The sequence below is a fragment of the Hyaena hyaena genome, unplaced genomic scaffold (assembly GCF_003009895.1).
Source record: "Hyaena hyaena isolate Hyena2069 unplaced genomic scaffold, ASM300989v1 scaffold_115, whole genome shotgun sequence".
Classification (NCBI taxonomy): domain Eukaryota; kingdom Metazoa; phylum Chordata; class Mammalia; order Carnivora; family Hyaenidae; genus Hyaena; species Hyaena hyaena.
This window is the reverse complement of record NW_024080747.1, coordinates 1,471,860-1,993,601: the sequence shown is the minus strand read 5'-3', so window position 1 is coordinate 1,993,601 and position 521,742 is coordinate 1,471,860. Positions and strand designations below refer to the sequence as shown.

At 38.1% G+C, this 521,742-nt stretch overlaps 2 protein-coding genes, 1 long non-coding RNA gene and 1 other non-coding gene across 6 annotated transcripts; 2 read left to right on the top strand and 2 right to left on the bottom strand.

Annotated features, from left to right (window-relative positions):
• Nucleotides 1-57,261: 57,261 nt before the first annotated feature.
• Nucleotides 57,262-153,700, bottom strand: SLC12A2 (solute carrier family 12 member 2). Of its 2 annotated transcripts, XM_039236698.1 has the most exons (27): nt 152,972-153,700; nt 124,592-124,711; nt 123,183-123,258; nt 122,790-122,885; nt 110,255-110,394; nt 108,220-108,330; nt 105,831-105,939; nt 103,359-103,486; nt 103,177-103,261; nt 99,657-99,808; nt 94,513-94,620; nt 93,342-93,465; nt 92,109-92,210; nt 90,605-90,760; nt 88,982-89,081; nt 83,500-83,611; nt 81,340-81,480; nt 76,382-76,488; nt 72,458-72,537; nt 69,893-70,018; nt 67,037-67,084; nt 65,500-65,622; nt 63,999-64,110; nt 61,949-62,035; nt 59,914-60,049; nt 59,531-59,598; nt 57,262-57,661 (listed from the first exon to the last, which is right to left on the bottom strand). In XM_039236698.1, the coding sequence occupies exons 1-27, from the start codon at nt 153,698-153,700 to the stop codon at nt 57,526-57,528; spliced, it is 3,612 nt and encodes a 1,203-aa protein (XP_039092629.1). In that variant the 3' UTR covers nt 57,262-57,525. The 2 variants fall into 2 exon arrangements, with proteins under 2 accessions (XP_039092629.1, XP_039092630.1); XM_039236699.1 differs by lacking the exon at nt 67,037-67,084.
• An 830-nt stretch (nt 153,701-154,530) lies between these two features.
• Nucleotides 154,531-399,820, top strand: LOC120234748. 2 transcript variants are annotated; one of them, XR_005529187.1, is made up of 3 exons: nt 154,531-154,970; nt 177,152-177,240; nt 399,764-399,820. It is a non-coding gene; the product is annotated as an uncharacterized LOC120234748 (long non-coding RNA). The 2 variants fall into 2 exon arrangements; XR_005529188.1 differs by lacking the exons at nt 177,152-177,240; nt 399,764-399,820 and adding an exon at nt 167,340-167,563.
• CCDC192 (coiled-coil domain containing 192) lies at nt 295,964-499,173 on the bottom strand. Its single transcript, XM_039236709.1, is given in 8 exon segments — nt 295,964-296,285; nt 354,061-354,193; nt 434,643-434,699; nt 435,817-435,948; nt 463,098-463,205; nt 494,150-494,201; nt 499,068-499,132; nt 499,135-499,173. Coding segments are annotated over 8 exon segments (870 nt in total). The 3' UTR covers nt 295,964-296,001.
• On the top strand, nt 436,745-436,866 carry LOC120234750. The gene has a single exon (XR_005529189.1). It is a non-coding gene; the product is annotated as a U6atac minor spliceosomal RNA (small nuclear RNA).
• Nucleotides 499,174-521,742: the final 22,569 nt, after the last annotated feature.

The window sequence follows — 521,742 nt, the reverse complement described above, 5'->3', positions numbered from 1 at the left end:
TCCATCTTTCTAGACACCTGAGAGTCCATGTCATCCCCACATAGGCTCTGAGGGGCCACTGCATTCAAGCACCTGTGAGGAAGTGCAAACATTCTCTGAGTCTGACTTCTTTAAGGCTTTTCCTGAACTTCAGTTTTTAAGCACAAATACAGAGTGAGCATACCTAGGCCAAATAGCATCCTCATCCGAAAGAACCCAAAGCTTCCCATCTCTTACAGCGGCACAGACTTTGCTCAGTGGGTAAGTGGCTAGACACGAGAAGTTACTATCGAGCCACTATGTTTTGTGACACACTGCTGAAGTAAGCACAGAAAGGTCTTAGAAGTCCATTCACTGCAGAGTTGGAGAATTTGTACACCCAGATTTCTCGCCTCAGCATAGGAAAGCAAGGATATGTTATGACTGACCTTACTGCTGCTCTCTGCCAACCGGAAGTCAGCTGCGTGGAGTAAGCACAGGTATGCTGTTTCATCTGGCATTTGGTACTGGTACCGCCTAATGGGAAACGACCTGTAACCAAATTTGACTCTGAACCACCTGCAACGGCACTCTTAAGTTTTCCTTTAACCTGCTCCTGAAGGAGTTTGAAAATCCATACTATCAGGGGCTTGACACCAAAGGGATCAAAGACCATGCAGGGCTTTCCACAGAAGAATGTACTGGAAAGAAATGACTACCTCAAGATGCTCCTAGGAAGAACCTTCTCAGACACCTCTGGGTGCCTTATGACAATTCTCTTAGCTCTGAGCCCTGGCACAGGCATGATTAATTTGTGTCTCTAGTAACTAACTGCTAATGATACATTCTGTACCATTTTGTCATTCCCATTAACTGTCCCCTCAGAAAGTACTTGGCCTAAGGCACAGAAAAGTTTGTACAAGAGTAAGTAAGCCCAGATATATATATACAAATACACAGATATGTACAGTTATTAGTTATATAATAAGCAGTAATTTGATCTTAAGGTGAAAAGAATTCTCTTTGCATTAGCACTTCGACTTGGACTTTTTAAAAATTAAGTTCTTTTCAATTTTTGATTTTGCTGCTTACTTGTGGTAGATGCAAGTTGGTCACGTTTGCACAAGAACAATGAAAATAATTCAGGGAATTTAAATTGACACACCTACCATTTTTCACAATCTAGGAATGTCAAATAGGATCATTCGTTATGGTCTGTCCCTTCTAAATAACCAAGGTTTTATTCTGCAGTCGTTGCTTTCTTGGTTCACGAAACCAATGCTTGGGGTGGAGGGTGGAAAATACAACTAAAATGACAGAGCAACAAGCTATTTGAGTCCTACAAAGCTTTATGTTCCTATCACTGATGCCTCAAGGAAAATGGGTAATTCCTATGTTAAAATGAACCAGGAGGAATTGCTGACATTTTGCCACATATGACTTACAGAATGGCAATTTCATATGGTTCGATTAACAAAAATATTCATGCTCAAGAATGAATTGGCAATTTGAAAATTTTCCCTTCTCCCTGAAAGACCATTTATTCCATTCACTCCTTTCCATGCCTCTTGTGGCTCATTTGTACTCCTAATTTACAATAGTCCAGGAGAGATTATGCATAAGTTATTCAAACAGCCACTTTCTTTCATGCTCCAAAGACTTTGGACAGAGTCTAAATCACACATCCTTGGGACCTTAAGGGGATTACTGGAAGCTGTCTAAAGACAGTGACAAATCCACTGGGAAAGACTGAAACATGGCACCATGTTTAAGAAAAAAAATAATAATAAAGGAAAGCTTTATGTTTCTGGAGAGAAAGGGCAAAGACAGAGACTCATTAACACCCCACAGGAAGTGAGCGGGACAGCCCTGTTTGCAATCTCAGCCAGCGTGCCTTTGATATCTGGCTTCTGGTTATTCTTTTTTTTAAAACATGATTGCTCTCTCAAATAAATACAAAGCCACAGTTTTCTTGCTTAGTAAGAAGTACATGTTCAACCCAAATTCTCTTTGAAAATCACTTCAGCAATTCACAACAGTGGAGTCCTGGAATAACAATGTACAGCTCCCTAAATTCAGCATGTCAAGCACTGAGGCAGTATCCTCTTGCAAGTCAAAGAGAGAAACCTTCACATCAGGCCCACCTGAGTTTGGCACATGGGGGTGGGACAGGCTCCCTTTCTCTCTTGCGTCTGCAGCCCCCTCCAAGATCCTATCTACCCACTTTGGGATAAGTGGGCTGGTACAAATCCCCTGGGGTGTCCTGATGTCATGTGCAAGGCACTTTGATTTGGTTATGACTGTCCAGTTAGTTGTAAATAAAAGGGGCGAGAACATGATGCTGAGGTCACTTGGCACACCAGTGTGAATTCTCCTCCTCCTCCCTCCCTCCTCCGTCCTCTGTCTTCTGTCTTCCCTCCTCCCCACTACCTAACCTACCTGAGCCTTCACTTCTTTCCTAGGGTGATGTTTCCCTACTGGGTGGCTGAGAGGATTAAGTGAGACAGTGCAGGCTGTGTGGTCAGCATGAAGGGCCCAGCCCACTGCGCATACTTACTGTCAGCTGCTCTTCCTCCTCCTCCTGTTACCAAAACCACTAGCAGGAGAATGTGCCCGCATTGTCATGAAAAGCTCCTTCTTAAGCATGGCTGCGCAATTATGGCCTCCCCACTAGCTTGTAGGACCACATCCCAGATAAATAGCATCCCGACCGTGTCTCCTAAATGGTCTGCACCTCTAGGGAATCTTTAGAAGTCCTCATCTGGTCTTGAGCATCTACAATCTCTATCCCACTCTTTGCTTCCTGGAGGCATGGTTTAGGGCCCTGAAAGTTTGAGCTGCGAGCATAGCAGAGTCCCATCATCTCCAGAGCCAGAGGAAACCAGACATGAAAGAGAATAGACAGATGATAATCCCTTTTAGGATGATTTAGTGTCATGGAATGTCAGAGCTAGAAAGGCCCTTAGAAACCTACTCATATTACAAGTGAGGAAACTGAGGACCGGAGCCCTAACCCAGCTAATTGCATTGCTAGTTTCCATGGAGGTGAGACCAGGGCCCTGGCTGCCCGGTTGTAGTCTGGTGCTATTCATATTTCCACTACATGGTAAGCCTGTTTGGATCTCTTTTAAACCCTGAGGATATAGTCCAGTTCCCATGGTTTTGGCTCACGTTGAATCCACAAATGTTTCCAAGCACTATTCCAGCACCGCTTTTTGTTTTGTCTACCCCACCCTCTGTGTAACCGCTCCAACCTGCTGTAGACCAGAAATCTGTGTACACGCTAGAAAGCCAAGATACTGGCCACCGTGCAGCAGACCCCACCTAAACCATATACTATTTTAAAAGCACTCTATTGCCCAGCCTTTCAAAGGGTTAACCCATGTTAACCATGTTATTTAAACCAGACCTTCAAAACTTTAAAAACAAATAGACATTTGTTTTACTAAGTGCGCCTAAGGAAAGCACACTGGTTGCTTGTGTGACTTAATTGTCATCCCCCCCTCCTTTCCTGAGAGCCTAAAAAAGATATTACTAGATTAAGTTGGCTTACTTTTGAAATAGCCAAGAACCAACAGCTCCCATTAGTCACCCCCGTTAGGGCTGCAGATTAAATGTCAGGATGTAGTGTAGACATTTTCCAAAGGAAAACAGGAAAACGCTTTACATGATTTTGAGAGCAAGCCATAGGGAAAGTGAACATTAATAGCCTTCCCTAGACAACTACTGCTACATGTGTGAGTTCCATTAATGAAAGAGCAGTATATGCTGTGAATGGCCAATTCCCGAAAAAGTGTGAAAAAGGAACCCCTTGGCCTGCGTAAGCCTCCTTGGTTTCTCCTCCTGGGTTCGCTCCCTGCCTCCCACTCCACAGGACCTGGGCACCCCTGTACTGAGGAGACTTGGTCCTCAAAGTAAAGGCCCATGGCCACATACCAGCACCTGGGATTAGCCTATAACTTAATCATTCTGGTAAGTCACAAAGCCAAGGCCAGAAAATGTTCAATGAGTAAATGAAGGAAGGCAGAGGATTCTAAGACTCTCCACAGTCTACCACCTTGGGTAGTAGTGTCCCAGCATGGACTATGATGAACTGCCTTGGGGAGCTGGACCTTGTCCAAGGAGTAGGTGGCTTCACAGTAATGATTTTACTGGCAATCTGAACTGATTTCTGAGGATCATTCTGGAAGTATCCTTCCCATCTTTTTGGAGGAACTTCTTGATGTATGCTGCCTTTCTAGGAAGCCTCATGGAACCCATGAGGAGCGCCAAATGGAAGCCTCTCTGGGAAGGCTGACTCTGGATTTTTCCCATGAGGGGATCCTGATCCAAACGTGCACTGAAGCTGCCATTTCTGGAGCGTTAGGAGTCAGAAAAAAAAAAAAAAGCCCAATACCTTCTCTTCTCACAGAGAGCTTACAGTCCTTATTTTTAAAACAAATCAACTACGTGAATATTTGTTGGTTATCTATAACCTAGTCATAAAGGGATTTTGCCCTCAAAATTTAAGGTCAATTCAGAGAAACAAGAGAACCAACTAAGATTAAGGACCACGGTAAAAAGCTCATGGTAAAAAGCTCATGGTAAAAAGCTCAGGCAAATGGCCTACACTCTGACTTGGCAGTGGGAGTGGTCACTGAAATGTACAGTTACCAGAGACAGTCTCCTGGGGTTGGTAGGGACTGAGCTGGACCTTGGAAAATGAGGCAGATTTGGATACAAGGCAGAGAGTAGAAAGGATCACGTGGAAGAAAGAACAGCATGAACAAATGTTGAAAGTGATAAGGTTGATGGTATATTGGAACACAGGGAAAGATAGGCCAGTGGGCCTTGAATGATGGCACAACGAAGAACAGAAAGCAGATTACTGGGCACAGTGGGGCTCGGGTGTGAGGTACCCTAAGGTCATGCTGAGCGATTGAGCCCTTACCCTGTAGACAACTGCTAATGAGGGGCCATGTGGTGTATGGATGAGAGCTGATGAAGAAAAGAGGACCTAAGACCAACCCCTGGGAAACTGTAATATCCAGAAATAAAATCAGAGTTGGTGTCAGAGCATCTAAGGGAAAGACAAAGTGGGGAAGTGGTAGTCAAACCGGAAGAGAAGAGGGTCAAGGATGCTGAGATAGGAAGGTATTTGAGAAAAGTATCATGAGAATAATTTGCTAACAAAATCTAATTTGCTCATTTCCCACCTTTATCTACTCCCCACAGCCTCCAAGTTTTATCTCTTTCTTGACTTCAGTCCCTTCGTTGCCAACGGTGACAAAAGAAACCAAGTACATGATCCTTGTCCACAGGTAGATTTGAGAGGTGGCATGGCAGAATGGGGAAAGGGTAGCCTTTTGGGCTAAAAGAAGTGGGTCTGTATCCAGGCTGCCACTCATTCGCTGGGTGACATTAGTCAAGTTATGTTAATCTTTCTAAGTCTCCATTTGTGGCCCATCAGCATCATCTTTTCCCAGGTGTTTCTATGACAACATGCCAGTTTTGCTTTGGGTAACTACTTAGCCAGCATCACAGTCATCCTGAGACTTCAGGCATCTCCACCTGCCACCAATGTGGTCTCACTCCTTGGAATGTGACTCTGAGCAGAGTAATGCAAGAACAGCTAACAGTTCTCAGGTTCAACCTAACAGCACCCCAAGGAAACTATGCATCAACTCCTGCAATTGAAATCCCAGGAGCTGATCCATTCTGTCTTCTAAGCCTGGTTCTTCAGTGTTCCCCAAATTATCTGAGCCATCCTTATAGTCGGTTACTTTTCATGGTCACAATAGTTAATGCTTGCATCTTAAGATAAAACACTCAAACTCCTGGGGCGCCAGGGTGGCTCAGTCAGTTGAACATCCAACTTCAGCTCAGGTCATGATCTCATCGCTTGTGGGTTTGAGCCCCACACTGGGATCTGAGCTAACAACTTGGAGCCTGGAGCCTGCTTTAGATTCTGTATCTGTATCTGTATCTCTCTCTCTCTCTCCCTCTCTCCCTTTCCCAAAATGCCCCCCCAATAAATAAATAAATACACATTAAAAAAAAGAACTTGAACTCCTAGGATTGTTATGAGGATTACATGTATGGAAGTTTCAAAACACAGGACCTAGAATATAGAGCATAAGAGAAAACAACTTTAGTGATGTCAAGAAGGAAGCCTGATTTTTCCTCACTGCAATCTCCTGTACCCCCATCACCATGAATAACTAAACCAGGGTGGGGTCGCTGTTCACAAAAGCTTTGACCCTTCTTTACAGTATTTCCCATACCCCCCCCCCCACTCTAGTCAGGACAGGACAGAGGTGGGCAGGGCTGCGCTAGGGTCAGTCCTGGAGAGGTAAACTGTAGCCACAGCAGACCCCTTTGTTTCTGAAGCATGTGCTGGAGGAAAGTGTGGTCTCCTCTGGACAAGAGCTACTTTTCTGCAATTCACAAAGGGCCAAGGAAAACAGCAATAAGAGGGACCATTCATGATCCCCATGGACTAACCCCAACAGCCCCAAGAAGGGTGGAAATAGCCCGGCAAAGAAGAGAGATAAATCAAATGCTGTAGTTGCATGTCAGCCACTTGAATTACATTTCATTCCATGCTGTCATCCTTCGTTTTTCCAGCAATATTCTGTTCAACCCTGCCATGGTCTGACTAAGTGCACGTGTGTGAAGCTTTGAGTAGAATAAATAATTACACAAGACGTTTTTCAAAGAATAAATGCATGTGGCCTAACAAAGCCAATCCACATCTTTAAGAACCCACTTCTCCAAAGGCCAGTTAGGTCAGCTAACTATTTCTCCAGCAACCTGGCAGTTTAATTCTTCACCCTTGTCTCCTTGGCCCTGCTACAAACGAATGATTTTAAGAACGGGGGGGTGGGGGGGGGCGATATTCTCTGGTGTCTGTTTTAAATTTGTTTTTATCTGCTTTCTGTGTCTTACTTTGCCCCTGGATTTGTTTTACAGCAAAAAAACAAAACAGAGGAAAGATAACAATCATGTCCCCAAAAGTTTATGTAGCTGTAAGTTCACCCTTGCTCTTGATAATTAAAGCATTGGCTTTCACAGCATAGATTTTTTCCATAAACTGCACACATCCACTTCCTTCCCCTCCTTGAAGTTTCTTTCAAGGGCTGGTCAAGGGATAGATGGTGGCATGTGTGCATCCCTCTAGGTCCTCCTCAGAGACATCTCTACTGCAAGGAATCTAGCGGCCTGATCACTCTTCAAAACAGGACTGAAACCACAAAATCATTCTGGGATGAGAGAAAGCCAGCTGAGGCACTGTGAGTGTGGGGCCAAACTCAATCTATAAATTTTAGCAATTGTACAAAATAGTAATGTTTACTTTCTGTTTACTGATTTAATTACACACCCATTTAAAAACTGCATCCTATCTAAAATGGTATATTGATAAGGTGCACCTGAGTGGCTCAGCCGGTTAAGTGTCTGACTTCGGCTCAGGTCATGATCTCACAGTTTTTGAGTCTGTGTTGATTAGGCTCTGTGCTGACAGCTCAAACCTGGAACCTGCTTCAGACTCCTTTTCTCCCTCTCTTTCTTCCCCTCGCCTGCTCATGCTCCCTTGTGCGCGTGCGCTCTCTCTCTCTCTCTCAAATAAACATTAAAAAAATTTTAATGACTTATTGATCTAATATATTTTATTTCTCTTGACTCACGTTTTATAAACCAATTTTATTTAAATTCCTTGCATGCATCTTTGACTTGTGTGTGTTCTGCATTTTTTAAATCATTTAACACAGATTTCCAAGGCATGCTCTCTCCAGTGTCACCTTAACTATTTTGTGATACAGCACTTTACTGAAACTATACTTTTCTTTTTTTTACTCCAAGCTACAACTACTCATTTGCGTAGTATTAGTTGATTATTTTCATTCATCTTCAGAATGAAATTACCATATTGCTGTTTAAAATGATCATTAGAAAGTGTCTTTAGGGGCACCTGGGTGGTTCAGTCAATTAAGCTTCTGACTGTGGGTTTCAGCTTGCGTTATGGCCTCACAGTTTGTGGGTTCAAGCCCCTCATAGGGATTCTCTCTCCCTCTCTCTGATTACCCCCGCACTTCTCTCTCTCTCAAAATACATAAACTTTACCTTTAATTACTGTAATTTGGTTTACCTATTAATGCATATAAATGTTAGGTCTATGATAGGTATATATTTGGCCTACTATATATCACAGCATGTTCCTTAATGTGTTAATTGTATAAAATTTCCTTATTATATGGAATGTATACCCAATAATACAGATTACATAATTATTTCTGGAGTATGATATCATAATTACAAGATAATCTTTTAAAGACACTTTCCTTTTTTAAATTTAAAGTTCATATACATTAGTAAGTCAAGAAAGAAACAGTAATTTTGTCATTCGATCTTATGAATATTGTTGTATATTTCATGGGAAAAGGTTTTTTTGTCTTACATTTTAAATAAAGAATCTGACAATCATTTATTTTTTAAAATGACATTTGTCTTTAATCTCTGAACATAAAACAATTTTCAATTCACTACAGAATGAGAAAATTAAAGTTATGATAAACAAACTAATAGCACTCCCAAAATGTCTGCACCCAGAACTGTGAGTATGTTACCAACTTCTCTGACAGTGTGGAGCCTGCTTGGGATTCTCTCTCTCCCTCTCTCATTCTCAATCTCTCTCTCTCTCTCTCTGTCCCTCCCTACTTCTATTCTCTCTCTCAAAATAATAAATATAAATTTAAAAAATCAACAAATAAATCAATTATATCCTCAAAGACTCTATTTCCAAGTAGTACATTCCAAGTACATTCACAGGCACCAGAGGTCAGGACTTTGACTTATCTTTTTTGGGGGACACAATCCAACTCACAATAGGGCCATGAGTCAAGGAATATGAGTGGCCTCTGATATCTGGAAAAAGCAAAAAAACACATTCTCCCTAGAACCTCCGGAAAAGAGCACAGACCTGCCAACAGCTTAATTTAATCCAGGAATACTGTGTCAGTCCTCTGACCTACAGAACTATCAGATAGTAATAAATCTGTATTATTTAAGCACTAAGTCTGTAATCCTTTGTTACAACAGCAACAGAAAAGCAATATACCTAAGCCCTCAGAATTTTTATAATCTTTACAAGAAAAATAGAATACTTCTAGTAAAAAGTCCTGGAATAACTAGATAACCATTTTAAAAATATTAACTTTGCCCCTCACCTCACATCATACAAAAAAATTAACTCAAACTGGATCATATATCTAAACGCAAAAGCTATAAAAACAAAGCAAAACCATAAGAGAAAAAAAAATCAATAAATTAGACTTTGCCAAAATGTGTAACTTCAGCACATTAAAAGACACCACTAGGAAAATAATATGCACATATTCACAAAGCACATGTTGCACAGGGACTGATGCCTAAGATATATGAAAAAATGCTACAGCTTGGTAATAAAAAGATAACCCAGTATCTTTAAATGAACAAAATATTTGAAGAGATATTTTACAAATGAAAATATAGCAATAACCAGTAAGTACATGGAAAAGTTTTCAACATGATTAGTTATAGGTGAAATGAAAATTAAAATCATAATATAATACAATTATACACCTACCTGAATGGCTACAATTCAAAAAATACTGACAGTGCCAAATGTTCCCAAAGACAGAGGACAAGGAGACTTTTAGAAGTTGTGGGATGGAGGGGCACCTGGGTGGCTTATTTGGTTAAGCAGCCAACTTCAGTTTAGGTCATGATCTTGCAGTTCCTGAGTTTGAGCCCCATGTCTGGCTCTGTGCTGACAGCTCAGAGCCTGGAAGCTGCTTCAGATTCTGTGTCTTCTTCTCTCTCTGACCCTCCCTCGTTCATATTCTGTCTCTCTCTCTCTCTCTCTCTCTCAAAAATAAACATTAAAAAAAATTTTTTTAAGAGAAAGAAATTGTGGGATGGAATGTACCTGACAATATCTTATGAAACTAAACATACACCCACGCTATGACCCAGCATTTCACCTCCTCAGTACTTACCCAAGACAAATGAAAACATTTGTCGACGAAGAAATGTGTATAAGAATTCTGATTGAAACTTTATTCCTAACAGCTCAAATCTGAAAAAATCCAGAATGTTCATCAGTAAGAGAACAGATGAACTGTCATCTTCACAAACTGGAATATGATGCAGCAATAAAAATCAACAAGCTATGGATTAACACAGTGAGAAGGATGAATCTCAAAATATCATGGTAAGTGAAAGAGACTCACATAAAAGAGCACTCACAGAATGATTCCTTTTATAGAAAATCGACAATAAGCAACACTCATCTATAATGGGGAAAGAAATAAGAATGCTGTCATCTGGGATCCATTAATGAGTCACTTTGGCTACTGTGAGGTGAACAGACTGTAGGGGGACAAAGATCAAAGTAGGGAAGGCAGCTGGGAGCTTCCTGTAGTAATTCAAGTGAGACATGACAGAGGTTTTAGCCAAAGCACTGGCACTGGAAGGGGTATTCCGATAAAACCCTGACTTTTTTTTTTTTTTTTTTTAATAAGGCAGATTTTTTTTAAAAAATAAAATTACAATTTGGGGCACCTTGGGTGACTCAGTTGGTTAAGCATCCGACTTTTGGTTTCAGCTCATGTCATGATCTCCTGGTTCGCTGACAGCACAGAGCCTGCTTGTGATTCTCTCCCCCACCGTCTATCTGCCCCTTCCCCACTCACACACATGCTCTCTTGCAAAATAAATAAATAAGACTTTAAATATAAATAAATAAATACACACACATTTTCCAAAGAATAGAAACCAATGGCCAATAGACACGTGAAAAGATATTCGACATCACTAACCATCAGGGAAATGCAAGTCAACGCCATGATGAGACAGCCACATACCTATCAGAATAGCTAGCATCAAAAAGAAAAGAAAAAAGAAATGCTGGCAAGGATGTGGAGAAAAAGGAACCCTCATGCACTGTTGGTGAGAATGAAAAATGGTGCAACTACTATGGAAAGCAGTATGGAGGATCTTCAAAAAATTAGAAGTAAAAACACCACAGGATCCGGGAATTCCATCTGAAAAACATATGCATCCCTATGTTTTATTGTAGCATTATTTACTAGAGCCAACATATGGAAGCAACCAAAGTGTCCATGGAGAGACAAATGGATAAAGATGGAGTCTGTATATATGTGTGTGTGCGTGTGTATACACACATACACAACATAATACTACTGAGACACAAAAAAGAAGGAGATCAAAAAAATGAGATCTTGCCATTTGTGACAACAAGAATAGACCCTGAGGGTATTATGCTAAGTGAAATAATTCAGACTGAGAAAGATAAATACCGTATGATTTCACTTACATGTCGAATCTAAAAACCAACGAACTAACCGAACAAACAAGCAGAAACAAACCCATAAATACAGAGAACTGGTGGGTGCCAGAGGGGAGGGGGCAGGTGGGGAAAATGGGTGAAGGGGAGTAGGAGATACAGGCTGCCAGTTATGGAATGAGTATGTCATGGGGATGACGGGCACATCACAGGGAAGAGACTCAATGATACTGTAACAGCCTTGTGTGGTGACCAATGGTACCTACACTCATAGGGAGCAATGCATCATGTACAGAGTTGCGGAATCACTACATTGAACACTTGAAACTAATGTACCACTGTGTCAACTATACTTCGATTAAAAAGTAAAAAATAAATAAAAAATAAATAATTGAAAAATTAAAGATACATCTCTTATGCTTATTTAGGGAAAGACCTCTTTCCAGTGGCCCCTAACCCCAGAGAAGGTACCCGAGAAACCAGGCAGCTTGTCTTCAGAACCACAATAACTCTCCTGCAATCTGGGTTAGTAGTGAGACATCATGAGATAGAGCAAGAAACCCTCAAAGAAACTGGATCATGTCAGATCATCTTCCAGTTAGGAAGGATGTCAGTGTTCATTTTTACAGTCAGATCTGTTTCACTTTCCAGCTACTTGGGAGAAGAAGCAAGCCACAAAGATCGGTTTTCTTCCAAAATCCTCCAGCTCTGGGGTTTTCATTTCTTTCCTGTGCAAGGGTGTGAAAGTCCATCCATCAAGTCACAGAGATGAGACGAGAATAGAGTACTCCCCAGAGCGTCCATTGAGGCAGTTCCTGCTTGCCGCTCTGACCTGCTGGCATAGCCCCTTTTCATCACAGGAAGACAAACGAAGCCTTTGGAGAGACTGCTAACCAGACCCAGATGTGAACTCATTCAAATACCAACTTCGAGATAATACGAAGGTGTGAAGTACTACAGAAATTCCCATAAACCTATGGGCAAACTTCTTTGAAACAAAGCACCCCAAATACAGGGGAGTGGGGAAAGCCAATTGTAAATTATAGTAAGGTATGAGAAATAACAGTATTAAAGATAGTTTCATATGGTATATAAAACATGAAGAAGTAGAGTGGGGAAAAGTGAAATAAACTGCAAACAAGCACAGGACCTAGAACAGAGCCAGAAGTGAGGTTAATACAAAATGTGTATGATCAATTCCTGTATACTTTCTCCAAGCCACACATCTGGCATGTAGTATATGGCCACGCTCTGTGCTGACAGCACTGAACTGGCTTGGGATTCTCTCTCCCTCTCTCTCTGACCCTCCCCAGCTCACATGCTCTCTCTCTCTCCAAATAAACTTAAAAAAGAAAATGGCCACCAATTCTTTGAAGTTCCTCACATCAAGATAGACTTAATGGGCTGTTTTGTGACTTGCTCTGACCCAGGGAATTCAGTGCATGTCACAATGTCCAACTTGAGCGGCCAGCTCTCAAGACATCTTGTACCACTCAGCACCAGCCTCCCTGTGAGGAACCTCAGACTAGTCCGCGGGAGACACTTCACCCAACCAACAGCCAGGGTCAGCTCAGCCACCAGGTGACTGGAGCCACCGAAGGAAACCAGGCAAGAAAACCCACTCAGCTGAGCCCAGCACAAATTGCTGACACACTCAACCAGGAGTTACTAAAATGTTTGTTAAGACACTAACTTTTGGGAGGATTTGTTACGCAGCAGCAACAAAAAGGATAGCATTAAGCTTTTCAGTAGCCACCACAAAAAGGTCAATCTGGTCATTTACAGAACTCAGTGTTCATGTAATAAGGCAAAATTATCACTGGAGAGAACCCAATGGGATGCAATTTCCTGTGCTCCTCATGCTAAATCCAGCTGTCCGGATGAGTGAATCTGTTTATAAATTCTGGTGCTCATTCCATTTTCACAAAACTTTGCAGTATCTACCTCTCAAACGTGAAACAACCACCTGCTGTTTATTTCTACTGCATATCAGGTGGAAATGAAACCTTAGAGTGAGATAGGGCCTCTGAGATCATCCAGTCCCAAATTCAAGGAGCCATCCTGGGCACCTGGGTGACTCAGTCGGTTAAGCATCTGACTTTCACTCAGGTCATCATCTCACGGTTTGTGAGTTCGAGCCCCGCTTTGGGTCTATGCACAGCTCAGAAAGGATGCTGTGGATTCTGTGTCTCCCTCTCTTTCCTCCCTCCCTCTCTCTCTCTCTTTCTCTCTCTCTCTTTCTGTCTTTGTCCCCCCCCCCCCCCCGCCCGGCATATACCCTCTCTCTCAAAAAATAAATAAACATTAAAAAAAAAAAAAAAAAGAGTCTTTCTGACTCTTTTCTGCTTACACTCTATAGCACATCCTGTGGGCACCGACTTCATTATATGTGAGCATGTTCTGGACATGTGCTACCTGTGTCCCCAGTCTCAAATGTCATGACCATGATGGTATAGGCCTTGTCTGGTTTATGCTCTACTGACATGACCTAGAACAGTGTCTAGTACAGAGTAAGCAATAAAATAGTTCTTAAATAAATACATTAATGGAGAGTGAAGGGAAAAAATGCATCATGACTAGACACGAAGGCCTTTTCTCTCCAGTTTACTATCTTCCTTATATACCACTGGGTATGTACTCTTTCTTGATTTCTTCATTCACTCACTGTCCAAAGACTCTGCAGTGTGCAGACATTATTGAGGTTCTGCGCATCTAGAGACAAAAATATCCACATTTCCGATGTTGTGTACTATATATGCTAAAGGGGAGGCAGAAAACATGAAGAGTAAACAATAAAATGCCAGGCAGTGACAGGGATTACGAAGGCGTTACACTCAGTGAAGACTGTCAGGGAGAATAGCTGGGCAGAGCTAAGGATCTGAGAGCTGAGAGCTGAATGACAAAGAGTCAACCATGCAAAAATCTGGGGAAAGAGAGAGAAGATCAAGGGCAGATGATGCAAAGGAGGCTTGAACTTGGCAGGTGCTTGGGAACAAGAAGGGAAAATGCAGAGAAAAGAGAGGAAATCAGGGGTACTGGAGAGAGAGAAGAGATGAATCACCCTAAAGGCCTTCATAAAGAGACTGGATTTTATTAGAGTTAAATCTCATTTTGAGTGAAATGGGAAGCCACCGCTGGGCTCAAAGGGAGACATGAAATGATCTGATCTCCCCTGTAAGCTAGCTTCTCTGGAAACTGTCCCTGGAGAGGCCAAGGCAAAAGTTGAACTAAAGAGGAAGTCAATGTGGTAATCTAGGGGAGGGAGGTGGACTCGAGGGAGGTGGCAAAAAGGAGAAACATGGGTATACCTGAGGTGGAGGCCATAGCATTTGCTGATGAGAATGGTTTGTGGTAGTAAAGGAAAAATAAGGGAGTAAAATAAAGGAGGAAAAGGTGACACTGATAAGGATCTTCCCTGAATGGTGACTGAGCCTGCTGAAGGTTGTCACTGTTGTACTGTGCTGGGACCCTCCCCTCCAACCCCCTGTGGGGACAGCCTTCACTATCATTTAATCAGAAGCTCTGGGAAAACACCAGACAATTTCAGTGTGTCCCTTCTGCGGTACCCTGAAGGCAGCTCCACAAATGGTAAAGGACCTGTTGGAACGAGTTTCTTTAAACCACCATACATTGCTTCCAATCAGGAGACTTGTACTGCCACTTCCACCAGTTTGATTTGAGTCCGGTTAGAATAGGTCTTCTCACCAGGAAGTGATTCCCCAAAGAACATACGGACTTAGCACCAAAGTTATCTTATAAGTGGAGAGAAAAAGTATTTTCCTCTAACTGCCATCTCCAAGGAAGATTTATATTTATTTACTTTGAGTGTGTGTGTGTGTGTGTGTGTGTGTGTGTGTGTGTGAGAGAGAGAGAGAGAAAGAGAGAGAGAGAGAGCGCGCGCGCGCTGGGAAGGGGCAGAAAGAGAGGGAGAAAGAGAATCCCAAGTAGGCTCCACGCTGTCAGCATCGAGTTCAACACGGGGCTCAAACTCATAAACAGTGAGATCATGACCTGAGCCAAAATCAAGAATGAGATGTTTAACTGACTGAGGCACCCAGGCACCCCTCCAATGAAGAGTCTTAATATCCCTAAGACATGTAGACTTTATTAAGTAAAGATAATGAAATCCAAACACAAGATTCTCCCAAGGGCCACTGTGCTTTCAGTATCAGCCCCTGCACTACACATCCATTTTACATGCAGAACATGAACCAAGCTCTTGGAAACAAAGCACCACAACTCATTCAGTTCCACATACCCTCCCTGTGCAAGGAGGGGAGAAAAAAAAAAGACATTCAAGAAATCGGGATGAGTAAAACATCACTACCATGTGGTAATACATTCACAAAAGAAAAGGAAAAAGAAAAAGATCTGGCAATGTGCAAAATAAGACAAGTGATAGAAAATAGTACTGATGACTTCAAGAAGAAAGACAGGACATGCACTAGAAAGCCAATTAATAAGTAGTTAATTAGTAAATATCCTAAAAGCCTTCCATGTCTCTTCTCCAATGCTGGTGCTTAAATCAGCAGCAAAATGAACTCCTCTTCCAATCTGCTCCCAAATAAAGAAGCATTGCTTCCAAAAGAGGCAGTGCCAATTCACTCCAGTTGTGAAAGTCATGAATCAGATCTACCACAAGGCTGGTTCAAAAAACAAAGATATTCAAAAATGTTCCCCAGGGAAAATGCTGGTGGAGCAGCCATAACCCTAGAACTCCACATAAAAATGCAACATGATTCACAGCTGTGCTTGAAGCACAGACCCAGCACTACGTAAGCCAGCAGCACCTACATTTGAGCACCCAGGTTAATAATCCAAACAATCCCCCAATAAAAAACACATTGACAAAAACACAGGTAAAAATGTATGGAAAACCATCGCCAGAGCCTCAACTCAGAAAGACGAGGGTCTAAAATAACACTGTACCTACCCAAATGAAGGATGAGACACAGATAAGAAAATAACAAGAAACAGATGACAAAATTTTCCATTGTGGTGGTGGGGCTTTTGTTTGTGTTTTTTTTGTTTGTTTGTTTGTTTGTTTTAGTTTTGAGGTTTTTTTGTTCTGAAATATGTTTACAAGGGGGCTTGAAGAACTTTTCTACTTACTTGTGCATAAGAGTCTATGTAATCACTTGGCTTGTGTGTTGTCGAAGACTCAGCAATGTGACTACATTCCGAGCTCATAGATGAAGGGTTCACTCAGAGGCATGGGAAGGCACTTGGGGGATGGTCAAAGGAAGGGCCTTCTGCTAAAACTTCGTTAGAGATCTGCTTTGGAAATTATGGTCCCTAAATAAAGAAGTGAGTACCTGCTGCAGGATTCCTGAATGACTTATGGCTTTCTTCCCACCCCACCTCCACCACCCCCCCACCCCAGCCAAGAGCGAACCATTAAAAAATGATGCACAATGATATTAACTCCTTACCAGCTCCCAGGAGAAGTCGCCATAAAACTAAAGTAAAATACAGCTTCCCTTGGGCTCAGCACAAGATCTAAAAGAATGCTCTCTCCTGGTTGGCAGGGGAAGGCAAAATTTATTTTATGTGCCATCACATTGGGGTTAGGTTTCAACCTAGGAATTTTAGGCGGACACAAATAGCCAAGCTATCACATCTGGGGGAGGAGAAATATTTCAGCATTATGTCTAAGGATGAAATCTGCTTCTGAAATGGTTTATATACACAGGGCAGATGATGCGAATTTGTGGCTATCAAATGGGTCAAGTCCAGGCCTTATAGAAAATGAGTTCTAAATGGTCTTTATCACTGAGTAAAGAAGTTCTTATCGACTGAATATGAAGAGAAGCTTCTTGTTTCATTTCTGGGCTAACCCTAAGGGGTCCAGGAAAGCAAAGACAATGGACTTCAGAATTAGACAATAAAGGTTCAAGGTCATCTAGCTATGTAGGACATGTGCTATCGCCATGACCTTGGCAAATTATTTCAGGTAAGTGACATACTTACCTCTCCCAAACTGCCTCTGAGGTTAAATGAAATAAGGCATTTAGAACTCCTAGCCCAAAACCAGGCATAGGGGACAGGCTCAGCATACACCCGCCTCCACTCCCTTACTACTGGCTTTCCTGTGGTTAATACTTTACTATGTTTAGATCAAGAAACTCAGATGACTTACTGTCTCCCTTGCTTCTCTCCAAATGGTGAAAGGAGGTGGAACACATTCTTTCAGTGTGACCTCCAGCTATCTTTAGTGTTTTGTGTCAGAATTTAGTCAATGATTTGGCTGATTTTTTTTCTATACCTCAGTGATCAGATAGCTGCCAAACGGCACTTAATCTGCACCAACCCAGAAATGTCAGCTCCCTCTTCTAATCATGCCAACCTCTCCCTCCTGAAACTTTCTAGAACAAGTAAAGTACTTAGGGACACACCCAAATTGTACCTAGATCAAAGGAAATCCAGGTATGAGTCTTGGGAATCTGTGGTCTTTAATCAATGGGGGGGGGGGGGAACCTGCATTTTTTTCTTCAAGAGGTTGTTCTGAGTAACTTTTCAGAATCATGAATTATTTTTCTTGTCACTCTTGGTACAGCCAACAAACAAAACAAAACCAAACAGGCACATGCAATAAGAAGCCAAAGTACAATACCTGAACAGCCTAATTTCCCACATTTGCCTTGGAACGTGAGGTGTTATTGAATGAAGCCAGCAGGAAGGAAAGTCTTGGTATTTACTTATTAGCTGGAGTCAGAAAACACTATTAAAAAATAAAAGGGTAGGGGGATACTTTCCCTAAGTGAGATTAACTTAAAAGCACATTTTATAAAGACATTGGGCTAACTCATCACTATACATAATCACTAATGAGAAGCAAGAAGATGTTTTGTTTTATTCTCTTTCTTCTAGAAAGAGAGAGAGTGTGTGCACATATGAGCGGTAGAGGGCCAGAGAAAGAGGGAGAGAGAGAATCCCAAGCAGGCTCCGCTCTGTCAGTGCACAGCCCAATGCGGGGCTCAAACCCATGGCCAGGAGATCATGAACTGAGCAGAGATCAAGAGTTGAATGCTTAACACACTGACCCACGCAAGTGCCCCCTTTTTTTAAGGTGATGTGTTTTGAGGGCAGTAGATGAAGTATTCACTGTGGGCCTACTACCATAAACTATTGGACAATGTGAGGTTTGAAAAGTTAGCATTTCTGAGCATTTCTTACATTATCTAATATACCGGCAAGTTGGCTCTGCCTGTGAGGTGCGTTCATCCCCATCTGTGTGTCATATTCTCTGTGGCATGTGAGATGCTGCCCACAGGGCAAACCAGGGAGGCCACCATGTAAGATTCAAAACACCCATTTTTGGTAGCATTAGTCACCACTCAGCTTTTACCAGGCTGTGTTTGTAAGTGTGCCCAGAGGAAGCCAGGGCAGTTCAGGAAACTTTAGGGACTATGTTTCATTCGTGGGAAAGTTTAATTTGTTGATTAAGTGGGATTGAAACAATGCCACCTACAGCAGATGCTTTAGCAAAGAGGAAAAGGGAAACAAATGATTGCCTGAATGTGTAGTGTCTGTGGAGAATCTGGTTAAGAATTACTCGTGTTTAATGACCTAATCTCGGTAAGGTCAGCCAATAGCACAGTTTGGAAAGAATCAAATCTCAATTCCTTGGTGCAAATGAAGCGTAATTAAGATGCAGCATGGTGAGGTCCTGCACATGTTAATTATCCCTGGGTTGGCATTAATATCTCTAATAAATGTTCAAAGGAGAGTTTTAAAAATTGTTTTTAAACAGTATAGGTAATAGATGTTTAATAAGCTCATTTCACATTTTTATTTCATAGTATCTGTCTACGGAAAATCATAAGACCCTAAATATGATGCTAAATGAGGTCCGTTCTTATAAAACATTTGGTGGGGCCAGAGTGGCTCAGGTGGCCAAGAGTTTCAGAATGATACAACTTTATTCAGAACAGGAGTGTGTACTACTGCTCACTCTATCGACCATATATCGCATAGCCCCAGAGTGGGGACAAGTATGGGTCCCTCCTTTCAACAATCAAGGGGCCATGCAGTAAGAGTATGTATTAAGACTCAGCAGCTTCTTCCAGGGAAGCAAACTATTACCTAAGCTAGCCAGCAGCCTGTGAAGTCAATGAGTCAGCCTCATCACAGGAGCCAAAAGAGCAGGCAGGGCTGTATTTGTCCATCACCACATCCAGGCTGGGGGTCTGTGTGTATTATGAGAACAGAGAGCCCACCAATGGCCAAATGTGTCATTGCTAAGAATTAGTATAGATCAGCCTAAAAGTATGTGTGTGGGTATGCTGTGGGCCCATGGGTACCCAACTCCACCTGTCTCTAATAAACACACACACACACACACACACACACACAGAGCTTGGTATGGACCTAGTGGGGAAACAGCCCAGTTAAGAAGAGATTGTGTACACACACACACACACACACACACACACACAAACACACACACACACACAAACACACACACACACAGAGCTTGGTATGGACCTAGTGGGAAAACAGCCCAGTTAAGAAGAGATTGTACTGAACGAGCAATTGCTAAGCATGGATTCTTGCTCTGAGTCTCTATCACTTTGGCTGTGTGATCAGGCAAGCAAACTTTTGTTTTGTTTTCCTTGTCTCTAAAATAAAAGCACCGTATCACGATCATTCCTATGGTCCCTCCCAACTTAACCTAAGTTTATGAGTCTACTTCCCGTCCCGACTCACTTCTTAGCCTACACTCTGTAACTCAAAAGCTTGGAAGCTCCCGGAGCTTACTTCACCAGGATGGATGGATTTCATTCTACAACATTCAGAGTGAATACAGGAGAAAGAAATAGATACGGTGCTACAATTCTTCAAAGGGCTATAATTCTTTCTCAAGGAAACCTGTGGTTGAGGTAGAAATCACAGAGGGGGCACAAGCAAGATCCAGGCGAGGGTTTTCTATTCCTATCACAGCTGTCTAGAATAAACATTTCACACCCTTCTCTCCATGGCTATGGGCCACATCCCCCTAGGCCTCTGGGCATACAGTTATGACTGCCTGCCCTGTTAGCACAATTATCTCTCCCAGAAAAACAGTATTTTCTTTACTTCCACATGCCTGAGCCTTGAAAGACTAAGACAGCGATACCACCACCTACCACCAGAAACATGGCCCCATTCCCACCCACCTCCATTCTCCAGATCTACCTCCTTCTTTCCAGTTGCCACTACCACGAGGCCAAAGCAGGGCTCCAGAATGTCATTCTATTCCCTTAGCTTTCTTCTGAGGACATTTAATAATGGAGGGCTACACCATATCTAACTGGCCATAGGAGAGAGGAAGTAGTCTTTCCTCTCCTTATTGGTGAATATTCAGCTCTTTCTCTGTGACCCTACTACCTCCCCTGATTCTACCCATGTATATACAGCATTGCCTTCTTCCAGTTAAAAAGACAGCAATTTTCTGTTCTTGAATTTCCAGACTCAGTCCATTGACAGAATTTATACTCTTATGCACTGAGTGAGCCCTTAAAGCTGTTGAGAATTACAGTAATTTGGGAGATAACATTGAGGCTGTGTCATAGAGTCATTAATAGCACGTGACCAGAGGGTATGTTAGGCTGACAGTGGATGGTAACTCACACACAGACCTCTGGCTGCCTCTGCTAATGGCTTCCTTGACTCACCTTGCCAGGAAGCCCCAGGGCTTCTGAAAGGCATAAATAGTTCTATGACACATTATCTGGAGAGGCCATGGAGATTCTAAATTGAGTAAAGACCTATGGATTTCTACATCAACAACAAGTAAAACTGAAATATTGTAAGGATGTCAGTCAGCCTCTTGTGGGGGACACAGCTGAGAACCAAAGTGATTAGACCTTGATTCCATGGTGACAGGCAATGCCTGATACTGTCAGCTGACTCCATGACATGTCCCTACCTCTAAGATATATCTGGCCCCTTCTGCTGGTAAGAAATTGATTCAAAGACCAGAGTCAACACACAGGCTCCCCATTCAGGCTCAAACTTTTGTACGTATTGGCACATTTCATTCTGTTTCCTTCTGGGACAGAACGGGAAAAGTCCCTATCTCCTGCAACTCAGTATTTTTTTATGGAAGTACAATGAAAAGATGCATTCAGGGGAAACACAGTATTGGACCTTTATAACAGCAACATTCCTTTTGTTCCCCCCTTCCTAAGATGAGACTTCAAAGCCACATTATGTCATAGTGTGGATGAAAAGGGGCTGTGTTCAAACAGGGCATTTCATTATTAACATCACCATGGTTAACTGGAGTGCCAAGACTAACAAACCAGCCTAACCCTCTGGCAATTCATTGTCATTTAATATATACGTACAGCCCACCCTGCATGAAGAAATGAAGAGAACACACAGGTGGCCCCTTCCCAATCAGACTTTACAGCCAAAAAAGGCAAGGCCCACATCTGGTGTATACTTTTCATAAGAATATTAAAATGCTGCACAGGCAAGAACCAATCATTTCAGGGTCCTATAAACCTTCATGTTTGATAGGTATAAGCTCTGTCTCTTTCTATTCCACACTGAAACATTTTATGGTGATTTGGAAAGAAATCACAATATTCTTTCCCTTTCTCTGACATTTAATTTTCTGCTATTCCCCAGCAGCCTGTTACCTGACAGGAATACAGAGCTGAGAAATTTATGGAACATGCTCTGAAAACATTCAGACTGGAAGAGGAAATGGGGGAGAAGGGCAGAAGTGGGGGCAGGTAAGGATATAATGGAGGCAGATGGGACCCAGGTCATGAAGAGAGCCGCTCAGGAGTTTGGATACAGGTAGAATGTAGACATTGTAGACAGTGCGGTGAATGGAGGGTGAGAAAGCAAGGGGAAGATGTGAGCAACGAGTTCTGGGAGCCAAGTCAGAAATGGTCAAGCTTGTCACTGAAAGAGAAGTCTGATGGCTGGGTGCAGCATGGAGAAGGGAACCTGAGGATGAGAGCCCATGAAATGGCCAAGGTGGAGGTGGGGAGGGCTGGACCCTAAGGCGGGAGATAGCCAGGGCTTTCCAAGCGCTACTGGAGTAGACCTTCCACCTCGGTCATCTTCTCCTTCATCAAACTGGTCAGCCTGAGAAAATGCCTGCAGCAGCTGGACTGGAAGCCCTTCTCCTTTTCCCCACTTTCCTCCCTTCTTCTTCCTTGCATCCCACAATGAAAGACAGGCATGGGTCTCACCCCCTAGAATCTCACCATGGTGCAATGTCCCAGGGAGAGAGGAAACAACCCACAACATTAACAGCCATCTCATTAAGAAATACATTTCCAAAACATGTTTACTTTCTTTGTAAATGTGTTTTTATATAAACATGTTCATTAATTGTGAAAATTTATATTTCTGCTGCTGAGTCCATCCCGAACTAGTATTAGTGGCAGAAATAGCTCTAACAGACATTTTAAAAATGCATACAGACTTATGATCACATGAAAAAATTATGTTTTAATTTTCAATTTATGTGCATTTCCTAAGAGAAAAGTATAATGGGGTTACCAATAAAAGACTTTCAAGTATAAAAATACATTACTTAAGGATACTTATTGTATTTTAATTTCCATTTCTTTAATGACATTGAGCATCTTTTCATGTGCTTACATGCCATCTTTTTTTTGCTGAACGAATTAAATATTTTATAAAAATTTTACTGTTTGTTCATTATTGGGCTCTGACAGATAGTAGTCCTTTGCCAGATATATGATTTACAAATATTTTCTCCCATTTAGCAGCTTGTTTTTTCAACCTCCCAACAGTGTTTTTCAAAGAACAAAAAGTTTTAGTATTATAAGGTCTAATTTAACAGATTTTTTTCTTGTATGGACTACGCTTTTGATATCACATCTAAAAATCACTTTACCTAACCCAAGATTACAAACATCTTCTCCAAGAAGTTTATATTTTCAATTTTTAAATTTAGGTCTATGATAATTTTGAGTTAAATAAAATTAAGATAGAAAAGGAGTTTCTAATTCTTCACACTGACCTGCAGTAGCACCAACCCCATTTGTTGAATCACATTCTTTCTTTCTGTCTATTTTTGAGAGAGGGAGAGAGAGAGCGAGAGCACATGAGCATGTGCCAGGGAGGGGCAGGGGGGGAGGGAGGGAGGGAAGGTGAGGGAGAGGGAGAGAGAGGGAGAGAGAGAATCTTAAGCAGACTTTGCACTGGGGTGGAGATCTCAATCCCACAGCCATGAGATCATGATGTGAGCTGAAATCAAGAGTCAGATGCTTAACTGACTGAGCCACTCAGGCGCCCCTTATTGGATACATTTTAAAGAGTACTAATGAGTACTGAAATGCTTTTCTTTTCAAATGTCCGTGTTCATAACGCTGGAAGATCCTTCGCAAACATTTAAGAGGATCACAGAGCCTTTTAGAGGAAAGCTTGGTAATATGTAGGAGTTACACAGTTTTTCCAAATTATTTTAGGGGATATTTTAGCAATAATTAGCAAAGTAAGAGTGTGAAGACCACTCTTTAAGTGTTGGCAGAGGAACTAAACAAAATGGAAAGGATTTCCTAAAAAGTATTCCAAAGGCTTGAAAGTTGGGAACTAGGGGAAAGGAAGGTAAGAGAGAAGGAAGTGAAAACTGACAATATGGCTTCTAATTTGGGGGGACATTCATTTCGATGGTATTATCACCAACCAAGTTTAGAAACACAGGAGAAAGAGCAGACTGGGGTGGGCGAAAGGAAATGAGCTCAGGGCAGGACACGTATTTCAGGTGCCTGTGGATAAAGTGTAGGAAGAAGCGGTCATTATTTTATGGGGTTTGAATTTTTTTGTTTTGTTTGGAATTGGGTGGAGTTTCTTCTTTCTGTCTTGTCTTTGTGTATTTGTGCATACGCTTAAAAGTTACTCTATACTGGATTATTTATTTATGTACAACTTGATGTCTGCCTTAGGCTGGTAGGAGAGAAGTTTGTGTGGCGCGATGGAAAAGCAAAGACCTGAGAGACAGGCAGGTTTGGGGAGTGAAGTGTACCTGTGCTATCACTAGCTGTGTGGCCCGGAGCGAGGCGCTGCACTTCTCTGAACCTTACTATCTTCCTACCCAAAATGGAGAGAATATACCTACTTAGAACATTAAGTGAGACTATTCCTGTCTCATCGTTGCAACTGTGGACCAAGTGTGACAAGTACCCACACAAATTCTATTAGGAGGAAATAGAGAGATTAGTTTGTTTATGCCAGGTGTTATTAGGTCAGGGAGATGGACTAGAAGGATGGTAAAGTATATTTTTCAAAAATTTTAAGACAAATACAAGATTGCCCACAGAAACTCACTGCCAAAACCCTGGGACTATGAGAGAGAAGAGTTAGAAAATATACACCCCGAGCTGTGTGCTGCCTAGACAACAGTCCACCTATCGGTCTCGAACTGTTCTGCCTGATTCCCACTGATGACCACAGTCCTATCTTCGCTCTTGGCTGCCACAAGCCCTCCACATGGCCACATGGAGGTCTCCTGACACGTCCAGGGCCTCCTGGCCTTCCTATCCATGCAGGTCACCCTGTGCATGCCCTATCTGACAGCCATGGCACCCAAGGGTTTGTAGACTCTTTCTGCTATTTTCTTTCTTTCTTTTTTTCAATGTTTTATTTATTTCTGAGAGAGAGACAGAGCATGAGCAGGGTAGGGGCAGAGAGAGAGGGAGACACAGAATCCGAAGCAGGCTCCAGGCTCTGAGCTGTCAGCACAGAGCCCGATGTGGGGCTCAAACCCATGAACCGTGAATTCATAACGGTTCAGAATCATAACTGAGCTGAAGTCAGGCGCTTAACTGAGTCATCCAGGCACCCCTCTTTCTGCTATTTTCTATAGCAGAGGGTGACTGAAACTTTGGGCACCCTCTCACAAGACGTGGAGGGAGGAGGCTGGGCCTGCTGGAGGCTTCATGAACTTCCCCCAGGTCTCAGGGCCTCAACGACCACACCAAAGCCATGGAGTTGCTTCCCAAGGCAGAGCTCAGGTAATCAAGTCACAGGGTCGCTTTGCTCTGGGACCACAAGTATAATGGGGACATTACTATTTCCTCCCCCCAGGCCTGGCTCAGGAAACACACCAGTAGGCTCTGGTTCAGAGCCCCCCTCCCTTTCAATTACCCTATGCACAGTCCATTCAAACTCACACTTCCTTTCTCTCAACAACCCTTCCTCTAGCCAGGAGCACCCTTAGCTAGTGGAGTACGTGATGAGGTAGGTACGTACTGGCTGTGGGTTGCTGATCTCAAGTTCCTGAAATAACCTGAACTAAAGGTTTGGCAATTAAAGGCTCTGAATTTGCTGTCTCTGTTCTCCAGCTCCCTTCTGACAGTACTCCCTTGCTTCAGGGACAACACAGAGGTCTTTGCCCAAGTGGCAAGGACACAGTGGTAGAAAGAGGTGGGTAACCCTAGTTAATGCTTCACGTCCCTGGATACATTTGTGTAGATGACACACACTTTAGGTGTGACCTGCAGGAAGAGCTGACTGGCCCAGGGTCTGACTCCAGTTGGCAATGACATTGCAGCCCAGCCACAGATGTGTAGGCACGAGCTCATTTGGGCACATTACGGCCTGCTCAGGAGGCCAAGTGCTCAGGCCACAAACCTCTAGCATGAGGCAAGCTGCTTGGCTCCCAAGGGGGGTCTCAGACACCCAGGCCTTACTGCACAGTAGGGGACAGGAAGTGAAAGTCAGAGTTTGGGAGGCTGGTCTCAGTACCCTATCCACATGAGGGCAGAAACGCCTGCCAGGATCAACAGCGTGGGTTCTGGCAAAGCCTCTAGCAGGCTCCTTCAACATTGTGGTCACCACCAGCCTGTGTGCTTTCGCAGAGGTCATTGTGAACATAACCTCCTGAGGTCTGGCACACAACTGATTTCTTAGAGGAAAGAAGACAGGGAGGTGACGCATCTTTCCAAGGGGGCCGTGAAAGCCACCTATGCTGCCTGGGAACGTTGATCCAACAGCATCAGCCAACACTCAGGGGTCCCCTCCCCGGGACGATGCCAAAGCCCAGGACATGAAATCCCATCCCAGAAATGCCAGCCCCAGAGAGGCCTGGAGACTGCTGAACTCAAACCTGTCATTTCACAGGGCAGGAGCCAAAGCAGAACACTGGTAAACATTCAGCCACCAGGATGCCTCCCCTTCTGTTCAATCATTTCCTTTTTATGTTCTGCCTTTTGCGGAGTTTTAAAAGATACTATGGGCAAGATGTGCCTTCTTTCAGAAAATCAATACATCATTGACCTTCATAGCTTACGGGCTTCAGATCTGGACCCTGGACCGCCTAGGCTGTCTCCTGCTGCCAACCTTGCAAAGGGGTCATGTGTCAGTCTGACACTAACCTCAACCACCGGTCAAATGACAGGTCAGCCAGGCCAAGGTGGGTTTAAAGTGCTCAGCACCTCAGCTCTCTCTCCAACACACACACACACACACACACACACACACACACACACACACACACACTTGATCTTATTGTGGGTAGGATACAGGAGGTCTAAAAATTTAAACAAACATATTACCTCTAACCCCAGAGGCCATTTTACTCCCCATTCTTGAAATTCATATATCTACATTTTGAAGGTTCATTCTGAAAGCAGTAAACTTGCCTTTATCTTGACCAGCCTTTAAAAAGTCAAAGCAATTCCTTATAGTTCATGTAAGCCAGTAAAAAGTTAGGCAGGCTTAAAACTGAACGCTGGGCAATCCAGTGACTAATTGTAAAACCTCAGGAAAGATTCGTAAACTTTCTGAAAGTCAGTGACCTCATCTGTAAAATGGGAGTGATAATACCAATCTTATGGATTTTTCTAAAAATTACATAATGGCAGTTAAATATAATATTTGACACAGTGCCTGACTTATAACACTCAGTAAGTGGTGGATACATTGTAACAACATTACTGCTATTGCTTTTTTATTATTAGTTTCTGAAATTTGCTATTATGGAAGTATATCGACCCTGCCCTTCGTCTACTATTTCCTCCAAACAAATATCCCAAGCACCTTTTTCAAAACTGGCAATTGGGGATACCTGGGTGACTCAGGCAGATCTCACAGTTTGTGGGTTAGAGCCCCGTATCGGGCTCTGTGCAGACAGCTCAGAGCCTGGAGCCTGTTTCAGAGCTTTGTCTCCCTCTCTCTCTCTGTTCCTCCCCGACTTGTGCTCTGTCTCCGTCTCTCAAAAATAAACCAACATTTCAAAAAACCCTGGTAACTAGACAGATTTTTGTCAGCTGCTGACTGCCTCCTTCAATGGATATATTAGGAGGTCAGAGGGAATGGCCTGGTCTTAGCATAAATTCCTTCCCTACCCTCACTCCTGTGGTCATACCTTACAATATAAAACCACAACTGGAACACTGCAGAAAGGTATAAAAGGCCCACAAAAAGTTGAAGGAAACTCTTTAACTTCTGGTGGGATACAATAGGTATATTTCTAACACAGCTGAAACATTTTAACCTCAGGTTTTCAAGGGCTTGCCTCAGTTCACCAGCCTCTATGCCCCGCCCCTTCCAAAATAAGGGCAACATCGCCATCTACCGTTTCCATTTCACCATCAGCAAAGAGAAATTGCTCTTAACAAACCTGTGACAACTGTTACCTTCTCCTTTATAAGACTAGTAGCTTAGCTTCTATTTCAGCTTCCAGAATAAACTCTGTTTTCCACAGGTTCACTGTAGTACAATCTCTTGTTGGGGACTGAGGTGGCTCAAGATTGGAAAGGAGCCCTGGCTAAAATTAGTCAAATTTCTTCTCCTCCCACATTTTTACCATGTGTATCTGTCCTTAAGATTTCTTTCTCTAGTTGTACAGGATTCCCCTTTATCCCCAAAGGATATGCTTCAAGACCCCCAGGAGAAGCCTGAAACCACAGATAGTATTGAACCCTATGCATACTACCATATATATATATATATATATGCCTATGATAAAGTTTTATTTACAAATTAGGCACAGTAAGAGACTAACAACAATAAACAGCAATAAAACAGATCAACTACAATATACACAGATTATTTATATAATAATCTTTAACACAGATTTTTTTTATATATACATTCCTTACAAGACCGTAAAGGTATTATCTCCTCCTTATGACTTAACATTTTCCTTTCTCTAACTTTCTTTATTGGAAGTACACACAGTAGATGATACACATAACATGTCAGCATGTGCCACTTGACAGAGTTAGGAGTAACGCCATCAGTCAACAGTAAGTCATTAAGTTTGGGGAGACACAAAAATAACATAAGAATTTTTTCCCGCACTGGGGGCCCGCGCGCCTAATCCCCATGTTCTTCAAGGCTCCACTATCCTGTAATAAAAGTGACGTTAGTGCGGTCTCTCCCTCTGAAACTATCTTATTCACTGCACTCACCCTCTCCCGGGGCTGTGAGATGACACGTGTCCGTACGGTGAAAGGAGATGAGAGACGCAGGGATCGTGACGTAGTGTTTGGCTACTACTTATGACGTCATACATCATGCGGCTCATCTGCTTCCAGACGCGGTAATTAACACCACCGGAGGTGAAGCCGTTGATTAGGAAGGATCACTGTACTTAAAACTCACCTAATGAGGGGCAGTCTGTGTGGTTTGGTGTCTCTGCCTTGCACGTTGGACAGGCAGGGGCGCGGGGGGAGGGGGAAATGTTGAGAAGTCCATCTTTGTGTTCACTGCTCGAAAAAGCGGGTATAAGACCCTACACGAGTGCAGGGAACAGGCTCAGCACCAGCTGCTCGGCGGGGCCCCCAGCACCGGGTCCTCCTGAAGGTCATTTTTCCCTCGGCTTCTGCCACGATTTGTTGCTGCATACCAACGCATGAGTAACAGAGAGCTTTTCACTAACTGTAAAGTGGTTTTGGAAAGTCTGTATGAAAAGTGTTTTTGCAAAAGCAAGCCCTAAGTACCGCATCAAGTTGGAGAAGAGGTGCCCTTTCTACATTTGTGTACATACTTGTCTGACTTTTTCTTTTTCCATCACCTCACCCGGCACTGGGAAACATCTTTCATCTTGGAATGGCTCTCTTCCACACTTAAGAATGAGTGCAGTCTCTGGTGAACTGTTCTGGTCCCTGGCTGTGTTCCTCACATTCTAAGTAAGATCATAAGACTCCTGTGCCATAACTTGGGAGGTGACAGTTCATTTCGCACAGACAATAAAGTAGCATCAACTGCCTTTACCTCATACCAGGATACACCGCACGCCGCCTTGCAGGGAACCACTTTTTACGTGCTAGGCAGAAAGCAAAATGACTTACAACAAGTGAGATTTTTCACATCTTTGGAAGTGTGTTTGTTGCAGCTCCTTTTGGAATCAGAATCAAAGCGGACATAGCCCATGACTTACTCCCAGGGAAGTTCTCGAGAAAAGCAGGAAGGATCGTGTTTGGACAAAATGCTCACACCTGATCCACACGTTCTTCCCTCCCTGCTCTGCTGCTCGTAATCACTCATAGATACTGAGATGTTTCGCAGAAGAGAGAAAGCCTCAACTTCCATGGTCTCCTAAGACATGAAGGCATAGCAAGCTTCACCTCAGCTGCTCTGTTTCTTGTTAACTGTAATTGTAAATTTAAATTCCGGGAATGTTTTATACATATATTATATATATTATATATATATAATTTTAACCTTTTGATCCCTTTCACCTATTTCTCCCACCCTACCCCCACTCCCCTGCCTCTGGTAATCACCAGTCTCTTCTCTGCGTCTATGAGCTTGTGGTTTTGTTTTTGTCTTTAGATTCCACATGTAAGAGAGATCATACACTATCAACCCTTCTCTGTCTGACTTACTTCACTTAGCATAACACCCTCAGAGTCCATCCATGTTGTTGCAAATAGCAAGACTTTCTTCTTTTTTATGGATGAACAGTATTGCATCGTATTTATTTATACCACATCTTCTTTATCCATTCATCTGTCTATGGATACCTCCGTTGTTCCCACATCTTGGCTATTATAAATAAGAATGCATTGACCAAAGATTACATAGTATCGTTTCAATTTTGTGCTTTCATTTTATTCAGATAACTACCCAGAAGTGGCAGTGCTAGAGACTGTAGTATTTTCGTTTTTAATTTCTTGAAGAATCTCCATTGGGTTTTCCACAGTGGCTGTACCAGTGAACATTCCCACCAACAGTGCATGGGTGTTCCCCTTTCTCTGCAGCCTCACCAAAACTCATGGTTTCTTGTTTATTTGATAAACAACCATACTAACAGGTGTGAGGTGAAAGAAACTATGTAAAGAAAAAAAAAAAAAACAAGCATAATCCCATCAGTATTTTTTCCTTTGTATGTTTCCTTGCAGTTTTCCACTCTTTCTACCAATTACAGAGAGGTGTGTTAAAATCTGCTACTACTATGGATTTGCTTATGTCTCCTGGGAGGTTTGCCAATTTTACTTTATATATTATGAGAATATGTTATTAAATGCATGTAAACTTAAATTATTATATCTCCCTTGTAAGTTAAACATTTTTATCCTTCAAGAAGAACCTACTTTATTTTTAGTAATATTTTCTGCAACTTTTCTTTTGTCTGTTACCAGTGTAGCCACATTACTCTTTTCTTTAGACTTCACCTTGTTAAACAGCCATGGTTGAGTTCTTGTACAGTCAACAGGGATTGTTTTCCCACTCTTAACGGGGGGATGCAATTCATTTAGGGTTACTGTCATTCCATCTTTGGTTTTCTGGTTGTTCCTGCTATTCTACAAAGAGTTTCTTTACCTATTCTCGCCTTTCTGCAGATTGCTAGAGTACTTTTCACATTATTTTTTTCTCTTCGAATTTGGAAGCTATCCAAAATTTTTAAATTGTTTAAACTGTTTTTTTAAATATCCTATTTCTTTTTTTAATATTTATTAATTTTTGAGCGGGAGGGGCAGAGAGAAAGGGAGACAGAGAATCCCAAGGAGGCTCCACGCTGTCAGCGTAGAGCTTGAATTCATTAACCATGAGATCATGACAATAGCCGAAATCAAGAGTCATATGCTTAGCCGACTGAGCCAGCCAGGTGTCCCTGTCTTGCTTAAAACAAAACAAAACAAACAATATACAAACAAAAAAATCCCCATGCAAGATATTATTACCATGTATGGTCAGTGCTTACTAAGATTTACCCATATATTAACAGTTTTATTTTCTCTCCATTTATTCTCATACCTAAGTGTCCTTTCTGGATTCTTTTTGTTTTCACGACAAGTACATCCTTTGGAATTCTCTCTTAATGAAACTTACTGGTAAAGAGCTCACTTTTTGTGGTCTGCAAACATCTTTATTTCACCCCAATCCTTAAGATATATTTTATTGTGTGTAGAATTCTGGGTTAGCACTTTTTTTTTTTTCCTCAACAAATTAAATACATCATTCCGTTCTTTGCTGACTTTTATTGCTATGTTCAGAAGCTGGCTGTCAATGTATCGTTCCTTTAAAGATGATCAATTTTTTTTTACTGTTTTTTAAAAGTGTTTTAATTGTTTCCCACCTCTCTTGGGATAATGACATACCACTGTATGTGAGTTTAAGGTATACAATGCGATAACTTAATGCATGTATATATTGTGGTGAAATGATGGCCATGATAAAGTTGGATATCGTCTCACTGAATAATCACCATTTTGTGGTTATTGAGGTAAAAACATTTAAGATCTACTCTCTTAGCAACTTTCAAGTATATAATACAGTATTGTTAATTGTGCTGAGCCTGCTGTACAATAGATCTCCAAAACTTATTCCTTTTCCCTGCAGAAATTTTCTAGATCACCGTTTCTTTTATTCAATAAAGTAAGTAAAGTGTTTATATTTTGTCTCTGAAAATTCCAGTTTGAGGCTTGTAGGTCTGTTCTTTTGTTTTTCCAAGTTCTTGCTTACGTTGAGTGTTATTCGTCAGGGCTTTCCAGAGAAACAGATCAATAGGATATGAAGAGATTCATATTATATCAGAAACGATTTGGCACATGCCAATGACCACAAAGTGGCACTATCTACTGCGTGTAAGTTGAAGAACTAAGAAAGCCTGTTGTATAATTCAGTCCAAGTCCAAAGGCTGAGGACCAATAACTTTAATTTGTGAAGGTGGAGAAGATGGACCTCCCAGCTCAAGAGGAGGAAGGAAAAATTTGCCTTTCCTTTGCCTTTTTTGTGCTATTTGGGCCCTAGATGAACAAGGATGTTGTTTGCTCATATTGGTGAGGGAGATCTTGTTTCCTCAGTCTATTGATTCAAATGCTAATCTCTTCTAGAAACACCCTACTGATGAGGGAAGAAAGAGTTTAGAGTTTTCTCCCATATCTGGGCATCTGATAGTCCGGTCAAGTTGACATATGAAAATAACCATCCTGCTAAGTTATTATTGTTTTTTACTTTTCTTGGGAAAGTCAGTTATGAGAATTTAATAAAGCATATGATAAGGTACATACCTTCAAAAAAGGTCAGTATTGCCTCTTCCTCATACCTCAGGGCATTATTATTCTGGAATAATTATAAATTAAGCTCATAAACAGAGGTTTGGGGATCACATTGATAACGTATATTGCTGTTGTAAATCCTTGTAGAGATGAGCTCCTGGTTATAGGTTTGTTTTCCTTTGCCCAACCAATTGTAATGGTATTTCCCCAGAGTCAGGAGTTAGGGTGTGGAACTTCCAGATCGCCCTTACTTGAGAAACAGAACTCTTGGGTTCTCAGAGTTTCCTGAAAGGAGCTACTGCTTTGTCTGTTGTCGCATGTGCTTCCGAGGTCCTGAAAACTGATGCTCCCATTGGGCAGATATGGGCTCTTGGGGACTTGTGTCTTCAGCTTTTTCAGTCCCCACCTTCACTTAGATCATAGTCCAACAGGGGTTCCTGGATGACTCAGTTGGTTAAGCATCCAGCTCTTGATTTTGGCTCAGGTCATGATCTTGCGGTTTGTGAGTTTGAGCCCCATGTCTAGCTCTGTGCTGGCAGTGTGGAGCCTGCTTGGAATTCTCTCTCTCCCTCCTTCTCTCTGCCCCTCCTCTGCTTGCTCTCTCTTCCTCTCTCTCAAAATAAATCAACTTTGATAACTTAAAAAAAAGATATTAGTCAAATAGCCCCTTGCTATTTAGCATTTTGATGCTTTTTTTGTAAAAAGTATCTTTTTTGTATTTCACCTTCCATTTTTACTTTTTTCCCTCCATTGGGAAGGTAGATCTGAATATCAGGCCCATCTTAGTATTTGAAATAAGGACACATTTTAGGTTTTTAAGAAATTTTTTTTCATAATGTTTATTTACTTTAGAGAGAGAGAGAATGAGCAGGGGAGGGGCAGAGAGAGATGGGGACATAGAATCTGAAGCAGGCTCCAAGCTCTGAGCTATCAACACAATGCCCCATTGTGGGCCTCAAACTCGTGAACTGTGAGATCACGACCTGAGTTGGTCAGACACTCAACTGACTGAACCACCCAGGCACCCCACATTTCAGTTTGAATCTGTTGTTAAGTCATAGTACACATGAGTTTTGTAGTGGATCTTTCTTTGCCCAACAGTAGGTCCTAAACCCTTCACCTGTCTTTACTAGCATACTTTTACAGCATCATATACTGTGAACATAGTGTGTCATGGCCACTACCCTCCTTTTCCTTCCACTGGTCAATAATTCCTTCTTTGCCAATTCAGCTCCAGGGAGTTTAGCTTGCAGTACTGAGACAGTGGGTGAGAAGGAAGAATGGAAAACTTTGGAACATGCTTGAGTGGTTAATAGTGGAAAGAGCCCACAGTGACTGGCAACAGAAACAAACAAACAAAACAAAACAAAACAAAAACCCAAGCAAGAAACAAAAAAACAAACAGATAGGGGCACCTGGGTGGCTCATTCGGTTAAGCGTCCGACTTCAGCTCAGGTCATGATCTCACAGTTCGTGGGTTCGAGCCCTTCTTCGGGCTCTGTGCTGACAGCTAGCTCAGAGCCTGGAGCCTGCTTCTGATTCTGTGTCTTCCTCTCTCTCTGACCCTCCCCTGCTCATGCTGTCTCTATCTCTCTCTCAAAAATAAATAAAATAATTAAAAAAAAAAAACCAAACAGATAAATCCAGAATCTAAGAAAGAAGGAATGTAAAGATGATCTTACAGTTTGTGCTTAAGAATGGAGGAACTCATCAGGGCTCCTGGGGGTCTCAGTCATTTGAGCATCTGATTATTGATTTCAGCTCAGGTCATGATTCCAGGGTCATGGGATTGAGTCCTGTATTGGGCTCTGCCCTAAGTGTGCAGAGAGACTCACTCTCCCTCTCTCTCTCTCTTTATGTCCCCCTCCCTGGCTCACTCTCTCTTGCAAAAAAAAAAAAAAAAAAAAAATGGAGGAGGAGCTGTTTATAAAGGTTTGAGAGCTATTAGAAGAGATTGAGGTTGGTTTTCTAATAATTTGTTAGATTTCAGAGTGATATTTCTTTGAATGAGTCTCTCTATGCAGACTGTGTTTTAAAAAGCTGCCTTGCTTTATTTTGATTACACCATATGCCTCATATCCTCATTTTTAATCACTGAGTAATGCTGTATAAAATTTAAATGGCAGGATTTATTTAATCATTCCAAAATTTATTGAACAGCTAGGACATTTCTAATTGTTGTTAAGGCACCAGAGTGAAGATATTTTTTATTATAAAATATTTCTACCATATACATACTTCTGTCAAATCTTAACATGTTTTTGTCATATTGCTTCAGATCTTCTTTTAAATTTTTTTTAATGTTTTATTTATTTCTGAGAGAGAGAGAGACCGTGTAAGCAGGGGAGGATCAGAGAGGGAGATACAGAATCCGAAGCAGGCTCCAGGCTCTGAGCTAGCTGTTAGCACAGAGCCCAATGCAGGGCTTGAACCTGTGAACTGTGTTCATTATCTGAGCCGAAGTCGGATGCTTAACCAACCGAGCCACCCAGGTGCCCCCAGATCTTTTGTTTTTAAGACAATAAAATGAAAAGAAGAGAAAATTTAAAGATATGGTAGAATGCCCAATTTTGATAAAATACTCCTAGCCCCTTCGAAGAAGTAGCCAGTCAAGTGTTTGCACGCTTCCTGGGCTGACTTTATACTTTTTCTATAGATGTATGTATCAAAAAGCAGTATGTATTATTACATAGCATTTAAAACTTTTTGTAAGTGCCATCACGTCATGTGGACAACTTTTTTCTGTGCTTACATTACATTTTTTGTTTAAATCATATGTTTGAATGTAGTCATGTTGATACATGTAACTGTAATTCATTTATTTTTATTCATTTGTTTTATTATATTATGTGAGGGGGTGGAAAAAAATGCAAGCCGTGGGGAGGGGCAGAGGGGGAGGGAGAGAATCTTAAGCAGGATCCACCCTCAGCACTGAGCCCAATGTGGGTTCGATCCCACAGCCCTGGGATCATGACCTGAGCTGACATCAAGAGTTGGATGCTTAACTGACTAAGCCACCCAGGTCCCCCTCTAATTCATTTATTTTAACTATTTATTATATCTTACCTATCATTTCAAGATGTTTGTAGTTGGAAGGTTTTCAGGTAACCAAGTCAGTAATATTACTGTACCAAGAGTCCTCAACACCTTCACGTACAGTTTTTAACTTCTTTTGCATTATGTCCTTCAGGAAAAAAAAATTCCATAAGCAATATTATGAGATAAATACTTTCATGTGCTAGGTCATGATTAACATTGTAGAGCTGTGCTCACCTAGATCGTACTGGTAGATAATCACTAACATTGTCATATTGCTTCCCAAGACGGCTATAAAAATAAGATTCTCTACAAACACATTAGCATATTTGATTATCATGTGAAGATGTTTCCTAATTTAGTAGATATGAATGGCACTTAAAATATGCTTTAATTTATACTTTCTTGAGTTTGCACTGGAGAGAATTTCTTTCCTGAATATTCGCATTTGCTTTCTTATAAACTGGCATTTAAAAATTTTGTAGGGATCTTTATATTGGCTCAGTCTTTCTTGATCTCTCAAGGAAATAGCCACTCCAGTTTGGGCAGAATATTTCTGAATGCCAAATGCACTTTTTTTTTTTTTTTACAAATAGTAAAATGCCCTCCATGCCCATCTACTCCCTCCCCCCACACACACCCATGAGTCCTCAGTTTGTTCTCAGTATTCAAGAGTCAAACCATGAGAGACTCTTGAATGCCAAATGCACTTTTAATCTACACTCAGGGCCTCAGCTAGAGCAAGCAAGAAATAACTTCTGGATTTTAAAAAGGAAAAAAGAGAGGTGGATGCTTATGTGGAGAGGCACCATACCACCGCCCTGCATCGTCACTGTTGAGGTAAAGTCAACAAAGCACAAGTTCAGTAAGACTGACTGCAGATTTAATTCATTTTCACACAATCTATAGGGAATCAGTTTTGTGCAAGGAAGTGTCCCAAGGCAATGGGGAGATAAGGAGCTTATACTCTGGTATACAGCAGATGAAAAGGGAGGATCATAAAGTCAGAGGTTTCTCTCTTTCTGGTTCTTTTCCCAGACCCATAGGACAGAAAGAAGAGAGAAAAAGAAAGAGAGAAGGCCACCTATCTGCTCTTGGGAGGCTGGCTGCCTCCTTAACCCTGGTGGAAGAGGGGACTCCTCATCAGTAACTACAGTACAGATAACGGAAGGTAGGAAGGTAGCATGGAGAGTCCAAGGTTTTCCTGACCTTTGGACCCAGGCTCAGTAGTAGGGCTGTCCCCCATAGAACTTCAGTTTGGGGGCCTTCCTGGAAGCTTTTTGCCCTGTCAGTAGGGTGTCGCTGTGACCTGGACATAGTGATGGCAAGGTATAAGCACTATGTTTCCCAGCTTGTGGACTGAGCATGGATTATCTCATCTCCCTCCCGCTTCTGCCCTGAACTCTCGACTTCCGTGCTTAGTAGATGGTCCCTCTGAGTGCCAGCATGGCCTTCAACTTGGGTTTAATGTTTTTAACTATGTCTTCCTGGTCATCATCACAGATGGTTTACAGAGATGAATACATATGGATACTTATTTCTAAATAGTACAAAAAGCTTCCTTCTTTATAATCTTCGTGTGCAACAATGCGTAGTCATAAACAGGGTTTCTAGTTCAACAGACATAGAGTCATTAGAAAATGGTACTTGTACTAGGAAGTCACCCACGGGACACAGGAGTGCTGATGCACGTGTTCCCCAATGTTGACAGCAGCACTTTTTTTTTTTTTTTTTTACAAATAGTTTATTGTCAAATTGGTTTCCACATAACACCCAGTGCTCATTCCCACAAGTGCCCTCCTCCATGCCCATCTCCCCTCTCCCCCCCACATCCATCAGTCCTCAGTTTGTTCTCAGCATTCAAGAGTCTCTCATGGTTTGCCTCTCTCCCTCTCCCCCACCATTTCCCCCCTTCTTCTCCCCCATGGTCCTCAGTTAAGTTCCTCCTAATCCTCCTATATGTGCAAACATATGATATTTGTCCTCTGCCTGACTTATTTCTCTCAGCATAACACCCTCAAGGTCCATCCATGTTGCTACACATGGCCAGAATTCACTGTTTCTCATTGCCATATAGTATTCCATGGTATAGATAAACCACAACTTCTTGATCCATTCATCTGTTGATAGACACTTAGGCTCTTTCCATGTTTTAGCTATTGTTGAGAGTGCTGCTATGAACATTGGGGTACATGTGATAGCAGCACTTTCAACAGTAGCCAAACTATGGAAAGAGCCTCAATGTCCATCAACTGATGAATGTGTCAACAAGATGTGGTTTATATATACAATGGGATACTACTTGGCAATGAGAAAGAATGAAATCTGGCATTTGCAGCAATGTGGATGAAACTGGAAGGTATTATACTGAGTAAAATAAGTCAGTCAGAGAAAGACAGTTATCTTATGTTTTCACTCATATGTGGATCTTGAGAAATTTAACAGAAGACCATGAGGGAAGGGAAGGAGGAAAAAAAAAATAGTTACAAACAGAGAGGGAGGGAGGCAAACCACAAGAGACTCTTAAAAACAGAAAACTCACTGAGGGTGGTTGGGCCGGGGGGGGTGGGGGGGGGGGGGAGATGGAAAATGGGTGGTGGGCATGGAGGAAGGTATTGTTGGGATGAGCACTGGGTGTTGTATGGAAGCCAATTTGACAATAAATTATATTCATTAAAAAAAAAAAAGAAAATGGTAGTTGTAATAGGGGAGGACTCTAAGGAATGAGGAATCCCCTAACCCTCCCTACTACAAATTATTATAAAATAGCCTACAGCTATTTAGATAAGCCACAGGGGGACTTGTATGCCAGTTGTGAACCAAATAAGCCCTTAATAGGAGATCTGACAACCAAACCAGAAGTTCCATTAGCACTGCCTACTCGCTCTCCATCCCTCTCTGCCACGCATATATGAATAAGACTTAATATAAAATACACCTATTGTTTAAGTGGAACTCACTATTTGAATTTGACTCAAGAGTAAGATGGAGAATTTAGTTAACTATTCTTCCTTCTCACGTTAACAGACACTCTTAATGCATGCGGTTATATCTGTAATGGCCCTACGGAAATATGAAAACAGGGTTAAAACAGTTTTCAAATTAAAAAAAATTGATGACCTACAGCAGAGAGCAATTATAAAGAAATGATTCAACTTCCAAGCCAAGTAATGGACCTCCCTCACTGGCCTTAATTCCGATGTTTAGATAGATGCCAAGTACAGCACATACTCTACTGAATTTCCTTTACTTCAACTTTCATTATAATTATGTTTATTAAAAAAATACAGTGCCAAATTGGCCTCCATAGCTATTGGCCCTGCAACTACAAGAGTTCATATAGTTCCTAAGATAGTGTAAATTACCTACCACAAATATTCCAAACCATTGTGGGGTACACGGGTGAAGTTTCATTTTCCATACATTTTAGAATTAAGACTTTATTAAAAAAAAAAAAAAGCTCTGCAGGAATTTAATCTCTTGAGTTTCAACTCAGTCAGGACCCACTCTCTGAGGCCCTGTTTCTGTCATTATTTGGTGTAATGTTTCTGTGCATTGCACTTCCTTCCTGGTGGGCACATCAGGACAGTAACTGTGTCAGGTCCTGGTGGCCTAATAATGACCTGGTGTCATTATTAGGACAATGAAGGGCTTTGGATCCAGGGTCAGCAGACCAGGTTCTATTCCCAGATATACCACTTACTAAGCCGAGTCCTATGTGAGTCATTTAGTCTCTGTCGCCTCAGTTTCCTGCACCTTAAAATATAGATAAAAATACCCTTGTATGCTTCCCAAGATTAGGGATTAAGTAATATCATAGGAAAGCTCTCTGTAAACACAGTTAAATATAGTTTTACATTCCAAACTTCAGGGAAGGCAGTTACAGCATAGTGTAGAGAAAAAGACTGGTTAGCATTCTGTCAGTTCCAAGTACCAAAAACACAACTCCAGCTGGTTTAAGATTAACAAAAATATACTAGCTCAATACACAAAAATGAATTGTATTCGTATATATTTGCAATGAACTATCTAAAAATAAAATTAAGAAAATAATTCCAGGGGCACCTGGGTGGCTCAGTCGGTTAAGTTTCCGACTTTAGACTTCGGCTCAGGTCATGAGCTCATGGTATGTGGGACTGAGCCTTGTGTGGGGCTCCATGCTGTCAGCTTGAGATTCTCCCTCCCTCTCTCTCTGCTGCTCCCCCGCATACATGGATGCACATTCTCTCTCAAAATAAATAAACTATAAAAAAAGAAAAGAATTCCATTCACAATCACATCAATAAGAATAAAATACTTAGGAATTAATTTAACAAAAGAAGTGCAAAACGTCTATTATGGAGACTACAACATGTTCTTAAAATAAATTAAAGCTTTTCCAAATAAATGGAAAAACATCCTACGTCCATGGATTGGAAAACTTAACATTAGGAGGATAGAAATACTACCCAAATTGATCAACAGATCCAGTGCAATCTCTATTAGAATCCTAACTGATATCTTTATAGAAAACGATGACCTGATTCCAAAATTTACATGTAATTGCAAGTGACTCCAAAAAAACAAAGCAATCTTGAAAAAGAATTCCAAAGTAGAAGGATTCATTCATACTTCATAACTTCAAAAGTTACTACAAAGCAACAGTGATCCACACAGCATGATAACTGGACAAAGACACATAGATCAATGGAACAGAATTGAGAATTCACGTGTTTATGGTAAACTGATTTTCAACAAGGCTGTCAAGATCTTACAATGGGAAAAGGATCTTTCTTAACAAATGGTGCTGGTATAACTGGGATAACACGCAAAAGAATAAAATTGAACTCTTACAGTCAATAAGAAAAATTAACTCAAACCAGATCAAACACCCAATATCAAAGCTAAAACTATAAAACTATTAGAAAAAATCATAGTGGTAAATCTTCATGATCTCAGATTTGGCAACAAATTCTTAAATTTGACACCAAAAGCACACACAACAAAAGAAAAAAGAAGATAAATTGAGCTTCATTAAAATTAAAATCTTTTTGCAATGTGCCTGGCTGGTTCAATTAGTAGAGCATATGACTCTTCATCTTGGGATTGTGAGCTCGAGCCTCGCATGGGGTGCAGAGACTACTTAAAAATAAAATCTTAAAAAAAATTGGGGCGCCTGGGTGGCTTAGTCGGTTAAGCGACCGACTTTCGCTTAGGTCATGATCTCGCAGTTTGTGGGTTCGAGCCCCGCGTAGGGCTCTGTGCTGACTGCCAGCTCAGAGCCTGGAGCCTATTTCAGAGTCTGTATCTCCCTCTCTCTCTGACCCTCCCCTGCTCACGCTGTCTCTCTCTTTCTCTCTCCTAGAAATAAATAAAAATATTAAAAAAATTAAAAATGTTTTGCATCAAATGACACTACAAAGTAAGTAAAGAGAAAACTCACAGAGTGGGGGGGGAATGTTGTAAATCATATATCTGGTAAGGGACCTATAACTAGGATATATAAATAGTCTTACATCACAATAATAAAAAGGCAAATACCCCAATTAAGAAATGGGCAAAAGCTCTGAAGATATATTTCTCCAAGAAAAATGTAAAGTGGAAACTAAGCACAAGAAAAGATGCTTGACAGTATTATTCATCAGAGAAGGCAAAACAAAACCACATTGATTATTCATACTCACTAGGATGGCTGGAATAAAAAGTCAAACAATAACAAATGTTGGTGAAAAAATCAGAATCCTTATACCCTGCTGGTGGGAATGCAAACCAGTGGAGCCACTTTGGGAAATAGTCTGACAATTCTTCCAACAGTTAAATCTAGGTTAGCACATACCTCAGCAGTTCTACTCCTGGGTATATACTCAAGAAAAATGAAAACATATGTCCACACAAAAACTTGTACTTGAATGTGTACAGCAGCATTATTCATAACAGGCAAAATGTAGGAACAACACAGATCTCCCTCAATTGATAAGTGGGTTAACCAAATGCAGTACACGTGTACAGTTGAATATTATTTGGCCACAGAAAGAAATAAAACACTGATACATACTATGTGAATGAACCTTGAAAATATTATGCTAAGAAGTTGGACCCAAAATACCCTATATTAAATATTTCCACTCTTGGCAGAAGATATGAACAGACACTTCTCCAAAGAGGACATCCAGATGGCCACCAGACACAAGAAACGATGCTCAGCATCGCTCCTCATCAGGGAAATACAAATCAAAACCACACTGAGATACCACCTCACGCCAGTCAGAGTGGCTAAAATGAGCAAATCAGAGAACTCTAGATCAAATGGCGAGGATGTGGAGAAACGGGCACCCTCCTACACTGTTGGTGGGAATGTAAACTGGTACAGCCCCTCTGGAAAACAGTGTGGAGGTTCCTCAGGAAACTAACAATAGAACTCCCCTATGACCCAGCAATAGCACTGCTAGGAATTTACCCAAGGGATACAGAAATGCTGAGGCATAGGAGCACATGTACCCCAATGTTCATAGCAGCACTCTCCACAATAGCTAAAACATGGAAAGAGCCTAAGTGTCCATCAACAGATGAATGGATCAAGAAGATGTGGTTTATCTATACCATGGAATACTACATGGCAATGAGAAACAATGAAATCTGGCCATGTGTAGCAACATGGATGGACCTTGAGGGTGTTATGCTGAGCGAAATAAGTCAGGCAGAGAAGGACAAATATCATATGTGTGCACGTATAGGAGGACTAGGAGGAACTTAACAGAGGACCAACCGGGAGAAGAAGGGGGGAAATGGTGGGGGAAAGGGAGAGAGGCAAACCATGAGAGACTCTTGAATGCTGACAAAAACTGAGGACTGATGGATGTGGGGGGAGGGGGGATGGGCATGGAGGAGGGCACTTGTGGGGATGAGCACTGGGTGTTATGTGGAAACTAGTTTGACAATAAACTATTTGTAAAAAAAAAAAAAAATATTTCCACTCTTTAGAAATACCCAAAATAGGCAATTCTACAGAGACAGACAGACGATTCATGGTTGCTTCACAATCAGTACTGATATATAAGGTCCTCTCTAGTCCCCCAGTTCTACGAGTGTGAATTCCTAAGTGCTCTCATATCTGTATCTTCCCTGGTCTTCCCATGATCTGGCCTGTGATGCCAGGGGCACAGAGAGGTTTGATGACTTGTCCTTGGTCACACAGGAGACCTCCGCCCCACCCAAGCCTGGCATTCAGTTTGTCTTGTAGCCTTGCACTGTGAGCTATTTGCCATTTGGCTTCAACCTGCCCCTTTTCTTTGATGAGAGCTCATAATTTCCCTTTCTTCCCCTCTCATTTTAATGGGGCTGACCCATGCCTGGCTTTGGGTGGCTCACATGATTCCAGCCTGTCAAGTCAAAGTGGTTGATAGAAAAATAAGGTCATGGGGCACCTGGGTGGCTCAGCTCAGGTCATGATCTCAGTTCGTGAGTTCGAGCCCCACATCAGGCTTTGTGTTGACATAATAGCTCAGAGCCTGGAGCCTGCTTCAGATTCTGTGTCTCCTTCTCTAGCTATACTTCCCTGCGCATGCTCTGTCTCTGTCTCGAAAATAAATAAAACATTAAAAAAAAAAAAGAAAGTAAGTAAAATAAGGTCATGGTCCCAAATGGGCCATTGGCTGGCAGCCACAGGTTTTGCTGGACCTTTTGGGAGACAAGTGTTTTTTGCTTGAATTTGCTTAGGTTGTTGTTACAGAGTGAATGTCTGTACACCCTCCCGAATTCATATGTTAAAGCCCTAACTCCCAATATGACTTTAGATATCATTGACATCCTCATTTGAAAAATGTTTAAAAACTAGTCTATAAATTATAGGCAGATGCAAGGCCACTTGATTGGAGGATCAAAATGGATTTCACATTACTGGGGTGCTTGGCTGGCTTATTTGGTACAGCATGTGACTCTTGTTCTCGGGGTTGTGTGAGCCCCACGTTGGTTGTAAAGATCACTTAAAAATAAAATCTTTTTAAAAAATAGATTTCACATAACTAAATGGGGGGGCAGAATCCATTTGCTAGCTGTCATCATCTCCCTTGACCTCACTTTATTTTATGAATTATCAATAATAATGATGATGATGGTGATGATTATAAATGTATCAACTGTTTGAAAGAATCTCTTCACAATATAAAAGTGTATCAAATTATCACAATGTGTACTTTAAATATCTTTGCAATTTTAGTTGTCAATTATACATCAATACAGCTGAAATTAAAAAAAAATAATCTCATAGAACTGTTCTCAAGATTAAATACAAAAATACATCATACTTTACCAACTCAGGGAACAGGAGCAACACAGTCAAATAACTCAGATGGGTCATACAGCTGTGACATTGGTGTACTTGATACATGAATGCCATCCGGAATGTGACATCTCCAGGGAGAGGGAATTAAAGCAGCAAACTCTCCCCTTTGTCCGAGTTCTCAGTAGTGCAAACTTCTGGAGTCAGTCAGGTTACAGTCTGAACCCCAGATACATCATTTTTAGACCTTGTGCCTCTGAGAACCTCAGTTTCCTCTTCTGTAAAATGGGACAATTCCGACTAAAGCTGGGATATTCTAAGATTAAATAATATAAAATGCTTGGTACCCAGCGTGTTCAATTCCATAGGTTTTATCCCTCCCCTTTCCCTTATTTGCATGGCAAGAATAACCCTGAGGCTTCCTGCAATAATTCTACCCCGAATCACTTCCCCCGCTGTACTGTGGTTACTCCTACTTTGGACATCATTAAATTCCCCTGCCAGGGTCCAATCATGTCAGCCTGAATAAAGCTGGGAAATGTGCTAAATATAAAACAAGAGCATCTCCTCTGTCTGCTCAAAAGGTCAGGACCCAGGCCTGCCTTCCTTACTCAAAAGAGAGCTCAAGTAATTACTGTTCAAGTCACAGACGCTACTAGCGCCTGAGCCACACGGGGGAGCCCCTGTCGGGGTAAAAGCGGTTCTCGGGCCCGAGCATCCCAGGAGCACGCAGCCCGCGCGGCAGGGTCTCCAAGTGCGGCCCGGGACTTGCCCTGACCCTGGAGGCCCCCGTCCCCCGACCCTTCACCCCCTCCCCGCCACGTCAGTCTTCACTCCGCAGGTTGGCATTTAATAAAATTCGAGTCAGAATGAGGGCGGGGGGAGGGGGGAGTCTTTTTTAAAGTAGAATATATTTTCAAGCCACCTTCTTTTCTTCAAAACACTTACCCTCCAAAGAAGAAAGAAAAAGAAAGAAAGAAAGAAAGAAAGAAAGAAAGAAAGAAAGAAAGAAAGAAAGAAAGAAAGAAAGAAAGAAAGAAATGGTGAAACTTGAGAAATGTCAAACAGAAGACAGAAGGCAATGAATTAAATCGGGACTCCGCCAGTTTCAGTGGCTGGAAGAGAGGGCACAAGAAAGGTCGGGAGAGAGAGAGGAAGGAGGTTAGAAACAATCGCCAAGGCTCCTTCTGTTGGCCTGCTTAGGGTGACCCGGGGTGCGCAGGAATCCCCGCTCCGTGGACGACCCCGAGATTATGTCAACCCTCAGAGTCCCGTCTCCGAAAGGGACCTCTCAAAAGACTGGAGGTTTAACAATATACACAAGGATTTGTCTCCATTCGGACTTTCCGGAGCCAAGTTTTCTAAAAACAACGGACACCTGTGAGACCCAAATCTTCAATAATCCTCAAAGAACAAAAGCCACCGAGGAGCGTTTAAAGGGCATTTAAGATAACAGCGAGTCAGGGCCTGGATTTGGCCCAGCAGGTGACTAACTCCTTAAGTAAACACTTGGACACCTAGCTAAACACTGGCCCCCTTTCCTCCCGGACTTGGGCTTTGCACACCGCTCCCCACCCGCCTTCCTTGTCGCACCTGCTTCAGGGATCCTGTCGCCCAGCTCCCCAGCCCCAGGTCTTCTCCCCAGTTCTTCCCCTGGGCTGATCCCGCCCGCCCCCCACCAGCTGTCCTCCCCAATCGCCCTCCTCGGCTACCCTCTCCTGATCCCTTCCCCAGCTCCATCCACGTTTCCGGTTTGTCTCCTCACCCATCCTTCACCCCTCCACTGCTCTCTCCCCAGATCCTCTTCCCCTCCCCCACTTTCTGTCTGTTGCTTCCTTCTCTTCAGCTCCCTTGCGGGTTCTTCCCTTTTCTTCCCCATGCAGCTCACACACCTCATCTCTGCCAACTCTCTCCCCCAGGGCCGGCAGCAAGGGTCTCAATGTCATGCTCACCTCCCAAAGGCTCAGCCTGGGACAGAATTTGGCCTATCACATTTGGGCTTCCTTGTTGGGAAAGTGAAAGCCCCTCCTGCTTCTTCTCCGGCGTGGTCTTCTTCTCTAGGTGATGGCTTCCCAGTCTCAGGGCTTCCTGGTCTCTTGTCACCTGACAGTGTAGGGCACCTAATTTTTCTCTGAGGTCTAAATAGGGTCCTTGGCAAAGACGTCATTTAAGATCTGGAAGCCTCTTTCTCTAATGTAAAACGAGGATAATAATAGAAACTAGCTTATTGGAATTTGAGGATTAAATGAGATAACAAATGGAAATTTTGGGAGCTGTTACTGTGAATTCCCCCATGGGTAAGCGTTTCTTTGCATTCAGCTCATGGACCCTATTGATGGAAAAGGTATGGATGTGTAACTTTTAAGTCCCGTAAGAGCCAATAGTTCTGACCTTTTGCTCCAACAAGTGTTTTTCTAGAGCATTAAAAAAATCCACTTCGCTGTTCTTGGATTTTGGCATTGCTTTCCAATTACTCATTTACAACAGGCATCTGTGAATTGCTCAAGGACAGGGACATTGTCTTATTCCTTTTTATGTACCTGGCACCGTACTTGGGCTGGAGTAATTCTAGAGGTATTTGTAATATTAATTATTTGTCTTTATAGGTCACTAATTTTTTAAGTTTATTTTCTTTATTTTCAAAGAGAGAGAGAGAAAGAGTGAGCTCAAGCAGGGGAGGGGCAGAGAGAGGGAGAGGGACAATCTCAAGCAGGCTCCTTGCTGTCAGCACAGAGCCCATCATGGGACTTGATCTCAGGAACCATGAGATCATAACTGGAGCCAGAATCAACTGACTGGCCACTCAGGTGCCCTTTTATAGGTCACTTATAAATTTTTTTATTGTGTACTTATTTTTGAGGAGGGGTGGGGTGGAGCAGAGAGAGAGGGAGACAATGCAAAGCAGGCTCCAGGCTCTGAGCTGTCAGCACAGAGCCCAATGTGGGGCTAGAACCCACCAACTGTGAGATCATGACCTGAGCCCAAGTCGGATGCTCTACGTACTAAGCCACCCAGGCATTCCCTAGAGGCCACTTATAAATGGAAATGATCTAGTGTCATACAAGCAGAAAGAGGGGATGCCAATGGAGTAAGAAGCAGCAGCATCGTAGTGCCAGTGAGCAGGCCAGTGCTCCACCAGTCCATGCTTACTTTCTTAACTGGAACAAGTGAGGGGGTGATTCTTTGTTACCTTTTATACAAGTCATTGACATACATAGTGGAAAATCAGGCCCTATTTTTAAATCAGTTGATTCTACTCATTTACTCTCTGTATATTTACTGACCACTTACTACATGTCAGGCACTTACTAAGTATTAGGGATATAACAGTATGTATTTGCTGAATCAGTATTCACTTACTAAACGATCCTTTCTTCAAATAAGAATATCTTAATGATCTGCATGAAGGAAATAAAATAAATTAACAAATGGAAATAGTAATTGCATTGTAAGTTGGGCCTCAAGAACTCAAGCACACGTGGAACATCTTGCAGCAGGCAAATCCTGTTATTATATGCTGGTTAGGACTAGAGAGTCCTGATCCAAGTCACCCATTTCCAAAAGCTCCATGCCTATTAAGGCTGCATGCCTTCATTCCATTCATCCACTTCCCTGTCATGGGCAGCCTTCCCCTTTACTTTTTTAATTAAAAAGAATTGTTTAAATGTTTACTTATTTTTGAGAGAGAGAAAGAGAGCGTGAGAGCAGACATGAGTGCATGAACACAGGAGGGGCAGAGAGGGAGAGGGAGACACAGAATCTGAAGCGGCTTCAGGCTCCCAGCTGTCAGCACAGAGCCCGAAGCTGGGATCCGAACTTACAAACCATGAGATCATGACTTAAGCTGAAGTTGGCTGCTTAACCGACTAAGCCACCCAGGCGCCCCCTGCTGTGTCGATTTTAATAATCTTTCATTAAGTGCCATTTCTTTTAGCAATTAAAGAGAGCATGATTTTATAATTTCAAAATTTATATACCAAATATATTCTTCTCCTTTTTTACATTTTTTTCTCATTTCTTGATTGGATTTGTTTCTTTTTCCTAGAAGAGACACATTTTTTTAATGTATTTATCATTTCCATTAATGTTCTAAGGTGTCACGGCTGAAGATAAAAATGCAGAGAAGATTTATTCCTGGTATTTTATGTTTTTTTTGTGCAATTGTGAATGGGATCAGTTTCTTTCTCTTTCTGTTGCTTCATTGTTGGTGTATAAAAAATGCAACCGATTTCTGTACATTGATCTTGTACCCTGCAACTTTGCTGAATTCATGGATCAGTTCTAGTAGGCTTCTGGAGGAGTCTGTCAGGTTTTCTATGTAGAGTATCATGTCGTCTGTGAAAAATGAGAGCTTGACTTCTTCTTTGCCAATTCTGATGCCTTTGATTTCCTTTTGTTGTCTGATGGCTGATGCTAGGACTTCCAGCACTATGTTAAACAACAGTGGTGAGAGTGGACATCCCTGTCGTGTTCCTGATCTCAGGGGGAAAGCTCTCAGTTTTTCCCCATTGAGGATGATGTTAACTGAGGGTTTCTCATAGATGGCTTTTATGATGTTTAAGTAAGTTCCTTCTATTCCGACTTTCTTGAGGGTCTTTATTAAGAAGGGATGCTATATTTTGTCAAATGCTCTTTCTGCATCTATCGACAGGATCATATGGTTTTTATCTTTTCTTTTGTTGAATAAACCTAACCAAAGATATAAGAGATCTGTATGATGAAAACTATAGAAAACTTATGAAGGAAATTGGAGAGGACACAAAGAAAGGGAAAAACGTTCCATGCTCATGGATTGGAAGAATAAATATAGTTAAAATGTCATTACTATCCAAAGCAATCTATAACTTCAATGCAATCCCAATCAAAATTGCACCAGCATTCTTCTCAAAACTAGAACAAAATATCCTAAAATGTGTATGGAACCACAAAAGACCCCAAATAGTCAAAGTAATATTGAAGAAGAAAACCAGAACGGGAGGCATCACCATCCCAGACTTTAGCCTCTACTACAAAGCTGTCATCATCACGACAGTATGGTACTGGCACAAAAACAGACGCATAGGCCCTTGGAATAGAATAGAGAACTCAGATTTGGACCCAAAAGTGTACAGCCAACTAATCTTTGATAAAGCAGGAAAGAGTATCCAATGGAAAAAAGACAGCCTCTTTAACAGATGGTGCTGGGAGAACTGGACAGCAACATGCAGAAGAATGAAACTAGGTCATTTTCTCACACCATGCACAAAAGTAAACTCAAAATGGATAAAGGACCTGACCGTAAGACAGGAAACTATCAACACCCTAGAGGAGAAAGCAGGAAACAACCTCCTTGACATCCACCGCAGCAATTTCTTACTTGACACATGCCCAAAGGCAAGGGAATCAAGAGCAAAAACGAACTATTGGGATCTCATCAAGATTAAAAGCTTCTGCACGGCATAGGAAGCAATCCATAAAACTAATAGGCAACTGACAGAATGGGAAAAGATAGTTGCAAATGACATATCAGATAAAGGGCTAGTATCCAAAATCTATAAGGAACTCACCAAACTCCATACCCGAAAAACAATCAATCCAGTGAAGAAATGGGCAGAAGATTTGAACAGACACTTCTCCAAAGAGGTCATCCAGATGGCCAACAGACACGTGAAATGATGCTCAGCATTCCTCCTCATCAGAGAAATACACATCAAAACCACACTGAGATACCACCTCATGCCAGTCAGAGTGGCTAAAATGAGCAAATCAGAGAACTCTAGATGCTGGCGAGGATGTGGAGAAACGGGCACCCTCCCCAACTGTTGGTAGGAATGTAAACTGGTGCAGCCCCTCTGGAAAACAGTGTGGAGGCTCCTCAAAAAATTAACAATAGAACTCCCCTACGACCCAGCAATAGCACTGCTAGGAATTTACCCAAGGGATACAGGAATGCTGATGCATAGGGGTACATGTACCCCAATGTTCACAGCAGCACTCTCAACAATAGCCAAAACCTGGAAAGAGCCTAAGTGTCCATCAACAGATGAATGGATCAAGATGTGGCTTATCTATATACGATGGAATACTACATGGCAATGAGAAACAATGAAATCTGGCCATGTGTAGCAACATGGATGCACTTTGAGGGTGTTACGCTGAGTGAAATAAGTCAGGCAGAGAAGGACAACTACCATATGTTTGCACGTATAGGTGGATTAGGAGGAACTTAACGGAGGACCAAGGGGGAGAAGGGGGGAAACAGTGGGGGAGAGGGAGGGAGGCAAACCATGAGAGACTCTTGAATGCTGAGAACAAACTGAGGGCTGATGGGGGTTGGGAGGAGGGGAAGGGGGGTGATGGGCATGGAGGAGGGCACTTGTGGGGATGAGCACTGGGTGTTATATGGAAAGTAACTTGACAATAAACTATTTTGAAAAATGCAGAGAAGAAATGCTCTGGTTTAATTCTCCCCCTCATTAGAAATGACCTAAATCACATGGAATTCTTTTCTCCTAATCCTATAAAAGTACACTATAAGGACCAATCTATGGAGGTATTCATTAATTTCCAAAAGATACAGCTCTCTTGCAAACGACAGTCTGTATTTAAAGGAAAAGTCATGTCATATCTCTAACAGGCTTAAGTATTTCAAATGTCAAAGTAGCTCTTCTATTTGTAAAACTGTGGCACAAAATTAGCTCCTTGGCAGAAAGTTCCATGCTCAGTTTGCACGGAGAGCTCTGTTCTGCTGGATGAACTTGTACTAGAATAACTGATGAGAGCTATTTCTTGACCTTTGGAGCTTGAACTCGTGACCCCAAGATCAAGAGTTGTATGCTGTACTGACGGAGGCAGCCAGGTACCACATCTCTTGAATTTTTAAAAAATGACCTGGAAGAGTCAGGATAGTTCAGTGAAAGGAATAGGATTTTCTGCTTATGATGGGAGACCATGTCTTTTCAAAGAAGTTAAGGAGTAAAAAAGTACAAGACGGTCCCCCTGTGAAAGGAAACAGAAGTGTGCAAGAGACTTTCCAGAGGAGCTGACCCAGGTTTCTGTCCCAACACTGCTCCTCACTGTGATCGCAATCCCTCTAAACAGTGCTTCTCGACTTGACCATGAGGATACTATTCTCTACTTCAGAGGGGGGTGGTGAGAGTAAATAAGTTAAAATATATAAACAGGTACCATACGGGTAGTGTTCCGTTGATGTGGGTCCTCTTTTCTCCCCCATCTTGCCTGAATAAGGAGTAAGAAGACAATACTCAACCAGTCAAGACAATCGGAATAACTACTCCATCTTGTTGCTCAGCACATAGGACAACCTATCACCCAATCCTATTGATGCTTTTCTCCAAAAGATCTTAAATTTCTACCTCTCTCCCACTTTAGTCTGGGGACTCATGAGCATCTTCCCAAAGAGAGGTGAGTCCCCACACCATGCTTCTTGGATTTATTGATCTTGGTACTCAAGGGTAAGCAGGTGAGCTGCTCAGAATTTAATGCAACCTAAGAGGGAAAATTAAACAGATTGTTTTCATTGTTTCAGAAAAAGTATACTCTGCCTATTTTGGTGAGGGAAGACTCTGGTGTTACATTTCTAAATCGTTATTGCACTTCTAGATGTTGTAGGAAAAGCAGACATTTGTGTGATCTAGAGCCTACTTAGCTGAGCTTTCCTGCATTTTCCTGTGGGCCATGAAGATTCGCTGTCAAGGAAAGGGGAAGAGAAAGAAACGCTGGTTCTTGCTCCAGGGCCAGGGAGAGCCTGCCCCATTGTGGGTGGAAGTTGCAGAGAGACACTGGAAACAAGGAGAGAAAACAGGTGCCAGAAATGAAGTTGCCATAGCCATGGGGTCAGGAATGCTCTCCAAGTGCTCTCTGAACACATACTTTGAGTGGGGACAGCTGTGTGACTGCCAGCCTGGGGTGGAAAGTGAGGGGGAATAGATAGAAGGCAGTTGGCTGCAGAGCTCTGGGAACCTAACACAGGTGGTCGTAGCCTAGGCTTGGCCTGCAGGGCTGTCCACCTTTGAATCAACTGCTGGAGCCTGGTCAGCCCAGCACGTGGAGAAACCAGCCCTGGTGGAATGACCGTCCAAGGCCCTTTCCCTCATTTCCTGGTCCCGTAAGCCCTAGACTCTAAAGGCAAACCCAAGGGAGAGGGTATGGCCCCTGACACATATGAGGTTCTTCTTGCTGCTAACATACCCTCTTTCTACTTCAGTTGTTGACAAACTACATGGATTTTTTTTTTTTTTTTAATTCCAGAAGCCAGTGGGCCCCGTACATGGTGATCGTCTACCTGAAGACTCAACTCAAACCTAGAGAGGCAAACCAGAGACAAGAAAAGGTAGAGACAGAGCCCTAAGAACATTGTTCTGAGTCTCTGCTTACACGGAGTCCCTGAACTCAGTTGTCTTCCTTTTCCTGCTTGCCTTCTTTGGGTTTTATTCCTGCCACCGAGGAAGATCTAATTAATATTAAAGGAAAGAGGTGAGGAATTTGAAAGGGAAGTCATTATTTGAACTCACAGCTGAAATTAGGGGAGATGGAAATACGTGTGCCCTTTGGAAGAAATGCAATGGGCACGTGTAAAGGACAAAGCAATCTATAAAGGGAGGGTTATGCTGAGAAGCAGCAGATGTGAAGGGAGGAATTTCACTCAGAACAGAGATCTGGCAGCAGTAAAGGAGGTTTTGACGAACTCTGCAGCCGATTCTGAAGCACACCACTGTTCTAGTGTTTCAATACATAATACACCTGTGCTTCCTTACTATCAACTTTCTGAAAAAAGCCCACTTGTGAAATTTATGTCAATAATGCTGGACTCACAGGTGCAGAGATAGTAAACAAAGGATTATCCTTACTGGTGGGAAAGTCAGACAGGCTACCTGAAGGATGAAGGGTGTATCTCTGAGATTTGTACCATGTAGCTAATAGATGCTGATTATGATGAAAAGATTTTAAAATTCAGTGAAAACAATTAATTCCATCCTGCACAATCCACTGTTTCCCAAAAGGAAATAGGAGTAAGACTTTCGGCCATAAAGAGGTTTATCTTTCACAATACTAGAATCTTTCTTGGAGCTTAACTTTCCACCCTCTCCTACCCCCTTTCCCAAATTGTCTTCTAAAACTGTATGAAAATCAAAAACACTGCCTGCATAATTTTTAGACTTTTTTTGGTTTTCCTATTATTAGAGGTATGAGACATAAAACGACCCTCTCAAGTGCTTCCCTTCTTTAGACTGGACAAAATCTGCATGTTTCTCTCTCCTACCCACAAAGCTTCAACAGTTACCTAATCACATTCTGGCAAATATTGAGTCAGGGGCCTCTATGTTTGTGTTCAGTATCCATGGATGTCTGATCTTATTCTGTGGATCAAAAACGTACAATTTATTTTCCTTTGCAGCTGTGGTCAGAACATCTTGGTAATTTGCATCTGTATCCAAGGAGAGTGGTACAGAGGATATGTGTGGACAAGACACCACCGGTTTTGGGAAGGAGCTCCTCATCTGTGAGTACAGTGAACATTAAGGGCGCACAACAGGAGGTGACACTTCAGAGGCCTTCAAGTTTCCCCTAGAACAGCACTTTCTAACTCTAACACAAAATTCAATGGTAGATTCAAGAGGAAAAACTGGGCTCAAGTTCTTAATGCTATCATTTAGTAGCCTATCTGAAGAAGTCTCTGACCATGCCATCCAGATTGCATAAAGAGCAACAAGACTTACATCTTTAAGGTACTTTCGGAATCTACTAAGTATGTCAAGGTGGTTAACCCCCCAACACAATCTATGCATCTACTGTCTCAGCTACCTAAACCAAACAGTACTTCCTGATGAGGGTTTCCCAGGACTTGTGCCATCTCTCTTCCAACAGTTCTACATTAAACTACCACCTACTGGTTCTGTACCTACAATCATCCTATATTGGTCCGTAAAGACACAATTCTATCAGATGCATTTATCTTTTCTTGCTGGTGAATGAACAAAAAGTACCTGCTGGCCAAAGATAAATTGCATCCCTGCTTTGAAAACCTTTGGGTACTAACTTGGAAATGCCACATTCATAGTTGCCTCTGAATCCCCTTTTAACTCCCCAAAGAAATAAGTAGCCTGAATAGCAGATGACTGGACAGTAAGCACGAAGTAAAGATCACACAGTGGACACCTCTATTTGGTTCCAGATCTAGTAGCCAGCCTGTATTTCTAACTCTAATTGCATTACCTGAGCACACACTTGCTGGTAGATATGGAGGAGCAGTTTGGAAACAGCCAGTCTATCCCAGACCTCTTAGTTACGATCCGGCAGCAGTGAGTGCGTAATAGAGATACCCCAGGAGATGAAAGATCTGGGCTCCTGGCCAACATTCTTCACTTATTTACCACATGACCTCAGGAAACTCCCTACATTGAGCCAAGTTGCTTTCTCAAGAGTCAAACAGAGATAAATTAACTGCCCTGCATATAGAACACACTTACTATAATGTTCAAAAGAGAAAGTGAAAATGTTTTATAGAATTGTTAATCAGCTTAGCCAAAAGTCTTCCAAAGAGAAGACAGGGACTATGAATCAGGAGTCAAAGGCTTAGGGAGAGCAATCAGTTTCAAACAACTTTTCCAAGGCATGAATATCACGGTAAAAGCCACTAAAAAACTCTTGACATTGTGAAATAACAATCCTATAAGTGAGGGTACATCACCAAGTGGACAAAGATTTAAAAACAGATAAAAGAGAAGATTAGACGTTCAGTAGTTTTAATGAATCCACTTCCTTTATTGCAGTGACCTCTGTACAAGCAGCAACTGCAATTTTCCACGTTAAAACGTTAGAAAAGCATGTGTGTGACAGTTATAGTACAGTATTATCAAAATATTACATTTTCAAACTTAGTAGATCAACATCCACCAGAGCTCAAATCTTTAAATTATTTCCATAGTCTTTAAAAATATGTAACGTCAGAAAGCATATAAAAAGAATGTAAAAGGAAACCTAAAGTACAAATGAAATAATGTAACAAATAAATATTTGATTTAATTAACCGTTAATAATCAGCTTAACACCACCATTCTCTCTAAACCCAATGAGTATTTACCTATAGGAATAATGAACTGTCCAATGCCATTGCATATTTATTTCCAAGTGATCACCAATGATTAGAACTAAAAAAACAAAAATTTGGCATTAAAATAATCAAATTCAGCATAAATAAAACAGAGTAGAATAGCTTCAACACTAGCTAGCATCTCTAAGAATTGCTGAAATTTATTAGAGTACTACAACAACCTTGGAAATTTTGACCTGGTGTCTAGTGTTAAGTCAAAGTAATGCATTTTTTTCAAAGTGAAAAGCTTCTTACATTATTTCACAGACAATATTACCCTCCCCCCATTATGCATATTTAGATATATTTTATGTACTTTATACACATATGTATGATGCATGACATTTGGTTCCTGCAGTATAGATCACAATGATGATTTCCTGAATGGGAAAAATTCAAAAACAAACAAACAAAAAATAACAAGTGTACCTGTGCACATTTCAAGATAGCAGCACTCAATTCATGCCCTATTATCCATTTAAAAAGTTCAAACACGATATTGTTTACTGAATAATATGACATTTCTAATGTCATTCCTCCAAAACACTACACAACCTGCAATAAATGGAACAATGCTGTAAGTTATAATGTAGGGAAAAATAATTGGAAAAATAATTACTTCATTTTAACATTCTGAATTCAAAATTATCATTGGATCTCCACTTTTCTATTCACTTAGTTTATGCTCACGCAGCAAAAATACTGCACAATTGACAACAGTAGTAATTTTGGGGATTTCTATCAAGATTCATGAAAACCTGCATATATTCTTCACCACCGAGACTTATGCCAATGAACTCCATGAACAGTACTGTAGCAGACTTTTTCTCCATTTCCTAACTGAACGGTAACTGTGTCAAGTGTATTACATACTCTTCAAATGATCACCTTTGTTCTCCAGGAAACCTTTATCTTTCAATCTCATTTTGAGCTTATGTTTTCTCAAAAAAAAATTTTAACCTAATCAATCTTGGATCACTTTAAAATGCAAAAACACTAGCAACATAAATGTCATTATATATACACATATGCATCTGTGTATGCATATACATATACATACACACATACAGATATGTAGACATCTATCCCTTGAAATGTTTTTAGGAAATCCTTCCTTGAATAAAAATGAAAAACTTCACATTGATAATTGTATACAAAGCTTTTAGTAACAGTGCGTACGCACTGTCAAAATTGTACTAGTAGACTATGATGTCAAAACAGACATTCCAAAAGCACAAACTGGCAGTTTTTCTTAACACAAAAGTTTTAAAGTATTAAGAATGGATTAAATTTAAATGTTCAGAATAATCTGTTCAAACCTGAGTATATTAATTAAGACTAAGTGTACTTGACAACTGAATGAATTAAGCCTAAAAACATTTCACTAAGAAACCAGTGGTCCATTTAACCATTTGATGAAACATTAAATATTTTAATGATTTAGAAATGATGGTGTAGTGGAATTCCACGTCTTGTTTATTGAAATAGTCTATTTAATGACATTGCTTTATCTAATTTTCCTCGAGAAAAATCTTTTAGCATTTCTTAAAAGTCCCTCAAGATTTGAGGAAAACTATAACTTAGGACAGATCTCCCTTCTAATAGATATAAATGATTTTGAGGACTTTGGTCTAAAGAATGACAACAGGAGATTTTTCAGAATGGTATACAGAAGTACTGGATAAATCTTCAACCTTCCCTAAGATTTCAAGTAAAAATACATATAATACCCAATTCGAGATTTTAAAAAAAGAAAAAAAAAAAAAGAAAGGTTTATTGGGTCTTTTTCCCCTAGATCTACATTTTATATATACCTCATACAAACCTAACCTTGGGGTCACTTTTGGGTTATCATTTTTTTAAAATTTTTCATTAACTTGCCCTAATTCTCATCTTTAGTATCTAACAGATAAATTTACAAAAGTAATAGAAAACATACAGTACTCAACACTAACTGGTCAATGGAAGAAGAAAAGCAGTGTCCATTTCATTTTAAGGTGGAAGAGTCTAGAAATAAAAATAAGAGTTGACAGAAAAATTTGACATTCTATAAATTTATAAAAGAGGATATATGGATGAAATTTGGTTAATTTCAGAAGGCACCTCAAGGCTAAAGGCTTTTTTGTACTCCTTTCGTCAATCAAAAAATAACACACTTTTATTGCTATTCAAGTAGCAAAGGAAAACTTTACTCTCATGAGCTTCAGTCCAACAAGGAATCACCATCATTCATTCAGATTGAAATACAGATTTGACTAAAACTGAAGTCTCCACACACACATCAATGGAGCAACTTCCCTGTGTGCTTTCAAATTAATGAAATAGTGAAAGAAAAGTCACAGTTTGCCATTGGGATGTTAATGTGTCACTGAAGATTTCAGTTACTCCATTGGGCACTGAAGTACCATCTGGAGGGCTGTCCACTGTGTTGGAACACTTAAGAATAGAAGGTAAGGACACTCTGATGATTCCCACGGACTAGGAGAATTGGCGGTAGGTCCTTTGATAGAGCTTCTAACCAGGCCATATAGAGAGCACTTGACACAGCACCTTTCCTCGCAACTGGGAGACTCCTGGTATCAAAAAGAGAAAGGAAATTAGGCAATGCATTTAAGTTCAAAAAAGAAAATATAATACAAATTATATATGGAGTTCCTAATAATAGTAACTGAAAATTACTTTGGTTAGTTACACATGGTTTTTGAGCACGGGCAAATTCTGAACATAGTGTAGCAATGACTATATTCATGTATCACTACTCCCTTTTACATGTCTGAACAAAAGATTTTTAAAAATTTATCCATAAGAATTGAAATGAATATTTCTATAAACTATAGCACATTTTGTATCTAACGCTAAACCTCACATTATCCCTTCTTCAATAAGGATAGAATTCTTATAGGAGAAAGGGATGTTTCTATATGAATTTTGAAAGCAGAAACTACACATGGATAAACAAAATTCAAACGTAATTACTTCTATGTATTAATTTTCAACTTCTCTTATTTCTCTGGACTTTAATTTTTTAATGTCTATTTTTGAGAGAGAGATAAAGCACGAGTAGGGGAGGGGCAGTGAGAGGGGGGACAGAGGATCTGAAGCAGGATCCCTACTGACAGCAGTGAGCCCAATATGGGGCTCGAACCCACGAACCCTGAGATCATGACCTGAGCTGAAGTCAGACACTCAATGGTCTGAGCCACTCAACTGTCTGGGCTTTCATTTCTATTTGCAGATAGTGGTAGCAGTTACCAGTTGCCCTTTAGAGGGTTTCTTTCTAGACTTCTATATTCTAGCATATTCCATTACAATGTCTGATCATTAGCAGCAAAACGTGAAATTTTCTGGTGTATTGTTTTTTTGTTAATCAAAGTAACAATTCTTTAGTATTATTTTATTTCATCATTTGGAATGTTTTTGGAGGCCTGAGCTTTCTTTTTCCTTAAACCTATTGAAGAATCCTAGGCTCCATGAAAGAAAATTCTGGCTGAAATAGTATCTACTGAATCTGATTTAGTGGGGGGGGTGGGGTGGTGGGGGGGTGGGGGGGAGGGAGGGGAGCCAGAGAGCGTTAGCATCTATATTCAATGCAAGAAAAAAGTGTCTGTATGTAAAGTTTGTGTGTGGAAATTTGGGGGTGCAGATTCAGATAGGAACCACTTTTTACATTAAATCCCCAAAGTAACTATGGTATTATTTCTATGATGATGTTGCCTGGGGTCCAGATTTTTTTAAGATTTTTGAAAAATCTAAGGCAAGTTTAAAAATAAAAAATTGATTTGGAGGGGGCGCCTGGGTGGCTCAGTCATTAAACATCTGGCTCAGGTCCTGATCTCAAATTCATGAGTTCAAGTCCCGCATCAGATGAGCTTGAGCGCCGCTCAAGGTGAGCCAGGCTTCTCTCTCTGCCCCTCACTCACTTGTGCCTCTCTCTCTCTCTCTCTCTCTCTCTCTTTCTCAGAAAAAAATTACTTTAAGTACAATCTACCCCTCAATGTCAGACTCAGATTCACAACCCCAGGATCAAGAAAGGCATGCTCTACTGACTCAGCCAGCCGGGTGCCTCTCCACCATCCCGGGATCAAAGTTTAACTTGAGGCCCTCATACCCCAAATGCTTGATGGCTATGCTGGGATGTCCTCAAAGCCAAGGAAGTTTTAAAAGATGGGAAAAAGGATAACGAAAAATTCCAGAATAAATTATTATGGTAAACAATTACTTAGATTCATATAAGTTTTAGATTTTTGCTTTTCTTTCCTACCTTAAATGATTTTTTCATATGATTAAAGCAAAGTATATTGACAAAAATTTGTTTTTTCCTACTTATAACCACTATATCATTCCTGGGAGATATATCAGTATGTACTTGGTATGAAAATTAATCCTAACTGCATTATCATAAAATGAATACCCAAGAAATTCGTACTATAGACTTTACTTACATGACAATGATATTAGCTGTACTTGAATGTTCCTTTAATAATTCATTTAACCTGATCTGCCGATAAGTCTGAAAGGAAATAGGACAAAGTCATTCCTACACCATTTGAAAAATGGAATCTACTGTGGTTCACAGAACTATACAGAAGAAAACAGAAAGGAACCAAAATAACTTTGGTGTATTAAAAATATCTGTTCCCTAATTTAAAAAAAAGCTAATGATTTACACACATTCTTCACATTCAGATCCAACTTAAAGGAGACTGAATTTACAAAACTGGTACCTCCCATAACAAATTACAGTTCTTGATACTTAGATTTTATGTATCTTTTTAAAAAAAATCAATGGAAGATTAAAGAAAAGAAAGCAGAAGAGAAGGAATACCTTGGTCTTATAAAGTTCAAGCTCATTATCTGTTATTCGCCATGGTTCATCTTCTTTCATTTTGTCAGCAATATCTTGTTCTTTGTCATCTTCGTGAAGTCTATACGGCTCAATCATTTCATCAAATACTACAATACTTAAAAAAAAAAATACTGACCATCACAATCTGAATTACCTAACACTAAGATCATAAATGCTGAATTAGAAATTGAGAAGTCAGCATTTTCCATTTCTTGTGCTCACTTCCACACCCTAATTATAACCATCTCTTTGGCAACTTATTCAGAAAAGAGCCATCTCTAGTTTCTCAAACTGATGAGAAATTTAGAACCATATTCACAATAACAGAATTGTTATTTGAACTGCTAACAATGATCTCTCTATATCTACTCCCTGCTCCCATGCCTACCCCCCTCAACCTACATACATTTTCATCACAGTAGCTAAAATGATCCTTTTGAGCATTATGTCAAATTGTGTTGTTCCTTTACTCAAAATATTCAAAACCTTTTTTAGTTTAAGTACCACTGAATAAAAGGACTAGTAGGAGTAGAAAAGGTACTATAATATTCTGAAGGGAGGAACGCACAGATATTAAACATTTAAGAAGATGCAGAATTGGTATCTAGATGCAAAGATAATTTAATAGGATGAAACACAGTAAAAGAACACAAACAACATTTTAATCCTTTAGGAATGTGAAAAATATTTTTTGGTATAAAGTCTCATATAAAGTCCCTGGTATGTATCATTTTATAACAGGAAATAAATCCTTCCCTGATAACAAGCTTAGAAAGTCTAACTTATTATATTCTATTTATAAATTCCTTGCGCTGATGCACAGGGGCACACGTACCCCAATGTTCACAGCAGCACTCTCAACAATAGCCAAAACATGGAAAGAACCTAAGTGTCCATCAAGGACGAATGGATCAAGAAGATGTGGTTTATCTATACGATGGAATATTACATGGCAATGAGATAGAATGAAATCTGGCCATGTGTAGCAACATGGATGGACCTTGAGGGTGTTATGCTGAGCGAAATAAGTCAGGCAGAGAAGGACAGATACCATATGTTTGCACGTATAGGAGGATTAGGAGGAACTTAACGGAGGACCATGGGGGAGAAGAAGGGGAAAACTAGTTGGGGAGAGGGTGGGAGGCAAACCATGAGAGACTCTCGAATGCTGAGAACAAACTGAGGGCTGATGGGGGTTGGGAGGAGGGGAAGGGGGTGATGGGCATGGAGGAGGGCACTTGTGGGGATGAGCACTGGGTGTTATATATGAAAACCAACTTGACAATAAACTATTTAAGAAAAAATAATTTAGTAAGGGTACAAAATATGTGAACACATGATCAGTCAAACTGATCTTGGAGACACTTACAGAACTATACCTAAAAATAGCAGAATAAATTTTTTCAAGCATAAAAAAAAAATTCCTTAAACCAGCGTCATCATTTATTCAACAACTGCTTGAGAATAATTAAAATTATGACTGGTAACATTAATATACATATTATTTTAACCACCTCTAGGTACCATTTTCAGGTAGATTATTCCATGAGTGTACTTTTCTTTGACTCTTGAGAATTCTGAATGCAATTATTATAAGCTAATTCTTGATTCTCCTATTTTAGTTATAAAGCAAAATAGTGAAAAGTAATACATAATGTGGAGTAGAGGCTGAGTGAGTGGTGGTAGTGAATATGGGCATGAACAGTGGAAATTTAAAAAACCATGTGGAATTTCTGTGGTATTAGGATTTTCAGAAACTACTTGTAAAACTACTTGTAAAGCATTAATTGAATTCTCTGAAAACTGAAAGCCCTTTAGACTTACTTTGGTATCACCTATAGGCATTCCAACTCTCAGTACCAGACTGAAGAAAGTTGACTTCACATGTAACTAACAGCAGTTAAAACCCCCTGGGTAATTAGCTTAAGTTGAATGATCTGTTACTGGAATATCTGAGTAGGTCATCCATAAAAGGATCAGAAATCTATACAGAGTAATTTATCCAACAACTTACTTTTCTTTCTTTGGTTTAGTATTAATATCTCCTAAGACCATGATATCGGAGAAGTCTATCCGGAACTTACTAAGCAAAGTAGCCATCCTAAAACAAAAACAAAAAGCACTGAGATACATAAAAGCTGCATGTAAATATTTTTATTCTATTTCAGGCTGAATCACTCTATCTGAAAAACATCATTTACAGGAAAACTGTATCAGGTGCTGAACAAAGTCCATCTGTATTAGTTTACACTGTACATTGAACTAAATAGACCTCAAAATTCCCTGAGTAGAGACTGCTGTTATATTCTTTGTTTCTCTGAATCTCTCCTTAGTATCCCATCATTAATGGATAGTAATAATGAAATTTGAAAGGCAACTAGGTTTTAAATTTGATTTTTGTCACAAGGAGTGAGAGATAGAGGCTTTCAGTTACAGAATGAACAAGTCATAAGGATAAAAGGTACAGCCTGGGGAACACAGTCAATGGTGTTTTCACAGCGCTGTATGGGGACCGATGGTAGCAATCCTGTGGTGAGCACGACATCAAGAGATATGGGATCGCTATGCTGCATGCCTGAAACTAATGTAACACTGCATGGCACTATACATCAATGAAAACGTTTCTTCGGCAGATTATATTGGTAAGTATATGGATTTCAGCAAGAACTAGTCAACAGTTACAAGTTTAATTATTTTTCAATTCTTCTTCCATCCATGAAGAATGCCTATCTCAAAGCCCAAATAGGACATCTGGGGGCCATCGAAAGCTATAACTAATGGCAAATCAAGTTCACAGCATTTTTGAGGGGGAGGGGGACTGGGGCAGACATGAGAAAAGAGCTCCATCAAGCCTCTGACTTTTCAGTAAAGAAATACCTTCTTGGAGACACAGTTGGCAAGGAAACTTGGTGGCAACAATAGAAAAGTGGAAACACACACAAAATAAAAGCCATGAGTACAAAGGGATTCAATTTCTAAGAAAACGGAGTTTTCTACATTAAGACATTAGAAAACAGACATGTTACACGTTTAATCTTTAAATTACTTCCAGTATTTCTTGCATAATTCACTATGTGAGATGAATCAACAGCTAGCTGAATTCCAGTGTAGATCTATTAAGTGCCTGCTATGGGCCCACAAAACTCCTAAGAAAATAAATAAATCTAATAAAGGCCTGACAATACAGCGAGTGGTACCAAGTACACTGTTATTTAGGAAGGAAGGGTAACAACTAATGGGGAGGCAAGGGAACAAAAGAAACACATGAGGGCAGGTGTCATGAAGAAAGTGACAGCAATGCTGGACCTGAAAGGCTGAAGCATTTCAAGTGAGGAGCTGTTTAGGGCAGAGAGGGGTATAAGCCTGAGTTCGCGTGGGTAATGGGCAGGTGCACAAGTGAGTGCACACTGAGGTGAAGTGTAAGGCATTACTCAGTGTGGGCAACAGGAGGATGGATGGCTTATGGCTTTGTCATATTTTAGCACAGACTTTCTATGGAATGAACAGAGAGAAAATTACAAGTATTTGGGGCTGAGGCATCTTCTCATCAGAGCTCTACTTCCCAAATGTGAACTCGGGAGAAGAGTGTATAGTATGTGCTGAAAAGGTCAGAGACGAGACGTGGGATATTTGGCAAATCCACTCAAACCAGAAACAGAATGGGGATGGGGCAGTGGCAGTACAAGGGGTGACGGCAGCATCCTTCATTTCTGTTGTCTTCAAGTCTACAGAATGTGTCTCACATAGGAATATGTGACTATGAGGCACATCCTGATTTTTTTTAAAGTGCCTTAACATTTTAATGCTGCAAGTTTTTAATAAAGACTTTCTAAAATGTCAATATTTGAAAAAAATATTAGGTATCAGTAAAATGAACTATCTACAATTTAAACAGAAAGACTAAATTAGAATGAGGGTTTAGTTGTTTAACTAGATTTTCAGCTTCCGTGTACAACAGAGCAAGTTGATTCACATTTTCTCGACTGTACCTCTTTCACCCCATCAAATCTACTGTAATAATGAAGTATGGCTAGATTAATGCTCTTCTGTTGAAATAGACTTACGCTCTCCGGTCATGGTCTATTCGGTTTATTTTCCCACCAATGAATACTCTGATCTTACAGTCTTTCCACTTTTTCTTGGTAGTCAGAAGGTAAGGTATCAATAAGGTCAAGCCTAAAAGATAAAAATATAAAATATCATTCACTCCAGGCTAATTTCTCAATTAAGAACTTTTAATTCAATTTAATCTCTAAAAGCATGTCTGCCCCACAACTCCATTTTAAACAGTATTTTTCTTCTGTCCTTCCTGAGTAATTCAGTCAGAAAGCCATGAGGTAGGCCTGAACAAGGAGGGAAGCCCAATGGAGCCAGGAGATCAGTCACATCCAGGAGCACTGAAGAAATGAGAGTCTTCACCGAACCTAGTGGGAGCCAGGTTTCTCTCTCAAATGAGAACTACGAGAAGGAAGAAGCTGGACTGAACCCTGCAGTGTTTAAACTGGAATGGGTTTTCAATCTATGCTGAAGTCTACAAACATACTATGGTAAGTTTCTGAGACCCGTCCACTGAGAGGGCCTGGGAGCAGTGACACTGCAGTAGCAATGAGCATATCTTTGTTCCTAAATACCATTCTCCACTAAAGCAGTCACGATTCCTCAGGTAAAAGGAGACTCGACGGCTGGTATAGGCAAAGTACAAAAGTGAGCCTGGAACATCTTATGATTGGGAAATGACAAATGGACAAACAAGTCAGCCATCAGAGGATCTTGGTGGCCAAATGGGAATAATCTGAACATCAAAACAAATAATGTGAATGACAAATCATCTCAAAATGAATACAGCCTATGAGTTCACAAACATAGAATAAAGAGAAAGCTCTTCCTTATAATGAGATGCCAACTAATAAATGAAGAACAACTAACAGGATTCAAAAATCATCATTTGGCAGCCACAAACACACCATTTCGATGGTAACAGCAGGTGAAAGTATCAATGGATGCTAAAGATGGTGGTAAAAATTGTCCTAAGAATGGTATATTTACATAATCCAAAAGTAACTCCCCATCCACTAATATGTGTAATTAAAAAGGGGAGACTAACTTTTCATTCTAAAAATTTTGTGAAAACCACCCTCAATGGTCAAAGCTAACTTCACCAGTGATGAGGCAAACCAACATCATATCCCCCTTGATGAGATCAAGATAGCACAGTGTAACTTTTCTACCAAAAAGTTACATAACTTAAACTAATTCTGAAAAAAGATCAAATGGTACTTCAAATCTAGTGACATCCTAAAAATGGTCAGTTGGTTAAAAAAAAAAAAAAAAGAACAAAAAACGTTAAGGTCATGAGCTCAAGAAGTGGGCAACTTTCAAACTGAAGGACAATGAAGATGTAACAGTTAAGTGCAACACCTGATTCTGAAACTAATCCTGTTGCTTGTCGGCACAATTCGAAAGTGATCTAGGGATGAAGAGGGCATGTCATTTCTTAGTACTAGTCCCATATTCCCACAACTTCAGTAAATGTAAAACTGCTAAAATGCATCTTAATAACCTTACCTCCATCATCAAAAAGCCACCAGACATCAATAGTATTCTTTCCCTGTTTTTTCTTAAACTGTGTACTAGCTTCAAGAAGCTTCTGGTCAGCTATATTTAAGGGCACAGCAGGGCCTTTGGATTCTAAAGGATTAAGCAGAAAAATAACATGTAAGGGAGGTAAATATTCAAGTTCCTTTTGTTGAATTCCTATAATTTCCTAACTTTTGTATATTTAAATGTTTATAATGCAGACAGTTCTATCTGGCATCCATCATAAGCTTTCAGTGGTTTATAACTTAAATGTACTTTAAAATGATGTTCACAGATAAATACATCTTTACAACAGCTAAACTCATCCAAATTATCTTGCCTAATTTCTAATATTTTGAAGCAATCTGAATGAAAGAGAATTATGAATACCAATCAAGAATAGTAATAATGGACTGCTACATTTTAATTTTTGAGAAGTTGTTTTAGGCTTACTGGACAAATGAGGTTTGTAATCTTGTTCCTCAGTAATTTAAAGATCCAAAAATTATTTTACATAAAATGTCATCAGTAATATAAAAGACAGAGGGAAGTGGAAGACGAATGAATACAAGCTAACAATTATCACAGTGAAACCTCTGGGTCTAGCAAGAACACCCTCATCTTTACCTAACTTGTCCCCTCGGCCTGTGATGCAAAAAGCTAAAGCCATAGAACCACACATCTTTCTCTGAAGCACAGAAAGATGCGAGAACTCCTTGGCAGAATACCACCTGTTGCAAGTCTAAAGAGCACTATACCAAGGAAGTTCCCTTTCATAGTCCCAGGAATTAAAAACTTAAAACAAAAACAAAAAAAAATTCAGCACTGACTCTATGAGCAAGCAAATGACTCTTATGAGACTCCTACAGTAAATTTTTAAAAGCAGGAATCCACAGGAGGAAAATCTGATCACTTCTGCAGGATGTCTGTCATTCACTTCTCATGCTGCCATGATACACGCAAACATGACGAATGATTGTGCATGATGACATAATATGGCTGCCAAACCACACTGCTCCGTAACTCTCACCTCTATCTCCTTCTCATAAAAGTCATGCCTGGGGACATGACTGTGTATCTCCCAAACGCAGCAGGGCTGTGAGAAATAGTGTAATTTTTGAAATGAAAAATATATTAGTATCAAAATTAAGGGCTTGGCTGGGTATACCTGATGGTAAGAATGCAAGTGACACTGGCAAAGAGACCCATTTCAGTGTCTCTGCTTAGCATCTAAACCATGCAGTTTAAATTTAAAAACTGGTACTGACGTTCAGGGTTTCAGTATTTCAGAAATGCTATGATGATTTAAAATAATTTGTTTTTGATATACTCCCTTCCCTGGGATGGTTTAAATTTTTTAGTTGGACTAACGATAATTTTTCTAATCTCCATTCAATAAATAACTGCAGCAGCACCTCGCCATGGAAATAAAAACTAAAGTAAAAAAAAGAAAATAGCAAAGTTGGAATTAAAGAGTTAACAGTATGAAAAAGGGGATTAAAATAAAATGATGAAAAATGCCTGCCTTTTTTCAACAGTGGTTGAGTTGGAGTCTTGCCATCCTCTTCCTCATCTAGATTATGTTTAAAAAACACAAAATAAAAGTTAATTGCCTTTATATTAATAATGAAAATGTAAATAGAGCACATTTATAAACAGAGCATAGTATGAAGAGTCAGTCTGTGAAAAATAATCAAGACTGAAGACAGATATCGTCTACACTGAGTGTTGAGGATTTTTAAAAGCAAACCTATTTTAGGCCCCTCCAACAGGGCTGCTGATGAATGCTCGCCCCTAAATTGTATTCCTGTAAAAGTGACAAAAACTTGAACAGGACTTTTAAACTTATAAATGTTCATACTTGAAGTAAGTTGAAAAGAATCTAGACTACGGCTTACAGAATAGAAATAGGCCATTAAAAAGTGACATTTCAGATAACACATAAATTTTAAACACTGTCAATGCATCAAAATGTGCAAATGACTGAAAAGTAATTTTAGAAACATTTCATGGATATTTCGTCCTCGTAAAAACGAATCACCACTTGGTACAGGAAGGAATTTGATCAGAGACAGTCTTTTGGTTTATATAATATACTAGTTTATATATATATATATATATATATATATGAATTGATATATACAATGTAAGCATATTTTTGCTCATATATATATATATATTGCTCATATATATATATGTATGTACTGGTCCATCTATATTTAAATATATGTAAGTATTTTCTTGACGTTAACAGTTTTGCTAATCTCAAGTTCTTCAGATAAGCTTCTGTGAGGTGTCTGAGGCACGTCAAACTCCCGCCCTGGACAGGGAAGAGTATAGTGTGCTGGACTCAAGTGGCTTCCAGGACTCCAGTATTACCTCGAACTCTTTTTCTGGCTGCATGAGCTTGAACTGGTTAGTTAACTCTCACTTTCCTTGGTAGTAAAAAGGGTGAACAATACCTACCTCTTGGGATCATTATGCTGCAAGCATTCAAGCCCTTAGCTCAGTGCCTAGCACAAAGTAAGTATTCAAAGGGCACTCCTCCTGTCCCTTTGCATGCTGTGTGCCACACTAACCAAGACAGACATACCAAACACCTATGATTATACAGTAACTACATAAGAATGATTCTAATGTTGAATACCTTTAAATTATATAAACGTTTCTATAGTTCCTATGTTACTTTTGAAAATAGAAAATAAACACAAAATTAATGCTATTTTTGAATGCTAATTTCTTATGCCTCTTATGGATCAAGAAACATTTCAATGATTACATTTAATTTTATAGGATTAAGTATTATTGTCTTTATAAAGTAGATATTTGATAATATTTGATATTATCTGTCTTTGATGATAGTAAAAGTAACAATTATAGATATAAATGCGAACATTGTGTGTTCATTTCAGAGAGCTCGAAAAATCTCAAGGAAATCCTGACACTTAAAAACTGATTTACATTAAAGGCATTAAAGGTACCGACATTTTTATAATAAAAAGGTGAGTAGTAATGTACTCACTCAAGTTCCTATTGTGTAAAAATAATGACTTCACAAGATTGCGACACACAGTAATGAGCTAATGTATAGAAAACACCTACTACAATGTGGGAGGCACAGAGTAGATGCTTAACGACTATTACTTCTTCCCTTCTCATCATACTTTTACCTATCAATTACTAAGAGGTTCTGTAAAGGAAGGATTGGTTTCAGGAAAAAAAATGACAAGAAAATAAAAAGGAAATGAGAGCATGTATACCATAAAATAAAAATAAATGCAGGAATATTAAAAGCAGTTAAAGAATCTTCTATAGGGTTTTGAGATGAAATTAAAAAAAAATATAATCAAGCCAGCAAAGAACTTAAAGGGAAAATGGGTCTCAATTAAAGCCTCAACTACCTCTACTCTGAGCAGACAATGTAACTAAGGAGGAAAGAAATATTAAGTAACAGCAATGCTTCTACATAATCTGGGAAAGATCAGTTTCACAGAGATAGGATTTGTCCAAAGTGATCAATTTCAGAAAAAGACTTCTTTGATACCAATCAAAAAAGTATGATATGGTTTGATGATTTAGAGGGCAGATTTTTCTTGTTGGGTGCCAGCTGGGACCAGGACAGATGGAGATACTGACTGAACAGAGGTAGGAGAGTGAGGGCGGGAGAGTAAGATTTGGAAGTCATCCCTCTTTCCATCTTGTAAACATTGACACAGATTTATGGATGAAATTATCTCAAAGTCTCAGATTTGGAGACTTTTGTGTGGCCTGCGCCACATGGGCCACCAGGGGTAGTAGTCTGCAACTATGGCCTAACAGTTCAGTAACCAAATACCAATAGCTCATCTCTTCAGAGAGACTAAGTAAGGAATACAATTGCATTTGATTTTTTATTACATGGTTTTACCTCAACAACTCCAGGTGCAGTAGATGTAAAAAGTATTCTATGTATCTCAGCACAAAAAGAAAACCCCTGATATTTAAATATCTTGATTTATAAAAAAAATTATGTAGATTTTTGGTCAACTTTCCTTCCAGGGTTATCTTAAGCTCTATTGCATTAATCTAAAATTACCAAGTTACTTTCAAGTTCAGATTTAAATTAGGCATTAAATTGTTTCATTTAAAAGTATATATAAAAATATATTAAGCACATATTAGTAGTGTATAATTAATTGGCATGGCTTCTGTTCTATGATCCACTTCAATACTTTAAAAATAGCTAGTCATGTTGTAGCCATCTATTTTACCTCATCAACTAGAAATGAACAGTAAAATTTCAGAATGGGTTACTTAATAAGACATGTTATATAATAAAAACCATTTTCTCCCCAAATTAAACATCACCATTAATAACAATTTTTCTGTGAATAAAAATTACCTTTGTGTCTAACACTTTTCTCATCAGATGGCTTGGAAGTATCTAAATCCGATTTTTTACTGTACTCCATACTTAGTACCACATCCTTGACACCGGGAGATTTCTCTTGTGACGACAATAATTCTTCTATGGATGTGAAAGTAACTAAATTATTATCTCAATATTATTTTAACCATTAATGATAGCACCATGGTATATTAACTAAATAACAGTCCACAGCAAAGCTTATTAAGAAATAGTAAGTTTACAGTACATGATTTCTTAGGTAAACAAATGTAATCATCTGTTTTGAAAGGACTATTCACTCAAATATCTTGAGCCAGAGCTAAGCATCAGACATGTGAATCAGGTGCTGAGGAATTAGTAATGAGTGAGATTCGATGTGGCAGACAAAAGAATGATGTACAGAATGTGAGTAAATTCTACTCTCAAAGTCATTTAAACATGTAAAAAATGTAAAATGTGACAAATGTTCACATACATGTAAGATGACAGACAATGCTGAAAAATGATACCCATGACTAGTGACACAAAACCAGGAGATAAACTCACAGTACAAGTACCATTTTTTCATTTTTAAAGCACTTTGTCCATATTTTATCTTTTGGGAAGTAAACAGTTAACTTCCACCATGGAAACATGCATCACAAAGACAAACATCATTTGAAATTGATCGCTGACAGATAATCCTCATCACTGATTCATGTGTATGATGAGAAATAACAAGAGAAACAACTATGCTAAGTATTTCACAGCCATTTCTTTACAACAACGCTATGAAATAATCACTTTTTTTTTTTAAATTTTAAAGCTTTATTTAAGTAATCTCTACACCCAACGTGGGGCTAGAACTCATAACCCCAAGATCAAGAGTCGCAGGCTCTTTGGACTGAGCTGGCCCCAGCACTCCAATAATCATGTTTTTATAGATGAGGACTCTGAAGCTGGGAAGTGAGCAAATTTGCCCAGGCCACAGAGCTATGTACTCAGAGATAAAGCTGGGACGTTCAAAGGAGATCTGACTCCAAGCCCTGTGCTCTTGATCCAGTGCCGAACCAAATTCCTGGTCCAAATCCTGATGATGAATAACAAGACCTTCAAAACTATTTTCCTAACTGAAACACATGAAAATATTTATTTAAAGTTCTGGTCACATTCAAATCACAGTAAATTACAACTATATATGTAAAATTGTTAGTCAAACTGTGATACTTTTGAGAGTGACAGGGAACACAACTAATCGTGTAGTTAACAGGTACTCTAAACCTCAATCACTGGCAGCGCAGGAGAGAACTGAAACAGTATTTTGCAAGGCCTACTCCAGACTAAGAAAATGCATTTTCAGCAAGCCATACTTTTGTGTTCCATGGATAAAGACCTCAAAGCGTTCCTTTCAAAACTGCACAATACCCTTAAAATGGTGGGAGGAGGGGGAGGATTACGACTGTTTACATAAACAGGTGACAAAAGTTCATGACGTGCCTCTCAGCTATTTAGGCTTAGGTATTTTGATGATTTAGTTAATTAATTGATAAGGGTAAAATATTAGCTGTGCAATTTCTTAAGCTTACAATATTTGTTAAATTACCAGGAAATCATCAGACAGTATGGAATTTCCCACAGTTTTTATTAAGGTTGCAAAAGTAATCAGTATACCTTAATTAGGTTTAAAGCTTCATCTAAAAACATTTTTTAAAATGCTTTAAAAATTACATGTTTGGAGACAAGATTAGTGGGTATCAGGGGTTAATGATGGGGGAGAAATGAAGAGCATGGTAGGGGCATGAAGGGGTAGCAGGAGAGAGGTCTTTGTGGCAATGGAACAGCTTTTTATCTTGATTATGGTGCTGGTTGTATGAATCAACCACATGTGATACACTGAACAGAACTACACATGTTCATAAACATGAACACACGAACACACACACACACACACACGTTAAGTAAAAATGGTGAAATCTGAGTAAAGTGGGTAAACAGTCACAACATCAGTTTCCTGGTTATGACGTATAATGATAGATATCCAACATGTTACCACTGGGAGAAATGGATGAAGGATACACAAGACCTCTCTATTATTTGTTCTGTTACTTCTCATGAATTCATAATCATTTCAAAATGAAACAGTTAAAAAAATTACTTATAGCGTCTTTTCTGAAGACAGAGTAAATGGCATCACCAAGTTTTCATTATTAATATACCTCTGTGTAAAAATGCATGACTTTCATAAACATGAAAATGTCTGATGATTTAGCAGTCATTAATGTTTTTTCTTCTATAGTATTTATCATGTATTTTTATAAATTTGAGCAATCTAAAACCATAACTCATGCTTATTTCTCTTAAATTTATGATTTACAATGAATTTTATTCTCTCCAATAGTAATCATCAGCCAACATCCAGGTTGGAGCAGAAAAGATCTGATTTCCAAATGCCATAAGGTAAGTACACAACATAGAACAGTGAATGTTAAAGTTATTGAAGAACTTGTGAGAATGACACAGAACTTTCTAACAGAGTCGTTTATATTTTTAAAGTAAAAAATTTATTCAAGCAAGATTTACCTTGTCCTTGAAGATGAGATATATCCAGACCCTCTTTTAGGCGGATAACCACTACTCCATATTGTATGTCAAAGGCGTCGCTATAATGGGGGGTGGGGAGCGGGATCAAAATCACAAAAATTTTAGTGTCCTCCTCTATAAAATGAAAGCAGTAAGAGGTGATTTCTAAAATGCCTCCAGCTTTAAATGCATTTTTAAAATATGCTTTTGAAACTAACAGTGAGACCCATATAATGTCTGCTTCAAATCCTATACTGTTTCCTTTCCTTCCTTCTATAATAGTCTTAAAAACTGGTTAAGTGTAGATCTTTATAGTCTTGATACTCTATCTACACCAGCCATTTAAAGCAGTGCCTATACTATTATGCTATCTGAAACAAACTATAATTAAGGAAAAATAAAATTCAGTATTCCCAACATACTTAATTTAGGCTTATACCCTTAAAACCAAGAGAATAACATGAAGACAAAGAAAAGAGTCCACTGAGAAAGAGAACAGGTTGTAGAGTATAAAGGGATGACTTCTGAAAGGAGCCAGAGTAATTTTTTTTTTAATTTATTTTTGAGAGAGAGAGAGAGAGAGACAGACTATGAATAGGGGAGGGGCAGAGAGAGAGGAAGACATAGAATCCAAAGAAGGCTCCAGGCTCTGAGGTGTCAGCACAGAGCCCGATAGCAGGGTTCAAAATCGTGAACTGTGAGGTCATGACCTGAGCTGAAGTCAGATACTTAACCAGCTGAGCCACCCAGGTGTCCTGGAACTAGAGTATTTTTAAGTAATTCTTACAAAAATGGCTTAATAAGTAATCCAAAGATTGTATATGCATTTGTTGGCATGTATTCCTAGGTCCTTTCAAGATTTTTAAACACGAATGGGATCATCTTATAACATGCAAAATATATTAAGACAACTCTAAAACCAGACTTCAATTCTGGAAACTTTGTTGAGACCATGAATCATTTAGATTCAAATTCTTCTCAAATCTACTTAAAGAATTACAAATTCCTAAACTTTGGGTCATTCCCCAGAATGTAACAGGCTTGGTTTTACCTTTTATTATTATTTTTAATTATGATGAAACCAATATTCATTATGTTCAAAAAATTATATACAATCTATGGTTCTATATAACAAAAAGAAAAGGCTAAAAAGCAAAAAAAAAATCAAATTTTTGTTCCTACAGACACAAAGAAGAATACATCACTGTAAAAGATGGTTTATTGGCTTTTTGTTTTTTAATCATGAGGAGACAATTTTGGCCTCATTTCTATAATGCATTAGCTAAGGTCTAAAGAGATTCATTGGAAAAAGAAATTAATGGACATAGTAACCTTCCTCAGCTGTATCCTCAAAGACCTACCACTAGAGAAGAGTAACTACAAGCATTTTAAAAAAGTTAATAAATCACAAATGAATTAAAATCACTTTCCTTAAAGAAAAGCCAGTGTACATAGCTTCCTGAGTTTACCTTGGATTAAAGTGGCTGTTTTTGTTATAAACAAAGAAATTTCTGTAAGCTATATAATTTGCCTTTAGAGTTTCAGACTCTCCCTTCTGTTACGATGCATAGTAAATCAAGTAAACCTCAACTGCTCAAAGTATTTATAATCACAACCAAAACTTAAGTGTCAGAAGATAAAAGCATAAGCAATATCACTGCTTTGAATCTGCCATTGATTTCTAAGTCCTGGAAAGCAAAGAGCATCATTTTGTCTATCTTTAATTGCTGCGTGCTGTGTAACACTCAGAGCAATACTTGACTCTCAGAGCAACTATTCACTTCAGTTCCTACAGGGTCAGCGTCAGAAAGATTCCTTTCTTTCAGTGTTTCCATATGAGCAACTACAACTAATAGTCAAAGAATTATTTGTAAAAATGTCACTTTTTATACATTTTAAGATAATTATTCCATCTCACTGGTCTTGCATCTTGAGAAAGAAAAAGCCCAGTCCATGGTGGATGGCCCACATGATTTATCCTTTCACACTGTCCTTCCTTTCCTAATTCTCAATATGCAAAGTGCACAGGATATAATTAGAAATGTAGGATGAAATCATGCTTACAAAAAGGAACAACCCCAAATCTAAAGAGGATTCATAGTATGTCAAGAATCAGAAGAGATTTTACTAAAAGTATTTAGTAATTATTTGGGAAAACTTATTCATTCTATACTAACCAATATGAAGCAACTTTTTAAAAAAGTATTACGTCTGGTTACTCCCTCAAAGATATTTCAAGGTAGCTATGGAAACAAAACTATCATCTGTGATACAGGTAAGCAATTATGGTTCTAAAAGGAGTTCCAATAAGGGAAATAATTCTACTTAGTTAAAGGCAATCAGATCAAAACTCAAAGAAATAAGATTTCAATCAGGTCATAGAGCTACTTCACCAAACACATTTAAAAAAAAAAAAAAAGCACAATTGTTAGTATGTAAAGAAAAACTTCATATGAAGGAATGGACATTTCTATTTCATCAGCAGCTAGATTAAGAAAAAATTTATTCAACCAAGAATTGTGGTGTGGGGCACCTGGCTGCCTCAGTTGATAGAGCATGGGACTCTTGATCTTGAAGTTGTGAGTTTGAGCCTCATGTTGGGTGTAGAGATTATGTAAATCAAAAAAAAAAAGTGGTGGTGTGACAGACTCTTAAGTATGGAGAACAGAGGGAAGTCAGGAGGGGGATGGAAGAAATATGCGGAAGGGGGATTATACTTAGCATGATGAGCACTGAATATTGTAGAGAATTGCTGAATCAGTGTATTATACACCTGAAACTAACAGAACACTAAATGTTCTCATTGGAATTAAAATTAAAAACTTAAAAATTTAACAGTGTGAAAGGGAATCCTTATCCTCTAAAAAACAGTATAAATAGGGGCGCCTGGGTAGTTCAGTAGGTTAAGCGTCCGACTTCAGCTCAGGTTCATGGGTTCGAGCCCCACATCAGGCTCTGTGCTGATAGGCAGCTCAGAGCCTGGAGCCTGTTTCGGATTCTGTATCTCCCTCTCTCTCTGACCCTCCCCTGCTCACACTGTTTCTCTCTCTCTCAGAAATAAATAAAACATTAAAAAAAAAAAAAAACAGTATAAATGAGATAAAGGGACCTGTTAAGCAAACCCAGAATACTAGGAAAAGGAAGTATTTCAAAATAAATAAAACTTTTTATTTTTGCCAAATTTTCTTATTTTATTAAATAACTCACTTAGTTCCAAAAAGCATTTGTGGTGGATTAAACATATTGGTTTAATCTGAGGTGGCTCAGTCGGTTAAGTATCCAACTTTGGCTCAGGTCATGATCTCACTGTCCCTGATTTCGAGCCCCGTGTGGGACTCTGCTGACAGCTCAGAGCCTGGAGCCTGCTTCAGATCCTTTGTCTCCCTCTCTCTCTGCCACGCTCTGGCTCTGTCTCTCAAAAATAAATAAACATTAAAAAAAATTATAAAAAAATATAAATCACCTAATGTATAAATCAAGTAATTACATGTAAATTAATGTGATAGAATAAACCTAAACGTTTGAGGGGTGATATCAATGAAGAAATGCCCTCTCAGCACCAGATACTATAAAGACAGAACACCAGCTAATGGGGCTGACATTTGGGAAATCTGCTCAGCAATAGCTGTAAGGATAACCAGAAGCTTCCTAACTTGAATGGGAAGCCAGAGTATATATGTTGTGTGCTCATTTGTACACGAGTGTGAATGTTCGAATGTATGACAAGACCCAGAAAGATTAATCAAAAAATTTTGTCAAAAACTCAAGTGACAACCCAGATAACCACATGTGATTCTTTTCATTCTTAGGCTTCTACTATAAGAGAGTGTATCAGAAACAGGCTTCACAAACCAGTGCAGGCTTTGAAAACCAGTACAAGTTTCCATTTTCTGAATCAAGTTACTGAAGTAAAAGGATACTTACTGAAATATGTTTATGTACATATCCACATCTCTCATATCTGCTTGCAACCAATTTTTCTTAAATCCAAGGACAAGTGTGTTTGGTTTCATACGCCCAAGACCAGCAGCCTGAAACAAAGGAAAAATACAACTTTAAATATAATCTATTCAGCAAAATATTTTATCAAGGATCAAATCCTCCAAATAGAGAGGCTATATTTTTATTTTTTTTAATATTTGAGAGTGTGCATATGTGCTTTCTCTCTCAAAATAAATTTAAAGATTAATCTATTTAAAGATTAAGAATTAAATCCTCATTTCAAGATTAAATTAATCAAATATATATTAAGTGTTGATGATCATATGCCAGACACTATCCACACGATTTGGGATAATTAGAAATATCCTAACCACATAAAACTTAAATTTCTCAAAATATTCTCTCCATACACAAGTTTCTTTCAAAAATAAGATTCCCCCCCCATTCAATATTAAAAACAACTCTTTACCTTCACAGATAAAAAATAATCCTTATTGTTTTTTAAAACTATCAGGTATCAAGACAGCCACTAACCACACAACCTTTTTTTTTTTTTTTTGGTAAAAGAAAAGCAAGAAACATCTTTGAGTCTTAGAAGTTTCTAAATAACTAGGCCACAAGATAACCAATAACTTCTTGATGGTACAAAATAATGTCATTATTATTTTTATTCTCTTTCATCACAAACCATTGTCACGACATAATAATTAAAAGGTCTTATTTTTATAAAATTAACAATAACACCCTGCGACACTCTGTCCACTTGTTTCAACTTCATTATTTCAATAACTTTTCCCTGAATGACTGGGCAAAGAAATTTCAAATGTATCACTCATCCCTAAATGCTCTGAAATTATAATCAAAGTAGTTATTCAGTCAGAAGTAATGCTTTCAGTTTCCATAAAACGTGTTTTAAAGAACAATGCATTACTGAAAATACGTCTTTTCTGGAAAACAGGTTTCTTTAATGGCTCATAAAAAATCAGTTTTTCATGGAATTCCACAACTGAAACAGACTTGGCAAAATGCAATCCCCTGAAGCTTATTACAAGCGTCTTTAGTTTCAAACACTCCCACTGTGTTGTTTCTTCGGATCGTTAGCAATGTTTTTCTATGCGTCTTTCACCAGAATTTGCTGATAAGAAATGTGTTTTAGTTTGTTATTATATTTTCCTGTGCATCACCATAACCATTGTTTACTGTAGCAGAAAGAACTACTTCCACAATGGTACATGGCTTTTTATTTCTGTCTTTCACTATTAAGTAAAAATATTTCCACATATTATGGTTACCTATTGAAATGTAGTTAAATACGGCTGTGAGATTTGTATTATTTTAAAAACTACTAAAAACAATACTTGTAGAGTTTTGGCTCCAAGTCCTGGATGGTTAAAATGTTCACCCACTAGGGATAGGTTTATTATTTTTTTTTTTAATATTTATTTATTTTCTGAGAGACAGAGGGCGAGCGGGAGAGGGGCAGAAAAGAGCAGAAGACACAGATTCGGAAGCAGACTCCAGGTTCTGAGCTGTCAGCACAGAGCTCTACACAGGGCCTGAACTCCTGAACCTCAAGATCATGATGTGAGACAAAGTCGGACACTTAACCGACTGAGTCACCCAGGAAACCCAAATTAGTAATAGCTTTAAATTATTATTAGTTAATATCTTATGGCACAATATTTCTTTAGGATGTGGCTATAGGATTTGTACATAATTTGTATTTCTAATATTCTTATTGGTAATGTTAAATTATTTTGGTCTACTTATTTCAGAAGAATTTAAAAGAAATTACTGTTTACCTCAAAATGTGGCTGATGATGAGGAAAGGTATCAAAAACACTCAGAATATATTATGGAGTATGACACTGGGCTATTTTTATTTTTGTACAGGAAAAAAGGTAAAGTCATTTCTAGAGTGATACTTTGAATGAGATCCCCTTGATTTAAAGGGCCATCATAATGTAATCTGTAATCTGAATTTTCAGTAAAAACAATAAGCTTTTGCTCTTTGAAATGAAGATTTAAAAGTGACTGAGGGGCAGCTGCGTTGCTCAGTCGGTTAAGCGTCCGACTTCGACTCAGGTCATGATCTCGTGGTTCATGGGTTCGAGCCCTGCATCTGGTTCTGAGCTGATAGCTCAGAGCCTGGAGCCTGTTTCCGATTCTGTGTCTCCTTCTCTCTCTCTGCCCCTCCCCTACTCACGCTCTGTTTCTCTGTCTCAATAATAAATTAAAAAAAAACAAAACATAAAAGTGACTGACAATTAAGTGGCTCCTGCCATTAAAAAATTAAACAGAAAAATCCAAATGCACAAGAGGCTAGCAGCGCTAACCTGTCACTGTCAAAGGGGTTCTTAAGCAAACTACTAAGAAGAGTGCCTTTTTTAAAAATAGTGAATCTCGAGTTTTAGTTTGGAGAGTGGATACTTAAATGCTAATTTAATGATAAATGCTCATGATCAGTAACTAGATAAATGAGGGAGAGAGAAACGAGAAGTCAGAGCATAAGGTAGAGTAAAAATGTACAAAAATGATTTTTGACAAAGATTATAAACCTCTAATAAGACATACAGGCCTCTGCCACTCGACTGTAACAAGTTTCCAGAGGTACAAAAGAAAGAGAAATACTGTCAGTTACAGTTTATACTAAGAAGTCAGTGATTAATTCTGCAGTGGCAATTCTCCTATTTGTAAGTTTATTTTACACAGTTACTCACATAGCTCTGCCACTAGAATCAAGGCAACTTCTTGGGCATCTTAGCGAAATGCTTGTATCCACCAGTTTACAGGCCAGTCTCAAAATACTACCACATGCTATGCACCCCACCTTTGTCCCCATACTGCTGAAATGGTCTAGACTCACTGGGGTGAGCATGTAAGCTGGAGGAGAATGGGGAGGACAGTGGATCCTACCTCTCATCAACAGTGTCATTTTTACTACAGTAACCCTTAAGGGCAGAGGTTCTCAAACTGTAGTGCCCGCAACATACCAGGAGCAGTCACAGAAATGTAAACTCTCCTGGCTCACCCCAGACCAACTAAGTCATTCCAAAGGTGAGCCTGGCAGTCTGTTTTAACAAGTCCACTAAGTGACTCTGATGCATGATCAAGTTCAGGACCTGCTACTCTAAGGAAATATTTTCCTTCCTAACATTTCTTAAATACATAAAGTGGTTACAGAAATGTTCCTACAAATTACACAAAAGCAACTAATTTTAACCCACTAGAAACTACCTTATGACCAGAGACAGAATTTTACTTTAAATATTTAAATATTTTGCACAGAAAAATGCAATAAATATCCACGTACCCACCACCCAGCTTATGAAAAGAAACATGACAAGTACACTTCAAATACCCTATGTATCCTTGTCATACCTTCTTTGTATTTTCACCATGTAGTCCAACATACATATACATGTTTAATTTACGTATATTTAAATTTTTGTATCATCTACATATTGTTTCTATCTTTTTAGTTTGCTATTTTTCCTTACCACTTATGTGTTCAAAGTTTATTCCTACCGCTATGTATAATTAACTCCCTTTTATCACTATGTAGAATTCCACTGCAAGATTACACCACGATCTTTAAATCTGTGGCTGATGCCTGCTGAAGTTACTTCCATTTCTTTTTCACGAATACAAATAATGCTGCTATGCAATTTCATATAGTTTTCCCTACACACGTTTCTCTAAGGAACACATTTAAGAATGGAACATCTGAGGATACATACACTTTGAAATGTACAGGACACTGTCAGGTTGATTACCAAAGTGGCTGTGCCATCTATGTTACTACAGCAGTTCAAAGATTTCCAACTGTTCTTACTACTCCTAACATTTGGAACTGGCAGACTGAACTTCATAGTTCAACGTTTTTGTGTCTCACTGGAAGAAAAACCCTTCCCTAGCCCAAAGTCATCAAATTATTCTCATTTTCCTTCTAACAGTTTAAAATTTTGCCTTTCACATTTAAGTCCTTAATCCATCTAGAAATGGTTTTTGTGTTGTCTCTGTAAGTATCCGTTATATTATTTTTTTCACATGAATCATCAGTTGCCCCAGTTCATCTTTTAAAGGTTACTTCTGTATGTATTAAATTTTCTATATTAAGGGCTCTATTTCCCCTCTGTTTTATTCCAATAATCTTATTATCACTAATTCAGAACCACTATGTGTTAATTACTAGAGTTTATGATGAGACTTTATATCTGCCAAAGTGAGCCCGCTACTACCCCTTATTATTCCTGAGGATTGCCTAAGATACTCTTAATTCTGTACTTGTCAAGTTTTATAAGACATCAGAACAGAACGGGTGCAGGTGACACACGCTGAGCCTCCCATCTCTGCTTTAACACAGCAGCTCCGCAATCAACACAGTGCATGGGCTTCTGGTTAAGCTTTCATTTGAAGAAAGGGGTTCCTATATAAACAAGATAGCAAACTCTATCTCAACCCATGTATTTCTTCCCATGACCTTTAGGCTGAGTTTCAGAGAAGTTAAGGAACTTGCTGAGTAAAAATTCATAACAAGGAAGTGGCAGTGCTAACATGTAAATCTAGGACTGATTCCAAATCCTGACTACTGTGTCATACACAAAACTGAAAGTGAAGTCTAAGTTTAGTAAATAAACAGTGAGAAATACAGTGAGGACCCAGAATTTTTAAAGCATTAAGAAGTGCCATTAATTCACACTTACACGCTGTGCCCAGTGAGGTACAGCAGACAGGGAAGGGGAAAAGTCTTAGGGAAATAGGCTCTCCCCTGTCTTTCAGGAGCACATTAGCTCTATAGTTCCTTATGCTCTCCAATTATACAAATCTTAGTAATAACGATATTTGACTGATATGAAGAATGAAACCTAGAATGTGAAATGTTTTAAAAGTTTACACAGAATTTGAACTCTGATATTTGAAAGGCAGGACAAATGTACCTGCATCAAATACTGTGCACCTTCTCTCAAGTCATCTGCATGTACTGGAGCATAAAAAGCCTTCATTTTGTTTTTGATAAGCCACCGCTGATATTTGGCTTGATCAATGGACATCTCTTTCATGGCTTGTCTTCGAGGGCCCTTTTGGAAAAAAATATTAACAACAGCATTAACTGAAAGATCATCTATTCCACATTTATAAAAATCACCTGTTATTTCAGCTTGAACAAGTTCCCTCCACCTGGGAGATGGGGAGAAGAGGCGGACAACAACATTGTATTTTCCTGTCAGTGAATTCTTTCCAGTACTGAAGATAATGACCAGAGGGGGCTGCATTGCAACAGTGAAGGCATGGGGGGGTGCCACTAAATGGGAAAAGCCAAGAGGAAGAAATACACACTAAAAAATAAATAAGTAGTTTTCAATACTAAATAAATGAAAGAAATTAGCAATTACCAAAGATGGAGATTACATGGAGAAAAATAAGAGCCTTCTGTTTGTTTTTTTTAATGTTTTATTTTTTTTAATTTTTTTTTTTAATGTTTATTTCTGAGAGAGAGAGACAGCATGAGCAGGGGAGGGTCAGAGAGAGAGGGAGACACAGAATCTGAAGCAGGCTCCACGCTGTGAGCTAGCTGTCAACACAGAGCCCGATGCGGGGCTCGTACCCACGAACCGTGAGATCATGACCTGAGCCAAAGTCGGATACTTAACTGACTGAACCACCCAGGCGCCCCTATTTATTTTTATTTTTGAGAGAGAAAGCATGAGTGAGCAGGGGAGGGGCAGAGAGAGGGAGCGAGACAGAGAGGCCCAAGCAGGCTCTGATTGTCAGCACAGAGGATGATGTGGGACTCAAACTCACGAACCATGAGATCATGACCTGAGCTGAAATCAAGAGTCATATGCTTACTGAGCCACCCAGGCACCCTGAGCCTTTTGTTTTTCTACATAAAGTTTCTCAGCTTGTTTTTTCTTTATCCCCAATGTTTGAGTTATTAATTCTCAGTAACCTGAAAATAGAAGTTTGCTGTAAAATATAAATGCATTTTTTTCTTCATACTTCTGTTAAATGATGAAATAACGGAATTAAGGAAATGAGGTTTTTCAACTTGCAATTCTATTTTGATTCCCGCAAGCAACACATAAAATGTGTTATATGCAAATGTATAAAGCAAAAATCTAAAAGTAGGTTTAAGAGCACACCCTCATTGTACATGAGAAAGTATAGGAAAAATACAATTTGTTTTATAAAGGAAAAACGTTAAGAAATACTGCCCCATTTGTAATTTCCTGTGGTCAAACCCCAACTTGAACTCATCAACTTGGAGACAAACTGAAAAACTTCGTAGGTCCCAACTGGGGTCAGTGTCTCAATGTTCTCCTCCAGACATGGCTTTGACTTTGCTACCATATAAGCAGAAGAGCAACTATAGCACAGGCTGCGACATGGGGCGTTGAACCCAAATTTCTAACAAGATGAAGAAGACAGTTTGGGAGAAAAGCTACTCTGACAAATAGCCCAAATTTCTCACACAGAACAGGTGATCCATCTTCTAGCAATTCTTTTCAATAACCAAGATGACAAAAACATAAAATTACTTCTGGATGAAAAGTTTACCACTATTTTTAATAATGATATTACTCATGGTTACAACAAAAAAGAATGGGCAACTAAACTTAACACTGTTTGAATTTGGAAATTTAGCACTCTGCCCTTCTTATATGTTGTATACTAGATGTCTGTCTACCTCTTCCAACCTCTTTTTTTATTTTTCTGGTAGTAAATGCTCCCAGTGTTCTAGAACATTATGAGAAATGTCAGTAAGAGAACACACATACTGTATTTCATTTAGACTGCTTAGTGATCAAGGAGCTACTTTTCTTAGCCAAAACATTCCGTAACAGAAATATAGTTTGCTAAAATCTCATAACAAATAAGAAAAAAAGAATCAACACTCTAAAATCTGTTCTCAATAGAGGTTCTGAGACAGTTTGGAGGCAAAAATATTTTGAAGAAAGTAACTAACTTCAAAAATGCCCAAACAAACTAAACATACTTATCTTGTCAAATTACTTCACATCTAAAAAGTCCCATGAACTACAAATTATATACAGAGTAAAGAATGTTTTAATATAGAAAACAAAGTGAACACTTACCATATGTACATGACTACAGATCATCAACCCAACATTTTTTGTGAAATCATGAACAAGATGAAGTAAAGCTGGGCGCGAGTTTGGAGCACCTGTCATAACAAGACACTGTGGCCTAATTTAAGATTGAAAAATAAAACAAAATTAGAGATTAGATTTTTGATAACATGCACATATTTTACACCACTTCTCTAAGAATAGGTTATTACCCTAGAATCTCTCCTCTATGTAGTTGTTCTCAAGACACAGGCCACAGGAGTCTCAAGAGAAGATGACTTTTAACCAGGGTTTCTCGGTACATGAGATATGCACAAACAAAACTTCTTATAACAAATAATCATGCCAAATGATTACACATCACTTGGTAAGATTCCACATCAAGATTTGGTAGGTATTACAGGAAGAAATGACCATGCTAATTAAAATAAATGTAACCATTTTTTACTTGTAAAGGTTAATAAATATTCCAGTTCTTGAGAGTTCCAAAACTTCCTAAGAGCTTGACCTTCCCTTCATGTACAAAATAGGTTGCCTTCCTTCTTAGCTTGATCCTATCATAATGATTTCTACTTTCTAATATCAGCCCTGTCATCTAGCTTTAACAATGGCTATTGTATCAGTAAAATCATCAATGGTTGATTTGAAGGTTTCTATTTGAAGTAAAAGTTTTAATTCTAATTAATTATGGTAAAAATCAAAATTAAATTCAATTGCCTTTGTAAACACAATACAGTGGCATGACTTTCATAAATTCTTGACACTTGATTTTAACTGAAAAGAAATGGCAATCAGTGTTGTTTAATGAAAAAATATGCAAGTATGCAATTTATAAGCTGACACATTAACAAAGATTCTTTAAAACAAGAATTTATATAATTAAAACAGACTTTAACAAAAAGCATATAGACTAAAATTGACTTTACTACTAAATTGGTAGGGTAGTTCCTAACTTCATAAAGTAAGCATGAGAACTTGAATAAAGACTACAAAAACGAAATCAAACAAAAAAACTAACTTATTCAGAATTTTAGCAATTTATTGGTTTATTCTGAAAAACCAATTCTGTCTGGGAGAAGGGCTTTAGAGCAATCAACAAGAAATCAGCCTCAATGCCCCAGACCACTAATAGTGCAGTCTCTCTCTCTCTGAGCTTTAGCAGGTTAAAAAGCTCCACAGCTAGAAATTACACAATTTCTATCCTTCCTGGTAGCTTACCACTGACCCTGTGAATGGCTTACAGCCCATATAAGGAAGCTGGCTGCCCTCCATACTTTGTTTCCCTTTCCTGTAAGCTGATGACTCTGACCACATGGACAAAAACACCTCCTAGGAAACGGCAGGCTGACAAGATACAAGGAATGTGGGACCTGAATGACCAAGTGCAGTAAATCTGCCTGCCATGAACCAACCATTTGCCTCTGGGCTACCATGTAACACCAACGTTGGCTTTATATAACCACTCTATTTGTCAACTTTCCTTACGTGTAGTGTAACCTACACTCTAACATAATCTATTACTACAGTTAAAGAACTGGTAGCCCCTATCTTTACTACATGGTAAATATACCACAAAGGCGGACTTTGGTATAGTTGTATCACACCAAAAAACAAAAAACAAAAAAAACAGAGTACAAAATATATTAGGGATGCGAATGAGTAACAATGACGCCTTCCTCAAAACACTCTATCATATAAAGGGATTCTTAAGGAACAAAAATATGAACAGGAGAAAACACAGTAGTGTGGAAATACTGAAAGCTAGAAAGGAGATGGGAGAACAAAGGATAGGCCAAATCAGGAAGAAGCTAAATCCTAAAGCCGAAGAGAAAGCTGTGAACCTACCTGATTTTACACCTAAAAATCACCAAAATGCCTGTAAGTTAAAGGCAGTAGGTGCCAAGTAGCAGGAGCAACGTATTAAAGAAACCAAAGTGAGAAGCACTGGTTTCAACTCTGCATAAGGAAGAACTAGAAACAACCAAGTCACTTTCATCACCATCATGAATACCTCTCTCTGTCCTTCCCCAATACTGTCAGGCTAAGGCTTATTTGCTAAAAAGGGGCTCAAAACCACAATGAGATATCAACTCATAACACTTAGAATGGCTAATACCAAAAAGACAAGAAGTACTGGTGAGGATGTGGAGAAAAGGGAATGCTCAAGCACTGGCATTTCACAAGAGTCAAGACAGGGAAGCAACCCAAGTGTCCAGTGACAGATGAATGAATAGATACATGGTATGTACATACAACGGAACACTACTTGGCCATAAAAAATAATGAAATCTTGCCATTTGTGACAACATGAATGAACCTAGAGGGTATTATATTAAGGGAGACAAGCCGGACAGGGAAAGACAAATACCTTATGATTTCATTTACATGGGGAGTCTGAAAAACGAGACAAAACAAACAAGCAAGGGATAAAAAGACTCACAAATCAGTACAATAACAACAAAGAGAGAAAAAGATACATAAATATAAACAAACTGATGGCCACCAAAGTGGAGGGAATTGGGGGGGATGAACAATATGCGTGAAGGAGACTAAGAGGTATAAACTTGCAGTTAGAAGTCTTGGGGTGAAAAGTATAGCACTGGGAATAGTCATAAACACTGTAATATACTGTAAGTAAGCTCTATTCCCAACAGAGCACTCGCACTCATGAATGGCCATGAGACCAAGAGCTGCACACTCAGCTGCACAACTGAGCCAGCCAGGCATCCCTAAAACTAATTTATATGTCAACTATACTGTAATGAAAACATTTTTGGTCTGTGACACATTAGCAACAACTGAGGGCAGAAGCAGCTACTTTAATCATGGCAGGAATGGAGAAAACATTTACATACTGAATCCTGAGATCTCCAGACCTCCTTTGCCACTTGACTCTTAGAACTTGAGTAGCCAAGACTTTTATCAACAAGCAAAATATTCAAAGATTCTTTTCTGTGAAGTTTAATTGTATATTAAAAAAACCCTTCAAGATGACTTAAATTTCTCAAAGAACCAGCAAAGCCACATTCATCTCTCTTAAGGACTTCAATGACAAGCTCCAAGTACCAACACAGAGTTTCCCTGGCCAAGGACCATGGTTACTTCAGACAAGGCTAAATCTTGTCTGAAACAGTTCAAGTTCAAGAAACAGGAAACAGTGAGAAAGACATTTCAAAGAAACAAACTAAAAAGTGAAGAAAACAACATCTTTTGCTAAGTTTGGTGAAGGATGAGGTAGTGATATGTATAAAATTAAGTAAGCAAAGAAAGGGAAAAAAAATTTTGTTCCAGAGAAAACAAGAAAGCTGTAGAGGAAACAAAAAGGAATCATAATTATCACATGGCTCAGTTATGAATCATTTTAAAAGGTCACTGGGGTGCCTGGGTGGCTCAGTCAGTTAAGTGACTTCAGCTCAGGTCATGATCTCACACCTCGTGGGTTTGAACCCCGCATCGGGCTCTGTGCTGACAGCTCAGAGCTGGGAGCCTGCTTCAAGATTCTGTTTCTCCCTCTCTATCTGCCCCTCCCCTGCTCATGCTCTCTTTCTCTCTGAAATAAATAAACATTAAAAAAAATTTTTTTAGGGGCGCCTGGATGACTCAGTTGGTTAAGCGTCTGACTTTGGCTCAGGTCATGATCTCATGGTTCGTGGGTTCAAGTGCCATGTCGGGCTCTGTGCTGACAGCGAGCTCAGAACCTGGAGCCTGTTTCAGATTCTGGGTCTCCCTCTCTCTGACCCTCCACTGCTCACAATGTCTCTCTCTGTCTCTCAGAAATAAATAAAACTTTAAAAAAAATTAAAAAAAATTTTTTTAAAGTCATAAAAATATAAAAACCAAGTATGACCTAATCAAAATAATGATATAAAAATATACTCTGGGGTTGGGGTAAAGGGAAGAGTGCATGTGTTTAGTAGGCACATGTGGATGAAAGCTATCAATTAAATTAAATTTAAATTAAATTAAAAATCGAAAAGTACAGGAAGACAACCATAATGTTGGGGAATATCAAATAATTACTGAATCAATCAGCTAAGACTTGAAAGAGGTTGCCTGTGTGTGGCATGACACAAACAGGGACATGAGAAGTCGGGCAACTATGGATTTTCATGATTTTCTCTAGTCTCTCTCAACTATGTTCATGTGTAACTCTGATAAGGTTTAAAAAGCCATACTGGAATAAAGTACATCTTTTCAATGTTCCCATTACTATAACAAAGCAAAGCAAAAGGTATGCATTGATGGCAAATTAACTTCGAGTCTTGGTCATACACTCAGTTCTGGGATACAACTTTTTACCCAAAGGGATGAGTTCTATTTTCAGTCATACTTGGCATCAACGATTCAAAATGTGCTAAAATTAAAGTTTTCCACCCAGGGCTCTCATTCCTTTTTCTTTTCCCAATTTCACTCTACTCCAAAGTTGAACATCTGTGGTCTCTGGAAACTTTTCATTCTAGAAAAAAAGGGATGGGGGTGGGATCCAAAAAGTAACACAAGAATACATGAAGGCTTTTCTTACTGGGAGAAAAGTGGCAGAGCAATTCTTTTCTGTCACTCATTCACTCCTCAGGATTTCTTTAAATAGTATTTCCCCTTTTAGTTTATTGACAGACATGGAACATATTTCTTTATTATTTGGAAGCCAATGAGATGTGAGTACTCATGAGTACAGAAAGTCACCTGCTTACAGCCAGGCTTAACTGAACAGTATGAAAGAGACTATTTAGATGAAGTTTTTAAAAAATGATAAGCCTACTTTCTGCAAAATGCAAATAATAATCTATAATTACTAAGAATCAACATAGGGAAATAATGAGACTTCTTGATTTAGAGGGGTATGTATCAGTAGCACTTTAGTAACTGAATTTCATCAATTATTAGAAGCATGTTGAATTAAGCAACAGTTTTTATTTTTTAAGGAATAGTTTTTAAGTTGATGATTAACACACTACTATAAAATATAGCACTTATTGAGTAAAATAGTATAAATGCTCTTTAAGACATTGATACTTTATCACCAAAACTGGTTTCCAGTAAGTCAATGAGGAGAGGAAAAAAGCAACTAACATGAAAATATTTAGTGCCTTGGTAAAATTACAAAATAAAGTATGTCAAAAAAAAAACCCTTAAAAAGCTCATACTTTGTAATTATACAGTGCTTACTCAACTTTACTGGCCACAGGGGGAAGAAATTATTCATTTTATGATAGTTGAAACGCCACTTAAAAGCCTTCAAATGAGAGACTTCTCTTTTACAACTTTTTTGTAAATTAGATAATTTACCTCTTTGTCAATTTTTGATAACTAAGACATTTTACCCTTGTTTATGAATACACTGCCCATTCATATCCAGCCAAAACAAAAACCAATATTCTATGCTTTTAGGAAACTTCTCAGGTAATATCAGCAGACGAAAATATTACCCAATAGTTAAAGAAGTGATGGACACCTAAGACCGATATCTCTGTGTCACCTCGCCGCTCACCTGAAGTTTTTCACATGGTCTTCCACTCCTGAAAGACGAATTGAATGCTGCAGAGCATTTAGGTACGTCAAAGCTTGTGTAGAGGATCCCCAGTTCACGTCTGTGGGAAGACAGTGTCAGGCAGCAACACACCAGTATTAACCAATGATCAATTACCAGGTTGAAGCACAGAGAAGTAAACGATAGTCTCATATATAAAAAATCAATTGCTGACATAAAGCAATGCAGTGACAATGCTCAACAGTTCAAGTGCATGGCATGACACTATGATCATGCTACTCTGAACTAGAATTGCACTTTTTTAAATTTTTTGATGTTTTTTATTTATTTCTGATAGAGAGAGACAGACAGCATGAACAGGGGAGGGTCAGAGAGAGAGGGAGATGCAGAATCTGAAACAGGCTCCAGGCTCTGAGCTAGCCATTAGCACAGAGCCCGATGCAGGACTCGAACCCACAAACCTTGAGATCATAATCTGAGCCGAAGTCGGAAGCTTAACCGACTGAGCCACCCAGGTCCCCCGGAATTGCATTTAAAGAAAAAGTACAATTTAGGAAAGACCAAGGTGATAGGGCTACAGACATGCTGTGCATGCAACTCAAGAATGTTCCACAAATAATTTTAAAATTATTGTTTATGTAGCCAGAGGCCTAAAGAGAAAGAGGAGATCTCTGATATAAAGACTGAAAAACTCTGAAAGTACCATTCATAGTACTTAGCAGTTTAAGTTATTAGAAAAGGCAAATTGTACTGTGCACTGAATAAACAGCCTGGACATCAAATATGACCTTAGAAATTTGTTCTTTTAGAGAAATAATTGTTTGTAAGATGGCTAAAACATTACCTTCTTTGTCCATTTCATTTCTAAAGCCAGCACTCTAATCCAAAACCTCATTGCATCATATCTGGATTACAAAGTGCTTCCTCAGTTTCAGATGACGACACTGCAGCTACTCTTGTAATTTCTTCCTAACCGTGTCTACTGGGGCCAAAACTTGTCCAACCTTTCTCACTGGCTCTGCCCTCAGTTTTACAGTCCCCACAGTACACTGGACTGGTCTCAGTATATCTGAGGATCATCTTCTTATGTAGAGATACATCCAAGAGTTATCAACGCAACACGTTCTGGGAAATCTTTAACTATTTCCTAGTTAGAACACATTTGTCAAATGCTCCCTGCTATATGGTGAACTAGCAGGAAGATACTCTATCTTTCTAATACACCGTCCATTCCATGCAACTTACTATAGCAGGTGATAAGACTGGAGTACTAACATGTATGCTTACTGGGCTAACAGTTACCACAAGAGCTACTCTACAAAGTCTAATCCTTCCAAAGAAAATTTTTAAATACAGTGAGGGTCACCAAAATGTTAATAATACAAATGTCATTTTTCTATAAGTAGCATTAGTTAAATTTACAGGCAAGTATGAAATTACATAGAATAAAAGTCTTGTGGTAATTATTTCACTAAAATTACATATATTTGGAAATGAATTATTTTAGGTTTTACACAAAGCACCTTTCAAGTACACAGAAGACGAAGCTTAGATAGGAAAAATAACAAAGAACTTCTAGGTATCTTCTAGTTTGAAATAATAAATATAAAAAAAAGTACAGACCTGGTTTTTTGTAGGTCACATAAATATACAGCCCAAGGACTATGACGTATGTTAACAATGCAGCCCACCAGTTAATGACAAACATCACTATGCAGCAAAGAATTGCTCCAATCAGTGATATCCACATGTTGTAGTATTTGAAGGCAGGACGCCATCCTAAGAATCACAATAAAACAGATACATACAAGTCCGTGAAATACCTTATGTGTTTTAGACAATGGTACATATCTGTGCACAAAATAGCTTTCTTTGTGGCCGCTTTAAACATTCAGTAAAGGCTAATCTGTAAAAGTAAATTCATGGAGCATTATTGAGCACAATTTATTCTCAGAATTTCTGAAGGCCATGAAGAGTGCACATGTATTTAATTCTACTTAATTCTAGGGATCAAACCTATCTTAGTGAATGCTAAAAACTACAAAATATTGAAAGAAGGTTTCAAATTGAGTTTTTAACAGTGTGCCTGTATGTTCTGGATTTTAGCATGAAATTTATCCATATTCTAATGCATATACAAAAGAGTTTATACAAAATTTTCTGGAAAATTGTTAAAAAATTCTTCTAATTGCTAGAAAAATTAACAGTTGGGTATAGAAACTTCTCTTACCATATGATAAAGTATTTATGAATTGAGTTCACTCTAAAAAAATGCTCAAGAACATGTTTTTAAATTTTCATTCCACAGCCAAACTTATTTAGAAATCATTTCAATACATTTCATATTCTTTTTTTTAACTAAACTTTTAATTGTAAAATTACTGCAGAGTCCCACACAATTGTGAGAAAGAATCCAGAGAAATTCTGGGAACTTTTTACCTAAGTTTAACCTCAATGATAACATCTTGCAAAGTCATACAAGATCACAACTAAGATACTGATATTAATACAGTCAAGACAAAGAACTCCAATATAAGCATCTCTCATGTTATCCTTTTACAGTCTCATATACCCATCTCTAAAATGTGTGTGTCCCATGTTCTACATTTTATCTTCCCTGTTCTGAGGGCTTTTAGGTCCTTACAAGGAAAAGTGCTTTTGTTCCTTCAATTCCTCCCCTGATGTCCAACTGTTATGATTTGTAACAAAAAGCCCTCACTGAAAGCAAATGGGGCAGTTTTTCTGTTCCTAGAGACCCTTTACAACACAACTCCACAGAACTTACTGTGTTAAAAATCTTTTTCTGGACAGGTAGGCTGTTATCATAACCATGTTCTTAGAATAAACAATAAAACTGGGAGAAAATAATTCTTTCATAGTATTGGTCAGAATTTGAGATTAACACTATCTTAAATACTTCCAAGACAAGGAACAGTACACTACCAGTCAACTTCACGATAAAGAGACCTCTGAAGACTCCCTTAACTTGACTCTACTTTAAAGGTTGACTGGACATTAATGGGCTAATCACTCACAATACCATCTTTTAAAATGTGTTGAAGTTTTATTTTCTCTAAAATCAAAGACATTAACACATTTACAGAACTTTAAGAAAATGTAAAATCACCTGGAGACTTCGCAAGTGATGCATGGAACACTGAAAAATTGATCAAAGCATAGGATGCAAGGAAGAAGTTAGAGATAATCGGAGCAATAACATTCAGTTCAGCTGCAAAAGAAACATGAGGCATATTTATGGACATGTTATATACTTCATAAACATTATAAAAGTTACATGTTATGTAAGTTTTAAAAAAATGAAATTATTTTAAACCTTTAGATGATAGTGTAAGGAATACCCCTATACCCACACTTAAGATTTAATGAACACTTGCATTTTGCAATATATACTTTGTATACTTCACTTTTCAGAAATTGACCCCTGGGTCCGTAGTTGAACCCTTTATACCTCATTCTTCCAAAGTGGGTATACTTTTCCAGCGAAATTATATAGTTTTACTAAACACATATATAGCCCACAAGTTTTATGCAGTACTGTTTTGGGTATTTCCAAAGTGAGACAAATACTGTATTTATCATTTTGTAATTTGATTGGTTACATTTATTAATTTAAGATTCTGATACACGATACATTCTGTTATATTCTGATATACGAAGATAAAACTTATTCATTATATTTACTCCTCAATATTAGTCTGCAGTTTCATTCTTCTGTTAATAGGTGTTTAAGTTGCTTTCATTTTCTATTATAAAGAACGACACTAAAAATATCTTTGAATATGGTTCTGTGGGCTTATATGCAAGTTTCTTTAGGATATATACTACTAAAGACAACTACTGGACTGTAAGAAACTTTACTCAACATCACTGATTTATTCCCCAAAAATAGCCATACCAAATAGATACCAAGCAGCATTACATTAGAATTAGTTTCCATAATCAGTGGTCTAATTCAGACTTCTAATAGAAGTTCACTGTCATCTTTAGCAGTGGCAGACTCACTTACCTTACTTGTGATCAGAGGCAAAAGTGCCCAAAAGTAGCTCAGGGAAGCCTCTACCTTCAAGAAGAGCACTGAAATTCTTTTCTGTATGCTATCATTTTACTTGTTCTAGGGACAAGAACCTAGGAGTTCCCTCTGATGGTAGTAATTTTTCCAAGCATGTATTGAACACTATTATTTGCAGTATTTTCTATGTACATTTTCATTTCATAAAAAAAAAAAAAACAACTAACTTAGTTTACTAGGCAAAGTAAGGTTTTGTTTATAATTCAATGTTTAGAGCTCATACTATAAATGTTCCAAAATCTATATTAGCACATCATTTGTATGACTAACCAATTAAGATGAATCCAAGGGCAATTAAGAATGTTAAGATGTAGCCACGAAGAGGTTCATTATTTTTCCCATAACCTTTAGCAAACATCTGGAAAGCTGGGTAGATGTTGTCCTTACATAGAGCCTAGTGAAGAAAGGCAAATATGAGAAGAAATATAATGAAGTTAGACACACATATTTCCTTACAGTTATAATAAGTTACTCAGAATTAGAACACAAGTTTTCTACTTCTTGGTCCTCTTTCTTCCCACTGTGTCACACTGCTTTACCTACAAACTATAAAGTAGATCAAACATTTCAAGTATCAAAAGGTAGCTGGTAGAAAACAACACTCAAGTTTTTATCTACCTTATCCTACTGTCATGGTGAAATTCTTTTATGAAGAAATATGTCAGAGAAGTAGGCTTATAAATAAAAGAAATCTGAAAACTTGAGGAGTATGACATAGGTGTGACCTATATCAAGGGAAAAAAGTCTGAATCCTAGACTTAAAACAGATAAAAATCCTAATTATAAAAGTTAACCGCTTTTCCTAAAATTTTACTAAAAATCCTTTTAAGAAATATATTCTACATTGACTCTACTCACTGGCTACAACTATAATATCAAGAATAAGGCTGCAAAGTTAATATTTCATTGGTTGGATCAGTAATAAAAAGTATTTCCTATTTAGTGTTAGCTGTTTACCTAATGTTCATTGAAGGGATATAACATGTGCCTCATTCATCTTTATACCCTGAGTAGCTAACACAATGTGTGGCATATAGTAGGCATTCAAACGTTCATAAAACATACAGGCTGTCATCATGCTAAGGTGCACAAGGTCCTTTAATTCTTTTGATTTATTCTTGGACTGCATTCCTTACTCTTAGTAAGACACTATACAAATTTGTGCAATGAGAGTATATTGGAAAAACAAAAATCCATCACCATTTGCAGAAAGACAATTCAAGGACTATATCCTCACAGCAGGCAAATGCACTCATGTTTATATAAATAGAAATGTTCACAAAATTAAACATACCTATCTTGAGATGTGTGCATATATATATATATATATATATATCATACATATATAAAGGCAAACGAAAGATATACAAAGTTAATCCCAAAGTGAAATTTATTACTGTAACTTCCCTTTCAATAAAGCTTGTAATATGAAAATACCTACCTGAAATATTTTGGGAGCACTCACAAGGGATGCTAATGCAGAAGAAAGAGTGGCTGAAAAGATACCTGCAGAAATTAATGGTGCAAATCCTGACACCATGCTCATTACCTTTAAAAAGTAACAGAAAGGGAAAATTAAGTCTTAACTAACAATTCAAGAAAGAACAAAATACTATACATCTTTATTATGCTAATGAAGGAGACTAGCATCAGGGGAAATATGATAATAACAAACAGTAACGGTTATGTGCATTACAAATTCCTAAAACTGATTAACCAGTAGCCCTCACCTTGCATCTTTATATTTGGTAAAATTTCAGACACATGGCAGACAGAATAGCATATGAACCACCAAGTTCATATCACCTACTTTCAATAATGGTCAGCTTGGGACCAATCTCACATCATTGTGAATCAAACCCCAAACATCACTTAATAAATAAATGTGTCAGTATGTACCTCTAATCGGTACAAACTTTTAAAAACTGTAACTACAACGCCACTGGCACAGGTTAACAAGTATTTCCTTAACATCACCAAATAGCCTATCACCATTCATATTCCCCAAGTTGTCTATCTTTTCTTGCCTTTTTAAATAGTTTGTTTAAATGAGGATCCACAAAAAGACCACTCATTACATTTGGTTGAATATTTCTCTTAAGTCTTTTTCAATCTGCACGTTCACTGTTTTCCTTTACATTTTATTATTTTTAAGCCATTCTCTTGTAGAAGCCTCTGTGGATTTTGCCAACTGCACCTCCAACTTGTGTCATCTAACCCATTGCTCTCACCTCTGTATTTCTAGTGAACTGACAGATCTAGACAGTGCATCAGAATCAAGTACAAGTTTTCTGGCAAGATTATTTCAAGATGGTGCAATGCACTTCTATCAAGAAGGCTGTTTTTCTTTCTTCTTTCTTCCTTTCTTTCTCTCTTCTCTCTCTCAGGTTGTTTTTTTCTCTTTTCTTTCCCTCCCTCCCCCTTCCTTCCTTCCTTCTTTCCTTTCTTCCTTTCTATGAGATTGGCATTGTGGTTATGTTTTTTTCTTTTTAAAAAGAGACCTCAACATTTGGAGCCTAATGTGGAAATATTTCTCCTTGAAAGGATGTAAGTCAATGATGTCTTTAAATAATGTGGGAAGTAGGAAGTTATAAATAAAACAAAGTCAGCCAAACATGGGCGATTGATAAAAGCTGATAAAGTACATTACACTATTTTCTCTATCCTTGTATGTGTTGAAATATTTCCCTAATGAAGTTTTAAAAAAAATAGATTGATCATTTAGATCATGAGAAGACAACCAGATAAATCCAAACTGAGGGGCAAAACACAAAGGAATGAGCCTGTAGCCTTTAAAACAGCAACACCCTGAAAGATTAAAACAGGCATGCTGGAAACTCCTAGATTAAATGATTTTAAAACAACACGGTGACTAAATGCCATACGTAACATAGATTGGATCTTGGATCTAAGAAAAATAGCAGTCAGGGACATTACTGGATCAGGTGGGGAAAATGAAGATGGAATATATATTTAGGTAATTGTACCTCAACAACAATGACTTCCTGAAGTGGGAAAAGTATACTGTGCTCATATAGAGTATTTCAAACAGTTCAAACTGATGGGCATTTTATGATGTATATAATTTATTCTCATATCTTTGAGAACAAAAAGAATGTACATATATACAAAGGTAAAAGCATGGAGTAAAATATAAACATCTGGCAAATTTATGTGTAGAGGTAGGTATACAGGTATTCATTGCACTGTTCCTTCCACATCTTTGAAAACTGGGGAAAAAAACAAAACTGAGGAGGAAAAGTTGTCTGAAGGATTCAGGTACTGTTCACCTGACCCATCCATTAAAAATTCTATCAGGAGTGAATGACGATCATCACTTAGATTCATTTCTTCCTTAGTAGAGATTTACTTTTCACTTACATTGACCAAGACTATGCCAACTAAGAAGGAGACAAGGAAATACGGTTTTGAGGTGTTTGTGACTATTTTATCCCTGACTGTAATTTTATACTTTAAACCAGATGTAAAGTTAGCTACAGGCACAATCCCTGGCCTTAACGTATACATCTGGTTTCATGTGTTGATCGTTCCACCATGTTTCACCTAGTATCTTTCCCTTTCAAAAGACTTAGTATTAAAAATGAAGAATACATTCAAGTGGTTCAAAAAATATCAGCATTGACCTCTCTAAGCATTTCATGGAGGGGGAAAAAACTTGAAAAGATGATTTTCTATTCAGCCCAGTCACAATTTGGTAGTTAGATACATGCCGTATGTGTTTCACAATCACTGTGTTTCATGGTCATTAATACTAGATGGGCACTGCCACTTCTGCCTTTGGGGAAGGAGATTATAAAGGACAGATAAGATGGACCAAGGTAAAAATGAACAGACTTGATTTCTGCTATATACACTTTTCAAATCCAAAGTTGTGTGCCTGTCCATAATGATCTCAAAGATAAGTGCAAAGACAGGAGATAAAGGAAAAAGAAAAGCAAAGAACAGAGAATATGATACACTGCTGGATTAAGGCAAAACAGACACCACAAATATTACATATAACCATAACCTTTCATCTGTGCTGTTTTGAGGAAAAAAATCACTTTTTCTCTTCTTCCACCACATCTGAATTGAGGTAAATAATGTTCCATGCTTAGCATCTAGAAACACTATGCTTCTAGGATTTGCTAAGTTTCCTATTTTCTAGTCATATATTTACTCAACAACTTCTGCATTTACCATCATTTTAGGATACAATATGAATAGCAAGGATAATGATAATGAATGTACATAATGGTAATGTCAGTGTTGTCCATGATGGACACAAAGATGACAAAAATAAAGGTCTTCTCTCTAGTAAGAGAAAAAAAGACAAAAGTCTAGTAAAAGGTAGAAGAGTGGCAAGTAAAACAAATGATAAGATTTTAAATAGGGGAAATGTGTGTGTATGTGTTGATGATGTGAGGTTCAAGAAAATCTTGAACAGCAAAGAGGCTCACACTTTGTTTACTAAGCAATGGTGAGTCAGTGGTTTCAGAAGACATATAAAATGTAGAAATATATGTAAAATTAAAAATTAAGGACAAGTAAGGTGGCCCAAATCACTTTTCCTCCTGAAATATGAATAGTCAAAGACATGCACAATGACATTATCAAGTGTGGCTTTGGGTGGATTTCACGATCAGTCTCCAAATTACATGCTCCTTAGTTATGGTCTGTGGACCATTCTTCATTCTCCAAATAAAAATGAGTTTGTACTTTTACAGGATTTTATTTTTCGTTTTGTTTCACTCTGCAAAGCATTTAAAAAAATTTTAAAGATTTATTTAGTTATATTAGCAAAGCAGCTTTACATAAACCAAGCTGTTCTTTGCTTTACTGAGTCTATACTAGACTTGATAAAGACAACACACTTTTGTATTTTAAGGCCAACAACACAGAAATCTGATTGGCGTTTTCAGTCACTGGGCAGAGATCAACATTTGTGCCTTTCATACACAATATCAATGTCAGAATTGGCCTGGATCATTAGCTGGGTATGAATACTTTCTTTCATGCCTACGACTATGCCTAGTCTTGTGACTAGAAAAAAACAAACTTTTGTTATATAATTGGGTTCAATATTTATAACCACTGAAAATGCAGACAATTGCTGAAACTACAAAAAAATTTCTATTAAAACGTTACAAAATTTTACTCTAAAATTTCACTCTTCTACATGAAATTTATACTGTCCTAAAATATTAAATTATAAATCCTCAATTATTCTCTTTACTATAAGTACACTATACTATAAAAACACCAGGGAACAAAATTTTTACTTTTTCCTTTGATTTAGTATAATCTTCTGTTTGTAAATACTCACAAATTTTACAAAAATTTCATTTTCCTTTTAGAACCTTGTAGAGGTAATAGTAAAAGGAAGAAGCACTGATATCTTCCAAGTACTGGACAAGTAGTATTATCTTTTATACAGTTCATATGTTTTAAAAGGTCACAAACTTTCAAGCATCCATTAAGAACTTAATTCTGGGGGTGCCTGGGTGGCTCAGTCAGTTAAACATCTGACTCTTCATTTCGTCTCAGGTCACGATCTCACAGTTCATGAGTTCAAGGCCCATGTCAGGCTCTTTGCTGACAACGCGGAGCCTGCTTTGAATTCTCTCTACGCTCTTCCATGATCTCTCCCCCTCTCAAAAGTAAGTAAACAACAGTAACAACAATTTAATTCTGTTGTTCAATGGTAGTTTAGCACAGTATGACTATATGGGCCTTATCTAACTAAATAACACTATTGACCATCATCAGTGTTTTTTAAAAGGGAATTTATATATAAAGCAATTATGAAAACATCTCTAATTAGAAAACCAAATTCACTTCAAGTACGGATTTAAAAAACTCAAAATAAACATTAAATACTTGTGTAAATCTACAACACACATAGAAGATATGTATTCTGAAAACTACACAAAGCTGATGAGAGCAACCAAAGAAGACCTAAATAAATGGAGAAACATACTGTGTTTATGGATTCAAACACTCAATACAGTGAACATGTCATTGTCCCTAAATGGATAAACAAGTTTAAAACAGTTCCTATCAAAATCCTAGCAAGACTTTTTTTTCAGATAAACACAAAATTGTTCTAGAATTTTTATGGAAAAGCAAAAAGAACTAAAATAGCCGAAACAATTTTGAAAAAGGATAAAGTGGGAGAAATCAATCTACTTGATCATAAGACTTACGATGTAACTAATCAAGAATGTATGGTACTGGTGTATGGATAGAACACAATAGAGAATGTAGAAATAGACCCAGCAAATATGACCATGTGTAAGATGCATCCTTGTTTTCTGAAACTATACACTATATATACATACTATACATTATACTCTAATATGTGTTACCCTTGTGAGCCCTTTTGTTCTTAAAGAGTGTCAGATTTAACCCTTTAATAATTTTTCTATGTCTCCAGTTAGTTATCTATAGATTTTTCTAACAGCTATCCGGGTAGAAAATAACAAGAGCCTTCCCTTCTAAGTTAGTGCTGGACTTTGAATGTCCAAATATGATAGCAGTCCGACCTCTAGATAAATGTCTGAATAATATAAATATGATGCTCACCTGGAAATTGTTCATTAGGCCATAGGAACAAGGGCTAGTTTCACAGGATGAAAAGTCGAAGTTTAATTTACAGGCTGCAGAAGTACAGTTTGTTAGCTCTGTTATAATGGTGTCATTTACGTTCCCCGTGGCATCTCGAACAACACAAGAACCTGAAGTGCAAGGGACAATAAGAACAAGAAAGAGAGCTCAAATTTATATTCATTTCAAAATTACATATATCCATAAAGCAGTTATGGTACTGAATATACACTTCTTAACAGTACTGACATTTTCAGCATTCACATTTCAGCGTTTATAGTTTAGATAGATTTACCTGGCCCAGAATTTAAAAAGCATCATGATCTCCAATATTTTAGTGAAACAAAACCTTATTAAAAACTAATATTTCACGGGGCGCCTGGGTGGCTCAGTCAGTTGAGCGTCCAACTTCGGCTCAGGTGATGATCTCACGGTTCGTGGGTTCGAGCCCCGCATCGGGTTCTGTGCTGACAGCTAGCTCAGAGCCTGGAGCCTGTTTCAGATTCTGTGTCTCCCTCTCTCTCTGACCTTCCCCTGCTCATGCTGTCTCTATCTTTCTCTCAAAAATAAATAAAAATATTTAAAAAAAAAAAAAAAAACTAGTATTTCGCAAACACATGCTTAAAAACCCTGCACATATAGTTGTGGAAAATGGTAATGAGCAAAACTATCTCTACACCTATTTGGCTTAGGTGTCCTTAAGCAAATATAAACACATTGTGTTGAAAGAAATCCAAATGGCAGAAATGTTTTCTTGCTCCAACTATTTCATATGTGAAACATGCCAAAGATCACACCTCAGGTAATATCAATCTTCTGTGAAGGAAAGCAATTTGAATATCAGTGAATTATAATTCCATTTAAACTTCTGGCTCAAGTAAGTCTACCCCGATATTAAGAAAAGACACGATTACTGGAGATTTGATTAAATAACTCATGAGGCAGAATAAATGGGTATACGTGAAACAAGATTAATTGTACACTGTTAATTCTTGATAACTTCATTTAAACTTGGTGATCGTTCATTAGAAAAAGCTCTCTGCTTTTGTGCAAAATTGAAAACTTCTATTATGACATTTAAAATTTTATTGATAAAAAGCATTTAATTAATTAGAACATATGATGTGTAACTGTTGGTAATTACCATTCCTTTGACTTCATATATTTTTACTTTTGAAACACATTAAAACTCTTGTCACATCATATAGGAAGTAAAAACAATAAACACTGTAGCCCAAAGTAAAGAACAAACAGAAAATTAAGTTTGAAAAGGAGAACATATTAATGATTAGATAGCCAACATCAAGTCCCTTTTGTCCTCAATTTCTTCATCTAACTCTCAGAGCAGTGTTTGCAAGAACCATCTTTCCCTCAAGGTACTTGTGAAACTATTTGCGTGAGAGGAGAAGAGAGCCCTGTCTACCCGAAAGCAGCTATGCTTTTAAGTGTTTCGGTCTCATGTTCTACATGGAAGCAATAGGGTGAAAAAAGGTTGAACGAGTTACACCACCACTCATGTAGGCTGGTCTTGCTCCTGACTGTCAGGGAGAATGGACACTCCATGGGCTAATGTGGACAGAATGAAAGGAGTATGACGGTCAACAGCATTAGGGAGTCAGGTACCAACAGAAAACATGTCTGTGCTATAACTATTTTTCAACTTGAAACGTAATCAGTTATATCCTTCTTTAAATTAAAACTAAATTTTCTTGGGCCATAACTTTTAGGGGAACACAAACATTTTGCTAAGCTTATATATATAATTCTTTTTTCTAAATGAATTTTTAGAGATTTACATATATATAGACTTGAAAGAATATATGAAATCCAGCTCCTTTACTAAATGTGAATTTAGCCCACCATGATAATATTATTGTCATTTCCAATTCTTGTTTAATGATGTTTCAAAATTACATTTAGGCAAATTAGCAGGAGAGTTTGTAGAAAGAGTTCTGTCATTACTCCACAACAAATCACTGAGTATGTGACAAAAATACAATTTTCTTGGGGTGTGTGGGTGGCTCAGACAGTTGAGTGCCCAACTTCAGCTCATGTCATGATCTCACGGTCCATGGGAGCGAGCTCCACATCAGGTTTTGTGCTAACAGCACAGAGACGGCTTCAGATTCTCTGCCTCCCTCACTCTCTGCCCCTTCCCCACTCATGCTCTCTCAAAAATAAATGCACATTTAAGAAAATTTTCTTACTGCAATACTATGAAAACCTTTTATTCTGTGTTCTATGATTCTGGAGTTTGATTCTTTAGACTGGTATTAAACTAAGCTTTATTCTTGTAATATGCTTCGGACATCTAACTGGAAAACTTGAGTCTAGGCATTAAAACAATGCTTACAATTCAAGAATATATGTTTTCTGGGTAAAGAAAACTCACTTTTCACTTTTGTGAAAGTGTAATGAACTCAATTCAATTTATCTACATGTAAATTATAGGTAAATCGATACTTACTTTTTTTTCTGGATTAGGATGCTTTAGTTAATGAATCTACTTTACTAATATCCTTTAAAGAATTCATTATAAAACAAAACAAAATCTCTTTTTGCCGAGAAAAACATTCTTTAGGGGTGCCTGGGCGGCTCAGTCAGTTAAGCGTCCGACTTCGGCTCAGGTCAGATCTCACAGGTCGTGGGTTCGAGCCCCGCATCAGGCTCTGTGCTGACAGCTCAGAGCCTGGAGCCTGTTTCAGATTCTGTGTTTCCCTCTCTCTCTGCCCCTCCCCCACTCATGCTCTGTTTCTGTCTCAAAATAAATAAACTATAAAAAAAAATTTAAAAAAAAAGAAAAAAAAATTCTTTAAATCAAGTGTTAATTATCCTTGGTAGTGAGATCTCTAAGCTTTCATCCAGTTTTGTGCACAAGAGTGATTTAGAGACTGGCTGACCACTTAAGTCCTTACAAGTTCTAAAATGCCATGATTCCATGAATGTAATAAAAGGTTTAAAACCATTTTCATTCAATTTAATAAGAGTTTAGCAATGCTTTTCATTTGATCCAGTATATCCGGTTTACCAAAATTATTTTTTATGATAGAAAATGCCAAATGTTGTTTAAATGTCTTGAAACAGTCTTCATATGTAGTAATATTAACATGCAAATATAAAATAACCATAAACAAAATTTTTAAAAATTTTATAAAGACCACAAAGTTAAATGCATTTATTTCTACACTAATGAATTATATTTTCTATAAATTGTAGTTCAGTGAAATTTAAGAGTTTGCAAATAAGACTTTACATAATTTTCTAACTTACTTTAAAAAAATCTTAGAGAAAAAAGAGAGCATCTGTTGTTTAGCTAATGCCTATAAAATCATTACTACTTTACTTAAAATTCTTTCTGAATTAAAATATGTAACTCTAAATCTTTTTTAAAAATATTTCCAAATTTAAAAGTTAAAGATATAAATGTCATGGAAATAAATACTTCAAGTATGTACATGTTGAAATTTCTGAAACACATAAAAACTATATGGTTATTTACCTACAGATACTGCAATTCCTATGTAAACCACGGTAGTTATTAAAATGGCTAAGAGTGTTCCTTTGGGTATGGCTGACTGGGGATCCTAGAAGGCAAGAAAAAAATTTTAAGTCTACTTTAAAAAATAAATAAATAAATACACATATACTATTTTTTATATGAAGGTACTTTGTGATACTTACCGCAAGATCACCTGAGATATTTGCTCCAGCAAGAATCCCAGTTGCGGCAGGAAAAAAGATGGCAAATACAGAAAAGAAAGTCTCTTCCTCCCGAAAATCCGGTCCAAAGTTCTCATTAAATATTTCAGCTGTGGAGAACAAAATGTCTTTGGCAATTAATGGAGAGCAGATTGCACCATTATAATTTGGGTCAAGTGTGAGTGGTACGTAAACATGAGCCCTCATTCTTCTTCAGTTCAAGTCACTGGTAAATTCTTAAACACTTCCTAGTTGAAGTCTGGCATTCTTCTTTTCTAATATGAGGGAACATTTTATAATCAAAATGATGATTTGACCTGGCTTATGCCTACTATTCCGCATACCTTACTAAATATGTTTCAAGTACCTCTAACTTGATTATCATCACTAGTCCAAATGTAAATCAAAGCATGGATAAACTTCTCCATGTCTGGGGGGTCAAGGAAACAAGAAAGGAGGTAGAAAAACACCATCCTAATAGGGAACCATTTTTTTCTTACATTCAACCTACATACTACCTGTATACCTTTCTCTCTTTCCTAGTGCTGTCCTGTTTATTTTTTGATGCTCAACAACTCATCAGGCTTCCACAGAATTTTAGCTAAAACAAACTAAGTAAAGTCCCTTTCCATTCTAACAATAATCAAGGCTGTAACTATTCCTACTGTTTTCATCTATTATGATGGGCCCTGACACTGAAATAACCCATTAACTGTCATTTAAACTTCTGCCCATCCGTCTAGTATCTGAGTATCTGCCAAGCGCCAAGTTCAAAATTTGAGCCATCTGTTATCTCACTACCTTAGTAAAATGAGTGAGAGACCGCAAATCACCAAGAAAAAAAAGGGCACATTCTAAAATATATTTAGATTTATTTACTTCAGACTGAGACAGATCCAGAAATGCTACTTATACATTATTTATTATTACACTAGATAACTATGCAATACTTTTGTAAAGTTGCCAAGGATCTGAAAGATGAGGAAATGAAAAATGTGGCCTAACAGCTATTTGTAGCTATTCTGAAGTCAACCTAAGTCACAAAAAGAAAATATATAATTACTAGGAATATTTTTAGAAGTAATCATCCACTATAATTTTTAACCTCTCTTTTAGAAATAAAGTTGCAAAAAGAAATGTTCAAAAAATTTTTATATCCTAAAAACTTAAGTAAAAAAACACTTGTAATTAAAATAAATGTCACGATTTGTGAGAGCATAAAATACAGAAAAGGAACTACCTAAGTGATGCCACTAACCTTCACTTCTGGCATTCCTAGTAGTCACCTGTTCCCCCAATGTAGAAATATAGAACTTAAAGCCCAGTTTAGAAGTAGGCATGAAAACCAGTAATAAAAACAGGTATTACACTATCACCTAGGACCAAAAGGCACAAATAATGGATGGGTGTCACTGGCTCAGGTAAAATCCTTGGAATGATTCCTATCAGAAAACCACCCAGCCAACTAAGTCAGTGTCTGATAGAAGCCTAACCAGTGGTACTCACAAATGATCTAAGGTCTGTACGTGGTTATCAGTGAGCTTACACCAGACTGTAGACCAGCTAGGTGTCTAGTTTCCAGTTTGGGTTGGCTGATTTTTGTTCGCAGTAAGACTTTGTAAAGGAAGAAATGGAGTGATGTACATTCTGTATCTTTTCACAGATCTGTGGGAGCACCTCTGGGTTCTACAATTCTGGTGGATAAAAGCTAGGTCTCTTCTAGGGCTGTAAAACCAGGAGTTTCGGTCAACTGAAGACAAGTCTCTCTATTACTCTAAGTGGTAAGTCTCTCCTATGCTGATGCAACTACTGTTTCCTGCTCCATTTTACCCTGTGGAGAGGGGTTCGGTTGATCCAGTAGGTGGGGAGTGCAGGTGGAGGGGGCAATACAGAGACACTTTGGGAAATAACAAATGGCAAGTACATTTCACTAGCAGTGACAATCAGATGCAAAATGGAAAGGGTTATGGAGGCGAAAACCATCGAAAATTCTTACAAATTCTACTGCCTCACAATTCTACTGTCTACTGTAGAAAAACTTAAGTTGCAATTACACCAAGATATGAGGATTTCTTTCACAGGTTTAGGCACTTTGAGACTGTTGTGTTCAAACACAAACAGAAGAATGAAAAAGGCATGTGAAAACAAAAGTTACCATTACAGGTACAAAGTCCCCAAATTATAGAAAACAAAAGCATCTTTCCTCAGTAGCTCTGATTTTTCTACATTCTGTCATCTTTTGTTGCTACTAATGAAAAGCAAAAAGGTTAAATAATAGTGGTATTTTACTCTGTAACATATGTAAAGGAGACACTATTAAATTGGACTGTCAATTAGTGTAAGTGACTATACCAAAATCAATTCTATTGCAAAGAATCTAAAATATACTAATGTTACTTACTAACAGAATGTTGTAATAAGCACCTTTAAAAAAATTCTATCTTTTTTACTTACACTTATAACCAAAGAAACCTTTGGGCTTCTTGCTGTCCAACGGGATGAATGTTCCTATGACGAAATCAGCAATAGCAAGTAGTAGAATCACCAAAAGAACAATCTGAGCCTAGAAATTTTAAACATTAAAAATCAAAATCAACTCTCTCATGTCTATACACTGATTCAGTTTCACCACCATATAACTTCCATGAGGGAAAGGATTTTGGTCTTGTTTCCCCAGTGCCTCAAACAGTGCTTAGCACAAAGCAGGTGCTCAATAAACTTTTACTTTATAATTTAAAAAAAAAATCTTTTTTGAGAGAGAGATAAGGCAAGAGAGCGTGAGGGAGCAACAGAGAGCGCATAAGCAGGGGAGGGGCAGAGAGGAGGAGACACAGAATCCAAAGCATGCTCCAGGCTCCAAGCTGTCAGCACAGAGGTCACGGTGGGGCTTGAACTCATTAACTGCGAGATCATGACCTGAGATGAAGTCAGACACTTAACCAACTGGGCCACCCAGGCAACCCTCAATAAAGTTTTATTAAATGAACAGCCTTTGAAGAACTACTTGAAAATGTTCAATACGCTAGGAAGAAAATGGATAGCAAAAGTAGAAACAGCCCACAAATTTCCAAAATGAATTAAAGATGTGCATGGCCCCTGTAAACCAAAAAGCACTATAAATTCCACAATACTGCAGCCTTTTCATCCTTTGTGGTTATTTACCACCCCCTCCACCTTAAGTACAATATTGACATGGGGAACATATCTGCTACAAACACAAGTTTTACACCAAGTCCAAAGGCAATAGTGAATGTGTGACAGCTATAGGAAAAATATAAGGAAAAGTATGGAAAGAAGACAATATCCAGGAGGAGGATCTAAGTAGTAATGGATCTGGGGGAATAATCTATGAGAACTACCATCCTCCTTCTGCACTCTTTTTGTTTTGTTTTCGTGAGACATAATTGATGTGTAGCAATGTTTTAGTTTCTGGTGTACCATGTAATGATTCAGTATTTATACACATATAATTGTGAAATGATCATCACAATAAGTCTAGTTAATATTCATGACCATACATAGTTAAAAATTTGTGTTTTCTTGTGATGAGAACTTTTAAGATCTACTCTTTTAAAAAAGAAACTTTCAAATATGCAGTAGTGTTAACTATAGTCACCATGCAGGACATGATATCCCTGTAACATTTATTTAGAACTGGAATTTTATACATTTGACTCCCTTTACTATTTTGCCCCCTACCTCTCCTGCTCTACTCTTAACCTCCCAATAAAGTTGAGCAAATACTCCAGAAAACCTATGTCATCTGTGAGAAGAGAAACTGCTTAAATGAGAATGATGTTCCAGTTAGTATGAAATTCTATTATTTTCAGTAAAGTCAACTGGTTAAACATGTAAGTAAATGATTTAATTTCATACTAATGATTTTTTTTAAAATAACCCTTATTCTTTCCAACTTTCCTAATTTTTGATCTGGTAAACATTATCATTGCTCATATATAGCACAGATGTGTGATCTTACACAATTAATAAAAGGAAACATGAAGAAATCTAGAAAAGACTTGGAGATCCTCAACAGCATCTGTGTGGATGTGCATTACTCAGGAAAGGAGAGCTGTGTTGAAGAATGTCCTCTCAAAAATACAGAAATAATTCCAGGTGCCCTGCCTACACATTAAAATGTGACTTCACCAATTCTTCCCAGTAACAGTGGTTCTGGCTTAGGTAGCCGGGATTTCTGAGAGTTCAATAGCCAGGAGCCAAGATTAATTTCTCTGATCTCTTATGGCACTAACTTGAAGTTTACTGCCCGTGTTTATTTTCAAAATTGACCTTTTAAATAAATTACAAAGCCAAGAATTTAATATGGGCTCCCTAACATATTGACCTGAGTGATTCTAAAGGATATAAATTAAGATTAGGGGAAGGGGGATATCTGGGTGGCTCAGTCAGTTAAGCATCCAACGTCGGCTCAGGTCATGATCTCACAGTTTGTGGGTTTGAGCCCCATGTCAGTCTCTGTGCTGACAGCTAGCTCAGAGCCTGGAGCCTGCTTCAGATTCTGTGTCTCCCTCTCTCTCTGACCCTGTCCTGCTCATGCTATCTTTCTCTCTCACAGAAAAAAAAAAAAAAAAAAAAAAGAAGGGAGGGAAGATAGGAAGTCAAAAGTTAGAAAGTACTGTGTTTAAGTGGATGCTGGACTAATTGTTATCTCCAAACATTCCTTGTCAGACAGAAGATAACCTGACACATAAATTTCTCTGAAAATGGCCACTAAGGAATCTTCAAAATCTAAATGTATTACCACATTTTACAGTGGTCCCTAAACAAAAGTGAAAGTTCATTTATTAAATATGTACAGATATTCCAATGATGTCATACTTACTTTTGCTTCCCACTCCATTCCAGCTACCGAGATACCTAGAAGGATTACCACTGTAATGGCTCCAATAATTCGGATATCATTGATTTCATCTATCATAAGTATGGAATGTTCCTAGAAAAAAGAGAATTATAAATGTAATGAACCATATTAGCTACTCAGGTAAACTCTTTAATTCTTTTTAAAACATTTCAGAGACATGATACTGCCTTACATGAAGTTCAGTAAATGACTATGGAATGAATAGGGAGGCCTAAGGAATCAATAACTATGTACTACTGAGGTATCATTCAAGTATCTCAAGATATCAAATATGATCAAATTAATAATGCTGTATTTAATATAGGCTCAACAAGTCTAAAATGAAATTGCTAACAGCCAAATAATAATCATAGTATGTCAAAGCAGTTCCATCCAGATTTTTAAAAGAAATATATTTTGTATTTACTATTATTTGCAAACTCATGCTTTTGAAAACGATCTTTTATAACTGCCTAAGAGATGAATAAACTTTCAGGTAGTTGTCCAAAAATACACACACTCTTCCCACTCTTCAAGTAAAAATATTTGTGGTTTAATATCAGTGACATTAAAAACATGCTGGAGTGCCTGGATAGCTCAGGTGGTTAAGCATCCATCTGACTTTGGCTCAGGTCATGATCTCATGGTTTATGGGTTCCAGCCCTGCATCAGGCTCTGTGCTGATGCTTCGGATTCTGTGTCTCCTCTCTCTGCCCCTCCCTTGCTTGCACTTGGTCTCTGTCTTTCAAAAATGAATAAACCATTAAAAAAATTTTTTTTAAAACATGCTAACAAATTAGGTAACATAAAAAGAGGAATTCCTACTAGTTATATTGCCTGCCTTCTTACAGCCCTTACTTTCCTCCATCTCTTTGGCCTATACAGAGAAGGTCAATGCCAATTTAAGTTTCAGTCCTTCTCAGATTTTACACTTCCTAATGTCCTGGATACTACTGTAGAAGAAAGTTACAACCTAACCTAACATGAACAACTATAGGTATTTCTCAAGGTTCTTCTTATTTAAATATGCCAAAGCCTATTTCGCTTGTACTGTTTTAACAACACACATCCCAATGACTTTTTTCAATCATATGCTCTCCTAAACCCCAGAGCAGTATTATCAACTACTTCCTGACCAGCTCTACTGGGATATACCTCCAGGTCCTTAAATGAGACATCCCAAAGTAAATTGTCCTGTGTTGCTATTTCAAGTGAATGCCACTGAGAATTCTGTATATAAACCTGCAATCATCCTTTCTCTTTCTCTAATTTCCCATAATCCCAATAATCAAGTCCACTCATTCAACATTTAAAAAAAAATCTCTCTAGTTTACCACACCTCTCCAGGCCCACTGGTCACTGTCTGAATGTATGCCACCACCCCTTTCCCAGAATAGCTACAACCTTCTAAATGGTCTCCCTCTCTACCTGTGATCCCTCAGATCCATTCTCTACAATGTGGTTAGGTTATTTCTTTAGGCACCAATCTTATCATATTCTAGCGCCCAATTCTCATCTAGATTAAGATCACAATTTAACAGCAAACAATACCTTTCCTGATTTGACCCTTTTTTCTCTGTTTAATTTTAAATTTCTTGCTACTTTATGTTCCAGTCATATAGAAATATTTATAGGTGTCTTGTTTTTTTTGTTTTTTTTTTTTTTTAAACAAACCATACTCTTCCAGGCCTTTGTTTCCTGTTCTCTCCTACTCCCTTCATGTCACACCCCACCTCTCCTACTTGCCTGCTAACACCTAGACTCCCATCCTTGGAAAACTCTTCCTTATGCTACATTCCTGGACATAGGTTAAGTGATTACCCTTTGTGTTGCCAAGGAATCCTACAAGTACCTACTTTTGACATCGTATCATCATTTTCTTTGCCTAGCTTTCATACTAAACTTCTTGAAGGACAGGTTTTACGTCCATCACTGCTTTCCTAGCATCTAACATGGGGAGTGGCACACAAGCCCTCAATAAAGATCTGGGAAACCAATGTCTAAAAGGGGAAATTACCTTAAGAAGCTCCACCACAGTTTCTGCAAATCCAACCACGTACATAGCAACTGCAACAGCATTGGCAAAAGCGAAGATCAGGCCAATAGCACCACCAAATTCTGGCCCTAGACTTCTAGATATTAAATAATATGCTCCTCCTAAAGGAAAGGAAGAAAAAAAGTACTAAAGTTAGGATTTTAAATGTCAAACAATCCTTTTAATCACATAAGAATTCCAAAAGCACATGGATCCTGTAAGACAGTAGTTAAATTAATGAGCAAGTGGGTGAGTATATTTTCAGAAGAAACACCACAAAAGAATTCTTAACAACCCACTTCATTCATTAACAGTTCTCAACACCCAGAAAATTCTGCCTGTATCAAATATAAAATCATCCAGCTATTTAAATCCCTATCTTCTAAAGCTTAGACTAAAATGGGCAACAGCCTTCTGCTCAGATTCACAGATACTAAGATCATCTCCTGATGGTTTTCTAAGTAGTATTTTTAATATTAATGCAACTTTCAAAATCACAGTTGAGATTATTTCAGTTACTTAATCTGGGAATTTGTTGGTAATGTGAATTTAAAGCTAAAAAAATTTCACAAGAAAATGCAAAGAAACATAAGGTGGTCTCTCAAATAGTTTATATTTTAATAAATCTGCCTAAATGCAACAATCAACAAGGACGTGAAATGAACTATCATGAAGCAAGTATTTTTCTAACTTAAATATTAATCAGTATTATGATTTTGAGTCAATCTAATGCTCAGCTAAAGTCTCTAAGAATTCTTCTAAAATTCTAATTTATTTCTGGCCCCTAGGTCATTATCAAACTTAATTTTAATAATAGTGAAGTTACATGAAGTTATATAATTTTCTTTTAGATACTGATGAACGATTTAGTTCCTAAGACCAGATAATGAAATGCCTTTTAATAGTTGAATATGTCTCCTCTTCTCCTAGTATAATAAAGACAAATCCAACAACAAAAAAATCCTATAGTTTAATAAAGTACTAACTTTGTTTTGGACATACCTATAATAGGTTTGATAGTTAAGTCTATCAATTCCTTCAAAATATTCTACTTATTTTAACAATTTTAACAATTTTAACAATTAATAATTTCCACCACCTTGGAAATTCTGAAGAAAAAAAAAATCAACCTAATCTTATATATCTTATGTATTGATTAGTCTTATATGTTTTTTTTTAATCTCATGCTTTTTAAAATTTTTTAAATATTTATTTTTGAGAGACACAGAGAGCAAGCTGTGGAGGGGCAGAAAGAGAGGGAGACACAGAATCTGAAGTAGGCTCCAGGCTCTAGTTTTCATAAACTACAAGATTCAATACTGTTAACATAACCATTCTTCCCAGAAAGACTTTTCAAAAGGTTTATTTATTTATTTTGATAGAGAGAGTGGGAAAGAGAGGCAGACAGAGAGGGTCAGAAAGAGAATCCCAAACAGGCTCTGTGACGTCAGCACAGAGCCAGATGTGAGGTTGGAGGTAATGAACAATGAGGTCACAAACTATGAGATCATGACCTGAATCAAACCCAAGACTCTGACACCTAACCAACGGAGCCACTCAGGCACCCCCAAAAATATTTTTAAGACTGAAATCCCAAAGCCCACTAAGATTTTATATTTTTTTGTTATTTAGCAGGAATTGGGATACATAATTCAAAAATTTATGTAAAAATGCAAAGGACCTAAAAAGAGGCCAAAACAATCTTAAAAAAGAACAAATGTGGAAGACTCGGGAACTATAAAGCTAAGGAATCAATACTAACTTGCAGAATAGGAGAAACAAAACTTCTCAATGAAATAGCATACAGTCCAGATAAAACACACTGATTTTTCAACAATAGCACCAAAATTAATTCAAGAGAGAAAAGATAGTCGTTTTAACAAATGGTGCAGGAACAAGTGGATACCTACACAGCAGGGTAGCGAGAGGAGAAAACCCACAACATCTGTTGCACTAATATTCAAAAGTTCCTTTGAGGGACACCTGGGTGGCTCAGTCAGTTAAGTGTCCGACTTTGGCTCAGGTCATGATCTCACGGTTCGTGGGTCTGAGCCCCGTGTCGGGCTCTGTGCTGACAGCTCAGAGCCTGGAGCCTGTTTCAGATTCTGTGTCTCCCTCTCTCTCTGACCCTCCCCTACTCACGCTGTCTCTCTCTCTCTCTCTCTCAGAAATAAATAAAAAACTCTAAAAAAATTTTTTTTTAAATTCCTTTGATACTGATAGTCAAAAGCCTAAGCTACCATAAAGATTCTAGATAAAGCAAAGCAGAGTATCTTTATGACCTTGGGATAAGCGAAAGATTTCAGGCCAGTATAATAAAAACACTGGCTATACAAGAAAACACAAGAATCTGGTTTCATCAGAATAGTAAGCTTCTGCACTCTGAAACACAGGATTAAAAAAACTATAAAAATGCTGAGGCAAGTCAAAAACTGGGGGGAAAAAACCCATAATACAAATGGCTTGTATTTAGAATATATTTTAAAGACTCCTACAAATAACAAAAAAGATAACACAATTTTAAAAAAGCCAAAAGATATGAATACCTAACAAAAGACAATATACAAGTGGTCAGAAGCACATGAAAAGATGCTTACCATAATTAATTATCTATGAGAATAGCTATAATTAAAATACCTAACAAGCATTGGCAATAACATGGAAAACTATTACGTCTCATATAATGCTGATGGTAGTATAAAACGTAACAACCACTTTGGAAAGCCATTTAGCAATTTCTTATAAATGAGACATATAAGTATCCCACAAATCAACAAATCCACTCAGAGATAATCTCCCAACATGAGTAAAGACATAAACAACCACAAAGACCTGTCCAAGAATATTCCTGTCAGCTTATGATGAAAATACTTTATATTTTGACTGAGCTAGGTTTATATACTTATCAAAATTTACAGAACTGTAAACTTAAAATCTGTATCTCATTACATGTGAGATCATGACCTGAGCCAAACCAAGAGTCAGATGCTTAACCAACTGAGCCACCAGTCACCCATCTGTGAGGGGTTTTTTTTTAGAGGAGATTTACGTAAATTTAATTGGTGGAATGTGAGTAAAGCAGTTTGCCCTCCATAATGTGGGTGGGCCTCACTCAATCAGGTGAAGGCCTGAATGGAACAAAAACAAACCTCTCCCCAGCAAGAGGGAGTTCTACAGCAGACAGCCTTCAGACATCAACTGCAAACACCTTTTCTCTAAGTCTCCAGACTGCTGGTCTACCCTGCAGATTTTAGATTTCCCAGCATCCATTATCATATGAATCAAGTCCTTTAAGTAAATCTTTCTGCACATACACACACACAGGTACACCTTATGGACTCTGTTTCTCTGGACAACTAGTACAAAAATATTACAAGGTACATATACAGAAATCCATCATATTTCCATATACCAGCAAGAAAGACTAAGAAACTAAAATTTTAAAAAGTAACTTTACAATAGTACAAAAAGCAGTAAATAAAGTATAAGTCTAAAAAAATCTTCAAAATCTGTGTACTAACAACTTAAGAACTAGAGAGAGATGAAACAGATTTATGAAATGAAAGCCCTAACGGTTGTTAATTCTCCCCAAGCTTATCTCTTGAACGCAAGTTCAATCTAAATTCCAGCAAGACAGTTTACAGAAATTGACAAGTAATTCTAAAATATATATGGGGTGGCAAGACAGCTAGAATAACCAAGACAATTTTGAAAAAAAGCAAAGCTGAAGAAGCTATAATACCCAACTTCAAGAATTACTGTAAAAGAGGGGCGCCTGGGTGGCTTAGTCGGTTAAGCGTCCGACTTTCGCTTGGGTCATGATCTCGCGGTTCGTGGGTTCGAGCCCCGCGTTGGGCTCTGTGCTGACTGCCAGCTTGGAGCCTGGAGCCTGTTTCAGTCTGTGACTCCCTCTCTCTCTGACCCTCCCCTGCTCACGCTGTCTCTCTCTCTCTCCTAGAGATAAATAAAACATTAAAAAAAATTAAAAAAAAAAAAAAAAAGAATTACTGTAAAAGTACCAAGATGGTATGGTATTAGATTAAGGACAAACCTGCAAATAATGTACCAGCAAAGAGTCCAGAAACAGAGCTACTGTAGGGTCAATTAACTACTTTCCACCTTTACTGAGATGTAACAAACATATAACATTGTATAAGATACACAATGTGACCTTGGTGCCTGGGTGGCTAAGTCAATTAAGCACTGAAGTCTTGATTTCAGCTCAATTCATGATCTCATGGGTTGTAGGACTGAGCCCCAAGTCAGGCTCTGTGCTGACAGGGCAGAGGGTGCTTGGAATTCTCTCTCTCCCCTTCCCCACTCTTGTTTCTCTCAAAATAAATAAGCCATAAAAAGGATACACAATGTGATGTGCTGACACACATACATGTTGCAGAATGTTTACCAGAATAAGGCTAATATATATTCTTCGCCGCACAGAATTTCCATTTTTGTTGTTGTTTTGTGGTAAGTAACAACATTTAAGATCCACTCTCAGGAACTTTCAAGTATACAATACAAATTATTGTCTGCACATTGTACGTTAGATCCTCAGAACTTAATCTTCTTGTAACTTTAAGTCTGACCAAATTACTTACTGGGAGCGACTTGTCTGCCATCTGTTTCTTAGGAGTTTGGCTTTTTTAGATTCCCCATACAAGTGAGCTTATATAGTATTTGCCTTTTCTAACTTATTTCACTTGGCATAATGCCCTCAAGATTCATCTATGTTGTTGCAAATGGCAACATCTCCTTCTTATGGCTAGATAATATTCCACTGTGTGTGTGCATGTATATCTTTTTTTCATGCATCCATTCACTGATGAACACTTAAGTTTTTCCCAAGTGTTAGCTATTGTGAAGAATGCTGCAATGAACACAGGAGTACAAACATCTCTAACAAACAGTAATTTCACTTCCTCTGAATAAATACCAAGGAAGTGCAGTTGCTGGATGATATGGTAGGTCTACTTTTTTTTTAAGAACCTCCATCCTGCTTTCCACAGTGGCTATATCAATTTTCATTGCCAATAGTGCAAAGGGTTCCCTTTTCTCTACATTCTCAGCAGCATTTATTGTCTCTTGTCTTTTTGAGAGTAACCGTTCTAACAGGTGTGAGGTGATAACACATTGTGGTTTTGATTTGCATTTCCCTGATGATTAGTGATGTTGAGAACCTTTTCATGAACTTGTGCTCTTCTTTGGAGAAACATCTATTCAGGTCCTTTGCCCATTTTTATTATTTACTATTTTTTTAAGTTCATTAATTTTTGGGAGAGACAGAGACTGAGCAGGGGAGCAGCAGAGAGAGAAGAAGACACAGAATCCAAAGTAGGCTCCAGGTTCTGAGCTGTCAGCACAGAGCCCGACGTAGAGCTCGAACCACGAATTGCAAGATCATGACCGGAGCCAAAGTCAGACTCTTAACTGAATGAGCCACTGGGGGGGCTCCTGCCCATTTTAAAATCAGATTATTTCGTTTGTTGCTCAGGAACTACATAAGTTCTTTCCCTATTTTGGCTATTAACCCCTTATCAGATATAGGACTTGCAAATATTTTCTCCCATCCTGTTTTTTTTTGTTTTTGTTTTTTTTTTTTCATTTGGTTGATTGTTTCTTGTGCAGTGCAGAAGTTGTTGCTTCTTCTTTGATTTTTGCTTTTGGTGATTAGCTGATTTTTGCTTTTGTTCTTGTGGTTTTCATGTCATATCCAAAACATCACTAGCAAGACCAATGTTAACGGGCTTTTCCCCTATACTTTCTTCTAGAAATTTCATGGTTTTAGGTCTTAAATTTAAGTCCTAAATCCAATTGAGTTAATTTTGAGTTAAATGAGTGATTTAAGATACAGGTCCAATTTCTTTTGCATGTGAATATCCAGTTCTCATTTAAGAGCCTACAGTTTTGTTTTTTAATTTTTTTAATGTTTTATTTATTTCTGAGAAAGAGAGAGAGAGAGACAGCGTGAGCAGGGGAGGGTCAGAGAAAGAGGGAGACACAGAATCTGAAACAAGCTCCAGGCCCTGAGCTAGCTGTCAGCACAGAGCCTGATGTGGGGCTCGAACCCACGAACCATGAGATCATGACCTGAGCCAAAGTCATCTGCTCAACCGACTGAGCCACCCAGGCACCCCAAGAGCCTATTGTTTTTATACTGAGTATTCTCAGTTCCCTTGTCAAATATTACAAGACTCTATATGCTTAAGTTTATTTCTGGGCTCTCAATTCTATTCCACAGGTCTATGTATATTTTTATGTCACTACCATACCATTTTGATTACTAAAGCTTTGAAATAAAGTTTGAAATCAAGAAACGTGATGCCTCCAGCTTTTTTCTTTCTCAAGATTGTTTGACTCTTCAGGGTCTTCTATGATTCTATGACAATTTCTCCTATTGCTGTGAAAAATGCCATTGGAATTTTGACAGGTATTATATTTAATTGAAATATAAGGAAACTAACTTTCCATCAAGAGACAAATGGATAAGGAAAAAGCGCATATAGATAGATAGATAGATAGATAGATAGATATAGATACACACACACACACATATATATGTATATATATACACACACACAATGGAACATTACATAGCCATAAAAAAGAATGAGATTGTGTCATTTGAGACAACACAGATGGACCTTGGCAGTATTATGCTATGTGATCTAAGTCACACTGAGAAAAACAAAAACAAACAAACAAAAAAAACCATGATTACACTCGTAAGTGAAACCTAAAAAAAAAACCCCACCTAAACTCCAGATGAATACACAAACAAAAAGCAGAATTCAGACAACAAACTGATGGTTGCCAGAAGGAAGGCAGATGGGGAGTTGGGCAAATTGGGCAAAGAGAGGAAGATACAAGCTTCCAATTATGGAAAGAGTAAGTCAGAATAGGAATAAAAGGCACAGCACAATAGTCAATAATATCGTGTTAGTGATATAATGACACAGATGGTGGCTACAGCTGTGAAAATATCATAATGTATCAACTTGTCAAATCACTAAGTTGTATGTCTGAAACTATGGAACACTGTGGGTCAAGTACACTCAAAAAAGATTCAAAAATTTCTAACTAATAAATAGCTCCAAAAAGTTGTTACCCATGGAACGGAGAAAAATGACAAGTTTGTGACCAAACATCCTTTATTTCCCATGGATGAAATGATCAATATATATAATATGAATCATCTATGTATTCTACTGTATCTGTGGAAATTTCATAAAATAAAGGTTTTGTTGATGTACTGAGGAAGGATCAAATCAAAAGGTAAAAATAACAAAAACATAATAAACTGATGAATGAAAAAGTAAACTATTTAACAATTACTGTTCAAACTTCGTCTAGTATGATTAGAAAATACACCAGAATTCTTGCAGCAGTAAACTACCTACTTCTGTATACTGACCTATCACTTTATCCAAAGCAATCTTGTGTTAAAATTCCAAGGAACAATTTTGAGAATTCAATGGGGTAATAATGGACCCAAAAGGATCCAATATCCATTTTGGTTACTGTTCTAGGAAATACATTCTAATATCCTGTTATACCAACACACAATAGTCTGTGTTCCTGTTAACATTGGTCAAATTTGCTCTGTTCTGTTGCCACTCTTACGTCAAGTAGGAGAAAGATGTGTTAACCAACATGGAATCTTCTGACTAGGACTGGGTGTTATACTACCACTTGAGAGCCAAGACATACAGCCCCAATTCTGCAGTAGACAATTTTGGAACTAACTTCAAGTATTTTTAATCATTAAAGGCTGGCAAAATTGAAATGCCACTAAGTGAGTCAAAGAGAAGACCCAAAAGAAAAATTATTTACAACTACTTGCTGGATTCACATTTGAGCTACTTGTGGTTTGTAAGTAATGTTTTACTAAACTGAAAACACAATGTTATGTTTCAGTCTAATAAAAGCTCATAATACAACTGTTACAGAACTGCTTTTTAGAGCTTCTTCAAACATTTCACTCATCTGGAAAGCTGTAATTTGAAAAAAAATTAGCAATAAAAGGAAAGAACTATGGAGCTTACTTCTAACTTACAACTTGCTGCTTGGTGATGACAAGAATGAACAGCTATATATAATAGACAAAACAAAAAAAAAATCTGACAATCGATGATAATCTGATTTTACTAATACAGAAAGCACTTTCTGTCACTTAGAATCCATGTGAAAACTGTTAGGATTACTTTCAATATTTAGTTTTACTTATAAACAGAATGAGGAGGTCTTTAATTATTTCAGCAAAAAGAAAAAGACTGGAGTATATGAAGACAATTCCGACATTGCTGCAGACACTTAAAAAAGATAACATCAGTAAAACCTGCATAAAATTTGTCAGAAAAATGAATGTTACATTTTCGCTCTCTTTATCTATCCAAATTATACGTGTGACTATGATGCATTAAATCTGATAATGTATGTCAATACCATGTTATCATGCCTAGCAGTTATGTTTCAAAAAATAACTGCCCCTATTATCAGAACACAGCTCCAAGAAAATAGGATCTTGTCTGACTTTAATTGTTACAAACCCAGTGCCTGTCACAAAGAGCTCAACAATGATCTGTTGAGTGACTGAAATACAAGTAATATAAAATTTCATCTTAGTCATTTATGTTGATTTTACATTTTCAGAACTACCCCTCTGAATGTGATGTAACCTGGATTTTTATTTGAAAGTGTACTAACCTCTGCTTTCCACTTAATGCTCTGTTCATATAATACAATATGGTGAAAAACTATCTTATAAAAGGCTGCCTCTGCTTGTCCTCTATTTCATAAATGAGGCCATATTTACAGATTAATTATTTGTGGATGGAAGAACTCTGGCCTGTGAAATCGATAAAATGCAGATCTCAGTGAAAGAGCTCTGGGCTCCTGGCTGGCTACCACTCACTGTCTGTAGAAGGTACGTGCCTGGTGGACCAGGGACTATGCCAGAGATGAAGGTAAATGGGGGCTTGCCGAAATTACTCGGCACTGCTCATCTTATTCTGTGCAGGCAGAGAACTGAGGGGATGATTCTCTAACCTGCTAGTAGTTTTAACAATTACCCAAAAATCATTACTAAAATCTAATCAAGCCCCAAACTAAGCATCTTTCATTTTCTAAGTTTTGATTCTTTTTTTTAAAGAAACCCTGAATGTTGTTATATTTTTATCCTAAACTTCATAACTGGATATTATTATATTTGTTTATAAGTGAGCAGTTATTTCACATTTAAAAAACTACACTTTTCTACATTGGTATCTGTTTCATCTCTGAAATGTACTGTTAAAGCCAATGTTAAGGTTACTTGGTAAATTTAAATCTCTCCTATGGCAAAAAGCACATAGTGCTAGGAAAAGTGTATATTTCACATACTGCCACACAGCTAGAAACATACTCTAGAAACCAAGAATAAAATATTACCTCGAAATAGTTCTTTATATTAATAACATAACCAGGCAAATTCAAAAGGAGGCTCCCCAAATTAAAACCACTACACAGATCAACCACAACTTTTCAATAAAATACTTCCTTATTAATTCCCTTAATAATCAATCAGAGAAACGGAGATGGGTCTCCAGATATCACTATTCCCATGGTATCCTTCCATTTTCCCAGTAGATATCTAAGCCTTTGGCACCCTGACCCTGTGGATATTTCTAGCTCCATTCCTCTCTTCCCTATGTAGCCCTTTTAAGAGAGGAAATGAAAATCAAGTCCTCAGTGATGGGGCTACAGGAGATGCAAGCTGGACGTTTTTGGTCCTATCCCACTAAAAGACACATTAGTTTACAATTACAAATGACAAACAAACTCATATCCATACATGAGTCTTTTACAGTCTGTTTTAAACTCTAACTCTCTATTTTTCTCCTTGGAAAACTATGTCAAATAAGGATTCCTGGGGTGCCTGGTTGGCTCAGTTGGTAGAACCTTATGACTCTTGATCTCAAGGGTGGTGGGTTTGAGCCCCATGTTGGGTATACACATTACTTCATTAAAAAAAAAAAAAAAAAAAAAAAAGTGTTCCTTGTTCCAGAAACATTCCCGGTCTGGAATTTGCTGTAGTCATCCTATAGTGTCATTTAATAAGTTACTCTCTCCCCTGCATATTCTATGAAATGCTTCCTGGAGCTACAGGCATGATATAGTTCAGATTCAGTTTCTCAGGAAATAATACATCATAGATACTTTTTTCAAGTAAGGGGCTTACAAAGTTGGAATATTTTAATTTTCTTTCTTTCTTTGCTTATCAAGTTGAATAATTATCAGAGAACAAATCTCATCAATTTCTTGGTTACAATGAGATTAGGTAAGAAAACTTTTATTCAGGAAAGCTTGATTCAAGAGGAGATTCTTTATATTTATTTTTCAATTTTCCCAGTAAGTTAGTTTGTAGAATTCTTCAAAGGTAAAAAAATAAGATTTTTTTGTGGTGTCTGTGAACCTAAGGATTTTATCCTATATTATAATTTCATTCAAAACAGTTATTATTAGTAGTAGGACTGCTGTTCAAGTTATCTAACCTTAAGTCAGTATTAACTTCTTCACGTTGGCTCCTGGGTCCTTTTGACCTGAAACTAAGCAACCTTTGTTACCTCTCTACTTTCCAATGTGAAAAGATATCTAGCCTCTTGTAGTACATTTCCTGCCCAAATCTGGAAATTAATTACTTCTCCAAGGTCCTCTAGTTCCTCTACATGAAAATAAACAACATGGGCACTAGGGGTGCTCATTGCTACTGGGTGAGTCAATTGTTATAGGGAATTTTTATGCACAGACCTAAGTAACATGGACTTTTTTTAGAATAAAATGTTTGAGTCACAACAATATATTCAATTTGGAATCATGACTGTAGGGTGCAATATATTCTTGCCAGATTTACACTTGTATCTACTTTCTCACATGTGGAACATAAATAAATCCCATTAGGGCTGTCCAAGTCCATGAAGCAGATAAAGAGGTGACAGAAGGGGCTTAGAGTCATTGAAAAAAAAAAAAACTCTATGAAACTTTCACTTCAGATGATGAAACAACTTTTTTATATTCTATAAAGGATCAGCCAAATTTCCAGTCAACAACCAAGAAGTGAAAACTGAATGCCTTTTAGCAAAGTTTCAAAGTATGTGGTCAGTTTCTAAGGTACGTGTATTTATGGATATATATGAAAACTACTGGTAGTATTGAAAGATGAAATGGCTTCTCAGTCACAATGCAGAAGAATCTACGCTTCCCCTAAGTCTGTGTTCACACAGGGAATAAAAGCCTGTGGGGTTTGTGTTGCCAACAGCTTCATGTCCCACTGCCCCAGTGAGGCTTACAACCTAGACTGGAAAGCCTAAGGATAGGGACAAATTTTTTGATGACTTGCTGGTCCCCTCAAATACCTAATACTGCATCCATTTCTCCTTTCACTTCCATTCCCTAGAATGAAAGTAGCAGAAATAAATGAAGCATGGGGCACTCAGCACGAAAGAAGCCAAAAATAATCTCTCAGCGTTGCCTGATTAACGCTTTTAGACAAATCCATACCTTCCACCACAATATGGCTCAAAATGGACTCATGTACACATAAAACTTCAGTCAGCCTTAGCACGGTCATAATCATATTGCTACTAGCTTCCCCTGGGGGCACAGTGATTTGGATATTCTGGTAAGTGAGAAATATGAAGACAATGAGGAAAAATGAAAGGCTCAATGTAGTTCTCTAAATACTTCATGCAGATAAAACAGAAATTGTGTATACATAATGTCAAATACCGATCTGTAAAATAGGTGAGGTAGACGGTACAGGTCGATCCTCTTGTTAGGTGATCTGCTATGACAACTTTACAGAAGCTGCTAAAGTCCATTTTCTCCCCTTTCTCTAGGGATCACCTCACTCCAGCTAAATGATGAGTTTTGATTTGGAAAATGGAAATCTTCTTGTTCAAAAGAGTCCCATGGCCATTCCCTTGGTCTCCTGGGTGCTCTCCCTTGGTGGGGGTGGGGGACGGGGGGAGTAAAATCTCACAAGGGAGATCTTATGAACTGCAATGAAAGAGGCCTCAGGGCACCCAAAGAAGACAGCAAGAGTTGATAGTGTGGATTCAGAGTCCCGGGTGTAATACACCAGCTGTCAGGTCACGGGAAAAGAACTCTGCCAAAGTTTTCCTAAATGGGAGTAGTGAGGTTACACCTATACAACACTGACCAAATAAAGGAATGCATGCTACCCACCCAAGGGCTAAAATCTGGCAGGAGGCAACAAGGGGCAACCCAACTAAAAGAAACCAGTTAGAAGTTCCATTTTGCTACCAAATACATTAAGCATCCTAATTGAACACACACGTTTGTGTATGGACCGAAGTAAAATTTTATATTCATATATACTAGCTTGAAAGTGCTCAGTAGTATTTCTCACCTATACAGACCTATGTTGGTTTTTGAAAGGTAAAAAATAATTTAAAAATTTAAACTTCAGTTTATTAGTAACAGTAATCTCATAACAATGATGTGAGAAGACTGAATTTACCTCCTCGTACAAATCCATTAGTAGCTATTGCTGACGTTGACAATCCTGTGATAGTTGTCACAACAGTGGCCATTATAATTACAACAACCGACAGACCTTTGGGGGAAAAAAAGAGGCTCAGAATACTTATACTTATTTCAACTTGCTCTATCTGGAAAAGGTTAATAAACAGAATTTACATTACAGTTAACAATTCCCTTATTTTTACTCCATTTTAGAAAAGTGACATCAAAATTATGAAAACAATAACATTAAGATCTGATACAAAGGGGAAAAAAGGCGAAGTACAATTTCCAATTGTTTGAATTTGACGAGGTTCCCAGCCCAGATGAGCACACAGCTACTCTGCTTACTCATTGTCAAGTGAATCAAACAGTATGGACCTTTGCTTACCTATTCCAGCTTGACCCACAATCCACGACAATCTTATGAAGAGCATCACACCCCAAATATTTAACATACAACGTACCTAGGGAAGAAAAAAAGCCAAGTTACAGATGAAGCAAAGTGGCCAAATATAGTACATCAGTAAATGTTAAAAACTAGCCAAAAGTAGGACAACATACATTTAAAACTACAGAAAGTCACTTTAAATCTCTTATCCTTTTCTTTGTAGTATTTTTAAAAGAATTTAATGAGGGCTAAAATGTGAGCTAATTTAAGTATAACACATACACAGCAAAGGCAATTGAACAAGGTAAAAGGAGTATTTTAAGACTTCAACCCGAAGAAAGCAGTTCCTGTTCCCATTTATCAATGGAACTAAGTTTAATTTTTGCTTGTTCTTTATCAACATTCTTATTTCATAATTCTTTCAGAAGATTTAAGTTATTACAAAATATCTATCAACATAAAATGCCAATTGTTCACATATCACTTATTTTTTAAAGTGTATTTATTCATTTATTTTTAAGTCATCTCTATACCCAATGTGGGGCTTGAACTCACAACCCCAAGATGAAGAGCTGCACACTCCTTTGAGCCAGCCAGGTACTCCTCACATAGCTTTTAAAACGCTCACCTACTTGAAAAGAGTTTTCCCTATTTATTTTTACTTTTATTTATTTTGCTTGTACAAAGAACACAGTCTTCTAAAATAGGACCATCTAAGAATGGGCCAACAGCACTACCTGGAGCTTCACGTTCACTCTAGTCACTTAAAGCAATGCAATTAGTCTTAGAAGTGGGACTTTTCCTCGACTTCTCCCCTAAATGTCAACACAACTCTTAAGGGCTCCCAAAGTCCCAACAGGAGAGCCCTTTGGTCTACTGGTCTACTCCAGTCAGGTCCTTAGTGCCTATGCGAACACCGAAAAACAGAAGCAAGTCTGAAACTAAATCACTCAAACCTCTCTAGTGAAGTGACCTCAACACTTAAGAAAACAGTTTCTCCTTTATTTTGTTCCTTGTTAACTTTTATATATGTCTCTTAAAAAAATAATGGGGTAGCAGGAAAGGAAGTAGGAATCTATCAGCTCTACTGTCCGCTCAGCTTTCTTGATTCTGATGCTCCATCAATTTCAGTTTCGTACTTAATTTCTGACAAACATAAGATTTATAAGAGGTAATAAAATATAATCTAGAGGAAATAAAGTATAGTATGATTCCATTAATACATATACCCTGTTTCCTTTACTGAATTTAATACTCACAAGAAAAGGAGGTACGAGTTATTAAAATGGTCTTCCATAACGGTCATATAAAAAGAGAAACACAAGCTCTCTTAAGAAATGACAAGAACATTAGAAAGATTTTGTAATAAAGAGAAATGTTTTCCTGAAATTAAGTCTATAGGTACATACTAATACACCCTTGATCCAGCCAAACTTCACAACTCCTTTACTTTCTGCAGCATATGTGACCACAGCATCTCTGGTGGGAGTACTTTCTTCCCCGTTGGCAAAGCCATCCTCGAAAGGTTCCTGGTTATAAAAGAAAATGTGAATTATTAATTACTTAAAGTTTACAATCACTTGATCAAGACAAATATCACAAAATACATTTAATCATGTTTAAGAGGATACTGATTTCCAAGAATCAAGGGAGTCTGCATATCTTGCCTAAAAAAAAATTAGAGCAATAAAGTGGAGGAAAACCTTAGTTAATGGGTATTTAAAATTTTTTAATCTTATCATGACAGTAAACCCATTTTAATAATTTCAAATTTTAATTACACTTTGGTGGTATCTGGAGAATAAATACTATTTGCTAAGTATAGGCTTAGCTAAGTCAGTCCATTCAGACCTAGCCACTTTACAGTATGTGGTTGGCATCCTTCCTACAGATGAAATTTCAACATTAACAATTTAAAACTCCTCATCACCAATGAATTTTCCGTTTTTAGTCCTTTACAGCCAGATTCCCAAGATTCATTCTTAACTCCTGCCTTTACTCTTTATCTGCATTTACTTAGTGCTCTTCGTTCTTTCCTTTTCAATATTTTTCTCAGATTCAGACATGAATTAGTTTTTATGCTTCATGTCTGACTGTATGATTCTTAGATTTTGTTCTCTAACTTCCCTCTCTCTCTCTCCCTCTTCCTTTTGTTCTGTTCCTTCCCAATACATCCAAGATATATGACACATTTCCAAACCAGGAAACATGTATTAAGCATATCATGAAGGGTGAAGAAGGGTACTGGGGCAAGGAAAATGTTTGATGTCTAGAATCATGTCCCTGACACTACCCCTATAATTCTTCCCTTACCTGTATGTCAACAGCAGGGAACAAAATACAGCTGTGTTTCTAATACCATTCTTTAAATGGTGAAGAGTTAACTAAATTATCATTTAATTCTCAAAACTGTCATCCAGATTTCCTACCATACTTTTAAAAGCCATTTACAGTGGTTCATACTCTCTAGTGAATTCCCTATATATATATATATATATATATATATATTTCTTTTTGCAGAAATGAGCTACATCAAATTGTGTGTTATCAGAGAGAAAAATCTATGTCATAATCCAAACTTCCTTTGTTTCTGTGATCAGTATCTGTTAGGCAAGTAAACTCATTAAACTCCATTTAATGCTTAGTGCAATATGCATTTCCAAAGTGCTATCAAGCTGGATCAGCTCTTATGTTCCATATTTTGTTGAATGACTACTCATTCTTAGATTTTAAAGCCACAGAAGAAATGTAGGTTAGATGCAATCATTTTTGAAATAGATTTTTGAAAATTATTTTACCTAGGTTTTTAATGACAATAAAAAAATTAAATTTTCAACTAATCCTCACACGTCCATTTAAAGACAAGGCAAAAGGAAACAACCCAGAAAATTAATAGGCAACCAACGGAATGGGAAAAGATAGTTGCAAATGACATATCAGACAAAGGGTTAATATCCAGAATCTATAAGGAACTCACCAAACTACACGCCCGAAAAACAAACAACCCAGTGACGAAATGGGCAGAAGACATGAACAGACACTTCTCCAAAGATGACATCCAGATGGCCACCAGACACAAGAAACGATGCTCAGCATCGCTCCTCATCAGGGAAATACAAATCAAAACCACACTGAGATACCACCTCACGCCAGTCAGAGTGGCTAAAATGAGCAAATCAGAGAACTCTAGATGCTGGCGAGGATGTGGAGAAACGGGCACCCTCCTACACTCTTGGTGGGAATGTAAACTGGTACAGCCCCTCTGGAAAACAGTGTGGAGGTTCCTCAGGAAACTCACAATAGAACTCCCCTATGACCCAGCAATAGCACTGCTAGGAATTTACCCAAGGGATACAGAAATGCTGAGGCATAGGAGCACATGGACCCCAATGTTCATAGCAGCACTCTCCACAATAGCTAAAACCTGGAAAGAGCCTAAGTGTCCATCAACAGATGAATGGATCAAGAAGATGTGGTTTATCTATACCATGGAATACTACATGGCAATGAGAAACAATGAAATCTGGCCATGTGTAGCAACATGGATGGACCTGTAGGGTGTTATGCTGAGCGAAATAAGTCAGGCAGAGAAGGACAAATATCATATGTTTGCACGTATAGGAGGATTAGGAGGAACTTGACGGAGGAACAAGGGGGAGAAGAAGGGCGGAAATGGTGGGGGAAAGGGAGAGAGGCAAACCATGAGAGACTCTTGAATGCTGACAAAAACTGAGGCTGAGGGATGGGGGAGGGAGGGGGGATGGGCACGGAGGAGGACACTTGTGGGGATGAGCACTGAGTGTTATGTGGAAACTAATTTGACAATAAACTATTTGTAAAAAAAAAAAAAGAAAAGACAAGGCAATAACTTCACCTATGTGAAACATACAAAAACCAAGTCATCCTAGGAACTTAAAGATGAATGTTAGTATTAACCACACATCTCTGATAGATCAGAGTTTTAAAACTAGAGCCTATGGGACATAAGTTATAATAATTTCCCTTATAAATCACAGTTTCATAACTACTATCTACTGCATCAATGATTACTGTCCTATACTCTAAGAGGACTGACCAAGCCTATGGTATACCAAACTAATCACTCCATTAACAAAAATTAATTACCCTAATCTGTTATACTTTTTTCACAGATTTGTGGAAATATAATTCATACACCATACAACTCACCCAATTAGAGTATACATGTCAATGATTTTTAGTATACTCACCAAGCTTTACCATTATCATCACAATCAATTTTAGAAAATTTTCATCATCTCAAAAAGATATTCCAAGCCCGTCAGCTGTCATTCTCATTTCTTCTTTGCTCCAGCTCCTGGCAATCAATTCTCAACTTTCTGCCTGTTGGATTTGCTATTCTGACATTTCATATAAATGGAATGGAATCACGTAATATATGGCCTCTGTATGTGGCTTGTTTCAACTAGTACAATCAGTTTCAAGATTCATCCATATTATATTGGGTTTCAGTACTTTACTCCTTTTTATTGCCAAATAACATCCCATTGTATGGATATACCACATATGTCCATTCATTAGATGATGAATATTTGAGTCCATTTCACATTGTGGCTACTATGAAATATGCTCTTGTGAACATCTGTGACAAGTTTTTGTGTGGACATAGTTTATATCCCTCAGTGTGGAATTGCTGGGTTTCATTTCTGAAATGATGATTTCTGGTCATTTTTTCCCTTCTGTATCGGACTGCAGAGTGTCACTCCTCATTTCAGTCAATTTATCTGCCTATTACTATTCCCGTTCCTCACTTAGCATCTAGTATAAACAACGAAATAAGTAACCATAACTGTTGGAAATACGCATACGTAAGAGAAAAATGTGACCAGAGGCCTGTGTGGTTCAATCACAAGAGCAACTCACTTTGGCTTTACTTTCACTGTTGGAGGTGTTCTGGATGGTGGAGCATCAATGATGATCATCCCTCGCCTCCAAGAAAGACTCCTCAGAGGCACTGATGACTCAACAGTTCCATTATTCAAATAAAGCCAAAATAAAAACTTTTGCCTTTTAATTCAATCAACTTTAAAGTAAACAAAAACTCCTTGGTTTTCACTCTAGGGTATGTAGTGTTCTGCCCTTGATTTGTAAATAGAGACTTTAAAATATTATATAATCTTTAAGGTATTACAAAAAATATAGTGTTTATAATATCTAGAAAGACCACTTCCTTACGATTTTTATTAAAAAAATAAAGACTGATATATGTAATAGGCTAACTTTTCCAAGATTAAGTATTAATGTGGATGTCTTTTTCTGTTTCATGCTTATTTTGAGAGAGTGAGAGAGAGAGAGAGAGACAGAGAGACAGAGGGTGACTGCATGCACGACTGGAGGAGAGGCAGAGAGAGAGAAACACAGAATCCGAAGCAGACTACAGGCTCTGAGCAGTCAGCCCAGAGCCCCTTGCAGGGCTTCAAGTCACAAACCATTAGATCATGACCTGAGCTGAAGTCAGAAATTTAACTGACTGAGCCACCCAGGCACATCCAGTGTGGGTGTTTTTTTTTAACAATGTAAAAAGAATGAAGGCATCTTAAAATTTTTGCTGTGGGTGCTTATCAGAATTCCACCTCCAAGTTGAAGATCTAGTGATAATTATGCAAGTTTCCACTATACTATGAACAACTGTATTCAAAACATGAAGATTTTCCAGCGTGTATGAAAGTATTTTAGAATAAACATGAGTCTACGTAAAATGAAAGTTATCTTCCTTTCTACGTTCCAGTGCTCTATTTAAAAAAACTGTTACTAATCTCTAGCATACAATTTTAAAATTATAATCAAGTATTTATTACTTATAGTTCAATCAATATATTTAAATATAATTGGATTTACATTGTATTAATTTCCTGCAATAATAGTAAAATGAAGTAGAATACACATATTTTGTTCCTTTATATATATTAATTTCAGAAAAAGAATGAAAATATCAGTGTGGAATTCTGCATACAAAAAAATTGTTTACAAACCAGAAAACCACAAAATTTCACACTTACAATTAAGAACTAAATTATGCTGATAGGACGCCTAGGTGGCTCAGTTAGTTGAGTGTCCAACTTTCGCTCAGGTCGTGATCTCGCGGTCCGTGGGTTCGAGCTCTGCATTGGGCTCCGTGCTGACAGCTCAGAGCCTGGAGCCTGTTTCGGATTCTGTGTCTCCCTCTCTCTGTGCCCCTCCCCCGCTCATGCTCTGTCTCTGTCTCAAAAATAATAAAAACTATAAAAAATTAAAAAAATAAAATTATGCTGATACAAAGCTACATAAATAGTATCTTCAACCCACCTAACATATTTACTGTAATGATCAGTTTGTGTTTTTTACTCTTTTTCACATAATGGATAAAAGGTCAAAAATAAACAACATAATTTAATGGCTAATACCATATTAAATGAGGTAGACCAAATGAACTAAATTAATTTGGCCTTATCTGGGGAAAAATCTTTCAGAAAATAGCAATGTGATTCTGAGTCTACCAAACAGGGACTGCTGTTGGGGGTGAGAACAGAATGGGGAAGAGAGTAAGAGACCCAGGAAACAGTAAAAGACCCAGAGTTAGGTTCTCAGTAACTGGAAGGATTTTGAAATGAAAGAAATAGAGATACTAGTAAATTATGTTAGCCTGAAAAGGAGATGATTAATTCAGTTGGACATGCTGAATGTGAGGAGTCATGAGACAATTCAAGAGTTCTATCAGGCTGTTAAAAAATTCATGACTGGAACTTAGGAGAGGGGCCAGGGATAAAAAGCAAGTGGGTGAAGCTATGGAAACAGAATGAAAAGAGAAACTTACAGAGAGTTAAGAGTAACGAGTTGACCATTTTTCTGAGGACACAGAAAATACAAAAGTGAAAAGGAACTCTGGTCTCTGTGGCCATTATTTCTTTGCAGAACAGAGGAAATGATTTTGCAGTAGGGGTACTCTCTTCTCTCCCTTCTCAACTAGATCATTCTTTCTCCTTTAATCATGGTTAACTTTTTACCGCACAATGACCCCTCCCCACACCCAGCCATCAGCGTGCACCATTAACAAAGGCCCAGCCAAAGTTGCTGAATTATTATAGCACATTCCTCAATGACTGCCCACCTGGCGTCACCCCAACACAATAGTTTTAATACAGCCCAAGACTTCTCTGCTGCCACATCTAATGTACATCTTTCAGTCTCTGTCCCAATGGGACTTTTGAAATGGCAGGACATTGATGACTACTCCCTCTTAAAACATTTCTTGAAACGCCATGCTTTCTCAAAGCATCATCTACACAGCAATTAAATGGTAACACGTGGTCCTAAACTCATCTCCTCTTCTTATTCTGTATGTTCTTTCTATGGTCATTTCATCAAACCCATGGCTTTTAACACTATCTACGTGTGAAGTAGTAAGTGATGCCTCCTATTCATCTCCAGATCAGACCTACACTCTGTATTTCAGGCCTGAGTGTGAATAATGATGGTGCCACTTGGATTTTTTTTTTTCCTATTCTAATTTTTATGAAATGAGAAAAAAAAACTGTCAATGTGCTATGAACAGCAACTGTCTTCTGCATGAAAATAAGGAGACAGTTTCTCTTTTTTACATTAGTTTTAGTAAAACTTAACCATCCAAAAAAGTATTTGATGAGATAAACAGTAAGGTCTTAATAATTAAAACCCTTAATAGTGTAAATGTATGTTAGATTCTTCAAGAGACATCTAAAAAATTGTTAAAAAGCTTGTTCTGCTTCCATAACCAACAATTAAACTTGAATTCTTAATTCACCCATTTAAATTATCATTTATGTACCAAATGGCATATTTCAATTCTATCTGACCTAAGACACTACCAGTAATCCACTGAGTTTAATTATCATTTCTCAGTTAAAATAAAATCACTTATATATGAAGCTACTATTTCTTGCATAACAGAATAACTTTCTTCAGAATTTTAAAGAACACGATGAAACTAGATTTGTTCTCAAAACAATAGATAAAATCAAGCTTTAAAAAAATTACTTGACTAAGTTTTAAAAACATTACCACTGAAAACTTGAATATCTCTTTGGACTAGCTCTATGACCTAGAGTGCAAGGCTGTCGTCTATGTACATCCTTCTCAGGTCCCAAATGTGCACATCAATGAGCTTCTCACTGTTAAATGCTTTAGTTCACATTACATTAAGATGTCATTTATTTCTCTTTCTTTGGACACCCCAGTCACTAAACCCACAGAATTTTCATCTCCAGCATACAATGTAGCATAGATGGGTCTTTACAACTATATAGGAGAGAGATGTTAATACTCATGAAAGAGGACTGTGCAGTGATAAGAATGAGTTGATAAAGGTGTTTATCACTGTGCAAAGAAACATCAAGACTGTGTCAACACAGCAACTTCCGAATACAGTTAAAATAAGAATAAAGTTTATTTCTAGCAGTGTTTATTAGATTGGTAATAAATCTAATTCATTTTAATATAAATTAATTCTGCTTTTACAATTTAACTGGTAATGAGTTGGTAAAAGTGTCTGTGCTCAACAATTTCAGGTCACAACAGGCAAAAGACAATATTTGCGGTTTTAATTATACTTTAAAGAAATGAGCAAAGCTGTACCAAAGTGCCTATCTTTAGGCCTAAGGCTGCCATAATACTCTTTCCAGGTAGACCTAAGGATGCTCAAATATGGACACTCTTCGGGGCGCCTGGGTGGCTTGGTCGGTTAGGCGTCCGACTTTCGCTTGGGTCATGATCTCGCAGTTCGTGGGTTCGAGCCCCACGTCGGGCTCTGTGCTGACTGCCAGCTCAGAGCCTGGAGCCTGTTTCGGTCTCTCTCTGACCCTCCCCTGCTCAAGCTGTCTCTCTCTCTCCTAGAAATAAATTTAAAAAAAAAAAAAAATATATGGACACTCTTCAAAAAGAGAAATGTTCCAACCCCTTAACTGTACTTAATATATTAAAAAGCCCATAGTGGGGCACTGGGGTGGCTCAGTTGGCTAAGCATCCAACTTTGGCTTAAGTCATGATCTCACAGTCTGGGAGTTTAGGCTACATGTCGGGTTCTGTGATGACAGCTCAGAACCTGGAGCCTGCTCTGGATTCTATGTCTGCCTCTCTCTCTGCTCCTCTCCCAACTCAGGCTCTGTCTCTATCTCTCTCTCAAAAACAAATAAACATTAAAAAAAATTTTTTTTAAAGCCCAGAGTAACTTCTAATGTACTTCTGTTATTTGAAGAGTCTACATTTGCAGAAAGCCGTTTCTGAGCATAAAACATCATCACATCCTTCTACTCATTCATTAAACAAATATTCATTAATCAATTTATCAAGCACCATATTAGGTACTTTCCCGCCCTCCCAGACTTGTTATTTTTGCAGCAGAGGTTAGAGATGAAAGGGTAGGTCTTCTACCTTAAATGTGGGCTATTTTCCACTACACCAAAGCAGTTTCTATTAAATTAAATACTTAACCCAGTCAAAAAAGGTTGGGTGCCTATTCAATAGGCACCCTATTTCAAGTCACAGCCTCTCTGCCACAGTAAATTTCTTCATCTGTCAAGTGGAGATGGTAATCCCTGCTGACCAGTACCATCTCCCTGGATTCCTGAGGCTCTCTAAATAAAGATCAATTTGTAACAACACAGCCACATAAAGCAGCTAAAGTTTCCAGCTCCTGACTAAAAAGCCAGCTGATACAACTTGCTTATAATACAGCAATTTAAATTTAAATGCCAGTGTCATGTTAGAAATGTGAGATTATGACTCATTTATAGTTATAGGTTTCCAAAGAACTCATGGAAAACTTATTCTTAGGTGCCCTGGCTTTTCAATGCCTGACCGCTTTTCAACAAGAACAAGATTACGCCCTGTGTGAGGAAGGGCAGCGGTTTCCCCAGAATTCCACATGCTCTAGGTGCCCAGTAAAGGATGTTCCTGTGGCACCTGCTGAGAAGCTCGACCTGTCACAGTACAGGAAGACCAAAGTCCGTGCCAGTGAGCATCACTTAACTGCTCCTGCAACTAGAATTCCTCTTCCTTTTGTCTGCCTACTGCCTCCCTGAAATACATACTATGTGAAGTCGGCATTACATCCCATGGACCCACTGTTAGTCTATGTTTATGTGTAAAGGTCCATTTATTTACAGGAACAAAATCTGCTTCCAGCATCACCTTGGCAACTAGAAAGTGGTTCTTAAACGAATACGCTAATTTACACAGCTAATGTGAGGATCGCATAAAAAAAGGTATTCTTGGGGCGCCTGGGTGGCTTAGTCGGTTAAGCGTCCGACTTTCTCTTGGGTCATGATCTCACGGTTCGTGGGTTCGAGCCCCGCGTCGGGCTCTGTGCTGACTGCCAGCTCAGAGCCTGGAGCCTGTTTCAGTCTGTGACTCCCTCTCTCTCTGACCCTCCCCTGCTCACGCTGTCTCTCTCTCTCTCTCTCCTAGAAATAAATAAAAAACATTAAAAAAAAAGGTATTCTTTTACCAAAAAATGAAACAAAAACAAAAACACAAGGCTGATTATTTCATCGAAGATAAAGAAAGCGGCAAAGAAACAAAGAGAATACATTATGACAGAACTAGTTTTCAAGAAGACAAAGTTATATGTACTAATCATTCTTTTGCTGCCACAAAATAGGAGTCAAAAATTCACTGACCCCGCCAAATGTAAACTAGGGAACTATAACTATATACTGCTTTCTAGCATTTTGACCTATGAAATAAAATTTGGATCTCAAGAAGAAGTGATGTACCTTTTGACACAGTAAATTAACCTTACAAAATAAAGTTATAGAAACGGAAACAACATGAACGGGAGAAGAATGTGGGGGCAGAGGGGTACTGATACACAGCTATTAAGTTTTAATGCATTTAACAACTGCTTATTCTGAAGAAGGTGTTAGGTACAGTAATAGTAGCTATTTAAAGAATGCATAAATTTAACAATATACAAAAAATGTTTAACTTTATTTAAGTTGTCCAATTTCAAATTATTCTGGAAGACCACATCATCGAAATGTCATAGGTCCAACATTAAGGGAGATCTCAGATAAGACTCCAACAATAATTCCTTTCAAAGCTTGTTTTAAATTCTACCCCAAATTAATGCACACACTAAATGAAAAACAAGATGGAAAAGCTTACTTAGCAGGGTTACAAGCTGCCTTAGTGCACTTAGTACACTTTATTTCCATGTGTTTCTGAGCTATCCCCTTACTATTTCCTGTAAGTACATGAACATTTGGAAAATAAAATAGGGAAGAATTATTTCTTCCACACTACTTTCCAAGAAAGAGTTCAATTCTGGATGACAACTGGTTTGTGGGTTTAAAAATAATTTAATTTTCTCTATTTGGGGATGAGGTGACCCTGACACTGAATGTAACCCAATCGATTCCAGTCTACTATAATACACACCCGAATTTTGCTACTAGTATTGCCAGATACAACGAAATATAATTCCTCCTGCTTTCAATAAACAGAAGTTTCTATAAAATATAGCTGTACATAGTCTCATTACTCATTACCTTAGGGTAAACTAAGAATTCTTAGTATATGAGACCTTCATAATCTGTCTGGTTTACCTTATTAACAGTAACCATCTACTGAAAACTACTGTACTAGACATTTCCCTAAATGTTCACATGTTCTCCTTCCCTAAATTGGCACATCTTTGAAAGGTAGGTATTATCTTCACTTAAAAATGAGGAAACAGCAGAGCAGAGAATCTTCTAAATGGTACAAGTTCGCATATGGCAGTGAGTCAATTAAAATATTCTGGGCAAGGGGACAAAAGACAGACAAATCACCCAACTCAGGAAAATGTCCTGCTCAAACTTCGCAATTCCTCAGCTGTTTTCACTCTTCAACTTTGTTTCATCTTTCCCTCCTTCCTCTGCTTCCACATCTAAAGAAACTAAAAGCTTCTGACATTGTCCTCCTAACAAAGACACAAGTTCTACACGGGATGGCACCACAAGAGATTATTTTTAAATCTGTTTGTGCTTTGTAGAAACTCCCCCAGGGTCTACAATGTCTACACAACTCTTTGCCCTACGGGATTCTTAAAGACAGCTACATCAGACCACCTATAGAGGAGAAAGAATAGCTAGTGTCCAGACATTATCTGGGAAGACATGTCAAATGTTAAAATATGAAATTGTCTGCCAGATAGAGTTGTGTGTATTATTTAACTTTGGAAGTGTTTTTGGAGGCTATTGTGGTATGGAAGGTAGGTTTAAAAAAAAAAAAAGGCCTATCATTCAGTACACATCCATGCCTTTCCAGGAAGGCTTGAAAAATAACATTATCTACCCAGAAGTTTTGAGACTTATCACCAATGTTTTGTTATCACAAACAGTAAAATTAAAGAAAAGGTAAACATTTCCAATTACAGACCACTTCCCTATTTCTGTGAATTTCCTTTTAAGTTTTTATACATACTTTATACACCCTTAAACTCCCATCCTTTAAGTTAGAAAATTATTGAAAGCATTCTAACTCAAATATTTAATTTGATATAATATTGCTTTATTGCTGAAATACTGGTTTTAAAGTACTTTCTCATGGGGACATTTTGCTTGGTGCTTGCTCTGCCTGTAACATACTCTGAAGATGACTGGCTCCTTTATATCTTTTAGGTCGCAGATTAGGTGTAGCCTGCTCCTTCCCAGGCTGCCCAACAGAGTTTCTTCTCATCGGTGCCCATTTTATTGTCTTCATAGCACACATCACACTCTGTGATTATCTTTTTATTCACTCAGTTTTTGTGATCTATGCATCCACTTCTACTCCTTCACTATGTACTAAAATGGAGTATCCACAAAGGCACAGACCTTTCCTGTGATTTTTATCAAAGACATAGTGAATGAATATTGAGCCTTTACGGGTCATCTCTGTTTTCCAAACAATGTCATGAAATGGTAGATGTGAAATTTGAAGTGTCTATTCCTGAGTCGGATCTAGGTTCAAATTCTGGCTCTGCTACTCAGTAGCTGGGTTAACTCCAGCAAGCTATTTAACTCCTCTGGCCCTTACAGCCCCATCAGTAAAGAGGAGGTATTATTACCTACTCCATACTGTTTGGGAACAGCAAACATCAGTGACAAAATCTGATGACTGATAGAACACAAAAACTCTCATACATTTCTGGTGGCAAAATAACTTGATAGATAGCTTTGGAAAATAAATTTGGGCATTGTTTTCTCAAACTGAAAACATGCATACCGTTCAACCCAGCAATTCTACTTTAAGGTATAGTCCTACAGATATAAAATATAATATGAAGCAGGACATCTAGGTAAAAATGTTCCTATCAACACTGTTCATAACTGCCCGAAACAAGTAACAATCCAAACATGCAGAACTGCAGAATTAACTGTAGCATTTTATACAGTGGAAGATAAATAGAAATAAAACTGAATTATAAATACAATATACAATTATAAATATAAATTATGTGCATTTATAACCAGATGTTAAACAAACACATGAAAGTAAATACTACAAAACAGCATTAATCTAGATTCTACCATACAGCTTCTTATAAACTGTTGTAGGTAGGAATTATATTACCTCTGGAAAGGTAAAATTAAAAACAAAGACCTTTACATATAAATAGGATCACCATTCTGGTAAGAGTTATCGCCTACACTACTAGCAACCTAGGAGAATACAGTGCAAATAACATGGCTTTGATCATTAAGAATCACACTGTTAGAAATGTTTTTTTGTGAATCACCTGGCACTAAAAATGTGCTTAGTAAATTAGATAGCTTCTTCTCTTCACTATTTCCTTAGTGGGAAAGGATAAGCACTTTATATTAGTTAGGGTTAATATCAAATAGCATGGGCTGAAAAGAGAAGCAAACATCTGGGCCCAGTTTTATTTAAGCAAATTAAATCACTGCTAATGACAGGCAGAGGAGTATCTTTTTCACGACTATTAATAAATAAGAATTATTCTTCATTAACAGGCATCTTATTATGGATTTAAATAAACCCCATGTTACTTGTAAAGAAATGTTAAAGCTCACCAAAAATGCAATTTAAATCCTTAAATTTCTGAACTAATAAGGTATTACTAAAGATACTTTAAAGATAAATATTTCTCAAATAATTTAATATCATCTGTTTACTACTAAGGTAAACTAAAGTAGTAAATCCTGAAACATAGTAAAATTAGTAACTAAAAATGGATGCATACATAATGCACATTTAGATGCCAAACTAGCTGGGTTTATTCTAACAATTTTTTCATCAAGTACTAGCCAATTATATCATCCCAAAGCTACCAACATTTCCTATCCGTGCTGTCGGTGATTGGTGTATTCAGTGTAATGCTCCCCATACAGACTACTCTCTCAAAACAAAGTATTGTTTTATAGGAATCCAATCTGCTCTGGTTAACAATGGTCTATTAATATCCAGCGGCATTAATGCAAAGCTCAAAACTCAAGTGCCACAGATAAAAGTGGATGGTGTGACCATGTGACTTTACAATGAACCAAGTCAGAACTGCTGATCACAGTCAAAGAATTCAGTCCTCTACCTAGCCCATCATGTTCTTTACTAGCCATTCAAGAATGAGTTACACATTGCATTAAAAATAGCATAGTGTATACATCATTTCAAATCCAACATAACTTGCTAACTCCAACAATATGAACATAACTCAAATTACCAGAAAACTTGTACTGGCCAGTATCAATTAATAACTGTGTGATCTATATTTAAAGTTGTTTTTTTTTAATGTTTATTCTGAGAAAGAGGGAGCATGAATGCATGGGGGGGGAGGGGCAAAGGGAGTGGGGGAGAGAGAATCCCAAACAGGCTCCATGATGTCAGTGTAGAACCCAATGTGGGGCTCGATCTCATAAACCGTGAGATCATGACCTGAGTGAGGAAATCAAGACTTGGACACTTAATGGACTAAGTTACCCAACCCCCCCAAACTGTTTTATTTTTAAAATAAGAAGAATTAAAAGTTATTAAGGACAGAAATACATGACCAATGGCATCCTAAGTGGGTAAAATATTATAAAAGCAATATACATAGAAAACCACATGATAGCAAAAACTACAATAGGAGCATGGCATGCATGCACTTGTTATTTCATGTATCTTTCACAAGCATATGTGGTATTTCTCACTATGAATTATCATCTTTCCCATCTTCTATCAAAGGAAACCAGGGATCAAAGGTGGCAAGTCCTTTTCTCAAGGTCATGCAAATATTAAGTGGAAAGGCCAAGATTTAAATCCCTGACAGCTCAACTACACACACGGTAAAGAACCTATGGCAGATGGGAAAAAAAGCAAAGACCAAAAAGGAAACATTCTTTATAGATACCGAGGGACTGGGTAAGATCTCTAAGTGTGATGTCTTTTTTAATGGAGAGCATTCCCCAACTGCATATAACATGAATGGATAGAAGCCCTAGTAGCTAGAAATAGGAAAAATGACAGTCCAAAGCCAAGAGAGGAATTGGAAATTAAGTGGCAATCTCCAGAAAAGAAAAAATGAATGATATCCAGGGTAAGCCCCAAATCTTGGCTAAACACTAAATTGCAAAGGGAGACCCTCCCACCCCAAGGAAGCAGTCTAAAAAAGTAGCAGCTGAAAACCTACTGCATAGTCCAGAGACAGAGACCAGTTTGCAGTCTGAACCCAGGCACGTTAAATACTTCTTAGAACAAAAAACACTAATCCTTAAGAGAAAATTAAACAACCATCAGCACCCAAAGGTGCTATAATGTATTCTCTGCATGTCCAGTTTTCACCTCCAAATTAATAAAAAGGAACTGTAACTCATATATACGGGAAAAAAAAAATCACTAGAAATTAACTCTAAGCAGGTCCAGAAGTTGCATTTAGTTGATAAAGACTTCAAAACAGCTATAATAAATATGTCAAAACTAAAGGTGAATTTGATATCAGTGATTAACAGAAAGGGAATTTCAACAGAGAAACAGAAGCTGTATTTTCAGAATAAGAAATTCTAGACCTAATATGTTTGCACGTATAGGAGGATTAGGAGGAACTTGACGGAGGAACAAGGGGGAGAAGAAGGGCGGAAATGGTGGGGGAAAGGGAGAGAGGCAAACCATGAGAGACTCTTGAATGCTGACAAAAACTGAGGACTGATGGATGTGGGGGGGAGGGGGGGTGGGCATGGAGGAGGGCACTTTGGGGATGAGCACTGAGTGTTATGTGGAAACTAATTTGACAATAAACTATTTGTAAAAAAAAAAAAAAAAAAAAAAGAAATTCTAGACCTAAAAATCACACACACACAAAAAAAAAGAAATGAAAAATTCACTAAATGGACTCAAAAGCAGAATGCAAATGGAGGCCAGAAGCAGTGAAAAGCATTAACTTACAAAGAGAAGAAACTAACAAAACCAAAAAGGATAGGCACACAAAGAAAACAGCCCTACACACAAATGCTGAAAGCCAAAAGTAAAGAGAAAATAAATGGTCAATGGCCTTATCAGAAATAATGGTGGCCACAAAACACTGGAAGTACATACTCAAAGAGCTGAAGGAGAAAACCCTGCCAACCAAGAAGTGTACATCCAGCAAAACAATTTTTCAAAAGTGAGGTGAAATAAAAACACTTTCACATTAAACAAACAACCAAAAAAAATTGTTACCAGGTGGCCTCCTTTACAAGAAGTACTTAAGGGAGGAAAACAGTATCACATAGCAATAGAAATCTACAAGAAGAAATAAAAATGAATGGGAATACAAGAGCCTAAAACAGCATACGTCCAACTTTCTTTTCTTCTCTCTTTTTTAAATGTTTCTGTTTTTGAGAGACAGAGAGCATGAGTAAGGAAGGAGCAGAGAGAGAGGGAAAGAGAGAATCCCAAGCAGGCTCCCGGCTCAGCTCAGAGCCTGACACAGAGCTCGGTCTCAGGACCTGACCCGTTATCAAGGGTCAGCCACTTAACAGAATGAACCACTCAGGTGCCCTTCTTTTCTTTCCTTTCTTTCTTTTTTTTTTTTTTTTTTAAAAACCATATGGTTGTTGAAAGTAAAAATTAAAATGCCGTACTAGGGTTTCTAATTTATGACAACCAGAGCACTAAGGAAAGGCTCTGGTTAAGGTTCCTAGATTTTACCTAAAGTAATTCAATATTCTCTCTAAATAGAGCAACAACTAAAATAATAAGGCAAAGAAATATATCACTGGAAAGTCAAAAGAAGAATTAAAATGGAATACCAAAAGATACCTGATTAGCACAAAAGACAACAGGAAAAGAGAATTAGGAGAATAAGAAAACAGAAAACAAGTATCAAAAATACGAAGCCAATAACAACAAATTATGGTAGATGTAAATGGAGTAAGTCTGCGAGGAAAAAATGCAATTTAGGGTATATTTATCACAGGGCATATGTTTGAGAGCATTACCCAAACACACACTTAAACAGAAGATTACTGTGGATAAGAGAAAACTTCTATTACTTACTTACTAATGATTATTTAATGCTACGTGGGAAAAGTCAACTATAAAATTGTAGTTTTTATTTTTATTTTATTTAAAAAATTTTTTTCTAATGTTTACTTTGAGAGAGAGAGAGAGAGAAACAGAGCATGAACATGGGAGGGGCAGAGAGAAAGGGAGACACAGAATCCAAAGCAGGCTCCAGGCTTTGAGCTGTCAGCACAGAGCCTGACACGGGGCTCGAACTCACAGACTGCAAGATCATGACCTGAGCAAAGTCGGTCACATAACCCCCTGAGCCACCCAGGTGCCCCTACAATTGTAGTTTTTAAAATGCACATAAAAACACAAGAACATTGTTAAGCTTATTTTCCAAATCTTCTATTTTTTCTTCCCATAATGAAATAATAACATTTTAAATAAAGTACAAAAGGAAACCCTGGAATAAATTTTTACATTGTTAGTTTTTTTAAAAAAAGGATTAATCCTGAGCTTCTTAAAATTTGATACTCTGGGATGGCTTGAAACTGAAATTTCCCAAAAAAATGTGCAGTTACTGGACTCTCTTTTAAGATTTAAAATACTGTTGTAAAAATAAACAAAATTAAGTAAAATAAAACAAAATAAAATAAAACGAAATAAAAATAATTTGTGCCAGCACTGTGGTAGATGGAGATGCTACAATAACCAAAACTCAAGCGCAGTTCGTTGCACCTATTTCAAAGGGCTATTCTAGACTGTTATTTACTGAAAACCTTGTTTTTGCTTTTTATGATTTACTTATCTTCTGTCTCTATGACATGCTGCCTATCTCTAGATCCACCTCTGCCAGTATTCATCTTCCCTTCCAACTTACTTTGGTTCTGGAAACCAGGGCGCCATATCTGCGATCACAGTGAATAAAGTATAACAATATACAGTCTCCAGGTGTAGGTATAGTGAATTGAATCCCTTTTATGTGAAAACCTTTACTTTATTGTTGTTGCTTTGTTTAGAGATCAGCTTTTTTTTTTTTTTTTTTTGGTCAGCAAATGTTCCAAATAATTGGGATTAACTTACAGTTAAGTAATTTTTCCAAGCCTACAAATTTACAGATTTGCATATTATTTCTAGAAATTTACAGATAAGCCAGTGCTGGAGGTAATTTATTATAAAACTTAATTTCTAGAATAGAAAGACTGAGTGTTTATGTCTGAAACCGTTAGATTCTATAAAAGTAGTATGTAGGTGCAACTACTCGACATGAACTCTTCAGGATTCTGACCTATCACTTGGTACTTATAGTACCTCTGATTTCCCTACAGGATTTTATTTTATTTAAAAAAAATTTTTAATGTTTATTTACTTTTGGGGGTGGGGAGGAGATCAGTGGAGGAGGGGCAGAGGTAGGGAGGCACAGTCTCCAAAGCAGGCTCTAGGCTCTGAGCTCTTAGCAGAGCCCAAAGCTGGGCTTGAACCAATGAACTGTGAGATCATGACTGAGGAAGTCAGAACTTTACTGACTGAGTCAACCAGGTGCATCTCCCTACAGGATTTTAACAGGCCACTTAAAGAGCAAAATATATGCCTGTCCTAACACCTCACATGTAAAGTTTCATTAATGTGTCCAGGTATATAAATAGCCATCTATCACTTACTGGCTAAGAGACTTGGGCAAGTTGCTATTAGCCTCTGAGTCTGTCTATCGATAAACTACCCGGTTTGGAAGTTACTTGTGCTCAGACTACAGAAAGCTCCTGAAACATGACAGATATCCAATAACTGGTAACTTAATGGAATTCAGTGTATGTTATTGAAGGGTTAAAGCCAGATCTTGATAGCAGTAAGGGTATTTCAAAGTTGAGTATCAGCACACCAAAAAAATAACAATGTCACAGGCATAACCAAAGCCTAAGACTCTCAACATGCTCTAGGACACGGGTTCTCAAACATGGCTCTCCGGGAAACACTAGGAAAGCTTTTTAAAAACTTTGGAAGAGAAGTGTCTGTCAGTTTCTCCAGATGTTTCTTATTTGGAAATCACTGGTCCAGAAGAAAAGAACAGGGAGGCAAAGACCCAGCAGGATTCAGCCTCACCAAGTATCACTTGTGTTGACTTTAGACAAACCAGAACCTTGCAAAAGAAGACTGCTACTCCAAGATCTCGTTAAAACTTACCTCCTCCAAAGACAGGTTTGAAGACCAAACACAGATATGTAAGTTAAGAGTGCTTTGGAAACTTTTAACTTTATACAATATTAAGGAATTATTTATAGCCTTTTTAATTAAAGATCCAGATTTCCAGTCTCAGATGGAAATGGGTAGTTTACACTGATTCGACAAACATTTCATGGCGGGCCTAAAATGTGTATAAACAACTTTCTATGAGGAAGGATCCCATGCAAAATTACAAGAAATTTGACATTAATAATTTTAAACTAGGCTATTTAATGTGGAAGAAAGGAAAGAAGAAAGGAGAAATGAGGGAAGGAAAAAAGTCCCTTTAAATATCACTTCCCTTGACAGCACAACCTAATCAATCTCTCTCTAATGATGGAAATGTTCCAGCTCTCCAGCTGCCCACTTTGGTAGCCATTAGCCACATGTGGGTATTTGAGCACTTAAAATGTGGCTCTAGTAACTGAAAAACTGAATTTTAAACTTAAATTTAGACTTAGTTTCACAGTCACACAGGACTACTGGTTACAGGAGCAGAAAGCACAGCCCTACAACATTTAAAAATGTAGGTCTTTGGGAGATATGTACAGAGAGGAAAAGGCAGAGGAAACGAAAACTTAGTAAGATTCCATTTATAACAAACTATCTTAGAAGCGACTGGCTGACTCAGTCATTAGAGCATAGGACTCTTGATCTCAGGGGTATAAGTTTGAGCTCCATTGGGGTATATAGGTTACTTAAAAATAAAATATTAAAAAAAAGGAAACTTCCTATATTTAATTTTTAAAAATTCTGTTTTTTTAATGTTTATTTTTGAGAGAGACAGAGTGTGAGCAGGGGAGGGGCAGACAGAGAGGGAGACGTAGAATCCAAAGCAGGCTCCAGGCTCCCAGCTGTCTGCACAAAGCCCAGAGGGGATGCTACAGTCAAACCTACATACAAGATACTAGAGACATATAATGACAAGTAGAGATACATAATGATAAGTAGTCACAGACCATGGAGCTTAAAGTCAACTCAGGCCAATTCAAATAACCACATTAATAAATATACTATTATTAAGTGAAATAAAGGCTTTCAAGGAAAAAGTAGTTTGTCCCAGCTAGAGGATAAAAGCTTCCTCTCTGAGGGTACAGGGTTGAAGTGAAACCTTAAAACTGAAAAGTTAATAATGTGTGTATGGGGGAAAAGGGAGGCAGAGATCATAGACAGTATTATGTACAAAGGCCCTATGGCCAAAGGAAGTACTGTGCCACTGAGTACCTGAAACACCGAGGAACAGGTTAAGTCAGACCTGGACAACATGGGGCTAGTTTTAGGCCAAGGGTTAACATTTCACTTTCGTTTTAAAAATATTCTACGTACGACAGTGATGGGTGTGCACAGTGTATACGGGGAAGCCAGGTAGAAGGCTGCAGAGTGACATGCAACAGTTTGGTTTAGGATGGGAGCAGTGAAGATGAAAAGAGTATTTAGGAAATAAAGGTGACAGAAAGCACCTGGTGACAAACCGGATGAGGGAGGAGGAGACAAAGTATCAAGGATGACTCACTCATACACTTCTTAACCTGTGTAACACAATCAATAGCTGTACCATCCATGGAGACATGGGGCATACTGGAAGAGGCCTGGGCTGTTTTGCTTTCGGAATGGGAGGTAGAAAATGCTAAACGTGTGAGTTAAACTTTGAGATAAGAAGCAAAACTATCCCATAGTCACTGGATGTCCTGAATTCAGTAAAGTGATGTGGGTGGGACACAAAATTTTGAGATTCATTAGCCTACAGATGATAGAGCATAGTGGCATAAAAAGGAAGACAGACGAAGAAAATAAGGCAGAAACAAGCCTTGAGGAAGGCCAATTTGGAGATGAAAGAGACTGCATAAGACCTTGAGCTGAAAGAGCCAGAAAGGGAGAAAAGTTAAAAAGCAAACTAGTGCTACAGAGGCCAAAGAAGTACAAAGACGACCTCAAGAGAAAATCAAATTCTGCTGGGCAGTTGAATGCTGATGGGGTAGAGGTGAGGCTAGGATGTTTTCTGGACCTGGTAATAGAACAGAGGTCACAGGTAACTTTAACAAGAACTATTTAAGTAAAATGATAACATAGAGGCCATAGCACAGCAGGTGGTCGGGGTCCTCATAGGTCCTTTAAGTCTCCACTGGAAAAATCAAGCCTACCCTAAAAAGTCACTTACCCTCCAAAAAGCTCCAAAATGACTTACATAGTTAACTTTGTTAGAAGCCACCCTGTAACTCTGCTGGAACCCACACTGTTGAAGGAACTAATTGACACCAAAGCAAAGAACCATCTCAGATGTTTCTATGATTCTCAACCTAGATGAATATCTAATTAGTGAGTGTTCAGAAACAGCACAGTGAAAATTTCAGAGCCCAAGGGCACTACAAATCACCCGTCATAATTAGCTTCTGTAGAGAGACAACATTCCACTAAGCTGTTTTTGCTTTTCAGATTTTCCCATCTTCTAATTAGAAATCCCTAAGTTCTCTATCGGTACCCAGTTTTTCCAAACAGCTTTTAAAAAACACCGATACAGATTCTAGTAAAAAATCAAAGAATAATCAGTGGCAGATGACAGCTTTCATATTTTAAATAAGAAAACACTTATATGTTTTTAATTTCAATATTTTAGGTTGTTTTCTGTGTTGTTCATCCCTCACTCTTTCACCTTTTGTTAATCAGCTTAACGATAACCCACAACCCTTGGACCAACTACTCTTTCTTTCACCTTTTGGAATCAACTCACCAGTTGCCCACTCCTTTGTATTCTGCTGTACTCTTTCTGAACAACTACTGATTTTCATGGCTTAACCTAAAATTTGAAGTATAAAGCACATTTTTAAGTTACAAATTAAAACTCATTTTTTAGAGAACTATTATTTCACAAAGTAGTGGCTACCATTTTATTAGTGGCCCTCCCACTGCAGAACTAATTTGCAGGATGAAACCAACTCTTAAATCAACCTCCCAAACCTGCTCTTTCCATTGTCTTCCCCATCTTCTTAAGTAACAACTCCATTCTAAAGAGGGAAGAAACCCGAGCATTAATCTTTCCATACATCCATCATCCAAACCATCAGCAAATCCCAGCAATTCTTTTACACATACCCAAAAGCTTAACACCTACCTCTCATCACATCAAACACTATTACTTTCGGTTTGCTCCTCACAACTGCTCTGACCTCCTCTCCTGTCTCTTCCTCTTTTTCCTCCAGTATTGCTGGCCTCCTTGTTTCTCAGTTATGCCCACCACACTTCCATCTCAGGTTAATGGTGTTGGTCATTCATCTGCCTAGAATGCTCTTCTCCCCCAAGCATCTGCAAGGGGTGATCCCTCATCTAGTGTCTATTCATGCCTCAGAAAAGCCTTCTCTGATCATCCTATTACAGCATCACCCCAGCCATCACTGTCTAGCCATCTTTAATTTTGTTCACAGTAATTACATTTGACCCATTTGCATACTGTCTCCTAACACTAGAATGAAAGCTCCATGACTTGTCTGTGTTCATGGCTGCATCTCCAACATTTAAAACACTGGTGTTGCTGCTGGTGCTGCTGGTGCTCAGTAAGAATTTGGTGAATAACTAATTCCATATTCATTTCACTTCAGCATGGAACTAAGAGGATTAGTACTGTAGACTTTCCAAACGCATACATGAAACATGGAATTAAAAATTATTTAAAGGGCACCTGGGTAGCTCAGTTGGGTAAGTGTCCAATTCTTGATTTTGGCTCTGGTTACAATCTCACAGTTCATGAATTCAAGCCCTGCACTGGGGTCTGCCCTGACAGATTCTTAGGATTCTCATGTTTGGGATTCTCCCTCTCCCTTTCTTTCTCTCTGTCCCTCCCCAACTTGTGCTCACTCTCTCTCAAATTAAATAAACTTTAAAAAATTATTTAAAACAAACACATGCAACACAAAAGAACCAAGAGGGGTGCTTGGGTAGCTCAGTCAGTTAAGTGTCTCACTTCGGCTCAGGTCATGATCTCATGTTTGTGGGTTCAAGCCCTGCATTGGGGGCCTGTGCTGACAGCTCAGAGCCTGGAGCCTGCTTCAGATTCTTCCTTCTACCCCTCCTGTTTGTGCTCTCTCTCTCTCTCTCTCTCAAAAATTAAAATAAACTTTAAAGCAAACAAACAAAAAATATTCATGATACACTAGTCCATTCTAATGGGACTGGGAAGACCTCAATTATGATAGCAATGTACAGTTCTGCCACACTTTAAATCCCAAAGTTTATCTTCCCTTCTACCCAGGCAGTCAGATGGTATATACCTGGGGACTGTGTACAGTATTATGGATAAACCAGATTTCAGTTCAGGTGGCTTGGGTTCAAGCAGGGCAAAAGTATAAAATCTTTCAAGTTTGACTTTGCCATGTGCAAATATTTCTTATCAGGGTCCCACCTTTATTCAGTACTGAAACTCCCCTACCTCCCCCTTCCCAGGATGTGACCCATTCTTATTCCCTCAGGAACCTTCAAGGACGCAAGCTAGGCACTGAAGTAATTAGCAGCACGTGAAATTTCTCGTCCAAGAATCAATGAAACCCACTCAGAGAAGCAGCTATCCAAGTTCATGGAGATAACATACTGTATAATGTTTTATGGAAAGTTTTTGTGAAGAAGGAAGACCTACCTACCCTGATCAATGAACAAATGTTTATTAAGTACCTATTCTCTGAATGGAGATAAATGAGACACAGGCTCAGATTCTATGAAAACGACAATCATATACATCTATAATTACATTTTCATAAGCATTCCCCCTCATCTCTCTCAGTTATATAATCATTCCACTTTAAGGAAGTCAGGGCAGAGGGATGATGTTTGTAATCTCCAGCATATCCCCCTCAACATCCCTGCTATCTCATGGCAGGTCTGGGGAATACGGAGGAAGAAGAAGAGATAATAAGAGAGAGGAGCTACTTATTATTTCCCTGCATTAGAGTGAGAAAACCCTGGGAGTGATTTCCAGTTGTATCACTTTCTATGAGTAGCAGCAAGTAATTTCTTCAGCTTCTGTGAACCCATTTCATCATGAGTAACGTACGTATAAGAACGGTTTCTGAGGCAATCTATGAAAAATGAATAAGCTCAGGGAGACATAAAAAACACTAAATGTAGTTCCTCCTCTTCTTATTAGGGAAAAAGGCTGTAACAGAGAGGCCCAATGCAAAGACTTGACATACCACCCCCAAAAGGCTCTCAAACTCTGACTAAAGACTACTGTGCAAAGGTAATTCTACCTTTAAAACTGTTTTAATGATGCTTTAAATCCAGTAGAAGCTATTATGGATTGTCCATCACTCAACTTTTCTACATTTGATGATCATGCTTTCCATTTATATGTGCCGTTGCCCATCAAATGCTTCTTTGTTTGCCCTTCACTTTTAAATTTCTTCTTATAGGGGCAAGAATCGCTACTTTGGATTCATTTTTTGAAAAACATTTTAAAAAATCCATTCCTGCCATCAGCCCTGAAGAGTTTCTGGCGTCTTTAAAACTCCTCTCCGCTTCCCTGACGCTGCTATCCTCGCTATTTCTCACCAGCCTAGCAGCTCCTCTCACTTCGCTTTGCTCTTGTCTCCTCAACCTCTAAGAGACTTTTACACGTTCTCCATGCCCAACCCCAGACCCTTCTTCTTTCTGCTTATGTTTATTTTTGAGAGAGAGATTGCGTGCATGCGCCGGCACAGGAGAAGGGCAGAAGAGGGAGACAGAGGATCCCAAGCAGGCTCCATGCAGACAGCAGAGAGCCAGATGTGGGGCTCAAATCCACAAATCATGAAATCACGAATGGAGCCAAAGTTAGACTCTTAATGGACAGAGCCACCCAGGTGCCCCTCCCAGACTCGATTTCCTTCTGTTATCCTCCTACTCTACTGAAGTCATTTCAAGTCCATGACTTTAGGACACACATGCGCCCTCTTTCACTCTATACGTATGTCGACACATATATGTATTTTTATTAGACATACACACGTATATACATATACGTACATATATATTACACACAATTTTATGCACATAGAACACATATTCTGCCCCTCTCCCTCAAAATGACTCATGGACTAATTATCTTACCAGCTACTACTCAAACACAATTCCTTCTTTCCCCTCTCACGTCTAGTCCTTCCCCTGAGTTGACCATCTCAGGCAACAATAGCACCATCTACTCAGTTGGTCAAGTCCAAAACGTGGGAATCCGTTTCTCTTTCACTCCCATATCCAATCCACCCGCATGCAACTCATTCTGCCACTAACTCTTATTATCTGTAACTCAATAATAGCTTGGGTCTCCCTGCTTCCACCGTTGGCCCTGCCAATCCATTCTTTACCAAGCAGCCAGAGATATTCATGGGGCTACCTCAAGAAAAATCCTTCAAGAACTTGCCACTATATCCTTAATAAAACCTTCTACTGGCCTCTTGATAGTTCTTGGTTTTTTTTAATTTTTTAAAATGTTTTATTTATTTTTTTTTATTTTTAAAAAAAAATTTTTTTTTTTAATGTTTTTTATTTATTTCTAGGAGAGAGAGAGAGAGAGACAGCGTGAGCAGGGGAGGGTCAGAGAGAGAGGGAGTCACAGACTGAAACAGGCTCCAGGCTCTGAGCTGGCAGTCAGCACAGAGCCCGACGCGGGGCTCGAACCCACGAACCGCGAGATCATGACCTAAGCGAAAGTCGGACGCTTAACCGACTAAGCCACCCAGGCGCCCCTAAAATGTTTTATTTATTTCTGAGAAAGAGAGACAGTGTGAGCAGGGGAGGGTCAGAGAGAGAGGGAGATACAGAATCCCAAACAGGCTCCAGGCTCTGAGCTAGCTGTCAGCACAGAGCCCGACGCGGGGCTCGAACCCACGAACCGTGAGATCATGACCTGAGCCGAAGTCTGACGCTTAACCAACTGAGCCTCTTAATAGTTCTTTCGACACACCACTCTCTCCTCTCACTATATTCACATGTATACTGTTCCCCAGGCCTGGAATGCTCTTTTGCCCTATCATTATCTTACCCTCTAGGTCTTAGCTTCAATGTCACTTTTCTTGAAAAGACCCTTCCCAACTCCAATAAAATTAGGTCCCATTATATCCTTACTAGAACCCTACATTTTTCTCACATAGCACTGAAAATAAAGTCTGTAGAAGATTGTTATTTGTGGAACTATTTGGTTAAGGTATATCTAGGCACACACAGTATTTGTTTTGCTAACCGATGTATCATCCCACAGTACCAACACCCATGTGGCCAATACCTAACAAACTCCTGTCTCCAATAAATATTTCATAAATGGTAAAACTCATGGGTCCTGGCTCTACAATGGATGCAAAACACAGCAAGATGCCAGCATGAGTATTTATTCTACTTCATTTGCATTTTTAGGGAAAAATGTTACAGTGGTGGACAAAGAAAGGAATTAAAGTAGAAGAACAGACAATACAGTTCTTTCTCGTAGTAAGGTTCTAGAGTGCTTGTCTTTTACTTCTTTTGTTCTTCTAGAGAACACAGCACAGAGTTAGATCCAGTTAAGGTAGGTACTTAAGCACTTACTGACCAAAGCAGACTATAAGACACTGATCAAGTGCTAGAATTAAATGTTACAGAATTCTAAACATTATGATTCACTGAGGGCTAGAAGCCTTAGAAGAGATTTTATGGAGGTAAAAGTAAATCTAGACTGGGTGATGAACAACTGTTTGGTATCTAGTCTAACTGTGCTATAACCCCTTTCCTGTCCTCCTTCAAGAGTGATATCTCTCTCTATCCAGATATGTACTCCTTAACATGACATGTTTCTTCGGCCAATTTGCTAAATACTAAACAAAAGTATCTTCCGTATAAGGTTCTATGCTTAGTTAACCTAATATATCTTTTTTGCTGACCATAAAGGACCCAAGGGGCATAAGGTAAAAACAAAACAAACAAAAACTATAAAGAAATGATTATACTACCTGTTGCACAAATGAACTATAAGCATAACATCTTATATACTACACTCATCTAATAAAGTAGAAATTAAAAGAATCCTAGAGTGTTATGTACTTTCTCAAGGGCCAACATACATCAAAATAATAACTATCCTAGCCATTATTTTCCAGGCACTGAACATGGGTCTTGATGTCCATTTCTTTCTAATCTTCAAAACAACCCTGAAAGCAGAAGAGGAGGCTGAAAGGGTTGAGGGGTTTCTTCAACTACACTGCTACCAATACAGGTGTTCTTTTTAAGACACTGTAAACTGATCAAAAGCGCCCAAACACAAACCCTCAAGTTTTGGAGAATTCGAAGTGCTTTGCTATTAAGGGAATTTAAAATAAAAACTTCCGTAGGATGCTTACAAGTCCAAGGTCTATAGCATCCTTCAATTTAAAAACCCTTTTTAAAACTTATGGGTAAATATAGACAGCTTTACTAATAAACTACTCAGCTTTGGTGGTATCTGAAATACAGCTTTATGATTTTTTAAATAATAAAAACACTGTAATAAAAGGGAAATTACCAGCTACACATCTACTTTACAAAGACGTTTAGTTTGGAAAGGATAAAAATAATAAACTTGAAAGAAAGTACAGGAGTATAAATAAGTGTTTTAAAAATCGTTTTTCGGGGCGCCTGGGTGGCTTAGTCGGTTAAGCGTCCGACTTTCACTTAGGTCATGATCTCGCGGTTCGTGGGTTCGAGCCCCGCGTGGGGCTCTGTGCTGACTGCCAGCTCAGAGCCTGGAGCCTGCTTCAGATTCTGTGTCTCCCTCTCTCTCTGACCCTCCCCTGCTCACGCTGTCTCTCTCTCTCTCTCCTAGAAATAAATAAAACATTAAAAAATTTTTCAAAAATAAAAAAAATAAAAAATAAAATAAAAATCGTTTTTTTCTGATATGACAAAATACCGTAATGGAGTAACAGGAGCAGTATTATCCAAACCTAAATGATTTCAGGTTTTTAAAGAATCAGTAAGCTGTAAGGATTGGGACCTCTGTAATTATTTCAAACTGTATGAATGTTACATTATCAAACACTAGGACAAGTACAGTCTAGTATGAAATGAGTGTATGAGATCAAATTATCACATCCAAAAGAAATTACATACTTTCTGTATTTAAACTTTTCCACATTTGCATTCACAATATCTCATCAATGTAATTAATCATTGTACACTTGTTAAAGTGGAAATCAAGTAATCTCAACTCATAAAAGTTAAATATTAGTAAAATCTCAAAGTGTGGACGTTATCTCAAAATAATAAGAAGAGATAAAAATCATATGTGGTCATAAAAAACATAATTGCGGACAGACATCAATAGACTTCATAGGGATGGTTTACTGTTCACTCAGTATAACTAGTTACGCAAGACCCCAAAAGGTTTTTCTGGACTCCTCCATAGAAAAAAAACAATTCTCTTATTTTTCTTTCTAATTTTTTTTCTCTCCCATCCCCCCATTTTGGACTTTGCGTTCCCTTACCCCCCCCCCGCAAGTCTTTTTATGTAGTCCTCTCCAAAACTTTACATAACAAAAAACAGATTTATGCCATTATCAGGAACAACATATCTCAAGATTTGTATAATCCTTTGCATAGTCAAGATAGCAGGTTTGAGCTTTAATAATTCATGGACTATCAACACACCCGGTTAAGACTTTCCCTTCAAACACAAGCGTTCCCACTCTCCAGACCCCTAGTGGGTGTACATAAGCCGCACAATACAACCTTTAGAAAGGGCGCAGATGGTAGGTGCTCTCCACTCTCTCCCCAGAGACATCCTCACCTAAACCTCCCCTCACATTCCCCTTTAGGAGCCCACTGGCCCAAGTGTCATGCAGAAGGATAGTGACTGGTAAAGCGTGGGAGAGAAAAAGCACACACGAGACACACAAGTGGAACAGTGCAAGTTGTTATATGCAGCCTCTCTTCCATTACCTAACTAGCTTAACCCGCTGCAAACTTTTATGAGATTAAGTTACATTCCTCTGCAATTCCACCCTTGACAGCTGACTGCAGAGATGCCAACGAGTCGTGCACGTCCATTCCCGCCACCTCACCCGTGGCCAGCCGGCGGCCACATCCCGCGGTCTGGGAGGACCAGTGGTTGGGAAAGAGGGAGGGCTGGTGAGAGGGCTGCAGGGAGAGGCGCCTGGAGAGCTCACCTTTTCAAGCTCATCATGGAGCTCAGCCAAGCTGGGCCGGAGTAGCTTCTCGCCCAGCTGCGCTGCGGTGTGCCGGTAGTGATCGATCCTGGGCACGGCGTCCATGGTGTTGTGGCCGAAGGTGCGCAGGTAGTAAGTGTTGGTGTGGGTGTCATAGTAGTAATGCTGGTGGTGTCCACTGCCGCCGCCGCCCGAGTGCAAGCTGCTGCCCTCGCTCAGCACCGTGTCCCCGCCGTTCTGGAAGCTCACGTTGGGCCCGTCGCTTCCGACCCCCGCCGCATCCGACAGGCTCTCGTCGGCCGATGAGGAGGCAGCCGGGTCCACGAAGTTTACGCGGAAGCGGCCCTTGGCTTCCTCGCTGCCTTTGCCTGGCCCGCTTTCGCCGCTAGCTTTCCCGTCCGCTGGGATCTCCTTGCCCCCAGCCCCGGCACCAGCTGCCGCGGCCGCCGCAGCCCGCCCGGCGTTCTCTGAAACCGGGTCCACCTGGAAGCGGCTCTGACTCGGGGTGGGCCCCAGGGGTCTGCCCAGTCCATCCCCGGCCGCCGCGGCGCCCTCCCCGCGGACCCCGCCGCCGCCCCGGCTCGCGGCCGCAGCATCCTCAGACGCTGAGGGCACGGCCGTGCCGGGCAGGTCCACCCCGGAGGCGGCCAGCGCGGCAGCTGGCGGCGTCTCCCCGACCCCGGGAAGCCTCGGCGCGCCGGAGGAGGGCGCCGTGGGCCCCGGTTCCATCGCCGCCCGACCCCCAGCGGACTCGGAGAGCCTGGCGGACTTCGCGGGCTGCACGCCCTCCGCGCCCCCCGCCGGCGGTGCCCGCGGCCGCAACGCCAGGTGACGGAATGGCTCGCCCCTCCACCCGCCCGCCGCCGCTAGCCGGGACCGGCACAAACGCCGCCGGCAGCCGAGTCGGCGCGCGAGTGCAGTGGGCGCGGGGCGGGCCCCGCTGTTTAAAGCCTCGGCGGGGCCGCAGCGGTGGCGGCTTCGGCGGCAGCACGCGGGAGGCGGGGTCGGCTGCTCCTCCGCCCCTCAGCCCGCCCACCCGCGGTCCCGCAGTGTCGCGCGGCAGACGCTCTCTCGGCGTCCCGGCCCTCCCGGGCTTCGGCGAGACCCCACGCGAGAGCTGCCTGAGCGAGGATCGCGTCCGTCCAGTCCGCACCGGGCTCCGGGCCGCGCGGGCAACACCAGCGGCGCGCCCAGGGAGCAGGCGCGGCGGCGCGCCTCCTCACCGCCGTCACCGGGATCTCCGCGCCGCTACCTCCTCTTCCGTCGCCCTCCTCCCACCCCTCCACCTCCTTCCCCCGCCCCCTCTGCGGCGATGTGGAGAGGGCCCCCGGCCGCCTCCCTCTCTCCCCGCCCCTGGGGCTGCACGTCAATGGGCCGGCAGCCCAGGCCTCGGCGGAACAGTCTGCGGAAGGCGCCCGGGCCCGCGGGCGAAGCGGAGGCCGAGTCTTGCTTCGGCGCACGCGGATTGCTGATGCTCCCGCGGCAGTTGCCACTACAGCGGCGGCTCCAGGATCTCTCTCTCCGATTTCTTTCTCTCTATGTCTCTCTCTCTCTCTCTCTTTTTTTTAATTTTTTTTTTTTTTTAATTCTGAGCTCGCAGTACTTGGGCTGAGCCGGTGAGATCTCGCGAGATGCTGCAGGGCCGCTTCACCTCAGGCGTGTGGTACCCGAGGCGGTGCTAGAGCTGCCGGCCGCCCCTCGCTCCGGTGGGTGATGCCGGGGGCTTTCCCGTCAGGCCCGCAGGTGCTTCCGGAGCGGCGGGCGAGGGGCGCCCCCAGGCGAGGTCCGCCCGCTGCTCCCGCGCGCCGCGACTGCCGGCCCTCACCCCAGGCCTGAGCCTTAGGGGGAGGCAGGATTTCCTCTGTGCTGCCTTTGAGGCGGTCGACTCCCCGCCCGGCCGCGTTAGATTTGCATAACCAGAAACTCTTTCCTGTGGAGATGCAGTGGGTGTGTCCACACTTCGATGACACCTTTATTTTAAAAGCTGTGATGTTTGAAGGTGAGAAGGGAGCTTAGTTGTGATACCTTATCGTTTCCAGATGGTTCTTAACTTGAGGCATTTCCAAAGAGAAAAGGAAGCTCGGCTCGGAAGCGAATACACCGCGGTAACTAATGGTAGAGCGGTGACTAACCGTGGAGCGCTAACCGGGAACTTTCGGCTTGGTTTAGGTTGTGAGGAATTCCTGTTTCCCTCCTCTACTCTGCAAGCCTGGTCTCTCTTCTGTGAAATGTAGAGGAATATCGTGATTTTGCAGCTTTCTTGGCGGCAGAGTCTATTTATAACCAAAATTCTGACCACAGCCCTCCCGTAAAAGCAGTTAACAACGAATGCTTTCTTCGCTCACTTGTCTTTTATTTATTTATGTTTATGCACTTTAAAATTTTATTTCTGGGGAATACCACCATACTTTGCTGCGCCCTGAAAATATGACCAAAGAGCCCTGCAGTTCGCAGGATTCTTTGGAAATGCTGTGAAGAAAGTTGCAACCAGGCAGTTTTCAAGAAATTGGGATACCTATGCTCTTACCTGACCTTTGCAACTTTTCTTCTAAATTTATTATTTCTATTCTGAAAATGGAGAGAGGAAGGAACCACTTTTGAATCATGTCCCCATGGTTTTTAAGTTCCTTCTTGAGCTGTAGTAATAGTAGGAGAAAACCAGAAGAGGCCAGAAAAATCAAGCAGTCCTTTAATCGTTACAGTTGCTACAAGGGCATTGCCTTAGTAGCTGATCTGTGTGGTAAGGATGCTAATTTGGTAGCTCTTGGGATTCATTTTTCATTGAGCTGAACAAATAGTACCTACTATGAGGTGCTCTGTATTTCGGGGGTATGACAGTGAGCAAAGCAGACAGTCACTTCTCTCATGGAAATCATAAGTCTCTTGGAAAAGAGACAGAGGCAAAGGTAAATAGATAAAATATATAGTATGCTAGTTAGTAGTGAGTGCAAAGGAAGGAGAATGGGATATGTGTGTGAGACAGGTGGCAAATTTTGTCATGGAAGGCCCCCACTGAGAAGGTGACATTTGAATGAGGGAGTGCTATGTATATTTGAGAAAATGCTGTTCCAAGGAGAAGAAGAGCAAAGACTGAAAGGTGAGAATATTCTTGACATGTTCATGGAATTAGGTACAGGCCAGTGTGACAAAAGCTGTTTTAACGGATGGGGACAATCAAAGGCAAATATGTCAGAGAGTTTAGGGGTTGGAGGCATGATAGACCAGAATGGACCCCTTTGGTTCTTGAAAGGACTTTAGCTTTTAATTTGAGTGAGATGGTATATTTGGTTTGGACTGACATGACACAATACCTTAGACTGGGTGGCTTAAATAACAGAAATTTATTTCCTTACAATTTTGAAAGGTGGAAAGTCTAAGATTAGGGTGCCGCTTGGCTAGCTTCTAGTAAGGGCTTTCTTCCTGGCTTGCAGTCTTTTCACTGTGCCCTCATTTGGTGGATAGGGAATGCTGGTGTCTCTTCTCATAAGGGGACCATTTTCATCTAATCAGTGCTCCACCTTTATGACCTCATTTAATCTTAATCATTTCCAAAAGGCACTATCTCTAATGCACTCAGTTGAATTAGGGCTTCCACATATGGATTTGGGTGGGAAGGTCACTTTAGTCCCTAGCAGATGGCAAGTTATTAGAGTGTCTGAGTTGAGGAATGACATGATTTGACATATATTTAAGACGTCAACATCACTGCCTTGTAAATATACAGACAGGTAAGCGGTGGGGCCAAAGAAAGAAACAAGGAAACTTGAGGCAACTCAGCAATCCAGGAGGTGATGTTATGGCATTGACCATAATGGGTAGCAGTGAAAATGGGAGTGGGAGGGAAGTGGTCGAATTCCGGAAGCAATAGAATTTTTTGATGGATGTGGAGGATGAAAGGGAATCCAAAGGTTTTGGTCTGAGCAACTGAAAGAAAATAGTGTTACTATTTTCTGAGACGGAGGAGATGGTGCATGGAGCAGGCTTGGATAGGAGGCATCTGAAGAGCTCGATCTGAGATGTCTGTTGGAGTAAACAACATGTATAGTAATAAATAGTAGTCACTTGTAGAAACGTGTAATAGCAAGCCGAGAAGTTCTAGGATAGAGAAGAACATGGTACAGTGAGAATGCAAAATAGAGGGACCGCGCTTAGGAAGGGAGGAAGTGACTTTTCAGCTGAGGTCTAAAGGATGATAAGTTGCAGGAGTGGGGAGAGGGTTTCAAAAAGGAGAAATATTTTGGACAGAAGCCCTCATGGACTGAACATGGCCTGACTAAGGAACTTGAGGCCAGTTTGGTTAAACCATGGAGATTAAGGGATAAAAGTGGTAAGAGATGAGTCTATCTATGCTAAAGGCCCTATATAACCATTAAGAGGTTTCCAGGGAGGGCAAGGGGGACATGACCAGAGTTAAATTAATTAGAAGTCTCTCTAGTTATATTGTGGCAGAAGATTGTAGAGAGGGGAAAGAATAAGAAAGGATACAACTTCAGTAATCTAGGCATAAAATGATAGCAGTACCTCTAGCTAACATTTATATGGAACCTATGTCCTAGATTCTGTGCTAGACTCTGCATTCATAATCTTATTTAATTCTTACAACAATACTATGAAGAGAATCCTAGCATTACTCCCATTTTACAGATGAAAAAGTTGGTCAAGAGAAAAATGGTTAAGTAATTTGTCCGAGGTCACACAGCCAAAATCTAGATTTGAATTCAGGGAGGTTTCTCCACTGATCGAGCTATGCTCATGTGGATTGTGGAGGATGCACGGGAGATGACAAAGGAGAAAAGTTTGAGAGATACTTCAGAGGGAACTCAATGGACTTGGAAATGGATCAAAGGAGAATAAAGTATGAATTTTCTAACTTTGTTTACCTGGGGTTAGATGATGGTGACATTAGTGAGGAAGAGAACATTCTAAAACTAGGTTTGGAGATGACTATGAGAAATTTGGTCTAGGGCATATTGGGGTGGAGGTACTTTTGAAACATAGAGGGGCGCCTGGGTTGGCTTAGTCGGTTAAGCGTCCGACTTTCGCTTAGGTCATGATCTCGCGATTCGTGGGTTCGAGCCCCGCGTCGGGCTCTGTGCTGACTGCCAGCTCAGAGCCTGGAGCCTGTTTCAGTCTGTGACTCCCTCTCTCTCTGACCCTCCCCTGCTCACGCTGTCTCTCTCTCTCCTAGAAATAAATAAAAATATTTAAAAAAAAAAAAAAAAAGAAACATGCACATAGAAAAATATTTGGCTACATGGGTCTTGGGCTCAAAGAAAAAGTTTATATGACAGAGTACAGATGTGGGGATCTTCTGCAAGTAGATGATAACTGACACCATGGACACAAGATCACTTAGGGAGATGGTATAGGGCAGCAGTGTACAACAGAACTTTTCTGCAGATAGAAATATTCTATATCACTGCCGCCCAGCATAGTAACCATGAGCTGCATGTGACAGTGAGCACTTGAAATGCCTAGCAACTATTTAATTTTACTTTATTGAGTTTCTTAAGTAGCCCCCTGAGCTAGTAGCTACCATATTGAACAGCATAGGTATAGAGTTCAAAAGCAGGCCTAGAGAGTCCAGCCTTGTGTAATTCCAACATGTAAAGACTAGATACAAGGAGGAGTGGCCTGAAAGTTGAAAAGAAAACCAAATAAGTCACTCTTGAAGTGAGATTAGCTGCATTAAACTGGGCCAAGAGATGGAGAATGATGAAAAGTGATAATGTATTGAATTTAGTAACATGTATTAGCTAGCCAACACATTGGGAGGGGCATGGTGGGGAGCAAGGGTTCCAGGAGATATAATCAGACTGTGCATGTGAAACTTGTAGAAACAGTGTCCGAAGACAACATTTGTTTATTAGATTTGCTGTGTGTCAATTTAGAGACTAACCGTGAGGAGAACAGACTACTTGTCAAGTGCCATGATGGAGTACTCCTATCATTTTGCTCGTTTTCCCCTTTTGCCAAAAAGTTAGCCTGTGGCATTTTATGTGTCAATATATTTACTAGTATGTATTGAATGTCCTTAGAATTTTAGGACTAGAAGAGACTTAGGTTGTTATTCTAAGGCTCTCTGTTAACAAATGCTAAAAGTCATAAAAGGAGACATAGATTATGTTAGACCTATAACTCTTCATAGCTATAGCTGTAGCTATTAGAACATGTGAGATACAAAACTGAGCCTTTGAAATCAGCTTTTTTTTTTTTTTAACTGTTAGTTTTACTTGGATGTACTGTATGTGTTCACATTCTACCTGGTTATTGGTTTTCCTTTTTTTACTGGCTGTCATTCTGCATACAGATTAGGGCAGTAGTATTTCTCTTGACAAATAAAGTGATTATCCTATTATGGAAAAAAAAAAGGTACCCTAGAGAAGCCTGTTTCTGCTGTAAATGTCGTAATTTTGTTTTCTGACTCAAGTCCCAATCACTCTTATTTAAAAATTTATATTTGTAAGTTATATTTTTCTAAAAAGCTCAGGGTTTTATTGAGTTTAAATCTTATCCCAGCAGTAAGCCCATAACACATTTAAAATAAACCTGATCTCAATCTTTTTTCATTCCCCAATCTATGAATGCATGTGTTTGTCATAAAGCTAATCAAGGAAATCCCTTTCACTCAAATTTTGTATTGGAAAAGTAATTTTCTGTCTGTACTGATTGACCTTTAATCCTTATAACTCTGCAGGTGGTGAATATTTGCAAACGTTGAAGTACAAAATTGTTATCAAATACTAATATATGAAGCAAATACTTTTACAAAATAGTTTAGTGGTTATAGTCATGCTCTTAGCCAGACTGAATTTGAATCTTAGCTTCGCAGGCACCTACTTAGGCTAGTGTGACCTCTGTGCCTCAGTTTTCTCCTGTGTAAATAGGGATAATAATGGTAGCTACCTTGTAGACTTAGGAAATTACATTAATTACTACCTGTATGATGCTTAGAATGCTGCCAGACCATGGTAAGCCCTACTATATACAAACATTAAATATTTTATTAAAAAAAAAAAAGAAACCGTAGTAAGTCGAAACTTTTCAATGTATTTTTTTTTTTTTTTTTTTTTGGTGGATGTGTCCTGTTTATTTTTAAAATTTTGTTTTTGGGAGACATTTAAGTGATTTTTTAATATTTTTTAACATTTATTTATTTTTGAAGGAGAGAGCATGAGTGGGGCAGGGGCAGAGAGACAGGGAGACACAGAATCTGAAGCAGGCTCCAGGCTCTGAGCTGTCAGCACAGAGCCTGACTTGGTGCTCGAACTCTCGAACTGTGAGATCGTGACTTGAGCCGAAGTCAGCACTTAACTGGCTGAGCCACCCAGGGGCCCCCAGAGTTTGTAATTTTAAAGCAGTTGTTAGTATCATTTTGCTGCCACTTATTTGGAAGATGAAATAACACCCTAGACTGAGGATTTATTCTCTATTCACGTTAAATCCATTTTTTCCTCCTACTGAGACCTTTTAAAACTAAGGATTTGTTACTAAAACCATTGTAATACTAAATATATTACTAGAGTATGCTATAGTAATGTTTTGTCTGCATTCACTGTATTTACTATACTTCCAAAAAAATAGAGTTTAATAGCTTAACACACCAACACTTAAAGAATACATACCTGGTAAGGGGGAGCTGCCTGGGTGGCTCAGTCAGTTGAGCATCCAACTTTGGCTCAGGTCATGGTCTCACGATTTGTGAGTTCGAGCTCTGTGTTGGGGTTAATTCGCAGAGCCTGGTTTAGATCCTCTGCTCCCCTCCCTCCGCTTATGCGTGTGTGTGCACGCTTTCGTTCTCTCTCTCTCTCTCTCAAAAATAAATAAACATTTTTTAAAACTACACATCTAGGGGTGCCTGGGTGGCTCAGTTGTTGAATGTCTGACTCTTGATTTTGGCTCAGGTCATGATCTGATGGTCATGGGATCAAGCCCCATGTTGGGCTCCATGCTTAGCACAGAACCTGCTTTAGATTCTTTTCCTCCCTCTACCTCTCCTTCCCCCTCTCTTCCCATCTATCTCTCAAAAAAAAAAAAAAACCAAAAAACCTTGTTATTTAGTTTAATTGCCTCCTCCCCTCTATGGAGTCAAATATTGTAATGTATCCCATAACTAAATTCCCTATCTATATTCCCTTCACTTTTAATGAAAAACATCTAATTTTCTATACTCTATTGTACTCATTAATGATTAATCCATTTCATTTTCAAAAAACTGTAAGTATAGTTGAGATATGTTTTTATAACTGTTTAGGATGCCTCAAATCCAAGGAGACAGTAAACATGGAAAGGATCTCAGGGCACTTGGGTGGCTCAGTCAGGTTAGTGTCGGATTCTTGACTTCAGCTCAGGTCATGATCTCACAATGATGAGACTGAGCCCCAGATCAGCTTCTGAGCTGGGTGTGGAGCCTGACTAAAATTCTCTCTCTCTCCTGCCCTCCCCACTACCCCTCGCCCCACTCAAAATAAATGAATGATAAAAAATCTTTTTAAAAAATCATGGAAGGGATCTTAAGGATTATATAGCAAGCCACTACTTTGAAAAGTAAAATAATTATTCTACCATTCATGCACACACACGCAAAAACACCTTTTTAAAAAAAATTTTAAGGAATCTACAACCCAACATGGGGCTTGAACTGACAACCTTGCAATCAAGGTCACATGCTCCACTGACTGAACCAGCCAGACGCGCCCCCAAAAATGTATTTTTCCTTAGTAACATATTATAATGATTGTAAGTTCTTACAGCCATAGTATTAGACATATAATACTCAAATATTTAAGAATAGGACATTCTTCCTAATGACTAAACTAAATTATTTTTCTAATAAATAAGACTCTTTGCCTCTTGTCCTATTCTTCACAGCTTATGGTAACCCATGAAATGTAAGATTACTTTCTGTTTTATTTTCTAAATGATTTCCTCTTATATGTCATTATAGAGCCCAATAACTGAGTACATAATTAATTTCATTACTTTTCTCTGGGCCCTTTCCAAGTAATTTAATCTTCCTTTAAATGTGTGTCAAAACTATTAGGTTCAATATTCCAATTTAAAAAACAACAACAACTGACGATTGTAAACGTAAAGACAGATTATTACAGTTGAAGTAATTGTTTTTACTTGAAACTAGGCTTTCACATCAGACTTTAGATCTGGCCCCAAATGTCAGCTCTTTTGATTGGTCAGAAACTATTTTTAGTTTTTTAAGAAATTTTAACTAAAAGTATACTTCTATTCCCACCAGTTTCCAAAGACATGAAATTCTGGAACATAAATTAAAAATTTCATATATATGAGGTACATTAATTAGATATTTTTCTAATTATAAAAGTAATATATGTTTAATATAGAAGTCATCGAAAATATAAAAGAGAAATATACTTGTAATGTATCACCCTAATATAACATTTACCTTTTGGTTTTAAACAATTTTTATGTCTGTTGTAATTTTTAAAACATACCAATGATATGAACATCTTTCTGTGTGTATAAATATCTTGCAACTGTATTATTCCTAATGGCTTCATAATATTGCTTCATTTGGATTTATCATAATTTACTGAATCTATACTATTTTTGAATGTTTACTTCCTCTATAAATATAACAATGCTGAGTTGCTTTGTGCACATGTCTTTCTTCATAATTTATTATTATTTCTTAGGATAAATTCCTAGAAGTGAAATTGCAAGCTGTGTGTATTTTTTAAACTTTTGGCATACGTTGCAAAATTGATTTTCCGAAGCTCTTATCAATGCATTTTTCTATCAGCATTGTACTTGAGTGCCTGTCTCTCATCTACCTTTACAAATTCTGAGAAGGATCTTCTTATCTTTGTCAATCTGATTAGCAAAATTTTCAGATCATTGATTGCTGGTGAGGGTGAAGTTTTTAAAGTTTATAAATATGTATATCTGAAGTGCCTGTTGATATCTCTGGTAGACTGTTGATGTATCCTGGAAGTCTGGCTTCCATTCTGCATTTCTGTGGTAACAGCATACAGATATTTTTGGTGGGGTATGGGAATGACTGCTCGGTGCAGTTTTGAAGGATATAATATTCAACGACCATGCCTACCCCAGCCAAATTGTGAGCACATTAACAAATGTACCATCTGGCTCTCCCAAGAGTTTTGACTTTTGAATGATGCAAAGTCAGAAAATAAGTCCAGTTGCTAGGACTATTACCTACTCATACCTCAGTGCCTCCCTCAGGAGAGAACTACCTTGCCTGGGAACAGTCCAAAGTTCAAGGCAGGACTAGCTAAAGGGACAGTTTTAAGGCCACTGCTTCTATTTGGGACCCGAATGAGCAGCCTGTAGGATAATCTGACGCTTCAGCTGCATCCTCACTGTGGGTCTGCTTCTCCCTCTGCCCAGTCCTGTGTTACCCATTTCATTAAGGGAGTATTTCCTGAGAGCACTTCCCAGCCAACCTTCTCTATGCCATCTTCCACTTCTGCCTGCTTCCAGAGACCTGCCCATTCAATCCAGTGGCGACATTCAGCGAAAACTGCATAGTAGTTCATGCTGCCAAAACCCTCTGAAACTACTTCTGTTGTTCTTTCTGAATCTGGTCCTTCCTTATAGACTTACCATATTTCCTAGTAATTGACTCTAAGTTAACCATAGTTGATTCCAGTGATTTGCAACCAAGAATCGGTGTTTATACAACGTTCTTTGCCGTTTTACTGATGTCTTTTACTGATTGATTTTAAGAGCTTTTTATGTATCACATGCATAAACCTTACACTAAATTGGTTCTCTTTCATTTGTCAGTTGCATTATAGTTTTGTTCATATAGTGTTGACACCTAATTATTTAAAAAATGTATTGCCGTCAAGTATCTCAACTGTTTTCTTTGTGCTTTTTGCCTTTTATGTAATGTTTACACAGGTGTTTGCCATCATGTACATAAAATTAATACATATATGTGTTTCAATTTATGGTTTTATTTTTAATCCCCTAACTCTTAAACATTTATTTGTGCTTTAGTATGAAGCAATGATTTAACAATTTTCTACAAATAATTTAACTTAAATACTTAGTCTCTTATGTTAGAATCAACTTTAATAGTATCCTCAAATTTCAGTGTTTAAATAAGATGGATATATATCTTTTACTCAGCAATCCAGAAATGATATGTCTCAAGCTTGCCAGACAGCTCTGCCATTCTTACCCGGAAGGAGGCTCTCACCTCTGGGTCAGAGTCATTTGCTTCACTTGTTGCTACTTTCCAGTCAGTGGAAGCTAGAGAGTGGATAACAGGCAACTTCTTAGCATCACACAGGCATAGGCGCGCGCGCGCGCACACACACACACACACACACACACACACACACACACACACACGCTTGCATTCTATTGACCAAGATCTAGGCACTTCACTATGCAGGTTGGGAAATATCTTTTACTCAGCATTTGTGTGACCAGCCAAAACCCGTGGTGTTCTGGTGTTTTCTATGATGAGTCCTGCCAGTGGGGAGAAACATGCATTTTAAAGGGTTATAAAACATCTTAAAACTAGTATTAAAATGGTAGTTATATTGAACATGGAACTAGAAATGTACCTAGAAACATCGTCAAAATTAACACAGAGCTAACATTTTGAAGCGGTTTTCTCCTTATGAAATGGTATGTGTGTGCACACATGCGCATGCCATAGCATTTCAAATCTTTTTTTCCTCCTCTTCCACCATTTCTACCACCACGTACTTGAATGTGATGTGAGTTGAAAAGATAAGTGTTTTTTAACCAGATGAGTTTCATAAGTCTCTAGACATACTTCATGTAGTTCTGTTCAGCTCTCAGATTCTTTCTATGGAGTTTAGCTGAATATGAGCAATAGTGAAAGGAAGGATATATTATTATATATTTTTATAAAGTTTATTTATTTATTTGGAGAGAGCAGAGGAGAGGCGGAGAGAACGGTGAGAGAGAGAATCCCAAGCAGGCTCCACACTGAGCATGGAGCCAGACTCAAACCCATGAATTGTGAGATCATGACCTGAGCAGAAATCCAAAGTCAGACACACTCAGCTGACTGAGCCACCCAGATACCCCGGAAAGACACATTATTATGATTGTTTAAGTGGATTTGCAATTTATGAAGTAAATTCATCAGGAAATACAGTATCTTGAAAAGGAATGACCTATATCTGATTTAGAAATGAATATTAAAGATCTAGTAATGAAGAAGGAATCAAATTCTATCTTCTCATCTAAATATGGAGTCTATTCTTAGTATTGGTACTGATTTTTATTGTGATGGTTTGAACACCGTTTTATATTCAGTCTCTCTGTACTTTGTTTTAGGGTTATAAATGCCTGAACCTTAGATTCATTCTACAAGCATTTGACTCCTTGGCACCTAGCATAAAATATCCTTTGGAATCATTATTGGTCTGTGTGAACCATGGTTTTGATACAGAATGGTTTTGAATGCTTTATTTTTGCAGTTTTTATTATGAAATATAACACATATATGGGGAAGTGTTTAAGACTTATATATATATATATATATATTGATAAAAATTACAAAGCAAATATCTGTGTAAGTCACCATCTAAGTCATGAAACTTAACATTGCCCATTTTTTAGAAGTCCCCAAGTATGCCCATTCCAGCTCACAAGCCTTTTGTCCTACTCCCAGATAGTCTGGGAGTCATTTCTTCGTTTTTGTTTTTGTTTTTTTTATATACATATACAGCTCTAAATAGAATATAAATGGCTTCATACTGCAGGGGGGTTTTTGTGTCTTGCTTCATTTCAGCATATGTTTGTGCAGGTGATTCATGTATGTGTTGTAGTGCATTTATTTTCACAGCATTATAGTATTACTTGGATGGATATACCACAATTGATAGAGCCATTCTCCTGTTAATGATTGTTTTGGTGGTTTCCAGGTTAGTTTTTGTTTTTGCTGTTGTGAACTTTGCTGCTGTGAACATTTTACTATACAGGTCATGGTAAATAATTGTCTTAGTTTTTGTAGGGTCTGTATTTAGGAGGATATTGCTGGTTCACAGGATATGTTCTCTACCTTTGATTGCTCACCATGGATGACAAACTGTTGTCAAGTGAAGTGGTTGTACCAAGAGTGGTATTATTTTTAAGGTTTTTATTCTCTCTTCAGATATTTGCTGAAAGTTTTTTGAGTGAGGAAAAAAACTTTACGGTATTGTATTTTATTATAAAAGTTAAAATACCATCTAGAAAAGATGGAAGCCTGTTTTTTCCCCAATTATTTGTTTAAAAAGGTACCTCATTGTGAATGATACTTATTAATATATAATTAAAAATATATGTCATATATAGTATTTTATATTAATATATTATTAATAATGTAATGATACTGCATTGATTGGGTATATGATAATTTATTTAACCAGGCAGACTAATTGATGGATATTTAGGGCATGTCCAAGTTTTTATTATTACCAGTGATGGATCTGTAAATTCATTGAAATATATACTTCATAATATTTCAGAGTTTATTCATTGAATACATTTCTAATTGTAGAATTGTGGTTCAGAGTATATAAGCATTTTAAGTTTTGCTAGATACTGCAAAATTGCCCTCCAAAAAGCTGTATCAATTTACTTTTTAATCAATGATTATTGTCAGCATTGTATATTATTAGAATATTGAGAGAGCAAAATAGGGCAAGTTGGGGAGGGACAGAGAGAGATGGATACACAGAATCTGAAGTGGGCTCCAGGCTCTGAACTGTCAGCACAGAGCACATTGCGGGGTTTGATTCCACAAATTGTGGGATTATGACCTGAGCCGAAGTCATATGCTTAACTGACTCAGCCACCCAGGCGCCCCAGGATACTTTATGTTTGCTGTTCAGATAGTTGAAAATATAATTTGTTTTGGTTTGCAATTATTTAATTATGAGTGAAGTTGAATATGATTCCGTTTGTCTTTCTGTCAACTGCATGTTAATATCCTTTGCCTATTTTTCTTTTGGGTAGTTGCATATTTTCCCTTAGTGATTTGTGAAACTTTTTACCAATTAAAGATATTAACATTTTTGTCTATTATGTGTTGCAAATACTTTTACTATTTTTGTGATTAATTTTTACACTGTTTCTAATTTTTTGTACATAAGTTTTAATCTTCTTTATATTTTCAGGTTGTACATAACTTGCAAATTGCCTACAAGCCTATTTCATATGTTGTCATTTGCTTGTGAATATATATAAAAATAACTCACCCTTTTTTCTTTTTTTTTTTCAAAGACATGTATATGTGAACTTCTAATTAGGAACTACCATTGATCATGAATATGATGAATCTAATTTAAGCAAAAATCTGTTTAACATTTAAATGACTACTATTTCCTTCTTCCTTCAGTGGTCCTAAAAGTCGATGGATAAGAAAGTGCAATTAATAAAAGACAGCATATTACCAGACACGAAGTATGTACCCTAAGAAGTTAGAAAATACCTTCTCTCCAACCTTCCTTCAATTTACATGTCCTCACTTCATCTGAAACACTGTATCAAATGCTGTCAGGAATTTAAGCATCTCTAATAACAATTTATTCATGATTAAACTTCGGCTTATAAAAAATGAAATTGACTTACATTGAGTTTATGTTTGCCTTAGAAAACCTATAATAGATATTTTAATAGAATATTTGAAAGATACTAGATAAAGACTCTCATTACACTTAAGGACATCCAAATGAGTTATTTGCCCATATGGAAATTATCCTGTGAACCTAGCTCAGACTTAGTTCCAAGCTAAAATGACTTGTAGTTCAATCCAAATTAAAGTAAGAGACTGAGGCCCCTCGGTGACTCAGTCGGTTAAGCATCCGACTTTGGCTCAGGTCATCTCACGGTTTTTGAGTTCAAGCCCCACATTGGGCTCTCTGCTGATACCTCGGAGCCTGGAGCCTACTTTAGATTCTGTGTATCCCTCTCCCCTGCTCTCTCTCTCTGTCTCATAAATAAGCAGTAAAAAAATTTTTAAATAAGAGACTGAACAAGTCTAAATAGGAACACTTATAAGTAGTGAGTAGCAACACATTGTGCAAAACTTTTTTAGTTTACATTCTTGTTTCATATATATTTTTAAGCTTCCTATAAATTACTGTGTAAAATAAGCTAATATAACATCAAATCTTACCTTTGGTTTTTGTTTAGTAGGCTGGGAACTTAAAGCCACTAGATAGTTCCTTCTAGTTGGAAACACAAGAATCTATGTTGTCTCAAACTAATCTTGCTTTCTCCACAGTTCTTAAGCCCAGGCCTATATAATAGAAACATCAGGCTAGTTTAGATTACACCTCATACTTTGAGTTTTGGGGGTTAAAAAAATTTCACATTGGACTCAGGGAATTGTAACTATCCCGGATACGACATTATAGATGACTCAGATTTTCTAAAAGCTTACTAGTTTCACAAAGCTTGTTGTTTTCAATAAAAACAGCATGTTAAATATTTAACTGAATGTTATTTGGTTTATAGCCTCGTAAAACTTTATCTTACTATTTTTTTAACTGCATCTTAATTTTTACTTAACTATGTGAGAATTTTTTTTATTTGGCTCCACTTAAAGAAGTTAAATAAAACTATAATACAGGTTAGATCATACATTAAAAATGTCCCTAACATGTTTACATTTCTTGTCTAAAATGTTTATTTCTTGGGGCACCTGGATAGCTCAGTCAGTTAAGCCTCCAACTTTGGCTCAGCTCATGATCTCTCGGTTTGTGACTTTGTGCCCTGCATCAGGCTCTGTGCTGACAGCCTGGAGACTGGAGCCTGCTTCGGATTCTGTGTCTGCCTCTCTCTCTGCCCCTCCCCTGCTCATATTCTCTCTCTCCCGGTCTCTCAAAAATGAATAAACATTTAAAAAAATTTAATGTATATTTCTCATTAAATTTTCAGATAACTTAAAAAAAACATTTTGGACTGTAGTACTAAAAGCTGAACACTAAATTGTGCCTCCACTAAAGAAAATATAGGAGTCAATTAAGAAATTAGTTAAAGGGAAAATATAGAGTAATTTATCAGTGTCCTGGACCCTATCAGAAATAAACCTTTTTGACTCTCTGAAATTTCAAGGTAGCTAAAAATAGGGTTTTGTTTTTTTAATGTTAGGGTTTTCAACTGCTTTTAGAAATCTCTACGTAGATTATTTCCTCTGGTTTTTAAGAGAATACTGAAAATACTTTAACACTTTTTTGATTAAGGTCAATTTTTGGAATGATAAAGGTATCATAACATGCTGAAGGTGGTAGCTATAGATAACAAGTTTAGATTTATTGGAAGACCATTCTCCATAGATCTCTTGTGTTTCTAGATATCTTGCAAGCAGAGACATTAACTGCCTTTGTTCCAGACTCTTTTTTTCTTGAACGCTTGTATAGCAACCAGCCTTTGAAGATTCAGATAATGTCTCCTTGGGAGTAAAGAGCAAGCATGCTCAACCTCCCATTATAGAAGGTTCAGGTTCCTTAAGCTCAAGTTCCCTGAATTCCTCTCTTGTAACATAGCCACTGTGTGTGCAGGTTTTACCTGGCTCTCTTCATGTTGCCCTGTGGGAATTGAGGCTTAGGGAACTGATGCAAATGCTGATTATCTCGTGACTGCTATTACTGTGAAAAATAAAGTCTTTTGTTTCTGACCCTAGAGTCTCATGTCCTCTGCCACCATCCATGAAACTATACCAGGCTAAATTGTTAGCTTGCAAATAGTATTCTCAGAACCTTCACTGTTTTTGACAAGATGATATAAAAGAGGGATCAGCAAACTTTTTGTGTAAAGAGTTAGATAATGTATGATATGTTACCTGTGCTTCTTTGATTTTGTGTGTGTGTGTGCGCATGGCCCTTTACAAATACAAAAACCATTCATAGCTTGCAGGCCATACCAAAACACTCTTTGGACTTGATCTCACCAACGGTCCATATGCTGCTGATGTAGAGCCCTGATAGGCCTCTGGTATAGAACACAGGATTAAATCGCTCTTCTGCTTTCCTACCAAATCCCCCAGAAACTTTCTCAAAATGATTACGGGTTGCTCTTCACACGCTTTTTTAATAGTTGATAATAAAATGAAGCTTGTGCTGCTGCATATCTGCTGGGAAATAAAATATGCAAAATTAATTAGGTAGTAAAAAGAAAAAGTATTTTCCTAAGTGGTTTTTCGGGAACATTTTCATCTTCAGTCTCACTCTTGGAAATCAGTAAGAAATCTTGGTTTGTAAGCCAAACAGCTTTGATTTATTTGATTCTGACAGTAGGTGACCAGCAACTTGTCCTGCTCACAGTAAAAATTTACATTGAATTTTTGGGAGGGCTTACTCTAAAAATCGGTAATTTATTCATCTAAATGCAGTCATACTTTTACTCACAAGGTTCTTTGTAAGTTTTATGTGAACAGAATTTCTCAAAGAATATGAAACATTGCATCTAAATTGATCATTTAGTATTGATATGTTGGACAGTTTTAATCAACTTTCCTTCTAGAATAACTTAAAAAGTTATTGAAGGAAAAAAAAGGCACGTGGACATCTCAAAGTTAACAAAATAATAATGAATTATCAAGCAAGGATCTCAGGGAGGGATGAGACTAGGGAAATGGTCAGTCAATGGGGTTGCTTTTCTGCTAGGGATGGAAATGAAGTGGCTGGCCCATGGTTTTACAGCCTAGAGGAAGCACTTAAAGGCATAGAGATTGGAATCTAAGGCCCCCATCAAACAGAGATGGTGGTAAACTACTTGTTAATTATCAAGTTGATAACCAAGAATTATAGTTTTAAAGAAAAGGAGAACCAGAAAGGAGACCAGCATTTTCAGGGACTACCACCAGCTTGAAATCCTCTGTCTGTGATTGGAGGCGATCCTGGATTGCCAGTATTCCCAGGAACTTGGAGTAACTCACTGTAAATGTCTTGAGGAAGATAACAGCATCCTAGGCCTCAATTGTTTCTACAGACAATTTTGTATGATGAAGCAAGACAACAGAGATAAAAAAATAAATGTATTATAAAAAAGCAGTAAAAATAGAAGTTACACAGGGACTTTTACATATTGATGTTACCAGACACATGCTCTTATTTATCCAATTATGCTTACTACTTTTCATGAGGGTAAAAGATTAAATATTTTTTTTAAATATTTTTATTTATTTTTAGGGGGGAGAGAGAGCGTGAGCAGGGGAGGGTCAGAGAGAGAGGGAGTCACAGACTGAAATAGGCTCCAGGCTCTGAGCTTGCAGTCAGCACAGGGCCCGAACCCACGAACCGTGAGATCATGACCTAAGTGAGTCGGACGCTTAACTGACTAAGCCACCCAGGCGCCCCGCATTTTAACTGTTTTTAAGTCTGCAATGCAGTAGTGTTAATGACATTCAGAATGGGGTGCAACCATTACTACTTTCCATTTGCAGATCTTTTCATCATCTCAAACTAAAGCTATGTACCGATTAAAAAAGTAATTCTTTTCTTCTCCCTGCAACCCTCGTAATGTCTGTTGTACTTTCTGTCTTTATAAATTTGCCCATTACAGATATTCCATATAAATGGAATTGTACCATATTTGTCCTTCTCTGACTGGCTTATTTTTACTTAGCACATTTTCAGGGTCTGTCAGGCTGTAGCCTATATTAGAACATCATTAATTTTCATGAGTGTATAATATCTCATTGTATGTATATATCACATTTGGTGTTATGAATGATTCTACTCGAAACAGTGACGTGCAAGTATCTGTTTGAGTACCTGCTTTCAGTTCTCTTGGGTGTATACCTAGGAGTGTAATTGCTGGGTCAAATGTAATTCTATGTTTATTTTTTGGAACAAGCGTTCATCTGGTTTCCAAGAGCTGACATCTTAATAATAAGCCAGAAAACAATGGAATACCATTTTCAAAGTGTTGATAGAAGATTACTACCAAATTAGAGTTATATATCCAATGAAAACATCCTTTCAAAATGACATTTTCATACAAACAATTCATTATCAGACTTGAATTAAAGGAAATACTAAAAAGAGTTCCTTAGATATATGTAAAACAATTTCAGAAGGTTGAAGATGCAGGAAGGAAAGAAAGACAAAGTGGCAAATACGGGGGAAAGGAATATAAAAGAATACTGACAGTATAAAGCAATAATAATAATGTCTTGGGTGAAACATAGAGACAATTAAAATACCTGCAAGAATGGCATATAAGTCAGGTGTTAAGTGAGTTTTCTAAAACTTTGCCTTGTCTGTGAAGAGGGTGAATCCCTTAAATAACAGTAGATTTTGATAAGTCAATTATACGAGTTTGAATCATTAGGAAAGTTGTTTAAAAAATAGTAAAAGTATATAACCTTCAGGATAATATAGAGGGCAAAATGAAATAAAAAACCCAAATGACGACTGAAAGGAGATACAAGATAAATAGAAAGCACTACATAAGGTGGTTTTAAATAAAAAATATATCATTAACTGCATTAAATGTAAAAGAGCTAAGTACTTCATTAAAAGATAAACTAAATGTTGTACTGTTTACAAGCATGATATTTAAAAATGTGAGGATGCAAAAAAACTAAAACAATATATGCAAACACTGACCAAAAGGATGCTAAGGTAGTGATATAAATACCAGAGAAGGAACACTTCAAGGTAAAAGGCATTATTAGAAATAACATGTATGCTTCCTAATAATAAATATTTTAATCCATCATGAAGATATAAAAATATTTATGTATAAATGTATAGCATCAAAATATATAAAGCATAAATTTATGTTAACTAAAGAACTAAAATTCAAAATAATAGATTTTTACACACCTCTCTCAGTAACAGAACAAACAAATTTAAAAAGTGTGTATATGTGTGCTCAGCTGGAATGTAGAAGATTTGAACAAGATTAGCCAATTTCACACTAGATCACCACATTGACAGGAAAATTCTAGGGCTAGGCTTCTACCAAAGTAGAATATGCCAATGTAATATGCCAATATTACACAAGATCATTCAGAGAAGACAAAAAGAGTAAACATCCACTTGTTTTCTGAGGCCAGACTAATCTTGATACTCATACCTTACTAGCAGATAATAAGAAAGGAAATTAAAAAGCCCACCTCACACATAGATAATATACAATATTAATGCAAAACTTTATGCATGATGACCAAATTGGGTCTATTTCATGAATTAAACCTTGAATTAATATTAGAAATGCAATATTAATAACCAGATTAACAGAATAAAGGAGAATAGTTAATTGTATCATAATTCGATAGGTGCAGAAAAGTTCAACATCTATTTGTGAATAAAACATTTTGTAAACTAGAAGTAGAAGGAAGTTTTTTTCATGACAAAATATTTGTAAAAAACCTTCATTAAGCAGTGTATTTATATTTGTACCTAAAATATGGAATGCTTCCCTTCTCAGATAAGAAACAAGAATATCACATACTTTTATTATATTAAATTGAATGTTATTATGTTGAACACTTTTATTCAACATTGTATAGGGATTCTAGCCAGTAAAACAGTAAATAAAATGAATGAATAAAATAATACCTGAAAGGAAGAACTAAAACTGTCATTGTTCATAGTCAGAATGCATGTGATTATAGAAAATCCAAGAGGATCTACAGTTATAGTATTAGAAATAAAAAGGTGAGCTTGGCAAGTTTGTTAGATATACACTCAATATGCAAAAATCAACTACATTTCTATATACTGGTAAAAAATCAGAAAAAAATATTACTATTTAAAACAGCATTAAAAAGAACCATGGATTAGATCTAACTAAAGACATGCAAGCCTACCATGCGAGAAGCTATCAGGCTTTATTAGAGACCTCAAAGAAGTCCTAAAGAAACAGAAGGCTATATTTTGCCCATAGATTGAAAGACTACAATATTATGAAGAAGATAATTCTTCCTTAATTGGTCTCTTGATTCAGTATAATTCCAATAAGAATCCTAACCAGCTTTGTTATATGGGATACTTAAGTGGGGATCAGCCAGCACAAGTGACAAGGTGATTCTAAAATAACATGGAAATGCAAATGTTTAAGAATGGCCAAAATACACATAAAGAACAAGGTGGAAAAACTTATCTGAATAGATATTTTGACTTATTAGAATGTTATTGTAATTAAGCCTATGATGTATTAGCACAAAATAGACTTATAAAATAGAAATCCCAAACACACACACACACACACATACACATGATTTACAAAAAAAAAAAAAAAAAAATGCCGCTGTGCTAGAGTGGAGGAAGTATCTTCTCATTGTATGGTTCTTCACAAATGAATTTCCACATGGAAAAGATAAATGATCCTTTTCAAACATTTTACACAAAAATCAACTTAGTTGGATATTAGAGCCATAACAATTCTTCCAGAAGATAACAAAGGAGAATATTTTTCTAAACTTGTGATAGGGAATGACATTTTAAACATGACACAAAAAACATTAATTGTAAAGTCAAAGTTTGGTAAGACTACATCAAAATTGAGAGCTTCTGCTCATCGAAATATACCATTAAGAAAGTGTAAAGCCAAGACAAATTGAGAGAACATATTTGCAATGCTTTTATTCAGGCACATAGAGGATCTCCCTTCAAATCACTATGAAAATGCCAAAACAACACAATAGAAGAGTGGACAAAAGACTTGAAAAAAGAGGTATCCAAATAGCCAGTAAACTACCGAGAAATCTTGGTCATCATGTTAATGTTGATTAAAATCAAAATGAAATTCCTATACACCTATCTAGATAGACACACTTAAGAAGGCAGCTAACATTGGCACCAGGTTGGCTCAGTCACTTAAGTGTCTGACTTCGACTTGGGTCATGATCTCACAGTTGGTGAGTTCAAGCCCCATGTCAGGCTCTGTACTGATAGCTTGGAGCATGAACCTGCCTCGGATTCTGTGTCTTCCTCTCTCTATGCCCCTCCTCTGCTCATGCTTTCTCTCTCTCTCTCTCTCTCTCTCTCTCTCAAATAAACATTAAGAAGACAGCTATCAAGTCTTAATGAGGATATAGAGCAAAAGGAATTCCTTTCCATTGCTGGAAGGAATATAGATTGTTATACCCACTTTGGAAACCAGGTTGACAGTATTTTTCCAAGTTGACCATAATTATATTCGATAATCTGTGATACTCCTGCTAAGTATGTACCCCACAGAAATGCTTGCTGAAGTGTATGAAGAGATATGTAGACGCATGTCCACAGCAGCACTATTCAGAGTAGCCAAAAACTAGAAACAATTCACATATTTATCAATAGACTAAATAAATAACTTGTCACAGAGTCATATAATAGGATACAGCAATGAAAATGAATTAGCTACGGCTATATGCAGGAACATTGATAGGTTTCACCAATGTAATATTGAGAGAAGCCAAACATGAACACTGTGTAGTTCCCATCATATAAAATTCAAAAACAGGCAAAATTTTGTATTTTAGACATCTACACTGAAGTGGTAAGCCTATAAGGAAATGTAAGGAAAAGTCAGAGAACAATGGTTCAATGGGTACACAGGAATTGATGATGAGAAGATAGTACAAAAGAGCATCTGGGTTGCTAATTAAATTCTATTTCTTGACTTGGGAGGTGGTTACACACAGTATTTTGTATACTTTTCTGCATATGTTATATTTCACACACACACACACACACACACACACACACACACACACACACAAGATTTTAAAGCCACAGAAGAACAGGAGTTGGGAAGGAGTAAGCTATTCTATGACTTCAAAAATTGGTTCTGATATTATAAATATGTTAAATGATTTTTATATTTTTCAGGATGCTTTTGGTTACAAGCAATAGAAACCCAACTCAAAATGGAATTAAATAGCTTAAGCCAGTACTATAGAACTTCTAATAGACACTCTAGTGATAGATCCAGGAGCTCAATATCAGTCATCTGTCACCAGCCAACACATATCATAGATATTTATTGAATGGAAATCTGAACTGATTCTCAATCTCTAGATTCTCTTTGTATGTTAGGTTAGCATCATTTCTCTCTGACTGGTGAAAAATTCCTCCATGTAGTAGTAAAGATACCATAAGCCATTCCTTACATTGTCGCTATAGCTTGTGTCAGAAAAGAGGACTTCCTTCTGATCCTTCTGAAAGGATTCAAAGTATGCCACCCTAAAATATGCCAATCTGGCATATGGATTATTTTGAGCTAAAGGCAATTGAGAAAAATCAGATACAGAAAAACTCTCTGGGTTCCCCCTCTCTACCTGGAAGGGCAGAACAATTCTTAATCATTGGAGACAATTCTAGACTGTTACCTGCCCAGAGATGGCACCTGAAGAATCTATATAACAAACCTTATTAACTAGCCTTTATTTTCTTAGTGTTCCCGGTGTGTTTACCTTCCCACAGTTTGCTGCTCTTGCAAGCCTAAAACTCTTTTCCTTTGTCTTGTCACTTCTCTACAAATTTATTTTTCTTTTGTTAAGATGAAGTATAAGCCCAGTTTCTACCTTGTTTGAGTTATTCATCACTGAGTTGTGTGCAATGCATACATTAATGAACTTCTGAATTTTTTTTCTTGTTAATTTGCCTCTTGTCAGTTTGATTTGTAAGACCCCAGTTATTGAACCTACAACCAGTACCAGAAAAATATTTTTTTAATCCATTCCCATTGATTGGCAGACGCTTCTCAGAGAGGGCTCCGCTATGCTCTGGATTACTCTAAACTAGGTCATGTGCCTACCACTAGGTCTGGCTCTGGGTGGGTAGGGGTAGATTGGCCTTCGAGGACCCTAAGAGATGGCTGAACAACTGCATCATGAAATCTTTTTCATTTTGACCATCTTAGTCTATAGCAGTGCTTTTCAACTCAGGCTGCTGGCTAGAATCACCTGGTAAGCGTTTTCAAAATACTGACATAGAGATTCTACTTGAGACAAATTAAATCAGAATTTTTTTTGGATGTGTGTGCAGTAGGGACGTGGGGTGAGGGAAGGCATTTATATAATTTTCGAAGCTCTCCAGATGATTTTAATGTGATATTTCATGTTGTGAACCAGGGCATTATTGTGTAAGTCCAATTGAGGTAATATTCAAGGCAGAAAAACAGCAAAAGTATTTATAGATAATAATCTGTTGTCTCAGGTGAGTGCTATAGTTAACTGATATAAAAATTACTTTTACTTCTAATTTATAGGTCCTCCTAGCCTGTGATTCCAATGAAAGATTTTAAAAAAGAGAAGAGTTCAGCCCTTCAAATATTGGTTTGCACTCCGTAAACCAGAGGTAAATGTAACGCCTTTATAAGCTCTTGGTCAACAAGATGATCACAGTTAGGTTAGCTATATTAGCACAATAAAAAGTCAAGTGGTTCACAACCTGCTTTAAATCTACAGGAAATGAATTCATGAGCATCTCCTAGAAGAGAAATTGGTACACACCATTTCATCAGCAATATAGGTGAAAGATTGTTCCCTGAAAGGAATTATTTGAAAAATACATGGTTTCCATACTATCCTGTTTTCTCATTGGTTATAAAACAGCGTTTTAAATGGTATCTCTTTTTCAAAAGCCAAAGCTACTCTTCTGGAAATACAAAGGACTAGACTGTGATAATTCATCTAAGACTATTCTATGATAATTTTATAAACCTAATTTGAAAAAGAACAGCAACTATTTCTGAGTTCTAATATAATATTGATAGAGAGATTCTAATATTGTACTAACAGATGCTAATATTGTGCTAATCCAACATGTCTATGCCTACCTTTTGTGAGTGGTAATGACTCTCTGTTATTACCTGTTCTCTCTTTTAATGTTAAAATAATTATACTTTTGTAAGCACCAGCATGGCACAGTGAATAGTAACTTTTAGTATCAGATGTTGCTGGAATTAAATTCTGTCTGCTTTAAGCCAAATATGCTTTCCCAACCAATCACATAGGACACTTCTAGTTAGCCCATCTTTAGCTTCTCATGCCAACGATTTCCAATGACAGCATACCTGAAGCTTTCCTTCTTTTTTTTCCCCCCTATAACAATCTTTTCCACCACTTTTCACCACTGCCTCCCTTTGAGTCTCTGCCAGACATCAGTGATGGTGGCTGACTCCCTTACTCCAGCAAACCCTCACTAATGAGCCTCCGATTTTTCTTCCTTAGTGGTCTTTGTTTACTTCCAAAGAATCCTCCTAGCCCTTTTACTATGAATTTACAGATGGACATTTCTGTGTACACTTAGGAAATACATATCACTTTGAGGATTTTGAAAAACAAAAATAATGTCATTTGGTTCCATAACTTGACTTAAAAAAAAAAAATGTCCTGGAAATCTATCCCTATTAGTTAATCCTAATTGTTTTCAATGAAGGAAGGTAGTAATATTTATCTGCCTTCTTGTAACACAGCTCTCTGGTGCCAACTACTCTAGTGTTCTGCAGGTGGTTTGCTTTCCTATGCCCATCGCAAGGGACCTTGCTTCCATCTTCGCACCCCCATCCTACCTCCCTTCCCCCTCCCTAGGCAACTCCCCCTTTAACCCGGGAGCTGCAGTTGATTCTCCATGACCCTGGCTGGCTGCTTTCCCTCATAGCTGCTAGTTAAAGCTGTTCTAGGGTGTTTCTTCAGCATTGCAAGGTTGGGCATACCTAAGGGTTAAGAGACATTGGTCTCTGGCTGGTGTTGGTCCTGTGTATTGTCTGTTCAACTTCCTCATTGTCGCCATGTGACAAATGCATGTCTTAGTCATGCTGGATTCTTTCACCTTGAGTCAGTTTTCCAATTGTATGTAAGGAATTTCTTCCAGTGATTAAACATAAGCAACCTTAGAAACCAGTTTGTGAAGGAAGTAAAATTAAATGCTTCTTTTATCTTTGCTTTTATCAAATAATTTGGGTAAACTTTGCAGTCACCCAAATAACATCCCTCCAGGTGAATACCAAAGAATTCAGAATTAAGACAGTAATGGTGGGATCTTGGAAGAATTGTTTTAAAGATATGACAGTTCACATGGGCTGGGAGGGCCTTTAGGTCCATTATAAACAACTTAATGACTTTTACTTGTATAAAATTAATAGCCTTGTATATGAATCTTGACTATTCAGGTTCAGTGACCTTGGGCAACTTTCCTATTTTCTCTGTTTTCTCATGTCTACAATGAAGATGAGATTTACTTGCATCTTTTGGTTCATCAGAGGAAAAACTTTTCTTCTACCTACCCTCTTGTGTTCATTAACCCGGGACATGTGAATTTAACTGAAAAAATACAGATTAGCAAGAGAAAACTCAGCTCTTATTCACCTTTGTAGTAGAAACAAAGAGAAAAATGTTACTCTCATAACAGCTAAAGACAGGTTTATATACCTAACTTAAGAAGGGGACAGGAGGAGGGAGAAAAGGCTTCTATGGAAAGAACAGATGGGTTTCTAGAGGAACAAAGGGGAGATAAGAAAGTCTATGCTAATGTTTGTTTATGCAGGTGCATGTGCTCTTCTCTGTCCTTTTTCTAGTCAGTAAAATTCCCCTGAGAAGGGATTTATGGCAGCCTTGCTCCCAGAATTTTCTGCCTTTAGTTAGATAAGAGACGCTCCAAAAAACCTTCTTCCTGTATCTGTTAAATCTCAAATGTCTTTGGTTTAAAATCTTCATACCAGCTCTGTGGGTCTGAGGGGATCCCCACAGCTTGCTGTGAGAATAATGAAGGTAAATTTGGTGAAGCACAACATTCCAAAAACAATTTTGCGGTTATTGATATTTGAATATTAGTCATTTTGCTTTGCCACCAGTAGCACATGGGAAATTATGGTGACTTTTAGTACAAACGTTAACCCTTTTCATAGATCTCAGCACATTTGCTTAATTCCCGGATCTGCATTTCTTGTATTCAGTTGTTGATTCGTCATTCTTTGCTCATATTCAACCTAACTTTTCCAGATCAGTTTCTTACTGAGCATTAAACTTGCCTTAGAATTCATTGCAATTGTTCTAAATAATTTGGATGGCTCAACTTATTTTCTAGTTTTCCTAACTTCTTCCTGGCTTCTCATGGATATTCTGTGATGTCACTCAAGGTGGTTTTGTTTGGGTTTGGTTTCTTTTGTCTGTGTTTTTATTGTTGTTGTTGATGATGCTGTTTTTTATTTATACCCTCTTCATCTCATTTGGCTTCTTGCTCCTCAGAAGAGAAACACTAAAGTGATACCTTTGTCTTTGTAATCCTCTCATGTCATCAGTTGTTTATAAATGCCAAGCACTGGGGCGCCTGGGTGGCTTAGTCGGTTAAGCGTCCAACTTTCGCTTAGATCATGATCTCGCGGTTCGTGGATTCGGGCCCCGCGTTGGGCTCTGTGCTGACTGCCAGCTCAGAGCCTGGAGCCTGTTTCAGAGTCTGTGACTCCCTCTCTCTCTGACCCTCCCCTGCTCACGCTGTCTCTCTCTCTCTCCTAGAAATAAATAAAAAATATTAAAAAAAAATAATAAATGCCAAGCATTTATAGGGCCACTGTGGGTTACTGGGAAAAATGCATTTACCAATAGATATCATCTTTTTGCCATTTGATAATATCATGGACTTTTACACAAGTTCTCTGAAGCTGGAGTGAACAAAATCCTAATGCATTTAAGATAGGTCAGAAGATTTGCATATGAGGTTATATCACTTGCAGGAGATAAATATCTTCTCTTCAAATTTGCTTAAAACATATAATTTGCCAAACTTATCTTCTGCTGCCTAAAATCCCCAGATAAATATTTGGTTTACTTTGCTTGGGAAAACATTACTCATAATAAAATTATGTTAGTTGCTCTGTATACAAATGCAGTGGAGTATAAACATGCATATTAATTCACTACTTTCAATTGGCAATTGCTATTTTATTGGTCAATAAATGTTTTATTTATTATGATATTAAATTGCTATAAATATATTAATAGAATTATTTACTACTTTCTAAAAATATATCCTGGATCTTGCTTATGAAAATGCATTTATAGAACCATTGAGTTGGCCATTTGATATGGAACATTATTCCTTTTGTGTTCAGCATTGCCAAGAGAAAACTAGTGCCGTCTCTGAAAGGTAGTAAGTTTACATTTGTTGGACACCAGGGGAAGTGAATTCTAGAACTAAGAATGCCTACTTGATTCTACAGGTGACCTGAGTAAAATAAGGTCAGTATCCATCCATTTCATTGAGAAAATAGCCTGGCAAAATGCGTGAGAAAGAACTACTTTGGCAGCCTTGGAAAATATGATTATTAACAAATAATTTCAATACATTCAGTTAAACAAACCACTTAGTCATTTTAAAATCAGTTATAAGGGCACCTGAGTGATCAGGTCATGATCTCACAGCTGTGACTTGGAGCTACCTATCAGGCTCCATGCTGAGTGAGGAGCCTGCTTGGGATTCTCTCTCTCTTTTTCTGTCTTTCCCTCTGCTCCTCTCCCCAACCAGCTCTCCCTCTATCTAAAATACAATACAATACAATAGTAAATAAAAACAGTTTTATTTTCATTTGACTAAATGGTTTCATACTCGAGAATCACAATGCTGAGCATGAAATGTCAGAATGGACATTATTAGCTTTTGCCTTGGGCTTTGTGGATGTGGAATGTGTGTCTGGCATCTGTTATAATACATGGGATTCTAGAAGACCTCTTCCTTGGATTTTCTCTATCCTCCAGGAAAGAAGCTGAACCCTAAAATGTCACTTAAGATACTACCAACTCAAATCAGAACATCATTTACAATAAAAAGACAATAGCTCAGGTCTACAACCATAATTACATGGGTAATTCAGGATAGGAACCACTAATTTTTCTAAATTGCCAAGATAATGGAGGGGTTTTGGAGTCAATTAGTTTGAATTATTCCAGTGGTTAACTGTGCAATTCAAATAACTTGATAATTCTAACTCTATCCTTCATCATTTTGAGGCTTACTTTAAAAAGTGGCATTTGTTCAGTTTTCAGATACATTATTTTAAAACAGAGGTGCCTCTTATTCAAAACTGCCACTAATTAGTGATTGAGGTAAAACAACATGTTTTTTTCTGCCTGATGGGATCTTAAAGATCCTGATGATTATTTTGAATTATACTACTATCTTTGTATCCCATAGCATCTTATTTTCTTCAGCTAACAGATGAATAGTCTGAAAACTAGTCCTTTTACCTGAACAATTGGCCTTCTCGGGACTCGCTGGGACAAAGCTGAATGTTTACAAGACAGACAAGTCAGGAAGGAGCATGACTTCTAAAAGACTGATGACCCATCATTTTAATATAGAGGGTTCTGTATAAAAGCTGCTCAACATGGGTTCTACAAAAAGCAGTGACCGGGCTTTGGAAGACAGAACAGAAGTCACATCTGGATGGGCTGTCTCTATATGATGGTCCTCCCTCCCTACTGACCTGCCATTTTAGGGGAGAGGTGATGGCAAACCCCAGTAAGGGAACTGGGCACTGCTAAGTGGGAGTTTTTACTTCTTATGGTATACTGGAGCAGAATAAGAAGGAGAACTAAGGCAGAAGTTCAGGGACAAATTAGTGCCAGGAACAAAAGACCAAGGTTGAATTCTGTCATCAGAGACATCAAATAAGAACACAGAATTCCTGATTCTCCAGCTCCCCCAAACCTGTGTTTCTACACACACACCCATTTCAATAACTGGTACCACTATCCGTTGCCCCCTAGGCCTCCCATGTCAGACCTACTACTTCTTTGTTTCTCATCTCAAAAGTTCTCCTTACTACTTTCATAATAAAACTTGATTACATATTAAAACTGTAGCCGAAATCAACACAAAAACTAGTTTCATTTCTTTAAGGGGAAAAGGAACTTCATTATACATATGTGGGACCCATTTCCACACTTTTCAAGATATTAGAAATATCTGCTTTATATCCTGAAGGTGCAAAGATGGGGAGGTGGAAAGGTATTCTTCTCCATGAATTGATTAGCATGTCCTTAAAAAAAATTATTTTTAAGTAATCTCTACACCCAATATGGGGCTCAACTTACAACCTTGAGATCAAGAGTTGCATATTCTATTGAGTGAGCTAGCCAGGTACCCCTACTATGTCCCTTTTAATATTAAGTTTAAAAGGAAAATATTCTGTATTAAAACAGTCTACTTGTTCAGATCCAGCATACAACAAATAACTGCTAGAAAACATATTTTTCTGAAGGAAAGCTCCATGTAATTCTCAAACAAAGGAAAAATAATGGAGTTTGTTCTCACTCTTTTTTTTTTTTTTTTTTTTGTCTCCTGATTTGTTTTTCCAATTACTTGAACTTTCTGGTAGAAATAGTAGAATGATAATTTTACAGTTTAGTCACTTTTTTATCATGTGTGAAAAATGAGTCAATGATATGATGAATCAATCTTTACCTTACTCTGGTTGAGTTGAGATAAAAGAATGTTAAGAATTTGACACCATCACCATATGTGCCCCAAATGATATCACATTCCTGATTTTCAACAACCACATCAGTATAGATTCCATTACCTGTACCACCAAATTCCATTCCTAAATAAACACCAAAGCTTATCATCTTATAGTGAACAACTCTATTCAAGGTTGGTGAACATCCTTTACTACTGGAAAGAGTTAATGTGACTGAACACTCTCAATATCTTTATAACAGCAGACACTGTGAGGAATAGAGCTTATTAATATATTTTGTTTTGGTCTGGATTTTAATGAGACTCAGTAACTGCTACTGTGGACATTTTTTTTAGCATATAATATGTGTCAGTTCTTGGGTAGATACCATGAAGAGTAAGACATAATCCTAGTACCTGGAAAACAGAATCTACTTGAACAGAGATGTTTTTTAAATTTTTCTAACCTCCTATTTGTTCCCATGAAAGTGTTTTTGAGTGGATTCCACCAAAGAAGCAATAGAGACATTCATCAAAGGTTAACAGTATCTTTGAGTGATTGAGTGTAACAGGTACTTTTATATTTCTGAGATTTTGTTTATTTGTTTTGCAAGAGTATAGCTGGTATTTTATAAGCAGAAAAATAGACACTAGTTTTTAAAGCAATGAATGATCTTATAGTGCTTTTTCACAATAGCATGCTCAAGGAATATTTGTTAAGTAAATGAGTACATTTTTCAAATTCTCAAACTTTCCTCTTTTAAAAACATTAAGGCCATTTATTTCAGGTCAAAGAAACTCCCCAAATTTCTGCTAGAGGAGATATTCTACTAATTTATCTTCAACTTTTGAAAACCACTGACCAGTAAATAAAGAGCGTGATAAATTTTGTAGATGTTATATTGTATCCAAATGATAAAGAAGGTGAGTTTGTTTTATCTCTGCTTTATTTTGAAAACATTCTATAAACAAACACCATTGTTGTGTAGGACATAGGTATAGTTTGAGTGTCATCACCACTTGAACTGAATACCCAACTGCCAACTTCTTCCAGCCCATCTTGATAGAATAGATTCAAGAGTATGTTAAAAATGCCTTCCTAGGTTGTATGACTTAACGATAAGAAAATGTAATGTAAACCAACCTTAAGTTACTTGAACAATTTGACCTTGATCCATAGGTGAAAGATTTCAAAACATACTCTGGAAATTTAGGTTAGTTGGCTGCACTGTGAGGGGTAATGACTCCAGTGTTCCAACTTTAGACAGTCTACTCATTTTCTTTATTTCTGTAGCAAGGGACTATGTAGCAAACTGGTCAGACTTCCTCCATAGATGTGCCATTGTCTTAAGGAGACCAGATAATAGGAACACAGCAGCATCACGAGAAAATAATTCAAAATACAAGCTTTAAAATTAGTTAGTGGGGAGTGTTTTCACATCACTGGGGATAGAGCCAGAGGAGTAATTGTAGTTGTGGGTCAAACTCTTTACGGAATTGATTTATGCCATTAAGACATTTAGAATCGCATTAAAGAGATAAGGGACATACATAGCAAATCAAGTAAGTTTTATAAGGTGCCCAGTACTCTTTGCCCCATGTCTTACAACTAGACAAAACTCACCTAAGCTCAAAATAGTTACATACCACTTCTGGCCCAGAGTTTCTCTAATGTCATGGTGAAGGTCAAGAGAACTGCATACACTTATGCATGTGTAGTCAGAAAGTGCAGGCTAGTCATTGCTGGTAGAGCCATTTTTTAATCAAAGAGAAACAGGAGCTTATAAGTAAATATTTCCTCCTTTCTTCTCCCACATGGATTTTCAAAGATGCATTTCATAAGGTCATTAGAACATCCTGGTGAAAACTGATATCAGTTACCCAAAGTGGTGGCCAATTCCATAAATTACCTTTCAACTGATTCTCCTTCCTTCTGTGTCCCACTCCCCCAGACTCTCAATCATGCTTCATGTGATCACTGCCCTCCCATATGCAAGGCTATGTCTAGATCTTCTTTTGAGACACCCAATGTCAGACATGGGGCAGGGAGAAACCAATATCATAATAAGACCATAACCTCAGAAAGGTAATTGCAAACAGAAATCAAGAGATGGATTTCAGAAACTCTATGAAAGATTTGACAGAACTTAGTAATAAAGCAATAAAGAATGAGAACTATCAGCTTGGTGGACAAGATGGTGGGTTCTATTCTAGATAAGGCCATAACTTAATGGTATTGACCAGCAGACAACAGGAACTAAGCTTTCAGAAGTTAGTTCCTGAAACTAACTTCAGAATCAAGTGAGAGTTGAAATCTTGCGAGTGAATGAGTTTTCTAAGAGAAGACTTTTATGAAGAGGTGACCAATGGGTGATAGACTAAATTTCAGGTAATTTTAAGATTTCAGGGGTAAACAAGAAAAAGAACTGACAGACATTGGGCACTCAGGAAATAGAAGAGTTTAGTGTTATGTGTGCTCGTGGGTGAGCAGAGAGAGCATGCAGTTCAATTCGATCATCAAGTCAGCGACCAAACTGAAGAAGCTTAAGATAGAAATAGCTGATATACAGTAATATGCAGTAAAAAGCTGGAGACAGTCATGTCAGTGGCTTACTATACAGGTAATGTAGGTGGAGATAGTTTACTCTGACATGCTTGCGATGCATGAACCAGAGGAGAGAAGTTAGAAGTTTGTAGATCCAAACAAAGTAATTTTTTCTAGGATTTAAAAGATGGAAAAAAAGGTAGTGGAGCTAACTTTCACATGAAAATATCCTGAGCTTATTTTATTTTTAAATAAACTTTATTGAAATCAGTTATTAATTACATAGAAATTCTGACATTTATCTTACTATCAGGCTTTTATGCACTTGAGAATAATCATTAAAAAAAAAGATGAATACACATAAGCACTTTCTCTAAGATGTTGGTCTACAGAATGGCATTATTGAAAAGTACTTCTCTTCCAGAAAACATTGGAAGAATTCCACTTGAATAAATATGACATAACTTAGTGCTTACTTTTGCATACCCATATTTGTGTTAAGCTAATCCTAGTTTCCAAAAAAAGGTTTTTGTGCTGTTGAAAAGCATTTCTGAAATAGTGCCAACCCCATCTTGTGATTGAAGTTCTTTGGTATAACACAGGTTAGCAGGGGTAAGATGCCAAACAAGTATTTAGAGAAAGTTTGATTTTAATGCTTTATATTTGAAGGAGTCATGGTTTAGATCATCTGTTTCTGCAAATCATGGTTTCAATATGCAGTCTGATCATTTTCTACTTTTCAGTTGAATATTTTCTTTTTTATACTTCCTAACGATCTGCTTTAAACATAAATAACAGTTAATCACAGTGTGCTTAGTTTAGCATACATCATCCTTCCAGAATATGTTTGCTATCTGTTGAACTTACGGTTTGGCTCAAACATTTACTGAATGAGTGAGATTTCAGACAGTGGCTAATTGCCCACAGAGAATAAGTGAGCCATACAAACCACATATTGTTTATCCAATTAATTGTTATAAGGCTGTTGTTTATCTATACAATATAACTGAGATAAACTATAATTCATTTGCAGGAGTGTTTTTTGTTTCATATTTTCATGATTATTATATTATCTTTTAACTGATATTAAGCTACTGCTGGATTCTCTCTTTTATAACTTTTACAGCTTTTGGTTTTACTTACTCAACTTGTAAACTAACAAACGTTCTACATATCATTTTTGTAGACAATTTTTTTAATATTTATTTATTTTTGAGAGAGGGGGGCAGAGAGGGGCAGAGAGAGAGACAGTGAGACACAGAATCCAATGATTCTGAAAAATTAAAAACAATATGTGAGTGGCGCCTGGGTAACTCAGTCAGTTAAATGTCATCTCTTGGTTTGTGAGTTTGATTCCTGCATCAGGCTCTGTGCTGATGGCTCAGAACCTGGAACCTGCTTCGGATTCTGTGACTCCCTCTCTCTCTGCCCCTCCCCTGTTCTCCCTGTGTGTCTCTCTCTCAAAAATAAACATTAACAAATTTAAGAATATGTGATCATATAAAACATAACCTTCCCAAACTTGCTTTTTTCATTAACATGTATCATAAACAGGTAATCCTACTCTAATATTGCCAACCTGATTCATATTGGGTACATTATAGTTGTACTAATCCCTTTCTATTAAATGTTTAGTATTTTCAATGGTGTGGTCAATAGCTGTTTAGTTAAATCTTTCTTGACTTCCTTAATTAATCCATAGAACATATCACTAAATTATTTCTGTGTTAGAACTCTCATTTTCAAGAAATGCGTTTAACCAAAAAAAAAAAAAAAAAAAGGAGGGATATATAAGTACATAGGAGTATCCTGAGGACCTTAAGGACAGGAAAGTTGCTGGAAACATTCTTTGGACTCTTATGTATACTGATCTCTAAATTTGTGATTCATTACCTCCTTCTCACCCAAAAGTCTCCCTCTGCTTCATATCACATGTATAAAAACAGAGCCACCCACAGCAACCAAGATTGTATGGCAGAGGCCCAGCCATCCTGAGAAAGACGAAGTCATTCCCAATCCTTTCACATGGCCCCACCATTCTCCACTTCAGATTTCCAGGATTAACAGATGTTCACGTTGGCCTGTCAGCTGAGGCCAGGGGATGGTGCTTGATGAGCACGGCTGTCCAGAGTCACGCTATAGCCATCTAAATGATGGGGTGGTGGTCTATGAATACCATCATACTCTTACCACTCTTCACACACATTTTTATTTAGCGATATTTATTGCAACAAATTGGCACATTTAAACCAGTGAAAGAAAGGGAATTCTTTTTTTTCTTTCTTTAAGAAGAATAGCGTTTTCTTTTCTTTTTTTTTTTTTTTTTTAATGTTTTACTTATTTCTGAGAGAGAGAGAGAGACAGCATGAGCAGGGGAAGGTCAGAGAGAGAGGGAGATACAGAATCCGAAACAGGCTCCAGGCTCTGAGCTAGCTTTCAGCACAGAGCCTGACGTGGTGCTCGAACCCACGAACCGTGAGATCATGACCTGAGCTGAAGTTGTACGCTTAACCGACTGAGCCACCCAGGTGTCCCAAGAACAGTGTTTTCTAAGACTGTGTTCATTTCCTGTGACCATGGGCAACACCCCCCTCCCATGTTTGTGAGGTAGGCGTCTACAAAGGAGCTACTCTCCTCTATGAGCATTCCCACTGGATTCAACTGGAATGTTACCTATTGTCAATTCCTAAAAAGAATAAGAAAGTTCTATAATGGAAAAAGGTTTTAAAATTTGTTAGCTGTTCTCTTTTAGAATTAACATATGTAAAATCACATTTCTCACATAATGCACTTTATGGTTATTATAAGAAAAGTACATGTAGTACTTAAGAATAGAACATTAATATTTATAGAGAAAAATCATGACCAACGTAAAGTAATCTAAAATTTTCTCTGGACCTTCATTATGCAACTAGAAATATATTTCCACAAGAAAGTAAAATTTCCCAGTCAAAGGTGTTGAAAACGTTTGGAGAAGAAGGAATTAATAGGATGAAAGGCCTAAAGCAAACTAGGTGTTATAGAATTGCATCAGTTCCATGTTTTCTAGAAAAGCCTATAATGTTACATAAGTCTGGGATCTCTACATTTTCTTCAGTTGTTTTATTGTCTTGTACTAGTTTTCTATTGCTGCATATCAAATCACCCCAAATTTAGTAGTTTAAAACAACAAACATTTACTATTGCACCCAGTTTCTGAGAGTCAGGAACCCAGGAGGAGATTTGCTGGCTGGTTCTGGCTCAGGGTCTCATCGAATTGTATTTAAGCTGTCAGCTGGGGCTGCAGTCCTCCGAAGGCTTGACCTAATTGAGGGATCTGCTTCTAAGCTCATTTGTGTGGCTATTAGCAGGAGGCATCACTACATGGGTGTCTCTGCAGGGCCGCTCATGACCTGGCAGCTCATTCACCCTGAGAGATAAAGAGTTGGTGGGCCGGGGGGCATGGAAGCAACATTGTCTTGTATGACAGCCTCAGAACTGACAATCCAGGTATGCATGGACGGTTCAGTCAGTAGAGCATGCAATTCTTGATCTCAGAGTTGAGTTTGAGCCCCACTTTAGGGGCAGAGATAACTTAAAAATAAAATCTTTGAAAAACAAAACAAACAAAACCAAAATGGCAATCCATCACTTCTGCCATGTGCTGTGGCACCCAGAACCTTCTACCATGAGGGCACAGTGGGGTGTGGCGTGGGGTATGTAGGGATATCAGAAGGTAGGGATCCTTGGGCCTCATCTTGGACGTTGGCCACCTCACATACCATTCTCTGGTCATAAAACTCCCTTTCTAATTTGATTCATATTTACATTTCTAGAACTTTGATTCCCTTCTATATTTTTTCTGTGTACTCAAAATGTTACAAATTTTACAAATCAATTATAATTTTATAGTTTACATGTAAACTTTCTTGAAATGTTTGTAACCTGGGGCACCTGGGTGGTTCAGTTGGTTGAGCCTCCGACTTCCACTCAGTTCATGATCTCATGGTTTGCGGGTTTGAGCCTGGCATCGGGCTCTGGGCTGACAGCTCAGAGCCTGGAGCCTGCTTCAGATTCTGTGTCTCCCTCTCCCTCTGCCTCACCCCCACTCACACTCTGTCTCTCTCCCTCTCAAAAATATATAAACATTAAAAAAATGTTTTTAGGGGCGCCTGAGTGGCTTAGTCGGTTAAGCGTCCGACTTTCGCTTAGGTCATGATCTCGCGGTTCGTGGGTTCGGGCCCCGCTTCGGGCTCTGTGCTGACTGCCAGCTCAGAGCCTGGAGCCTGTTTCAGTCTGTGACTCCCTCTCTCTCTGACCCTCCCCTGCTCATGCTGTCTCTCTCTCTCTTAGAAATAAAAAAAAAAAAAAAAAAAGAATTAAAAAAAAATGTTTTTAATGTTTAGGGCATGGGGTTTAGCAGTTTCTTACATTTTTACCAATGCTCCATATCCTAAATTATACATATTATGCTTATTTAAAAAAAAACCAAAATGATTAAATGGATCTATTTGAACTATCTTCATTCATTAATTTATTTAACAAATCATTACTGAGTTCAGGGAAATGTGTTTTCTTTATTGTTCCAGTATGTCACTCTGTGTTCCAGCCTCCTCTTTTTAAAAACAGCTTTATTGGAGTGCCTAGGTGGCTCAGTCAGTTATGCATCCGACTTTAGCTCATGTCACGACCTCAGAATTTGTGGATTTGAGCCCCACATTGGGCTGTGTGCTGACAGCTCAGAGTCCGGAGCCTGCTTCAAATTCTGTCTCCTCTCTCTGCCCCTCCCCTGCTCACACTCAGTCTGTATGTCTTTCTCAAAAATAAATAAACATTAAAAAATTTTAAAAACAGCTTTATTGAGATATAGTTCACAAAACATACAATTCACTCATTTCACTCATGTAAAGTGTAAAGTTTCCTATTTTTAAGCTATAGGTTTGGAGGGAAAAAGCCTGCCAATATCTAGAATTGGTCAAAAATATTTGATCACCCTATATGTATTTAAATAAAAGGGTCTATCTTTCAGATTTCATGGATGCATGTTTTTCTGCCACAGCAAACAGGTAGAACAGATATCTTGTTTATCCTTTATGGAAGTGTTCGGCAGACTTGAAGGTGTGTTAGCTGTGTAGCAAACAGGACCAAACAAGTACTGTCAGTGGCCTGAAGACCTATTTGCTGGATAAGTTCTCCCATCAGAGTCTATCATTTTCCCCTAGGAATAGATAAACAGACCAAACCCCAAGTGACTATTATAAAGGACTATGTTTACCAAATTATCAGTACACACCTAAATAATGTTGCTCCAGATAATCTAGTCGTTAATGAATGGAAATTATATTTTATTAAATGATATTCCAGAAAGTAAAAAAATGTGTGTTTTCACATGCTTTTCAAAAACTATGACATAAGCCTAAAACAGAGCAGGTGTTCATCTTAACTGACATGTAGCATACATCTTTTTTTTTGGTTTACTCCTTTGGTATAATTTGTAGCCATCAGAAAATTATACAACTAGTACACATATATTGCTGAAAAAATAGAAAATATACAGAAAGAATTTGTAAGCATTTTAATCCTGTTGTCCAGAGATAACCCGTGTTAAGTTTTGGTGTATATCCTTTCAAAAAACAAAACTTTGGAAGATATATATTCATATAAATTATAATTGGCATATTGCAAGCTTTAATCATCTGTGATTAAAAACTGGGCTTGATTATTTCTTATTGTTGTGTGTTTGGCTTGCCTTGGTCTCTCGGAGGCTGTGTCCACCAGTTCTTTTCTCCGTGGGTCCATGTTCACTGACATAATGGCCCCTAAAAGGAACCTTACTGTGGCCACTGTTATTGGTACCACTCACCTCTGCAAAGGGAGCTTCCAGCTGAGAGTGGTTAGGAACATGCCAACCATCTTGCGGGGGGCCTGCATGCAGCACTGCCATGTGCCATGACTCTAAAGAAAATTCCTTCTTCAACTTCTCAGAGCTCAGCTCCCAATTTCCTGTCAGCAAGCCTGCAAACAAATGTATACACTGACATATAAGAACAATTGGTATTTTTAAGACAGTTAGCTCTCAAGTAAATGTATACAACAAATCATTTCTCTGAAACAGAATAATACTCTGGCACATTAAGCACTGTATAGGCCACCTTGCGTGTGAATCTTTTTGTACTAAAACATTCAAGTTTGGGGGGCTCAACGTCTCAAACACCTTTTATTCAGATGAGGGATCAGCTTAATTCTCACTTAATTAAATGGCCTATTCAGAATTTTCAGATCAAAGAAAGAATCTGCCCTACAAGTTGATTCAATACGGCAAAACAAACAATAAAAACCAGTTCATTCCTTTGACAGTTTTGTAAGTTTATATCTTTTCCATCCAGGTTTCAGTTGGCCTACTTTCAATAAAGGTACAAATTCTAGGTTCTTGTTCCTTGATTCTCAGCTCCTGCCCTCATTCTCTGAGGGGGGTCTTAAACGTGGAGGGAGAGGGCAAAGGGAGACTCTGTTTTCATGTGTGAGGCTTATGTATAACTTTTGAGTTGTTTTAATGAGAAAATATTCATACCCTGGTGACATAATTAAAAAAAAAAAAAAAAAAACACCTGCTAACATCACCTCCAATGAAACAAAAGTAGAAATCTGGCCACAGACACATTGAAGCTTTGAGAGTGGAGCTCATGGTATGTCTATTTCTGATGAACCCTTAGATAGCTTGGTGGTGGCTGCATGGTCCAGGAGGAAGTTCAGAAGTCAGTGCGCCTGGCTCTGTAAGAAACGTATAGTTCTCGGGCACCTGGGTGGCTCAGTCTGTTAGGTGTCCAGTTCTTGATTTTTGCTCAGGTCGTGCTCTTGCAGTAGTGGAACTGAGTCCCACATGGGCTCTGCGCTGAGCGTGGAGCCTGCATGAGATTCTAGCTCTCATTTTACCCTTCCCCCACTTTCACACATGTGCACATGCCCAAATATTCTGTCTCTCTCTAAAGAAAAAAGCAAAGAGTAAAAGAAATGTGTAGTCCTTGGGCATGTCATTACAGCCCCCATTTCCTTATCCATCCCATGCTATATTGAATGCTGGGGTCTCCTGGAACCCTACCACTCTATAGTTCATATGACCTTCACTTGAATCCTCTCATTGTAAGAAATGTCACTTTCTTTTATTTCTCCAAGTAAAATTTATCTTCTTGATTTCTTTTTTACTGGATGGAGGAAAATTCAATGTCAATCTTTTTTCAGATTTCCCTTCCCCTGCTATAGAGTTCTGTCAGAAACAGACATTGGGTAGTGCACGTGAAGGGGTAGACCCACTGGTCTTCAACACTGGTGACCTCCTCTTTGTCCATTTCTGTAAGTTCTTGAATGGAGGTAGCTCAGCTTCTTTTTACCTTATTTTGACCACGAGGATTCTTTAACAACTGTCCAAGATACTTCTCCCCTTTTGGATATCTCCCCTTTGCCACATGTTAGCTGTGTAATGTTGGGAAAATTCTTGATCTTCTTGTGGCCCAATTACTTTAAGAGTAAAATGGAAACAAAATGATTCCTATCCTATAGATTGTTATAAGAGCTTAATTAGAGCATGCATACTGCCCATACAGTAGTGTCTATACATAGTAAATGTTCCATAAATGTTAGCTATTGATATTGTTACTATAACTAACAAAAAGCACTGAGCACTGGATATACAAATTCAGCAGGACAGAACTTGTGATTTCTATTAATCTTCACTTTCCAAATTATCTGCAAGAGATCCCTAGTTTGAAATCAGATTAAGGTCATCCCAGGCTACCCTCACTGGAAATCCCAGCTCTGTGTTTACCATTCTATTAGTCATCTTTTCAAGGCGTTCCTTCGGGTTTTTGTGTATGCTTACCAAAGACACAGAGTTAAATCAAAAGTATACAAAGGCCAGGAAAGCCACGATGTCATTGATGAAGCTGTGAGCCCATTGGGTGATGGGGATCAAAGAATGACTCTCTGCTTGAGGCTACAGTAGGTCAGAAAAACATAATTTTGAAGAGAAAATTTATCTGTATCTCACTGTCCCCCAACTCTTCCACACAGTGCAGAGACCTAGAAGTGTTAGTAATTGTGTACCTAGTAGTCTTGGGCAAAAAGGAAAAGAAAAACTTATTTTAAATATTGAAAGTTTCAATATGGATCATTTAAATCATAATCTGTAGAATGCAAGTATGTAGGAATTTGTAACACACCAAATCAGGAATTTATTTTAACAAAAAGAGGAAGAACTGTCTTTTTTTTCCTTTTGATTTTTATGTAGTTTAACTTTTTGTTGATCAGATTGTGTCCAATTAACTCATTTTAAAAGTATGTGCAAGATGTTATGAAAATGTATTAAAATAGCTTCTTCTGTTTTATTTACCACACCTACATTCTTCGTGCATATTCACATAGGAAGCAGCTAAGATTGAAGGCAGACAATTCCTTTATAATCTTATCCAAAATAGAAGCCAATAGTTGTAATGACTCATTTGTTTCCTTCTACTTTCAATCCTTATCTTGGGACCACAGATTGCATTACAATTGCTAAGTAATTGTACATCTTTTGTGAAACACCTTGAAATGTTCTGGCATGGTAATAAATTGGCCACGTTTTAGAATTCCCAAACAAAGCTGTTTTTTAACTGAGTCCTGTCCCTTTAATGTAACATGTCATATTATTTTGAGAACCTGCAGCGAGTCATTAGAAAAAAAGATGAGGGACAAGTACTAAATATATAAATAAGTTACTTTAAATAAGAGATTTCCCTGTGGTGAAATATATTTATGTAATAATTTTCTTGACTTCTAACATATACCATGAGCATTTCTTATTAAAAACTCTAAGTAACATGATGCTTAGAGATACTATATTTTTCCTCTGTACCATCCAATTGATTTTTTTTCTCCACATGAACTAAAGAAATACTTAAATCGAATAGTTTGAAAACTATGAATGATATTAGTCTGGGTGAGCGTCCAACGAGGGTTAAAGAAATTCCTATGACAGATCCTAAGCACAGCAGATTTGATGATGAATTCAATATTAAAATACATAGTGTGGGGCATGAAAGAGATGGCTAGTTGTTCCCCCAAGTCCACTTGTCAGTTATTCTCGATTAATAAAGCCTTTGTTGGGGTGCCTGGGTGACTCAGTCGCTTAAGGGTCGACTTCAGCTCAGGTCATGATATCAGAGTTCGTGAGTTTGACCCCCACATTAGGTTCACTGCTGCTGTCAGCCTGTCAGCGCAGAGCTTGCTTGGATCCTCTGTCCCCCTCTCTCTACCCCTCCCCCTCTTGTGCTCTCTCATAAGTAAATAAATATTAGAAATTGTTTCTAAACGTACTTCCTTAAAAAACAAAACAAAACAAAAAAGCCTCAGTGTTCTTCTGGGCATATGGCTGCCGGGAATCAAGGCTGCATCTCCTTTCCTTTCTCCCAGCTGGGAATAGCCAAATCATTCAGTTCTGGACAATGGGATGTAAGTGACAGTTATGTATGACCATCTCAGGACTTTGATGTGAAAGAGAAATAAACCACAACTACACCTCACCTCACCACTCACCTGCATCTCTTTAGGTAAAGAGATCTTGGGAAGTGACCCTAACGTGAGTTCTTGGTCATTGGGTCTAATTGTAATAAAGGACCCTGAGAGGGAACTCTACCTCAGTTTGAGTGACAAGTGCTGAGCCTTCACCAGGAAACCCAATTTCAATAGAAACCATGTATTTATAAGCCATCCTTAACAGTACAAAACTTTTTTTTTTTTTTTTTTTTTTTTTTTTTTTTTTTTTTTTTTTTTTTTTTTTTTTTTTTTTTTTTTTTCAGGTCCCACCTGGTGACTTTATCACTGTTGAAGGTGGAAAATAGGAATTGAATTTGAATCTTTGGTGGAGAAAATTGTGCTATAAGGAAAAATTNGGGAACTCTACCTCAGTTTGAGTGACAAGTGCTGAGCCTTCACCAGGAAACCCAATTTCAATAGAAACCATGTATTTATAAGCCATCCTTAACAGTTTTTTTTTTTTTTTTTTTTTTTTTTTTTTTTTGTGAACTAGTGTAAACGTTTCTATTGGAAGTTACTACATATTACAGGTCCCACCTGGTGACTTTATCACTGTTGAAGGTGGAAAATAGGAATTGAATTTGAATCTTTGGTGGAGAAAATTGTGCTATAAGGAAAAATTTAAAGAAGAATTGAAAGATAGTAAAGATAAAGAGTGAATAAATGTAAGTAAAAGGTTTTAATTAGACTTGTATTTGGAATAGGATAAACAGTTCCATTTTGTAGTGTGGCTTATCCAAATGTCTTTCTTTTCTTTTCTTTTTTAGTTTATTTATTTATTTTTGAGAGAGAAAGACGAGAGCAAGTGAGCAGGGGAGGAGCAGAGAGAGAGGGAGAGAGAGTGCCAAGCAAGATCCTCACTGTCAGTGAGGAGCCCATTACATGGCTCAAACTCATGAACCTTGAGATCATGACCTGAGCAGAGATCAAGAGTTGGACACTTAACCAACAGAGCCACCCAGGATCCACTCTCCAAGTGTCTTTCTGGTGTAGACTTCTCCAAGTCCCATAAATGTTGCATCTATAGAAGCCCTTTGCTGAGAGAATAAAGTATAGTATTTTTTATTCTTGTTCTCTCTAACAGGCATTACTTGAAAAATAATTGCATTTGACTTCAGACATAAGTAATTCTTAAGGAAAATAAAACAAACAAACAAAAAGCCCAAACCCACTGGCTTGTATTTTTATTTTTGTCGTGCAGACCTTAGGTAGTCAGCTAAATATATATTTAATTATATCAAAGCATCCAGTTAAGCTATAATTTCTAAGCCATGTTACAGGTCATAAATAGGACAAAGATGCTTTCATTGCATAGTGTAAATATTTGTTCAGAGCATCACATAAAATTGGCTGTAATTACAGTGTTTTCCATTAAATTTAGAAGGGTATCAACCACAACACACATTTATTCCACCAGTCACTTTAATCAAGTCTGAAAACCATAGGGCAAGCATTACTGCATTTAGTTGTCATCTGTGCCCTTGGGACAAGCGTATCTAAGCAATTCGTAATTCTCTTGGATATGAGAAAAGAAACAAATGTAAGAAAATCTATACTTCCTTATTATGGACTATGCAAATTCTTGAATGTTGGTCATCTTTCACTTAAAAAAAATGACATTAATTGATGGATTTCTGCTACTCGTACAATAGCAGCAAAATTTATCTTAATTCATGTTGTTTGAAAAAGTCTCCCACAATATCCATATTCCTTTAAATGTAGTTCCTATCTGAGCAGCTGATTCTCAGAGTTTTTTCTCCTAAGTTTTATAAGGACTTTATCAAGATATGGTGACTGTACTAGCAAATGTCTCCTCTTTTCTATCTTCTCTCTAATTTTGATTGTATTTTACTTATATCAGACATTTACCAGGATAAAACTTAAGGTTATCAATGGGGAATTTCTCCCAATATTTTACCGTTGTGCTATGAAAAGAATTAGATTAAAAGATCTAAATTACAGTGTGCTAGCTTCCATTTATAGAATGAATGAATCACGAGGATGAAAGGTACAGCTTAGGGAGGATAGTGAATGACATTGGAATATCATTGCATGCCTACAGATGGCAGTTACATTTGTGGGGAGCATAGCATAACATACAGAAAAGTTGAATCACTGGGGTGTGCACTTAAAACCCATGTAACATTGCATGTCAACTATACGTCAATTAAAAAATAAATTACAACCAGGGAGCCTGGGTGGGTCGGTCAGTTAAACATCCAACTTCAGCTCAGGTCATGATCTCTCAATTTGTGAGTTCGAGCCCTGCATCGGGCTCTGTGCTGATAGCTCAGAGCCTGGAGCCCGCTTTGGATTCTGTGTCTCCTTCTCTCTCTAGCCCGCCCCTACTCGGACTTTGTCTCTCTCTCAAACATTAAACAATTTTTAAATAAATTTAAAAAATAAATTACAATTGCTGAATTTATATTTTATAATATTTTTAAGTTATTTATTTATTTTTGAGAGAGAGAGAGGGAGAGAGAGAATCCCAGGCAGGTTCTGTGCCATCAGCGCAGAGCCCAACATGGGGCTCGAACCGACAAACTGTAAAATCATGACCTGAACTGAAATCTAGAGTCAGACACTTAACTTACTGAGCTATCCAGGTGAGATGCTGTATTTATATTTTATACAAACATCTAAAAATTTCTATTTACTTGATATACACAACTTGTGTAAATTTCCTGGATTTTGCTTTAAAACACTATAAAACTTAGAAATAGTAGCAGTTGTTAGACACTATCACAGGGAAAATGAAGTAAATCTTTATCAATATTTAAAGAAATGCTAACTATCCATTTTATCCCTCTGAAATGAGTGGATTTATGTGATTATTTTATACTTGAGAATTTAAATATAGAACCACCAACTACAGTCCAAAGTTATCCTTGGAGTAAATTGAATAATGGTCAAATCTATGAATTCATTACTAAAAGAATATACATATACGTGTGTATCTATATATGTACATACAGATATAGATATATTTGCAAACTCCACTAGTATATCCTCTGAACTTACTGATACTTTAAACTTTTGGGGCAGAAATTATGCCCCAAAATTGGAATTAGGGAGGTCTTTAATTTATTCAGATTATCAGAAATTATATAAATAAAACCATTCCAAGTGTGAGCTAGATTCCATGAGAACTCAAAGTTTAGACATTAGCCATTTCCATAGTCCCTAGTGTTATTTTTCCTGTTTGGAACCCATTAATTTATTTTCTCGGGATCCACTCCTCTTCATTTTCCCAGTTTTTTAAGTCTCTCCTCCTCCCTGGCCCCCAGATGCCCAGCCTGCCTTTATACTACTGATTAATGGTGCAGCTCACTCTGACCTCTCCTCCACCAGCTGCCCACCAGCCCCCGAGATATCTCAAGGAATGCACCATCCTGGGGGACAATGGAATCAGTGCAGTCTATCTATGCGCCACAAAATTGCTCTCTCGGCTAGTCTTGGGTGCACATCCTTTGTCTGTGGAAGGTGTTGATGTTTATGTTGTACAAAAAATGTAGTTCATATCTGCAATTTCATATCACACAGCTTTCACCCAAGTGAAAGTGTCTAGTTCCCATGGATGCTTCTTTGACCTTCGAATAAGAGAAATTACCTAAAAAGCTGAATTAAACCAGAATCATGCATCAGAAGCCTTTTAATTCATTGAATTTGCCTCAAGACTTTTATTGTCACTTTTAAAAAATCTCGGCTGATTTATATTAACATTACAATTCTGCAGACAAAATAAAATGCCAAATAATTCGGAAGATATAGTACAGTTCCATCAGCTGCTGGATGAATACAGATAAGGAATGAAAGAACTGAAATTTAAGAAGCACTTCATTTATATTCAAAAGGCGGTGATTCGCAGGCCGACTACCCAACAGCTGTCTTCACTTTTCTGAGGCAAATCATAAGAATGAAAGATCATAGTTTCCTAACTTTAGTTGACTGGTATGGATATCAGAGATAGGTAACCTTTAGGTAAGCAAAGACTGCAGGGCAAAAAAAAAAAAAAAAAAATCGAGGGCATTCTGAGTCATTCTTAGCTGGAAATTATAAGTTCAGCAATGATGAATACCCTGGATTAAACTAAACATCTTTGTAATGTTCAGAAATGAAGACAAGAAAGGAAAGTTAGGTAGACGGAAAACCCAAAAGTGTAGACAAAACATTGTTCAAAAGGATGCCTTTCTGAACTGACGCTGTCTAGTGTTGTTTGTGTATATAATTCTCAGATGCCCTTGAAAATTATATGCTTTCAATTGATAAATATCACATTTTGTGTGACATCCATTCATAGTTAGAAACATTATCATGATTCAATCACCTATTCTTGCAGAAGAGGCTGTAGAGAAGTTAAATTTGGGGGTCTTTTCTTAAAACCTGTGCTGTGTCCATCCATAAAGAAGAGAATCCATATAATCTGTAAAGAAGAGAATTCAAAATGTTGAAAAAGTAACAGTGTTAACCTGGTAATTTCTAGACTTGTTCCTATCTATCTATCTATCTATCTATCTATCTATCTATCTATCTATCTATAAAGCGAGAGTAGAGTAGGAACAGAGAGAGACAGAAAGAGAGACAGAGAGAGAATCCCAAGCTGGCTCTATGTTGTCTGCATAGAGTCTGATGAGGGCTCAATCTAACAAACCAAAAGATCATGACCTGAGCTGAAATCAAGAATTTGACACTTAACTGACTGAGCCACCCAGGCACCCCTAGACTCACTTTTAAATTGTATGGTCCCTGTTTGTTAGCAAATGCATTACATTTAATTTTAAGTCAGATAGATTTTTGCCACATTACTGCTGTATTCTGCTAGTGAATGCAAATTATTTAATAATCTGCCACCAAATTCTTTAACCAATTCATTATCACAGATTAAAGTGCTAAATGTTCATTCTATTGTGAAGTGAGTTTTCTCCAGTTTAACTTGAGAAATTTTACAGGCAACAGACAAGGTTTTTGCTTGCTTTATAAATGCGTCAATGCATTGGTACTAAAATTCCTCGCCTCTATTGAATTATTCATACTGCTGTCATTCAATTAAGAATTCTGTCTTCATTCTGTTAGAGCAATTCATTTTTATGTCACATGAAGAATGAGTAAAAAGGTATTTATGTATTGAATGAATGATGTTGGCTTATTTTATCTTTAAGTTCCTTTATAACACAGGAGTTCTACAATTAATATTTTCTAAAAATTCAGCAAGTAAGACTTTTGCTTGATTACTCACATATTAAATGATAGTAGCCATTCACACCCACACCCAAATGTTTTCTTTAAAATGCTCTTTAAAACTGTGAGCTCCTAGTATATGCTTAATGGAGTACAAGGCCTCCTACGGAATAACAGAATTTTAAACTATTATCTGCTTTAGAGCTTAAATATTTGTTGAAATCTGCCTCTTTTTTTTTTTCATTTTATTTTGTGCTTAAAAATCGTGTCTGTGTCACTATACCCGCATGAGTAGATTCTAATGCAAAATGGTGGGGTAGTCAGTGTTTTGACAATCCCTAGGAACTCCTTCTAAATTGGGTGAGGAGATGTGGCCATTAGTGGGAGAGAGCATGCAAATTCACATCCAGATATCAAGAGAAAAATTCTTTTATTTTCTTATGAACATCCCTGTACTGAGACCTTCCCTGTGAGACTGCAACTCTCAAATTCTTTAAGTGTTTTAATCGGAAATAGTCAAGACTTGTGTATTAGTTTTTTATTGCTGCTGTAAATTACCACACAAACAGACATTGAGATCCACACAAATTATATAATCTTACAGTCCTGCAGGTCAGAAGCCAGACACAGGCCTATGTGAATTAAAATAAAGGTGTTGGCCTTCTCTCTAGAAGCTGGAAGGGAGAAGCCATTTCCTTGTTTTTTCTACCTTCTAAAGACTGTCTGCATTCTTTGGCTCATGTTCCCGCCACTGTCTTCAAAGGCAGCAGTGGTGGGCCATGTCCTTCTTGTGCTGCCATCTATCTAGTTCTCTGCAGCAAGGGAAGAGCCTCTACTTTTAAAGGCTTAGGTGGTTAATTTGGGCCTAATCACCACGTAGATAATACAGAATATTCTCCCCATTTCAGGATCCTTAAATTTAATCACATCTGCAATGTCCTTTTTGCCATGTAAGGTAACATATGCATAGACCTTAGGGATTAGGGGCATGAACATCTTTGGGGGAAGGGGTATTACTCTGCCCATCATCCCTTTATCAAGGGATTTATTTGCTAATGCTTTTTTTCTTCTCTCTGCACTGATATCATGGACATTCTGTCTTCTCTTCACTCCTTCCTCCAGGAATTTCATTTACTCTCATGCATTTGACACTCATTCAATGGGGATGACTTTTTATTACTGACACACAATGGATTGAGCATTTGGGGGCTTTAATTAATTAATTAATTAATTTTTGAGATAGAGTTCACACTCAGGCAAACAAGGAAAGGGGAGAGAGTGACAGAGAGTGAGCATCTCAAGCAGGCTTCATGCTCAACACAGTGCCCAATGCAGGGCTTGATCTTCCAATCATAAGATCACAACCTGAGCCAAAACCAAGAGTCAGATGCTAAACTGACTGAGCCACCCAGGTGCCTAATTAATTAATTAATTAATTTTTGAGAGATTTATTTATTTATCATTTATTTCTTTAAGAGAGAGTGGGTTTTAATTTTAATTAAAAATGTAAAGTCAATAATCTGCTGATGCTTCTTTCCATTTATATGATGTGTCAATCAGTTATTAAACAGGCAAAGTTTTAGCTAATTTAAATTGTATGCAGTTGGTTATATCAGTTGCATACAAACTATGTTTACTTTCTTTTTAGCTTACCTGCTCTAAAGTGACTGTATTTTCAGTTCTTGTAAATAGTTGGGATTTTTGATGTTTCTGGTGTTGCTTGAAATGAAGGGGCAGCTGGCTTGTTGCTTAGACATCTTTGGATTGTTCAGAATGTTGTTGAATGGGGACATTTTTGCCGTGGGATCCTCTCTGGTAGCTGGCTTGAGCTCTGAGATAAAATTTCTTTCCTTACATTACCTTTGCCATTGATCCTAATGTTTTTGCCATTAGTTCTCTTGGCTGTATAAGAATATGTACTAAAATTTAAAATATATTACAGGGATAGAAAAGAGTAAAGGATAGGAGGTGGAAGGACTTTGGTGGCTTAGATTAGGTTATTACCTATGTTAATGTATTTATCAATTTCTCCTCTTCTACCCCCCTTTGTTTTCAAGTCACTAAACTACTCACTTTAGAACCAGTGCTACCAGGGAAAATTCAATATACCCATTTAAATTTGCATTTCCAATAAATAATAAATTTTAAAAGATTTTAAATGTTTTATTTATTTCAGAGAGAGAGAGACAGCATGAGCAGGGGAGGGTCAGAGAGAGAGGGACACAGAATCTGAAGTAGGCTCAGGCTCTGAGCTGTCAGCACAGAGCCCAATGCGGGGCTCGAACCCACAAACACACAATGGATTGAGATCATGACCCGAGCCGAAATCAGACGCTTAACCGACTGAGCCACTCAGGTACCCCAATAATGAATTTTTTTAAGTATAAGTATGCTCCATGCAATATTTGTGACATACTTATAAAAAAAAAAAAAATCTCCCAGTTGTTTATCTGTAATTCAAATATAACTGAGTGTTCTGTAGTTTTATTTGGTGATTCTGGCAACTCTATTTGGAACTAAAGTTTTCACCAAAAATGTAGTTGATATCTCTGAGGAATAGGTTAAATTTGCTTTCTTTTGTTTCCACTAAATTTCTAGCAAGATTGCTTGAATTAGGGATGCGATGATAAAGCCCCACAACGTTTAGGAAAACAAGTTGAACCTCAGTAGTTTTTTTTCTTCTTTCCTCCTAGGAATCCTATAGGCAATGATAAGTTTCCTAGCCTCTTGGGATTCAATTTTTTGTTTGAAACACAGGCCACCTAATTCAGAGACATTTGCAAGTATATTATAGAAGATCCAATGAAGACCAATATTGAAATATAATTTCAAATATGGATGATATTTGCTGATTTGGTAAAAGAACATGGATGCCATTTTTATCATCTTTCTACAACTTTATTTTCAATAAAACTATTTTTAAAGTTGCCACAGATAAAATTCCGTTATTATTACCAGCTCTAAAGTGACTGTATTTTTTTCAGTTTTTGTTATCACTTGGAATTTTTGATGTTTTACAGTTTGCTTGAAATGACAGGGTAGCTGGCTCATTGCTTAGACATCCTTGGATTGTCCAGAATGTTAGTTAAATATGTTAGTTTTGTTTTGTTTTGTTTTGTTTTGTTTTGTTTTGTTTTGTTTTGTTTTGCCATGGGTCCTATTTAGTTGATGGCTAGAGCTCTGGGATCAGATTTCTTTCTTTACTTATGCCATGAACCCCCCTGCTTTTTACATCTTCATTAGTAAAATTTAGTCTCCTTCTAAATCCTTCCATCTCTATAATGTTATATATCTTTACCTTCACTGTATCATTTGCACGAGGTAAAATCTTGGATTTTACCATCACAAATTTTCCAGAGACTTTGAATAGAGCCATTTCTCCTTTAGGACCACATTCTCATAGCTGCTATCTTTTCAATTTCTCCACCATCAGGCAACTATTATCACTTCACCCAGTGCAGCTTTCCTTGACTCCTTTGAACTCATATTCTGCCCGACTTCCATTTGGGCCATTCCAACATTTTCTGTTACCTTCCATCTTGAACTTTCCGTGATCAGAGTCAGTTTCATGACCTTATAGGCCTTCTTCTTTGGCACTTGTTCCTTGGCAAGGAATCTCTGTTAAAGGACATAGAACACTGTGGGCCAGATCTTCTGCAAAGCCAATGTGTCGTTAAAAAGATTACAGGTTGTGTCTAGAGCTAGACTAAAGTATGAGGAGCATGCAAGACCCAATCAGGCCAAAAAAAAAAAAAAAAAAGTTTGCAGGATTCCAGCAGGCGGTAAATATATTAATAGAATCAAATCAAAGAATGAAGAAAGTTAATTGCAACTGGGGTGATGGTGCAGAATTCTAGCTACCCCAATTAAGTGATTAAAATTGATTTGATGAATGACATGGGTTTGTTTGCACCGTTTACACAAAAAAGCTACAGTCCAGGGGTCCCTGGGTAGCTCAGTCAGTTAAGTGCCTGATTTCAGTTTAGGTCATGATTTTGTGGTTTGTGGGTTTGAGCCCCACATCAGGACCTATGCTGACAGCTCAGAGCCTGGAGCCTGCTTTGGATTCTGTGTCTCCATCTCTCTCTGCCCTTCCCCCACTTGTGCTGTCACTCTCCCTCTCTCTCTCTCTCTCAAAAACAAATAAACATTAAAAAAAAAAAAAGGGTCCATTTGTGACTCCAGCAAAATCATGGAGATGTAGAACTCAAGTCCTACTTCCTGGTCTTAAATTTCTGAACACTAAGTAACTGTATCATAGTCCTAAATTTTGATTTAATAACTTCCTTCCACCTGAGATGATAAATCTCCAGTAACGAAGCTTTCATATACAGGCAGATTTATAATTAAATATGAATACAATGAAGTATACCAAGCCCAAGGTACTTATGCTTTTATATAAGAACATTTTACACAATCATCAGGAAAATATACATATTTGTTAATCTGAGAGATTTTTCACTGTGACTTCCATTTGAAATATGTATTTGGTTTAGACATATGACAAGTGGAAAAGTACAATGGAATTTGAATATTTTTAAACATCAGTTTTGGAAATAAAAGGCATCAGAATTGGCAAAGAAGAAGTCAAACTCTCACTTTTCGCAGATGACATGATACTCTCATAGAAAACCCAATAGACTCCACCAGAAGCCTACTAGAACTGATCCATGAATTCAGCAAAATTGCAGGGCACAAAATGAATGTACAGAAATCAGTTGCATTTTTATACACCAATAATAAAGAAACAGAAAGAGAAATCAAGAAACTGATCCCATTCACGATTGTACAAAAGACCAAAAATACCTAGGAATAAACCTAACCAAGGATATAAGAGATCTGTATGATGAAAACTATAGAAAACTTATGAAGGAAATTGAATAAGACACAAAGAAATGTAAAAACATTCCATGCTCATGGATCGGAAGAATAAATATTGTTAAAATGTCATTACTACCCAAAGCAATCTACACATTCAATGCAATCCCAATCAAAATTTCACCAGCATTCTTCACAAAGCTAGAACAAACTATCCTAAAATTTGTATGGAACCACAAAAGACCCCGAATAGCCAAAGTAATATTCAAGAAGAAAACCAAAATGGGAGGCATCACCATCCCAGACTTTAGCCTCTACTACAAAGCTGCCATCTTCACGACAGTATGGTTTGGCAGAAAACAGACACGTAGACCAATGGAATAGAATAGAGAACTCAGAATTGGACCCACAAATGTATGGCCAACTAATCTTTGATAAAGCGGGAAAGAGTATCCAATGGAAAAAAGACAGTCTCTTTAACAGATGGTGCTGGGAGAACTGGACAGCAACATGCAGAAGAATGAAATTAGATCATTTTCTCACACCATACACAAAAATAAACTCAGAATGGGTAAAGGACCTGAATGTGAGACAGGAAACCATCAAAACCCTGGAAAAGAAAGCAGGAAACAACCTCCTTGACCTCAACTGCAGCACTTTCTTACTGGACACATTGCCAAAGGCAAGGGAATCAAGAGCAAAAACGAACTATTGGGACCTCAACAAGATGAAAAGCTTCTGCACAGCAAAGGAAATAATCAACAAAACTAATAGGCACCCGACGGACTGGGAAAAGATAGTTGCAAATGACATATCAGATAAAGGGCGAGTATCCAAAAATATAAGGAACTCACCAAACTCCACACCCAAAAAACAAATAATCTAGTGAAGAAATGGGCAGAATCATGAACAGACACTTCTCCAAAGAGGACATCCAGATGGTCAACAGACACATGAAACGATGCTCAGTGTCTCTTATCATCAGAAAAATACAAATCAAAACCTCACTGAGATACCACCTCACGCCGGTCAGAACATCTAAAATGAACACATCAGGAGACTATAGATGCTGGTGAGGATGTGGAGAAACGGACACCCTCCTACACGGCTCATGGGAATGTAAACTGGTGCTGCCCCTATGGAAAACAGTGTGGAGGTTCCTCAAAAAATTCACAGTAGAACTCCCCTACAACCCAGCAATAGCACTGCTAGGAATTTACCCAAGGGATACAGGAGTGCTGATGCATAGGGCCATGTGTACCCCAATGTTCATAGCAGCACTCTCAACAATAGCCAAAATATGGAAAGTGCCTAAGTGTCCATCAACGGACGAATGGATCAAGAAGATGTGGTTCATCTATACAATGGAATACTACATGGCAATGAGAAACAATGAAATCTGGCCATGTATAGCAACATGGATGGACCTTGAGGGTGTTATACTGAGCGAAATAAGTCAGACAGAGGACAGATACCACATGTTTGCACATATAGGTGGATTAGGAGGAACTTAACAGAGGACCATGGGGGAGGAGATGGGGAAAAATAGTTGGGGAGAGGGAGGGAGGCAAACCATGAGAGACTCTTGAATGCTGAGAACAATCTGAGGGCTGAAGGGGGTGGGGGAGAGGGGAAGGAGGGTGATGGGCATAGAGGAGGGCACTTGTTGGGATGAGCACTAGGTGTTATTTGGAAACCAACTTGACAATAAACTATTTAAGAATAAATAAATATTTAAAAATTTTTAAAAATCCATTTTGTACTAATTAAGAACAATTGTGATTCACATTCATTTAATTTATTTGATCTGTAAGGGTTATGTAGAAGGTAAGGAAGTTCTTCCTTGTGAGGGTTTAAGTATGCCAGCTCAAACATTTGGAAAGCTTACCAAAAAGAAATCTATTAAATGTGGAACCTAAAATGTGGGATAAAATGTTATCGAGGATTTAAAGAGAACTACATAAGTGATTTTAGTCTGTTCAACCTGAGTTCATTGAACATGAATAAAAATACATAAGAGTGATTTATCTTGTTTTATATAACAAGTATTAGATTTGTAAGTGGAGTATGTGGCTGTTGATCTTAAAGGCTTAAGGAAGCATTAAATCCAAAAGTTTTTGATTATTAATTTAAAATCTAAATAACCCTAAATTGCCTTTGCTGAACACAAACTGAACAGCCAACATAACACTTATTTTGTTTATTTTCTCGCCCCTAATTTGTTACTCCATAGCCAGAATACACCAAACAGTTTTCTGTTCTGCCCCAAATACTCCTTTTTCTTCCAAGTGCAGATGAGGTTCTGCCTCTTCAGAGAATCTTCCTTTGAATCCTGTTTTCAATGATTGCTTCTTGCTTTGAGCATTCAGTACTCTTTTATCTGCTTCATTCACTTTGGACTGAACTGTTAGAATTTTTCAGCCAAAATAATGTCTCTTAACCAACTGGAAAGCAACATCTTTGCATCTTTATTCCCCTAGTACAGCATAAGATAGACAGTCTCCTGCATCACTGATGTAGTCTTCCTCACTGTTTCTCTTATTCAGGATCAACATCTCTTCCAGAAATCATCTCCACAGAACACGTCCACTATATCTGTTTGACTGATACTGAGTTACATAACTCATAACCAAGTCTCTCCCCAGTGAGGATGGGTTACCGTGCTCACTTAGAGCAGTTATGCTTTATACCCTGAGGCTGGGTGAGAAATATAGGTCATTTTATGTCGAATTCCACTATCACCATGATTCATTTGACAATCTTGGAATCCATGTTGGGACTTTCGCTTTAACTCTTTGAGTCTCAGTTTCCTGCTGAGTAAAAAAAAAGGGTATTTATGTTAGATGGGCTCAGGGAAATCTCTGACGATTCCTTTCAGCTCATAAGACCCCTTGTCATATTAGAGATGTTCAAAATTTCCCTCCATTTATGGGGATTTTGTGGGACCCATGTCCATTCGTATTTGATTCCAGCAACTGCAGTCAAGGTTTAGAAATGGAGAAGTGGGGAAGACATTTTTTTTCTTTTGTCTGCAGGTAATTTCCCTTTTGTTTTACTTTTTTAAAAGGATTTTACTTTTAAGTAATCTCCATACACAGTGGGGCTTGAACTCATAACCCCAAGGTTAAGAGTTGCATGCTCCACTGAATGAGCCAGCCAGGCATCCCAATCCACTTTTTCTTCATCTAACTTTGGTGTCACAGCCTGATATTATTTTGGATCTTAACAAGCTTCTATTGTGATAGCATTGAAAGAATTCAAATCATGATCTTCAATACTAAAGCCCCTTTGTTTAAAATATGTCTTTGTGGCTGGCTTGTCTGCTATTTTTAAAGCACTATAGTGCTTAAATATTCCAGCTGCTAAATAGGACAGGTGTCTGATGATCCTTAGAGCAGTTATCTAAAAATAGAACTTGAAGCTGGAATACATTCTCTGGCATTAGCCATAGGCAATCACCACTGTAATTAATGTAAATGAATACCAGATAGCTTTTTGTGAATTTTAATGTAGCATTAGATTTTCATTGTTTACAAAAAAAAATGAGTTAAATCTTACAGATTAGAACCTAGAGTTTTATGATTTAGGGGAAATGTTTTTGCTTATTGCAAAAAGGGTAAGGCAAAAAATATTGCATCCCAGAAGATGTCCATTTGCTATTCTTCCTATGAGTTTATAGTTCATCATATAAGTGACATGATGAGATTGCTTTTCTTGTTGTCCCTGAAGATGATGGGAATTAAGGCTAAAAGCTGGGTGGAATGGGGGTCGGGGAAGAGAAGGATATATTTTGCAAGGTTATGGAGAGCTGATGGAGATGTGAGGACAGAAGGATGGGCATTTATTTGGCATTTACATTGAACCCACTAAGATCTCAAGCACTTTACTGGTATTATCTCACATAATCACCACAGAAAACTTATAAAGAAAGTACTGTTGTCCTCATTTTACAAAAGGGGAAATTGATATGATTAAGAAAATTTCCCAAGCTCATCCAGTTATCAACTGACAAAAGTACAATTCAAACCCAAGATTTAACTAATTTCAAAGCCATGCTTCTAACCACTGGGCTATACTGTCAACCATGGGGTTATAGTTGTATTTTTTAAAAAGTATTTTTAATGCATGTTATCTTGCATTCTAATGACAGAGAGGTGTCATTTAGCTTCTATTAAGGAGTGTGGTAATATCATAAAATAATGTACAAAAACATCCAAATTTGTGGATTGGAATAAAAGTCATCAACAGAGCCAAGCTCAGTGGAGGATAAGGAACTCTTACCAGAGACAGATTCTTTTGGGGATTTGGGGTTTGAGAGTGGAAAGTAGTGTAGAATAACGAGGCGATAATGTAGTACTTAGGGGGAAAAAAGGATGGAAATCAGTAGCAGGTAGAGTTCAGTGAAGAAAGAGAGAATGAAACATATTGGAGAAGAGTGATGTGTGTAACATGGGAGGACCAAGATGGCAGATCAGGCGTTCAGGAGTTGTGATAGCTGGGCAAACAGAAGTAACAGTTGGTGCAAAGATACAATCCCCCATCATTAAATCCAGAGATAAGGGCCAGGTAAATGAAGAACTTGGGCCCCCTAGGAAAGAATTGTAAGGGCTATACGGTGGAAGTTTATGGAAAATATTATATAGTCTTTTAAAGCTTGACCGATCATCTGTAGCAAAAGCAACAAGTTTGAGCACATAATTAAACTGACTGAACAACGTTAAGAAGTACTATGGTTTTATAGTCATACATACTTGGTTTGGAGGAGCTGTGAAAAAGCATCAGTGGGTGTGGAGCCCAAGGATTCGGGTGTCAAATGTTTACTGTCAAGTTGTGTGACATAGTGCAAGTCACTTATGGTCTCTGAGCCTCAGTTTCTTCATCTGTAGGACATGTTGTTGATTACATTAAATACAATAAGGTCTGTGAAAGAATTGAATACTTGGTGATACTGAATTGTTTTCTGTGATACTATTTTTAAGAGATTTTACATGAAAATATTGAGACTACAAATTCCAAGATTCCCAAAGGATAAAAAGATATACAGTGAAGAACAATTCTCTATCCACCTATAATACTCAGTCCTACTCCCTAGAGGCATTTACTGTACATAGAGTATTGTATTCTATCAAATATATTCTACTATATATAACATATCCCTATTTATTTTTTACCTTAGTGGGGATATTCTATACATTGCTTTTTTCACTTAAGAGTAAATTCTGGAGAACATTTTATAATAGCACATGGAATCATACTTTATTATTATAGTGGTTTGCAAGTATCGATTTATTTAACAAGTTCTCTCTTGAGAGACAATATAGGTTATATACATCCTTTGTCTATTATCAACCATTGTTCAATGGAAAGTCACACTGCAATATAACAGACATTAAATACTTACTGTATTTAAGCCCTATGTTTAGTGATCTTAAACTAGACATGTTTCTTGTCATCAAGCAACTCTTAACCTAGTATATGTAGCTGGCTGACAGACAGTGCATGGCCTGTGCAGAATACAACTCTTAATGTAATCAATGTCACCAGTATCCAGAAATACTTTCCCTGTCTCCATATTGCCACTTTATTTAGAAAAATTCCAATCTGTCTTTCTCTGGATATAAAGAATCCACCGCCACACACACACACACACACACACACACACACACAAATCTTCTTTGGTCCCTTTATATTTCTTAACTCTCTTTATCTCTTATCTTTGATAGGAGAGGCAAAATTTACCTTTACCCATTTCAGGTTTTCGGCTGGGACTTTTTAAACAAACAAAAAACAGATTAACAAGAGAAAAACAAATCATTAAAGTGTGCAATACACATCAGAGGAAAGAAATGGAAAACATAACTAACTCAAAATGGCAGCTTAGAATTCAAGGTAATAGTTTAAACAGTTCTTCAACAAAGAACAAGAAATTTGTAGAGTAATGACAGGACAAAGGAAACTAGTTTTAGTCTTCCAAGGGTGACAAACCATGGGAAGATAAATATGTGGTGGGGAGGAGACAAATGGAGTCAGTTTTGTTCATGGTTTCCTCTGCTGCCATCTCTGGCCTGATCAGAATGTCATCTTTACTCCCCATACAAGGAAGGGGCTTTCATGTTCTGCTTCCAGGAAGAAAAAGGAGGATCCAAATGTTTTTCTTGCACCTGCTATTTCTTAAGCATCTTTAATTCAAAATAATCAATATGCAAAAGTAGGTCACATAGTCTGGTTGTCTTTAGTACCAAAAACACCAGTGAAGGGGTTTGTAGAGGATCAATGAACTCGATCACCCTTGGAACTATGGATCACCAGTATAAGAAAAACAATGGAGATACAAATATCATTGCAATCTGCAATTGGCATATAGATTACAGATGCAGCTATGATTGAGAACCCTGTGGATATAGCTGTAGCAGTTAAGAACTTGGACTTTGTTTTTGGACAGAACTTTCTATAATGCACTCAGGGTCCTACTGTGTCTCACCTTGCCTATTTCTAACAATAGGTAAAAATGTATATTTCACAGGTCTGTGGTGAGGAAGAAATGGGATAGTAAATGGAAAGAATTACCTAAACTCTAGCAATCACTTAATCAACTGAGCTATTACTAAATTTTAGATAGGAATAAAAACTAAATATAAGTTAGTGAGAAAAGAGAAAGTACAGGTCTAGTCAACTTCATCAGGTAAGCATGATCATAAATATGCCGTTTTCCATGGGTCTGAGGAATAAATCTCTCCAAAATTTATTGCACAGATCAGGAAGAATGAAAACACACACAACCCTGGGTATATAAACCAAATGCAGATAAATATAATAAAAGATATAAAACATAATCAAATAATGATAACACTATTGATAATATCTAAAATCCTCACAATATTTTTTAAGAAGTATTTTAAAGCATATGACCCAATCCACCAGGTTAATGGATAAATACATGGTCTCTTGCAAATGCTTGGGAGGCAAAACTTTATCATTGTAATTTTGAGGAAATAAAGTTAAAATAAGCTTCAAGGTTTTAGAATCATAGAATTTTAATGCTAGACAGAAATTGACACTGTGATCGACTGGTTCTAAAAGTTCTATGAATATTGGATTCCTCTGAGAATAGGATAAAAGCCATATTTCCTCTCCTAAGAAAAATAAAACTTATGATATAATTTTGGAGGGTCCACAGATGTCTTGAATCAAATCCATGGCCTTCTAGAGCAGTGTTTTATTTTTAAATGACTTTATTGAGATGTAATTTAAATGCCATAAAATTCACCCATTTTCAATGTACAATTTAATGAACTTTAGTATGTGTGCAGAGTTATACAACCACCAATACAATCTAATTTTCCATCACACAGAAATCTTAAGTCCATTTAGAGTCACTCCCCATTTCTACTTCAGTCCCAGGCAACCACTAATGTACTTTCTTTCTGTCACTTATATATTCTTAGGCTATAATTAAATTTTTTTAACTACCCATTTTTTTTTACTTCTACCCATAGTAAGGAATACATTTAACATATAACTCATAAATGCATATAAAGACACAACAAGATTCATGTAACAATGCATTCCTTCTGTGCAGTGTACTCTGATATACTCCATATATTCCATTACAAAAATTGATTTTATAATCCACTGTGTTACAACTTCCAGCTTGAAAAACTATGTCCTAGAGGGTCTACCTGAGGTAAAAATAAAACCAAATGAAATCCTGAAGCAGATGGCATCCTTATTTAATAGCCAAAGAAACAAGTCCAGAAATGGGACTTGCCCAAGGCAAAGTCAGAATTAGAATTCACTTCACTTTAATCTTTCTTTACTTGTTCTACTTCTGATTTCCATGAGTTAAAAGGGGGTTGTAAAAAGTCATTAAAAATTGCTAAGTGGTCAGAAGAAAGAAAAAAGTGTTTGATGTGTTATAGTTTGGGGCAGGAGAAAAGAAACTTGGCTCTTCCTTGGCTCTTCCTGATGGACTTGAGGAGAAAATAAACTTGGCTCTGGATGGCAGAGCAGTGAGCGGTTGCTGCAGACCATGCAAGGAAGGCATACCTGTTGCAAGGTGACCAAGCATACCCTGGAGGCCAATTGCCTAATTGCCCAGCGTAGTGTTCAGGTAATTAGATGTGAAGCCAAGCGGCCTTTTCCACTGAGATGTCTCCTGTGGCTCTGTTGCCCAGGAGGCTGTGGCAGGAGTAAGGATGTTTATAATCTTCACTGACTGCAGCCCGCCTTCTGCAGTGCGTGTGGACTGACACCCCATTTACAGTTAGGGCACATGAGTATAAGTGCATCGTGATTCTTGTTTTCTTTTGCTGAAAGTTGAAATGTTAGCTCTCCCTCAACTGCTGAATATTCAGAGTGATGATTATGACACCTATTGCCTGTGATCCAAATTTTGGGTAACAAGTAGCAAACTGGCAGGTGGTTCCAATATTAAGGTAGGTTCCCACATTAAGAATTCAGAAGCCGAGCACTCTAATAATTGATAATAACTGTGAAGAGGGCTATGTAAGAAAGGCACAGAGCCTCTAAGATCACATAACAGGGGCTACCTGGCTAGGCCTAATGGATGATGAAATCCAAGCTTCTAATCATGATGAGAGAAGGGAAGGTTTTACATTCTTAAAGGCACCCTAATACACCCACTCCTGAGCTTTGAATGTGACTGAGTAGATGAACAAAATACAATGGGTAATATCCAGAATAGGTATCCACTTCTTTGACAGAGAAATGTATGATTAAGCACTTTGTCTACCAAAGCAATAATGGACAGGAGTCACAAAGAATGAGGATTCCATTTCAGGTTTAAATCCTAGGACCTCTTTGAACTCCTGGCCCCTAGGAATGGAGGAGAGGGAAAAGGAAAAGAATATAAACCAAAAAATGGAATTCTGTCCTGAGAAGAATCATGATTCACCAAGGAGGGCCTTAAGTACTGGGTGACATTAACTTTTTGAGTGAAAAATGGAAGTTATGATTCACTCTGTATGGCCATATGCAGAGTTGATGTGGCCCATTGTTTGCCTTTTCCCAGGGCAACCACTGGGGCAGAAAGTCTAAAAAGAATTGTTGAGCCCAATTTTGGAAAAGAAATCGGTTTGGAAGTATATTTGGGCAATAAGTTTGTAGAGAAAAAAATTGATGGACTTAGTTAGGCATAGGAAAATTGTCATTCACTTTTTCCAGTTAGGTTCTGGGACTTTACATGAATGATGAGGATTTAAAAGATACGAATTGGCACTTTACCAAGATGGGATCTGAGAATAGGGATTTGGGTCTTAAAATCATGGTTGTTGGTAATAGGAAGATAGATGTTCAGCTGGGGGCAGGCATGTCTTACTAGAATGGAGAAGAATGTATTTGCCTGGTATAAAGTTTTTAGAATTGAATATGGAGGAGATGAAGAGAAGATGAAGAGAAACACCCAGCCCTCTGGGGAAGTGCTGGTTGACATGGAAAGAAGATTGTGGGAGCCTGTCAGCTTTTGACAGTTGGCAGGGGCCCCGAAATAACACTTGAAACCTTAGACATCCATCCCTCGTGTAATATTAGTACAGACTGCAAGCAAGGTGAACAAAATGAGCCTCAGATTATAATCAGCAGGTGTGAATTCAGATGCATCACTCAGTCTGCCATGTCAAAGCCCCCAAGTGGAAAAGTGCCATTGGCAGGCCAGGGAGAGAGGAGAGGTAATGTGTGTCAAGAAGGTACTTACCTGGGAGAAAATCTTTGTACCTGCTGGTGCAAGCAGCCCAGAGAACAGGAGACAGGATGAGGCAAAATGAAAAGTGCTTCATTGTTCTACAAGGGGAGTCAAGGCCATCTGGTGAGATAGATAAAATGAATAATGCATTCCTGATCCCGATCCTAAAATAATCACAGAGGAATATATGGTAGTGACAGAGGATTTCAGATAGCTAGTCATCTGCCTGGGTGTCTCACTTGGTGAAAGTTAACCAAGTTCTGGTCTGTCAATAAGGATAAGCACATTCATCAGAAAAGACATTTCTGTAAGTTAGTGGTACCATCTCTCATTGTAATTTGGCTATTTTGTTGGCTTCGACCTGTATGAACACTATTCTCTACCTGGAGAACCACAAGACTAAAGCCAGGTTGCTCTCACAGAATCTAAATTAAACTCAGTTTCAATAGGCAGTTGACTAAAAAAATCAAAATAGTCTAAATTTTTATCTTCCCAATTTAGTAATTCTCTTCTATTTGTCACCCAGTTTGGAGTCTGCTCCTTTCCTTTTTCCTTCTAATGGAAGAGGGATTATGATTTTCCATTGAACATTACCTGAAATGCAGTGAAGAGACTGAAGGCACTGCGAGGAGGGAAAATGGTGTACAGGACACTGCTCTTCAAAATAGTGTGTTAATTAGATGAAGTGAATAGTCCATATTGCTGTAGTTGGCTGTAGCTTTGGTTCAAGGAGGGAAGTGGCAGGAAATAATCTGGGAGAGATAGTTGGCAGTCAGTGTGTGGAAGTCTTAAGGGCCAAACTAAGTTGTTTGAATTTTGTATTCAAAGTATTGGAAGTCTGGAAATGTTTAAGTGGAAAGTATCAAGAGAATGATCTTTAGGAATATTAATTGGGTTGCCATCGCTAGGGTAAATTTGAGGGCTGAGGGGTTTAGAAAGATACTGAAAACAGGAAAACCAAATAGGAAAACAGTATCACAGAGCTAGCATGAGCTAGAAAAGGCCAGAACTAGACCCATGATAGTGACAATGAAAAAGGGGTGGAAGAAAGATTATGCTAAAGAAGAATTATCAGGGTTTAGTAAGTGAGAAAGAAGGAAGCCAGATTATGCTGAAATGCTGACCAGGGTAATGAAAGAAAAAAAAATGAAGAATGAAATTATTGATATATGACTTACTGGTGATGAGGAAATCCAAGTGTAAGTGTCTAGGAAACAGAGACAAGAGAAGGCAGAAAGGGTCGGAAAGTTGGAGGCAGAAATACAGATTTTGAATTCATTTTCACAGAGTTAGCAGCTGAAGCTACAAGAATGTAAGCTTTAACTAACATTCCTACTGTTTGAACTATTTTTGCCAAATACTTTTCCTCCAGCAAATATGGTCTAAGATAGGCTTTCATGTCTTTATCAGTCCAGGTTCAGTTGTAGACAACAGAGTGTAAGTGTAAAGGTCATTGGCTGTTAAGAGGTTTGGGAAATCATTGTGGAAAAGGGAGCTGAAGAAATGGATTGTACCTTGAACTTCTAGGAATGACTCTCCAAACCCCATCCATGTAAGCTGCTGCAGCCTCCCTCCACTGCAGCCAGGAAGGCCCGGGATCAGGAGGCCCCTGTCACTGCTGCTGACTAGAGGACAATTTGTGTCTGCCACAGACCTTACCTTTCCATGTGAGGAAAATTTACATGGAACCCTGTCTCTCTCTCTCTCTCTCTCTCTCTCTCTCTCTGATGATCTTTCTGAATCATCATCCAAAACGAGAAATTTAAAGGGACCAGGGGATTTTGTTTCTCAACTCGCCAGCTTCTACATTCTGGAAGGGAGTTGTCATAAATGTTGAGTAATGCAGTCCACAAAATTCAATTTAATGTCTCAGACTCATTTTGTAGTGAATACCTATTGTCAAGTTGTACCTTGGGTTTGTCCGACTCTCTTAATCAAACCAATGAGAGTTCAGCTCTGATCCTTCTGTAGGCACATCGTGTATCTTTGTTATTAGCATATTCTCCACGGAGCTACTAGTTCAGTCATGACATTAAGGGCCAAAATTCTGAGGTTGTATCCAGGACCAGTGGAAAAGCATGTGAAGATTGATTAATAATGTCTGCCCAGGGATGGGAGGGGCCAAGGCCATCTCCATACTAGATCATTGCTTCATTAGTCACTGCTTTGTGACTAGACATGACTATTCTTACTTCTTAGAAGAAATAGCCACTCCAACATTTTGGTGGCAGAAAATGTTTTCTACTAGTAGGATGCATACTAAGTCCTAAGTACCCTGAGTGTATTATGTTATTTTAACTACCTTTTTTCAAAAGTTTAGGTTTATCCAGTACTACTCACCCTGCTGCCTCTACAACTCATCTGCTGAGTTTACTCTATTTTTTTCTCCAACTGATGCCTTAGAAGGGCCAGGCCTCTCACCCTGTGCTTGCAGGAGGGGGAAGAAATGGCATCAAGTGGTGTGGGTAATGCTAGGAATGGCCTCCAATGAGCAACTTCCAGTTCCCAAGAATAGAAGCATTGCCAGTCTGAGGGGATGAACTTTGCTCTGCTGGGAGGGGGTTTACTCACTTCCCAGGGACCTGGTACAGTCAATCTTAGCTCTTCTGAAAGTCTCTTTCTGCCCCTTGGTACTCAAACTTGAAGGTCACCAACTCTCTGATGATTCATTGATGAGCTCTCCCAAACCCCACTCCAGGCAGAATTAGCCATGGCCTTCTCTGTCTTCTCATGTTACTTGGTGTACACACCCTCTGTTGTAGCAAATATCAGATTACAGTTTAATTGTTTATATATATGTCATATTTTCAAGTTGAGCTACTCAAAGGTGGAGGCTACTTTTGTAAAATGACTATGGAATGAGCATTTTACATATGTTATCTTATTTGGTTCTTATAATAAACCTAAGAGGAAGCAGGCTCACAGGAGTTAAATATCATGCTTCATTGTAAGGTAAATGCTTGGCAGAAACAGGACTGAAACTAGGTCATGTTTTATGTGTCTGCCTAGCACAGTGCATGGCATCAGGCATGTGAGGGGGGAAGTCAATAATTGTTCATCAAATAAGTGAATAACAGTATGGTACAAACTACAATGATGCCTTTTGGCTTCTAGTCATAAACACTTTCTTTCAATTACTCTCATAGCTCTGAGTGTGCTGCAGACTTTCATTCAAAGCAGACCTTAATACCTAGGAAGAGAAGGATAATCATCACAAAAGAAGATTATGGGAAACCATGCAGTGAACACCCTGACTTAAGGTCATCTACCAAGCGTGGCCTTCCCAATGATGTGTCTCTCATCATAATGATTGATTAAAGATTCAATTTAAAGTGTTAATATGGCAGTGTCAGAAACATACAGACATGAATAGAGGGTGGAATAAAAGAAGGCTTCATTTCATTGTATGAATTAAGCTTTGTCATGCATCGTGTTCAGAGGAGAGGTTTACTTTTGCTAAATAAGACCTACTTAAGGAGCTTTGATAGAACAACTTACTTCCCTATGTTTGTACAGTCTTCCTTGATGAGTAGTTTTTGGTACCATTATCTTCCAGCACCCCAAACAAGTTCCTTGCTCTGCCTCTGATTTTAAGGAATAAAGATATTTTACAATTAGGTTGATTTTAAATCTAATGATCTATTGTCTGCCAGAGTAATTAATAAATGGCAATCAGGTGTCTGAGTTAGTTTTTGGCTTTTCTTTTCTGCTGTGACGTGGGTTTTTCCATCACTAGGTCTTCTTTCACAATTACCTTCCATGGGGGGGCGGGGGGATGGGGAGTGGCCGTGTGCTTCTGGGTGCTGCACCAGGAATGCTGGACTCTTTTCCCCTGAGTTTATGAGCTCACCCTGTTTCCATGTGTCACCACACATGTGTTGGATCCTGGTGGAAAAATAGTTGGGTTTGAGTGGAAATAGCAGGGAGTGGGACAGCTGCATTTCAAAGCTTTTCATTTCCTTTTCCTCTGTGTCCAGAATACAGCTCATATAGGGTTGCTGCGTATGTAGTTTCGTGTACTTTACCCCTTCATGTAGTTTTCTCTTTCACACCTGTGCTAACACCATCCCTAATCTTAAAAGCCAAATCATGTTCCCATCGTCTGTCTCTTGGTAAGATGAATTTTATTTTGATTAAAAACAATTTAAAAAATTCAGGCTCTTAGGAATTCTGATATAACCTAGGTGTATTTTTCAAGTGAAAATTTTTTATCTTTTTGGTGGGGACTGGGTAGAGGTTTGGGAAAAGGCAGTTTGATATGTGATAGTCCTGTGCCAATAGAAATGGAGATTTATTTTCAGGTCCTAACTGCCTCTAACAAAATGACTATATCTGGCAAGTCATTTAAACTTTTGGGTCTGTAAAACAAGAAAGTTGAAGGCTAACTGGATGACCATTAAAATCCTTTACAGATAAAAAAAAAAAAAAAAAAAAGAAAGAAAAGAGCCTGGGATCTTATTTATTTAGTTTTAATTTTTTTAAATATTTATTTACTTATGAAAGAAACAGAGAGAGAGAGAGAGAGAGAGAGAGACAAAGGCATGAGTGGGTGAGGGGCAAAGAGAGCAAGAGACACAGAATCTGAAGCAGGCTCCAATCTGAGCTGTCAGCACAGAGCCTCATGCAGGCCGAACTCAAGGACCATGAGATCCATGACCTGAGCTGAAGTCGGACACTTCATCAAAGCACCCCTGTTTAGTTTTAGATTTTTGTATTTTTCCTAGAATTTGAGTAACATAGAATTTGGAGGAGATAGAGTGTGAATAGGACTGTTTTTATACAATATGGATTTTCTACTGTAAACATTCTCTATTAATTTGTTATTCTGTACATTTTTTGTGAATCAAATTCTTTACAATTATCTGTAGTTCACAATATGTTAAGAACCACAGGAATATAATTAGTTCCACTTGAATGACATTTAGATGGACCATTTTTAAATAGTTTCTGGAACTATATTTGTTATTGAAAACAGGGCCTTAGTGTCTTAGGAAGAAACAGAATCATTTATCTTAGGAAGAAACTTACTGGAATGGATTAGTTCAGGAATTTGTGTTCAGGATTTTAGCCTCTATTCCCCTCTTCTCTTCCTTAATTTTGTACTTGATTTCTTACTTCAGCCTTTGCCAATCACTTCATCTCTCTAAGCAACAGATTGCCCAATTAATAAATAGTGGCCTTAATTCAGAATTATGTAGAACTTAAGGTTACCAAATAAATTTCTATAACATATTTTGAAATATTCTGATTAAAAGTGATAAGGATAATGTCTTATTTTAGTTTCATTTTCCTCTTCATGCTTTTAAAAACATTCAACATGAGAAATGTCATTTCTGCTTTCCAAATGGGACTTTTGAAAATGTTGATGGTAATAGCAACGCTTTTTTAAAAGAATTGATTTTTTTTTTGAGAGAGAAAGAGAGAGCATGCATGAAAGTGAGAGAGAGAGAAAGAGAGAGAGAGAGAGAGAGAGAGAGAATCCCAAGCAGGCTCCATATTGCCGATGCAGAGCCCAGTGCAGAATTCAAACCCACAATGACCTTAACCGAAACCAAGAGTTGCACGCCTAACCAACTGAGCCACCCAGGCACCTAAGCAACACTTCTTAAAAGAAAAATCCATTAGATATTTGTTAAGTATAATCATCCACGTTATTTATTAAGCTTCATATCATTAGTATTAAATTCCCTCCTTCTTTTGCTGGGAACTATCCAATTACTTTGCATATCTTGAAAATTAAAGGTATTTTACATCCACTAACAAGAGGGTGACTTCACTTTTGCCCTATAGAAACTATAATTCTGCCTACAAGGTTTAAATTATTTTATTTTGTGTAGAATTGATCAGAAGGATATCTTCCTTAGTTCTTTGAAGGCCACTTTGACCCAAGGACCTTTATTCCCTGGCCTAATTTTGCCATAAGTGTTCTTTAAAAAAGAATAATACTAAGTATTAATAAATAAAATCTGCATGGAAAATATAGCTAGTAATAATCTAAACACTCTGTTCTTTATCTTTGGCAGAGGATTTTCAAATCCTCATGTCTCTGCAGATTAAATACTTATCTTCTGGGATAAATAATTTAAAAGATCAAAAACTTATTTTGCTTTGAAGTGGCTGGCATGTGAACTACATTACTGTCATTCAGATCCTTTATTATTTTATTTTTTCTTGGCTTTAAATGTTACAACAATTGAAGTTCTGCTGGGCCAGTAAGATGGGCATTTTATCTACTGATGTGTATCCAGGTTTGGGAAATGACTGTCTTTTCATTTCCCAAAATGAAAGTCAGTGGACTGACTGGTCCACTGAGGCTGCTAAAACAGAATACCATAGACTGAGGGGCTTATAAATAATAAACACTTATTTCACAGTTCTGGAGACTGGGAGGTTCAAGATGGAGGCACCTACAGAGGGTCCACTTCTGGTGAATGGATGGCTGTGTTGTCACTGTGTCCTCATATGATGGAAAGGACAAGCGAGCTCTCTGGGAGTCTCTTTTATGTATTTTTTTTAATGTTTATTTATTTATTTTGAAAGGGGGAGGGCCAGAGAGAGACAGAGAGAATCCCAAGAAGGCTCTGTTAGCACAGAGCCTGACGTGGGGCTCGATCTCACAAACCGTGAGATCTTGACCTGAGCCGAAATCACAGGTCAGTGGCATAACCAACTGAGCTACGCAGGTGCCTCATAGGGGCCTTTTTTATAAGGGTACGAATCCCATTCATGAGGGCTTCACCCTAAGACTTAATCCCCTCCCAAAGGCCCTATCTCCTAATGAGAAAAAGGATTTCAACATATGAATTTAGTGAGAGACTCAAACATTCAGTCTATAGCAGAGCCTAGAGTCTGCATAATTGGAGGACTCTTTAAGAAAAAGAAGTATGTATAAAGGTGCATATATACTTAGAAAAAGAAATCATATACACATGAAATTTAAAAGAACTGACAAATGCCACAAATTAAATTAAGTACCTGAAATTAAACCACCCTTTCCCCAATATTTTTGGGTGTATGCTGTTTGATTACCTCTTCATCTATCAATGGTTTAAAATTTTTATATAATTTTCTGTAGAGAAAATAAAATAGAATAATCTTCACCAGAATGGTTGATTATAATTTGTTTTTTATTATTCGCAGTTTACAAAAGTTTCTTTATTTCCACAACCAATTTTAATCAAGAAAATTGTAGATTGTTATTAAGTTTGGGAAACCACTAAAAGTTTTATTCACAATGTGTACTCTTTTGCATTCCTCCAAACACAGAAATTTTAATAAACTTCCTTTCATGCAATTGCCATCCAAAGGAAAAAAATGATATGGTGTCCTTATAATTATATTTGCTGCATTATGGAGTATATCTCTGACAGAAATAAAATTACTGTGGTCATTTATGAGAACTGCAGTCTCCACTCAAAATTTTACAAGTCTGATGCCTGCGAGAGTTTTCCAAAGATTAGCTCTGACTCCCTATGTTTTCTTCTTCATCTATATACTTCCATTGCCAGCTATCATAGGACACCTTATGTCACAGTACAAGCCCTGACTCTGCATGTTTGTGTTCTGAGGCCAGTGAGTCAGCACAGTAAGCACTAGAAATATTCCTGAAAGCCATTTCTTACAGGAGGATGACTTACAATATTTATACATGGAAGTGATTGTGAATCCATGAATATATTTCACTGAAGCCAGAGTAAACATATTTATACTCTATTCAATTTCTCCTTAAAGAGGATGTTAAATATGCCTCCCGGCAAGTTACCAATATGAAAAGTGACAGGACATAGGAGTGGAAAGAGGCAAAATGGCCCTAACTAATTTCTGTTAGAAGATCTAACATTTTTATATTTTATAGAAATAAAAATCCCCTGAACACAGTGCTAGGGTCCCTTCCAGAGGCTTGGAAGGTACCTATAAAAGTGAAGATTATGAACCTTATGTGCTGTTGACTTCATAGAAAACCTCATTCAGGCCAAATGCCTGGGATTTTGCTTTTGGAAATACTGTTCCTTACATCTCTGGTCCAGGTGTAAATACCCCTGGAGACACCAGAGCACAGTGTGGATGTCTGTTGTACTACCTGCTGTCATGGGAATAGTAGTGGACCTCTCTCTTTCTCTTCCTCCTCTGTATTTACTTTTGTTTCTGGTATTCCCAGAGCCTAGCATTATACATCATATATATCATGTGCAGAAGCAAGGAGGTGGGCCCATGTTCAGCGTTCAAGTCCACTTTCACCATTTGGTTTTTGGAGAACTTTTATTTATGCGTCTCCATTATAAGTTAGAGTTAATAATCCATAGCTTTAGAGGTTTCTGTGAGAATGTGACATAATATAAATAGTTTTTGTGAACCTTAGTGTATTCATTTATAAAATGAATTTAATAACACATATCTTGAAAGGTTGTTTTGAGGATCTGACATAATACCTATAACTTAACTTGTATAGTGCTTGGAAGATAGATAGTTTGGTCAATAAATCATCACTACTTGTGGGAAAGCCTCATCAAATATTCTTAGGCTCTTCTGTGCTTCCCAGCCTACTTTGCCGGAGGGTTGGAGTCATGTGACAGTCTGACCAATGAAATGTGAGGAGAGTGGCATTTATGGGCCAAAACAGTTAAAAGCCAGTATATTTTCTGCGTCTCCTTCTACCTCCATAGGAGCAACCTCAGTTATGATGTAGTAATAATATGCAAGCAACCTGCATCCCTGAGTCACTATCAAAGGGGAACTTCACAGAGCCTCTGGACCATAATGGACTTTGCATGAACATGAAATAAAAGTTAATTACATAACACAAATTGATTTGGGGTTTTTTATTACTGTAGCTTAGACTAGCATTGTATGTCATTATTATTGTTGTGCTTGTATTTATTATTATTACTTTTGAATTGAATAGAACTACTCAAAAACCTTGGTGCTTTTAGTGGTTGATGGAGCCAGAGTATGACTCGGTACTGGGGACATAAAAATGTTGTTGTTGCACATAAAACACCTGGCTCTCCCACAAACATAGATTCCAAGGAGGTCAAACTAAAATCAAATAGGAGGAGAAAAAAGTGCATTGAATTTTCTATTTGGCTCACCAGCTAATCCTCTTTATTCAGGCTACCTTATTTCCTTGAATCCCTGACTCCACGAGTCAATGCATATTTTCATGACTTATTAAAAAATGATGTCCTTTTCTACCAGAGTCTTAAAAATTATGTTTGCCCCCTTCTAAATTTCATTGGTTCAGCAATGCTCCACGCCTTAATAAAAGGTCTAATTTGAGTGTTGTGCACTAGCTTTGCCATTGATGATAAATTCCATAATCAAAATGGGCAGCTGGGCTTTCAGAGTTTAGCCAGCAGCAGGCACTAGCATAGAGTGAATATCTGTTTTTACTTTGGGAGGAACAATCACTTAAACTACATTGAAAACCTCCATTTAACCACTTTTTTTTAATGGTGTGATTCTAAAAATGATTCCAGATGCCCAGCTCTCCTTGGGAAGACTGGTAGAAATGCTAGCTCGATGGGGTGTTTCTTAGGATCCTTTGCAGTTGTTCCAAGAGTTTCCAGAAGTAGATACAATGCAAGGGGCCAGTACAAGTTATGGGAAGTGGCTAGTACCTGAAGGAGTTCAGGATGTGCTATCCCCAAATATGGTGTTTTGCAATCTTGATTATTTTGAGCTGAGGGGACTTGGAAACAGCAGATGTGGGAAGAACTCTCTGACTTAGCCTTTTCTACCTAAAAACAGGCCATAAAATTTCTCATGAAAAAGATGTCCCCCCCACCCTGTACCAGGAAGAAAATAACGTCTTATGGCCAGAGACTGGGAAGTGATGCTGAAATGGAGCTGTACAAATAAACCTACTCAAATAACCTAATCTTCCATTTATATACGGTCTTTGTTCCACATATTACATGAGACCCAAAAGAGCAAAGACACAAAAACAAAACAAAAAAATTCCCACACATCCAATGAGACTCCTTAAATCTCCAAATGAGGCATTGTGTTGTAGAAATTCTTGGAGAGTCATAACAGGTGGGCCTAAGCCTTCTGGACAATGATCTATGAATATATATTCAGAAAGATTTGAAGAGATCTACATAACAAATTGCAGATGTATTTCCAACATGGAGAAATGCAGAGGAAAAGGAGAAGGAGCAGGCATTTTGAAATTAGGAAGAGTCTTGGTGGTGTCTCATTAGCAGATTCTCTATCCAGAACCCTTACACCTTTGCTTTACTACCAGTAGCAACAGACATGTAGTTCCTCTGAGCCAAATAAGAACACCTCCTGGGAAAAAAGAAGAAAATACCTCCTTGCTTCAGGCTGCAGTGATTTTCCTCCTTTCCAGAGTGGCTGCCTCCTCACAAGAGGTCTGCCTGGGCTCCTAGCTCAGTCTGGTTAACCACTCACAGGCTGTGCTAACGGCCTCTGCTCCAATTCTTTGCTGAAGCTGTGGTTCGCTAAATGTAGCATTGGAATCACCTGTACTGTTTGTTAAAGCACAGATCACAGCCCCACTCCCATAATTCCTGATTTAGTAAGTTTGGGGTGGAACTTCGGAATTGTCCCCTCCAACATGTCCCCTATAGATGCCTTTGCTGCCAGTCTGGTGATCACCCTTAGAGAAATGCGGCTTTCATATATACAGGTATTTTTATAGCAAATTACTTATTAACAAAGTGAATTGTTTTCTGTGATTCTGGGGATGTTCACCATTCATTTTTTACTGCTTGATGTTGAGTGTTTAAAAATGTCTCTAAAGATGTCTGAATTATCAAATGACTGAATGTCAAGTGTTAGACAAACTTTACAAGGCTAGATTAGATCATTTCATCCTCCATTTCCTTTTATTATTGGGTTTAAAATACCATTTCACCATTTGTGCTTTAACTCAGTATCCCTGGACTCTGTGGTAAAGACTGTCTTCCTCTCCCACTAGCTGTTCAGCAGTGATAGGCTCTTTTTTCCTTGTTTTTCCTCTTCACACATAAGGATGATAGTCTAAGGAATACATTACGTTTAAGAAAATCATTGTAAATATACAAGATATTCTTATAATCTGTTGTACTCACATCCTCTCCATCTCAAAGGGAGCATGCTTCTCAGCCCTAGGTGATTTTCTGTTCTCTTATTTGATCATTTATTCTTTTTTCATCTATGGGAAATGTGATATAATTCTTGCAGATGAGAATCTGGTTTAATTCCTCTTGTTCTGAACATTCTTTTTTCTCTTCTCCAGGTTCCTGACACATGAGCATCAGTCCCTAGCTTGCTTTTTGGATTTGCTTGTTTGCTTTAAGTATATATATATATATAATCAGCACACAAACTTTATCCACCTGCTAGTAAAAGCCGAACAAAATTCATGATTCCAGAATCCTTACCTTCAGTATAGAAAGACTCAATTTTCTCAAAAAAAAAAAAAAATATATATATATATTTCTGTGGTAAAATGTACACAACAAAGTTTACCCTAGTAACCGACTTTAAGTGGTGTTAAGTATATATACAATGTTGTGCTACCATCACCAATATCGATTTCCTGAACTTCTTCATCATTCCAAACAAATTCTATGCCCCTTAAGTGCTAACTTCCCATTCTCCTCTCCCACCAGTCACTGGTAAACTCTTTTCTACTTTCTGTCTCTATGAATTTGCAAAGTCTGGGTACCTCTAGATATTCACAGGAATCCTACACTATTTCCCTTTTTGTGTCTGGCTCATTTCACTTACCATAACGTTTTCAAGGTTCATCTCTGCTTGCTTTTATAAACTGTATTTGTTTTTAGATCTCTCCAATAGAGTTTGTGTCTTCTGTAGTGTTTTTTCTCAAAAGAAAGCTCTTGTTATTTCATGACCTCCTCCCCTCCCTTTTTTTTTTTGAGAAAATTGAGTCTTTCTATACTGAAGGTAAGGATTCTGGAATCATGAATTTTGTTCGGCTTTTACTAGCAGGTGGATAAAGTTTGTGTGCTGATTACTTGTTCTGAGACTCAGGAGCAAGGCATCACTGAAATCTCCACTCTCGTCTTGTTGCATAACCCAGCACAGCAAGTAGAGTCGTGGGACATTTTAGATGTCTCCGAGAATTTTTTTCAAGAACACTCCATCTAGACCCATTTAGAATAATTTCTAAAGCTCAAGTCCTTGTCTCCCGCTTTGTGAGTTCCAGCCCTCTGTTGGGCTTTTGCCGACATATCAGAGCCTGGAGCCTACTCCAGATTCTGTCTGTGTCTCCCTCTGTCTCTGTCCCTCACTTGCTCACAATCTGATACTTACAGTTAGAAGTGGATGATACCAATGCTTTTGATTACATATGAGTTCAGGCTGTGTATCAATTTGTTAAACTTGTGAAGAGAGTAAGAAGGAAAGTAACTTGTACAGCTAAAAATACTAGATCAAAGGAAATTGTTTTCACTGATAGAAATGGATTCCTTTTATTTCTTTGAAAGTCACACTAACTTATAAATTGCTTGAAAATTATGATTGTGCTCAATGACAGCCCCACTATCATTTAGATGTTATCTAGTATCCAATCTAAAAGTGTTTTTGTTCATAATAATCTTATTAATATATATACAGTTATGCATACATAATTTGAAAAACTAGCTTCTTTCTTCCTTTAAAAAAATTACTTATTGGTACTAATTAGTGAATAATGTTTTGAGGAACTGTATTTTTTGTTTCCTTTTGTATAAGATAAACTCCATGCATTCAGAGATAATAGAGACTAAGTGTTGTCTCTGACTATTCAGAGATAATAGAGACTATGTGTTTTTTTAACTGGATTTGTAATTCAATTTGTCTTGACTTCATTCCTAAATTCAAAGTTACTTAAGCAAAATGGGAAACAAAATATTACCTATACCTTTTGCAGACAGATAAAATAGAGAACACTTATATAGAAACATGAGCCTTGAACATTCATTTTGCCTCAACTCTTAATATTACATTTGCCCACCCATCACTACACATATAGAAAATTATGCTTAAAAAATGGCTTATAGGGGCACCTGGGAGACTCAGTCGGTTGAGTGTCTGACTCTTGATCATGATCCCAGTGTTGTGGGATTGAGCCCTATGTTGGTCTCTGTGCTGAGCATGGAGCCTGCATAGGATTCTCTATTTCTCTCCTTCTGTCCCTCTCACATGCTCATGCTCTCCTTCTCTGTGTAAAAACAAAACAAAACACTCAGTACAGAATCAAGGAATGAGGAGGTGATGGCAAGGTTAAAAGTTTTACTCCTCTGCCTATCTTGAAATGCTGGTTCCAGTAAGAACTTGAGTCATTTAATCCATGTTACTGCTGTATTTTCCACAGGGAACTTCTTCATAGATAGGAAAAAAGGAAGTTTTCCTTCTATTCAGTTCTTCATTCAGTCTCTAATACCTTTGAGCACTAGGACATTGTGATTCAATTCAGCCAAACAAATATTTGAAAAAACCTCTGTTAAGCCCTGCTTCCTAGTTGAAGATTAGTGAGCAAAATTCCTCCATGTAAAAAGTTCACAACTTGGCAAGGGTAAGAAGGCAAATAAGGGGAACATACACATATGGTTAATATAGAGTAGAGGGTAAATGCTAAGGGAGAGTACAAAGTGTTCTGAGGGTTTGGATGGCAGAAGAGGTTGGCTCCCTAAGAGGGATAAGGAAAAACTTGGGTGGTAGCATTTGAGATCGATCTGGGTTCTCAAAGTTTACTATGCATCAGGATTATCGGGAGGATGTGTTAATAGAGAGTGGTAGGCACCACACTCAACATTTAAAAAAAAAACAATAAATATTTATTTTTGAGAGAGACAGAGAGAGACAGAGTGAGAATGGGAATGGTCAGAGAGAGAGGAAACACAGAATCTGAAGCAGACTCCACGTTCCAAGCTGTCAGCACAGAGCCTGACTTGCAGCCAGAACTCATGAACTATGAGAACATGACCTGAGCCACAGTCAGATGCTTAACAGACTGAGCCATCCAGGTACCTCCCACACTCAACAGTTTTGATTCAGTAGGTCTGAGGTGAAGCCTGAAAACCTGTGTTTCTAACAAGTTCCCCAGTGATTCTCCTACTGCTTTTTCAGTAACAGTGCTTGAATAATCATTGCTCTACAAAGTCTGAAAAAATAATGATTTTTTTTCTCTTTTATTTTCTTTCATAGTTTATTGTTAAGTTGGATTCCATATAACACCTAGTGCTCATCCCAACAAGCGCTCCCCTCCATGCCCATCACCCCCTTTCCCCTCCCCCACCCCCATCAGCCCTCAGTTTGTTCTCAGCATTCAAGAGTCTCTCATGGTTTGCCTCCCTCCCTCTCCCCAACTATTTTTCCCCTTCTTCTCCCCCATGGTCCTCTGTTAAGTTCCTCCTAATCCACCTATACGTGCAAACATATGGTATCTGTCCTTCTCTGCCTGACTTATTTCGCTAAGCATAACACCCTCAAGGTCCATCCATGTTGCTACACATGGCCAGATTTCATTGTTTCTCATTGCCATGTAGTATTCCATTGTATAGATGAACCACATCTTCTTGATCCTTTCATCCATTGATGGACACTTAGGCACTTTCCATATTTTGGCTATTGTTGAGAGTGTTGCTATGAACGTTGGGGTACACATGGCCCTATGCATCAGCACTCCTGTATTCTTTGGGTAAATTCCTAGCAGTGCTATTGCTGGGTCATAGGGGAGTTCTACTGTTAATTTTTTGAGGAACCTCCACACTGTTTTCCAGAGGGGCTGCACCAGTTTACATTCCCACGAGCCGTGGAGGGTGTCCATTTCTCCACATCCTCGCCAACAGCTATAGTCTCCTGATGTGTTCATTTTAGCTATTCTGACTGGCATGAGGTGGTACCTCAGTGTGGTTTTGATTTGTATTTCCCTGATGAGGAGGGATGCTGAGCATCGTTTCATGTGTCTGTTGGCCATCTGGGTGTCCTATTTGGAGAAGTATCTGTTCATGTCTTCTTCCCATTTCTTCACTGGATTATTTTTTGGGTGTGGAGCTTGGTAAGTTCCTTATAGATTTTGGATACTAGCCCTTTATCTGCTACGTCATTTTCATGGTATGCATGCATGGTGTGCATGGTATGATCTCAATTCTTTTATATTTATTGAGGGCTGCTGTATGACCCAGTATGTGATCTCTCTTGGAGAATGTGCCATGCACACTTGAGAAGAATGTGAATTCCATAGCCTCAGGATATAGAGTTCTAAATATATCTGTCAAACCCATCTGGTCCAATGTGTCATTCAGGTCCATTGTGTCTTTAGTGATTAGTGATTTTCTGTCTAGTTGATCTATCCATTGCTGTAACTGGAGTATTGAAGTCCTCTGCTATTAGCACATTCTTATCCATGACATTGTTTTTGTTTGTGATTGTTTTATGTATTTGTGTGCTCCTGTATTCAGTGCATAGACACTTAGAATTGTTAGCTCTTCCTAATGGATAGACCCTGTAATTATTATATAATGCCCTTCTTCATCTCTTGTTACTGCCTTTACTTTAAAGTCCAGTTTGTCTGATATAAGTATGGCTACTCAAGCTTTCTTTTGACTTCCAGTAGCATGATAGACGTTTCTCCATCCCCTTACTTTCAATCTGAAGGTGTCCTCAGGCCTAAAATGAGTCTCTTGTAGACAGTAAATAGATGGGTTTTGTTTTTTTATCCATTCTGCTACCCTATGTTGTTTAATTGGAGCTTTTAGTCCATTTACTTACAGTGTTATTGTTGAAAAATATGGGTTTAGAGTCACTGTGTTTTTTGTAGGATTCATACTTGTGGTGGTGTCTCTGATATGTTGCATTCCCTACAACATTTCCCTTATAGAGTCCCCCTTAGGATTTCTTGTAAGGTTGTTTAGTGGTGATGAATTCTTTCAATTTGTGTTTATTTGGGAAGACTTTTATCTCTCCTTCTATTCTGAATGACAAGCTTACTGGATAGAGGATTCTTGGTTACATATTTTTTCTGTTCATCACATTGAAGATTTCCTGTCATTCCTTTCTGGCCTGCCAAGTTTCAGTAGATAGGTCTGTAACTACCCTGATAGGTCTTCCTGTGTATGTTAGGGCCCTTTTATCCCTAGCTGCTTTCAGAATTCTCTCTTTGTCCTTATATTTTGCCAGTTTCACCATGATATGTCCTGCAGAAGATCGGTTCAAGTTACATCTGAGTGGAGTTCTCTGTGCCTCTTGGATTTCAATTGGGTAAGTTCTCAGCTATAATTTGTTCAAGTACTCTTCCGGTACCTTTGCCTCTCTCTTCCTCTTCCAGATTCCTATGATACAGATATTGTTCCATTTGATTGTATCACTCAGCTCTTGAACTTTCCTTTCATACTCCTGGATCAGTTTATCTCTCTTCTTCTTGGCTGCCTCTTTTTCTATAATTGTGTCTTCTAATTCACCTATTTTCCTCTCTGCCTCTTCAATCTGTGCATTGGATGCCTCCATTTTATTATGCACCTCATTTATAGCATTTTTAATTCATCACAACTATTTTTAAGCTCCATAGTCTTTGTAGCAATAGCTTCTCTGATGTCTTCCATGCCTTTTTCAAGCCCAGCAATTAATTTTATGACGATTGTTCTAAATTTTTGTTCAGTTAGGTTGTTTACATCTGTTTTAGCAGTTCTTTAGCTGTTATTTCTTCCTGGAATTTCTTTAGGGGAGAGTTTTTCCGTTTCATCATTTTGGCTAGCTTTCTGTCTCTTGTTAGTTTTAAAAGCTTGTTATGTGCTCTGCACCTGTGAGTACTGCTATATTAAAGAAGGCTCATTGACTGTCCAGGGTCTGTCCATTCAGGAAGTGTTCTTTTAATGTTGTCTCTTGGTCTCTCATGTTTGGTTATCTTATTTCCCTACTCGTGGTGGTATTTGGGACTCTACCCCATGTGTACTTTGGCTTGTTTCTTGAGGTAGCCGCGCCTATGAGGTTGTTTTCTCAGCAGATTCTGTCTCTTTTCCTCCCAAACTCCTGTGGTTCAGTGTCCTATGGCTTTAGGCCTTCTCTATTTGAGAGATGGGGGCGAGCAAAATGCACAGAGCTCCCTACTTCTCTTCCATCTTTCCTTCCAACCTTAAGGGAGAATTTTTAATGCAGAGAAAGAAATGAGCAAATTGGAGAAGCAAGAACCGAAGGGCACTTTAAACAATAATAAAGATAGCTAACTTTTTGAGTGTTCTTATTATGCTGCCTAGGAGATAAGATTCAGAGGTATTTAAAAACTTCTTTAATGTCATAGATAATAAACAGCACAGTCAGGATTCAAACCCATGAACTCAACAAGCCAGAGGTTGATGCCAACTGCTAAGATTAATAGTAGGAAGCAGCACATCTTCACTAACAAAGGCATTTTATTAGGCAGTGATGGGAGTTAAAGCTTAGCATGTAGGTAGCAATTACATTTCAGAGGGCTTAAATGCCAGGGTAAGGAATTTTATACTTAATGTTTAATAGATATGTATTGAAAATATTTGATCAAGATTCAGTAGAAGTGTATTTGACCAAGAGAGGCAAAAGGGTAGTGGCCTAATTAGAAGTCTTTGATATCAGCCAAGCCAAAGGAGAAGAAATAAACCAGTTGGACTTGGGTTAAGGAGATGAACACAAGAGCTATTTGGTAGGTTGGCAGCACTGGTGATTCTCAATCTTTCTGCCAGCTATGATTCCATAGTTCCAAAGATTTTATTAATGAAGCAAACTGGATTTAACTAAACAAACAAAAATGTTCCATCTGAGTTTATTATTTTTCCCATTATAACATATCCAGATTATAACAGACAGTTGATAATCATCAAGGGCTCAGAGTCACATTATTGTCCTGGCTATGATAAGAAGCACCAAAGTTGAGCAAATGAGCAGACCTATAAAATTTTACTGCTTTCAGTTGCCGGTCTTTGTTACTGTGCCTATATTCAAGGTCAATCCCGTGATGAACATTTTAATTTGAAGTCTGATCTACAACTCATGTTTCAGGAATTCTTCTGATGCCACCAAAAGCCAGTGGAATGTTGTAATAATTCTGAGATACTTACTTTGCTGATGTAAAATAATTCTAGCCAAAACAAAGAAATCTCTGTGGGTTTACAAGTAAATATGTAATTTACACTAGGTCTTTAAAAAAGACCTACTGATAATGTGTGTGGGGGCTGCAAGTACAAGTCCAGGAAGACTCTCTAGGCTCAGGTTAGGTGAATATTGAAATAAGACAGGAAGTTGGGAGAAGGTCCCCATTGGGAACAATTTGATGCTGAGAGAGAGGTGGATTAGGTCTTGTTTGTTGGGGGTGTCTCTTTAACTCAGGACTCCAAAGCAGGATATTATTAGCTTTTGGCCCTTATAAAAACAAGAAATATTGAGACTTTTTAGAGTTAAGAAAATCACATTTTATTTCTCTGTAGTTTTTAGATAAAATAAAACTTTCCTAATGTTGATCAAAAACTTTGCACTGAATACTCTCTGTCATTGCCCCTATATACCTCTAAGCCCTGTGGAAAGAAAAAAAAAAGATGGAGGTTTCTTCAACACATAACAGTGCTAGCCCACATGTATGTGGTCATGAAATAGTTAAGCAACAGGCCTCTGGTAGCTGTAGCTAGAGAAAGCCCTCAATGAGGCGATCCATTTCTGCACAATAGGATCTATTTTCTCCCCCATAGTAGAGTTGAACCCCAAAGTCAGTCATCCTCACACTATCAAAAGCTAGGGTGCCTGAGGGCAGTCATTCACAGAAGCAGATATTTTACAGAGGGCCCAAGAGAGTATCTAAGTTTCAGTATGTGCTCCCTAGCAAATTGGGAAGAGCGATAGCAAAAGCTATAAATACAATTCACTATGTCTATTGAAAATTGCATTTTGATCAGTTACCACCAAAGATATGCAGTACAAAGTAGCACGTCATCCTAATGAAAGGAAACGGTGCCAACACATCCTAAGGTAGGAATTGGAACAGGACAAAACTAAAGGACTGTCAACAGATGACATGTAACCAAGATGATGAAAAAAAAAGAGGACACCAGTAAGACCGTAACAGGTACATGATTCTTAGCCACACACAGCTAAATGAATCACTGTTCTCTAATGAGGAAAAATCAGCAGGAAGGCTAGAAGGGAGTAACTCCAAACTCTAAATTAACTACCATGAATATATGTACGTGTGCATGTATTTGCTTAAGTTAGCTGTTACGGAAGCTCTAATTTATTTCTCATTGGTTCATTTATCAGCAATAACATTTTTGCTTTCTTCATAGAGTCCCTGAGTAGCAGAATTTTCAAGTGTTGATAACTAGGACCGGGTGGTTCCAAGCAGCCTTTGCAGCCAAGGCTTTGGTACCCAGTGTCCCCATGTGCCTTAAGCTCCAGGAGCCTGCCACCAGTCATTGATTGCAGCCCTGGAAGCTCTGTAGAGAACAAATGGGGACAAAGGAAAACTTTAAGAATGAACCTTGAGTTCAAGGTTAACTGGAGAGACCTAAGCTGGGTAATGAAAGCTGTTACATCTTGTAATTAAAAGGGTTTGGTGTGTGGTTACCTGACATAGTTACTCAATGGCTTGCATGAAATAACATGCAGCCTTCTGCAGTCACTGTGCAATTACCTTATATCATCACCATGCAGGCAAAAGACAAAGAAAATGCAAGAAGAAGCTTTTAACAGCAATTTGTAGCAAAGATGTTTGGAATAAGAACACGTTGCTTGTTACTACTAGCTCTTATGTTAATCCCCTAATTGCAAATTGGCTTTCATTAATGTCTGGATACTACTGAAATAATCTTTTACCCTCTCTAGACTGATATTTTGCTATTGATATTTATAGAGAATATGCCTGTACATACAGATTTTTTTTCTTTGCATAGGCATTTAATGGGTCCATTTCTTTTTCTCCTTTCTATGGGAAGACAGAAAAATAAGACTAGTGACCCTGGGACGGTGTTCTGAACCCCATAGTTGACAAAAAAGCCTACCACAAAGTCCTAGATTCTGGAGAAGGTATTTCCTGCCTTTGAATATTGCTCTCCTATTATTATGGTCCATCTTGGCATTGTGACCTTCTCTCCTTAAAGATAGTCAGGCTTAAAGCTTGGCACTTTGACTTGCTGTATTTTCAAGGTGACTGTCATCTCCTCTTAATTAAAAAGGATGCTAAATCATCCATTGCTGTGGTACTCGTTAGTATACAAAAACAAGAGAACAGTCTGTTAGCCTGGTTCCTAGGTGAATACCATACCATATCCTCCCATAGGGCCTGCAGCACAGACACCTGGTTAAGGAGAGCTCCGGTGAACCAGTCTCTGGTTAACTAGTCATTGCAGTGTTGTACCAAAGGAAATCTACAAATATGCAAATAGGGAGGGGCCTGTGTTTCCCGCCTCCTTTTACTTCTCCTCCTCCTTATAAAACTCTGCTCTCATGTAAAATCATAGAATGACAAAATATAAAGAAGAAAACAATTATCTTTCCCGTACCCTGAAATAATTGACATGAATGTGGTACAATTTTTAACCCACTTTTCCCCAAGATTTATTATTTCTCCTTTCTCATACTTCCAGATATGCTTTTTAATTCATTATCTAAAATGAAGGTATATGTTCATCAGTCAGGAAATGTTCTAAGCCTGTAAGGACTAATTTAAAAAACCCAACTTTTAGGTCATTAGAGCATGCAAATGACAAATGGTCCTTTTGTGAACTCCTGGAAAAGAAAATGTAAAATTGTCCTTCTATTTTTCCATTTGTTGCTTTAACACATGCCAATATATATCTCTGGTTTTATGTGTTTTAGTTACTGTGTTTTTTGGCTAGTTGAAATTGCATGCTCACTTTGATTTTTTAATCTACCTACTCCCCTGATTTTCTTTTTCATAGCTTTAGGTTGTAAACTTTCCCTATCTTAATTTATCTTATCTGGAAGTATATTTAATTCAACATGTATCTTTTATGAAAAACAAATTTGTTTTATAAAATGTAACAATGGAATAAATAGAACACACACAAGTAATGAAGAAGCAGGGTAAAAGAAAAAGATGTGAATATAACTGGAGTTCCCAGTCTTTTTCTTGGGAGATCTTCCCAGATCCCAATCTCCAGTAATATAAAGTTAATTTTATGGTGCTTTTCTAGATGACTCTGTAGTTTGTTTCCTAAACTGGGACATTTTTTGAAAGGGTACTATTAATAATTATATCAAGGCTTCAGCTGTAGTAAAGGCAAACTAGGATGTTTGGTCACTATCAACTTCTTTGAATAGAGAGGAAAAGGGAAAAAATTAATCTGTGGTGAGCATTCTACTACAATGGACAAAAGTGTGCTAACTTTTTTTACTTGAGTTCCCACTCTTAACTGCTTACTTAAAACCTTCTTTAATTGCTGAACCATGGACAAGAAACTATATTTTGTTGTTTTAAAATGACAGCTAAACAGAACACCAATTTAACAGTTTCTTAAAAAATCAACTAAAAGATCCAGTTTCCTCTAAAACAAAGGTTTTCCTCTTCTTAATGGGCTGAAGTTATCATCATGTATTTCAAAGGCTTTCTGAAAATTAGTCTACTGAGTAAGGTGGTAAAAACCCTTTAGCTCTGCTTCAAAACTTAAGGACAAAAATGAAAATGTTGAAGGCAGAAAATAGGTTTTTGTCAATAAATTGAAGCAGGGTTAGTGAATGAATTCAGTTTTTGGCCTCTATACATTTGCCAGTTTAGGTTTTCTGGGCTTTCTGGTGACTTTTACAAGTAACTATTATTCTGGAAGCACACAGTTTAATCCGGCCCCCAAATTAGTTTTCCTAAAATAACCTTTAATCAGGGGGTCTTAGTTTAAGCCTAAACGAACCTCACCCAGCATTCAGGCCCATGTAAACAAGTCTGAAAAATTTGCTGAAAGGAGGTGGGGAATATGCTGTTTATGAGTGTCCTGGGCAAAATTTCATTCACAGATAGAAAAAGTAACCAATACTAGAGAAAAAGGGCAACAAATTGGCTACCCCCTCAAGAAATCCCTAAAACCGGGGCTAATCCCCACTTCCTAGTTTCAGCAGCTCTGCCAGAAAGGGGCCCAGCAGCTTATGGAGGTAATAGCCTTGGCTCAGGGCTCTGCGGTCTCATTACGGGGCCTTGTGCCTTACATGGCATCAGTTGCGACTGCTGATTTTTATGGCCCCCATGGGTGTGAATCTAGTTAGGAGAAGAGTACCAGCCAGGGTCCACCAGAAAGACTGGTTTATGGAACACAGAGAAAGTTTTTGAGAATTTTCATACTTCTTGGGAGGAACTGAGGCTGATTGGGGCAGAGTCAGGAAGTGCTGTCTTATGGTCATTGTTTTCATAACATATAGATTTTTCTGGCCACAGTGACCTAGGAAACATGAGATTTCATCTAACTTAAGAGTTTGTGCTAGAATAAAGATGAGCCAAGGAGAGTGGAAAAATCACCTCCGGTATGTAAATATAACTAGATATGCATTTGAGAACCCGCTGTCCAGTTTTTATGAGAGTGAATTTGTTTTATCTAACTGATCTGTATGGTCCGAGTCCAGTTGTATATTAGGCAGGAAATGTCACATCATAATGTCCATCAGCTAATAAAAGATGATTTATTAAAACTTTGGGTGTGAGGAACACTTTTAAATGTCAGGGAACACATACATTAGCAGGATGAAAGCAAGGTATATGTGTCAAATGCCTACCTCCAATGAATGTGCCCATAACTGTGTAAGGCAGTTGTCTTGATTATGGACTAAATGGCTAGCAGTAATTGTTAAAAGTTGTTATCGATGCAGAAGATAGGTGTGTTTCAGTCTCCCATTGAAGAGGCTGTGTACTCTTGGGCCCCCATAAGCAAGAGCTTAGATGGAGATTCTGAGCCCAGGGAGCTGGTAGAAAAGGTCAGAAGGACAGCTCTGTAGTCAAGGAGGTAAAGCTCACCAGGAGAGTATGCTACATATAAACTCCTGAGGCTACAAGCCTTAGTAGTTTTGTTTACTGTTATCATTCCAGCATCTAGAGTAGAAGCACTCATTAAATGTTAATGAAAAGATGGACATGGAATCGGATCATCTCAGACAGCAGAGGGACTAGCTTAAAGCAAACTGGATGATCACGGCTCAGTTTCTACTGAAATTAGAAGTGATGGAACAAATAAGGACCTTGTAGTCTTCCCTAAGAGGCAAGGAAGATGTTTTTGGCCCCGGTCTACTTTAGCTAGACCGAAGTATTCAGATCAAGGGCCACTGAAAAAAAAATGTTGTAATCCACTTGGACTTTGCATTAGCTATTTCTATCCCCAGTTGCCTCCCTCATGCGGAGTCAGGATGAGTATAGTAGAATATCTACTATGAGAAGGCATTCAGGCTCTGAAATGTAGCAACCTAGTTTGGAATCCAAGTGCAGCTTATTTGGGTGGTTTTGGCTCCCAGTCTTTGCTGATAATTCTGCCAACTAGTTGGCTGGGGCTGCATTCATGTCAAGGCTCGACTGGGGTTAGTGAGTGTGCTTCCAAGTTCATTCACAAGATAGTTGGCTGATCTCCGTTCCTCTCTGGAGAGTGGTACTCCAGTAAGTTCTGGTCATGGCAATCTCTTTTTAAGGCTGCTTAGACATGGCACAGTGCTTTCCCTGAGTGAGTGATAAAGCAGGGGCTGATAGGTGGGGAATTCCCCAAAGGAAGCCACAGTCTATTATAACCTAATCTCACAAGTGACATCCTATTACTTGTACTGTATTCGATTGTTCCCACTTTGGAGCACAGTGTTAGAGAATGACACTAAAGAGTGAACACCAGAAGGCAGGGATCCTCAGGGGCATCTTAGAGCCTGGCTATAGTATTAGCTATGGAGACTGTTCCAAGAATGTGTGTGGCCTCACAGGACAAAGAGTGGCCTAATCTCTCCCCTCAAGGAGTTGACAATTGATGCTAGGCTACAGAAATAGTTACATATGATTTTATCAAGTAAAGTAAGCTATCTATAAAATCAAAATGAAATCCAAAGAGCCCTCCCACAGGTTTCTGCTACAGTATTCGAAATGGAATTCTCAAACCATCTAATTTTTGGCCCAAGGTCAGAAATTTATTTTCAGTCTAGCATCTCTGCATTACTCTTATCTGCTCAAACAGTCAGAAAGGGCAGAAAGCAGTCACCTTTCCAATTCCATTTTTATTAGTTAATTTTCTGGGCAGGCCAGGTAAATAATTTTGATCATGCCAAACCCTCATTTTCTAGCTTGCATGACCTGTTGTTGACATGGGGATTGTCTTCCCTGTAGCGGTTCCCTCACACCTCTAGTATAGTCTCGAAGAAAAGCTGGATCTCCATCTAGAGAGCGTTACAGTCACGACAGTATCTCACTTTGTCTGCAAATAATTCAGAAGGCATCTGACAGGTTGACTTGCACCTGTATCCTGGTGCAGCTCGAGAGACTTCTGAGGTCAAATATGCAGGGCTCTTCCATGGGTTGAACTCAGGGGGCTCTCTCCTGTTGGGAGTGTTATGTCGTTTCCCGGTTTTGTGAGGTGCTGTTCCTTCGCCTGCATTTCCACAGGTGGGAAAGTTCTGCAGAATAAATCTTGGCATCTCCTCTTTAAGATTCAAGTTTGAGCACACACACAGACTCAGTTCCAGATTCGGCTTGCTTAGTGTTTCCTCCCTCCCACAGCCACCCCATCCCTGCTGTCAGGACGGACAGCACCCCATCTCTCCCCACAGCAAACCCGGCTACACTACAAGGAGTTAAAGCTGTCCCTCTGCACGTAGGGAAGGCACACTGGAGCAAGGGAGGCTCTAATTGCCTTCTCTAGAACCGACAGGGGGATCAGTATGGAGTGATCTAATAGTTTTTTTCCACAGCTATTGTTCTGATCACATGAGTGCTATTGGTTGTCCTTATAATCCAAATTTTCCAAACCCTGGTAATTGTCATGGTTTGAGTTTGAATCAACCTTTAAGCCAGTTTGTTCCTTAGATCCTTAAAGCTGTTATACAATAAAAGTACAAATTGCTAAACTTTAGCTGTTCTGTAAAACTACAAAGTAGATAATAATTATAATGGTCTTTTCCATTTGCTTAGATAAGCTTTACTTGTATGGACTAATAAACTTTATCTCCGCATTCTAATGAGGAAGTGGTTAGTTTGACTCTAGCAATATAATTCTTTACAGTAAAGTTAATGTAGGAAAATCTGATTCTTGTTTAAAGGGATAGTGAGGTCACTCATCAAAGTTTACTCTGACCTAAATTCCAATTTACTTAATTCTTATTCTTCAGTAATTCTTAATATAAGGACATTGCTCAAGTTGTAGAGTGGTTATAGAAGCCCTTTCTGCCCACTGGGAGCAGAGAAAGTCTTAATTTAAAGGACTTTTTATGTAGGTCTCTGATGAGAGAAAATAATGTCTTCATTTAACAAATGGGAAAATAAGCAAATGAATGTTTTTGGTGACCATATTCTTTTTTCTCTGTTCTTCTTTGCCTTTAAGAGTTTATTTCCTGATTTTACTCCTTGGCATGAGGTGACCCTACCTTTAACAAAAATTAAATAGTCTTTACACATAATGCTCTAAGAACTCTAGTGGGGATGTGACAAGAAGGAGGGCTCATTTGGGACTATGGCTGCAAAATATCCCTAACAAAGGATTTCTTGTCCTACAACAGGTCGCTTCACTTCAGTCACTTTGAAAAAATGACCTTTACAAAGGTTACTTTATTCATCTGCTAACATTGAATGAGCGCTTAGTGAATTTTATTTTGTGCCAGGCAGAGAAGTAGGCACAGTTAACGAAAGGTGTATAGCACAGTGATTAAGAGCTCAGATTGTGGACACTAATTACATGAGTTAGGTTTTTATTTCTGATATGTTAATTTGGTAGCCTTGGGCAAGTTTCTCAACTTCTTTGTGCTTTGGTTTCTTTAGCTATACATTGGGGATAATAATACTATCTATTTCATAGAGTTGATGTGAAGGTTCAATGAGTCAACATTTAAGTTTTTTTTTTTTTTTTTAATGTTTATTTATTTTTGAGACCGAGAGAGACAGAGCTTGATCCGGGGAGGGGCAGAGAGAGAGAGAGAGGGAGACACAGAATCTGAAGTAGGCTTTGAGCTGTCAGCACAGAGCCTGACATGGGGCTCAAACCGATGAACAGTGAGATCATGACCTGAGCCAAAGTTGGATGATCAACTGATTGTGCCACCCAGGCACCCTTCAGTGAGTCAAGATTTAGAATAATGCCTGTCATCTCCAAATTCTGTATGTTTTAGTTATTATTGCTATTAGAAATACTATTAAAAAGAAACATAATCGAATGTTTTCATCTAAATCTGTCCCCAGCTGGGGCACATAGATGGCTCAGTTGGTTAAGCGACTGCCTTTTGGTTTCAGCTCAGGTCATCATTTCATGGAGCCTGTTTAGGATTCTCTTTCTCTCTCTGCCCTTTGCTGCTCACACTCTCTCTCAAAATAAATAAACAAAAGTTAAAAAAGAATAAATCTCTTCCCAACCATGGTTCTCATAGCATTTCTTTTTTTCAAAATAAATTTTTAATATTTTTATTTGTTTTTGAGAGAGAGAGAGAGCATGAGCAGGGAAGGGGCAGAGAGAGAGAGAGAGAGAGAGAAGAGAGAAAAAAGAGAGAGAAGAGAGAAGAGACACAGAATCTGAAGCAGACTCCAGGCTCTACAAACCAGCCCTGGAGAGGCTATATGAATGGCTCAAAGTAAAAAACTTACTTGGTTGCACTGCCAGGATTAATATCCTGTTTATACTTCTAATAACTTAATTGTGGCTTAAAGGTCAGAACGGCATAGCTTTGGGGACCTCAGCTCAGCCCTAGGCCAGAGAACTTCAGGCTCACTGGCCTGTCTACAAATCAGCATCCATCCCTTTTCTACTGTGTCTTTGAATGTCCCTTAGAAAAGAGTTGTGGCCACTTTTCCCAGCCCCAAGTGTTCAGATAGCTAGCATTTAATCCAAGCACAAAGATAATGTGAGTTTCCCAGCCTTTCTTTCTGGGACAGCCATTGCTCTGGTGACAGGAACCAATCCAAATTAGTTTACAGAAAAAAAGATGTATTAGAAGTGAAAGAGGTGCCTTGAGAGTTCTCCAAAAGACTAGAAGCAATTCACATTCCATCAGAATTCTCTGTCTCTAATCTCTTAGAGAGAAGAGAGATTGAGAAGCAGAGTATTGACTTCACTCTCTAAACCATTCTCTACATGTTATGGGCATGGTTACCATAGCTCCAGACTAAGGATCTTACAGCTTTCTGATTATGTGACACAATAAGTCTGGCTTTTACTGGGCCCCCATCTCTGTCAAGGCGAGTGGGGAGGTATTACCAGAGCCCATTGTGGGGTAGTAGAGCAAAAGGGAGGATGGAATAACCAGCCATCCCTTTCTGTAACAAAACTTTCTCTGACATGAAAAAGCTCAACCAACACCCTCTTCTGGATGAAAAACATAGTAATCTGCCTAGTGTTTATCATCACTTAAAATTTTATAAGAGCTTACATTTGGCAGTACATGAGCAGTTGTTTACAAGCCATTTTACAAATGAGAACAGCAAAGATCTAGCTTGCCGAAGGTTACACATTTAACAACTAATCAAACATAAACTAGTAGTGGGTCATTTTGTCTCATCAAAGATTATTTCTGCATATTTTACTGAATCAAGGCAAGCAAGGGTACTTACTTTTCTTGAGTTTATAGGGGAAAAAGGCATTAAATACAGTGTGCTAGGAACCTGGTTCCTTATACGAACCAATACATATTTGTTGAATGAAGGAATGCCTTGCCCATGTCAGAGAGTAAAACCTTTACAAGGTGACAAATAGAAATGAAGGTCCATGCAACAAAGAAGCTCCACTCTCTTCTTGACATGCGTCCACCAGCGCTGGCACACTTGTTGAGTGAATGCTGGCTGAGAGAAGTTTTTCCTTGTTTTCTTTCCTGATTCAGACGGACAGATCCTTGTGTTTGACTTTAAATTAATTATGACAGCATGTCTTGTTTACTTGGATTAGTTCACAATTATTCTTTTTGTCTTCTGTTCTGTAACACAAGGGTTACTTTTTCGTACCTGCCAGATGCTTAACATGTCCTTTATGTGTTTGACTTTGTATAGTTCTCACAAATAGGTTTCGTAACCCTGTTTAATAACTGAATCAGTTCATAGGATTGGGGGGTGGGGGTAAGGATACTGAATTTCTACAAGCTATTTTGCTTGCCTATTCATGAAATGATTCATTTCATATAAAATGTTACTCAAAACAATTCTTACAGAGATCCAATTTACTAATTAGATCAATCATGATGTCCTCACTGATAGTTTTGATTTCCAAAATGTGAACTTGATGCAGTGAATAGGGACTGGAGAATATAGTTTTGCAAAGAACCTACTTCTGTTTCAAACCTGGGAAACTGCTGACCAAGTCACAGAGCAGTTAGAACATAAACCCTATGCCATAATTATCAGTGAAACCAGTTTTTTTTTAAATGACACCTCACCACCAAATAGCCAACAATGGAAGGATTTCATAACTGGCAGCAACTGACCCTTTTTGACTTTCATTGAGATGAAAGCTTAGATCCAATCTGTAGTTTTCCTTTTGAAGCTCCACATTCTTTGTAAAGAAATGAATTTACCTTTCATGGAAATGAGGACCTGGCCCGACTATACGCTGTGGAAAATTTCCATGTGCCATCTTGTGGAGCTGTTAAATTAGTGCTGAGAGAATTCAGTATATATTCTGACCAGATCTATGACTGCTTATATGAGTGACTCACTGTACCACATTCCATTTTACCTAATTATGAATGCAAACAGTGGGCTGTATAAATACTGGCCTTGTACCTAAATGGAAAACAATTAGCTCTACATTCAGAATCTCATTTCTAGATTCTCATTCATTATTTTTTTTACCAGACTAAATATATTCACATCTCTTGTGTTGAGCAGTTTCCCTCTAAAATAGTATAATATCAGTAGTTTGCTTAAGGCACATGCCATGTATGGGCTACCTTTGTAGGTTCTTTCTATCTTCCTTGTTCTCCTATATAATATTACCTTGCATTCCTTTCCTTGTTCTTGTCAGTTGTTTTTATGTCTCTCCTTTTTTTTTTATTTTTTAAGATTTTATTTTTAAGCAATCTCTGCCACCAGCATAGGGCTTGAACTCACAGCCCTGAGATCAAGAGTTGTAGTATCTACCAACTGAGTTAGCCAGGCACTCCACATATATCTTTGGTATAAATTTCCTAGTGCTCTTGGTTTCTATCCATTCTTTATACCCTTCTTCACTGAGTCTCCTGGTGTTTTTATTTTATTTATTTTCATTCAGAGATTTTTCTTTTTCTTCTTAATTTTTAATGTTTATTTGTTTTTGAGAGGGAACAAAATAGAGTATGAGCAGGAGAGGGACAGAGAGAGAGGGAGACATAGAATCTGAAACAGGCTCTAGGCTCTGAGCTGTCAGCAGAGTACCACATGGGGCTCAAACTCATGAACCATGAGATCATGACCTGAACCACAGTCAGATACTTAACTAACTGAGCCACCCAGGCGCCCCTCTCCTGGTGTTTTAAAAGAGATTCCTTGGAATGACAAGTGGTGAAAAAGAGAGACACTTATTCCCGGTGGCACTGTGAGGTTTTCTCCTTTCATCCTCAAAGTCTTAATTTTTCTAGTAGACATTCTGATAATACCTCTGAGTGTAGAGAAAACTTCTCTCTTTCAGATGGTTCCTACAAACAATTCTAAGTCTTGTAAATCATGCCAGTGTCCTGGAACTTTAATGAATTAATATTTTCCTACCATCCTAGATTTCGTTCTGGATGAAAAAAGACTGCCCTCTGGTCCTTGTTATCAAGCCTAAAGCTAACTTAGAGTGAATTGTTCAGAAGTGGAAGATCCTAGTTATTGCCTGACTTTGGGACCCAAATAGATCATGTGTGTATTTGAATGCAAGCCAGTAGGGGTCTTGAACAACTCTAGGTAGGAATACTCTGTAATGAAGGCATCTTCTCAGAATGCTACTTAAAATGGCTTATTATCATCTAGGTTCTATTGTTTTTTTAATCCATCTTGGGTGAATTATTTTGCATACTGGGTATTAAATTAAAGCCACCTTTCTTTTATTCTGTACAAATAATCTTTTGAACCCTTTCTGCTTTGTTTGCCTCTGTCGTGTCTCCAAAAACACTGGGGAGCAACTGGGGAGAATATACTTGTGCTGAGTGTAGACGACTGTATTTTTTGAAGATGGCTATAGTAGCATCTCCCATCCCATGTGCTCTTGTGAATATGACCTGACCACTCCACCAAGAGTCCCATTCAATTGAATCTGGGCTTAACGACTCAGTTGGAACTAACAAAAAACCATATAGTGTCTGAAGCATTCAGCTTCAGCCTAAGTCTCTTGACACACTCTTCCTTTGGATATTCCCTGTTGGGATGCTCCTCAATATACAGATGCTTTGCTGCGAAGAAGCCAAACCGCATGGAGAGGCCATGGTGACTGTTGTAGTTATGCTTCTAGAGTAAAGAAGCTTCTAGAGAATTGCAGCCCCATCGATGAAGACTGCTCCCAGGAGAGATGGTATTTGTTGTACCTGTGATGGCTCTGTGATTCTATTCTGATCTAGACGTTGCCTAGGACTCTGAATCCTTAGAGGGAGTCCACGTCTTTGAGTACTACGTTTGGCTCCCACACAGGTACCCCTCAGGGTTTTAGTAGGCGTCAGGTGTGCTGGGTTGGTCTAGTCTGATATCTTGCCACTTACAGACCCACAACTACATCTCCCCACTTTCCTTTGGATTAATTGAAAGAGTTTGGTTTCCTCATGCTAACAACAATTGCTCAACCTCTCTTTTGAGGATACCTTAGTAATTCTAAGGTGTTTTATCCTCAGAAGTTTTTAGAGTGATTCCAAGATATGCACAGCTCAGGGAGGATCATTGTCCCCAGGCTCCAAACTCCAGTGATGTAAAGTTAATTTTATGGCACTTTTCTAGATGACTATAGTTTGTTTAATTTGTTTCCTAAACTGGGACATTTCTGAAAGGGAAATATTAATAATTATATCAAGGATTCAGCCATAGTAAAGGCAAACTAGGATGTTTGGTCACTATAAACTTTGAATAAAAGAGGAAAAGGGAAAAAAATTTATCTGTGGTGGGCATTCTACTACAATGGACAAGAGTGTACTAACTTTTAAAACTCTACAGAAAAATGAAAGTTTGTCTCCAAACAGGAGTGGATATTATACTACGGAAACAAAGTCCCACAACTAAGTCTTGTTTATTTACGTAATCAACATTTATTGAACAACAACTACTCCTAGGTTGTTCTAGCCACAGCGGGGGGAGGGGTGATATTTATATGAATAGATACAGTTCCGGTCTGCTTTTCTGGATAAAAAATCATGTCAGCTTCCATATCTGCTGTTTGTCCTTTGAAATTGCTGGTTTTCCTTCAATTATACTAAAATTATGTTTGATGCCTTAGGGAATTTTCTTTTTCTTATTATTTTAAATTTCCTTTCATATAGACAGCAGTTGAAGGAAAGGTTTGCACTGGCATATGCCAATAGTTGATTTGCCTTCAAAGGGAAGAATGTGAGGACTCAGAAAAATGTGCCTCCTAGCTAGCATAACCCTCAGTCATTGATTTCTGTGGCTGCATCAGTGAAAATCTTGCCTTAAACTTCCATCTTAAAAGGCAAAGTGCTCCTAGTTATATGTGACAGGACCTGCAGACTTAAGTTGTACCTCAGGCTGCTTCTGAGTAACTTGTGAATAGAAAACCTTGTTCACATTGCATAATGAGATTCACCTGAGTATAAAAATGTCTTTCTTTCTTTCTTTCTCTCTTTCTTCCTCTGTTTCTCTCTTTGTTTTCTTTCTTTTCTTTCTTTCTCGAGCAAGCACCACTGAGGGAGATCCAGAGGGAGAGAGAGAATCCCAGATAGGCTCCATTCCCAGTGTGGAGCCTGAGGCAGGGCTGATCTCAAGATCATGGTCTCAGGACCTGAGCTGAAATGAAGATAAGGACATGTAATTGACTGAGCCACCCAGACACCCCCAAAATGTTTGGATTTATTATAACTCTTTAGAAGATTGATCAGCAGTGGAGGCCATTTTGTTTGCATTGCACAAAAGATTATTTTTTGTAAAGTTTGCTCTGCAGCAGAGATTTGAGGCTGCCTTTGGAGATGACTCAGCTCTGTGAATCAGTTACCTGGAAAATAATGTAAATTACTTGTATAATGGTAAGGTGCAAGTAGGGACAACTAGCAAACAGTCATTAGCATGCAGAAAAAGCCCTACCAGTTAAAGTAGACATTTAGGTCAATTGGTCATGCTATGGAGGCAGATTTATGGGATTATACTAGTGTGCATGTGTGTGAGCGTGTCATGGGGATACTCTTCCTGATACTTTGACCATAGGCACTAACCACAACCTTAGCTCTGCTAGCTCTAGACAGGGTGGAACAAGAGTAGTATAAATTTATTATCAATCCTAAAAATTAACTCCCAACTCTCCAAATTCTAGAATATACCATGTAGCTAAACAGCTAAATTACATGCTGCATCATGTTTTCCTTAACCTGTTTGACATATGACAATATTTGGTTTCCAAATAGATAGTTAGAAGGCATCATTGCAGGCAAAACTTGGAAGAGTGGGGAGCTTGTGTTGCAGGCTTCCCTCCTCTTTCCCGGCATCCTCCACTATGCCCTGAGTCTCCCAACCTTCATATCATTAGTTGTGATACTCTAGTAGGACACCAAGCTCCAGCTTAACCAGTATGACCTTTACAGTTAGGCAAATCTGGTTAGAGTTTTACCTCGGTACATACCGCATGACCTGTGGCAAGTTCGATATCTCCTGTGTTTCCTCATCTGTATGAAGCTAAAATTACAGAGTGGTTGTGAGGATTAACTCAAGTAAGGTATTGTAGTGTCTTTTGTGCTCCTTAGCACAAGCTAATAGCAAAACAAATGTTACTCTCTTGTACTTCTCCCTCCTCATGTCTTACGCTACCAGTCATATTCTACCAACACAACACACTATATTCACTGGGGCTTTCATTTGACCAGCTCTCCTAAATTACGTCTAGTAAATGAAAATGATGTCCTCCTGGATATGAAAAGTCTTTAGACTACAGGTTTTTCAGGAGTATTCCACAGGGCCTCAGGTGCCCCGGGGAGAAGCCTGCTGCAATGCCGAAGAAGTAGTGGTGATGGGGCTCTCGTCTTTGATGTCCTTTGATGAGAGGAATCCTGTTTTCATCAGTTTTAAATAGTGAACTTTTCCTAATATTTCATTTTGAAATATATGGCTGCTTTGGCCAGTAACTTCATTTTACAGGTAAGGAAAAGGGGACCCAGTCTGGTCATGCCACTTGACCAGACTCTATGTTGAACTATATTCATATGATCCTTATTCAGCCAAGATGTATTAAATTTAAATTGCCTTGAAAGTTTCACAACTGTCTAGCATTAAAGCCCCTCCTATGATTGTTGACATAGTTCTTTGTAACGCATTGATGATTACACCAAGACTCTCAGTGTCATTGCCTAAGTGTTTTGAAGTTTCAAAAAGTAAACGAATCCTGGGTCACATGGGTGGCTCAGTCAGTTAAGCATACGACTTCGGCTCAGGTCATGATCTCACAGTTCGTGGGTTCGAGCCCCGCATCGGGCTGTATGCTGACAGCCAGCTCACAGCCTGGAGGCTGCTTTGGATTCTGTATCTCCCTCTCTGTCTGACCCTACCCTGCTCACACTGTCTCTCTCTCTCTCTCTCTCTCAGAAATAAATAAAAAAAAACATTTTAAAAAAAAGCAAATGAATCTTTAAAAATATTTTAAGAGAATTACTTAAGTAATACATAAGTATATGCTATGAAACAGTCATGCAGTATAGAAACCTATAGAGTTAAAAAAGAAAAGTGTGTCTTTCCCACCTACTAAGTCCCTACCTCACTGTTGAACCATTATTAAACATTTTACATATAGCTTACCAGATAGTATTCTCTGTATCTACATATGTTCACATATAGTTTTAGTCTACTCCATTTTAAAAAAAAATCCCAGACTCCTCATATTATTTTATGACTTGATTTTCCCCCTCCTAACAGTGTCATAAGGATATGTTCAAGTAGGTTCATATATATCAATGTCACTATGTGCTCCTCATATTTGCATTATATTTTATTATGTGTCACTGAAAAAAGGCAAATAGATGGTTTCCTTTCTTCCCCCATTACAAATAGTCTTGAAATGCAGGTCATGATCTCACGATTCATGGATTCGAGCCCCACGACAGGCTCTGTGCCTGGAGCCTGTGTCAGATTCTGTGTCTCCCTCTCTCTTTCTGTTCCTCCCCTGCTCACACTCTGTGTCTCTCTCCCAAAAATAAAATAAAAATAAAAACAAAACAAAACAAATAGTCTTGAAATGAATCTTATTTTTAAATTTTTAAAAGTTTTTATTTACTTTCAGAGAGACAGCGTGATTGGGGAGGGTCAGAAAGAGGGAGAGTGAGAGACAGAATCCTAAGTAAGGTCTGCACTGCCAGGACAGAGCCAGATGTGGGGCTTGAACCCATGAGACCAGGAGATCGTGACCTTAGCATAAACCAAGAGTAGGACACTTAACTGACTAAACCACACAAGGTACCCCGAAATAAATCTTCTTTACTTCCATGTGCACATTTGAAAGGATATATCTAGGAATTTTCCGGATAATTATTTAGTTTAGTAAATTTAAAAAACTAATGCATGTGGATATGTTGCCCTCAAAATTTGCCTATTTCTTTATACTCCCACTATGAGAGTATGTATTTTCTCATAATCTCAACTATTACAGAATATTTTTGCATATTTTATTACCCTTTCTAATTTTTGTGTAAATTGTTTATAATGTAGGACATTTTCCTATTGAGTAGTTGATCTTTTCTTGTTGATTTATAGGTTCTTTATTTTGGATATTAATCTTTTTGATACACACCAAATATGTTTTATCTTAATCCTTTGTTATATACATTACACATATTTTCTCTTAACCTTAAGCTTTTGATTTTGTTGATGGCCCCTTTGATAAACAAGACTGACATTCTCATACAGCCACATCCATTGATCTTCTTCCTGTTGACTCTTCCTCCCGAATCCAAACACTTCTCTTCATCTTTCTTTTTCCTATTCCTGCCCAAGACACTATCTCCTCTTTCTATAACCAGTGAAGTAGTCCTGAGCAGCCAGCTTTCACTCTTGCTTTTCCGCAGCTCAGTCTCCACACCTGTTCCATTTAAAAATGTGTGTCAGGTATTATTCCTCTTTTTAAAATTCTTTAATTGCTTCACATTACATTTAGAATGAAACCGTTGCTTCTTATTTTTGCTTGCAAAGCCCTAAGTGGTCAGGCCTACCTCTCAGACTTCATTTTCTGTGGATACTATGCTTCAGCTACATAGGCATTAAGTTACTCAAGCAAACTAGGTTCAGCTTTAGCTTAGGGTCTTTGCACTAATTGTCCCTGAACAGAAAGCATCCCTTTCAGCTCTTTGAATGACTTGTTTGTTCCCATTCAAATAACAACTTAAATTTAATCTTTTCTGAAGCGCTATTCTTCTCCAGATAGCCAAGGGAACTTTTGCTTATCACATCCAGCTTGAATTCTCACCACAACATACACATTACTGTTTGATCTCTTTTTATTGGTTGGTTGTGGGTTTAATTATCAACTTAGTTATTACCTATATGTCCTTTCAACTACCTGTCTACCCATACATTTACCTATCTGTTCACCTCTCTGTGTTACTTATCTACTCATCCATTGCTCCATCTGTCCACCTATCCCTTGTTTCCTCCATCCCTCCATCCAACCATCCATTCATTTATTCATCCATCTCTTCTCTTGGACCATGTGACTAATATTTAAAAAATGTATTTACTGCAATTGAAGTGGGGTTTGGGGAAGGAGTAAAGTATATATGACTCATTGTAGGATGTACATATTTCATCATTCAAACCAGGACACTTTAAGAGTAAAAGAAATTATAATTACACTGGTACAAGAGATGTAACCTGTAACTGTCTTGAGCATATGTTTAATTAACTACGAGAAGTTATTTTGTTTAAATTATTGAAACTTCATAACATTTTTAAAATACTTGATATGCTTTTAATTCCTTTAGTCTTCATTTAATAAGGCTGTGGTCTATTCCAACACTTTCATTCTTTGTCATGAACTTTACATTACTATATTGAATTCATGTAACTTTCTATGTTGAGCCTTACTTTTGGAATTAAGTTACATTTTTGGCAGAAAACAAAAAGGATCATGATGTATTGAATTTGGTCAGAAATGACACTATGAAGAACCGTAATAAAGCTCCCTTTTATTTTAGTTTTTAACTATATTTCAGAATATTTAACATTCTCTTCATATGAATACCATATAATTTTTAACTTTTCTCTAAATTCTTTTATATTTTGTTACAAATCTGATATAAAGTTGCAATGTTTTTTTCACTTAATTTTTTTGACCTTTTATAGTTGATATGTAGGAAAATTCTTAATATTTGCTTCTTTATTTCATAATTATTTAGAGCCCTACTTCAGATACATTTCTCTTTCATCTCATGTTATTTGTGTAGAAAATATATTTGTGTTGACTGTGGAAGACTGTATTTTTCAAAGATGGGTATAATATCATCTCTCATCCCATGTGCTCTTGTGAATATGACCTTACCACTCCACCAAGAGTCCCATTCGATTGAATTTGGGCTTAACGACTCAGTTGGAACTAACAAAAAACCATATCGTCTGAACCATTCAGCTTCAGCCTAAGTCTCTTGACGCACTCTTTCTCTGGATATTCCCTGTTGAGATGCTCCTCGATATACAGATGCTATGCAGTGAGGAAGCCAAACCACATGGAGAGGCCATGGTGACTGTTGTAGTTATGCTTCTAGAGTAAAGAAGCTTCTAGAGAATTCCAACCCCAGTGATTTTAGTCCCCCCAGCCATTCTTTCCAGTTGGGGCCCGAGACTTTGAGAAACAGAGACAAGTCATTCCCCACCCCCCCAACCCCCACCCCCATGCCCTGTCCATATCCCTGATGCTCTGAGTCTGTAAGAACTCAGTTTGGGGTTGTTTGTTACACAGCAATAGGCAAACAAAACACTTGTGAATCAGTGACTAGAATAAGAAGTGCTAATACCTTTATCACTTACTAGCCTTAAAACCTTCATCATATCAATTAAGCTTTCTTGGACTCATGCATTCTTATGTGTAAACTAGGGACAGTGTTATCTGCCTTTCCAAAACCATAGAGTTTTGGTGAAAATCAAGGGAGAAAATGATGTAAAAGCACTCTGTAGAAATGGATGTGACAGTATAAAGTGCTCTCCATAAACATAAAGAAATGCATAAACACAAAGACTAACTTTGAATCAATTACATATATAATTTGTCTAAGCTCAAACAGACTTACTGATTTCTCTGGGCAGAGCTGGCGTAACAATATGGGACAGGAGAACTTGGCCCCATGCAACTGTATGCTCTATCTCCAAAATGTGACAAGAGCTCTTCAGAGTATCAGTAAATGACAGAAATTTCTTCTAAGAAAGTCAAGATTGGGGTGCCTGGGTGGCTTAGTTGGTTAAGCATCTGACTTCGGCTCAGGTCATGATCTTGCAGTTCGTGTGTCTGAGCTGTCAGCACAGAACCTGGAGCCTGTTTCGGATTCTGTGTGTCTCTCTCTTTCTGTCCCTCCCCTGCTTCTGCTCTGTCCCTCTCTGTCTCAAAAATAAATAAAAAAATAAATATTAAACAAACAAACAAAAAATCAAGATTTATTTGGGCCCATTCAGGATTGAAGAAACCCAGACATCGTAGATATAACCTGAGCTAAAACCAAAACTGCTAAAGACACCCAGACCTGTGATAAAGTTTTCTTTACAAACTAAGGTCACCATGTTAAAAAACAGTCAAAACCATTTGTCTGGTGAGCTGCTTACTGTTGTTCCTCCATGGCCAATCGAGGCCAGCCAGAATGGCTTGAATGTCCGACAGGAAGTGCCAGCGCCAGAGTGACTAAGGCATGCTCTCAAGGCAACCAGAGTTCAATAAAGAAAGCCTTTGACTTTTAGAAAAGTGGTAAGGGAGGATCTCCATCTTGGTTTGACTCTGCTTGCGAATCTAAGAACTGAGTGTTTACAAAAAGTACAAAGACTTGAACTTCCTGATTTTAATGCCTAGGTTGTTTTGGGGCCCTAAGGCTACTAACTCTTTTTGATGCTCTTAACTGTGCTATATCTAAAACAAATGGAGTAGGGCTCCTGGATGGCTCAGTCATTTATGTGTCTGAATCTTGATTTTTGCCTCGGGTCCTGATCTCACACTTCCTGAAATTGAGCCCCACATCCAGCTCCACAATGATGGCACAGAGCCTGCTTGGGATTCTCTTTCTCCTTCTCTCTCTGTCCTTCCCCTGTTCAAGTTCCTCACCCTCCCCTCTCCCTGGCTCTCTCTTTCATAAATAAACAAACAAATACTTAAGAAATTAAAAATGAAAATGAATGGAGCATCCTTGCTAGTTGCTGGTTCATTTTAGGAATTTTCCAGCTGTGAATAGGCAAATGAAAAGGATTTAAGACTTAAAGGTGGTATGATAAACTGGAAAAGACATTGCTTTTTAGCAAGACCTTGGTTCAAATCTTATTATACACATAATAGCGTTAACTTCAGCTATCTATCTAAACTCTTTCAAGCTCAGAAATGGGGTAAACAGGAATAATGTTTCCCTCTTTGTCCTACTGTGAGGATTAAATGGTCTCTTATGTTTGGAGGAGCCAAATCATGTTAACATTTTTACTCCAACTTGCCTGGATCAGATCCTCTGCAAACACTAGTGTTAGGTATTCCAATTGTCTCCTTCCTCTTTCTCATTTGACACTGTGTATATCTTGAATTTCCTGGGTGTTTTCACACATGCTCATGCATGGATGTCAGGCCTCATAAATTTGAGAATAAAACAGTCCTCAGCTTCAGCCCCTCAGCCCGTAGGCTTAAGGCTGAAGATTAGACATAATTTCCTGTCCATGATCCTATTTTCCTTTTCCTTCCTCATTTACCTACATGTTCATGTTCATAACTCCCTCTTACTTGTATGCAAATCAATTCGTGATACAGACTTGGAAATCACCAGACTTGCCAGTTCCCAAGCACAACCAGACCCTGAATCCCAACCTGGGCTTACTGGGACACCTACACATGACTCTGCCACAAACACTGTCTCTTTTCACCCAAAGAAAGACTAAGTGACCTATCTCCGATCACAGTAAGAACTCAAACTCTGGTCTTGCAATAACCTCAGAGCCTCATTGATTCACAGGGTTGGAGTTAGGCTCTGGAGCTAGATTGCCTGGCATCAAAGCTGGCATCAGCCCTTCTGTCATCAGTGACTTTGGAAGAGTTTACTCTGGGACAGTAGACTCTAAGTCTATTTTGAGGCTTAGCCTGGCCAGTGCCCTCCATGATATTGACATCTAAAGATCACCCTGAAAAACTTGTGACGCCTTCTTACTCAGTAGGAAAAAAAAAATCACATCTTTATTTTTCATTCTCGGCAAATGTTTGAGTGTACTTTTCCTGAGTAAATAATCGTTCTTTGTGTTTAATTTCTATTGTGTATTCACAGTTTCCGTTTATGGGCAGAGTCATGGCTTAAATTAAGCCGACCTCCTAGGATTTCATGTTCACTACTTTCCCTTTCCTCTTACACATGTTGTTAAAGTGCTGGGATGTTTTTGGGGAACACTGGCAAAGAAACTAGGTAGTGCTGTCACACACATCCCTACAAAACAGTCTGGTGATTTTTTTTTTGATCCTCCTCACCAGCAAAGGACCAGACCAGCTGGCTTCCAGCTTAAGGTGCAAATGACATGTAGTTTGTGTTCCTAGGAGTTAGCTAAGAAGCCACCTGACTGACTTCCATGAACACTGCCCTCTAACTTGGAAAACTGATAGGTCAAAAATCAATAGAACATTACTTTCTAGTTAAGAAACTAATAACTGTCAAATGAGATGCAGACTCCGTTAAAATAATCCTTCCCAGCCCCTCTTGTGAGGGAGGTCTGCAGGCCACCCCAAGTCTCAGGCAGATACTTTCTACCTCCAGATACTTTCTACCTCTGGAGGGTGTGGACCACAGACATCAGAAAACAACATGAAGCTGTTGGCTCTGTCCTGGGGACTCCTGAGAACTTAGGAAAATCTCACTTACATTACTACGTGTAAGAAGAAAGAATAATGGAAATACCATATAACTATTAAGTTATAACCAGGATGTTTATTATTAGGAATATTTGGTAGAAAATGTCTTCTGAAGAATTTATTTATGTCCTTTCTCTTTGTTTGTATTCAGATTTCACTTAATTTCTGAATCTTTTTAGAGCTTTTGGACAGGAATTTAAGCCAAACTGAAACTTGTATCAAGCACACTAACTTATGAGGTGCCTGGCTGGCTTACTCGGCTGAATGTCCAATTTTGGCTCAGGTCACAATCTCAGGATTTGTGTGTTCAAGCCCCACATCGGGCTTTCTACTGATCCACAAAGCCTGCTTCACATCTTCTGCACCCCCCCACCCCGCCTTCCCCTGCTCATGCTTGTTCTCTCTCTCTCAAAAATAAATAAATAACTACCAACAAACTTGCTAACGCTAAACCAAAGATAGATCAGTCAATCAATCAATCAATCAATCAGTCAAACCATAGATAGATACAGGTTAAATGAAAGGGTTTGTTTTAATTTTTTCTTTTGATCAAGAACATCAAAATATTCACGGAAATAAACTGAACAAAACATACGGATTTTTAATTCCAAGGTCTGTAATCAAAGGAAAAGATTGGGATCGTTCCTTAGGCTGTCAGAAAGATCTATACTATTACTGGAGATGGGGAAGATTAATAAGTTTTTTGTTGCAATGGCTCATGTTTTGCTAGTGCCCCAACTTCAAGAAGTTGCTTATCTGAAATGTGGATTGACTTCTATGACTTTCCTTGGGCTGTCTTGACTAGAAAGTCCTTAGAATGGCTAGGAAAGTGTTAACCAATGAAATCATTATTCTAAGCATTCCTTTTAGCTCCTGAAGCTTATAAGGAAGATTAGGTACAGCTCCAGCTTTCTGAAATAAAACAAAAAAAAGTCTCATTTCAAAAGGTATTAGAGAAAAGCTCTCCCTCTTACGCTTGCATTATTCAAAATAATTACTGTAACACCTGCACTTTGCTTTCTCTAAGGAGACTTCATTTTTTTGTACTAGGTAAAAATAAACCCCAGGCCCACTTTGTATGCTGAAATTTGCACGGAAACTAGACTCTCATTTCAGTCTGACATTTCCATTAGTGTTCAAATGAGTGATAGTCAAGCACCTCACATTAGAGCCCTCCAGCCTCAACTAAATGTGACAGGAAATTACCCCTGATACTTAAGGGGACAATTGTTCTTTACCCCCTACCCCATTTCTATATACTGGAAGCCCCACTGTTATCAGTATTGATTTTGGTTGAAGTTATGCCAGCAGTAAGAATTTCCATTTAAAAAATTTTTTTTAATTTTTTTTTAAATGCTTTTATTTATTTCTAGGAGAGAGAGAGAGAGACAGCATGAGCAGGGGAGGGTCAGAAAGAGAGGGAGTCACAGACTGAAACAGGCCCCAGGCTCTGAGCTGGCAGTCAGCACAGAGCCCGACCCGGGCCCGAACCCACGAACCGCGAGATCATGACCTAAGCGAAAGTCGGACGCCTAACCGACTAAGCCACCCAGGCGCCCCAAGAATTTCCATTTTAAAATAACAAGAATGACTGATATCAATTGAGTGCTTACTGTGTGCCTGTTACTATGGCAAATACAGTATACATATTAACTTACTTAATCTTTCACAGAACCTCATGAGGGAGGAGACATTACTCCCATTTCACACAAGTAGAAAATAGAGGTGTGTTTTAAATTCTTTGAGTATGCTAACCTCTGTGAGAGCCTGACTTGTTTTGGTTCCCTGCTGTATCCCTTCAACATCTAGAAGAATGCCTGGCTCATAGTAGATGTTCAATAAATGTGTTGCAGAACACATAGATGAACAAATGAATGCATAAACAACCCCAAGGTTACATAGCTCACTAGGAGCTGGATGCACCTGTCTGATACAACACCTGTGTCCTTTGCAGCCTCAGCCCATGGTTTCAGGTGGTGTGGCTGTCATGTGGCCTTATTCAGTTCAGAAGAAGAAACTGTGGCTACTTCTTACTGACATCGGCTTTTTGAAGTCACCAGCCAAAGCAGGAAGATTTAGGTCCTTAGGGCTGTCATTGCTACTTGTTTGGGCTTAATATAGTCAGGTGACCTAAAGAGATAACACCACACAGTGTGGTAGAATGAGATAGAACTCAGCATCTCAATGTTCCTGTTCCATCATCTGTAAAACAGAAATAACTATATTTACTTCATATAGGTATTGTGAGGATTAAAGGGAAAAAATGTAGACAAAGTATCTAGCACCAATGTCCTGCACATAGCAGCCAGTCAGTAACAGTTGACTTCTGCCTGCTATGCAGTGTGAGACTGTGTCACCCAGTTTTGTGAGCAGGCAAGAACATTCTCTGCTCTCTTCTTTTCAAGGAAAATGTGGAGGAGAAAACCTGAACAAGGACAAGGGCCTTAGGGTATAGAGGAGCAAATGTACTCAATTTGTACTGACTGTTCTCCTGCAGGTATGAATGTTCCTTTGCAGATATTTCAGCACGTGTGTAAAATACTCTGAGATAATGCTGGCATTCGTGTAGATGGAAAAAAGGCCAAGCTGACTGAGGGGTTGTGGATGCTGGATTAGAGCCTAATTAAACAGGTTATGAAACTCTGTAGGTGATGTTCGAAGGCCCTCACTGTTGTGAGGTTAAGGAAGTCAGCCTTTTCAGCATTTTTATTAAGAGAAGGAGGGATTATCATTAAATATTACAAAGGATTTCAATTTTAAGGACCTGGCTTTTAAAAAACGTGTTTATGAGCTAAAAATACTTACCTGAAAATGTAAATGTAAGTACTTTACCAAAAAAGAAAAAGGAAGGGCTTCCACAATTTAATGGAAATGTCTTTGAACCCTTTCCTTGGATACAACATGTGATCCTGTATGGGACTGAAGAGGAGAGGAGAGGATTGTGGGGAGTTCTCTGAGGAGTGGGGTCACCTGTGTTACCTAGCCCTGGGTCTGTCTCCTGACCTGAGCTCTGTGGCGGGCACTGATTTTGGAAATTATTTTGAAGACCTTAGTTTGGAAGAAGGAAAGGAGAAGGATGCATGTGGAAGCATGCGTGGCAGAGGCCTCCTGTATACAGGGGCCGTGAAAGACCTACTCACCAGCTACTGCTTCAGCTCACAAGTGTGTTGCCTTGAGCTTGCTGCGTGTTGCAATCTAAATCCAGAAGAGACCGTTACATCCCAAAGAGGACACTCAGCCAGAACTGAAGCAAAGTTTCCCAGACTGGGATGCAAGCTCTCCCCTCTTTTCCTATTACCTGCACTGTGGTCACCCAAAGACTTAGCACCATAGCTGGATTTTGGTAAAATGGCTTGGTGATCACAACAGCTGAAAGAAGGCCTGTAGTGGAATGTTTTCCCCTGGACATGACGAGTAATAAAGCCAGAATTAGGAATGGGATTTAGGAATGGGAAAAAGAAAGTAAACACAAAGTCCCATTTGTCTTCTGTCTCCTGCAGGGTTATATCACATAGCAGTGTGAGGAGGGATGTCTGCTGTGTTTGTGTCTCATTTCCATGGCTACTTCACGTGTCTTCCTTTTGGCTGCCATCTTCTTTTTCTCTTGTTTTTACTTATCTCTGTTCCCCTTTCCAGCTGTTTAAATTTCCATTCTTCTCTTTTTTCCTAATACATTCCTGCAAACTTTCCAAGGGGGTTTCAGTGATACCCCCTTTTCACCTCTCCCAAAGGGTTATGTGCAAGAGATTTTTAGAGCTAATTTAAAAGAATATTTCTCTGAAAACTTTTTTTTATTAATTGGAAACCCTTTAGGGATAATTTAATATGGATTGGGGTATAGCAAAAGGAGGGCCTGTGCATCCTAACAGTGGAAATCTTGGTAGATCCCAAGCAAGGCAAAATAAGTTTGTTGTCAGTTATTACCCTGATAGCCCTCCAGAAGACAGAAATATAATTTAGATGTGGCTGAACATGTTTTCTGTGAGGATGGCAGTTGAGTAAATTATCACCTCCATACCTTCATAATATAATTATCACATTTAATAAGAATTTGAAAGATCTTCTTATTCATGTTTCACTCCCAAGTGAACTTTAAATTATTCATGCACAGTTAAACCAAAGCATTTGGCATTCTCCTTTCATTCTCTAGCCCTCTTCTCCTTCTATAACATATTTAGGCAAAATCCTAAATATATTTTTTTAATTTTTTAAAATGTTTTATTTATTTCTGAGAGAGAGAGACAGAGACAGCGTGAGCAGGGGAGGGTCAGAGAGAGAGGGAGCTACAGAATCTGAAGCAGGCCGCAGGCTCTGAGCTGGCTATCAGCACAGAGCCTGACGCAGGGCTTGAACCCACGAACCGTGAGATCAAACCCACCAACTGTGAGATCGTGACCTGAGCCAAAGTCGTACACTCAACCAAGTGAGCCACCCAGTCACCCCTTTGTTTTAGTTATTTTTTAAATGTTTTATTTATTTCTGAGAGAGAGGGAAAAATCCTAAATATATTGCAAAATCCATAATATAGTCTACATAATACAACCACGTGTCTGTTCATTATTTTATTGGTTGAGTAACTGTCTTTGGGGATTATACCTTTTTCTCTTTCCCAGTAACCTTGTTCCCTTCTTTTCTCTACCCAGCTTGGCTTGTTCATCTATTTCACAGATGCTGAAGGCCTGTTAGCACACGGTGCTCTGAGCTAGGCATTAGTAATAGAGTGGTGAGCAGGCAGACAGGGCTAACACTGATGTGTTGCCTCCAGTGCATTGTTTCTTAAAGCAATTGTCTCAAATTAAAAAAAGCTCATTCCTTGACTTGAATATCAAGACTTTCAAACAAAGCAATGCCAGTCTGCCAAATTCAATGAATATTACTTGGAGGATGAAAAAGTTTGGCTTATCATAATATACCTTGAAATCAATAAGTTATCAAGCTTTGTAACATATCTACAAAAAGGGTGTGTATGACTGATTATGATAAGATATACTACAAGTAAAATCCAGATGTAATTTTAGGGGAATGTATGGTATATACATGTATGTATTTTTACTATTTTTCTACTTTTGAGTTAGTTTCATTTTTAAAGTTTTTTTTTTAACTAGGGATATAATTTACATATGATAAAATGGATAGATTTTAAGTTGTCAGTTTGAATTTTGTTAAATGCATATGGTTATGAAATGCCTACTTCTGTTAAGATAGAAAACATTTCCATCATCCCAGAAAGTTTATTTCCTCAATCTAGTCAACCCTCTACCTTTCCCCAGTCCCAGAAACTAACTATGTTCCAAATTCTCTCACCACAGATTAGATTTGTCTGTCCTTCAACTTGATATAAATAAAATCAAGATAGTATGTATTTTTTGGTTTTTGATTTTTTCCTTTACATATTTTTTTTTAAAAATTTTTAATGTTTTATTTCTGAGAGAGAGAGAGAGAGAGAGACAGCATGAGCAGAGAAGGGTCAGAGAGAGAGGGAGATACAGAATCTGAAGCAGGCTCCAGGCTCTGAGCTGTCAGCACAGAGCCCAACGCGGGGCTCGAACCTACAAACCGTGAGATCATGATCTGAGCCAAAGTCAGAAACTTAATCAACTGAGCCACCCAGGCACCCCAGATTTTTTCCTTTACATATTAAGTTTTTGAGGTTCATCCATACTATTCATTATATCAATATTCCTTTCTTAAGTTTCCATTATTTGGATATACCACAGTTTGTTTATCCATTCAGTTGTTGATGGACTTTGGTGTTGTCTTTAGTTATTACAGTAATGCTTCCCATCACCTAAGTCTATTTGTGGACTTTCTTTCTTTCTTCCCTATTTTAACTTCTCTTGGGTAAAGATGTAGAATAGGACTCTTGGGTTATAGAATAGGTTTGTATTTAGCTTTATAAGAACCTGCCAAACAGTTTTTCAAAATAGTTATTTCACATTACTATCAACACTGTATGAAAATTACAGTTGCTCCATATCTTCATCAATAATATATATGTTGATCTTTCTATGGTTCTTTTTATGAACACTTACATATTATGATGTAAGCCCTAAGTTAGAAATACTTATGTGAATATTTTTTCCCAGTCTGTGGCTTTTTCTCATTGGTGTTCTCTCAAATCTGTTGCTATGTTCTATTTATTTCTATGTTTCATCCTCAATTAATTTAGGCTTTTGAAGTAGAAAAGCTAAGAATTCAATTTTTCTTTTTTAAGATCGTTGTAGCATCTCTCCTCTGAAGAAAATAAACATAAGATGCCTTTGTCAATTAAATGGAGAAAAGGCTAGGGAGTATAGAGCAATTAGGAGTTAAAATTTTAATTCTTATCACATAGGGCTAGAAGATATTTTTTTAAAAAGAAAATGGAAAGACCTCTACACAGTTGTAGGCAGAGAACAAAAAGAGAGTGATGGGAAAGACTCTTGAGAGAGAGATTCTTGAGAGGGGAATGACTGATGGAGCCATGTGGATGAAGAAGTGGGAAGAGATAATCTAGGAGGCAGAGACGGGGTTCATTTAGGAAAGATACCTGGCACCTTTCCAGAGAAAGAGGTAGGGAAGGGAAAGTTGAAAATACAGAAATAGGTCAAGAGAGAAAAGGGAATTTGTTGGATGTCCTTTCAAATGGCTCTGAACTAAGTTAAGTACCGAATAAGTCTTTCTAGAGACTGAAAAAAGCAAAGTTGGACTAGGAGTTTAAAGACGAGGTATCACAATTGTAAGTCTGAAACAGATGAAGGAAAAGGGGGTTAGTGCAGATGTGAGCATTTAAAAAGGTAGACAAAGTAGTGTAGGACAAGATGGTGAGGAATATCAACTGTTGAAAAAAAAATCACTAAATGGCAGACAAAACGTCTACTTCTATCCTGAGGAAGGAGAAGTTCAAGATCAGAGGAAGAATACAAAGTTCTTGAGAGAAAATGTGTTAAATGATGTTAGAGTTAGTTTGATTATAGGCAACAATATGTCTTGAAGCCCCATATCTCTTTTTATGGGAATTTTTATGTACGTCTGGCTGATTCAGCCTTTATTATGACATTGTTGATTTCTCTTTTTCTTGAAAGGAATTAAAAATACAGTTTTGGAAATATAATAGAGAAAATTTGCTGCAGTTCTATGAACTCCAAGTTTCTTTATCCTCTTTTATAGGTAGGTCTAATGATTATATAAAAATTCAGTCAAGTGAATCCAGAAAGGGACAAAAATAGTTTTACACCATGACCCAGGAGTACTTATCTCAGGTATGCAAGGCTGGTTAAACATTCAAAAATCAATTAATGTAATCCATCCCTTTAACAAACTAAAAAACAAAACAAAACAAAAAAGAAACCCTCACTTAATTATATGAATACATGCAGAAAACAAATTAGACAAACCCAACACCAATCATGATAGAAAGCTCTTAGTAAACTAGAAATAGAGGTCTCTCAATCAAATAAAAACTATCTACAAAAAAATGTTGATCACACTTAATGGTGAGAAATGCAAAGCTTTGCCACTAAGATCAGGTACAAGGCAAGTATACCTCCTTTTACCATTCCTTTTCTATCTGTGCTGGAAGTTACAGCTAATGCAATAAGACAAGAAAAATGGAGATTGGGAAAAATGATATAAAATTGTCTTTGTAGATGACATGACGGTCTATGTAGGAAATCCAAAATAACTGACCAAAAAGAAAGAAGGAAACAAAACAAAAACCTAGAGCTAATAAGTGATTTTGAAAAGATTGCAGGATATAAGGTTAATACACAAAAGTCAATTGCCAATCCTGTATACCAGCAACAAAAAAATGGAATTTGAAATTAAAAATACAGTACCATTTATTTTAGCAACCCAAAATATGAAATACTTGGGTATAAATCTAACAAAATATGTACAAGATCTAATGGATGAAATCAAAGAAAAACTAAATGCATAGAGAGACATTCCATGTTTATGGATAGAAAGATTTAATATTGTCTAAATGTCAGTTCTTTTCAACTTGATCTATAGATTCAAAGCAATCTTAAAAATATGGCAAGTTATTTTATAGGTATTGGTAAACTGAGTCCAAAGTTTATGTGCAGAGGCAAAAGACCCAGAACAACCAACACAGTTTTGAAGCTGGAGGACTGATAGATACTCCATGACTTTAAGATTTAGTATAAAGCTACAGTAATAAAGCCAGTGTAGTATTGATGAAAGAATAGACAAATAGGTCAGTGGAATAGAATGGAGGGTCATAACTAGACCCTTATAAATATAATCAGCTGATCTTTGAGAAAGAAGTAAAGATAATATAATGTAGCAAAGATAGTGTCTTCAAGTGATGCTGGAACAATAGGATATCCATATGCAAAGAAATGAACTTAAATAAAGACATTACACATTTCAAAAAAATTAACTCAAAATGGATCCCAGGCCTGAATGTAAGACATAAAATTGTAAAACTCTTGGAAGATAATATAGGATAAAACCTAGATGATCTTGGGTATGATAATGTCTTTTTAGATGCAATACCAAAGAAACTTTCCATGAAAGAAATACTTTATAAGCTGGACTTCATTAAAATTAAAGACTTTTGCTCTGCAAAAGACAATAGCAAGAGAACCAGAAGATAAGCCATACTCTGGGAGTTCGGGGAAATGTGTTTTCTTATTGTTCCAGTATGTCACCCCTGTGTTCTAGCCTTTTCTTTTTAGAAGCAGCTTTATTGTAGTGCCTGAGTGGCTCAGCCAGTCAAGTGTCTGAGTTTGGTTCAGGTCATGATCTCGTGGTTTGTGAGTTCCAGGCCTGCATTGGGTTCTGTGCTGATAGCTTAGAGACCGGAGCTTGCTTTGGTTTCTGAATAAATATTATATATAATATTTTATATTTATATTTATATCTATATTTATATTTATATTTATGGCACTCTTAAAACTCAATAAGAAAATAAGTAACCTGATTAAAAAATGGGTTGAAGACCTCAATAGACATCACTGAGGAAGGAAAACAGGTTGCAAATAAACGTGGAAAGATGCTCAATGTTTCATTAAGGAAATACAAATCAAAATAACAATAAGATACAACTACATACCTACTAAAATAGCCAAAATCCAGAATACTGACATCACCAAATGCTGATGAGAGTATGGGAAACAGGAGCTCTCACACCTTGCTGGTGGGAATGCAAATTGGTACAACCACTGTGAAAGACAGTTTGACAGTTTATTACAAAACTAACACTCTTACCGTACAATCCAAGAATCACGGTCTTTGGAATTTTTCCCAAAGAAGTTGAAAACATATGTTCACATATAACCTACACATGGCTGTTTATAGTAACTTTATTTATTATTGCCAAAACTTGGAAGCAACCAAGATGTCATTCAGTAGGCAAAGGTATAAATAAACTGTGGTATATCCAGAGAATGGAATCCTTTTTGGCATTAAAAGGAGATGATCTATCAAGCCATAAAAAGACATGGAGGAAAGTTAAATGCATATTACTAAATGAAAGAAGCAAATCTGAGGAGGCTACATATTGTATGATACCTACTATATGATAGGCTGGTACAGAGAAAACTATGGAGACAAATATCAGAGTCTGCTGGTGTGGGAGGAGGGGCAGGGAGAGATGACTAGTTGGAACACAGAGGATTTTTAGGGCAGCAAAAATACTCTGTATGATAATATAATGGTGGATGCTTGTTATTATACATATGTCCAAACCCATAGAATGTACAACACCAAGAGTGGGCCTTGAAGTAAACTATGGACTTGGGTGATTATGATGTGTCAGTGTAGGTTCATCCTTGGTTAAAAAATAAGTACCATTCTGGTGAATGACAATGTTGATAATGGTTGATAATGGGAGAGGCTATTCACGTGTGGGGGCAGGCAGTGTATAGGAAATCTCTGTACCCCCTTAGGAATTTCATTGTAAATCTATAAATAACTGCTCTAGAAAAATCAAGTCTTTTAAAAAACCAAGCGTGCCTTCTTGAAAGGGATTCTCGCTGGTCATTTAGTTCCTTTCCTTTTGGACAATCCTTTCTCACTGGTAATTCTGATTTACATGTGGTGCTACTGAGCCTGCATATTAAATTTACTTTTGCTTAGCAGCACAGCTCCGTATGTCTTGTCAAACATGAGATGCTAAAAATAGAGGGAGAAGAAGAGGGAAAGCAAGATGTGTGGGATCTTTATGGAGCTCTGGGTGAAACAACTTTCTTCATAATGAGGCCCTCCTGGGAAGGTTGAGAAGGTTCCTTTAAAAACTTCTTATCTCTTTAACATTCTTCATATCTTTGTCTTAAGTACAGGTTTCTAACATTCATTGAACAGATTTCATCATCTGCTTGCAGCTTTTAATTTTCTCTCAATCTCACAGTAAGCACACTCAATTACTCTGCCAAAACATAGTCCCTTGTGAAGATAAGCTTACAAATAAAAGTGAAGGCAGGAAATTGAACTTTAGCTCTGGCTTGGTTTGCAGGAGAGCTTCAATCTGATTTTCCTCTAATACTAATTGACTATACTTATTCATTACAAAAAATATTAATAATACCTCTGAATCAGTGTTTGACATAGTAACAACCCATAGGACTCCTTGACTAAATATTTCCATTCCTTAGTCAATGGTTATTGTCATATGAATCCAGATTTCCCATCCAATTTATGTTTGGCCTAGAAGTGGCTTGTCAGTTGTATCTAACTTGAGAATTTTAGAATCTTTCTGGAGTCTAGTATTATTATCTATCTGTTATCTATTATGACCCTTCTGGAGCCAACTTTTATCCCTCCTGCTTTAATTATTCTTTTTTTAAATTGTTTCAGATCAGTGGACAAGTCTCCTCATCTAAGGAAAGGACTTGGTCTTGTGACTTAATCACTAAATTGCACTGTTTCAATTTAATAGTAGTGACGGGACATGCAAGGTATAAAAACCCCAGTGCTCAAAGATGCAAGCATCTAGGGGCGCCTGGGTGGCTTAGTCGGTTAAGCGTCCGACTTTCACTTAGGTCATGATCTCACGGTTCGTGGGTTCGAGCCCCGCGTCGGGCTCTGTGCTGACTGCCAGCTCAGAGCCTGGAGCCTGTTTCAGAGTCTGTGACTCCCTCTCTCTCTGACCCTCCCCTGCTCATGCTGTCTCTCTCTCTCTCTCTCTCCTAGAAATAAATAAAACATTAAAAAAAAAATTAAAAAAAAAAAAGATGCAAGCATCTAGTTGGAGAGGCAAAACACATGTGTGTGAAAGAACAGCTAACCCATTAGGTTGTTAAGCACCCAATACTGGCTTTTATATATGTGCTGTAGAAGTTTAGATGCAAGAGAACTCAGTGACAGTTGGAGAACTTAAGAAAGATTTTGTGAAGAGACGGAGACTGGAGGACTGAAATCCAGGTGGAAGGAATTCTACAAGTGCAGCACAGAGAGGGAAAGGCATATAAGGACTTGGGAAATGATGATTGGAACAGAAAAGCTACAGAGGGGCAGTTGGGTGGCTCCGCTGGTGGGGTATCCAACTCTTGCTTTCAGCTCAGGTCGTGATCTCAGGTTCGTGATTTTGAGCCCTGCGTCAGGCTCTGTGCTGACAGCATGGAATCTGCTTGGGATTCTCGCTGCTTGCCTCTCTCTTTGCCCTTCCTTTGCTCATACTCTCATTCTCTCTCTCAAAATAAATAGACAAACTTAAAAAAAAAAAAAGAACAGAAAGTCTAGAGAGCAAGATAAGAAATTGGGAGATGAGATTGGAAATCTGAAGTGAAATAAAGTGGTGGATCTTGAATAATACTAGTCCAGGGAATTTGTAGTTTGTTGTGTGGGATGTAGAAGGGTATTTTTAAGCAGGAGAGAAAACGATAAACTTAAACCCACTTTCTATAGCATTCTCAGAGAACAAAGAATTTCTCTTTTGTCTTCTGTGTACTAAAATTTTCATTTCCTGCAACCTATTATTAAATTTTATCTCTTCCTAGAATTAGATGCATCTCTGAATCCATCTCCTATTATTTTAAGGGTACGTTCACCACAATTGAGAGCCTTGAGAAGGCATTATATTTATTGTTGTGGAGCTGGAGGTGTTTACCTAAGAACATCTGACTCAGGCGGTGCTTGTGTGGCTCAATTGGTTAAGCATACAACTTCTGCTCAGGCCATGATCTCATGGTTCATGAGTTTGTGGGTCGGGCTCTGTGCTAACAGCTCAGAGCCCAGAGCCTGCTTTGAATTCCATGTCTCCCTTTCACTGTGCCTCTCTTTAATGACAGAAAATGCACACTCACTCTCTTTTTCTCTCAAAAATAAATAAATATTTAAAAAAAATTTTTAAGTAAAGGAACATTTGAGTCGACTGTCAGTTATTAAGCTGATTCAATAAGTCAATGGCTATGAGGCATGAACCATAGGATCCTAACACCTGGTATTTAGTTTTATTATTGTTTTATTGTATAGAGAACTTTTTAAAGGGGCGTCTGGGTGGCTCAGTCGATAAGTGTTCTACTTTGGCTCAGGTCATGATCTCGCAATTTGTGAATTCGAGTCCCACATCAGGGTTTGTGCTGATAGCTCAAAGCCTGGAGACTGCTTTAGAATCTGTGTCTCCCTCTCTCTGCCCCTCCCCCACTTACACTCTTTCTCTTAAGAAATAAATAGACATTGGGGCTCCTAGGTGGCTCACTTGGTTAAGTGCCTGACTTGGGCTCAGGTCATGATCTCCCTGTTGGTGGGTTCAGGCCTCTTGTCGGGCTCTTTGCTGACAGCTCAGAGCTGGGAGCCTGCTTCGGATTGTGTGTCTCCCTCTCTCTGCCCCTCCCCTACTCATGCTCTGTCTCTCTGTGTTTCAAAAATGAATAAACGTTAAAAAAAAAATAGGCGTTTAAAATTTTTTTAAAAAAGAAAGCTTTTTAAAGATTTGGTGAACTCTTTATTGGAAAGGACCAATTCCCTTTTCTTTGGGTGCTGTAAAATCCTCACAGATCAACAATACTAGTGAAACTCAGATGACCTAACTTCTTGTGTCTCAGAAGAACAGAATTGTCTGAAAGTGATTGTTCATGGGAAGGGGGGCAGGGAAACAAGGGCATACACTACTTTGGACCTGCTATTTTTCCCAGTGACTCAATACTGGCAGTTGCAGAGATAAGCCACCTCTTGGTCTTAGCTAGAGAAAACTTCCTTTTTATTTGACCAGCCCTGTGCTAACCAGGTCACTGCATCCTGTATTCATGGCTTCACAAAGCCCTGCTTTCATTCTTACTGGAGGCTGATCTCTATTCAGGACCTTTGTTGATGATGACCACAGAATAAAAGAAAAGAAACCTGATGTTGACTGGGCCAGTACTGTCAAATGGAAGCTACTTGGTCTCAAAATGTGCAGTCTCTCGGCCCAAGCCTTGCCTCTTGCTTCTACATCCATTTTCTCCTAAGCTTCAGGTTCTAGAAAAACTCTAATCCTGCTCTGTTTGAGAGTGAAGTTGTAACCCATCTGTGTAATTTTGTTGAATTGACAGTCAATGATTTAAACTATGTTATATATTGGGGTTGCCTAGGTTGCTCATTCTGTTGAGGGTCTGAATTCGGCTCAGCTCATGATCTCATGGTTCATGAGTTTGAGACCCACATTGGGCTTGCTGCTGTCAGTGCAGAACCTTTCTTGGATCCTCTGTCCTGCTCCCTCCAACCACCCCTCCCCTACTCACACTCTATCTCAAAAATAAAACATTAAAATTTTAAAAAGTGTTACATGGCAGAGGCAGTATGTTTGAATAGGTTGCTCTTTTGCTGCAGAGAAGAGTATCATGCAAGCAGCCACCAATTTTTTTTTTTTTTGGTACATATAATTTACCTTTTAACATTTTAGACCTGACAGACTTTATAGGTTATTCATTCTAGTCATCGCATTTTATGTGAAAAAATTAAAGTTCAGAGATAGCAACTACTATGGTGACCAACCGACCATTATGATTTGCCCTCAGCTGCAATGCTTTCAAGTGCTGAAACGAGGAAAGTCTGAGATGAATGGGGATAAGTCTCAGAGCAGTTGTTGATACACTATACAATAAAATCCATGATCTCTGTCTTCTGGTATAGGGTCTTTCCCCTGACAGCATAATGCAATAAAAATATTTCATCATTCGTGAGAAACCTATTAAGATTCTAGAATACTGTAATGATCAGTTTGATTTTATGTTCTGGGGTATTTAGGAAAGTTTTCTCTCACTTCTGATTTGGGCCATCTCATCCCTAAGAACTCAGCATTGGCACACAAATTTTTAACCTAATTTAAATTTAATAAGGATAGTAGGCTATTTCTGTCTTTAATGGATGGAAGGAGAAAAAAACCAATGAAGCATACTGAGGATAGCCAAAGAAAGCATTTGTTGTGGAAATTCATTTAGGGCTATAGTTACGGGATGTAAAATATGCAAAGCCTGGATAAAAGGCATAAGACCATGGATAGGAGTTCTTTATTAATAAAAATGAAGACAATTAACCCCAGTGCTGTTAATAACAACTCTTACAGCTCAGATTCTTGGGCCTGTAGGTATATTATGTAGTGAAGGCAGTTGATGATACATGTAGCTTTCAGATCACCTCCTGCAACTCTTGTGGCTCCCGTGATAAGGAAGAGTAAAATGCTTAAAAACCCATTGATAAAATGGTTGTTAAAACTTGCTAACCTATGTGAACGGCTTCTTTCATTGCTCCTTAACTACTCTTGATCCATTGGAGTCCTCTTAACCACCATTTTCTTTTCGTGTTCCATGCTGTCTGGGGCCCAATTCATCTTCACCATGACTTCAACTATTATGTATAACAGGGTGAGTGAGTATACTGCCTGTTTGCCACCACACCTTTCTCCTATGACACCCATGGTCGATTTCTCCTCATACTCATTCCTGCTCAATCTTGACTTGGCCTCATAGTCCTTTCAAGCATCTGCCTTCCATCTGAAGCACTATAGACTTCTCAGAATCAGTATCAAATTTAATCTTGTACCAACAATTCATTAATCTTAGACCCAGACTGAACCAAACTCATGTATCTGAGACCTCCTCCATGCTGTGTATCTAAATGTTTGACAGCCCATCTCTGCCTGGATGACTTAAGAGTACCTCAATTTCAACATGCCCAGACCTGAAATCCTCATTTTTATAAGCAAACCTGCTTCTCCTCTGTCTCCCTTACACTTAGCATCCAGTTAGTCATCAAAGCCTATAATTTATTCATTCTTGAATCTTTTATGATTCCTTCTGCTACTTTCTACCCTTACTGTCACTGCTTTAGTCAGGTTCCTGCAAAACTTGTTTTGCTATCTCTGACTTCATTTTCATTTTCCTGTCTTCTTTCCACATTGCTGTAAGAGGGATTTCTTCCAAACTGCAAATCTGACCAAGTCATCCCTCTCCCCACAAATCCCTATAGTGACTCTTCCATTGCCTTCAAAATACATGTCAGCATATAAGATCCTTGTCATTCATCTGTGCCTATCTTTCCAGAGGTGTTGACATCTTACTCATTTTCATAGTGCTGGAGTTTTCACTAATGTGCCTTTCCAAAAGGCAACATTGTTTTTTGTTTTTGTTTTTGTTTTTGTTTTTTAACGTTTTTTTATTTATCTCTAGGAGAGAGAGAGAGAGACAGCATGAGCAGGGGAGGGTCAGAGAGAGAGGGAGTCACAGACTGAAACAGGCTCCAGGCTCTGAGCTGGCAGTCAGCACAGAGCCCTATGTTGGGCTTGAACCTATGAACCGCGAGATCATGACCTAAGCGAAAGTCGGACGCTTAACCGACTAAGCCACCCAGGCGCCCCAACATTGTTTTTTGTTTTTGTTTTTGTTTTGTTTTTGTATTTTTTACAAATCAAGTCTTTATTTACTAATTTTTGGTTTTGTGTTTTGTAACTATCTTCTTATATTCCTAATTTATTTGTATTTTTTCTCAAATGACTTTCTAAATGTGATACTTAGCTAATTTGTTTTTAGGTTTCATGTTGTCATAAATGTTGTCAAGGCTCTGGATTTTCTTGTGCACATTGCTTTGGTTACATCCTACAGGTCATTGGCGTTCAGCTCTGACTTGTTTATATACTTTTGATTTACTCAGGATCTATTATAGAAAAATACTTTTTTTTTTTCTCTTTTGCTCTTCTTTTGTTTTTCATTTGCTATGCATTGGGGTTAAAAAATGCACCTGAAATTCCCCATTTTGAAATGTATTGAATGTGTATATGTGTGTATGTCAACTTAATACATGACCAATTTTTGAAAATATTCCATGAATATTAAAAAGAATATATTTTCTTACTGTTAAGGATACTGTTCTCTCCACATGTACTAAATGAAACCTATTCATTGTAATATTCAGATATTGTTTTAGAGTTTATTCAATGGTACCTTTTCTGAGTATGGGTACAAGTGCATGCTTCCCAAATAGTTACCTTGTTCTTATCTTTCTGTGAGAGCTGGGTTAAGTATGGGCTTCTAGGTTCACCTGGCTTTCAGAATTATGATGAAACTCTTCCTTTGTTTTCCAGCAACCTATTTTCAGATAAGTTCAGTATTAATCCAATTCTTTTTCCGTATTGTTACACTTTATGTCTCTCTGAAGTGTTTTCAGACAATCCCTTTATTTTGGGGTTCTGAAATTTGACCAGGCTGAGCCTAAAGTTTTCCTGTTGTTTTAATTTGGGGCTTTTCATCTAAAGATTTGATATGTATATTTTAACTCTTGCTATTTTTATTGTTTCTTCCAATCCATTCTCACTCTTCTGAGTTGGTTTGAAATTTTAAAATTCGCACTAAATGGATGATTCTTCTTCCAGATCTTTTCTTCTTCATGTTCCTTAGGTTTCTCCCCATATTATCCACCTCTCTATTTTTTCCACACTACATGGGTGGTGAATTACTTGTCTCTCCCACCGATTTTTGACTTTTGAGCTATGTACATTTTGCTATTCGGGTCATCCTATTTTGGTCCTCTTTTCAGAGATTTCCTTCGTTGCTTTTTCAATTCAGTTTATTCTTTCCTTTTGAACTTAATATCCCTTGCAAACAACTTAAGGAAATTATGTTTATTTTACAGTTTAATTTCCTGTATGTATATAATTTTATAGTTTAATTTGCTTTGATTCCACCATTTCCCCAGGGGTTCATTCTCCTACTTGCTGAGTTTAGATCTTTGTGATTATTATTATTTTTAAAAATTATATATTTGATGTCTTTTCTGTTGGTCTTCCTAAAATATGTAGGCATTCATGTTTTCTGTTCCTAGCTATAAAAGGGAGTCCCAGCTACAAAAGGGAGTCCCAGCTAGAATGAATATCACTACTCATGTTCCACTGAAGCAGGTCCTGATTACAGGAGCCTAGCTCCAGCAGTGTATGTCAGGAGGCAGGGAAGCATGTGCGCGATCACAGTGCCAGGACTCCCTGTCCCTCCAGTAACCACAGGCTGACTGTACCATTGCTCTTCTCCAGCCTCTGCTACTCTGGAATTTCCTCTGCCTCAACTTGAATCTGCAAACCAATCAAGAGTCTGTAGCTCTAAGAAGTAACCACTCCCTTTATGACAAGAGGGACGTGGGTGGTTATTGATGTAAATGTTTTGTCATTCTTAATTAGTCACCTCACCAACTGCCTTCTCCTGCTCTTTCCCCTAGTTCCCACTGTTGCTGCTCTTTGGATTATTTGGGGGCACAGTTGGGAAAAACACACTCTGTTTGACTTCTTGCTTCCATATGAGACTATGACTTCCTTAGTTCTCAGGTTTTACTTTCAACCTGGTCTGAATTGCTGGGTGGAAAATCTTCCAGAAATAGAATTGATGGTATCTCTTTCAAATCTGTTGATCTAAGAGTTATTCTTTTTTTATATGTATATATGTTTTTCTGTCATTTTAATGAGATTTTTTTAAATGAAAGTAAATCTAGTATTTAGTTAGCCATCTTGAACCTGAAAGCCAACTCTATTTAAGCCTTCAGTATGTAACCAGGATTTTCCATTTTATTGTCCCCTCTCTTGAAGACTTTAGAATTACTGTCTCAAGGTCAAGTCAGAATTATTTTGGGCTTGCCCCTGAGGCTCTTCCCTGGTCTTGATCACTTAGAGTCCCTTCTGAGGTACATCTTAGATGTCTTCTTCTTCAGGGTGGGAATTTAGAGACTGACGTATTTCACCATTTTACATAGAATAAAATTACAATGGTTCAAATTCAGAAAATGTCTTTGAAGATCTACTCCACATTTATCTTAGGAAGTTTCAAGACCTTTATACAGCAATGACTACTGGTTGGTTATCTTTTCATCCCAGAGTTTCCTAGTAGGCTATACAGATCATATCCCCTTCAATTCACTTCTGATTGTGGAACATTTTTCACTTTGTCTAGACTTCCACAATGATATGTCACTCAAGCATTTTGACACATTTTCTCCGTAGATACGGAATATTATCATTTAGCATATAAGGAAATTGATTCAGACAAGTTATTTACTAAATTAGACAAACAAAAAATGGGAATTCTGTCTTCAAACACTGAAGTTCTCTTTATTAAAATTTTTAAAAATGTTTACTTATTTTTTAAAGACAGAGAAAGTGGGGGAGGGGCAGAGAGAGGGGGAAACAAAGAATTTGAAGCAGTCTCCAGTCTGAACTGTCAGCACAGTTCAGACATGGGGCTAGAACTTGTGAACTGTGAGATGATGACCTGAGGCAAAATCAGACGCTTAACTAACTGAGCCACCCAGGTGCCTCAAACACTGAAATTCTTTGCTTGAGTCCCTTTCATGTCCATTTCTTTAATGACCAAGATGAGACCAGTGCCCTTAGATAAAAAACTGATTCCTAGTCTAGATAAATATCCTTTAGGCTAGACGAGAATTAAACTAGACTGTAGGGGAGGGGTTGAATTCAATGTTTGTTGAGAGGAATGTGCCTGAGTATGACAGATTAGGTTTTATTTTATTCTAAAGAATCATAGAACCAATTACTCCTTAAAAAGTTTCCCTGAAAAAAACAATTTCAAACATGATTATAGTAATTATTATTTTAAGATGTTTAATTAGGTCCATATTTCTGTTCAGTTTCCTCCTATTGAGTGTATCAGTTATTTATTGCTGTTTTTAAATGACTTCTTAAAGTTTGTTTATTTATTTGGAGAGAGAGAGAGAGAGAGAGAGAGCACGATCAGGGGAGGGGCAGAGAGAGAGGCAAACAGAGAAGCCCAAGCAGGCTCCATGCAGGGCTCAGTATCACAAACTGTGAGATCATGGCCTGAGCCAAAATCAAGAGTCAGATGCTTAACAGACTGAGCCACGCAGGTGGCCCTATTGTTTTTAAAGCCTTTAAGGTTTTTAAACCCCTCAACATTAGTGGCTTAAAACAACCCCATTTACTCTTGTTCCAGAGCCTAATCTTTTCAGCGGGCACCTCTGCTGATCTATCCAAGCTCAATGATCTTAGCTGGGCTCCCTGATGTGTCTTTTTTCAGCTTCACTGTTGATCATGAGCTGGCTGCTTCCCTCACGTCTGGCGATTGGCTGGCAGGCTACTGGCTGGAACAGCATCTTGTAGTCTTAAGGCTGTCACAGGTGGTATCAGGATTCCCAGAGAGCTTGTGGAAGCTCACCAGCCTTCCTCAGCCTTAGGATTTAGAACTAGTGCAGTGTCACTTTCACTATATTTGTTGATCAAAATAAGTCATAAAGCCAGTCCAGATAGAGAGGGTAGAGAGCTATAAAGTCATATTGAGAGTAGCATGGACACAGAGAGGAAAGTAACTTTTTACAAGCAAAAAACAATAATGCTTGCCAACAACCTACTATCCCTGGCCGTTGTACCCATGCCTCAGCTGCTGAGGGCCTGCAGATGCTTACCTTTTCTGGAGAATTGCTGTAAGCGGAGGGAGGCTGCCTCATTCTACAGATGATACCCCATTTTTCATTTGAGAGGAAGGAGATATGGTCCTCAGCAAATGATTGATGGACATTGGAACTCAAAAAGCCAACCCCTTCGCCTCAAGCAGCAAATATTCTGTAGTGTGATTTAAGCTTCAAAGCCTGCCTATAGAGGCAAAACTAGACTTGATCTGAGACTGTATTTTTGATCTGCTTTTACCCTTTCCCTATCTTACTTTCCTCATCCCTTGACATATTTTTCCTGAAGAGTACACCCTTGATTTGTCACAGTCTCCCAATTCCCTGACTCGGGCCCTGCATCTAGGGGTCCCTCCCAGGATGAATGTTTTGTGATGATCTGATAATGAAAGACAGCAGACCCTCACCCTCAATACATATTTCTAGGCAAAGCTGCATATTTTTAGTTAAGTGACACTCTCTGGGAGAGATCAAAAAGCCCTTTTACACTTTGGTGAAATAATAGCCACTAATGTTTGCAAAATGCTTGCCCCGTACTAAGCTTTGTGTTAGGTATGTAATACATATGATGTCATTAAACCTTTACCATAACCACGAGAGAGCTGCTGTTACCATTTCTTATACTTGTAGTGTTTTTGAAATCGTTTCATGTCTGGGATTGTGTTGTACTATTCTCTAGAAACAAAAGACTTCTGAGTCTGCGTAAAAATAGCCTTGGACACATGACATAAGGAAACACCTGATAAGTGTCACAAACCAGAAAGACAACTTGACTTTCCCTCACCTGGGAGTATCAGGCTTCTCTGGGTTCATCGTTGAACGGTATTGATAGGAAAACCTGATGGACAAGGGAACATCCCTGTTCAAAATACTAATCATTTCGTTGAAGTTGTTTGGTCATTTTGGTGTGCAATACTGATATTGCAGAGTATTTTGCTAAATCATGCATTTGTGGATCCAGCCATGTTCGTCTTAGTTTTAAAAAACTTACATGCTGTCAGGTTCCCATTAAGTAAGTTGCATTTGCTAAGAACAAGCATTTACTAAGTTTTCACCACATGTTAAGTATTTTCTCTCTATTTATATTTGTCTATAGGTATCTATATAGATAAGTATATATAAAGATATACATACATGTGTACATATAAATATATAACATAAGTAAAAATATTAAAAGTATATAAAATAAACATTGTGGACGTCACAGGAAGATGAGAAATGAGTCAATAGTAACTATTCATGTCAGTGGACCACTCATTTCAGCAGCTGCAGCAGGAAATAGGAAATCTTATAAAGGGAGGGTCAAGGAACAGGCATTAATTCTTTGCTAGTTGCGTGGCAATGCTTTGTCTTTCTCAGTTTAGGTGGAAATGGCCTCTGACTCCAAGGGAAAACCCAGAGAGGAAGACCAGATAAGACTGTTTGCCATGGTACTATGCCAGAAACCAAGAGGCTTGGAGGGGTAAAAAGAACCATCCCCCTAGTCACACAGGTAGCAAGTGGTGCTACTGAGATTTGAACCTGGGTGCTCCATTGCCTGCTGAAATAGCAGGAAATGAAAGAGTTGGGCAAGGTGCTGACATGTGAGGGGCACCTTCTGGAGAGCGACTCATGCAGTGCAGTTTCTTCTGTAGTGACAGCGAGGAAGACAGCAACAGGTGCTGTCCCACGTAGCTCTTGTATCTCCAGCGGCCTGAGCCACGCCCCTGCGAGTTTCATTTTTGGGAGATTTCATCTGCATTTAAATTAACTATATTAGTTACTCAGAAACAGAACAGACGTTCCAAGATAAAGAGAGCGTGAGAGACAGAACTGTGTTTCTGAGTCCAGCTCATGTGAAACCTCTGTTAAAACTGACAAGAAGTTGCCAAGAAGCTTAAATTTTGGAACTTTGGTAAAGAAAGTTTCTCTGGAAAGTGCTGTGAGGACATAACTCTTTCAGTGAAAACAGCAGGATCTTGGTTGCCTTGTTCTGTACAGATCCAGAGCATAGAAGCTGCCTCTGGGGGCTCCCTCGTGTTGGGCCCATGAGTGACCCACTGGATTGCACACCATGCAGGGAGGATCCACAGGAAGAACTCAAGTTTCCAAAGACCTGTTGTTTCATCTAAGAAAAACACAATCAGACCGGAGCTCTGTGAATGCCCAGTCTACTCTCACCTTCACAGTCAGTAGATTTTTATGTGTCCTTCTAGGATGACAACAAAGCCAACACTTAGTTTCACATCTGCCCAAGGGAACTCTTTCCTTTGTCTGAGCAGGCAGCCAGGGAATGCAGGTCACTTCTCTTACCTAATATGCAGGAGGAACCTTAAAGAGACAAATGAGGAAAGACTCGAGTGCATAAGGCAAAAGGACTGGAAAAGATCAAAAAAGAACAATAGAGGCCTGGTGAGCAATCCCTGGCGGAATGCCCAGAGCAGCTTCAGGAGTGGGACGGAGCTCAGAAAGAGCATTTCCTGCTCTGGGTTAACAAAACAAATGCAACCTTCCTCTAAGAGGTGGTCTGTTCATCCTGGGTAACATTGGGTCATGAATTTTAAAACTGCAGGTAGTAATAAAAACAGCAGTCAGTTTAACACTGCATGAATGGGTCTCTCCCTGCATCACCCTCTGCACACCTGGGTTATATTAATATTCTCTTGTGTGTGAGCAGTTTCCCAGAAAGTTTCAGTCTTAGTGACAGCCTGAACAGCCTCTTGCTTTCTCTGAAACCTCTCCTACATTTCCGATCTTCTATTTTTCTCATCCTACACTTTGATAGAAAAGAAAGGGTAATCACTAGAAAGGCTAGTGAGCAGCAGTTGTTTGTGACCATAATTATTGTTGGAATTATCAAAATCATAAGTCTGCTTTTGTCATAGAATCCAAAATGACTTCATGCTTTCCCTACTCTAAAGTTCATCAGCCCCTCTCTTCAGCAGTACTTTGGAAGTTTCCAGAAACATTTCACCCTCTCAGTCTTCATGGCTTTCCTTCAGAAAGCTGGTAAGACTAGATTTCTCTTTTGAGTTTGCTGGACCAAGAGAACTTGGACTTGGGGAGGGGGTAGGATTTGCCTTCGACCTCCAGGTTTGTTATCGTGAACCACTTTGCACGTAAAATTTTCCTGATGCTTATACAAACCTGTAATAAGACCACAGTCCTTTGAACTCTGAGCAGGTGTATGGTTTTACAGCACAGTATTTTAAGATAGAATTTGTTTTAATCTTCCAGTTAAGCCTCTTTATACAAACAGAGCTGCCAAGAGAACAAATACAATTCACTTACAAGTTGTTTGTCTAGTTAACAGTAAGTACGCAAATCAGTTTCCTGTTCACACAAAGGATTTTCTTGTGTTTGAAATCTTTGACCAAGGGGACATTGGCTTGGATTTTTACAGGGAATTCGCAACGTTAATGATCTATAGTGCTCTGTGCACCAGGATGTGAGGTGACTTAGCAAGCAGCCGGTTAGCACCAAACAAGTATGTTGCTGGAGCTTCTGAAAAGGACCTTTGTGTGTGTAGTGCAAACCATCACAAAGGGTCCACATGGAAATAGAAGTTCAATGTGCAGTGAAAGATATCAGGAAGTTGGAGGACAGCACAGAGGAAAGGAAAAAGGAAAGACTTATTGTCAAGATAAAACTAAGACATGGGCTTGCAAATGGTCCATTTCCCTCAGGTTTTGTGTTCAAGATTTTCATCTCCTTTTTTTTTCCCCACATGTATTTCTTCCTTTCTCTTTAAGAAGCATGAAAACATTCACATTCATATGTATTTCCAAAGAGTCTCTTCTGTCTTGAGTTTCCTGGCAGGGTTAGGTTATTCTTGAAAGACAAGTCGTATGCAGCATTCATAGCTGAAGGTCTGCATGCTTTCAAAGGGCTGGTATCTTGGGAGCATTGCTGATTTGTACCCTTGGAACAGTACAGTGCTACTTTATTAGTGTAATCCCCACCCACCAATGAATTAATTGATGTACTTTGTCCTTTTTGCTAGGTTCTTTGAATCTCTTCATGTGTAGACTGAAACGTATTCCCCTTCAGCTTAGATAAGTTAGAAAGAAGTTGCCTATTGCCTCGGGGAAAGGAAGATATTATAGAACCTGAATGACAAAGGTAACATATTCTTATTTCTTATATTCAAAGCTGCTGGTTTTGATGGAAAATGGAAAAATGCATAAGCATCCATGTAGAACCAGTTTCTCTTGAGACCAAGTCTGGGTGGATGCAGGTGTGAAGGAACCACTTATAAGTGTGCAGGTTGGAAAATAGAGACTTTACAACCAGGTTCGGACCAGGAAACAGCAATCCTCAGGGCAACAACATTTTCCCCTAACCATGCCATTTTGATGTGAGAGCTGGCAGGTATCTGTGAAAACTGGAAGCACAGTGCATCTAGGCAGGAGGGGGCAAGGTGAGGACAGTTTCTTCAGTTCTAGGTGCACTAGAAGTTGAGCACCTAGAAGGTAACAGCTTGCAAAGCCAGTATAATGTCACAACCAGGATATTGACATTGATACACTTAAGTTACAGAACATTTCCATCATCATACAATCTTCATGTTGCCCTTTTGTAACTATCTCTACTTTGCTTTTCCATCCTTAACATCTGGCAACCACTAATCTGTTCATTTCTATGATTTTGCTATTTTGAGGAAGCATGTGTTTCTCTGTCACCTTCTGGAGAATAATGTTGCTGATATAAAATGCTAGGTTGGAAACTTGTTTCTTTCAACAATTTAAACATTTCACTCCACTTTCTTCTTTCTTGCATGGTTTCTTATGAAGAGCCCAGTGTAATTCTTATCCTTGTTTCTCTGTGGGTAGGTGCTTTTGTTTGTTTTGGTTTTGGTCTTGGTTTTTTGTTTTACTCTGGCTTCACTCAAGATTTTCTTGGTCTTCTTTTGCAGTTTGAGATATATATATATATGTGTGTGTGTGTATGTATGCACAGGCATGCACATGTGTATGTTTTATATTTATCTTGCTTGGCATACTCTGACTTTACTACACTTGTGATACAGTGTCTCTCATTAATTTTGGAAAGTTCTTGGCCATTGTTACTTAAAGCATTTTCAAATGATTCCAGTTCATTTGAAACTGGAATTTGATTCCAGTATGGACCCCAACCTGGGGCTCTGTCTAACAAAATGCAGGATCATGACCTGAATCAAAATCAAGAGCTGGACGCTTAACTGACTGAGATACCCAAATGCCCCTAAAACAATCTTTTCTATATATCCAGAAAATCTTGCTGAGACTTGATCAAAATTGCATTAAACTTGTATATCATTTTTGGGAGAGTTGAGGTCTTTACCATGTTCAGTCTTCCAATCCATAAACACAGTGTATCTCTCCATTTATTGAGATCTTCATTGATTGGTTTTATTAGCATTTTAGTTTTCAGTATATAAGTCTTATACATGTTTTGTTAGACTTATATGTAAAAATTTTTTTAAAACTTCAGTGATTTTTTTTTTTTTCTATTTTTATCTTGTATCCTGAAACCTTGCTGGACTCACATATTAGTCCTGGGACTTCTGTAACTGTCTCTTAGTGTAGACTAAGGACAGTTTCATTTCTTTCTTTCCAGTCTATATGTCTTATATTTCCTTTCCTTGCCTTATTGCACTGACTATAACTTCCAGCACTCTGTTGAGTAATAGTGGCGAGAATGGACATCCTTGCCATGTTCCCAATCTTAGCGGGGGAATGTCCAGTCTCTCATCACTAAGTATAATGTTATCTATAAGTTATTTTTTTGTAGATGCTGGTAATCAAGAGAATAAATTCTTCATAAGAGAACAAGTTGAAAATTACCTTCTATCACTATATCTCTGAGAGTTTTTAATCATGAATGGGTATTACGTTTTAACACATGTTTTTTCTACAATGGCTGATAAGATTGCGTAGTTTTTCTTCTTTAGCTTACTAATGTGCTGGATTACACTGATTCAGTTTTGAATAGTGTATCTATCTTGAATCCTTGGAATAAATCTCACTAAGCGTAATTATTCTTCATTATTGCCAAGTACTATATTGCTACTATTTTGTTAAGAGTTTTTGAGTCATTATTTACAAAGGGTATCGGTCATAGTTTTTTTGTCTGGTTTTGAAATTGGGGTAATACAAACTTTATACAATGAATTGGAAAGTGTTCCTCCTTGTGATTGTTAATTTCCTGTGTCAACGTGGCTAGTCCACAGCACTCTGATATTTCATCGAATATTATCTGAGCAGTTTCAGTGGAAGTTTTTTAAAAATGAGATTAACATTGGAATCTACAGACTTTGAGAAAGCAGATTACCCTCCAAAATATGGGTGGTGTGCCTCATTCAAGAAGTTAAAGGCCTTTATGGAAGAATATTGACAATCTGTAAAGGATGGAGAATTTTGCTAGTAGACTGCCTTTGAATTTTAACTGCAACATTAACTCTTCCTGGGTCTCCCGATTGCCAGCATATTCTGCAGATTTTGGACTTGCTGTCCTCTTCAATCTTATGATCTAGTTCCTTTAAATAAATCTCTCCCCATCTACACACACATACACACACACACACACACACACACACACACACACATACACCTCTGAGTTGTCTCTGGAGAACTCCTATGCACTCCTATATTCTGGAAGAGATTGCATACAATTGGTGTTGATATTTCTTTAAATATTTGATAGAATTTGCTGGTGAACCCTTTGGGCCTGAAGATTTCTTGTTTCAAAATTATTAATGCAGTTTCCTTACTATTTATATAGCTATTCATATTACCTATTTCAAACTGACCGAGTTGTTGTGGTTTGTGTTTTTCTAGAAATTGGTCCATTTCATCTACATGGTCAAATTTAGGTGTGCAGAGTTGTCAACAATAATTCTTAAATTATCCTTTGATGTCCCTATGAATTTCCCTCTCGGTTTTGTTCCTGATATGACATGCTGTGTCTTCTTTATTTTTTGTCTCTCTTGTAGAGGTTATCAGTTATATTGCTTTATTAAAAAAAAAAAAAATCAGCCCAGCTTCTTGTTTCCTTGATCTTCTACACTGTTTTACTGTTTTTAAATTCATTGATTTTTGTCCTCCCTGTATGATTTTATTCCTTCCATTTGCTTTGACTTATTTTGCTCCTGTTTTCAGTGTTCTTCACATGGGAACTTAATTTTTGATTTGGGACTTTTCCCTTTTTATAATAGAAGTTCTTGCTCAGCAATGCTTTAGCAATGTCCCACAAATTTTGATATATTGCATTTTGATTTTCATTCAGTTCAGTGTATTTTTAAATTTCTTCTAGGACTTCTTTATCTCATGGATTGTGTCAAAGCATATTATCTAGTTTTCAAGTTGAAGATTTTCCTATTATAATTTTGTTACTCATTTTTAGTTTGATCCCACTCTTTATGGGATTTCATATCTCTTAAATTTGACAAGATTTGTTTTAACATCCAGGATATGACCGTTCTTGGCATATGTTCCACTGGCACTTGAGAATAATTCTTATTCTCCTCTTGTTTGATGGAGTGTTCTGTAGGTGTTGATTAGATCTGATGGTGTTGTTGAGTTCTTCTATATCTTTGCTGATTTTCTGCCTGGCTGCTTTACAAGTTGTTGAACGAGGGGTATTAAAATCTTCAAATAAAATCATTAATTTACTTTTCCTTTTAGTTCTATCTGGTTTTGTTTCTCATATATTTCAGCTGTTTTGTGTGGCATATATACATTTTGCATTGCTCTATTTTATTGGTGGATTGACTCTTTAATTACAATATAATGCCCCTCTCCACCTCTGGTAATTTTCTTTGCTCTCAAGTGTACTTTATCTGATATTAATACAGAAACTATTGCTTTCATTTGATCAGTGTTTATATATCTTTTTGTACTTTTAATTTCAATTTGTGTCTATAGTTACATTTGAAATGAGTTTCTTAGAAGCAACATATAGTTTAGACATTGCCATTCTTTGTGTTTTAATTGGTATAATTAGACAATTTATATGTAACTGTTTCCTTGTTAGGTTTCATCCTGCTTTTTTGTGTTTTAATTTCCTATTTTTTCTCTCTGGCTTTTGTTTATTTCTTTGCCTGTTTTTCTCTTTTGGGTTTTTTTTTTTTTATTGTTGTTTATTTATTTAAGTAATCTCTGCACTGAATGTGGGACTCAAATACACTACTCTGGGATGAATAGTAGCTTACCCTTTGAAATGAGTCAGCTACACATCCCTCTGTTTTCTTTCTCTTGCTTTCCTTTAGATTATTTGAACATTTTTTTAGAATTCCATTTTGATTCATTTGTACCAATTTTGAGTATACCTCTTTGCATAGCTTTTTTAGTGGTTCCTCTAGATATTACATTATATATACAACTTACCAAATTCTTTTGTTGAAGATGGTAAAGTACTGCAAATTATTAAATGTGTTTATATGACAGTTCTCTTCGTCATGTGCAGATTATTTTCAAAGTGAGAAGTATGATGGTGCTATTTCGTTATCCAACCCGTTGTGATTATTTAAAATTCTTATAAAGAAGGACACCTAAGTGGTTCAGTCGGTTGGTTAAGTATCCAACTTCGGCTCAGGTCATGATCTCACAGTTTGTGAATTTAAGCCCCTTTTCAGGCTCTGTTCTGAGAGCTCAGAACATGGAGCTTGTTTTGGATTCTGTGTCTCTCTCTCTACCCTTCCCACACTCATTCCTTGTCTCTCTCAAAAATAAATAAACATTAAAAAAATTCTTATAAAGAAATTTATCCACTGTGATTCTCTAAAATTCATTCAAAGAAATGCAACAGAATGAAGACTGTCATACTCCAACTGAAAGAAAAATTGTTTATTTTATAGAGCTTCCATAAAACTTTCTTTACTTCAATACACGTGAGGTCACCAGGAAGAGTGAAAAAGCATCTGTGATGATCTAAGATATGTAAGACATGTGCTTTCTCAAGTTGTCTCACTTTATGGCAAATTCTAATTAACTTTACTCTGGGGAAAATTCCACCGAAATGACCTTACAGTAAACCTCATTATTACTAGTGCTGGCTGGGAGTGATAAAAAAAACATTAAGTTCTCTCTTTCTCTATACCTGGGTAAGTGCTAAGAGGTTTGGATTGGCAGTTCCCTGTCTAGTCTTTAGCTATCATAGTTAATTATGTCTATTCAAGACACATCTGAAAGAACCATAACTTAATCAAACATATAGATGGTTAACTATGGTAGTGCTATTGGCCCAGGGTAGGGGGAGAGGGGGAGAGTACTTCTTTCTCTATTTGCCCTTTAGTAACCTAGAATTTCTCATTTCATCTAAGGACTTATTACTCCTACAGAACGTTCATTAAAGCAACAGAAAGTTTGTTTGTGGGGACTTAAAACTCTTAGAGATTTGCCCCACATTTTCCTGGCAGAAAATATCACAAATACCCCAAAGTGTTAAAGGTTAACACTAGTACTGGAGAGCAGAGATGCTTGGGGGGGGGGGGGGGTGCGGAAATTCATCCTCCAAAAGGGTTTTCCATCCTTGGTTTGTAATTCAAGTTGTTGTTGTTTTTTTTAATTTAATTGCTAAAGAAAACAAATTTCAGCATAGACACAGGCTCACTTTTTAAATCTAATTGTCTTTTCTTAGTGTGTGTTGAGTTCTCCAGTTCTTACTGAAAAAGTAACAGATGGGAATTTGTTCCCTGAAGTTATGCATTACCCTGTTCAGTCTCAGTATTTGATTAGGTGTCAGGGATCTATCAGTATGCTCTGACGCTTGAAACTGCTTCCACCATTACAGATGTAAGGACACAAGTCTAAACCAAACTGACTCCATGACAGGCTTTAAGTTTCTTCTCTAAACTAGAAGGCCTAAGTTTCAGCTTCTCCGAACCTGTCAGGCAGTTACACATTGCCCGAGGCAGGAGAAACCACCCTTGCAATACCCAATCAGGAAAGGCCAGCGACCACCCTCCACATTACTAAGGGAGAGGCCTGGAGATAGAAACTATAGATAGGATACTGTTACCCAATGTCAAAGTTAACCCTTTAGTCTCCGAACAAGACCCTAGGCTCGCTCTGTGATTGGTTGAATTTAAAGGTACTCTAAATGTTGTAATTGGATCCCGCCAAAAGTAACGAATACTCTAGACAATGTGTATGGTTAAACCCGCTGTCAATAATGTTGAATAATTATGATTGGATCACTGTTCCCCTGCTATAACTTCTGTAACTCCCCCGTCACAAACCCCATAAAAACCCTACTCTGCCTTTGCTCGGGGCTCTCAGCACGGATCCACTGCGTTGGTGAGGTCTGGGAGCCCGAGCTCGAGCCAGTAATAAAGCCCTTTGCCTTTGCATGCGTAACTCGGTCTCCCCGGTGGTCTCTGGTCGTTGAGGATACTGCGATCTGGGTATAACACAGATACCCCCTTCCATAGCCTGAGCTCCTGAGTATGACATTTTAGGAGATAACTGCTGTGTTTCAAAATTGTAAAGTGAATAACAAGATGGGGAAAAAAATTTTTTTCTGTCTTAGGATATCCCTTTGTTAAAGTTCTTAGCAAAAAGCAATCTAGAAAAACAACTGCATGGAATGGGTCTAAGTTTCTATGGTAAAAGAGTAAGATTGATTATCCTCCCAGAGGATAATCAGATTAATTTAAATTCTTGGCATCTTTGTGAGGCTGGAGGTAAAGTGAACAAAGGGAACCACATCCCTTCTCCATCCGGATTGCCCATGGCCTGCCTCTCTGAAGGTCGTTTACCCCTGCAAAGGAGCATTCATCCATTCAAAAAAATCCCAGGAGGGTTAAAAAAAAATCCCTCTAACCAATTTCAAATGTATTTAGAAAAGGAACTGTGGCATAGGAAACCTGCCCCTCTCCTGATTTCTTTTTACCAGCCATTTCTTGAACTTATTATTTAACAAGCTTAACAGGTAGAGTAAACAACTCTGAGGTAGTAATAAAGTCTCTATTATTGTATATATAAATTTGGGCTAAACCTACACATCTGACATGATTGATAGAGGATACAAAAGTACAAGCTCATAATAAGTATGCAGTAAATATTTGTTGAGTGAAGGAAAATATACTTTGGATATTAATCTATTAAAAAATGGGAGGAGCGGCTGGGTGGCTTGGTAGGTTAAGTGTCCAACTTTGGCTCAGGTCATGATCTCACAGCTCGTGAGTTTGAGCCCCACATCAGGCTCTTTGTTGACAGCTTAGAGCCTGGAGCCTGCTTCAGATTCTGTGTCTCCCTCTCTCTCTGCCCCTCCCCACTCACACTCTGTCTCTCTCTGTCTCTCAAAAATAAATAAACATTTTAAAAAGGGGGGGATTTTACCAAAAATGACAGTGTGGTGAGAAGATTCTGAGTTCAATGTATAGAGATACTGTTCTGTATAGTCTTCAAAATAGGAGAAGATGGTACGGCAGAGAAAAAGACTTTGTTTCACTCTAAAACCCCCCTTCTAAGTTAGCAGTTGCATTTTAGTGTCATAAATTTAGTTCGTCTTCGGAGAAGCCTTCCTGTATATTAGAAAAATGACAAAAAGGCCACTTAATTACAGGAATGTAAAGCAAATACCCACTATTCATTTTTGAGGATCAAGTTACTGTATCTATAGATGTGCAGGCTAAGATACTTAGCATTCTGTGGAGTAGTGTGTATATTTATTTTTTAAATTTTTTAAGGTTTATTTCTTTCTAAGAGAGAGAGACAGAGTGTGAGCAGGCAAGAGGCAGAGAGATAAGGGGACAGAGAATCCAAAGCAGGCTCCAGGCTGTGAGCTGTCTGCACAGAGCCTGACACGGCTCTTGAACCCATGAACTGAGAGATCATGACCTGAACTGAAGTTGGAGGCTTAAATGACTGAGCCGCCCAGGTGCCCCTGTAAACTAGTATATGCTGAGACATTTCCTCCTCAGGTATTCAAGCTTAAACAACACTCTCTGTGGGATACTGATAGTCTTATAGTCTGTACCTGGGGAGGTATAGTTAGTTATAAGACTATGAGAATCCCACAGAGAGTGTTGTTTAAGCTTGAATAACTCAGGCTCTAGGACATATGGTTGGAGTCTGTGAAGTCAGGCCACACCTTGTGGGTGGATGGAGTTATGTTGAGAAAAAGAATATTGTCATCACTAATCATCTTGGGATTCAAAATGAACAGCTTTGGGTTGAGTGAACTGGTGACCTGCTCCTCTCTCTGAGAAAGGAAGAGAGCGTCTATAGTGAAATGCCAACAGTGGCAGCAAAGCTGATGACCACCACTTGGAAAGAGCATAGCAAGAACTTGAACTAACTGTGTGGTATTTTGCACCATGTTTCGGTTACTCCCAAGCATTTGATAAGGTTTTGTTAAATATGACAGCCTAATATGTTTGTCTGTGTTTTGGAGACGTGAGGGAGGTGTTTCTGTTTGCGGCCTGCCCATCCAGGTACCAGAGTGGAGGATGGGGGGCAGAAGGTAGGCAGTCATAACGTGGCAGGGGGTGACTGCTATTCTCTGAAGTAGCAGAGGTTCAGGGCGTGGATAGCAGGCTGAGGTGTTGAGAACAGTGAGATCTTCACAAATTGTTAGGGGAACAGAATTCAGTGGAATGTTAGATCCAGCAGTAATTTCTCGATAGACACATGGAGGCTTTGTGATTTGAATTTTTTTTTTTTTTTTTACAAATAGTTTATTGACATGTGATTTGAATTTTTTAATGGCTTATGTGAATCTCAGTCTGCAAACTCATGTCCGGACTAGTTCCTTTTCTTTATTTTCTATAAATTGTCAGAATGTTGACCCTAAGCCCTTATCCCACTAGGGAATCAGGAAGTTTAACTTCAGTCATTTTGCTATTCTTTGTTTTTTTTAATGTTTATTTTTGGGAAAGAGAGAGAGCAGAGGAAGAGCAGAGAGAGAGGGAGGGAGATACAGAATCTAAAGCAGGCTCCAGGCTTGAAGCTGTCAGCACAGAAGTCAATGCGGGGCATGAACTCACGAACCACGAGATCATGACCTGAGCCAAAGTCAGATGCTTAACCAACTGAGCCACCCAGGTGGCCCCCAACCTCAGTCATTTTGAATTTTCCATTTCCCTGGCCCTATGCCAGGATTCTCGGTTCCGAGATCATTCTGTCACCTGATGATGGTGAGTTCCCTGTCTTAGTGGTCAGTTTGGTCTCCTCAGGTCTGCTGCTTGGTCATATTCCAGGCACACATGAGTATGGGGCTCTTAGCGGGGCCTAACATCCTGGCCTTCAGAACCCAACCTCCCTGGTGCTTCTGAGATTCTGCTACATCCCTCGAGGAATGTCCCAGAGCAGGGATAGACTCCTACTTCTGTTGAGACATACATGCCTCTCTTGTTCTCCTTTCAGCAGTGACAGGAATCCTTTCCTGTCTCTCTCATCTTCCTGTCACTGGCTTTGGAAAGAAAAGTCTGGAAAAAAGTATCTCATGGTCAGCTTCTCCTTATACTCTGCTCCTTTCACACAGAGCTTCTGGGTCCTAGGCAAGATCACACAGAGCAAGCTACCTTTCTAATGTGGGAATAAAATAGATGCATATATGGAGAAAAATGTATTAATAATCTGAAGACTTTCTGCTACAGGATGATGAAAGAATTATGAGGGGCGCCTGGGTGGCTCAGTCGGTTAAGCATCCAACTTTGGTTCAGATCATGATCTCACAGTTCGTGGGTTTGAGCCCCACGTCGGGCTCTGTGCTGACAGCTAGCTAAGAGCCTGGAGCCTGCTCTGGATTCTGTGTCTCCCTCTCTCTCTGACCCTCCCCTGCTCATGCTGTCTCTCTTTCTCTCTCAGAAATAAATAAAACATTTTTAAAAAATACATATGAGCCTATATTTTTAGTCATAGTCTAGTGAGATTTGAGAATTCCTGAATAATACATGTATATGCATATGTATATATACATATATACACATATATATACACATATACATACATATATTTTTATGATGCCATGTTAAGAATGAATCTGTGTAAAAGTGTTAGTACCCTGATCACAAGGAATACTCCAACTGCAGTGAGAACATCAGACTCAAGCTTAGTTCTGAAACTTAACTACCTATATGACTTTGAGTATTTATTTAAATTTACCTCACTTTTATTATGAAGTCTCAGATACTTAGCCTCTCTATCACAACTACTCAACTCTGCCACTATAGCAAGAAAAGAGCCCAGACAATACCTAAATGAATGACCATGACTATTTTCCAATAAAAATTTATGAACTACACAATTTGAATACCATATAATTTTTGTTCCACAAATGTTATTCTTTGATTTGTTATTGTTGTTGTTCAGTGATTGAAAAATTCAAAAGCCATTCTGAGCTCACTGGCCCTGCTAACACAGGTGGGAAACTGGATTTGGCAGGCTCTAAGATTGCAGCTCTAAAGTCTAGAGCTTAGTTTTCCCACTTGTAAGTGAGAAATCCATATCTCACAGGGTTGTCAGGATAAACAGAGGCAGAATTTTTTACTTTGCTTTATAAATTTAAGGCATAATTGCCAAATATGCTAAATGTGCTGAGGTGACCTAACACCTACATTTTTGTCTAAGTAGGAGACAAAAGCAGGTAGAGCTACAACCAATAATCTTTGCAGACGTCACTAAACTGATTTTCTTTCTCTATGTAACATAGAATCCATGCCACTGACATGAAGGGAGAATTTTGTAGTTTTAAAAAGTAGACTGTCTAGGGGCACCTGGGTGGCTCAGTTGGTTACGTGTCTGACTCTTGATTTTGGCTCAGGTTATGATCTCACAATTAGTGAGTTAGAGCCCCGCATTGGGCTCTGCACTGATAGCCCTGAACCTGCTTGGGATTCTCTCTCTCTTCCTCTCTCTGTGTCCCTCCTTTGCATGCTCGCTCTATCTCTCTCTCTCTCTCTCAAAATTAAATAAATAAATTTGAAAAGAAAAAAAAGTAGACTGTCTGTGTGTGGGACTCCTTCCTTTAGAAAATGCCAGTTCTGATAGTTACCATTTACCTACTTACTTGTGTTGGTGGTATGGACAAGATGACTTTTTACCATCAGAATTTCCTCTTTCTACACAGCACACACATCAAAACAGAAAGATTCAGAAACTGTCTCGACCTCATGAGGAAGATGCCATGGACTCTGGGTGAATTACTTTCTTTAGGTTTTTGTTGTCTTACCTATGTCATGCATAGGAGAATAAGCCTTAACATTGAATGTAGGATGTAATATACTTTGAATGTATATATTAGATTATAAATCAAAAGATCAAGATGCTGGAATTTTTGGTGATAACCACAAGACACCAAATTCACCTAGTGTACACACTGAGTATTTTGGATAGGAATTCTAAACCCACTTACTTACAGGCCAGGCAGGTAAGATAAATGTCTTAAGCAGCCTTAAGCTATAAGCTTTCTTATGACAATTGGAAATGGTGAGGCCTAGTGGGAACTGTAGAATGCAACCTCACCCTCTTAAAAGCATTTACTTTAAAAGAAAGAAAGTGGGGCACTTGGATGGCTCAGTCCGTTAATCATCTGACTCCTAATCTCAGCTCAGGTCTTTATGTCAGACCCTGCATTGGGCTTCATGTTGAGTGTGAAGCCTAAATTAAAAAAAAAAAAAAGAAAAAGAAAAGAAAAGAAAAGAAAAGAAAAGAAAAAGAAGGAAAGAAGGAAGTGAGAGAGAAAGAGAAAGGAAAGAAAGAAAGAAGAGAAAGAAAAAAGAAGGAAAGAAGGAAAGAAAGGAAAGTGAAATAAGGAACAGAAAGGAAAAGAAAGGAAGGAAGATAATAAGTAAACAAAATGTAATGAGCAAACAAAACTCAAAACACTATTCTGGCTAAATCCAATAAATGGGTCTATTGAATATAGACAACTTTTTGTCTCTTGGTGTCAAATGAACTTGAGAAGGAAATTACCTATGAAAAATTATGTTTCCTATAAATGGAAATGGAGGCTGACCTGAGAAAGAGCTATAGTTGGTGAGTGCCTTTATTTCTGTAACTACACAGAGATGGTGAGTGTTACGAAAATTACAAAGTGCTGGGGGCCATAGGCCTTTGTTCTGATATTAACTAGTTGTAAATTTGAGATTATATAGCTAAAACCTACCTCATGAAGATTAAATAAAATCATCCTTATGAAAATATTTTGATTATAAATTTAAATATAAATGTTAGGTATATTCCTATATACATAACTGATGGCTAGTAAATGCAGGTCCCTAACAAGACAGTAGGGCTTCCACTGTTTGTGGTTTCTTTCATACCAATTTGATTTAAATAGCAGCTAGGTGTTAAGACACACCTTGTTATTACAAAATCACCAATTTTGTTAACATCTTTTTCTCTTTTTAAGTTTATTTTAAGAGAGAGAACATGCACACATTTACACTCATGGGTGAGTGAGAAGGGAGGTGGAGAGAGAGAGAGAGAGAGAGAGAAGGAGAGGGAGAGAGAATCCCAAACAGGCTCCAGGCTGTCAGCACAGAGCCCCACCAGGGCGGATCCCATGAGATCAAGAGTCTGAAGCTCAACTAACTGAGCCACCCAGGTACCCCAGCTTTTTTTCTTTTAACAAGAACTCACTGTTATCATTGTTTGGACACCATGTGACAAAGAGTTAGTGCTGGGATAGATCTTTCTCTCCCATTCTCCTATCATCCTTTGCTTATGCTATCATCATTTTGTGGAAAAGGTGATATCAGATAATAAACCCTTGGCAAGACTTATTTGTGGCATTTAGGAAAAGGGACTTCAGAAGTTATTAGATAATATGTCATGTGATTTTCCCATCCATCCAGGAATAAAGAATTGGACATTTTGGGATTTGAGTACTAAGGATCTTCTTTGTTAAACAAAAAGCAAATGAATATAAACCTTATAGATAAAAATATCAGACATTTTAATGTCATCTTGCTGCAGGTTCATGTTATTGGGTATGTATTGAGAATCTGATTCCAGATGTTCAATTTCTTCAGGAAGCTGAGAATAAGAACTGTTTTTGATTTTGTTGTGTTTTACCATAAAAGTTCTCATTTTGTGAGGTAAGGAAAATGTCATGGCCAGCCCTATCTTTGGCTGTGAACTTTGTCCCAGTGTACTAGTACTTTTATTTTAAAAAGGTTATTTCCTACTTGAACTTGATTCTCCTCTGTTAAGCAAAAAGGTCTCTTGTGTCTGGGAAATCTTAATAAAAGATGTTGTTGTTTTAGCAGGGGAAATTTTTCATAATGATTTATTCTTTACAATTTCCTTTTTCCTTCCACAAACTTCTTGAATCTCAGGCGTTTGATTCACCAAGTCCTTTAAAAATATTTTTCTTACGTCTTTTAGGATAGTTTTGTCTGTAGTAACTATACTTGAAAACTGCCCAAATAAATATTATTTTCACTTAAGCCTGCAACAGTCATCACCACTTCTCTATTTGTTGCATTACACCAACAATTTTTTGCTTCAGTGTAAGTAAAAGAAAATGATTGGATTTGGGGATAAGCAGGGAGGAGTGTAGGAGATAATTAAAAAACTTGATTTAATTCATTCTTTCCCGGAAATGCATTTAGGCAGAAAGCATCATGATTTCTTTGCTTTTGCTGAACTTCATTGAATCCTAGGGTACCCACTTCACATTTCTGGACTGGTTTCTCCAATGACTAGCTTTTTTGATAGTCCTTAGCAAGTCCTTTGCTATAACTGCAGCTGGCCATGAAAGTATTTGGAAGCACAGCCACATAATAATGAAACTAAATTATTAAATCCAACATGTATTTATATTAGTTAAACATACCACACATTCAGTTGAACTTCTGAGAAAAGTTAATGACTGGTGAAAAAAAAAAAAGAGTTAAAACTATGCATGCAGTTCCGTGAATGTTTTTAGAATGTTAGAGAAGGGCTTGAGTTACTTGTTTAATGTGTTAATAATCTGGATTTCCGGAAATCCAGAAAATTATTTTTTCAACCAGCTTTGTTACCTGATGATTTCCATTAAGAAGTAAGGTCCTCAGCATGCTACTTGTCTCATAATATGTACACCAGATATTTTAAAGATTTTAGGCTATTTCAGCAGCCTAACTTGCTTGTAAGCAAATAGACATTGCTCCAGTGTAGGGGTGCAATCTGATATTAGTTCATCTGAACCAGGTGTTGGGCACAATTTAAGGCTTAACTATTCATTTATTCAGAGGAATGGCAGAAAATGGAAATGAACTCTGAGGACATACAGTGGTGTAAATATCCGGCTAGGAACATGAATTTTCCACTTAGGAATGCCTCAGAGCCCAGCAATACCTCTTTTGACTACACCCCTCCCCCAGTCACCCCCACGCCACGCTGTAAAATCTGGATATTTAAAGAATTCTTATTATTAAGACGCCACTAGTAGAGATCAGTCTTTTTCACCTTCGGGCAGAGTCTTTTCCCCACTTCTCATTTGGAGATCAGATGAGACCTCTGGACCTCATTTGGACCAGAGTTGAGATAACCCAGATCGGTTTTGTGGGGGAATAGGAGCCTTGATGCTTTCTTCTTCATTGGCTTGTCTTGAATATTTAGAGGGAAAGGGCTCAATTAATTATTAACAGCAGTTCCAGCTCCACCTGTTACTTTATCTCCACTATCAATCTGCTTTCATACTGAGGGCTAGCCAGGGCTTTAGCCAGGGGAAATTGACCTAGAAGTTAACATCCGCCTATGTGGGATGTTGATGGGATTTTCTTTTCTCTCCTTCAGTATTTTCCATCGATCTCACACCCCCCCTATCCCCCATATCCCTTGGGATTAAGACAATCTCTGGTAAAATAAAGAGATGGAAACTTGATTATCATAACAGATCAAAATTGTAGAGATAATGATTTATCTTGGAGACAGTCCACTCTTTAGAAACTAAAAGGTTTAAAGTTTTCTCATAGAAATACTCAGTGAGGACATGCCAACCATCGACCATGTTGTAAAAAACAATAGGCAAAACCTCAATTTTGGAACAGAGAGACCTAGTCAGGGCCAGACAAATAGATCAAAGAGATTCTGGGGTTGGAAGAGCTAAGGAGAAGGGAGCAGAGAAAAGGGATTTCTGACGTGGATTCTGTAGAGGCTGAAACACACTCCCTGGAAAAGGTTCTTTAGGAACCATGGAAAAGTACCTGGATTCACTTTCTGGGGTAGGTGTGTATTCACAATCAGGGAGTTGTAAATTGGTTTCATTTCTGATCATTGACTGTAAATGTTCATACTTACTGACCTTGCATTTGAAATAATGAGATTATGTGCAAATAAAGGAAGATTCTAGCTTTGTATGAAACAGAACCTACTGGTAGAATCTATGAGTTTTTTTTGCAGTGAACATCTAGAGTCAATATCGTAAAGCTATTATGAGCCCAAAACTCATTGCTTCCTTTTTTTTTTTTTTTTTTTCCTTAAGTCAGGTTTGGAATCTTTGTTTCATACATAGTCAGGATCCATAATCAGATTATGTGCTGGTTGCATTTGATCGAAGATTGCTCCCACTGGTTTGCAAGGAACAATTCTCCTTCTGGGATTACCAGAAGGGGATTACCAAAGACTCAGGATATGAATTCTTAGTGATTACTCATGTTCAGTAAATTTAAGAACCTTTATTAAAGCAGTGCTAATCAGGTTTACTCTGTGTTCACCCACATTCCCTCTTCCATTTCATAGCTCCCTTATATTTAAGAATACTCTTGTGTGTCTGTGAACTCTTGAATGATAAAGGTGGTGATTATCATATTTGATGTGACATTTCTAACATCTTCTGTCATATCTTGTAGATAGAAGAGTTTCAGGGAGTATTTATTGAACTGGTTGAATTAAATCAAGAAGTAGTAATGCAGTTATTTTCATGGGACAGCTAGAGCTATTTGTCTGACTCATACAGTACCAGAACAGTAAGAATTAAGTACCAAAGTCTCCCCCAAAGTTAGTGCTGAACTGCTCCCTTTGGGTGGGAAAGTTTATTTGAGGGGGATGTGTGAAAGAGGAATATGATATGATTTCTTGTAACTCATTAATTATAGGGTAGCTTTCCTTTGCCCATCCTCTGTTTTTTCTGACATGATTTTGTGCTGTCCACACCTCCTTGATACAATAATAACAGAAGAGTATATTTTGCTTTCGTCTCAGTTTTGATCCAACGGGAAAAATCACTGTTGTCTGTTTTCCTAAGGAGATGTTGTCCCAGGGCACTTTTCCCAAAGGGCCACAGTACTGATTCATCCATTCTTTATTTATTTTTATTGCTTTGATTTTATGTCATTTCAACCCTTGCTAAATGTTAATGAAGCACATGCCATAAAGAAATACATTCTAGAGGACATGAAAAAACAGACCTCATGCCAATGATTCCAGTCTTCAGAACCTTAACATTCCCCAGTTTCCCAGTTGGAAGCTTGCCTTCCATGGCAGTTTTCTGTTCACAGATGTGCCGCTCACAGATAACAGGATTGGTGGCACCTTGCAGTGTGACAAACCTCTAGTAAGAAAATGACACTATGTTTTTTGACCATCTGTCTAGTTGTGTGTTTTTCTCTCTCTCCTACAGTTATCTGGGATGTCTAAAAACGTAGTATCACACAATTGTGTGGGTTACCTGACTGCTGATGTCTGAAGGGGAAACATGCCAGCATTGGTTGTGAAGACTCCCCTTTGTTTTCCAACAGGCACATTATAGGATACATTCAAACCCATCGTGTTGAAATTGAGTTTGCCAGTGTTGAGACTAGCTGGGTTTTGGACTTCACAATGGTGACACTAAATAAACATTTATTTTCATATTGGGGATCCTTACATATCCTCATCAGAGACCACAGGGTTGATACTATTATTAAGGCAAGTTGGGGCTTCTTGTAAACATTCAGGAGAGTCCTCAACTTCTTGGAAAGGATGGGATCCCTGCTCAGCTTCCAGCTGCTGAATCTTTCTTTCCTTTTCCTCTAAAACTTCTTCCAGCTGGGTGATCTTTTCATTCTGAAGGGACACCTGCGTCGACAACTCCATAATCAGGTTAATTTTTCGATCACCTTCTTCCACAGGCGGGAGACCTCCACAGGGCTCCTCCTGAGGGTTGTCTTGTAAAGCAAACAAGAAAAAGAAAATCTGAGCAGTTTTAATTGGATTTCCCAGAACTCAAAGAGAGGGAAGATGGAAAAGCTTTATTTCTCACGTTCTTAAAAGGGAACACAGATGTTGCGTCATCTGGTCAGATATACCAAGAATGGAATCTGGATCCGGTGAGGGAAAAAGATTCTGGGTGCTCATGAAAAAAGAACTTGTAAGCCTCTAGAGAGGGAGGAGAATCAGTCTTTGCCAACTGTTTTTTTGTACACATTTAACTTTTAATTAACCATGGGAATGAACCGTCCTTGAAAATTGAATCTATAAACAACAGCTATCCCAAGTTTCATGGTATCCTTTTGCCTAAGAATCTTTAACAAGAGTGACAATCAAGTAGAAATATACTTTAAATTTAATCTTAACTCAAATAGAAAGAAAAGTTGTTATTGCCCCTTCTGTGGGAAGTGATGAGAAAAGGCTATTTACTTGACCCAAGTCAGCTTTAGAGTTGGTAGAGGTATAATTTGAGGTGATCTAGGAAAACTTACAGCATAGTATCTTCCATGGAGATTCTCTCTCTCTCTCTCTCTCTCTCTCTCTCCCCCCCCTCCCCCTCTCCCTCTCTCTCTTTAGGTCTGAAGGCTTATAGCATTTCTTTCATAAAATCACAAATAACCCATAAAACTTATGCTTTAAAATTTCTCACCCTTCAGATAAGGATCAAAGCCTTAATAAGTTGAGAGAAGCTTCAACAAAGAGATAAACTGTTAGTGACTGATAGCAGGGAATCCTTTAAAAAAAAATCCTGTACCATCACAAAACCATCACAAAAGTTACCTGCTGAAAGAAAACCTTATCCTATTAAACTGTAGCAAGACTCCCCTCCTTACTACTCTCATCCTGAAATTTCCACCATTAAAATCATTTCCCTGAGTTAAATGGAGGGAAGACATTAGCTATAAAAAGGGATGTCAATGACTTGGATATCACTGTAGGAATACTCAAACTAATAGTGTATAAATTCATGGTATTAACAGTTAATCATTAGAATTAAAGGTCCAGCATTTACTCAGTCCTTACTGAGCATTTACTCAGTGGTGTAAACCAACCACATAGTACCTGTACACCTGCTAAAGACAGGGCAGCTTTGCTGTGATATTCCATGCAGGAGGGGAATATCATCTTCTCAGCAAATACAATTTTTTTTTGCATTTTTTTTCTAATTTTCCCAAGCAATCATGAGATGAAAGCTTGAGCACTGAATTATACAGTGGGAAGGATGCTTCTGACCTTATAAAAGTGATGAGGAAAAGATCAAGCTGTTCTCTGCTCTTAGAAATTCTTATTAGCAATATACAATATTTTAAGAACCTATGGAGATGTTTCTGTTCTGAATCTTTGAAATTTTAACATAATATTTATGGAGATGGTAGTTGATGTACCTTTCTTTAAAAGCAATGGAAAACATCTCCACATCTCAAAGGAGCATTTAGTTTGTTGTCTCTGCGATAGGCTGTGCTTTCAGGCCCAGGAGAGTCAGTCCATTTGGCAGGAGGCCTTCATTATCTGCTGGTACACCAGGGTCACACCTTTCCTTTAATCTGACCAGAGCTATGCTGTCTAATATGGTAGTCACTAGCCACATGGGGCATTAAACAATAAAATGTGGCTATATGAAATGATATGTACTGGAAGTGTAAAATACACATTTGAGGGGCACCTGGGTGGTTCATTCTGTTAAACATCTGACTTTGGCTCAGGTCATGAGCTCACTACACCTCAGTCAAGCCCTGTGTCTGGCTCTGTGCTGACAGCCTGGATCCTGCTTCAGATTCTGTGTCTCCCTCTCCTTCTGCCCCTCCCCATCTCATGTTCTGTCTCTCTCTCTCAAAAATAAACATTAAAAAGAAATAAAATACACTTTTGATTTTGAAGACTTAGTTTAAAAGAAATGTGAAATATGCCATTCTATTGTAAAAATTGGTTCCATATTTTAGGTATATGTTGTGCTAAATAAATTTTATTATTTTTCAGAAAGAGAGAGAGCGCACGCACAAGCAGGGGAGAGGGGCAGACAGAGAGAGAGAGAATCTTAAGCACGTGGAGCTTGATGTGGGGGTCAATCCCATGACCTTGGGATCATGACCCCCTCTGAAATCAAGAGTCGGATGCTTAACTGAGCTACGCAGGTGCCCTAATAAAATATATTTTTAAAAATTATTCACTTATTTTTACCTTTTCAAAAATGTGACTACTAGAAATTTAAAATATCACCTGTGGCATGCATTTGTGGCTCTCAGATTTCTATTCATGAGTGTTGGGCCAGAGTTTCCTTTTGGATGAGCACTTTCTGAAACCCAGGTGCAGATGGGTCCCTCGTAGATGGTCCTATTTAACCTGAACAGTTGTTAATTGGGAGTGAGGATTGTTGGCCCTCGACCAGTAGTGCACAGCTCATTTCTCTGTTACCCCTGAAGGTGGATGCGTAAAATCCTGGGCTGGGAGAAAGGGTTCTTAGGGGCTGAAGTGAGTTCCTACAGAAGAGGAAAGACAGGAAGTGGCAGCAAGAGGCAGTAAAAAGACAAGAAGGAAAGGAACGGTGAGCAGTATAGGGAAGGCTGGGCATCGGTAAGGCTCAGGGATGGAGAAGGCCCTCTGGAGCCTCCCTCCCTGTTGTATGTGCCTGTCCTCTTTCTCTTTGACCCCTTCTTCAATCATTTCTTGCTCTAGTTTTTCCTCTCTTTGCAGGAGTAGTTTTCTACCAATTTGCACAATAAAAGAGTTTAGTGCCATTACGGAAGGCAAACTGGTCAAAAGTGCTTGTTTTGTTTTGTTTTTAATAATGCAGTAGATGTGGAATAATGTGTTCATCTGATTCCAGTGGTAAAGGGGTAAAGACACAGCAGGACTGATTACACAGGCAGTCACTGTTAGTAGGTCTGCATCCTCTGTCTCTGCCCTCCCAGGAGAGAATTGTGTAAACAGAGGTAGAAAGAGAATGAGGGAAAGAAAAGCTGGGTGTCTTGGCCAGCCTAGGCTACCATAACACAATACCATACCATTGATGTGGTGGCTTAAATTACAGAAATTTATTTTCTCACAGTCCTGGAGGCTGATGCTTTGAGATCAGGGTGCCAGCATAGTTGGATTCTGGTGAGGACTCTGCCTGCTCTACAGACAGCTACCTTCCCACTGTGTTCTCACGTGGTTCTGAGAGAGACCACAAGCGCCCTGATGTTTTCTTTTAAAGGCACTAACCTCATGACCCCACCCTTGTGACCTCATTGAAACCTCTTTACTCCCAAAGGCACCGTCTCCAAATGCTCTTGCATTGAGGTTTGGGTTTCAGATTTTGTTGGGGATACAATTCATATGATAGCACAGGAAAAAGACAACTGAAAAAGGAGAGCCAAAGGGCTTTGATTCCTACTGTATTGTTTTCATGCATTAAATGAAAATGCTGATAAGGAGATAAGCTAAAGTACATATATATACCACATCTTTTGATTCCACATACAAGTGATATCATGCAGTATTTGTCTTTCTCTATCTGACATATTTTACCAAGGATAATATACATAAAAGCTGAACTCACAGGAAAAGAGTTGAGTGGGGGTTACTATCAGGGTGAGGGGTGGGGAATGGAGGAAATAGAGAAGTGTTGGTTAAAGTGCACAAATTTCTAGTTATAAACTTCTAAGTATCTAATGTGTCATGTAATGGTTATAATTAATAATACTGTATGGCATACTTGAAAGTTGCTGGGAGAAAAGATCTCAAATATTCACTCCACAAAATGGAAATGATAATTATGTGATGGGTTGGTCTCCTTAGCTAACACTATGGTGGCAGTCATTTTGCAAAGTACACATGTATCCAATGAACACATGGTACATTTAAGCCTACACAATGTTCTATGTCAATTATATCTTAATAAAACTGGGGCAAGAGATAAGTATATATGCTAAGAAGGAAATTTTTCATACAGCTGTATTTTACCATTTAGTATTCCACCATTTAATGACCTCTTCACACATGTAATAAAAAAATATTTTTAAACACATTACATTTCTTAACACATTACAAATCACAAAAGTGTTTTAAATCTCTTCAGTAAAGTGGGGCCCTCCAGAAGTCCCGCATCCTATTTGTAGTGGAAGTAGCCCAAGGCCACCCCAGTGATTTGTCCAGAGTCTACCACTAACCTTTGCATGATTTGGCCTGCACTATTCTCCGTGAGTCCAGGCTCCCTTATCTGGAAGCTCCTGGCATCTCTACACATCCCCACATCTCAAACACTGGTGGTCTTTCCTAGATTTTCACTAGCAGATGAGATAGTCTTGCCAAGGTTGGGTCTACCTGAAGCATGGAGGATCCTGTCATCTGACCACATAATCACAGGTTTAGCCCTATACCCAGGGGCTCCATGAGACACAGAGAAAAGGGAAATTCTTCTGCCAAAGGGAGAGAGCAAGACTAATTACCCTCAGCCAGAGTATGAAATCACAATTTCTATGGTTGCAGAGGTTTTTATTAAGCGCATGCCATTTTTCATGACTGCCCCTTTTTCCGCTTCAACTTAAAATAGGTGTGAATGAGGATGATGGCTTAGGATCATGGCGAAGAGGAGGCCAGAGAAGAGGTGGTGACAATTGTGCGTGCTTAAAAAAGTTTAGGAAAAAGACAGACAACAGGAGCATTCTTCTGCCCAGAGCTGGGGCAGACTATGCTCACTTTTCTTTTCTTTTCTTTTCTTTTCTTTTCTTTTCTTTTCTTTTCTTTTCTTTTTCTCTTTAAGTTTTATTTAAATCCAAGCTAATTGATAGAGTATAATAATGGTTTCAGGAGTAGGATTTACTGATTTATCACTTATGTATAACACCCATTGCTCATCTCAACAAGTGCCCTCTTTAATGCCCATCACCCATTTAGCTCAACCCCACCCACCTCCCCTCTAGCAACTCTGTTTGTTTTCTGTACTTAAGAGTCTGTAATGGTTTGCCTCCCTCTGTTTTTATCTTACTTTTCCATTCCTTCCCATATGCTGATCTGTTTTGTTTTTTAAACTCCACATATATATGTTCACTTTTCTATGTAGCCTTGAAAAGACAAAAGGCAGAGAAGAAAAGGTGGCATGTGCATTTGGCCATTTCCAACTTCTCATTATTAATACCTTTAAAATTTTAATGCTCTTAGTAAAGTGCCACTTGACAAGTTATGTCAAAAATACTATAACTAAGAGTGCCTGGGTGGCTCAATCACTTTAGCATCTGACTTTGGCTCTGGTCATGACCTCACCATTTGTGGGTTCAAGGCTCACTATGGGCTCTGTGCTGACAGCTCAGAGCCTGGAGCGTGCTTGGGATTCTGTGTCTCCCTCTCTCTCTGCCCCTCCCCAACTCGTGCTCTGTGTCTCTCTCCCTCTCAAAAATAAACAAACATTAAATTTTTTAAAATACTAATAACTAAATAGATAACAGTAGAGGCAGTTATAGTTGGAGCAGCTTAGATACTTAAGACTTTGCTTAGAATGTGTATTTTGGGTCCATCTGATCTCACCTGTATAGGGATTATACCTGCAGTATCTCAGCTGATGCTTTTGTAAGTGAGTGGCTCTCAGACATTGTGTTCCCTCAAGCTCTCTGTAGGTCAGCTGCCATTTGTAATCAATGAGTAACTTTGCATTTTACCTTCAGTGCAGCTACATGTTGTTAGAGAAGTAACTGGTGGGTAGAAAGCTGTGATGGACAGACTGGAGGAGAGCAGGACACAGCCCGTTGCTAATTAGAGAAAGGACATGGGGTGTGATGCTAGGTTGAAAGACCTACATCACATGAAAGCCTTGCTTCGTGCATCTGGGAAGTTAATAATTTCATGTCGACAGTGATATATTGCTGAAGGGTGACCTAGTAAATGTCTGGGAGGCTGTTTTTGGATTTTTAAATACTTGTGTCCAAAAAAGGGATGTTCACCTTTCGATCCCTTCACGAATGCCACCACCCAAAAGCATTCAGTGAACAGAGAAATGCTAAGAACCACTGATCTAGTTTCTTTTTTCTTTTACTTTTATTTATTTATTTTGAGAGAGAGAGAGAGAGAGAGTGAGAATCCTAAGCAGGCTCAGTGCTGTTAGCACAGAGTCTGATGTAGGGCTTGATCTCACAAACCGTGAGATCATGATCTAAGCCCAAATCAAGAGTTGGATACTCAACTGACAAAACCACCCAGGTGCCCCTGACCTGGGTTCTGATTCACATGCCGAGAACAGTGGGAAGCACACTTTTCCCTGGCCAGGTACCCACAGTCATTTTAAACATTAATTCACCTGCAATTAGTCACTGGGACCCTGCACATCATGAATGAGTCAGACGTGTTCTTGGCTTGGCTCCTGTAATCACAGTTCCGCCATTGGGGAGGGGAGAGGCAGCTCAGAGTTAGGCCCAAAGGACATTCAGGATTCAGCCTAAACAAACATCTCCGCTGAGTACTACCTCGTGAACGTTTACTTTTCTCTCTGCTTTTCAAGCTAATGACCAAGGCTGCCAAGTATTTACTCAATAAGAAAGACTCTTCCTGGTGAGGTGATTATATACCTTATTTCATCAGAGCCACCCAGGATTACTGTTTGGCCTAAAAGACTATGTCAGCTTCCTCCTCTGTACAGATGCCCATCACTCTGACTCACCTTCGTGTGGTTTTGGAAGCTGTGTATATTTCTCAGTAACCACACAGGAGTCCAGTTTCATCTATTGCCATACTTGGACTTGAAAATTGGCTCATCCTAGTAAATATATCTGTGTCATTACTTGAATAGTAAACAAAACTTCAACAACAACCTTCATACTTTTCTGTCCTTCTATAGATGTTCACTGTTACCATCTGAGAATGGTAAATCTCTGAAATAAATGATTCCCTTATATTTTTTTTTTTTGCATTTTTATAGCACAAGTTTTTACATCTTAAAAATTAGATTAGCCTTGGGGTGTCTGGGTGACTCAGTTGGTTAAGCATCCAACTCTTGATTTCAGGTCATGATCTCAGGGTCCTAGGATTGATCCCCGTATCCCATATTAGTGTGTAGTCTGCTTGGGGTTCTACCTCTGAACCTCGGCCCTCCTCCCCTGCTTGCGCACTTTGTGTCTCTCTCTAAAATAAATAAAAAATAAATCAGGTTAGTCTTACTACTTGAAGTTTTCTCTCTTCAGTGTTTTTTATTCACATGAGAGATCATGACCTGAGCTGAAAGCAAAGTCAGACGTTTAACCAACTGAGCCACCCAGGCGCCCCTGCACATCTTGTTTATTGAAAGGGTTAATTCTCTCTTGCCCAGCACATGTACTACAGTTTAAGTATTCCAATAACTTTATGTCTGGTCAGACTGCTTCTGCTACTTTCACTTTCAATTTGGTTTCCTCTCTTCTCATAGAGGTCTCATTGAAATACAAGTTGCATCTTAATAGTCTTTTTTCCAAAAGCCTCCAATGATTTTTCATCTCATGTAAACTAAAAACCCATCTGCTTATACACTATATGATCTGGTCCTCTTTTGCCTCACTGACACATCTACTCTTCCTTTCATTGTTCCTAATAGACCAGGCATGTTTCTACCCCAGGGCCTTTACATTTGCTATTTCCTCTGCTATAATTGTACCTTTGATGCATACATGGCTAGCTTCCTCAGTTTCTTCAGGTCTCTCCTCTCCAAAGTCACCTTCACCCAGTAAGACCTAATTTCAACCCAGCCCCCACTGCTGGACAAGTTAAATCGCTGTTGCCTGATTTTTTTTTTTTTTTCTGACATGCTATATCTGAATGTTTTATTTTTATCTTCTTGGTAGTGTCTCCCTACCTCACTAGAACAAGAGCTGAATGAGGGCAGAACTCTTTGCTTTGTTTACTACTGTAATTTCTGTACCTAAAGCAGTGCCTGGCACATGTGTTAGGTCATTTGTTAAGTGAATAAATGAATGAAAGTTAAGTATACATGTGATACAAAACCATTGTAGCAACGGCCAGTCCAAAGGTTTCCACTGTTGCATTATTAGGATGGTTCCTAGACTTCCTCCCCAGGTACATATTTTCTTCACACAAAGCTTTTCCTAATGCATTTCCCCCAGATAATAAACTTTTGTGAATAGACAATATTGCACTTAACATCTATGAACTGAAGTTTTTGTCAAACAGAAAAATGGAAACGTTAGACTGGATCTCTTCCACATCTGTGATTTAGATTCTGTGAGCTACAAAAATGGTTCTCCATGCTGGCACCTGGGGAGTTGCATCAATAAAGAGAATCCAAGGATTCACTGCTGAAATTCTGCATGAGCAAATCTAGTAGGGTGTCTGGGAATCTGTAGCTTTACAGAGTGCCCTAGGTGATTTTGATGATCAGCCAGGTTTTGGCATTTCAATTTCTGCTGACCTGTAATAGGCATGGCAAACTAAATTTTTGGCTAAATCCTAAAAGGTAAGTCAGAAATCTCCCAGGCATGCCTCTTCTTGACAAAGCTGCAGTACACACAGCAGAAGAGAAATGACATCTGTTACACTCTCAGTGCCTCTCCCTTGTTACCTGACATAGCTCTGCCTGTGAATGTGACCAGCTGACTGACTGTATCCATGGTCCTCCCCTCCCCCTCCCCACAATTAGCTTAAATCTTAGCAACATCTTGCCAGTTCTCACTTGACTGAATCATCTCCAGAATCCAGAGAAAATGATGAGTGTTGGGAGATTTGTTTGTTTTTGCTTTTGTTTCTCTCAGTGGACAGATGGATCTATTTCCTCACAAATTGGTTGGGAAAGGAAAAGAGTCTCTCTTAAGAGATCTCTTTGCTTGAGAGATCATGCCTTAGAGGCAAGTAAAGTGACTCACCAGCTTCCATAAGAGTTTAACATTTGCCGCCACCCAAAGAGGGCAAACAAAATCACCTTCTGTAGATCTGAATCCAGTATTTTCTTTCTGGAACCTGTTGGCATCAACTGATGATGCCCAAGAAGACTTACAGAAGGATATATGAAGGTACTAGCTTGGGAGGTGAGAGAAATTTGTTTGTGTGGAAAAACATGTGAGGACATCTCAAAGATGGTGCCACAAAATGAACATATACTGGTACATGATGGGAGGTGGGGGAAACACTCATTGGCCAGATACTGTGTGGTGGGCATAGTGCAGCTCTGTGTCCCCCTTCTGTCTACACCAGTAGGGTAAATTGTTTCATCTGGTGAAGGTAAAACAATGTAGGACAACTTACTCCATTGCTGCCTTTCAGGGCAGGGTGCCTTCCCACCCTCTTCAGGGTCTCAGATCATACCAGATTGTTCTACAAAAAGGAGTTCTTCAACAAGATTGTGAAACAACACAAACACTGTGAGCATCACAATGCACATGAGTTATGCCAAGAGGTAGTCAATCTAAGCAGAAGAAAAGTTTTTTTGGAACCTCTTTTACTTTTTCCTATGAGCAGGACCTGAAGTTCCCTCCTGTAAATCTGCCTCCTTTGAAGAGGATAGTGGTTTAAGCACAATGACTGACAGCCTGGCCAGAGGCCCAAAAGTGAAAATGGACCCTGGTAGAAGAAAAGGAAATTTACAGGAGGGAGATATGTAGGAGATGATGAGGAAAGAAGAAAAAGAAGAGATAATAGATGAAAGAGTGTTTTGATGCTTATTTGCAGTGGAATCAGTATGGACTAAAAGTCAATGGGAGGAATAAGAGTAAAGATGATTATCACTTGGACTGCATTGTTGCCCTAGAGTGTTATAGTGAGACTCTTCGCTGATTTTCTTCTTGATGCGCAGAGGTTATATGAGGCTAATTCTATGGAATGAAGAAGGCCAACTTAGTTGTTTGCATTGATATTCAAACAGTTTTTTGTTACAGCTTCTGGTGTTGCATGGCTTTGAGAAGCTATATGATGCTATAGTAAGAATATTATTGGCAGTGTTATTCTTTGAAAATGACAATAAATGTTTGTGAGTTTTTTATGAAGAAAAATAGGATAAAGATTTCTTCATTTTTGTGAACAGGGGGTGCAAGTCATTTTGATTTGGTTGTCTTGACAGTGCCATTAAATGTGCTCATAAGAGGACACTTGGATGCAGTCATTTTTGTGTAAAATTTTGAGCGACGTGACAACTATACCTCATAACACATGGCTTCTTTTCTTCCTTAAGTTTTATTGTGTCCCTCATTTTCTTCCTTTTTATTAGCTCTGGGATGATAATGACAGCAGCACTGATTTTTACCAGCCTCTTAGATTCAGTGCTAGGACTAGACTCAGCACTTTCTGGATAAAGATAAGAAATCTATGCTTAAGAGGTAATAAGTAACAAAAAATACTATAGTGACAATGACTCTTTTTTTGACCAAACTTTATTTAGGTTCCCTCTGAACCCTTTTACCTGCTATTCCTCATCCTTAAACCTTGTCTTCAAGAGCCCAGTTGCAGAAAGAATTCTGCTAACCCACTTTGTGGAGAATCCCCACCCTTGGCATCTGGTCATCCTCCATATCTGATCAAATTTCTCATCCTCCACCACAAACTAGGTGACATCTGGTCACCTTGGCCTGCCTTCCCTTAAACTCATTTCCTATCAACACCCTGCTACCCCTCTGCTATAAATCCGAACTTGCACTTGTCATCTTCAGTATCCTCTCCTCTTATTGTGTTAGTCTCAACACTGATTTCAGTAGTCCTCAGTAAAGTCTTTCTTACTGTTTTAACAAGTGTCAGAATAGTTTGCATCCTTAAAGATACCATTTGAAGGATCACAAAGGATTGATTTGTTGATTTATTTTACCCTGGAATACTGAAAATGATACAATCAACTGTTGCTGGTACTGGCCAGGTTGAATTTTTACATTATGCAGAATAATTCTCTAAGTGGTGAACGCTCCTTCATTAGAGAATGACATTGCTGAGATTAATTACTGAGATTTTTAATTATGTAAAGCATCAAGCAGAGGAAGCTTTTAGGGCTCCATCCTTAATTCTCAATAAGCTTGTCAGAGTACTTTAGAAATAGGGAGGTATGGTAATCAGAACAATGCCCTTCCCGCCACAAAGATGTCCACAAAGTTGTATAGAATAATGGACCCCCAAAACTGTCCCCAAAACTGTGAGTATACTATCTTATATGACAAAAGGGACTTTACATATGTTTAGAAGTCAAGGATTTTGAGATCGGGACATTATTCTAGATTATCTGGGAAGATCTTATATAATCACAAGGTTTCTTAGAGGAAGAAGGTGAAAAGTCAGAGACAAAGAAAAATTCCTGAAGATGTTACACTGCTGTTTTGAAGACAGAGAAAGGAACCACAAGCTAAGAAATGCAAGTGGCCTTTAGAATCTGGAAAAGGCAAAGAAACAGATTCTACCTTAGAGCTGCTATAAGGAACACAGTCTGTTGATGCCTTGATTTTAACCTAGTGACATCTGTTTTGGATTTCTGGTCTCCAGAATTACAAAATAATAAACGTATGCTGTTTTAAGTCACTAAACTTGTGGTAATTTCTTACAGCAGTAATAGGAAGCAAATATAGATGGGAAAACTAACAAGTATCTAAGTAATGAGAAGAATCTATCCATTATAGGATTCCCAGAAAGCCCATTTAGGTGCACAGTCATCAAAGACTTGGATTTCAACAAAGGGCAACTGAAGGTTTTCAAACATCCAGAGATGTCTGGATTCCAGGCCTTCTTGCATCTTCTGGAATCTTAGGCCATTGTTATTTTCTCTTCCTTCTAAATGTTAACCTTGCTACTGGCTCCAAGTCATTAGCATTTAAATGTACTCATTAGGTACCGTCTTAAAAGGAAATAAAACCCTTTCAGTGCTTAATGACCTTTCAGCTATTGCTCTATCACTATTCGCCTCTTTACTGTCAGATCTCTTGGAAGTGTCTGTACTCTGACTCCCTTTCCTCATACCTTTCTCTTTGTTAACCCAGTGCACTCTAGCTTTTGTTTTCCATTATATTATTCAGCTTGGCCTTGCTGAACATACTGATGTCACACAATCCATTGGACTTGATTTAATGTTCATCTTGAATGGCCTCTGAACATTGGCAGTTGTTGACATCTTCCCATAACACTCTTCCCTTGATTTCTGTAATAGAACACTCTGCTTTCCTCCAAACTTTCTGACTACTCCTTCGGTTTCATTTGGTGAGTTCCCCTTCAGAGTAATTACTGCACGGAGATCCTTAAACTCCTAGTCTTAAGCTTTCTTCTTTCTCTCTATAGATGTTCTCTGTGGCCTTGGTTGCAATCTATTTGGGTGAATTCTGTCCCAGTTTACAACTAGATATGAGACCTGTGCTCTGAACTTGGGGCTCCCTCCATTGAACTCATTATGTAACTTCCAAAATTGATTTCCTTTCAGTATTCCCTAGCTGAGTAAAATGGCAGCATCACACATCATCTCATTAAAATCAGAAATCTGAGCGTTATTTTGGATTTCTCCTTTCCTCTCATCCTCTTCCATCTCTCTTGGCACTAAGTCCTATTGATTCGTATGTCTAAATAGCTAACTTTGCTTAATTGTCTCCATACCCATTAGATCAGGCAATATGCTCCTGTAACGTCCTTCCACTTGTACTTGTCATTCAAAAGCTGTGTTCTTAATCTCCATGGGGTACTATTTTATGAAGAACTTTCCCAGACTCCATTATTTCTTGGTGTTAGTCACTTTTATGGAAATATAATAGATGGCTATAAGGAACTAATTGTTAGTGGTACCCACTTTTTGGATAATACAAATGGGCTTTACAGTGACACACCTGAGCATTTGGACCTTTTTGTTGGAATCTCCAAGGTTTAGCTCAGAAGAGACCAAGAGAAATGAAGTTAGTTTAAGTGCATGAGAGACAATAGCAGAGTTGAAGTAGGTAGGAAAATAGGAAAGTGCACCCTTGAGAGGAATAGTTCACAGAAACAGGTACTGCTTATCAGTCTCACCTCCTGTACAAGTCTAACTTCTTTTTTTTATTAACGTTCTTGTACTTCTATGCAACTTTCTGTTGGTTCACATTTCACAGTAACAAGACAGCAGTAAGAAATGGACTCAGGGAAGGGTGAATGCCTAGGGGATGTCTTCACTAAGGTAAATTGGCAGCATAAAAATGCTCTGTTTTGACAACAGCGTATGGAGCATATGGTTTCTTTCAATTCCTCCTCCTGATGGAATGCCATTCCAATTTTACCAGCTTGATTTTATTTTTTTGAAATGTCAAGATGTAATTTCATCTTCAAATTACAAAACATGATTCAAACGTGATGGAGAAATTCCCCATGAGGGAATTCAAACAAGCTTTTCTTTATTTAGGAAGCCTTCTGATATTTGGTACAAATGTTAATCTTCATAGATGTTTTCCCCATTAGTTACCTCTTTCATCATGTAATTTATATGCCTTCCAAACATTATCAAAGCTAATGGCAGAGGAGTTATTTTCAGGGTGGGCTTAAATTGAAGGCACTATAGGGAAGCAGAAAAAAATGTCTAAGTGACTATTGAAATTCTTAGTAAGATGTTTCTATTCTGATAGTGGGAAGTTTTGTGATATATTTTAGATGTATATTAGTATTTGAAAAATAATATGTATAATTTTTAGAGGTGTCAAAGAACTTACATAGCTATGATTTCACTTTTTCTCGTTTTTCTTTGTCACTCCCCTTCATACTTGTAAGAAATGAGGGAAAGAGAGAAAAGGGAAGTGATAAAAGAAATAAACATTTATGGAGTACATGGCACCTACTGTGTTATTTTACTAAGAACTTGCTCAGCAAATCACATAAAGCAGAGTAAATGTTTATGTCTTGTTTTCACTATTATGGCCGCTACTACCACAATTCTTGAGTAGGCACAGATGTGAAATATGTTGGCCACTTTTTGTCCTTATCAACCCACCCACCCCCTACCATCAGGTCCCCATGCAAGCCCAGTGTCAGCCTTGTCCCCTTGGCGTCTCCTCCTGGTCTGAAGTCACAACTTATCCATTGGGGGTTATATTCTGAGCATTTCTCAGTTGTTTCTGGAATATTCCTGGCTTTAAAGCAACAAAACAAAAGGCTGAGTGTCTCATTCTTTCTGTTTCCATCTATTATTAATTTCTGATTTAAAAACATGCTAAGATAATAGGAATCCTAGGAACTGGAGGCAGGATTACCATTAAGACTTGTGGGCATTTACTCTGGCTACTTTCCAAGATGGCCCTCCCAGTGTCTTCTGGTTCTAACCACCTGGATAAACAAAAGCTTAGGGGCACATTAATTTTCAGCAGGGTAAGTTCTCATTTTGTCTCTAGCTTAAGATATATAAGATAAATAATTTAATTATTATTTAAATTATTTAATGTGAATTTATTGGTCACCTCTTTTCTTCAAACCACTTAAAGTGAACCATCAAATGGCAAAGTATACCTAAAATTGTGAAAGTATCTGTTACTTTTTTCTAAGTAGAAAAAAAATTAACATTTATTTATTTTTGAGAAACAGAGAGAGACAGATAATGAGTGGGGGAGGGGCAGAGAGAGCGGGTGACACAGAATCAGAAGCAGGCTCCAGGCTCTGAGCTGTCAGCACAGAGCCTGACATGGGGCTTGAACTCAGGAACTGTGAGATGAGATCATGACCTGAGCCAAAGTTGGTCGCTCAACCGACTAAGCCACCCAGGTGCCCCAAGTATCTTGCTTTTTAAGACCCATTTTGGGTTTAATCAATTAAGATTACTTTTACTAGAAATTAGTCTCAAGGAATTAATATTATATTATGAATACAGACAGTACTCAAGTTATAATGTCTCAGCTTAACAGTTTTTTGACTTTATGATGGTGTGAAAGGATATACATTCTGTAGAAACCATACTTCAGATTCTGAATTTTGATCTTTTCTGGGGCTAGTGATATGGAGTATGATACTCTCTCATGGTGTTGGGCAAGGAGCTATGAGTCACAGCTCCCTATCAGCCACATAATCATGAGGGTAAATAACTGATAGAGTTATAACCACTCTTTACCAATGTAGGCATTCTGTTGTTAACTTTCAGTACAGTATTCAATATATTACATGAGATACACCAAAATTGTTCACAAAGTAGTCCTTGTGTTAAATGATGTTTCCCAGTTGTAGGCTAGTGCAAGTGTTCTGAACACATTTAATGTTGACTAGGCTAAACTACAATGAATGTTGCATAGGTAAGTTATATTAAATGCATTTTTGAGTAACAATGTTTTTAACTTACAATGGGTTTATCAGAACATAATTTATTATCAGCCAAGGAAGATCTATACATTAATCAGGGTGATTTCAACTCCAGATAACAGAACAGGTGACTATCACCAACTTAGACAATGGGGCCTTTATTAATTATTGCATGTAAGGTGAAATCTGGGGAATTCCAGGGTTAGCTCACTTTGTGGCTCAGGAAAGCCAGGTTGGCTTCTCTTGTTTCTCCCTCCTGTTTGCAAGATGGCTGTATTCTTCACAGGATGTTGTCTAAAAGTTGGAAGAGAAAGGAAAGTCTTGTCTGCCCTTTTTAAGTGTTAAGCCTTCCATGATGCTCTCAGCAGAATGTACCTTATATACTTTTGTCCATGTTAAAACATATTCCTAAAGAATCCTGTGACAAGGAAATGGAATCACTTTGATTGGTTAAAACTAATAAACATAGATATTCTGGGGTGGGTGGGTGGATGAGGTTACCTGAAGCACATTATGTGCCTAAATGATGAATAATGTTGGAGTTGTATTAAGAAGGATGAAGAATAGTGTCTTTTATGTAGCTGACGAATAGCATCTGCCACAGTGAACAAAATTGTTAAAAATGCCAAAAGGGGCCCCTGGCAGGCTCAGTCAGTAAAGCGAGTGAAGTGACTCTTGATCTCAGGGTTCATGAGTTTAAGCCCCACAATGTGCGTAGAACTTACTTTTTAAAAAAGTCAGTAATAGTGTATTATTCAATAATATTTATGTCTCAAAAAATTATGTCTCAAAAAAGCTAACTCTAACTGGCTTAAGTAATAAAGTAAATGGATTAACTCCAGAGATGGGGTTAATACAGACAAGAATTGAACTGGTAGTCCCAGTGATATAACTGAAGATCACTTGGTCTTTCTGCTCTTTCTTTACAATGTCTGCTTCTTCCTAAGCCTAGTAGGACTCTGGACTCTGGTAGCCAGATGATTGCCACTGTCTTCCTGGGATGACTCTCCTTCTTTCCGCTAAGGGTCTCTATCCTATTTACTAAAGAAAAACAGGAGGCTTCTCCTTTTCCCCCCACCCCCCGCCCCCGGCCCCGGTTAATCTTAAACAAATATTCCTCACATTCCATTGACTTTTATTAGATTACTAGCTCATCTCTCAACCAGTGGATGGGCTAAGCAATTGATGTTTAAGCTTATATACATTTAAAGCAATGCTATTTATAACAGTAATTTTCCTTCTTTCTTTTTTTAAAATATTAATTTTTGAGAGAGACAGAGACAGAGACAGAGAGAGACAGAGCACAAGTAGAGGAGGGACAGAGAGAGAGATACAAAATCTGAAGCAAGCTGTACGCTCCGAGCTGTCTGCACAGAGTTCCACACAGGGCCCAAACTCAAAAACCACAGAATCATGACCTGAGCCAAAGCTTAACTAACTGAGCAACCCAGGTGCCCCATATAATAGTAATTTTCCGATAGAAGTGAAAAACAGTCAGGAAAACACAATGAATGAATGAATAAATGAATGATGAATAAAGACCTCTCTCAATTTTTATGAGTTTGATATTGTAGCCATTTCCCTAATAAGAGTTTCAATCAAGTGAATAATTGTCGAGAAGATAGCTTAAAATCAAGCACATCATAAAAATCAAATGGATAGGAAATATCTAGTAAAAGCCACATCAGCATCAAAATTCTAGCAGAATAAGAAGCCGGTTGTTTTGGATGCAATTTGTTGGTTTTGAGAAAGATGAAGTTATTCATTGTGACATTTTGATATTGAGGAAATTGAATTAATTATTTCTTGGCTAAAGAACACACACAGAATTCAGTTAGCTTAGGTTTGAATTTGCCTTTGATATTTGTCTATCATGTGAAGAGACTTTTTAAATAATAAGAGATATTTTAATAGCATGTACTTTCTAGTGTATAAAGATGTTTAGTGCCCAGAATGTCAACATTACTAAAATGACAGCTAAACATGCCATAAAGTAAAAAAAAAATTGACATATATTTATTTGTACATTTTAAAACATACCCTTGGACAAATTAATAGTGTCTAAGAGCCAGCAAGAGAATTACATAAGTCAAGATGGGAAGAGAGAGTAGTTCCCAAAAGATGCAAGGGGAGGGCTTGGGGCCTACACCTACACAGATTGCTACTGTAATAAGTACTTACACTTGTGGACAAATCAGCCCCTCTGTGTATCAGCCTCATCATTTATAAAACAAAAATGTTTATATAATCAATGAATGATTTTTTTATTCTAGAGTCCTCTGATTGTATTAGGGACTTTGAACTTCTGGCATACATTCTACACTATTTTGCATTGTTTACATACTGTTGGTTTACATGCTGCCATTTAAGCTCCTTATCCTGGGTTTAACAGCCCATGCTACATCTGTATTGCCCAGTAGCGGGTACGTGATAAGTCCCAGATTCTTGCTGAATTAAACTGGAAGCAATGATGGTGACTCTGACCCTGTCTTCTTTAATAGATAGATGGGTAGGAGTGAAGAGCTTATTTAGTATTCATCTAATATCACTATGACCTCAAAACAATTTTCAGTCTTTTCTTACAGAAAAACAGCCCAAAGTGCCAAAGTTGAGCAGAAACTATGCATCTTAAGGTTTTAAGCTTCCTGGAAATGATGAGTCCTATGCATGATAAACCACAAAGTTAGATATTTGCTTGAGCATGAGTCTCTCAAAGGTGGAAAATAAGAATGCTGCCAAGTAAGAATTTCAATTAAAATTGTAAAAAAGAATTTAAATTGGTTCTATATTAATAACTGCTATCATAAATGTCATTATAACTTAAAACCTCAGATTATCATCTATCTGCAAGGATGACTTAGGGGTGCAGATGTCTGTATCTGTGCATGTGTAAACAAATTTCTGTATAATCCAAAAATATCCAGAGAGAAAGTAGATAATGTGACATGGGAAGTAATGGGAGTAAGTGACTACTATCCAATGGGGAATCCTTCATCTGGACTTAGCCCACCTGAAAGTTGCACCCTCTATCATAATAGCCCATCCTGCCTCTGCAGTCAGGACAGATAGAAGTACAGAGAGACAGAGAAAGAGACAAAAAGAAAGAAAGAGAGAAGGAAAATGAGACCTAGTGAGGAAGTATAGTAAAGGAAAAAACTACAGGTCTGAGCAGTCACTGGGCAAATTGTGCAGAGGATACTTTGCAAACTAAAGTCCCAGCACGATCTTGTGCAGTAAACAAAGTAGAATCTGCTCAAAAACTTCAGTGACAAAAAGACTCTCTGCCTTGAGGGAGAACTTCTTCAACTGCAGATAGAGTGAGAATTCTCTGCTTTGTGCACAGTAGCTCTGATATGAGAGAGTGACTCTACCATATACAGGCTGAAACTGGGACAGTGCAAGGGGTAGGAAAGAGCAGGGAATCTTGCAGATCAATGGTAATGATGCAGAATATGGGCAGGAACAGGAAGAGTTGTTTTCTTATCCATAAATTCCTTAAACTGGGCTAGGAAGTAATAAAAAGAACTACATGGTTTGGGGGGCACCTGGTTGGCTGATGAGTAGAGCATGTGACTCTTGATCTTGGGGTTGTAAGTTTCAGTCTCACATTGGATGTAGAGATTACTTAAAAAAATTTTTTTAATGTTTTATTTATTTCTGAGAGAGAGAGAAAAAAAAAGAGAGAGAGAGACAGCATGAGCAGGGGATGGTCAGAGAGAGAGGGAGACAAAGAATCTGAAGCAGGCTCCAGTCTCTGAGCTGGCTGTCAGCACAGAGCCCAGTGCAGAGCTGGAACCCACGAACTGCGAGATTATGACCTGAGCCAAAGTCGGACACTTAACCTACTGAGCCACCCAGGTGCCCCTAGAAATTACTTAAAAATAAAATCTGAAAACAAAACAAAACAAAAAAAAGAACTACGTGGTTTGCTCAAGGTAACTAGAAAACTGTATATAGTGTGTCCCATAGTATGGCTTTAGGCTTTCCCAATCTTTCATCTTGACAATGTTCTGAGTCAAAGAACCTTTTAGATGTTGTTAAAGATAGGCATGGGAACCGGGTGGAAGCATCTGACTCTAGCAATCAAGTAACTGGAGAGGTAAAACTGGATAAGCAGCATCATTTTCCAAGTGCTGGTGGAACCGGTCATGATCCTATCTGGATGTGTCACACATTCCGTGTGCATACACACATTCTATCTACACATACAGATAAGTGTGGCCAGGAGCTGGAGAGACCAGTAAAATAGTACATTCCACCAAATGCAAGGTTGTTAACTACCTTTCCATCAATGCTATACTTCTATATAAAAACAAATTAACATAAAAGTTTGATTTCTAAAACATCCTAATGGATTAACATCAATGAGAACAGTGTAAACAAATGGAATAATATAAATTAGCATTTCTGAGTGGGGCTTATTTATTTTGGAGATTGGGACTCATTCATTCATCCCAAAAAGTGCCTCTTAGTTAGGTCTTAGGGATAAAACAGTGACTAGAAACCAGTCTACATTCAAAGGGAAAATATAAATGCTCAGTTCTTCTATTATTCATAAGAAGTTTGTGTCAACAGTCTTTTAATTGTCTCAATTGCAAGACAAAGAATTGCAAATATTCTCTAACACCAGATATACTCCATGATGAAATCAAGCATCTTGAGAAGTATTAAGTAATTTTACATGTAATATATCCACCTTAGTTTCCTATAGAGTTAACAGGAATGTGAGTAGAATGATGTATAAGAATTGTGTTCCCTTTTTGGAACATAACCTAATGGTCAAAGTATTTACAGAAAGGAGCAATCTGTCTTCAAACTAGGGCCCTTCCAATGAATTTGCTGTGTAAGCTTGTCAAAATAACTCTCATCTGTAAATAGGATTATTGGTACATCAATATAGTACCTCATAAAACTGTAAGAGAATTACGTGGGTTAATTAATGCTAAGCTGTTAGGATAGTGCCTGGCACATAATAGTTGCTAAAGAAATGTTAACTGTACTATTAGTATTGTGTACCTACAGTTTCAAAGCACATTCCCTGAATCAAAGTATCTTTGATTATTATTATCTTCCTATAAATTAGCTGATGTTTCCCTTTACTAGAACAGTCCGATAGAAGTTTCCATTTGTAAATGTTCACAGTTCCATAGCTCTATTTCCAAAATACTAAAAACTCTGGAAAAAGAAAGTTTTTCATAGCTCATCTGGTAGCAGAATCTGACCTGACCTGATCTGAATTCATGTGGCAGCAAAATCTGATCTGAGCTGATGGAAGGCTATTTATAGTATTTAGATAACCCATTCAGTGTAAATATTGTATGAATATATTTGATGATGGAATATTGTCCCTATTGGGATTACCTTTCAAATTTGAAAAATTCTGCCTTCTTAAACATATTTGGTCTCCCAAGTTCAGATAAGAGATTGTAGACCTATACTAGTCAGGATAGATGGTACAGAAGAAATTGTCATCTGTGGCTCTGCAAGGCAAGATTTATTAAGCAAGGTTGGGAATGTCTCCAATTATAAACATCCTAAACCAATCAGCATTCCACATCCAAAAAAATGTGAAACTTATTTCCTCCATGACATTCATTATCACTAGATCAGTCTTCTCCTTGTCCTTTCTGCTATAATGTCCAAAGGGCAGTTATTTTGGTTTTGGAACATTTATTATAATAATTCTACCCCCTCCAATTGTTTAATTCTCTTCCCTATGTTCTCTAACCTCTGTCCATACTCATACAAACACACCAAAAAGTACAAGTCAAAACAAATGCAAATGTTGTCCAGTCACTATGTTGTATACCTGAAACTAATACAACATTTTATGTCAACTATACTTCATTAAAGAAAAAAAACCCTCAAGTTGTTGGTGGTAGGTATATATTCCCTCAACCCTATTTTTGATTGCCTTTTCCACCTTCCTCAGTCTGGGATAAATGAAAGGTTTGAGAAGGATGGGTCTTGCTAAGCACATAAACTCCCATTTTGCCCTCCTGCAAATGTCCTATTAGTGTGAGCCATTGGTTGGAAGAGTTGTCTAGTCTTCAGGCAATTCATTTGGTTTTATCTCAGGAAGTTGACTGGAGATTTCAATCTAACAGGCCTATTCTTGTTAATGACTCCTAAAATCTTCAGAGATGTGTAGGAGAAAATTCTTCTGCATCTCCTTCCTCTGTGTCTCCCGGGGATCTGAAGTCATGTGATTTACAAGTCTCCAAAATTGACCATCTCCACGTCAGATTTAAGTACAGTAACTACAGCTGGGCTTCAAAATCTTATCTCACAGTACTTATAGAAAGCAGCAGTCTAGGTGGAACTGAACCTGAAAATCTTTTTTTCCAGGGTGCTCAGGATGTGTTCTTTTACTTTTGTGGTCAGGGAGACCTCAAGATGTAGAACTACTTAGTTGCAAACAATGAAGAGGTAAATGTAGGCTTATAACATATATGAATTCAAACGAGTGAAGCCTTCAAGCCCCAGTGAGGTGAAGACCCAATCTGGAAGGAAGTATGGTAAAGTGTTATCTGCATTTGAATCCACCCCAGGGCATTTACTCATTATGCACCCTGGAGGAACTGACTTCTTTGGGCTTCATTTTCTTGGTCTGTATAATAGGCATCATAATACTACATTTACAGAATTCCCCTCTATCACAGCAGAAAATTACTCAGCTGGAATTCAAATTTAGGTCTATTTGACTCCAAAGCCACTGATCACATTCCTGCATCATGCTGTCTCTGGAAAGTTCACACATGAAGCAGAACATTTCTTCTGCTGCTGAGCACCATAGCTAGGTATTAATAGAGCATGAGAGAGCTTTTGGACAGTGTAACTTTTGCTGATAGGACAAAGAGTTTGATCAAGCCTACACCCAGAACATGACTTTAGTAAAATTCAATTTACTTTTAAATTTCAAAAACTACCTCGTCCTAAGTAACAAGGTGACAGGAGAGGCCATCTGGAGCTGGCTGTGGTTCTTTCATGGTTAGGTATAAACCAGGTTATGTGGTACCACAGAGCAAGCCTTAAGACAGTCTTCTTGGAAGCACTGTAGAACTCACTGACAACCGAACAGGAGAGAAGAAACTGGAGCAGAAATTTCAGTTGCTTATAAAAATCTAATCAGAGAGTGAAAAACCCTTTTCCTGAACAGTCCTGGGTGTACTGGATATGACAGCTCCATTGATCACCTTATTTATTACCCAAAGGGATCTGATCAAGATAAGAGGCTGCAGCCATTATCAAGGAGACAGTTTTGTCCTGTGTATTCTGTAAATGCCCAAGCCCTTGATTTCCTGGAATACTTCAAGTTCCACAGTCTTTTTGTATAAACTTTAAATATCACACTTAAAAGAAAAAAAAAGTATGGAGTACAACATTTTTTTTCCTCTCCCCGGGAACTTGTTTTCATTGGTCATAATATGAAAACAGCTATACAACCTGTTGTTAGACTTTTGCAATGAAAATACACAACTTCGACTTTACAAGGAACCTACTAGAAGGGCAGCCTGAAGACACCACCTTATGTTAGTAGCATTTCCTTGCTTGATGTTTCCTACAGAAACTATTTTTTTGGTAGGATGGAGTGAGGAATGGGAGATAAGTACATATAGGGCTTAAAATAACTGGGTAAAGTGCTTAAAATGAGGCAAAAATAGGGAATTATGGTATCAATACTCCCTCGTTTTCACTTTTACCTTATGTGGTCATCCTTTCTGTGGGCCTGGAAGACAAAATTCTTTCTCTATATGAATATCTATCCATCAATAAATGTAAATCATGGAGCTTTCTAATTTGTGCTGAGAGGAATACCATATACGTATGCATTTTTAGCTTCCCATGATCAGTGTATGGGAGAAGGTGTAGGAAACGTCCATTTTGATTACAAGTAAGTGGCAGTACCTCTGGAATCATGAGGACTTTAAATAAGCAAGCTGTATAAATAAGCAGCAGGCTTATTGTCCAGTTTTTCTTCAGCCATCAGAACACAGTTGAGGATCTTTAGTATTTGAGTATCTGTATCCATGTCCCCTCCTGTGGCACGTAAGCTCCTTGGGGATAGAGCGTCACCTGGCTTCCAGTCTCCAGGGGTCACGCATTTACATGGCCATACTGGTGTGTCACAAATGTTTGTTGATGTCTTCACAGTATTGTAGAGCTCAACGTATGCCTTGTGAAATTTAAGAAAGCGATCTCTATTCTAGGATTTGATGATGGGACTAGTAGTAAAGGGGCATTGTTCTGAGCTATTTTGTGTCCTTGATGGATGAAGGGCTATATTATAGTTTGAAGGTCACATTTTGCAAAGAAGTAAATATCTCGGCTGACTCCTATAAGTCATTCAGAGCAAGTTTGTTTACGTCCAATAAAATTACACAATGCATGAAGCTACAGGAAACTCATATTCTGTCTTCATTTTCCAGCTAAATTAGGATCTTGGAAAGGAAATAGGCTTCTCTCTCACAGCCTACCACTTTTAAACAACCTCAAAGGCTTATTCCCCATGGGTTATACTTTGGCAGAACACTGCTGTTAGCCTGTATATGGGGTCATGTGAAATACTGTGATCTGGTCCACTGTTTACTACTGGATACTACCTTTCTTATGGCTCCTTCATGGGAAAAAAAAAAAAACCCATGTTCACTGCAATGGGGAAACAATGGGAATGGTAGGGGGAATGGTGCTACATACAACTATTTAAACTCCTGTGTATTTATTCAGTTCTGAACGATTACTAGTTCAATGCTGGGAGTTTACTGTTGTCTAGATTTCCCTATTATACATCTAATCATTTCAAAGCACAAATGGAAGTTTCCTTTTATATTGCATCATTCTATCCCACTCACTGGCAATACAGATGGATATACTAACCAGCAAATCTGAGAAAGGTACAGCATTGCTTCATTTGAACATGGCTTCTTTGTAATTACTTGGGAAGCCAGTATCACATGCTGGTAACCCACTCCTATCTTCTGAGCTTTTGAATTTTCTATTACGTGAGGATACCGAAGGCTTCTAGGGACCCAGTACATAAGTATCATAAGTTTAAAGAGAAATAGAGAATTTTACGGTATATCACCTTGAGAGCCATAAAGGCCTATGTCATTTTGCAGATGGACAAGCAAGATAGGAAAGGTCTAGCCTCTAGCTTCAGGGAGAAGATGTAGAACTGAAATCACCTTGAGGCTCTGGAGATTCAAGGAGGTCAACTTGTTTTTGTAGCACATTCGGATTGTCTCCATCATCTTAGCATCACTCCCTCTGTGTGATCTGTTTGACATGTCTCTTTCACACAGGTGTTTGACTTGGCAGACATAGCGGAAGTAAGGAAACTGTGCCAAAATTAAAATGAGCACATTTTGAAAAGTACTGAAATTTGATCCTTGTACAGATGCTTTTTAATAGGAGAGCTAATATAAAACATCTCAGAGGTTACTTGAGATTCTAGTCTTCCTTAAGAAATGAAATAATATTTATAAGTCATTTTATCAAGGCTTGAACTTTTCTATTTCTCTATCTTGACCAGATAGAAAAGATGAAAGAAACCATTTATCAGTAAAATTTAGTGTATCATCATCTTTTCACTTTGTGACTAAAAGTTCAAAACAAAACAGCCTCTCTTTATTAGAAGGTACCCTGAGGCCTTCTGGTGTCAGAAAATACAAGTGCTGCATCAAGTTCTTTCTTTAAGCAACCATATGATGATGGACAAATTCTTAAACTTTACAGCATGTATAGCTGTTGAGATTGGACCCATCAGATACTAATGGCATAGAAGACTACAAAGAAGGCCGAAAACCAAAAAGTTGCAAGCAGGTTCAAATTGAAAAAACATTTCTTAAATGCAACCCATCTTGAAGAACATATTTATCCATGCCTAATGTGGTAATCCTCAAAATTTAATTGATTTCTTGTTTTTTTGTTCATCTCCTATTGTCACTTGGAAGCCGGGGGAAAATAATGAACATGAACTTGCCTACTCAGGGTTATTATGGTTGAAAATAGTCGCCTCTCTGTTCCTACAGGACTTCAGTCAGTCCCGGGGCCTTCTCTCCATTTTCTCTCATACTTTGCCATAGTAAACACCAGACTGCTGAGGTTTGACAGAAAGGTGCCTGATATTTGTACTGTCCTGCTGTGAGGTCATCATTGTCCCCGAGCTCTCTTATGTCCTTTGCTGATTGCTGTTTGTTGAGCTGATTTCAGCTGCTTTTCAAATGTTGCAGTGGAACTGGTCATTGAAGACCCTGGTTTCTTCTCTTGGTCTCAAACCTGTCTCCTTGTGCCAACCCTGGTTCTCTCGGAGTTTTAGCTCTTTTGCCCCTCAGTCCTCACCCCAGATGGGGCATAAGAGAATGCCTATATTTCTTGGACTAATATCTAAGACATGGAGAATCAAAGATGCTTCTACTTCTGGCAAGTCAGCAAGGGATATCTTGGAGGGCAGACTCCACAGGCTATGTAGTAAAGCATTGGATTTGCCTCAGTCCCATGGAGCGTTTATATTACTGCCCATTGCGTTCTCCCAGGGGTTTGACCTTGTGTCTGTCTTCACACATCCTTCTCTCTCTTATCTCGTTGGCTCTTCCTTGTTGGGACAGTAAAGTAAGAATTTTCTTTATGCCACATAACCTAATGTCCTTTCCTTTTCTTTTGTGCAATCTTGAGCCAATTCTCTAAGCTTGTGTTCTAAATATATGATCTAGGATGAAAAATAATAGATTTCCACTCTTGGTAAAAAAATGATTGAATATTCCATTCTTAATGATAAAAAATGATTTAATGTTAGAAGTCCCAACCTGTGAAAAAATAGGATTTTGAGAAACTGATAAAAATACTCTTCATCTTCAAAGCCTGATTTTCAAAACTACTATCTTCTTATGGAGCCTTAAAAATCTTAGTTTGGGAGCCCCTGGATAACTCAGTTAAGTGTCTGACTTCAGCTCAGGTCATGATTGGAAGTTCGAGATCATGAGTTCGAGCCCTGTGTCAGGCTCTGTGCTGACAGCTTGGAGCCTGGATCCTTCTTTGGACTCTATGTCTCCTATTCTCTCTGCCCCCTTCCCTGCTCGTGCTCTGTTTCTTTCTCTCAAAAATAAATAAACACTTTTTTAAAAAATCGGTTTGAAAGCCAAAGTTAAACAATTATTCTTTGTACTATACAGTTGCCACTGCCTATTCTGAGGAATAATTCTCAGTCTCAAGGTCTACACTTAATGGCAAAAGGAAATTCGAGGAGAAATAAAAATAAATTATTAAAACTAGAACTTACATCAGGGTATTTCAAAACACTTTTCTACTACTACAAAAATTCAAAGTAGAAACCAGGATAACAGCTCTAACTTTTACTTGAACAGATGATATGATAGCCCTAATGTACTTAAATTTTATCAGGGAGTAGTGATATTAACATTTACTTGTGATCTACTTGAAGTTTTTATTTTTGTTTTGGGAAAGTGAAAGATGAGACAAGAATGACTTATAATGTTATTTTATGAGTAATACTCCTTTATACTTCTGTAAAAATCCAGATTTAGAAAACTTCTTCTTGTAAACTTTATTTCATTTAGTTGTTAATAGAAATCCTTAGGCCTTCAAGTTCCTAAGGGAAAACCTGACCTGGCCCAAATCAAAGAGCTCTCAAATTACATCACCAGGGGAAATGATTTGGCTTAGAGTATTAGTATGTTTTAAGTATTTCCCTCTATAAAATAATCTGTTCTGAGAAAGAACCATAAAGTTTGCTGTCCTAGGGATGAATAAGCAGTGAGGTATGTATAGTCAGTGTGTGTGTAAGACAAGCCATCAGATGGCGTGACTCTTCTTCAGAAGAGCAAAATGATGGCATTAAGCCACCCTGAATTGTGAGCTTATTCTTAGAAAGCACCAACACTGAGTAAACCAGAAGTACCTATATTCCCTCCCAGATATACTTCCTGTTTATAACAATCTGATTGTGATGTCTGCAAAGTTTATACACTGTTGCTCTTGTGCCTAGAAGGGCAGAATGCTGTGGGCTATGACCTAAATAAGCAGATTCTAGCTTCATATTAACTCAACTGGTCAAACAAAGAAGGATAAGGATTATTATAGGTTTCCTGGGCTGTGCTATTTAGAGAAGAGTCACCACAATACCAAAGATTTTTGGTGACTTACTTTTTTCATATTTTGCCGCTAGTAATATATTTAATAGAAAGTCAAAACCTCTTGAAGTAAAATTGAGGTTAAAGATTTAATTCTTTGAGATAGCAAATTAAGATAGAGCCAATTTAAAGTAAAAATTTGAAATAATTGAAAAAATGTTTTCAATGTAAATTACCTGAGATAAATTTATAACCTATATCTAAGGGCTTAGGATAGATGAAACACTTTGTTCTAAAAGAGAGTATTTGAAAAAAAATTTGCCCCTATATAAATGAATTATTTATTTGTCTTGTTTTAGAAGATTAAAATGCTAACTTGTGGGTTAGTTCAACATTTTTCATTGGTATTATTCCTCTCGTAAGCAGCAAGTCAAACATTATTAAATTCAAAAAAAGAATGGAACAGACATGCACCCTCACACACACACACACACACACACACACACACACAAAGTCAGTTTTTCCAAAACCACAAGGAGATAACATTTCATACCCATTAGGATGACTACTATGAAACAAAGAAAAAACACCCCCCAAAATACCAGAAAATACCAAATGTTGGCAAGGATATGGAGAAATTGAACACTTGCACATTGTTGGTGGGAATGAAAGATGGAACAACATCTGCAGAAAACCGTATGGCAATTCCTCAACAAACAAAAAATAAAACTACCGTATGATCCAGCAATTGTGATTTTGGATACATACCCCCAGAATTGAGAGGGAACACCCAACAGATATTTGTACACCAATGGTCAAGCAGCATTATTCATAATAGCCAAAACATGGAAACAAGCCCAATGTTTACTGACAGATGAATGACTAAACAAATGTGGTAGATGCATATATTAGAATATTACTCAGCCTTGAAAAGGAAATTTTGACACCTGCTCCAAAATGGATGAGTTTTGAAGACACTGTGCTTAAAGAAAGTAGCCAGTCACAAGAGGACAGATAGTGAATGATCCCATTTATAGGAGGTGTCTAAAATAGTTTTACAGAGACAGAAAATGGAATAGTGGTTACTGAGGACTGGGGGAGAGGAGTGAGCAATTAGTAGGCACAGAGTTTCTGTCTGGGATAAGGGAAAAGTTCTGGAGCTGGATGGTGGTAATGATGTCACAACGCAATGCGAATGTATTGTAATGCCACCAAATTATACATGTGAAAATGGTTAAGACGGTGAATATTATATTGCGTTTTTTACAAGTAAAAAGATGTGACTTTTGATCATATAAATCTAGCTTACTCTTAACAACATAACTACTTTCTGACTGCAATCAGATTTGCCTTGAGGTATAATCTCTGTATTGGTTGCTGACATAAATTACCCGATAGTCCTCAGTTTTGTCTTCCATCAAGTGAAGGAGAGGAATTGGGTAATCTCTCTCAAGCTCTTCTTAAGCTTTCATTATCACCCTGGATGATTAAATGGAAAATATTAAGCTATTGCTGTATTTAAACTCAACTATATTTTGGGTTTACTTTTTTTTTTTTGCATTCTGGTTCTCTTAAGAAAGCATTTCAGATTGACAGTTTACTTTTTCTTGTCAATTAAGACCTTTTGATGGCCATAAGCATGCAGTTTTCCTGAAATTAATTAATGTCTTTGTGCATGTCTTTTTTTTAATTTTTGAAGTATTTTTTAAATTTCTTATTCGAGAGAAACTGTGTGAGGGGGGAGAAGTTCAGAGCAAGGGAGGGAGAGTGTGTGTGTCTGTGTGTCTGTGTGTGTGTGAGAGAGAGAGAGAAAATATCTTAAGCAGCCTCCATGATCAGAGCTCTCCAATGCAGAGCTCAATCCCACAACCCAAGCCAGAATCAAGAGCTGGATGCCCAACTGACTGATCCACCCAGGTGCACCTTGGCAAATGTCTTAAATGTAAAATGTTGACTGAATGAAAGCAATTTTCATCACATAAATACAAATCTCCATCATATAAACTTACCATGAAAACACAGAATGTCCATTATCATTACCAGCCAATGACAGAGAAATGAGAATATTATTTCTCACTTAACAAAATTCACAACTCCTTTTAATTTTCTAAAAAAATTATATTGTTATACATACATTCTTGTATGATGAAAACAGCACAAATAAGAGGAATATTTTCCCATGTGCTATATAAAATTATATACCTCCCATATAGGATATACAGAGAAATTGAAGCATAAATGATACAGTTTATTAGGTTAATAAGAGAGAGGGAATTAGAAAATAGTTTCCATGTTAAACTTTTTAGGTTGGATCCTCTGTCTCCTGAAATAGCATTATTCTAAGTAACTATACCAGTCAAGATAGTCTTGATTAGTCTACAGAAACAAACCAGAAAATGTCCATAGCTTAAAATACAAAAATTTATTTTTCAGTCATGCAAAATCATTTGTAAATGTAGTGGTTCTCCAGGCAGCTCCTTTGCAGCAAAATCTGAGGCATCTGGGCAGATGTTTGCATCTTGGGGCACCACCATTGGAACAAGAGCCTTCCAATTTTCCCGGGGAAGAGAACTTAATTGCTGGACAGGGGAAGAGCAGGGACATTTCATTGTCTCAGCCTGAGACGTGATATTACTTAAAATCATATGATCCTACTTGACTGCACGGAGCCTGGGAAAGGTGGGTGACATGTGTGCATTCAGTGAGCATTAAATGTCTCTCCTAAAATGAGGTCTTCAGTCTGAGCTCTTCCAAGTGGTGTGAACTGACCATGTCTTGAGAATTTAGGTCACAGGAGGTGTGAAAGTGCCAGAAGAGTTGCTGTGTTAGTTTCTGTTACTGCCTAACACATTGTCTTAAACAGCACAAGTTTGCTGTCATAACAGTTCAGAGGTCAGAAGGTCTCATTGAGCTCAAATCACGGTGGTGGCAGGGTTGTGTTCCTTCTGGAAGCTATAGAAGAGAATCTGCTTCTTGCCTTTTCCATTTAACAGAGGCTGTCCACATGCCTTGGCTCCTGATTGCCCTTCTCTGTCTTCACTGATAGGCATATTACATCTCTCTGACCCTTCTTCATGATCACGTTTGCCTCTGACCAGAGCCAGGCAAGGTTCTGTGTTTTCAAGGAGTCCTGTACTTACAGCCCACCTGGATAATCTAGTATAGTTTCCTCATCTCAAACTCCTTAATATTAATCACATCTGCAAAATGCCTCTTGCCATGCAAAGTAACATATTCACAAGACCCAGCGTTTAGGATTAGAATCTATCACAGCCACTTTTTGTCATGATGAAATTCACTCATTTGAATTTAATGTTAATAACTTGTTGCCATCTTAGAACAAAACAGTTTTCAATCGAAGTTTCCATTTCTCTGAATTTTATTTCTTTTTTAACAACCATTGCTTTCAATATGATCCTGTAAGATAGGACTTGAGACCAAGTTTTTATCATGTCTGTTTGCGCTGTCCGGCTATTGTTTGTTTGTCTGTTCCTGTTAGTGCTACTATTATTAGGAAAACCATTTCAACTTTATTTGGATAATTTCCCATTTTCTGCTCTCAGGCTGTATACCTTGGGTGCAGCTGACCTTGCTGAAGGCTTCACTGGTGCCCACATAAACCAAGCATACCCATCTAAAACTGCATTCTCCAATCATAACTATTTATTCAAAAAATTCCCCCAAGAGAGTGAATTTCAGGACTTAGGTGAGACTGCTCTGAAGAAGGAGTTCTTGTCTGACTGGGGTTACGAAGCATAGATGTTACAAATATGGAGCTGCTGGTGTCCACCTCAGCCTAGCAAGTGTGGAATGAACCCTCTGTAGAGGAAAGCAGGGTTGGAAGACAGAGACGGAATCCTGGATCCCAGTGACATTATCCAAACATCTAGGTCTAGCCACACTTGAGATTTTTATTACCAAAATCTATGCTTGCACTTTTTTGTTTAAACAAGTTTAATTTGCATTCCTGACACTGAGAACCACCCGTGTTTTGACTTATGAGGCAATAAAGTTGAACAGAGTTAGTCAAATTAAAGTCACATGCTCTAGAACAACTTCAGGTAAGTAACAATTTTGATTCACACACTTAAGTTTTATCCTATTTATCTTTATTTATTTAAGTAATTTTATACCCCATGTGAGGCTTGAACTCATGACCTTGAGATCAAGAGTTCAATGCTTTTCTGACTGAGCCCATCAGGTGCCCATTGATTCACACACTTAAAATAATCACTGAAGGACTAGGGTACTTCATAGGCTCTGCCTGCCCAGAATAACTGGTGTCATCATTTACACTTCTCTCTGCGATACCACATAAACCCAGAATATTGTTGATAGTTCTGGCAGGCAGCAATCCGTGTGGGTATTTACTTAGCACTTAATAGTCACACAGGGTGTTGAATGCTCTGTAGATAACCAGTCCAACAACAGATGCATCACTTGCCTTTTACTGCCCAGTATGATATATGTTCCACAAAGGCCTAGAGATATGTGATATGGGGTAATGATCAAGTAAGAAATGCTTATGAAAGTCATTTGAAGAGCATTTAACAAACTGATGAAATTTTTTTCTCTTTTTTTTTTCTTAGAGAGCATGTTGTCAATGTCAGGATTCAGCTTTAAGAATGGAAAAACTGTTATAGCTCCCTGCTGTTGCTAGATAAAAGAAAGATTCATATTTCTCAACAATTATTCTCTTGTATATACAATTTATTCACCATATTTGGGATCCCCATAGTACTAAAGTTTAAAAGATCTTATTAAAGGGGCACTTGGGTGGCTCACTTGATTAACTGTCCAACTTTGGCTCGGGTCATGATCTCACAGTTTGTGCATTTGAGTCCCGCATCAGGCTCTGTGCTGACAGCTCAGAGCCTGGAGCCTGCTTCAGATTCTATGTCTCCGTCTCTCTCTGCCCCTCCACAACTTGAGTTCAGTCTGTCTGTCTCTCTCTCTCTCAAAAAAAATTTTAAAAAGCTATAAAGATTTTATTAAAATAGAATATAAATAGAGTATTTTAATTATAAAACTATGTATGTATGTAAGTATATTTATTTAGAAAGAAGTAATATGAAAAAATAATTTGGGACAATAAGATTATGGGTTATTTTTACCTTTAAAATTTGGTTAATATTATTAATGAAATAGTTGTTAGGCACTGTATTTTTGGTACAGGTAAGAATAAGCAGCTTACCTGTAAGAATGCTTATCTAAATATGCTCTGATTGTGTGGGTATATGTAATAGTTTCATGAGTCATTGATTTAAAGTGGACAATCATTAATTTTCAAGCAGTGTTGCCTTTCTCTTTCTCTTATGACATTTTCCCCTGACCTCTGTTTCCCAAGGGTCAGAATTACCATGGTCTTGGGAAAGTGTCCTAAAGTTGCCTCTTAAATTCCCTAATGAATTCTCTCAACAGTTGTAGAAGTGACATACAGTTTGTATTGATGCCCTTGTTCAGCCATCAAACAAGGATAAGGCTCTGGGAGTCAGTTCTTGACAGCATCCTGACAGCCGTTTGGGGCAGAGAGAAGGGCCATAAGGTTTCCCCAAGTCCAAAGAGGCTAAATGTAGCCATCTGCTGTATTAGAGTCACTACATTTCTAACTTTTTTTTTTCCTGAACTGAAGTGAATTAGGCTGAAGCAGTTTCCAGAAACATCTTTAGCAAGTCTGATTTATCACAGGCTGCTAGTTGCCTCTCATCACAGAGCTAGGAAGGCTTTCAACCATGGGTTGAAAATATAAACTCCTGTATGGGCCAGTTAGGTAAATATGAGTGAGTGAAGGGGGCCAGTGAAGATTGTAGTAAATTCTGGAACACAGATCCTATAGAAAGGAGGCTATACAGCCATTGCTCACTGTGCATGAAGAGACACCCACTATTTAGTTAAGACCTGAGCCACATGGCAATGGCAGCTTTTATACAGTACTGCTTTAACAAAAAGTGATTTGAAAGAAACCCAGGTAAATCAAAGCATTTGTTCTGTCTCCCTTACTTGGTAGCTAAATCTGTCAGAATTCAAGGAATTATGTCCATGAGATCATGGCTCAGGATCCTGATTAGTTTATCTGAGTCATAGGTGCATTTGTAAGACTGTTTTTTAATATTTAATGTGCTTTTCTCTTTTGTCTTCCTGAATCCAAAATCCTTTGTACTCATCCACTCTATGTATTTATTTGCCTGAGGAGAAATTGGAATTTATTACAAAGAAAATGCCAACAGACTATATATACTCAGCTTTTGATCTTCAGACTAGGGTTATGAACAAGCCATGTGCAGCTGACCATATTTGCCAAAGATAGTCACATTAGTATGTCCCATCCACATTCTCTTCTGAAACGTAAGCTGGCTACCTCTCCTTCACCACCTCCTCCCCGTCAAGTAGAATCTAACTTTCCTGCCCTTAAAACTGGACTGGCCTTAGTGCCTCTTTTGTAACTAGTAGAATAAACATAATTCCACTTGACCTGTAACTCTGATTTCAAGATTAGTTGAAATAAACAGCACTGCTTTCCTCTAAGAAAAGGAAGTGGTATGGATGTTTCCATATGTTTTTCCCCAAAAACTCTTACAACACTGTTGTAGTTTTAGAGCAATGAGGAACCTGAGACACTGGCCAAAATATGAAGATGAGCACAGCTGGGGTTCAGATCCCTGTTTTTCATTTTCTTTTTTCTTTTTTTTTATATTTTTATTTATTTCTAGGAGAGAGAGAGAGAGAGAGAGAGAGACAGCATGGGCAGGGGAGGGTCAGAGAGAGAGGGAGACACAGACTCTGAAATAGGCTCCAGGCTCTGAGCTGGCAGTCAGCACAGAGCCCAACGCGGGGCTCGAATCCACGAACCACGAGATCATGACCTAAGCGAAAGTCGGACGCTTAACTGACTAAGCCACCCAGGCTCCCCTGTTTTTCATTTTCTATTCTTTTTCCTGAGAATTCGATATTTCAGGCAAATGTTACAAAGTCTCTGACAAATAACGGATAAACTTTCACTTTTATTGAACACCTGTGAATGCAGGTGCTTTTTGGATCTGGCTGGACAGTTTTCTCTGTGGATCTGAAGCCACTACTTGAGTATTAGTGGAAACATGAACTTGAGGATAACCATTAAGGAGACATGCCATACCATACAGAATTTAGAGCCTGTGCCCCCTTGTTACACCCATTGCCGTCCCTTTGGATTGCACACACATCCATGGGATTCAGGTAAATAATCAAAGGTAAACATTCAGGTTATCTTGAGAACTTATAATTTTGAAAACACTGCAAATAGTGAGTCTGCTCCTATAAGACGATGACCAGGCCTGAGTCTTCAAACTGGGTTATCGCAAGCCCACAAATGAGACTTGAATCTGCAGATTATCTGCTAGGTGATTGGGTTTCAATGAATGGTAGGTGAAGTCCCTTTTTTCTCATTGATCCTTTTTCTTAAAATTTTTTTGGGGGGTGGGAGGGTATGTATGACAACCTTTCATATTTATGGCTGGCATTTGAGAAGCTGTGTATATGCCTTGTAAGTTCAGAAGCAGGACTTATGCTTGTTGACATTGAAGCTTTATGACTAAGCCAGCCCTTTCTTGTTCCAGATACTCTCTGCAAACATTTCATTTTCTACAAACATTGTGCAAGCTGATGGAGGCCCAGTTAGCAGCCTCAGAGCAGTGCCTGTGTTTCTGCTTCTGAAGGTGTCTTAATTTTTCCACTGTTTGTCTTCTACATCTTTTCTCCTCAGGCAAATGTCTCTTTAGAATGGATGCTTTTTAGGCCTCTTTTAACCTCTGTCTTAAAGCATTTCATTTGTTTTATTGCAAAGATGTCTCCCCTACCCTACCTCCACCCTCTAAAAAATGCAGAACAGAAAAATAAAGACATAATTCTCACTTTTACTCTGGAGTTTAAAATAATCAGCATTCTATAACATTTAGAACTAAATTTCAAAACACATCTGTGACTCATCACTCATCCATAAAATTTTTGCTTTCTTCCCTGAAAAACTCTTTGACTCTAAAGTAATACTGAAAAATAAAACCAAAACGGGAGGTATCACCATCCCAGACTTTAGCCTCTACTACAAAGCTGTCATCATCAAGACAGTATGGTATTGGCACAAAAATAGACACATAGACCAATGGAACAGAATTGAGAACTCAGAAGTGGACCCAAAATTATACAGCCAACTAATCTTTGACAAAGCAGGAAAGAATATCCAATGGAAAAAAGACAGCCTTTTTAACAGATGGTGTTGGGAGAACTGGACAGCAACATGCAGAAGAATGAAACTAGATCATTTTCTCAGACCATGCACGAAAATAAACTCAAAATGGATAAAGGACCTGAACGTGAGACAGGAAACTATCAACACCCTAGAGGAGAAAGCAGGAAACAACCTCCTTGACCTCCACCGCAGCCACTTCTTACTTGACACATCCCCAAAAGCAAGGGAATCAAGAGCAAAAATAAATGATTGGGACCTCATCAAGATTAAAAGCTTCTGCACAGCCAAGGAAACAACCCACAAAACTAATAGGCAACCAACAGAATGGGAAAAGATAGTTGCAAATGAGATATCAGATAAAGGGCTAGTATCCAAAATCTATAAGGAACTCACCAAACTCCACACCCGAAAAACAAACAACCCAGTGAAGAAATGGGCAGAAGATATGAACAGACACTTCTCCAAAGAGGACATCCAGATGGCCCACAGACACATGAAATGGTGCTCAGCATCCCTCCTCATCAGGGAAATACACATCAAAACGACACTGAGATACCACCTCACGCCAGTCAGAGTGGCTAAAATGAGCAAATCAGAGAACTCTAGATGCTGGCGAGGATGTGGAGAAACGGGCACCCTCCTACACTGTTGGTGGGAATGTAAACTGGTACAGCCCCTCTGGAAAACAGTGTGGAGGTTCCTCAGGAAACTAACAATAGAACTCCCCTAGGACCCAGCAATAGCACTGCTAGGAATTTACCCAAGGGATACAGAAATGCTGAGGCACAGGAGCACATGTACCCCAATGTTCATAGCAGCACTCTCCACAATAGCCAAAACATGGAAAGAGCCTAAGTGTCCATCAATGGACGAATGGATCAAGAAGATGTGGTTTATCTATACCATGGAATACTACATGGCAATGAGAAACAATGAAATCTGGCCATGTGTAGCAACATGGATGGACCTTGAGGGTGTCATGCTGAGCGAAATAAGTCAGGCAGAGAAGGACAAATATCATATGTTTGCACGTATAGGAGGATTAAGAGGAACTTAACGGAGGAACAAGGGGGAGAAGAAGGAGGGAAATGGTGGGGGAAAGGGAGAGAGGCAAACCATGAGAGACTCTTGAATGCTGACAAAAACTGAGGACTGATGGATGTGGGGGGGGAGGAGGGATGGGCATGGAGGAGGGCACTTGTGGGGATGAGCACTGGGTGTTATGTGGAAACTAATTTGACAATAAACTATTTGTAAAAAAAAAAATTAAAAAAAAAAACTAAAAAAAAAAAAAACACCTCTTTGACTCTAACAAATCCACTCTCTGGATGTTATCACCACCCTTGAATTCAGAGCAGGTGCTACTGAGAAGGCAAAACTGAGGTCAGGGACCCCTACTCCCAGAGCGAATCTGCCCTTTGTAGATATGACCCATGTGCCCAAGAGCCCCAAGTCTTGTTTAGAAACCATAAATCTGCCCTAAGTACTAAATTGCCACAGATTTACCCTGGAACCTTTTAAGCCACAGTGACCTCCATCTTTCTACCTCCTTCCCTGCCTGGTCAGCTGGTAGGACAATGCTGAGGATGTAGATCTGGGAATGGGCTCCCCTTTAAGGCTCGTCCTTCTGTTTCCTGAGTATTTCATGGGGTCTAACAACCTCTCATGCTTGCTACCCTGTGTTCATGTCCATCTCCTTCCTGTCTATTCTACATGTCCCTTCTTCCCCCCACTTCATCATTCCTACAAAACAGGATTACTTATTGCTGCCTAAAGTACAGCATATTTTTTTTCTTTTCTTAAATTACTACACCTATAAACAAGCCCTCTATTATATAGGGAACTCGGATTCTAGTTCTAGGTTAGTTCTAGGAACTAACCCAGCTCTCTTTCTCTATTCACTAATAGTTTGGACCATATTAAGATTCTTTCAGGCCATTAAAATATTCTCTAGCTAGTTTAAAGCTATCTGATTGCTAACTTCCTATGTTAATGATAAAACTGAAATTAATTAAAAAAAATTTTTTTAACGTTTACTCATTTTTGAGAGAAAGAGACAGAGCATGAGTTGGGAAGGTGCCTAGAGAGAGGGAGACACAGAATCTGAAGCAGGTTCCAGGCTCTGAGCTTTCGGCACAGAGCCCGATGTGGGATTCCAATTCACAAACCATTGGAGTTGGTTTTGAGTTGATGTCGAATGAGTAACAGAGTGAGCCACCCAGGTGCCCCAATTTTTTTTAACCTTTTTACAAAATTATTTTTGTTATACTACCCAGTACCTAAAGCTTCTCCTTTGATATTAGGGAGAGGGTAAATTACTGGATAGAATCACATCGGATAATGAACTCTGAAGCATATTAACCTGTTTTAGTACATTTTTAAAGTTACTTTGAGAGAGAGAGAGAGTGAGTGTGGACAAGTAAGGGCAGGGCAGAGAGAGAAAGAGAGGGAGAGAGAGAATCCTAAGCAGGCTCTGCATTGTCAGCACAGAGCCTGACTTGGGGCTTGATCCCAAGACCCTGGGATCATGACCTGAGCCAAAATCGAGTTGGAGGCTTAACTGACTGAGCCACCCAGGCACCACCCCCCCATATTTTAGTATTATAAAAGTTACATTTGAGGTAAAACACATTAGAAGCTGAAAGACTCAAATATTTTCACATTCTCAAATAATTTTCTAAAAGTCTGTCCCAAAGTAAAACATCTATTCTAATGCAAACTTTTTAAAGATAACAAGGGAATGAGAAAATTCTCAAAAGCCAACTCCTAGTCTGAAAACTGAGAAAAGAAAACATTATATATGCCCTTTTCTTAAAACTCTATAATTCCACATAGGCATAAGATTGGATTTCATTAAATGATATTTAAAAAGTCCTCCAAGACCTTACCTCTCCTTAGAAGAGTGGCCTGATTAGATATGCTTGCTTTTACATCAAGAATTGCTCTATCGTTAGCAATTATAACCTGAGAACCTGAACTTACACATTTAGAACTACCCCACTGGGAATTCAGCTTCTGTGAAATTTTTCTTCTTCTTCTTATCTTCTGTAATGTGGTGTTCATTCTGCAGAATTTCAGTATGGATTAACTGGAGACAGATACTATATCCCTTTTTGGCAACCTTTTCTAAGAAACTAATTTTTATTTTCTTTTTTTTTTAATTTTAAGACTGAATATGGAATTTTTCTCTTTAAAATGGCTTCAAATAAGATAAGCTTATGTGGATTCTGCTAAAATATAGTGTATGAAATCTCATTCAACTAGGTGGAATCAAATGGTGGTTACATGCAAGAGAAGTACTGAATAACAATATGTATTTTGCTTGTTTGGTGATATTAAAAGTCTGTTTAAGAGGGCTAGGAGACAAAGTATAAAGCCTTTAAAGGGCACACATTTTAGAGAAGAAACATAAAACAAGTTGACCTGAAGTATCAGAGCAACGTTTCAAAAACTCATGGTTGACTTGGTTCAGAAAGGACCTTTTTTTTTCTTTTCAACTTGAGTTGAAATTTTTTCAATTCAAACGAAATATTCTTTAGAAAGAGGAGCCAAATCACTAGAGTGGGTGGGAGATACAGTAATTATTAACCTAGTCAGCATGGAATAAACATTCCAACTGAGCAATTACATTTAGGTAATTATATTCAGATCCCTCATACTCTGTCAGTTGTATCTTCTTTGGGTTTCTCTTTTATAAACCACCAGGCAGAGAACACAGTAAAAAGAAGGGAAAGAATGTAGGGACCACAGTAAACATATGTTCTCTGAGTAAAGGGGACAGAGTCCCATGATTATGGTCTGGAGCTTGAGATCAGAACTGAATACGTGAAAGTGACCTCTTACTCTGATGAGTAAATAAAATAAATTCCCTGTGATACTCATCAAAAATGTAAATTCCTGCAGTTCGATGTAGACATACTAAGTCAGGACCTCCTTGAAAAAAAGGCCTAGGATTTTAAATTCTGGTAATTCTCCATGTAATTCTCATCTTTAATGTATGGTGATATTTGACATCCAAATAGAGGCCATTTAGAGATTAAAAAACATTATAGGAGCCAACTGCCTGATAATAATTAGTCCTCCTTCTAAGAGTATATTTGTAACCTAAGATTAAGCTAAATCGCATATGATAATCAGTAATATTTCATCTGTGGTTCTGTTAATTTTTACTGAGGCATTTCATTTCTTATAGTTATGGCTGTGGGTGATATTTTATTTGATCTCTTTGGAAGTAGCCAACACACTAATAGTCATTAAAGACTTTCTAAAAGGGGAAAATATAAGATCTGGGTTCTGAAGCTAGCATCAATCTTCTGATCTCTCCTTGCTTTGATTTTTCTCATCTCTCACTTATCTCCTCTCTGTCAGGAGCTGTGAAGGTAAAGCCAGCAGGTGGAACTGGCTTGGGGAAGTCCCTCGGGAGTGAGGGGAGATGGGATCACTGGGGAGAACTTGCATTGAAGTGGGCCGCCACTGTCCAGTTTGAATCAAAGGTCGGCAGGCAAGAATTCAGACCCAGAATTGTCAGTGTCCAACTTTTCAAGGGAAAAGTTGTAATGTGAAATCTCCTGAATGTTAAGTGGCTGAAACTAATGCAAAATATCTAACATATAGCACAGGCCCACCCTTTAAGGGGTAAATAGAGCACCTTGGTCTGCTTAATTTAGTCCGTAGGCCTTAACATCCTTTCTTATTATAAAATCCTTTGTGTCTCATACCTTTCTCAGCTCTCCCTAGATCTAGGTTAACATAATGGCAACTCTAGGCACATATGTGGACACAATCTAAATGTTAACTAGGAGAAACTAGTTAAGAAATACAACTTAATCCTGTCAGAGTGTAAAAAATTCTTATTCATTTTTTAACATTTTAGTTTATTTTTCTCTTTTTAATTAATTGATTTATTTTTTTGAGAGAGAGTTGGGGAGGGACAGAGAGAGAGAGGGGGAGAGAGGATCCCAAGCAGGCTCTGCACTGACAGGCTCTGCACTGTCAGTGCAGAACCTGACAGGGGGCTCAAACCTACAAACTGCTGGATGATGACCTGAGTTGAAATTAAGAGTCAGGTGCTTAACCAAACGAGCCACCCAGGCGCCCCAGATTCCTATTGATTTTTAACAGGATGATCTTAAGAGTGCACTTGACATAGCAGAAGCCTGACTATAGAAATTTAATTGTCCCTCCTCATATAACATGTCATGGCTAATGACTCTGTCTATACAGGTAAGTTAGAATTAGGACTAAAAAGTCTCAGCAATCCAATTGCCTATGAATAATTAAGTCTATTGTGTTGGTGGTAGGGCCTGTATTTCCATGTTATGTACTGTTACAGTGGAGGTAGCTAATTAGGACAGATAAATGTGTCAGCTATGTCTTACTCCTTGGCAAATCATAAAGTCTTCAGAATTTTCCTTTATCTCCCTATAAATTCATTCAGTCTTGGAAGGTTTAGACTTTTTTTTTTCCATCTTAAATGTTGTTGGATTAAAATCTTGTTGAATTGCAGGCTTCTGGGTGGCTTAGTAGGTTAAGCGACTGACTTTGGCTCGGGTCATGATCTCACAGTTCGCAAGTTCGAGCACTGGATTGGACTCTGTTGACAGCTTAGAGCCTGGAGCCTGCTTTGGATTCTGTCTCCCTCTCTCTCTGCCCCTCCCCTGCTCACACTCTGTCTCTCAAAAATAAATAAACATTAAAAATAAATAAAGATTAAATCTTGTTGAATTAAAAAAAAGGCCATTGTGTACTTACAAAACCAAATTTGGCACCCATATATGCAACATTGACACCTCATCCCCATGCGTATTTAACTGTGAAAGATTCAGTTGAGAAAGATTTCCTCAGTTGTATTTAGAATGTTTTCACCAGGTTATTAGATTTCTGCCCCTTGTGTTCAACTATTCTTTGCTATGCTGAAGAACTGGAAAAATTTGTAAGTTCCATTTGGCATTTTATACAATACTGACTCATAAAATATTTCCAGATTATTAAAAGCCCAAGTATTTATAGAATGGTGTATCACTCTCACCACTGTTCTTTTTTGAGGGGAGGAAACCTGACTGTGGATCTCCGAAGTGTATTGAGGATACACTTAGATTGAGGATTGAGGTGATCCGGTAATCCTAGCATTGGGGATAGTAAGACTTAGTATTTGTTGATTCTCTCTGTACCAGATTTTTTATGCACTTTATTTCAGCACTTATATCCACCCTCCAAAAATAGTTGTTCCCATATTATAGTTGAGGAAACTGGGGCTCAGAGATAGTAAGGGACTTGTCTGAGTCACTAAGCCAAGACCCAAACCTAATTCTGTATGGCTCCAAAGTCCATATTTTGTCCATTACTTGCTGATGTCTCCCAGTGCTGCAGAGTGGAAAGGGTTTTCTGGGCTCCATTTTTCTTATTGGTAAAACATGGGAGTTGGACAAGATGATCACTACATTCTGTTTGACTTCTAATATCCTATACTGACATTTTAGGGCTTTCTGCCACAGAGAATATGACTCATTCTTAGGCGAAACCCCCTTTGGATGTTTTCAGATACCTCTGATCCTGGCTAAGATTTTCAAACAGGATGTTGACAGATGTACTTAGTATTAATCTTGTCTCCTGTGGCATTTGGATGCCTGCCAATTCTTTGTCACTCTGAACAATGGAGAGCATTATTTTCTCTGTTCTTTTATTTTCACATAAACCTACTCTCTACTGTTTCTTTTCCTAACCCTGAGCCATGGGTTTATATTTAACTAGATGCTTGAGTTGTTTTTTTCTTTTTTTAATCTTTATGTTCCCATTTGACCAACTCTAATACAGATTTCTAATTTTTTTTAACAAAATCCACAATTATCTAGATTCTCTTTAGAATATCATGTAAGACAATGCCACATCTTCATAAAACTGGACAATAATGATAACATGATGTCAGAGACCGCTGCTAATTGTCAAGTGAACTGTTAAATTAATGAAGATCAAGGGGGCGCCTGGGTGGCTCAGTCAGTTAAGCGTCCAACTTCAGCTCAGGTCATGATCTCATGGTTCATGGGTTTGAGCCCCACATCGGGCTCTGTGCTGACAGCCAGCTCAGAGCCTGGAGCCTGTTTCAGATTCTTGTCTCCCTCTCTCTCTAACTCTCCCCTGCTCATTCTGTCTCTCTCTCTCTCTCAGAAGTTAAAAAAAAAAAATTAATGAAGATGAAGTTCTTTATCACAGGTATATCTGAAATCTATATACACACTTGCAAGTACTTTTCAATATAATAGGAATACATTTTAAGCTCACATATTTTAAGGCATTTGGAAATCTAAGCTGCATCTTCAACTAATGTCAGCAACTTAGATACTAAACCAATTTTGATAAAAGTTAGAAATGAATACATTGATAATTTTCTTTACTGTTACTTTCAATCCAGGAATTGTTCTTTGTGATGATTAAATTTACATGGTCACATAACTAAACAATAAACGTAGGGGAACAAACAAACCCTTAATTATTTCAGTATTGTCTACCTTTTCTTTTGATACAATAAGTTTCTATAATGTTTACCCTGTCACTTGGGGGTTTTCTCCATTGTTCCAAAACTGTAATGACATCAGATAATTATTTAATTCTGATATAAAGAACTCAAATTAAAAACTTCAGATTGGGCTGCCTACGTGTTTCAGTCAGTTGAGACTCTGACTCTAGATTTTGGCTCAGGTCATGATCCCAGGGTTGTGAGATGTAGCCTCACACTGAGCTCTGCACTGAGCATGGAGCCTCTCTGTCCCTCTACCCTGCTCATGCATGCTCTCTCTCTAAAATAAAATTTTAAAAATCTTCAAGTAATAATTTTTGGTACCCATTCCTTATATCCTCCTGGCTTGTTTTAGGCTTAGTGATTGACATAACAGTTTTTATTCCCATTCGTAATAATGATACTCTGCTAAAACCAACATGTGTTGACCATCTTCTTTATGCAGAGTGACAATACTGGGTATGGTGAGGGGATACAAATATGCTAAAGATGTAATACATGTCATCCAGGGGCTTATGGTAAATAGGTAAGAAATGGACAAAAATTGTTATATAAGCCAAAGGAGGGTAAATGCCTAAGGAGGGTTGATGAGCTGGCATTTCACCTGAGACTTGAAGATCAGGACAATTTTAGATAGGGACAAGAGGAATTAGAGAAGGATCCTCCAGGTAAAAGAAAACAAAAATCAATCATTTACCATTTGAACCTTTGTTTTTGAATTTCCTTCTGTATCCAACCTCTTCCCATGCATCTCTCTCTTCATGGTTAACTCATGTTTGTCATTTAAGACTCAATGGAAGCCTCATCCTTTCAGAATCCTCTTCCATCCTATAGGTTATGAATTTAGTTTGATTGGGATTAAGGAATGTCTTTCTCATGTGTTCTCCATTTCAGTAAATTAGTCTCCTATGACTTATTTTCACAAACTAGAATCCTAGGTATCATCCTTTGTTACCTTCATCTCCATCCCTACATTCAACACATGTCTCACTAATTCTATTTCCAAAATAAAGATTAAATGGGGTGCCTAGGTGGCTCAGTTGGTTAAGCAGCTGACTTTGGCTCAGATGATCTCATGGTTTGTGAGTTGGAGCCCCACGTTGGGCTCTGTGCTGACAGCCCAGAGCCTGGAGCCTGCTTCAGATTCTGTGTCTCCCTTTCTCTCTGCCCCTCCCCTGCTCATGCTCTGTCTCCCTCTCTCTGTCAAAAATAAAAATAAACATTAAAAAATTTAAAATAAAGATTAAATCAACTTTTGATAAAATATATGGCATATACAAACAATGAATATTATTCAGCCATAAAAAAGTGCCATTTTAATGTTTTCTATGACATGGGTTGACCTTGAAAACATTATGCTTAGTGAAATAAGCTGGACATAGAAGGATGAATATCACATGATTCTACCTGTATGAAGTATTTATAAGGGAAAATTTCATAGAAACAGAAAGTAGAGTAGAGATTACCAGGGGCTGGAAGGAAAGGACAGTTATTATGTAATAGGTAAAGAATTTTTGTTGGACATAATGAAAAGTTTTCAGTTTTTATACTAGTGATGGTTACACAACATTGTGAATGTGTTAAATGCTACTGACTTGTGCACCTACAAATAGTTAAGATGACAAATATTTTATGTGTATTATATCACAATCAAAAAAATTTTTAAGCTAATTAAAATCCTTTCTCTGCAGTTCTACTTGTGTAATCCCAGCCACCATTACCTCTCACCTGGACTACTGAAATAGTCACTTTGGATCTAGTATCCACCTATACATACACATTCATCCTCTGCTACCTTTCCCTTCATTGACTTCTTTCTAGGGATATTGAGTTTGTTATTATTATGAAAATACACAAATATATTTTTCTGAAACACTTTTAAACTTGCTATTTCCCTTTGGAGTGTGATTTTCCTCTGCCTCTCTGTTTGCTTGACTCTTTCTCATAATTCATGTTTCAGTTGAAATGTCCTCTCTTTCTTAAAGAGGTTTTGCTGACCTCCTTCATCAATGTGTTCTCCACTTCTATTCCAACCTTTATTTTATATCACGGAACTCCATTTACTTAATGCAGTGATCTCAATCTGTAGCTTTTCTTTTTACCAATGTATTTAACTTGAGTCATTAGGAAGGCAGTGATGCCATTGCCTAACATGACAGAAGACAGGGAAAGACCATGTTTGAAGCAGGATTAAGTTGGAAGGTTGGATAAACAAGAGGAAAGATAAAGTTCACCTGAAAGTGTATGAATCTGGAGTTCAAAGAGCAGAAGATGGATTGGAGATACAAATGTTAAAATTATTAGACTATCAGTGATATTGAAGGCCATGAGAATGAACAAAATAATCCATGGAAAAATTGAAGATTCAGAAAAAGAGAAGGCTTTGAACTAAGTCTTGAAGATCTTTAGAGATCCTATAAAATAGAATTCAACAAATTAGAAAAGTAACCAATAAGAACAAAAACCAGGACTCTGTGGTTTGATGTAGGCCAAGAATGGAAATGTATCAAGAAGAAAGGAATGGTCCTTTGTGTTGTATGAAGCTCTGAGTTCAACTAAGGTGAATCCAGCAAAGTTTACACTGGGTCTGACATCATGATTGTTGGGGATCCTGAGTAGAGTGCTTTCAGTGGTACACCATCATCTGAATACGGTGGAGAGAAGAAGACCATGGTATGTTAAAAAGCAAATTGGAAGGAGGTGAGGAAGGGAAGACTGTATGGAGTTGTTTACCTTAGAATAAGAGTGGGGGAAAGGCACTCAGTGATGAGAAATCACAGAAAGTTTTTGCACAGATGTGAGATATCAACTTGTTCCTATGAGAGGAAGGAGTTGCTTAAAGAAAAGTACATGATGCAAGTGACATACCTAGGAAGGTGACAGCCACAGGCTTGGGGGCACTAGTAGGAGAACAGAACCTTGAATGGGAGGAGGGATGCTTTTTCCACTGATACAGAAGACAGCCAGGAGAACATGTGACAATATGAAGCAAGGATTTAGATTTGGTAGTGGAAAGAGGAGAAAGTCCCCATCTGACAACCATTATATTCTCAGTGAATTATAGGTGAGGTTATCAGCTGTATTTACATGTGGAGGAGGGGAGTGAAGTTTGAGAAGCAATATGAGGGTATGGAATAGTTGTCTTGGAGAGTGAGAAAACTGTCTCCTGGGAAAAAAAGGGGGGGGGGCTGCTTTGCTGGGCAGAGTTAAACGCTCATGTAAGGTCTATAATCATGTGAAGTGAAACTGATCAGGCAGGTTTTATTACTTTGTAGTCAGGAGTGGAAAACAGAGATAGAGGGCTTTCATCTGAAGTTTTGTCAGGCAAGTGATGGAGAGAGGAAATATCAGTGCGTAAAAGGAAATTTTAAGAAATAAATCTAGAAAGATAAGCTGAGGCCAGTTCATGAAGCACTCTGAATGTCAGGCTAAAAAAATATATTTTATTTCACAGACAATGGAAAGCCATTGCTGTTATTTCTGACTATGGAAGTGACATTATCCAATCTGTACTTCTGTATAATTAAATCTTCTTTTAATGTAAAGTGCTGAGATGATTGAAGACATAAATAAGACTGTTTGTGAAGGACTAGAGATTAGATAATCATGTTCTAAATGAAAGTAAGCAAGAGTTGACTTGAGCCAGACCAATGAAGGATAAATTCCTAAGTGATCTTGGTATCTATCTTAGATCTTGGTATCTATTTTAGATCTTGGTATCTAACACCAGCTTGATGGGAGCATTAGGCCACTGGGGAGGGAATTCTAAGGTCTGGACTAGGATTAGGCAGGATATTACCTAAGTGTCTGCCTGGAGTCTGTCTGATTATCTAAATAAATGTGTGGAAGCACATATGCATCAAGGGTTATATTAATCAATAAATGAGTGAGAGCCTAAAATGTCACCGGGAGTATTGAAACCAAATAAATAATCATAAAATTGTTGACCAGTGATAAAGCCACAGGGTGTCAGGAAGATTTCAGGTAATGGTATGCAGGATGGGCTGGGTCAGGGTGGCTCAAGGCATAGGGTATGGCTAATAGAAGAATGCTAGGTACTGGCCTTAAGTGCTAGGTAAAGCAGGGAGACCAGCCAGTTTAAAGAGTAGATATAAGGAACTTTGGAACTAATGTTCAGTTCGGTTTTCAGGATTGGCCAATTTAATGACAAAACTGTGACTTGAACCACGAGTGTGCTAGATTTTAAGTCATATAAATATATGTACATGCCATCAGTAATAGTTGAAATGCTACAATGGAAAGTCACAAAATAACACAGTTGGAGATAAGTGAGAATCAACTACCATGATACAGTGTAGAGGAATCAGTAATATTTCAAATCATTCGTAGGATTTGACAATCTACTTCAATCTGGAAGCCAGTAGCTGTGCTAGTGACCCCATGGGTATCACTGGCAATCTGAAACTACAATTGATTCTATAGTAAATCTGCCATAGGTGTTGGTTAAAATTTTCATTTAATAAGCAAACTCATTCCGTAACCTAGCAATTCATGAGCATATTAAACAGTAGAACACCAGGACAGAATCCCATTAAGTTTTATTCAGGATCCATCCATCCAACATTTCATGACTATCAGGGGTCAGGCACTGCGCTAGGCAGTGGATACAAAGAAAAGTAAGACACCGTCTCTTATTTCTCTTCAAGAAACCTCTAGTCTATTAGCTTTAAAAAAAAAGAATAATTAAAGAGATATTTATAATCTCTTATAAATATGATTTTGGTGTACACAATTACACCAAATATAATAAATATAACTGTGACTTTGGTGTACACAATTTTTATTGGTTACATAATTCATGAGAAAGCCAAGGAGTGGATGGGGAGATGGTAGTGGTGATGGAAATAGTTCTAGTAGACTTTCTGAAGAAGGAGCAGAAGACAAAGGGAGCAAGGGCAGGGATTAGGGTAAAGCATTATGTCATCTTCTGAAAAGGAAATAGCTGGTACAAAGCCTTTAGGTACCCAGAAGAATGGTACTTCATGGGTAAAATTCCTAGTAGTTGCATATGGCTATAGTATATCAATTAGGTTCGAGTTTTGTTCCCTCCTTGTAGATTTTATTTCTCTATTGTAACCTTTTTATTATTTTTCTCTTCCTTTATTTGAGGTTCAATCAAGATTTTTTTCACTCTTTCTTAACTTTCATAAGTGCTAAATAGTGTTTAATATAATGGATGCATGTAATAAATCCAGGAATAATGTAAATAAAATTTCACCAAATAGAAATTCACATATGGAACCAGTCATTAAAAAGGTAAGAGTATTTATTTACTACTTCAACCAGAAAGAAAGCTGATATAATTGAGGCAGTAAAAGACTGTAGGTCTATCACTGTTCTTTGGGAATGTTTTCAAAGAACCACAACCTTTTATATAACATAAATAAGAGTGTTCATCAGCATGTGCTTGTGGGGAAGGAAAAAAAAAAACCTCAAACCAGTTTCTATTTCCTTAAGAATTTATTCTGAACTGAATTCTTAACCATCTTGGTACTGCTTTATTGACAAATAAATTAAGGTACTTTATTTTGTTTGCCAATATTCCCACATATACATCATTGTTTAGAGGTCACAGCTTCATCTAAATAAATTACTTCCCTTTGGCTTTAGATCAAAAGCAACTTCAAAAGAAGGACATCTTTTCTCAAATTCAATTACTGACTCTTGGGACTTATATGGAAAAGTTATGATTATAAAAAAGAAAAGATCAGCCGCTTGCATCTGGAAATGTTTATAGTATTAAGATAGATGGATTGTATAAGGTCTGGTTCTAATATCTTCTTATGATACAATTAATGAAAGATATACTTCAAGTCTCACTTTTAGAGTGGGGAAATCTGTATTTGTCTCAATGCCTCCTGACATTCTCCTGGATTTGTAATGTTAGTTACATTCCACTAACTTTCTCTTCTAAAACCCCATGACTCTTAGCTATGAAGGTTCTCAAGTAAAATCAATTAGATGAATGTGGCATGTCTACTATCTTTTGAAATCCTTTTTGAACATTTGTATAACGATAATATATCTGCAATTCCATAGCACGATCCTGATTTCACATATATTTTAGTATTGATGTCAATTTATATATTAGATCTTATGTCAGTCAGTTTTTTGATTTTTAGTTTTTGTAATATGATCACTATAGATATGTGAGATCTTACAACTTTGAAGTTATAAGTATATTTTAAAAGAGTTCTTACTTTAAAACTCTAGGTAATCTTTGAAAGACAGTAAAAAAATTAATATATGGACTAACATTATATGTAATCTTTAAATGAAAATAGTGTCTTGTTGTGGCCTACCTTACAAAACATAAAATGAAAGCATGTTGAAAATTAACTACCTTTTATCAGAAATTTACTTATCAATGTGGGATAAGACCAGAGATTTTGTCACTCATCCAGAGTCAGAATGACGTTTTTAGTCTACAGGGCCATCAAAATTCTTTCTCTGTTGAGCTGTGATAAAGGGACTGGAAGGGACTGTTTGTCTAATAGGCTGTTGACCTACTGGGATTGGCTTAGAGGATGAGACTCTTACTTGAAGTCAAAATCCTATTATACATAGCTCAGTGTGATAAAACTTTTATTACCTATTACCTTATAAATTTAGGAATATAAGAGTTAACATAAAGTTAGGATTTTATACATCTGAGAAAGTGTTATCCTATTGACCTGATTCTTGTAAGCACTTTTTCTGCCCTTAAGGGCTCATCATAATTCTTGTTTTTGTCCATTCATAAAGCATATGTGTATCTCTCCAGTATCTCTCTTGCATCCTTTTATTTCCTTGGCCTCAGAAATTCACTGTTTTGAGTTAGAATTGATCAGTTTATAACAATACAAGTTCAATTTGTGACTGAGGGCTCTTCCCACCTTTGTTTGCCAAGTTCTTTTCAGAATCCCCTGAAATGGGAACAGAGCTCTTTCCTTATTCACTAGGGATGGCCAAGGGAAAAATGGGCCCTTGGACAATGTCTAGACCATCTTTGTGGAGCAGATGTTCTAACAGTGGGCCCTGGTCAAGGTGGCAGCTTGGCGTTGCGGGAATTCTGGGCCTTAGAGGAAAAGCAGAGCAACATTCTCAGCTCTAATATCTGGGATGAAAGAAAGCATCTATAGAAGAGCAACAACGTTTTCAGATCTTCCAGGCACCAATTATTATGCCAGTATAGCTAACACGCTTCTGGATCTAAGAGCATATTAAGCAAATCAGGAATAATGCTGTCCCTCTTACATTCACTCTTTATTTCTTCTTAGTTATATGTTTTGTTTTGTTTTTGGTCTAGCATCAAATTGTGGCTTTATTTGATTGAGGAATTTAGAAGCATAGTAGGATAATCTGGTCCAAGGCAGTATATCTTTAAAAATAAGTATTCTTACAGACCACCACAATATACATAGAGGTGTCTATCTAATACATACATTTCTAACAGTCTTATTATCAGAAATCAATTCTGTGCCTTCAAACAGAAAGCACCCACTTGTCCAGCAGACTCTTGTTCTATGCATCCTCCCTAAAGTATTCACTCATTCCTCCAAATTTATTCATATTACCAATATAGTTATTCGCTAACATCAACCTTCTCTCAGGAAACATCAAGAAACTTTGGTATCAAGATGTTTGTACCAGGAACAGCTACAGTGGTGTTCCAACTGGCTGATAATTGTTTGCAACCCCAAATTCTCCAATTTATCTTACGTTGATAAATGTCCATCTGCCACTGTTTGACAAAGGAACATTCAACTACTTCTCTGAAAATTTTCTGGGAGGAAGCACCTCTCTTCCCAGCTCTAGTCCGGGTTCTTTAACAGCATTTCCAAACAGCACATGCCCTTCTGGTGATCTTAGCAGGCTCCATCGTTAAGTGGGAAAACTTTGAAATTGATCAAGTTCCAATTGCCATGTGCCTTATTTGACGTTAGCCTGTGTTTGGACTTTTATCCACTTCTCAGGATACAAAGGCCAGGAGACTTAAAAGAAAAAAAAAAAACTTAAGGGATGGACAGAAGGAAGGGACACCATTTCCTGATAATAGTATAATTCCAAAATTAGTCTTAAACACAAAGGAGGGAGGGGACCTTGACATCATTCAATTCCCACAGCTGGTATAGCTAGCAAAGGTCCAAATTTTGGACCCCTACCAAAAATTTCAGAATGGATCTTCTTATCCTTTGTTAATTATAAAATAAATAGATTTCCAGACTTTTTGCAAAGGAAGGGACTAAATAAACAGTTTGAAAATGATAGGGAGAGAAAGAAGATAAATTTTGTACTTTACTGGCAAGATAAAACTGATCTTCAGCTCATGGGTATTTTCTACAAGTTTGTAAGGTTAACTAAAGTAGATTAAAGAGGACAATAAGAAGTTTTTTGTTCTTCTCTCCAGAAAGTTTTCCCATCTTTATTTTTTCTGGTAACATTTCCTAGCCCTTGACCTCAGGCATGTGACACAGATGCGGTCCACGAAAACATCCCACTGCCTTGGCCATAGTCATAGGTCCGTGGGTAAGAATATGATATGAGTAGGGTCGATCAAATTCCTTCTGTAAGATTCTGAATAGATTCTGTAAGAAAGAAGTTCTTTTCCCTGGAGTTGGAAATAAATTAAGGTTCTTCAGTTTCAAGTATTGTAAGCCAGTGCTGACTACTTAAAGGGAAAAAAAAGCGTTTATTAGAACGAGAGGAAAAGAGTAAATAGTGAGTCACAAGGATCCCCCTGGGTCAAGAGGAAAGGGGCATTGTGATAAGCAGTCCCACTGGACTCCAATGGGAGAGGAACACATCTCCCAAGGAAAATCCTGTTTCTACTGAAGACAGAGGCAAGTGGCTCTGAGCAGGCAGAAACAGATGTCTACTACAGACCAGGGCAGCCAGGGCATTTTGCCTGATCTGTACCTGCAGTAGCTTGAGTAGAGCCAGAAGCATAAAAGGTCCAGATGTGGGGCTCCTGGGTGGCTCAGTTGGTTAAGCATCCGACTGCAGCTCAGGTCATGATCTGACGGTTCATGAGTTCGAGCCCCGCGTTGGGCTCTATGCTGACAGCTAGCTCAGATCCTGCAGCCTGCTTTGGATTCTGTGTCTCCCTCTCTCTCTGACTTTCCCCTGCTCATGCTGTCTCCCTCTCTCAGAAATAAATAAAAAACATTAAAAAAAAAAAAAAGAAGAAGGTCCAAATGAGCAGTCCAGGCACCCTGTGTTTCAGCCTGCTTAAAACAGTTACACTTTGGTTTTTGTCACTTGCACCCAACAAAGTCCTGAGCAACATCTAGTTTTCATAGGAGTGATTTTTAGGACTATAGGTTTCTAGGATGTCCTTTTGAAAATGAGAACCACCCTAAATTTGCACCTAGTTAATAAGACACGTTTCTTGGGATCTTTGTGCAATAAATTCCCAAGCTTTGCAGTGTCTCCTGGAGCCAATGCTTATCCTTGAGAGAACTTCTGAAATCAGGCTTTGGCTGTGGGGTTCTCTTTCAGGAAGACTTCAGTGGGCATAGGAAGAGACAAACTGACAGGCAATCTCTGAATGAGACCTAGAGATTATAAAGATAAATATAAGCTCTTTCTCTGTGGTTACTATTAAAAACTCCTTAGGAACTTCTTAGAAAGCACATCTTGAAGTTACCACTCCTACACTCTCTCACTGTCCCTATTATTATGCTGGTGTTTATGGGTCTCCATGTAAAATATCTCACCTCGGAATAGCTTCTGGTATTTGGGGATTCAGTAGGAGTGCGTAACAGAATACTCCTTTCTGCAGATGTTGGGATAATAATGTGTATGTTTGAGGGGGGAAGTCCCTACTTTGTGTTTTCCAAAGTTCTTGTCAATTTCTGTCAAGGCAGAGAACACCGTTGGCAGCAGTAGGGAGGTACAGGCTTCCTGTTTATACTTTGATCAAATATCAGACTGAACTCCATGCAGTTTGATGAAATGGGTGGTGAACAGTGCGTTTTGACAATGTCCCAGCACTTATAACCGTGTGATCCATAGGGCCTTCCTTGTTACTTTCTTGGAAAACTCTACTAAGATAAATATCTGTGTTTAGAAGCGAAAGAAAGTTGGTGTAGAACTATCAATCAAGTAATTGGCCCTTAATCTGAGGAAGAACAGCCTTTCAGAGAGCTGCTCTGAGAGGTCAAAAAGGACAAGATGATATTGTTGAAAAAATCTGGACACAAATGGACAACTACTCAAGATTGGCCTTACTCCAGTAAATAGGAATATGACCTCTCTCTAAATGCTTGGAACCCTACCAACGCAAGATTTTATTTAGGCCCAAAGCACTCTCATTAAAATACACTTAAACTTGACAAGGTGTTACTCATTACATCCCAGTGAGAATTGTTCTAATCACTGGGGTTTTTTTCCCCAGTTGAGATAAAATTCATATAAAATATACCACATTAACCACCTTATAGTGTACAATTCATTCATTTTCCTATATTAACAATGTTGTATAACCACTGTTACTGTTTAATTATAGAATACTCTTATCACCCTCAAATAACAGTTTGTTTTTGTTTTTGTTTTTAATATCAGGTTGCTATAGGAGCTTTGATCCTAATAAAGTTTACAAAAGGAGAGAGAATAGGAGGGGCGAGTCCTTGGGGTGGACATCATAATAAAAGATACTCTTGAAAATATTGATTACAGTTGGCTGATAAACAGTTGGTTGATAAGAGATATATCTCTTAAATTTTATGTGAACAATACAGAACAGAAATAATCTAATTCTTAAATAGTGCTTAAAAACAGTCTCATGTCACTGAAAACCACTGAAATTTCAGTCCTTTCTCATACCTCCCTGAACAGAATGGCTAGCTCTCTTCAGACACTGAGTCCTAGATAAGCTTGCTCTGGGATGTACCTGCACTAGCCAGGAGAATCTTCTTAACAGGAGTAAAGTCGAGAGATGACTTAGAGTTGATACAGCTGTCACTTGGGCAATGGCAACTTGTATGTGTAGGCTAGAAACCCTATTTCGTGTACTTCCTGTACATATTAGGAGAAAGTAATTAGGAGGTAAAAAAAATCCAGAAGAGTGCATTGTACGCTGGCTTGAAATCTCTAAATGAGGTCTCTGATATTCTGGTCAAAGATGAGTTTCATCACACCAAGTGACTTCACGCTCATACACCAAAAAGATTTGGTCACGAATGTCTTTTGCAAAGGAACTTTGTTCTCTTAAGCCAAAGGAAGCAAAGATGGTTTTTGAAATTTAACCTTAGGTTCCTGTGTACTAAGGTTTACCCACAGGCATACTAAGGTTTACCAAAAGACGAGCCTGAAGGGGTACAATAGGCATTACTGAATTATGCTGGTAAATAAAGCTGTTAAGTACTTCAGGTGCAGGCTGTGGAAATGATGGAAGGAATCTGCCTTGGGCTGTGATTATTTGCACAAAGTAAAATCCACAAACAACACTCAGGCTGTAAGTAAGTTTCCTGCTGTGCCAGTTTTATAAGAAAGGTGTTTTTCTTTTCAGTTGAACTTTCCATTGACTTAAATCATTTATTTCCTTGGAGGTAATTTCAGTACATAGCCAATGAAGTAGTTTACTGTGTTGATGTAAAAAGAAAAAGAAAAAGGTTGATAGCTCAGTATTCTAATTTATTTGAAAATACCTCAATCTGCTTGTTAGAACTTTAGGCATAATCTGTAATTATAACAGAGAAGTAGCTTTATATCAATCCAAGTAGTGTGTCATTTAGAATAAAAACTTTTTTTTTTCTCTTGCAATTTCAGTTGTTACAATAAGGCAGGCCTTTAGAGCAGGCAACTAGGATGACACTTGGTGGAGGATGGAAGGGGATTCCTTTCCCAAAGCAGTTCGCTCTCCATTTTTATGGGATGTGAAATTATACCATTAGACATTTATTTATTGGATCATAAATTTCTTTTGTTCATCAGGAAGAATCTACTTAAAAAGTGCCAGTACTCATGGGTAGGTGACTCATGAGGCAAGTGTTGCATTACATTTTAACTTGACCACTAGTTGACAGTGTACTGGGCGTGTTGGTTTTGTGCCTCACTCTTTCTTCCTAGTAATGGGAAGAAATTCCCATTCCCTTCCCTGTAGGAAGTGCTTCTCTCCCAGTCCAGACCAGTGCTTTTGTTGGGAGCTGCCAGTCAGAACATTCTTCTTTTTCATCCTGATTTCCCCGTGGCAGGTGCATGACCGAAAGCTTGCCCAGCCATAGTTCCCCACCCTTGGCCACAAAGATTGGGTCATGTCCCTGCATGGGTATCCAACTCAAGCCAGGACAGAATGTTTTATTGTACTTTTTCTAACTGGGAGTTGGTGGAAAAATGCTTTTCTCTCTGGAAGAAAGATGAGGACAGCCCATAGTTGCTTATGGCCATGTTTCCAGTCTCTTCTGACATCCCACTTGAGAGAATGAAGTCGCAATGAAGAGAGAAAGCAGAGATGAATGTTCTCAGAGTGTTGTGATAGTGTCTGAGACTCTCTATCCATTGTACTATATGGCCAATGGCATGCCCTTTCTTAGTTTGTTTATACCTGTGCCAATAAATCACCCTTTCTCCTTAAGCTATTTTGACTGGGACATCTGTCATTTGCAAACAGAGGTCTGAGACCTGAAAACAAACATTTTATAAAAGGATACAAGACAACTAGGGGAGGGGTATTGTTCTGCTCTAGGAATGTGTGTGGGAGGTGGATCAACCCTAACTGTTGTGTGTTTAAATGGAGGTTATTGTGTGTTAAAGTTACCAACATCTTTGCAGACTTTACTTTCAAGTGTATTGAGAGGTAGGACAAGGTGACCAAAGTCCCTGAGAATGAAAGCTAATATGACTCTGGGGCCCAAGTGCTTTGACAATCTCCTGGACTATTGAATTCAGGTTGAGGCATATGGGAGTAATGGGAGACCAAGAAAGTGCAAATATTTGATTTAGGTCAGTCCACTGACTCACTTTTTCTACCAAAAAAGAAGCAACATATAGGTCTTAAAGGAGTTCTTCTTTTTATCCATAATTTACCTTGGAATACATGCTTTTCTTTAAATTTATAGCTGTTCATAATACATTCAGGTTTTGTGGACTTTTCTTGTACTGGTAGCTTAAAGAAACAAATATAGAGGAAAAGTGGGCAAATAAGGTGAGATTTCATGTTTTCTACCCTCTCCCAAATCAACAGAGTCCCAGTGCCTCAGGATAATTTAATTTTGACCTACTAAAACATCAAAGGGACAAAATTAGACAGGATTTGTCATTAGAAAGCAAATATTTTTGTCAACAATGAGAATGATATACCTTGCAATAATATCTCTTTTCACTAGATGCAAAATACAGTTGATAAGTTTAAAGCTTCTCTCAGGTGAATTGGAGAACTTTCTCCAATGTGCTGTACAATTATTATCAGTTTCTTATTAAGCAACTAAGGTGAAATCTGGCTCTGGTGCCCTAGAATAAAGACCTTTAAATGGATAATATCCTTGAATGGGTTTTATTCCCTAAGTTTACATGGTTGTAAAAGCAAATTCATAAGCTATCATTATGTTCTGTGGAAAGAGAAAAACAAATTGACCTTCAGCATTAGTTTCAAGATGACTGTGTATTCAAAATAGAAAATTGAATCCAAACTCATATTAAAAGCTTTACCACATGGCCAGCATGCTGATGTGTCTCACTTTCTGAGGCCACCACATCGCCCACTTTCTCCTCCTGCATTTATTTCCACGGTCCTACTCTTTTTCCAGAATTATTTATGAGTAATAAAGGAAACCAGGGTAAGAATAATGGCATGTTTCTGGCTTTACAAGAGTGCCACACACTAAAGGAAGACATTCGTCCAGGGGCCCACAGTTTTGTAAGAGATCCACCAGGCAGAATGAGGGTTGATAGCGCTGCTGCAGAACAGAGAAAAATAGCCTTCTGTTCAGAGGTGCGCTGGCACGCTGGGTAGGGTAAGTGGCTGTGTGGAGGCTGATGGCCTAGGTGTTGCTCACACTAACCTGAGGCAAAGTAACCAACACCCCTAAGCCTCCGCTTGTTCTTCTGGAATCCAGAAATGTACTTACTTCAGAGCTTATTCTGAGACTTAAATACAAGTGAAGTGCTTAGCACGGTGCCTGGCACGTAGTATCCAATGTTAACTCATACCATTGCTGATGATGACAGACTGAGGGGTCTTTCTCCCCCAGTGTGTGTTTATAGTCTCTCAGAGAAGACTTTTTCAAAAACCTAAACCAAAAAGGCTATTAAAATCTTTCTGAACTACCCAGATTTCCTCCTCACCCAGCCTTCCCTGCTTGTTTCTGGCTCATTCACCTATTGTTAAAACAATTATTATTATTATTATTTAACTTCCTTGTGCCTGCCTTAGCCTACAGGCCCATCTATGCTTGAAGACAAACTCATCTCCTTGGTCCACTCAAGAGCTTCTTCCCTCGGCTCTTCCTTAGAATCTCCCTTTCCCTCACTGGCCCCCAGCTTGTGCAGAGACACTTATCAGATCTATAAAGTCCAGCTTTTCAGCCTCAGAGACTTTTCCTTTAAGGAACCGCTTATTCATTTTCTGCCTCACTTACAGTAACAGTGAACCCAGCCTGGAGTCCGTAGTTTGTGTAATGTAGCTATTCGTGCAGAATGGAGGCCAGGCCAGGCCAGTATGCTGCCTGGTACTGTGGCCCTGCTTTGGTTGTGTTGGCAATAAAACTGTATACCTTGCACAACCCAGGGCCAGCGTGCAACTGTCACATGGTAATACTGACCTCTAGGGGCTGTCTTTCCTTCATGTAGAGTCCTTATCTTCTCATTGAGTTCCATGACTGTGATGGCAGCTTCTTGCTTAGCTGTTGCCAAATCAGTTTGCAGCTTTTTCAGTTTCCTTTTGTGCTTTAGTTTCTTAAAAAAATAAGAGTTTCCGTCACTAGAGACAGATGCCTCAAAGGAATAAAAAGGAACTAATGCAGTCTGAACAAACATGGCCTTTGAAGCCCAACTTAGATGAACTGCTCCTGGATTATCTAGCTGAAGCCCTTTCTGAGGTCTGTGAAACAGAGTGCACGCGCCCCTGTTGAAAAAATAAATAAAATCCACTCTCTACATTAGGGTATCTTTTACCCAATTCAAAGATTTTCATGTGCATCTGAACCTTGTATTTTGGTCGCTTCTAATAGAGGCAATTAGAGAGCAACTGTAGTTGGTGGTTGGCATTTTACCACTGAGGTGCCAGTGCCTAAAAGGGTCTGACTTTTTTTCCCAAACTGCAAGCAAACCCATGTGAAATAGAGCCTTGCTTATGTGTCATTTTCCACCCTAACACCATAAGGCTTTGCATTCAAATAAACTCTGAAGAGTGTCATCCTGCCATGAATTGCTGACTTCTGCAAATATTTACTGTGGTATTTATATGGGAAAGTGGTCAGGGGTACAAATGGTTAAGCAGTAGAAGATAGGAATTGCTTGCTGTAAAATAATCTGATGACATCTAAACCTTTGAAAGAACTGCTTTAGGAAGGTGTTACATAATGCAAGTGTTCACCTTTAGACTTTATGACTACTCCTTTTATGGGTGGCAAAATGAATTTGATTTGTCAAAATTAGATTTAGCTGTCTCTACAGAGAAGCCGTCTACTGTGAAAAGTTTTGTATTTGCACTTCTCTGATGTCGCCTTTCCACTGGCAGGCTCACTTTGCCAAGTCTTTGTGGACTGGTAATTAGGAAGCCCAGAAAATAAATGACTAACATTTCTTATCAGGCATAAATCTTGAGATAGGGGAAAGGAATGGCTTTTGCATATCAAGGGAAACTTCACATAGAAAGAAAACTTCAGGTAGCAGGGAATGGATTCCTTTTTTTGGATAGTAAACCCTGTAAAATCAGTTTGTCAAAGATGGGATTAGATAGTCATAGACCTCCCATTTCATTCATTCATTCATTCACTCATTCATTCATTCATTCATTCATTTTTTAGTGAGAGAGTGAGCTGGGGAGAGGGACAGAGAGGTGAAAAGAGATAGAGAATTTCAAGCAGACTCCATGTTGAACATGGAGCCCAACACAGGGCCTGATCCCACAACCCTATCATGACCTGAGCTGAAATTGAGAGTTGGACACTCAGTGGACTGAGCCACCCAGGTGCCCCTAGACATCCCACTTTATTTATTTATTTACTTACTTACTTATTGTTTTATTGTTTTATTTATTTTATTTATTGTTTAATTTATTGTTTTATGTTTTATTCATTTTTGAGACACAGAGAGACACACCCCCCATTTATTTATTTATTGTTTTATGTTTAATTTATTTTTGAGACACAGAGAGACAGAGCATGAGCAGGTAAAGGGCAGAGAGAGAGAGAGAGGGAGACACAGAATCTGAAGCAGGCTCCAGGCTCTGAGCTGTCATAATAGGGCCCAGTGCGGGGCTCAAAACCATGAACTGTGAGATCATAACCTGAGCTACAGTCAGATGCTTAACTGACTGAGCCACCCAGGTGCCCCTAGACCCCCCATTTTAAAGACAGTTTGTCTTTCAGACTGAAGCAGGATTAGGATTTCATGAAAGCTGAATTAATGACATATATGTGGCTTAGAAAGAATGTGTTATTCAAATGACCATGGTAGTCATGGAGCTTCTTTAAAGAGAGTGGGAAGGGTAGAATCTGGGATGGCTCCCCAGCACAATTGAGTAGAGAGGTACCCTGATCCACCACATGAGTTCCTAGTTGTGCTCATTTCATCATTGTGCTAATTATGAAGCACCCTTTTGGTGTCAGGCACGATGCTGTCCAGCACGATGCTGGGTATTTGTTAGCTGTGTTTCCTATAATAAGTTACTAGGTTGGCATGGTCATTGTTACCTCTCTCTCTTATTATTTGGTTTCTGTCAGTTTGTGCATGAGGACCTTGTCCATTCCAGGTCTGAGGTGATAACGCCTATGAGGCCCTGTGTGGTCTTCCATGTCCTTTCCTGATGCTACTTCAAGACTGACCATACTAAGATTTTTCATGCTTTGTTTTTACCATTTAGAACTTAGGGGCTAGGAAGTGGGAGGAATGATGCCAAAATTGAGAAAGTAAAGGACATGAGGGAGAGAATAGCAAAAGGATTCTGAAGACAGCACTAATTGAAAGTTTCAAAGGACCACCTGGGTGGCTCAGTTGATTAGGCATCTGACTCTTGATTTTGGCTCAGGTAATGATCTCATGGTTCGTGGGACCAAGCCCTATATCCAACTCGGTGCTAACAGGGGGAAGCTTGCCTGGGATTCTCTCTAACCCCTCTTTCCCCCCCTCCTACACTCTCTCTCACAGTGCTCACACTCTTTCTCCAAATAAATAAACTTAAAAAATTGTCAGAAAAGAGCCAATAACGGCATGCCTCCTGACACATTAGGGATTAAGTGTGTGGGTGAATGTTCCTTACACTGAACTATACAAAAAAGTAATATAGGGTAATGGATAGGAATAGAAACCAAGAGACAAGTGACAAATCCAGAGGTAGGGCAAATTAATAATTTAATCTAGTTATTAAGTATATGGATGTTTACTATGAAGTTCCTTCAGTTTTTCTGTGCTTGGAGTTTTTTTTTATAAGGAAATACTGAGAGAAGTAAAAACAAAAGATTTCATTTCATCACATTGCTTCTCTTTTAATTCTTTTTTTTAACACTTTAGGTTGTTTTGTTTTGTGCCTCCCCTGCCCCCCCCCCAAAAAAAAACCCCCGCAAATCCTCTAACAAGGATTGCAAGTGGTTTTCTTAGAGGTAATCAGAGCTAACACTCTGAAGATATGTAACGTAGAAAGAAAGTAAAGGTTGTGCTACTGCATGGATTTCCACTGTTGGCAAATAGGTCTCAGTCCTACTGGAAAACTTCTTTTTTTTAATTCAAGTTAGCTAACATATAATCTAGTATTGGCTTTAGGAGTAGAATTTAGTGATTTATCACTTAGATACAGTACCCAGTGCTCATCCCGACAAGTGCCCTCCTTAATACCCATCACCCATTTACCCCAGTCCCCACCCACCTCTCCTCCAACAACCCTCAGTTTGTTCTCTATATTTAAGAATCTCTTATGGTTTGCCTCACTCTTTTTATCTTATTTTATTTTTCCTTCCCTTCCCTTATTTTCATGTGTTGTTTCTTAAATGAAACACATGAGTGAATATGATACTTATCTTTCTCTGACTTATTTCACTTAGCATAATACACTCTTGTTCCATCCACATTATTGCAAATGGCAAGATTTCATTCTTTTTGATTGCTGAGTAATATTCCTGTGTGTGTGTGTGTGTGTGTGTGTGTGTGTGTGTGTGTGTGTNTTTATCCATTCAACAGTTGATGGACATTTGGGCTCCTTCCATAGTTTGACTATTGTTGGTAATGCTGCTATAAACATTGGAGTGCATGTGCCCCTTCAAATCAGCATTTTTGTATCCTTCGGATAAATACCTAGTAGTGCAATTGCTGGGTCATAGGGTGGTTCTATTTTTATATTTTTGGAGAACATCCATACTGTTTTCCAGAGAGGCTGCACCAGTTTGCATTCCTAAGAACAGGGTAAAAAGGGTTCCTCACCACATCTGCTGTTTCCTGAGTTGTTAATTTTAGCCATTGTGACAGGTGTGAAGTGGTATCTCATTGTGGTTTTGATTTGTATCCCCCTGATGATAAGTGATAAGCCACCTGGATGTCTTCTTTGGAAAAGTGTCTATTCATGTCCTCTCCTCCTTTCTTCACCATATTATTTGTTTTTTTGGTGTGAGTTTGATAAGCTCCTTATAGATTTTGGATACTAGCCCTTTATCCAATACATCATTGCAAATATTTTCTCCCATTCTGTTGGTTGCCTTTTAGTTTTGTTAATTGTTTCCTTCACTGTGTAGAAGCTTCTTATCTTGATGAGGTCCCAGTAGTTCATTTTTTGCTTTTGTTTCCATTGCGTCTGAAGACATGTCTAGTAAGAAGTTATTGAAGTCAAAGAGCTTGCTGCCTGTATTCTCCTCTAGGATTTTGATGGTTTCCTGGCTTTTCCCTTAATTCTTATAGATGGTATTCACATTCTGAAATCATGTCACAATGATTCATATGGAGATAAGCATTTTTTTTTGGAAACTTTTCTCAAAGTAAGCATTGATAGTAAATCAACCAAAGCAAAAACTAAGTGTATTTTTCAAAGACTTGGTGAGGTGGCCATCAGGAGCTAACATGGTGTCACCAAGAAAAAGTCTTTATCAAGCTACATTTCTGTTTTGATGGGATGAATTTATGGATAGTGACTTGATGAATATTTCTCCATGGAAAGACATAATGCTTCTCAATATCAGTTAAACATTTCAGCTTTCAGTTAGAAAAAACTTTATTCCTTAAAAAAAATCAAAGTTCTAGACTACCTTTTGTATTTCTCTTATGGTGATGATATGTTTTGCCTTTATTATTGTTATTATATTTGTATATTTGCCTTATGATCTGAAGAAGAAAGTGAGGATATTTAGTTTGGAGACAACAGTATACAGGGGAGTCATGACGTGTGACTTCAGTGATCTAAGGTACTATTCAAGAGGAGAGGAAGTTGAGTTAAACAGTATTATTTTAGAGATACCTAGGGAACAATGGGTAAAAAAACTCAAGAGGAGGCATATTTTGGCACTGTATGAGAAAACACCTTCCAACAATCAGGGCTGCATTCATAACAAGATAGGATGGGTCCTGGCAAAGGCCTCCTGCTCTGGGAATGATCAAGCAGAGACGGGATGAACATCTTCAGGCAGGCCCGTGGTAACCTCTGGGACCTGGGTCAGGAGGTAATTAGAGGTCTGGCTTACTCCCAGTTCTTTCCACCTCTGGCTCCCTCCAATCTCTGAGGAGCACAGCACATTCATGAATGGACACCTCAGCCCTCAAAGTCTCTAAGGTGGGTACAGTTTTCAGGGATCCCTTAAAAATAGCTCTGGAATTTGTGAGATGTTCCATAGAAAGGCCAGAAAAGGCCAGTGGGGCCCTTAGAATTCAGGGATATTGTGTCCCCAAATGTGCAAACTTTATTATTTAGCTATAAGGGAAAGGGAAAGGAAAATTTAGATTTAAATGAAAACTTGAATCAAGAATCTAGATTAGTTCTATTGGGATCTTTTGGTTGTTGAGATAAATTTTAAGAGTTTAACAACTTTGTCTTTTTTTTTTTTCTTTTCTCCAGACAGAACTGCTGTATGCTATTAATTTATAGGTCTAACCAAGCCCTTTGGGCATTTCTAAAAATTCAGTTTGCCAACATGTTTTTTATTAGTCATAGACATCAAATGATTTCAGCAATGATAATATTTTCCTTTGCTTTTTTGGCATTCTCTAGCCAGGCAACCCAACTGTTGTACTTGAATGTAATTGAGTCTGTTATTGTCTCCTTAGTAACTAGGAACTCCTGTCCATGATTACTGAAAGGACAGGAAGGCTTTATAGCTTGAAGGTAAATTCCTATTACCTTGCTCTTTTCCTACTTCTCCTATAGGGTGGACAGAGGGAGGAAATCATGTACTTGTGCAATGTTTTGAAAAGGAAATATCTATCCATATCACATTGCTGAATAGCTTGCATTATACCAAGTCATCGGGAATTAGAAATCATCAGGGAACTATTTATAGATGAGTTTCAACACAAAGTTGCCAGCATTGTTTTAAATTTCTTGGTCTTTCCACACACTTTGAACTGTGGCCTCAGATTCTAAGGCCAGGCTTTGTCAACTATTGGCCATGAGAAATTGGGCCAGGCTTAAAATCCTTGATCCCATGTTTTATAGCTGGTGGAGAATCAGTGACATAGCACACAAATGACAGTACCCAGTACTCTGTTTGCAAAGTAGTAGATAGGTCTTTCTGTTTTGTCATTATTCCTTGAAACACATCAGGGAAACTCTCAACCATCTACTAAAAACACTAAGGTATCTTTTCTAAAGATGTCTTTGTCACACTTTAGAAAATAAAATTTGTTCTTTAACAAAACCAAGATTTGTCTTCTTTTCTTTCTCCCCCCCATTTTCCTCAACTTCCTCCTTCTTTTTCATCTTCTAAAGTAAGCTTTCTGCATAATTGCACTGATCTCCTCCTCACTTTGGATGGGTAGACAAAACTTAATGTCCTGAAAACAGATATGCAAATAGCCTTGATCCATTCCACTGCCAGAGCTGGCCGGATGCCTGGCAGAGTAGGTGGCTGCCTCTGTGGAATGATGTGAGAAGCTTTCTAAAGCCCTACCTCTTGCTGCCTGTGGCATCTATGTCAGGCTTGCCAGAGCATAGCTTCTTCCCACCTTGTCTGAAAACCACCCCATTCAGCCCCCCTTCATTACTTAGCATATATAACAAAGACAGGTTTTGTCTCCAGAGGGCCACTGATAAAATGCTAACTCACAAGGACATACAAGAGAATTTTATTTGAATACTGAACATAGAAGTAGATTCCTCCTTTCATGTCTTTTCTGTAATAGCCCATTGTTAATAACAAAATTAATTAAAGTGATGAAAGTGGCTTTAGGATACAAGTTGGCTTAAAAATCAGTTTTACATCTCTTTATTTTGTATTTATGCCATCCTCAGGTAAATATTTTAGAAGTCTAGGAATGGCAAATATGTGCCTTGTGGCTTCCTTTCTACTCCATGGCAGGCCCTCGATTTGGGGATTCTTTCACCCCAGGTTGCCTCGGTGGCTTCACAATCCTTAATCCATACTCCCAGCAGCCACTGCTCATTGATGAAACCTAATTGTTATTTATGGTCTTATCTCTGTTTTATCGGTGAGAGAGTTGAGGGCCCAAGAGAACTTGAGTAGATCATATTAACCATAGTCTCTTCGTAAGTAACTAAATTGACTTGAACTGAGTTCTTTTGATTACAAAGGCTGATTTTTCTTCTCAGTGGTAGTATAAAGTTTCACTAATCAATAGCACCATTAATTTCTTAAGTTACTTCAAGCTAACTTTGATAGTGAGAGTGTGAGTGGCTCTACTTGTTGGAAGTAGAAAGGCAACAAAACAGACTCAGTTATGAAAGAGTGACACTGAAGTGTGATGGTAAGGCACTTACAACATGGATTGCTATGATATCACTAGAGAACCTAAGAAATGAAGTAAAGCTTTAATGAACCCAGCTAAGGGCTGTCTGTGCCAGGTGTTGCTCTGAGTTCTCTTACTGTCTCTCATAAGAGGATCTTGAATTGATCCTGGTGATTGTGACCATTCTGTTCAGTCATCTGAAGTGACAAAGAGTAGATCAGATGAAACTTTCTTATAAGACACCTTGAATGAAAGACCATTCACAAATGCAAAATGTAGCATAGTCTTCTTTCATTAACAAGGTCATGGGGGAATAGTTAGTGCATGAACCTTTAGGCCTCATCTCAGCCTTGACCAAGAGTCAGGCCCCACATGACCACTGTTGTTTCATGACCAATAGTCAGACTTTGGAAATCATAGCTGACACTATTCAGTTCTTTGAAGTATCCCTCCTATCTGAGCAGCTTATTTTGTGTTAAAATATGCTATAGAAATAAATTTTAATTCTGTTCCCTATACCAGAAGATTTGAAATTTCTAATTAAAAGAAAAGAGAATCTCAGTAATTAATTAGACAAACATCTTGACTCACTACAGAAGAAGCGTTTACCTCTAGTTGGAGCCAAGTCTCAGTTCTTTCCCTCTATGGGATAAAGAATTCTTAGAGACAGAGGCAGAGCTTGCCAGTAGATGTCTTAGTTTCCAGAAATGCCTGTGTAAGTGTTTATGTAAGACAAGTAACAAATTAATACAAGATAAAGAGATAACTTACACTTGAAATGAATTCCAATGATAAGGCAGACATGTCTAACAATAGAACTGTCCAAAAGTTGAAAACTTTCCAAAGACCATAAGCTACCTTTCCTTGCATATAGTACACAAAATATTATTGAGAATGTTCAAGAGAGAAGCTAATACTTACTACCTATAATAAGCCAGGCATAGTTCTGAGAAGTTTATGCATACTACTTCATTTCTTTTTTGTAGCAAATCAATACAGTAGAACTATTATTAATTCCATTTTTGGATGCAAACACTGAAACACATAGATCTTTAACTTTCCCAAAGACTCACAGTTCAAATTTGAGCAATCCAGCTTTAGACTGTCCCTTCCATTTAGGAATGGAAGCTAATGAAGTCATGCATGCTTCAGTGTCTTACTCAGTGTCCTACATTGTGAAGAGTGTAAATAAGATGGCATTTTCTATTCTATAAATCCATTTCTTAAAGCAAGAAGTGTTCAGCTTCTGACCATGAAGTTTTGAGACATGGGCTGACCTCTCAGCACAATTTAGGAAATCAGATAGAATCACTGAATCCTAGATGACACAGAATTGAGTGCAATCTTTGGAACCAAATTGCCCAACCCTAGCATTTTAAAGATAAGCAAGGAGAGAAAAATGACATGATTTGGCCAACATTATAGCTAATGAAACTGCAAGGAACAAGACTCAAAGTCAGATTCTCTGACTCCTCAGAGTGTGTGTGTGTGTGTGTGTGTGTGTGTGTGTGTGTGTGTTTCTCCACTATATCATGTTGCTCCTTGGCCATACAAACTAAAGGGTAGTGAAATAGGTATATGATTGAAACCTGGAACAGTAAATAAAACCCTCAAGGTATAAGATCCCATAGTCAAAAAATGGCAGTTATTTAGGCAGGCATTTTCCCTTAAATCCCTCTTCACACAGAGAGCCAGGAAGTACTGGACTCAGGTCACTCTATATGGTACATATTGTTGTTACATTTGACTGAAAACAGAGTTGTTGGTGCCCCTGGGTGGCTCATTCGGTTGGGTATCTGACTTCAGCTCAGGACATGATCTTGCATTTTGTGATTTTGAGTCCCATATAGAGCTCTGCACTGACTGCTCAGAACCTGGAGCCCACTTTGGTTTCTGTGTCTCCTTCTCTCTCTCTGCCCTTCTTCCACTTGCACTCTGTCTCTGTCTCAAAAATAAACAAACATTAAATATTTCTTTTTTTTTACAAAAGCAGAGTTAGATAATTGAGATCCCATTCACTTCAAAGAAATAAGCTGGACAATGTCTTCCAGTCAACTTGACCTCATATACCATTAGAATATCTGTACTCCATCAAACAAACTCACTCCTAAGATTAAAGGGTCCTGCCTGCCTGTAAGCTCTTTTTTGTGTGAGTGTAATTCTGCCTCATCATTCTTACGCAGTAAACATTAATCAGGCTGACAACCAAGATTTTTGAGAAAGAAAGAACCTACAGTGTAGTAATTCAATAAATAAGTTTTCACACTGGCTCATGACAGCACAAAATATAACTTAGTATTCCAAATGTCTTTCTCAAAAAGAAAGTGTAGCCAGTGCTTGCTAAAGCCCAAATCTGATTTTTGGTATTACAGCCTCAAATCACACCCTGAGAACACAGAGAGAAGTGCCTTGTCACACCTAACAGAGCCTCCTAGGAAGCTGTTTTCCAGTCCAATCTTCCCTGGGGACAGAGAGAACCCCAAGGGCCAAAGCTGTACATGAAGAAATTTCACTTTCTCAGCCCCACCTCTACAGGTATTGGTATCCTTGGCAAACTGCTATAGAAAGTGATGTGGGTGGAAGAGAACAGAAGCCAGAGTACAGAGTATATAGATGGGGAAAAAGAATTCCCTTGTTGCATCGTGAAAGTGCTGCTCAGCTCTTCCAACACGATTATAAAAATAATGAAAAGCATTTTCTTTGCAATGACTTTATAATGGGGCAGATGCTTGTTTTTGTTTTGTTTTGTTTTGTTCTTGTGCCCAGAGCTCCTTTTGGACTTGACTAAGATTGCCTTCTGAGAAGTTGGCAGTTATTGGCCATCTGCGACTTACCTTGAATCATAAAGCAAAGGCTTGTGTTTGAAGACTGGAAAATTGAGATGCTGAAGCACCAAGGTGCTTAAATCACCTTGAAGGGTTTTCTGGTGTGGTAAAGAGAACCTAATTAAGCTAACCTTCTCAGTCAATCTCTCTCTCATTTAGAAATTCTGCTCTGCCCCAAAAGCAGAGAAATGACAGAGGATATGAGCTCAGTGAGTATAAGACCTGGCCTTAGGACACCTGAAAAAAAATGATAAGTAACTCTAAATAGAAGAAAGGAAAATAATCATAAGAGGGGAAATAATTCTGATTTAGCATGAAAAAGCTTTGTACAGTGTGTAAGAGGAATTAGAGAAAGCAGCAAAATGAGAAGTTTTCTGCAATATGTATTTTTCCCATGAAATACAATATTTAAAAAACTACTGCTTTCTTAATGCAGAATTAAAACAACTTTACAGCAGAAACTTCTAAGTTTAAAGTTAAATACACTTGATTTCATATAAAAACTATTTACAATGTTAAAACTAATAGAGTGATTACATGGCTGAGTGTTTTGCACATTGTTGAGTGGCATGACTTTAGTTAATATTGTTGCTCCTATTATTATCATAGAACCTTTAGTCTTTAGAACTTCTGAGATGGTGGCTCTTAATAATGAATTATTTAGCATAAATCTTTACAGTAATATGTTAGGGGAGAAGGGAGAGAAGGAGAGAGAGAGAGCACCTCAAGCAAGCTCTGTGCTCAGCATGGAACCCAACACAGGGCTTGAACCCACGACCCTGGAATCATGACCTGAACCAAAACCAAGAGTCAACCACTCAACCTATTGAGCCACATAGGTCTCCCCTTTTCTTTCTCTCTCTCTTTTTTAATGTTTATTTATTTTGAGGGAGACTGTGAGCATGAGCGGGAGAGGGGCAGAGAGAGGGGAAGAGAGAGAGAATCCCAAGCAGGCTCCACACTAAGCATAGAGCCCAACACAGGGCTCAATCCCCTGACCTTGAGATCACAACTTGATCTGATAATGAGTTAGATGCTCAACAATGGAGCCACCAGGCACCCTTATTCTTTAACTTTTCATTTGCGTTAATCTGGTATATATGTCTGGAAACAAAAGTGGTTTAATAAGGGCCAAAAATCTCAAGTCAAGTTTACCCCTAAGGAAATTGGAAGTGCCCAATTAGGTCTATTGCAAGCAATGTTAGACGGTTTGACCAAAGACATCTAAATGTGTGTGGGAGAAATCACCAGAAATTAAACCATTTGACTTGGCTCCTAGCTCAAGATGTGGTTTACCTTTTTGACTCTTTTACTTAAAAAAAAAAAGAATTCACTTGAATATTAGACTAATTGGGCAATATAAATTCAAATAAATGGAATAAATTCATGAAGCAAATGATGGGAAGTCACACCCATGTAGCACTACTGAGCCACAGAACCAGAACCAATCATAGAAAGTCTGCCTGTGTTAACACCAACTACTTTTATCTAGACCATCAGATAGTGTTTAGCAGTTCAGCTGATATTGCTACTCTAAAAATTCTCTTTTCTTGATTTTCCTCTTCTCAGTTGCTTCTCACCCAGTCACTGTAATAAAGAGGAGTCATATTATATGAAAGACTTGGATGGCACAGTAAGGATCACTAAAACTGTGTCCTGGCTTTCAGTTAGAAAAACCAAGTTCCTCAAGATGCTAGAGATATAAAGCAAACAGTTTGTGATCAAATAAATTATAAACATATAGTCTTGATGACACCTATAACTCAGTGACTAAAACTAAACTGCCTTGAATTTCATTTGCCCGTGAACTACAGTCCAAGGTCACTCTGGTGTTCTGACTGCAAACGTATTCTGTAGTCTCCTTTCCAATTCTGTTCAAGTTTGTGCTATCTGAAGAATGTGTATAGAGGATGCATGTGTAATAGATGACATTTTATCTAGTAATAGTGACTTTGTAGACTGTGTCCATTTGATCACACACACACACACACGTCCAGTACTCCAACAAAATCACTATTTTCTTTTCTCAGTGAAAACCTTATAATCTGACAATGTTAGCTTAGTAGCATCAGGGTTTTCCTGCAATTCCTGCCCTTCACCACTAGGCAATGTACCATAAACCTTTAAAGATGACAGAAAATCTAGCAGTGATTTGCCAAATGTGAAGACTTCTGTACTGAAGTGTCAGTCCTGCTCTGTGGAGAGAGCTTTCCACCTGGGAGAAATGGTCTCAACATTAAGCAGTATTTGCAACCTAAATCCACTTTCATTCCTCATATACAATGTTCCAGCTGTGACTTCAATTAAACATTTTTGTCTTGTCCTTCTCCATTATTTAGAGAAGCTGTCTTGTCTGTGTCACAAAGCCATATTTCACAGGTAGAGAGGCAAAGAATTTTAGATTTATATAAATTTCTTTCCAATATTCCTTAGAACAAAAGATTACTTTCAGAATCTGACCTTATGTGTGAATTGGGTTATATGCATGCAAGATGGGGTTGTAAAGGCATAAACCAATAAAGAAAATATTAGATGCTTGTGAATAGTATGTAGAGTCAGAGAGGGAGGGAAAGGTGTGGTGATTATGTAAACTTTTACTATGTGGATATTAGCAAGTTTCATATTGCATATTTTAACAAGTCTAGACAAATGTCCTTGTCATAAAACAAGTCATCAAATATAGATAGTTGCTTGGTTTTGTGAGATTCAAGAGTCTGTTTCTCTTATTTCACTCTTAAGCAAGATACTTTCTCTAGTTCCATTAAGAAAGCTAGCAGTGAAAAGACAGCACATGAATCTCAAACAGAAATATTTAATTATATTTCAGAGTCCTGTCTGGTAGACCTCCAAGCCTGTTCCCATCAAGACAACCTCACCTCAGATATGCAAGGATTATGGGTAGGGAGGGGAATATGTGGACTGGGCTTAAAGCCACTTGCCTCATGTCTTGCTAGTGACTAGAGGTGTCACAAATTCCCAGAGTCTGAGATTGCAAGATTTAGGAGTAATCAGATGAGTTGTGCATCAACATGTCGAAGATGTCCCAAGGTAGACAAATGGTACATTGTCTATTCTGGTCCTGACCCAGAAAATGTTCAGGAGCCATATTTGATCAGCTATGCTTTATAGAGGAACTTACAGGTCATTGTTAGTAATAATAGGAACAGCTTTATACTGATAGGAAAGCACTCAGATTTGGAAATGTCAGAACCTCAGAAAAATACATCCCTGGGATACCCTGGACTGAATCTGATCCCCATCCCCAGATAAGAATAAGGCTGGACCAGAGCCAGATAAACTTCTATAAAACTAAAATTAAGGAGATACACAAGAAATAAATCTTGCTGTCTGAAAGAATGGATAGATCAATCATATGCTCCCCAATTTTGCTCATGTACCACGTATCCAAGTCCAAGCTGACTTCTACTTGCTTTAACTTTAATTCTTTAGTCCCTTATGTAAACCAACAATATCAATTAGTGAGTCTTGGCTTTTCAGGTGAAGACATTTCTTTTTAATTGTGGCAAAAAACCGCATGGCATGAAATTTACCATCATAACCATTTCTAAATGTACTTATGTGTGTTAAATGTATGCACTTTGTTGTGCAACCAACTTCTAGAACTTTTTTTCTTGAAAAATTGAGACTCTGCACCTATTAAATAACAGCTCACCATTTTCCGTCTTTTCAGACCCTGGAAACCACCGTTCTATTTTCTTTCTTGTAAATTTGACTACTCTCATATCTCATATAAGTGGAATCATATAATGTTTATCTTTTGGCAACTTATTTCACTTAGTCTAGCGTCCTCAAGATTCATCCATGTTGACATGTGACAGAATTTTGTTCCTTTTTTTTTTTTTCTTTTAAGTCAGCTCTATGCCCATTGTGAGACTCCTTCCTTTTTAGGGCTGAATAATATTCAATTGTATGTCTATAATGAATTTTGCTTGTCTATCCATCTATTGATGGACACATGGGTTGCTTACACTTCTTAGCCCTTGTATGGAACACATCCCTTGAAATAGTGATCATTGCTATACAATAATTACAATACTTGCCTTTTTTAGGTGAACTGAAACTTTTCATCATTTCATTACAAATTGCATGTTCGTTTCCGAAAAATGTTTACTTTTGTTGTTACTGTCAACCAGCTAGGTTGGTCCTAAAGTGGGAAGGCATTTAGAAGCCATCTCAGGTCTTAATAAATTATTTTGGCAAGACAATTTCTATCATAGATTTCTAAATTAGAAATCTAATCCTTTCCAATCCTAAAATCACTTATTTTGTGTCTGACATTGGGTCTTTCTTTTTCTTTCTTTCTTTCTTTCTTTCTTTCTTTCTTTCTTTCTTTCTTTCTTTTTTAAATGAAGGAAAGGTCTTTACTAGTATCATTATGACTTACAATTCTTTTACTAGGAAATGGAAAATTCCACTGGCAGACAAACAAGCCTGGAGTCATTAAGCTCACATAATTCAAGAAAAAAATAGCCTAAGAAATGGGTAAAATTTGATAGATATCCAGTGGTTGTTAGAAAAGAAACACATAGGAGAAGGTTATTATCAGAGAAACCAAGTCAATGGTGAGCCTCTCTTTTTTGTTCATTGACCTTTCAGAAGAGGGCTGTTAAGACTTCCCCTCCTGTCTTATACTTTGACATCTGCACATCACATCTACCTGAGAAGCTCTTGAACTCAGCTCCAGATTCTCTCTAGGCCTACTCAGTCAAAATTTGAGAGAGTTTAGATATAGGCTGAGTAATCCAGCTTTGAAGCTTTTTGGTTGGTTCTGACATGCATATCTGTAAAGGTCAGCCAGAGGAGTATCTACAGATAAGAGCCAGGTGCTGTTTACAAAGGCAGTATGAGTGTCCTAAGGACTTACTGTGTTATATGCATGAGGCAGACATGAGTATGAGTTGGGGAAAAGGGGACAGAGAAAAACATCAGAAAGATGGAGAAAACTCCAGATATTGCAGGTGTGGGAGGTTTCTGTGGAGGCTTGGTCTACATAAGATGTCTGCTATTTTCTGGTAGATGGACAATTTCAACTGTAGAAAGAAAGGAATTAATTGGAGCAAGAGAATATCAGGTTCTGGAAATAATACTATGGTATGGCAGTGCAGTTAAGGAATTTGTGGGGTACATTGGCTTCCTTCCTTAGGGTAAATGTGAAGAGATGGTAATCACAATACCACACTGCAACCAAGCTGTTTGACTTCACTCTCTGACTTGGGCAAAACAATAAACAAAACACCTCAGTCTTTCTGATTCTTATTTTTCACCTCTAAGTCCTTTTGGAACTCTTTTCAGGTCACAAAACTAAGGAAAGTTCCTGTCCCTGCTTTCACACTCGTTGCATTGTTCAGTGTTATTTGAATGACTTTCATAAGCTTCAGAGAGATCTAGCAGGAAAATTCTAAGTCCTGTTCCCAATTCGGTCAACAGCATAGTAATCTGAGGCGAGTGCCTGATGTTCACATTCTCTAATGACAAATGGAATTTTTTAAACTACCTTGGGGTTTACATATGGATGAATTAACTCATCCTGATTAAATGCTCTGAGCCTCAAATGTTGAAAATGAGATGGGGAACAGAGACAGTGAAAAGGAAATTTCAAGAAAATATGTTTTTTAGCTTTAAAAACATATTTTATATTTTCAAAAAAATTTTATATTTCTTGTATAAAAGTAACTCAAGATGTTTAAAAATGGTAACTTATGCTTCTCAAATGCTTTAAATCCCTTGATAATCTCTGTGTGCATTTAATGCGCATGCACACACACAGAGCTGAGAAGAAAAAGTAATTGTCATTTTTGTGGCATAAAATATCTCAAAGATCTTTAAGAGCTAACCTAATTTTGTCCATTATGGGGGAAAATTTCTATAGGACCTCAAAGTACTCCAAGATATTCCAATATATGAAAAGGAGGAATGTAACGTAGTCTAATAAGGTTTGATGTGAAACGTAGTTACAATCAAGTCTTTGCTCATTTGTATTATTTCAGTTTTTTTGAATATTACAAATAGGAATCAAACTGTGAATATTTTTAAGAAGAGAAAATATATATTGTATCTAATTGTTTCTTGATTACTTTTCTCAGTCTCTTTATTTTTCAATAGGACTGTTATTACTATTTTCTGTGATAGAGTAAATGTGGGAAAACTGTAAGTTAGATAAGGAATTATACTAGAAATGGTATTTCTACCAACCTGGCAGAGCAAAAAGAGCATATCGTCAAAAATTGAAGATTTCTACTGGACTGATCCCAATTTTCCAAGCATATAATCTACTAAAAAACTTTTTAGATGAAGACTTTTGAGGCTGTGTTTTTCTGACCAGGTTAAACATTCCAAAGCAGATAAAAATTTTAAGAGAGAATCCAGCTCATTAGAAAGAGCTGTTTTTCTGTGATTCTAAATAACTTAGTTTTGTTCAACAAACATTGTGTTATGTGCCAGCCTCTGAGGCAGATTTTGGGAATAGAAAGATAAAACATAATTCCTTCTCTTTGGATGCTCTTATCTTGTGAGAGAGACAAATATATTAACTTCTGGTATAATGTTTTGTGGCAAAGCATGTATAGAGTCCTATAGAGGACTCTATGCAAAAAATTGCATAGAGGAGACGGTCCTTAGCCCTCCCTAGGAGGGAGGTGGTCAAAGACAGTTTATTGCATGATCTGAATCTTAAAACATGCATTGGATAGGTTAGAAACAAAGAGGTAAAGGACAAGGCCATTCCAGTATGCATAAGACTAGTATTCAGAAACATTGTCCATATAGGAAACCTCATGAGATCAAGTTCAAGATAATGAGATAAAAAGCAGGAGACATATAGGCTAGAAAACATGATCTTTTATATGGTTCTAGGAAGTTTGGTCTTTATCTTGTAGGAAATGGAAGAAATTTAGGCTTGGAGAAATACATGCTATAGATAGATCACCCTGGTTGTATGAAGTAGGTACAGTTTTGAGAGAGAGTGTCTAGATGCAGGAATTTTAGTTATGAAAGCATTTCAATATTTCAAGTGAATTGGGGAGTGAAAGACAAAATTATTTACGAAGTAAGCTGAATCTGAGTGATTGGCTATGTATTTGTGGGGTGGTGAGGGTGGGAAAGTGGGGAAAAGAAAAGTTTTGGATTCCTTAATGCTATGATTTTCAGATTTCATGTATGATTTCCAAACTCTCGTGTCTATAAGATTTACCTAATGAGTCTGTTAAGAATGGCAGTCGAGACTGTTGATCAAGATGACAGATTGGATTGATTCAGGGAGACACCCTTCCCACACAAGCCATATGGTAACACAGAACAATATATTACAGATCTAACCATGTGCATAAGAAGCCCCAAGGGAGAAATGTGCACTATCTGGGTATTAAAAATGCAGTGGAAACTCAAAGCAGGTAATCCTGAATAAGAGTGGAAATGAAGCAGCCTACAGGGGTATTGTAAGCAGATCTCATCCTTAGGGGTGTCAGTTTTCACGGTCCTTTAGGAATGGGAGTCAACTCTCATAGGCCATCTGACTATAAGGGGCTGGGATAGGGCTGCCCTTCTCCTTCATGCAAACCTGAGCTAAGAATAGGCCTTTTTCATTTGGCAAAAATGGTTAAAAACACATCCCTCATCAACTCAGGGACATCTCAAGAAAGCAGGAGAAACATCCTGGAGAAATTTGTATCTTGAATCCATATTGTGTATGGCTTATGGTTCTGATTCATATTTATCTTGTCATACAGAAACCATTAGCCAAAAATATATTTTAAAAATGGCTCAGAATTAATGAAACATGAAGAGAGGCAAACTTGGAATGATGACTTAGGAGCTCCCATGGAAACAATCTTTACTAAAGATAAGCTCACAGACTAAAATTACAAAGCACAGAAGGTGACTCCCTGCAGTGAAAGAAAAATGAGAGTCAGCTTACACAACAAACAGAAGAACCCTACCCAGAAACTCTTCATAATGGAGAATCTGAAAGGGTTTTAATGCCCAAAAGTAATTTTAAAAATCATATGACAAGAATAAGGCATTATGGGGGAAAAGAACAAGTACAAAAAAGAACCAGGTAAAAATTTGAAATTAAAAATCATGGAAAAATATATGTGGTAAACCATAGAATAGATAAAGTAGATTAAGGACCTAGGACATTTGTAGACAATCAAGGGAAAATTGGGAGAATCTACAGAAGTGAGGAGATAGAAAATATGGAAGAATTGTAAGAGATGTAGAGTACAGAGAGGGATCTCTAACTCTAAGATGCTTTCCAAAAAGAAGGACAAGAGAATGATGTAAATTTTATATTTGAGGTAATAATTGAGGTAAATATGTGAGGAGAAATTTCCAAAAATGAAGGAAGACATAATTCCCTTGACTTACAAGTCACATTGAGTTCTGGTAGAAAAAGTTTAAAATGATCATCTTGGGTCCGTCCTACTTCTATAGAGATTGCACTTTACAAACAAGCATTACCACAATTCTTTGTAACTCTCAGTATCTCATGGCACACCTGGAACCCATACTGGGAACACACAGTACTCTGACACTCCAGTGGGTAAACTGTGGGATAGAGCAATAGTTCAGTCATGTGGGCACAAGGCAAATAATTTTAACTGGGAGCTATGTGGTCATACTCGAATGTTGACAGGAAGGATGTAGTTGACAGGAGTGTTTTAATTTACCAGAAAATAATGAATCGTTGATATTCTAAGATTCCTGAGATGGTGGGTGAGGATTGGATCCCAAACCAGGTAAGTACTGGCTGAGAAGAAGTAGGGATGCCTATGTGTATGGTGGTTGGCTGAATACATTTCTAGGATATTTTTAAAAATTTTTAATGTTTGTTTATTTCTGAGAGAGAGCAAGCAGGGAAGAGGCAGAGAGAGAGAGAGACACAGAATCCAAAGCAGGCTCCAGGCTCTGAGCCTTCAGCACAAAGCCTGATGCAGGCCTTGAACTCATGAATCATGAGATCATGATCTGAGCCCAAGTCAGACACTTAACTGACTGAGCCACCCAGGCACCCCATCTAGGATAATTTTTAGCTTGATGTGATGGATATACCAGCACAAAGCACTCTCCATCTTAATCGCTGCTCAACAATCTTACTTGAAAACCCTTGAGAAACAATGTAAATACAAAAAGCATTTACTGCTGAGAAACCTGGAGAAAATCAGACTACGAAACAGGCAGGACACAAGGGAGGCTTTGCAGCAGCCAGCACAACAGCCAAACTCACTGGCAGAACTAGGCTAGAGTCGTAGGCAGCTCCCACTTACAAAGCCTTTACTGTGATGCTGGGTGTTGCATGCTTCCTACAGCTCCTGCTATTCCTGCTTCTGCTGCTTTGGAAACTGGAATTTGCTCCTGCTCTGAGGAATTCTCCCTGCCCTTTTCTGTGCATTTCCACCCCCCAGAGTTCACAGTCCAAGGAATGTGCATGTGATTGGTCATATTCCTTCACCCTGACTACAAGGGGGCCCAGAAAATTATCTGGCCTGCTGCAGCTGGTGGGTTCTGTTTCTCTTGAAGATCTATGTAATGGAGAATTTCTCCTTGTAGGTAAGGGGATCAGAATTCTGAGCAGCTCAGAATGTCCCCCAAGATTGCTGCTGCATCCCATGTAGAACCTGTATGGGAAATAAGTGAAAGACGCCCATGGAGGGAGATGCGTCTTTATGCATCAACTGGTGTAGTATCTTTGAATGAAAGTTTTAAAAATTTTTAACGTTTATTTACTTTTAAGAGAGAGACAGAGGGCAGGGGAAGGACAGAGGGAGAGGGAGACACAGAATCTGAGAAAGCAGGCTCCAGGCTCTGACCTGTCAGCACAGAGCCTGACACGGGGCTCCAACTCACAGATAACGAGATCTTGACCTGAGCTGAAGTTGGATGTTTAACTGACTGAGCCACTCAGGTGCCTGAGTGAATCTTTTTTTTACGTATTCTTTCCTCTAGAAAAATCCTTTCCTGAGCCAAGGTATTCAGTTAGACAAGCAGAATGTAACTGGAAGTTAGTCCCCACATGCCCTTTAGCTGGACATCCTCGTTCACAGCATGACCTCCCCAACTGTATGTGGTGTTCTTCAAGGCTCCGCATGTGCCAAAGACAAAGAGATTAAATGTGATCACAAAACCTCATGCACAAAAGTGTCAGGATTAGGTGGCACCACTGATCCCAAACTGTATAATCAATAAGACCTTTATTTTACAACCATCCTTAAAACCATAAAAATGCTCATAGTCACTTGGATCATGTTATCAGAAAAGGCAGATAAACTCCCCTCCCTTTGTTTTTTCTTTTGTTATTGCTGTTTTCTGGGTCCTGATCTGAGTAAGTGCAGAAATCTGGCCAAGTGTGATAAATCCAAGTGGTCTTGTTTTAACTCAAGATTTGAAGGGTCTTATTTGAATTTTCTAAGTCTGTGTTGACACAGTCTTCTTCACAAGGAATTTCTTTAGCCTAGGAAACCCTGAGCTGTCAATTGATTCAGTCCAAGAAACAGGACTGGCTTTAGGAAAATCATACAGAGAAGCTAAAGATTTGTATCCACTCCCTCTACTTTCTATGTCTCCCTGCCTCTCATGGGTTTTATGTGTCTATAAACCAAGTCCGGTATAAATTAACTGTATACCATGGGCTGGCTGGACTTTTTGTGATTGCCCTAGATCAGAGTGGGCCCCCAACAGTGAGCCTGATGCAGTCAGTATCCAGCTGCTCCAGTATGTGGCTGGGCTGGGTGGGCATGAAGGTGAAATTGTAGCTAGAAATTCTGGCTCTAGCACTAGGGCACACTAGGGTAATGTATATTTAACTAATTTCATCTCAATTCAATGAAAGATGTAGAGAAGGATTTATCTCTGGATAGGTGGTTAATTGCTCCTATTGTATATTCTATATTTCATGTAAAATTTACATAACTGGAGTTATTCCAGTTTAAACAATGGATATTGCCTTTCCTCCCAGGATGAACTAAGTGCTTCTGAAGTAATAATGAGAGTTGACATCCCTTCATTGTTTTCTCTGTCGGGTACTATTCTAAGCCTTTTATGTATATTAACTCATGAGAGTCTCATAAGAATTCTCTGTGGTGGAGACTCTTCTGCTAGCATCTTTATTTTATACTTGAGGAACCTGAGGCACAGAAGAGTAGCTAAAGTGAGTGGCAGAGTTTAGGTTTAAGAGGTCATATCTACTGAGTGGCAGGGATGGGTTTTAAACCCCAAAAGCCTGGCTCAAGGTCTGGACTCTTAATTGCTATGCCAGATTGACTCCAGAAAAGAAAGCACTTGAGGCTTTCCAGGAAGAAAGGATGAAGGCTAACGGAGAGGAGTTCAGGTGCTAGATAGCCAAAGGATGTATGGTAAACCTGGACAAAGAAAAGGAGAGCCTGGAAATGGAACCCCCTTCTGGGAACTAGGGGATTCAGAGTTCACTGTCAAGTTCACCGTCCACTTGGACGATGACTGAACTCCTCTCCAGAGCCAACCTGTTGGGAAGTTGTGTGATCAGCCTCTGAACAAAGGCTTGAGAGTGTGCAGCCATGTGGAGGTTGTACTACAGGACAATTCCAGAGGACCTAGGGATGCTTCCTCGACTGTAATCACAAGAAAGAGCCAGGTATGTGCTCAATAGCAGCCAGGGTGAAGCGGCTGAGCAGTCACTGAGCACTTTAGCCGTTAAATGTAGAAGAGAAGACAATCCACTTAAAATAGAAAAGAATAAAAGAGATTTGCTTTATTTTACAGTCAAGTTAGTAAAGGAAAACCAATTACACTGGGTATATGTTTTCCTCCTAAGTGAAAGCCCCTGTGTTCTGTTCAAGTCTGGTTAAAAATAAAACACAACCAGAAAGGTCAGACCTCCCTCTGTCACTTCTCTTTCTTCCTATGATTTGACCCTTTATTGGAGATGTTGAACTCAGGTCCTGATGAGCCTTAGCACTGTCTCCAGAATTTCTAGTTCTAGAGGCTTTGGGGGCAGTAATCCATATGATGCCTTTGGCCAGGACACTGGTCTGGACTTATTTGTATAGAAAACATACTCTTTTAGCTCATGTTTTTTTATGGGGTTTTGGGGGATGAGAAATTACTTCCCAACTACTCTTTGCAGCTACCACTGATAACCATACCATGGAAAGAACATCTTTAGTTTCCCACTGGCTTCCTACAAATCTTCACAAATATGGTAAGCACATATGTATTAGTGCAGGTTGCCTGAAGACAAATCCTGTTTCATGTTTCTTGACCAGCCACTAATGTTCTGGCTGTGCATGACTTATTTACTTGAACCCTTAAAGGGTCTTTGCCTTTTTCCTTTTTTTTTTTTGAAACACAAACTACATTGTCCAGAAGAAGCAAATTCATGGCACACAACCAAGATTTATTTACTGAAGCACCTACCATTCCCATTAAGACCCCATTCCTTTCTGAGGCTCAATTTCTAATAAGGCAAACATGGGGACAATTGAGTAGTTAGAGACAGGGTCCCATGCAAGGAGCAGTTTCATAAACAGAGTTAGTATCTGCTTGAAAACATTTTAAGGGTATTAATTCTCCTTTTGCAAAGGATATACCAGCTTACATTCTTGCAAACTATTTAAGAATCCTCATCTCCTAACCTACCTCTTTTTTATTTTTTTAAGTTTCAGTTTATTATTTAAGTAATCTCTGTACCCATCATGGAGATTGATCTCATCACTGTTGAGATCAAGAGTCTCTTCCAACTGAGCCAGGTGTTTTTTTTATTTTTATTTATTTTCCAGTATTTTTATTTATTTTTGGGAGACAGAGATAGAGTGCATAAGCAGGGGAGAGGAAGAGAAAGAGAAAGAGACACAGAATCCAAAGCAGGCTCTGAGCTGTCAGCCCAGAGCCTAATGTGGGACCCAAACTCACAAACCACGAGATCATGACTTGAGCCGAAGTCACATGCTTAGCCGACTGAGCCACCCAGGTGCCCCAGCCCATCCTGTTTTTTAAATCAAACTGGTATATTTTGCCAACGGGAAGTGTCTGAAAGAGTTATTTGGGCTTATTTAAATCTAATTATAAAGTCAAATAGCCTATTTTCTTATATTTTATGTCCGTTATTACACTGGATTTAAATATTAATATTAATTTAAATTTACCATTTTCTCTTAATCTTATATCACTACTATTGCTACATACCTTTAAAAAAAGGGTTGTTTCTTTTTTAGAGCAATATCATCAGTCGTAAAATAGTATCTAATTAGTTACTGCATGAAATTCAAGTGACGAAGTTCATTGGAAGATAAATTAATAATGGTTGGAAAATGTGAAGAATAATTATGATTTTATCATATGGGCTAGAGGGCAAAGAATCCTCAGCAGAGCAAGCAGTATGAGGAAAGGCATAAAATTATGAAAATATGGGTCAGTTCTGTACGGCAAAAGTGCAAAATGGAAAGAGACAAAACCCAAAGTGTAGCAAGGGATTAGAGTTTGCAAACTCTTAAAGGCCATGCTAAGGAAATTTATTCTGTAGAAAATAATGGGTCCTATTTTTAGCCAGTGAATGGATATTTGGAAATAACACTGGACTAGCAGGGGGGAAAATTTGGGTCAGTGAACCTAAATATAGGACCAATAAAATAATAATCAAGTTGAGAAATGATGAAGGCCTGCACAGAGCAGGACTGTGGGAATGCTGGAAGGGGAAAGTGTTGATCAAACTTTTCCCAAGATAACATTGACAGGACATAGGAACCAGCTAGTCCTAGAAATGAGGCATGGCAGACAGGGGTGATTAACTGGTCTTTCCCTGTTTTGTCACTTTGTTGACTAGGTAGATGGCAACACTGTTAATTGAAATAATACAGAGAAATACCAGATTCTTCTCTGGGGGTGGAGGTGTGGGGCGCTGAGAATGGGTACAAAGTGAGACCCATTTTGACTCTAAGATACCTATAGGAGATCAAGGAGAATGCTCAGCCTTATTTAGTGTATTTGTTCATTCAACAGATATTGGAATGCCTACTCAGCCAGGTTCTTTTCTAGGCTCTGGGATACGCTTGTAGAAAAGACAAAGTGCTGGCCTGTACAGTGGTTATATCCCAGTGGGAGTAGCTAGAGTATTAATTTCAGAAGCACAGGGAATGTATTTTACTTGTCTGTATACTGAGGTACACGGAAGCCTTTTGTATAGGTAATATGTATAACACATATATGTTCCTCTTGACTTAGCATATATTTTGTATATTAAAATGTGGTAGAGATTTGCTTTTATTTCCTTTTATTACATGCTGCTTATCCATGTCTATTTATCTCTTTGAAGCCATGGTTTTACTTGGCCATGAAATCCTCATTTATTGCAAAGTTCATATAGGAAACTGGGAAATACATTATAATTCATTTGATGACAGTCTTCAGAAAATCAGAGATTAAACATAACCTCCCTAAGCCTCAGTTTCCTTATCTGTTAAGTCAGGGGATTGACTGCACAGATGATAGCAAATCCTACTACCCTGAGCTCAGGTGAGTGTGGCTTCATAGCCTCTCACTTTAACTCTCTCTTTTCAGTATCCTCCACAACTTTCCTCCATCATCACATGCTTCCCTTGGTCCTTGTCCCTCTGGGACTAACATTAGTGCTGCTGAGTTCTGTGGGAGAAGAACTTCCCCACCTTGCATTTTAATGACACTCCATAATCTTGGTTTCTAGTATCAGTGAATTCTCAAAATAGCCTAAAAGTCCTTCAGAGCCCTTTCTGCAGCTTGCTGTCATTTCCAACAGTGTCCAGGTTAGGCCCTCATTACTATTCACAAATCTCCTAAACAGATTGATCTACTCTCACTCTCCACAGATAGCTTTGCTTACCTGTTACTCAGAGAAAAGAAAAAAAAAAACTCACTCAGGGAAACAACTGATACAGGGGGTGCCTCAAATTCGGGTTCCAAACTCCATGGTTACTTACTCTGGCATCCATCCTTTGCTCCTCACTTTGCAGTCATAGAGGAAGAGGTGCCCTCTGTCTGTACAAAGTTCATCCCTCCTATTGCCTTTATAGACTCTGGGTCCCATCTCCTCCCACCTTTACAGGGAATCTTCCCATCTCCCATGTTCCTTCTCCCACATCTTCATACTGTCCTTCTGTAGGGTCATCTGTACAGCTATAAATATGTATAATATTTCCCTTTCTTAAAAACAAATTAACAAATGAACCACCTTATTCATCCCACATTTCCCTCCAGCTGTCACCTTCTATTTTCTTCCACAACCAAATTTCTTGACAGTCCCACACTTACTATTTCTACTCATTATCTCCCACTCACTCCTCAACTCTCTCCAGAATGGTTCCATAATCCATGACCCATCCACAAGTGTTGAGTATGTGAAAATATGTTTGACTGATTGAATGAAATTAAGTATTCCTGGTTACTTTCAGCTTTAAAAAAATGACAAGAGGGGCACCTGGGTGGCATAGTCAGTTAAGCATCTGACTTTGGCTCAGGTCATGATCTCACAGTTTGTGGGTTTGAGCCTCATGTTGGGCTCTGTGCTGACAGCTAGCTCAGAGCCTGGAGCCTGCTTCAGATTCTGTATCTCCCTCCCTCTGACCCTCCCATGCTCACACTGTCTCTTTCTCTCTTTATCAGAAATAAATAAAACATTAAAAAATTTTAGAAATTAAAAAAAATGACAAGATTCTAAGTTAATAAGGTTGTTCTGTATGAAGTATACAAGACCATCGTTCTTCCTTGGGGATAATTTACATTGGTTGAGTTGTCCAAATTCTCCATTGCATTCTTTTATCTAAAGCATTTCTTCTCTCTAAACTATTCATTTAATTAAATTCAAAGGGGGCGGGAGACTATCCTTTGATAGAGCAGGTTTTGACTAAAAAATGACTCCATTCCATAGACCCATTATTTTGAAGTAAATATGGAAATGGAGTTAAAATGTGGATGGTTAAAATTGCTTTCAACCTCAAGCAATTAACTCTCCAGTAGAAGTCACTGCCAACCACAGATATGCACGCAGGATATTCTTATTTTCCTCTAAGGTATTTTTCACCAACAGAACAAGGCTGAAGCATGTAGGTAGATAGGAAGAGTCTGCTGGTCATATAAGCAATGACTTATGTCTCCTCATTGCAGCTGGATCCCAAACGCAGTCTTTCTTATGATCTATGTGCTAACACCATGCATCCCTGAGGAATAACACACTGGCTACACTAAGAGGTCCTAGACAGGTCCCATAGATTCTTCGGATGATAGTGGCTACTCCTTAAAGTGAAAACTTCTTTTCTGCTTTGCTTGGACATTGGCGTTCACTTGTTTTATTCTAAAAGTGGCCTTTTCAAGTCAGTCCAACTCCCTCTTAGTATCTTTGGGTTATTTACCTTCCACACATAATCCTTCTTAAGAACAGAGAAAAGCAGTGGAATCTTGCTGTCTTCAAAGAAGCATAAAGAATAGGGTGGCACCCATTGGTTTAAAAATAATAAACAAATAACAAAAGCCAGTGCCCTGTGAAATGATGGCACGAGGCCCTATGTGACCGCAAACATTACTTCCTCCAGCCTTCCCAGGGCTACTTGGTATTTTAGGGGCACCTGCTGACGGTATCAGCTGGCAGAATATTGCTGGCACTGCATGGTACGAAGCAACAAAGGAGCAAACATAGGGCACTGTTGGCCTGGCAGCCCAGCAGTCTGCCACCATGAATGCACAAAGAGTAGCCACGCCATCCACATCCTGCTGTGTTCCCAAAACGTCTCACTTGCCTGCCACACAGCCTTTCCTCCCCAACCTTTGTCTCTGCAAGAAGGAAATCCAGTCTAGCACTGGGCATATAAGATCCACTGGCTTACTTAGAATGACCTGGGGAAGAACAGACACCCTTACAGGGTAGGGTGAACATACCGACAACCAAAACAAAACCACTCCCCCCAAAAAACAAAAACAACACGTGCTTAAATTAAATCAAACCCTTAACCTGGCTGGGACTAAGCCTCCATTATATTTAAGGCACAGGTTGCTTGTTTTTGACAGTTTACTTGGTAGTCTGTGACATCTGTTCCTAAAAACACCTTTCTTATCCACCACAATCTTTGAATCTTTACTGCTCCATTAAATTGTTTAATCTATTTTGAAAATAAGACTTTGAGGCATAAAGAGATGACATGATTATACTAGTGGCTTCAGATATAAAATTTCACTGTTAGAAATGTAATCCTTGGCTATTGCAGGATCTGTCAAAGTACATGTTCAATTACTAATAGTCCACCAGAGTTCTCATAGGCCATAGAATGCCACAGAACAGGACAGGAAGAAAGATCTAGAAATGGGGGCATGAAAGCAAAGAAATATAAACTGGGGAATTCTTGAAAAGAGATTACATTGTTTATTTCACGTTCTTAAAAAATATGTCTAGGTCCAACACACAATAAAAATTCCTACAAATAACCAGTCTTTATACTGTCTGGCAACCTAGGAATGTATTCTTTCCCAATGCACTGATGATAAAGGAGATTAAACATCATGCTGGAAAATGATTATATATTTTTGCATCTATTTTCCCCACTCCTTACATCACAGAGAGTATTACCAAAACTGGTGCTGTGAAGAAAGGAGAAAAATAAGAATTTGCCACATAAAAGTTTACAGCCTTTGGGTAGGATCTGGTGGTGTACATCCTGCAGTAGATTGGGTTCTAGTAGAATCCAGACTCCTGGCTAAGTCAAGAGGTATACCTGGATCAATTAGCATGTAAATCATAATAAAATTAACAGTGGCTTATAATCACTTAGGAAAAAGTATAAGTCACCCAAAGATGAAACAAACTTTCTTGGCACATACACCATCCAAGAAACTGAGGTCTGGAAGCAGAAAGTACACACTGTCACAGATGCCAGAAAACTCACATTCCACAAGTATGGGAAGTATGTCCAGGAAAAGCTGCTCCTAACAGTCCCAGTACAGTGGGTGTTATATATGACAGCCTGTGTTTCTATTTTCGGTCTTGTGACTGTTCCCTCATTCGGAGGATAAGGGGATAGACCAGGTTGCATCGAAGATCTCAAAGCTGCAAGTGCTAAAACTCTAGGATACTCCCTGAGATGAGGATCTACAGGATTAAAGTCTCTTGCCAGCTCCTAGAGCAGTTAGCTTGCAAATGTGTAGCACTCACTACATTTTGAAATTTCAATTGCCAGTGTTTAAACACTGGAATATATTATAGAAAGCTATGGATGCACACTCCGCTTTTCTTGGAAACAGGACATGCTACACCATTTTGGGAATCCAGCTCAAAAGGAAAATGTAGACACTCTTATTCAAAAATTAAGAAATTCATGACACCAACAGCAGAGTAAGAAAGCAGGTGTGGGCCCTTCTAATGTAGGCCTGGTCTGAGTGCAAAGGTTGCATGTATTGGAAGCCAGCATCAGTTAATTCAGAGGAGCTCACAACAGGCTCAAACTCCTCAGGCAACAATCAGTAGGAGCTGAGAGGTGACTGCCCCTTTAAAATGGAGTCGGCCCTCTCCCAGTCATCACAGCCTCCTTCAGTCTCTTCATCTCCTCCATTGAGGCCAAGTGTTAGTTAACATTTGTCATTGCACTTGCCCTATTGAATGTTTCACCATGACTTCACTGAGCTCGATTATACAACCTGCCTAGGCACTGTAGAAATAATGAGTTTGCACCCTCTGGTACAAAGGTTAAAACTGCCCACACAAAGTCATGCTTACTGATCACCCAGTCAGGGCATCGACCCACTACAAGGCTTTTATTGCTAATTGAGAGTGGGAGTCACCCACACACAGGTTGGATAACTATTTCTGTTGTAAGACAGTGCAGTCAAGGGAGGAGGGTAAGCATATATGTTAAGAAGCAGCTGAGCATGACCCACAGTAGCTCCCTCCTCCATGACCTCAACATGGCTTTCTTCCTCTAGGAGAATTACAGTGAACCATGAAGACAAGAACATGAGTGAAGCCCCTTTGACTCTAGGATTTGCAAAAATCTATCATTTTATGAAGAGCTGCAAGATTGTTCTGAAAATTAAAAACAAAACTAAACTAAAAGGCAAGCACAAATACTAGATATAAAAACCACTCTTTTGGAATCAATACCCCTACTAAGTGTTGAATGTTAGTCATTCCCATTTACCCCCATCTGACATACTTTGATGATTCTTTTTCCTTTTGAAAAGAAGAAATCATGATCTTTGGGAACTTGGAGGATAGATGTAAGGGCTTAGCTCTTCCTGAATGGTAATATATCCCAAAATGACGTGTTTTGATCACTTCAGCCTTTGATAATTTCACCATAAGCTTGAAGTTTATTATGGATCCCACTATGGCTGCTGTCCTGCACTCTAAAATTCACATGCCTGCTAAACACACATAAAAACTGAAGGAATATCTTTCTGTCAACAGTTCCTTTTTCCCTGTGTTTGACCTCGATGTGATTCCTGGCACCACAGAGTATTTGATTTTTCTGGACCTTTTCCAGGCTAGGCCTTGTTTCTATACAAAACCTGAAAAGGTTCAGTGGTCAGGGTTCTGGTTGACTCATTCTGCCAGATTTCTCCCACTTGGTCAACATTCTCTCTTTCCTAGCAGTAGCTTTTGCCTGCACTTTTGCACTCATGTAACTTAAGTACCCACATGATAAATATTTGGTAAGTACTTTATATGTGAGTAAATAAAAACAAATAGATTTATCCTCCAAGTGACCAAAATGATGAAACATGTTGGTTTTTAATGCTTTTAATAATTCCCTTTTGTTACTATTGCTCTTAGACCAAGATAATTATGAATACTTTATGTTAAGTCACTATAGGTCCTTATAAAGAAATGCTTGAAGAAAAGCATTAATTTCCTAGAGACTTGGAGCTCAGGAAATGTGTGACAATTTAATAAAAACTTATTTTCAACCTATCTCCATTTTTGCATTTTTCTTTATTCAGTACTACTGCAATAGACACAGTTAGGCATGTAAATTCCAAGTATTCCTACATGGATGTTTTAATTTTGTTCAGTTGTTTGGAAAGTCTTTAGAAAGACAGACCATGAGTATGTTTTTCTTCTTGTGGCTTTCTCTCTACTATACCCCTGCAACTGAAAGACTCTCTGTGTCTTGTGGTGACTTAATAAATATTAGGGATAAATGAAATAATTTGATGACTGAAGTACTTAAAGCCATTCAACCTCATAGCATGTCTTCTTCCTCCTCCTCTTCCTCTTTTTCTCTCTTTGAACCTCAGCTTGTATCTTCTTACACAGTTATTTGAGAAATTCAACTTTTAGGGCCCTATGTAATACTGCTTTCTAAAACAATGGCTCTATTTTCTACTGGTGGCTTTCACACCTAGTTAAGCAATGGTAAGGCACCCTGGCTTCTGGTCTTCATGACTAGAGTCATTCTTCGTAGTGCTCAGCCATCTTCACCCTTTTCTCCATGTGAGTCTACTTGCCATCCTTAGACCTTTCAAACTAAAATTTCTGCCTCCACTCTCAGGGTCTGTCTTGGCTATCTTAAGTGAGTCTGCCATAATGGCTCACATTTGTTAAGCATTTATTAAGTGTCATTGAGCTTTTTAAAGAACATGTAGATGTTATTCAGTCTTCACAAAAGTATATGAAGTAGGTACAAATATTACTGTATTTCATCAGTGCTCTGACACATTTCTTTTTCTTTTCTTTCTTTCTTTTTTAGAGAGAGAACACAAGTGGAGGAGAGGGACAGAGGGTGAGAGAGAGAGAGGATCTTAGGCAGGTTCCACACTCAGCCTGACATGGGGCTCAATTCTACAACCCTGGGGTCATGACCTGAGCTAAAATCAAGAGTTGGATGCTCACCCAACTTTATCATATTTCTTAAATTCGGCTTAAAAATGGAGTATTGGCAGTATTTTAAAACCTAATATTGGTACATAAAAGGTGGTGTATGTATCTTACAATCCATGAATCTTAAATTTGATGAAATACAGTATCCTCATTCAACTGACAAGGAAACACAAGCTCAGGGAAGTTAATCTAAGGTAATGAGGCTGTAGGGTCTTACTGCAGAGCCCAGTATCTTGACCACTCCTCTGCAACTAGGGCAGTGATCCTTTGTTACTTTTCTTATGTCTCTAATTTCATTTTCATAATCAGATTCAAATGTATGATATTGTAAATGAGTGATTATTTTAATTTTGCGATTTAAAACTTAGCATACTTTCATTGTAAAAATTTAAAAAGCAGAAATTTAAGGAAGAACTACAAATCACCTGGAATCCTACTATGATATTGCTACTGCCAATTCTGGTATATATCTCTCTGGCCATTTTTATAGCATTGGTAACATACCAGCGATGCAGCTTTGCATCCCTCTCTTTTCAGTTAGCATTATATGTGAGCATTTCCCCATGTTATTACATGGTCTCTGAGCACATGACTTTGTCCATCTAACTTATCGTTGCACGGTTGGACTATAATAGAACACTTATATTGTTACTGACTTTCACTGTAAGTACATGTAGTGGACAGCCTTATTATTACTCTAGGGTTTCAAGAACTGTTTACATTTCCTGTTATGTTATCCAGTGGCTTCTTGTGGAGCTGCTACTTGACATTGTCTGGTCTCTTTGGAAGAGGATTTCATCCTTACTGGAAAATGCCCAGGTGGTTGGTGTGTTTGAGGTTGAGTTATCATAGCAAAAGGGTCTTTGCTCCATCCAAGTTCTGGTCATATCACTGAGAGGTGGAGGCTACAAACTGAACACTGCTTTCACCTTGTTGGGTTCTAGAAACTAGATATGGGAACTAGAGACTAGGGAGTCTGCTCTAAATGTTTTTAGGGCTTTTCATTTTCTTGGCTTCCTTTCCTTTTTCCCTCTTCTCAATACCGACAAGAGAGAAGGAAAATCAGTAAGAAATCATCATAGCAGAACTTAGTCTTGAGAAAGGTCAGAGTGAAATGAACAAAGGAAGTTTTAAAAGGCCCATTGGAGTACTAAGCCTTCCTGACAGTCCATCCACTAATCCCCAGAAAGACATTTTGTACATATTCCCACCTTCAGAAAATAACCACTTCAGTTGTGGCTTTTATTTCATGTTACATTCATGTTTACTACTGTGATTATAGTGTATCTTGAAAATTAATGTCTCTTGAAGACTCTGGTATTTTCTCAGTATCCCCCATTGAAAGTCTCCAGTAACAACTTTTATTTTTCAACTGAATGATCTAGAACTCAGTTAACTAACCCTAACTTCCTCTAAATCAAAATAAAACATTGCATCATCTCTGTTTTTTTCCTCGCCAACACTTGCTACATATCAACCCTATGTGTGACACTGTGCTAGGTACTCTACTAACTACCAAGTACAGATACTACTTTCCAAGAGGCTATCATGTGAGGCCAACTTTGAGAGTGTATTAGGTATCAGGGAGATGAAATAGAAGAGTGAAGGGAGTTGCTTACCTAAGTGTGGATGAGAGATAACACGAAATTGTATAACTAATGCTTTCTAGAATTCACATTTCAAAGGAGTCAGTATGAATTCTAGCTAGTTCTTCTTTAGTATCAAATAATGAATTGGTTTTGAGACTAGTGGGTGCCATTTTCCAAGGTGACTCTTACATACAAACAAAAATGTAATCCCTAGCATAAGGTATTTACATTCCAATAAGGTGAGAAGAACTTCTCCAGAAGCATTATAATCCCAGGTATCATCTGAAAAGGGCCATAAGAGTGATTTGCATTCAAAGGAAGAAAAACTGTTTTGTGAAGGGCTCTCTGGGTACTTGACTGTACAAGTTGGTTAGGAATTTAGCCCTGGAAATTGGGTGAAAAGCACCCAAGGAGAAAAGACTTTAAAGGGGAAAAATATCAGAGTGAATTTGGGAAATTTTATAGGTTCTGGGTTGACTGCTGAACAATATGGGATATTTCCTGATGTGTAAGTCCACTTTTCTCTTTAATATTTTAATTCCAGTAAGTGTACCACCTATTTGGAAATCAGTCTAAATTTCCTGTGGAATGATTTGGGGTGTATATATACCTTAAACATATCATAGAACCAAATAAAAAGAATTAAGGTCTTGTTTGTTTGGGTTTTTAAATTTGTTTGTTTTATTGTGTCTGTTAGTTTAAAAAGGATTCAAAGGTATGATCACTATTTTTAATCTCTTCTCTCAAGTTGCAGATGCTTATTGAGACAACTGGTAGCTTTGGCTGGAGAGAGAAAATGTTTTCAAATTATGTCATTTTTAATTTTTTATAGCAAATGTACCAATCATATAAAGTCTGCTTTTCTCTGCTTTGTGAAAGAAAATTGTACTCAGGCTCCTTTGGACTGCTGGGGCACCGAACAACACATTTACCTGCATTTTATTATCATGCAATCACATTTTCTTCACTCATTAGATGATAATGTTTTTATGGGTTCAAGACACTCAAAGTTGTTTTACTTGCCCTGGAGACTCTAGCAATTAGCATCTGACCCTCAGGGATGGGATTGTTTGACTCTACCCAGGAGAGGTAGTTGTTTGCACAAAACAGTTGATTCCTTTAAAAAATTCTTGTGGTGATGATTTTGTATTGTTTTTCAATTTGAAATCCTTGCCTACAAAGATGCTATGATTCCAGCACATTACAATAAAGAACACTGTTTGTATGATTTATAAAGTTTCAGCAGTATGGTAATTCACTGGTATTAAAACTTCATTTATTTTTGTTACTGTGATTGTCATTTTCTTGATTTCTAATTAATTTTCTCTTAATTTTGAATGTGTATTAAAATATGTGTACGTTTTTTGGTATGTGGCAGAAGAGACACTTTCTATTTAAAAAAAATGTTTATTTTGAGAGAGAGAAAGAGAGAAAGCATGTGTGCATGAGCAGGGGAGGGTCAGAGAGAGAGAGAGATACAGAATCTGAAACAGGCTCTAGGCTCTGAGCTAGCCATCAGCATAGAGTCAGATGCAGGGCTCGAACCCACAAACCGTGAGTTCATGACCTGAGCCGAAGTCAGAAACTTAACCGACTGAGCCACCCAGGCAGCCTGACACAGATTTATTCTAACACTATTATAGCTAAGTGTAGTGATTTGATCTTACATAGCTAAAATATAAGCTTCTTGACAAAATAGGTTTATTAATTTTAGGAGTACAGACAATAGATCATCTGTAAAAAACGTACTTGTTTTAAGCACTGGAATTCTCTGAAGGCCCATAGATAGGAAGCTTTGCTTTGGTAAAGGAAAAAAAAAATTAAATAATTCTTCTGCCTAAGCAGTCATTCAAGTAATATGAAGCAACTCCTATATGTAAATAAGTAATAGTAAAATGTGTAAGCAGAGTACAAAGGAGATAATATCCCTGCCCTCAAACAGTGTACTATTTTGTATTTGTAATATAGTATAAGTGGAGACCAGAAGAAATAAATCAAAGAATCTCAAATCATTGTATTTATTGAGCACTTAACATGCCTAACATTGGGTACTAGGACAGTGAATTAGAAGCTTAAGTCATTTTGAAAGGGCTGACCACTTAAAATAATTCTAACAAAATAAAAATATAATGAAATAATCCAAATAATAAAAGTACTAGAATAAAGGGATAACTTATGTGCAATAGGAGAATTAATTAGCTGAGTCATCTACCAATTTATCCGTGAAAGAGAAAAGGGCAGGACTGTGCAATGAGAAAGAAGGGACAGATGATAATGTTAATACTTGAATTTTGCCCCAACCCATATTTTCTCACTAAGAAGTACATGGGGGTGGGGGTGAGAAGGAACAATCAAAGAATAAGATTATCTCTTAAGAAAAAGGCAAGCCTTTTAACGAGGCCATAATTAAATATTTCCCTCAAATGCAATCAGCCTGCAGAATAACCCCTTTTTTTGTCTGAGTTGAGAACAATTGCTTGAAAAGGCTAGCTATTTGGCTTCCAGTTCAACAATCAGGAGATTCAAGCCATAAGAGGGCCCACAGTGGCTTGGGGCTTGGACCAGACCTGCTGACACTTTTAGAACACATGTGATCTCCAAGATAGTTCAAAGATGCCCAGACTCTGAGATACGTTGACTAGGCTTGGTTTGGTATGGTTTCCAGCTAGATATGAACAGGACATAAATATGTAGCTTGTTTTTTTTTTGTTTTTTTTTTTGTGATTTGGTTCAGAGACAATATAAATTACCATCAAGATGGATGTATCATTTATAAATATTACCAATAAGTTTGGAATCCACTGGATTCCAACTCCCAGTTGTATGTTACAAATTCCTTTTCTCTCCAGAGGCAACTACTACTTAGAATACCCTAGTGATTGTTTCAGATTAAAATGTTTGTATTGAGCTATTCTATTCTTTTACATGTCCTTTTACTATAAGCATTTTTATGCCACTATTGTTTTATGTGTTTTTTAAATTTCCCATTAATGCTATGATACTATCTGTAAAAGCATATGTATAGCTATATCTTTGTGATTCTCCTTTATGTTCAGTGATTTTCCTGGTGCAAGAGTTTCTTTAAGAAACATACCAAGAGGAGCACTTGGGTGGCTCAGTCAGTGAAGCATCTGACTCTTGATATCTACTCAGGTCATGATCTCATGGTCAGGCATGAGATTGAGGCCTCTTGGGGCTCTGAATTAGGCATGGAGCCTGCTTGGAATTCTGTCTCTCCTTCTCTCTCTGCCCCCTCTCAAAAGAAAGAAACTTTTTTAATTTTTTAAAGAGTCATATCTGGAAGTGGAATGGTAAGGATTTGGACATGTGCATTTTCATCTGTATTAGGTATTGCCTGATGCTTCTAGAATGAAGGTGCCAGTGTAAACTCTTCCTAGCATTTTGAGAGACACTGGGTTTCTCACTTCCTCTCCAATATCTGATCCTTTTTCTATTTTATGCTGTCACATGAGTATGAAATTATACTGTTGTGCCCGAATCGTGAGTCCCAGAGACCTCCAAGGAGCCGGCACCAATGCAAATACAAAAGGGTCTTTATTACAAGCTCGAGCAGGGGCTCACCCGCCTACTGGTGTCATGGCAGCAAGGTGAAGCGAAGAACAATAGCGAACAGGGTTTTTAAGGAGTAAGGGATGGGAGTGTTACAGTACATGTAGCATCATCACATAAGCACCAATTACAATTACAGCTTTGACCATTCGGTATCTGTGAGGTGTCGTTACTTTTGGTGGGACCCAATCATGACTTTTGAGAATCCTTTGAAAATGACCAATTATGAGGTGAGTTCAAAGGGCCCACGTGGGGTTCAGGCAAGCGGTGAGAAATTGGCTAGTTTGTGTCTGCAGTTCCCAGCCTTGACTCAGACCATAGGAATGTTTCTTTTTTTCTTTTTGATTAGCTGAACTGAGGGCGGTCCGAGGATGGCTTTAGCCTTGAACAGTCTGAGGCTTTTCCTGGGACTGGGACTGGGGCTATGTGCAGCCCGAGGTTTCTCTTAATGGAGGACTTAATTTTTGGCTCTTCAATACCTTATTATACTAATTGTTATTTTCCTGATTACCAGTGAGATTAAAGATATTTTCATGTATTTATTGCCCATTCAGTTTTACTTGTAAGTTTTTTCATCCCTTGCTGATTTTGTCTTTTTCTTTAAGAAAAAATTGACATGTAAGAGTTCATTTTTTTCTTTTTTTAAATTTCATTCCTTCTATTTAATTTACAGTTTTATTTTTATCTAGTATTTTAAAATTAAAAATTAACAAATTATTTTTAGTTTTAAAGAAATGAATATAGTTAAGGTTATGATTTTCCTTCTAAATATCACTTTAAGTTATATTCATGTGGTTTTTAAATATGCTATTCTTACATTAATATTTTTCTAAGTATTTTGTGTCTTTTGTGATTTTTTTTTTTTTTTTTATTTCTAGGAGAGAGAGAGACAGCATGAGCAGGGGAGGGTCAGAGAGAGAGGGAGTCACAGACTGAAACAGGCTCCAGGCTCTGAGCTGGCAGTCAGCACAGACCCCAACGAGGGGCTCGAACCCACGAACCGCGAGATCATGACCTAAGCGAAAGTCTGATGCTTAACCAACTAAGCCACCCAGGCGCCCCTTTTGTGATTTATTTTAAACTCATAGGTTAATGAAGAGTGAGTGTGTGCTGTGTATGTATATGTGTATGCCTGGTTAGTTTTCAGATATATTATTGAATATCTTGTAATTAATGAATTTGAATTTAATTCCCTTTCAGCGAGATCATAGCCTACATGATAACTGAATCATTGGAGCTGTAGCCAGTTTTTGAAAATGTTTTATGTATGCTTGAAAATAATATACTTTTGCTAATTTATGGATGCAGAGTTCTGCATATTAGAAAAAGTTTGTTCAATCATGTTTATTAAATGTTCTGCACTCTTTCTTTTTTTTCTGATTTACCCACTGTTTCTGAAAGAAGTGTAGTGAAATATCCAGCTCTAGTAGTGAATTTTTCTCTTTTTCCTTGTAATTTATCAGTACACACAATCTCTCCTCTCTCTCTCTCTCTTCTTTCATTGCTTTTGCCATGAAAGAGTGTTCGTTTTCATTGAGTGTCAACATCTTGGGAGATTGCTTATCATTTTTTAAAAAATTTTTTTAATATTTTTATTTATTTCTAGGAGAGAGAGAGACAGCATGAGCAGGGGAGGGTCAGAGAATATATCTTTATATTTATTTATTTTATGCTATTTAGCTTTAAGAGTGTAGCAGGTAAGCTGTACAGAGCTGATTTTTAAACTTTTAATCCAGTCTGTTCATCTCTGACATTTAGTGCTGATGTTGCTATGTTTGCTGTTTATAGTGATCTATATTTGGACTTGTTTCTTTCATCTTATTTGATAATTTCCACTACTTTATCTTTGCTTCTCTTTTTTCTGGTTGTCCTTTCAGGTCTTATGCTGGATTGATTGAGTTTATTTATTTCTTTTTTCCTCCTCTTTTTTTTTTCTGTCAGAATTCTCTCATTTTTATCTCACTTTTTTCTCCTATTACTAGTTCACCAGTTCCTCTATTTTCCATTTAACTCTTATTTTTTAAAACACATTCACCTAAGCTAACAAGTCTTTTGCTTTCTTTATGTCATATTCCAAATGTTACGAGGACATTAGGACTCTTTAACCCAAATCTCATGCCAGTGCCTACAACTTTTAGTGTTCAAACTGTATAAAATGATGGTATATCTTGGTTCACTACATCCCCAACTTTTTATTTTGAACAATGTCAAACCTACAGAAAAGTTGAAAGAACAGTATCCTAAGCACCATATACTCTTCACCTAGATTCAGAAAGTAGCATTTTGCCACCTTTGCTTTCTCTCTCAAGTATGTTACTCATATCATGGAATACTGCTCTCGCATCTCGTCAGAAAACAACCTTCTTCTGTATGACCACAAAGCTGCCATCACATGCAGGAAATTCATAGCACTGTCGGAATATCAACCAATATCCAGTCCATATTCTAATTTCTCTCATGGCTCTGAAAATAGCCATTACAGCGTTTTCTTTTCCAAATCCAACATCATTTCAAGGACCATACACTGGATTTTGTTGTCATATTTCTTTTTCTTTATGTTTATTTATTTTGAGAGAGAGCCCTTGTGAGCATGGGGGAGGCCAGCAAGAGAGGGAGAAAGAGAGAATCCCCAGCAGGCTCCATGCCATCAGTGCAGAACATGGTGCAGGACTCGATCTCACCAACCATAAGAACATGACCTGAGCCAAAATCAGGTGTCTGACACTTAACAAACTGAGTCACCCAGGTGTCCCATCACATTTCTTTAGTTTGCTTTAATCTGGAGCAGTCCCTGCCTTTTATTTTCTTTCATAATCTTGACATTTTTGAAGGGTTCAAGACAGTCAGCTTGTAGAATGTCAGACAGTCAGGACTCATTTATTTTTCCTCAGGAGTAGGTTAAGCATTTTGGACCAAAAGACTGTATAGGTAAGTTTTATATTTTCTATCAGGAGGCACATAATAAAAGGTTGTCCAGTAACTCTTACTGCTAGGCTGGATCACTTACTTGGCTAGGGTGGTGTTTTTCATATAACATTACTGAAAACGTCTTTTTTCCCCCACTTTTAATAAGTAAGTAATATATAAGAGCTCCTATCCTTCCCTTTTTTTAAAATGTGGACAACTGTATTGAAGAAAAGTATGTATATTATTACTGTGTTGCTTAGTGGTTTCACAAATTGAGTGCTACTGTGCAACTCATTGGACTCCAGCCTGAGATGTAGAATATCTCCATTATTCTAGAAGCTCCCCTCATGCCCTCTTTCAGGTACTTCTTCCTTCAAAGGTAACTACCATCTCAACTTCTAATGTCACAAGTTGATTTTGCCTGATTTTACACTTTGACCAATGTAATCACACACGATGTATGCTTTTGTGCCTGGCTTCTTTCACTCAACATATTTGTGATGCTCTTGTGTATTGCTGCATGCTGGTTATATATTTGTTCATTTTTACTGCTGTTTAATACCCCACTGTGTGCATATAGAAATTATCCATTATCCTGTTATGGATTTTTGGGAAGTTCCCAGTAGGAATATTAAGAATAGAGCTTCTATGAACATTCTAGGACATTTCTTCTGTTAAATATGTCCACCTTTCTCTTTTGATATATTCTAGCACATTGGATTTGTTGGGTCACAAGGAATGCTTAAGTTCAGTTTTCAAAGTGATTATATTAATTTACTTGCCTACAGGAGTGTTTAAGAGTCTTAGTTACTATTTATTTTTTGTCAATACTTTATATTACTGATCTCTTTCATTTTAGCCATACTGGGGGGTATAAAAAGGAGTATTAGCCCACTGCTAAAGCTCTCTAAATTAATCTATTCAAAAACATTTTTAGGGGTGTCTGGGTGGCTCAGTCGATTAAGCATCTCTGACTCTTGGTTTCCGCTCGTGTATGATCTCACAGTCATGAGATCAAGCCCCATGTTGGGCTCTGTGCTAAGTGTGGAGCCTACTTGGTATTCTCTCTCTCTATCTCTCTCTCTCTCTCTGCCCCTTCCCTTCTCTCTTTCAAAATAAATAAACATTTAAAAAAGCATGTTTAAATAATCTGTACTAAATTGTATATGCCAAAATCTATTGCCTGTTCTTTTCTCACCATTCATGTTTTCATTCAGCTCCTGCTTTATTGATTCCATTTCCTTCTTGATGTAGAACTTGAGAAATTCTTTCCATGGGAAAATTGCATAATCTTTCTAACTTCATTCATCTTGTTTATTTTACTTTCACTTTAATGATAATTTAGTTGTGTCTGGAATTTGAGGATGACACTTATTTTCTCGTAGCCCTTTAAAGATTTTTTTCCCATTGTTTTCTTATAATAGTTGTTGATGTGTAGTCAGCTATCAGCTTAATTGTTTCTTTTCAGGCAATATATCTTTTGTTTTTGGTGGATTTTGATATTTTCTCTTTTTGATAATGATATGTTAAAAGATCACACTACAGTGTATCAATATGGGGACTTTAATTTTTTCTGGCCCAAGACTTGATGAAATCAATTTTTTTTTGAGATGTATAAGTTTCTTGTGTGCTAAGATATTCACGTGCATTATTACTTTGAATATTGCTTCTCTATTCTCTTTAACTACTATGAGTTCTTTTCATTATATTTGCCTTATATCTTAAATTCCCTTTCATATTTTTTCACTTACTTATTCCTCTGTGAAGGATTTTGCATGATTCTCTTGGATTTCTCTTTCTAATTCACTTAACCTAATTATATTATATTATATTGTTAAATTTGCTTTTTCGAACTTTAGAAATTATAATAATTGTATATTTTTATTTTTATTTCTAGAGGTTTTTTTTTAAGTTCCTGTTCTTTTTTAATGCCACCCTGTTTTGTCATATGGCTTTCTTTCTTTCTGAGCATTGTAAATAATTAACAGTCCCTTTAAAATTGTTTCATTTTCTCCATTACCAGTGTATTATACACATTCTCCATTCATTTTGTCAAGTCACTCTTTTGTGGTTAATTTAGTCAGAGAGGTTGTCATTTTTTAAAATTACAAACTCTTTTTCCATGGAGTTCATCCCTATGGCCGTCCTATTTCCACTGATCTCCAGTAAATTTTTTATGTTAATTTCTCAGTTTGAGGATTTTGTACCTTGTGTATCACATGAATTCAGACCTCTAACCTTGAACTCTATTCAGTTTAAGTTTTCAGTATCTTGTGGCTGGTTATATTTCAACACACAGCGGTGGGTCAATAGCAAACTTCCTTCTAGTTATTCCAGGAATTTCTTGTTTCCATTTCACTTATGAAACAGTCTTACTTGACTTCCAGCTTTATGCAGGAAGTTCAGTTCCAGGTCCCTGCTCCCAGGATTCCCTGGTTTAGTGTCCCTTTCCCATGAAATCCAAGTCCTGAGCCATTAATTGATAACTTATTCCTTATTTTCCTTAAGCCTCATGGCATTGATTCCAACTTAGCATTCTCACTTTGAGGCACTGAGCATGTCTGGTATCTGAGAATTTCCCTCTCTTGGTTTTATTCTAGATTATGTATTTAAGGCCTTTTATAGGGGGTGTGGGAAGACTGTTAACCATTACCCAACATTTCAACTTCTGTACAGCAGCTTGGGATATTTCCTTATCCAGTATGTCTTCTACAAATGGTGAAAGCTCTGGGTTAATTTTGTTGACAGAATACTTCTTTGCCTTGGAATCTGCTAGGAGAGTTACTACTAAAATAGGTGAACTAGGTATCTACTTACTTGATAATGCCCATATTTACTAATTTAATATCCTTTTGTAATGAAGGAAAATCTTTGGAGCAATAGGAAACTTGAAGTTTTAACAAGTGTCACTGACAGAGGAAGGTCACCAAAGATATAATTTCCACCAGTTGGCCATAATATTTGAAATTCTGCCATTAGGAAGTACTTTCACATAGTTATTTTTTTTAATTTCTAAGACTCTTAAAAATCATTATGTCATAATCTGTGATTAATACTCACTAACTTTTTTCTTTATTGGCCTTATCTGATTATTGTCTCATAACTCTAAAAACGATACGCATGCCCACAGTCTAGGAGTGTTGATTTTTATAAGAAGAAAGTCATGTGAGAAAACTCTTACTATAAAAATGCCTCACAGGCAACATGATTTGCTCATTCCATGATTGAAGACATACACACACACACACACACACACACACACACACACACACAAATGCATCCATAGTATTTCTTAATTTGAAAGCATAATTTCTTATTACAGATTTGATTTTAAACTTATTTCATGTTTAACTACCATTAGTGCTAAATACTTATGAACTTGAAAAAAATATAGCATTTCTTAATCCTTTACAGGACAAAAAAATACAAAAACTTTGAGACATAAGAAATAATTAAGGTTTTAGGTGAAAACATTTATTGTTGTTAGGGCTTGCTTATCTTCCAAACTGTCAATTAGATTTAGAAAGTCTTTAGTGCTTTTCCAAACGCATGAGGTACAGTTTGTACAAATTCAGAAGTGACACTCTAATTCCTCACTATTAACTATAAACAGCTCAACCAGCCCCAGAGGTTTTGCCTCTTTACCAAGCTTGCTAGGTGAGTTTGCTGAAAACCGTGCATCACCAGATACTCAATTATGATTTCCATAGGTTGCCACACTATGTCCTTAAGCTATCATTTAACATTCTGTATTTAGATAAATTTAAAGTTTTACTTTTCCAAAGAGACAAATCATTTTATGGGAGCCTGGGTGGCTCAGTTGGTTAAGTGTCTGACTTCAGCTTAAGTCAGGATCTCACAGTTCATGAGATCGAGCCCTACATTGGGCTCTGTGCTAACAGCTCAGAGCCTGGAGCCTACTTCAGATTCTCTGTCTCCTCTCTCTCTGCCCCTCCCCCACTTGCTCTCTCTCTCTCTCTCTCAAAAATAAATAATCAACATTTTTAAAAGTTTTTAAAAGAATCTTTTTGTTCATTTTTGGATTAGAATGTTATAGGAACAGGAGGAAACAATCTAATTTCTTCTTGCTTTTTAGAGTTGTTCTTACTCTTCTGTGGATTTCAGGCAAGCAAAGTGTTAGAGGCTCAAATACATCTTCTCAAAATTCTTATGTTGAAGTCCTAACCTACTTAGTACCTCAGAATATAGCTGGATTCTTAAAATGAGGTTTTCAAAGAGGTAATTGAGCTAAATGAGACTTTAAGGGCTAACTCCAAGCCAGTCTGCCTGGCGTCCTTATAAGAAGAACATGCACTTGTGAAAAAGAATGACCATGTGAGGACACAGTGAGAAGGTGGCCAATGCAAGACAAAGAGAGAGACCTTAGGAGAAGCCAACTGTACAACACCTTTATCTTGGACTTTTAACCTCCAGAACAATTAAAAAAAAAAAAAAAACTGTTGTCTAAGCCACCCAGTCTGTGGCATGTTTTTTGTTGTTGTTATTGTTGTTTTATGGGAGCCTTAGCAAGTATTAATCAAACTAGTCACTCGGTTTGTTCAGTTTCTGCAGTAACAAATGAAAACCCTTGCCAGGAATCACTTTCTTTAGTAGTCTTAGCAGCCTGGTTAAGACAAGAATGTATCTACCAAACTCTTAGCAAAACAAAACAAAACAAAAAATAATCAACAAGACTAAACACACAAGCACACCAAGAGAATCCTTTATTTTCTTGAGAATGCAGCAGGCACCTGTGTATCTTTAGCATACAAGCATTTTTCTGGTTTTTTGGGGTTTTTTTCATGATTCTAGTCAACCCGCCAATATGTTAGTTTCAGTCGCCCAAGTTCCCCGTCTAAGTTATCCTTCATAAGCAGTTGTGAGGGCTACAGAGAGAGTACTGGTACTGTCCTTAAGTGGATTTAGTGGCCTCCACAGAAATCAACAAAGACACAAAGCACTGTTTCTGAAAATTATTAACCTAAGGAGTAGCCTTTAAAAAACTGAAGAATAAAAACCCAGTAAAATAACCGACTTCTTTCATGCCTATAATTTTTACTGCATATATTTTATGAAATTGTAAATATTTCATTTTTTATATTTTAAAAATACATTTCACAGGGTAGCTGTTCTTCACCTAGTCCTCCTATAGCAGTCCCTTTCGTTCCCTGATGTTTTCTCTCTTCAGTTATCAGCAATAATGTTAAACATAAACAAATTGTTTTCTTCTTTGCAGATTCAGAAGTTTATAAATTTAACTACCATAATATAATTCTAAAAATACATCTAAAAGAGGATCTAAATTTCTCATTTTGATTACTAGCACTTAAAACTGTTTCCAAGCCTGTTCTCATTTTTAATTTTAGATCTGCTTTTTCAACCTCAATCTTAACCATGTACAGTTTACATGTCCCACAGAAAAATCAAAGGTAGTGTGTTTAAAATCAAATTAATTATCTTGCGCGTTGGTGGTATAGTGGTGAGCATAGCTGCCTTCCAAATTAATTATCTTGCCCCCAACCTGTTCATCAATAGTTTCCTCCCTCAGTGACCAGTACCCGCTGCTAGTTCCTTGCCCAGGCTCTCCCTTTGTACCAGTTTCTCCTGTGTCTGCCTCTGTACATTTCCAGTCTCTCATGGTCCCACATATGTTGCCTCCATTTTTGATCCCCACTGCTTCTGTCTAATGAAGACCATTAGCTCCCATCTTTGGGCCATATTCTCCAGTTCACTTTCTACAATGCCCCCAGTTTGACATTTCTAAAATATCTGTCTGAATCTACCCAAAATCATTCAGTAGCTACCAACTGTTCTTGCCAATCTTTGGCCTTATTTCTGGACACCTTTGTGTTCCAGAAAATGCCCGTGGTCCTTTTGGAAGTAATGAACATTATACCTATCTGCATCACAGTCTCTCTCACCTGTATTCCTGTGTACACTTTGGGTTTCAGTTAGGTCATTTCTTCTAGAAAACCGCTCACCTGCCCACAGCCTCAATTAAGTGTTCTTCTTGGGTGTTGCCACAGAGATGTGTATTTACTCTATGTTAGCACTTTTCTTTTTTTTTCTATGTTAGCACTTTTCATACTGCATTAAAAATATCTTAACTCAATTGTGTCTTCCCACCAGTCTGAAAGTGCCAGAAGACCAAAGCAGTTTTTATGTTGTTCATTGTTGTATGTGAATAGAGTCTGGCACATAATACATGATTAATAAGTATTTATGAAATGAACAGATAAAAAGTAATGAGTAAACAGAGATTACACTATTTCTGATGGACCTTTTATTTTGACTTTTTGTTTGAATGTTTAAGTGATCATTCAAATATGCTTGAAAAATCCAGAAGTTACCTTAAGTGAACTTTTATCTAATTCTTCCTACAACTCTCAAGGATAGTTTGATGATAGGGAAGGAAAGTTAAATGGTACTCACTCCAAATGCATCAAAATGTTGACTCATTAGGCCATTTTTGTTACTTAATAATAGAGCAAATAAATAAGTGCTGTGACTCATTGTTCTTCTCCAGTGTAATGTGTTTTTCCTAGTGGTTTCTATTTACCCAAGAGAAGTTAAGCCTTTTTTCCAAAGTACATGTGTAAAAACTAAAGGATACTTTAAATTTCTCAAAAAAAAAAAATAAATAAAACGGATAGAGATTTTAAAATGAATTGATCATAAAGATATATACCCCTCTTGTTTTTCTGTCTAGGGGCAGGGGGACTACTCCAAACAAGTAAGAAGTTACAATCTGAGAGAGAGATCAAGTTGAAGGCAAGAATTCCTTTATCCTTTATTGTCTTGACATTTATATGTTGGTCCAGTATTTTAAGACAGTCTGTGCATTGCACAGCTGTGTCCTGCACAGGGAAAGTTGCTAGCATTAAGGACATTTCCCAACACAAGTCTCTCTTCTGCTGACCACACCTAATTCTTTTACATTGATTAAATATTTAAGAACAGAAATGTTCTGCATTTAAAAACACAATAAACTATGCCAGTCTAAATCAAAAGTTTTAAACTGTCCAACAACCCCAAGACTTCAGGCTAATCATTCACTAGTAGAATGATAAAATTTTTCTAAACTGAAACGAAGTTCCTAGATGCTGCATTAACAACATCGGAAGTGGAAAGAACTTGAGGGCAACATTTTCTAATTTCAGGATTTATTCCCAAAGGACACAGTGACTATTCAGTGGGGCCTCCAAAACTGAAAGAACTAAAAGTTATTTTTTGGAAGTTTACTACCAGGATCCAGCATCTTGACAGACCAAATGGGTAGGTGGTACCTGTAGAGAAACCTGCACTCCTTTAACTCTTCTTAGAACAAATGAAGGAACAAATGGACGTTTCTGGAAAAGACTTTGCACCTTAAGAATTTTTATGGCTTACTTTGTGGAGCTTCCCAGCCCGACACATTTCTTGCCTCTACCGCTGCCAACATATTGGAACACAGGCCTTAGAGAGACTGCATAAGTGACTCTGTTCATCTACCTTGCTAATAATGATGTGTTCAGCCTTTCTATTTTATCTTGATTTACAGTGTCTTAAAAATAAATATAAACATTTTAATATTTGATGTCAAATTATCTTTACAAAAGTACACTGATCACGTTTCTTAAAGAAAATTTCCTCATTAAAGTTGTCACCAAGTTGTCACCGGGATATTAAAGGTAGAAAAACTTGAGAAGCAGTCTTTATTCTTGTTCTCTAGTCAAAGGAACTTGGCTCTTTAAAAAAATTTCCTTAATGTTTATTTATTTTAGAGAGAAAGAGAGAGAAACAGAGTACAAGCAGGAGAGAGGCAGAGTGAGAGAGGCACACACAGAATCTGAAGCAGGCTCCAGCCTCTGAGCTGTCAGCACAGAGCCTGGTGGAGGCACAAACTCATGAGCTGCAAGGACACAACCTAAGCTGAAGTCAGACGCTCAGCTGACTGAGCCACCCTGGTGTGCCAGGAAATTATTTCCAAGGTCATTAAAAAATTTGGTTCATAGGGCACCTGGATGGCTCAATCGGTTGGGTATCTGACTTTGGCTCAGGTCATGATCTCATGGCTCATCCATTTGGGCCCTGTGTCAGTCTCTGTGCTGATAGCTCAGAGCCTAGAACCTGCTTCAGATTCTGTGTCTCCTTCTTTCTCTGCTCCTCTCTCTTTCAGTGTGTCTCTCCTTCAAAAATAAATGTTAAAAAATTTTAAAAACCAAATTCAGACCATGATTTCTTTGGGCCAACTGTTATTCAACAGACCATTGAAAGTCCTAGACACAGCAGTCCAACAAGAAAAAGAAATTAGAGGCATCCATATTGGTAAAGAAGAAGTTAGACTGTCACTATTTGCAAATGACGTGATACTATACATAGAAAACTCTAAAGATGCCACTAAAAAACCACAAGCAATAATAAACAAATTTAGTAAAGTTGTAGGATACAAAATTAACACCCAGAGATTGGAAATGTTTCTATATACTAATTGTGAAGAGAATTGTGAAAGAGAAATTAAAGTAACAGTTCTATTTACAATTGCACTAAAAAGAATAAAATACCTAGGAATAAACTTAACCAAAGCAGTAAATACTCATACTCTGAAAAATATAAAGCCCTGAGAAAAGAAGTTGAAGATGACACAAACACATGGAAAAATGTTCCATGTTTGTAGATTACAAGAATTAATATTACTAAAATGTCCATATTACCCAAAACAATCTACAGATTCAATACAGTCCCTATCAAAATAACACCACCATTTTTCACAAACTGGAACATATAATAATAAAATTTGTATGCAGCCACAAAAATCCCAAATAGCCAAAGAACTCTTGAGAAGGAAAAACAAAGCTGGAGATATCACAGTCTTAGATTTCAAGATATATTGCAAAGCTGTAGTAAAGCAGTATGGCACTAACACAAAAATAGTCACATAGATCAGAACAGAATGAAGAGCCCAGAAATAATCCCACCATTAAATAGTCAATTAATCTATGACAAAGGAGGCAAGCTATACACTAGGGAAAAGACAGTCTCTTCAATGAACAGTGCTGGGAAAACTGGACCACTACATGTAAATGAATAAAACTAGACCACTTTATAACACCATATACACACACACACAAAAACCAAAAACCTCAAAATGAATTAAAGACCAATATGTGAGATCTGAATCCATAAAAATCCTAGAAAAGAACACAAGCAGTAATTTCTCTGACTTTGGCCATAGCAACATTTTTCTAGATATGTCTCCTAAGACAAGGGAAACAAAAGCAAAAATAATCTATTAAGGTACATTAAAATACAAAGCTTTTGTATGGTGTTAGAAACCATCATTAAACAAAAAGGCAATCTACTAAATAGAAAAAGTATTTGCAAATACTACATCCAATAATGGGTTAATACCTGAAATATATGAAGACTTTATGCAACTCAACACCAAAAATGAATAAATAAACAACTTGATCAAAAAATGGAAAAGATCCTGAATAGACATATTTCTGAAGAAGACACAGATGGCCAACAGACACATGAAAAGACACTCAACATTACTAATCATCAGGAAAATGCAAGTCAAAACCACAATGAGATATCCCCCTTATACCTGTCGGAATGGGCAAAATAAAAAAGGCAAGAAATAAGAGGCATTGGGAAAGATGTGGAGGAAAAGGAATGTTCACACACTGTTGGTGGAAATGTAAATTGGTACAGCCAATGTGGAAAACAGTATGGAGTTTCCTCAACAAAACTGAACATAGAACTACCATATGATTCAAAAATTCTACTTGGTATTTACCAAAGATAGTGAAAATAAGAATTCAGAAGATGCATGCTATATCTCTTGCAGCATTACGTACAATAGCCAAGATACAGAGGCAGCCTAATAGTCCATTGGTAGATGAATGGATAAGGAAGATGCACACACACACACACACACACACACACACACACACACACACAAATCTTACACAGCCATAAAAAAGATGAGATCTTGCCATTTACAATAACAGGGAGGCCCTAGAGGATATTATGCTAAGTGAAATAAGTCAAAGTGAGAGAAACAAATACCATATGAATTTACCCATATGTGAATCTAAAAAAAAAAAAACAAAAACAAAAGACCCCAAATGAATAAACAAACAAAAAGCAGAATCAGGACTATAAATACAGAGAAGGAACTGATGGTTGCTAGAGGTGATGGTAGTGGGAGGATGGGCAAAAAGGAGTGAAGGGAAGTGGGAGGTTCAGACTTCCAGGTATGGAATGAGTAAGTCACAGGTATAAAAGGCACAGCATAGACAATATAGTCAATACTGTTATAATAGCAGTGGATGGTGGCATATGGGAGCTATACTTACTGTGAGCATAGCATAATGCTATGCTAAGCTCATGCCAAACTTGTTAAACCAATATGTTGTATACCTGAAACTAATGTCACATTGTGGGTCAACTACATTAAAAAAAAAAAAAGAGATTGCTGTGGGCCAAAACTCCTGAAGGAAAATGACCTTCAGTAGACACACAAGTTGGGCACAGGACAGCCAAAAGAAGAGAAGAATTTTGGGACTTATTTGATTTCACCTATGCCAAATGCTGTCTTTGGCAATCTGATGATGTCCTTGGTAAAAAACGAAAAGGCTCATGATTACACCTCTGTGGCTTTAATACATTTTAGGGTGTGCTGTGGCTTTAATACATTTTAGGGTGTGCTGTGGTTGAAAGAAGTAATTCAAAGAAGTGGTTCTTCCACTTTTTTTTTTTTTTTTATCATGGCCCACTTTAGTTATGGAGAATAGAGGGAAGCTAAAATTTCTAGTCCATCGACCTGGTTCATTCCTCCTTTTCAACTGAAAGTAACTCATTGATAACAAAGAAAAAAAAGAACAGTTTTCAGTTTGAGGTTATAGATGTGTGCTATAAGACACTGCTCTCTAAAAAAAACAAAAAATACATTTTATCACATTTATCTTGATAGTATATTGAAACTCACTCATCTGTACAAATGCAATTGGTACATCAATCATGCAATCTGTATGTTATTCACCACTTGGTGAATGTAGCCTAAGGTGGTGGTATGTAGGTTGTATCCATCCTCTTTAGCAACAGCGACAGGGATGATTGTTATTTACCATGGACATACTTTAGTAACTATCTCTTTGTTGAGATAGTTAATAAACTAAAAATACCGTTAATGCAAATACTCATTATCTAATAATAATAACCAAATTATCTCCAGCCAAATGATCTTCAATAACCAAAAATGTTCAGTAAATTGAAAATGATAAAGCTAAATCAATATTAATTTGTAAGTACAAAGCGAGAAAAAAAAGCAACCAACAAAGACCAAAAATCAGCCACAATGTTAAAATGAAGTTCTGAGGACAAAGCATCCTATTTTTATGCATACCGGTAGTTTTCCTCTAATAGAGGACTTATAAAATACCTCCTTTCTTAAATTATTTTTTTAAATTTATTTTATTTCATTTTTTAGAGAGGTGGGAGAGAGAGGCAGAGGGAGAGAGAGAATCTTAAGTAGGCTCCATGCACGCTCAGTATGGAACCAGCAAGGGCTCCATTTCATGTCCCTGAGATCATGACCTGAGCCAAAATCAAGAATTGGATGCTCAACAAACTGAGCCACTTAGGTGCCCCACCTCTTAAATTATAACAATATGCTGAGTTGAGTTTATGAACTGCAAATATTAGTTATCTTTAATAACTTATTTTTTATTTAGTGAAAAATCTTGGTTCTATGTAAAGGTGAATGTATATGGAATTATACATTGTGCAAATGAAAGAAAGGATTTCCACTTTTGGATCATTTGGAAGCTCAGCAGAAGGCCCTCCTCAAAGCACCTGGGGCTGTGGGCCATTCCTTTGGGCAAAAGCTGTAGCCTCTTTGTGAGCTGAAGGGCTGGTGAACTGCTGAGCACCGGAGACCAGCCTATTGAAGCGTATCTGGTCTTCCTTCAAGGACTGGAAGGGGATCCTTCAAGAGCATGGAGTTTGAACCAGATGGCCATCAGGTCTCCTGCTGACCCTGGAAGTCACCATTTATGACTGATGAGGAGGTGATGAGGCTTGTTTCTGTTCAGAGTTTCAGCTACATGTTTTATTTCAAAGACAGTACTCTATGTTTTAGAGAGATATAGCACTAATATGACTTGCTGGCTTCTGGGCTGTCTCTGAACTGTTACTCTGATGCCAGTGAGGGTTTTTATATTCCTTCTAAATTGAGAATGAGTTTTAGCAGATAAAATAGAAGTAAGTGCTATTAGCCATCCCTTTCCAAGTGACTAACATTTTTAGTGTCCTCCATAAGGCTCTTCAAGCTAATGAAGAGCTTAAAATGAAGCTACTTTAATTTTTAGGTTTTTTAAAAAAGCTTATTTATTTATGTATGTATTTATTTATTTATTTATTTAGAGTGTGTGCAAGTGAGGGAGGGGCACAGAGAGAAAGAGAAAAAAAGAACCCCAAACAGGCTCTGCAATATTAGTGCGGAGCCTGACATGGCATTGGATCCCATGATTATGAGATTACGACCTGAGCCACAATCAAGGATTGGATGCTTGGGAGCCTGATTGGCCAGCGTGGTTGGGCTGAGCATGAAGCCTACTTGGGATTCTCTCTCTCTCTCCCTCTCCTCTGCACCCCCTCCCTGTGTGTGCGCACGCACGCATGCACACACACACACACACATACTCTCTCTCTCTCTCAAAGTAGACAAAAAAAAAAAGTCATGCTTAACCAAGTGAGCCACCCAGGCACCCCATAAATTTTTAGTTTCATAAGAGTATCAAAACTGGTCAAAGCGGTAGGCACCTCTTTTGTAGTGTTCCTGCTCAGATATCCAGATTATCTGAAAGAGCACCTCATGTGCTTGAAAAACTACCAAACTTGTCCTCTCCCTGTTAAAACCTCTTCATGAAAACACTCATTCTCTCTCTGGAAATGAGTGTGTTTGGCTTCAAAGATTTGGCATTAACCTCATTTATCTTAACATAGGTGGTGAAAAAATAGGCTATTTCATAAGGACCTCTGTGACTTCCTGAACATTCTCTTTTCAACGAGGAAGTGAACCTAACTGGAGGACAGCATCTCCCATAGCAGCAGGAGGAGAGAAAGCAGGTGAGTGATGCGGTGACCCTTTATTCTACAGAGCACACAACGCTTCTGTCTCCATGAATCACAATAGATTTCTTAATGCAGACTTGGATTTCATCTTGATCAATCTAAGAAGTGTTGAAATTAAATGGTGTCCAAAATCTGGGCAGCACTATCTTTGTCCTTGGGTCTCTGAAATTCCATGAGAAAAGTACTCAGAAAAAGTTGCAGTGAATGAAAGATTTGGGGAGTTTAGGAATTATTCAAACAACACCAGTTTAATTTATATGAACTCCCTAGTGAGGAAAGCATTGAGAATGGGAATTTTGAAATAAAAATTTTCCACATTACATCACAGTTTCTGCTTCCTTACTGAATGTTGCTTGTTTGCTTTTATAAATAATATTTCCTCCAGCTGGCACCCTTAAACAGGATCCATTGAGATGAATGCCATGGGGCATTGAGCAATTCCAGTACCTTTCTCAATCAAAACTAAAGGTTATATTATTCTCCCTATCCTTTCCTTTTGAGTGGCTATTAAAGAAGTTGTTGATATCATTGTTAACATTTCAAAGAAAAGTATAGCTCCTAGTTATTAAGTGAAGCAGAGCTCCCGGCCTCGGAAATGTCCTTGAAGATAGGCTTTTTTTCGGTGTTACTACTGTTTCTCAAAGGACAAAGGGTGGGAATAAAAGTCTTTAGTCTTCCGTTAGTTTGCATTCATTTCTTTCTGGAGTGTGCTCATGGTTAGGAATCTTGCTCTTGGGTGGAGGTACATACAGGTAGTATGACAACCTGGTTGGCCTGATGTGCTGAGGGGCACAAGGAGTGAGCATTTTGGAAATGACCATGATTTCCATCAGCAAAGAAAATATTGGCTAGTTGGCAACTGAGGGTCAGATCAATAATGATTCTTTTGTGTGGGCACAGTTGGGAAGGAATGCCTTTCACCAATTTTAATAAAACCTCTGAAACATGATTGTAAAGGGGCTTTGGGGAAAATCCTATGACCTCTTTGGATCATATAAGAAAGGCTCTCAGGGTGACCCTGGCAGTCAGAGAGAGAATCAAGCTCTAGGGATGGATCTTTCCAATGAGTGCAATTGCACATGCTTGTTGACTATTTGAGAAATAAAGCAGAGACTTCAAGAAAAAAGTTTATTGGCTAGCATGGGACAAAGTTAGACAAATATAGGCTTGTAGACTTTAACCCATGTGGTGAAAAGAGGCTAGTTCATTAGGAAAATCGTCTTTAGGGTGGGATTGGGAAAATAAGTAGAGAGAGGAGAATATGTTAAGGACATAGTAGAATATGAATTTCAATACTAAGGTGGTATAATAGAAACTCCTTGACTATCTCAAGGCCTTATGGATCAACCAACCTGGCACTCAGTAATAAAAAACAAAGGGACTCTTTCTGACCAAAGACCTTGGCAGATGGTAGGGGGAAAGAGATGTGGTTGCAAAGAGCCCAATGCTTTTTCAACATCAACTGTACCCATAGACTTGAAAAGACTGACTTTGCCCAAACAAAATGTGAGAGAGACATCTGTAGGATCAGATTACCATCTACTATTGCTGTCAGGAACTACCCAGAGGACAAGTACAAACCAACCAAACACCATAATAGGCACCTTTAGGGGAGGGCAGGTGTGCCTGGATTTTCCTATAGCCATGCAGAGCCGACAGGCAAGGGGTTTGCTAGATTTGGGAACTTCTTGAGGAGCATTGAGGGACACTGGTTCCCCTTCTCCCTGGAAAACTTGCCTTCTGGCCCAACCCCCAAGGAAATCATCCAGCCTGCAACACAGACATAGTCTAAACTTGGAACTGTCACTCACTGTGCCTCCGAGACCTGAGGGAGTTTGAACAGTCTCTGACTCTGCAGGAGCACTTCACACTTGAGGGCCATTTTATCTGTCATGCTTCAGAACTTTCCATCTGAAGAGATCTGTGCTCTGAAACCAGGCATGTGGCCTCGGCACTTCCTGGAGCCTCTGGTGGAGTGTCCTTTCCCAGACAGTCCCAGAGTGCACCCCTGCCATCTCTGCCCTGACGACCTCTTACCAAGTGAGGTCTTCTCTTGTCACTCTATATAAAATAACCCTCTCTCCTAGACCCTTATCCCCTTTTCATATTCTGTTTGTCTCTTTAGCCTTTTCACCATCTGTTACTTTATGTGTTGACTCGTTTATCTGCTTGGCATATTTCTCGCCCCACTAGAACATAAGTTCCGCAAGGGTGGGGTATTGTGTGTTTTGTTTACTGCTGTATCCCACCACTGCTGTTAAGTGGTGTTGAGTCCTGTTAATATTTGGGAGATGAATGAATGAGCCCTTATCCAGAGCTTTTAACTCTTTTTGATCTGTTTTACTTCTTCAGACCTGTGGGCTCTTTGGGCCCCACAGGGGAGTAACAAATGGAAAGGACTTTTTTTTTTTTTTCCTGCAAAGGTTGTAACCTAAACTAATTAATGTACCCAAGCACAAAGTGAAAGTTCTTTACTCTGAGAAAGACAAAAAGTTGTCTGTCTGTGTTTCTTGATTATCTTTCCAACGCAGGGTCCTACTGAGTCCAGAATGTTGTCTTTGGAGTGACAATGACAAGTTTCTGGTCCTTAAAAGTAACATGCCAGCATCTAGCAATGATTGACTTGTCTCTGGATTTTAATGCCTCTAAATCATCCTGTTACTGTCCCTTGATTTAAGTCTTAAGACAAGCAGCCAATAGAGCTTAGGAAATATTTATTATCTTAAAAGTAAGTTAATAGAAAGATCCGTAATTGACTATTAGCCCTCTGTTCCATGGCTTCTGAGCATCATCTTGTATCTGAAGGCTTTTATGGCAGTTGTATTCTGCCATGGAGAAAACTTGTCACCTTTTAGAAAAGTTTCTTGAGACATCAGTGGGCTTAAGGACCACCTGAATTGGTATTTTATCTCTCCCATTCTCTCTTTTCCATAACTCCGAATTCCAGATGTCAGGGACAATAGATTTGAGTTGGGTTTTATGACTTACTGTGGAATTGTTGGAGAAAGTTAGCTTCAACATTAGTAAAATGGAGATAAGCCCATCAGGTCTATGAAAATCAGTTTACCCAGCCCCACGTTAGTTATGGAATTTAGAAGAGATTCATGGGATCATGAGAAAAATGAGTTCTCCAATCTTTTGTCAACTGTGGATCAAGAAAAGGAGATAAGATAACTTTTGGAATTTCTTAAAAAACAAGCTGGTCTTTAAATGAGTCTCTCCACCAGCCCCAGGATGCCCTGTACAAGCCACAGCACTTGCTATCATCAGTACCATAACCCCAGTCTGTGACATTCTAGAGGCAGCTCCTACAGGCCTGTGAGAGCAAGTTGTTAAAATTTCAGGAAAGTTGGGAGCTGGTTGATCTGACATCGGTAGCTTACAAAGGGCCATGGTGGGAGGAAGTAAGCCACTGAAATGGGCAAACACTGGAAATCAGGGTTCCTCCAGAACTCCAGGGAGGCGGTTGTTAAACATTCACTAGCATACCACTAGCCCTCAGTATCCTTCAACACTACAATAAATTATTTTCCTACCTGGTGTGTGTGTGTGTGTACACATGAAATTTAAAAATATTTAAAATATTTTATAAAAACAAAAAAGGATAAACGTATCCTGGAAAATGGAGATGAAAGTTGCCCGACCAAGTACAGCACATTATAGACAACAGACTATTCATTTGTGCTGAGTACCTGGAGCCTAACCATCAGTCTGCATACTCCCAATATGACACCAGTGACTTTCCAGTCTTAGACCAGTTGTTGAATCTCCCTATAAATTCTGGGGATCCAAGCAGAGAGTAAACTTCTTTGTGAAAGGATATCAGAAGGCACGAGGCTGTATACCCTATAAACATATTATGACTATATCTAAAAAGAAACAACCATCAGAAGGCCTGGTTCCTTTGTTAACTTTCACTGTAGTGTTAAATGTTTGCTTCTTCCACTTCAGATCTTTAAAGTCACATTATAGAAGTGACCACCCAGCCTCAATAAAAGAGACTATGTATTATCATACCAATGACTACGCCATGAGAGATAAAGGCAATCTCTCTGCAATTTCAAATATTCCTCTGGAAATAACACATGAATTGTTTACCCTGCCTGAGAACCACCTGTATTTGTATAGCAATCACATTTGAAAGATAGTAAGAGTACAGGGCTGAGCCCCTAAGGGAGGGTCTATTGACATAATTAGGTGGTAACTCTCCAACTCCCAAAGTTCTTTTGATGATAAGACAGAAAGAGACACCTCTTGCTCTGTAAGGAACTCCTTTTTAGTTTGTTTTCTAGTAATTGCCTAGTTTTTGCCCTTCCTGCTGTTCAGTGGTTACTTTATTTAGGGACAGTAGAGGATCTTTACCTGGTAACATGGAAATAAACACTTCTGGAAAAGCAGCTCTGCAACTGAGACAAGTAGATATGTATTAATTATTTTACAAAACAAGCAACTCCAGGATGCCTTGCAACTGCTTCTAACCTCCCTGGAACAGCCCAGCACTGCTTCATTGTCCTCTTCCACTGTCAGTCCATTTGCAGAGTACTAGGAGATTGCTGCCTTTGCTCAAATGCAAGAAAATCAGAAGATGCCAGGACCTGAAAGTGCTAGTGCTTCCGCCTCCAGTTGGTTTCTGAGGAAATTTCCAGCGGCTGTCTCCAGCTACAAAATAGATGATATGTCTCTTGTACTCTTTTGCTTATTCCTTTCCTCGAGATAACATTCAGGCTCTTTCACCTCTCCTTGCCTCTTCAGAGGCTGCTCCCTCTGCTTAGATCTCTCTTTTGCTCACCTTCATCTTCACTTGGCCAGTTCCTCCCAATTAGTATAATACTCAACTCAGCTATCATGCCATGCCTCAAGGCTTCCCTGAGGAATCCTCATCTCCAGCCTGGGTCAGGGATGGTTCCTCTGAGTTCTTACAGTAATTTTTGATGATTGCCATCATCCCATATGGCATAGTGTACAATATATCCTATGTATTGTTTGCCTCTTTCTTAAAGTAGTAGTTCTGAATTTTGGTTGCATGTTAGGATGATGTCAGTATATATAACTCTATATGTTATGCTGTGCTCACCATGGGTGTAACCAGCATCTGTCCCACACAACACTATGACAGTGTCATTGAGGATATTCTTTATGTTGTCCCTTTTATTACTATGACTTACTCAGTCCATAACTGGAAGTCAGTATCTCACATTCTCCTGCAGCCATTTTGTCCATCACCCTGTTCCCCTTCCCTCTGGCCACTTATCAGTTTGTTTTGCTTTTTAGATTCCACATGTAAGTAAAATCATATGTTAGTTGTCTTTCTCAGTCTGACTTATTTCACTTAGCATAATATCCATCCATCCATCATCCTTTCTCATGGCTGTATAATATTCCAGTGTGTGTTTTTGTGTGTGTGTGTGTGTGTGTGTGTGTGTGTGTGTGTGTGAGAGAGAGAGAGAGAGAGAGAGAGATCAGTGGACTCTTAGGTTACTTCTATATCTTAGCTATCATAACTAATGCTATAATAAACACTGACCTGCATATATCTTTTTTAATTACTGTTTCCATTTTCTTGAGTAAATACCCGTTAGTAGAATTTTTGGATCATATGGTATTTGTATTTTTAGTTTTCTAAGGAATATCCATATTGTTTTCCACAGTGGCTATACCAATTTACATTACCATCACCAGTGTATAAGGGTTCCTTTTCCTTGATATCCTCACCAACACTTGTTATTTCTTGTCTTTTTAATTTTAGCCAGCCTGACAGGTATAAATAAAGTGGTATCTCATGGTTTTTATTTGGATTTCCCTCATTAGTAATGATATTAGGCATCTTTTCATGTGTCTATTGGCTATCTCTATGTCTGTCTTTGGAAAAATGTGTCCTCAGAGTCTCTGCCCAGGTATTGTTTGTTTGTTTTCTGAGAAAAGCCAGAATAAAGCCCTTTTATTACAATAATTCAAACTTGAAACTCATAAGTAGTGCAGGAAGGTGAGCGTGGCAGATAGGCAGCATAAATTTTCTTCACTGAATCATTACGCAGGAGAACAAAGGGGTGAGACGGGGGAGGAAAAGCCAGGAAACACTGAGATCAGCAGGGGGAGATGAACATCACAAACCAGGAGATACTGAAGCTGTGATGACCAGCATCATTTTCTCAAGACAGCACTCAAGGGTGTGTCCTGATGGCTGGGCTTTCTCTGGTTGTTACGTGTCTACAAACAGCACCTTCAATTTAAACTTTCAATTAAAGTTCTTAAAATTTAGGAGGTGGAGCTTGGATAGCTATGAGATTACAAAAGTCCTGAATATCCATTAGAAAAACCACAAAGGGAGAGAAAAGACAAAATCCAGGCCACAAAGGCAGCTTCAGAGGTGCCTGCAGACCTGGGTGCCTATATCTGTCATTTCCAACATTGCAGTGAGAACCATCTACCTTCAAAAGGCAGAGGGTGTGGGGTGCTTGGGTGTCTCAGTCAGTTAAGCATCTGACTCTTGATTTAGACTCAAATTATGATCTCATGGTTCATGAGATTGAGCCCCATTACAGCTCCAAGCCTCAGCTTGGAACAGAGCTTGCTTGGAAATCTCTCTCCTTTATACCCACCCACCCCCCTCTTTCTATCAAAATAAATAAATAAACTTCAAAGAAAAAAAGGCAGAAAGTTTATGGGGAGGCTGAAATGGGCAGTGGAGGCAAAGGCTCTCCCCCTCTCCAGTTTAGAATAGGGCTTTTAATTCAACCCAAGGACATCTGTCAATTTAGAGAGGAATTTGGCCCTCAACAGCACCTCAAAATCTACTACAGCTTTACTGAGCAGCAGCAAGAATGCTTAATAAATAATAGAGAAAAACTTCATCAGAAAAATAAAATAATGAGAGACTCTTGAATGCTGAGAACAAACTGAGGACTGATGGGTGTGGAGGGGAGGAGGAGTGATGGGCATGGAGGGCACTTATGGGGATGAGCACTGGGTGTTGTATGGAAACCAACTTGACAACAAACTATTAAAAAAAGAAAAAGAAAATAAACATTCCTGCATCTCCCCTGTCCCCCCCATTCCTATTCTGAAGTTAACCCATTACTTGTGCTGTTAAGATTTGACTAATACTTAAGTGGAAACCTAGATCTAAAAGATTGAAACTAAAACTTCACCCAAAAAAGAAAATGAAATAAAATTAATAACTCGAGATATTTGGCATATGGTTTAGGTCAAGAAATGGAAAGAGCAAAGCCATGGGTTACAGAACACTTCCAGTCAAGGTCAATGATTATATAAAGAACATAGTGATCAATCAGGAAAACCTCCACATGACTAGCGTGTGCCCCTCTACAGGCACCATATCCCTCCATGGCATATCCAAGAATGGGGTGCTCAGGGAAGAAGCCATTCCTATCATTCCAATTTCAGAAGCTCCACATCAAAGACAAAAATGAGAGCAGCATTTGGTAGGCTGATGCCTGAGTGCACCGTAGTTATAGTCTGGGGAGATAGTTTGACTCTCTCACCCATACCTATCTGGACAATACCTTCTTTACAGCCTCACATCACCTCCTGTTTGCCTGGCATAAACTTAAAGGGCTTGTTTCTGTTGTGGGAGGGATCAAATTTCTTTCCATCTCCAAGCATCCCTGTGTTGTGCACCACACAAGTCTGGCCATGCTTTGGGAAGGTAGCCTGTCTCTGGGGGAGATGGTCTCCCCTGGCACTCTCAAGGCTGCAGTGGCAAGGGATGCTGGGAGAGCAGGCGAGCCACATGGACAGAGAGCAGACCTGGAGGTGGTTCCCGGGGTCACGACCTATGCTCATTTTTTAATCATCTAGTTTATTTTTTTTATGTTCAGTTGTATAAATTCCTTATGTATTTTTAGATATTAACCACTTCTAGAATATATTATTTGCAAATGATTTTTGCAAACCTCCATTCACTAGGTTGCCTTTTTGCTTCATTGATGGTTTCCTTTGCTGTACAAAAATTTTTATTTTGATGTAGCCTCAATTGTGTATTTTTGTTTTTGTTTCCTTGCCTTAGGAGACATATCTAGAAAAATGTTGCTATGGCCAGTGTCACAGAAATTACTGCCTGTGTCCTCTTCTAGGAGTTTTATGGATTCCAGATCTTGCAGGAATTTAGGTCTTGAATCCATTTTGAAGGGTTTTTTTGTGTGTCTTTGTGTATGTGTGGTGTTAGAAAGTGGTCCAGTTTCATTCTTTTACATGTAGCTGTCCAGTTTTTCCAACACCACTTTTTTGAAGAGACTGTCTTTTCCCCAGTGTATATCCTTGGATCCTTTGTCATAGAGCACAGTGTTTCCAAAGTTCATCCACTTTGTAGCATAAATCAGTACCTCATCTCTTAAAAAGAGGGTTCTTCCCAAACTGGTAACTACTAAATTAGTATAAATAACTGATAATTTCACATTGTTGCCTTTATGTGACAAATTAAATCTAGGCATAGCAAAGGACAAGATTCAAAGAAACAAATAGCAAGGAGTAAAATCAATCACTTTTCCCAGGCTAGGGTTGAATCTCCCTCAATTTCTTTTAGTCTCAGAACCAGGAGATTACCTGGTTAGGCCTTCCGGAAGACCTAGAATCTGGATTTGGCAAGTGTAGTTCAATTCTTTTTGCCTTCCAGGCATTTTGAACAATTTTCCTAAGAGTTTCCCAACTTTACAGGTCCTCACCTCAAGGTAGAAATCTAAAATTCTCTTGCCATTTTCCTGGCATCCTCAGGTTGGACTTGAGACCTCCTCTTCACCAGTTAGAAGCATCCATGCCACAATTCATGTCAGAACAGTGTCAGATGCCCTCCACCCACAGCAGGAACACCCTGTGCAGAGGAAGTTTCTACTGGAAGCTTCCAAGGCTGGCATCAGAGTTACTAGCTGGGGTGATGCAGTGGTGGACACTTCCACTGGGGCAGTTCTGTGGTGCAATTAGAGCATCATTCCCAGCTTCAGTTGATCCTCTGGAGAGAACCTTCCATAGAGTCTTGGGACTTACTCTTGATCTTCAGTTAATTCTTTGTTTGCTTAAATTGGTTAGAATGTGTTTTTGTTATGAGAACAGGATTGCTATCACAGTACTTTACCTTAGAAACCCTGTTGATGCTGAACTATAAGGAGAAGATTGTCCCGAATTCACTAATTAGCTTTAGGGCCATGACAGACCTCTTTTGCAGAAAAGCCCTTGTTTGCATGGCTCAAGTTGACAAATGCTCTTTATCTCGCAGAATAGAAAAAGTTTCACAGGTACAATCTGAATGATTGTGATTGTGATGTTTGACTCTAGTAAAATATTAATCCACACAACAGTGTATTGATTTCTGAGATAGTCTCAGCAGACCACTAACTCTGAATCATGATTTCTTTGCCAAGTCCATCAGGCATGTAAGTTCAGGTGGTCTTATTTCTTAACCACCCACCCTGACTCACTACCTTTCTCAAACACATGTGAAATGGACCACAGTGGCTTTAAAATGCATTATCTAATTGCTTTATCTGAGCATTAAATGACGGATGGAAAGTTTTGAGAAAAAATATAAATCTGTGATTTTTGAATGGGCATGTTGTATAATTAATAATATATAATAAGAATATATTGAACCACTGATTTTGACAAATTCCTTCTTATAAAATGTCTTCTATATAAAGACACTCCCCAGACTCCAGTGGGCAATTTAGAAGGCCTATACGGACATATTTTTTGTGATGCTGAAAGTAAATTTCATGCAAGAACCTGTCAGAATATGAAATTATGTTAAACTTCATTATCTCTCCACCCCCCTCCATCCTCAAATGGACTACTGCACTGGTGTTCCAGCTTTGGAGTCCCTTAGAGCATTCTGAAGTGAAATCCAAGGGGAGGAAAGTAGTATTTCAGTTGATGTTCTGGCATTTCCCTTTACCTACCTCAAGTTCATTTTGCTTTGGCATGTGAGAGTCTACAGAAAATGTCAAAAATATCAATCAATTCTTCCTAAAATATATTGAAGATGATGATACAGTAACTCCCAAGGCACATGATATAGGCATATACCACATACGAGCCTAAGAATACACCTGTGCACGTACCATTTCAAATTGAGAAACACTAGCTTGAAGTCTTACTACCATGCACTTTTAGGGTGACATGTGGGCATTGCAAAAGAGAGACCCTGTTGTCATAATATTTATTCATAAAGGCTGTAGGAAATTATGTTTTTAGGCTAAAAATTTTCTCAGAGCACAAAAATTTCTCAGATAAATAAAAACCCATCCACAAAGATGAATGAAAATGAAAGCATCTTAAAAAAATGAATTTGCCATACTTAAAAAATATTTTTGAATATGATTGTTTATCCTTAACAATGTTTGAGACCATGCAGACACATAGACATAAATGGGAGAGCAGTGCGAGCCAAGGAGCATGTGATCTCATTGGCATGAGTTTCCAAAGGGGTCAGACTTGAAACTGACCAGCAAAAGATCAATTTCCTAGGAAGTCATTCTGAAGACTAAGTTCTTATCCTAAGATCCATGGCCAAATGGCAAATCAACACCCTAGGCAACATACTTTTGGAGAGGTCATGGAACCATCCTCTGAGTCCCTCACCAAGTAAACTTTGAATTTGTCCAAACTATACATCTCTGAGCATTTAACATGAGAGTTGTTCGGGCTAAAATCCACCTCAACCCTAGGTTTCCATCCACTGTAACTTTTATCTACAACAAAGGCCAAAGGAACACTGTGGCCCTTTAAGGGTTACTGTGATCCAGCTTTTTAATTACTTTGATTACCTCATGAGCTCTATCTCTGGGGATGAGTGTGTTTCAGACATGGAATAGTGCTGAGGGGGAAACATTCCCATGAGCTCAAGCTGGACATAACTTGTTTTTAATGCTCAATGTAAACATCTAGCTGTATTCTCATTAGCATTTCTGCAAGGCAAAATAATGCCTCCCATTCTCATTTCCGCCACTTCCCTCCTCGGAGCTTCCAGTCTGACTGTATGCATTGTTCTGGCTCCCACTTCCACCCTGGTGTACAATGCATTTTTCCCTAGGCCGGCAAGAGCCTCCCTGTTTGATCGCCAAGCCTCCTCCTCCTCCTGCTTCTCTGAATCCTTCCTTAACCAGTTCTTCCATGAGGACAGACCTTAACAGTTTACATCCAAGGCTCCCTGTACCCATGAAGCCTGAAGGATAAGAGAGTGGCTTGTAGAATAAGCAAAAATACTTGAAGAATGAACAATTAATAACTATTTCTGATGGTTTTATATTCCTTAACCAGTTCCCTGAAATCTTGTGACTTACTTATATCCTTTCTATGAGAAGCTCAAGTTCTTCCCTAGGTCCTGCAACACAATATTGCCAAAAACTTTTAATGAAAAAAGTTTAAAAGGTGTGGAATTATTATTTTAGATTTCATTTTTGAGATGACTCATACCTAAATCATTTGTCAACTTTGTGACCTGGTTATTCTTCTTGGAGAAATCACACCCATTTAGATGAGTCTGTGTAAATCATTTATTTATATGGTTGCTAATTGTTGTTACAGGTTCCAAGGCTATGACAATACCTTTTCATTTATAAAGGCTAACGAGAACTCTTCTGGACACTTTTTCCTCCCTTCAGTCTCCAGGGGGGTTTGTGTCAACTCTCAATTAATGGCACTTAAAACAAAGGGAAGAGATTGGGCAAAAGATAAAATTATTTATATTTGAAAGATTGCAAATGATAAACATCTGCACATAAGCAGTTCCTTAAATTACCATTTAAAATTAGAAACAACTTCCTTTTTTTATTTTTCAAAATAGGCGATTGACATCATCAGTAATTTCTAGGAAACTATATTAAAATTTATTTTTAAAAAGTAAATTCTTAACAATTCTGAGGTTTCTCATTCAACACAATTGAGGGTGCTTCTATTCTAGAGGAATTCCTGACAGTTTCTGAGAAAGGGAAGGCTAAACACAATAAGGATAGAATAAAATAGCCCTAACTTAAGTCCTATCTTTCCTGATGAAATCAGGAAGTAAAGAATACAACATCTAAAAGGTGTGTGCTCACTGACCTTCCCACCTCTCCCCTCCACTGGCTTCCCCACTAAATTTACATTATGTTTCCAGAAATGGGTATCCAAAAATGAATGTCAAAGAAACTTTGGCTAAACCAGTTGCATTTCATTTAGCACTACACAGGAGGAATATGAGTACTCAAGACGCCCAGTTGGGATTTTTTTCTCTAAGGGGTCATTCAAGAATTGGACAGAATCAGGTCGGGTGACATTTCCCTGGGGAACTGAAAAAGAGGGACAGGAGTGTGGTCAGAATCTAAGAATCAAAGATGATCTTTTCCAGTTGCAGAACTTCTCAGCAGTAGTTTTCCATTCCCTGTGGCATTGACATCTGCCTAACACAATCACTGTGTTCTTGCTCAAGCAATGGTGAACAGAAATGTCTGTATTAGTTCCTCTGGGCTTCTATTGGCACATACATGCAGATGGTCTTCTACATGCTCTCCTCATGCACAGAAAGATAAGTTCTTATAAGTCCTTGTAAGAATATTTTTTTTTCATGGACATGCACATGATCACATGAATGTGTGTGGAGGGACAGAGCAGAGAGAGAGAACCTTAAGCAGGCTCCATGCTCATCACAGAGTCTGACACAGGGCTCCATCCCATGACCCAGGGATCACGACCTGAGCCAAAATCAAGAGTCAGACACTCAGCCAACCAACTGAGCCACCCCAGCACCCCAAGAGTAAGTTCATATATGCACTAACACTTCTTTGGTTCAACAGAGACAATAATTTATTGTGAATACCGTGAAGTACTTAAGAGTTCAACTCAATAAAATGGAGTCTGGTACTGTTAGATAAATGTCAAAGCATACATTGTAAGTAATGCTAGGATAAAACAACAAGTGCAGGTGCAGTAATTAATGTCAACATTAATGAGGGTGGGCTATGTCCTGGGCACACCTTTAAGTCTTTTTCCTTTATCAAGTGATTTTGTCCTCTCAATAACCCTATTAAGGTGGGTTCTGTGATTATTCCATTTTATAGATGATCAGGATACTGAATTTTTTCACCAAGAATGCCATTAAAACTTAACACTGAAGAAGCCAGAGGAATGTTTGCTGGGTTTTATGTTTTGTTTTCAGTTTTTGGTGGTGATGGTGTTGTTTCTGTTGCGTTTTATTAGTTAGCAAGCACTTATATAAAATTTACAGCCTGGCAGTTACTGATCTAAGACACTAACTCTTTCGTAAGTATGACACTAACTCTTTTAAGCCTGATGACAATCCCATGAGCTAGGTTCATTTATTATAAACATTTTGAAGTGGTAGGAGTTGAGCCTCATAGAGATCAAGCAACCTACCCAAGGTAGCATGGCTAGTAAGCTAGTAGAGTGATGTCCTAATCCCAGGTAGTCTGTTTTGAGTGTGCAGTGGGAAGAAGTCCTTACATAAGCAGGTGATGCTTGAGCATTTCTTCAATATTTAGCTAACATACCCAATTTATTGGAGGGAGGAGTGTGTGGGTCATGTAAAGGAGAGATTAGGGAGGGAAATAGAGGTGCTTATCCTGCTCTCTCTCTCCTTCTCTTCTTAGACCTTGCCAATGACTCTATTAGGCCTCATGATTGGTGCTCATGTTTTCTCTTTTGGATGTTAATACCTAGTATACCTAGGAATGATGAAAGACTAATCTCTGGGGATTAGAAACTAGCTGAGATATGAATGAATAGTCAAAATCAATTTCAATGCTAGTAGCTACAGTTAACAACTCAGATTTTATTTTTATCAGTAAACATCATATGTCTTCACATTTAGCAACAAAATAAACTACAAAATACACTACTTTTCTACTTAACCCTCCAAACATACATTTCCACATAACTCCAGACAGTCTGTAAGTTTCAAATAAATCCAAACTAAAAACTCATTTGGTCTCATAATAAGGAGTTGCCACTTTGCCACCACCAACAATACCCTTGATTCCTATGCAAAGAGAGGAAGTTAACATTCATTGATGAAGTTTTGAGCATCTGGAAAGCTTTTGGTTGAGAAGCTTGGTCTCATTAATATAAGAACCTAAAAATATCTCAAGTAGAGAAGGAGTGGAATCTGGTGCTTTGAGAAGGAAAAGAAAATAAACAAACCTGAGAGGAGGAAGTTGATTCATCCAAAACAGAGAAGGTGACATATTGGGGGTTCTTCAGATGGCAGGGAGAGCATTCCACTTCTACCTAGGTCCTTTGGGTAAAATGAACTCAAAGAGGCAGTTGTGCCAAAAGACTTGACCCTGAGTGCTATATATAGCTCAAGGGTTCCCACAAATCTTCTGTTAAAACTTGGCACTGAACAAAAAGAGCCATAGGTCTTTGAATGGATCCATAGGCATAGGTCAGAACAGAAAAATGGCAGCCACAATGAACTAGAATATAGTGGATCCCCCCACACTTTTGGATACTAAAATCCTTGGGGTACCTGTGTAAACCTCAGGGAGGAAAGAGGACCGCTCTTCCTAACAATAACCAAATTTCTCACCTTCTTCTCACCTACAATCACCACAGAATCATGTCCTCTGTAAAGAACATCTTTCAAATTGTAGAAAAGATGTAAGAAAACGGTAGTTCACATTTAACATTGAGAGTAAGGTTCATATTTAGGATACCTATAAATCTGTTTCATCTGCCACACAAAGTACTCCATTTTATTTTAATTAGTTGCCAACATTTATGAGTGGAAAAATTTCACACAAAAATCTGGATTTTTGTTTTCTGAAAAATTTGATATTCTGGCTAAGTTGGTCTTTATTCTCCCTTTTATGGATAGTATTACCCTCCAGACCCACATGACTTGTTCTGTCCAAGCTCCCTCTTTTGCATTACTTAGTTGGCCTTTGAATACAGTTGTATAGTACTGCTGGATTATCATATAGCTGGGGATTTAAAAAATATGCAATACCATTAGGACTATAACTACAATAAGGAGAGATTACTTTAACCATTTACATATTATGTCCTTGGCTTCTTTTGATGGGAATTATAGAAATAGTCATATAAAATTTATAACTGCATTTGTTGGTTGGATATTGATACTTTTTGCCTCCCAGCTATCTCTTTCAGTATTCCCTGTATGAAATCCAACATAAAGTCTCATTGAAGAATTAACTCAGCAGAATATAATTGGTAATATCCCCTCCTCCAATACAATAAGAACTACTCATCTATTATTTTCTCCATTTTGCCTTTAGCATTAAGAGCGTCATAGCTATATTTCTTTCAAGTATACTGTATGGAAAGTTATGACTTAAACATGCATGTTCTATTTTTCTCCTTTTATTTCTATTTTATCTCAATATATATGTTTTCATTTATAGTTATTTACGTACTTAAAAAATTCTTCTGTTTCATACATAAATTTCTTATAGGCCACCTCAAATTGTTTGTGAAGTTAGAGTATAAATAAATAAGCATGGTTAAATTAAACATTATCGTTAATGTTTAATAACCATATAAAATTATATCAGGAGAACATAAAATTTAATATTCATAAAATACCAGGCCATATCCATTTGAGATATATTTTTTGCTTTTGTTTCTTCCCTTTTGAAAATATGGTAATATTATTAATAAATAATTTCTTGGTATCGTTTCTAGATGATTTGCTGTCAACTAGAGGAGCATACTTAATTTGTTGTTGTTTTATTTGTTTTTTAAAATCCACATAAAGTAGCAACTGTCATATACACATAGATTCTCTTACTTACTTGGTCATTGGTCAAAAAGGCATTTACTGAGCACTTACTTTGTGTCAAGAACTATGTGAGACTAAAGCCAAGTCTCAGAACTTGGGGACTCAATTAATAGGGTAGAATAAAGACCAAAGGAAAGATCAATAGAATATGCACTGGAGGAAAGAGCAGTTTTTTTTCCTGAGGAGCCAAGAGAGGTGTGTCACTTGAGGGAGAAGCACCCCAAGTTTCGAAAGGCAAGCAGTGGGTGATGCAGAGGGAAGGGTCCACCTTGGGAAGGGATGGAGCCTACTAGGGGAATCTTTAGTGAATCCCACATCCTCAAAGCATGCCCTTGTTGAATGTCAGTTGCCAGTAGAAGGCAGGGGACAAGGTCCGGAGATTAAACCATCAAAAGAAAAGTGGTAGGGATCTATCTGCTCAAGGTCCTTTCTTAACATAATGGCTATTTACCCTATTATTGTTAATGAGCAGCCATTGTGAAGTTTAAGTAAAATACTTACATCATTGTATCTGTGTAGTCAATGGAGTCAGCTTTGGAATTAGTCTGATTACTTCGTATATGATTCATTGATTTAATTTGGTAATTGTGTCTATCAGAAATAACTTAGTATAGTTTGATAAGGTAAATATACTAAATTAGAGGCCACTAAAATAAACTTTAAAGATATAGTTCAATGAATTCAAAAGGCAGGAAAGTAAGACAGGGCAAGTGAGAAGTTTGGTTCACACTATTGATGTCCTGACATCCTGCCTAAATACTTGTTAGAAGTGAGGCAAAAATAACTTGATTCTAGACTTTCTGGTAGTCAGAATAACCATTTATAGAGAAAAGATCCATGGAGTAAAAGCAAGCCCAGTGCTTAGTGGATGTACCAATATTCATACAGCAGAAGGCATACTCTGATACAATAATAAATGTCCTCAATAACAATCTGACACCAAGCAATAATAAACTTTATAGGACAGTTTTATTTATTTTCCTTTTTTTAAATTTACATTTTTGTTGGTTAACATCCAGTGAAATATTGGTTTCAGGAGTAGAATTCAATGACTGATCACTTACATACAACACCCAGTGCTTGTCACAACAGGTGCCCTCAGTACCCATCACCCATTTATCCCATCTTCCACCTACCTCCTTTCATTAACCTATAGTTTATTCTCTATCATTAAGAGTCTCTTGTGGTTTGTTTTCTTCTCTTCTCGTCTCCCCTCCTGCCCTTCCCATATGTTCATCTGTTGTTTTTTTTTCTTAAATTCCACATATGACTGAAATTGTGTGGTATTTGTCTTTCTCTGATTAACTTATTTCACTTAGCATAATACATTCTAGCTCCATCCACATCATTGTAAATGGCAAGATTTCATTGTTTTTGATTGCCGAGTAATAGTCGATTGTATTTATATACCACATCTTCTTTATCCACTTATCAGTCTATGTATATTTGGGCTCTCTCCATAGTTTGGCTGTTCTTGATAATGCTGCTATAAACATCGGGGTACATGTACCCCTTCAAATTTGTATTTTTGTATCCTTTGAGTAAATACCTAATAGTGCAAATGTTGGATCACAGGGCAGTTATATTTTTAGTTTTTTGAGGAACCTCCATACTGTTTTCCAGAGTGGCTGAATCAGTTTGCATTCCCACCAGCAGAGCAAGAGGGTTACCATTTTTCTGCATCCTTGCCAACACCTGTTGTTTCTTGCTTTGTAAGAAATTTTAGCCCTTCTGACAGGTGTGAGGAAATATCTCATCATGGTCTTGATTTATATTCTCTTGATGATGAGTGATGTTGAGCATTTTTTTCATGTGTCTGTTAGCCATCTGGGGGTCTTCTTTGGAAAAGTGTCTATTCATGTCTTCTCCCCATTCCTTCACTGGGTTATTTGTTTTTTGGGTGTTGAGTTTGATAAGTTCTTTATAGATTTTAGATACTAACACTTTATCAGATATGTCATTTGCAAATATCTTCTTCCATTCTGTAGTCTGCCTTTTAGTGTTGTTGATTGTTTCCTTCCCTGTGCAGAAGTTTTTTATCTTGATAAAGTCCTAATAGTTCTTGCTTGCTTTTGTTTCCCTTGCCTTTGGCAATGTGTCTAGTAAGAAGTTACTCTGGCTGAGGTCGAAAGGTTGCTGCCTGTGTTCTCTTCTAGGATTTTTATGGGTTTCTGCCTCACATTTAAGTCTTTCATCTATCTTGAATTTATTTTTGTGTATGGAGCATCGTGTCATTCAAAGCTATTGTTTCCTTGTTGTTTTTCTACTTAGATGATCTGTCCATTGCTGTAAGTGGGGTGTAAAAGTCCCCTACTATTATTGTATTATTATCAATGAGTTTCTTTATGTTTGTTAGTAATTAATTTATATATTTGGGTGCTTTCAGGTTGGGAGCATAAATATTTACAATTTATTAGATCTTCTTGATGTATCAATATATCGCTTATTTATGATACAGTGCCCTTCTTCCTCTCTTGCTACAGTCTTTGTTTTATTTACTTATTTTTTTAAGTTTTTAAAATTTTTATCTATTTTTGAGAGAGACAGAGACAGAGCACGAGTGGGGGAAGGGCAGAGAGAGACACACACATACAGAATCTGAAACAGGTTCCAGACTCTGAGCTATCAGCTGAGAGCCTGAGGCAGGGCTCAAATGCAGGAACAAGAAGATCATGACCGCGGCTGAAGTTGGACGCTTAACCAACTGAGCCACCCAGGTGCCTCTACAGTCTTTGTTTTAAAATCTAGTTTGTCTGCGTGCCTGAGTGGTTCAGTCAGTTAAGTGCCCAACTTTGGCTCAGATCATGATGTCGCGGTTCATAAGTTTGAGCCCTGCGCTGGGCTCTGTGCTGACAGCTCAGAGCCTGGAGCCTGCTTCAGATTCTGTGCCTCCCTCTCTCTCTCTCTCTGTCCCCCCTCTCCTGCTCACACTCTGTCTCTCTCTCAAAAGTAAATAAAACATTTAAAAAATATAAAAATAAATAAAATCTAGTTTGTCTGATAGAAGTATGGCTACTCCAGCTTTCTTTTAAAGTCCATTAGCATGACAGATGGTGTTCCAGCCCCTCACTTTCAATCTGCTGGTGTCTTTTAGTCTAAAATGGGTCTTTTATAGGCAGCATATAGATGGATCTTATTTTTTTTTATCCATTCTGATAACCTAGATCTTTTGATTGGAGCATTTAGTCCATTTACATTCATAGTGATTAATGAAATATATGAATTTAGTGCCATTGTATTATCTATAGAGTTGGTGTTTTGGTGATGCTCTCTGGTATAGGACATTTTTCGTATAAAATCTTCCAAAACTAAGTCATTAGCATCATGCCAAACCACTTATCCCACATTCAATGAAAGCAATTCTAGGGCAACTTGATACAGTGTAGGAATGGGCTCTCTGCTGACCTCACTTACTTGAGGAAGAATTTTAGGGTAATTCTCTAAAAGAAAACACGGAGTATATTTCAGGTACTACTCTGTGATATGCTTTCTCTCATCCAAGCTGTTTAAAGTGAAGAATTGAGTGACACTCCAGGTTACACCCTAGAGTATAGTTAAGCACAGAGCTCTCTGGTAGAAATGGCCAGGTAGGCTGGGACTAGAACTGATACCTGCTTTTGGAAATTGTGGGGCCTGAAATGATACTTCTTGAATTGAAAGGCTGCCACTTTCATTCATCCATTCACTCATTGACTGACTGAGTCATTCAACCCATACTTATTGAGAGCCGACTGTAGGGCAGACGTCATGAATTAGATGCAGGCTCTACTGTTAAGAAATTTATCGTGTGGAATAAAGACAGAGAAACAGAAAAATTACAAGGGGATAGTTCTACCAAAGGCTTAAAAAGACATTCATCAGGGGAAGAAATAAGCTGAAGAAGTGTTGATAGGACACAAGATTCTCTTCAAGAGGTAATTTTGTCTTTAATATCCTGTAAAATAAACTGGCAGCTAATGTGAGGTACTTTATTCCATAAGGTTATTAACTACATTCCTATAAAAATTGTGGAACAGTTTGATTGAAACAGTTCATTTTGGAATAACTTTTAATAAATTTGTTGAACCTTCATATGTGTCAGACACTTTGCTCTTTCATGTGCATTGCCCCACTTCACACATTTGTATACCTTCTTAAAAACACCCTGTGAAGCTAAGTAATGTTATTAGCTTCTCACCACAGAGAAAAGCAGAACTTTAGGAACTTTTGTCAGGTTCTTTAAGCCCAGTGCCTAGTTCTCCATTATTACCCTTCTCTAGCAGGAAACAGATAATAGAACCTTTTAAACCGATCTCTTGATCTATATCAATAGCTTATCTTGTTTTTCTCTACAATGCGAGGGCATGATTCTTACTCATCTTAAAGTGATTTGAATTCTTAAGAAAAAAATTAACGAAAATATGACTTGCATTAGATTCCTTTAGCAATAGTATAAGATGAGTTCTGTGTGAGCATTAATGGCTAGATTAATGCAGCTCAGAAGCAAAAGGGGGAAAATGCTGTGAATAATTTTGCATTATTCCCATTTGATTTTTTAAAGTTTTTTAAAGGTTTATTTATTTATTTTGAGAGAGAGAGAGCTGGGGAAGAGCAGAGACAGAGGGAGAAAGAGAATCCTAAGCAGGATTCACACTCTGAGTGGAGCCTGACACAGGGCTTGATCCAATGACTCTGGGATCATGACCTGAGCTAAAATCAAGAGCCAGACACTTAACTGCCTGAGCCACCCAGGTGCTGCTCTAATCTGATTTTTGGACAAGCAGATGGAGCTTATAATAATGATATGTACTGGAGTATTTGGGCCTCTAAAATTTGTACATTCCTTTGATAAAATGTTGGTGTGAGAAGTCCATGATTATCAAGTAAGGCACTGATGTAAGTATTTGAAGAAATGCATAGGTAAATAAAGAATAGTCACAAAAAAGTGAAGGATTGTACTCTGTCCAATTAGGTGGCTAGACAAAAATACTAGACATGCAAAGGTCCTAAAGAGCTAGAGTGGCAGAAATTGTCCTTGAGTGCTTATTCAGCATAAACTTAGTCATGATCTATAGAAAACGAAGAAACAGCACTCAAATCTGGTTGAGAGGAAAGAGAGCCTCCTGGGTGTCGGCCAGAATCTATGCCTGCAAGATATGACTGACCACATTCATGCCTTAGGTCTATGTGCCTCCATCTGCCCTCACTAGGAGATCCAAAAGCTAAGATAAATGCCTCCCACAGTAATTTATTGTGCCTTGTATTTCTAGGCAAAAGAAGAAAAAGATAAGTTTATGAGATCCTGATAGAGTTTCAAAGTTTTATTTCTAATATTTTCTTGTCAGTATGCTAGAAATTAGCTAGTTAGCCACATCTTACTAGGCCAGGTCTGCTTAATGCCTCACAGTTCAGAGAGCACCAATTCAAATTATGAGTAATCTGCTGGTATGAGATGAGAGCTCAAACCCTCTCCCCTTCCATGTCTGCAGAGTAGTTTGGCAGTAACATGCAGCAATGGGATTTGAAAAGCTCTGTTATTCTTCTCTGACTTTTAACCTCTCCAGATCAAGCATATAGGAGATGAACCATGGAATAACCACATACAGGGTTCTAATGAGGGTCCAAATAGTTATCCATTCCACAAACTAACAAAAGAAGGTAAGCTATAGAGAGGGGTTGACTATAATATAATCAACTAATGCAATAAAAATATTCCTGAAACTTATCCCATATGCAGCCATTCTGTGTTCATCAATAATCACTGAGGAAGTTTCCATTTTAATTAACATGTCTGGTTCTGAAAGAATGGCTTATAGGACAAGAATTTCTCCATTCCTCATTGGCTTCTGGTATAACTCCATTAGATCCTACTACCAAAGTTCTTCAGGGTGATTAAAACAGCCATGAGGTCTATAGAATACAATAAAGTTAAAAGATCATAAAAACTAATTTGATGACACACTGGCTTATGTGTATTTGCATATATATTCAGCAAAAATTCTGAATTAAAAGTGAAATAAAAAATGAAATCAGGGTGCCTGAATGGCTTAGTCAGTTTGACTCTTGATTTCAGCTCAGGTCATGAGATTGAGCCCTTGTGTGGGGCTCCATACTGAGAGCATGGAGCCTGGTTGGGATTCTGTCTCCCTCTCCCTCTGCCCTTTCCCTACACATGCACTTGTGAGTGTGCTCTCTTCCTCTCTCTCTGTCTCTGTGTTTCAAAATAAATGAATAAATAAAAAGTGAAATCAGACTTATCAAACAGGGTTCCTGGCATCAAAATATCTACAGTTGGAGTCTTTGCTTTGCTACCTACTAGCTGTTGGCTGTGAGCAGATTTCTTTCTGTCTTTGACTCTCACTTTCTTCATCTGATAGAGAAGTAGTCATACCTGCTTCACAGGATTGTTTTAAAAACTAAATGACATAATGTGATGGGAGCATTTAGGAAACTGTAAATTGTTATGACTCTAAGGTGTCACTTTACCTTAGCATTAGTCATGACAAACTTCAGGAATGAAGTGATACTTTTGGAGTATAATCTGGGATTTGGTGGAGAAGAGCAAGGAGACTGTTTGTATTTGGCTCATCAATTGAACATGTCCAGTGTGCCACATTCCAAGCTTTCTGTACAAAGAATCAGGCCTGGAGAGGTTTCCTATAGGCAGGAGCATGAGGACAGAGAAGCTGACCCCAAACAGCAAGCTGCTGGTCAGGAACCACGTTTCTGCTAAGAACAGAGAGTCAAGGCTGAAAGTGGGGATTTTACTGGACAATACAGCACTTCTCAGACATCAGCCATCATCACAATCACCTGGAAGACTTTAAAAATATATACTGCTGGATCACACTTCCATTGTTTCAGATTCTGAAGGTAGGAGATGAGGCCTCAAAATCTGCAACTGAAACAAGTCCCAGTGACTCTGATGATTCTAGTCCAGGGGCCACTCTTTGAGAACTACATGGACAACATAAGAATTACAGCTTCTCACTTCTAAAAACCTAATCTGATTCTGACTAGTTGAAAGAAAAAGGGAATTAATTTCCTTTAAGTTAGTTAGGATTCCTGGATGGTTCCTAAAATGGATAGGAATCAGACTGATAAGCAGACAGGAACTAGAGCAATTCTAGTCCCATCAGAACTAACCCTTTCATCATGATGCCCAGGCATCACTGGTAGTATCTCTCAGTTCCAAATGCTCTTTGTCTCTTGCTTCACCTGAATTAATATCCAGAATCCAGTTGGCTTAGGGAACATGCTCACTCCTCAGCGACTAGGTGATAGGTTACTTTGAATTACAGTTCCAAGAACGTGCATCATGGAAGAGACACAACTGAAAAGGATATAAGAGTACTGTTGCCAGAGATGTTAATGGATGCTCATGTAGCCAAGAAACAACATTAACAACAAAAACAGTCCATGTCTTCTATTAGTAGGAAAAGATCAATTAACAGAGGGCCTGAAATTGTAGGGAAGAGGAGTTTGTACTTGATCTAAACTGAGAACTCCTGTAGATTCTTAGAAAACAGTTGACAGCTTCTTTAGAGGTGGAAAGGGAGAAATGAAATAAAGCCTTCAGGAAAATTCTGTCTTGAGTACCCATGGTTGGCCCTCCTGCTTTATTTTCCCAACTCTGAGCTTCAAGAGCATTGCTTCCAGGTTTAAGTATGTCCTCAGGAACTGTAGGTCGGGAGCTTCTGATTATAAAGACACACTCATCTATCCTACAGCTTGAATCATGCTGTACATTTCATTGGAATGGTTTCTTCTTCTGGATATTCTTAACTCATTTACTTTATTAGAAATATTTCAAGCATACAAGATAGTATTAAGAACAACATAACACTTGAGTATCTATTTCCCAGTTTCCCAGGTTTCTCTTTTGAAATAATCCCATTGAATATTATAGAACTTTTAGTTATGATCAGGTCTGGCGGGTAACCAGATAAGGAGATGGGCTGCCATAGTGACAGAAGTGAGGCAAAGAGGCAAACCTCTGGGCTACTGCAGATATTCAGATCATCAATGACAGAGTAGATAGATAGGACTGAGTACTTATACTCTCAAATACTAAAAATAATAAAGCAATGGCTTCAACAATTTGGAAGGCATTCATTTTAAAAGGATATTTTCCCTTAAGATACCTAGTCCTGGCTCAAATTGCCCTAACATGAACAATTACCTTTGAGCAGTTATAAACATTTGCTTCAAATATTTGTTTAATCCTGTGTAGGCCTCTTAGTAGATAAGCAATCAAGTGGGAAGGATTGATAAAAATGCCTCAGGCAGGTTAGCCCTGTGGGTGGCTCTGAGTGGGTACCTATGTGTGCCCTCCTGACTCTTTGTAATCTTTGAAAAGTATAAGCTGTGACTATGTAATTCTTCATTAAAATTGGTGGGGACCGATTTTCCAGGCAGAGAGAATCCATGAGCATAACCCCTAGGGCAGGAATGCATGAGGCATTCCTGGGAGTCATAGATGTGTGATACAGAGCAGGCAGGAAAAGGGGTCAGGCTCTCATTTTCAGTGTGATAAATGCCACGGTCAGGAGGTTGGACTTTATTCTGGAGTAATAGGCCACCATTGTCTTACTGTAGGCTTTAGAACAGGGGAAATTGTATGACAAGAGTAAAATTCAATTCACTTTAGCAAATGTATTGAATGAGTGGCTGCAGTGTGCCTGGCCCTGTCCTTGGGATAATGGATGCAGAGACACATTCTTGATGTTGCCCTCAATGACCTTTAAGTCTAGTAGGGAACAGTCTATCAACAGATGTCAATAAAAAGTAGTATTTTGAGCTAAAATAGATGTATGTACAAGAGGCTTCTACGGAGCCCGGAGAAGGTAATCTGGGGGCCAAGGGACAGCTTGATCCCGGATATGAGTTTTGTAAGAAGAGTAAGAATTATGTGGATAAAGAGCAGAGGGAAGGATAGTCCAAAACCAAGACAACACAGAGAGCAAACTCACATGGCAGCAACTGACAGGGAACGTGTAAAGAAAGACAGCATTGCTGTTTTATTGGCTCATTCGATGGGAGGCAGAGAGAGGGTAGGAAAAGAAAGATGGAGCCTAGCGGGTAGGGATGGTACTTTGGAAACCTCATTCAGAGTAGAGGCAGAGAAGCCAGTAGACGACTATAGGGTTATATTCTACAGTAGTGTTAAATTTAGGAGGCACAGTCCAAACAGATATTTCAAACTTTACACACAACTCCCAAACACTTAGGGGAATTCAAGTTCATACTTGAAGAATAATGTATTCTCGGGGCGCCTGTGTGGCTCAGTCGGTTGAGTGTCCGACTTCAGCTCAGGTCATGATCTCATGGTTCGAGGGTTCGAGCCCTGCGTCGGGCTCTGTGCGGACAGCTAGCTTAGAGCCTGGAGCCAGCTTCAGATTCTGTGTCTCCCTCTCTCTTTGACCCTCCCCTACTCAGGCTGTCAATCTCTCTCTTCTCTCTCTCAGAAATAAATAAAAAGAAAACATTAAAAAATTTTTAAAAATAATACTGTATTCTCAACATTAACAACTCCCAAGAAACTCCCAGTGTCCTGTCCCAGAAGGACCCTCACCCCATCTACAGAGTTCCATTCTGACCACCATGGTCCCTCATTCCCTGTTCTCTTCTCTGGCACTCCACTAGGTTTCATCCTCCCTTTCAGTGTTACTCTTGGGCCCTTTATGATTTTCTGCCCCCACCCCACATCCTTGCACCTGGATTTTATCCTTCCTCTCCTCTTCAAACAGGACTTGTAGCGAGAGGGCTACATTGTAATTTGGGTTGTGGTGAGGGACAGTGGGAGGTCCTGAACTTGAATATGTTAATAATGTGGAGCCAGTAGCAATAAAATATAAGATGATCAAGAAGAGTTAGGGATATGACAGAATGATGGAGGAGCAGACACAGAAGTGAAATAACTTTTATAAACATGCTAAAAGTATGTCAGTTAGCCTGACAACTAACTAAATGTAGAATGGAGACAGAGAAAGGTAGGGCTTTAATACTGCTTGGTAGTTTGGATCTAGAATAAACTACAGCAGTACAGTATTATTTGCTATGGCCAGGTTTCCAAAAAGAGGTGCATATTTAAGGGATTGGATTAGAAGATGATAAATTTGACTTTGTATATGCTGAGTCTAAGGTGTCAGCAAGATATTCAAGTCATACTTAGCAAGCACAGTGCTTTAATTTGGTGCATATGCCAGCAGTATCCAAACTTGGGTGCTTAAGACACCATTCGGTTGTTGGAAAACAACATACTATTGCCCTTTCTTGAAGATTGATTATACATTGATAAATCTTATAGTAACTAAACCCATCTAACTTAACTTCATTTCCAGTGCCTCTCCTATTTGTTTTCCAGAATATCTCTTAACATCATTTGGAATGTTATTTTAAAGGAACACTGTCTTAAGAAATGCTCATTACAGCACTAAGGAGCTGTAATTAGGGGATGATTAAGATAGAAAGATTTTGATGGGGGTGGAGGGGGTTGTTTATTTGCATGGAAGTGAGAGTTGAAGCATTATGAACTGATGAATCACTCAGAGTGAATAGAGAGAAAAGAAAGATTGCAGAAAGAACCTCTATAAACACCGTTTGATACATGAAATGGCATGCAGAGAACATAATTTGGAAAGGCAGCAAATTGTGATAGCAAAAGGCTAGGTTTCAGAATTGTCATGTGTGACAAATGATCTAATCTTGAATATTCAGTTTTCCTACCTTAAAAATAATGCCCACCTTGTTGGGTGGTATCAAGATTTAAAATAGAAAATAGGTGAAGCACCTACCACATAATAGACCCATAATCTATTCTCAATAAACACTATTAACTAATATTTTCATTTAAATCTTCTTGATGAGTTGAAGCGAAACTTTTGTGACCACACTGCTATATTAAAACCTGAATATGGAGCACTTACCTGCAAAAGATCTCAGTTGTTGATATTAATACCCTAATAGGAGAAAGAAATCCCAGTTCAGACAAGCCTGGGCCAGGAACAGCATGGTACTGGAATAGGATCTGCAGAAGCTAGGCAATGCAAGAAGACACCACAGGAATTTCCTGAAGGCATCTGTGACTATGTTTTTCTAATCAGCTTTTCATGAAGAGATGCTGGAAGCTAATATCAGAACCTTAGTGAACAATCTGCTCTCCTTAAAAAATTTCTGAACTCAACCAACCCTGGACGAATGGCTGTAGGTATCAATCTGGCATGAGGAGACATCCTCTGACAGTAGTAATTATCTGGCACCCTCAGGGTTAGGCTGTGGGAGGCATCTGTAACAGAATACTGAGCTAATGAGATATACTTTTGTTTGAATATGTCACCATGTCACAAATGCAGACCTTAATCATTTTCGCTGTCGGTCATTTGAACATAGAAGGCCAAAAGAGATTCTGAAGTCAGAGCTGAAAGCAGATTAGCTTTTGTTTATTCTAGAAAAAAAAAAAAGTCATTTAACTGATTTTATCCTGATGAAGCTCATTCTAAGTTTCAAAGGGATGTTGGACAGAATCTGTTATTTTGCAGTCTTTTTCTTTAGGACTTCTGGACTGAAGCCCCTGAGGTCACAAATGGGTCTGAAAAGTTTGTTATTCAGATTGGCCATTTAACATGACTAGCCAATGTTCTTAATCAAGAAGTCATCCTCCTAGGGTGCTCAGGTGGCTCAGTCTTAAGTATCTGACTCTTAATTTCAACTCATGGTTCTGGAGTTCGAGCCTTGCAATGGGCTTTGTGCACTGACTCCTGAGGAACCTGCTTGGGATTTTCTCTCTCCCTCTCTCTCTGCCCCTTCCTCACTTGCAGTCTCTCTGTCTCTCTCAAAATAAATAAACTTTTTTAAAAAGTCATTTTCCAGCACCCAAGATATAAATAGAGGAGATGACTGAAAAGAAAGTGAACAAGTCTTTGAGGGAACGTGTAAGGCATCAGGAGTGTTCGGATCCCTGGAAAGGAGGGACAGAATCTGGGTGACAGCTGGTTTATGTGTGTGAATACACTAGGGTATTGTAGCAGATGTTTATTAGTTGTTCTCTGCGTGAAGATAGGCTAAAGTATCAGTGAAATACACCCTAGAAGTTCATAGAGTCTCTCTCAGCGGGGGTACTTGCAAGGAAAAAGAACCGTTCTGTATCTGATTTGTTTATATGGTCACTTGCCTAAAAATCACAAGACTTGGACAGAATGAATACATATAACACAGCACTGCTTGCAGTATGGTACAAAATTCGCAGCATCAGCATCACCTGAATCTGGCGTCATCTAGAAGGGCCAATTCTCAGGTCCTACCTTGGGATGCAGAAAACAGAATCTCCAGGTAATTTGTTGCTAAGTGTTTTCTAAGTAATTCTTGATATACTGAATTTTAAGAAGTACTATTCAAGGCATGTATTCGATGTGCCAATCATTTCTACTTTCATTCACTCACTACGCTAGCCTGGTTTCCATGTCTTTCCACCCTTAATTTCTGGTTCTCTTATCCTGATGGTACCTGGTTAGACCATCTGGTTATGAGAAATCAGTTTTGTAATTTTTATCTTGAGCATAAATCAGAATTCTACTAACGGAAAGCAATTTTGTAGAGGCAGTAATAATACTGATTTTTAGCCTTGTGCTTTGGTTTACAACAGGAAGACCATGGTTACAACTTCTGAGGAATTACCCTTCATTTGTAGGGTAACAGTGATAGAAATTAAGGGATTAAAAAAAAGAGAGAGAAAAACACTTACATGGGCTATAAGTTGCTCCTGGGAAGCTTTTACTTCAGCTTGTAACCTCTCAATGCACTAAAAGGGAGAAAAGTTTAGAAACAAAATGTGGAACTCTTCTTTTAATATATTCAAAATAAATCAGATATAAATATGTACCAGTTCTCAAATCCTGTGAATGGCAGCACTGTCTCAGCTAGGTGGTTTGGAAATCATCATTGAGAAATCCTCACTCCCATTCCTATCTCGCTTCCATTTTATTGAAGAGCCCAACAACAAAGAACACAAATATGTGAAGATTTTGGAAATGAGTGGGAAAATAATGTTTCTTTGATGTGCTGAAGGTAAAGCCAACCTACGTTATAACATATATACATATATATATATATGGTATCAAATGGGTTTGATACTACCCTGTCTTTGTAACATATGGATATGTTTTTATTTTAATATATACAGACATAAATAGGTAGGTAGATATCTCCAAGGTCATTAGAAACCCATTTGAGACGACAAAGAAAAAAATTTATCCTAATGCTCAGAGATTCAGAGATTAATAACTTTTTCTAAAGTAATTGATTAAAGCTTATGCCAAATTTTTGATGCACTCATTTTACTACACTTAAAGAAACTATTCCTTGACTAAGTTCAACCTTCAAAATGAGGAGGAGACATTTGGGGGTACCAGGGTGTCTCAGACAGTTAAGTGGCCGACTTCGTGTCAGGTCATGATTTTGTGGTTTGTGGATTCCAGCCCTGCATCCAGCTCTGTGCAGACAGCTTAGAGCCTGGAGCCTGCTTCAGATTCTGTGTCTCCTTCTCTCTCTGCCCCTCCCCCACTCACACTCTGTCTCTTTCTGTCTCTCAAAAATAAGTAAACATTAACAAAAATTTTTTTTAAATGAGAAGACATTTGTATAGTTAATACCACTTAGAAAATAAATAGTATATTCATCTAATATGATTCAAAGGATACATATCAAACAAACTTTTAAAATATCACTAACAAAATTAATTTTTATATGTGAATATTCACCAGAAATACAGTTATATTTAGCAGACACAAATATTATTTACCATCTTGTACTTAAATATGGACTTCCAACCTAGCCAGAAATGACTGCAGAAATGTCAGTACATAATAAGTTTAGGTAACTTTTTAAGATAAAGATGACTTTTTTCTTCTACAACATACCTGGTCTTTTGCAAGGACCATTTTTTTATATGGTTCCCCACTGCCTTCCTTATGATCCAGGGCCCCTAGTTTTTCCTCCAGCCAGGAAACTTGCTCAAGCAGTTTTGATTTTGTTCCTTCAGAGGCTGCAAGCTAAAGACATTTCTTGTAAGGACATGCAAGTACAGTGATTTTTTTAAAGCTCCTTTTAAAAGTCTAATTGATACATGAATTGCCTGCCACCAGTATCTATTAAACATGAAAATGGCTTCTGGAATATTCCTCATAGCTAACAAAGATTAGTAGAGAGATAAAAGGAAGTAATGTTGACTTTATATTTAGTAATAAGGATCTTTCTGAGCAAGAGATGAGACTACATAGTTACAACAGGCAGAGAGATTTCTAAGGCAACAACCTCAACGCTCACCTTTATTATGTTTCAAGATTGTACTTTATTTGTACAGCTGAAATCTGTATTGTTTTTTGTATAGTTCTTGGAACTTAACTCTGGGGGGACTACAGCTCTTTAGAAAAAATGGGAATTCTGACTCCCTCGAATGTTCACCCTATAAAGGAGCTGAAGGGAAATGCAGGAATTTCAAGTTAAAGTCTGATTGGAGGGAGATCTAGGCTAAACCATCACCAGAAAATGTCTACAGATGATGAACTTTGGCTTACTCTTTGTGGATTTCTCTTGAGGAAAGGGTAGTTTGATAGTGCCTCATTCCTGAATTCCCTTGGAGAGCCCCCTGGACTAGCGTTTCTTTTCATAGCTTACTGTGCATTTTTTCTATAGCTCAGCAACAATTCTGAGAGTCCCTGGAAAGGGACACACACCTTGTATTCATTCCAGTTCCCAATGTGTCCTTGGAGGCATGAATTACCTTTAAGTATCTCTTTAATATTATTCCAAATATTCTTGCAAAACTGTCTCATCTTGAAAAGTGCAGTGTTGTATGAAAGGAGAGAAGGTTAGCCCTCCCCTTGACAAGGATGGAAGAGGCCCTCGGGCCTGACAATACATGGCTAAAGTATTGCCACCTACTTCGTGGTATCTAACCAACGTTTTAGAAAATAACAATAGAACCCCCCTATGACCCAGCAATAGCACTGCTAGGAATTTACCCAAGGGATACAGAAATGCTGATGCACAGGAGCACATGTACCCCAATGTTCATAGCAGCACTCTCCACAATAGCTAAAACATGGAAAGAGCCTAAGTGTCCATCAACAGATGAATGGATCAAGAAGATGTGGTTTATCTATACCATGGAATACTACATGGCAATGAGAAACAATGAAATCTGGCCATGTGTAGCAACATGGATGGACCTTGAGGGTGTTATGCTGAGCGAAATAAGTCAGGCAGAGAAGGACAAATATCATATGTTTGCACGTATAGGAGGATTAGGAGGAACTTGACGGAGGAACAAGGGGGAGAAGAAGGGCGGAAATGGTGGGGGAAAGGGAGAGAGGCAAACCATGAGAGACTCTTGAATGCTGTCAAAAACTGAGGACTGATGGATGTGGGGGGGGAGGGGGGAGATGGGCATGGAGGGGGGCAGTTGTGTGGATGAGCACTGGGTGTTATGTGGAAACCAACTTGACAATAAACTATTTGTAAAAAAAATAATAAATAAAATAAAAAAGTTAAAAAAATTAAAAAATTAAAATTAAATTAAATTAAATTAAAAAAAGAAAGAAAGAAAAGTGCAGCAAGTTTTTAAAGACAATTTACCAAGCGGGAAAACCTGAAGTGGTTGCTCTGCCGTGGAAATGAGGTGGGAACTTCATATATATACCAGCATTGGTCCAAATCCACTCATCCACACAATCATTCACTTAACAATTATTTGCTTAGTTGGTGCTCTACAGCCATTCTGTTATGTTCTGGAGATTATAAAAGTGCAGTGTGAGAGCCAGAGGGAACACAGATGTGATGAATTGTTGGCTATGCCTTTCAGCTCGCAGCGACCTGGGAGACCTGTCAGGCTCCTCATGGACAGTGACACATTTCAACTGAGTACATGATAGTTTGGGGATGTAGGCTGGGTTTTCAAGGAACCCTTCTATTTTATTACACAGTATAGGGCATAATAGCTAACCACACAGACTCTTGAGTCAGACCCTTCGGGTAAACATCTCACTTTCCTACTTATTATCTGTGTGATTAAAGTAAGTTTCTCAGTTTCTAGGGGCTTGATTTTCCAATATGTAAATGGGAATGGAGATGAAAGAAATAGTACTTAGCTCACAGGTTTGTTGTGAGGATTATATAAGTTTATGTAAAATAATGCTTGAAACATTTCCTGTACTTATTAAATATTATTATTATATTATTATTATTATTATTATTATTATTTCTTCTACCTCCTCTAGATTACAGTAAGTATTGATAAGGGTTTTATTCAAATATTTCATATTTATCAAGTTATAAAACACAGTATCTGAAGACATCACAGCACTTTTGAGCTGGTTTCCCTAAACTCAAATTGTATTCAGTTCACTTACTTCCTGCAACCACTCTAGTGTTTAGGGAAAAGGCCTCTCTAGATCTGGCATTTTTTTCTCTCAGATACAGTCTTTCTCAGATTGGCCAATTTTGTTTCCATATTCTACCTGACTTATAATTCATCCAGTTCCCATTTGGTTGTCTTTCTTTTATATCTGCCTTCTATTATTTTCAAGCTTTTATTCATTCATTCATTCAATAGATACTCATTTATTATAGAAATATGTTGGACATTTATTAAAAGTAAGCCTTCAGAGGTAAAAAAATGAGAGTGACTTTGCTTATATGCTCAAAAAACTTATGCTTTAGCCAGAAAGGTAGAGAATTTTAAAACTATTATGTAATATGAAAGTATATAGTTGAATAATAATAATGACAGTAACAATTTACTGGATATTTACTACATACCAAGCCCTCTATAAAATCTTTTGTTTTCTTTTTTCTTTGTGTATCTCAATTCATCTTGATTCCCCTTTTGCGGATAAAGTAATTCACTAAGTTTAGTAAAGTTGTATAACTTGCCCAAGCACATAGCGAGTTAAGTGTTAGAACCCGAGGTTTCACTAGTGGACACTGGATCTGACTCCCTAAAGCCCAAATTTGACCCCAGGTCCTGAAGCGGGACTTGAGAATCATGAAAATGCCATCATCTTTGCTGCTAATTGGTTCAGGAATCAGTCTTCAACAATCAGAATCTAGGTTTTCTTTGGCCACAGTTATTAAATGAGGAGATGTGATCCAATTTGGACCACTCGTACTGCTCAGAAGGAATTTTGATGATTTGGAGAAGCATTCTTCTCTCTCACCTACCCAATATGAATGTTGCTGTAGCCATCCTACAAACATCCAGGAAACCAGTATATAATGAAGCTACACTCTGAATGGAAGAGTGGCCAACATTATTGAAATGCTTTATCAACTAATCCTGAAGTACATCCTACTTTGGACTCATATATAGTGAGCTAATAAGTTTCCTTATTGTTTAGAAATGGAATTTTCTGTTACTTACTACCATAAGCATTCTACTGATACACTGTCAGATTCCAAAGTCCCATGCTCTTGACCACAAATAAGTAAATTCTATGGAAAAACAGCAGTAATTAATGTTTATTTGGTAGTTATACCATACTACTCAATCTGCTGGGTGCTGTATGTACACAAGCTACCTTAGTCGAATGCTCAAAACTCTATAAGCGGTGTGGCTTATTTTTTGTTAATTATAACCATTTTAAAGAATGAGAAACTAGATGCTTCTAGGAGTGAATTAACTTCTACATAGCTAATAAGAAGAGGCTGGTTTTTCATCTACATTGGCCTGCCTCCAACTCTGGGTTTTACATTATATACAACCCTAATTCTAAGTCTACTTATAAAGATGAGGCCTGTGGTTTTTCCCGCAGTAACTATATGGCCTTTAGCTTTGTTTCTCAGCATGTATACCTATTTACCTGAAAGAACAAATTTGTCTTTTTTTCTAAGACCCAAGAATTTTTTTCTTAACTACTTGCTTTCTATTTCTATAGACATTAACCACATCTCTTTGTTCTCCTCTCATAAAGGGTCTCTGTCTGAATATCCCTTTGATTCAGATATATTTACTTCAAGCTTAGCTGTCCTCTAAGAAACCTTGAGTTGGAGTCAGAGATCTATGTGTTAGTCTCAGTCCCACAGCTCATGAACCTTGGCACCCATAATAGGATTTTACATGCTACCTTGCTATGTTTTTACAGGATATTTCTCCAGTCATTTGTGTTCAAACTGGATTGGAAATTCCCCAGAAGGAGGAATGGAGAATTCTGTCAAAACTTACAAGACACACTCAAATTGGTCAGAAGCAATCTTTGCTAAGATTATTCTATTTATTAATTTTTTAAACTTAATTCTTATATGTATGTATCATCACCTCACAGCAGCCAGATACAAGATTTTATTCTTTCTCCCATATACGGATACATTAGGGAAAGATCTAGTAATTTCCTGTTGAATTTTATTTTACATTGATGTAACTATTTATCTGCATAAGGTGATACTCTCTGAGCCCTGTTTGAAAATAGCCCATCAAATAGAACTGATAATACCAAAGGATAGAAGAGAAAAGAGATGAGAAGAAAATAAAATAAAATAAGAATTATGCATCAGAGTTTTGTTTTTTGTTTTTTGTTTTTAATGCTGTCTGAAAGATTGTGCTCTACTGCTGACTCACAAGATGTCAGTTGCCATTTTTTTCACTCCATTGTTTTGGTGGAGGTTTTGGGACTTTTTAATGTCTAATTTTCAATTCAGGAAGGCTTTAGGAATGCTGCCTAAATTCAAATTCAAATTATGAGATTAAAAAAGGCATCAAAGTGAGTAAGAGGAAATCCAAGTTAGCCCTGAAAGATATCATAATTGAATTTTAAAACTCTGGGGACCTTGGGTATTGCTTCTTTTTTGTTGCTTTCTTTCTTTTTTTTCGTAAGACCTCCTTGGTTTTACAGAGTAAAACCTTGTTTTGGGAAGGATAGAAAAAAGGTTTAGTCCAACTTAGTACCTCCTTACAAAAAGAAAGTAGAAATACTGGACATCTGTTCTTTAAATGACTGATTTTCATATATCTTAAGTAGCCACTTTTGCTGTAACATAGGTTCATAGGATGCTGGCAGGCTAATATTATACCTCTGACTCTTTTTGACAAGCAGATCCCCTTCTCCTCTGCCTATGCTGTTAACAGTTTGGAGGGAAGAAATGACTTAAAAAGTATGAACAATAACATCTGTCTTAAGAATTATGTAAAAACAAAGAGGCAACTTTCATGTCATATCTTTAAAGCTGTGTAAAGCCAATTAAAAAAATCAACTTTCGATATTCACCCCAATGTGAAATAAAAAATTGTTGTAAAAGTATTGTAATAATAACAATTACTGTATAAACTATATTACAGTAATAATTATAAAAGTATTATAATATAGTTAATAATATAGTTAATATTGCAATATAGTTAAAAGTAGAAGAAAGGTAAAATTTTACCCATTGTACAGTTTATTGATAGAGTCAAGAAGGGGTACTGATATATTTTAGAATTGTATTCAAGATAGTGCTTAAAGCAAAATGACTTGGACTTTACAGAAGATAGCAGAGTGGTCCTTCCACTTAAATAATACTGAGCTGGCAAAAACTGTCAGAACCAATCATTTCAGAACTCTGGATTTTAGTAGAACACATGCATCCAAGAAAGTACTAGAGTAAGAAAGAGACTGACGTTGAAGGAAATCTCTGTCAGGTCACCTGGCTAACTGCAGAGATAACAGAACAGGAGACTTCGGTGAGCACATGTGAAAAGGAATATAATCTTTGGAAAATTATTTTGGAAAACTAAGTAAACAAATATACAACTGCAGTCTTCAACAAGCAACAGTGGCAATTCTTAGAAGAGAGTGGGTAAAGAATCTGATTTCCAGAGTTACCACATTACAATATTTGTCTAGTCCTCAATGAAAAATTACAAACCTCATAGCTAGTTTGTAATAATAACATAGTTAGTTTGGTGTGTTTATTTTAAAATGATTAAAACTGTACTTGAAAAAACTCAGACAATAAACTTTTGGACTTGCTGGAAAAATATTTTAAATATTTTAATGTTTATTTTATTTTTGAGAGAGACAGAGACAGAGCAAGAGTGGGGGAGGGACAGAGAAAGAGGGAGACACAGGATCCAAAGCTGGCTCCAGGCTCTAAGCTGTCAGCACAGAGCCCAACACAGGGCTGGAACCCATGGACTGTGAGATCATGACCTGAGCTGAAGTCAGATGCTCAACCAACTGGGCCACCCAGGAGACCCTGGATAAATATTTTAAATTAACTATGTTAAATATTCTTAAAGAGCTCAAAGAAACCATGAGGAGAAAAAGTAAAGAAAAATCAGAAGAATGATGTATGAGCAGCTAGAAGATATGAATAAAAGGGATAGAAATTATAAAAAGAAACCAATTAAAAATTCTGAGGTTGGTCAAGGAGAAATTAGGCAAAAACCTCTTTGATCTTGTCTGCAGCAACTTCTTACTCAACATGTCTCCAGAAGAAAGGGAAACAAAGCAAAAATGAACTGTTGGGACCTCATCAAAATAAAAAGCTTCTGCACAGTGAAGGAAACAATCAGCAAAACTGAAAGGCAGCCGATGGAATGAGAGAAGATATTTGCAAATGACCTATCAGATAAAGGATTAGTATCCAACATCTATAAAGAACTTACCAAACTCAACACCCAAAAAACAAATAACCCAGTGAAGAAATGGGCAAAAGACATGAGTAGAATGCCTTCAAAGAAGGCATCCAGATGACCAACTGACACATGAAAAAGTGCTCAACATCACTCATCATCAGGGAAATACAAATCAAAATCACAATGAGATACCACCTCACACCTGTCAGAATGGCTAACACTAACAACTCAGGCAACAACAGATGTTGGTGAGGATGTGGAAAAAGAGGATCTCTTTTGCACTGCTAGTAGGAATGCAAACTGGTGCAGCCACTCTGGAAAACAGTATGGAGGTTCCTCAAAACATTAAAAATAGAACTACCCTACAACACAGCAATTGTATTACTAGGTATTTATCCAGGGGATATAGGTATGCTGATTCAAAGGGGCACATGCACCCCAATGTTTATAGCAGCACTATCAACAATAGCCAAACTACAGAAAGAACCCAAATGTCCATCGATGGATGAATGGATAAAGAAGATGTGGTATATATATATATATATATATATTACAATGGAGTATAACATGGCAATAAGAAAGAATGAAATCTTGCCATTTACAACAACATGAATGGAATTAGAGGGCACTATGCTAAGTGGAATTAGTCAGAGGAAGACAAATACCATACGATTTCACTCATATGAGGACTTTAATTTACAAGACAGATGAACCTAAGGGAAGGGATGCAAAAATAATATAAAAACAGGGAGGGGACAAAACATAAGAGACCCTTAAATATGGAGAACAAACAGAGGGTTACTGGAGGGGTTGTGGGAGTGGGGATGGGCTAAATGGGTAAGGGACATTAAGGAATCTACTCCTGAAATCATTGTTGCACTATATGCTAACTAACTTGGATGTAATTTTTAAAAAATAAATTAAAAAAAAGAAATTCTGAGGTTGAAAAGCAAAATAGTTAAAATGAGAAATTCACTAGAAGAGTTTAACAGGAGATATAAGCAGCAGATGAAAGAATCAGCAAACTTGAAGGTAGAATAACTGAAATTGCCCAGTCTGAGGAGCAGAAAAAGAAAATAATGAAGAGAAATGAACAGATCTAAGGGACCTATGAGATACTACCAGGCACATTAACATACACATCATAGGAGTAAATAAATTAAAAAGATACCCAAAAAAGTGAATCAAAGTGGTATAAAAAGGGGGGGTATCTGGGTGGCTCAGTCAGTTGAGCATCTGACCTCATCTCGGGCCATGATCTCACAGTTCGTGAATTTGAGCCCAGCATCGCAGTGCAGAGCCTGCTTTGGATCCTCTGTCCTCCTCTCTCTGCCCCTCCCCTACTTATGCTCTCTCAAAAATAAACATTTAAAAACAAACAACAACCAAAAGAATGGTATACTGGAAAAAATCAAACACAAAAGAAGGCATCATTGGAGGAATTGGGAGTCAGAAAGATGTGAGATATATAGAAAACAAATAGTAAAGTGGCACAAGTATGTTCTTCATTATCAGTAGTATTTTAAAAGTAAATGATTTAAACCCACCAATTAAAAGACAGGGATTTGTGTATGAAAAAAACATGATTCAACTATATGCTGCTTACAGGAGACTAACTTCCGACTTAAAGAAACAAATAGGCCCAAAGCGAAAAGATGAGAAAAGATATTTCATGCAAATAGCAGCCAGAAGATCTCTGGGGTGACAGACAAAATAGATGCTAAGTCAAAATTATTACCAAATACGAAGATGGATATTATATATTGGTAAATGTCAATTAATCAAAATTATAAACATACATGCATAAAACAGTAGACCCCCAAAATATAAGAAAAAAGCAACAACAAAATTTTAGGGGAAAATATTAGTAACAAACAGTAATAGAGTAGTTCAAGACTTCAGTACCCTACTTTTAATAATGGATGGAACATCTAGACAGAAGATCTATAAGAAAATAGAATTGAACAACACTACAATCTAAGTAGACCTAACAGACATAAACAGGAGAATTCATCCAACAAGAGCAGAATACACATTCTTCCCAAGTGCAAATGGAACATTGTCCAGGGTAGACCACATGTTAGATCATAAAATAATTCTCAGTACATTTAAAAGGATTGAAATTATACAAAGTACCTTCTCCAGCTAGAATGGAATGAAGCTAGAAATCAATAACAAAAGGAAAACTGGAAACTTTGGAAATGAATGGAAACAAACAACACATTCTTTTTTTTTTTAATATTTTTACTTATTTCTAGGAGAGAGAGAGACAGCGTGAGCAGGGGAGGGTCAGAGAGAGAGGGAGTCACAGACTGAAACAGGCTCCAGGCTCTGAGCTGGCAGTCAGCACAGAGCCTGACGTGGGGCTCGAACCCACGAACCGAGAGATCGTGACCTAAGCGAAAGTCGGACACTTAACCGACTAAGCCACCCAGGCGCCCCACAAACAACACATTCTTAAAGAATAAATGGATCAAAGAGGAATTAGAAAATACTTAGAGACTAATGAAATGAAAAGCACAACATTTCAAAACTTAGGGGATGCAGCAAAGTCAGTACCAGAGGGAAATTTATAGCTGAAAACACCTACATCAAAAAAATCCTGTCAAATCAAGAATTAACTTCACACCTTGAAGAAAAGGAACAAACTAAACCCAAAGCCAATAGAAGGAGCAAATGATAAAGACTAAGCAGAGATAAACAAAATAGAGAATTGGAAAGCAATAGAATTGATGAAACCAAAAGTTTGTTCTTGGAAATGATCCACAAAGTTGACAAATGTTTACCTATATTGACTTTTTAAAAAAGAGAGAAAAAGCAAAAATAACTAAAAAGAGAAGTAAAAGTAGGGAAATCTCTACCAACCTTATAGAAATTAAAAAGATTAGGAGAACATACTGTGAACAGTTGGATGCCAACAAATTAGATTATCTAGATGAAATGGGAAAACTCTTAAAAGCACACCAATTAGCAAAACTGAGTCATGAAAGAGTAAGAAATCTCAATTGATGAACAAGAGAGTGAATCACTCTAACATATATAAGGAAGAACTTAGTGTGAAAATGCAGGAATGAATATAGCTTATTATGCAACCACCATTCAACTGTAGAGTTTTAGCCCGGGGCATATTTCTTTGGAACTTTTCAAGATGTCATATATTTCATTTCCTTCGTATTTTGCTATTGATATGTGACTTTATAAATCTGCTTTTGTAATTTTGGCTAATTGTGGGGAAAAATGGGAAATATTTCCTAATTCAAAAGAAAAAAAAGGAAAGGAAAAAGTTCAATAGCATTGCATTGTCCAATGCAAATCAGACTGCAATGAGATTCCACTTCACAGCCCCTGTGATGGCTATAATTTAAAAAATGGAAAATAAAAAATATTGGTGACTATGTGGAGAAATAGGGACTTTGTACATTGCTGTTGGGAATGTAAAATAGTACAGTTGTGGTGGGAAACAGTTTGGTGGTTTATCAAAAAGTTAGAGAATTACCATATGACCTAACAATTACACTCCTAGGTATTCACCCAAGAGCAATGGAAGCATCCATCTATCCACAGACTTGTATACAATGCTGACAGCAACATTATTCATACCAGCTTAATGATGGAAACCAAATGTCCATTAACAAATGAATGAATAAAGAAACTGTATTGTAGACATATAATGAATATCATTCAGTTATAAAAGAAATGAGGTCCTGATACTTGCTATACTTTGGATGAACTGCAAAAGCATAGGCTAAGTGAAAGAAGCCAGACACAAAAGGTCACATACTGTATGATTCTTTTCATACAAAATATCAAGAATAGGTATGTCCATATATATTCTACACATTATATTCTATATGCCGTAGAATATAAATTTCCACAGAAAAGAAATTTATGGTTGTTAGGGGGTAGGATGAGAAATTATGGGGACCCGTTATTTAAAAGGTTCAAAGTGCTCTAGGGTGAAGAAAAAGTGTTGAAACTCAAAAGAGGTGGTGTTTGCACAATATTGTGAATCTATTAAATGCCACTGAATTGCATCCTTTAAAATGGTTAATTGTATGTTATATGATTTTCAGCTCTATAAAAATAAAATGACTTTCTAGTTAGCTCTCAGTGGTCAAGAAAGTTATTAGCATTACATAATTTTCTTGAATACTATTAGGAAAAAAACAAAGTTGGATTGAGGACTTTCATTTTAAATTAATGAACATAAATCTCAGTGTTGAGTACCACTACCCTGAAATCAAAATATCATTCCTTTTTTTCTCTTAGCAAATTGCCTTTCCTCTTTTCTGAGATAGTATTATTCTCTATTCTTTCCTCAAATAGCATTTCTTACTTTCTCTCTCTTAAAATTCCACTCCCACCCCTCACCCCAAATGACCACCTCATCAATAATTTACTGAAAAACTAGAAGCTGCCAGATGTCTATTCCCTCGCCTTCCCAACAGCCTTACTGTATGAACCTTATTGCAGCAGACACATCTAATCTGTTTCCCAACAGTTGTTTACCTGTTTATCCCCTGCTACCAGGCACCCAATTTGGATTAGCTGGCAGCCATGTGTTTAGGGAAGCTTGGCCTTGTCCAGCCCCAGGGAATGAATCACAATTAAACTAAACCAGCCATGTTGGTCTCATTCCCAGGTATAAAAGATTATTTTAAGAATGAGCCTGCAATCCAGGAGAGGCCCTTGAAGCCCCAGGAAGGGGTTTTACCAGGTTTTTCAAAAGACACGTGGGAGGAAGTATGTCTCTTTCTCTTAATATCTTTTGACTGCATTTAATTCTTGAAATTGCTGCAGATATCTTACAAATACGACACAGTTAACACTGAGGATGATGGAGCAAAGGATTATACCCCTGTTCTTGGTGACTTTCTTGAGCCACTGAATTAACCAACCTTGGAACTGTTCTACCTCAAAACTTATTCTTCTGTGCTGGCCTTATTATATGACTTCACTTGGATTTCTGTTACTTAGAAGGGAAAAGCATCCTTATTAAACAAAAGAAGATATTCTTCTGTCAAAGCCCAGCCCTTTCATTTGGCTTTGAAGCCCATCTTTTAGATCACAAAGCCTTTATGCCTGTAATTCCTGAACCCCATCCCCCATTCATTTCTGCATTATCTCACTCTTTCTGGTTGATTCTATTTAGCATATAAACATGTTAATAGTGGGGCACCTGGGTGGCTCAGTCAGTTAAGCGTCTGACTTCGGCTCAGGTCATGATCTCACAGTTCATGAGTTCGAGACCCATGTCAGGTTCTGTGCTGACAGCTCAGAGCCTGGAGCCTGCTTCACATTCTGTGTCTCCCTCTCCTCTCTCTCTCTGCCCCTCCCCTGCTCATTCTCTCTCTCTCTCTCTCTCTCTTTCTCAAAAATAAATAAACATTTATTTATGTATTAAATACATAAAATTAAAAAATTTAAAAAAAACATAAATATGTTAATAGTAATTCTCATGAACAAAAGATGCCCATTGATAAGCTTAAAATAATGACTTTTCTTAAAATAATTGCCAACCTACACTGTTGTCACTTTCTTAGACTATTCCAACTATTTTTTTAAGAAAAAAAAAAAAACTATTGGCTTATATAACTGGGGACACAAAAGTAGATTTTTGTTCACTCACAACTATATCCACAAACTCATATGATGTCATCATACTCTGTCTCTTTTTACCTCTGTATCTTGGTGCTGCTCCTTTATGTTGCCTCATTATTTCTCAGTGCAGTCTTTCTTCACACAGTGGGAAAAAATGTTACTTAAAGCCTTTCAGGTTCATGACCTCAATACTAAGACAGGTTTTCCTCTAGTAACAGACTGAAAAAGGACTCTGTTTAGCCCATCTTAGTTCATGGGACCTCCCCTGGATCAGTCTTTATGGTCAGGAAAATGTAGTGTCGTAATTAACTAGAACCTAGGTCATGTGCTTAATGATCATTTCCTCTAGCTAGGAATACTATGATTGACAACCACAGAATTATTATAAGATTGGATCCAGGAAAAACATTCCTCCAGAAAAGGTAGACATATAAACAGAGGCCAATTACAGTCCATGTTGTAGGTGTTAAGCACAATTATACCATTATGCTCAGAAGCATATGCATTTCCCAAAATATTCTTGCATAATATGATGCATCTATTCTACATGAATCCCAAAAATGCACTCACCTCTCCACCCAAAGGAGATAACCCAGAATCATATCAAGTTACTGCATTTGCTTCACATTTAGATCTCTAAATTATGTGAATTCCTCCCTCAATCACATGCAAATGAGACACATCATAATATGACACCTAAAAATTAAATAAAAAACATACCCTCCCTAAACACAAGATAATCCCAATTTAATTCTCCTTTTTAAAAAATGGAAAAGGAGAAACAATGTCCAGTTGTTACTGGCCACTGCAAACACTACCTTGTACTTGCTAGAGGTAGCAAGGCCTGTCCTGGGTATGCAGTGAGTGAACGTTTCTGATGGCTTGTGTCCGCTTCTGACCCCTTGGAATGTTCATTGTCCTTTTCTTCTGTGGCCACAATCAAGAAAAAGTCTAGAGGTGTCGGGGCGGTACGGAGTTTGAGTTTCGAGTATGTCACCAAATTCTTGTATTTGTCAGAATCTTTTTGCTTATGTTACAGAAACCAATGCAAACTGGCTTAGATTAAAGAGAGAATTAATTGGTTATTTAACTAGAAGGTAGAGGCACTTCTTAAGTCTTGAGTCTTAAGTTAAATTCTCAGAATTCTCTCACATCACCATTCTTGGCGTATCCTCTCTTTCTCTCTCTCTTAAACTACAGGAAAAAAAATTTCCCCAGAGGCTGGAAAGAAGACTACTCTGAATTACATTTCTCTCCTAATCTCTATCTCTTTTTCAGTTGCCTTCTGCCCTCCACTATGCTATTAACACTGGTCTGGCCTAGATCACCTCTGATCCTCAGTTTACCAAACACATCGCACAGGTTTCTAACCATAGCATTCAACTTCCCAGTAAAATATTACACATCTTAATACTCCATGTAAGTACTTCTTGAAACACTCTCCTCTTGGGGCGCCTGGGTGGCTTAGTCGGTTAAGCGTCCGACTTTCGCTTAGGTCATGATCTCGCGGTTCGTGGGTTCGTGCCCCTCGTTGGGCTCTGTGCTGACTGCCAGCTCAGAGCCTGGAGCCTGTTTCAGAGTCTGTGACTCCATCTCTCTCTGACCCTCCCCTGCTCACGCTGTCTCTCTCTCTCTCTCCTAGAAATAAATAAAACATTAAAAAAAAAAAAAAAAAAAAAGAAACACTCTCCTCTTTCTGTTTCCAGGACATGATTCTCCGGATTTCTTCTTGATTGTCAGTTTCCTTGGCTACATTTTTTCCCTTTTCAATTCTCTAAATATTGAAACCTAAGAGTTTGGTGTTGGGTCCAACTCTTTCCTTTATCTACACTCGTTCTCTAGCTGATTTCATTGGGTGCCATGCTTTAAACACTAGACATTAGGTGCCATAGTTTAATTTTTTTAATGTTTATTTATTTTTGAGAGAGACAGAGTGTAAGCAGGGAGGGACAGTGAGAGAGAAGGAGGCACAGAATCTGAAGGGGGCTCCAGATTCTGCATGGTCAGCACAGAGCCCAATACGGGGTTTGAACTCACGAACCTTGAGATTAAAACCTGAGCCAAAGTCAGCTTCTTAACCAACTGACTGACTGAGCCACCCAGGCACCCCTAGGTGCCATAGTTTAAACATGTTGGTTCCTTCCCCCCCTCCTTTTTTTTTTTCTTTTTACATACAACCACTTAGCTTGAGGCTAAAGTATATGTATATCCAACAACCTACTTAATATTGTCACCTGAATGTACACTAGGCATCTAAAAATTAATGTATTCAAAATGAACTCCACGTATTTTATATGTTCTCCAGACTTCTCTCTTGAAATAAATGGAATCACCCATCCATATGAATCACAAATATATTTTAAACTCCCCTTTCTTTCATCATCTACCCAGTCTATCAGAGAGTACAATAATGGAAACCACCCCATTAATTAATTTGAATTATCATCTTTATCTCTTTTCATTGTCTTTTCTCCTAGATCTCCTACACAACCCACACACATATGCACAGAAAATAATACTGCAGGATAGGCTTCCAGGGTCACTCAAAAACAGAGTCTCAACAAGTCTTGCAGAGCTCATACTACAGAGAAAGGGGTGATTTCATTTAAAAACAAAGGCTTCCCTTGTGCTAAATGCTCTGTAAGCTGACTTGGACTAGTACTAAAAACTATGAATTCTTTGGCAATAAATAACCGATGTAAGCACTTTATAAATTACCAGTTGTACCTGTGGAATGGGCAGGAACCTCTATGTCTGAAGATACACTTAGTTCACAGAACTGGTTTTGTCTCGTTTCAATTTTATAGCTGAAAATAAACAACACATTCCTCATCCTACCTCCACCCTAGACAAAACAGACTTTTACATTTATTAATATTTCTGCCTTTAAAAGCTATTTCCAGCCATTTCCAGGTTCATGCATACCTTAAATAGACCTGCAAAGGCCTATAATTTAGAAGCATAGTTACCACCGTATTAATTTGCTAGAGTTGCTGTGAATGAGTACCACAAACTGTGTGGTTAAACATCATAAATTTATTGTCTCACATTTCTAGAGGCTAGAAATCCAAGATCAAAAAGTCAGTAGAATTCGTTCCTTCTAAGGAATCTTCTGAGGAACTTCTTCTATATCTCTCCTTTGGCTACTGGTGATTTTTTGGATATCATTGGCATTCCTGGGCTTGTAGATGCATCACCCTAGTCTCTGCCTTTATCTTCACATGATTTTCTCCCTGGATATCTGTGTCTAAATTTCTACTTTTTGTAAAGACACCAGCCATGTTGGATTAGGGGCCCATCTTACTCCACTATATTCTCATCTTAACAAATTACCTCTGCAACAATGCTGTTTTCAAATAAGGTCATGTTCTGAGGTACTTCAACATTTGAGTCTGGAGGAGACATAATTCAACCTTTAGCACTCCCAGGTTTTTTCTGGGAAAGAAACTCTGAATAAGAGAGGAAAATTTGAGCTCTGAGTGAGAATAGAAATATTTACCAAAAGATCAATCAATAATTGAAATATAAAATTAGGATTCCAGGCATAGAGATTCCTAAGATTTCTTTAATCTCCAAAAAAGCTCTCTGGGTCTTATGAATAGATAAGAATACCAGAGAGAAATGAAACATGGGAAGAAGTGAGGCAATTAACCATTGACTTGGATATAAAGGTCAAATGCTTGCATGTAAAAGTAAAAAAAAAAAACCCAGTAATATTAGGTTCTGAGAAATTAAAGTCAACAGCTGTGGCCTAGGACTCATTCCTAGGATACCCCCAGTCCATCCAAGTTCCAGCACATTCTTAGAGCTTTTTCATGGAACAGGGCACAGACTCCCCCTGCTGGTCGGATTCAGAGTTGACTCTGCTCTCTGGCTTGGGAGAAATGCATTCTGCCATTATTGAGTTTCTCCCAGGAGACTCCCTTTCTCCTCTGACCTCCTCAATGTCTAGCTTAATACAGGGCAGCGGGTTTCATATACCTGCTCTGTGTTCAGTCTTTTCATGTAACTTCTGGGAAACATCTACTTGTTAAACTAATGGAAAATGCCAATAATCTATTAGTATTGTTATGCATATAGTTTTGACTTTGAATATCCCCTAAAGAATATCAAGAACTGCCCTGTCACTATACATTCATTCAATTATGGCAAGAGATTTGCATTTATACAACTCTGTTTAAACATTAAACTGTTCCTGAGGTTAATAAATAAGATCTTCATACACAAAACACATAATCATCTGATATTTTCTCTTTGAAGCCCCAGGAACAAAAAATAAGAACAACAACCTATTTAAAGACATAGATTAAGGGTCTGATGTAATATTAAAGGACTACAGCTTTCAGAAGACCTAAATGAGGAAATCCAAATGACAAAGCTTTCAAAAGAATCCAGAACATATGTGGGGCAAACTGAGCCTACACAGACCCTTCCAAAGGGAATGAATAACCTTTAATATTTAATGATTCAAATATAAGATAGTTGGGGTAACCATTGATCACCCAGTCACCTTAAGTTTGAGATTTGCCTTGAATAGTACTTTTCCATTAATTAATGACTAAATCCAACTCTAAAGTATTTCTTGTGTCTCTCTTCTCTTCACCACTGATGGGCACTTACCATTTCAAAAATTTTTTGCAAGAGCTACACACCGATGTGACTCGCTCTGGTCTCCTCACAAATTTGTCCTTATGAATACCCTCAGAATTTTCCAAGTGCAAATAGGAATATGTCCCCTTTAATGGCTCTCCATTGCCTATCGGTCAACTCAAATTGCTATATTGGGAAGGGCATGAACTTTGACATCAGAGAGATAAGCAGATGGCTTCTAACTTGATTTGAGACTTCAGAGAAGTCACTGTCTGAACTTCTTCCATGAGACATATGGCATAGGATAATTAGAGTTTGTAGGGGTGGAGAAGTAGGAGATGGATTATGAGAGAACCTAGGAAGAACATCTAACCCAAACTTGAAAGAAGAAGGAAAGCATTTTTGAAGAAGGAGCATCTAATAGATGATCTGAAAATAAGAGTTGTTTGGGATTTTGTGGATAATGGGAAGGAGGGTAAGAGGAAGTAATGGGAGCAATTATAGGTAGAAGCAGAGAGAAAAGAATATATTAAATAAAACTTGACTCTGAGGAACAAAGCCGTTTGTTTCTTCTTAAGTGAGAAAAATGAGAGAGAATATGGCATGTGCAAGGAATCAAAGGTGATATGTGGAGAGTTGTGTAAGATAAAACTGGAGAAACAAGAAGGGGGAATCTAGCTACTTATGGTTGAAGGATCTGTTAAGGAATATAGATTTGTCCCTGAAGGTGTAAGGGAACTAATATAGGATTTAAGCCAAGGAGAAATATGTGTTATGGAATTTTCCCTCTCTGGCTTTGGTATTGAGGAGCCATTTAAACAAGGACCATCATGAAAGTTTCTGTAGTTGGTGGCTTGAACAGGTCAGTGATGGTAGAGATAGAGAAAAGAAGATAGATTCAAGAACTATTTGAGAGGCATCATCCATAATACTTAGGAATTGACTGGATGTATAGAATGTGGAAAAGGAAAGAATCAAAACTGTATAGATTTCTGATATGAACCACAGGGTTGCTGGGAGCACCTGTCTCAGCTTAGGGGATGTGAGAGAAGGAACAGATTTGAAGCAGGAAGATAATGAACAGGTAGAGCTTGAGTTGAATGAGAACTTGGATGGCACCATGCAGCAGGCAGTTGGATAAGTCACATCTGGGATCATGAAGAAGATAAGGACTAATGATGAAGAGGTGTCTCTTCTTGGCAGACTGTGTGCTTTAGAGCAGGTCACCAAGGAAGAAATGTATAGAAAGAGCAGATAAGGGGGATGCAATCTCACAAAAGATCTTTTATCATTTGCAGAATGGGGATAAGACTTTCCAAGGCCTTTGGCTAACATACATGGGAGTACCTAGAAAAATGCTTAGCTCACAGTACAGGCTTAGTAAATTTTATTAAATGAATAAATGAATAATTGACCAAAAGCATATATCTGATTTACTAATTTTCTTGTAAAGATTAAAGAAAGTAAAAGTTAATTTAATATCTCTGAGAAACCTTATAAAGAAAATGTCCGTGCAAAAAGACACCTGTTCTTATCAGCAGAACCATGACTCATACAGGATAAGGCATTTTGCTTTTTCTTAGACAAGAAAGTCACATTTAATAGTGCCCGGTCAGCTATTTAAAACTGACCTCTGTTTGATCTTGACATTTATAAGCAAAAGGAAGTCTTTAGTTATGTAACAGGCCAACCGTCCATGCGTCCCGCCTGTAACAACAATAGTAACAGAAGCCTATTTTTCATTGTGCCTGACTCTATTCAAAACAACACATCTCTTCACCAGCTTGTATGCTTTCCCTTACATTCTCTGAAGCTCTCACATAATGCCCAACAATCCAGTAAGGAAGTAAAAATTGGCATCTGCTTATGTAAGAAGTAGCGTGTGTGTGTGTGTGTGTGTGTGTGTGTGTGTGCGTGCGTGCGTGAAGAGGAAATTCTGCAGTAAAGTCAATGAGAGCCAAAGTGTTAAATGAAATTCCCAGTAACCAGGTTTCATGGTGATAAGGAAATCCATTCCAGTTTAAACAGACTGCTTGTGATTCTATGGCAGTAAAGTAGACTTCCAAATAGATGGGAAAACAAAAACTCATTCACAAAAACTCATGATTTCAGATTGGCATATCAAGCATAATTTCTGAGCATTTGCAGAAATGAATACTCCTACCAAGGGCACATTACTTATTTGAAATAAACTTGACATCAAGGGATCTACTGTTGTATTTCAACAATGAAAAAAGAGCCAGAAGATTCTTGAGGAGCAATTTCAGTATGTATCGAATCACTTTTAGACACTCATACACATATTTAGCACCTAAAAACTTGCTCTTGCTGAAGATCTTTACTTTTTCTATTCCCAAGCTTAAAGAAAATATAGATTGAATACTAAGAAGCACATAATGGGAGTTTATTTTAGAATCTTAGGTATAAAATGATGAATAATTGTGGGTTATTAGAGTGAAATATACTAGTCTTTTGTCTTTCCTTGATTGCTTGCTTGCTATACTGAATGCTTAAGGTGAAGGATCAGTTAGAAGATTCATTTCATCTCCAGCTATTGCATAAGTGAGAGAGGTCCACTACTTTCTCACAATAATATAGTATCTTGGTAAAGTCCCCAAAAGACCAAGTCTAAGTTCCCGCTCAAAAATTTACCTGGCATTTCCAACCAGAAGTCCCTGTTAAAAGTCACAGAGTTACAGAGCAGTGGAACAGAACTGAGAGTCTACAGAATCATACATCTGTGAACAATTGATTTTTAACCAGGCTGTCAAGGTCATTCACTGGAGAAAGAATCATCTCTTCAACAAATGGTGCTGGGAAAACTGGATACCCAGATGTAGAAGAACATTGAAGTTACCAGGACAGAGCACTATGTGCAACAGAATGGTTAAGCAAGGCAGAGATCTTCATTTGCCAACATAATCTCCTTTACCCCCCTTCTCAGTAAATCCCCATACTCTTAGGGTGGCAGTGCACCTAGCTAAATGTTCATATTTCTTAGCCTCCAGGCAAATAGCAGTGGTCAGGGATATATAAGAATTTTTAAGTGAGTTTTTGAGAAAAGTTGTTAAAAGGAGTTGCACAGCTGGCAGTTGTCTGCCCTGTTTTTCATGTGATTTCTCCTTCTTCATACTCCCTGATCTGTGAATAGAATGGCCACAGCTGCAAGTGCATCTTGGATGTTGAGAGTGGAAGCCATGTTTGTCAATGCATGAAGAGACATAGCCCAGGCTTTTGAGGGTTGTGAAGCTACCAGGCCTATCCTGGGTTGCTTGTGTCTAGACTTAAATTTTATGAGTGAAAAATAAACAACTTATTGTTTAGATTACTCTTTTGGGGGCTGTTTGTTTTATATACCCAAGACTAATCATAACTGATTCAATCAGTTTCTGTGTTGCTGGGACATGGGACAGGGGTGCAGAGGACCCTTCGCCTGCAGATTTGGGTGAGGGCTGGAAGTTCAACTTAGAGTATGAATTTGTAAAAATGCAAATTCTTGGCCCCCATCCCAGATCTTCTGAATCAGAAACTCTGTGGGTAGTGCTCAGTAATCAACAAGTTCCCCAGGTTCCAATTTGGGAACTGAGATAAGTTTTTGTTCAGCACTGCTTGAATAGGAAACTTCTTTTATTTATTTATTTATTTATTTATTTATTTATTTATTTATATTTTTGAGAGAGCATGCAAGTGGAGAAGAGGGAGAGAGAGTGAAAGCCAGAGCCAGAGAGAGAGAGAGAGAGAGAAATCTTAAGCTGGCTCACACTCAGTACAGAGCCCAGCTTGGGGCTCAATCCCATGACCCTGGGATCATGACCTTACCCAAAATTAAGAGTCAGATGCTAAGCCAACTGAGCCACCCAGGTGCCCCAGGAAAATTCTTTTAAATGGTTTTGGCTTAGTTAACAATTCATAAAACTAATAGGCAACTAACAGAATGGGAAAAGATAGTTGCAAATGACATATCAGATAAAGGGTTAATATCCAAAATCTATAAGAAACTTACCAAACTCTACACCCAAAAAACAAACAACCCAGTGAAGAAATGGGCAGAAGATATGAACAGACACTTCTCCAAAGAAGACATACAGATGGCCAACAGACACATGAAACGATGCTCAGCATCCCTCCTCATCAGGGAAATACAAATCAAAACCACACTAAGATACCACCTCACGCCAGTCAGAGTGGCTAAAATGAGCACATTAGAGGACTCTAGATGCTGACGAGGATGTGGAGAAACGGGCACCCTCCTGCACTGTTGGTGGGAATGTAAACTGGTACAGCCCCTCTGGAAAACAGTGTGGAGGTTCCTCAAAAAATTAACAGTAGAACTCCCCTATGACCCAGCAATAGCACTGCTAGGAATTTACCCAAGGGATATAGGAGTGCTGATGCACAGGAGCACATGTACCCCAATGTTCATAGCAGTACTCTCAACAATAGCCAAAACCTGGAAAGAGCCTAAGTGTCCATCAATGGACGAATGGATCAAGAAGATGTGGTTTATCTATACCATGGAATACTACATGGCAATGAGAAAGAATGAAATCTGGCCATGTGTAGCAACATGGATGGACCTTGAGGGTGTTATGCTGAGGGAAATAAGTCAGGCAGAGAAGGACAAATATCATATGTTTGCACGTATAGGAGGATTAGGAGGAACTTAACGGAGGACCATGGGGGAGAAGAAAGTGGGAAATAGTGAGGGAGAGGGAGAGAGGCAAACCATGAGAGACTCTTGAATGCTGAGAACAAACTGAGGACTGATGGGTGTGGGGGGGAAGGGGGGAGATGGGCATGGAGGAGGGCACTTGTGGGGATGAGCACTGGGTGTTATATGGAAACCAACTTGACAATAAACTATTTGTAAAAAATAAAAATAAAAAAATAATAAATGGTTTTGGCTTATGACCATATGTTCTTAAGATAGGAACCATGATGAGGCACCTTGGTAGCAAAGTCAGTTGAGTGTCCAACTCCTGATTTTGGCTTAGGTCATGATCCTCCTAGCTCTTGCATCAAATCACATCTCTTTTCTAGCTCGTGTGTATGGCACACTTCATATCCAACCAATATTTTCTAGGTGTGATATCCATAAGACACTGGGAGCTAATTCTGACTACAGTTGTTAGTGGATTCACCTCCTTGGTGAAGGAATGATCACAGATTTCCCATTCTCCATTTTCCCCATAAAACCCTAAAATGACCACATACCACCAGTGCCCATTCAGCTCTCACTCTGAGCAAAATCAGAGAAAGAGCAGAAACAGAAGACCCAAGAGATGAAGCAGAAAGAATGGAAAAGGTTAAGGTGCTAAAGTCCCTTTACCACGTGAAGAGCTTGAAAGGAATGGAAGAAATAGCTGGATCCTAAAGAGCCAGGCTAGGACAAGGGAACTCAGGTGGGAGAGGAGTTTTCCTGCTTGAGAGATTCGAAGAGGGTGAATGCTGAAGAATGGCTATGTTGCAACTTGGGTGTCGTTCAAACACGTTGAAAGACACCAGTAAAAAAGAAACTCCTTGTACACGTGCTCACACACACATACACACAGACTCTCTCTCACACAAACACACACACACGTTAGCCCATGACACATGACACAAAACCACACAGTTTTGTTTTCTTTTGAGAGATAGAGGGGAGGTGCAGAAGGAAAAAGAGAGAGAGAGAATCTTAAGCAGGCTACATGCCCACTGTGGAGCCCGACATGGGACTTGATCTCACAACCCTGAGATCATGACCTGAACCAAAATCAAGAGTCAATGATTGGAGGCTTAACCAACTGAGCCACATAGGCACCCCTATATAGTTTTTTTAGAACCACTAAAAGTGGAGATAAGTGAACCTTTATTGGGAAACTACTAAGATCCAGATACACTTGTCTCATTCCCTCTTCACAAGTGCTCTATGAAACCAGTATGTTTACCCCCTTTTAGATAAAATAGCTGTGACTAAGAGAGATTATATGAATTGCCCAAGGTCATTAATCTAGCAAGAAGTGGAGCCTGGGCTATCCTGGGTCTGCTGTTAGGAGCTGGGAACTAGAAGCTGCTGATGAATGGGAGAGACACCAGCCAGAATTGTTGCCAGAGGAAGTGTCTCAGGAACGGCCCTGCTGGGTCCCTCTGCGCTGGGAGACCTCTGGATCCGGGCTCCATTGTGAAACTGTGGCTTTTCCTGACATTTGCTTTGCACAAGAAACAGTGGGATGTCAACACAAAAGCTGTGGGATCTGTTTGTGCACGGTTACAAACTGCAGCCCACCAAAGCCCCTTTTTTCATCCCTCTCATCTGCACTGCTGATAGAAGCCAGCACACATGCCAAAACTGCTTTTTGTGAATCTCCAGAAACCTTTTTACTCCTCTCTTTCTAGTCACTAACATGTTCCCTTGTTTCTACTTGCTCCTCTTGGTCTCTCATCTACTGTCTAATTCCCAGGCATTTCCTCCCACAGATCTCAACCTGCTGGAAACATAATCAAGTATTTTCTTCGGCAAAAGTTGGTAATGATGAGTTATTTACTGTATTACTTAGGACAAGAGTTTGATTCTTATGCCCCTTTCTCACTCTGGCCAACTGAGCTGCTGCAAACTTCTTACAGCTGTAAATAGCTCAGATTATAAATCTTAATCGCAAATTATGCTTATCTCATATTGCTTTTATTTTGGCAATAGAGACATGACTTCAGAGAAATAAAGAAAAATTGTAGACAGAAATAGAGGGAAACTAACAAGGAATTGTTTACTGTGTGATGTCACAGAGGAAGTGGACACAATCTTATTTTCTCACTTTTTATAGGTTTCTTCTTCTTCATAGTGAACCAACAGAAACTCTGCTGGAAGGGACCTTAGAAAGTTTCAATTTAAGTAAACTGAGGCACAGGACTAAAAGATGCCTAGTATAGATGAAACTGTAGGCATCTGTACTTTCCATTGTCAGTAAATTCTATGTTCGCTAAGAGGCAAAGCCAGGTTACACTTTGCCTAACAGTGAAATTTACCCTCTTCTCAAAGGCACGGTCCACTGGTTGACAATACACCATGACCTTCCACCCCTTGCTTCCAGCGCAAATCTTTGTCCTCACCATTTCCTCTGCTTCCCCAACCTGTTTCTAGGCACCAGGCCAGCCTGTCTGACCAATACTCAGCCTTAGGGCTGACAAAAAATTTGGATTACCAGTGAAAGCCAGCTAGCATTTCCCACTATCCTTATGACAAGTCTTAAATTAATATTTAAAATAAGTTTTAACATGTATACTTGGATACAGGAAAAATATCCACCGCACCCCCACTCCACACACACACCATTGTCCTGAATACTAATGACGTCTTCTGTTTTTGTAATCACTCAGTGGCATAGCCTGGTAAGGAAGACAGTGGCACCCAGTGGACAAATGTTTGATTGTTTGACACAGGTGTTCCATTCTGAAATATTCTCGTATCTTAGCCTCAAGAAAGGTCAGTTGCTCCCCTTGCCTTTCCCCATTCTTCCTTCTGTCATCACATTTTTAAAATGTCGACTGAGTTTAAGTATTGGTGGGGGGGAAATGTTCTCACATTTTTTTATCTTTTCAAGATAAGGCTAAAAACTATAGTGCTGGAGAAAGCAAAAATTTCAGCATTAAATCCTGTAAGAGCAGTATCTCTCTTTGATTGACCTCTTTCACCTCTAATAGTAGTCAGATCTAATAAAATACTCAAGTTAATTAAAAATGTAATGTTGAAAATGCCTGTTATGTGGTTTTTTTTTTTTTTTAACAAATCATAGTTTCCTTTTCTTCAAACCATTACCAACCTCCAATTAAATTCACTTAGCTATGCAAATGTGTCAACTCCAAAGGCAATACTTCAGGAAAGTAACACACACGGACCCTGCCATTTAGTGCTATTGTACAGTTTATCTAGAGCTATACAAGTACTTATTTTCACTCACTTGGTCTTTCTTTTTTTTTTTTTTTTTAACGTTTGTTTATTTTTGAGAAACAGACACAGTGCAAGCGAGGGAGGGACAGAGAGAGAAGGAGACACAGAATTCAAAGCAGGCTCTAGGCTCTGAGTTAACAGCACAGAGCCCAACACGGGGCTTGAACTGATGAATTGTGAGATCATGACCCGAGCTGAAGTCTGATGCTTAACCAAATGAGCCACCCAGGCGCACCTTACTTCCTTTTTCAGTGATTCTTTTGTTTCTGAGCTACTTGGGTACAGAAGCCCTGCTTATATTTCTTTCCTCCCCAAATACCTAACTAGCATCTTACTTGCTACAGGTACAGAGAATAAAATACAGTAAAATATAGTTAACATTTTATATATTTAATCTGCAATAAAATACAGTAAAATACAGTTACCATTTTATATATTTAATCTGCAAACACTTAAAAAATTTAATTGTTTGATATTACAGAAAGGATCGTGGAGCTAAGAATCTTCAGTAGTAGGGGCTAGTTGTATGGGATAAAAATATTTTATTAAGAAAAAAAGGGATGATTACTTTTATGGGTGAATCAAATTTTATTGGTTTAAGTGAGAAATCATTAAAAGGCCTTCAATTACAAAATAAAAATATATCTTCTCATTGTAACCTAATATCAGCAGGGATGCCCTCTTTTCATTAGCCATTCAAAATTTCTTCCAGGTTTGGAGGCTTTTGTCCATCATAATATTCTTTATAACTCACAATTTTGCTGCAGTGTGACTTGTTTTTATTTGTTTTAGAAGCAAGACCCATTGGCCAGCCAGGGTTATATCATGTGGCTGACACAGAAATTTTCCAAACGGGTCTGGGCCTAGGACAACACCCTTTCATTAACTGATTTAAGTTTTTATATCAACCACACTTAGTAAATAATAAACACATCCCAAAGTAAGAGACGCACAAATTGAGGCTATTTGTGTGTGTTGTTACATTCCATGTTAATTATACTTTTTTTACTTCTAACACAAGCAGTATCTTCCCTAGTCTCTGCAAAAATTCTTTTTTTTAGTTTATTTATTTATTTATTTTGAGAGAGAGAGATAGAGAGAAAGAATGAGAGAAAGAAGTAATGTGTGCATGGGTGTCGGTGAGCAGGGGAGGGGCAGAGAGAGAGGGAGAGAAAGAATCCCGAGCAGGCTCTGCACTGTCAGTGAGGAGCCTGAGGCCAGGCTTCAACTCAACAACTGACAGATCATGACCTGAGCCAAAACCAAGAGTCAGACACTTAACCCACTGAGCCACCCAGGTGCCCCTCCACAAAAATTCTTATAAAATTCTGATGCAATCAAATTTTTCTAGACAGACCTTATGAAAAAGAACTTAAAACTTTTCAGAAGTTTCTAAAAATATATAACAAAATGTATCAATTCACAATAAATCAATAAATGTTTATACCATTTCTGTCCTTTTTCTTCCATTCGCTGTCCCCAGGAGTGACTTTGCTCTCTGGGGCCAAACCCCCTTGCACAGGGGGAGGGGCAACAATAGCACTGGGATTTGTGGTATGCGCCATACTGTTTGCAAAGTACGATTTTGGGAAACGGGCCAGTCCCTGGTCTGAGCTTTGCTGATACCCACAGTCACTGTGCCTGACCCCAGAATCCTACTGGGTACACAGGTCATCTCTAGAGCACCCAGCGCTGCCCACTACCGGCTGGGCTCCACCACTCCTTTGAGTTTTAAAAACCCAACAGGGAAGCCAAAACCGTATTTTCTCAAACAATTTGAGAAAATTGCTCCTCTGTGCTTCCTGCGGGTTTTATCTCACCTTTGGACTTATCTGTTTACAATACAAATATGCTTCGCTGATTCAGGAGAACTACTGCTTAAAGATGGCTGGCCCCACTCCTGGTCTAGGGTGAATGGAAATCAAAATATAAATGTAAAAGGAGTTATAAAGGCTGGAAAGATCCACAAAGATTGAAATAATTATTGTTAAACCTAAAATGAATGAAGTCCTCTGTGTGCTTGTATACCTGTGTGTGTGCATGTATGCATGTGTATCAACAGGAGCAGAGGTCAAAACACAGAATTATTTATTTGTTTGTTTATTTACTTTGAGTATAGTTGACATACAATGTTACACTAGTTTCAGGTGTACAACATAATGATTCACCATCTCTATACACTATGCTGTGCTCACTACAGGTATAGATGCCGTCTGTCACAATACCATACTATTACAATGTCACTGACTTTATTTCCTATGCTGTGCCTTTTCTTCCCATGACCTATTTGTTCTATAACTGGAAACTTGTATCTCTCAGTCCCCTTCATCCATTTTGCACCCCCCACCGACTCCGTTTTCCTTTGGGAACCAACAGTTTGCTCTGCTTCTGGTTTTTATAAAACATGTAGTTAGACTTACACTTGTTCTACTGCACCCTAAGGAACATAGATTTCCAGTGTGAACGACAGGTATTACCTGTTTAGATAAGGATTTAGCCTTTTCTTCTGCTTCCTTCAGGCAAATCTCCAGGGCCTCAAGTTGTGCCAAAGTAAACGCCATGTGTCCGGTTTCCAGGGACTCTTTCTTTAAAACAATAATCATGTATTACTTTGTGATATGGATAGCTTGTTGAATGTAACTTTATGGGCTACAGATAGGGTTAATAAACTCACACAAATAATCTCTTTTTCTTCAACACAGTAATAAAACAGCGAAATATTATAAATGCAGTGGTCTTACTCAAGAGTTTAGTGTCTAAAAGGAGGGTAAAAAATGCATATTAAATTATGACAATGAACAACTTTAGAAAGTCAGACTAAAATTATACACACTGGAGTCTAGTTAGTTTGTAGCTTTCTCTTCTTGATACAAACAGAACTTTCTTTAAGAGGCTAAAACCAAAATTTCACATTCCTAGTGAGACATGTCACCTAGAAGGCCTCTATTTTTAACATTCACCTATTCTGAGGAATAGAACCACGTGAACTCAGAGAAGCCTGTTTCCTCTGATTGCCACCTTCTTATCCCAAGGTTCATTCAAGCACATATACCACAGGATTTAGAATCAGCTCATTCTTGCCCAAAATATGGCTAATAAGACTCAAATCACCAGGGGTATAGATTTTGGCCCTCCAAGTTGTTCTAAAGTTGCTCTTTCTTATCTACAAACAGGAGATGTATGCACTATTGTATGGAAGTATCAATTACAGGCCCGCTCAGACAAGAGCACTTCCTGACTACTCTGGCTGTCCCGACAATTAATTATTACACAACAATATGAAAACTTGAAAAGGGAGACCTCATATGTGCTAGGATTATGACCTTCCTTGTGAATTTCTTGTGAATGCTCAGGCTCCTGTAGCTGCTTCCAATTAACCCCATAGAAAGAAAGAACTGTGTTCATTTTTTTTTTTTTTTTTTTTTTTTTTTGACTAGTACTTTGTATTTTTCCTTTGGTCTAGGAGCCCACCATTTTTATACATGTGTGCATTTCCTAATGATACAATAGAGCCATCTGGTGGTAAATGGAACCAGCCATTTTCATATTGTTCATACAATACTTTCAACACTAGGGCCCTGCATTGGGCCTTTGATAAAATGAAACTCCATAGGATGCAGGGCAAAGAAATGGTGCTGTGTTCCAAAACAGTCTGGCTCCTAGATCACACGGGGCTGCATAATACCCACCTCACACATGCCCTGCACCAATCAGACTTTGGGGTATAAGCATCTTGGGCTAGAATAGTGATATTTGGAATGAATCAATGATCCTCAGCATCCCATAATGATTCCAATACATTTCTAACGTTAATTTTTAAAAATCTCATAAAATGAGTCTCGAAAAAAATTTTTATATATTTACACCTATAGATAATTCATGTTGCAAATTATTATGCAAATTTTATGCAGAAAGGGGAAATTTCAAGAGGCCCAACTATTCCAAAAAGTTTGGGATTTCCAGATCTAGTTGCTTTTTCCAGGGAGACTCTTCTTGTCTAATGTTTGATCTCAAAAGGAAGTTTCTTAAATTTTTTGTGAGTAGATCAAGCAAGATCAAACTAATCTGTTTCTCTGGGTCTTTCTCCCCAAATAGCTCAAATTTCTCTAGCCAAGAACAATCATTTCCAATAAGATAAAAGCATTGTAAGTCAAGACCAAAGGAAACAGACTTGACTGAAGACAGTTATTAAGTAGTATAGGACTTTTTATGCAGGTGGATTTAAGAAATTGCCATGCATTGTGAAGTAGAGAGAACCCTGAGCAAACTGTGAAGAATGCAGTCTCTGGTCTGCACCCATACTCCAGCTGCAAGCTCTCACTCCCCCACCTTCCTATATTCCTTCTCCCTTAAGGGAAAGAGCCATAACTGTATCTACACAGAGGTAAAAATGGCTTATACAAAGGAAAGCAGTCTTTAATGAGAGGGAACCCCCATTTACCAAACAAAGAAATACAAGTCAAATCAAGGATAATTTCGGGAATAAGTACATACGTAGAGATAGATGTTTTAGATATGGGTGAGTCATTTCAAGGACCCTAAAGAAGATAGGTGTAGTGAGTCATTAGACTAGTTTTGCAGGATATAAGGGTAGAAGACCAGGAAATGGGACTTCTACCATTAAGCCATTCTGCTTCAGGCACTTCTGGACATACCCCACTTAGAGCCATTTGTTTTTATTATGAATATAAACTGTATTGGTAGTTAAAGTAATAGATGAGTGAATTATACTAGCCAAAAGTCTTTTTTTTTTTTATTTTTTATGTACTTCTAGGAGAGAGAGAGAGAGAGAGACAGCGTGAGCAGGGGAGGGTCAGAGAGAGAGGGAGATACAGAATTTGAATCAGTCTCCAGGCTCTGAGCTGGCAGTCAGCACAGAGCCCGACGCGGGGCTCGAACCCACGAACCACGAGATCATGACCTAAGCGAAAGTTGGACGCTCAACCGACTAAGCCACCCAGGCGCCCCAGTCAAAAGTATTTTAAATGCTGTCACATGTTGAACATGTATGGTTCATACAGGTGTTTGGGTTTTGAACCTGTCTGTGGATTTTCAAGTGGTGAATTCCAACAACTCATTGGGAGTTCCAGTTTTTAACTTCTGCTTTTTGTCTTAAAAATTTCTACCTAAATAACAAGCCAGTCATCTAAGTACATGGAACTAAGATAACCAAGAGGATTAAACTAAAAAAATGCTACAAATTAAAAATCCAGTAAACTCTTTGATTGCAGGAAAGACACTAAAGTATTATGCATGTGTTTTCAAGCTAATAGTCTTCTAATTGACAAATCTCATACAAAATCGTAAAAGTAGATTCTTGTCTAGTTGTAGAGGTTCCTCACTTGAGGATCTGGAAGAAAATCTATTCTTTTTTTTTTTTTTTCTAATTTAAATTTCCTTTATGTCATGAAGTCATCTCAGTATCTTTTCATCATTCCCTTTCTTACTTTAAAAAAAATTTTTTTAATGTTTTTATTTATTTCTGGGAGAGAGAGAGAGAGAGACAGAGCATGAATAGGATAGGGGTGGATAGTGATGGGGACAGAATCTGAAGCAGGCTCCAGGCTCCAAGCTGTCAGCACAGAGCCCGATGTGAACCTTGAACTCACGAACTGTGAGATTATGACTGAAGCTGAAGTTGGATGCTTAAAGGACTGACCTACCCTGGTGCCGCCCGCCCCCTTACTTTTAAGTCAGTATTTCTTTGTCTTATGATCTTGCTCTTCTTCCTCAACCATATAAACTCCTTCGCCTCTTCATGACTGGCTCGAAGTCTCTGACCCAAATCTTTCCCCTGCCTCTGAATCCGTGTGCAATATGTAGAGAGGCCCTTGCCTGCAGAAGCCTGACTGCACGGAACTGACCATTGAGTAGGAGCCCAGTAAATAGTTGTTGATGAAGTCTCAGCAGGCAAATAAGGTGGTTTCATCAGAGGGGCAGCCCTGTCTTCTGACTACCAGTGGTTTCTTTGAGGAATACTCTCTATGCATCTGGCCTGGGACGCTGACAGGGATCAGAGTGCTAGGCAAATTCTGCTTGCCAAAGGCCAGGTACTAGCTAGCACAGCAAAAGGCTATGGAAATTGGGCTGTGGAAATGGCTATGGAATTGGGCATTGGTTTCTGTGCAATCTAAATATGGTAAAGCAGGTAACTTAAGACAGATGAAATGCTCAGTTAATCTTATTATTGGTCATTCCATTGCCCCAACTCCTTTAAAGAGAATCATGTGGTATTAAAACTTTCTAGCTTATTTTTAAACCCTAATAAAGAGAAGGTTCCCCTAGCCTCTGCTCAGTGGCACAGTAACTTCATGCCAGATAAAACATGCTTTCAACACATTTTGCAACAGTCAAGCTTCAGCTCAATGTCTCTTCTATTTCCTACTGCTTTCCCCCTGCTTGATGGGTACTAGAGGCTCTGAACTTTTTTACCCTTCTACAACCTCCTCATATCTCTCATGCTGATGAAAGTGTTTCCCTAGGTTCCCACCTTAGCCCCTTACTCTGGACAATTTATATCATCCCTCTCCCCATCTTGGTGATCAGCATTTATTTTACAGTGGAAATGCCATCATCCTCATGTCCTTTTGTGCTTAGCTTTTGCAATAGTTTCTTAGGCTCAATTGCCAATTCTATTTAGGCATCAACTTAAAAAACTCAGTTTTTCCTGATTTCAATCCATTCTATTGGAAACAGTACTCCTCTGTTTTGGAGTTGCTTAAATAGTCTGCTAATAGGATGTTTTTTTATTCAAAACTTGAGCAAACTATAATTATTGCCAAAGCCCAGTGGAAAGACGGTTCCAGAAAGTGCCTTTCAGTATGACTGGGAAGGAGATAGCCATTGGGAGGATGACAGATGAGCACTGACTAAGGACAACACTGCTTATAACCTGGATGGCCACATTCTGGACCTGACCACATGACCTGGGCTGTGTAATATCTGGGCTTTACTTCTTGGGGCCTCAGTTCTTCATTTTTCAATGAAAAATGTGTTGGGCACATCTCAGCAGGAAGCAGTCAGTCATTCCAAAAGAGTGATTAAGGGGAATTCAATGAAGGGATTATGTACAAACATGTGAGCACAGTTAAGGGCACGAATAAAGGATAGTGGGGCACTTCCAAGTGCCAAAGATTATCTTTGCCTCATCTTGACCTGAAGAGAGTCAAGAGCCTGAAGAGATAATGGCAGAGTAGTATTATAGAATCTAGAAAGAGAGCTTGAGGAGAAGGCTATGTCTATGAGCTGACATCCTGGGTAGAGAAATAGAACCACTGCCAAGCTGTGCTCAGTCATAATGGTGGATGGACCAGTGGAATAAATAGCCTGACCTCCCCTTCTCTCACCCTGTGCTCTTCTGTATCTCCCTTGGGCTGAGTGCAACAAAAAAACAGAAGGCAAGAGAGCCTGAATGACAAGTTCAAAGAGATCAGCTTCCCCAGAAAATAACACAATGGGGGAAGGGTGGAGACTGGATCTGGAAGGGTGGAAACAAACCTCAGACCACAGGAGTTTAATTGTATTAGTGCTTCTGAAATGCTAGTCCATAGATCATTATTGGTTTGTGATAACATTTCCACGAGTAGCAAGAAAAAGACGGAAGTAAAATTCTTTTAAAAATTATGAATTTTTCATGAAGCCAAATTTATTCCATTTAAAGAACTGTCCTTTATTCTGAGATTATGATCATTCTATATATTTTGGTGTTAAAAGGATGTTTCTTTAACAAATGGTGGTGATAATATATGGAAATTATTCTTTTAGTGTTTTTTCTTCAGAAAAATTGAAAAGTTGGCAGTGCTTTGAGAACTAATCCCAATTATTTTGGAGGTGGAAATTCGTGTGGGTTTAAGAAATCTAAAAGTATAGAGACCCTCTAAGTCATCTTTGTTAAATTATGAATTAGATGTTTTATCAGGCAGCCTTTCCAGAACTATGGTCTCTGAATTCCCCAGGTCCAAGTCCAACATGGACCTGTATTCACTATCAAGTTTCTGTAGCAAGGTTCCAGGAAACTACTTTTCTAGAAGAAAAACAAAACAAAACAAACACATTTCTAAAGGTCAATCTTAAGATTGTGAAAGATTTTGCTACTTCTTCATTTCTATAGCATCGGTGATAGAAAAAAGAATAAAAGAAGAGGGATTGTTGACTCAGATATTAACTTATAAAAAGATTGTTGCCATAGAAGGTAAAGAGAAATGACCACATGACACTGACAGCTTCATAAATAACTAAATAATGGCTTACCCAAAACTATTAACAAGCGAAATGAGAGTTATTTTAATTCAGCTCAAAGCATTTCAATTCATTAAGTTCAAAAAAGATTTATTAAAGATTCGCTATTTGCTGGATATTATGTAAGCAGTGGAGAAACTAGTAGTAACAAGACCAATGGGATTTATACCCCTACCCAAATTCTTAGCTTAGAATTTCTCTCTAATATAAAAATCCTAGGATTTTAGTTTTAATGTAAAAATCAAACAATGTCAAAAGTTTGCTAGTTAATTCAATATTTTTATGCTCACTCATACAGTTCTTTGCTTTGGAGACTTGCTTTTTTCTCTCTGATGGGGATTCTGGTGGATGCTATTAGGAGGAAGTGAGAAGCAGTCCTAACCTTTTTCAAAGATTCCAGATCTATCTCATATCACATTGCTTTATAGCTTCTTACAGATCATGTACACATAGTATCAGAGGAGGAAATGTCCCTAGTGAACAATGTTTATTTGCCATTATGTAAGGGAAAATTAGCAGTAAAACAGGGACTGGGTATGAGGACAATTAAATTTGGGTTCTTATTATGTTACAGAATTTGTTCTGTGACTTCTACCATTTTGATTTTATGGGATGATTTTTTGAAACTTAGAGCATCACAAACCTCTTTTAGAACCTGATAATATCTGTGAAATTTATTAGGGAAAAAACCTGCACAATCATGTTTTGCATGCACGTGCACACACACACGCACACACACACAAAGCACATATGACCACCATTTTACATGCCATTTTAGACTGTTTAAGCACTGGACTCAGTGCCATCCATGTAGCCCAAATTATGGATTTCTTGATTAGGAATTTATTTGTATTCCAGCCACCTTTAATTTTTATTCTAAAATAAAATACCAAATTTTAGTGAATGAGAGTATCACTATGTTCTCGCTGCCTCTACTGTAAGTCACATACTGTGAATAAAAAATAATCTTTTCTTTCTAGGGAAATGCCCCAAACTCAAAATATGATTTCTCTTTCTGGAAGGTAGAGCAAGAAGCATACTTTCCCAGGAAGGCCTGGCTCTTGTAACTACTGCCTCCATGGCAACCAGTGTTCACCTATTCTATTGATCATGAAGTGATAATTTTAATAATGACATTATATTTCCTTCATAATAAAAAAAACTAAAGGACATAACAAGGCAATTTGCTATTAAAAACAGATTTTGATTTCTTTTAAAAAATGAATGAGAGAAAAAATAGAGACTTATTTAATGGATATAGAGTTTCAGCTTTACAAAATGAAAACGTTCTGGAGATTGGTTGCACAAAAATCTAAACATGGTTTGTACTACCTCAATGCACACTTTACAAATCATTAAAATGGTCTGTTTTATGTCATATATCTTTTACCACAATTAAAAATAAAAATAACAGTATAAAACAAATGTATAAACAGATAAATAATGGAGTAAAGAAAGTAAAAAAAGTAATTCAGCTGCTGTTTACCTACTTCACAGGATTGTCGGGAGAACAAAATGAAAACAATTCGGATGTTTATTTCTTTAATAAAAAATACCCAGAGGATAATATTTGTAAATAAAATTTTTGTTTAGTGGAACATATCATAATATAAATACCTTTCCCGATAGTAAAGATAGTGTTTTGAATAGTTGAGTCTTTATGTGACAGGATTAAATTTTTTTATGCATCATATGTAGGTTTAGATTTTGAGAACTTTCACATATTAACCAACAATGTTTTCATGTTCCCACTGTATCCCAGTGCTTTAGAAAATGCACTTGCATGTTCAGGTTGGCTTATGGGAGAGGGGATAGCCTTTTATTGCCCAAATTAATTGTGGCTTTTCAGACAGTTTGGTGAATAAATTATTGCTCTACCATGTATAAACAACAAGTGTCTTGCAAATGAAAGTGTTCAGTGTGAAGGTAATTTTTTTCCACCAGTGAATCTTAGGTTCTAAATAAGTGAACTTCCAGGCAGAGAATGACAAATATCATATGTTTGCATGTATAGGAGGATTAGGGGGAACTTAACGGAGGACCATGGGAGAGAATAAGAGGGGAAATGGTGGGGGAAAGGGGGAGAGGCAAACCATGAGAGACTCTTGAATGCTGACAAAAACTGAGGACTGATGGATGTGGGGGGGGGGACGGGCATGGAGAGGGGCACTTCTGGGAATGAGCACTGGGTGTTATATGGAAACCAACTTGACAATAAACTATTTGTAAAAAAAATAAAAATAAAAAAATTAAAAAAATAAAATTCTCCATTAAAAAAATAAGTGAACTTCAAAAAAGATTTAAGAAATTTAACTGTAATGATAAGAATTTCAGTACTCAAATGATACTGTTCCAGAACCTAGCTAGAAAATCCTCAGTTGAACTTGTTGTTCCTTGGGAAACCTTTTCCATGAGAAGCCTTCCCCTACCCCCAACCCAGCCTGGCATTTGTACACATTCCTCTCTTTACCAAGATCTAAAGGAGAAATGTGTCACAGATCCTTTTAGATCAGATAAAAGTTCAGTAGCAATTTCCATAGTACATTCCAACATGATAAGGTAAGCAGAGGACAGATGGGAGAGCTCTCTTGTGCTGTGAATTTCCACTTCTTTTAAGGCCTCTCAGTCAAAACATGGCCAGAATATCTAAGAGGGCACAGCATGCCCAACATTAGCTACTCAGTAGGCTTCAGCTTCCTCATCTATGAAATGAGAAGACCATTACAGCTAATTCATCTTGCACCCTGAGGTAGCCATTTGTCATGCTGTCTCGGTGGCCTAGTGTCCTTCTGTTTTTGGAAAGTTTCCCATCTCATGAATCCCATCTCTCCCAAGTGAAAAAGCCAGGAACGCCCTCCCAAACATCCTTTGCATCCAAGATATAGGCATGTGACTTAGGGTCCACCAATGAGATGGTCCACTCTGAGTCTTTAAGATAGAAGAGAGTGGCATGAAAAAGGTGCCAAACAGAATGGAATCTGGACAGGTAGAGAGAGTCATCCTGTTTTCAGAGCCTGCCGTGACAGAAGACTTAGAAGGAATATCTCCTATTCAGGGGAAATGACGAGTGATGTGGGGCCTATGCCCAGTGGCAACAGTAGTAGTTACCTCACCAGAATCTGGTGAGGTTAACTGACCGTGGCCTCCAAGCCTAGTTCTCTGACTCTTCTAGACAACCTGTTGAAACACCTAATATCCTTTAATAGTTCATTTTCCACTCAACACTAACTAGAGTGGATTTTGTTGATTTGAAATGTGGATCTGACTGATTATTACTTAGTGTGCATGTGACTTTAAGCAGGTAAATTAATTATTCTGAGCCTCCATTTCCTCATCTCTAAAAATGGAGAAAATGATAAATTGGTGGAGGCTGCTGTGATAATTAAATGTGATAATGCAGAAAAATACTTAGTATAACACCTGAGCCATAGAAAAAGTTCTTTCAAAAATCATCTTCTTTTTAATCTCTGGGTTTTTTGGTATTTCTCTTGTGTAGATTCTCACAGCTCACAGCCTAGGTAAGAGGCAGAGGGTTGGTTATGAAAGCCAGAAATTCTAGTGGTCTTGGTATTATGTGACTATACCTAGCCTGGTTACTCCTTGTTGGAAAAAATAAATTGTTGTGTATAAGAGCAAAAATTTTAAATGTGGTAGAAGAAGTCTCAGCCTGTACCCTCTTCCACCTGCGAAAGAAGGTTTTTACTTGGCTGTCTCCCTTTCTTCCCTTTTTTAACTTTTTTGCTAGCCTTGTTTACGGCTTTTGAGATGAAGAGGGAGAAATAGAAGAGAAAAAGGAGTGTGGACTAGGGCTATGCAAAAAAGTTTTCCAATGATTATTTTTCTCTTTTGTAGTAATCCGTATACCCAATGTGGGTCTGAAACTCATAACCCAAGATCAAGAGCCACATGTTCTTCTTACTGAGCCAGCCCAGGCACCCCTTAAGGAATTTTTGAGGCAAAAACTTGAGACAAGCTGTTTTGTGAGATAGAAACTTATGGAAAAAGAAAGACTTAAAAATATACTTATCTCTGAAATTTCCCCTATATACTAATATACTGTACTATAGTATACTATACTAATTTATTAATTAATGCAATTTCACTTCCAATATACCATCATAGATCATTAGACCCAATAGTAGTTTTGAGTTTCTTTTTTTGAGCTGTTCTATTTTTTAAAAATCTATACTTCTTAATTCTTATCTATTTTTAGAGATTTTTACAAAGATCAAAGGAATAATACACTAATTTTTAAAAAGCATAATATCTTGCAGTTATCAACACATCCATTGGATCCTTTTATAAAGCTAAGATATATTGTGTGATCTTAGTGATATTGTTCTTCCTGCTTTCAAACATATTGCTACTGGATCATTGTGGGAGTTCTTATTTATCATCATTTATCAATTATTTTCAGCTATGACTTAAAAAAAGAAAAGACTAAAAAGAAAGGCAAAGGGGTGTGGAATTAACTAGAGGTACAATGCAACAGCAGAATTAATAATCATCCTTCAATTTCTTATTGTGTTGCCAAAAATATTGCATCATCTTTCAAGGTATAAAAGGGGAGAAGCTATTTTTATATTTTTGGCTTTCAACTAAACATGTGTGATAATATTGAATTTTTCATTTTCCATTCACAATGCCCCCCAAAAAGAAAATTGACAGAGAAGTACATTTCATAGTTCTTAGATAAATTAGAAGATGAATATAGAGAGCAGCACTCTTGATCAGCACTGTTCACTGCATTAGCCACTAATCATATGTGTTTTTTGAGTACTTGAAATGCGGTTCATTTGAACTGAGGTGCAAGTATAAAATACATGTAAGACTTTGAAGACTTAGTCCAATATATGAGAATGTAAGATATCTCAATATATTTTTTAAATAATTTTTTAATGCGTATTTGTTTTTGAGAAACAGAGAGAGAGCAGGGTAGAGGCGGAGAGAGAGAGGGAGATCCAAAATCCAAAGCAGGCTCCAAGCTATCGGTACAGAACTGGACACAGGGCTTGAACTCACGAACTACGAGATCATGACCTGAGTTGGAGTTTGACACATAACAGACTGAGCCACCCAGGAGTCCATCTCAATACATTTTTTAATTGAGTACATGTTAAAATGACAATATTTTGGGTATATTTGGTTATATTAGGTTATTATTATGAAATAAAGGTTATTTATAAATAATAAAATGAATATAAATTTATTTATAAATAACCTTTATTTCATTTAACCTAATATATACATTTATTAAATATATTTATTAAAGTTTACTTTCACCTATTTAAGTCTTTAATGTAGCTATTAGAAAATTTAAAGTACATAGATGGCGTGCAATATATTTCTGTTGAACAGTGTAGCTCTAGACATTAATGATAATAATGGAATTAATTATGTAAGTGAAATAGACTGTACATCTTCGGATCATGACGTCCTAGAGACTTACATGAGTATCCTCAAACTCATGAATCACTGAATGAAAAAACACATCTCTAAGGACAAAATAGGAAATAGATTATCATCATAAATGACAGAGTATATTACATAATACCTTGGGACAACAACTTGGACTTTCCTTTTTTGTTAAAAAGAGGTGTAACCATATTTTTCTGTCTTTTATGATTTTTACGTGCCAAAATTTTTGCTAGATGACAAAGATACTATGTTCAAATTTTTTCAAAAATTTTAATGAGTTTTTTAAAAGTATTCCTTTATTCTTCTGTAAATTATTCAAAACATACTTTAGGGGTGCCTTGGTGGCTCGGTCATTTGGGCATCAGATTTCAGCTCAGGTCATGATCTCACTGTTGGTGAGTTCAAGTTCCACGTCAGGCTCTGTGCTGACAGCTCAGAGCCTGGAGCCTGCTTCAGATTCTGTGTCCCTCTCTTTTTGCCCCACCCCTCCTCTCTCTCTCTGTCTCTCTCTCTCTCTCTCTCTCTCAAAAATAATAAATACTAAAAAATGACTTTAAAAATAAAAACTTCAGTTGGGTTTATTTGATCCAGATGGTAAATGAAGATGTATACTAAGGGTTAGGAACCTGAGTAATTTGAAAGTTACCTTGTTAGTACTAGATTGTCTCTTTTAAACCACAAATCATTTTTGAGACTTGACCATTTGGATCTCAGCATTACACATTAATCAGCCACAAAGAAAAAGTTATCATGGGAGACTTTTTCCTTGATTTTCAGAGACATGATCATCAGAAAAGAATGTCACGACACATCTGAATGCAAAAATCCCAAATGCTGTTTTATTCAAAAGGAGAAAAATTAATAGCATTCAGAATATAGTCACCATGGACATAGATATTTCTATTTTAAGGAAGATTCCAAGTAGAAATAGTCCCTAGGGAAAGCAGGCTGTTTTAGAATTTATAGCATTTTCCTTAGGCATTTGAGGGAAGCAAAACAGGGCTTACTCCTTTCCAAAGAATGTTTCTGAACCACATTTAGTTTTAAAATATCTTACAATTTAATTTTCCTTTGCATTAAGTGTATGATTCAGGAACATTTTCTTCCCTAAGTAAAAAACACTATATGTCCAGTTATTCAAGAGCAAACACATGAAAATCATTCACATATTTATGGAGCTCCTTTTATGTAGAACCCAGAGCTCAACCGCAGGGGATAAAGATGACTTAATCAAATTCCCTACCCTGCTGGAGCTCGTCATGTGATATAGGGTGAGAAAAGGAGGAGAGATAAAGTAGACTTCAGTTTTATAAGGATAAGAAAAGAGAAAGGAGAAAAAACATGTATTGACATCATCTCTGCCTTGGATTTTTTATGTATTATGTCCCTAAACTTCAGACATTATGAAAGGTATAAAAATAAAGTGAAAATTATCCAGATTCTAACAACCCAGAGACTGCTGCATGTTGTGGGTTAAAAGTGTCCTCTGCCCATTCAGATTCCTATGTGGAAGTCCTGATTTCCAATGTGATAGTGTTAGGAGGTGGGGTCTCTGGCAAGTCAAAGGATTTAGACATAGTCATCAGGGTGAGGTCCTCATGATGGGATTAGTCTCCTTAAAAGAAGAAAGCAGAATACTCTGTTTCTCTAATACCTTTTCTCTCTCCCTCTCCTCCCCTTCCTCCCTTTCTCTCCCCTACCTCCTTCCGTCTCCCCACCCCAACAATAGGGAATACAGCCACGAGGCCATGATCTGCAAAGCCAGATCTAACCATGTTGGCACCCCTTTCTCTGATTTCTCAGCCTCCACAACTGTGAGAAATGAATGTTGTTGCAGCCACCCAGCCTGTGGTTATTTTGTTATGGCAGCGCAAGCAGACGAAGACCACATTTGGCACATTCCTTTCCTTTTTCTTTCTTTCTTTTTTTTTTTTTCGTGCATTACTTTCTGGACTTGTGTGTATATACCTGTAAGATGCATAATGTGTAAAACATTAATTCACACTATACATGGTTAGACTTGGTTAAATGGGAATCATTTGCAATTAACAATATGTCATAGGCATAATCTATATTTGAATGATGATAGATGTTATATTCCATTTTTTTAGTAAAGTAAGCTCTATAGCTACCGTGCAGCTTGAACGCATGACCCTGTGATCAAGAGTTACATGCTCTATTGACTGAGCGAGTCACATGCCACCATATTCCATAATTTCCAATTTTTTAAATGTTTATTTATTTTTGAGAGAGAGACAGAGAGAGAGACAGAGACAGAGCACTAGTTAGGGAGGGGTGGATGGAGACGGAGACACAGAATCTGAAGCAGGTTCCAGGCTCTGAGCTAGCTGTCAGCACAGAGCCCGACACAGGGCATGAACCCATGAACCGTGAGATCATGACCTGAGCCGAAGTCAGCATCCAACCCACTGAGCCACCCATGAGCCCCATAATTACTAATTTTAAAATGGCCACATATTTAAAGGTCACAGTAAATGTTACTATGTGTATATATTTTTCCCTACTATTAGAGAACCCTGTACTAGGCATGTTTATACATCTTTGTGGACTTGTTTTTTATTTTCTTAATATAAATGGTAGAAACTACTGAATTTTAAAGAGAATACACTGATACATATTTCTGCTTACATCCCCAAAACACTCCCACCAAGAGTATATGAGAATCATAGTTTTCTTACAAGTTTGCCAATAATGACAACTTCAATACTTTTTTTGAGGTTTAATTGACATACAGTATTATATTAGTTTCACGTGTACAATAAAGTGATTTGACATTTATATACATTGCCAGCTGGTCAGCACAGTCAATCTAGTTACCATCTGTCACCTTGCAAAGTTAATACAATGTTATTGACTGTATCCCCCATGCTGTACATACATCTCCATAACTTATTTATCTTGTAACTGGAGGCTTGTACTTATTAATCTTCTTCATCCATTTTGCCCACCCCCCAGCCGTCATCTCCTATGGCAACACCAATCTTTTCTCTGTATCTATGAGTCTGGGTCCTGTTTTGTTTTTTGGTCCCATATATAAGTGAAATCAAATGATACTTTTCTTTCTCTGCCTGACTTATTTCACTTAGAATAATGGCCATAAGCTCTATCCATGTTACCCAAATGGCAAGATTTCATTCTTTGTAATGGCTCAGTAATATTCCATTGGATATATGTACCGCATTTTCTTTATCCATTCATCTGTTGATAAACACTTAGGTTGTTTCCATGTCTTGGCTCTTATAAATAATGCTGCATTGAACATGGAGGTGGCATATATCTTTTTGATTTAGTGTTTTCATTTTCTTTGGATATATACTCCATAGTGGAATTATTGGATCATATGGCACCTCTATTTGTAATTTTTTGAAGACCTTCCATACTGTTTTCTATAGTGGCTGCACCAATTTACATTCCCACCACAGAGCATAAGAGTTCCCTTTTCTCCACAGTCTCTGCAACACGTGCTATTCTTATCTTTTTACAAAAGCTATTCTAACAGGTATTAGATGATATTGCATTGTGGTTTTGATTTGCATTTCCCTGATGATTATTGATGTTGAGAATCTTTTTATGTACCTATTAGACATCTCTGTTCTTTGGAGAAATATTTATTCAGATCCTCTGTCCATGTTTTAATTAGATATTTTGTGATTGAGTTGTATGAGTTCTTTATATTTTGGATATTAAACCCTTATCAGACATACAATTCACAAATACTTTTTCCTCTTCAGTAGGTTGCCTTTTTATGTTGTTGATGGTTTCCTTTCCCATGGAGAAGATTTTTAGTTTGATGTAATCACATTTATTTATTTTTTGCTTTTATTTCCTTTGCCTTTGGAGTCAGATTCCCCTCCCAAAATCATTAAGACTGATAACAAGGAGCTTGCCCACTTTATTTTTCCGAGATGTTTTAACACTTTAGGTCTTACATCCAAATCTTTAATCTACTTTGAGTTGATTTTTACATATCCTGTAATATAGAAGTCCAGTTTCACTCTTTTGCGTGTAGCTGTCCACTTTTTCCAATACCGTATATTGAAGAGACTGTCTTTCCCCCATTATACATTCTTGTTTCTTTGTTATAAATAAATTGACCATATTTACATGGATTATTTCAGGGCTTTCTATTCTATTCCATTCATCTTTATGTCTATTTTTATGCCATTACCACACTGTTTTGGTTACTGTATCTTTGTGGTACAGTGTGATTTCAGGGAGCATGATAACTCTATCTTTGTTCCATTTTCTTAAGATGGTTTTGGCCATTTGGAGTCTTTTGTGGTTCTATACAAATTTTAGAATTTTTGTTCTGGTTCTGTGAAAAATGTCCTTGTAATTTTGATTGCATTGAATCTATAGATTGCTTTGGGTAGTAGGAACATTTTAACAATATTAATTCTTCCAATCCATGAGCATGGAATATCTGTTCATTTATTTGTCTCATATTCAATTTTTTTCATCAGTGTCTTATAGTTTTCAATGTACAGATCTTTCACTTCCTTGATTGAATTTATTCCTAGCTATTTTACTGTTTTTGATGTGATTGTAAATCAGAATGTTTTCTTGATTTCTCTTTCTGATAGTTCATCATTAGTATGTAGAAATGCAGCCTATTTCTGTATATTAACTTTGTATTCTGCAACTTTACTGTATTCATATATTAGTTCTAACAGTTTTTTGGTTGACTTTTTGGGTGTTCTGTATATAGTATCATGTTATCTGTAAATAGAGTTTTACTTAGTTCCTTTCAATTTGTATACCTTTATTTCTTTTTTTGTGCCTAATTATTGTGGTTAGGACTTCCAATATGCTGTGAATAACAGTGGGAATAATGGCCATCCTTGTCTTGTTCCTAATCTTAGAGGAAAAGTTTTCAGCTTTTTACTGTTGAGTATATGAGCTATGGGTTTATCATAAATAACCTTTATTATGTTAAGGTACAGTCTCCATATCTACTTCATAGAGAGTTTGTATCATAAATGGATACTGAGTTTTGTCCAAAGCTTTTTCTGCATCTGTTGAGATGATCATATGAGTTTTATCTTTCATTTTTGTTGTCTTTCGTTCAAATTGATTTGAGGATTGGAACCATTCTTGCATTCCTGGAATAAATCCCACTTGATCATGATGTATGATCCTTTTAATGTATTGCTGAATTTGCTTTGCTAAAATTTTGCTAAGGATTTTTGCATCTCTGTTCATCAAGGATATTGGCCTTTAGTGTGTGTGTGTGTGTGTGTGTGTGTGTGTGTGTGTGTAGTCTCTGATTTGGGTATGGAGGTAATCCTGGTCTGGTAAAAGGAGTTTGGAAGCTCTGCATCCCCTTCAGTTTTTTGGAGAGTTTGAGAAGGATAGGTATTAAATTTTTGAATGATTGGTAGAACTCACTAGGATGTCATCTGGTCCTGGAGTTTGGTTTTGGGGAGGTTTTTGATTACAGATTCAATCTCCTGACGAGTAATTGGTCTCTTCAAATTTTATATTTCTTCGTGATTCAGTCTTAGAAATTTATAAATTTCTAGGAATGTATCCATTTTTTCTAGATTGTCTAATTTGTTGGCATATAATTGTTCATAGTAGTCTCTAATGTCCTTTGTATTTCTGTGATATCAGTTGTAACTTCTTCTTTATTTCTTATTTTATTTATTTGAGCCATCTCTCAATTTTTCTTGGTGAGTCTAAGTAATGATTGTCATTTTTGTTTATCTTTTCAAAGAACCAGCTCTTAGTTTCATTAGTCCTTTCTATTATGTTTTTAGTATCCATTTCATTTATTTCCACTGTAATATTTATTATTTTCTTCCTTCTACTAACTTTGAACTTCATTTCTGCTTCTTTTCCTAGTTGCTTTAAGTGTAAAATTAAATTGTTAATTTGAGATTTCTTTTGTTTCTGAAGGTAGGCCTATATTATATTGCTATTAACTTCCCTCTTAGAACTGCTTTTGCTTTATCCCATTGATTTTAGTACGTCATATCTCTGTTTTAATTTGTGTCTAGGTATTTTTTTTACTTCTTCTTTGATTTTTCCTATGACCCAGTACTTGTTTAATAACATGTTGTTTAAATTATTTGTAATGTTTTATTTATTCCTGAGAGAGAGAGAGAGACAGCATGAGCAGGGGAGGGTCAGAAAGAGAGGAAGATAGAGAATCTGAAACAGGCTCCAGGCTCTGAGCTAGCTTTCAGCACAGAGCCGGACATGGGGCTGGAACCCACGAACCATGAAATCATGACCTGTGCTGAAGTCGGACGCTCAACTGACAGAGCCACCCAGGCGCCCCAAATAATAACATGTTGTTTAATCCCCATGTATTTGTAGTTATTCTAGTTTTCTTGTAATTGATTTCTAGGTCCATGCCATTGTGGTCTGAAAAAAGAATCTCGATATGATTTCAGTCCTTTTGAATTTATTGAGAATTATTTTATGGCCTAAAATGTGATCCATCCTTAAAAACGTTCTTTGTACACTTAAGAAGAATGTACATCCTGCTGCTTTTGGATGGAATGTTCTATACATATATATTAAACCCATCTGGCCTAGTGTGCCATTTAAGGCAGATATTATTGATTATCTGTCTGGATGATCCATACATTGATGTAAGTGGGGTGTTATAACCCCCTATTATTATTGTGTTGCTGGAAATTTCTCCTTTTAGATCTGTTAGTATTTGCCTTATATTTTTTGGTGTTCTTATGTTGGTGTATATATATTCATAAATGTTATATGCTCTTACTGAATTGACCCATTTATCATTATGTAGTGCCTGTCTTTGTCTTTTATTACAGTCTTTTAAAAAATCTACTTAGTCTGATATGAATATAGCTACACCAGTTTTCTGTTTTTATTTACATAACATGTATTTTTTCATCCCTTCATTTTTAGTTTCTCTGTGTCTAAAGTGAATCTCTTGTAGACATTACACAGATGTGTCTTGTTATTTGCCCATTCAACCCCTTTATATCTTTTGATTGGAGAATTTCATCCATTTATAGTTAGAGTAATTATTGACAGATATGTACTTACTGCCATTTCTTCAGTTGTTTTCTGGCTGTTTTTGTAGTTCCTCTGTGTTCCTTTCTTCTTTCTCTCCCTTCCCTTCTGGTTTTATAACATTTTTTAATGTTATTGTAGTTTCCTTTCTCATTTTCTTTTGTGGATTTACAATAAGTTTTGCTTTTTGTCTCCTGTGCATATCACATTTGTTATTCTATATATCTATCAGTGTATTTTAAATTAGTAGCGATTTAGTTTTAAGCACATTCCAAAACTTTACATTATTGCTCCACATCTTATGTTTTTGATGTCACTTTTCACAGCTTATTATTTTATGTAATGCTTAACTAATTATAATTTTAGTTAATTTTACTACTTTTATTTTATCCTTCTTAGCAGCTTTATAAGTGGCTTGTATACTACCTTGACATTATATTTATCTTTTCTAGTGAGATTTTCACTTTTACGTGTTTTCTTGTTTTTAATTTACACCTTTTCTTGTTAGCTTACAATAGTCCCTTGAATAATTCTTGTAATGCCAGTTTAATAGTGATGAACTCCTTTATCTTTTGCCTGTTGGAAAACTCTTTATCTCCTCTTTAGATATGAATGATAGCATTGCTGGGTAGAATATTTTTGGTGAGAAGTTTTTGTGTTTGGTTTGGTTTGGTTTGGTTTCCATCAATTTGAATGTCATAAGCCATTTCCTTCTGGCTTGCAAAGTTTCTGCTGAGAAAATTGCTGATAGCCTTATGGGATTTTCCTTGAATATAAAATTTATTTTTCTCTTGCCACTTTTAGGATCTGTCTTCATCTTTAACTGTTGACATTTTTGTTTTAATGTGTTTTGGTATGACTCTCTTTGGATTCATTTCATTTGACATTCTCTGGAATTCCTGGACCTGGATGTCTGTTTCCTTCCTTAGGTTAGGGAAGTTTTCACCTATCATTAATTTCCTCAGATAAATTTTCTGTCCCTTTCTCTTCTTTTTCTGGGACTTCTATAATGGAATGCTTACTCTTTATGTTGTTGTGAAGGTCCCTTAAGTTATTTTAATTTTTTAAAATTCTTTTGTCATTTTGCTGCTTTGTTTAGGTGAGTTCTACCACCCTCTCTTATAGCTTACTAATCTATTGTTCTCCTTTATCCAGTTTGCTATCGAATTCCTCTAGTGTATTTTCTCATTCAGTTATTGTCTTCTTCATGTCTGTGACTTCTGTTTGGTACTCTGTGTTTTATGTTTCTTTATTGAAGCTTCATTCATCCATTCTTTTCCTGAGTTCAGTGAGCATCTTTATGACCATTACTTTGAATTCCTTATCAGGTGGATTACTTATCATTAAGGTCTTGTTCTTTTGTTTGGGACATATTTCCCTGTTTCTTTATTATGCTTGACTCTTTGTGTTTGTTTCTTTTTTTAATGTTTAATTATTTGTTTTGAGAGAGAGAGAGAGAAGAGGGTAAGGGCAGAGAGAGAGAGAAGAGAGAGAATCCCAAGCAGGCTTCTCATTGTCAGCATGGAGCCCAACATCAGGCTCAAACCCCAAACCATGAGATCATGACCTGAGCCAAAACCACGAGTCAGACACTTAACTAACTGAGCCACCAAGGCACCCCTGCTCTTTATGTTTGTTTCTTTGTATTCAGCAAAACAGCTGTATGTCACAGCCTTGAAGGGGTGACCTTGTGAAGGTGATGATCCTTCTCCTTTAACTTTGTCAAGCCCTTGGTTGTCTCTTGAACCTTTGTGATTCTCTTCACTGCCTGACTTATTCTTGACATACCTCATTGCTGGGTGTGTGTGAAGACCTGTCAGTGATCCAAGGGGAGGAATTTTATTTAGCACCTAGTTTCAGGTTGATTGGAAGTCAGATCCTTTAGCAGCAGCTTTTGAAGTATGACTTCCAGACCATGAGATCTAAAGGTGTCCCCTGGACAAGAGGTGCAAAACTCAGGGCTCCAGACATGCAAATAAGTCCCTTTCTGAGAAGTCTTATCAAGCTGTAGTGAGGCCAGGGCAGTAACCAAGAATGGTATCCCCTTGCTTAAATTCCCTGAATATACCTCCTTAGCTCTAGATATATGATAAACTTGAAGCCTATTCTTCAGGCTGAAGCTCCAGAGTAAGAAAATGGGCATTTTTCAAGGATAGCTGGAGTTGTGTTTCAATCTGCTATCTGTACAGTGCCCTGAGGGTGGTGCCTGATCATAACTGTCTTTCTGATTGTTACAGTCCCATGGAGCTCTGGAGCATCAGTCTTCATGTCCCGCAGATGATCAAGAGGTGTCCCCTGTCTGACCTGCATATACCCTCTGACTTTAGCAAGGCTGCTCAAAAGTGTATAGACAGGGCTTCAGAAAGGCAATGGGAAAATGTTTTGACCACATGCACTTATGGGCTTTTGGCAATGAAGCAAGAGAGTGCCTTTCTGTGAGAGCATGCTGGCTTTAGGCTGGGAGTAAGGGAATGATACAACTGTTTGCCTGCTACAACTTACCTGCCCCAACTAGAGGTCAGGGAGCCTGCAACCAGTTGTGCTTTCCAGTCTCAGCAAATGCCCCAACTGCTCACCCTTGCCTGTACCACCAGGCATATGAGAATGCAGTATCTGAGCTCATCCACCTGCACTAGGACTCTATGTGGAAAATATAACAGTGCTTCCATCTCTGAGGGACACCTCAGCCATCCCCTATCTCTCTAGCCAATGCCCCTAGATAAACAAATGAATCTCTCTCACATATAGCCTGAGGACTTTTCAAGCTATGTTTTCTTTGAGTCTTTGGGTGAGTGAGACTACATGTGTGCTCTCCAAGAGCAGAACCTCGGTTTCCCATAGCACTTTGGGTTGGTTTTCCAAGCCAAATATACTGGGAGCTCATCTTTCCAATACAGATCCCAAGGGCTGGGGTGCCCATTGTAGGGCACCAATACCTTACTCTTCTAGGAGATGTGCCTGTCTGGTGAGATTCCTCCCTATTATGTTTGTGGCTGGGTGTGTGGGACTTACAAGACTATGTTTCTGCCTCTTCTACCCATATCATGTGCCTTTGATGCTTTGTTAGAGAAAGCAATTCTTCTAGTTTTCAGATCTTTTCAGAAGGAAATGATCAGTATATAGCTATAGATTGGGTGTGTCCACTGGAGGGTGTGAATTCAGGATATTCCTATGCCTCCATCTTGGACCCCTTCCTCCTAAATACTCTTTATATCTGTCAAACTTACGGGTAAAATATGATATCTAGGTTTAAAAATTTTTCATTTCTTTGCCTCCTATTATTTGGACATATTATTTGATATTTGTAAGTTTGGGCAGTTTATTAGATAACTGTATATCTTAAAACTTCTGTAAATTTTGATTTGTGTCCTTTGTCCATTTCCTTTTTAAAGGCTAATTTTTTCCTCATTGATTTATATGTGACCTTAATATATTAAGGTTGTTGTAATACATGTTACAAATATTTTCTATTAATTAACTTTGAATATTTATAAATGCTTCACAAATGGGTTGAAATAATGGTCTGTGGTAAATTTTCTTACAAGATAAAGAATTTCTGAGTCTAAATTAGCTTCTCATTTTTGTGTATTAATGCATAAATTTATCCAAGGAGACAGTCAACTTTTTGAGGAAGCAGACTCTAATCAAAACTTGGAGAAACATTTGATTTCTCCGAGCCTCATTAAGTACAGATAACATATCACATTGATTCACATGATTAGACATATTTTGAAATAACCAATTGACTCTGATACTTGATCTAAGACAAACAGCTCAGCTATTGACATGACGCCCTGGGGCTATTATTTCCAGCCGCAAATGTCAGTTTAACAAAATTATCAAAACAAATTAAACTGATGTTATCTAATCTGCCTGATGAGACTGAGGGCAGCCAGAGGCCAAGCTTAATCCCTGAGATCCTGAATCCTTTATGCTTCTCCCTCCCAGATCACTCTCTCAATCTCAAGGAGACTTACTCCTTTGGGAAAGACTAGATTGAGTCACTGTCCTAGCCCTTTGGGAGGATATTCTCTCTTGGTTGAAAATCTGAAGTTTTGGAAAGTGTTTTTCTTCAGAACGCATCACTTGAAGTGTGCTCTCAAAGTCAACTGATTGATTGGATGGCCCCAAAACACACATGTCCTGTCTTCCTTTGCTCTAAACATTCAGGTTTTAGAAGTTGAGAAAATTTTACATGAAATGAGTTTATTCAGAATATTAATTCAGAGTAAACCTGGAAGCAAATTAAGTACGTATACTTAACTTGTATCTATTTAAATATATATACATTTAACTTCTGTCCCCTTTTTGTATTTCACAACTTCCTTCCTGCTACACATACAAACTTCTCAACATTTCTACCTTCACAGAAAATAAAACATGTCAGCACTACACCACACAAACCGGCATGCTTTCCCCAAATAATGCCCGTTGTCTGAAAGTTTTTGCCATTTAAAGGAGCCAAGGGGAAGGGGAAAAAAAATGTCACGGGCATTTGATGAAACAAATTTGCAGACATTCAAATGCTTCAGTTTCTAGAGGCCCTTTGCGCCACTGATGCCTCTTGGGGAAATTCTGAAAAACCTCCTATCTGTAAACAATCTGTTCCAGTGCCACATGTTTTCTAAATTTCTTTGCCTGCTGACATTTATAAAAACCAAAGGAGCACATTTGCATGTGAAAACAGGACCTTTTGTTTCTTATACATTTACTCTCTCATAGAAATTAAAATGAAATAGGTCATCTTGCCCAAATGCTTGTGAAGAATCATTTTCTAAAGAACACTTCCTAGTTCTTTGGCCAACCTCATTTTGAACTGCTAAAATCTTTTTTGTGGCCTCTGTTCTCAAGTTAAATAGAACTTATTATTAAAATAAGAAATTCTAGAGCTAATATTTTCTTTCCTTTTGTATCTATCTATAGCATTGCTTTTTATTTTCCTTAGGTTAATTCTTTAAAAAAATTTTTTTAATGTTTGTTTATCTTTGAGAGACAGAGACAGACAGAGCATGTGTGGGCGAGGGGCAGAGAGAGAGGGAGACACAGAATCTGAGCTGTCAGCACAGAGACCAAGGCGGGGCCCAAACTCAGGAACCGCAAGATCATGACCTGAGCTGAAGTCAGATGCTTAACTGAATGAGCCACCCAGGTGCCCCAATTCTTTTTTTTTTTTTTTTTACAAATAGTTTATTGTCAAATTAGTTTCCACATAACACTCGGTGCTCATCCCCACGAGTGCCCTCCTCCATGCCCATCCCCCCTCCCCCTACATCCATCAGTTCTCAGTTTTTGTCAGCATTCAAGAGTCTCTCATGGTTTGCCTCTCTCCCTTTCCCCAACCATTTCCCCCCTTCTTTTCCCCCTTGGTCCTCTGTTAAGTTCCTCCTAATCCTCCTATACGTGCAAACATATGATATTTGTCCTTCTCTGCCTGACTTATTTCACTCAGCATAACACCCTCAAGGTCCATCCATGTTGCTACACATGGCCAGATTTCATTTTTTCTCATTGCCATGTAGTGTTCCATTACATGGAATAGATAAACCACATCTTCTTGATCCATTCATCCGTTAATGGACACTTATCAATTTCTCACACCGTACACAAAAATAAACTCAAAATGGATAAAGGACCTGAACGTGAGACAGGAAACCATCAAAACCCTAGAGGAGAAAGCAGGAAACAACCTCTTTGACCTCCACCGCAGCAACGTCTTACTTGACACATCCCTCAAAGCAAAGGAATCAAGAGCAAAAATAAACGATTGGGACCTCATCAAGATTAAAAGCTTCTGCACGGCAAAGGAAACCCACAAAACTAATAGGCAACCAACGGAATGGGAAAAGATAGTTGCAAACGACATATCAGATAAAGGGTTGATATCCAGAATCTATAAGGAACTCACCAAACTCCACACCCAAAAAACAAACAACCCAGTAAAGAAATGGGCAGAAGATATGAACAGACACTTCTCCAAAGAGGACATCCAGATGGCCAACAAACATATGAAACGATGCTCAGCATCCCTACTCATCAGGGAAATACAAATCAAAACGACACTGAGATACCACCTCACACCAGTCAGAGTGGCTAAAATGAGCAAATCAGAGAACACGAGATACTGGTGAGATTGTGGAGAAACTGGCACCCTCTTGCACTGTTGGTAGGAATGTAAACTGGTACAGCCCCTCTGGAAAACAGTGTGGAGGTTCCTCAAAAAATTAACACTAGAACTCCCCTATGACCCAGCAATAGCACTGCTAGGAATTTACCCAAGGGATATAGAAATGCTGAGGCATAGGAACACATGTACCCCAATGTTCATAGCAGCACTCTTTTTTCTTTTAAATTTAGTTTTATATTGCTGTAACTTTTATCCAGCAAAATATTTTTGAAAATTCTTCTAGGCTTATGATATGATTTCACTTCCTCAGCTCTTGAAGGCTATTTTAAGCCATGTGTCTTCTTTGACTAATGGCATAGGAGCAAAAGTGGTGCATCTAAATTCCAATTTACCCCTCCTTCCATTGCTGCCTGCCCAGACTGTAGAAATGCACTCCCAGGGAAGCTTCCTTCCAGAGGCTCTTAGTAACTAAGATGAATAGAGTCCCTCTCTATCACACCTTGGATAGGTATAAAAAAGAAGTAATTTCTTCAGATAAACAAAATATTAAGTCATTTGTCAACTGTAACTGATAACATGCAAAAATTTTGATGACAGTCATATAAAATTAAAATGAATTGAAGTTTTGATCTTTCTTGATAATAACCAAAGGAAAAAATATATTTTTCACCAGTTACAATACTATGATCACTGCCATCATTCTATGCACTGCTTGACCTGAAATCTCTGTTGAAGTCGCTTCTTTGATAGCATTTAGGCTCTATGATTTTGGTAGATGGTTGCACAGGGACAGGGTGAGGATGGGGACAGGAGAGCATGATATGGACCAGCTCCTCATTTCCTGCAAGGTCTCAACACAAAAGAAGCTATATGAGAGGTTGAACAATGGCTAAACACTCCAACTAACATCTCACATCCCCGCATCTGGGAAGATAACATTACTCTTTCAGAGTAATGGCAGATACTATCTAGATAACTAGCAGATATTCCTAGAAGTGAACATTCAATTTCTATACTATTTGTGTTCTTTTGTGGGGAAAAAGCCAATTTTTTAGATTGAATAACTAGACATTATCGTACTTTATTAAATGAAATCTTTTGCTTCCTGAAAGTCTGCAAACATATACTCATTAAATCTTTTATATAAAGAAAGATTTCTCTGAAGGGCAATCAAAGTCACAAGGACAGTTTCTATTCACATCATTTGTCTTGCCCTCAGTGACAGCACAGTGGCTGTTTTGCATTTCTTATGAATTTCCATTTGCAAAACCTTATACCTTAAATTAGACCTATTTGGATTTTTTAGGTTAGGGTCTCTGGGGAGCATCTTACTGGAGACAGCTCTTGGGAGCAACACTTATAAAGGAAAAGAGAAGTGAGAATGCAACAGCAGCCTTAGCAATTCTATGGGAGCTGTGAATCAGGCCTGGCCTTACAGAATTGTCCTCCGTCTAAGGAAGGGGACCTGGTCCTGCAGCCCTGCGTCATTGGATACAGGTCGATCCCATGAAGATGGATTACCATAGAGCAATGTAGCTCTTTCAGCTGAGGGAAATTCCTAGAGAGAGACTCGCTTTGAATCACCATCAAGCATGATTAACTCAAAATAAAGCCTAGATCTAAATGTGAAACCTCAAACTCAAAGACTGTAGGAAGAAAGCAAGAGAAAATATTTGTGACCTCAGGCAAAGAATTTTTAGATCAGATACCAAAAGGATGATCCATGAGAATACCAAGTGATAAAGTAGACTTCATAAAAATTAATAACTCCTGCCCTTCTGAAGACACTTAAGAGAACAAAAAGAGTAACCACAGGCTGGAGAAAAGTTGCAAAACACATATCTGAAAAGTTTCTTGTGTCTAGAATACATAAAGAGCTCTAATCCAATAGTAAGAAACAAAACAACTTAAACATGGACAGAAGATTTCAATAGATATTTCACCAGATAAGACATAAAGATGGCAAATAAGCACATGAAAAGGTGCTCAATACTATTAGCTATTAAGGTAATGCAAATTAAAACCACACTGAGATACTACTACATTAGAGAGACTAAGACTTGAAAGTCTGACCCTACCAAGTTTGGAGAGAATATGGATCAACTAAAACTCTCACACACTGCTGGTGGAAATGTAAAATGATACTATCACTTTGGAAAACGGTTTCACAGTTTTTAAGAAAGTTAAATTACCATATGATTCAATCACTTCACTCTTAGGTACTCACCCAGGAGAAAAGAAAGCATATGTCCACACAAAGACTTGTATGTGAATGTTTATAGCAGCTTTATTTGTCAGAGTCAAACACTGGAAATAACCTAAATGTTAGTCAACAGGTAAATGGATAAACAAACAAACTGATGCATTCAATATAGTGGGGTACTATTCAATAAAACTTAATTATTGAAAGACTACAACATGGATGAATCTCAAAATAATTTTGCTAAGTAAAGAAGTCAGTAAAGGGGGTACATACTGTATGATATACTAATATATATACACCTGTGCTTTAAGTCAATGTTTCAAGTGATTTAAAGGAATCTTCCTATTTATTCTTATTATAAGATCAATATAGAAATGCATCAATATATCACATACTCCATTTATACAAAGCTCAAGGAAATGCAAGATTATAGACAGTGGCATAAGGCAGATCCTTGAGAATGGTATATATGCAGGTGAGAGAGATTAGAGAGGAGTATGAGAGACTCCTGGGGGTGATGGATACTTCATTCCCTTAACTGGTTTGTATGCATATGTCAAATTCAACTTGGACACTTCAAATTTGCAAGTTTGCTTCAGTAAAAGAGATGAAAGAAGGAAAGAAAGAAAGAAAGAAAGAAAGAAAGAAAGAAAGAAAGAAAGAAAGAAAGAAAAGAAAGAAGGAAAGGAGGAAAGAAAGGAGGAAAGAAAGAAAGAAAGAAAGAAAGAAAGAAAGAAAGAAAGAAAGAAAGAAAGAAAGAAAGAAAGAAAAACAATAAGAAAAGGAAGCAAGCAAAAGAAGAGAAAAGGTAAAAGAGAGGAAGAGAAATAAAGAGCAGAGGAAAGAAAGAAATCCAAAACAAAAAGTTCTGAGACATCATTTCTCAGCTATTGAAGTGGGGAAAAAAATAAATGCATATATAATCCATTTTATAGAACAGCCACAAATCTCTATATTTAAACATACATAGAGATGCAATTCTATATTGATCTCATTCTCAGAATAAGTAGGAAAATTTCCTTTAAATCACTTGAATTGTTCCTTTAAAGCACAAGTGATATATTAACAGATTATTTGAAAGTTTATTCCTCAATGGGAAGGATTTTCTGAAAGCCATTTTAGAATATTAAAATTTAGAAATATCAGAACGAGACCAAATACATGATTTTTATGAACATAATACTATATCATAGCAAATACTAAAAGAAAAAGAGAATATATACATTGGGCACAATTTAAGGCATTGCTTGCCTTCCCCAGTTTATGCAAAATATTTCAGCTTCTTTAAGTTAGTTTTGGAAAGCTGACTTTCTGTGTACTGTGCTATGAATTTGACCTCACAAATTAAAAATAAGAAAGTGCTTTCATACTTTCAGCACCTAGAATAATAATTCTTTAATGAAGTCATCATTAAATTACAACTTGAAAGACCAATGCTTTCTGAAGTTTTCTAATAAGCTTAGTTTTGTACCATGAGTGAAATACTTTGTACATACTGTAGCATTAATGAATTCATACCCACACCCTCACTTGTGGATGTGCCCCTCCACATAACTAGTGACATCATATGTTTTACATAATTCATTTCTATGTGTCACAGTGGGTCAGGAATAGTTCAGAGGAAGAAATCCTGAGCCAGGTGTCCGGTTCAGGTCAAGCCTCCTTTCAATAGAATTTTTGTTTCCTAAACAGTTTCAAATGAGGTGATTTATATGCACTAGCTGTTCTCTGTCAGAAGATATTAAAATGCAGCAAAGGCAACAGTTTAAATAACATTCTAATCCTCCAACAGGCCCAAAAGAATAAGGTGCAGATAAAAACAGGGACAGCCTGGCACCTGAGATGTGGATCTAAGAAAACTAACACTGCATTATTTCATAATGTTCCTGCTATATAGTGAACATAGATTTCATTTGGTCATTCAACATCTGAAAAGTTTCTCAACCTCCCTGAATCTCAATTTCTTAATTTCTAAAGTGTTAATAATAAGAAAAGAATCAATATGATAGTGATAATTCTTAAAACCATGGCCATCTGCTGCATAGGAATCGGCATCTGTCCATCACCTAACAGCCTGGGGCTCGTCCATTTGTTCTAATTCAAACAAGAATGATTGAGTGCTGTTTTGTTAGCAGAGACTCTATCCTGGGGACACAGAGATGAATAAAGAAATGCCAGTTGTTACCCTAAGAAGGCAGTTTACCAGACGAGTTCAAAAATTAAAGGAACATTCAGAGAATAGTGTAGTAAAGGCAGAAAGGGAACCACCATCTTCAGATAGGTTTGAGAGCATATTTCATTATGCTTGGGTGGTGGAGATATCTTTACAGAATTAAACAGGTTTCATCCTTCAATTTCAATCTCTTCTGTTAGAGCAAACTGCGGCTATTTTAAAAGACGCATCTGATGGGGTTCCTCGGTGGCTCAGTCGTGAGGCATCCGACTTTGGCTCGGGTCATGACCTCACAATTTGTGAGTTGGAGCCCTACATCAGACTCTGTGCTAGTAACTCAGAGCCTGGAGCCTGCCTCGGATTCTGTGTCTCCTTCTCTCTCTGCCTGTCCCCCAATTGTGCTCTGTCTCACTCTCTCTTTCTCAAAAATAAATAAACATTAAAAAAATGTTAAAGAGGCAACTGAGAGCCACCTGCAGTTTGGTTCCTCATGATACATAGCAGAATCAGTTCTGCTGAGTGACCGTTCCAAGAGTTGCAAGATTTGAAAGGCATTGTCTGATGAAGAGACAGCACTAATTACAGATACATTATGGCCTTGAGCTCTCTAATTCTAACCTCCTCCAGCTAAATGTATTCTTTTAGAAATGTAAAAACACAGTAGAACACAGAAGAACCAGCTACTTCCAGCCCCCAGGATCCCAACTGTATTAAATGCAAATTGAAAGAAGTAGATTCTGAACTCCAGGAAGCTAATTGGGAGCCCAGAGCAGAAATCCTAAATGTGGTAATTGGCACCTTGTCCTTTCCAGTGTCATATGCAGCCAACTAGAGGGTTACCTCTGGGGTGCTAATTGATTAGCATTGTTAGAGAAAAAGACAATAAACAGAGATTGGTGAACTGAAGTCTTTCAAAAATTTTCAAAACTGCATTTTAACTGCTAACCCAAGGGTTCCAAGCAGAGAAAATAATGTTTTATGTGATACTAGTGAGGGATATTTTCTCTATGGGCAACAGAATTACAAATAGTTCTAACATATACATTTAAAAACCTTCATTATTAGGCTTTTTTTTTTTTTTGCTAGCTAAAAACAAGCAATATAAGATTAAATAATCACTATAGTCAGAAAGAAGATTTTTAATAAAGTTTATATTCTACCAATCTAAGTTGGTCTCTCTTGACTTTTATTTCTTTAATAGAACCCCTTCTCCTGAAAATAATTATGGATTTGAGAGACAACTCCAGTCTATCTGGGGCCAGGTTAAATGAACATAACTTAGAATAGAGATGTTAATGCTTTGAAAAGAATAACTGCAGGAGTGAGGTTCTGGGCATACACTTCACTAGATTATTTGTTCTTAGCTGGCGATGCTGATATGGGATGGGAGTGGTAGAGGCTGAATCCAGAAAGAAACAGAGAAATGAAAGAGTGAAGTCCCTTGCCCTCACAGGGAGCCAATTTTAACACTATCGACTCCAAATAACTATACTCCCATTTACTTGTTGGTACTTTACCAACATTTTTCATAGCCCAAACATCTTATTTGAGGTAGACTGTTAAAACTCATCATCCTCATTGCATGGATGAAAAATAAGACCCTGGTCATTATCACTTGGTTATTATCTCGGTTTGGGGATTGTTCTAGAAATGTCTATGATGGAGTCTAGACGATCCTTACTGAAATTGAATCAAGGGTATACAGCTTATTTTTTCTTTAGGGGAAATCCTCTAATTCACATAAAAGTGGAGAACTAGTGTAATGAATTCCCAGGTCTCCATCACCCAACCTCAATACTTCTCAACAACCCACACTCCCACTACCTGGGGCATGAGTAAGTACTAACTGAGGCTCTGGTAAAAAGGACCTAAGTATCCCAGGGCATGACAGAGCCCAGAGAAGAGAAGAGACCTCAAGGGTCAGAACTAGGTATGTCCTTTGCTGACTTGAAAGAGTGTGAACTAGAAATATCTGGAATAGACTGTGATTTAACCCTTAGCCTAAATAAACCAAATAATGTGATTTACCCGATCTGTACCTTGTTTGAATACCAGAATTTCCTCCTATATAAGCAAACACTTATTTTTGTAGTAACCAGGATGTCCACGATATTGTGTGGCTACACCATAGCTCACCTAATTTTCTTACTGCCCAGTAATATCACTTAGCTGGCACTCTGCCAACTTTGCCTCGTTATACTAGAAAAAGAACATTCCATGATTTATTTTTAAGATCTTTACTAATGAAATGTGAAAACAAAACTACATCAGGAGAATCTCAACATTCATTAAAGAAGTTAAAGTTTTATTAATTGTAATGCTTTATGAAAAAAGAATGTCTGCAAACTTCATTTCTTACCGGCATCTTGTTTCTCTGTTGTATATTTGACTCTGAACTTGCAGATGTGATGCTGAAATAAAATAAGAGTTTAGAATTCCAAAATTTAATTCAGATATGCACACGCTTATATACACACATACACACCCCCACGTTAAATAGATCATTACACTGTGACATTGAAGATAATTGTTCGAAAGTATTTCCTCCAAATGTCAATTTCTGAACATTTCTAAAGGAAATCAAAACTATGGAATGTAAACTTCACTCAAAGAAGATAAAATGGCCTTTAAAGGTTCTCTTGAGAATAAGCAGTCTGAACAGTACAGTCTGTTCTGAAAACCTGCAAAATCTCTTATTTCAACTAAAAAAAGAAAAAGAAAAAGTGGAAGAAAGCATATCATCCTGTGCAAACAGCAGACTTGGGGAATTCTTTGTCTCCTACACTGTTCCTCAATCAGTCTCTCTTTCTGGGATCATATCCAGTAGTTTACAAACATGCTGTTATTTACTGCGTCTTGAGCTCTCTTAACCCTTTTCTTTCTGCTTGATTACTCTGACCCCCTTTATAACGAAGCCATATCTTCACTATCTCTAATTCCTTCCCTCCTTGCTTTTTGTTAAAGCAGCTCCATTCAGATCCTGACAAGTACCACCCTATAAACTGCACTTAATTCATCAGTGATCTCCACATTGCTGTTATCGCTATGATCATTTGTCACATCTCACATGACATGACAGCTTTTGACATGATTCATCACTTCCTCCTTGACACGCTCTCTTTACTTGGCTTCCAGAGCTTCCTAAGGTCCCAGATTTTCTTCCTGTTCCACTTACTGCTCCTTCTCAGTATGCTTTGTTGGTTCTCTCTCTCTCTCTGAGTTCTCACTTTTGGCAGGTTCCCAGGCTTCCTCTCTCCTCTACCCATATCCACTCTGTTGATGATGTCATCCAAACTCACAGCTTTAAGTTCATCAATATGCCGATCACTGCCAAGGACACATTTCCAGACTTCTCTCTAGAATTCCAGATTCATTCGTGCAATTGCCTTCTTGACCTCTCCACCAGGATGTCTAATAGATATCTCAATTTCAACATTTTCAAACCTAACTCTTAATTCCTACCCCCAACCCTCTGCTCACAGTCTTCCCCGTCTCAGGTAATGATGATGACATCCTTCCACTTGCTAAGGCTGACACCTTGACTTCTCTTTCTGTGTCAGAACTCATAAGCAATTTTAACAGGAAACTCTTGGCTCTACAATCAAACTACTTTCAGTGTCTGACCAACTCTTACCATCTTCACTGTTAACACCCTGGTTTAAGCCTCAAGCTACTATCTGCTCTTGCCTGGATTTTTCCATTAAACTCCAGAATGGGACACTCTACATTCTATTTTCAGTACACCTACCATAATGAATATCACTTCACTCCTCTGCTCAAAACCCTCCAGTAACGGATTTCATTTCACTCCAAATAAAAGCCAAAACGCGTGTAATGGTGCATGAGGTCCTACAAATGTCTCACCAGTTCACCTTTCCCATGTACTGTAGGACTCCTTCCTACTCCCCACTTCCCCCTCCCATACAACTCCACCTTTGCCTCTTTGAATTCATCTCATGCTCTCCTCAGTCAGTCACATTGGCTTCCTCGCATAGGTTCCCATTTCAAGTCTTTCTGCCAGGAACATGTACTCCACACTTGCCTGCTTGGCTCTTTTCCACTCCCTTCTTGTCTTTGTTCAAATAACCTTTTTCAGTGAGGCCTACCGTATGCACCTCCTTTAAAATTGACCTCCCCACCCTCTATCCATCCTCATCACCGTGTTTAATTTTTCTTTGCTGTACTTACCACCTTCTAGCATCCTATGGAATTTGTTTATTATATTTACTGTACCTCCTCCCAGTTGAAAGTACAACATTCTTGAAGATAAGGAGTTACTTCTATTTTGTTATCCTTAGCATCTTGAAGAAGACTAGGTTGGTCTGTAAATATTTATTAATGAATGAATGAATCCAGGGATGATTTTGTAAACCTCTAATCTTTGTAACTCTTGTTCTACTGGTGCCAACCAATAAGCCTTATTTTAAAATCCTAGGGTGCTCTTATTGTTTTCTGTCCTACTATCTCCCTCACAAATATATTCTTTTATTTCCATGTTATTGTGCATGTCTCTCACTTTTCAAAACAATATGCAACCAATTAAAATGTTCGCCAGGTAATCAGTGACAATTGAACGAAGTTAATTAGATTCCCACTCAGTAGAAGGACACACTGGGGTTCTGAGAGATGTAATTGCTCTTCTCACATCATACCAAATCAGCAAAAACCAGTATTTTGGTGCTTTCTACTTGACAGCACCTCTTTATCATGTAATGGAAAACAAACCTTTGCCATCATATTGCTGGGCAAAACCACAAATGGTTTTGAAGGATCTTAATAAGCTGCCCCCTCTTACCATCTAACTAATTTTATCATCTATCAGTGGATCTTACAAAAATGACATTTTCATCAAACTGTACTACCCAGTAGTCCCAGAATATGTGTTAATCCTTTCATTGGTGGTTTCCTCTGACAAAAATGCTCTTGCTCTATTCTCTGTTTGTTAAAAGCTTACCTATTCTTCATACCATGACTCAAATTCTGCCTCTTCCTGAAGCTTCTTTGATCCTACCAGCCCAGACTGTTTCTTGCCTCTGTGTCCACAAGTAGTGTTTGGACATCTGTCTTTTATAGCCCTGATTACATTTCATCATGTAAATAATTATTTGTCTGCCTATGTTTTTGTACTTCTCAGGGACACCTCCTAGAGAACAAGGAATATCCTTATTTATTTTTTATTCACCCAACGATACACCAAGCAAGAAATTAATAGGTGGTCACTGAATGAATCCAAACAAATAATTTAAAAAAACACAAAACATTGTGGGTACAGTACCCTTAAATGCATATTCGGATGTACAACAAATGTTCAACTGAAACCACCTTCTTTTAATAATGCCTGAAGCAAAACTACCCATTTAAAAGTGAAGGAGCTTTGGCTGCCTGACAATAATATTTAAAGGTCATGAGTCATGGCCTCAGAGTAACCATAGCTACTCAGCATACACAGTACAAGATATGTTTGTAACATAATTCAGAAAAAAAAGCTTTAGAAAGCCTATTATCCTTGAGAGAAAACAAATTAGAATTAACAATTGTATTTATGAAGCTTGTTTTTATTGCACTCGTTTTGTTTTTACTTCAGGGTTCATGGAAAAATAGAAAATTCTTTAAATTTCTATCAGCAGGGAGTATTAATATGACATCTCAGCTTTCAGTAATTTTTTTTCTTAGTAATTGATAAGAACTGCAGTATTCCCTTCCTTTAAGTGAAATATCTATCTGTTCTCCAAACTTTGTGCCCTGTTTTTGTTTGTTTGTTGTTTTTTTATGTTGGAGTAGTAATCAGTTACCACTTAGTCCATGTGATTAACAGATGTTCATAAAACTGGTTTGAAAATACAGCTATTGAGCAGCTGATTCTTCTTGGGAAAATGCCTTTTTTAGTCCCTAGGTTAATTGCATCCAAGGCCTAACCCTCTTTTCTCAGACCAGCATAGGAGCAAATTCCTATTTGATTTCTATGAACTATAGACAGGATTTGCCCCAAGGGCATGAGAAGAAGAGGGGAGAGAGAAGTAGAGCAGATGACCAGGCACATCTGACCAGTTTGCTCCTGCTTAGAAGTGAAGAAGCTGAAATGAACCCATCTGAGGGTTAACCAAGGTAGCATGTCCTCTGCTGTATCCCACATCAAAGCCCTGCTCTCTACTTGCACAGAACACTCAGTTCCATATACTAGGAGAACAAAAACACCAATGATAATTTGCACTGAGAGCAAAGTCCTGCTTTTCACTGGGCTTCCCTGCTCGTTGTACACTGGGCTATTCATTTCAAAGTTGTTAATCACAGGGGCACTTTCTCTTCAGTCAGTAACATTACATTCACCTCTCTGATTGTCAGCACATTGACATATTATCTCTTCAGGTGCTGTGTTCAGGAAAATTAAAAGAACATGGGTGTTTGCTAACTCTCATCTTCTTTAACAGGCAAAAGACTCCATCCCTCCAGAAGATTGTCTTTTGAAGGTCACAGACCTTTCTGCACACAGAAACAACATTTCAAATAAAGTTTTGGGGGAATTGTGAATTTCCCACAGCATCTGTGGACCATAGGCCCAAGATTAAAAGCAAATAAAAACAAGACCCATCCATTTCATGTAACAAAAATACATTTTAAAGCCTAACTAAGCAGAACTGAAATTACATGTGTACATAATACAACACAGCATTCTCCACAATCCACCTCTTTCTACAGAGGAGGCATGGTCCTCTCCTATGCCAGGAGTAAAAGAAAATGCTAATTGGCAGGTATTTCTATATTTGAAGGGAAAATGAGTATTGCGCCAACGTGCAGATTTTCCAGTAACTAACTGTAGATCAGTTATAAAGGTGAATTTTACTTCCATATGTGTAGCCACAGTAGGTTTGCGTTTTTATTTGAGGAGAGTTGGAATGACCTAGCTTCTTTTGTGGATATCTCCTGGCAAGGGAGCAGCGAAGGTGACATTTCATTACAGTGGTTCTAATAAAGGGTTGGCTCAGCCTTCCCTTCTCATGCCAATAAAATAGTTGGAGTGAGTATGTGATTTTGAGAAGAGGAAGTAAGGGACATTTTATTCATTCAACAAATATTTATTGAACACTATTGCATGTCAGACCCTGCCCTATGAAAGCATCATTCAAAGAAAAGGGTCATTTCCCAGGAACAGGTGAAAAGACTTTTTAATATTTTTGCCCCAGGCTTTAAAGAAAGGTATCTCTGAAGCACTGAGTAAAGTCCACTTTACCAAGAAATTTCCAAGAATTCTTTTGGGACAGAAGGAGCTGGGAACTCACCTGCTTCTCCGTGGGGTTTCAGACCCTGGGACCACAGATTTCTTGCTATAACATTCTCCCATCTCAAGTCAAGCCCACTGGGATACCCTGTCCATAGGAAGGACATTAACTATCCCCACGCCTTAGTTTTAGAATCCTTGTTACTGCTCTACTGTTTCCTGTTGCTAGGCAACCACAATGGCTGTGGGAAGAACAGTTAACTTCCCAAAGAAAAAATCTCAATTACAAAGCCACAGTAACCCCTCACAACATCTCACAAATCAGATCCAGGCATGAGTATTAATGAGGAATCACCACATAGTCATCATTTCTGGAAAGCGCACTCAAAGTACGCCAGAAGCAGTGGTTGTGTGCTCAAGCCATGGCCTGTTTTGCATCTAAAACCAGTGCTAACAGTCACACTGCTTGTCTAAGAGGGGTGCATATGAAGAAATTGATTGGTTTACAGGCTAACAGTAGTTTTTGCACAGACTATCCCCAGCTTGTGATGATATTCTTTACCTGGGACCCATAGACCCCAGACAGAAGATCCTACCTGGCCACATTCCAAGGCTTCTTTCCTGATGCAGGATTGCAGAGGTGGTAATTTGTGCCTGATTAGCTGGCATTCCACTCACTGTCACAGCTCATCTGCATCACTGCTCCTTCTTTCCTTTGCTTGTCTAAAAGCATGAGCCACTTCCTCCCAGACAGTTGCTACATCTCTCCCTGGGTGGATTTGTGGACCCTGATTAGCCTGTATTCACTCCACTTCCTGCTCTCGCAGGAAGTACATATAGGACTTCTGCAGTCTACTAATCAGAATCACTCCTGGGTTTGGATCCCTTATGTCCTAGGCTCACCCAAGCCCCATAACACAGCCCATCCCAAAATAACTTAGATTGGTAAGACTGCAGTTTTTCCAATCACAGAATTTGTTTCTAGGTATAGAGCAAATTAGATCAAATAACTACAATAGTAGTGGAAATAACTGAACTTATTAGTTAAAAAGTGTAACTATGAACAAAGTTACCAACTATGGAGCAGTTGGTGCTCTGGGTGGAAAAATCAACACTAACTAGGTAGATGTGGAAATATGAAGATTGGGTATTGACTTTGCATCCAGTTAATAGCCTCTGTGGAATATACTTTAAGCATACCTTTCTCTCTTTCTCTCTATACCTTAGGATTTTTTAATGTTTTCATTTGCTTTTAAATTTTTGTTTATTTTTTTAAATTTACATCAAAGTTAGGTAGCATATAGTGCAACAATGATTTCAGAAATAGATTCCTTAATGCCCCTTATGCATTTAGCCCATCCCTCCTCCCACATCCCCTCCAGTAACCCTCTGTTCTCCGTATTTAAGAGTCTCTTATGTTTTTGTCCCCCTCCCCGTTTTTATATTATTTTTATTTCCCTTCCCTTATGTTCATCTGTTTTGTATCTTAAACTTCTCATACGAGTGAAGTCATATGATATTTGTCTTTCTCTGACTGACTACTTTCGCTTAGCATAATACTCTCTAGTTCAAATACACGTAGTGGGAAATGGCAAGATTTCATTCTTTTTTATTGCTGAGTAATACTCCATCATATATATATATATATATATATATATATATATATATATACTACATCTTCTTTATCCATTCATCCATCGATGGACATTTGGGCTCCTTCCATACTTTGGCTGTTGTTGATAGTGCTGCTATAAACACTGGGGTTCATGTGTCCCTTCAAAATAGCATTCCTATATCTGTTGGATAAATCCTTAGGATTTTTATTTATAAAAGACTTACTCAAGTTGTTTCTGTCATCCCTTCCAACTCTAACATCCTGTTATGTTTCCTTAGCTTATCTTATTAAAAAACCCACAAGGTGCATTATACTTTAGTGCATTTTAGAGGAATGTGCAGATGTTCAATATTGGTTCATACCAAGTTATGAAAAAAAGGTCATCTCAATAATGGCTGGTGAAAGGCAATGTAAGCACTAATTATTTATAATGTTATTAATCTTATCTTACATCTCACTGATCAAAAAGAGAGGTAGGGAGATATGGCTGGTACAAAAACAGACTTTCAAAAAGTCCTTGAAAAACAAAGTGACTTTTCCACTGTTAATCCTCTTTAAATGAATATTATCAGAGAAGGATTTCAAAGGACATGGTGAAGAAATTAGCAGGTTTATTGAAGACATCTCGGTCTGCACAATTATTGACTGACCAGGCAAAATAAAAAACAAACAAATAAAAAAGATACCGGTTTTTATGATTAAGTTGAAGAAAAGTCCCTATGCATGAAAGTCATTGAAATGGTCTAATTTTAAAAGCTGGTCTGAACTACAATTTGCCCTGTAGTTTCAAGGAAAAAAAAATGAGTGTTTTAACAAAACTTCTAGAAATATATATAAAGCATTGGTACTTCCACCATCAATAATATTTTAAACTAAAAAAACTAAGCTCATCAGGGCTCCTCTAGACTAGTACATACATTTTGAAAAGTCACTTTGTGATCTGTCAAAAATGCATCTTAGAATCAGAAATCATACATATGCATACAACAAGGAAGAATCTTAATGATAATACACACTTTATGTGCTCTTGTGCTAACGTTTATGAGGAAGTCTTCTACAACTTCGATGATTAAGTATCAGATCAGAAAGGAGGGAGGAAGAGGAAATATAGAAATGAGGGAAGAGCATGAACAGATAGTAGTGATACAGAAGTAGTGCAGCTGAAGAGAGCAAAGAGAGCCACCACAGAGATCTTTACAGTCCTTGATGTGGATATAGCCCTTTGGCCTTCATCTGTCCACTCACTTTTCATTGTTTATTCACTTATTCACCAAATATTTTTTTGAAAACCCATTGTCTACTAACAATGGTGCTAGGCATGAATAAAACTGATACTGTCCATGTTCTCATGGAGCTAATCATTTTGTCAAGGTTATCATTCTAGTTCTATTGGGAAAAGAGTAAGTAAGTGAAGCAGGTCTTAGATTTCCAAAGGGTTCTTCTAACTTTACAGATCACAGCCATCAAAATGAATAAATAAGTGAAAGCAAACAGAAATACCTCATAGTTATTCCTCCCACAGTGATACAATCCTGTGGAGATAAATGACTGCTTTCACAGAGTTGACCTAGGGAAGTTCACTAAGTCACCAACATTCAAAGTTACTGTGCCCCTGTCTGAGAGTTTGGGTGTGTCTGTGTTAGGAGAGGACAAGTGGAGAGGGAGAAGGAGAGACAGAAACCAAAGGAACATCACACAAACAAGTACACATCAGTCCATGAACCACAACAACCAAAATATCTTTCTACTGATTGCAAAGGCTTTCCTTCTGTTTCTCTCAAGAATTAGCCAGCTCTCTTGTTGCTGTTTTTTGTGACCTCTTCACTGTTTGCTGATTGCTTGACACAGTGGGTCTAATTATCTCTAGGCTCCCAACCTGTTTTAATGGAGGGGGAAGTTCATCTGTGTGAGCAGAAAGACTTGCCTACCACTTGGTCCTAAAGTCTTTCCTCAGGAAACACAGGAATAAAATTGAAGGCTGTTAAACCATGAGTAGGAATGTAAACTTTCCATTTATGACTTTTTTAATGGCAGGAAATAAACATTCCTTTTTCCTCCTTACAGTTATGTACTGCAGTGAGCATTTGTCATTTGGGGATCCCAAATAGTCTCAGACTTCCCTGTGGAATTGCCTTTCCCTTCTCAGATTCAGTTGTGAAAAGACAGTGAATTCAGGTAGTCAGCCCCCAACATATAACCCAAGACAGGGCAGACCCTGTCTGGACAAAGGGTCTGAAATTGGCTCTTCAGAAACTGGATTCTGAGACTTTGAATCTCAAACAGGTGATACTAGAATGGAAGAAACCATTGAATTTCTGGTCATCCATTTGTTTATTTATCTCACAAAGGTGTACTGAGAGTGCTACGTAACAGGCATTTTTCTAGATGCCAGTGATACACTAGTAAGCAAGACAAAGTTACTGCTCTTATTGGTTTCATATTTCAGTTGGTGAAGGTAACCAAACAAATAAAGAAGATACTTTCAGGCAGGGATGAACACTAGAGAAAATCAAACAAGAATATATGACCAAGAGCAGGAGGTAATGGAAGAATGGGAGGGAAGGAGAAGAAGGAAACAGCTTAGGAACACTTGTAGGGTAGAGTGTTTTAGCCAATGGTTTAGTCCCATAGTCATAGAAATCTAAGTAGAAACATTAGAAGGCAAGCAAACCTCTCTTGATCTAATATCTTTCTGTGCTTCCCTTCATAGAAAAATTCATCAAAACACTTATCTTTCTATCCCTCTTTAATCTCCTCCAACCAAAGGTTCATAGTCTGCACTGAAATGACTTTCACTCAGGTCACAACCAACCTCCATCTTGTCACCTCCCTTAAACAGCTACATTCCCGACTTGGATTGTCCTTATTATGAGTCCTGCTTCCTAGTCTCTGCCATGGCCCTTTTTTCCTTCCCCTACAGCAGCCTCTGCTGATTTCATGAGCCCCACTATAACACCAATTAATTCCCTTTCTCTTTTCCTAGCCAGAATTGGCTTCTATTGCTTCCAACCAATAGAAGCCTAATCTCTGCATTTACTTTTTTTTTTTTTTACCCAGGAAACCCAATTGTTTAACTTGCAACACAATCCTTACTTATCCTTTTGCTTACATTCATTGCTTTCCTTACAATCCTTCATGTTTTTCTCATGTCCTTTGTGTCTCTATTAAAATTTCTTAGAAATTTTAGCTCTAAGAGTAAATATAATTTATCCAAACATTATATTTTCACCCGGTTATTAATTTTCTTATACTTCCCATAAAAAATTTAGTCTCAAGTCACTAAGAGCAAATAAGGTGACCGAAGGGAAACCTAAGAAGCCATGTCTTAGAAAAACCATCTTCATCAGGATTTTCTCCTGGCTCACAGCCAAATGGATGGCCATGTTTTGGTGCATATTGTACTCCGACAGGTACTTTCAGTTACAAGTACCAGAAGAGGGAACTCATAGGAGTTAACTCATAAGGGAATTTGTTGGATCATGTGACTAGAAAATCCAGAGGTTAGAAGTTCTTCAAGGTCAATTAGTGATGTTATCAGCGCACAGTAGTTTTAAATCTTACCAGTCTCTTATCAACAGTGTTGGCCTCTTCTGAGAGCTTGTTTTCTTCATGGGCAGAGAATGGCTTCCAGGAGTGACTGGGACTTCATGTGACTTTGTGTATGGTGACAAAAGTCTAATGTTTTGTTCTCACTGGGAGATTTGAAATAGCTGGATCACCATGGCTGGGGAAATGATTATGGTTTTTGTTTGTTTTCTCCATGTGCCACTGGAAAAATGTTGATTGGATTAAATCTGAACTCTATGTTCTCCCCCAAACCAAGCACTGTGGCAGTGGGAAGAATATCCGTTAAAACCCATCCTTAGAATTAGAAATAGGAACAATTCCTTTCAGATTCCATGAGTACTACATAGTAGGGAAGTATGGAAGATTTTTGACAGCCTCTAACACTACCCACTGCAGGTGTACATTTGCATATAATTGGTATATAATTCAGATGTGTATGTCTTATTTTATGATGGAATAATATTAATCACATCTTACTAATATAGGGTCTTTCCCTCTAAGTGCTTTTCACATATTTTTTTCATATGATCTAGACTAGGAAAATATTCAGTAAGAGTGATTTACTATTACAACAGTTAAGGTCATCATTTCTCTATAGTTTTACTATTGCTTAGTGAGGAATATACCAGCAAGGGAAATAAAAAGTTAAAGAAAAGGTGAGGAAAATACTTAAAACTGTGCTATGAAATATAATTTGAGAGTCACTGTCTTAAAAGTATGAAGTTAATAAACAGTAACCACCTAGTGGTTTATATATAATTTATTTTTAGAATATATTTCTATTTAAAATATTTTGTACTCACTAATCTAAGTATATTCATACATTATTTGTAGAAATACAAATCACCTAGCAGCTATGGCTTAGAAATTATTTTGAAATTTTTATATGTAATAATGTGTTTATTTAACATAGAAGAGACATCTATCTTAATCTTTCTATCCCAAAGAATGATGAACATTCATCTTTACCTTCATAAACCAGCAACAAATCAAAACATCTTGATCAGCCTGAAAATTCACTGAAGTCTTCCTTCATATTCTTTCATACTTTATTGTAGTTCATTTCATTAGTTATTCCTTTATTTTTTCTAGTATTCACTGAATTCATTTACTTATTTGAATACTTACTCTGTACGAGGCACTCCACCAGCACTAAATGTGTGTGTGTGTGTGTGTGTGTGTGTGTGTGTTGCTTGCACAAATGGACAAGGATTATGAAATGTTTCTATAACCTTCCTAAAGTACATAGAACATTGAAGGAGAGGTCAGAGATTGAGAGTTGGGATAAAGACAGGAGAGAACAGACATGTGATAAAAGTATACCTATTTCCTTTACCAAAGTGCTAATAATAGGTCACTGAGTAACAGGAAAGAGTTCTCAACTCCAAATACCAGAGTCTGAACTCGACAGACAAGTCACATCTTTAACCTGTAGGTCACATCTTCATCATTGTCCTTCACCAAGAAGACAGCACTTTGGAACTTGATGTGAATGTGAGTTGAAAGCAAATGACAGGTAGGAAAGACAGTCAGCTCTACTGGTACTTGTTCATTGCAAGGGACAGAACATTTTGCTATCCTAGAAGTAGGAGCTGGCATGATGTGCCATCAATGTGGTGGAGAAATGATTCCTCTTAGAATCTTCCCATTTCAACTGCAGGCGGCATTTGATTCATAGACAACTTATGAAAATTATTCAAAAGGCCAGGTAATCCTGAATGACTGAAAGGTCTTGAGAAGTGTATTTGTGGTTTTAATTTTGGGGAAGGAAAGAATTATTAACTGCAATCTAAGCCAGAGAGAAAAATTTGAAACTGAAGATGTTGAATGTGTGACAGTTCAGAATCAAGAATTTTTTAAGTAGTCCAACTCAAAAAAACTCAAACAGTTTTGTCAGCGTTCTTAGCATTAAGTAGGAACACTCAACCTTTACCACACGGGAGGGGGCAGGGGGAAGCTCTCCATCTGCCAGACACATCTCAACCAGTGAAATATTGCTTGTCCTTGTAAGACATTGATGATTATTTTATTATTCTATGAGAAAGTTTGTGAGATACTTGCTAAATTTAAAAGCAATTCAGCAATTCAGAAACGGGTAAGATAGAGCGACCTACCCACTTGCAATATGATATTCACTACTTCATTTATGAAGGATTATTTTGGCCATTCTGACTTGCATTAGAACAAGAGGTTACATGAACAGTAAATCTGAAGACTGGGCAAAAATTATAAACAAGAGACAGAAGATAATTCAAGAGAAGGAAAGATGAGAAGCATAATTAAATGCATTGTTTTCTTATTTTTTTTGAGGTATTTATTTATTTGAGAGAGAGAGAGAATGAGTGGGGGAGGGATGGGGGGAGGGGGACAGAGGATCTGAAGCAGGGTCTATGCACACAGCAGAGAGCCCGATGTGAGGCTGGAACTCACAAATCATGAGATCACGACCTGAGCCAAAGGCAGACACTTAACTGACTGAGCCACCCAGATGCCCTATACTGCATTCTTAATTTTTACTACAACTAATATGATTTGCTTTCATCTAAATGCTCTGGTAAAAACACAGTAGCTTCTGAATTAATTTCTAAATTTTAGTTACTAAATAAATCTTGGCAAACTATACGACAAGTATAATGATCACAAATAAATATGTAAAGAAATAGCAGTTATATTGCCAAACATCCTTCTTCAGATGCATATTGTAGGGGCACCTAGAAGGCTTAGTCAGTTAAACGTCTAAGTCTTGATCTTGGCTCAGGTCATGATCTCACGTTTCCTGAGTTCGAGCCCATGTCTGGCTCTGGGCTAATAGTGAAGAACCTACCTGGGATTCTTTCTCTCTCTCCCTCTCTATCTCTGCTCCTTCCCTGTTCATGCACTCTCTTTCTCTCTTAAGATAAATATACTTTTTAAAAAAGAAGTATATTGTTTATAAATAAAAATGCCATATACATTATTATAAAGTTTTACTATTTAAAATTTATCAGATGACTATGCCCAGCCTTCCAGGAACCATCTTGCAATCTGGGCTGCTGGAAACAGTCAACAATCAAATCTTTACTAGTAAAGTATCTTCTTTACAATAGGACGAACATTGACAATAATGAGACAACATTGTCAAGTGAAGACCCCTCTCTATATAGCAGACATCAAGCTGTCCCTTTAATCAAGATACAGTTAGATAAAAGGGAGGCTTTCTGAGACTACTCCAAGAACAAATGTACCCTCATGATAGAATGGTTCCCAAAATAAGCTGTCATGTTTAGCTTCTCTCTGTGAGTATATCGAATTTCCTGAATGATCTCTCTGTCATTTCACTATGGCATGCTGAATGTCAGCAACCAAACAAAATTCCTGCCAGTGGAAGTTGTTTCTCTCTGCAGCTATGGAACTGCTTTTATTTGCCTCTTGATTTAGCTAATGATATTAAAAGCAAAAAAAAAAGGAAAAAATCAAAAACACCATAAATATCATATGGATCATCTAAGTCCTATCGCCTATGAAACAAACAAACAAAAAAATGGGGGTGCCTGGCTGGCTCAATTGGTTGAGCGTCTGACTCCAGCTCAGGTCATGATCTCACGGTTCGTGGGTTTGGGCCCTCATCAGGCTCTGTGCTGACAGCTCAGAGCCGGAAGCCGGCTTCAGATTCTATGTCTCCTTCTCTCTCTGCCCCTCCTCCACTCATGCTGTGTCTCTCTGTCTCTCAAAAAGAAATAAATGTAAAAAATAAAATAAAAATAAAATTTAATTTAATCTAATTTAATTTTTAAAATGAAGCAAACAATCAGACTCCATCAGTTGACATTTGGAGATGTAGAGGAGATCAAAATCACAAATGAGATGATATTGCAGGTTATCCTAGGGGGAGAACCTCTCCTTAAATTACTTCCCTGGTTAATTTAAGACTTCAGAAGTGAAAATTTAAAAGTTGCCTAATAGCTAAACACTATTTCCTCAAGATTTTTTTGTATCATGCAAAATAATCTTTGAACATATATTCAAAGGTATCCTTGTGATTTGTTTTCATCAGCAAGAATATCAAATTTTGCTAGCCGGGAAGTCTTTAGAGTCTATTAACCATTTGTTATTTTCAAATATTGAAACACTCTATTACATTAACTTTAATATGGTATACAGTCTAGGACTGAAGCCAAGTATTTAGTGGTAAACTTGTCATCTTACTGATTGATTTTAAGATCCAAATGTCCAATTACTCCAAGTAGATACTGATGTGCCATGAGAATAAATACTTTATTGTAATTCTGAAAGATAGTTACTGAAAATATAAAGTTTAAAAAAAACTCTTCTGAGAGGAAAACGTCACTGTGTATTCTGTTCTTTAGCATAGAAAAAGCATTAAAAGAAAGTATTAATCAACTTGTGTGATTCACTGGTAGCCCCTTGACAGTAATGCTGATGGTATATCAGTGAGCATTCACTGGATAAAAATCTGCTAGGTACAGCATGAAGAGTAAGCTTGGGTTTAAGGTAATTTTATCTAGCAAACATAGTGACGTATTACTTCACTTCAGACCACATTATACAGCAATAGTATATATAAGGTACTTCACTAAAACTCACTAAATGAAAATTTGAGTTTATACAACAGATAAAGGTTGATTTATTTGCAATATTGAATGTTAATTAATTTCATTACAAATGTCAACTCTGCAAGGGAAGATCTGTGTGTCCCTTCAGTTATACACAAAGTTTTGTGGATGTAAAGATTTGTGCTTTGGGCCAGAAAGAGGACACATAGCTGCCGTGAGATTTTCAAAAGACTATATGCTCCAACAAAGTTTAAAAATTCTGTTTCTTTAATGTAAAGCTCACCCTTCATTGTCAAAATGGTTTATTTTGTTTTGCAAGAGAGAATATATCCACAAATGAGGAAAATGATGCCATAAAATAAGAAATATGTATGTGTCTTAATTATGAAAATGAATGGAATCAGAACTTCAGGAATATCATTACAGTGTATTCCACCATCTCTATTTTTAAACAATTAAAGGTGCATCAAAAATAGCAATATAAGCAGAGCTATGATTTGTTGAGACAGACACAGTTCTATTTATATTACTTCATTTTACATCTTAAACTCTGTGGTTGACAATCATTAAGATTATTACCCTTTCCTATATAAAGAAACCAAGACTTGCGCAAATTATGTACCCAAGATCTCACAACTAGGAAATAAAAATCTTGCAATTCAAATATGTCTTTTTCTGGAACTAAAGTCCATACTCTTCACTACAGTGCTATAGTACATTTCCTCTAGCCCACCACACACTCAAAATAATGTGCACATTGTAGGTCATGAAATAGAGTACTCAAATCCATCCACTGAATGTTTATCAGAACATCTAACAATCACAGTATACACTTCTGGAAACTGATAAGATTCTCCTTCCCTCCCATGCGACTGCCTCACATCTTTTCAAGAACAAATATTAGTTAGCCTACCCTCACACTTAACCTTTTTTTAGGTTTACTTTCTGTGGAATGCAGAAAACTTGGTCACTTAATTCAAGGGTTGGTTTCTCCCAAGACTCACGTCATCAGAATGGATTGTCATTTATGTAAACATCTAGCCAGCCTTATTTTAGTTGTGTGTGTGGTAAGTGAAAAACTTCACAAGGCTCTTCTGTGCCAGGCATATCTTTAGATGTATCCTAAGGGAATGGAATGAAGATTCAAATCCTTCCTGCTGCCTATGAGTGGCAGAGTTACAGTTCTGTCACAGCATCTGTGTTTGGACAGCTAAGCCATGCCACTTCTCTTAAAATGTTCTGGAATTTATACACACGTAGCAATAAAAACCGCAAGCGTAATGTAGAGAACAAGATAGTTCACACTTTTTATCTCCATGGATTTCAAAACAGCATGGTGACATTGTTACTGGTGAGGAAACTGAGGTGCCAAGTGATTTAATGAGTTGCTCACAGAGGTGGAAGTACTGGGTGAAATCCAAGTGTTCTGATTTCCAAATTATGTCTTCTGTCTCCATCATCCTGTGTGACACATCTGTTCATTCTGGAAGTCCTAAAATGAAGAAAGTAGAGGTAAAACCCTGACTTGTCCCTTCTTGGATATTAATCACTCCTCAGGGAAAATCCTAGAAGGCAGGTCTCTTACTCTTTAAGTGCTCTATGAAGGAGAACCTGAGCCGCTCCTAGTGGATCAATCTCCAACTTCCTGCTGAGATGTATATTTTGTTGAGTTTTTCTGTGACATCAGCCTTTCCCCTTCTACTTATGGCTCATAAGTAGACCAATCTCTCCACTCTTCCATTGGAAGCATCATAAGTTTTATTTCTTTTGACTTGCCAAGGCTGAGAGCTCTTTTGGCCTTTAACACAGACTTTTGGACTTCTCTTAGTAAAATAAGATGTTAAACCAAAAAAAGATGGTAAAAGTTGGTAAGAAGAAGAAGGAATCTGACTTTGGGCAGAAAGGAAGCAACCGCTCTGTTTTGTTTAAAACAGAATGGGGCACCTGGGTGGCTCAGTCAGTTGAGCGTCCGACTCATGATTTTGGCTAAGGTCATGATCCCAGGGTCATGGGATCCAGACCAGCATCAAGCTGTACGCTGACAGGCCTGGTTGAGATTCTCTCTCTCCCTCTGCCCCTCTCCCCTGGTCATGCTCTCTCTCTTTCTAAAATAAAAAAATATGTAAATAAAATAAATTAAGTACAACAGAATGTGTAGTGGTCACTCAGACATGGCTTGACCAGGGTTAAAATTGTGAATCAGGGGGTATGTTCCCCCTTCAATCCCTCTCTCTTCTGAGCTCTTCTCTTGGACCACATCAATCCACAGATAGTTCTCACCTTTCAAATGCATATGTTGTCCCCTTCCTTCCTTTGTATGAGAAAAAAAAATATTTGGCAGAAAAAAAACTTACCCTTCTTTTGTTCAATGCTGAATTCACCATTTTATAAAAACTTGGTAATTGTCACTTAATGAATGTGTGAATATAGGCCCTATAAGGTGTTATTAAAATTTTCCTCTAACTCTCAGGGTACCTAGGTGATTCAGTCAGTTAAGCATCAGACTTTGGCTCAGGTCATGGTCTCATAGTTCATGGGTTCAAGCCTTGCATTGGGCTCTATGCTTATAGCTCAGAGCTTGGAGCCTGCTTCAGATTCTGTCTGTCTCTCTCTCTCTCTCTGCCCCTCCCCGACTTATGCTCTGTCTCTCTCAAAAATAAATAAATGGAAAAAATTTTTTTTACTCTAACTCTTATAATTAATGGACATTTAAAGGAGTAAAAAAAAAACAAACAAACCATACACACAGTTAACCTACCCCATTCCAAAAGAATTTCTTGAAGTGGCATTTTAACGTGGTGAAGGCAGAAGTCAAGGAGTCAAGGAAGTGGAAACAGTGTGGAAAGGGAAGAGGGTCTTTCTCTTTCCTCCCCTAAATTACAATTTCTAGATTCCTGACCATGCCTCATAGGCAAAGGGCCAAATGAGACAGTTGTGGATAAATTCCTTACATTAATAAAACTCTTTAAGTTTTTAAACACTTTCACACACATTAACATTGAAATGATGAGGTACAAGTATTGTTATTCTATAGGAGAATACAGAGGTGCCCTCAAATCCTTTGGAGACAGAATGGGTGTGCCTTTATACAATCCAGCTCCCCCAACAAATGTTTCCCAGAGGAATTCTGTACCCCAGGATGAAGAAGTAAGATATTTGCCTTTTTTATCTTTCACAAAATCTAGACAAATCTGGACATATGTAAGTACATACTCAAATCTATATAAATACAAGCACGTGCAAATACATTTGGTATAAAATTTCCAATCTTTATTGTGAAGTCAAAGCAGAAAAGAGTCACTGAGAATCCCAGAGACAGCTGAAAAGTAAAATGTTGAGAGGGTATCCAATAAGTCTTTTAACAAAAATAACAGGCATAAACACAAGATTTGTCCTCAACTTTTTTGTGAAAAATAAATAAATCTCAGACCAAATTTCCTCTCAGCTGTTCTAAAATCCCTGTGTTATTGTAACAGTCTATGATAACGTGTTTATATAGGAATTTCAAAATAAATATTTGATCTTGAGACTATAAGATATAATATGTTAAAATCACATTTCTGTACACTGGGAAGTCCACATGATAAACTCTGGAGATAAATGTGCCATGGAGCAAAGCTCATTGTGAGACAGTACAGTACAAAGGCCTGGGTAAAGCTGTGGCTGTAATCAAAGTGTTGGCCAGGCCTAGAGTCGCATCTGAAGACGTAGCTGGGAGAAGATCCACTTTCAAGCCTGCATGGTTGTTGGTAGGATTCAGTTCCTCCAGGGCTGTGGGACTGAGAGCATCAGTTACGGGCTGGTGCTTGGCCAAAGCCTACTGTCAGTTCCTTGTCACACAGGCCTCTCTAATATGCAGCTTGCTTCCTCAAAGCAAGCAGCCAAGGTAGGGAGAAACTGCTCATGAGACAGAGCTCATAACCTAATCACAGAAGTGACATCCATTCCCCTCTGCCACGCTGTACTGGCAGAACAAAGAAGGGAGCCACAGGCCAGCTCCCCCTTAGGGGGAGGGATTTCAGCAAGTTGTGAATACCAGGTGGCTGAGATCAGAGGGATCCACACTGCCTACCATGCTAATGCATTTTGGAAATTGTTTAGATAATGACTTAAATATTTCTAAGAGGTTAAAAGTATACTTTCTGGCAAAAGAATAAGAGATAATCATATGTAAGAGCCGTCTTTTAAAATTTTTAAAAGTGAATAGAAAAATAAAGATGTTAAAAACACAGGCAGATTAAAACAACAATTGGTTTTTTTTATGTGTCAAGTTGGAAAAGGTTAAATATTTAATTGTTAACACCCATTGTTGGTGACGATAAATAGGTACTTTATAATCTGCTTGTGGGTTAAACATTTCTGAGGGAAATCTGGTAATATCAAGATTTGCATGCTTTTTCTCTTATCACTAGTACCTGGACATACTTATTTTACAGAAATAATTAAGCCAGAATACAAAGATTTATGTAGCAGTGGGGTTGGGGGGGCGGGCGGTATTGCAGTGAAATGTACACTTCTAGAAAAATTGGAGATGATTTAAAAGTCTACCAGGAAAGGCTGACTATATAAAATATGTTATTACAACCCCATAAGAAACCATATCACAACTGTTAAAAATAATGTCTCATATGTACATTTATACTCCTAGAACTCTGTCTATCGTATACTTTTAAACAAAAGAGAGTAAAATTATCTGTGCAGAACTGTACCTGTATGTGCTGGTATGTTGTTACCCAGGGCTGCAGAGGAAAAAAATCTGAAAGGATATATATCAAAATATTAATAGTGATTATGTTTGAGTTGTGAGATTATGGATGGTATTTATTTTCTTTTTTATCCTCTTCTTTTTCATTTTTATTTTACTTTCAGCATATTTATATTTTATAATAATAGCAATAAAAGTGTTTTCAAAATAATCTTTAATATAATTCCTCCTATACTCCTATTTGGGAATGTTTTCAGCTTTCATCATAATGTAAATCAACTAAAACATAGCATCGTAAGATATTTTCAATCTGAATGTATTAGCTGGTTTTATTGATCAATGAATATATTCCAAGTCTTCTTGGCAAATTATACTCACTTAAGAAAAAGAACTCTGGAATTTTATATACACACAAATATCACCAATCAAAAGGGAACTGAATATTAACTGTCAGGTTTCCCGTTAACCAGGCTATTCTGGAAGAATACTTCACTGAGAGAGCAGCACTGAAGATTTTGATTAGTTAAATAAGAAAATAAATCTTTGGTTGTCAAAGCTAATCATTCACTTATTGTTTATTCTTCATACCCTCAACATTTCTGATTATCTACTATGTGCCAGGAATTCAGCTGAGTGCTGGGAATGCGACAGTAAATCAGAAACACACACTGCCTGTTTTCACAGCCTAATAAAGACAAATCAAAGAATTTCACTGCTGAAGGTGTTTCAGATATTATAGTCCAGAATTCCCAAACCCCCAATTCATGAATTAGAGAAGCACATTCTTACCTTCCCTTCTTTTTTTTAATTTTATTTATTTCTGAGAGAGACAGAGATAGCGCTTCCCTTCTTTACTCATATTATTTGAGAGTGCCTCTAACATTTCTCTCTTCCATCTTGTGGCAGGTAGAATTCTAAGCTGGCCCCCAAAATCTCCCCCCTCCCACCCCAGTATTACTCTCATAATTATGTTATGGCAAAAGAGATTTTGCAGAAGTGAAGATTACCAGTCAAGTGATCTTAAGATAGAGAAGTGATCCGGGTAGCCTAACATAGTCACATGAACCCTTTAAAAGCAGAATGTTTTCTCTAGTTGGTAACACACGTGGAAGCCACAGAGATTGAAAATGTGAGAGGGAGTCCATGTGTGGACAGAGGGGGCCACAGGACAGGAACCTGAGAACATTCTCTAGCAACCGAGAGCAGTTCCCAGCAAGGAAGTGGCAACCTCAGTCCTATAATCTCAAGGAACTGAATTCTGCCAATAATGGGAGTAAACTTGGAAGAAGACACCCTAAAAGGACACACTGAGGGTGTGGCAAGCTGCCACCTGGATTTTAGCCTTCAGAGAATCCTGCCATCCCATTTTCGACTTCTGGATTTCCGAACTGTGAGATAATGAATGAGTATTTTTAAGCCACCAAGTTTGTGGTAATTTATTACACAACAATAGAAAACTAATACATACTCTTTTTCATTTGAACATCATTTGGGGGGTCTTGATAGTACACTATAGTATAAATATAGTATAAATGGAGCTGAATGAAATGTATGGGTTTCAACTATTCTTCCTTTTGTTCAGGTGGTAAAATTGAGGGCCAGGGTTTCTAGCCTTTTGCTCTGTTTTTTATTAATTGATTTATTTTTTATTTTGCAACAATCACAATCAATCAATCAAAGCAACCTTATAGAAAAGTTGGAAGTATAGAACACAGAATTCTCCCCCTTAATTATTTGGGTGCATGTATTTCTGATATGGTACTCCGTTACCCCCAAACCCTTTAGCGCATTTCTTACAAACAAGTATATTCCCCTCCATACTTACAATACAACTGTCAAAATCAGGAACTTCATGTCAGTTCATCTCTTGGATCCCATTCCATTTTTCCTGAAGTATTCAGGAAATATCCTTTATAGCCAAGGGTCCAGTTTGGAGTTACACATTGTGTTTAGGTACCACCTCTTTAGTCTCCTTCAACTTGGAACAATTTCTCATTCTTTCATCTTCTTGAAATTTGAAGATTATAGGCCAACTATTTTGGAAAATATTCCTCAATTTGGATTGGTCTGGTTTTTCTTTGTGATGGTTGTGTATTTAGGCAAGAATCAGAAATGGTATTGTATTCTTCTGATTGATTACTAGGAAATAGCACGTTATTTCAGCTTTTATGATTAATAACGATGTTAACTTTGATTCCTTAAGGTGGTATCTGCCAAGTTTTTCCAACATAATTTTTTTTCCTTTTTAAATTAAGAAATATTTTGTAGGAAGGTCTCAAATTTGACACTATGTAAATATCTCATTCTTCTCCAAATTGAATTTATTCATGTATAGTAATTGCATCACTATGGACTCACTCACGGTGTCCTGTTTTAGTCAGTGTTTTATGGTGTGCTATTATCATTGTTTTGATATTCAAATTGCCAGAGATTTGGTCACTTTATTTAAAACTGGCTTTGCTCTAGTATAATTTTGACAAGTCCTGTGTATTTGCTGAGCACTTTCTTACTGGCCTCATCCTGTACTTGTCCTTCCCCAGCCCAGGAATTGACCACTTGTCCAGGGAGTCCTGGGTTTTGTTAATAAAGAGTTACATTTAAAAAACAAGAGCCACACCATTTTTCGAGTTGTTGCTGCTTCCAGTCACATTGGGCTTTCTGTAACTTTTCCAAAACAACGTGCTCTCTCCTGCCCAAGGCTTTGGTATATGTTATTCCCTCTACCTGGAATACTCTTCCTTCCTCTTTGCACAGTGAACTCTTCCCATCTATCCTTTAGATCTCAGCTTAAATCTTGTTCTCGAGGACACCTTCCATTAGTGCACAGACACTAATGTTTTTAACCCAATTAGTGGCTAAGATCTCCTGAGATAGCATCAAGGCCCTTTAGAGAAGTCTGTAGTATAGTTATTATTTGATAGCATAGGTTTCCTCCTCCCTGGACTAGTAAGCTTTGGAAGACACAGCCTGTTTGGTTTTGATCAACATGCTATCACTAGTGCCTGGCACAAGGAACAGTACATAGTAGTTATCAACAAATATTTGTGTAAAGAATGGGTGAGTGAGTGAGCAAATGAATGAATGAATGCATGAGTGAATGAATGAATGAATGAATAAACAAATTAATGAATAAAGGCAGAACTAGACCCCATTGCTTTGCCAGTTCTTCCACCGTGGAAACCTAAAACTTTTAAAGGTAAAGAGCACACTGAGATAGTCCTGACTAAATCCTCAGACATAAAGGCACAATTTGATTGTCTCTGTCAAAACCCTGAATTTTGCACACTGGATCAAATAATTTTCCACATTGTTTCTGAAGTTAGCTCTTGGAATGGATTCAGACAAAAATGGAAAACTAAGAACGCTCTGAAAAGGTCATAGAGTTTGCCACCATTGATTTAATCACTTGGTTTTATTCTTCATTGGATTTATTATATTCTGAGTAACTTTGCTAAGTTGTTAAGAAAACAAAAAGCTGCAGAAGAATATTTAATTTGATTGCATAATGCTAAATCTTTGCCACCTCCTGGGTCCCTAATTAAATCTTAGGGTTTTTTTTTGTTTTTTTTTTGTTTTTTTGGTTTTTTGGGTTTTTTTGCACAGCGCCTCGTCCTTGAATATGGGCTGCTCTGAGAATTTTGAGAAGCGAATTTATGGTAGAGGGAATCTAGAAACTTGCTTTGAGACAATGTGGAAGTCTAATAGTACTACCATTGTCTCTACAGGAAGGCCAGACATACAACTGTCCTCTTGGCTTGATGCTTTTATGGTTTTCCTCTCATTTTGAGTCAGACTTAGACTCAACAAAGACACACCTATGGTTTCTACCTCTCACCAGTAGTAACTCCATTAACTGTGCCTGGGAATTATGTCAGACCTTTGGGCATCCCATGAAACATTTGATTACTGAATTCTGTTGACTCACTAGAAGGAAAGTGGGGTCAGAAGGACAAGCCTAAAATAGCCATAGTTCTTTCAGTCCTGAGAGATACATTAAAAGAGTTTTCAAAAGACTTTTTTCTGATTTTACATTTCCTGAGATGGGCTTTTGGGACACTTGGTAATTTCTCTTCTATTCATTTCATGTTATGTGGTATTTATTATAAAAACAAAAGATCCTAGCAGTTTATACAATGGAAAATGGTTATTCAACTATTTTTCCTTTTCCCTAACTTGCTCTGTGGTTTTCTCCCATTCTAAGATGTCTGGCAAAAGTGAAGATCTCATTGAAAAGAACTACCTGTGGTTCTGTTTACATCAGCTCAGATTTGCAGAACACTCCCCCACATGAATTAGGAGTCTTTTCTTTGTTCTTCTAGGCTGCCATAAAAGAAAGGTTCTTGGCCACATTGAGGCTCCTATAACTTAATATTTTAATACTTTCCCACCATAGAACCTAACTAGTATTTATAAATTCAAGAAAAATCCCTCTACTCATCCGCTCCTTTCCAGTGGTATATTTTCCTCATTCACTTAATCATGTTTCAGATGGTTTGGTACTTACTCATGACCCATTTAATGTGGTTTTTAAAAGTAACAGTTATTAGTGTATCACATCTCAACAGTAAGTGTGGTGGCAGCAGTTCATGGATACAATTTAATTAACTAGAACTCTTTACCTGCACTGAGAAACTCATAATGTGGGCTTTACTAAACAAACTAAAATATCCTGACCAGGACCCAACTGAGTATTCAAAGAATCAAAGGCAAAGAATCAAAACAAGCTTACATAAATCTCCTTTAATGAGAACGCTGTTTGAAAATACATTGTTCAGCTTTGAAGTAAATTAAAAACACACACACGAAAAAAACAGCTGAGCAACTAGGCTCTAACACTTTCTAAACAGAGATACATTTTAATTGGCAAGTTATGTACCATTTTTAGCAATGAGAAAGGGGAGGTCTTCAGGATCCCGTGCACCTCGCCTCCAGTAATGGCCCAGAAGATGCAAGTACAGAAGGCCCATTCTTCCCTATCGTACTTTGTTTCGTTTGTCAAAATAGGGTATCAAGTCATTCCTAATATTTAGTGATATTCTCCCAGGCCAGCAGAGCACCACTGTGCAGCAGACATTAGCAGAGTAGAGCATGCTGCCAAGAACAGACATGCTGGTAATATTCTTGCCTTGTCAAATGACCATCTCTGACCATGAGGAATGTTTTATGGGGTTTTGTTAAATCACCCAGAGAATTATTAGCTATCTGGTTTGTTTGTCTGTATAGAGATCTTTTTTGACATCCTACTGAAAGCTATCTAAAGTGAACTTATATCCTATAAATGCCATCTTTCTGGGAGGACTCTAAAATTTCTGAGCCTGAATGGCTCAATCACTTGAGCTTCTGACTTCAACTCAGGTCATGGTCTAGCGGTTCATGGGTTTGAGACCCCACCCCCCTCAGGCTCTTTGCTGACAGCTCAGACCCTCGAGTGTGCTTCAAACTCTGTGTCTCCCTATCTCTCTGCTGCTTTCCCACTCAGGTTCTGATTCTCTCTGCCTCTCAAAAAAATAAGTAAACATCAAAAAAAAAGTGCAAATGTCTACTATCCACCAGGGTGGAGAAGTAAGGGTGATGTTACTGATGGTAGGTGTGTAGATTTCTGGCAGAAACGTTTACTTGCCTCTGCTTGTCAACAGTTGAGCAGTTTCTCTGACCTCCCACTTGGAGTCAAATGATAGCCAGGGAACATCTCCTCCCTTGGAGGCTGCTGGTGCTTACCTTCCAAGTGCTAATATTAAAACGAAGCTCTTAATTCAGATGACAGTGAGTGAGCCAGGGGATTTCTGAGCATCATTTCTTCTTGTCTGGTGTCTTAGAGGCAATAACCCTTAAAAAGTATAAATCACTGTGCTATTTCTTTCAACACAAATCCAGGTGTCTTCATGGCCACAAATGAAAATGCAAATTTAAAATCAAAGTAAAAAATATTCATTATATTTTTTTTATATTTTTATTTATTTCTAGGAGAGAGAGAGAGAGAGACAGCGTGAGCAGGGGAGGGTCAGAGAGAGAGGGAGACACAGACTCTGAAATAGGCTCCAGGCTCTGAGCTGGCAGTCAGCACAGAGCCCGACGCGGGGCTGAACCCAGAACCGCGAGATCATGACCTAAGCGAAAGTCGGACGCTCAACCGACTAAGCCACCCAGGCGCCCCAATATTCATTATATTTTTAAAGTTCCACTGCCATTTTAATTTTAAAGCATGTTCACAAAATGGTTTCTTTTGTTATTTAAAATGATTTTTAAAAAGTGTTTACACAAATAGAACCATTTAGAGGGTCTATAAGACGCCTGAAAAAAATTCTTAGTTCCATTATAGTCCTTTCTTACATAGAAAATTAAATCACTCTATAGAATTAGAAGCTAAACTTTGTAAGTTCTGTGAGATCAGAGACCACTGCAAACTCAATACCTAGCAAGTGTTAAGTAATTAATAATCATTTGCTAAATGCATAAAGTATTGACAAAATCAAGGTCTTATTAGTAAAATACAAGTAATTATAGATTAATAATATAATTGTTTAAAGTTTTTTTTTTAGTTTATATATTTTGAGAGAGAAAGAGAGAGCACAAGCTGGGATGGAGCAGAGAGAAGGAGAGACAGAATCTCAAGCAGGCGTCATGCCGTCAGCTCAGAGCCTGATGTGTGGCTTGAACCCATGAACAGTGAGATCATGACCTGAGGTGAGATCAGAGTCTGATGCTTAACTGACTATGCCACCCGGGCACCCCTAATATAATTCTTTGTATAATTGAACATAATTTCAATTTACCCAGTGGTATTTTTAGTGTATTTATCCTTATCTGAAAGAAAGACATTCTGGGAAGTTATTATGGTTGGTATTAATAGTATATCTAATTATTCCTTAACATAAGTAAGTCCCTGTATTGATGCTGTACTGGCCTTTCTTTACTTTTTAAAGTATATTTTCACACTTATATCTCATAAAGAGAACTTTAAAATGTCAAGGACAGCTGACTCCGAAAATAGTATAATATGTTGAAAAAGAGTAACAGTAAACACAGAAGCAAACCAGACTGTTTACTTGGCAATTTTGAAAGCTTGTCATATCTGTGATCATCATTTTATTACAAATCATGTGGTCAAAATTTAGAAAATTAGAAATAATCATCGCTGTGTTTCAGAAGCCTATTATGTATCTAGGAAACAGAAATCAAACTGTTGTCAAAACTTAGGAGATAATTTCAAACAGTGCTTAGACTTCCGTATTTCTTTTTAAATCAACGTAGAACAATGAATCAGTATTTAGTATCAACTGTGTACCAGCACCATGCCAACACTTCACAGGACATAGAGTAAGTGGCATGATCACTACATTCATGTTACATATTTCTTGTAGGAGAAAAAAAGTAAATCATATTAAAAAAAAAAAAACGCTGAAAACAAACTAAGTAAATTTCAAGACCTAACTGGTTTTATTAAGTGATTTATGAATTGGGCAGCATCTCTGTCTAACCAGAAGGAGCTCTGAGGAGCTATACAAAATGGAAGACTTTTCTAGGCAGAAAGAGATGGAATAAGGAATTACAGATGAAGAATAGATTATTTCATGCAGGTCACCTTCCTTTGGGGGACCAGAAGAGTCTATCTGGTGAATTATCTCTCTATCTGCTAACCAGGAAATTCCAGACCTACTGGTTAAGATTACATTCCTTGGGCTGATACCAAAAAGACAATGGATAAAGAATATGTGGTATCTATATGCAATGAAATATTACTCAGCCATTAAAAAAATGAGATCTTGTGACAACATGGATGGACATAGGGGGTACATGCTAAATGAAACAAGTAGGACAAAGAAAGTCAAATACGATATCATTTTACTTATATGTGGAATATGTAAAGCAAAACAAATGAATAAACAAAAAGCAAACAGACTGTTGAACACAGAGAACAAACTGGTTGTTGCCACAGGCAAGATGGATGGGGGGGATGGGCAGTGTATTAACAGAGATTAAGAGGTACAGACTTCCAGTTATGAAATAACTGGTTATAAAATAACTGGAAGTTGGAGCACCTGATTGGCTCAGTCAGTTAAGCATCCTACTTCAGCTCAGGTCATGACCTCATAATTCATGGATTTGAGCCCTGCATTGGGATCTGTGCTGACAGCTCAGAGCCTGGAGCCTGCTTCAGATTCTGTGTCTCCCTCTCTCTCTGACCCTCCCCTTCTCATACTGTCTCTCTCTCAGAAATAAATAAAACATTAAAAAATTTTTAAAAAATAACTGGAAGTTATGGAGATGAGAGGTACAGCTTAAGGAATATAGTCAA

Bases quoted from the DNA above. Each gene is read 5' to 3' on its own strand.
- SLC12A2 (XM_039236698.1), bottom strand. From the start codon at position 153,700: ATGGAACCGGGGCCCACGGCGCCCTCCTCCGGCGCGCCGAGGCTTCCC. The intron at 123,259-124,591 runs GTATGTACCTAT...TTTCTTCCCTAG, and splicing joins GCTGGATCAAGGGTGTATTA to GTACGTTGTATGTTAAATAT. The intron at 76,489-81,339 runs GTACATTTGTCC...CCTTTGTTTCAG, and splicing joins GTGCACAGTATTTGATGCAG to GCTGCTGGTCTTGGGCGTAT.